Genomic DNA, 576,716 nt, shown 5'->3' on the forward strand with positions numbered 1-576,716 from the left:
TTGTGGCGATTATCTCCAGTGGCTTATGGTCTGACTGCACATTCACTGGCCTTCCATGGAACCTCTCTAGACCAAACATCACTGCCAGCAATTCTTTTTCTATTTGTGCATATCTGGTCTCTGCATCCGTCAGGGCCCTGCTGGCATAGGCAACTGGATGGCCCTCCTGCATCAGCGCCGCACCAAGTCCAGTTTCTGACGCGTCGGCCTGTACTGTCAGCTCCTTGGATGGATCATAGTATCTGAGTACTGGCTCGGCTGTTACTAGCTTCTTTATGTCCATCACCGCCCTGTCATGCACCTGTGCCCACCACCAAACTACATCCTGTAAGATTTGAGAAGTTTTCCCTCATTCTGCAAACAACCAAACCAAAGAGCTGCAGTTTGGACATTTTACGCGGGAGACTGGGGCTGATAGCGGAGAAAGGCTGCGGTCAGTTTAACAAGGGATGTCACAATCCGTGGGTCCTAAGATGGCCGCGGGACCTCGTGACCAGCCACAAAAGTAAAAACCCCACAGCCCAGTCTCTAGGTTTCTGCAAAGCCACGGCCAGGACAATAGATGGGTATTGGCCATGCAGAAACCTGCGAAACCAGGTTGAAGTCCAGACACTGGGGCGCTGACATCAGCATACTCACAATGCCCCAAGCCGACCTACACAGTTAATCCCGTTAAGGGGGCACAATAGCCCATAGAAAACTACCTGGCAGGAGATGGGAAACCAGTTAAACCCATCACCTCTCAAGATTCAAGATTCAAGATTCAAGATATCTTTATTTGTCATCCAAAAAACAAGTTTTTTGGACGAAATTTCGTCACCCACAGTCCAACAATAAGAGCAATAAAATAAGCAAATTACACAACCCCAACCAACACAAAACCCCCCAAAAAGAAACATCCATCACAGTGAGTCTCCTCCAGTCCCCTCCTCACTGTGATGGAAGGCCAGAATGTCTTTTTCTCTTCCCCTGCCGTCTTCTCCTGCGGTCAGGCTGTTGTCGTTGCCATGTTCCAGGCTGCGCCGGACGGTGAAATGTCCGCAACGGGCCGACCCAAGCCCCGCTGTAAGTCGGGGCGGTCGGGGCTCCCGACATTGAAGCCCCCGCCGAGCAGAGAAAATTCCGTGGCCTATTTCAGGCCGCGCCGGACGGTGAAATATCCGCGGCGGGCCGACCCAAGCCCCGCGATCCGGGGCGGGCGAACACGCTGCCGCTGCCGGAGCTCCCGATGTCGGCATCCACGCGGCCCGAGCCTCAACGAAATACCAATTAACATACCGTCTGGCCATCCCCGGTACCCCCGGACATAACGCAGGACAAAGGGAAAACTCAATACATATCTTTTAAACAAAGAGATCCCGAGATCTGGCGGGAGATAGGACGGGCCAGAATTAGTATAACTGGCCACGATTTTGTGGTTTTAAACTCAAGAAGAAAAGACAGGCAAGAAAGGCCATGCAAGACAGAAGGAGGCAACAATCTGGTCTGCTTGAGTTTTTCTGCACTATCAACGCTCCTGCATCTAAGTCCAGTGTCTAGAACCGTAGGGGGTGAGTGGGTCGAACCACTCACGGGGAACCAGTGTGCGCAGCCTGGTCAAGGGATCAGAGCAAGGCACGGGGACCTTAGGTCGGGCGAAAGCTCGGCGCAGAAAACCCCTTACAATCCTTCTGCGTCAGCTTGCGTAGCGGTTCACATAGACCGCTTAATCCAGGAAGGAATTTGCTCAAGTAGTTAACAAAGCCAATAAATCTCTGAACTCCTTGGACATCCTTTGGGTTAGGCATCTGTAGCACTGCTTCTACCTTCCCTGGATCTGGTTTCAGTCCTGCAGCAGAGACTCTATGTCCTATGAAAGTGACTTCCTTCACCTTCAGCTTTGCTTTCTCTATGTTCAGCTTCAGGTGACGGTCACGACATCTCTCCATCAGAGCTTTAACCTTCCTGTCATGGTCTCTTTCTGCTTCCTCTGCTATTTTTCCTTTCCCAAACATTAGGATGTCGTCAGCAACAGACCTCACTCCTTCCAGGCCCTCCAGCACTTGGTTCTGTCGTCGCTGGAACTCCTCAGGGGCGGTGGACAGACCAAACGGCATGCGTCTCCACCTATATCTACCATATGCTGTGTTAAATGTCGTAAGCTGAGAACTCTGATCATCCAGTTCCACATGCCAAAACCCATTCTTGGCATCAAACGTGCTAAAGACCTTGGCATCATTCAGGTCGGTGAGGACATCTTCGATCGTCGTCATTGGGTAATGACTTCTTTTAAGCCCCTTGTTCAGATCCCTCGGGTCTAAACACACTCTCAACTTCCCATTGGGCTTTTCTACACACACAAGGCTGGATACCCATGGTGTGTGGGTCTCTACTGGGGCAATTATTTCCGCTTCTGTCAGTCTGCCTAACTCCTCTTTCTCTCATGTTTGTATCCACAGTATTTGCACTCTATGGTTGGCTGGCATCGTTTCCCCTCATGTCTCACTGCACAGACATCTTGTCGCTGGTCCCCTACCAGGACATCAACTCCGGCCTTGGCCAGCACCGAAGCCTGGCATGCCTTCACACACTTTTCTAAGTCAAGTGAGGTTTCTCGGAGAAGTCTTTCCCGCAGCATGTCATCCCTTATGCCGCATATTATTCTATCACATATCAGTGAATCCTTCAACTCTCTGAAACCGCAATGAGCTGCCAAGAGCTTCAGTTCTATTAAAAACGAATCAAAAGTCTCCCCTCTCTCTTGGCTCCGCATAAAGAATCTATACCTGTCGACGGTCTCGTTCCTCACGGGTTGACAATGCTTTTCGAAAGCATCGAGTGCCTGCGCTAGCGTAACTTCTTGTACGTTGCCCTCCGGCGTCCGTGTCTCGAGCGTCTGGTAGAGCTCTCTCCCTTGCGGTCCAACTAGGTACATTAGCAGTTTCCTCATTGTCTTGTCCTCCTTCCCTTCCATGCTCAAATCAACATAGAGCTCAAACTCTTCCCTCCATTGTCTCCACTCCATTGGCAGGTCCCTTGCCTCAAAATTCGTTTGCCTAGGGGGCTTCAGCTGCTCACTTCTGACACCATGTTTTGTTATTGTGTTTCCTTTCTGTAACCTGCTACAGTACAGCTACACAACTAATTAACAGAGGCTTTACACTCGAGTCTTGGGTTCAGCCATTTTAATTCAGGATCACTCTGGCTACAGCCTCATGGGTAATATATCCCCGGTACTGCACCACTGGGTGCGCTATTCCCATAACACACTGAGTCGAGGGGCATACACATAGGTGCAGAATTAGGCCATTCAGCCCATGGAGTCTGCTTTGCCATTCGTTCATGGCTGATCTATTTTTCCCTCTTAAATCCATTCTCCTGCCTTCTCCCCGTAACATTTAGACACATTAACTAATCCAGAAACTATTAATCTCTGCTTTTAAAATACCTAAAGACAGCCACCACAGAGGTCTGTGGCAATGCATTCCACAAATTCACCACCCTATAAACTGAATACTCTAAGGAGATTGCATACCTCGCATATTCCTTCCATTACAAATTTCCTAGTGGCTAACTGCCCCAAGCCTTGGACTGTCGTGAAGCTGGAATAGCGAAGAGATTTTCCAGCATTGTTTGTGTGCTGGAAGTGTGAGAGTACTTTCCCCAACCATGCTCAGAATCCCTGCACACACTAAAGACCCAGACACATCACAACTACCACCAAACTCGATTACTAGCCCTCTTTCTGTGACATCTGGTCCCTCTTGATGTCATACCCTCTCTAATTAACCGACCATTTTAATTCACTGGAATCTAATAAAGCTTGATGGTCTAAAGAGCTTTTGTCCTGTGACCAGTGCATCAATTCCCTCTTGACTCACTCTTGCCTCACTTGTCCCTTTACTCCTATATATAAGCTTAAATGCTCCCACATGGAAAAGATTCAATATTGCATGTGAAGGAGTGAAACCAGATACTTCACCGAGGACAGCTGAGCTCAGGGAATGGGAAAGTGATTGAGAATGTGCCACCTTTGCAGTGAGGATTGAAGCAGAGGCTTCAGCATCACAGAAAGCAACAGTAGAAAGGATTTGAAATGTCACGCGGATGAGCAGGTTCTGAGGTCAGTCTCCGAGGACGTGTGAGAACAGTCAAGTGTGACTCCAGACTATAACCTACAAATGAGACAACGTCAGAATGCCTTTCTCTTTGTTAAAGGCACTGGAGCCTGCAGCAGAACCTGACGATCGGTATAAAAGAACGTTATCATTTACGTTTAAAGAATTAAAGCCTCATTACCAGAGTATAATAAAAGCTCTCGGTTTTATTATCACTCGCTGATTGCATACATCAAAATGCCTCACATTGGGGCTATGATGGAAAGGATAATAAACTAGATTTGCACCTGGAAGATTATGTATTCCGGTGGGAATATAGGTGTAAACCAATGAAAATATTATTAAATATGAGCCAATATACGACAGGTACTGAGTAAAGTATGTAGGTTAATTGGCTGGGTAAATGTAAAAATTGTCCCTAGTGGGTGTAGGATAGTGTTAATGTACGGGGATCGCTGGGCGGCACGGACTTGGAGGGCCGAAAAGGCCTGTTTCCGGCTGTATATATATGATATGATATCATAAAAGGAGGAAATATTGCTGATTTTTTCTGATGTGATTTGCATCTTTGTGCTTTAAGCTTAATATAGCTACAGTAGGTTCAATAATTAACTGTAATTATCACATGGGACCTATTAGTATCCATGATGCCAACCCTACTTTTTTGTGATCAGTTGCTACTCATATTACAGGTCATATTTTTTGCTGAGTATAAAATCTGTGGCCTTAATCATCTCTTTCGTGCTAAGCTATTTACTGCAATCGCTTTCTCTGATTCACTGCCACACAAAGTAATGAGACTAACCCCAGGATTCAGCTGAGTAGCCATGCCTCAAACAGATCTCTTGCTATTTTTATGCTTGAAATTAAGAAACATGCTGCACATTTCTCTTATACTGTAAAAACAATTTGGAATCAGACAGTGCAAGCTGCCAGCAAAGCTGAAGGATGAAATATAAATGCAGGACATGAGTTTAAATGGAGTCTCAGAAAACAGCACCAATTCCATCTTCAATGAACAATAGACAATGGACAATAAAAAATAGACAATAGGTGCAGGAGTAGGCCATTCAGCCCTTCGAGCCAGCACCGCCATTCAATGTGATCATGCATGATCATTCACAATCAGTACCCCGTTCCTGCCCTCTCCCCATACCCCTGACTCCGCTATCATTAAGAGCTCTATCTAACTCACTCTTGAAAGTATCCAGAGAATTGCCTTCTGAGGCAGAGAATTCCACAGATTTACAACTGTCTGAGTGAAAACATTTTTCCTCATCTCTGTTCTAAATGGCCTACCCCTTATTCTTAAACTGTGGCCCCTGGTTCTGGACTCCCCCAACATTGGGAACATGTTTCCTGCCTCTAGTGTGTCCAACCCCTTAATAATCTTATATGTTTCAATAAGAGCCCCTCTCATCCTTCTAAATTCCAGTGCATACAAGCCTAGTTGCTCCAGTCTTTCAACAGTCTTTCCGGGAATTAACCTAGTGAACCTACGCTGCACTACCTCAATAGCAAGAATGTCCTTCCTCGAATTTGGAGACCAAAACTGCACACAGTACTCCAGGTGCGGTCTCACTAGGGCCCTGTACAACTGCAAAAGGACCTCTTTGCTCCTATACTCAACTCCTCTTGTCATAAAGGCCAACATGCCATTAGCTTTCTTCACTGCCTGCTGTACCTGCATGCTTACTTTAAGTGACTGATGAACAAGGACGCTCAGATCTCTTTGTACATCCCCATTTCCTAACTTGACACCATTCAGATAATAATCTGCTTTCCTGTTCTTACCACCAAAGTGGATAACCTCATATTTATCCACATTAAACTGCATCTGACATGCATCTGCCCACTCACACAACCTGTCTAAGTCACCCTGCATCCCCATAGCAGCCTCCTCATAGTTCACACTGCCACCCAGATTTGTGTCATCAGCAAATTTGCTAATGTTACTTTTAATTCCTTCATCTAAGTCATTAATGTATATTGTAAATAGCTGCGGTCCCAGCACTGAGCCTTGCGCTAGTCACCGCCCGCCATTCTGAAAGGGACCCGTTAATCCCTACTCTTTATTTCCTGTCTGCCAACCAATTTTCTATCCATGTCAGTACTCTACCCCCAAAACCATGTGCTCTAATTTTGCCCACTAATCTCCTAGGATTAGGTCCCTCCTAGGATTAGGTCCCTCCTGGGACCTTATCAAAGGCTTTCTGAAAGTCCAGGTACACTACATCCACTGGCTCTCCCTTGTCCATTTTCCTAGTTACATCCTCAAAAAAATCCAGAAGATTAGTCAAGCATGATTTCCCCTTCGTAAATCCATGCTGACTCGGAACAATCCTGTTACTGCTATCCAAATGTTCTGCAATTTCTTCTTTTATAATTGACTCCAGCATCTTCCCCACCACTGATGTCAGTAACTGGTCTATAATTTCCTGTTTTCTCTCTCCCTCCTTTCTTAAAAAGTGGGATAACATTAGCTACCCTCCAATCCACAGGAACTGATCCAGAATCTATAGAACATTGGATTTTTTTTTACATTATTGAACATTGGAAAATGATCACCAATGCGTCCATGATTTCTAGAGCCACTTCCTCAAGTACCCTGGGATGCAGACCATCAGGCACTGGGAATTTATCAGCCTTCAGTCCCATCAGTCTACCCAACACCATTTCCTGCGTAATGTGAATTTCCTTCATTTCCTCCGTCACCCTAGGACCTCTGTCCACTGGTACATCTGGGAGATTGTTTATGTCTTCCTTAGTAAAAACAGATTCAAAGTACCTGTTCAACTCGTCTGCCATTTTCTTGTTCCCCATAATAAATTCACCTGCTTCTGTCTTCAAGGGTACTGCCAATAGAGCCAGAGTCAGCCTCACCCTACATGGAGATTCAAACGTTCAGCTATGGCGATGCACTGGCCATCAGCCATTAACCCGCCAAATATGGGATGTCAAGAGTCAAGTGTTATATTGTCATATGTCCCGAAACGGAACAATGAAATTTTTACTTGCCGCAGCACAACAGATACAACTCCAAAGACGTACAGATTTGTCTGTTAATTTGTTGTGGGAAAATGGTAAATTGTCCCTAATGCGTAGGATAGTGTTAAGGGCCTGTCCCACTTTAGGCGGTTTTAAGGCAACTGCCGGCGACTGTCAAAGTCGTAGCAGATCGCCGAAATTTTCTTTTACCCGATGACAATGACCACGACAATGCCGAGTCAGGTCGAGATTACACCGTCTTCGGAAACATCGCGAAAATTCCCACGCTGTCAATGCTTCTCCGGCGTCCTTATTTTCGCTGAAATCACTGGCAAATCGGTAAGTACTTGAAAGTTTTGAACTATAACAGCTTCTATGCGTTACTTAAAAATCAAGCTTCACTGTAACAAGGCATAAACTGGATTTACTTCCAGTTTACTAATAGATGTATTAAAAAAATTTTTTTTTAAAGTGGTTAAGTGGATTTTTGTGAAAAGTATGTGGGCATTCTTTGAAAATGTAAGGGAGATGCATATCTGGTTTCTGGGTTGCATATCTGGGTGTGGAGTCCACTTTAAATGTAATGGCTGATGGCCATAAACATCGCAAAAATTCCCACGCTTACCTACCGTCAAACTGTTGCCTCCAATCTACCTGTCAAATGTCCTGACGGTAAATAAATTGGTTAAACACAAGCATTTTATGGTATTTTGAAATTAATTTACTTATTTTAATATTATGTGCTTCTAAATGCATCTAAGAGAACCTAGCAAACCTGGGGACAGCAGGCGACAGCGCCCGCAATAAGCAACGATACCTGGCGACAAGCCAGCTGTCACCGAGAGATTTCAAACCAGATGATTTCTCAGCGACGCGCCGAGACCCACGACGATTTTTGGAAGACTCCTCACGATCATGCCCGTGACACCCGGCGAACTGTCGGCGACAGCCTAGTCACCGGCAGTTGCCTTAAAATCGCCTAAGTGGGACAGGCCCTTTAGCGTGCGGGAATCACTGGTCAGCATGAGCTCGGTCGCTCAAAGGCCTGTTTCCGTGCTGTATCTCTAAAGTAAAGTAAAAAATATGAGTTGCTCCAGCATTTCATGTCTATCTTCAGTATAAACCAGCATCTGCAGTTCCTTGAATTGAATTGAATCGAATTTATTTAATTATTTGTCATTCAAAACAAGTTTGAACGAAATTTAGTTACCATGCAGTCACAACATTAAAAAATGCAACAAAAACACACAACTATATAATTCAACACAAACATCCATCACGGTGACTCCCCTCCAGGCACCTCCACACTGTGATGGAAGGTAAAAAAGAAAGTCTTCTTGCTTCTTCACCCGTCGGGCAGTCAAAACTGCTGCGTCGAAGCGATCAAGGCTCCCTACTCTGATGCCCCCGGCGGGCGATGGAAGATCCCGCGGCCAATTTTAAGCCGCGCCAGACGACGAAAAGTCCTGAAAACAGTGTGTCGATGCGATCGAGGCTCCCGACCCTGAAGTCCCCGTCGGGCGATGGAAGATCCCGTGACCGATTCCAAGCCACGCCGGACGACGAAAAGTCCCGCGAATGGGCCGACCCAAGCCCCACGATTGTGGGCGGACGAAGATGCTGCTGCTGGAGCCCCCGAAACTCGGTCGCCAACTAGGGACCGCGAGCTCCCAACGCCACAGTCCACAGGGCCCGCGGCCGAAGCCTCCGAAGTCAGCCAGCTCCGCGATGACAAGTAAGTCTGGAGCCCACCAGCTCCCTGTTGCTAGGCCGCAGCACGGGCGGAGATGCGACCCGGAAAAAGGTTGCATGTCCGTTGAAGAAGGAAATTAAAAAAGTTTCCCCCAAACCCCTCCCCCCCCCCCCCCCCCCCCCCCCCCCGCCCCACATAATGCACAACTAAAAGTAAACCATAACATACATCTAACATTAAAAACAAGACAAGAAGGAAAAGACAAACGGACCGCAGGCGAGCTGCAGCTGCTGGGGCAGCACCACCACATCCAGGCTGTTCCTTCCTACACAATATGTAAGTTCCTTCATACCCAATATGTAAGTTCCTTCATACACAATATGTAAAATCCATAATAAAAAACAAAAAAAGTATATAAAAAAACAAGCAGACAAATAATGGACAATAGTAGTGCAAAGTCAAAAATAATGTCCTTAAGTCTATATGGTTAGGAGCCTATTTGGTGGTTGTAGAGTTTAATAGCGTAATGGTTGTAGGGAAGAAGCTACTCCCGAACCTGGACATTACAGTTTTCAGGCTTCTTTAGCTTTTTCCTGGCAAACTGGATGGGTGCACTAACCCATCCCACTCACCTCCATGTCTCCCCCAATTGCAAATGTTTGGCCAATGTGGTGAACCTGGAACTGCATGGAACTCTGGGGACAGAGTTGAGATTAGCCTCGATGAAGTCCTTCCTCATCCAGATTGTGGACACCACTGGCAATCAGCTTGATGTTGGAACTGCCTTTGGTGATCAGCACATAGCCAAAATGGAGGTGAGGAAGACTCTTACTGAGAGGTCCTTTCAACACATTCAATACCCCAGCATCACTGTGAGGTGTCCTCAGCGCTGCGGCAGAGAAGAGATGATCACCCACCTCCAAGTGAATGCCTCTTTGGGACAGTGTAGAAAGAAATGGATCCATAGATCATAACATCATGTGATAGGAGCAGAATTAGGCCATTTGGCACAACAAGTCTACTCTGCCATTCAATCATGGCTGATCTATCTCTCCCTCCTAACCCCATTCTCCTGCCTTCTCCCCATAACCTCTGACACCTGTACTAATCAAGAATCCATCTATCTCTGCTTTAAATATATCCACTGACTTGGCCTCCTCAGCCTTCACCGCCCTCTGACTAAAGAAATTCCTCCGCATCTTCCTAAAAGAACGTCCTTTAATTCTGAGCCTATGGTCTCTAGTCCCAGACTCTCCAACTAGTGGAAACATCCTCTCCACATCGATTCTATCCATGCCTTTCACCATTCTGCGCATTTCAATGAGGTCCCCCCTCATTCTTCTAAACTCCAGCGAGTACAGGCCCAGTGCCAATAAACGCTCATCATATGTTAATATGATCTCCTGGTTCATGCCTATCTGCTTGATTACATTGCCTGAGTGATGTTAATTTGTAACCACAAGGCACCTAACTAGTTCCACCATCACTGCCAGGGATTTTCAGTTATGCACACAGGAGTAGTAAGTAGACTGCAGAAGGTGGAAACCAAGTTCTCCCCCAGTGGACTGTACTTTTGCTGGAAGTAACAGGTTCGCAGGTTAGGCAAGACTGAGAAGCTGATGTCACAGTTAAATTGTCCATAGTGCTTTTAGAAGAGTAGAGCAGAATTGTGGGGCCGAGTATCCTCTGATTACTCCAATATCATATGTTTATAAGTACAATGCTCACGAGCGAAATCTGTAGATGAGCTACTATTTAATGCCATCATCATCAAAGCTCATTTACACAAGGGCCAGATCTCATTACCATGGAGAGTCATGTAGGAAGAAACTGCAGATGCTGTTTTATACTGAAGATTGACACAAAATGCTGGAGTAACTCAGCAGGTCAGCCAGCATCTCTGGAGAAAAATAATAGGTAATGTTTTGTGTCAGATTTGTTCTAGCATTTAGTATTTGTTTCTCGCCTCTAGTTTATTCACCCCCCACACATCTATACTTTTAGTCTGCAAAAGAGTTCCGACCCAAAATATAACCTGGGCAGTGTTCTTCAAATGGCCAATGATTGTGACGTCCAATTGTAATGAATGTAGCAATGCCAAATGTTGCCTTTTTTGTATGAACTGAGCTTGCACATATTTTTCTTTGCAAGATATTCTGTGTGAAATGAAGCATTTCTGCGAGAAGAAACATTAGCACAAACAACTAAGGTTACTTTTGGAAGCAATTGTTTTAAATGTAGACTTTTGACTTTTAGACTTTAGTGCCACACCGTGGAAACAGGGCCTTCGGCCCACTGAGTCCATGCCAACCAGTGAACACCCCATACACTAGCACTATCCTGCACACCAGGGACAATTTACAATTTAGCCAATTAACCAACAAACCTATACATCTTTGGAGAGTGGGAGGAAACCACAGCTTCCGGAAAAACCCACGCGGTCACCGGGAGAAGTTACAAACTCTGTACAGACAGCACCCGTAGTCAGGATTAAACCCGTAGTCAGGATTAAACCCGGATTGGATATTGTAGATGGGCTATTGCATGCTAGCCAATCGTAGTGCTTGTTAGTAGTAGTCCCGCCTAGTATGTGCTTTATAATATTAAGAACTCGCCTACGTCAGGCAGTAGATGTAGCAACTCGGAGCTGTAATGTACTGCAGGTCCTATGATGTAAGTGCTTCTATAAAATGATGCGTTGTATCTTAGCGTGGACTTAAGCGCTTTATTACATGGTGTCAGAGTCAACTCGGACCTACTCCTCTGCGTTTAACAGGTTTTATTTTCTTTATTTAGTTTGCTCCTGTTATCTCCATTATGGCTAATTCGTGTCGTCGCCCAGACCCTCTGATCTTTGATTTAGACATTGCTGAACGTTGGCGTCTTTTCGAGCGTGACTACACTCATTATGCTCGCATCGTTCATTGCAATGACCCTCTTGATGTGCGTGCATCTGTTTTGCTCAACCTTGCGGGACCCGAGGCTATGAATCGAGTTGACAACTTCGTTTTTGCTCCAGCTGTTTTGGGTGACAACGGCCAGGTCCTCGTTCCTGCCGAGACTATAGATGACCCTGCGGTTCTACTCAAGAAATTCAGAGAACTGTGTGATATGCCTTCCAACCATATAATTGAAAGAACAAAGTTCTATGCTCGTTTGCAGCAGGCTGATGAACCTATTGAACAATGTATTAGTGACCTCCGGCACATGGCTGCGCGCTGTCGATTTAGTGAGTTGCGGGACAAACTTGTTTGAGATAAGCTGGTAGGGGCCATGATTGATAGCAAACTGAGAGCTGAGCTGCTTCGCAACACTGAGTTGACCCTAGACCAGGCTATACACTCCTGCCGTATTTCATCGTGAAATCAAACTCGGAGACGTTGCTCGGTATCAACGCATGCCACGATCTAGGCCTGGTGTTTTTCGGACGGGCGGTCCACAAACTATGCCTCGCTGATGAGCCTACTCAACAACTACTTTCTCACTACAAAGACCTCTTTGATGATGAACTGGGCACGCTGCCTGCCAAATATCGCATCACTGTTGATCTTACCGTCACACCTGTGGTCCGAGCGCCACATCGGGTTCCACATGCCATGCGTGACAGAATACACAACGAACTCAAACGCATGGTCTCAATGGGTGTTATTGCCGAAGTAACTGACCCATCTGATTGGGTTTCCACCATGGTCGTCGCAACAAAGAACAACAAACAGGAGATCCGCATCTGCATCAATCCCAGAGATCTTAATACTGCTATCAAGCGCCCTCACTACCCTATGCGAACCACAGAAGATGTCGCTGCACAGATTGGTAACGCAGCAGTGTTTTTCGTCCTGGATGCCAAAAGCTCCTTTTGGCAGATTCCACGACCCGGACTCATCCAACCTCACTACTTTCGCCACACCTTTTGGCCGCTTCAAGTTTCTGAGGTTGCCCTTCGGCATCAACTCCGCCAGCGAAGTTTTCCAACGTACTATGGAACAGTTGTTTGCAGAGTACCCGTGCGCCATCATCGTTGATGATATTCTTGTCTACGGTCGCGACCTGGCTGAACACGATGCTAATCTGAAGAGAGTACTCGACCGCGCCAGGGACATTAATCTCAAACTGAATCCACTAAAGTGCAGGTTTCGCCTTCCTGAGGTCACTTACGTCGGACATGTTTTCACCATCAGCGGTCTCCGACCAGATCCACTGAAAACTGCAGCCATCAATGAACTGCCGGTTCCTACTGACGTTGTGAGTTTACAACGATTCCTCAGCATGGTTAACTACTTGGGGAAGTTTATCCCCAACCTTAGCGAATTATCATCCCCCTGCGCGAACTGACACACAAAGACACGGCGTGGTCCTGGTACCTGCAGCACCAAAGGGCTTTTGACACCCTCAAGCTACAGCAAGCTAGCGCACCAACACTTTCATATTTTGATCTGGAGCTACCGGTTACCATCACCTGCGATGCGTCCCAGTCTGGGCTAGGCGCAGCGTGCCTGCAGACCACGACTGATGGCGGCTTCAAGCCCGTCTCGTATGCATCCCGTACTCTGACTGACACCGAGCAGCGCTATGCACAGATCGAAAAGGAACTGCTCGCAGTGGTTTTCGCCTGCACCAAATTCAAGGACTTCATCTTTGGCAAGACCGTTACCATTGAGACTGACCACCAGCCGCTGGTCACTATTTTGAACAAGCCGATTCACGCTGCCCCAGCACGATTGCAATGGATGATAATGCAGCTGTAGCGTTTTGATTTCCAGATCGTATACAAGAAAGGTAAAGACATGCACATAGCAGACATGCTATCCAGAGCCCCGCGCAGAACCAATGAACAGCACCTCTCCGAACAGAACGAATTCTCAGTCATGAAGGTCTCGTTTGTGCCGACTGATCGTTTACGCGTCCTGCGACTCCGAGTCCTGACGCTCCGCATCTCGTGTTCACTCCCACAGTTGATTCACCACCAACCGTTGTTCCTGCCGCGCCCATGTCATCTCCCACTAGTCCTGTCAAGTCGCCTGTTGCGTCCCCACTCTCCTCCCCTTGTTCTCCCGCGAAAGGAGGTGAGGCGGTCTCTTATCGCACGAGGGCCGGACGGGTTTGTAGGCCACCCGTTAGATATGGTGATTTTGTGTAACTTTGCTAGTATATTCTTCACATTTTTGTTTTTCATTGCTTAAGCTACTGTTGTTTCTTTATTTCTACAAGAAGAGATGTGCTATTGCATGCTAGCCAATCGTAATACTTGTTAGTAGTAGTCCCGCCTAGTATGTGCTTTATAATATTAAGAACTCGCCTACGTCAGGCAGTAGATGTAGCAGCTCGGAGCTGTAATGTACTGCAGGTCCTATGATGTAAGTGCTTCAATAAAATGATGCGTTGTATCTTAGCGTGGACTTAAGCGCTTTATTACAGATATGTTAGGTATGTACATGTTTCCAATTATTGCTTTCCTCTCCAGACCCAAAATCCAGATCACAGTCCAATGAAGTAGGTTGAAATTCAGCAAGGATTTGCTGGATTGCTGAGTAATTCAATGGTTTCTTATTTATTATATAAAATATGTATATTTTGCTATGACTTTCCTAAGGAGTTAAACCATGTAGTAGGTAACATTTTAATAACCAGTAGGCAAAGCTCACACTATCCAATTTTACAGCTGATAAAAATATTAAACATCGCAAGTCCTCCACTTCACTTACATTTACCAACAGCCACATTCTTGATCAGACGTTTCAAAAAATTTCTAGGATTATTTAATAACTCTGGATAGTTTATCCCTTGAAAGTATCATACTAAATTTTATAGTAACCAAAGGCTTTGCTGCTGAATTCTCAATGTGACTGGAAGTACTGACCGACTAATTTGCTCAGTAATATATCCCTAGACTCATCGCCAGTGTTATCCTTTAACACCACACCTGTCAGAACGTATTAGTGCCCGAGACATCTATACACTAGATTCGCTTTTGTTCAAGAACTGACCTTTCTTTTAAGGCATCAATGTGAAATTTATTTCATGTTAACTCTACTGCGTTGATTTTCAATGCTGTGCCATTGTTTTTTCAACTCTTGTCATAAACCCAAGGACAAGTGTGAACGATACTTAATTCACAAAGTATCTCAAGTAGTTGGCAGTTTGAACAGTGGAGATTGAATAGATTAAATTAAAAACCAGTAAACAGCATGGAGTTAAAAGATTCATTATGCTGCTACCTGAAACAAATCAAAACACAAATGCAATTAACTCCCCTTCTTAAAACTGAAGCCTAAATTTACCCTTTAAAGCACAAAGGGGAATTAATTCCAGGACACTACTCCAATCAGGAAAAAAATGTGCTCTCTCTGGGAAGACGCTCTCAAGCCATTTACTCTCTGATGGCTCACTGAGCTGTTTGACCTTCATGTGGACAATGCTAGCTCAGATTTTATTCAACTATAGAGAGAAGCTTTTGTCCTGTTCTGTTACAAAATGTCCCTACCTTCGGTTGCCCTTTATCTTGAAAAGGCATCTTTACATTTTTATATAACACAGAAGGAGGCCATTTGGGCGCAAGAACCTATTGAGTTAATGCCCACTCTAAGAGCACTCCCACAAGGCCCATTCTCCCACTTACTTCCCTACAACCCATCTTCTCTCGCATGCCCATCAGCTTCTCTCTGATTGTCCTACCACACCACCTATACTTGAGACAATGTACAATAATGAATTAACCTACCAACATCATGTATTTGGAATGTAATTGGAGTGCGTTGCAAACACATATGAACATATTCCACTGGGTGGCGCCGTCAACGATGGCAGCCTCGCCAACGGTCTGTCTGTCTTTTCATCTTTTTTGTTATTTTTAGTGTGTTTTAAAAAGTATGTGTTAATGTTCTCTGGTTTGTTTAATGTGGGGGGTGGGGTGGGGGTCGGGTGAAACTTTTTTTTCAATCTCTTACCTTGCCGGAGATGCGATTGTTTTCCGGATCGTATCTCTGGTCGCTCTGCGGCCTAACATCATGGAGCTGGTGGCCTTGCTCGAGACTGACTTTGAGCCCCACCATGGGGCCGTGGACTTACCATCCCTTGCCAGGGATCGACGCTCCAACCACGGCCTGCAGATTTCACCGAGGAGCTCGCAGTCTCGGGTAGAGACCGATGTCGGGAAGCTGCAAAGTCACAAGAGGTTCGACTAGCCCCGACCTGGGGTCCGATCGCCTGGCGTGGGGGAGCTGAGATCCCCCTGATGCGGGAGCTTGATTGCCCTGAAGCGGAGGGCCCGACCACCGGCTACGGGAGCCAAGATTGTCCCGTCATCGGAAAGCTCGAGTCCCCCGACCACGGGAGGACAAAGAAGGGAAGAGATTGACCTTTTTTTTCGCCTTCCATCATAGTGAGGAATGCGGAGGAGTCACTGTGGTCGATATTTATGTTTAAATGTATTTTGTGTTTTGTTGCTTTTTATTATTATGACTGTATGGCAAATCAAATTCCTCATATTTTGCAAAACATACTTGGCTAATAAAGTATGATTATGATTATGATTATGAGGAAGAACATGCCAACTCCACACTGAAAGCACCAGAGATCAGATATGAGCTCTGATTGTTCGTGCTGTGAGGCAGCTGCACTACCTGTTGTGTCACTGGGTTACATCTTGCAGTGTTTGCATGAACACCATTTGAATCAATGATTCAAACCTAATTGGAATCAGCTGAGCAGTTGATCCTAAAGGATTAGCTCTCAAAAGACAAAATTACAGGAAGAAAATGTGTAGATAATGAGAAGATCAGAATGTACCATTTAGTACAAAGAGCTGTGAGGTACAACACCAGAAGAATACATCATTAATATTACTAACCTCATCTACTGTAAACCTTTATGTTCCATCATGGGCTGCCGTACATTAGCTAGACCAAGCATAGACTCGGCAACTGCTCCACTGAACACTTACCAGGGCCTACTGGATCTCCAGGTTGCTAACCAGTTTAACTCGCCTTCCTATTCTCATACCTTTCTGTCCTGGGCCTCCTCCATTGCTAGAGTGAAGCTACACAGAAAGTGGAGGAACAGCACCTCATATTTCGCTTGGGAGACTTAGAACCCCAGAATGAACAATAAATTCTACAATTTTAGGTAACTTCTACAAACACCTTCCCTCTCCCTTCTCTTTCTACCCCCACCTTGTCACCTCCGACCCCTTGAACATTGGCTAACCTTGCATCAACGTACCAGTTTCCTTCATCCTTTCCCCCCTCCTCCACTAAAAAATCATTAACCAGCTTCACAGTTCACAACTATGTGCCCTCTTGGGTTCACAACTGTCTCTATCCAACAATTTGCTTATCAGGGAACCTTTTCGCTTGAGGTCATCTGTTGCCGGCCCTGATCTGTCATGCTTTTTTTCGTTTCCAGTTTTCTTCCCCACTCTTCATACTATAATCAGTCAGAAGAAGGGTCCCGACCCAAAACATCACCTTCCATTTTCTCCAGAGATGCTGCCTGACCTGCTGAGTTAGTCCAGCATTTTGTGTCTATCTTTGGCATAAGTAATAAAAAGCAACTGCAGATGCTGGTTTATGCCAAAGATAGACACTCAGGAGATCAGGAAATATCCAGAGAGAAAAATCCTTTGGGTCAATTATCCCTTTTCAGAACTAATGCCCCTTAGCTATTTATCACCTTCAATAAAAAACAGATATCTGTTTTTTATTGAATGTGATAAATAGCTAAGGGGCATCAGTTCTGAAAAGGGGTAATTGACCCAAAGGATTTTTCTCTCTGGATATTTCCTGATCTCCTGTGTTTGCAACATTTTTTTACCTTCCCTAGAGCACGGTGCTTTTATGGCTGTGGAAAGCATTAGAATCTATCTCATAGACAGGGCAATCAAAGTATTCAGTTGATACAGAGCAGAAATCGTCAACACAATCAAACCAGCAGAGTTCAAGTCAGGGGTGGCCTCAGTCAAACTGAGCAGTGTTCTAGGGGAGTTCAAAAGCCAAGTTCAAGTGCAAGGTATAGCATCTGAAGTTCAGTCTTAAACTGGTTGAGAAAGAGAGCTTTGAAACTATGAAAATACATGCCATATTTTAAATGTCTGAACGTAACCATTTGGATGAGTCATGCTTTTGATCTTGAACTTATTTAATTATTCCATTACAGAGCAGTCCATTCACTCCATGAGACCCGTGCCAATACCCAGCATAAGTTCATAAGTTTTAAATACTAAATATTAATAATCCCAAAAGCTCTCCTTTCTGAAAAACAGCTTTTAAACAATGACCCTTTTATTTGAATTTATCACGGTAGGAACAGGAGGTAGTCTGAATCGATTTTCTTGACAATACAAATGTGTGCTAAATCATAGAGCCTTTTTAAAGAACTGTAAGTTGGATATGCATGTGCCATCTCCCACAGTTCTGCTTTTCCCCCACATTAGTCAAGTTCAACAATGCTTTTTGAGGATCTTGAAAGGTATCCAGTACTCATCAGAGCAGCACGTTTCATTCTTAATATTCTCGGAAATAATAGCAGGTTTTTGTTCTTTTAATAATCATGAAAAGATCTCACTTGCAGGCATAGTATGTGTAGAGCTGGCTGGCTAAGTGCCTTTGATCATGATGCAGTGCCGTATGGAGAATCTTTTATAAAATGTTAATTTGACTGGAGAGAGCTGAAAAGAACTCAGGTCTTGGGAAATTAATGAAAGAACATGAGTTGGCTAGATCCAACTAAATGTTCAGCAGCTCATTTAACAGGGTTATTTTGAGCTGCCTGGTAAAGTTCAATGGTCCAACGATTGCGTTAGAGCTTTTAGATTTTCCAAATTGATTTATTTATTGAGAAAATAGTGGGAGGGCAGCAATTTGAACATGGTCTTGATAAATTTCATAGATTGAGAAGTTGGCGAGGTGTATGGCAGCTATGAGTCAGAATTGCTGCGCAGGGGTTAATTATATATTGGAATGAAGGAAGTTGAACATTAAAGATTGTAGAATACCCAAGGCAGTAATCATAAATAATCTGTGTTTAAGGGTGGTTGTAGATCAGACAGGAGACATTGAACTGGCAGAATTGGAAATGGGAAATTGAATATAGCCAGTGAGGTTTTAAAGGTCAGGGAGAGTTTGAGAGGTAAGACATCAGAAATGAAAGAGGAATATTAGAAACTGGGTAATTGGGCAAGTTGGATATCAGAACTCAATATGAATTTACACCAGAGAGAACAGAGATTGATTGTTTAACTGGGAGTGAGTTGGATAACAGGGAACTGATCTTAATGGGTCACTTCCATAATGTTGATGCACAGCAGGAATAAGGTACAAGTCCGGGTGCTCCGGTTTTCTCCCACACTCCAAAGATGTACAGGTTTGAAGGTTAATCGGCTTTGGCAAAAAAAAAGTTAAATATCCCTAGTGTGTAGGATCATGCTAGTGTACGAGGTGATCGCTGGTCGGCGCATACTTGGTGGGTGCGGTATCTCTAAAGTCTGTATTCTCTGCACTACATCACCAAAGTCTAAAATCCGTCTGATGAACTGCTCATAACCCAGATAGTTTACAATCCAGCCACAAACCTAGTTCCCAGGTGGTAAAAGATGCCTGCAACCCTGCAGCAGTCAGCAAATCCATCCCATCAGTCTCTTAAATGCTTATTCATATGTACAAGCTGTAGATAAGTCGAGTGTTTGTCACCTCGGGAGGACCTGTAATTCGGTCATTTGTTCATGGCATTCATCATTCATGTCTGGCATGAACTGAACTGTGGAAATTTGTGTAGTTTTGTTTAGCTTAGTTTAGTTTAGTTTAGCTTAGTTTAGTTTAATTTAGTTTAATAGACAATAGACAATAGACAATAGGTGCAGGAGTAGGCCATTCAGCCCTTCGAGCCAGCACCGCCATTCAATGCGATCATGGCTGATCACTCTCAATCAGTACCCCGTTCCTGCCTTCTCCCCATACCCCCTCACTCCGCTATCCTTAAGAGCTCTATCCAGCTCTCTCTTGAAAGCATCCAACGAACTGGCCTCCACTGCCTTCTGAGGCAGAGAATTCCACACCTTCACCACCCTCTGACTGAAAAAGTTCTTCCTCATCTCCGTTCTAAATGGCCTACCCCTTATTCTTAAACTGTGGCCCCTTGTTCTGGACTCCCCCAACATTGGGAACATGTTATCTGCCTCTAATGTGTCCAATCCCCTAATTATCTTATATGTTTCAATAAGATCCCCCCTCATCCTTCTAAATTCCAGTGTATACAAGCCCAATCGCTCCAGCCTTTCAACATACGACAGTCCCGCCATTCCGGGAATTAACCTAGTGAACCTACGCTGCACGCCCTCCATAGCAAGAATATCCTTCCTCAAATTTGGAGACCAAAACTGCACACAGTACTCCAGGTGCGGTCTCACCAGGGCCCGGTACAACTGTAGAAGGACCTCTTTGCTCCTATACTCAACTCCTCTTGTTACGAAGGCCAACATTCCATTGGCTTTCTTCACTGCCTGCTGTACCTGCATGCTTCCTTTCATTGACTGATGCACTAGGACACCCAGATCTCGTTGAACTCCCCCTCCTCCTAACTTGACACCATTCAGATAATAATCTGCCTTTCTATTCTTACTTCCAAAGTGAATAACCTCACACTTATCTACATTAAACTGCATCTGCCATGTATCCGCCCACTCACACAACCTGTCCAAGTCACCCTGCAGCCTTATTGCATCTTCCTCACAATTCACACTACCCCCCAACTTAGTATCATCTGCAAATTTGCTAATGGTACTTTTAATCCCTTCGTCTAATGATAAAGCGTGGAAACAGGCCCTTCGGCCCACCAAGTCCACGCCGACCAGTGATCACTCATACACTAGATCTATCCTATATGCTAGGGACAATTTACAGAAGCCAATTAACTTACAAACCTACACCTCTTTGGAGTATGGGAGGAAACCAGAGCACCCAGAGAAAACCGATGCAGTCACTGGAAGAATGTACAAACTCTGCATGGACAGCTTACCCATTGTCAGGATTGAACCCGGGTGTCTGGCAATGTGAGGCAGCAACTCTGTGCCACTGTGCTGTGTGTCTCCCAATACTAGGTTGATAGACATTTTATCATGATCTTACTGATCTCCACTTCCATGGGTGGTGGGAGACAAGTGGTGTTGTTATGATGTCAAAGAAGAAATAGATCTGGGAACTCTAAAGAAAGTTCATCTATTTTTCACCTTTGTCTAGGACTGATTGAACAGAATAGAACAGAACACAAGGAAAAATGAGTGATTGCAATGGGGTCCGATGGCCAATCTAATACCACAATCTAGAAAAGCATTTATTGCAATGTAGTACAAGCTGAAAGAGCAATAGCTTGTCAGACTGACTGCAGCAGTTTGAAAAGATGACTCACCACCATCTTCTCAAAGGAAATTAGGGATCGGCAAAAAAATGTAGATGTCTTCAGCAACACCAACCTCCGATAAAATGAATTTTAAAATATGTGCAGCACCCCAAGCATGCTAAAATGGATACAAAAGTTATAAACTTGTACTCGGTTGAAAAATTGCCACCAAGCTTGCAGAACTTGCCAAACTAGACAAACCTGCATCATTTTTCTGAATGTTATTATGTTTAATTGATTTAGTCAATAACCTTAGAGCAAATCCATCTTTGAAATTAACTCACACGTTTATTACTTTAGTGTTCCATGTGCCACCACTTTTCCTTGAATACAGTTCAGGTACTCAGTAAAAAGTATTTCACTCTGCAATGCATACGTGACAATAAAGAATTATTGAACCATTGAACCGTTCAACCAGATGTATGATCAGTACAGGCCGACAGTTCTGGATAAAACCGATTCACAGTTCTTACCCTCTCTCTAAAACATGCGGATGGTTAATTTTTTGATTTAGCTCATATTTTTTGATTTAGCTCACATTTGGAGGCTAGTCAACATGTGGAGAATTTCAAAGATGTTATAAGTATCTTCCAAAAAGACCTTGAGTTAGATTTAGCTCTTAAGGCTAAAGGATTCAAGGGATATGGGGAAAAAGCAGGAACGGGGTACTGATTTTAGATAATCAGCCATGATCATATTGAATGGTCCAAGGCTGGCTCCAAGGCTGAATGGCCTACTCCTGCACCTATTTTTCTATGTTTCTATGTTTAGATTCACCAATATCAAGCAGACATTTGGCAGCATTCGCGTTCAGAATGAGCATTTTCATGAAGCTTTCTCTAAATTGCCCATTAATCGGCAGAAAGTAAACAAACATTATTACATTTTGACAAGCTCCAATAACAGCAGATGTGAGTTGGTTGTGTCCTTGCCTTCGGGATAGACAGTTAAAGTCCAAATTCTCACATCTTCATTTAAATGCACAATCTATCCTGCTACTGCAGCACGGCCCTGAGGCATTGTTGTGTGTCGTAGGTAATGAGAAGATAAACTAATACTGATTTTTCCTGTTCAGACTGATATTATCAGTAAAATACCAAAACTGGTTTTCATGCTCAAATAAATTAATATGAATCTGTATCCAAATCTATCTACAATATGTTGAATGCCTTGAATATAGTATAAGAAAATAACTGCAGATGCTGGTACAAATCGATTTATTCACAAAATGCTGGAGTAACTCAGCAGGTCAGGCGGCATCTAGGAGAGAGGGAATGGGTGATGTTTCGGGTTGAGACCCTTCTTCAGACTGATGTCAGGGGGGGGCGGGACAAAGAAAGGATATAGGTGGAGACAGGAAGACAGTGGGAGAACTGGGAAGGGGAGGGGGGGAAGAGAGGGACAGAGGAACTATCTAAAGTTGGAGAAGTCAATGTTCATACCGCTGGGCTGCAAGCTGCGCAAGCGAAACATGAGGTGCTGTTCCTCCAATTTCTGGTGGGCCTCACTATGGCACTGGAGGAGGCCCATGACAGAAAGGTCAAACTGGGAATGGGAGGGTGAGTTGAAGTGCTCAGCCACCGGGAGATCAGGTTGGTTAAGGCGGACTGAGCGAAGGTGTTGAGTGAAACGATCACTGAGCCTGCGTTTGGTCTCTCTGATGTAGAGAAGTTGACATCTAGAGCAGCGGATACAATAGATGAGGTTGGAGGAAGTGCAGGTGAACCTCTGTCTCACCTGGAAAGACTGTTTGGGTCCTTGGATGGAGTTGAGGGGGGAAGTAAAGGGACAGGTATTGCATCTCCTGCAGTTGCTGGGGAAAGTGCCCGGAGAGGGGGTGGTTTGGGTAGGAAGTGGACTAGGGAGTTACGGAGGGAACGGTCTCTGTGGAACGCAGAACGGGGAGGAGATGGGAAGATGTGGTGACATCTAGAGCAGCGGATACAATAGAAGACATTCAATAGAAGACTCCAGCATATTGTGATACCTTTGATTTGTACCAGCATCTGCAGTTATTTTCCTACACTGCAATAATTTAAAGTCATCTAGATTAGTAGCCTTGTAATGGCCTGGACGTGGCCAGAAATAGGCTGGATGCCAAGCAGGTTTTGAAAGTTCTTTAATGCAGGTTGTGAGCATCCACTCACAATGAGTTCCACCGAAGGGATGAACACTCCCCAAAAAGCCCTGGGTAGAAACCCCGTAGCTTGTGGGTAGTCCCTCGTCCCTGTCCGTCAAGTGCCGAGGGGACTGACCCTAGGAGTGGCCTAATATCCAGGGACCACCACAGCCTCATTGATATTCTACAGATACACAGCTGCTGGTGCCAATCAGCTTAAGATGTATTTCAAGCAAATTAAAATCAATGCAGACTATATTTTGTGTAATGCTTTTAAGAGAGAGAAGCTCAGAGTCATAACTGCGCTTTGCAATCACATTTTGCCAGTGGACGCCTACACTATAACTTAATCTGACAAAAAAAAGTTAAAGCGAACAAGGTGAAAACAAGTACAAAATGCACATTATTCTTAATGGCACCTTTACAATCTGAAATTCCATTAGTACTGTTATGATGTTCAAACTGGGATCCTTATCTGATTTGGGATCACGATACTTACCCTCTTTGAATGGACATCTGATTTAAACGCAGTAAGGTATGTCGGCTTAATGAATGCACACGGTAATGTTTAAGGGTGGGAATGTACAGCAGCAAAGGATAAAACCCAAGTTCTAAGTTGGCAATGGCTGGCTGACACTGGGAGTACAAGGCATATGAAGAGGGAAGGGAGCTAATAATTCTGCAGAGGATCCAGTATTAATGAGGGAAAAATCAGAAATCCATTTCAGCAGCTGGATATGAAAACCACTGCTGAATATAGGGTTGTGTACGATACGATACGATACAATAAAACTTTATTCATCCCTGAAGGGAAATTGGTCTGCCAACAATCACAACATACAAGGTACATGAAAAACTTATCTGTGATAAGATGTACTCACATTTGGACGAATATGAGCTATTTTCTGTTTATGAACTTATGAACTTGAGGAGGTGATTAAAGTGATTGATGAGGATCACTTTAGAGATATAGTGCAGAAACAGGCCTCTCGGCTCACCAAGTCCACGCCGACCAGTGAAGACCCCATAGACTAATATGCGTTGAAGGCAAGATTTTCTTCAGCATAGTGGCAAGGCAGCTGACCAACTTCCTCTCCAACAATTGCTACATCGACACCTCAGTGCAAAAGGGAGGCTTATCTGGAGTGCCGGGGTGTCTAGAGCACACGGGAGTGGTGACCCAACTCATCAGTGAAGCCAGGGAGAACAAGGGAGACCTGACAGCTCTGGCCAACGCCTATGGATCCATCCCACACAAGCTGATCCAGACAGTCATGGCCAAGCATCATGTACTAGGCCAAGTGGCAGATCTCATCCTGGACTATTACAAGCAGTTCAGCATGAGAGTCTCAGCAGGGTCAGTAACATCAGAGTGACACAGATTAGAGGTTGGAATCATCACAGGCTGTACCATCTCTGCGATCCTTTTAGCCTTGGTGATGAACATGATCGTCAAGTCCGCTGAACCAGAGTGCCGGGGCCATCAGACAAGTCAGGAATACGCCAACCACCAATCAGGGCCTTCATGGACGACCTGACTGTCACCACTGAGTCAGTGCCGGGAGGCAGGTGGATCCTGCAAGGGTTGGAGAAACTGATTAGATGGGCAAGGATGAGGTTTAAGCCAGAAAAATCAAGGTCACTGGTGGTGAAGAAGGGCAAATTCATGGACAGGTTCCACTTCAGCATCGAAGAGACACTAATCTCTGAAAGGCCAGTGAAGAATCTTGGCAAGGTGTTTAACAGCAGCCTGAAGGACACAGCATCAGTCCAGGCAACCTGTCAGGAGCTGGAGAGCTGGTTGAGACCGGTGGACCAGTCAGGCCTTCCCGGCAAGTTCAAGGTGTGGATATACCAGCATGGTATCCTGGCAAGGATACTCTGGCCACTGCTTGTCTACGAAGTCCCAATCTCCAGCATGGAGAGCTTGGAGAGGAAAGTCAGCAGCATTCTCAGGAGGTGGCTGGGATTGCCCAGGAGCCTTAGCAGCATCGCCCTTTGCGGTAATAACACCAAGCTCCAGCTGCCCCTGAAGTCTCTACAGGAGGAGTTCAAGGTGACTCGGGCCAGAGAGGTGATGCTGTATAGGGACTCCAGCGACCCCAAAGTGGCTCAGGCAGGGGTGGAGGTGAAACTTGGGAGGAAGTGGAGAGGCGGCAAAGCTGTGTTGCACGCGGAGTCTCGGATACACCACAGAGTCCTGGTGGGAGCAGTGACTCAGGGAAGAGCTGCTCTGGGAACCTTCCCAACTCCCCAGTTTGACAAGGCCAAGGGGAAGGAGAGGTGCAGGCTGGTCCAGGAGGAAGAGAGGGCAGCGGTGGAGGAGGAGAGGTCTAGCAGAGCAGTTGGCTTGAGGCAGCAGGGGGCCTGGACAAGGTGGGAGCAGGCCATGGAACGAACAGTTACATGGACTGAGCTCTGGCAGGCTGAACCACAGCGTATCAAGTTCCTAGTCCAGGCAGTGTACGATGTCCTGCCCAGCCCATCAAACCTCTTCATCTGGGGCAAAGCAGAATCTCCGGATTGTCCGCAATGCTCAGGCAAGGGGATGTTGGAACACATCCTGAGCTGCTGCCCAAAGGCTCTTGGGAGGGGCCGGTACACCTGGCGCCACGACCAGGTTCTGAAACCCATTGCAGAAGCCATCAGCATGGGAATCAGCAGTTGCAGATGAGCACGCCCCACCACCCAGATGATCACCTTCGTGAAGGCTGGAGTGCAGCTGCCAAGAACCACAGCAGCCAAGAATCCGTCGGGAATCCTGGGGACTGATCAGGACTGGCAGCTTTCTGTAGACCTGGTGAAACAGCTGAGGTCCCCATGGCACATCGCCACAACCACCCTGAGGCCGGACATCCTCCTAGTCTCCGAGGCGACCAAAAACATTGTCTTGTTGGAACTGACAGCACTTGTGGGAGGACCGTCTGGCGGCGGCCCACGAGAGGTAGTAGACCAAATATGAAGAGCTGGTCACAGATTGCCATAAGCGGGGCTGGAATGCCCATCAAAGTTGGCTGTAGAGGTTTTGCAGGGCAATCGCTCTACAAAGCCTTGAGTGGGCTGGGCATCATCGGAATAGAGAGGAGAAGAGTCATCAAGAGCACCACAGAGGCAGCGGAGAAAGCCTTGAGATGGCTCTGGATCAGGAGAGGAGGTCCATGGGGAGGAGCAAATGCCACCTGAACACAAGTCGTGGTTTGATCAACCACGGCTGGGTCGCCTGGGGGAGGGTGTCTGATGTTGAAAGACCAGAAACACCCAATGACCCCAGGTTACATCACTGATGAAGTGTTCAGGAGAATCAAGAGATGTATTTATCAATCCTACACACCAGGGACAATTTATAATTTTACCAAAGCCAATTAACCTACAAAACCTGTACATCTTTGGAGAGTGAGAGGAAACCGGAGCATCCAGAGAAAACCCACGTGGTCACAGGGAGAACGTACAAACTCCGTACAGACAGCACCCGTAGTCAGGATCGAACCTGGGTCTCTGGCACTGTGATGCAGAACTCCACCGCTGCATCGCCGTGCCGCCCCGATAGGATAAGGCAGTGGATGTATGTGTACATGAATTTTGGTAAGGGATTCGATAAAGTCCTTCATGGTAGACCGAACATAGAACACAGAACAGCATAGCAAGGAAACAGGTTCTTCGGCCCACATGTTTGTGTCGCACAAGATAGAAATATCAAAATCTAGAGGGCATAGCTTCATGCTGAGAGGAGCAAACCTCAAAGGACATGTACAGGCCAGGTTTTTTACAGAGAGAGTGGTGGGTACCTGGAATGCACTTTCAGGGATGGTGGTGGAGGCAGATACACCTGTGGCATTTAATAGGGTTTTAGATAGGCATATAAATATGCAGGGAATGGAGGGAAATAGCTTGTAAGGGGATTAGTTTTACTTGGCATCATGTTTGGCACAGAGATTGTTTGCCAAAGGGCCAACTCCTGTGCTGTACTATTCTCTGCTCTTTGCTAAAAGTGCTATTTTTTTTGTCTCAAGTTTAGGGAGTGTAGGCCCATTCTGCTCAATCTTTCTCTCCGTCCCAAACATATGAACCTTTGGTACATTCCTTCCTGTGTCAGGGTTACAATGAACATTGGCCAAGAAGGACAAAAGCATACTTTTTCCACGTTATGTATTTGAAGATCATGAGTCATTACCCTGGTAAGTAGGCTTGTGATTTTGTAGTCAAGAGTCGTGGGGGTTACACATTGTAAATAGCAGAATATGTCCTGACTCCAATGTTTTGAGTGTACTGTGAAACCTTCGCTAAGAACATTTATAACGTATATTTTACACATAAATATTTCAACAATGTATTTTTTAACATGTATCCACAGGGTTGGCTATTTAACACATCCACTGACAGCATTAATATCATGACCATGCTACTCCTGTAAGATAACCTGGCAAAATAGTGGTTTATTTTAATCATCCTATGTGAAAAGAGACCGAATTTTCAAACTGTGGTTTACAGAGGAATCAAGAATTATCAGCGTTCACAAATGATTTAATTCTAATGAGGTGTGGAAACTATCACACTGTAACTTTACATGACTTTGTTGTTTAGAAAGTGAAATGCGACAAGGGCACAATGATTGGTTTCCTCACACATCCCAAAGACGTGTGGGTTTGTAGGTTAATTGGCTTCTGTAAATTGCCCTTCATGTGTAGGGAATGGATGCGAAAGTGGAATAACATAGAACTAGGGTGAACTGATCAATGGTCAGTGTGGACCCGGTGGACAGGCTGAAAGACCTGTTTCCATGCTGTATCTTTAAATTAAACTAAACGACAAGTGAGCTAACTGCAGTAGTTTGTTAAGTGATCGGTGGATATGTTTACTTTTTTTCTCTGTCTATTTTGATGTACCCTGCCTATTGAAATCAGGGCACATTAGTGTAAGGTCTGTCGTCATGCGGCAAAACCTGATAAAATAATTCAACTAATAACTACAACTAATTAGTTGGAAGCGATGGCCAGGTAAATGATATGTTGTAGTTGCAATGGTGGACACCATTGTGGACGGTAGCCCCAGGTGGTGCTGTGGCAATTAAAGTCCCCAGCGTACATGCAGGGCGAACCAAAGGTGGGGATGGAGTCTTTGTGAAGCCGGGTAGAAGGTGGCTTGTATACATTGATGACAGTGACACCTTCGACTTGCGTTGCCACCCATTCCATGTCAGAGTCAGGAGGGGACGTTGCAATCGCTTTCCATTTTGCTGTGTTCCTTACAAAAGTGGCAATCCCATGGGTGTCGCTCTCAGTGTAGGCGGCCAGGGTATAACCAGGGATCTTCAGATGGGAGCTGTCACTTTTGTGAGTCTCTTGGAGCAGGATTGCAGTGACTTTGTGGGTCTGTAGCGTATGTTCAATGATGGTGGTCTTTGCCTTGGTGAGGCTTTCCACATTCAGCTGCAACAAGGTGATGCCATCCGGTTCGACATCCGTAGGTGCCCGCCCCAACCCATTTCCTACATACCTCGGGGTGAAACTAGATCGGCAGCTGACCTACAAGCAACACCTTGAAGTTCTCCGTGCTAAAGTCTCGGCACGGATCAACCTTCTGACTCTTGACTCTTGACTTTCTCTTCTCTTGTTTGTGGCTGCAGCGCTAGTGTGTTCATTGGTTGAAAATTTTTATAACTAACTAAACCTCGGAAGGGTACCTGAAGATTGAAAAACAGGCAATGTGAATCCCTTGTTTAAAAAATGAGAAAAGCATAAAGCAGACAACTACAAACCAGCTAGTTTAACAGATATTATTGGAAAGATACTGGAGTCAACAATCAGAAAGGAAATAGTTGAATCATTTAGGAAAGTTGAACACAGACTTTCCCCAATTTACATAATAGGTGACTTAGGTGAACTTACACTTACATAGACTATATTGTACTCAGTCCCGAGCACAATCAAGGTAGTTGGTAATTTCCACAACACCAGACGATCACTCAAGTTTACATTGAAATTCAAGCCGGCAATGACGACGGTGTTTACTCAGAAGGCTGGGCACCACAGTAAATGCCATGGACATATCCGGATGCCACTGTGACAGTTAATACTCTCAGTGAGTTATTTTGGGCAGGGGATGGGGACAGTGGTTCCGACTTGCGTAAAAGCTGACACATAAGGATTCACGGCGCATAACACTTATGTCAGGGATGTCCCTTATTCAGAGAGTGCATGTACAATTAAACCAAGTCAATGTTGTTTTATGAAAGGTATTTAATGTTTGACAAATTTGTGCAAATTCTCTGAAGCTGTAACAGAGAGAGAGAGAGAGTTGATGGTGGGGAACCTTTTGATGTACTGTATTTAGATTTCCTGAAGGAGACTGGGGCTTAAATTAAAACCCCTGGGTACTTGGAGAAAGTGTGTTAAAATGGATTGACAACTGGTTGTCTCATTAAAAAAAAGGGTTGGAATAAATGGGACCTTTCCAGTCTGGGAGGAGGTAATTAGTGGAGTACCACAGGGATGAGCTAGCTCATCCTCCACAATTGTTCACGATATACATTAATGACCTGGAAGCAGGGACAGCATGAAAGGTTTCCAAATTTGTTGATGATGCAAAAATAAGTGGAAGGGCATGTTGGGAGAAGGCTACTATGATTCTGCAATGGGATATAGATAGATTGAGCGAGTGAACGAGAGACCTAGATAGGGCTCTTAAAGATAGCGGAGTCAGGGGGTATGGGGAGAAGGCAGGAGCGGGGTACTGATTGTGAATGATCAGCCATGATCACATTGAATGGCGGTGCTGGCTCGAAGGGCCGAATGGCCTCCTCCTGCACCTATTGTCTATTGTCTATTGTCTATTGTCTATTGTCTATTGTCTATTGTCTATTGTCTATTGTCTATTGTCTATTGTCTATTGAGAAAGCAAAAGACTGGCAAATGGAAATGAGCGTGGAGAAATGTGAGGTCATGCAGTACAGTCAGAGGAATCAAGAGACAGATTATTATCTAAATGGACAGAGACTAAAAGTGTGTGAAATGCAGAGGGATGTAAGTGTTTTAGTACTTGAAACACAAATAGTTGGCAGCCAGCTAAGAAGGTAAAGAGCATTTTGGCCATTTGCAGCGGAGTTGGAGTTCAAAAAATAGGGCGTTCTTTTGCAAAGGTATTTTTGAGGCCTCGAAGGAATACAGCATAGGGAGTTCCACTTATCTAAAGGATTTATAATAACATTGGAGACAGGAGATTCACCAGGCTAAATCTTGGGATGAGTGGGTTGTTCCACCAAGAGAAGATTAGTCATTTGGACCTCCATTCCTTGGAATTGAGAAGAATGAGGGATGACCTTATAAGATCCTAAGGGAGCTTGACCGGGTAGATATTTGCATTTTTGCACCAGTGGGAAAGTCTCGAATAAGGGGGTTTAACTACAGGATATGGGGCCTGCCATTTAAAATTGAGCTGCTTACAGAGGATGGTGAGTCTTTGTAATTCTCTGCATGAGTGGGTGGTGGAAGTTGGATCATTATAATTATTTAAGTAGCGGTGAGTAAAAATGTGATGAATTAGTGAATAGAAACGTAAAGAGAATATAGCACACAAGAGAAGTTGGGGCCAGCATTGATCAGCCAAGATCATATTAAATGGCAAGGCAGGCTTGAAGGGTCTGATGGTCTTTGCCTGCTCCTATTTTATGGTGCTTTTCAGTAACACTTGCTTGGATTAGTCGGAATCCAGTTTTAAACTGACAGTACAATTGCTATACTACCAAGATTACGGCTTGGAGAGGAACAATTTTATGTTTGTGACAATATAGACATTGCTGTTGCTGTATGCTTGACTGCGATTAGAGTACATTATTTTTTTTAGGAATAGAAACTCTCATCCAGCTATTTTGTTCCAGTTTATTTATGCTTACAGCAACTTTCCGCCATGGAGTGTCAGCGCTCATTTAATCCTGTTGCTTCAGGCAAAGAAATTAATTCTGATTTTACAATATGCATCACTGTACAATTATAAATGGTTTTCTTTACCTCTCACAAAGTATACTGTTGATATACACATTGTGCTGCAAACACAAAAACTGAACTTAAATAGAGCAATTTAACTTAAATCTCCACTTGATAATGAAATTATGTAAGTACTACAATTAAAATGTGTTTTTATTTCTGCTTATAATGAGAGAAATCAAGTTAGAATAGTAATTGTCCAATTCTGATGATGAAACTCTTAAGCAGACAAATTTTCTTTCTTTATAATGCTGAAGTGTGGGCTATTCTTTGTTTTGTGACTGGCGAATGTAAGACCCAGCTTCTCAGACTGGATGTAGGGAGAATATTCCCCCAACTCAGGTGCATAGAACCAGGGTTGTCTCAGAATATGGCAGAGGCTGTTTAGTTTTGAGACGAGGAGAAATTTCATTCAGAGAATGTTTCAAGCTCTCTCCTCTGAATGGGTGTGGGGACTCTGTCACTGAGTTTATTCAAAACAGAGATGACAATAGACAATAGACAATAGACAATAGGTGCAGGAGTAGGCCATTCAGCCCTTCGAGCCAGCACCGCCATTCAATGCGATCATGGCAGATCACTCTCAATCAGTACCCCGTTCCTGCCTTCTCCCCATACCCCCTCACTCCGCTATCCTTAAGAGCTCTATCCAGCTCTCTCTTGAAAGCATCCAACGAACTGGCCTCCACTGTCTTCTGAGGCAGAGAATTCCACCCCTTCACCACTCTCTGACTGAAAAAGTTCTTCCTCATCTCCGTTCTAAATGGCCTACCCCTTATTCTTAAACTGTGGCCCCTTGTTCTGGACTCCCCCAACATTGGGAACATGTTTCCTGCCTCTAATGTGCCCAATCCCCTAATTATCTTATATGTTTCAATAAGATCCCCCCTCATCCATCTAAATTCCAGTGTATACAAGCCTAATTGCTCCAGCCTTTCAACATACGACAGTCCCGCCATTCCGGGAATTAACCTAGTGAACCTACGCTGCACGCCCTCAATAGCAAGAATATCCTTCCTCAAATTTGGAGACCAAAACTGCACACAGTACTCCAGGTGCGGTCTCACCAGGGCCCGGTACAACTGTAGAAGGACCTCTTTGCTCCTATACTCAACTCCTCTTGTTATGAAGGCCAACATTCCATTGGCTTTCTTCACTGCCTGCTGTACCTGCATGCTTCCTTTCAGTGACTGATGCACTAGGACACCCAGATCTCGTTGAACATCCCCTCTTCCTAACTTGACACCATTCAGATAATAATCTGCCTTTCTATTCTTACTTCCAAAGTGAATAACCTCACACTTATCTACATTAAACTGCATCTGCCATGTATCCGCCCACTCACACAACCTGTCCAAATCACCCTGCAGCCTTATTGCATCTTCCACACAATTCACTCTACCCCCCAGCTTAGTATCATCTGCAAATTTGCTAATGGTACTTTTAATCCCTTCATCTAAGTCATTAATGTATATCGTAAATAGCTGGGGTCCCAGCACCGAACCTTGCGGTACCCCACTGGTCACTGCCTGCTGTTCCGAAAGGGACCCATTTATCCCCACTCTTTGCTTTCTGTCTGTCAACCAATTTTCTATCCATGTCAGAACCCTAACCCCAATACCATGTGCTCTAATTTTGCCCACTAATCTCCTATGTGGGACCTTGTCGAAGGCTTTCTGAAAGTCGAGGTACACCACATCCACTGACTCTCCCCTGTCAATTTTCCTAGTTACATCCTCAAAAAATTCCATTAGATTTGTCAAGCATGATTTTCCCTTCGTAAATCCATGCTGACTCGGAATGATCCTGTCACTGCTATCCAAATGCTCAGCAATTTCGTCTTTTATAATTGACTCCAGCATCTTCCCCACCACTGATGTCAGACTAACTGGTCTATAATTACCCGTTTTCTCTCTCCCTCCTTTTTTAAAAGTGGGATAACATTTGCGATCCTCCAATCCACAGGAACTGATCCTGAATCTATAGAACATTGAAAAATGATCTCCAATGCTTCCACTATTTCTAGAGCCACCTCCTTAAGTACCCTGGGATGCAGACCATCAGGCCCTGGGGATTTATCAGCCTTCAGTCCCATCAGTCTACCCAAAACCATTTCCTGCCTAATGTGGATTTCCTTCAGTTCCTCCATCACCCTAGGTTCTCCGGCCCCTAGAACATTTGGGAGATTGTGTGTATCTTCCTCAGTAAAGACAGATCCAAAGTAACGGTTTAACTCGTCTGCCATTTCTTTGTTCCCCATAATAAATTCCCCTGCTTCTGTCTTCAAGGGACCCACATTTGCCTTGACTATTTTTTTCCTCTTCACGTACCTGGAAATTGTGAGATCAAGGGATATGGGAAGGTGCAGGAAAATACAGTAATGCGGAGCTGTGATCTTGATGATGGCAGAACAGGCTCAATGAGTCAGATGGCCAACTCCTGCTTCTATTTCTTACCTTTGCATGTTTGCTTCACTGAACATATTGACAATGACTTGGCCCTTGACCTCCAAATACGACCATATCTGAATTCTGTAGTTCAGCTCTTGAGGCTAAGTGACTCTGGCTCCAGAGATTGAACAACTTCCTTTGTTCTTTTCATATCCTTCATTCATTTGTACCTTTGTTCTTTGTACCTTTTCATATCACTGGTTTCCCTCTCCCTTGATTCTCAGTCTGATGAAGTATATTGACCCGAATCATCACCAATGTCTTTTCTCCAGAGATACTGTCTAACCCGCTGAATTACTCCAGCATTTTGTGTCTATCTTCAGTGTAAACCAATATCTGCAGTTCCTTCCAACACACCTTCCCAGTTGTCTTGCAACTTTGCTCCTGTCCAGTGAAAGGTTTGTTGCAGCATTAGTGGTGTGAAAGACTGAGAGAACTGTTGGGGCAGAGACCAGACTTGCTTGACACTGGTGTACACTGAAATTGGATCTATTGTGGACCACAATAGATTCCATGGATTCTAAATTGTCCAGGGCTGCTGTTGCTTGACCGGTGAGTTACACAAGCACATTGTGTCTCTTTTATATTATAAACCAGTGCCTGCAGTTCCTTATTTCTATCTATTGTGGACGTGTTGGTTATAATTATCTTTTGCATACCATCATGAAACAAGCATATGATGAAGAATTTATGCAGGCAATCAAATACAGGGGGAAATTAAGCTGATGGTTGGTGCTGAAAGCTTTAACACAAAACCCCACTCAATTTGCAGGATATAGTTCCTTGACTTCCATAACAACGCATAGCTTTTAGTCAAATCGTTTACTGCAATACCAGTTCAAATATAAACAAGATTAGCATACAATGCGTTGCAAGGGAAAAATGATAATGATGTATTTAATAATGAGAAAGCTATTGAATGAACACAACTGACCATGATTTGTTAGCAACCCTTTAAGTTCTTTGAAAATAAACTTGGAGGACCTGATTCCAACATTAAAAATTGCTTTTAATAATCACAATTTCATAAAATATTAAGTAATTATGACAATGCTTTTAATAGTTTTTTAAGTACAGTGGCATTTCTTTTCTACATAAAATAAGAGCTGGATAGAGCTCTTAAGGATAGCGGAGTGAGGGGGTATGGGGAGAAGGCAGGAACGGGGTACTGATTGAGAGTGATCAGCCATGATCGCATTGAATGGCGGTGCTGGCTCAAAGGGCTGAATGGTCTACTCCTGCACCTATTGTCTATTGTCTATTGTCTATAAAATACAATACATATGCAAGTGTTCCTCTCATGGCCACCCACCTTGCACTTTTAGAAAGTATGGTAACACAGTGGTTATTTTATTGGACCATCTGTCAGAGTTCTGGATTATTAGTCCAGAAACTTGAGTTCAATTCTCAAACAGAATGGCCGAACAAAACGAAAAGGCTGGCTTCATAATAGAACTGGGAAGCTAGCAGATTGTTATAATAATTCGGCTGTTTCACCAGTGAAGAAAATCTAGGTATGAAATCTGCAATCCTTACCTCGTATAGCTTTAGAGATACAGTCCGGAAACAGGCCCTTTGGCCCACTGAGTCCGCGCCAAACAGCAATCACTCCTTGCACTAACACCATCAATTTATAATTTTACCGAAGCCAATTAACCTACAAACCTGTATGTCTTTGGAGTGTAGGAGAAAACTGGAGCACCCGGAGAAAACCTACACGGTCACAGGGAGAACATACAAACTCCATACAGACAGCACCCATGGTCAGAATCGATCCTGGGTCTCTGGCACTGTAATGCAGCAACTCTGTGCCACTGGCCTAGATTGATTCTGATTCTGAATCTACCAATGTGGTTGATTCTAAACTGCTTTCAATACTTTGGGGTGATTAGAAATAGATAATAAATGGTGGCCTTCCCAATAAAGTCTAAGTCAGCCTATTCAAATCTCTGCCACCAGCATCCTAAATCGAACCACGTCTTTCTTATCTTCTACTTCTGGCTCACCTGTGTTAGCTCCCAGTTTATCAATACCTTAGTTTAAAAAGTCTTGCCTTTGCTTTTGAATCCTTCCATTGTCCAATTATATTACCCTGTAACCTCATCCAATCCTCAACCTTTGAGATCTCTGAGTCTTTTAGGCAGTCTTGTCCAAAACCCCTGTTGTGTACACTGCATCATGTAAACTCTGCATTCTGCTGCTTAGGTTATATGCTCAGGAGTTCTCTTCTCAGTGCTTCCCCCGCCCTTTCCTCTTTTACACCATTTCTTTGACTGACCTTTTGATCATCCGTCCACATATTGTATATTCCTCAATTGTCAAATATGGTGTGATAATTGTTTATGTGAATGTTTTGTTACATTTGCTAAATGAAAAGTATTTCCTGTTGAAGTAACCTTTCACCCCTCCCCTTGCATGTACTTGATTGTACGCAGCAAGTCAATATGCTTCCTGGCACTATGTAAAGTAAAAACTATTCTGAGCAAAAACAATTCTTTTAGCACTATGATGTACGGAATTTAAATCTGAGCTAAAGGAAAGAGGTAGTTTAGTTTAGTGATACCGCATAGATGCAAGGCCCTTAGGCCTTGTCAAGTCAACATCGATCATTGATCACTCATGCACACTAGTTCTATGTAAAAACACAAAACTGTGAGGAGAGGATCGACATTTCACTGGCCAATCTGGATCAAAGTGATAGCCGGAGGCCCTGCAGTGGTATCCTGGGGCATGACTGAATTGGGCACCGCTCCAGGAGACCGAGAGCATGGACCAGACACGGCCTGTAGAGGCCCAGAACGGTGGAGCAGCAGTGGACGATGCCTACAGCTTCGCTTGGCCGGGCCGACCCTGTGACCCATGACAACGAGCCTTTATGGCGAGCTGCACTTAAAGCAACTTGGACTTTGAAAATGGCGACAAAACCTGTTGACTTGTATATGGTGTCAGTGGGACATTTCTATACACTTTGTACTTGATCTGGGATTGTGTTTATGTATAGTAATAATTTACTGAACTGTATGCAAAAAAAAATGTCACTGTTCCTCGGTACATGTGATAATAAAGATCCATTGAACACTGTTGAATAACGTGAATTGTTAACTAATCCAACACACCTTTCTTACTTAGAATGTTCTTATGTGACCTTACGCATTCTTGTACTGTTGTGTGAAAAGGAAATTAGTGAATACTATTGTTCTAGCTCCACAGAAACTCAAACCCAAATTCATTGCTTGGGTCCAGATTAATATCAGAAAAGCATAGTTAGTGTAATTTTCTCAGAATATTAAATAAATGACTGAAGGCAGATACATGATACAGGGAAGTATCATTTAATGTTATTTCTCCTCAAAATTAGATTTTTAGTTTGAGTTTTGACTTCCCACCTTCAAGTAAAGTGGAACTGATGGCAAAGTATTCTCCCCTGAATCTATTTGTTTACACCATATAGACTGAGTCAAGTTAACTGATGACTGGATTCTGCAAGAATGAGACCCTCAAGAGGAAGCTGTGATTTTGCAGTTCCTGATTTATAATTATGATTCATGTTTCATGTACAGAACTGAAATGTAGCACCACGCAATTCAAATTGCAGGTAAGTATTTAGGAACTTCCTGAAATTGACAACACGGTGGATAGAGTAGTAAAGAAGGTGTATGGTAAGCTTGCTTTGATAGGTTGGGGTATTGAGTATAAGAGTCAAGAAGTTATTTTGCAGCTTTATAGGACTTCGGTAAATATTGGACTATTGCAAGTAGTTCTGGTCACCCCATTTTCAGAAGAATGTGGAGGCTTTGGAAAGGGTATAGATGAGGTTTACTGGAATGATGCCTGGGGGTATTAGCTACAGGGAGAAGTTTAGACAGAAACCTCTGGATGCTTTCTCTAGAACACTGGAGGATAGATGTATATAAAATGATGAGAGGCATAGGTAGGGAAAAGTCAGAATCTTTTATCCAGGATGGAAAAATCAAATACTAGAGGGCATAATTTTAGGGTGAAAGGGGCAAAATCGAAAGGTAATGCCCGGGGGACATTTTTTACACAGAGACTGAGTCAGTGCCTAGAATGCCCTGCCAGGGGTAGTGGTTGAGGCAGATCCAATGCTGGCATTTAAGAGACTTTTGGATAGGATATGGATAGGCAGGAATGGAGGGATATGGATTATATGCAGGATAAGAATTGGTCTTGGCTTCATGTTCAACACATACATTGTGGGCTGAAGGGCCTGTTATTCTGCTGTACTCTTCTATGATATTACCTGCTTCTATAGGTCCACAAAATATAAAATAAGTGAACATATTGTCATCTCTTTTTGGAGAGTTTTCCATAATTTATTTTTCAAACATGCTTTTACAACTAAAGTTTCCATTCCAGAAACCACGAAAACATCTGCACTGGCATGCATATTTCAGAACTTTCCTGTGTAACTAAAAGTCCTCTGTGAAAACTTGATGTCCAGAGTGCCTTTGGTATTGGTTCCTGCACCATATCACACATTAACTTCACAGAATGTAAAGCTCATTGAAAATTTAAAAATTATGGCCTGGTTCTAATTTCTCACCAGAGATCATAAGTTCCAGAGGTGGCAATCATTGCAGCATAAATGCAGGAGTTCCTCAGGGAACCATCCTCAGCCTAGTTATTTTCAACTATGTCATTACTGATGGACACAAAATGCTGGAGTAACTCAGTGGGGCAGAGTCTATGTCATTACTGATCTCCCATTTGCTAAGATGTCAAGACTGAGACTGCTGCCCATGTGTTGCAACTCCACTAACCATGAGTGTATGTAGTTCCATAGCAAGACATGGAAGTAGACCATGCTTGGAATGATGTGGCAGTTAATATATATATCATGTAAAAACCACAAGCAATCCACCGTCAACAATAGAAAACCCTGCCATTTCCTTCTGATTTTCAGTGGCATACAAATTGCTGAGTTTTTCAATTCTGGAATCTGATATTGGATTTATAACAACAAAGCTGAACACTATTAAATTGAAAAAAAGTAAATGGCTCAAAAACACAGTAAAATAAGAATGGAAAAATAATGGGTCTTAAAAGAAAAATATTTCTCAGCCCAGTTGGTTTCCACCTTACAAGATAGAAAGCAAAGGAGGACATTTCTGATCCGTTAGAATTTTCCAAACCTTTTAGATTTGGGAACTGTTCCTTTGGTTGGAAATCCATGAAAGAGAGAGGGCAGTAAACTGCAGGCTTGCCAATTTAACATTAGCGTTGGGATAAATGAAATAGATTTTCCTGGTCACGGTGACTGAGTATTTTAACCTTGTAAGCTGATCAAAGTAAGACAACATGAATTTGTAAAAGCAGGCCCTATTTGGTTAATATGCTGAAAATATTTGCAGGCACCAGGAGGGGAATTTTTTGTGGATTTCATCCGTAGATTTTTTTTGGGATTATTTCAGGATTCATGCAAGAGATTATAAACAGAAATAAACTGGAAATCGAACTTACAACCATCTTGCTAGTTGCTTGGTAAATAGAAAATACAAAATGGCAGCAAAAATAATTTTTCCATTGGCAGGTGTGTCCCAGACAGCATTGCACTGCCTATTTTTGGATGAAGGAATGAAGGTTATACATTTAGTTTGTCATCTGTGTGTGTGTGGAGAGAGTGAAATAGTGATTCAGCATATTAACAACTGAGTTTTATGGTGAGGAATGAAGAGTTTATGAGCAAGGTCAACAGTTGAGGAAATCAAAGAAAAACTGCAGATGCTGAAAATCTAAAATAAGAACAGAAAATGCTGGAAATACTCACAGCAGGTCAAGCCCCATCTGTGGGAAGAGAAATTGAGTTACCAGTTCAGGTCAATGAACAGTTTGGAGTTTGCAGATCTAAATGGGGGGGGGGGGGGGTCATTTTATATGTTCATAAGACACAGGAGCAGAATTCACCCCAACGAACCTACTCCACCATTCAATCATGGGTGATTTTTGTTTCCCTCCCTTCTCCATTCTCCTGCCTTTCCCCCCATGACCGTTGGCACCCTTACTAATCAAGTATCTGTCAATCTCCGCTTTAAAAATAATTAAAGACTTGGCCCCACAGCCGTCCGTAGCAATGAATTCCACAGACGGCACGGTAGCGCAGCGGTAGAGTTGCTGCTTTACAGCGAATGCAGCGCCTGAGACTCAGGTTCGATCCTGACTACGGGTGCTGCACTGTAAGGAGTTTGTACGTTCTCCCCGTGACCTGCGTGGGTTTTCTCCGAGATCTTCGGTTTCCTCCCACACTCCAAAGACGTACAGGTATGTAGGTTAATTGGCTGGGTTAATGTAAAAATTGTCCCTAGTGGGTGTAGGATAGTGTTAATGTACGGGGATCACTGGGCGGCACGGACATGGAGGGCCGAAAAGGCCTGTTTCCGGCTGTATATATATGATATGATATGATTATCCATACTCTGGCTAAAGAACTTCCTCGTCTGCTTTCTAAACATACATCCTTTCATTCTGAGGCTATGCCATCTGGCCCTAAAATCTCCCACTAGTGGAAACATCCTCTCCACATCCACTCAATCCAGGCCTTTCACTATTTGGTAAGTTTCAATGAGATCCTCCCTCATCTTTCTAAACTCCAGCAAGTACAGGCACAGAGCCATCAAATGCTCATCATACATTAACCCCAGGAATATTCTCATAAACCTCCTCTGGACCCTCTCCAACGCAAGCATATCCCTCCTCAGATATGGGGCCCAAAACTGCTCACAATACTCCAAATGTAATCTGACCAATGTCCCATAAAGCCCCAGCATTGCATTCCTACTTTTATATTCAAATCCTCTCAAAATGAATGCTTACATTACATTTGCCTTGCCTACTATTGATGCAACCTGCAAATTAACCTTTTTGGAATCCTGCAACAGCATTCCCAATTGCCTTTGCACCTCTGATTTCCGAATCCAATTTTTCTTATCAAAGATTCGTAGAGGACTATGTGCTTTGTGAAGAATGTATTGAAGGAGTTGGTCCTTTTCTTGATCAAGATCTATCGGCAAGGCTATATGATATTACAAAGTCAAGTGTTTGCTCTTAATACGGGGAGTATATATAAATATATATATGGTAGAGTTTCAGAGAGCAGAGATATGGAATACATTTATTGTTGTGGTCAGGAGGATATCATTTGCACACAATCTTTAAATTCAGACTAATCTATCTGCCACCATGCATCACTTCTAATAGTCAATGACATATTAATATTGTAGATGAATTAGCTGGACAGCAACAGATTACAAACAGCACATCAGTTTCAGCACTCAACACTTGGCACTCTGGTGATGGAAAACTATTCATGGTAACAGGTAATATCAAAAGGAAATAACAATACAGAAACCAAGCAGGCTTTCTGATAAATGGAAACAATTCAGGGTTCGATCCTAATTATACAGTAGGTGCCATCTGTGCAGAGTTTTTACGTTCCCCTGTGACTGTAGGGGTTTTCTCCATGATCTCTGGTTCCCTCCCACATTCCAAGGACATGTAGGTTTGCAGATTAATTGCCTTCTGTAAATTACCCCAAGTGTGTAGGCTGCGAAAAGTGGGATAACATGGATCTAGTGTATGAATGATCGATGGTCGGCCTGGACACAGTGGACCGAAGGGCCTGTTTCCACACTGTATTTCTAAACAACTAAATAATAGTATACTGATGAATCAATAGACAATAGACAATAGACAATAGGTGCAGGTGTAGGCCATTCGGCCCTTCGAGCCAGCACCGCCATTCGATGTGATCATGGCTGATCATTCTCAATCAGTACCCCGTTCCTGCTTTCTCCCCATACCCCCTGACTCCGCTATCCTTAAGAGCTCTATCTAGCTCTCTCTTAAATGTATTCAGAGAATTGGCCTCCACTGCCCTCTGAGGCAGAGAGAATTCCACAGATTCACAACTCTCTGACTAAAAACGTTTTTCCTCATCTCTGTTCTAAATGGCCTACCCCTTATTCTTAAACTGTGGCCCCTGGTTCTGGACTCCCCCAACATTGGGAACATGTTTCCTGCCTCTAACGTGTCCAACCCCTTAATAATCTTATACGTTTCGATAAGATAATCAACAGTACTGCATCTTTTTCAGGTATACACATGTTCAAAATGTAGCTTTTATTTTATTGGGTTATGTTCTTCTTCTTAGCAACACTTAGTTTGCGTGGAGCTTAAAGATTGAACTGAACTGAGCATTTGTTTGTGCAGGTTTACTATAAAACTCAAGGAATTGTCTGGGGATATACAGGTGACTCAAAAATCTTAACCTACGGTTGTATCCAGGAGCAGAAATAAAGCAAGGATCAAGTGTGATGTCTCAACTGGATAATGAGTAAGTGTTTATGATTGAAAACCAGTGGAGGGATTTTAATGGCAATAATGGCATTGTTCCATTTATGTATCCAGTTATTAATGACTCATCAGGAAAGAGCATCATATTTCAGATGTTCTACACTAACCGCAACAGCTGCCATTTCATATATCACCCATCCTCATATTGTACATTTTAAATGTTACTCCTAATGATTATATTTCTTTAGTCCCTGGCACTTTCTGTATCTGTAACGAAGCTGAATTTTAAAACAAATATCTTTTAATGAGCATGCAAATGGCATGCAAATAGCATAAATATGGAGTAAGAAGACATGGTACCAGGCTAAACCTGAAAAATTATAATAACGATAAATATAAAACATGACACCTTGAATGGCTGTCTAGAAACCAGAGCCAGAAATCTTTCCCTGCTTTGGAACAAGAAAGTGCAGGGAATACCTAGCATTAGATGCCATGTATTATTTTAACCCACATGATTGAGTGGAATGGGATCAATGGAATATAAACATTTAAAATTACTCAAATCCAACCCCAACTCACCCCCAGTTGGTCATTTCCCACTCCAATGGTGGCGGGACAAAGGATAAGACTAACATGCAACACAATTATCATAATACGGATGGGTGCTTTGTTTTTAACTTCCCTTCCAGTTTTAACACTGGTCATAATACAATCACAAATTGCTGAAATAAAAGGAGAAAATGCTATAATTTTTTAATGGATCAAGTAGCATCTGCACAATGAAAGATAATGTTAATGCTTTGGATCAATAATCTTTCATCAGCGCCGGGAAAAATTAAAGATGCGGAGAAACCATAGTCAGAGGCTTCCAACACCTTAAATACGGTGCTTATAAGGCAAAAGATATGGTGCTTACAAATATAAGGCAAGAACAGTGTGGGGGGGAAAACCTTGTGACCTTCGAGTATGGCTTGAAGGTCAAATGGAATGGGAGCAGGCTTACCTGTTCCTTGCAATCAGGCTTCATGCACATCTATCCCCCACCCCCCAACTCCATTCTAGTTCCCCACCCTCAGACTCCACCCAGTCAGACACTCCTTTACTTTCATGCTTCCACTAATAACTACAGGATCCATACATGGACTACGATCTTCTCCATCATCAAAAATGTGGCATTAATCCATAATGTAATGAGAGCAGGGAGGGTTTTGAAGGAACCCCACATCAGTACCGTCTCCAGCACTGTCCCATCTTGATCCAGTTTGTTGCCATTGTTCCGGCGGTATCCCAGCCTTCTTTGCTGCATCCTTTCATACAGAGGCCCAGGAGCGGTTGGAGGCGGTTGGAGCAGCGTCCGGGCGGTAGGTTTAAAAACCCAGCGCGGGGCTTGTTCACACAGAGGCCCAGGAGCGGTTGGAGGCGGTTGGAGCAGTGTCCGGGCGGTAGGTTTAAAAACCCAGCGCGGGGCTTGTTCACACAGAGGCCCAGGAGCGGTTGGAGGCGGTTGGAGCGGTGTAAAAACGTTCCCACGCACTTTAAAAGAAGTGGTCTGGAGGAAGCCGCTGATTGGTGGAAGCGGACTAGAGGAAGCAGCTGATTGGGCGTAACCCCGGGGTTGTATTTCTGCTTTTTGTTCGTACTTTTAGTTAAGGGTTCAGTGAGTTAAGGGGTCAGTGATTTAAAGGTTCAGTGATTTAAAGGTTCAGTGATTTAAGGGTTCAGTGAGTTAAGGGTTCAGTGAGTTAAGGGTTCAGTGAGTTAAGGATTCAGTGCTTTTTAGTAAAGGTACAGTTTAAAGGATTAAGAGGAATTTGATTTAATTTGGGGGTAAGACATGTCAGGTGAGATCGGCCCTGTGGAATGCTCATCCTGCAACATGTGGGAGATCAGGGATTTGGTTGGTGTCCCTGATGACTACGTGTGCAGGAAGTGTGTCCAGCTGCAGCTCCTCGCAAACCGCATTGAACGGTTGGAGCTGCGGTTGGACTCATTCTGGAGCATCCACGATGCTGAGAAGGTCATGGATAGCACGTATAGTGAGTTGGCCACACCACAGGTAAAAGATAAGCGGACAGAAAGGAAACGGGTGGCTACTAGCCAGCGTAGCAGTAGGCAGGTAGTGCAGGAGTCCCCTGCGGTCATCTCCCTCCTAAACAGATATGCCATTTTGGATACTGTTGGGGGAGATGGCTCATCAGGGGAAGGCAGCAGCAGCCAAGTTCATGGCACCGTGGGTGGCTCTGCGGCAAAAGAGGGGAGGAAAAAGAGTGGAAGGGTTATAGTGATAGGGGATTCAATTGTAAGGGGAATAGACAGGCGTTTCTGCGGCCGCAAACGAGACTCCAGGATGGTATGTTGCCTCCCTGGTGCAAAGGTCAGGGATATCTCTGAGCGGCTGCAGGACATTCTGAAGGGGAGGGTGAGCAGCCAGTTGTCGTGGTGCACATTGGCACCAACGATTTAGGTAAAAAACGGGATGAGGTCCTACAAGGTGAATTTAGAGAGCTAGGAGATAAACTTAAAAGTAGGACCTCAAAGGTAATAATCTCTGGATTACTACCAGTGCCACGTGCTAGTCAGAGTAGGAATAGGAGGATATTTCAGATGAATACGTGGCTTGCAAAATGGTGCAAGGGGGAGGGATTCAAATTTTTAGGACATTGGAACCAGTTCTGGGAGAGGTGGGGCCAGTACAAACAGAACGGTCTGCACCTGAGCTGGAATGGAACCAATGTCCTAGGGGGAGTGTTTGCTAGTGCTGTCGGGGAGGATTTAAACTAATGTGGCAGGGGGATGGGAGCAGGAGCAGAAAGACAGAGGGGTGTAAAATGAGGGTAGAAGCAACAGGTAGCAAGGTGAAAAGTAAAAGTGGCAGGCAGACAAATCCAGGGCAAAAATCAAAAAGGGCCACTTTTCAACATAATTGTATAAGGGGTAAGAGAGTTGTAAAAACAAGCCTGAAGGCTTTGTGTCTCAATGCAAGGAGTATATGTAATAAGGTGGATGAATTAAATGTGGAGATAGTTATTAATGATTATGATATAGTTGGGATTACGGAGACATGGCTCCAGGGTGACCAAGGCTGGGAGCTCAACATCCAGGGATATTCTATATTCAGGCGGGATAGACAGAAAGGAAAAGGAGGTGGGGTAGCATTACTGGTTAGAGATGAGATTAAAGCAGTGGAAAGGAAGGACATTAGCTTGGAGGAAGTGGATATGGGTAGAGCTACGAAACACTAAGGGGCAGAAAACGCTAGTGGGAGTTGTGTACAGGCCACCTAACAGCAGTAGTGAGGTTGGGGATGGCATCAAGCAGGAAATTAGAAATGCGTGCACTAAAGGTGTAGCAGTTATAATGGGTGACTTCAATCTACATATAGATTGGGTGAACCAAACTGGCAGGGGTGCTGAGGAAGAGGATTTCTTGGAATGTTTGAGAGATGGTTTTCTAAACCAACATGTCGAGGAACCAACGAGAGAACAGGCCATTCTAGACTGGGTATTGAGTAATGAGGAAGGGTTAGTTAGCAGTCTTGTTGTGCGAGGCCCCTTGTGCAAGAGTGATCATAATATGGTCTTCATTAGGATGGAGAGTGACAAAGTCAATACAGAAAGAAGTGTTCTGAACTTAAAGAAATGTAACTTTGAGGGTATGAGGCGTGAATTGTCCAAGATAGACTGGCGATTGATGCTGAAAGGGTTGACGGTGGACATGCAATGGAAGGCATTTAAAGGTCGCATGGATGAACTACAACAAGTGTTCATCCCAGTTTGGCAAAAGAACAAACCAGGAAAGGTAGTGCATCCGTGGCTAACAAGGGAAATCAAGGATAGTATTAAAACAAAAGATGAAGCATACAGATTAGCCAGAAAAAGTAGCATACCAGAGGACTGGGAGAAATTCAGAGTCCAGCAGAGGAGGACAAAGGGCTTAATTAGGAAAGGGAAAATAGATTATGAGAGAAAACTGGCAAGGAACATAAAAACTGACTGCAAAAGCTTTTATAGATATGTCAAGAGAAAAAGATTAGTTAAGACAAATGTAGGTCCCTTGCAGTCGGAAATAGGTGAATTGATCATAGGGAACAAGGAGATGGCAGACCAATTGAACAAATACTTTGGTTCTGTCTTCACTAAGGAAGACATAAACCGTCTGCCGGAAATAGCGGGGGACTGGGGGTCTAATGAGATGGAGGAACTGAGGGAAATCCAGGTTAGTCGGGAAGTGGTGTTAGGTAAATTAAATGGATTAAAGGCAGATAAATCCCCAGGGCCAGATAGGCTGCATCCCAGAGTGCTTAAGGAAGTAGCCTCAGAAATAGTGGATGCATTAGTGATAATTTTTCAAAACTCTTTAGATTCTGGAGTAGTTCCTGAGGACTGGAGGGTAGCTAATGTAACCCCACTTTTTAAAAAGGGAGGGAGAGAGAAAACAGGGAATTATAGACCAGTTAGCCTAACATCGGTAGTGGGGAAAATGCTAGAGTCAGTTATTAAAGATGTGATAGCATCACATTTGGAAAGTGGTGAAATCATCGGACAAAGTCAGCATGGATTTACCAAAGGAAATCATGTCTGACGAATCTTATAGAATTTTTCGAGGATGTAACTGGTAGAGTGGATAAGGGAGAACTAGTCGATGTGTTATATCTGGACTTTCAGAAGGCCTTCGACAAGGTCCCACGTAGGAGATTAGTGTACAAACTTAAAGCACACGGTATTGAGGGTTCAGTGTTGAGGTGGATAGAAAATTGGTTGGCGGACAGGAAGCAAAGAGTAGGAATAAACGGGTCCTTTTCGGAATGGCAGGCAGTGACTAGTGGGGTACCGCAAGGCTCAGTGCTGGGACCCCAGTTATTTACAGTGTATATTAATGATTTGGACGAGGGAATTGAATGCAACATCTCTAAGTTTGCGGATGACACGAAGCTGGGTGGCAGTGTTAGCTGCGAGGAGGATGCTAGGAGGCTGCAGAGTGACTTGGATAGATTAGGCGAGTGGGCAAATGCATGGCAGATGCAACATAATGTGGATAAATGTGAGGTTATCCACTCAGACTTAAGAACAGTTTTTACCCCAGGGCCATACGAGAACTGAACACTACCTTTGCACTAGGCAACACCGTTAAAAAATCTTGTACTTAATATAATTGTATTTAATTGTATTTATGTATTTATTTGTTTTTGCATTTATTGCATATATGTTTGTACACACCGTCAGGATTGGCTATTTTTTAATTTCGTTGTACTCGTTGCAATGACAATAAATGAATATTATTATTATATTATTATTATTATTAAGAACAGGAAAGCAGAGTATTACCTGAATGGTGACCGATTGGGAGAAGGGGAGATGCAACGTAACCTGGGTGTCATGGTGCACCAGTCATTGAAAGCAAGCATGCAGGTGCAGCAGGCAGTGAAGAAAGCGAATGGTATGTTGGCATTCATAGCAAGAGGATTTGAGTTTAGGAGCAGGGAGGTTCTGCTGCAGTTGTACAGGGCCTTGGTGAGACCGTACCTGGAGTATTGTGTGCAGTTTTGGTCTCCTAACCTGAGGAAAGACGTTCTTGCCTTAGAGGGAGTACAGAGAAGGTTCACCAGATTGATCCCTGGGATGGCGGGACTTTCATATGAGGAAAGACTAGATAGACTGGGCTTGTACTCGCTGGAATTTAGAAGACTGAGGGGGGATCTTATAGAAACATATAAAATTCTTAAGGGGTTGGAGAGGCTAGATGCGGGAAGATTGTTCCCGATGTTGGGGGAGACCAGAACCAGGGGTCACAGCTTAAGGATAAGGGGGAAGTCTTTTAGGACCGAGATGAGAAAACATTTCTTCACACAGAGAGTGGTGAGTCTGTGGAATTCTCTGCCACAGAAGGTAGTTGAGGCTAGTTCATTGGCTATATTTAAGAGGGAGTTAGATGTGGCCCTTTTTGCTAAAGGGATCAGGGGGTATGGAGAGAAGGCAGGTACAGGCTACTGAGCTGGATGATCAGCCATGATCATATTGAATGGCGGTGCAGGCTCGAAGGGCCGAATGGCCTACTCCTGCACCTATTTTCTATGTTTCTATGTTTCTATACTCCACATGAGTAAATGTCCGCAACTAGTGAAATAGTTTTCAAGGCATAAAAATATAGTATAGTGCCAGCAAATACCTGCTTAAAGTCAGAAATCAGTGGAATTTTCAGGTTATAATGAGAGATTTTATATTTTATTGAAACACCCTGTGGCCTCCCCCTCGGAATCTGCTGGTCACATGTTAGGTGCATAATTAAGAGTTTAATTACATGGCTAGGTTTCTGTTAAATGTTTTCTGCTGTTTTACTTAGACTGAATTGATGAGTACATTGATTAAATGAGAGACTTAATATATCTGATATGCCCAGAAAACCCAAGCCATGCATAAAATGAATTAGCAATTTTTCAGAACTCATTTGTATAATTAAAGACAATGATCAATGCCATTCACTTAACCAATTATATTTTGCTGTACGTTCCATATACTGTTCATTGGGGTTATTGGGGCCATTGTTCATGTGGATCCCTGTTGGACAGGCAGTGACTGGACATCTGCTCCACTCGCCCACTTGATAACAGCAGGATATCCAATCAGTATCTTGGCCAGGTTTCTCTCTTATGTAATAGGCGAGCTGCCAGAGCTATTGACAGTCCTGAGATGGAACAGCATCAGAGAGAGGTAAGGATCCAGCAAAACAGCCATCACTTAAAGGAAAAGTGCATTTCCAAAACTGATCAGTGCAGAACATTTTACAGAGACAGCATGAATCATTCCCAGTTATTGGACAAAGCCACAGGGATACTCATAGAGTATAAAAGGTACTCGAAAGAGAAACTTTTTTCTCTCTGATGAACTGCGTGTGCCACATTTCATACGCACATTACACATGCAGTGAAGAGAGTTAGACAGTGCCAACTGCATTGTTTCACGAATCAGGCAAAAGAGATGAAATTAATTTACCAAATTTGCCATGATTGGCGAGATATGTCTCCCCCTCACATCTTGCTCACCTGCTTCCCCCTTTCCCATAAGCTCTGCGTAGTCAGGTGTGCACTAGCAGTCCAGATGTAATGTAACACTTACGGGACCTTGTAGATTGTACAGTTGTAGATGTAGGCAGAGTAGTACAAGGGTGGCGCAGCGGTAGAGTTGCTGCCTTACAGCACCAGAGACCTGGGTTCAATCCTGGCTACAGGTGCCATCTATATGGAGTTTGTACATTCTCCCTGTGATCGCGTGGTAGAAACATAGAAACATAGAAAATAGGTGCAGGAGTAGGCCATTCGGCCCTTCGAGCCTGCACCGCCATTCAATATGATCATGGCTGATCATCCAGCTCAGTAACCTGTACCTGCCTTCTCTCCATACCCCCTGATCCCTTTAGCCACAAGGACCACATCTAGCTCCCTCTTAAATATAGCCAATGAACTGGCCTCAACTACCTTCTGTGGCAGAGAATTCCACAGACTCACCACTCTCTGTGTGAAGAAATGTTTTCTCATCTCGGTCCTAAAAGACTTCCCCCTTATCCTTAAGCTGTGACCCCTGGTTCTGGACTTCCCCAACATCGGGAACAATCTTCCCGCATCTAGCCTCTCCAACCCCTTAAGAATTTTATATGTTTCAATAAGATCCCCCCCCAGTCTTCTAAATTCCAGCGAGTACAAGCCTAGTCTATCCAGTCTTTCTTCATATGAAAGTCCTGCCATCCCAGGGATCAATCTGGTGAACCTTCTCTGTACTCCCTCTAAGGCTAGAATGTCTTTCCTCAGATTAGGAGACCAAAACTGTACACAATACTCCAGGTGCGGTCTCACCAAGGCCCTGTACAACTGTAGCAGAACCTCCCTGCTCCTATACTCAAATCCTCTTGCTATGAATGCCAACATACCATTCGCTTTCTTCACTGCCTGCTGCACCTGCACGCTTGCTTTCAATGACTGGTGCACCATGACACCCAGGTCACGTTGGTTTTCTCCGGATGCTCCGGTTACCTTCCACACTTCAAAGACGTATAGGTTTGTAGGTGAATTGGCTTTAGTAAAATTGGCCCTACTGTGCAGGATAATGTTAGTGCATGGGGATTGCTGATCAGCTTAGACTCGGTGGGCCAAAGGGCTGTATCTCTGAAGCCTCTAAAGTCTGAAGCCTCTAAAGTCTGAAACGTCTGAAGTCTCTAATATAGTCCAGACCAGTCTTCTCACCATTAACTTAATCTGCACTTCTCACTTCCTAGGAAAAGCAGCCAACATATTCAAGGACTTGTCCCACCACGGTCATTCATTTTTCTCGCTGATCCCAGCTGACAGAAGGTACAGAAGCATGAAAGTGGACACTACCAGACTCAGGAACAGCTTCTTCCCCTCTGTTATCAGGCTTTCGAATGGTCCTTCCAAAAACTGGGGTACTGTCCAATTAATCTCTATCCTATTCTGGACATTAGACTTTGCTTATGAAACTGGTGTGCTACAATACTGAGTACTATATTCTGCATTCTGTATCTGCCTCTGCTCCACCTATTGTACTTGAATCTGACTTGATTGGATTTATCTGATCTGATTTTATAGCATGCAAAATAAAGCTTTTTACTGTAGGTTGGTACACGTGACAAGACTCCTGTCTGAAAAGGCATATACAGCACTTAATATTGCCCTCAGAACTACTCTCTCTCCCTCTCACAAATCTTCAAAAACTTTCAAATAGACACACACTCACTCACCTCCACTCATCTTATAAGTGAAGCTGATGTACTAATAAAGGGAAAGCTGCTGACTAAAATTACTGCCAAAATGGAAGAAACTCCCATTAACGTCATTAGCAGGGAGAGGACACATACTATTGGAGATGGTGAGATTGGATTCCAAATCCAGCAGAGTATCTGGACATCTTCCAAACTTTGTCTTTTCCTACTTACTCTCTCATGCACACACTCAGCATGACAACCTGCTATTGCAAAATGCATTTACACCAGCTGGTATAAACATTGAGGTAGAAGGGCTTGCACAGTGTTACTCATCGACAGCGAACAGAAGAAAGGGCAGGTACAAGAGGTAAGTGCGAAAGGCACAACAGTTTTCTTCTTAGCTTGGAGAAACGGATCTAGATGCAGAACTGAGGAACTCAGCCTTGCATATTTGGAGAACAATGTGGCATCAGGAATATCATTTTTTCATGCTGGGAACATTGCAGGCATTGTGCACTTTGATTACATGGAAAATTAGCAATGGGAATGGATAGTGTTTCCTCTCTCAAGATGATGGCATGCCTCCATCTTTGCTCTCCCTCCAATCGATGATTACCCCTAGTGCTGGCAAGCCATTCGATGCAGAGTTTTTTGGCAGTTTATAAGATTTACCATGTTGCAGCCATACATTTTCAAGCTTTGTTTCAAGGACCCATAATGAGTCTTCTATTACTTAAATCACAATTACCGAGCTGAATTTAACCCTAGCATTTAGTAGCACCAGGCATGTCTGTTAATGCAAGTGGGAAGATTTGTTCAGATGGAGTGTTCCTCAGTTTTTGAAAAGTTCTGTCTAACACCAGCCTTTGGAGATCCTTATCGTGTTCCTTCAAGTCGTCATGATCTTACTGCAGTTCTTGCTATTTTGCAGCATGCAGAAAATCACCATCAAACAGGAAACTTGTTTATGGCTTTGATGCTGCAGGTGAGCAGATCCATCCTGGCAATGGAATTTCTTCTTGAAGACTTCTTTAGTCTTTGATGAGCACTTTACTTGAGCCAAGGATCATACCACAGGTTGGATGCCGGTCCTGGATGTCTTCATAGGAGCCATGAGGAAGTTTGTGGAGAATACTCATTTCGCAAAGGCAGACAGGATAGGTAATCTTGTTGCTTTATTTAAGAAGGGCAGCAGAGACAACCCAGGTAGCTTGCTGATGACGAGCCTTAAAACAGTGGTGGGGAAATTATTGTAGAAAATCCTAAGGGATAGGATTTATCTACGTTTAGAAAGCCAGGGGCTGATCAGGGGCATTCAAATGGCTTTGTGCAGGAGTAATCCTAGCTCACTAATTGTATTGAAGTTTCTTAGGAGATAGCTAAGAAGATTGATGAAGGCAGAGCAGCAGACATTGTCTATTTGGGGGTTTTGTAAAATAGTTATAAGGGTCATTTTGGTAGGCTTTCCTGAATATGAAGGCACATGAGATTCAAGGTGAGCTGGCCAATCTTATCTAAAATTGGATCCAAATTGCTTTGGCGATCAGAGACAGCGGGTAGTGGTGGAAGAATGCTCGTCAATTTGAAAATCAGTGATCTGTAGTGCACCACAGGGATCCGCACTGGCACCCTTGTGATATATATTAACAACATGGATGTGAATGCAGAAGAATGCAGAACTGGTAACTTTCCGGATGACAATAAAGTTGGTGATGTTGTGGACAGTCAGGAAAGTTGTCTGAAATGACAGCAGGATATGAATCAGATGGAAAGTTGAGTGCAGCACTGGCAGGTGGAATTAAACCCCAATTAAGTGTGAGGTGATGCATTTTGAGAAGTATGGGGTAGGATATACAGTAAATGGGAGTGCATTCAGGAATATTGATGAAAAGATGGACCTTGGATTTTTAATCCATTGTTTTCTGAAAGAGGCAACACAAAGAGATTGGCGAGCAAAGAAGGCATGCATGCCTTGATAGGTTAGGGCATTATGTTGCAACTTTACAAAATACTGGGTTAGCCCACATTGTGCATTTCTGGTCTCCACACTTTATGAATGATGTAATGGCACTGGAGGGAGTGCAGAGGAGATTCGCCGATATTGCCTGGACTGGAGAGTTTTAGTTGACGAGAGTGAGAATGATTAGGCTGATGTTGTTTTCCATGGAGTAAAGAGGCTGAGGGGTGACCTGATGGAAACATGTAACATTTTCAAAGACATAGATAATCAGAATCTTTTTTCCCCAGCGATATTAAAAATGAAAGGGTTCGGGTTTAAGGTAAGATGAATGAGTTTTAAAGGGGATTGGAGGGACAAGTATTTCATGTGGAGAGTGGTTGATATCCGAAATTTGCTGCCAGAGCAGTGGAATAAAATACAAGCACTATGTTTAAGATACATTTAGAAAGACATTCGATAGGCAACATATAGAAAATTACAGACCTCATGTGAGCAAGTGGGATTTAAGATGATGGGTAAAAAGGTCTTCAGAGCTTTTAGATAGAGCTCTTAAGGATAGCGGAGTCAGGGGGTATGGGGAGAAGGCAGGAACGGGGTACTGATTCAGAATGATCAGCCATGATCACATTGAATGGCGGTGCTGGCTCGAAGGGACGAATGGCCTACTCCTGCACCTATTGTCTATTGTCTATTGTCTATCATGGACATGGGGAGTCATTGGGCCTGTTCTGTGCTGCACAACATAGATTCTTTGACAATAAGAGTTATGTGAGAAAAGATTAGTTCAAGTTAAAAGCATAATAATAGCTGTTAGGCAAACAAATACATCTGGCCAAAGCATTGTTGAACAGTAAAGAAGTGGACGCCTCGGTAATATTTTGTGAACGAGTCTACCGAGTAACACAATATCTCAGGTGGAGGGTTGCAATGTGTACAAATCAATGACGCTGCTTGCGTTTGTGAATGGGGAAAACAAACTAACAACAGCCATTGGTAAATAGAAGCATGAGGCACAGACGGATATGATCTTTCTTCGGCAGACTCTCGTGGTCAAAAATAACTTGCTTCCACTCCAGTTCTGTGGGTTCTCAGGTCACTGTGAGGCTCATGCAGGAAGCACAGACTGCGATTAGTCAGGGGGGAGGACCAACATGGTAGGTGGGTTGCTTGGGAGCTTCTGCATTCTTTACGTTGTTTGTGGTTTGTTTGTGCACACTCCTGTTAAAAGACTTGCAGTGTTTAGTGTCTTCCCAGGTGCCTCTTCTCCATTTTCATTCGACATGGAGCAATGATACCTATGAGTCAATGAGAATGCTTATCTTTCAAGGAGGCTTTGAAAAAAACCTTGAAGTAATATGTCCAATATTCTGGAAACCTCTTGTGTTACAGAGCTGGGAATGGAAAGCCTGTTGCATGAGTCTGGCATCAGAAATGTGGGTAGTGTGCCTTGCCTATTGGAGTTGACAATAATTTAAACTGCATCAACATTGGTTCACTTAATCTGTCATAAGAGTTCAGAGATTTTGCAAATGTAATACCCGAGGCACTCCGGTGTTTTGAAGTGCCTGCTGTGGGTAGACCATGTCTACAAAGTATTTATGAGGGCTGGGATCAGTGTTTCCTTGCAGATTGGGATCCTAGGGATAGGTTTGAGGTCTTGATCTTTCAGCATTATTTTCCTCAGATGACTAAAGACTATGCTTGCACACTGGTTCTGGTAATGGTTTAGTTTAGTTTAGTTTATTGTTTCATGTACCAAGGAACAGTGAAAAGCTTTTGTTGCGTGCTAACCAGTCAGCAGAAAGACTATATATGATTACAATCGAGCCATTCACATGGTAAAGGGAACAATGTGAATAACATTTAGAGCAAAATAAAGTCCAGTAAAGTTCGATCAAAGGTAGGCTGAGCGTCTCCAATGAGGTAGATAGTACCTTAGGACCACTCTAGTTATTGGCAGGATGGTTCCATTGCCTGATAACAGCTGGGAAGAAACTGTCACTATCTGGTTAGCGTTTTCACACTTCTATACCTCATGCCTTATGTGAAAGGGAAGAAGAGGGAGTGGCCAGGGTGCGACTCGTCCTTGATTAAGCTGGTAGCTTTGCCGAGGCAGCGTGAGGTGTAAATGGAATCAATGGAAGGGAGGTTGGTTTGTGTGATGGTCTGGGCTGCATCCACAATTCTCTGCAATTTCTTGCGGCTTTCTGGATGGAGCTGTGCCCAAACCATGTTGTGATGCATCCCGATAAAATATATTGGTATGTTATTGTCATGTGTACCATTATGTCCTGATCCATTATACCCTATCTGAGTACAATAGGTAGTGCAAAAGCACAAATAGGTAGAGTGTAGAATACAGTATGATAGCTACAGAAAAAATAGAGATGAAAACAAAGCAGCAAGTGTTGCAAAGAGGTAGATTGGGAATACATCTTTAATATAAGAGAGGTCCGTTCAGCAGGGAAGCTTGAATTTGGTAGTATGTGCTTCCAAGTTTTTGTATCTTCTACTTGAAGAGGGAAGAAGAGAGCATGACCGGGATGTGAGTGGTCCTTAATAATGTTGGCTGATTTCCTGAAGCAGCAAGAAGTGTATATGGAGTCAATAGGGTGTTGGGGCAGTTGGTTTGCGTGATGGTCTAGACTATGTTCACAACTCTCTGCAGTTTATTATGCTCATGGGCGCAAGTGGTTAATTTCATCATTGATGACTGTCTTTACTCAGAGATAGATTCTGAAATGTGGAAGTGATCTAGGATAGACACAAAATGCTGGAGTAACTCAGCGGGTCAGGGAGTATCTCTGGAGAAAAGAAATAGGTGACGTTTCGGGTCGGAACCCTTCTTCAGACTGGTGATCTAAGATTTTGTCATGATTTTTTACTAGCGGTTTTCTTCAGTGGAGGCAGGTGGGTGGAAGACCCCTGACATGGATATTTATTGTAATTCCCATTTTCTCATACATTTTCATAAACAAACTGAGCTTGGCGTCTGAAGAAACATGTCCTCAAGCATTATTCGCATGCTGGAACTCAAGGACTGAAGCTGGAATAATAAGACTCCAGCTGTTTGGCTTTCAACTGCAATCCTACACCTCAATCATTAAGAATGACCCATAGTATAAGACGATATTAACATCAACAAATTCTGGCATTATATCCATGTTGACACATATGGCAGGCCATCCTTTTACATTCTAGGAATTGAGAATGAATAGTAATGACAAGACTCTTGAGAGGAGATGAACTGACAGAGTGCTTTCTTAAGTAAAATTGTCAGTAATAAAATTTTATCCTGGTAATGTGTCAATATTTAAATTGCTGGTAATTACCTACTGAGCACAGCATCTACATTTATCGGAAGAGTGACTGCTAATCACGATTAGCTACTTATAGTATCATTACCATTCTACAAAATAGCTTTTGAGTCCTCTGTCCATTTGTGTTCAAAGGCATGAATGGGTGCTTTGATACTGGGAAACTCATCCGTACCAGCATGTCCATGGATGGTAAGACCACTCAAACAGAATGTGAGGCCTACTTCAGTGACTGCTTCTCCGACTGCTTCATTAGTTCACCACCCTTTACATGAAGATAAGCCTCCTAATCTCAGTCCTAGTCTATTTCTTATTCTCAAGTTGTTTCTGGACACTTCTTGAGTCTACCCTGTCAAGCCCTTTAAGAATGTTGTAAGTTTTGATGACTGCTCAGCTCATTCTCCTAAACTCTGACTACAGTCCTGGTCCATTCATTCTTTCCTCCCACAGTAAACTAGAGAGTGGGCCTGATCAACCATCTACTCATTGAAGACCCTCGGGACTATCTTTAATCGGACTTTACTGGACTTTACCTCGCACTATATCCTATATCTGCACCCTGCACCTTGTGGACGGCTTGATTGTAATCATGTATAGTCTTTTCATTGAAGATAGACACAAAATGCTGGAGTAAATCAGCGGGATCGGCAGCATCTCTGGAGAGAAGAAACAGGTGATGTTTTGGGTCGAGACCCTTCATCAGACCCTTCTTCAGACCACAGGAATATGTCTTTTCACTGACTGTATAGCACGCAACAAAGACGTTTTTCACAGTACGTTGGTGCACTTGACAATAATAATAAACTAAATAAATAAACTAAATAAACTATTCTGAGTAGGCCAAAGACAAAGTATGTCACACTCAATTTGATGTGATCAAACCTTGTTAACCAACTTACTATGTGAGAGGGGATCTTATCTAAACGTATAAGATTATTAAGGGGTTGGACACGTTAGAGGCAGGAAACATGTTCCCAATGTTGGGGGAGTCCAGAACAAGGGGCCACAGTTTAAGAATAAGGGGTAGGCCATTTAGAACTGAGATGAGGAAAAACGTTTTCAGTCAGAGAGTTGTGAATCTGTGGAATTCTCTGCCTCAGAAGGCAGTGGAGGCCAATTCTCTAATACATTCAAGAGAGAGCTAGATAGAGCTCTTAAGGATAGGGGAGTCAGGGGGTATGGGGAGAAGGCAGGAACGGGGTACTGATTGAGAATGATCAGCCATGATCACATTGAATGGCGGTGCTGGCTCGAAGGGCCGAATGGCCTCCTCCTGCACCTATTGTATATTGTCTATTGTCTATCTTATCGAAAGCCTTCCAGAAATCCCAAATACAACATCCTCTGGTTCCCTCTCATTTCTACTTGTCAAATCTTCAAAAATCTCCAATAGTCAGTCAAACATGATTTTCCATTCATTATTCCATGCCAGCTTTGTTCAATCCTATTGTTTTCAAGGTGTTCTGTTACTACATAAGTATAAATTCTGATATTTTCCCTGCCACTTACATTAGTCGGATAAGAAAGTGGTTCCCTGAATTCTCGCTCCCTCCTTGTTTCCATTGTGGAGTCACACTTGTTCACCACAATCCACAGGAACAAGTTACAGAGACTTAGAAGGTGATAAACTGTGCTTCCATACAGCATCTCAAAAGCTGAGATGCTGTTCATCAGGACCTTTGGATTTGACATAGAACAGTACAGGACAAGAACAAGCCCTTCAGCCCACAATGTCTGTGCCATCATGAACCCAATTTAAATTGAACATCATCTTGCACATGGTCTATATTCCTCCATTCCCTGCTTGTTCATATATCTGCCTAAATGCTTCTTAAACATTGCTCCTATCCGCTTCCACCACCTCACCTGATAGGGCATTCAAACACCTACAACTCTGTGTGAAAAAACTTGCTTTGTAAATCTCCTGTAAACTTTCACCCTCTCGCATTCAAGCCACAACCTCTCATATTTAACATCTAAACTCGGGGAAAAAAAACTCTGACAATCTACCATATCAATACCTCTCACATTTTTATATACTTCTATCAGGGCAGCCCACAGCCTCCCCAATTCCAGACAAAACAATCTAAGTCTGTCCAATCGTTCCTTATAGATAATACTCTCTAATCTAGGCAACATTCTGATAAACTCCATCTGTGTCCTCTCCCAGTCTCCACATCCTTGTAATGATATAACTAGAATGCACACATTTGTGGCCTAATCAAATTTTTATAAAGCTGCAACATGACTTCCCAATGCCTATACTCAATGCCCCAATTGATGAAGGAAAGTATACCATATGCCTTCTTTACCACCTGATCTAACAGATTTATCAGCTTTCACATACACCGACTTCTCTAGTAGCATTTTTAACTTATATTTTGCTTTATTAGTTCCTCATTCGCATTGACCATTGATACTCCAGTGAAGCTTTAAGGTTATGCGTGTCTTTTTCTGTGAAGACAGATGCAAAGTAACTGCTTAGTTTCTCTCTCATTTCATTCTTCCCCATTTTATATGTTCCTCTCTGTTTTTTCAGGAACCTACATTTTCCCCTTGCTTGTCCTTTTATTTTTACATATCTTTAAGCTCTTACAGAATGTTTTTATACCTCATCAGCTGGACTCAATTACTATCTTGCCATGTCTTTGTCCTCTTCTGCTGAGTTCCAAAATGATCATCAGATCTATTGCTGCCTCAGGTAATTTAATAAGCCTCTTAATTTCATATTATCTTTCATTTCCCTGGTCAGTCACAGATAAATCACTTCACCTTTTGGATTTTTGTACCATGAATTAATTCTTGTTGCGACTTGCACATTATTTCTTTGAAAGCAGATGTTTGGCAGGCTAGTTATACCTTTCAATATATTCTCCCAGTCGACCACAGTCAACTCTCCTCTCATACTTCATGATTTCCTTTGTTTAGATTAAGACCCCAATTTCACATTGAATTACATCACTTTCAAATCAAAGCTAAAATAACGTGAAATTATGGCCATTTTCCCCACAAAGGACCCTCGACAACAAGATTATTAAGCAACTTTTTCTCATTGCACAAAATTAGATCCAAAAGCATTTTTTCCTCAGTTGGTTCCTCAACATATTAATCTGGAAATGCATCTCAAATACATTTAATGAATTTATCTTCTATGTTATTACAATAAATTTGATTTATCCAGTCAACATATAGGTCAAATTCTTTCATAATTACTCCTTTACTGCTGTTACGTTGATTTCTAATTTCCTGATTCATGCCACACCCGATATTACAAACACTATTTGGTGGCCTGTAAATAACTCCTAAAGATTTCTGCCCTTTGCCATTTATTAGCGCAATTCAAATAGATTTGCAATACTATGCTCTAGTTTAGTTTAGTTTAGAGATACAGTGTGAAAACAGGCCCTTCGGTTCACTGAGCCCAAACCAACCATCAAACGCCTGTACACTAGTTCGATGTCCTACACACTAAGGCCAATTAACCTACATACCTGCACGTTCTTGGAATGTGGGAGGAAACCAGAGCACTTGGAGAAAACCCACACAATCACAAGGAGAAAGTACAGATTTCGCACAGCCAGCACCTCTAGTCAGGATCGAACCCAGGTGTCTGGCACTGAGGCAACAGCTCTACCAGTGTGCCACCCCTCTGCCATGATCTGTCATGCAAAGATCATTGCAGTAATCTCCTTATTAACAAAATTATACCATCCCCTTTTTTTTGCCTGTCCTTCCTAAATGTTGAACACTTTGGAATATTTAGCCACATTTCCATATTGACAATGAGATCATACCTGTTTGCTTCTATTAGGCTGTTAATTCATTTATCTTGATGTGCAGTTATAGCACCTTTAATATTGTCCCTTTAATATGCATTAACCAGTTTGTTGCTTGACAGTGTTTGCTTTCTATTTATATCGCAAACCACTTTTCTACCTGCTTTATCTCTTTCTTTACGGAATTCCTTTGAGATTCTCTTTCTCGCCCATGCTGTCTTTTCCCTTCTATTTTCCCTTCTACTTAAATACAGACATAAAAAGAGATGGAAGTGAGGCAACTTCCCCAATTTGCACACCATCACCACTGTAATTTCCTTGTTTGATTTCTTTCCTGCTCACAGTTATTAAATGCTCTAAAGACTATTACTGTGCTGATTGAGTGCAGTGTCTTATTATTTGTTGTTTAGTTTAGTTTAGTTTTTGCTTATCACGTTTACACAAGTACAGTGAAACACTTTATCTGCCTGATACCCAGTCAAATCAAACTATACATGAGTCTTATAAATCCTTTTACTGCAATAGTAGGCAGAGAGTCATTATCTTGCAACCTCCAAGTCTCCAAAAGATTTTTGGATTTTGGTTTCAGGATGCAATGTTTTACATCCTGGTGGCACCAGACAGATGAAACGGGATGATAAGGTCCAGCAAGATGCTGTCGGCTGCTGTGTTCTGTACAGCTTCCGCATGCTGCGCTCCATCCGCTTGCTGCTGCCGCCTCCACCAACACCACGACCCCTGACTACCACAACCGTGTTACCCATCACCTCTGCCAGCTATCCTTCTGCTTCCGTGTGACAAAACCATCATGCCCACTTCTCGAGCTGATCATACGTTGCTTTCTAAGGGTAGAAGGTGAGTTAATGATCTGTTCACAGCTGCCATCTTTATTTTCCTATAACATCCTATGTTGTCAGTTCTGTGGGGCTGCTATTATATTATATAATAATAATAATAATGCATTACATTTATATAGCGCTTTTCAAACACTCAAAGACGCTTTACAGGGATTACTAGAACATAGAGAAGAAAATAAATAGATAAATAAGTAAACAAACAGAAAAAGGAGACAGAAGGTGAGGTGACGGTCAGTGGTTGAAGGCAATGCTGAACAGGTGAGACCTCAGTGTTGTTTTGAATGTGGTGAGTGAGGAGGAGTCTCTGACAGTTTGGGGTAGTGAGTTCCAGAGGGTGGGAGCAGCGATGGAGAAAGCCCTGTCCCCCCAGGATCTGAGTTTGGTCCGGATGGGGGGGGGGGGGGGGGGACAGGAGGTTGGCAGCAGCAGAGCGGAGGGTGCAGGTGGGAGTGTGTCTGTGGAGGAGGTCAGTCAGGTAGGATGGGGCCAGGTTATGGAGGGCTTTGTAGGTCATGAGGAGGATTTTGTACTGGATTCTCTGGGGGATGGGGAGCCAGTGGAGCTTGTAAAGGACAGGGGTGATATGGTCACGGATTGGGGAGTGGGTGAGTAGACGGGCAGCGGAGTTTTGAATGTATTGAAGTTTACTGATGATTTTTGAGGGTGAGCCATAGAGGAGGCTGTTGCAGTAGTCCAGACGGGAGGTGATGAAGGCATGGATGAGGGTTTCTGCAGCTGTGGAGGAGAGGGATGGACGGAGACAGGCGATGTTTTTGAGGTGGAAGAAGGCTGTCTTGGTGATGTGTTTGATGTGTTTGGCGAAGGAGAGGGTTTGATCAAAGATGATTCCAAGATTCCGGATGTGAGGGGAGGTGGATACTGGGAGACCATCAATATTGAGGATGAAGTTTTGGGTGGATTTGGTGAGCGTTTTTGGACCAATGATGATGATTTCGGATTTGTTGCAGTTGAGTTTGAGGAAATTTGATTGAAGCCAAGATTTTATTTCAGTGATGCAGTTTGTCAGTGTAGAGTGTGTGGTGGTGGAGATTGACTTGGTGGAGATGAGGAGCTGGATATCATCGGCGAAGCAGTGGAAGTTGAGACCATGACGGCGGATTAATTGACCAAGGGGGAACAGGTAGAGGATGAAGAGGAGGGGGCCAAGGACTGAGCCTTGGGGGACACCTTGGGGGAGGGGAGCGGTGGGGGATTTACATTTGTTAATGGAGATGAACTGGTGCCTGTCGGAGAGGTAAGATTTGATCCAGGATAGGGCTGTGCCGGTGATGTTAAAGGAGGTTTCAAGTCGGGTGAGGAGAATGGAGTGATTTATGGTGTCAAAGGCGGCGCTGAGGTCAAGTAGGATGAGGATGTTGAGGTTGCCAGCGTCAGAGGAGAGGAAAAGGTCGTTGGTGATTTTGAGGAGCGCAGTTTCAGTACTGTGGTTGGAGCGGAATTCGGATTGGAAAGTTTCATACAGGTTATTGGTAGAGAGGTGGTATTTGAGTTGAGAAGCTACAGCGTGTTCCAAAACTTTGGACAGAAAGGGTAGATTGGAGATTGGTCTGAAGTTGTTTGGGGTGTCAGGGTTGAGTCCAGGTTTTTTCGGAATGGGGGTGACAGCAGCGATTTTGAGGGATGGCGGGACGATGCCAGTGGACAGGGAGGAGTTTATTGTTGCAGTCATAAGTGGAGAGAGAGCAGGAAGGCAGGCCTTGACAAAGCTGGAGGGGATGGGGTCCAGAGAGCAGGTGGCAGTTTTTATTCCTGTGAAGAGGTCAGAGAGGTCGGTGGTGGAGACTGGGGAGAACTGAGGCAGGGGTTGACAGGATAAGGGGGAGCAGGTGGTTTGAGGGGGAACAGGTGCGTTGGTGGTTAAGGTGCTGTAGATGCTGTCTATTTTGCTTTGGAAGATTGTTTGGAAGATATGTTTTCCTTTATCTCCAGCAACCTACCTCATCCCCCTCCTACACCCACGACGCACTCTCCCCAATTGGGAATCTATCTTTGTTCTGGGATATATTGTAAAACTGTGTCCTCTGAATGGGAATTATTTTCCCTTTGGCGACAAGGTTGTATGTCTGGTAGTGCTGCTGCCTCACAGGATCAGAGACCTGGGTTCAATCCTCACTTTGTGTGCTGTCTGTGTAGAGTTTGCACATTCTCCCTGTGACCGCATTGGTTTCCTCCGGGTTGCCCAGATTCCTCCCACATCCCAAAGACTTGCATAGGTTGTAGGTTAATTTGCCTCTGTAAATTGCCCCCCATCTTGTAGAACTTTAATGTAACATCCCATATTCTATACTCAATCCCCTTACTGATGAAACCTGGCTTTCCAAAAGGCCTTCTACGCTACCCAAAGCCCTGCAGTTCACAGTGAAGGTTCTGTCCTCCAATCTCTGATGCACACCACTAGTCACAAGCTTTCAGTCCGTAAAACAACCTTTCACTACCACCCTATGCTTCCTGCCATGAAGCCTACTACCATCTTCCTGCTGCTACTATCCAGCTGGAAGCAAAGAATTCTTAAGCCCACACCATCAAGTTTAAGAACAGCTACTTCCTACAACCATTATTTTTGAACTAATGTGCACAACCAGGGTCTGGCCTACCACATACTCAAGGTCGGCTGCAGGATACACAAAGGTGGTTTGGTAAGGAGAGGGATATTGCATTCAAGAAAGGCGATGGCTGGAGGCTCTGCAACAGTCTGGGGCTTGCCTGGGTCGGACACCGCTCATGAGAACTAGACTGGGGATTGGACACATTAGAGGCAGGAAACATGTTCCCAATGTTGGGGGAGTCCAGAACAAGGGGCCACAGTTTAAGAATAAGGGGTAGGCCATTTAGAACGGAGATGTGGAAGAACTTTTTCAGTCAGAGAGTGGTGAAGGTGTGGAATTCTCTGCCTCAGAAGGCAGTGGAGGCCAGTTTGTTGGATGCTTTCAAGAGAGAGCTGGATAGAGCTCTTAAGGATAGCGGAGTGAGGGGGTATGGGGAGAAGGCAGGAACGGGGTACTGATTGAGAGTGATCAGCCATGATCGCATTGAATGGCGGTGCTGGCTCGAAGGGCTGAATGGCCTACTCCTGCACCTATTGTCTATTGTCTATTGGACTTTGAAAATGGCGCCAAAACATGGCACCTCTTGCATGCGGGCTCAGTGAACTATTTCATTGCACTTTGCTAATTGGAGATGTGCTTAGGTATGACAATACTTTACTGGACTAAGAAAATAATTTCACTGTACATTTGCACGTGACAAATAAAAGTACTGTTAAACCAAATAAAAGCACCATTGAACCTTATCCTATCCTCAATATAACTCTATGGTCTACCTCTTGCACTATCATGGGCTTGTTTTTTAATTGAGTTTTTGCACTAATGTCTTTGCACATACATCTTTGTCATGTTTGTCATGTATAATTTATGTTTTTTTTGTACTGTCTGTGATATTGCTGAAGGCAACATTTTCATTGTACCTGTACCTCATTGTACTTGTACACATGACAATAAACTTGGCTAAGACTAAGGAGGTACCGTATTTAGTACCTTAACAATGCATCAGTCTTACATTACCCTTTTATTATTTATATGCCCATACAACATTTTTGGATTCCCATTGAGAATATTTTCAGTGAACAACATTCCAGGTTCATGACTTGAGATGATAAATTAAGGGCATTATTTTCCAAATGAAAATGATTTAAGGCATGGTGAGGTAGATTTGCAAGTCCTTGTTGAAAAAGCAAACTCAATGCTAACATTTATTTCAAGAGGGCTTGTATACCAAAACAGGGATGTAATGCTGAGGCTCTATAATGCGCTGGGTAAAGCCATATTTGGAATATTGTGAACAATTTTGGGCACCATATCTGAGGAAGGATGTGCTGGCTCTGGAGAGGGTCTAGAGGAGGTTTACAAGAATGATCCAGGAATGAGTAGGTTAATGTCGGCACTGGGCCTGTACTCGCTGGAGTTTAGAAGAATGAGGGGGAACTCCTCATGTTTCAATGAGGAAACATACAGAGTAGTGAAAGTCTTGGATAGAGTGGATGTGGAGAGGATGTTTCCACTGGTGGAAGAGTCTAGGACTATAGGTCCTAGCCTCAGAATTAAATGACGTTCTTTTAGGAAGGAGATGAGGAGACATTTCTTTATAGACAATAGACAATAGACAATGGTGGTGAATCTGTGGAATTCTTTGCCACAGAAGGTTGTGGAGACAAGGCAGTGGACATTCTGAAGGCAGAGATATATAGATTCTTGATTAGTACAGGTGTCAGGGGGCGAAGACAGGAGTATAGGGTTCAGAGTTCAGCCATGATTGAATGGCGGAGTAGACGATGGGCCGAATGGCCTAATTCTACTCCTCTCACTTATGAGCGTATGACTAGTTTTTTCAGGGCATCTACAAGTATATACTGCAGCCATAATGATCCAAGTATGGAGAGAGTGAGTGTTCAAAGCAGGCTGTTTTGTTTTTGAGGTTACACAAATCCCTGAGTTTTGTTGGAATACATGGCAATTAACCGACAATTCAGGAGAGAAGGTAACCCTTAATTCCATTAAGTGTGGAAATCTTCTGGTCAGAGAATGCTACTCAATCGACCTGTTAAATATAAGAATACATTTTGCTAATCATGGTATATGGAATCAAGGCGGTGTGGGCTGCAACCCTGCTAATGTATGGGTGAGAAAGGCTTGTTACAAAATGGCTCGCTTCTATTCTTGTTTTCTATTTAGTCTCTCAAGGTTCAACATTATAATCTACAGGGTCTCATTAAAAGCTCCAGAGGGAATCTTTGTTTTCAGTAATTAAAAACCTCAGTGCAATTGTTGCAGTTCACATCAGGTGCATCTTTCATTGAAGCTGCTGTGTTTGAAATAGATCTTTGGTTTGAAATGCTAAATATAAATTCACGTGCTCCCCTCTTTCCTTTTATCGCAGGAGCAACATTTTTCCGACTGTGGCTTTGAAAAATGAAATCACCTACAAGTGTGGGCTTGCATCTAACCCCCCACGCAAGCCGTCTGGTTTGCTGAATACAGCGACAGACGCGGATGCGGGCAGCATTTGCAGGAGTTTCTCACGCCCGGGGCCAAGTGATGAACTGGAAACACCCGCGTCGAGTGGAACGTTCCGGGGCCACGCGCCGCGGTGGAACGATCCGGGGAGGTTCCAGCCGGCGCTGCAGCTGCGCGCGGAGGCTGTGCTCACTCACTCTCCCGCACACAGGGACTGGCTCAGTAACGGGTGGTGGTGCAGCTCGACCCAGCTTCGCCCGTCGCCCCCCGAGTTTGCATTCTGCCCTGCATTACATCGCATTGCCGTGCGATGTGGTGAGTGAGCGATTGCAGGTGCAGAGATGCCGCCGGTTCGGAAGACTGTGGCAGAACTCCGCTCTCGTGCGGAAGGTAAGAGAACTCGCGCAGACTGAAGGTTTTGCAAAAATAAACGAGAAATGGGGGGAACGCCGGGATTTAATTGCACCTGTTCGTGTGCAAGCACACTCCCCGGTGCCGTATCTTCGGCACCATTTCTGGAAATGAAACCAAAGAGGCATTTGGAGCAGCTTGTTTGATAACGCGGGGTGGCTAGCTTATTGTTGTTGTCGCCGCTTTCACCAATTCACAATGATAAATCAAACACCAGCCGAAAAAAATATGTTCGGGTTTTGCTGCACTGTCTTGATTTGCAGCCAAAGTCTTGTAGTTTACATTGATTCGCCACCACAATAAATTTGTTTTATGATTGTTGATTTTTAAAAAAATTGTTCATTTTACACTTCCAATATTACGAAAGCTAACCAGAGTTGTCAGAAATTAGTCATCGCTTTCCGGACCCGTTAAAGCACCCACTACAATCATTTTCTTTAGTGTAGTTTGTTCTTCCATTGGACTGCTGTTTACTGGAAATCAATCAGATGGAAGTTTTTCTTTTATGTTTCTGTTGATGGCTGTAATTAACCAGTTAAGTCCCATCAAAGAATATTCGGTAGAAAACAATGCATGGTCATTTATGATTACGTCGTGCTGAACGTTAGGAAAATTATTATCTTGATGGACTGGAAAGGCAATGCAGATCATTTGACTACTGGGATACTTTTCGAATATCTGTTTGAACCTTAACGTAAGACACTGTGGATGTGGAAAACAAAACAGACTCTTAAGAATTAGATGACTAATGAAGTTAGTGTTCGCAAGTCTGAATATTACAGGTGTTTTGACGAAAGAGTGCATGCCAACATTGTACAATGAAATAATTAGTAATTAAAATGCACTGATCTGAATTATTTTTAAAATTGCGCTGGCAAATGTAAGAAAGTAAAATCTACATGTCAAAATATGAGGCATTTGTGAAGCTAGAATAGACCTGCTTTCTAGATAAATTGTATGCAGGTTACTCATGGGAGAGAAGTGCGAACATGTCAGTGACTTGTTGCAAAACCTACAGCAGGGTGCATTATCCAATGTAAAGAAATGATTTAATGGTGTCAATTCTGCTGTGTCTGAAACAGAATCAGTTTTATAAAGTTAGATATAATTATTGTCGTCAATGATTTTTGTTCTGAAAATCTTGCCAATGCAGTGATTTTTGGCAATCTTTTTGGATATTGCAGCTCAAATGGATCCGTGGATTATTGATGATTTTACATGCTAGGAACGATCAGCTTCTGCAATTTGGGCTGATACCTGGTAACATGATTAGGATGATACCAAAAGAAATGTTTGAGCATGTCAGACATCATTGTTATATCAGGGATATGCCAGCAGCCATGTTTGTTCCTTGTTCTGCATCAATCCCAATTTTTTTTCGCAACCACTGCTTGGCAATGTTTTGCCTGTTTAGATCACAAATTAGGACTGTTTCACTTCTCCCTGTATTGAGCACAATTTGGTGAAATTACTCCGGTAGAAATCATCATCTGTTTGTGACAGCGAAACCCATACAAATGATGGGCAGCATTTGTGTCTGTGGCTTGGTTGCATGGAGCAAAAGTAGCTTCAGTTATACGATATCTGATACAGACCAGCTTTATGCTCTGGGTACCAACCATTGTCTTGTGATGTTCCCAGCTGCTCAGAACAAGAATACCAGCACCTTGATTCTAAAGTGTCCAGGCTTTGGCAGGAAAAAGTGTTCTCATTTTAGTACAATATTGGTTTATTAAATGTTATTCGGAAGATGACCAGTATGGTTCACCTTGCTGCTTTCACTGGGAGTCACTTTTTTTTAAAGTGCCCCATTTTCTTTTCAGGGAGTGCTACATTAGCAATCCAGTTCACTGAGAGTCACTTGCAGGGTAATCTCAAACTTTGAGTAGTCTTTTCAATTAATTATTTTGATTGAGGTGCAGTTTGGGGACCCTCGTAATACAGCAGTGGAACACCAACTTTCTTTGCTGGAAAATCTATTGAAATTACACCAGGTTAAACCAGAAGTAACTCAGCTGGTCAGGCAGCATCCCTGGAGAAATCTTTCTTCTCCAGAGATGCTGCCTGACCCGCTGAGTTACACCAGCATTTTGTGTCTATCTTTGGTGTAAACCAGCATATCTCCTGCACAGTTAAACCAGGTGCAGGTTTGGTGACTTTTTTTTTTACAATGGAAAGATTTAAGTTTCTATTTGTAATATTTTAATAGTTAAAAAAAATAAATCCATGTTTACAGCTGGGAATATTCAGTCTCCACATTTTAGATGGCCAGGAGGCCAGATGGTGAGGATTAACGATAGAAACAATCCTGGGAGTCATTGATGGCCTGCCCGTTAGAACTGGTGGTGCATTTAGGTGTGTAGATTATGTTTGTGACTGCACAGGTTTGGAGGCCAAACTCCAAGTGCTCATTGGGTGTTCACTGAAATTTGAGAGAGGCTGAAACTTGCGTTCAACATCTGCCAAACCGAGGTCGTCTGCCAACCTGTAGAATATCAACCTTCAAATACAAAGATCCACAATTAGACCCTGGAAAATGTGGACCCACCTCTCCTACCATTGGGAATGATCTGCCATCACTGATGAAATTCATCTTTGCCTTCAATGCACCAACAGAGCCTTTGCAGCCTGAGAAAAAAATGTTTGAAAATCGTACCTCGTGATTATTAGACAATGGTGATACTGCTTTCCGGCATGCTTTTGAGACTTACTGCAGCAGGCATTTCAAATACCTGACTACAGAATCCATTAACAAGACTTGTGAACCAAAGTTGGGATTCTCTTCAAGGCCAACCTCCTCAGCTTTTGAGGCTGTCATTGCATTGTCGGCTTGTTGGGCATGTCAAGTCATTCATGTATTCCAAAGGGCCTGCTGAAATAATCATTCTGTTCTGATCTCTGTCACAGAAAATATTACCAGGTGAATAATGAAAAAATCAAAGGCTGTTCCCAAAGGCTCTCTGAAACAATTTGACATCCCCACTGTTACCTGGAAGTCCCAGGCCCTTGACTTAAAATGGAGAAGGGCTGTTTGGGCTGACATCGGGGACCTTAATTTTGCTCTGGGAACACTCAGAATTGCTCCATAAGCAATAGAGCACATCACCTCAATGAGCATCTCCTGCACCAGCTCTATCAAAATCTGTTGGTTCAACATTTAGTCTCATCAGTCAACTAGAAGCCCACAAAAATGGAGTGAAACCATGTCATCTTCGCTCAGGGGAATGTCTAAAGAGGAGAATTAAGATCTAAACTCTGTGGATGTTGGTCTCCAAATGGATATTGATTGTTCACTTGCATTGCCAGTAGAGTTAAGACGATTTTCCTATAGGGACAATGGTGATTTATCGTGCTGAGGAGCATGCTGGAGATAATCTTTGAATTAGAAGTACAGGTGCTCCTCAACTTACGATGGGGTTATGTTCTGAGAAACCCATCGGAAACCGAAAATATCGTAAGTCGAAATGCATTGAATACACGTGATCACGTGGCCGGAAGCGAGCTGCGGCTCGCTACGGGTCGCTGCTGTTTGCACCATTGCAAAGTCGAAATATCGTAAGTTGAAGCATCATAATGCGAGGAGCATCTGTATACAAGATGTGTGGATCATGGTTGCCTACGGTCTTGATCTTCAAATACATGCTTCCTCAGATGGTCAAACCCTGTGGTTGTGCATTAAATGCAATCATAAATCTTATTGTTATCTGTTTTCTTTTGAGAAGTGAGTCCTGAGATGTGGGAAGCATTTCCCCCCGCACTTCCCTCAGTTGATGGGCAGTGTTGTAATTAGTGAGTTGAAAGCACAGGTTATTGAGGGCTCTTTCTTCAGTGGTAAGTGGTTCAGTGTGGAGTGCAAGGTCCATTATCTCGTGTTACAAAATCTTTCTGTCTCTCCGCTGGCTTGGCCACTCAAGTTGTAGTGAATTTGTACTCGAGTGGAGCTAATGGACGTTGAAGAGTTTCCCATATGTCCTGTGTGTAAGCTGCAGTCCTACAGGAAGCTTGTCCTACTGCAGTTGTACAGGGCCCTGGTGAGACCATACCTAGAGTATTGTGTGCAATTTTGGACTCCTAATTTGAGGTAGGACATTATTGCTGTTGAGGGAGTATGGCACAAGTTTACCAGGTTAATTCCTGGATGGCAGGACTGACATATGATGAACAAATTTGTCGACTGGGCTTGTATTCACTGGAATTTAGAAGGGTGAGAGGGGATCTTACAGAGACATATCAAATTCTTAAAGGAATAGACAGGCTAGATGCAGGAAAATGTTCCTTATGTTGGGAGAGTCCAGAACCAGGGGGCACAGTTTAAGAATAAGGGGTAGGCCATTTAGGACTGAGATGAGGAAAAATCTCTGCACCCAGAGAGTTATGAATCTGTGGAATTCTCTGCCACAGAAGGCAGTGGAGGCCAATCCACTGGATGTTTTCAAGAGTGAGTTAGATTTACCTCTTAGGCTAAAGGAATCAAAGGATATGGGGGAAAAAGCAGGAATGGGGTACTGATTTTAGATGATCAGCCATGATCGTATTGAATGGTGGTGCTGGCTCGAATGGCCTACTCTGCACCTATTTTTCTATGTCTCTATGTATCGTGAAAAGTCCCATGTGGAGAATCTTTTGAGGAGGAACGTAGTGTTTCAATTTGCAGTGAGGATTTGTAATTGAGTAATACACAATTAGCTTGTGAATGCCAACATATTGAGAAATGGAGTGAGTACTCGCTCACTTAACATGTTTAACATTTTTATCCAGGGCAAATAAGCAGTTCTGTGCTTTTCTACTTTGGTGTATTTGATAACATGATGGGTGTGTCAAAGCTGCAAAGCAAACTTGAAATTGGTCACAGTAATCTCCGCTATTGTTCCTCGGTCAACTTGATAAAAGGTAGGTGTAGGAAAATAACTGCAGATGCTAGTACAAATCGAAGGTATCACAAAATGCTGGAGTAACTCAGCAGGTCAGGCAGCATCTCAGGAGAGAAGGAATGGGTGACGTTTTGGGTCGAGACCCTTCTGCAGACTGATGTCAGGGGGCGGGACAAGGAAAGGATATAGGTGGCGACAGGAAGACTGAGGGAGAACTGGGAATGGGGAGGGGAAGAGAAGGACAGAGGAACTATCTAAATTTGGAGTAGATAGGAGGGCTGGAGAAATCACAGAGGGGGAGCAGCGAGAGAGTATGTTGCTAAACTTGTCGAAGAGAGGAGGAGAACGTCTTCAAAGTAGACATACCTTGAGGAGAAATCACAGTGGAGTGGCAAGTGGTGTAGGAAAATAACTGCGATGCTGGTACAAATCGAAGGTATCACAAAATGCTGGAGTAACTCAGCAGGTCAGGCAGCATCTCAGGAGAGAAGGCATGGGTGATGTTTCGGGTGGAGACCCTTCTTCAGACTGAATGCAGGACATTTAGGTGAGAGCTGTTGAAGAATGCTGGGCATTGGTGAATTAGATTGAGATAGCATCAATCTAAAAGGCTACAACTGAAAGCAAATGTAATAATTTAACATTAAAACAAAACAATCAAAATGATACACAAATATGGGTATCACAAGATGTATTATTTTGTAAAGTGCCCATTTTAAGCGTCATTGGCTTGCAGCATACCACATGCTCCTCAGCCCACTACGTCCATACTGAATATGAGTGTCCAACTATACTGACCACATCTTTCAGCTGTTGGCCTGTGGCCTTGAACCTTGGTAATTCATGTGCTTGTCTGGATGTGGAGAATCTCTGCCTCCATGCTTCCGCACCCAAGTCAGTGCATTTCACATTCCAGCCTCTGAGTTTGGAAGAAAATTCTTCCTTAAATATGCATGGAATGTCGGAATATGGATCACATGTAGCCAGAGGAAATTCACTTGGCATCATGTTTGGCCTAGATATTATGGGCCAAAAGGCCTGTTCCTGTGCTCTCTTGTTCTGTTGTTAAAGTAACATGAGAGAATGATGCAACAAGTACAACGGTTATGGGCAGATTAAGTGAAAGGGCAAGGAAAATGACAGATTATAAATGGGAAAATTATGATTGGCAGAATGGATTTTTCCCCAATGATAAACTATTAATGTACATAAATACAGTGTTTCAAGAAGCACCAAATCATCAAGCAGGTGCAGAAAGCAGTAGGAAGGTGTTTTTCAGTCTTTATTGCTAGTTGTTGGAATGCAAGGATAAGGAAGTCTTATTACATTGTCACAGAGCTTTGGTGAGACAATGCATGGACTACTATGTACATATTTCGCTACCTGATGAAACATACCTTTTTGGAGCCAATGTGGCACAGGGATACTAGATTGCTGCTTGAGTTAAGGAGCTCTCCTTTTGTAAAGAGGTTAATTTTGGCTTGTATGAATGTTTACAAGAATGGGAAATGCTCTTTTGAATTTTATATAATTCTGAGGAGATAAAGTGAGTGATGGTTGTTTCCTCACTCTTCTGAGATTGGGTCTAGAACAGTTAAGCAGCCATTTATGATTCTAAGTTTTGTACTAAATGGCTGTCAATTTTTGTGATGCTCTACTTCTGCAGGCTGCAGATTTCCAGTCATTGGGTATATTCAAGACTGATTGCTGATGGAATAAGGGGGCTGGGCTGGAAAATGAACAGTGTGGAATTGGCCATGTTTGTTTTGAATGGTGGGAAGAAAATTCATGAGGTAGCCTAGTTCTTGTCTTTCGGGAGTTGAATGATGGATACATTGACGATAGGTGCAGGAGTAGGCCTTTCAGCCCTTCGAGCCAGCACCGCCACTCATTGTGATCATGGCTGATCATTCACAATCAATACCCCGTTCCTGCCTTCTCCCCATACCCCTTGATTCCGCTAGCCCTAAGAGCTCTATCTAACTCTCTTTTGAATGCATCCAGTGAATCGGTCTCCACTGCCTTCTGAGGCAGAGAATTCCACAAATTCACAACTCTGTGTGAAACATTATTTCCTCATCTCAGTTCTAAATGGCCTACCCCTTATTCTTAAGCTGTGGCCCCTGGTTCTGGACTCCCCCAACATCAGGAACATGCCACTAGTGTGTCTAATCCCTTAATAATTTTATATGTTTCTATAAGATCTCCTCTCATCCTTCTAAATTTCGGTGAATACAAGCCCAGTCGTTTCATTCTTTCATCATATGTGAGTCCCGCCATTCCGGGAATTAACCTGGTGAATCTACGCTGCACTCCCTCAATAGCAATAATGTCCTTCCTCAAATTAGGAGACCAAAACTGCACACAATACTCTAGGTGTGGTCTCACCAGGGCCCTGTACAACTGCAGAAGGACCTCTTTGCTCCTATACTCAACTCCTCTTGTTATGAAGGCCAACATACCATTAGCTTTCTTCACTGCCTGCTGTACCTGCATGCTTACAAAATGAGAAAGTGATACTTCCGGTTGTAGAAAGCTTTGGTCGGATTGTATTTGGACTGTCTTGTTCGCTATTTGACAGTGATCCTCAGAAAAGGCAAATTTATCTTGAAACGGATGTTCATCCAGAATGTTATCAAAGCTTATAGAACTAAATGCTGAATGTACCTGATGACAGATTATAATGTCATGTGTCTTGAGTGCTGAATGTTGTGGGGGGAGAAAATTTGAATTGGGTGTAGTATACTCTACGCAGCCTGACACTCCTGGGAGGGGGGAGGAGAGGGGGGTTCAGTGCCCCAGTGGCATGAATATTCTGGTTGCATAAGAATTACTCAAATTGCTGTACATCACACATGAATATTCTAACATAAACCTGTAAACGCAGGTTTAAAGGAGATGTGCAGGGCAAGTGCCAGGAATGCGTTGCAGTCTGTGGTGGTGTGGGCTTTTAAGAGACTTTGGATAGGCACATGGACATGAAGGGATATGGATTGTGTGCAGGCATGTAAGAGTTGGTTTTGGCATCATATCTGGCATTGACAATGTGGGCCGGCCTGTTCCTGTGTTGTACTATTTTATGTTCTTTGCTTAAATAAGTTGATGAACTATCCCCTTGCCTTTTTAAATATCAATTTTATATTTTTACGGTTAAATAGTATTAATGTAAAATACAGAAAAAAATGAAATGAATGTTTCTACTTGCACAAAGTGCTAAATCTGCAGAGAATGTTGCATTTTATCAGCCTAAAAAGCTACTGACCTTGTCAATAAATTAATGTGTCTGTGCACTTATTTTACAGAACACATGAAATAAAATTTCTTTTTTTAAATGAAATTAAGCTCAATCTTTTATTCAATAAATTACTTAATTCTAAATGTCAAATGGACAGTGCAATTTATTTGCTGTGTTCTGGATACTCAGAAGGTCCAACAGAACTTTCTAGTGTCAAAGTTGAAGGCGGAGTAGATTTAGTCTGACTCACCTTCTTGAATTGATTCAGGTTTCCACTTGCTTGCATAATCCTTTTCCATTCTTTAACTGAAATAGAAAATGGAAGTCTAAGAAAAACATGATTCTGCTTGCCTTTGTCAAAAGTATTCTTATCCAATGTAGTGGATAAATGGAAGAAATACTGTAATGCATGAAGCACAACGAAAACCAGCTCCTACATGCAAATGTGCAAGAGATTGAGTAATAGGATGCTGCACGGTAGACTGAGTGAGCAGGAGAACAAAATGGCATCAAGAATGTGGCACAATTCAAATTTGGGTGTTTGAAAAAAAATTAGGAGATTGCTTAATATTCTGAGAAAGTTTTGCAGATTGCATGAGAATTCCAGATCCATGAACACTAGTCAAGTTTACTGAAGTTTTTGGCTTCCTTCTTGATGGTAGGAGCGAAAAAGGTTATGGTAGTTCCCATAACTGGTAGAAAACTTTCCCAATCTCGTTGTACCCCTGTACAATGACAATAAAGATATATTGCATTGTATATTGTATTGTATTGAAAAGAGAATGTGGCTAGTCTGATGTGGGACTTTGGCAGTGTAAATTTGAAATCAGAGCTGAACCACTTTAGAAATGATATTTTCTGTGGAAACAGTAAATTTCTACAACTACCATAATCTGCCACGTCTGTTATATAGTTTGTGAATGGAGAACTGGTAAAAACACAGGGGAATCCCTGATCTCATGGGCAATCGCACATACAGTGAATGCAGTGCTAGAAAACACGGGGGTGCCTCTGTTGTGCCTGGAAATATAGTTAACAGGGCAATCAGCAATCAAGACTGCCACAAGGGGGCTACGACCCAATGACCGCCCCCTTTTTTTAACCATACTGGCCGGCGCATAGTTCTTAGAAAATATAGTTGAGGACATAAGGGGAAGGGTGCTTTACCAAAGGGGGATGAAGGAATGCTGTGTGCTGTTTCACAGAGACATGGCTCACTGCCAGCTCGCCAGACTCTGCCCTCTAGCCCATAGGTTTCTCTATTCATTGCTTGGACTGAATGGAGTAATGGAGCAAAGGGAGATGCAGTGGCGTCTGCCTCATGGTGAACACTTGGTGATGTTCAGACATACTGATCCCATCCAACTCCTGCTCGCTGCACCTGGAACATCTGACAGTAAAGATGGCACAGTGGTGCAGCAGTAGAGTTGCTGCCTTGTAGCTCAACCGACCTGGGTTCGATCCTGACTATGGGTGCTGTTTGTATAGAGTTTGTACGTTCCTCTCGTGACCCGCGTGGGTTTTCTGCGGGAGTTCCAGTTTCCTCCCATGCTCCAAAACTGTATAGGTTTGTAGGCTAATTGGCTCGATCAAATTGTAAATTGTCCCATAGTGCTAGTGTGTGGGACAGTGGGATTGCTGGTTGATACTGACGCGGCAGGCCGAAGGGCCTGTTTCCGCACTATATCTAAACTAAACTAAACTATATTCATACCGATACCTATTGACAGTGATTGTGGCAAGGCTTGCATGCTATAACAGCCAACAAAGTGAAGTTTAGTGGTCTCACTGGCAACAATGCACCTCTCCCTAATGAGAATGCTTTCTTTGCCCTTTTGAACAGAAAGTTGGTGGGAAGATGTCACCTGTCCCGACAAAATCAAATCAAGAGTATTTAATTATATGCACAAGCAATGAAATTAGGTCATAAGTAATAGTAGAATTAGGCCATTTGGCCTATCAAGTCTACTCTTCCATTCAATCATGGCTGATCTATCTCTCCCTCCTAACCCCATTCTCCTGCCTTCTCCGCATAACCCCTGACAGACGAACTAATCAAAAATTCTTGCTTGCAGCAGCATAACAGGCTTGTAAGCACAACACAAATTAAAGAAATTTAATACCAGTGCAATTTTTAAAAAAAAACCAAATCCTTGGTGCAGCCAGAGTTTATAGTTGCGCCTGTGCCCGTAGTTGCAGGTGTCAGATTGCCTACCTGAGAGCAAACACGCAGAAAACAATTTGCTTGGATAGAGTCCCTGGCCAGTTCCTCAGGACATACGCGTACTAGTACTATAAGAAAATAACTGCAGATGCTGGTACAAATCGATTTATTCACAAAATGCTGGAGTAACTCAGCAGGTCAGGCAGCATTTCACAAAATGCTGGAGTAACTCAGCAGGTCAGGCAGCATTTCACAAAATGCTGGAGTAACTCAGCAGGTTCACAAAATGCTGGAGTAACTCAGCAGGTTCACAAAATGCTGGAGTAACTCAGCAGGTTCACAAAATGTGCTCGGGTGTATCCATTAACATGCTTGACCATTCTGAGGTTTCCACCTGCTTTAAGAAATTCACTTTTATCCTGGTGCCAAAAAACCAAGGTAGTGTCCTTAATGTCTGCCATTCAGTGGCTCTGACATCCACCATCATGAAGTGCTTCGTGGTGCACATTAACGTTAGCTTCCCAGACAGCCTTATCCACTACACTTCACTTTTCGTCATGACACGATGAGCATCAAAACAGTCTCCACGATAATTCTCTGTATTGGTGCCCTGCAAGGATATGTTTGCAGCCCCTTACTATACTCCCCATGCAATCATGATTATGCAGCCAAATTTTGCGCTCTTCATCTACAAGTTGGATGATGATTTAGAGTTAGATTTAGCTCTTGGGGCTAAAAGGATATGGGGAAAAAGCAGGAACGGGGTACTGATTTTGGATGATCACCCATGATCATATTGAATGGAATGGAGTATAGGAATGAGATGGCGAACTTGGCAACATAGTGTCAAGACGACAACCTCTCCCTCAATACCAGCGAGGCAAAGGAATTAGTTATTCACTGAAGCAAGGTGGAGTACATGCCCCGGTCAGCATCAGTGGTGTCGGGGCCCACTGAGTCCACACTGGCCATTGTTCACCAGTGATCAACACTCTGTTGTCGTTCTATGTTATTCCACTTTCTCATTTACTCCCTGTTGTGCAGAGACCAATTAACCTACAAACCCTGCATGTTTTTGGATGTGGATGGAAACTGGGTGCAGCCAGGGAAAATCCATGCAGTCACAAGGAGAATGTGTAAACTCCACACACAGCCCGTGAGGTCAGGATCAAACTCTTCTCTCTGGCACGGTGAAGCAGCAGCTCTACTGGCGGTGCCATAGTGCTGCCCCTCCTCCACCTTTGACTGCAGTGAATCTCGCCAACTTCCTATCGGGGATGCATCGCAGCTTGGCAACAGCTCTGCCCAACACAACAAGACATTTGCAGAAAATCGTGGATGTAGCCCTGTCCATTGCACTTACCAGATTCCCTCACCCCCATCCATCAACTCCATCTGCACATCATGCTGCCTCGTGAAAGCGTCAAGATAATCAAGGACCATTTGTACTCTTGTGTATCATATGATTTAACTGGATAGTACATAACATTTTTCCCCGTATATCAGTAATAAACCTATACCAACCATTCATTTTGCATAGGAAACTATCTAAACTGAAAATGAAACAAATACAAATAAAGATGTTTAATAGACCAAGTAATTACTCAGTCCATGAATAGTCTGGTTTACACATACAAATCATATATTTAACCGCAAGTCATGGTTCGGCATCTTCTGCTTTTTATAGGTGACTAGACCAAGTGGACCTGTTGGGCCCAAACCTCCCCTGCTCCCCCCTCCCCTGTAGTTCAGGAACAAACAAACAAACGAGAGTTTTAGTATATAGATATTTTTGTGTAATTGTGCTGAAGTTTGAATTCCTGTTTGAACGTGGAAATCCCAAACTTCCTGTCAGCTCTTGCTCTGCTTTTTATTATATTTTAAACTTAAATGTTTAAATGGGTTGGATGTTTGAAATTTTTAGATTTCCAACAATTGGAACGTTTCAATTTTTTACATTGGCCTTGTGCTGGAATTGCCAGCCTTGGTCACTACGTAACTGGCTTCAGCTGGATTAGATCACTCCAAAGACGTACGGGTATGTAGGTTAATTTGACTGGGTAAATGTAAAAAAAATTGTCCCTAGTGTGTGTGGGATGGTGTTGATGTGCGGGGATTGCTGGGCGGCGCGGACTTGGTGGGCCGAAAAGGCCTGTTTCCGCGCTGTGTATATATATGATATGATATTAGTTTAGTTTAGACATATAGCATGGTGACGGGCCCTTCAGGCCACGGAATCCTGGCCAACCATTAATCACCTGTTCACACTAGTTTTGTTATCCCCTCCACTCCCTTCCTCATCTACTCCCTACACATCAGGAGCAATTTACAGAGGCCAATTAACCTCCAACCCCATATGTCTTTGGGATATGGGAGGAAACCGGAGCAGCTAGTGCAAACTCCATATAGAGAGCCCCTGAGGTCTGGATTGTACCGGGGACTCTGGTGATGTGAGGCAGCACCACTATGTCGCTGGTAAAGCCCATCTTGTTGGCTCTCCATTTCCTGGAGTCTCAGAGCATTGTTTGGGTGGAGACTGGCCTGCAGGTAATTTGGTGTAGAGGCTCTGCTCCAGAACACTGGCAAAGTCCCCAATCTGGTAGAGCTGCGGGGGAGAATTTTGTCTGTTTCAAATGACTTTAAGTAAATGCTGTTTCTATTCAAAATGTTACGTTTAAAAATAAAACAATATGCAGACCTCCCAACCCTTCCGAATTTGGCGGAAAGTTTCCGCTTTCATATTTTATTGCCGCCATTCCGATTTCACCTCACATTTTTCCGCAAAACTCGTGCCTCGCCGCTGTAAAATTCTGAATTTTGGACATCAATTCTGAATTTGTAAAATCAAATGTTGGGAGGTCTGCAATATGATCATTAAAACAAGAAACAATTTGAAATAAAAGCAATCGCTTTTGCATAAAGAAGCACTTTACTTTCCAATCAATCTGAAATATAGTCTCAACCCAAAACTGGCTGTCCATTTTCCTCCACAGATGCTGTCTAACCCACTGAGTTCCTCCAGCACTTTGCAGATGTTGGAATCTTGAGCAAAACAGAATTTTACGTGTATTCATTTTGGCTTTTTCCTGCAAATCTCTGAAATTAATGATGTCTCAAATCTTGTGAGGAGTCACCCATGTGATTCATGCAGCAATTTCCCCACCATAATGGAAAGGTTACGTCAATTTGAACTGCGCTGAGCATGTGACATTTGCTAATATGCAAAATTTGAGGCTGACCACCAAGTCCTCATCAATTGGTTCACTGAATCATATGAATGGACCTTGTCCTTCCATAAATCAAAGGTGCTCCAGCAACCTTTCACCGCAGTACAATGTTGCTCTCTGACAATGAGGGAACACCTGAGATCCTGGAAAACATGATCAGGTTCCCATGTCGTGAGAGCCACCTCTCAGTGGAGTCTGACTGTCATATTGAAATTCATTATTGCCTACAGTTTGGCCTTCTGAGGAAAAGGGTATTTCCTCAAAATCAACACAAAGTTTGGAATACCAGGCAGCAATGACAATCTTGTATGAATCTGAATGTGTTGCTAGGTCCTGGAATTCTGCATTTCACAACATTGGGCAAAATTCATGCATGTTCTTGCTGTTCAGCAATGCTGATTACTGGCAGCCAGCATGATTCAGCCAATTAATACTGTAGACAATACTGCATTGAGAAGCTTTCAACGTCCTTGACTGGAACTTGTCTTATCCTGCTTTTTGTCATCTGGGATTTGATCTGGCCCACACTTTTGACAGCATTAAGGCACTACATCAAGCAAAGCTCTGGCACAGCATATAGCTGGCCATTTTAGATTTGGAAGGCTTAGGAGCCAAGTGGATGCCAGTGGATTCTGAAAACCTACATACACCATCAGCACTCTATGATGGCTTGCTACAGGTGGGGCAAGTTCACCTTGATCTGTATATTTTCAGAAAGCATTTCGGAACCAATAGTCGCATTCACATCTGTTTTTATAGTGGTTTAATATTAATCACCATGTAATGTTTCTAAGTCGTAGGAGCAGAATTAGGCCATTCAGCCCATCGAGTCTACTCCGCTCGTGAATCATGGCTGATCTATCATTCCCTCTCAACCCCATTCTCCTGTCTTCCCCCCATTACCTTTGACACCCTTACAAACCAGGAACCTATCAATCTCTGCTTAAAAAAAATACACAAAGTCGGCCTCCATAGCCATCTATGGCAATGCATTCCACAGATTTGCCACCCTCTGGCTAAAGAAATATCTCCATCTTCTTCTATGTCCTTTTTTCTGCGGTTGTGCTCTCTGGTCCTGGACTCTCCCACTAATGGAAACATCCTTCCCACATACACTCTATGCAAGCCTTTATTTGGTAAGTTTCAATAAGATTCCCCCCCCCCCCCCCCCTCATCCTTCTGAACTCCAGTGAGTACAGGCTCAGAGCTGTCAAATGCGCATCATATATTAATCCAGTCATCCCCAGGATCATTCTCATAAACCACTTCTGAGCTCTCCATCGCCAGCACATCACTCCTCACACATGGAGCCTAAAACTGCTCATATTACTCCAAATGCAGTCTGATCAGTGACCTATAAAGGTTCAGCATTCCATCCCTGATGTTATATTCTAGTCCTCTCAAAATGAATGCTAATGTTTCATTTGTTTTCCTTATTACTGATTCAACCTGCAAATTAACTCTTGGGAATCCTGCACCAGCACCCCCAAATCCTTTTGCACCTCCGATTGCGGAATCCCCTCCACATTTAGAATTAATCTAAACATTATTAATTTAATATTTTAGTACTTTAAATGAAAGAGATAAGATCTTCAAAATCCCAGAATATTTGTTATCAACCATATATAATCTTAGCTCAGGATGTTTATCTTTTAATATTGTTCTAATATGTTCTAGAATTTTACTTTTTTTGCTGAAAATAATAAAATGGAGGAAAACATTGTAAATCAGATCCATGTGGACACTGACAAAGAAAATCTAGCCTTGAATACCTTCTGCATCCCCAATTTGCAGTAATATTTCAGATCATTGAGCACAACGTACTGCATTGTTTCCATGGCAACTGTTTTCAAGGAAATGTAGTGGGAAACTTTGGGAAAGCAGTATAACATCTGATATTGATTGGTCTTGGTTGTGAACTCTAAAAAAATAATGTAACAATGATTCTCAAAAATTGTAGCATAAATTTTCAAAAGCTTTTGTGATTTTAATATTTCTCACATAAAAGATGTGTACTCTGGTTTTGTTAATTGTGGAAGGTTTCCCTCAAAGCCATTTATTGCCTTTTGTGTATGGGCCTTGAATGATAATGTTCTGACTAGCTTGTGCAAAGGAAGGTGACTTAACTTTAAATATGATTTTGTTTACTCTCACCTTGATGTAATTTGGTTGTTGCAGTGACAGTTCCAATCAAACTACTTTTGAATTTTATTCTAGACATATTAAATTCTGTACAACAAGTGTATTGCGTACTTTTTAAAATCCTTGCCAAACTGATTGTTGCAAGAGAGTCGAGCGATTTATTGTCACGGCCTGAAACGGAACAATGAAATTCCTACTTGCAGCAGCACAACAGATAGTACTTTGTAAACACGATAATAAACAACAAAGTTCAGTATAATAATGCACGCACACAGAAATAGTGCAAAAACAATGCAGTTTGCAGCTTATATGGAGGTTGTAGTGTTTAATAGCCTGCTGGTTGTAGGGAAGAAGCTGCTCCTGAACCTGGATGTTGCAGTTTTCAAGCTCTCATATCATCTTCCCGGTGGCAGGAGTGAAATGAGAACGTGGCCAGGATAGTGTGGGTCTTTGATGATAAGCATAATAAATGTTTAGGTTTATTATTGTCACACATACTAAAGAACAGTGAAAAGCTTTGTTTTGTATGCTGTCTAATCATATCAGGTAATGTATGCATCGACACAATTAAGCCCATCAAGTACAATATGTAGAGCAATGGGGAAGATGCTGAGTGCAGATTAGTGCATCGTAGTCCGCCAGTTCCAGATACAGGGTCCAATGTCTCAATGGAGTTGCGGAGAATCAGACAGCACCTTGGCTTATTCAGAACTTGGCCTGTTCAGAAGCTTGGTAACAAGGGAAGATCCTGTTCCTGAGTCTGACTGTATGCTCTTTCAAGCTTTTGTATCTTCTAATCAACAGGAGCAGGGAGAAGTAGGAATGACCGGGGTTGTAAAAATCTTTGATTATGTTGGCTACCTTTCTGACATAGCGTGAAGTAAAGTGAAATGTTCTATAGATGTGACCTTAACAGCCTGGCCTTATTCTCATTCTTTGCAGTGAAATGTGTTTTCCAATATAGAAAATAAACAGAAGTGACATAAATCTGTTAAAATAGGGAGGCGTTCTCAGGAAAATGTGATTTGACTTTATCTGCCCTTAATATCTAAGATCTATCAGAGTCCTTGTTATGACGGTCTTGAGCTGTCTTTTCAGCTGGCAACTGTTTGTCACACGTGATGGCAGGAAGATACAATGCCCTCCGTAATGTTTGGGACAAAGACCCATCATTTATTTATTTGCCTCTGTACTCCATAATTTGACATTTGTAATAGAAAAAATCACATGTGGTTAAAGTGGACATTGTCAGATTTTAATAAAGGCCATTTTTATACATTTTGGTTTCACCATGTAGAAAATACATGGTAGTCCCCCCCCCCCCCCCCCCAATTCAGGTCCTTTGCATGTTATGACTGCTTGAAGTCTGCTATTCATGGACATCACCAGTTGCTGGGTGTCTTCTCTGGTGATGCTCTGCCAGGCCTGCGCTGCAGCCTTCTTTAGCTTATGCTTGTTTTGGGGGCTAGTCTCCTTCAGTTTTCTCTTCAGCATATAAAAGGCATGCTCAATTGGGTTCAGATCGGGTGATTAACTTGGCCACTCAAGAATTGACCATTTTTTAGCTTTGAAAAACTCCTTTGTTGCTTTAGTAGTATGTTTGGGACCATTGCTTGCTGTAGAATGAACTGCCGGCCAATGAGTTTTGAGGCATTTGTTTGAATTTAAGCAGATGGGATGTGTCTATACACTTCAGAATTCATTATGCTACTACCATCAGCAGTGTATCATCAATGAAGATAAGTGAGCCAGTACCTTCAGCAGCCACACATGCCCAAGCCATAACACCCCCACCACTGTGTTTCACAGGTGAGGTGGTATGCTTTGGATCTTGGGTAGTTCCTTCTCTCTCCCATACTTTGCTCTTGCCATCACTCTGATATAAGTTCAGACCTCCGAACCCTTCTGAATTTGGCTGAAAGTTTCCGCTTTCTTATTTCATTTCCGCCATTCCGATTTCACCTCACATTTTTCCGCAAAACACATGCCTCGCCGCTTGCCCGGCACTGGCCCGGTCTCGCCGCTGGTCTCGCCTCGCCGCTGGCCCGGCCTCGCCGCTGTACTCGCCTCGCCTCACTGCTGGCCTCGCCGCTGGCCCGGCCTCGCCTCACCTCACCGCAGTACTCGCCTCGCCTGCCGCTGGTCTCGCCTCGCCGCTGTACTCACCTCGCCTCACCGATGGCCTCGCCGCTAGCCTGGCCTGGCCTCGCCACTGGCCCAGCCTCGCCTCACCTCGCCGCTGGTCTCGCCTCGCCGCTGGTCTCGCCTCGCCGCTGGCCCGGCCCCGCCGCTAGCCTCGCCTCACGTTGCCACTCGCCCGGCCTCACCTTGTCGCTGTCCCGGCCTCAACTCGCCTCTCGCCGCTGGCCTCGCCTCGCCGCTGGCCCAGCCTCGCCACTCGGTTCGCTGCGGAGCGTGAGGCCCGTTGATGTTAAGAGGGGATGGGAGGGGGTGGTTAGGGTGCGGAGCAGTGGAGTGGGAGGAGGGAGTGGGGATCCGGGGGGTGGGGGGGAGTAGGGGGAATGGGGAGAGGGGAGGGAGGTGGGGGGGAGTAGGGTTGGGGGTGACATGGACTGTTGTGATTTGCTGTTGAAGACCACTGGAACAAGTATGTCTTCAATTAAATTAGGAATGTGCAGTTTTTTAAATGAAACTCTTTCTTCATAACTTAGTCATACCTTTTATGGCCATTGTTCTTTTATTCAATACCAAGAGAATTGGGATGTGTACGGAAAAAGCAAAATAGAAAAAGCACAACAAAACAATTTTTTCTTTGTTGTAAAAAGTATTTCTGTTCAATAACTTTTCTATAATAGTAGAATATACTCATGATAGGTCTGACATTGTACATGTAGTCCAAGAACTACAGACTGTTGGAAATAATAGTCGTTTTTCACACGTGAATGTAGTGCAACGCGTGCGCATTTGGCGTGCATACTTCTTTTTGCTGAAAAGTTGCATTACACGCCATATTATGAATTTTGATGTAAAATTCTGAATTTTGGGCATCAAAATTCTGAATTTATAAAATCAAATGCTGGGAGGTTTGTAAGTTAATCTTCATCTCATCTGTCCACAAGACCTTTTTCCAGAACTGTGGCTGCTCTTTTAAGTACTTCTTGGCAAACTATAACCCAGCCAGCCTATTTTTGCGGCTAACCAGTGGTTTGCATCTTGCAGTGTAGCCTCTGTATTTCTGTTCATGAAGTCTTTTGCTGACAGTGCTCATTGACAAATCTAAACCTGACTCCTTGAGTGCTTCTGATCTGTCGGACAGGTGTTTAGGGGTTTTTCTTTATTATAGAGAAAATTCTTCTGTCATCAACTGTGGAGGTCTTCCTTGGTCTGCCAGTCCATTTACGATTAGTAAGCTCACCAGTGCTTTCTTCTTAATGATATTCCAAATTGGTAAGCCTAAGGTTTGGTTGATGTCTTTAACCATTTTATTCTTGTCTCTCAGTCTCATAATGGCTGCTATGACTTTCATTGACACAACTTTGGTCCTCATCTTGATAAACTGCAATAAAAGTTTCCAAAGGTGATGGAAAGACTGGAGGAAAGACTGGGTGCTGAGAGCTCTCGTATACCTGCATGGAGGAGACAATTAAACACACCTGAGCAATTACAAACGCCTGTGAAGCCATGTGTCCCAAACATTATGGTGCCCTGAAATGGGGGGACTATGTATAAACACAGCTGTAATTTCCACATGGTGAAACCAAAATGTATAAAAATGGCCTTTATAAAAACCTGACAATGTGCACTTTAACCACATGTGGGGTTTTTTTCTATTACAAATGTCAAATTGTGGAGTACAGAGGCAAATAAATAAATGATGTCCCAAACATTATGGAGGGTATTGTACATTGCTCATTTCCTCTGACCAAACTGATATTTCTGCTTTTTCAGTTCTGATTTTGGGGGGTTGGATTCCTGCTACTGATAGTCTTGCTGATTTAAACCAATGCACATTTTTTTTCCCCTACGTAAGTTAAAGGTCTTGAGAGTTCACAAGTATTTACAAGTCAATAAAAGTGCGGTGTTGTAGTCCAAGTTTTGCCGTTAGTGGTAAAACTATGGCATTCACTGCCAGCCTGAAGGAATGATTTAATGATCTCGGTACTCCCCCTTCTGACAACTTCCCTGTTGTGGGAACCATTATCAATTTCGTTAAGCAACCATTCACTTCCGAGCTTCTTCACACTAGAAAAGCATTCATGTTTAGCTAATTAAGCATTTTCTTTTGTAAAATAAATATTTGTAATGTTAATATGATTTAAAAATAGAAACAGCTTTTCCAACAATTTCTAAATCTTTGGAAAATGTTCTTGTAAACTCCTATGATAACCATATTCTGACTATTTGAAACAATTGGATAACAAGATTGCTTAATATGGCTCACAGAATGCTAATGTTCAGAATTTCATTGTAATCTCATTTAAAAGACACGATGTAGTAAGAATGTAACATAGATTTTTTGACTTTATTGTTTTAATGATGTAAGTTTAAAAAAGACAAATCTCCCATCTAGCACAAAAATATCTTGTGCATCGTTTTAGGAAAAAACCTGAGATGCAGCTGTATTCTGTATAATTTGTAAATTGACTATATTGGCTTAAAACATATTCCTCGCCTTAATAATCACGATGGCCTAACTGTACAAATCAGTTGCCTGGGAGGCATGCATATTTTCCTTTGAAAGGCTTCTCGGTTTGTGTTTGGCACTTTTGACAACTGCTATCACAAGTGTCCGTAGCATTTCAGAATTTTATTTAACAATATTAAGTGACATGCATAAGCAATACTTATGGCCAAAACTTGTTTCTTACTGAGGCTTCACTGCAACCTTCAGCTCTGTTTATCCTTGTAAGTATCTGAAAGTACAGGTAATAACAAGACAAAGTCAACAGGTCATCTGGAACAATGAGGCAATTTATCTCCTTGATAAGGATTTATGTACTGAGAAATAGAAGAAATACTGTGCTGGAGGAAAAATTTAATGTGAAAGCAATATCACACACTTCTTACCAAATTGGTGTCCAACCCAGGTGACTATTGCGTGCTAGCCACAGATGCAGATCTACAATCGCTCCACACTCTTAAATTTAATTTCCTTCAGTAACATTTTTAACTTTACTGCCGGCTTTTCCATGCACTAAACGTTATTCCCTTATCATGTATCTACACACTGTAAATCATGTTTTGTTTTTCTGCTGACTGATTAGTATACAACAAAAGCTTTTCATTGTGTCTTAGTTCACGGGACAGTAAACTAAACTAACGACTAACTATCCAGTGAGAAATACAATGGGGTAAACTTGGAAAGCAAAAGGATACAAATATTTTAAATGCTCTAAAGGAATAGAATTCCACATTTCAAATTGTTTAATTTCTGCAGCAACAAGGTTAATTGATGTCACCAACAATGAGCAGGATAATTACAGTTAGTACTTGGGATAATTGACGACATTTTAAGGTGTGTCTTTTGGGCAATTTATGTGTAAATGTAACAACCTGAGCAAGCACACTGGATGTTTGAGGATGGGACATCTGCTCCACAAAGTTAATTGTGTAGCAGTGTAAATCCATCCAGCAATTTATGATTCGTGTATTAAGCTAATAATGTGGCATGGAAGGGATATGGGAACACTAACATCTGTGTAAATAATTTGAAACATAGACCGTTTTCCTTGGGTTTATTTAAATTTTGAAGACCTAAATCTAGTCAGATATAAGTTTGGAACCTGCATTATTTTTTATTCCACAAGTAGGTGTGTTGTGATCCTAAAATATTTTGGGGTTATGGAGAAGAAAGAAAAGTGTATTATACGTTACCTTCTCAACAAGGTTTCATGTTAAATTCATGTTTTCTTTATCTCAACTGATTTTAAAGATTTGCAAGGCAATATGTACAAGGTGGAGTTGAAAGTGATTGTAGATGCAGGAATCTGGAGCAAAAAAAAGAGGACACTGAAAGAACTCAGTGGGTTAGTCAACATCTGGGTGAGTTGGCATTTAAAGTAGAGGACCTGCATCAGGACTAAGAGGAGACGAGGAAGATTGCCAGTATATAGCAATAAGCAGGTAGGATAGAAGCTGGTAAGTGATAGGTGGAACAATGTGAGGAGGGGATGGCAGGATGAGAAGTGAACAAAGGGAGAAGGAAATTATAGCAGAAAATGAACTACTGGGGGAACTTGGTAAGTCAGTCAGCATCTATGCAGAGAAATGGACAGAGACCATTTTGGGTTGAGACCCTTCCCTCCCCTTCCTGCTTTCCATAGGGGCAGCTCGGTGACTCCCTGGTCTGCCTATCCCTACACACCTACCCCTCATTGCCCCTGGCATTTTTCACTGCAGTAGTAGGCAGTGTAATAAATTGTCCTTTCACTTCTTCCATCACCACCACCTAAACAGCCCTTCCAGATGAGGCAGAGGTTCTCCTGCATCTCTTCCAACCCGGTCTACTGTATTTGGTGTTCATAATATAATCTCTTCTACATCAGTAAAATCAAGCATAGACTGGATGACACTTTTGCAGAGCACCTGCACTCTGATCACAACAGCCATTTCAATGCTCTGGTTAGACTGTGTTATCCCTCTTTGCCTCTCTTGAATTGCCTAAATGTCTTCAGCCTTCTCCACAGCTATGGAGAGCCAAAGAGAAATTGTACGAACATCTCATATTCCATTTGGGGAGCTTACAACCCAATGATGTGAAGATATATTAGGCCAAATGCTTGTTCCTGTGCTGATCCTTTCTGTTCTGTTCTAAGTTCCTATGTTCTATGAGCTTGAGAAATGCTGCACATTAGCAGATTGTGCTTTCCTTATCCATGAGCACATCAAGATCTGTTTTGTTGCAAGGAGGTGTCAATTTGCCAGCTCACCCACCACCCACTCTCGTATGAACCGAGTCCTGTCCAGATTGTGAAAGACTCAACTCTGAAGAAGAATGGAGACTACCGGGACCAAACATCTGCAATTGAGGGTCATCCAGCTCCAGATCTAGAAGTTGAAGCAACATCAGTGCAGTCTGACTGCCACCAAAGCATTGCACCACTGCAGTGCCCTGAAGGGGGAGGTTCAGGACTCTTCTGCCACAAGAGTGCATCAGTCTACCTCCTACAGCTATCACATGGCATGCATGCCCATTTCCAACGACCAACCATCCCAGACTGCTTCATTTGTCCTGGGCACCAATCTGAAGGTGACAGATCTGGAGCAAGAGCTTCTCCTGGGTTATCAAGGATATTTGTTCCAGCAACCAGTATACATATAACATATAACAACTACAGCATGGAAACAGGCCTGTCCGGCCCTACCAGTCCACGCCGACCATTCTCCCTGACCTAGTCTCATCTACCTGCACTCAGACCATAACCCTCCAATCCCCTCCTATCCATATACCTATCCAATTTACTCTTAAATAATAAAATCGAGCCAGCCTCCACCACTTCCACCGGAAGCCCATTCCATACAGCCACAACCCTCTGAGTAAAGAAGTTCCCCCTCATGTTACCCCTAAACCTTTGTCCCTCAATTCTGAAGCTATGTCCCCTTGTTGGAATCTTCCCCACTCTCAAAGGGAAAAGCCTACCCACGTCAACTCTGTCCGTCCCTCTCAAAATTTAAAAAACCTCTATCAAGTCCCCCCTCAACCTTCTACGCTCCAAAGAATAAAGACCCAACCTGTTCAACCTCTCTCTGTAGCCTAAGTGCTGAAACCCAGGCAACATTCTAGTAAATCTCCTCTACCCTCTCCATTTTGTCGACATCCTTCCTATAATTTGGCGACCAGAACTGCACACCATACTCCAGATTCGGCCTCACCAATGCCCTGTACAATTTCAACATTACATCCCAACTTCTATACTCGATGCTCTGATTTATAAAGGCAAGCATACCAAACGCCTTCTTCACCACCCTATCCACATGAGATTCCACCTTCAGGGAACAATGCACAGTTATTCCCAGTTATTCCCACTGCATTCCTCAATTCCCTACCATTTACCCTGTACGTCCTATTTTGATTTGTCCTACCAAAATGCAGCACCTCACACTTATCAGCATTAAACTCCATCTGCCATCTTTCAGCCCACCCTTCCAAAAGGCCCAAGTCTCTCTGTAGACTTTGAAAATCTACCTCACTATCAACTACTCCACCTATCTTAGTATCATCTGCATATTTACTAATCCAATTTGCCACACCATCATCCAGATCATTAATGTAAATGACAAACAACAGTGGACCCAACACAGATCCTTGGGGCACTCCACTAGACACTGGCCTCCAACCTGACATACAATTGTCAACCGTTACCCTCTGGTATCTCCCATTCAGCCATTGTTGAATCCATCTTGCAACCTCACTATTAATACCCAACGATTTAACCTTCTTAATCAACCTTCCATGTGGAACCTTGTCAAATGCCTTACTGAAGTCCATATAGACAACATCCACAGCCTTGCCCTTATCAATTTCCCTGGTAACCTCTTCAAAAAATTCAAGAAGATTAGTCAAACATGACCTTCCAGGCACAAATCCATGTTGACTGTTTCTAATCAGGCCTTGATTATCCAAATAATTATATATATTGTCCCTAAGTATCTTTTCCATTAATTTTCCCACCACAGACGTCAAACTAATAGGTCTCAATTAGATTTGACTCGGAAGTAATGCAAGGATGTTCAAGATTCTGAAGCAGAGAAGCAATTAGAATTTCTTTCCTGAAGGAAAGTATGATTTTCCATGATGGTATCCTTTGATTTGGCACTGTTGTGTTCTGAACACATCAGCAATATTGAAGTATAATTTAGTGTGACTGAAAGACTTAACTGTGAAGAGATAATTCACACTGGCGTAATATCTACCAATGTGGCTGTGCATCCCTGCTATGTCATGTCCAGAAAGGTTGCTGTTGACATGCTGCCAAGACAAGCATGCTCAAGCCAAGCCTTGATTGTGGTTAGATATTGAGTTCTGCCTTTCCACTAATTATACCCTCATTGCAGTAATCAACACTGTGAAATATTTGATGTAATACCATAGCTGCAATGTGTTCTAGCAATGATTGTCACTCTACAAAATGAAATTGCCTACCTTTTGATTCTTATCCCCCCCATCTGCTCCGTCAAAAACTGTCATGACCACGCGAGAGAAGTTTGCAGTTTATACATGGTCCTTTCTTTAGAAGATCCATGAGAATAGGGAATTGAAAGTGAAAGGCTTATGTAAGAAACATAAGAAATTGACTTGTGAAGAAAGCAGCATTCTTTGTTAGCGTCCAGTTGTTGCAAACTGATTCCATTGCCAATACTCATTTCCTATTATACCCCATTGTGTATCTTGAAATATTCAATTGACGCAGTGGCTTAAAGTGAAACAATTAATGTCTTGTGGGTGATTGCGCATTGCTGAGTAATTATGAACCTCATTGTCTGAAATGTTTCCCCTCTTTGCATTTCCCTGCCCATTGAACTTTAATTTGATCAATATTTTGTCTCAATCATTGGTCTCAATTGTGGTCTTTACAACATTGACAACCACCAACAGTGTTGACTGACATTAGAACTGGTTGTGTAGGAAAGAACTGCAGATGCTGGTTTAAATGAAAGGTAGACCAAATTGCTGGAGTAACTCATCGGGACAGGCAGCATCTCTGGAGAGAAGTAATGGGTGACTTTTTGGGTCGAGACCCTTCTTCAGACTAATGTCAAGAGTGGGCGGGACAGAGATAGAATGTAGTCGGAGACAGTGAGACTGGTGGGAGAACTGGGATGGGAAGGGGGAGGGGATGGAGAGAGAGGGAAAGCAAGGGCTATTTGAAGTCAGACAAGTCAATGTTCATACTGCTGGGGCTTAAGCTAACTAAGCGAAATATGAGGTGCTGTTTCTCCAATTTGCACTGGGCCTCACTCGCACATTGAGGAGGCCCAGGACAGAAAGGTCACATTGGGAATGGGATGGGGAGTTAAAGTGCTGACCAACCGGGAGATCAGGTAGGTTAAGGCGGACTGAGCGGAGGTGTTCAGCGAAACAATCGCCGAGCCTTCGCTTGGTCTCGCCGATGTGCAGGAGAATTTCACTGACCCTTAATTGGTACATGTGACAATAAACTGACCTTTGAACCCTCTGACAGCAGTAACTGTCTTCAATGGAGAGGTGGTGGAGCATTCAGGAAATGAAGTCACTATCCACTTGGCATGTACTGATCCATAAGGACCACAACAGAATAATGTCAAACATTACCAAGGTGCCAGAAAAGACTTGGTCCAAATTCGCATCAGGTGTGATTTTAAGTGAAATGATCTCTATTGTGAATTGCTGCAGTTATAATAAAATTATATTGCGGAGCATTTGTTTAGAAAGGTTTCTCAATTAAATTTCTAGGCTTTTGCTGCTCAATTCACTAACCTTGTTTCATGCTTATAAAATCTAATCATTTTACTTTCTGCAGTTGCATAGGCACATTAATAAAACAGCATTACGAATCTACAACTATCAATAAATTGTCAGTTATACCAGATAACCAGATCATAATAGTGCAAGTCGAAGTTTGTTGTGTAACCTATAGAAAGCCCATCGTAGTTTGTTGTTGAGGTCTGGTTTGGTTATTCAAGAGCCTAATAGTTGATGAGATGAAACTGTTCTTGAACCTGGAGGTAATGGTTTGCTGACTTCTGCACCATCTTTCCCATGTTAGCAGCAAGATGAGAGGGTGGAGTGGATCTTGGATATTAGCTGCCTTCTTGAGGCAGCACTTACTGTATATCCCCCTTCGATGAATATTATCTGTCCACTCCTGCACCACTGTTACAGAGTCTTGACTCCCACAAATTAATCAAGAGTGTTTAACTGCATTGGGACAGGGACCATGAAATTCTTGCTACAGCTTTACAAACACATTAAATGCAACAATGCAACAAATAAATATACAATAAATTATCAGTTATATCAGGTGAACCAGATCATAATTGTGCAAACCAAGTACGTAAGGCAAACTGAATACTACAAAGTCTACAGTAGTTTGCTGTTAAGATAGGATTGTGCAGGGTGGTTGAAGATCCTGATGGTTGGGGAGAAGCTATTCTTGAGACTAGAGTTAATGGTCCTTGGGATCCTGCACCATCTTCCCAATGGTAGCAGTGAGATGAGGGAGTGGCTCTTTGATATTTGATATTAACTGTGGATCTTTGATATTAACTGCCTTCTTGAAACTCTGCTTCCTGAAGATCCCTTTGCTGAGGAGGTCAATACCCACAAAGGACCAGGCGATATCCTCCATTTTCTGCAGCCTTTTTCTTTTGGGCATTGGAATTACCGAACCAGGCCATATTCCAAACAATCACTATGCTCTTCACCATATACTGTAGAATAAGATAAGAGTATTTGGTGGCATGCTGAATCTCCTGTACTCTCTGATGCAAACACAACGAAAGGTCACCAATGCCTCCACTTCCTCAATGTGGTGGAACCAGAACAAATTGTACACCCTGGAACTTGAAGATGTTGACTCTCTCCACTGATGAAGGCTTCTCTTCCTGAAGTTAACTAATAGTTCTATGACCTTGCTATTGTTGAGAGCAAATTTGTTATAATTACTCAATTTCATCTTGAAAATAACTACAATTCAAACACTAATAGTTGGCAAGCATTTTGCAACATGCTATTGTCAAGTTTGAAAACGCATACCTCCAGATTCAAGTACAGTTTCTTCCCAGCTTTATCAGGCAACTGAATGGTTCTCTCTTCAGCTTTAGTGCGGTCCTGACCTCTCATCTATCTCATAAAAGACTTCTGAACTATCTTTAATCGGACTTTCTCTTGCACTAAATGTTATACCCTTTATCCTTTTTCTTTGCGTTGCGGATGGCTTGATTGTAACCATGTACAGTCTTTGACTGGATTGGACGCAAGCTAAAGCATTTCACTGTACCTCGATACACATGATAATAAACTAAACTCGTGTAAGGTGCTATTTAAATTCCTTTTTCCTCATTATATCCGTATATCAATATATCCTTATTGACTTTTTTTTGTCTTTGTGTCCATATTTGTTTTTTTTGCTCCTAATCCCTTCCTACCTTGCCTGCTCTGTTTTTCTAGATTTTATTTTGTAACCTCGTTACTTAGCAGTTATTTAATATTCACAGTAGAATCTTGACTTTAAATTGGATGAAAGACACCTGGGCTCTTGGCAGCAAGTAATGGACATGTTCGATCAGGGGATTCACTAAGTCTTAATTGTCTTTCTCTTGTTTTCAGCTTGGTACTTTAGATTTTTAGATTTAGATTTAGAGATATAGCGCAGAAACAGGCCCTTCGGCCCACCGGGTCCGCGCCGCCCAGCGATCCCCGTACATTAACACTATCCTACACCCATTAGGGACAATTTTTACATTTGCCCAGCCAATTAACCTACAAACCTGTACGTCTTTGGAGTGTGGGAGGAAACCAAAGATCTTGGAGAAAACCCACTCAGGTCACGGGGAGAACGTACAAACTCCGTACAGTACAGCACCCGTAGTCAGGATCGAACCTGAGTCTCCGGCGCTGCATTCGCTGTAAGGCAGCAACTCTACCGCTGCGCCACCATGCCGCTGTGGAATGCACGTGGTCTTTAATACACAATACAAGATTTCTCCCCCAAGGCCTGTTCCTGTGCATACTGTTCCATGTTAAATGTGCATCTCTTAAGCACTTTCAAATCTATTATCACTAATGGAGAAATCGGGGAGACAGAAAGTAGGAAATTAAAGAGCAGTCAGCCTGCCATTGGGAAATTCTGGAATAACTCAGGAAGTAACTCACGTTTTGTGATTGCGGTCCAAATAAAAAGGAACAGAAAACAGCACTTTTGTGTCGTGGTTCACATTTAATGGCTTCTGCACCGTACTTGGTAGCATGATGTCAGTGCGGAGCGTTGAGTGTGTAACACTTTAAATGGCATGTCACAACAACATAGTTTCAAAATATGATAATATAACAGTAACAGCTGGATAATCAATAGAGTCAGTGTGGCTTATGAAAGGGAAATTTGTATTTGACACATTTGTGAGTGTTCTTTGTGAATGTAACCACCAGAATGGATAAAGGGGGAAATCATGGATCCAGTGTTTTTTGTTCGAGAAGCTAATATATTGGCAAGAAAGGGGGATGGTTAATTGGAAAATGGTGAGGATAAATGGTTGATTTACAGATTGACTGTCACTGGGCAGTGGGATGCCGCAAGATAAGTGCTGGGTCCTCTGCTATTTATCATCTGTATTAATGACCGGGAAGAAGGAACTGCATGGTGCTTGCTGCTGATTTGTAATTACACGGGTTAGCATGCTGTGAGTAAGGCACAGAGCTTTCAAGAAAATGGCATATGTCATGTATCATGAAAAATGAGAGGTTACTCCCTTTGGAAGGAAGAAGGAAAAGGCAAGTTATTTAAATGGAATAAAATGTCACTGTTGCAGTACAAAGGGCTCTGTAGGCCCTAGTACATGAAGTATAAAGTCAGCATAAGGGTACAGGAAGTAATTGGGAAGGATAACAGAATGTTTTTTTTTGTTGCAAGACATGAAGGAGTACTATAAAGTTTTATTACAACTTTTCAGGTGCCAGCATGATAGTTCCAAGAGTACTACATTAATTTTTAAGGAAAGATATATTAAGTTAGAGGCCATGCAGAGAACAATCATTCGGTTAATTTTCTGGGATGGTGAGTTGAGTGATCCAAAATTGTCAAGCACGAGTCTGAATTTGGAGGTGCAGATAGAGCAAGTCTTTTTCAATTGATAAGGAGAATTTTTGACAAGAGGATCTCTCCGTTTCTATAGTGCACTTTAAAAAAATATATAAACACAGATGAAAAAAAACAAAACATGAGGGTTAACAGATAATGAATGGTGTGACCATAATTTACTATTGCCAGTGAACATCTCTCTTACTCCATTAGCTCTCCATGCCGTATCAGCACCTTGCATGTGGGCGAGGAAAGGTCGTCGTTCCTTCAACCACACCTCCATACTTCCATGACTTATGCTTCCCGTCATACCTTTACCTTTGTCTTCCGGTTCTCAAAGTAATAAATCAATTCCCATTCTTCTGTCAAATATTGTGTAGCTGGCTGATCTAGCATGAACAGCCAGCACTGAATTTTTGAGACTCCTGTTTTTGGCTTACCAAAACACTCTATTGGGCATGTCTCCCAGCAGGTTTTTCCAAGTTTCATTCACAGAATACATTTAAAGCTGTAGCTTATACAGTGTTAGTTTATGTAACCAGAACTTGTACAATTAATTATTTCACTCGGAAATCATCCTACACAATCACGACAACGTAAATAAGAATATTACAGGCTAATGTGCTTATAAAATCTACTTGCCTACATCCAAGAATTATACCTGGCAGAAGTGATATTGCTCATTTCCACTCATCAAAATATAGGGAATAGAGAGGACGGATTGTAGGGAACTCTTTGACAGATTGAATCAACTGTGGCCCTTTGACCCCCTATGTCTATGCTGACTATGAAGCACCCATCTATATTAATCCCATTTACTTGAACTTGGACTGTTTCCATCTGTTTCTTGGTGATGCAAGTGCTCGTTAACATTTATCATGGTGAGACTACCTGCTTCACCACCTTCTCAGACCAGGCATTTCAGATCGCAACTGGCCTTTGAATGGAAAAACAAACTTCCTCCAAACTCCTCTAAACCCCTTGCCCTCTACTCTAAACTCAGACAGTAGTTCTGGATTTCCATCTCTGTGGAAATGTTTCCTACAATCAGCCCTATTTATGTCCCATGCAGTCTCTCCTTGTAACTGAAACATTCCATCCTAGCAGCATCAGGCCAATCTTCTGTGCATCCTCTCCAGTATAATCGCTTCCTATTGTGCAGTGATCAGAATTGCACAGAATATTCCAGCTGTGGCTTAACCAAAGTTTTATAAAGTTGTATTATGACCTTTGTGCTCTTGTATTTTCTGGTCTGGATGGCAGAATGTTCCTGTGTGCTGATCTCACCACCATTGTAAAATGTGCTGCTATCTTGAGGGATCTATGAACTAGTGCATCAAGGTCCTTTTTTTTTCCCTCTGTACTCTCTGGGGCCCTACTTTTCATGGTGTATGTCCCATCATTTATTAAATCTCTCAAAATGCATTACTTCAATACAATCATTTATTCAATTAAATTCCATCCAATTTTTGCTCTTGAGCAGTTTACCATTTGGAGACCAAGAAATTGTGGAGAATTATGGTCGCAGCTGAGGCTATCACGCAAACCAACCACCTTTTCATGGACTCCAACTACACCTCACGCTGCCTCGGAAGGCCACAAGCATAATCAAGGACGAGTCTCACCCTGGACACTCCCTCTTTCCCCCTCTCCCATCAGGCAAGAGCTACAGGCAAGAAGTGTGAAACCGCATACATTCAGATTCTGGGACAGTTTCTTCCCAGTTGTAATCAGGTAACAACTGTCCTACCACCAACTAGAGAGCGGTCCTGACCTATCCTCTACCTCATTGGAGACCCTCAGACTATCTTTAATCAGACTTTACTGGACTTTATCTTGCACTAAACGTTATTCCCTTTATCCTTTATCGGTACACTGTGGATGGCTTGATTATAATCATGTAGTGTCTTTCCGCTGACTGGATAGTACACAACAAAAAGCTTTTACCTGTACCTCTGCACACGTGGCAATAAATTAACTAAACTAACCTGAGACTATTCTAACTATCAACAGACACCAATTTTCATGTCATCTACAAACTCACTTATGATACCTCCTATATTCTTATGCAAATTATTAATGTATGTGACAAACAGCATGGGTCTTGGCATTGATCACCACTGGCCACAAGTTTCCAATCACAAAAGCAAGCAACCATCATCCTTGATCTCTCATTACCACGCCAAAGATCTAATTTTACAACCTGTCTTTGCTTCCTTTAGAGCAGCCATCCTCAAAGTCCTTAAGTTGATGTGGACAATGTCAATCGCACTGCCCTCATCAATATATGTACTATCTTTTCATTCAAATGAGTCAGACAGGATCTTCCACCAACAAAGCTATGCTGAGTCTTTGATCCACCTTTGCCTTGTTTAATTAATCCTGTAACTCAGAATTTTTCCATTAAATTCTCTACCACTGACAATAGACTTACTGAGCTATACTTATAGCTTATCCCTACTGCCCTTGAGTAAAGATACCCTATTTGCTGTCATCAATTTGCCACAATAATCTAGGACTTGTCCCACCCCACAATTTCTTCCTCCTCCCTTCTCCCTTCTGGCAGATGGTACGGAAGCTTGAACGTACCAGACTTGGGAAAAGCTTCTTTCCGTCTGTTAGCAGGCTTCTGAACAGTCCTTCCATAAGCTAGGGTACTGCCCAATTCATTTATTGACCCCATTGTGGACATTGGACTTTGTCTATGGATCTGATGCACTACATTTGCTGAAAACTATTCTGCACTCTATCTTCCCCTTTGCTCTACCCATTGTTCTTGACTTTGACGTGATTGTATTTGGGTATATGGTATTATCTGATTAGATCACATGCATAACAAAACTTTTCACTGTTCCATGGTACAAGTGACAAAAATAAACCTAAACCTCACCCGAGGCCAATATAGATTTTAAAATCTCTTGCCGGGGCTCCAGCAATTTTAATCTTTGGGGATTTATCAACTAACATGATGTCTAATAAATCTTCCTTTTTAATATTACATGCTCTAGAATATGTTCACCCTCCCTCCCTCATTGAAATCTGCAGCTGTCTTTCTTAATTGAATATATTTTGTCTGTATTCAATTGACCTCACACACACCCTCCTCACTCCATGCATAGATTGCCCCTTTGGTCCCTGCTTTTTCCTTGATAACCCATGAGCTCTTTTTGTACTTTTAAAAAGTCTTGGTGCGATTTTGCTTAATCTTGTCTGGCAGTGTTTTATGACCTCTTTGCTTTCTAATTTTGTTATGTAACCTCCCCACACTATACTACTGAAGGGCCTCGCCTATTTTCAGTGCCTGTAGGAAGCATTTGTTCACATTTATGCTGCTCCAGGTAACTTTTGAATCTTGTAGACTTTTACTGCCTCTTCCACTTTTCAAGTCAGTATTAATGCACTGAGAAGTAAATTGTGTTTAGTTCAGCTTAGTTTATTGTCATGTGTACCGCGCATTTTTGTTCCATGCTATCTAGTCAGCGGAAAGACTCTACATAATTAAAATCAGCTGTCCACAGTGTACAGATACAGGATAAAGGGAATACAATTTAGTGCAAGATAAAGTCCGATTAAAGATAGTCTGAGAGTCTCCAATGAGGTTGCTGGTAGGTAAGGACCGTTCTCTAGTTGTTGATAGGATGGTTCAGTTGCCTGATAACAGCTGGAAAGAAACAGTCACTGCATCTGGAGGTGCATCTATACCTCTTGCCAGAGGGGAGAAGAGGGGTATCCAGCTTGAAACCATCCTTGATTGTGCTGCTGGCCTTGCCGAGGCAACGTAGAGTGTAGATGGAGTGAATGGAAGGAAGGTTGGTTTGCATGATGGTCTGGACTGCAATTATTTGCAATTTCTTGTGGTCTTAGATAGAGCTGTTCACAAACCATGTTGTGATGCATCCCGATAAAATGCTTTCTAAGCGCATCTGAAAAAGTTGGAGAGAGTTGTTGGGGCCATGCTGAACTTCCTAAGGCTTCTTAGGAAGTAGAGGTGTTGGTGTGCTTTCTTGGCCATTGCTCCAATATGGGCATCCTGGACAAATTGCTGATGATATTTACTCCTAGGAACTTGAAGCTTTCAACCATCTCTACTCCAGCGCCACAATGTATGTGTACCCCTTTGCTTCCCGGAGTCGATCACAATCACTTTGTCTTGCCGACATTGAGGGAAAGGTTGTAGTTTTGGCACCGGGTTACAAGATTCTTAATGTCCGTCCTGTACTTTGTCATTATTTGATATCTATCCCACTACAGTGGTGTGGTTTGCGAATATATAAATTGAGTTGGATCTGTATTTGGCTGCACAGTCGTGGGTGTGGATGTATAAAGAGTAAAGAAGGCGGCTGAGAACGCACCCTTGCAGGGCCCCAGTGTTGATGATTATCATAGAGGGTGATTTGGCACAAATCCTCACTGATTATGGTCTGTTGGTCAGAATGTCGAGGATCCAGTTGCAGAGCTGAGAGCTGATTCGAAGTTCCACGAGTTTAGAGCCGAGCTTGGATGGGATAACAGTACTGAAAGTAGAACTGTAGTCTATGAATAGAAGTCTGAGGAAGGTCCCTCTCTTATCCAGGGATGAGCATAGGGCCAGGGAGATGGCATCAGCTGTGGACTTGTTGTGGTGGTTGCCAAACTGCAGTGGGTCAATGGTGCATAGTAGACTGGATTTAATGCATTCCATAACCAGCCTCTCAAAGCACTTCAGGATGATGGTAGTTGTTAAGGTGTGAGATCTTGCTTTTCTTCGGCACCAGGATGATAGTGGTCATCTTGAATCGGGTGGGTACCTCAGAACGGAACAGGGACAATTTGTGAACACTCCCACTAATTGGTCTGTGCATTTCCTCAGGATGTGGCTAGGGACTCATCTGGGCCAGTTGCTTTCTGTGGGTTCACCCTCAGGAAGACTGATCAAACTTCTGTAATAGTGACCCTGGGAAGAGGCAAACGTCTTGGTGGTGGATGACATTGCCCCATTGGCCTTTTTAAAGTGAGCATAAAATGCATTATGTTGTTATCACCAGCAATGTTGCCTGACTTCGCTTTGCAACCAGTTATAATATTCAGATCTTGCCAGTCTCCGGTGTCTGAATGATTATACTCTGACTCGAGTTGACCCGGTCATTTCTCTTGGCATTCTTGATGACTGCGAGCTTTACTGTACTGCTTGGTATTGTTTGACTTGTGTGCTGCGGACCTGGCCTTCATCTGGGAATGTACCTCATCCATGGTTTCTGGTTGGAGAACACTCGGATTGTCATCTTCGGCATGCACTCCTCCATGTACTTGCTGATGAAATCAGTCATGGCAGTGGCGTACTCATTCTGGTTGGCTGCAGAATATGGATCAGTCCACTGACTTAAAGCAGTCAAGTTGGATGTCATCTATGTTCTCTGAACAGCATTAAACAACTTTCTGTACTGGATCTTCCTGCTTCAGTTTTTGTTTGTAGGCAACAGCTGGTGATCAGATTTCCCGAAATGTGGGTGAGGAATGGAGTGGTGGGCATTTTGTATGGATATGCAGCAGTGGTTCAGGGTGTTCTGGGCCCTGATGGGATGAGACATACTAATAGTACTTTGGCAGTAAGCACTTGAGGTTGGCTTGATCGAAGTCCCCGGCTACAATGACCAAGTCTTCGGGGTGTTTTGGCTCGAGGCTGTTGATAGAGTAAAGCTCATTCGGAGCAAGCGTGATGTTCACCCGGGGGGGGGGGAGAATGTAGACTGTTGTCAGGTTAGCTGAGGTGAATTCTCTCGGCAGGTAGAAGGGAAGGCACTTCACAGTCAGATATTCCAGGCCCAGGGAGCATGAGCTCGCCAGGACTGCCACTTCTGAGCTCCACGAGATATTGATTAGAAAGCAGACCTCACCGCCTTGAACCTTGCCCGAAGGCACTTAACATCTGCAGCTGCACTTTTCCTTTTTTTAATTTAATTTTTTTATTTTTTTATTTTTATAATTCTATTTTTATTTTTATTTTCCAGTTCCATACATTCCGCAATGATACACATTCTCATTCACCTTAAACCCTCCTTAGTTAACAAATACTGCATATCCCAAAATAAATCATACCACAGGTATTGGAAGCACTACAAGGATGGGTAATGACTTACTGGACATTTGATCATATCCAAAACTTAACTACACACAAAAACAAAAACAAAAACAACTAAAACCAACATTTGGGGTATACCTCTATAATATTTCATCACTACTTCTGGAGCGGTATGAAATCAAGGAAAATGAGATAGGACACGGAAGTAGGATACAAAGATCCGCTTTAAACAAATGATGGCCGTACGGGCATGATGTACAACATCCATTTTTCCCACCTTTTCAAAAATATTCCCTGTTGCAATCTTAAAGCAAAAGTTATCCTTTCCATTATAAAAATATCATATACAATGTTAATCCAGTCATCCACATTAGGTTTTCCAGGTTTCAACCACTTCCTAGTAATAGCTTTCCTGCTGGCAGCACTTAAGATCTGGAAAAGATACTTATCTCTAATAGAAGCATTTTGTACTGGTAAAGCACCAAAATATAAAAACTCAAATTTAAATGGAATATCCATATAAAAAACTTTTTGTAAAACTTTATGAACCTCCTGCCAAAATGGGATCACTGATACACAAGACCAAAATATGTGAAAATGGTTTGCCTCAAGGCACCCACATTGTCGCCAGCATGAAGAAGAATTTGTGTAATGCCTTTTTTGAACTGGTGTAATAAAAAACCTAATAAGGGTTTTCCAGCAAAACACCCGCCAAACATTTGAACTTGAAGTTTTCCATTGTATCTCACATAAGCTCTCCCAGGTTTCTTCCTTTAGAACCAGATTACCTTCCCTTTCCCATTTCTGTTTTACATACAGTGAGTTGCCTTTTCTCTGCCGTAAACCCTTGTATAATTTTGAGATGGTTTTCTGTTTTGAGCCTCCATGGTAAGCATCAATAAATACATTTAACAAAATATTATCCCATTTTACTTCTGCACATTCCTTTTGTATTTGATCTATATAATGGCGAATTTGAAGGTATCTATAGAAATCATCATTATTCAAACCAAATTGCCTCTTCAGATTCTCAAAGCTGTTCATAGACCCCTTATGTAAAAATGTGCAATATGATGTCAAACCTTGAGAACTCCATCTTTTAAAACTAGTGTCCTGTCTTTTTGGTACAAAATCTGGATCAAACGTGCACCATCTCAAAACCTTCACAGCATCCCTCAGATGATTTTGGGTAACGACCTTATTCCATACCTTAAGTGATAATCGAATCCATGAGTTTCCCAAATTAATTAACTTATTTGTTAACTCCTTATCTCCGATTGCAGCCTGAATCGGAAATTCCTCTGTTATAGCAATCTCAATCTCCTTCCATCTAGCACAATAGTCGGGGTTGCACCAATAAATTAATGTTCTCAGCTGAGCAGCTGCATAATAGTCTTTCAAGCACGGGAGTGCAACCCCACCTTTATTTTTGGTCAGTTGTAACCCCTGGTATCTGATTCTTGGTCTTTGTCCCTGCCAAATATACCTCGAGATATGTTTATCCCATTCTTGAAATTGTTGGTCTGATATATCTAGTGGAAGTGATTGAAAGAGATACAACAGCCTCGGTAACATAACCATTTTGACCGATTCAATACGAGATCCAAAATTAAGATAAGGTATTAGGTCCCACCTCCTAATGTCTTCCCTGATCTTATTGTTCAATGGGAGGTAGTTAAGCAAGTGCAGTTTAGTCAGATCTATTGGAATGTTTATTCCCAGATGTCTCATGGATTCAGCATCCCACCTCAAGTTAAACTTTTCCCTTACTTTTACTGAGGGGCTATATTTGAAACTAAGAATTTGTGTTTTTATAACATTTAACTTATAGCCAGAGAAGGATCCATATTGTTCCAAAACATAAAATAACTGTAACAAAGATTGTTCAGGGTCTGACAAATACACCAATACGTCATCGGCAAATAAGGAAATATTTTGTTCCCCTCCTTTCATTACTATTCCTTTGATATTATTATTCTGGATAATCCACTGACTAAAAGGTTTGATAAAAACCGCAAATAAAAGGGGGCTGATTGGACATCCCTGTCTTGTTCCTCTTTCTAGCAAAAATGGTTTTGAAACTACTCCGTTAATTTTAATTCTTGCACTTGGGCTATCATAAAGAGCCTGTATTGTTTTAATAAAAGTATTGTGAAATCCAAATCTATCTAAAGCTCTAAGCAAAAAAGACCAATTTACACAATCAAAAGCTTTTTCAGCATCTAACCCCACTAGGACTGCTTCTAAGTTAAATTTTGTTATGTGGTCAATTATGTGCAATGTCCTTCTAATGTTGTCTTGGGTTTGTCTCCCTCGAACAAACCCTGTCTGATCCAGGCTAATAATTTGTGGTAGCAAACACTCTAATCGTTTGGCTAGTATGTGAGTAAAAATTTTGTAATCCTGGTTGAGTACGCTCACTGGCCTAAAATTACTGCATACAGATTTATCTTTTCCCTCTTTCGGAATCAATGAGATTACTGCCTCCTTCCAGGAGTGGGGTATTACGTTCTCTTTGAGAACCCAATTGAAAGTACGTTGTAACGTAGGGACCAATGAGTCCACCATTACCCGGTACCATTCTGAAGGGAACCCGTCTGGGCCCGGGGCCTTATTTGGTTTAAGATGTACTATAGCCGACCTAACTTCTTTCTCTGTTATTTCAGCTACAAGGGACTTACTCTGTTCACTGGTCAATTTTGGCAAATGAATCTCCTTAAAGAAATCCTCCATTTTCTCCCCACTGATTTGAGGTTGTAAATATAATCTTTTGAAATATATATCAAAACAATTTTGTATTTCCTTCAATTTATAGTGTGTAAAATTAGTTACAGGGTGTTTTATTTTATGAATTGTATTCTCTGCCTGTTGTTTTTTTAGTTTATAGGCTAATAATTTACTGGCTTTTCCTCCCCCATCATAATATTTCTGTTTTACAAAAATCAACTTTTTTTCTATATCTTTTGTATAAATATCATTTATTTCATTCTTCTTCTTCACAAGTAGTTCTCGGATTTTTTGATCATTTGTATACTTATGGTTTTGTTCCAGTTGTTTCAGTTCCACTTGCAGCCGATCTAACTTTTCATGTCTAGCTTTCTTTATGTGAGCACTGTATCCTATTATCTTGCCCCGAAGCACCGCTTTACATGCATCCCACAGTATCAGAGGTGAAACTTCGTCATTGTCATTTAGTTCCAGATACTCTGTAATATCGTTCTTAATCTGTTCTTTCATATGAGTCAGTACATATGTATTTAATCTCCATAAAGTGTCTCTTTGATACCGATCAAGAAATAGTTTTAAATACACAGGACTATGATCTGAAAGGTCCATGCTCCCCACCTCGCAGCTTACAACCCTATGAAGGTATTTTCCAAAGGTAAGAAAATAATCAATCCGAGAATATGCCAAATGTGGATTAGAAAAATATGTGTAATCTCGTTTTGACAAATTTAGTTCTCTCCATACATCAATTAATCCAATATCATTCATTGCCAAATTATTTTTTTTATTTATCAATTTCGGCTGAGCTATATGAACATTTTAAGAGTCCAGTTTAGGATTTAATCTAACATTAAGATCCCCCCCACAGATTAATACTCCCTGGGTTTCAGATATTATCAAATCAAACACTTGTTTGACCCCCAGGGGGGCTATGTGAGGATGCTGTTCATTGACTTTAGTTCAGCATTCAACACAATAGTCCCCAGCAGACAGGTTGACAAGCTGCTGGAACTGGGGCTTAGCACCCCTCTGTGTGCCTGGGTCCTGGACTTTCTCACTGCCAGGTCCCAAGTGGTCAGGATGGGGGAACACACATCTAGCTCCCTCACCCTGAACATAGGATCCCCCCAGGGCTGCGTCCTTAACCCCCTACTGTACTCCCTGTACACATATGACTGTGGGGCCAGGTTCAGCTCAAACTCCATCATCAAGTTTGCTGATGACACTGTGGTGGTGGGCCGGATCTCCAACAACGATGAGAAGGCCTACCGGGAGGAGTTGGCTGATCTGGCACTCTGGTGTCAGGACAAAAGCCTCCTCTTGAATGTCACTAAAACAAAGGAGCTGATTGTGGACTTCAGAAGGGCTAAACATCCAAGGACGTACACGCCACTGGAGATAAATGGGTCTATTGTGGATAGGGTGAGCAGTTTTAAATACTTGGGAGTCCGCATCGCAGAGGATCTGACGTGGGCAACGCACATTGCCGCACTGGTGGGTAAGGCTAAGCAGCGCCTTTACCACCTTAGACAACTGAGGAAATTCAGAGTGTCTCTGAGGATCCTTCATTGCGTCTACTCTGGGGCTGTAGAGAGCATCCTGTCCGGCAACATTACAGTCTGGTTTGGGAACAGCTCTGCCCAGGACAGGATGGCCCTGCAAGAGTAGTGCGTTCGGCAGAACGCACCATGGGAACTACACTCGTCCCCCTGCAGGACCTATACATCAGGAGGTGCAGATCCAGAGCAAGCAAGATCATGAGGGACCCCTGCCACCCCAGTAACGGACTGTTCCAGATGCTACGATCAGGCAAACGCCTCCGCTGTCACGCTGTGAAAACGGAGAGGATGAGACGGAGCTTCTTCCCACAGGCCATCAGGACTGTCAACTTTTATAACCCCAGAGACTAAATTTTTGTCGACACTAATAGTAACTTATTAACTTTATTTATATGCTGTAAATGTAATTCTTTTTGTGCACAACCCGCAGGCATTGCCACTTTCATTTCACTGCACATCGTGTATGTGTATGTGACAAATAAATTTGACTTGACTTGACTTGACTTGACTTGTTTAAAAAAAATTCCAATCCGAGTTGGGAGGAGCGTAAATATTTAACAGAGTAACCAATGAGCCGCCTAAATTACCTCTCATGAAGATATATCTCCCCTCTGGATCTCTCTTTTCAAAGGTGGGATCAAAACTTATATTGCTAGAGATTAATATTGCCACCCCCCTCCTATGACCAGCACTATATGATGAGGAGTACTGATGTTTAAAGCCCAGTCGTTTTAGTTTAGCATGCTCTGTTTCAGACAGGTGTGTTTCTTGTAGAAAGGCCACCTCGACTCTATCTCTCTTTATTTTGGTTAATATCTTGCTTCTCTTAATAGGATTGATAAGGCCATTCACATTATAAGTTACTATTTTAACTGCTTGCATTTAGTGTCCAATAAGTAGAAGAAATAAAAGTATATAAACCATACCAGCTCCAGTATCCATGCACGAAACAGCCCCCAAAAAACAACTACAGAACAAAAACACAATAATGACACTAAAGTAAATAAACGGACTTCCAACTGTGGGGTCCTGATTTTGACCTTATTAAAGCCCTGATGGTGAGAGGGCTTTGAGGTGTTGCCTCTCCCCCTGACAGGTGGGAGAGGGCCGTCTTCTAACGGTGGCTCTTCCGTTCCAAAGCTGTCCATCTATCCGGCTATCCGGTTAGAAGAGTCCACCCGACATATACGTAATATCCATGTTCATAGCCTATACCATGCTCGTTTAATGTAACGAGTAAAAACAAGGCCTTAAAGTCTGTCCTCCGATGGGAGACGGGTCCTGAAACTCCCTAACATCAAAACTCGACTCACCCGCTTCCTTTGGTCACCTCTGCCGTTCGAACCTTTCGGTTCAGTCATTATCCCAAGTCCTGGCGTCTAAAAGCCTGTAACTTTTCCTTGAAATCCACTTTCCTGACCGTTCTCTCCCGGTTCCCCGGTCTCCCGGCACTACGCCAAGTGAGATGCTGGATCCGCTCCAAAAGGGACTCTGGGTGTTTGATGACCGACACCGGGAGTCCCCTCTTCGCCATATCCTCCGTCGCCTCCTCCGCCGATCCATATACCACTGTTCCCTCCTGGTAGAAAACTCTTAACTTGGCCGGAAATGGAGTTTGAAATCTGATTTTCTTCCCCTTCAGGATTCTATTCGCTTCGGTGTATTCCCTCCGTTTTTTTAACACATCTGGCGCATAATCGTGATCCAGGTTAACTCTCTTCTCGAGGTATTGAAATCCTCTATTCTGCCAGGCCAGTCTAAACAGCTCCTCTTTCATCCTGTAACTTGACAACTTGGCCACCATGGACCTCGGTCAGGCATCCCCGGGCGGATTCGACATCAGAGCTCGGTGCGCTCTCTCTACCCGTAGTTTAAAGGCGGCCGGGAGCCCCAGTCCTTCCCGCAACAAACTTTCCACAAAATCTACCATTGACGGGGAGTTCTCCTCTGCTCCCTCTTTAACTCCATGAATTCGGATATTTTCACGTCTGGAGCGGCTATCTATATCCGTCAATTTGGCATCTAGGTATAATTGGAGTTGCAGCAGCTCCGTCACCACGTCCTCTGCCACCTGTAGCCTGTTTTCAGCCGCGTCAATCCTCTCTTCCGCCTCCCCGATTCTGGAGTTCGTCTTAGTAATTTCTTCCCGAATTCCGTTCAGCTGCTCACTATTGTCCTTTCTAAACTCTCTCAACTCTTTCAATATGAGGCTGAGGTCCGCTCTCTCTCGTTCCTTATCTGGGTGCATCATTGTTTATCATCGTCCTCCCTTGCACTGCTAGCTGAGGAGGCTCGGCTAGGCCCTTCTCCCTCACCATCGAAAAACTCCATCTGCGTCGACTTTTTACTCTTTCCTCTAGGCATAATCCTGACCCACAATATTTACTAAACTGCAACAAAAGTTTTGGAAATATTCGAGTTGTAGTGGGTAAATATTAACTCAAAATGTCGGGAGCTCTTACCCTAATCTGCCATCTCGTGGCTCGTTCAACCGGAAGTCTGCCGGCAGCTGCACTTTTCCATGTCATTTTGTCAAACCTACCTAGTCTATTTTTATATTTGGTTAATTAGACCATTCACTTTCTTCAACCTACAGAGTTAGTTCTTCGTCATTCTGGTTGATTTGTCTATGGTCAATTATTTATTCAACACTTCCCACACAAACGTCTTGGAATTGTTCTTCATATTTAGTGTTGATAGTCTTTTGGAGAAATGCAGGTTTTTAAGAATAGGTTTTTAAGCTAGGCTTTTAAAGAATTTTGATTACTTTAAAACTGGCTTTTAAAATTATTTCCCTGATCCTTAGTATTTCAGACTCTGATCATTTCTAATTTGATTATATAATTCTAGGAAGTACTTAAATAAATTAGAGGAGCAGAGGCCACAAAACACCAACAGTCGAGATGAAAGAAAATCCCAAGGCTGAAATATGTAGGACAGCCAAAATGTCCTCTTTCTTCAATAAACCTTATTTCCTCCTTCTGTTATCGATGGAGCCCTTAGTTCTGCTCTCACTACTCTCTGCCTCCCCCAAATGAAACATCTAAATTAGAGAGAAAAGCCTCTTTCTTCCCAACGTTTCAGTTGGGTTTGTGGAGAATGATGTATCCTTTAAATGCGAAACTCTAATCTATTGTGGGAAACATTACCGTTTTAAACTATTGGGGAATATCTGAAATCCAATTCTGAGATTGATGGTATCCAGAGACTATTTTGTATCTTTTGATAACATTTTTTGTATCAAGTCAAATGGGAATATCTCATTACTGATTACTCTGAGTTTCGCATGGACATGACATGACATCTCATTGCACCTGACAATGCACCTGACATACTGTCATATGGCAGTAAACTAAATAGATTTTTTTTTCTGATCAATAGATGAATATCAAAACACTTGACTCTGGTGAATACTTTGGAGAGTCATTAATGAAGCTTTAAAGATGAAAAAAGTCAAATTGGTCGATAAAATGTGATACTTGCATTTTAAAGAGAAAAGACTTTCTGACAAGAAATCTGTCGATAGCAAATCTTCCACACATAAATAGCTTATCATATCATATCATATCATATATATACAGCCGGAAACAGGCCTTTTCGGCCCTCCAAGTCCGTGCCGCCCAGCGATCCCCTTACATTAACACTATCCTACACCCACTAGGGACAATTTTTACATTTACCCAGCCAATAATCCAGACAATTTTTTTCTCCCAAAATAAAATGTACAAAGTCTACTGGAAGCAGGGATGGTTCACCATCGACTACTGCAAGGGGGTCAATTGCTTTGAGAGTTATCTATTGATCATGAAAGATTCAATTTAGTTTACTGTCATATACACCAGGGTGCAATGAAAAGTCATGTTCACATGAAGCTCACAGAGTAAACAGTAATGGGATATTCCCATTTGTTGCTCAGTTTGCTGAGCTCACCGCTGGTTGGCATAATTAGTGTGCCAGCATTAAATGAGAAAGCAAATGCATGTAAATAGATTGTTTGTCTATGTTTAACTTCATGTTTTCATTTATGAGCCTTTGTTTGTAATTCACTTAAAAAAAAATTAAGCTTACTTGAACTGGTTCTAAATGCCTCTGATACTCTCGTTGGTAAACAGCTACAATCAATGGACAAAATTGTTTACTGGCTGGATCTGTTTGTGTTGCTGGACTATTTTGTTGCTTGAATATATAGCGCTCTCATGCATTTAAGAAAACTGCATTAAAAATTATGTACATTACATATTCTCCATACATACAATATGTCAGTGGCTTATATTTTATGCAATGCTTAACTCTATAACTTTATTGTCAGATGTGTTGGAGTAGTTCAGTTGCCTTTGACATCAACAAGTTCTCAAAATGCCATTGGGTGCAGGCCCTTGGGATCTGCCACCAGAGACCCACTTACTGCTTGTGACCTGCTCCACTTTGCAGAATGATTTTCTAGTGTAAGGCACATCAAGATCAATTCTCTACATCTGGGTAGGGTGTGTATGGAGAGTCACGGGATCCATTCCCAACATCTTCACAGTTGCTGCTTATTGTAATGACAGTTGTGTGGTTCTGACTTCTAGAGTTCTACAATTTCAGTATCCTAATACTTGTTTTTTCAAAGATTTCTTGTACTGTGATTGTACTAAGATTGATTGTGGTCTCACCTAAATTTACCATTGTATAATGTTATCTGACATACAATTTACTAGCAATAATATCATTTCAAAGCATCGATTTGGATTTTTTTGTCAGTCGTGTACTGAGCTAACCTTTAAGTCAAAACAGTTCTCCATTTTCCTTTTCATAAGAATAGTTTGAATTCCCCAAATAGTTTTCTATACTGATTTGTATTGATCCAAAATAAAACTTGTTTTTCCATTTATATGGTATTTGCACGGTATTTTCTCCTTTCCTGACAGCTCCAACAAAAAATCCCAACAGAAATATTTCCTTCTCCACTTTTAGCATTTTAAAGGAATTGTTGCTCCTTGTACAACTCCCTGGTCCACTCCAACTTGCCACCCTCCTCTTACCATGTTGTGGAACTATCCGCAATCACAGTATTTACAGCATTTGTCCTTTCACATCTTGCCTTCCCACAGTCTTTTCAGCTGAAGTAACAGTTCACTTGCAGTCACAGCCACGCTGGAAAAGCTGAAGCCAGATTGGGTGATCACCTGGCAGAATGTCGGCATCCAGTATGCAGGAATGACCCTGAGCTTGGTTGCCCGCCTCTATAATTCTCCATCCCCCTCCAACTGGGACCTCTTTGTTTGTGTACTCCTGCTTTGTTAGAATGGAGTCCAATACAAACTTGAGGAACGGCACCTCATCTTCCATGTGAGCATTCCCAATTCCAATTCTCAGATGCAATATTGAATTCACCAACATTTTAGATAATTTTCTCATTCTTTGTCCGCATAAGAATTGGCTCTTTTTGCTTGTCAAACATCTGATATTTGCCTTACTTTTTCTCTCTCCTTTGGTATATCTTGGATTGCTGGGCATGTCCCACACCCACACTATTAAAACACATAATAGAGACGAAGTACAATATGTTTCTAACAGTGCAATTCACCATTTGTCGATCCACTGAGATTTTATTCATCATTCCCTCAGCATTGCTCCGGACAACAAATTTGATTTCACTCTGTCCATGATCTGATCAAGGGTCTTCGATATGGAATTTTAATTCATCGCAAAAAAGCATTTTATTGGGAAACAACACAGCATGGTTTGGGAACAGCTCCATCCAAGACTGCAAGAGATTGCAGAGAATTGTGGATGCAGTCCAGGCCATTACACAAATCAACCCTTTTCCATTGATGCCATCTTCACTTCATGCTGCCTCAGCAAGGCCGCATGCATAATCAAGGACGAGTCTTAGCCCGGTCACTTCCTCTTCTCCCCTCTCCCATCACACAATAGATAGAGAAGTGTGAAAATGCACACCTTCAGTTTCAGGGGCAGTTTCTTCCCAGCTGTTATCAAACAATTTAACCATCCTATCAACAAATAGAGAGTGGCCCTGAGCCTCAATATAACACTGAAGATCCTCAGACTATCTTTGATCAGATTTTACTGGACTTTATCTTGCACTAAACAATATTCTCTTTATCATGTATCTGTACACTGTGGATTGCTCGATTGTAATCATAAATAGTCTTTCCGCTGACTGATTAGCACGCTACAAAATCTTTTCACTGTACCTCGGTACCCACGACAATAAACTAAACTAAACAGATTATTTTTGTTGCTACCTGATCCGTGTGTTTTTTCCAGCATTTTCTGTTATTTCAGGGTTCATAAATAATAGGTGTGGAATCAGGCCATCTGTTCCATCAAGTCCAATCCGCCATTCAATCGTGGCTGATCTATCTCTCCCTCCTAACCCCATTCTCTTACCTTCTCCCCATAATCCCTCACATCTGTACCCGTAGACACGGATTTTAGGATCTGTAGTTTTTCTTTTGATTTTACTGACATTTTCACATTTAACAGGAGAGCAAACCTGGAGTTTGTGGAATAATAGTCCAATATGCATCCTAATGACTGGCTTATTTAGCTGTTGAACTGTATTTTAGGATGTTGCATGACATGCACGCTGTTATAAAATGCACATTGTTTCCTGACTTTCAGTTGGCATAATTTTAGCTTTCCTCATTAAACATCCTTGATCTGTTGGGCTTGACTTTTATCACCAATTCTTTGCATGTCCTGAGCACAACCAGCACTCTTGTGGGCACTGCTGTTAATTATCATGGAGGAGATTTGTCTCCTCCATTGGAGGTTTTTTAGAGAAATATACAGAGGAACATATACCAAGCGAATCATCATTATGGAAAAATTATGTTGACAGCAACTTCAACATTGTTGTGCAGAACATTAGAGATGAAGTTGCATGCAACAAAATATGGATCTCAATAGACGAGACAACCGACGCTGTGGGAAGATATGTTGCCAGTGTGGTCATCGGTACACTGGAGGCAGGTCAACCATCAAAGGAGTATTTGTTGACATCGGAAGTATTGGAGAAGTCAAACAGCTCAACTATTGCTCAGTTGTTTACATCTTCACTTGTACTTTGGCCAGAAGGTATAAAACACAAAAATGTTCATCTGTTTGTGACTGATGCAGCTCCGTACTTGAAAAAAGCTGCTCGTGCTCTTAAAGTTTTATTCCCCAAAATGTTGCATTTGACATGCTTAGCTCACGGACTCCATAGAATTGTAGCTTGTTTCCAAATGTCAATCGCCTAGTTTCCAATGTCAAGAAAATCTTCCTCAAAGCAGTGCAGTTGTTCAAGGAAATGGCACCCGAGATTCCGCTACCTCCTCAGTCCATTTTGACTACGTGGGGTACCTGGCTCTCTGCTGTACTCTACTATGCTGCAAATTTGGAAACGATAAAATAAGTCGTCAACTGTTTTGAAGAAGAATCTGCTGCAGTCAGGATCGTCAGTGAAATCATGCAGAAAAAGTCCCTCCACCGCAATCTTGTGTTTATTGCTTCCAATTTTGCAAACTTCCCACAAGCTATCACTTCCCTTGAGAAACGTGGTGAAACATTAGTGAATAACTTGCAGCTTTTCAACAAAGTAACTGACGATATTCGTAAAGTTCCTGACGATGTAGGTAAGGACATACAAGGAAAATGTGAGAGAGTGATTTTAGGTAACAAAGATCTTGAAGAAATACAAAACATAGCTAAAGTTCTCAAAGGTAGTTGTTATGCACAAGATATTGACATGAATATAGAGTCTGTAGCTTGTTTCGGGTATACACCAGTGACCTCAGCTGGGGTAAAAAGAGATTTTTTCCCAACTGAAGCATATTCTGTCTGACAGACGCCATAGTTTAACACCAGATAATTTGAAAAAAATGCTAGTAATTATGTGCAACCAGGCAACTTTGGTCATTTAATGTAGTATACCTTTATATTGTCATTTTAAACCATATTTTGGTGGTGGAAATGCATGCCTTTTTATGCCTTTTTTTGTCAATAAATGCCTTTTTCGTGCCTTTTTTGTAATTATGCCTATTTGCCTGCCTATTTCAGAGATTTTTAGCGCCTAAACATCCTGGCTCTAGTAATAAAGTATAGTCTCACCACTGACTGGATAGTACACACCAAAAAAAACTTTTTGCTGTACCTCAATACATGGGTGTCAGGGGTTTTGGGAAGAAGGCAGGAGAATGGGGCTAGGAGAGAGATAGATCAGCCATGATTGCATGGCGGAGCAGACTTGATGGGCTGAAAGGCCTAATTCTGCTCCTATCGCTTATGACCATATGACAATAGACAATATGACATATGACAATATGACAATATGACAATAAACAACTAATCTATACTTTCAATTTTATAAAATGTTTTTATGCTGAAATGGTTGCTTTTACTCTGAAATATATATGGTGTTTTGTACAGCTCATTTAATATCAGTAAGATGTTCCAAGTTTTTTTTGTTTTCTTTTTCAGATCAGGTCATTGCTGGCAAGGCCAACATTTATTACTTAATCATAAATGTCAAAGAAAGGTACAACATGGAAACATGCCCTTTGGCCCATTGAGTTTGGGGCCGATCAGCAATGACCCATTTTGCCTCATTGGTTTATTATAGCCCCGTATACCAAAATAGAGCAAAACATTTTTTTTCCCCCTGGATAGCACACAAAGCAAACATGAGTACATGAGGTAGGGCAAACGAGAAAAGATACAGAGTGCAGATATAGTATTAGAGCTGTAGTGAAAATGCAGAAGAGTGCAATGAGGTAGAGTGGAAGATTGGGTATTCATCCCAGCATGCGTGAAGTGTGTTTGAGAATCCAGCATTCATATCACTTTTGAAATGTCCCTGAATAGCTGTCATCTGATACTGCCCATCTTTCTGCTCTTGTCACATAGGTTTGGTATGGTAGATGAATCTAGAAGCAAGATGTAGACACAAGGAACTGCAGATGGTGATTTACATTTTTTTTAAAGCCACAATACTGGAGTAACTCGGCATGTCAGGCAGCATCTCGAGAGAACCTGGATGGTTCTCTTGCATTTTGTAAAAGGAAGGTACATTGAAAACGGTGGCAGGGATTGTATTTTCAGCACCATTGGTTAGTTCCTGCTGGGAAGGTATCAGTCCTCGTATGTATTCATGTTATTGCTGGTGATTGCAATAAAGAATATTGTCAGAGAGTTGACTTTTTTTTTACAAAGAATACATTTATTGACATTTTTAGGAATGTTAAGATAATTGAATCAAGATCATGCAGTCCTAGAGGCTACTCCATCCAGTGTTCATCTTGTCAACTTTGAAGTGTTTCTCTTGGTTTGGCTGCTAATCTGGAGAACTCTAAATGGTTTTTTTTACATTCTTCCCTTCATAGCCCTTTTTTTCATTTGGCCAAGCTCATTATAAAGCGTGCTGATTGACACTGGACTAGATGATTTTTGTTTGGCTGTCTGTTGTTCGAAGGGATGTACAGGCACCTGGCATTTTATGCGTGCTTAATTACTACCAAGTTTCATTTATGCGCTCCTATTTTCGGAATAATGCACTCAAATTTATGCCTGGCAACATATGGCAGCAGAGTCACGTGCGGTGCCTGGCATATGTTTGATTTACAAGCTTTTTGATTTGAGAGTTTTTTAATTTACACACTGCTTTTCAAGCACATAACGCCCATTTGCCTGTATTTGTTTATATTTTCCTTACGGATTCAATATTCATCTTCTGGTCCTGGGTTTGGTGTCATAGGTAATGGTTATTTGCAATCACGGTCTCCATAGTTCAGATGAAAATTAAGCCTTTTATCAGAATGCCAGAGAGTTGCACATAACATCTGGAAAAATGGATTTGTTGGGTGGAGCAGACAGGAGAAAGTTGTCATTATAGGTGCCAAGCGGCACTGAAGGGAGTCATTATGTGCTGAAGATGATGTGGGCATTACCCAATATATAGGTCTTTAAATTTAGAACATACTCTTTGTTCCTTTTTATATAGGTTACGAAAAAGCAGAGGATACCTCGGAGAAAACCTCATTGGCTGATCAAGAAGATATGAGGGTAATATTTATCAACCGACCTCAACTTGTAAAATTTTGTAATAACCATGTCAGGTATGAATAACTTCAATTTTTTTTGTTAAAAATCTAAATGTGTTCAGTTTGTTTGCCTTCAATACTTAATTTAAATATTGCTTTTGTATCTTATTGGAATATGACATTAAAAATCCACTGTTAACTGTCATTCAACACTATGCAATTGACCAACGTTGTAATATTTTTCACGAGGGAACATCCTACCTGTAAATGAACAAAGCATTGAATTGTAAATGATGCCTATTTTAACCAAAATTTCTCAAAGAGGGAACATTGTAGTGGTAAACCTTTGTTGCTAGAGCGAGCATTCTTCATCGCAGCTATTGAGTACATCCTGCTTTTGCTGGAATCTTTGCACATCCATCCAAACAAATCACAGTTTCACACCCTTTTTATCCACATTTTTTTGTGATTATTCCCCCCCCCCCCCCCAACCATCCCAGTGTTTATCCGGCAAACATGGCCATTGACTCATGGCCTCGCAATTGACCTACGATAGAAAAGTTATATTTAACCACATCTTTTGTCTTGTGGAACATGCAGCAATAAAGCCTTGTGCCTTTTGCATGCAAATCCCATTAGGGATGGGTACGCATGTTGAAAAATGTCATTGTTACAGCATCTAGTTCAGCTGCTGGACTTCCTTTGGCCAAGCATCGAATGATTGCATAGAACTCCCAAATGTGCTGACCTTTTGCAACGGAGTGAACATTGGTCATTTCCCACAATGACCTAGAGTGATACAGTGTGGAAACAGGCCCTTTGGCCCAACTTGCCCACACCGGCCATCATGTCCCAGCTACATTATCCACCACCTACCTGCCTGTGTTTGGCCCATATCCTTCCAAACCTGTTCTATCCATACCTGTCTAACTATTTCTTTAACGTTGGGATAGTCCCTGCCTTAACTACTTCCTCTGGCAGCTCGTTCCATATACCCACCACAAGTTGTGTGAAAAAGTTACCCCTCAGATTCCTATTAAATCTTTTCCCCTTCACCTTAGACCCATGTCCTCTGGTCCTCAATTTCCCCATCTCTGGGCGAGAGACTGTACAGCTTCCCTCTCAGGATTCTATACATCTCTATAAAATCATCCCTCATTTTCCTGCGAGTCCTTGCAGTTGAATTTGCATTCAGCACTCTTCAATGCAGTGCTTTGGAAGCCATTGAATCTGGCTTTTTAAATTATAGAAAACCCTTGTTACAACTGACCAATGTGTCTGTAATTGCCAATTGTCTGCTATAACCGAGTAAGGGATTATCCTAAATAATGGAAACAACCAACTGCAGTTGCTGGTAATACACGAAAGGACAGAAAGCACTGGAATAACTCAGCAGGTCAGGCAGCATCTCAGAAGAACATGGATAGGTGACATTTCGGGTCGAGTCCCTTCTTCAGACTCTCGGTCTGGAACTGGGCCTGGAATCCACATGAGTTGACGGCCCTGGCCTGCTGGAGGCCGCAGTAGAGGCGCGGATCGATGGAGATAATGGTCGCGGCCTGCAGAATCTAATATAGTTAATTGCTGTATTAGAGCCATTAATAATGCGAACACTTCCATCAAAATTTCTTTATTTTCTCTAAGGAGAACAACTCCAGTTTTATTTTCCATCTCTGATGCAAACCACCCATTTATCATCTCCCATGTACCATCCTTCACATTATTCCCAATATCAAGATGGGGGGCAAGGTGGCTCAGCGGAGAGTTATTGTCTTACAGCTCTAGAGACCCGGGTTCGATCCTGACTATGGGTGCTGTCTGTACAGAGTTTGTAAGCTCAACCCGTAACCTGCATGGGTTTTCTCCCACACTCCAAAGACGTATAGGTTTGTCGGTTAATTCACGATATAAATGTAAATTGTCCCTAGTGTGTGTCGGATAGTGTTAATAAGCGGGGATCGCTGGACGATGCGGTGTCTGTGGGCTGAAGGGCTGGTCTCCGCACTGTATCTCTCAACAGAGGTGACAACAATCCCACACTGTGTTATACCTGATGTCTTATTGTTTAATGAGCATACAGCAGTTGCTTTGTTTTATAATATTGTAGAAATCTCTATACTTTTAAAGCATTCCTGTTCTGCCATCTTTAGTGATTTGTGTGGGTACATCCCCAGGTGTCTTTGAAGTGGTTCAGGACCAGAATGCCAATTAGTTTATTAACAAAATACTGCAGATGAGGAAGAGTTTACGGGGTGTATCACACTGGATTTGGCCTGGGCCTTATAGCCACTCCACAACCCTCAGAGTTGCATGACTCCTAATGGTTCTCCTAGCTTTTTTTTGTAGCGAAATAGAGTGAACTTCAGCTGCTTAACTGTTTACAGATGTTGCTCTTCAGAAATATATGAAAACGGTTGGAGAAAAAAATAAATAAAATCAAATTGTTTGAAATATAGTCATTTGATAACTACAATAAAATGTTCAGTCGAATACAGAAAAAATAAACAAAAAACTTAACTGAACTTACTGTTAACTGAAATTGGCAACTTCTTTCAAATGAATGGGAATGCATCAGCCTTGAGTAATGTGGAGGCGAGCAGCCATATATGAAGTGCATGCAATCCTGTGGGTCAATGGGTTTCAGAGGGATCTTGGTCTTAATGGGATGGAGTGAGGCCAAAGCTCTCGCTTCTGACTTACTGTGGATTCCTGACTTTGACACACATGCATAGGCATGGAAACCTGGAACAAACCTGGTGCACTGGACTGCAGCTAGCTGATGGTTTTCCACAGAACCACTGGCTGTTGGCAAGTTTCAGCCCAAAGTTGTGAGTTTTTGTCAGAACTAGGGAAAGTTAGGGTAAAACTGAACCACCGAGGCTTCATATAACTTCAACATGACAAATTCCCAATTATTCTTATAGATTTACAGGTTTTTTCCATGAGCCTTTGAGTTTAGTATATTTCCATTGTGTTTTTCAATCTTTGATCCTGGACCCCACTCAAGACTTTTGGAATGCAACTAGTTTTTCGCAACTTTATTCCTCATAACTTTATCCCAGGGGCCACAGTTTAAGAATAAGGGGTAGGCCATTTGGAACGGAGATGAGGAAAAACTTTTTCACTCGGAGTTAAATCTGTGGAATTCTCTGCCTCAGAAGGCAGTGGAGGCCAATTCTCTGGATGCTTTCAAGAGAGAGTTAGATAGAGCTCTTAATGATAGCGGAGGCAGGGGGCATGGGGAGAGGGCGGGAACGGGGTACTGATTGTGGATGATCAGCCATGATTACATTGAATGGCAGTGCTGGCTCGAAGGGCAGGGCATTGGTGAGGCCGAATCTGGAGTATGGTGTGCAGTTCTGGTCGCCAAATTATAGGAAGGATGTCGACAAAATGGAGAGGGTACAGAGGAGATTTACTAGAATGTTGCCTGGGTTTCAGCACTTAGGCTACAGAGAGAGGTTGAACAGGTTGGGTCTTTATTCTTTGGAGCGTAGAAGGTTGAGGGGGGACTTGATAGAGGTTTTTAAAATTTTGAGAGGGACGGACAGAGTTGACGTGGGTAGGCTTTTCCCTTTGAGAGTGGGGAAGATTCCAACAAGGGGACATAGCTTCAGAATTGAGGGACAAAGGTTTAGGGGTAACATGAGGGGGAACTTCTTTACTCAGAGGGTTGTGGCTGTATGGAATGGGCTTCCGGTGGAAGTGGTGGAGGCTGGCTCGATTTTATTATTTAAGAGTAAATTGGATAGGTATATGGATAGGAGGGGATTGGAGGGTTATGGTCTGAGTGCAGGTAGATGAGACTAGGTCAGGGAGAATGGTCGGCGTGGACTGGTAGGGCCGGACAGGCCTGTTTCCATGCTGTAGTTGTTATATGGAATGGCCTACTCCTATTGTCTATTATCTATTATTATCTATTATAATTTATGGGTTCCAAATAGATGATTCACGCTTGAATTGGAATCTATTTGCTCATTCAATTCGCCTATTATGGTATTTATACTCTGTTCCAATCTCTATTCATTGTTGTGCTTGCTTTTGGGTCGGATAAGTGGATTCCATGTCATTGTCAAAGTCACTGTACAGGAATAGTGCAGAATCCAAAATATCTCCTTGAGCATCGCTTATCATTCTGCTGCTTTTAACACCTGACCGTTGTTCCTAGATTCATAGAGTCATAGCGTGATACAGTGTGGAAACAGGCCCAACTTTCCCACACCGGCCAACATGACCCAGCTACTCTAGTGGACAAAAAATGCTGGAGTAATTCAGCGGATCAGCGGATCTCGGGAGAGAGATGCTGCCTGATCCGCTGAGTTCCCCAACATATTTTGTCTACCTTCAATTTAAACCAGCATCTGCAGTTTTTCTCCTTCACATTTAACCAGCTACACTAGTCCCATCTGCCAGCATTTGGTCCATACCCCTCCAAACCTGTCCTATCCATGTACCTGTCCAACTGCTTCTTAATTGATAGTCCCTGCCTCAACTACCTCCTCTGCAGCTTTTTCCGATCATCACCACCCTTTGTGTGAAAAAGTTACCCCTCAGGTTCCTATTAAATGTTTTCCCCTTTACCTTAAACCAATGTCCTCTGGTCCTCGGCAAGAGACTCTGTGCACCTACCCGATCTATTCCTCTCATGATCTTATACACCTCTAAAAGATCACCCCTCATCCTCCTTTGCTCCAGGGAATAGAGTCTAAGCCTACTCAATCTCTGCCGATAGCTCAGACCCTCTAATCCTGGTAATATCCTCGTAAATCTACTCTGTACCCTTTCCAGCTTGGTCAAAAAGGCCCACCAAAATTTAATCATTACTCACTCCAACTTGCGCGAGATAACCACTTATGAGGTGTTTTCGCAGTAATCAACCATAACCAGAACCAGCTTGACAACATCTTTCCTATAACCCTATTTTTCCTCTTGTTGCTCAGCCCTTTTCCTAACCAGATTAATAATGATTTCTATTCCACTGAAGCTAATAGCGTCTCACCAATTGAGAGCCATAAAAAGCAAGTCTGTGGACAGATTTGGGTAAGTCAATTTCAGGTCGAAGCAGAAACAGGAGGTTTGAAGAGCAAATCCATTGATTGGTTTGGAGCATCCAAATTGGCTAAATAAGTAGCTTATAAAAAGAAGGCAAGGTGTAGCGGAACAGACAATTGGGAGCGGCCGTGTTGTGGGGAAGAGATGGTGTGAGTCTATGGCCCAAGGAGTCGGGGGTGGGGGGCAGGAGGTCTGTTTCTGTTGTGCTTTTTGTTTCTTGTTTCAGTGCGGTAGAGATGGCGGGCAGAATGAAGTGTAGTACGCAAAGGAGTGTTACGTCCGCCATTTTAGTAGGCAAAACCCGCTGTTCTCTATGCCTCTCGCAGTGTAATCAGTGTTTTGGGGGAATAGTATGTGTGATACCATTAAAATGCAGAATATCTATCAATTCACAGATTTATGTTATTTTTCTTTTAAATGTTTCTGCAAGTTTCTGCCTACTAAAATGGCACCATGACATACTACGGTTTTAGGGTTGAGTGGACTATCTTGCTCCTCTAGTATCTTTGGTCATGCTAATGTCCAGGAAGAGAGTCGGTGGGTGACCGCTAGGAAGAGTAGTAGAGTAGGCAGAGAGTGCACGTGACCCCTGTGTCCCCCCCCCCCCCTTCAAAACAGGTGTACAGTTTTGGATACTGTTGAGAGTTGATATCAGTATCAGTGGCACTGAGCCTGGCTCTAAGGCACAGCAGGGAAGGGTGGTATCAGGCAGAGCCATAGTAGTAGGTGTCCCTTTAGTTAGGGGGGCAGACAGGAGATTCTGTGCAGCCAATAGTGACTCCAGGGTGTTGTTGCCTCCCTGGTGCCAGGGTCCAGGATGTCTCAGAGTGGCTACATGACATTCTCAAGGGGGAGGGTGAGTAGCTGGAAGTCATTGTGCATCTTGCTTGTATTCACTGGAATTTAGAAGGATGAGAGGAGATTTTATCGAAACGTATAAGATTATTAAGGGGTTGGACACGTTAGAGGCAGGAAACATGTTCCCAATGTTGGGGGAGTCCAGAACAAGGGGCCACAGTTTAAGAATAAGGGGTAGGCCATTTAGAACTGAGATGAGGAAAAACTTTTTCAGTCAGAGAGTTGTGAATCTGTGGAGTTCTCTGCCTCAGAAGGCAGTGGAGGCCAATTCTCTGAATGCATTCAAGAGAGAGCTAGATAGAGCTCTTAAGGATAGCGGAGTCAGGGGGTATGGGGAGAAGGCAGGAACGGGATACTGATTGAGAATGATCAGCCATGATCACATTGAATGGCGGTGCTGGCTCGAAGGGCAGAATGGCCTCCTCCTGCACCTATTGTCTATTGCCACAAATGACATGGGCAGGAAAAGGATGTGGTCCCGCAAAATGATTATAGGAAGTTAGGCAAAAGGTTAAGAAGCAGGACCTCCACGTTAGGGTAGACACAAAATGCTGGAGCAAGTGTCTTCACTAGATTTCAGCAAAACAAAAAAACAATGCTGGAGGATCTCAGCGGGTCAGACAGCATCTAGGGAGGGAATGCCCACGCTTCATTTCCAGCTTTCTTTCCTCTACTCCAATCAGTCTGAAGCGATGGCACAGCTGCCTTACAGCACCAGCGACCTGGGTTTGATTCTGTCTATGGGTGCTGTCTGTATGGAGTTTGTACATTCTCCCCATGACCTGTGTGGGTTTTCCCTGGGTGCTCCGGTTTCCTGCCACACTCCAAAGACATACAGGTTTGTGGGCTAATTGGCTTGGTACATTATCCCCAGTGTGTATAGAACAGTGTTAGTGTTCAGGGATCGCTGGTCGGCGCGGACTCATGGGCCGATGAGCCTGTTTCCGTGCTGTATATCTAAATTAAACTGAAAAGAGTCCTGAGCAGAAATGTTGCCTAACCATTCCTTCCCCCAGATGCTGCCTGACCTGCTGGGTTCCATCAGCATCTTTTTGTTTTGCTCAAGATTCCAGCATCTGCAGTTATGTGTCTTCACTTGACTTCTCTTGTTCAATGAATGCTGCTTCAACTGCCCCCTGCTTTTTTTTGTAAATAATAATGATAATGTAGAGTAATGACCACAGTTGTTGCCTCAGACTTTGCATTTCTAATGTTTACAGCATTGGTTAGTAGTGAAGTCATTGCATAATCACACTGATAACGATCTCTGGAATGTAGTGTGCATGGGAAAATGTGGGCTCCAAAAGTTGCAGTATGGTCATGCTGCTAACAAACGATGTTTATGAGCGACCTCCTGCTCTGAGCAGTAGCTTATGATCTGTGGACAGTACAATTTGTTTGCAAAACTGATCACTGTTTACATTTGAACAGGTATTTTGAGACTGGTTCTTGTTTGTGTTAATGCCTTCTATCCACATAATCCCTGAGGCATCATGTCCTTTGTCTAACAATCCCTAACAGTCTAAAAAAGCTGATTTTATTTGTGTAAGTTGTCAGTCCCTCACAAATAATTCAAAGTTGCTTCTGTTTTTCCAACTGGTTGCTTGATATTCCAGCCAAATCCTTCATCTTCCAACTATTCTGCAAACTATTTAAAGTCAGTTTAAAAGTTATGCTTTGAAAATTATATTTTACATGCTGTTTGCTTAAAAAAAATAGCATTCACTAGATTCCAGCAAGCTCACTGAAATGATGGTCAAACTGAAATGATTAGTAGTAGTGTCATTGCATAATGTAACTGACAATCTCTGGAACATGGTTTGCTTGGATAAATGTGGGATCCAGAAGTTACTGCGAGGTCAGAAAAGTGAAAATCCATGTGATTTTTGTTGTTGTTTGGGGCAGCCTTTTGTTTCAGATTGGCAGTCGGCACAATTATCCGTCCAGCGACAAAAAATCAGTGTTATTATAATTTAAATCAAGAAAATGTGTGGGAAAGTGAATAAATGTTCCCGTTTGGTGTTGATGACACTGAGCTTTGCGCATCTGAAGAATTAATTATAAGAATTTCAATATCCTGACATTGTAGGTCAATTATATTTGGCTTAGTTTTAGCACAAACTTTCATTCTCAATGTATAATATCGTTGCACAAGGTCAGAAATGCTAATGGCAAAGATTTTTCTTATTAATATTGAAGGAGACTTCTTGTCAATTAAACTTTCCCTCCCCCAGATATGGCTGCTACGCTGTGAAATGAAGATGGCTAATTTATCTTGTAGTTTGGTTTTAATTGATATATTGCAGTCCTTGGCTTATTCCCATTGATCATCGGTTAGATTCATAGGTTTTGGTCTGCTTTGGTCATTTATTGTGAGGGTACATTATGGATTTGCCTTAGAAATGAGCTAAATTTTGCAAATCTTCGGGGCTTTAAACAGTGCGTGAGCAAAAAGATTGCTTTTCATTTTCCGAATGATGCCATTTTGTGCTTTAAAATTAGGAATGTTTACCTTACATTTTTGTTGTATAAATGATTCAGTTGCTTGAAGAATAAATCTTATAGTCCACCAAACTTTCACATTTGCCCTTGAATAATGTGATTAAGGGTGAAATGTGACATCATTCTAAATTAGAAACTGGATTATATCTCATTTTATGAAAGATTTGCATACAGAATTAGTAGTAGTTATGTTAGAATAATCAGCTTTTACAACTTTAAAGCAGCATCAATCTGTTAGAGCTGCAGGCTACCTGCTGTGTGATTTTGTGAACCACAGGTGACATCATGACGAATGAATTTAATTTGAGGTACATTTTGGATTTTAAAAAGTGCAGCAATATTTCAGAATCCAGGTGTGGTTAATAGATTATTATATTTCCTTGGATTACCATTGTACAGATGGCTGTGGAAGTCAATGGATATTTTTAGGGCAGAGATTGACAGATTCTTGATTAGTAAAGGTGTCAGGGGTTATGGGGAGAAGGCAGGAGAATGGGGTTGAGAGGAAAATAAAGATCAGCCATGATTGAATGGCAGAGTAGACTTGATGGGCCAAATGACCTAAGTCTGCTCCAAGAACTTATGAACTGTCGTTTGGGATTTTATCAATGTGATCAATGGCCGACTATTGTGGCCTGTTGCAGGAAGAGCTTAGTGGATCAGTTTAAAAATGGAGAATTGCGGTTTCTGCCCATTGCAGTTTAGCATTTACTCCTCCTCTGGTGCTTTCCATTTGGTGACCGCTCATATATCCATACTTGTTCAACTTCACAAATAATTCTGAAGCATATGTGCGTTCATTTGCATCTGTATACCTATTGAATTTGTTGTGATGGAAACAAATTCCATCACACATATTGTGACACATATTGCATTTCAGTTGATTCTAATTAATGCATATTGGTTTAATATCTGATTATCTGTTTTGTTTCTCTACAGCACTGCAAAATATAACCTGCTTACATTCCTGCCAAGGTTCCTATACTCACAGTTTAGACGAGCAGCCAACTCTTTTTTCCTGTTTATAGCCCTTCTCCAGGTAAGTTTGCTTGATTGCACAAGGTTGGTTTTAAAAATTTATAAATATATTCTCCACTTTTAGACATTTTTGAAAAGTAATTTTAGAGACACAAGGAATTGCAGATAAAATAAAACGGTTTACAAATAAAAATCAAATGGCTGGAGTAATTCAACGTGTCGGGCAGCAACTGTTGAAGACATGGACATATGATGTTTCAGATTGAGACCCTTCTTTAGACCGAAGTTGAGTTACTGAGTTACTCCAGCACTTGGTGTTTTTTATTTAAAATAATTTTAGTCCAGAATGAAGAACCATTCTTCTGACTTGCCATGTACCAGTCCATCGATCATTGATATATTTAAGAATATATTTTTTTGATTATTGTTTTGTGTACTGATTGGATTTCAACGTCTGTACTGTTAAAATATTTGTAAGGATTTGTTACTAGGTTGTGAGAGGCAAACTCCAGATCTATCCATGTACACATCTAGATCAAAAATGTGATAAAACAACAACACTCTAAAATTTAATTAATGGAAAATTTGTTAAATGTATTGAAAACCACTCTAACAGCAATGCAAAGGGTTAATACCGAATTCATGAAGTACATTCAGGTCACTGGTCTTGGTTTTCTGCCCGTCACACAGTTTGTAAATCACATTGAATGATTGCAGTCATAATGAAAAGTGCAAATGTAACATTTGTCTGAAGAAGGGTCTCGACCCGAAAAGTCACCCATTCCTTCTCTCCTGAGATGCTGCCTGACCTGCTGAGTTACTCCAGCATTTTGTGATACCTTCGATTTGTACCAGCATCTGCAGTTATTTTCCTACACTAACATTTAAGTGATGTGCATGTTAAATGAACAAGTGACGGGCAAACGGATTTCAATGAACATGTATTTAAGGAAATGTGAATAGGATGAGGAAATGTTTACACATCTAAATAATGCTGACAATTTTTTTTTTACCACCCTGAACAGAAATTAGCTGGGGTAGTAATGGTGACCTATTTTAGAGTGTGTGTTAAAGTCAAATATATATGGCAGTGTGTCCCGACATTTAATCTATAAACTAATCTGATTTTATGTTCCTTTAATATGGGATGCATTTTCACCCAGTGGTAGGCCCTGTTAAAGCCAAAAGGGTAAACGCTCCTAGAATGGTCCACTATGTTAGATTTTTACCACATGGGGAAATTGGCCACATTTTTTTCCAAAGCACTAAAACAAACCACGTCAACTGTTCATCACATTTGTGCTGTCCGTGTGGCGTTTGCCCTGTGACTGTGAGTTTCCTCCAAGTGCTCTTGTTTCTTCCCATATCCTGTGACTTGTGGTTTGATGAGTTATTTTGTTGTAGTTCGTGACCTATTAACAGAAAACAGTCAGACAACCGAGTTCGTTTAACCTCTTTATTGCACTCACCAAGGTGGGAGAGAGTCTAGTTGCAAAAACGTCCAGTGACGCTTGGGCAGGTAGTGCAGTCTCTCTCTCTGATCGTTTACATACACACACATTTATACCCTTAACAGTGCACCGGAGGCTTTCCGTTATGGCCTTGTATGGTAATTTTACAATGTCCAATGTGATTTTTCTATTCTCTGAAACTAAACCTCGTCATATCTCTGAAACAAAACTTAGTCACATAGGGCAGGAGGTTTTTCTTAACAGATCTGAACCTTGAGCGCTAGTTACTGATACCAGACAGATGCAGCCAGCCATGAATTGTGCTGCACATTAAAAAAAACACAAGAGGTCTTACAGATTACTCCTACAATAGTACTCGCATAGCTGCGTGCCTAAAGTTAACCCTTACATAGCTGCTTGCCTAATGTTAACCCTTACAATTTGGACACTGTAAATTGAACATAGTATGTAAGTGAAAGATAAAATATTGAGGGAATTGATAAAATGTGAGGATTGATGTAAAGTGGAGTGCTTGAGATTGGTGTGCACTCAGGCCAAAGGGCTCTGCTGTAAAACTCTGAATCTATTTGCTGCTATGGGCAGGCAGCATAGTGGCACAGCTGTAGTGTTGGTGCCTTACAGTGCCAGAGATCTGGGTTTGATCCTGACTACAGGTGCTGTTTATATGGAGTTTGGACATTCTCCCTGTGACTGCATGTGTTTTCTCTGGGTGCTCTGTTTTACCTCCCACACTCTAAAGACATGCAGGTTTGTAGGTTAATTGGCTGCTATAAATTGACCCGAGTGTGTAGGCTGGAACTAGTGTATGGGCGATCACTGGTTGGAGCAGACTCATTGGCCGAAGGGCATGTTACCATGCTGTATCTCTAAAATAAACTATTGGTACAGTGTTGCATATAAAATTGCTGTTCAGTTTGTAAATAGATTAACAACCAATTTGTTAAAAGTAATTCAGTAGATTGAAGTGCATGTGGCAACCTTGAGGTTGTGTTAGGGTGCTATGCCAATGGACCTGGTTTCCAATCTGTGAAAGGGAAGATTGATAAAGCTGTGCTCTCATTTTAAAAACAAAATAATCTTGGACAGGAACTGTTTTCCAAATATACAGGACAAGATGTTAGAAATCCAAAGTGCCAAATGTCAACTTGCTCCCGGTGGTGATGGGAGGCTTATGCACTCACCTATGCTCCTCCGATGTTGAGAAAGGCTAGGCAGACACGTCATTGGGATTATCAAGTGGGCACCTACTTTCATCGACGTTTCGCTGATTGGACCCACGACGTCTCCAGTAGGTTCAGCAGTGCATTCTGACATCCCAGAACCACCCCCCTCTGCATCTGCCTAGCCGGCATATTTGAGAGACCAGATGGGGTCTTTCCTCTTCAGCCAGAGCCACTGGCTACTCCGCTCTGCCACCCGTGATGTTTCTTTGGTAGCCTGGCGTAGGGCTTGTCCGCTGATCCCCAGGTCCTTCATCAGTCTTACGGTAGATGTTGCCACAAATCCTCGACATGCAACTTCTACCGGGCAGATCTTTGCTCTCCAGCCCCATTGTTCTGCCTCCGCTGCAAGCTCTGTGTAGTGCAGTTTCTTTCTTTCAAAGGCTTCCTGCACAGCATCCTCCCAAGGGACTGTGAGCTCCACAAAATGCACCATGTGCTGAGAGTTCGACCAGAGGACAAGATCAGGCCTCAAGTTGGTGATGGCCATCTCTGATGGAACTGTAAGCCGTTGGTCCACATCCACCAGCATCTGCCAGTCCCGGGCTGCCTCCAACTGTCCAAACCTTGTACTTGGTGGAATTTTCCGTTGCTTTTGTTCCCCCTCCCGAACAAAGGCAATTGGCATAACTGGGTTGGTTGTTCTGGGCGGCAGGGCATTGTTGGTTGTTCTCCTGCTTTCCAGAGTCGCTGCCAGGCATTTGAGCACTTGATTATGTCTCCAGGTGTACCGTCCCTGGGAGAGGCTTACTTTACACCCAGTGAGGATGTGCTTAAGCGTGGCTGGTGTTGAAGACAGGGGGCATGATGGATCTTCGCCCAGCCATTGGTTGAGATTTTGGGCTAGGAAGGACATCATAGGTTGCCCGAATGAGGAAACTTATCCTGCTCGCCTCCATCTCCCACATGTCCTTCCAGCTGATCTTCCGCTTTTCCACACTCTCCCATCTCATCCACTGGCCCTGTTTGGCTTGCGACACAGCCTTGGCACACCTACTCGACTCCTCGTGTCGGCGGACTTCGGCCGTGACCAACTTCCGGCGCTCCAGTGAGGATGCCTTGTTCTAGCAAGGTCGCTTTCCGCCAAGCCCCAAGCCACTTCTTCTGTGTTGGACTTGCCCAATCATGTCGCCTTGATGGAGAGCAGATTTTGCCTGCTGTGTCGCATTCTTAGCTGTCCACTTCTTTCCTGTTGCCAGGGTTGGGGCAGCAGCTTGGATGACAGTGTCCCTCGATTCTGCCAGGGTCATCTCTAGTCTGACTTTAGTGCACTTGAACTCCTCTGTGAGGCTAGAGAGAAGCAGCTGAAGTACCCCCTGACCGTACAGGTCTACGCTGCTCAGGCATCGAGGAACACCTAACCACTTTCTCACAAAAGAGCTGATTGTTCTTTTCCATCTTCTCGACTCTTGTGAGGGTGATGTCATACATTGTTAGTGGCCACATAAGGCGAGGTAGTAACCCAAACTGCAGGCACCAGATTTTCAGCTTTCCAGGCAATATGGATCGGTCGATGTTCGCCAGACCTTTGATGATTTCTTGCCTAAGCTCGTTTGCCTGATCAGTGTCCTTCAGTTTAGTCATATCATCTCCCCAGACTTTTAATTGGCTTCTCTGACACAGTTGGGATTGGTTCTTGATCAATGAAAAATCTTTGATCTGTCAGTTTGCCTTTGATTATAGAAATGCTTTTTGATTTGGATGGCTTAAATTTCATTCTAACCCCAGTGATGTTCTCTTGAAGCTTCCCTAAAAGGCGCCAGGTGCAAGGTGCTGTTGTTGTTATGATTGTCATGTTATCCATGTAGGCCCTGATGGGTGGTAGACGGACTCCAGACTTCAGCCGCTCGCCTCCCACCACCCACTTGGAGGCCCTTATGATGACTTCCATAGCCATTGTAAAAATCAATGGGGAGATGGAACACCCTGCCATTATGCCAATCTCCATGCAGTGCCATGTGGTGGTAAAGTCTGGCATGGTGAAACAGAGCTGCAGATCTTGAAAATAAGCCTTGACAAGGCTTGAGATGGTCTCTGGTATCCTGAAGAAGTCAAAGGATGCCCAGAGGAAACTGTGCAGGACAGTTCCGAACGCATTGGCAAGGTCAAGGAAAATGACATGCAGATCTCTTTTCTTGCAGTCTGGATTTGGTGCCAAATCATGCTGGTATTTTCGAGACATCCAGAGAACCCTGGGATGCCTGCTTTTTGGACTGTTGTATCCACAAGGTTGTTTCTCTCTAAATAGCTGGTCATCCTCTGAGCTATGATGCTGAAGAAGATTTTACCCTCTACATTGAGGAGACTGATAGGGCAGAATTTGCTGATATCTGTGGATTCCTTCTCTTTCGGAATCAGGACTCCACCTGCCCTGCGCCATGCTTTGGGTATAATTCTCTTCTCCCAAGCCACTCTCATTAGCCTCCACAGGAAGCGAAGAACATCAGGAGCACTCTTGTAGAGTCGATACGGAACCCCATTTGGCCCTGAAGATGCTCTTACCCGCTTTACTGTCTGTTCCATCTCCCTCCACTTTGGAGGATTAATGTCCATCTGGTGCTCTGGTTGTTCAATTGGTGGAATGTCCGATGGAATAGCTGTCTTCAGGTGTCTCTTGTCATCCGCATGTATTCTTTTCAGATGCTCCTGCCTTGATGTTTTCAGGTTTCCTTTTTCTTTGATGAAAAGTGATTTTACGAACTTATAGGGGTCGAAGAAGCGTGATCTCGTTCATTCTTTCTTTATTCGAGATTTCCGCAGGTATTCTGCTCGTCTCAGGGTTGCTAAACGGCTTTTGATGTTTCCCTGGAGAATGTTGATGCCCTCCTTCTCACTATCAGAAGCCTTCCTCCACTGCTTCTTGAGCTGCCTTCTCTCCCGGATTAGGCATTCCATCTCCTTTTGCCATCTGGACTTGCTTTCCAAAGCTGGTGCCCTTTCCTTTTCCTCCCTTACTCCATATCGTTCTGCTCCATAGCCATAAATTATGTCCTCCATCTTATCAAGCTTTCTTTCGACTGTACCCCGTACACCCTGTAGGATACTGGTCAGGTCTGCATTTATGGTCTCCCATTCTTCTCCAAGGTTCCAGGCCATTTCACGTGGGGTTTTCTTCCGCTGATCTTTTTCTCCATTGCTGGTTTTCTTGGCTGGATGGGCTCTGCCTGCATAACTGTGCTTGAGTTTCCTTCATCAGGGGGGCTGATGCCCTGCGAACTTTGGTGAGACTCCGGTCGCTGGACTTCATTCGACTGACTTGATTGACTTCTCAGGAAGTACTTATCAATGCGAGGTCCCTGTTTTCCCTCCCTCAAGCACCCTTTCTTTCCTTGATGTATTTTCAAGCCCTTTGAAGATGTTATTTTCTTCCAGCCGCAGGAGCCGACCTGAAACCTCTTCTCGGATGCTGATTGTGCACATGGTTCTTGTTGAGTGCGTGTATTGCTCATGGTCTTTTCCGTTCCTAGGTCTATGTCATTATCCGTCAATGAGGCTTCTTCCGCCCTCACTCTCGCAGACTCTAGGGGTATTCTTTCATTAATTCTGTTCGTAGCCATAAGTGGGTGAATCCAAAATACTGAATAGTATTGGATCCTGCTGACATGGGGATCTAGCCCATGCCTGCCCCAGGTGGGGTCTATTTCCTCCTCCACAGCTGTCAGCTGTGAATCATCAAATACGGAAATATGAAAACAATGGGATTTCCTCTTTTTTTCAAACTTACTTCCGAATTTTGAATTTAAAAAAAATTAACAACAGGAATACTCTATTGGGACACTAAATACCCAAACCAGTTTCGTAACTGAGAAATAAATTAAACAGAGTGTAACACAAAGATTTATGCAGAGAGGGGTTAGAAATTGGAAGGGGACAGCTGCAAGGAATGGTGCAGATGAATTCAAATATTTTTTGAAAGGGAATTGAACAATAAAGGTAAAAAGTGCAGGTGTCTGTTCAGTGTATGGGGTTCCAGCTGGGTTATTATTGTAGAGACTTGGTATGGACTCAGTGCTACATGACTACCTTATCTGCTGTTACTTCCATGATTCCAAAATGTATTTTCTTTTCTACAAATTAAATTCTTAGATTCCCCTTGTTGGCTGCATAGCTCTGGTATTAGTATTATGTAAAGGCGATCCCTGATGCTGCTCTGTGGTAGAAGTATGCCTGAAGGTGCCAGTTATGTGTTTTTTGCATGAATGTTGCACAAAAGCAGTTTCATTGTTCTGGAGGGGTTTTAAGCCCATTTCCTGCACAAGTTCTTCCTGCTTAAATTATTCTGAGTATTCGTATCATAATTTGTCGTAGTGCAGCTGCCAAAGCCCCATTTTTTTCTTGGCGTGTGATGATCCTACTAATATACACAATGGATAAGTAGTCTCTCAGAACATAGAACAGTACAGTCCAGGAACACGATGCCAAGACCAACTCTTATCATCCTGCACGAATTCATATCTGTCCATTCCATTCTTAATAGAACTTGAAACAATGTCTTAACTTGCATCTATTGTTATTATCTCTTCAATGGGAGGTACTTGACACTCATGGTGGAGAATTGTTCATGACTTGAGATGCCCCACAGATATAATTTTCGTACACAAAAATACTTTGCTGTAATTTTTTTGTTCTAAAAGATTGTTGCCTGAAGCCTGCAGTGAAAGATTGTGGCTTCTGTGAACGGAGAGCCCAAGGGGTGCTATCACTGCATTTCATCCTCTTGTTCTCTCCCAGAAGACCCATGCATCATTGAACTCTCTCCTCTGCACCCCCACCAAAAATCTTTCCGGCTGTCAATTTTAATGGTGTCAACTCATTTCCATATGAGTCTGCACAGAATTACCACCCAGATCCACAGTGCAATTTAAAGGCCAGGGAGTTCACCCCTGCCTCACAAGCAGTAATGATTTACAAAATGTGCAGATGGAGTTGTAATGCTGCTTGAAAGGAGTATATCACTATAGCAACTTCTTAGTTTTTATTTGGTGACCCCCCTTAATTTTGCAACAGCAACAAATGTAGCCCCCTGTGCAGCTCACCAGATTTTGGAAAAAGTAATTTCTAAGTAACAGTCTATTGGACTGACTGTCAATCACTGACTTCACCTTGTCACCCAAATCCACAGTGCAATTTAAAGGCTGGCCAGGGAAGGGAGTTCACCCACTGACTTTATTGTTGAAAGGCTTGGAGTTTAGAAATGCTCTTGTGTGAGGGAGGTTGAGTTTAGAAATGGCTGTGTTGCTACAATTGTACAGGTTGTTGGTAAGGCCACAGCTCTGGAGTACTGTGTACAATTTTGATTTCCTTATTTAACACTAGGAATTTACTAGCATTGATGGCAATCCAGAAAAGATTCACTCAGCTAATTCCTGGAAGACGGGAATGTCTTCGCATGAATAGCTAAAGATGTTGGATCGGTTTTATTTTGGAGTTTAGAAGAATGGGGGTGACCTTATTGAAACAAATGTTGAGAAATTCAAACAAAAGAGACACAAGTCGATGATAATCCATCTTGCATGGGAATTTCTTCTTGCAGGAGGTAGTGCTTCTTGCAGGAGATTGTGCAAGTTAGATCACTGGAGGTATTTAAGGATGAGGTGGGTACATTTTGGAAATATTGGGGAATTGAAAGCCACGTGGAACTAGCACAGTGAAGCAATTGAGGAATGGAGTACAGTAGATCAGCTTTGCTCATAGTAAATGGTAGAGCAGGTTTGAGGGGCCAGGACAGGAGAGTTCCCCTATTTCCATGTGCCTTGGGTATCAATTATCCCACAAACTAGATCATATTTTATTGTTGTGCTTATAAATCTTGTACATTTTAAAAGTGCTCATTTTCTGGACTGCTGGATAATATTGTTAGAGCCCTTATCACTTCTAAATTTCCAATCACTTTTCTTCATGGAAAGTGCATATTTGAACTTTGTCTTTGAAAGGTTCTGCCTCATCTCTGCACTTTCTGTCTCAAATCTGCTGAGATCCACAGGTCCATTAGCATCATTCATGGTAATTGATAATACCCACATGAGCATGACAGTGGTTCGATATCCCCCATCCTTGGTGATCTGTTTGGAAATTTTCTCATAGCTTGCCATACCATCCTCTTTCACTATCCCTATTCAATTGAGTTGGTGGGGGGAAATATTTAGTCTAATAGCCTTTTTTGGTTGTCCCCACATTACCTCCAAGTACCTTCAAAAATCAATTTTCTTATTTAAATACCATGTGAAGATTCAATAATACCATTTGAAAATGCGAACTCAAATTTTACTTCTACAATCACAGCATGTGACATAACACGTGAAGAATGGTCCTGACCCGAAGTGTCTGATCTACCCAGAAATTAGTGCCCTATTTATTTCAAACACCTCATATTTGTTCTCTTAGCCTTTCCACTGGATCTGCTGTTCATTTTCTGGAGTTAAGGTCTGAATGTAAATGAGGCTGAATTTCAATTATTCTGGCCTCTCTCCACTGGCTCCCAGTATGGTACAGAATCAACTTCAAGCTCCTCCTATTCACATACAAAGCCCTAAACGGGCTTGCCCCCCCCCCCCCCCCTTATCAAAAATCTTCTAACCCACCACTCTATCTCCAGGTCCCTCAGGTCGGCCGACTTGGGGCTACTGACTATCCCGTGGTCTAGGCTTAAGCTCAGGGGTGACCGCGCTTTTGCGGTTGCAGCTCCTAGACTGTGGAACAGCATCCCTCTCCCCATCAGAACTGCCCCCTCCATCGACTCCTTTAAGTCCAGGCTCAAAACCTATTTCTACTCCCTAGCGTTTGAGGCCCTCTGAGGGGGTGCTGTGAACAGTTTATGTATGTGCTGTTATGTTTGTGTGCCATTGTATGTTTGTTCTTAGTACCTGAACTGATGTACAGCACTTTGGTCAACATGGGTTGTTTTTAAATGTGCTATACAAATAAAATTGACTTGACTTGACTTAATCTCCAGTATGCTGTGATCTTTTGTGTCAGAATGAAAGGTAATTGGGATGTTCTGTAGAAAGGTAATCCATATATTTACGTCCTACGTTCTTCTTTTTATCCAGCAAATCCCTGATGTTTCCCCAACTGGTCGTTATACAACATTGGTCCCATTGTTGTTTATCCTTCTTGTGGCTGCAGTCAAAGAAATAATAGAAGATATTGTAAGTGATCACCCCTTTCAATGTTATAAAGATAACTGTTTTACTGTATGTTCAAGACCAAGATAATATTTGAAGGCAGTGGAATTTTTTAACATAAAAAAAACCAAGCAGTGTAGTTCTTGGTTATTGACTTGCAAAATGTTTAGTGCGCATAGCTGGAGATAAATTAAACCCTTTTCTATTTCTAAAAAAAAGGCCTATTTAATAAATTCAGTGACCTCCTCAACACTCTGCAGCACACATTACTGGAAATAGACCTGATGATTGCAATGTCGTCTATAGCATGAAAATAAAACTACTCACCACAGCATGCATCTTGGACATTTGTTTTGATATCTCCATCCATATATTAACAGGAGGTCTGCTTTACCTGCGGTAAGTTGGCAATGAGGTTTTCGATATCATAGATAATATTTAGTCAGAGCCACAGTGGCTTGTCCAGAACATCTTAAAAATGAAAAATATATGCTCTCAAACACCACTTGTGTTAAATTGAAAGTGAAACCATCTTGCTGCTCGTGGTGGGAAAATAATTAAATTAATTTCCTTATTTGCTCAACTTTGAAGTTGCAAAGACATGATAAAATAAACACAGCCACAAAAATTGAAACTGCTGGGGAAAACACTGGCTCAGATTTTCTGGTAGAAACAACTGCAAAATTATTTGCAGCCATTTTGCACGTAACACAAAATTTGTGCGGATTTCATTAAAGGAATCAAAGAAAATCGCTAGAACTGACATGAATTCTTCACAAATCAGTCCATGAAAGACGTTGAGAATTTTTTGCTTTGTTGCAGTATGCAATAATTAATTTGCCTGATACAGCTCCTGCAATAATTTTAAACCACCATTAATTTGGCCCTTACACAAGCTTCCTGCCGCCATTTTACGATCTTTATGCTTTAGAGATACAGCTTGGAAACAAGCCCTTTGGCCGATTACGTCCACGCTGACCAGCGATCACCCCTGTACACCAGCACTATCCCACACACTAGGGGGGCAATTTAAAGAAGCCAATTAACCTACATCTGTCTGTTATACATGGGTTTCATGTACAAACACCCAGGCTTCACTGCTCTGCTTCGAGGTTCACCATTCAAAAATGTGACCAAGTGTCAGACTTTTTAAAGTTGCTTTCCTATCAGGAAATAAAAATAAAAGCTGAAAGTTTGCTTTCGGGGATTAGAAGATACTATCCAAAACTTTTTTAATTGAGTCACTTTTAAGAGCAAAAATTTATAATTTTATTTTACCCCATTACAGTATTTTTGTTAGGTTTTTGGTCAGTTGTGCATTTTTCATGCAGAAGCGGAATCTGATGATTGAAACCCACAAGGCAAGTCACTAAAAACTAATATGTTGCAATTATTTTTTAAATAATTCAGCACCAGTGGTGAAGGAAACATTTGAACATTTTAGATTAGCTGCCTGACATTAGCAGTTAATGTGCATTTGGGTAAACAACTGGTAGACAGGAGTCCACTGCAGTTGATTACTTGATTGTCCATTTAGGAGAGAGAAAGAAAGAGAGAAGCAACTTCTTCAAGTCTAGTGAATTGTAGCTTCACAGTAGCTTCAAAGGAGCCTCATTTGCTGAGTATATTTAAAACTGAGGTTAATTTACTCAGTATTAAGTGCATCAAGAGATGTGTTCAATGCAAAGACGTGATGTTGAAGTAAAAGATCAATCGTGATCCTAATGAACGGCAGAGCAAGCCACAGCCTACATTTTATAACGGCAACAATCATCTACTCTGCATCATATTTGCACCATCATCTTGCTGTGAAATGCAGAAATGCCACATGGTATTGCTTTAATACACATTTCATAATGGAAAGCTTTCAATATTGCCATGGAGAAGCAGGAGCTTTGAAACAATGTTGTGAAATGAGTTTACCAGCTTATTGGATAACTATAAACTATTTAGCTTGCATTGCCTTTTCTTACCTTTCAGAGAATCACTCGCTTTTAATAGTGTAATGTTTTAATTGCAAAAGTGACAACAGCTGTTGTATCCTGAATGTAGCAGTTAGCACACATGCAGAGTGATTTCTACATGGCCTTCCATTCAGAATACATGATTATGGTGAAGCCAGTTTGCTCAGAAATCTAAAAGACTATTCTGCTGATCCTATTTTTTCCTTAAATAGTAGTGCATGCTTTGACTTCACTGCATGTTTCACAACTTCTCTTTGTTCCTATTTCCAAATACCAAGTCCTAAAAAGGATGAACTTTGCTAGAGTATTCTAAGTGAGATATTGAAAATGTAATTGATTATTAACATGCATACCGTAAGTGTGACCTCATCCAAATACTGCTTTGCAGTATTAATTGTAGTTAAGGATGTAGCATATAATTAATATTAACATGTGTAAATAGCCTGAACTCTCCACCTTATGTTTTTGTATATGTAAATACAATAAATCCCAGTCCCGTGATAAATCTGCCTTGAGAATTGGGAAGTATTTAATATGCAGGTCCAATGGGAAAATGTATTCCCACAAGGAAAGAGTTGGATGGCCAAACCTGAAGCCTGGATGCCTACATGTATAGAGGCTAGAACAAGACAGAAGAAAATAGCCTGTGAGTCCTTATTATATCAGAAAGCAGTATGGAAGTAAATTAGGGAGCCCAGAGATGAAATGGAAGAACATTATCATGTAAAATCCAGCATAATCCAAAGATGGAGGCACAAAAAGAATCAAACTACTGAAAGAACTCCTTGTTTCTACAAAGGAACTCGGTAGGTCAGGCGGCATTTGTAGAGCGATGTGGACAGGCAATGGTTCAGGTTGAGACCTTTCTTTAAGCCCAAATCCAAAGATGTATTATAAACAAATAAAAAGTGGATAACTAAGGAAAGAGGAGGCTTATTTGGGGTTTAAAAAAGGCAACTTGTGTATGGAGGATAAAGAGGATATGGGCAAGATCTTTGTTTTTCTTTCTGACAGTTTGTTCAAGAGATAATACTGTATATGCAATATATTTGATGGTGTAAACAAGAAAGGAAGTATTAACAATTTTAGTTTTTTTTAAATTGAATTAATTACCAGGTTCAGTTGAAATATATTTTCATTTATTAAGTTACTCATTAAGCAGGGCTAGGTCAGCATAAAGGTCAAATGTCTAATTACTGATTGAATTCTATGAGGAAATATAAGGATGATTAATGAAGATCATATGTTTGATGTAGAATTCTTGGATTTTAGATTTGATAGCTTATAACCATATAACCATATAACAACTACAGCACGGAAACAGGCCCGTTCGGCCCTACCAGTCCACGCCGACCACTCTCCCTGACCTAGTCTCATCTACCTGCACTCAGACCATAACCCTCTAATCCCCTCTTATCCATATACCTATCCAATTTACTCTTAAATAATAAAATCGAGCCTGCCTCCACCACTTCCACCGGAAGCCCATTCCATACAGCCACCACCCTCTGAGTAAAGAAGTTACCCCTCATGTTACCCCTAAACTTTTGTCCCTCAATTCTGAAGCTATGTCCCCTTGTTGGAATCTTCCCCACTCTCAAAGGGAAAAGCCTACCCACCCACGTCAACTCTGTCCGTCCCTCTCAAAATTTTTAAAACCTCTATCGTCCCCCCTCAACCTTCTACGCTCCAAAGAATAAAGACCCAACCTGTTCAACCTCTCTCTGTAGCTTAAGTGCTGAAACCCAGGCAACATTCTAGTAAATCTCCTCTGTACCCTCTCCATTTTGTCGACATCCTTCCTATAATTTGGCGACCAGAACTGCACACCATACTCCAGATTCGGCCTCACCAATGCCCTGTACAATTTTAACATTACATCCCAACTTCTATACTCGATGCTCTGATTTATAAAGGCAAGCATACCAAACGCCTTCTTCACCAACCCTATCCACATGAGATTCCACCTTCAGGGAACAATGCACAGTTATTCCCAGATCCCTCTGTTCCACTGCATTCCTCAATTCCCTACCATTTACCCTGTACGTCCTATTTTGATTTGTCCTACCAAACTGCAGCACCTCACACTTATCAGCATTAAACTCCATCTGCCATCTTTCAGCCCACCCTTCCAAAAGGCCCAAGTCTCTCTGTAGACTTTGAAACTCTACTTCATTATTAACTACACCACCTATCTTAGTATCATCTGCATATTTACTAATCCAATTTGCCACACCATCATCCAGATCATTAATGTAAATGACAAACAACAGTGGACAAGCTTGTATAAAAAAAAGTGAAAAGACCCATTTGATCCAATGGGGTGTGGCCAATTGATCTGAAATTATAGTAGGAGGCAAAGGTTGATGGTGGTTTTTGCGACCTGAAAGCTGGTATTAGTGGGTACTAGCATTCAGTCCAAAGGTTGAACAAGCCCACAATCTAATGGGTGAACATAATACTTAAGCGTAATTACTAAGGAGTTATTTATAATTTTCTTCTGTTTTGATTTATCATAGTTAAAGGAGTGGTGTATTTTAAGAACTTTGATTTGATTGTGCCTCTTGAGTGCACATTGTATGCCTTTACCATTCACCCAAAAATTGAAATTTTGAGTAAAACATTTCATGGTAAATGGTTCTCTAAACAGGGATTACTCCATCAGCAGATGTTGGCAGTGGAATTTCTAAGTCTTTTTATAAGTGAAGTGGATTTATGTTTTGGAAAATAAAATGAATATCTCACAGGGAAATAAATTTGTGAGAATAGTGTACTCATGACTTTCTGCCAGTTGCTGTAAATGACTGTCAAAAGTGTAGGCAAATGAGCAACTGAATTAGCAGGTAAACTTGTTTCACAGTTTGTGTTATCAGCAATATTCTGCACGAGCTGAAGTCTCACTAAAAGATGATTAGTTATGTTAGTATAATTTCTCAAAAGGTCGCTGCTTGCACTTCAAACTTGCTATTTTTGTTCTGTTCCAAATATTATTGCTTATGTAATATATTGTTGTATTAACATCATGTATTAAATTAAATGCCCTAAGAACATTTAGTTATCCAAGTATAAAAATGTAACCCATCTTTTACATTAAACAAAGGAAATTCCACAAAAATCACTTTCTTCGCCCCTTCCACTTGATGCTTGAATTATAATGTTGATGGAATCTACATTATGGCCCCATTTCATGTTGCTAGTAACTTGTACGTTCTCCCTGTGACCGTTTGGGTTTTCTCTGGGTGCTTTGGTGTCCTCCCACAGATTAATTGGCTTTGGTTAAAAAAATGTGTTAATTAATAATTATCCCGTGTGTGCAGGATAGTGTACAAGGGCCGTTGGGCCTGCTTTTCTTTTAAAAAAATCATTTGAAATTGCCTTTATAGCTTCTCGGACTGAACTGGATTTGAAACTGGTTGTAAAGTGAAAGGATATTGTTTAATTAAGTGCAGTATCATATCATATCATATCATATATATACAGCCGGAAACAGGCCTTTTCGGCCCTCCAAGTCCGTGCCGCCCAGTGATCCCCGCACATTAACACTATCCTACACCCACTAGGGACAATTTTTACATTTACCCAGCCAATTAACCTACATACCTGTACGTCTTTGGAGTGTGGGAGGAAACCGAAGATCTCGGAGAAAACCCACGCAGGTCACGGGGAGAACGTACAAACTCCTTACAGTGCAGCACCCGTAGTCAGGATCGAACCTGAGTCTCCGGCGCTGCATTCGCTGTAAAGCAGCAACTCTACCGCTGCGCTACCGTGCCGCCCAATACTGTCTATTGAATGTCAATAGCTTTGTAAGAATGTCCGAAATCCCAATGAATCATCTGCCAGGTTTTGGTTCGAAGTTTTCGCAATTTGTAAATGTTGACTTGTGCGAAAAATGGAGTAACTCTCCCGAGTTGAACAGTTATTAAATCGGATTTTTCGAAATGGACAGGAAAGGGACATAGTGGATTTTTATTTTCATCCATCAGTACTGATTGGTGTAATTGGAAATTTCCCTTTTGAACATAGTAATATTAAACTGGTACTGATTTTGGATAATCAGCCATGATCATATTGAATGGCGGTGCTGGCTCAAAGGGCCGAATGGCCTACTCCTGCACCTATTTTCTATGTTTCTATGTAAATTATGATACCGCATGAAATCTGGTCCTTTCAGCCTACCTTTTCAGGACAGGTTTGGTGGGATATAGCCAAACGCAGGCAGGTGGGACTAGTGTAGCTGGGACAAGTTGGCCGGTGTGGACAAGTTGGGCCAAAGGGCCTGTTTCCACACTGTATCACTATGACTCCACCATGTCCTAATTAGCTTAAAAATTACATTCTACCTTGACTATCAGCATGGGGTTAGTTTTTTTATAAATTGAAGAATGCAAAGTTGATGAATCATTGAAGCTTTGGATACTTGTACAAGATATTTGGGTTGGTTTCGGCTGATCTTGGTAGATGTATTTGGTGCGATGGCTTTAGGTGGCTTGCGTGAACTGCGTTGGTTAGAAAAGTGAAAGCATTGCAGCACGAAAATGTGCGGAATGCTGTGGGTAAAATATAGCCAAAATGTTGTGCAATATTGGTAGAAGTAGTTTGGTAGTAGACAAGTTGCAAATATTTGTATTCAAAGCTTCTGCCTGTGGTTTAGCACCTTTTTAATCCTGAAAGCCTTTTGTTGTGTGCAAGACAATGTTCTTTTTACCTATTTAAAAAGATGCAGCAACAGTGCTGGAAACATGCTTGTGTTACAAGAAATCTTGACCATTGATCCAGCCAGCTAAAATGTTGTCAGTGATATAGTTAGTAATTACTTAAGTGGAGGGATGCACTTCATTAAATATACTTAGCCAGTGCCCTGGGAAATAATGGCGGCATTTTTGGCAAGAAGAAAGGCCTGAGATTCCTTCATGTTCAATATTATTAAATACCCATTCGACTGATAGCATCGCAACTCCAATTTAAAATGCTCAGGCCACAATTCTTTTTCACCTTGAAATGTAAATCTTTGACAGCTTACATGGCATCACTGGCTATTTTTTATCAAAAATGGACCAAATAACAAACCGCTGCAGGAACACAGAAGAAACTGCAGATGGTGAAATCTTGAGCAAAATAACAGTGCTGGAAGAACTCAATTGGTCCGGCAGCATCTATGGAGGGATTGGACAGATGACGTTTTGGGTTGTGGCTCTTCTTCAGACTGATCGAGTAGGAGGGAGAAAGCTGAAAGAGAGGTGGGACTGGGGCAAAGCCTCGCAAGTGAAAGGTGGATACAGATGGGGGGGGGGGGGGGGGGGTGGAGGGTTGAGCCTTTAGTTTTTTTGCTGGAGCAACCCTTTTTTTAATCAAAAATATTTATTCAAATATTAAAATAATATATACAGTACAATAAAACCAAAGCAGAACCCACCACCATAATACAAGACAAACAATAAACTATTATACAACTATCTTACACTCCTTGTCAAGGATGCATTCAACCAGCGGGCCCGGGAATCCCCCAGGGGCAACTCAGCAGGTCAGGTAGCATCTTTTGGAAGCAGATGGGTAGTCGATGTTTCAAGATGAGTCGAGAAGGGAGAGAGCCAATATAAAGAAGTGAGGGGGGAGGGGGAGGGGGAGGGGGGGGATGTGGTTGTAAATAACTTAGGGCTCTGGGATTCTGTTGCATTGCAAAGAGAGGCCGCTGATCACCATTGGGCTATTGGCAGTTGTGTGAACATCACCATGCATGCACATTTATCTGCCTGACATTTCTCTCTATTCATTTAAAAAGTAGAGCTTTGGGCAAATCGCACTAGGAAAGCTAATCCAGCAGGACCAAGAACCAGCTGCTTCACAGTAGCCTCAAGCATCTTAAACATTCATAGGACCTGAGAGAATGAAATAAACAAAAACGCTTGCTTATAGCCCAGCAACTTTGCAGGCTCAGCAATGATCTAGTGAAAATTACGTGTGCAATGCTCAGCTTTTCTTAATAGATGGTTTACTGTGATAGGCAGTAAAACTTGTAACAATGTACTGATTTGTGTGCATGTGCTTATAAATTCCAGAACCACAGCAATGTTTCCCTTTGAATGGCAAAATAAAGATGTATCAAATATCTTTATTAGCATATCATCAAATGTTAGAAGTTCCCTGCCTGGCACCCAGTTTGTTCAGGGAACCCACTAGAAATGATGAACTGAAGCCAGCTGACTTGTGATGCGACTTTGTGAAACCTGAAACTATAAATCTGTGGTACAGCCAGCATCTCTGGAGAGAAGGAATGGGTGACGTTTCAGGTCTAGACCCTTCTTCACACTATTTTCAGTTCCTTCCTACACTATAAATCTATCTGTTCTCTAAAGCACAACATGCATAGTCTGCAGAATATGCACTGAGTAAGCTGCATTGATGGGACAAGGGCAACGATGTGGCGATGTGTGGTTTAAAAAAAAAAAATTTGGTCATCATGTGTGTGCAATATGCATATTCTATTGCAACACCAAGATGCAATCTGCGTCTTAGAATCATAGAGTCTTACAGTGTAAAAACAGGCCCTTCGGTCCAACTTGCCCACACCAGCCAACATGTTTGTTCATATCGCTCTAAACCTGTCCTATCCATGTAACTCTCTAAATGTTTCTCAAATGTTGCGATAGTACCAGCCTCAACTACCTCCTCTGTCAGCTCATTCCATACCCCTAACACCCTTTGTGTGAAAAAGTTACCCTTCAGATTCTTATTAAATCTTTCCCTCCTCACCTTAAACCTATGTTCTCTGGTTCTCATAGAAACATAGAAAATAGGTGCAGGAATACGACCCACTCTACATCAATGGGGTCTGTGTGGAAAGGGTACCTGCTTTCAGGTTTCTGGGTACGCACATCGCAGAGGATCTTACCTCGTCTACCAACACCATCACCACAGTGAAGAAGGCACAGCAGAGACTCCACTTCCTGAGGATCCTCAGGAAGACCAACCTGCAGGAGAAGCTCATGATGTCCTTCTATCGCTGCTCCATCGAGAGTGTGCTGGCATACTGTATAACCACATGGTATGCCAGCTGCTCAGAAAAGGACAGGAAGGCCCTTCAGAGGGTCATCACGACGGCCCAGAAGATCATCGGCTGCTCACTGCCCTCCCTGGAGCACCTGTTCAGCCTACGCTGCCTCAGTAGAGCAGGCAAAATAATAAAAGATCCATCCCACCCCGGCCACCGTCTGTTTGTTCATCTGCCCTCTGGTCGACGTTTCAGGTCGATCAAATCCCGAACAAACAGACTTAAGAACAGTTTTTACCCCAGGGCCATACGAGAACTGAACACTACCTTCTGCACTAGGCAACACTGTTAAAACTTTTGTACTTAATATAATTGTATTTATTTGTTTTTGCATTTATTGCATATATGTTTTTACGCACCGTCAGGATTGGCTATTTTTTAATTTCGTTGTACTCGTTGCAATGACAATAAATGAATATTATTATTATTATTATTATTATTAGGAGGAGGTCATTTGGCCCTTCGAGCCAGCACCGCCATTCATTGTGATCATGGCTGATCATCCACAATCAGTAACCTGTGCCTACCTTCTCCCCATATCCCTTGATTCCACTAGCCCTTGGAGCTCTATCTAACTCTCTTTTAAATTCATCCAGTGAATTGGCCTCTCGATTCCCCTACTCTCCACAAGAGACTCTATGCATCTACCCGATCTATTCCTCTCATGATTTTATACACCTCTGTAAGATCACTCCTCATCCTCCTGCGCTCCAGGGAATAGAGTCCCAGCTTGCTCAACCTCACCCCATAGCTCAGGCCCTCGAGGCCAGGTAACATCCTTGTAAATCCTCTCTGCACCCTTTACAGCTTGACAACATCTTTCCTATAACATGGTCTTGGTCAACCACAGCCACAGAAGCCGTCATCGGCTGAAGGAGTTTGAGCTGCAGGCTTTGGAACTTGAGAACAGTTGTCCTTCGACAAGGCTGCTTTATCTGTGGACAGAAGGACAGGATATTTGTGGAGGCAGTTACTTGGAAATTTGTGCCTACTGGACAGAGTGGACATCGCCATGGACATGTTCTCCAACCTGTACACATGATGGGGGAAGAGGCCTTCCCTGGGGAATGCTGCCAAAAACAAAGTTTTATGGGAGGCACAGCTGTATAGGATGGGGAGTGGTCAAGTGGGCAATCCTGTAGGGAACCCTACAGTGGCTCAAACTGATAGCTTTTCTGCAGTTGCGAATGATATTTCAAATGGATTTAAAAAGCAAGATGTCAAACACAGTAAACTCACCCATAGTGAGGATGGTTGCTCAATTAGATGGTTGGACACGGATCAGCTGGAAAGTTGGATGGAATCTAATCCAGACAAATGTGAGGTTATGCATGTTGGGTCATCTAATACTGGCAGGACATGTACAGTAAACGGGAACCTTAGGAACATTGATGTACAGAGGGATCTTGGGGTATAAGTATATTTTCCCTGGAAATGGTAGCACAGGTGGAAAGGATGGCTAAGAAGACATTTAGTTGTGTAGGAAGGAACTGCCGTTGCTAGTTTACACCGAAAGCAGACACAAAATGCTGGAGTAACTTGGCAGGACAGGCAGCATCTTTGGAGAGAAGGAATGGGTGACGTTTCGGGTCGAGACCCTTCTTTAGACTGATCAGTTTGCTGGTTGACAAGGAGGGTCGGGTCGAAGGGCCAGTTTCCACCTGACCTGATTGGTGCTGTATGACTCTGACTCTCTGAACCCTGGTGTTGTGTTCCAGTGAGTATAGAAATGGGATTGTGTGGCTGAATGTGTGATTGGAGAGGAGGGTGCTGGAGGGAGGAATTTAGATTGCTTGAACATTGGTACTTATTCTTGAGAAAATGGGACATGAACAGGCCAGCTGGGTTGCACCTCAGTAGGTGTGAAATCCCTGGTCTCTCAGGCAAGGCTTGTTAACATAGAACAGTACAGCACAGGCACATGCATTTCTGTCCACAATGTCTGTGCCAAACATGAAGCTTACTTATAAATCCTTTCTGTCTGCACATGTTTCTATCACACCATTCCCCTGCATATTCATGTGTCTATGTAAAAGCCTCTTAAATGTTGCTATCATGTCTGCCTCCACCACTACCCCTTGCTACACATTTCAGGGGTGGTGGTGGAAGCAGATGCGATAGCAGCGTTTGTAGATGGGGTGGATTTAAATTAGCTCGGTAGAAGTGGGGGAAATGTCAAAAGCTCAGCATGGATTCAGAAGAGAGAAGAAATTACAGTGAATTAATGGGTTTGAAAAGCAGAAGAAAATATAGAAAATAGTCAAAACTGTAGTCTGCATGATGCTGCCTACATTGATTTATTGAATAAGGCTGATTTGACAGCACTGAAAATATGATGGCTGTTACAGAAATGTGGCTCAGGGACAAAACTGGCACTTAATGTTTCTACTTAAGAGCTTTCAGACAAGATAATGAGGATTCATTTTCAAAAAGAGGGGTGATGACAATATTAGTTAAAGAAACAATCACATCACTGAGAAAGGATGATAGGATTTGAAGGATCCTTCATCATTTGTACTGAAGGAGCAATCAAAAGTCCATGCAGGAGAGATGTGCAAATTTGTAAGTACATTTATAATGAGTATCATTTATAGTGGAAGATTTCAATTCCTTCAATACTCACCAGGATATAGCCAGAGTAAAATGAATAAAGGGCATTGTTGGCGTTGCTACACGATGCCTCCTCGAGTCAGACAGCACAGAAGCAGGCCCTTCAGCCCAACTCCATGCTGAGCAAGATGCTCCAACTAAGCTAGTCCCATTTAGCCCATATCCCAATAACCCGATCCGATCCATGTATCTGTCCATGTTATTGTACCTGCTGCAAATACCTCTTCTGGCAGCTCATTTCATATACCCACCATCCTCTGAGTGAAAAAAGTTGCCCCTCGGGTTCCTATGAAATATTTCCCCTCTCATCTTATATCTATGACCTCTGGTATTTGATTCTCCTAACCTGGCAAAAGACTCTGTGCATTCACCCTATCAATTCCTCTCATGATTTTGTACATCCTATATCAACACTACCCTATCTACTTTTGATGCCACTTTCAGGGAAATATATGTATTCCTAGATCCCCTGCCCTACCATTTACGGTGAAGGTCCTGACCTGGTTTGATTTCCCAAAATGCAACACCTCACACTTATTTGTATTAAACTCCATTGGTCATCCCACACCCCACATGTCCAGCTAATCAAGATTCTGCTGTAAGGATGTTTGGGATGTTAAGCATTTTGTTTTTCGATGATCAAGAAGCTGGGCAAGTGCGATGGATACCAGCAGGAGGCGCCTTCTGTGGAAATGATTTGTAACTGGTTGTAGAAAAGGTCAATGATTAACTAGGAATAAAGATTCTAAATTAGGATAGGGCTAAACTGGCTTGACTGACCAGTAGAAGTCGACAAGTTAAAAGTAAATTGCATTTGGGGCTGGAGGCAATTTATGGAAAAGGTTTCAAAGGTTCAGGATAAGCCTGTCCCCATAAAGATAAAGGTAGGGGTGATACACTGAGATTAAATCTCTGGATGTATTCAAAAGAGGGAAGTATGTGTTGTGCATTAAGTGCTTAATACTACAGGAAGCATAAATAAGAATAGGATGCAAGACTAAAGGAAATTAAAAAAGGAAAGAGATTATGAAGAAATATTGGCAAGTAAGAACAAAAAAATTGAATATTAATAGAGAGCAGGAGGATAACTTAAAGAGGAAAGACTATTAGGAACCAGATAGGTAACCCATGTATGCAAATTTTGGACCAGCTTCACAGAAGCAGAGAAGGATCATAGTTAAGATGAGTGACTGAAATATAGGACAGGATAAACATTGTAAAAGCAGACACATTAGGAGTTTATCATCTGCTTTATTGTGTGCATTCTGTTATTGGAGAAACCAAAAAATGCAAGAAGGGGGGTTATTACCTTGTGCAAAGGAGTAAAACAAAACAGGAGGTGTAGATTTTAAATAATTGGGGGAAGGTTCAGAGTGGAATATGAGGAAAATTCTTGAGGATGAAGATTATCCAGAACTCACTGGCTAAAAAGGTGTAGAAGCAGAAATCCTCATCACCTTTAAACATGGGAGATATTTGCTGAATTGTATAATTGCCCCCCACGTCTAATGGAGGTGCTGCCTCCCAACACCTAGGCACATGGATTCAAATCAGACCTCCAGTGCAGCGTGTGGATTTGCACATTCTCTCTGAGAATGGGGTTTCTTCTGAGTGCTCCTATGTCCTCTGGCTTCAAAAAAGATGTAGATTGGTACATTAATTGGTTACTTTAAGTTGCCTCGAAGTATGTCAATGAAGACTCTTCAAAATATTTTTGAACAAAATTATTAAAATTTAAAACATTTGAGCAAAGAATCCATGAATTCAAAGGTTACCTTCGTCCTTCACCGCTGTTCTTGAATTGGAACCTGTGATTTTTTTTTCCTCTTCAAGCCAGTTCCCTTTCATAAATTGGTTGGCAATCTCCACAACTTTGCATTTCCTCACTGTATTCCATGAAGGATTCCATTTTCAGTATACTTGTAGCAAAATACTGCAGATCCCTAAGTTGCTGACAGTTACTTTGGGAAATGGCGACTGTGAATATCCAGGTTTTTGTTGACTATTTATAAAACATCTTGTCCTCAAGCTTAAACTAATTCTTTAAAAAAAAATTTTTTTTATAATTCTATTTTGATTTTGATTTTCCAGTTCCATACATTCCACAATGATACACATTCTCATTCACCTTAAACCCTCCGTAGTTAACAAATACTGCATATCCCAAAATAAATCATACCACAGGTATTGGAAGCACTACAAGGATGGGTAATGACTTACTGGACATTTGATCATATCCAAAACTTAACTACACACAAAAACAAAAACAAAAACAACTAAAACCAACATTTGGGGTATACCTCTATAATATTTCATCACTACTTCTGGAGCGGTATGAAATCAAGGAAAATGAGATAGGACACGGAAGTAGGATACAAAGATTCGCTTTAAACAAATGATGGCCGTATGGGCATAATGTACAACATCCATTTTTCCCACCTTTTCAAAAATATTCCCTGTTGCAATCTTAAAGCAAAAGTTATCCTTTCCATTATAAAAATATCATATACAATGTTAATCCAGTCATCCACATTAGGTTTTCCAGGTTTCAACCACTTCCTAGTAATAGCTTTCCTGCTGGCAGCACTTAAGATCTGGAAAAGATACTTATCTTTAATAGAAGCATTTTGTACTGGTAAAGCACCAAAATATAAAAACTCAAATTTAAATGGAATATCCATATAAAAAACTTTTTGTAAAACTTTATGAATCTCCTGCCAAAATGGGATCACTGATACACAAGACCAAAATATGTGAAAATGGTTTGCCTCAAGGCACCCACATTGTCGCCAGCATGAAGAAGAATTTGTGTAATGCCTTTTTTGAATTGGTGTAATAAAAAACCTAATAAGGGTTTTCCAGCAAAACACCCGCCAAACATTTGAACTTGAAGTTTTCCATTGTATCTCACATAAGCTCTCCCAGGTTTCTTCCTTTAGAACCAGATTACCTTCCCTTTCCCATTTCTGTTTTACATACAGTGAGTTGCCTTTTCTCTGCCGTAAACCCTTGTATAATTTTGAGATGGTTTTCTGTTTTGAGCCTCCATGGTAAGCATCAATAAATACATTTAACAAAATATTATCCCATTTTACTTCTGCACATTCCTTTTGTATTTGATCTATATAATGGCGAATTTGAAGGTATCTATAGAAATCATCATTATTCAAACCAAATTGCCTCTTCAGATTCTCAAAGCTGTTCATAGACCCCTTATGTAAAAATGTGCAATATGATGTCAAACCTTGAGAACTCCATCTTTTAAAACTAGTGTCCTGTCGTTTCCCAAATTAATTAACATTTGTTAACTCCTTATCTCCGATTGCAGCCTGAATCGGAAATTCCTCTGTTATAGCAATCTCAATCTCCTTCTATAGTCGGGGTTGCACCAATAAATTAATGTTCTCAGCTGAGCAGCTGCATAATAGTCTTTCAAGCACGGGAGTGCAACCCCACCTTTATTTTTGGTCCGTTGTAACCCCTGGTATCTGATTCTTGATCTTTGTCCCTGCCAAATATACCTCGAGATTTGTTTATCCCATTCTTGAAATTGTTGGTCTGATATATCTAGTGGAAGTGATTGAAAGAGATACAACAGTCTCGGTAACATAACCATTTTGACCGATTCAATACGAGATCCAAAATTAAGATAAGGTAATAGGTCCCACCTCCTAATGTCTTCCCTGATCTTATTGTTCAATGGGAGGTAGTTAAGCAAGTGCAGTTTAGTCAGATCTATTGGAATGTTTATTCCCAGATGTCTCATGGATTCAGCATCCCACCTCAAGTTAAACTTTTCCCTTACTTTTACTGAGGGGCTATATTTGAAACTAAGAATTTGTGTTTTTATAACATTTAACTTATAGCCAGAGAAGGATCCATATCGTTCCAAAACATAAAATAACTGTAACAAAGACTGTTCAGGGTCTGACAAATACACCAATACGTCATCGGCAAATAAAGAAATCTTTTGTTCCCCTCCTTTCATTACTATTCCTTTGATATTATTATTCTGGATAATCCACTGACTCAAAGGTTCGATACAAACCGCAAATAAAAGGGGGCTGATTGGACATCCCTGTCTTGTTCCTCTTTCTAGCAAAAATGGTTTTGAAACTGCTCCGTTAATTTTAATTCTTGCACTTGGGCTATCATAAAGAACCTGTATTGTTTTAATAAAAGTATTGTGAAATCCAAATCTATCTAAAGTTCTAAGCAAAAAAGACCAATTTACACAATCAAAAGCTTTTTCAGCATCTAACCCAGCTAGGACTGCTTCTAAGTTAAATTTTGTTATGTGGTCAATTATGTGCAATGTCCTTCTAATGTTGTCTTGGGTTTGTCTCCCTCGAACAAACCCTGCCTGATCCAGGCTAATAATTTGTGGTAGCAAACACTCTAATCGTTTGGCTAGTATGTGAGTAAAAATTTTGTAATCCTGGTTGAGTACGCTCACTGGCCTAAAATTACTGCATACAGATTTATCTTTTCCCTCTTTCGGAATCAATGAGATTACTGCCTCCTTCCAGGAGGGGGTATTACGTTCTCTTTGAGAACCCAATTGAAAGTGCGTTGTAACGTAGGGACCAATGAGTCCACCATTACCCGGTACCATTCTGAAGGGAACCCGTCTGGGCCCGGGGCCTTATTTGGTTTAAGATGTACTATAGCAGACCTAACTTCTTTCTCTGTTATTTCAGCTACAAGGGACTTACTCTGTTCACTGGTCAATTTTGGCAAATGAATCTCATTAAAGAAATCCTCCATTTTCTCCCCACTGATTTGAGGTTGTAAATATAATCTTTTGAAATATATACCAAAACAATTTTGTATTTCCTTCAATTTATAGTGTGTAAAATTAGTTACAGGGTGTTTTATTTTATGAATTGTATTCTCTGCCTGTTGTTTTTTTAGTTTATAAGCTAATAATTTACTGGCTTTTCCTCCCCATCATAATATTTCTGTTTTACAAAAATCAACTTTTTTTCTATATCTTTTGTATAAATATCATTTATTTCATTCTTCTTCTTCACAAGTAGTTCTCGGATTTTTTGATCATTTGTATCCTTATGGTTTTGTTCCAGTTGTTTCAGTTCCACTTGCAGCCGATCTAACTTTTCATGTCTAGCTTTCTTTATGTGAGCACTGTATCCTATTATCTTGCCCCGAAGCACCGCTTTACATGCATCCCATAGTATCAGAGGTGAAACTTCGTCATTGTCATTTAGTTCCAGATACTCTGTAATATCGTTCTTAATCTGTTCTTTCATATGAGTCAGTACATATGTATTTAATCTCCATAAAGTGTCTCTTTGATACCGATCAAGAAGTAGTTTTAAATACACAGGACTATGATCTGAAAGGTCCATGCTCCCCACCTCGCAGCTTACAACCCTATGAAGGTCTTTTCCAAAGGTAAGAAAATAATCAATCCGAGAATATGCCAAATGTGGATTAGAAAAATATGTGTAGTCTCGTTTTGACAAATTTAGTTCTCTCCATACATCAATTAATCCAATATCCTTCATTGCCAAATTAATTTTTTTATTGATCAATTTCGGCTGAGCTATATGAACATTTGAAGAGTCCAGTTTAGGATTTAATCGAACATTTAGATCCCCCCCACAGATTAATACTCCATGGGTTTCAGAAATTATCAAATCAAACACTTGTTTAAAAAATTTCCAATCCGAGTTGGGAGGAGCGTAAATATTAAACAGAGTAACCAATGAGCCGCCTAAATTACCTCTCATGAAGATATATCTCCCCTCTGGATCTCTCTTTTCAAAGGTGGGATCAAAACTTATATTGCTAGAAATTAATATTGCCACCCCCCTCCTATGACCAGCACTATATGATGAGGAGTACTGATGTTTAAAGCCCAGTCGTTTTAGTTTAGCATGCTCTGTTTCAGACAGGTGTGTTTCTTGTAGAAAGGCCACCTCGACTCTATCTCTCTTTATTTTGGTTAATATCTTGCTTCTCTTAATAGGATTGATAAGGCCATTCACATTATAAGTTACTATTTTAACTGCTTGCATTTAGTGTCCAATAAGTAGAAGAAATAAAAGTATATAAACCATACCAGCTCCAGTATCCATGCACGAAACAGCCCCCAAAAAACAACTACAAAATAAAAACACAATAATGACACTAAAGTAAATAAACGGACTTCCAACTGTGGGGTCCTGATTTTGACCTTATTAAAGCCCTGATGGTGAGAGGGCTTTGAGGTGTTGCCTCTCCCCCTGACAGGTGGGAGAGGGCCGTCTTCTAACGGTGGCTCTTCCGTTCCAAATCTGTCCATCTATCCGGCTACCCGGTTAGAAGAGTCCACCCGACATATACGTAATATCCATGTTCATAGCCTATACCATGCTCGTTTAATGTAACGAGTAAAAACAAGGCCTTAAAGTCTGTCCTCCGATGGGAGACGGGTCCTGAAACTCCCCAACATCAAAACTCGACTCACCCGCTTCCTTTGGTCACCTCTGCCGTTCGAACCTTTCGGTTCAGTCATTATCCCGAGTCCTGGTGTCTAAAAGCCTGTAACTTTTCCTTGAAATCCACTTTCCTGACCGTTCTCTCCCGGTTCCCCGGTCTCCCGGCACTACGCCACGTGAGATGCTGGATCCGCTCCAAAAGGGACTCCAGGTCTTTGATGACCGACACCGGGAGTCCCCTCTTCGCCATATCCTCCGTCGCCTCCTCCGCCGATCCATATACCACTGTTCCCTCCTGGCAGAAAACTCTTAACTTGGCTGGAAATGGAGTTTGAAATCTGATTTTCTTCTCCTTCAGGATTCTATTCGCTTCAGTGTATTCCCTCCGTTTTTTTAACACATCTGGCGCATAATCGTGATCCAGGTTAACTCTCTTCTCGAGTTTCATCCTGTAACTTGACAACTTGGCCACCATGGACCTCGGTCGGGCATCCCCGGGCGGCTTCGACATCAGAGCTCGGTGCGCTCTCTCTACCCGTAGTTTAAAGGCGGCCGGGAGCCCCAGTCCTTCCCGCAACAAACTTTCCACAAAATCCACCATTGACGGGGAGTTCTCCTCTGCTCCCTCTTTAACTCCATGAATTCGGATATTTTCACGTCTGGAGTGGCTCTCTATATCCGTCAATTTGGCATCTAGGTATATTTGGAGTTGCAGCAGCTCCGTCACCACGTCCTCTGCCACCTGTAGCCTGTTTTCAGCCGCGTCAATCCTCTCTTCCGCCTCCCCGATTCTGGTGTTCGTCTTAGTAATTTCTTCCCGAATTCCGTTCAGCTGCTCACTATTGTCCTTTCTAAACTCTCTCAACTCTTTCAATATGAGGCTGAGGTCCGCTCTCTCTCTCTCGTTCCTTATCTGGGTGCATTTGCTTATCATCGTCCTCCCTTGCACTGCTAGCTGAGGAGGCTCGGCTAGGCCCTTCCCCTTCACCATCGAAAAACTCCATCTGCGTCGACTTTTTACTCTTTCCTCTAGGCATAATCCTGACCCACAATATTTACGAAACTGCAACAAAAGTTTTGGAAATATTCGAGTTGTAGTGGGTAAATATTAACTCAAAATGTCGGGAGCTCTTACCCTAATCTGCCATCTCGTGGCTCGTTCAACCGGAAGTCGCTTAAACTAATTCTTAATGCTTGTAACCGCTTCTCTTTGAACCATGCTACTGTCATTAAAGTACTGGCATTCCGAGTACATCTTGTACACTTTAACGAGAGTGGCTGTAATTGTGGATGAAGCTTGACTGGGGAAGGACACACCCCATGAATACAAGGTCTTAATCCTTGATTTGCACAGCAGGAGATCAGTTTTATGTATTTATTGCTGGAAGAGTTAATAAATCTATGTTGGGGAAAATGAAGTAAGCTTTTGTGATCAATTCTCAAATACATCATTGTCAAGAGAATAGCATCTACTTTGAATGAAATTAATGATTCAATTTGGGTGTATTATTGGTACATTTTATAAAAACATCATTGAGTTGAATAATGTGCAACTTGCAATCTTATGGCTGTTGATTGCCATCCTATGGTCTGTAATTTTGCCAGTCATGAAACTTGTTTTACTTAATTTCATTTTTTTAATTGCTAGTTAAGGATAGTTTAAGACAGAGCAAAAAAGAAAGGTATGTAATAGTTCAACTTGCTGCCAGAAAGCAACAGAAACAGTGTTAGATTTTGCTTGCCATAAAATGTTTTTGCATCTCCCAGTTCTCTACCCATCTCCCCCTTCCCACTCCTAACATCCTGATGTGGAACTTACTTCATCCTCAAACTCAAATTTGACAGGATTTAAATCCAGTTTAATTGCTTTAACTTCCCACAACAGTTTGCTCTTTACTGGAGCTCAAATCAACACTAGACAACTAAATAAAAGGTTGCAAATGCTGACGTGGTTAAAGGCTTGAAATTAGTTGAAACTTAAATTTTGCTATTTTATGATAAGAATTTATGATAATCTGGGTGTTAATCTAAACATGAAAAATATTTATTCCTTACAGAAAAGACACAATGCAGACAGTGGCGTGAACAAGAAAAAGGCACAAGGTAGGAACCGTGGTTTTAAGTGTCTTAGATTACATGAAGAATCAGGAAAGTTAAATGTAGCCATCTTTTGCAACACAAAGGTTTTTGAAATCTAGCAATGGTCCTCGATAATCATCCCATAAATATTAACATAAAATGTGGATTGCAATCACTTAAAATGCATGGCAAAATATTGGTGACATAATGCTCTGCTAACCTCTTGATATAGTAGTTTTTCAAACCAAACCTTTTACTGCTGTGTTGAGTTGGTGGCTGAGTTTGTTGGGACTTTAGGAAGCATCTTTATTTAGCCTTAGTTGACTGGTAAGAACATCTTGCATTGAAATTTCTCCGGATTATACACCGATGAGCCAAAACATTATGACCACTGACAGGTGAAGTGAATAACATTGATTATCTTGGTACAATGGCACCTGTCAAGGGGTGGGATCTATTAGGCAGCAAGTGAACAGTCAGTTCTTGAAGTTGATGTGTTGGATGCAGGAGAAATGGGCTGTAGTAAAGACCAGAGCGACTTTGACAAGGGTCAAATTGTTATGGCCAGACGACTGGGTCAGAGCATCTCTGAAACGGCAAGGCTTGTGGGGTGCTCCTGGTCAGCAGTGGTGAGTACCTACCGACAGTGGACCGAGGAGGGACAAACCGGCGACAGGATGTTGGGCGCCCAAGGCTCATCGACGCACAAGGGCAACGAAGACTCTCCTGTCTGGTCCGAACCAACAGAAGGTCTACTGTGGCACAAGTCACAGAAAATTTTAATGGTGGTCACGGGAAGAATGTGTCACAATACACAGTGCATCGCACCCTGCTGCGTATGGGGCTGCACACGGAGGACCAACAGCATATTAGGCAGGTGGTCATAATGTTTTGGCTCATCAGGTCATAATTCTTTGGCTCGTTGGTGTATAATGCGTGCATTAGGTTCTGTTGGAACATTTCATATTTTGCCGTTTAATTACATTGATTCATACGTAATGCAACAGTTGATTTTTTCCCATAATCTGTAAATTGATTTATTTAATGATTCAGAATAAGCTAGAATGTTTTGTGTGGAATCACAAGACCGCACAGTTCCATATCAGAATTTGCCGAAAATGATTTTTCTCACTTGTGTGATTGGAATCTTTTGCTTACATGTAGCCTCTAAAAGTTCTGAATTTTGGATCGGCTGCAACATAGTGATTTAATTAAATGCAAAATTTTCAGCATTACATCAGGTAGGAGGAAGCTTTATATAGAACTCTGACCCAAGAAAAGGGGCCTGCAATTCGTAGAAGGTTTCAAACTAACTACTTTGGCCTAGGTTTGAACCCATAACACAGGTTAAGGGTTGTCAGTTTGACTTGGTTAACTACAATGTTTACTTCACACCTTAGCAATGTGTATAATTATACCTGGGCATCCTAATGCCAAGGCGATAACATCCAATAATACAGCTCAAACAGTAAACTTATCAAACTTATGAATTGGCATTTTATCCAACAATTCTCAAATGATTGTTATGCACCAACAGAATTCCTAAATGATTCATACATAAGAGCAAGCTTAAATTAAATTAAAATACATTTCATGTTCTGACAAAAAACTTTAACCTGGGACAGAAATAACAGTCAGACATGGTGATGGGAAGTGGTTAAATTGTCAACCAATAATTAAAAGGCCTGTGCTAACAAACCTGTCTTCAGATATCACTGCACCACTGTTTTTTTATTTTTAAGTCTGCAACACCCAGTCTTAATAATGATGATTTCAAGAAATAGCAGATTGCTCTGGAAAATCACCCTAAAGAGAGGGGGGGAAACAACTGTCCTCATCCTGTCTGGCCGACTCATGGCTATGGACCTGGGGGAGTCTTTACTAGCCTCTTAAAGACCCAGCAAGCCAATCATTTGTACCATCACCGCTGGGCAATCAATTAGGGATGGGCAATACATGCGGGGTTTAGTAACAATGTCAAGATCCTGAAAAATAAAGAAAATAGGATGTTCATAATGAGACGTATTCAGGAAAGGGGTATATTTTAGCATGCCTTCTATATTATTCCAAGAATATTTCATGCAAATAATATCCTGCATAATTCTGCCAAGGGTAAATATTTCTCAAACCATTATTGATCATTAATGAGAGCAGATGAAAGTGTTGAGTGGGTTTTGCTCTAGGAGCATTGATAATGGGAACAAGAAATATTTAGCATTCTAGAGAAGAGGTGCTTAAACTTTTTAATATTTAGTGTATCATTATTTTCTAATTAATTCTCATATTATTGTGGCATTTTTCCTTAAGTGTCCATGCTGCATATTTACTCCCTTTGTATAGAATCATTTATTTTTCTTCCACCCTCTGTCCATCGATTTTATTCCAGAAATTGAGTGATTGCCTTTTATTTAACTTGCCCCTTGCAATTTTGAATGTCGATTTTTAATTCTAAAATTTCATTTTATTCGAAGTGCTGAGAAATGGTGCTTGGGAAATTGTCCATTGGGAAAAGGTATGAAATATTGTTTTATTTTAATCAAATCAAGCAAAGCCATTTTAAGTTAACAGACATATTTATTACCATTGCAGAACGTGGGGGATTGTGCTGATCATTTGTCTCATTGCAGTGCATGCTCCATTCTGAACTGGTAAATAATGGTGTGAGTAATAAGGCTGGAGACTTGCCCAGGTGTCTGAGGAATAGTAATGTAGTGAGCTGTATCAAATTTGTATCCATTTTGTGCTCTCTAAAATCTTTGTTAGAATAGGGCAGAAAATAAATCTATTATTGGCCCTCCTCTAACTCGCCTAACTGGAACTCATGAAACCGAAATATAATGTGTGAGCGGTGTGGAGCAAAGAACATCTCTCATCTTGGTATTCACATGGAAGCCCTGCAAATCACAGTAATAGACATCTGTCACATTCTGTTTTGCGTTGGAGTTATTATTACATTAGCTTCATTCATTATGATAGTAGATGGAACTAACGCAGGGAGAGGGGTAATGACTAAAGCAGAAAAGAATGTTGATAATTGAATTGGATTGCAGAGTTCCAATGGTTTGATGTGTATCTATCTTGTGAGCAACAAATCGCCGTCTTCTTTCAGTTTTGCCAATGTGACTATAGATTTTCCCTTGTTCATAAAATATCAGTCATTGTTCATGTTCTTTACTAAATACAGATAACCGAATTATCCAAGGTAATTAGGAATCATCAGTATTGACTAAAATGTAGTGTCTTGCGAATTCACTTGCAGGGCATGCTAATAATTATATGGAAATACAAATCATATTTTGAGATTTTATTGAAAAGTACATTAGTACTTTGTGCTAAAAATGAAACCTTGCTGATTGCATCAAAACCACAGCTAGGGAATTCCCATCAACTTGGACTAAGACCTTGTCCATTTAAGGTAACAAGTAAACTTTGGGTTGTAAATATTTGGACTTCTCGATGCTGAAGTAAATATATTTCTCTAGTTGCCAAAGGTCAGCGATCAGAAAGGAAAGTAGAGTTGAGGCCAAAAGCAGATCAGCCATAATCTTATTGAATAATAAGCATTCAGTCTTCTAGTACTACTTCTTAAATGGGTAAAGAAGACTTGGTTACTGAGCCAAGAACTTCATGACACATTGTTCTTTCTGATTAGTAATTTATAAAGTATGCTACTCTGTTGGTGTACAGAACAGATAACATTGTTCGAAAGTTCCAAGTGAAAGATTTGGTCACATTTTCTGCTTTATTTATAAGAACTGGTTAGGTTCCCTATTTATCTTCAAACTGCTTTTCCTGTAATTTGGACAAATCCCTGGAAGAGCTATTAATACAATTAATTGCATTTAATGTTATCTGAAGTAATGGAAATTTTGCTTTTTTGAGGTAAAAAACCTTCATTAAATTCAAAAATACACTTAAGGATTTGTCATGCTTTCCACAAATGCTATGTATGTTTGAGCATGATGAGGATTTCCCACTTATTTATATTTGTTCAGCATATATCTTGAAAAAATATATCTATATTTTGCGCCGTTGTGCAAGACTCCAGCTTTATTGATATCTTTTTAGATCAGCCATGTGTCAAGTCTGTTCCAAGACAGCACATTTCAATATATCATGATTTAGATACAAATACGGTTGAACGATATGTTTATAGGGGATTTCTAAAATATTCCAATGATCTGCAGACTATCATTAAATTAAATGCTTTAGGTTCCAGATTTGTGTTTCTATATTGATAAATGTTGCTACTAAAGTTGCATTGCAGTACATGACTTTACAATTAAATTTTGATGTTCGTTCTACATATACAATGTTTTAGCAGTTTTTGACAGATGAGCTCTCACTGGGGTAATCATGGATAGAGGCCATTTGGATAATCAATCTTTGCTGGCTCAATGTAGGAGTAATCCAGCTAACCACATTTCCTCTTCCCATAACCTTGCAGTTCTGATTAAAAAACATTATTAACAGTTGCCCCCGCTAGTCACTGCCTGCCATTCTGAAAAGGACCCGTTAATTCCTACTCTTTGCTTCCTGTCTGCCAACCAGTTCTCTATCCATGTCAATATCCTACCCCCAATACCATGTGCTCTAATTTTACACACTAAACTCTTGTGTGGGACCTTGTCAAAGGTTTTTTGAAAGTCCAGATACACTATGCCCACTGTCTCTCCCTTATCCATTCTATTTGTTACATTCTCAAAAAATTCCAGCTGTCAAGTCAAGCTCAAAAAATTCCAGCTGATTAGTCATGGCGCAAGGGCAGAATTCCAGAGTACAAAACCGAACTGCACAACAATGATGGGTGGAATGAAGGGAACAATGGATATTTAATTTGCTCTGCTTCGTGTTTTTGGTAAAAAATATTGTGTCTCAAGTTTCCAGCAACTATTATATTAACGCCATTGGCCCGCTGAATCATTGCCTTTCTGGATGCAGATTAACTCCACCTTACATTCACCAGCTATTTGATTATTTATACATTTTAGAAACATAGAAATAGGTGCAGGTGTGGGCCATTTGACCCTTCGAGCCAGCACCGCCATTCAATATGATCATGGCTGATCATCCAAAATCAGTACCATGTTCCTGCTTTCTCCCCATTATTCCGTTAGCTCAAAGAGCTATATCTAACTCTCTCTTGAAAACATCCAGTGAATTGACCTCCACTGCCTTCTGTGGCAGAGAATTCCACAGATTCACAACTCTTTGAGGTAAAAAAGTTTTCCTCATCTCAGCCCTAAATGGCCTGCCCCTTATTCTTAAACTGTGACCCGTGGTTCTGGACTCCCCCAACATCGGGATCATTTTAGACGAATCTTTATCCCCTCTTTCCCCTACTCCCAATTCCTCAGTCTACGCCGCATCTACGCCCAGGATGAGGTTTTCCATACCAGGGCATCGGAGTTGTCCTCATTCTTTAGGAAACGGGGGTTCCCCTCTTCCATTACAGATGAGGCTCTCACTAGGGTCTCCTCGATATCCCGCAGCTCTGCTCTTGCTCCCCTTCCCCCCCATTCGTAAGAAGGACAGAGTCCCCTTATCCTCACCTTCCACCCCATCAGCCGTCGCATACAGCATATAATCCTCCAACATTTTCACCACCTCCAAAGGGATCCCACTACTGGCCACATCTTCCCATCTCCACCCCTATCTGCTTTCCTCAGAGGCCGTTCCCTCCGCAACTCCCTGGTCAACTCGTCCGTACCCACCCAAACCACCCCCTCCCCAGGTACTTTCCCCTGCAACCGCAGGAGATGCAACACCTGTCCCTTTACCTCCCCCCTCGACTCCATCCAAGGACCCCGACAGTCTTTTCAGGTGAGGTAGAGGTTCACTTGCACCTCCTCCAACCTCATCTACTGTATCTGCTGTTCCAGGTGTCAACTCCTGTACATCAGCGAGACCAAGCGCAAGCTCGGCGATCGTTTCGCTGAACACCACCGCTCAGTCCGCCTGGACCTACCTGATCTCCCGGTTGCTCAGCACTTTAACTCCCCCTTCCATTCCCAATCTGACCTTTCTGTCCTGGGCCTCCTGCATTGTCAGTGTGAGGCCCAGCGCAAATTGGAGGAACAGCACCTCATATTTCGCTTGGGGAGATTACACCCCAGCGGTATGATCAATGACTTCTCTAACTTCAAATAGTCCTTGCTTTCCCACTCTCTCCATCCCCTCCCCCTTCCCAGTTCTCCCACTCGTCTTACTGCCTCTGACTACATTCTATCTCTGTCCCGCCCATTCCCCTGACATCAGTCTGAGAAAGGGTCTTGACCCGAAACGTCACCCATTCCTCCTCTCCAGAGATGCTGCCTGTCCCGCTGAATTATTCCAGCATTTTGTGTCTCCCTTCGATTTAAACCAGCATCTGCAGTTCTTTCCTATACGTTTCTCTCTCCATGGCAATACCATACCCCCAATACCATGTGCTCTAATTTGCACACTAATCTCTTGTGTGGGACCTTGTCAAAGGCTTTTTGAAAGTCCAGATGCACCACATCCACTGGCTCTCCCTTATCCATTTTACTTGTTACATCCTCAAAAAATTCCAGATGAGTCTAGCATGATTTTGATAAGAAACCATCATAATCTATTATTTTGAAAAGGTCAACGAAGGCAAATGTACTTACAGACCTTGCCTTGGCAGTCTGCTACAGAAAGTGGCAATTGTGGAGGAAGTGTTTGGGTGGAGGTGGAGGTTTTGTGTGAAGAATGACAGTCTGTGGAGTTGGCAGAGGTTTTGTCAGGCAAATAATTTGGGGTAGGAGGGAAAAAGAAGAGCTGAGTACAGAGAAGATCAGAGGGATGACTGTGTGGGGGTTGGGGAGCTTGATGGTATATATGGAAAGCAAATTCCAGACATTGGGAAGGGATTGAAGAAGCGGTTCAGGGGTGGTGTCAGCGTAGTCAGGGATATAATGATCAATGAGGGTGAAAATTCCCAGCGGGATTCTACTGTTGAGGAGTTGGCTCTCCATCTGCATCCCAGGGGGAATGAACTCAGTCACAAATGACCAAACAGGACTCAAGCACTTACCAATATCTCCCTTGTCTGTTCAAGATGCATACCTTGTTGATTAAGTGACATTAAATGGGTAATACATGCAAACATTGCATGGGGCTGATGCCCTGTGCATACAATGTTTGCATGTATGCTCAGTTGATGTCACTTAATCAACATTTTACTGCATTTACAAGGCCTGCAAATGATACGCGCCATGAACAGATGAGCCCGGCAGCAGCCCCATGTACGCATGTTGAACCCTGAATTCCACTAATGACAAACAAAGTACGTGGTTGCACTGAATAACATCTGTTTTTTGGTAAAACAGGTTTGCTACCGAATGCCACTGCAATGCAGTGGAAGGCCCAGGCCACCAGATATTTATTAATGCCCAAATAAACAAACATTCTTTAAATTTACTCTTAATTTTCAACATTTTGTTGGCATAACTAGTTCAAAAATGTGGTCTGTGCGTCAGAATATTTCAGATCTCCTCTGTGAGCATATCCTAAATCTAGAATCTTGAGAATGGAGTCGAAGAGAAGCATTATGAATTAATGTACAACTTAACACCTTAATCACAGTTTGCAGCATTCAAAATGTATAAGTGTTAACCATTTCATAGTTTCTTTCTTGCAGGTACAGGTTGGCGATATAGTTAAAATAAATTGCACAGAATACATACCTGCTGATACTGTACTACTGTCATCAAGGTAGAGGTGCCTGCTGATGCTTGTGGGGAAGATGGCCCCTCTACCTCTTGCACTGTTCCAGTACTACTCCAAGAAAATGGATTTCTTGCAAAATAGAACTGGACTATGCATTTATCTTTATTGCTTCATGGGTGTCATAAACTGGGTTTGGCTAATTATGATGAAGGTCTAGATACCACACTTTCAGAAGGATGTCAAAATCTTGAATATGTAGGAAATGTTTACCATGTTACACAGGGTTGAGAGACTACAATAATGTTCAGAGATTTAAAAAAATACTGATTGTACCACATATAGACCACCTGGAAAAAGTGGAAAGATTTAACGTGTTCAGAATCATGAAGTGTTTTGGTTAAGAGAATTGTTTCTAATGGAGGGGGGTTTCAGCAGCCAGAGGGTATGGTTTTAAGATAATTTGAAAATAATATAGAGAAGAAATTGAGTTTTTTTAATATTGTGAGCTTTTACCAGCTGAAATTTACATCCAAAAGGAAATGGAAACAAAAGCAAAATAACTTGAGAATAGGGCAGCTGTAGCGGCCAGCTTTAGTCTTCCCTATAAAACCCCAAAGCTTACCGTTTGATGAAGGAATGGGAGCGGTGGTTCTTGACTCAAATAACAACAATAAAGAGATCTTCACGGCGTTGCAGTTAGTAGTTTATTGAAGCAAAATACAAAACAGATCTCCCGTCGTTAACTTGTTTGTTTGCAGTAAGAACAGTATCTCACCGACACTCCTTTGTATCCTGTTACTACTACGACCCTTTATCTCAGCAGTCTTCATTGTGATTCTTATGGCCACTAACATCTTATTATCTTAGCAGGCTCCTGTAGTTACTGTATGACTTGCTAACCTTATGTCAGCAGGTTCTTGACGTGTCACTGAAGCATTAAGTCAGTGCTGGGCAAGTTATACTCATGATCAGACTCCTCCCATGGTTCCTCCCAGTCCGTATACGTAAGCATAGTATTGGACACTCTTGGTGTCCAAAAATAATACAGCAGGACACAAAATAATATAATAATATACTAAAATACCTAATAAACGCAAAATGGCTCCTACAGCAACTATTAAAAGAAATCACGAAGAGTTTAAACTGATGGCACAGTAATGGAGCAGTTAGTGTAGCTGCCTTGCAGTTGCTGTGACCTGGGTTGGGTCCTGGTGTCCAGTGCTCCCTGCATGAAATTTGCACTTTCTCTCTGTGACTGCCTGGGATTTCACCCACTGCTCAATTTTTCACTTGCATCCCAAAGATATACAGGTAGGATGGTTAATTGGCTACTGTATTTACCACAAGCATAAGAGGGTGGTATGGGAATCAGGATGGAGTTGATGGACATGAGAGAGAATAGTCAACTGGGAAACAAGTGGAGCAATGGGATTACCTCTCGAAGCCGGTACAGATTCTGGGCCAAATTGCTGCATAATTTGTCGCAAGCGAAATAGCTCTTTCAAAGCACTAGCACAAAATTGAAAAGTTGGTGAGTGGTTCCATATCATAAAGTGGCTGGATTCCAGAGTCAATCATTTATTGTTGGGCCCTCTGCAGAATCCCAAGATCCCCTCTGCAGAATCTCTAAAGGGGACTGCCAAGGGCAGGGGAAAGGTTTCCAGCTTGCGCAGGTCAGTGCACACGTGAGATGCTCTGAGTACCATCAGGTCCATGTGAAGAAAATTGTTGGCTACATTGACTAGCATTCTCGTGATGGACTACTAGCAGTATTCCATAGTAAAATAAATCCTGCAAACCGAGTAATCTGCTGGCCATTTCAGCCCCATAGACAATGTTTCCAATCGATTCTTGCAGGCAAACATGACTCTACAAACACTGCTACCACAGTTATACCACCTCCAAACTGCCATCTGTCCTGCACCCAATAGATTCCTACCATGATACTCCCCGCAAATTTGTGTACTCTACAGTCATAGCTTCAGGCAGACATTTCAACCCAGCAGACTAATTTGCCTCTATTTGTTCTTACTATAGATTGGCTAAAAGTAAATTGATGCTTGGGCAGATTGCTACAGATTACAATTAGAGATCGACGTCCTTTTCATTTATTTAATAGACAGAATAGATTTTGGAAGTGTAGACAGTTTTTCAAATTTTGTTTACAATATGACCACAATTTTTATTTATTTTTTGTGTTGTGGACAATGTTTTAGATTTAAGACTTACCATTACCATGAAAGGAATTTTCTGGAAATGTAATTATATACAGTCAAAAATCCCTAAATTTTAATGGAAGCTGGGTTTCTGAATATTAAATTCAAAATACATTTAAGCACGAATTTTAAAAATTGATATTTCAAAGTGCAACTTGGACTTTTCTTTAGCAGAGCCATTTTCTTGGAGACAATTTATTTGAAACTTTTTTAAATGTTTTGTTTTACAAAATCCATTTTTTTGTTCAAGTCAAAATGCAAAGATGAAGTGAAATTTCTGATGTGCTGATTTTCATTCAATGTGTGTACATGGAAATTATTATGCATTTATTTTAGAGCACTTCGGTTCTATTACAATGTGCAAGTATGTTAACTGCTCTTAAATTATAGGCAAAAGAGTGGTTCTATTGTTACCTATAGCACAGTTTGAGTAAAAAAACTATAATTGCCTAGATGCAACTTGAGTGAGATAGTGTTGATTTTCTTTTAAACCATCTAAATTTTTTAATTTTTGTGGATCTTTGCTTACATTGAGTATTATTAATTTTAGTACTAGTTTATAAAGATTATTTTTTATTGATTATTGTTTGAAATTAAAGATATTTTGATCTTTAATTTGTTCTGACTGATCTTTAATTTGTTCTGGATTAATTTGTTCTGACTGGGCATTGGGCTTTACCAATCAAAACTAGATGGGAGACACATTCTTTTCTCTTCCATTTCAAAATAGTAGGAAAATATGTTCTCTATTTTAGTGTTCATGTTGTGGGCAAATACTTCTGCACACCACATTTTGTATAACCTAAGGGTTAAGACAAACAGACTTAAGAACAGTTTTTACCCCAGGGCCATACGAGAACTGAACACTACTGCACTAGGCAATACTGTTAAAAAATCTTTTGTACTTAATATAATTGTATTTATTTGTTTTTGCATTTATTGCATATATGTTTTTACGCACCGTCAGGATTGGCTATTTTTTAATTTCGTTGTACTCGTTGCAATGACAATAAATGAATATTATTATTATTATTATTATAATGTTTGAAGTCAAATAATTGCATCTGATGTGGTTAAAATGGATTTTGGAAAAATATATTGCAAAGAAATTTTAATTGTTTTTTAATTTTCTGCATAACCAATCAATTTGCTTTTTGCCTTTTTCTCCATGTTTTCCATTATTACCTTATCCCTCCACATTATTTGTGTGTATGCGTGCGTGTGTGTTTGTGTGTATGTGTGCGTGTGTACCCTAACCCTCTATCTGCTGGGATTAATATAGGTGGCAGTGGGGGAGATTGTGAAGGTGACCAATGGGGAGCATCTCCCAGCTGACCTCGTCATTCTGTCATCAAGGTCAGATTGAATTTGGGGAATGTAATACTGCAGCAGTGGGTCCTCAAAAGTAGCACACAAAAAGGCAAATTGTGGGTCTATAATGTGGCTTGATTCACATTCTGGATCAGATTTCTGAATTAAATTGAGACTGCTTAAGGTTTAACATTTATAGATGAAGCAGAACTATTTTTCAAATATGTATTTTTTAATTAACAATTGGGATGTGTAAAGTGCCCTTTTTATTTTTTTTTCTCTTGGTGGGTTTACAAGCTTACTGGAGGACTCACTGTGCTTTTCTGACTGTTATCTTTTGCATGTCCTTGAACTTATAACTACTCTGTATTTTATATAATGTGACAAACTGCATGTTGGTGTAGCAAATGTAATGCCAATATTGCAATTGCACTTCCAGTGTTCTCATGTAATCTGGGTGCTTGTTGTGGTGTCCATTTTTGTGGCGTATATGTCAACAAGTTTATCCTTGCTGCTATGTTCCTGAGGCTTTATGAAATGAATTTCTAATTCTTTTACCTCAATAATTTTGCCTCTGGATAATGCTTCCATTGCCCCACTCACTGCCTCTTGGTAAATCTTTTCTGGCACACTGTAACAAGCATGAGCTATATCCTTGTAGCAGAATGCTCAAGTTCCCAGAGCACATCTTTCTGAACAATCATGGAATTGATACCTTGATAGTAATTGGACTTTTATCAAATTAAGTAATTGCATTTTCCTTTCACTTTAAGTATCAGTGGGGTAAAACTGCAAGATGTGTTTTAAGGAATAGGTGCTAAATGTTTTGAAGTGTTTTGGCATCTGCAATGTATTTTTTTGTCATCTTTAGTATGTTCACCCAACCTTTTGTATAACCATTACTCATATTTTGCACAGACAATGCATAAAGTAGGGTATTTATCCAAAATTTAGACAATAGACAATAGGTGCAGGAGTAGGCCATTCGGCCCTTCAAGCAAGCACCACCATTCAATGTGATCATGGCTGATCAGTCTCAATCAGTACCCCCCCCCGTTCCTGCCTTCTCCCCATACCCCCTGACTCTATATTCTCATAAATTAGGTAGCGGTTAATTACTCAATTAAATACACCTCGTTCTGTAAACAAACATCTGATTTGCAGACAAGACGCGTTAAACAGTTGAATAATTTGTCTTCAAAATCCTTAAAGTCACAAAACTTAAATTTCTAACAGCAAAATACGATTAAATAAATGAATGAGAGTACCGTGAATACGCATTCAAAAGTTCAAAAATATTCAATTTTTCAAGTCACTACAACTTTAAATGAATCGGGATGCAGCAGTTTATAATGGTTAACCATGAGTTTGGTGAGAACTAAAGATGTATTTTTATTGAAAAATGCTTCAATGACTCTTGTAAATGCTGGAATTTTGTTATTGAAAGCATTTTGGGATTGCAATTTTTTAAGTTGCCATTTTAACTTTTTAAACTAAACTTCACTCTGTTTCATATCAGTGAACCACAGGCAATGTGTTACATTGAAACTTCTAATTTAGATGGAGAGACAAATCTGAAGATCCGACAGGTAGGATTCACATCCATATTGATTTAATGTATATATGTAATAAAAGTTTCAATTCACTCAATAGAATCTTAATATAGTTGTAAAATGGTCATGCTTTTCCATAGAGTTTGTTGTACTGTAAAATTCAAAAGAACTTGAATACAGCTTTGTGAATTTTGCTTGCATTTGTAATAAATGCATTAACCAATAGGATTTGTGCTCTGTTAAACTTAAAAATGATTTGTGTGCAGCTCCAATATTCTCTAGTGGATATTAACTTTCTTGACTATAAAATAATCAGAAATGCCTCATTACGTAATTAGTAGAAGCAAGATTAGACAATGAACAAGTCAATGTACGGGGCTGGGAGAATGGCTACTTCCACTTCTCATTAATCGCTTCCTTGTCTGAGACCAGCCACTGCATCAGAATGGATCATTAGAAAAGGGCAGCTCCATCTTCTGCTCTATGTGACATATTGCAGCCTGCTTAGGCCACATACTGCGCTTGTTTCTCACTTATCCCCGTCATGAATCCACCCAGGATGATGGATGTTTAATAGATGGCAGCAGTTTCAATAACTGCTCTTAAAACAGGACATTTTAACTAACTTGGCTATTACTAACTTGGCCAGTGATCTCTGACTGATCTTCTTATCGAGTCCACATCACAAGATTAGAAATTGTTCAGCCAGAGCATCTGCGGACAATGGCTTCTTGCGCTTCTTGTGCGTAGTGGTGGAAAGATTGGTGGAAACAGGGCCGTGACGTGAACGCTCTCTCCTTGTCCTCTGACTGATGGGACAGACAATCTAAAGAGCCATACAGCACAGAAGTGGGCCCTTTAGCCCTCCATGTCCATTCCAGCCATCGGGTTCCATATATGTTAACCCTATCAGACCTGCACTTGGTCTGCACGCTGATGTGCCTTGGCAATCCAAATACTTGTCTTGTTTCTAAATATATGTAAGGCTTTTGGTTGGTCTCGAGCTACTTTCCTAGGTGCAGTGTCATTTATTGTCACGTTTTAGAAGCATAGAAAAATAGGTGCAGGAGTAGGCCATTCGTCCCTTCAAGCCAGCTGATCATCTAAAATCAGTATCCCGTTCCTGTTTTTTCCCCATATCCCTTGATTCCTTTAGCCCTAAGAGCTACTAACTCCCTCTTGAAAACATCCAGTGAATTGGCCTCCACTGCCTTCTGTGACAGAGAATTCCACAGATTCACATCTCTCTGGGTGAAAAGGTGTTTCCTCATCTCAGTCCTAAATGGCCTACCCCTTATTCTTAAACTGTGACCTGTGGTTCTGGACTCCCCCAACATCGGGAACATTTTTCCTGCATCTAGTCTGTCCAATCCTTTAAGAATTTTGTATGTTTCTATAAGATCTCCTCTCATCCTTCTAAATTTCTGTGAATACAAGCCCAGTCGACCCATTCTTTCATCATATGTCAGTCCCGCCATCCTGGGAATTGATCTGGTGAAGCTATGCTGCACTCCCTCAATAGCAATAATGTCCTTCCTCAAATTGGGAGACCAAAATTACACACAATACTCCAAGTGCAGTCTCACCAGGGCCCTGTACAACTGCAGTCAGACCTCCTTGCTCCTAAACTCAAATCCTCTCGCAATGAAGGCCAATGCCATTAGCTTTCTTCACTGCCTGCTGTACCTGCATGCTTACTTTCAGTGACTGATGTACAAGTACACCCAGGTCTCGTTGCACCTCCCTGGTTTTTATCGTGATCCTTGAAACTGTGGTCTAAAAGAACAGGTTTTTATTTCTTAACTTCCTAAAGAATGTCGCTATCTTATGAGACAGACTCCCTAAGAACCAGCTATGCAGTAATTATGTTAAGGTTTGTTTTTAAATCCACAACCATGTGTAAATATTGCCTTCATTTTATTTTATTCTTAAATTGACTGAGGTTTGTGTCGTTCATTATTAGTCCTTACCATTAAGTCATGCACATGTGAATAAATCAACTGCCTCAAAGTAGTCAAACAGCTTGTCAAGCAAAGACTGTTGGGTCATGTTCAAATCTACTTAAATTGTTGAAGTAACAATTTGAACATGATGAGCCGCTGCTTTTAGCTGTCGCATCCAACCCTCCCCCCCCCCTGCCATTGGTGTCATCTATATACTAAAACTCTCGTTTGTTTGTTTATTTGTGATCGAACTACAACCGAAACGGTATACGATAGCATGACAATTTCAGGCCCACCTTACTCACCGTCATTGCTTTAATGGTAAAGCAAGTAGTTTTATTGAAATCGGTGTTATATTTTTTAAGTTATTCACATTTTAAAGTTTAAATCTATCTCCTAGGGAGGGGGGAGGGAGGTGGGGGGAAGGAGGTGGGGGGAGGGAGGTGGATGAGGGGGATGGAGAGGGGGAAGTTAGGGAGGGGAGGAGGGAGGGGGGTAGGAGAGGGTGCTGCACCAATGCAGGAGAGGTTTGGGTCCAACAGGTCCACTTGGTCTAGTTCCTCCTGAAAATGAAGCAGACTATTTGTGACTTTTGGAACTCGTACATGCTGTCACAATACCATCCATTTCCACTGACTTTTGGTCTGTCCCTACTCATCTATTATCAAACAATCTCTCATCAAACAATAGAATAACTGTCAAAGGTCTTCAAACAGTTATTAAATGGCTCTGATCAAAGTGTTTAAGAATAATTCGAATAATTTCATTCATACAACCATTTTAACATTAATAGGTATGTTAATAAGAATGTTCAAACACAAATCAAATAAAATAACCACCAGCATCACAGAAAAAGGTGGCCATTTGTTTACTGAGGCTGAGGGCCCGGCTGTACAGTGCACTTGCACTCACTGCTTCAATACTCGGGTGCTGAGCTCAATAGGGAGTCCTAGAGCTGAGAGGAAGATTGTCGGTGCCAGCATCTGATCTTCAGCTCGCTTCAGATTTCTGCAGTTGCCATAGTATGTATGGAAATCATAGACCTGCTGAGGCCCAAACACCTTGGCTTCTGTTACAACCACCTCTATTGCACATCAGCTTTATTCTACACTGAATTCTATCAACATTTTTAGCTGGCTAATTTCTAAAGGTGTGGAAGCTTTTGAGGCTGCAATTTTGTTTTGACAATGCCTAAATCAATGGGATGCATCTTTCTGAAAGTAACCCTCAAAAGTAAAAAAAAGATTAACAGTTAATCCATTACAAAATATCATGTGATTTTTCTCATTCTTCTCTCAAGGGTCTATCTCAGACAGCAGGCATAAAAGATATTGAAAGTTTAATGAATTTTTCGGGCAAACTGGAATGTGAGAGTCCCAATCGTCACCTCTATGATTTTGTTGGCAACATTCGATTTGATGGAAAAAGGTAAATGAGTGTGGAAGGTAAAACACAGTCAAAAACAGTGGCAGATTAATTCACCATACAAAAATTTGGGCAAATTTTCTTGAGATGATTGTTTTCAAATTTGGTCTATGTAGAAGGAATGGATAATTTCATTGAAGAGTGTTTTAATCTTGAAGTTTGTGTGGTCTCAATTTTAATTAACTTTGGCTCTGAATGCCTGAAGCATGGTTGGAATTCAGCATTAATTATTATCCCATCATCACCATTGTTCATAGCAGTGCTGCACTGTCTTCTTTGCCAATTGACCACTGAACCCATTTTATAGGCATGACCGTAGTATTAACCCAGGTAATAATTTCTCTTATTTGTGTTTAATGTCTTTTTCATGATGAATAAAATATTTCAAATAATATTTCACATCTTTATTCCCGTAAATTCATTGTTAAAGCTAGATGGATCTTTGCATATTTGTATGTATGCAACATGTCATTTCACAGATTCTCTATTCCGCTAGATTTTTTCAGTGCACTTAAGGAATCACTGCACAAGGTTCCAGTGTGAAGCCCTTCGTTGAGCAGTATTATTTACAGGTTCATGGCTGATTGAATAGAGTTACTCCATCCCCATTTGTAATTGTTGCTCATGGTTTGTCAGGACCCACGAGTCATTTCCAATGACATTGCAAAGAAACAGCCACCTATTAGCTAGGGAGACGAACCAAACATATGAAGTGAATTGGTTTCTGAGCATTTGCTAAGACATAAATTCACATCAATTTATTTCGGGTAGCTTTTTTCCGATGCATTTTTATAGAATTGTATACTGCAGGAGATCTTAGAATGAGCTATCCAATTAGTCTGAAGTAGGGTCTCGACCCGAAAAGTCGCCCATTCCTTCTCTCCTGAGATGCCGCTGACCTGCTGAGTTACTCCAGCATTTTGTGAATAAATACCTTCGATTTGTACCAGCATCTGCAGTTCCTTTCTTACTCCTATATTCACTATCCCAACCAATAAGGACAAGCATGCCAAATGCCTTCACCAGTCTTTCTACCTGTGTTACCACTTTCAGGGAACTGTACTTCCAAAGGTGTCTGTGTTATCCAACGCTCTCCAGGGTTCTACCATTTATTGTGCAAGTCCTGACCTGATTTCAACTACCAACATGCAACACCTCATTCTTAGCTAAGTTAAATTCATTCTGCCATGCCTTAGCCTACTTCCCCAGTTGGTCAATGTCCAGTTATAATCTTCGATAACCACCTGCACTGTCTGCCACACCAATTTTGGTGTAATCCACAAATGTATTAACCATGTTAACAACATTGTCAAGCAGATCATGTATACTCCATTTGAGTCTTTTGTTAAACAGTTATCAATGAAGACAGTTTTTCTTGCATTAAGATTGCTTTTGAAGCATAGCGTTTACTGTGGGTTACAAAATTATGCTCATTATTAATTTTGTTGAAATTTAATTTATACTATTAATATGCTACGCTCAAAGATCTGCCTAGGTTCTAGAGTAATTGATTAATTCAGCAGCATCTATCTTAAATTAGTAATTCTCTAATATTAGATTTAAAAACTAACTACAAGTGTTGTAATCCAAAAAGACTCATCACGATATTCACATTCATGCTGTGTGTTTACTTTTAATGTTGCTATAATTTTTTTTTTAAAGTCTATTTAATTTGAAATTATTCTATAAAATCTCCTAGAGATTTTTCACAACCTGCAGCAATTAAAAATATTTGGGCCAAATGTGTCCCTATAGGTTTCGACAGTACATGCATGTAGGTTAATAGCCTCACTTTTGTTTTATTATGGAGCATGCTGCTCAGCTGACATTTGCCATTTTGACTTGTCTCTTTAACAGCACATTCCCCTTGGGCCAAGATCAAATTCTTTTGCGGGGTGCTCAAATAAGAAACACCCAGTGGATTCACGGAGTTGTGGTTTATACAGGACATGACACAAAGCTCATGCAGGTATGTTTGTGCCATTAGTCGCTCAATTCTTATATTTGAGTGGCCAGGTCCATAAGTAGTCTAAACAGTACTCCAAATTAGGTCTCTGCAAGGACTTGCTTTCCTCCTTCATGATTTCTCAACATTTGTTCTCAATGCCCTTCCCTATGAAGAAAAGCATGCCAAAGATCTTCTTTACTTCACTATTCTCCTGACTCACCAATCTCAGGAAAACATGCACTGTACTAACAGATCTTGCTGAGCATTTGGATAGCAGTAACAGGATCATTCTGAGTCAGCATGGATTTACGAAGGGGAAATCATGCGTGACAAATCTACTGGAATTTTTTGAGGATGTAACTAGGAAAATTGACAGGGGAGAGTCGGTGGATGTGGTGTACCTCGACTTTCAGAAAGCCTTCGACAAGGTCCCACATAGGAGATTAGTGGGCAAAATTAGAGCACATGGTATTGGGGGTAGGGTACTGACATGGATAGAAAATTGGTTGACAGACAGAAAGCAAAGAGTGGGGATAAATGGGTCCCTTTCGGAATGGCAGGCAGTGACCAGTGGGGTACCGCAAGGTTCGGTGCTGGGACCCCAGCTATTTACGATATACATTAATGACTTAGATGAAGGGATTAAAAGTACCATTAGCAAATTTGCAGATGATACTAAGCTGGGGGGTAGTGTGAATTGTGAGGAAGATGCAATAAGGCTGCAGGGTGACTTGGACAGGTTGTGTGAGTGGGCGGATACATGGCAGATGCAGTTTAATGTAGATAAGTGTGAGGTTATTCACTGGAAGTAAGAATAGAAAGGCAGATTATTATCTGAATGGTGTCAAGTTAGGAAGAGGGGATGTTCAACGAGATCTGGGTGTCCTAGTGCATCAGTCACTGAAAGGAAGCATGCAGGTACAGCAGGCAGTGAAGAAAGCCAATGGAATGTTGGCCTTCGTAACAAGAGGAGTTGAGTATAGGAGCAAAGAGGTCCTTCTACAGTTGTACCGGGCCCTGGTGAGACCGCACCTGGAGTACTGTGTGCAGTTTTGGTCTCCAAATTTGAGGAAGGATATTCTTGCTATTGAGGGCGTGCAGCGTAGGTTCACTAGGTTAATTCCCGGAATGGCGGGACTGTCGTATGTTGAAAGGCTGGAGCAATTAGGCTTGTATACACTGGAATTTAGAAGGATGAGGGGGGATCTTATTGAAACATATAAGATAATTAGGGGATTGGGCACATTAGAGGCAGGAAACATGTTCCCAATGTTGGGGGAGTCCAGAACAAGGGGCCACAGTTTAAGAATAAGGGGTAGGCCATTTAGAACGGAGATGAGGAAGAACTTTTTCAGTCAGAGAGTGGTGAAGGTGTGGAATTCTCTGCCTCAGAAGGCAGTGGAGGCCAGTTCGTTGGATGCTTTCAAGAGAGAGCTGGATAGAGCTCTTAAGGATAGCGGAGTGAGGGGGTATGGGGAGAAGGCAGGAACGGGGTACTGATTGAGAGTGATCTGCCATGATCGCATTGAATGGCGGTGCTGGCTCGAAGGGCTGAATGGCCTACTCCTGCACCTATTGTCTATTGTCTATTGAATGTAATTTTTTTTGCAGAATACTACACGACCTCCACTGAAGTTGTCAAATGTGGAACACATCACAAATGTCCAAATCCTCTTCTTGTTTGGTATTCTTCTCTTCATATCTTTCGTATGTGCCATTGGTTCCACGGTTTGGAATAAAAAACATGGTAAAGGAGTCTGGTATCTTCACTTCAGTGGTAAGAATCTAAAGAAAAGTGCAAAATACTTGTTTATGTCCAATATGATCCATAATATACATGTTTATCTGCTGAAAATGGTACATTGTTACATGTAGCTACTTGTATATTGAGTCTATTGTGCATCGAAACCAAATGGGAGAGCTTTCAGCATTCTCGACCCCCCACCCCCCACATATAATTTTAATAGACAACTCTGTAAACCATGGTTTCAAACAGAGCTTTTAAGGTCAGTGCTCTACCTTCAGCTGGAAAAAAAGTATGTCTAGGTCCTATCTCACTTCCATTTGCTTTATAGACAATAGGTGCAGGAGGAGGCCATTCGGCCCTTCGAGCCAGCACCGCCATTGAATGTGATCATGGCTGATCATTCTCAATCAGTACCCCGTTCCTGCCTTCTCCCCATACCCCCTGACTCCGCTATCCTGAAGAGCTCTCTCTTGAATGCATTCAGAGAATGCATGTTTCCTGCCTCTAACGTGTTCAACCCCTTAATAATCCTATATGTTTCGATAAGATCTCCTCTCATGCTTCTAAATTCCAGTGTATACAAGCCTAGTCGCTCCAGTCTTTTAACATATGACAGTCCCGCCATTCCGGGAATTAACCTAGTAAACCTACGCTGCACGCCCTCAATAGCAAGAATATCCTTCCTCAAATTTGGAGACCAAAACTGCACACAGTACTCCAGGTGCGGTCTCACTAGGGCCCTGTACAACTGCAGAAGGACCTCTTTACTCCTATACTCAACTCCTCTTGTTATGAAGGCCAACATTCCATTGGCTTTCTTCACTGCCTGCTGTACCTGCATGCTTCCTTTCAGTGACTGATGCACTAGGACACCCAGATCTCATTGTACATCCCCTTTTCCTAACTTGACACCATTCAGATAATACTCTGCCTTCCTATTCTTACCACCAAAGTGGATAACCTCACACTTATCCACATTAAACTGCATCTGCCATGCATCCGCCCACTCACACAACCTGTCCAAGTCACCCTGCAACCTCATAGCATCTTCCTCACAGTTCACACTACCACCCAGCTTTGTATCATCTGCAAATTTGCTAATGGTACTTTTAATCCCTTCATCCAAGTCATTAATGTATATCCACTTACCTTCCTTCCGCCTGCCCCCCTGCATTCATCCGAACCCAACCCCCACACTTGCCAGGTGTTCACCATCCCCTCTGACCTCCCCCTTTCAGACACCGAACGGTCTGTCCTCAGCAGAGGCCTTACCTTTGTTCCCCTCCGCCCCCACATCAACGAGTTCCGGGTCCGCCACGATGTGGAGCTCTTCGTCCGTCGCCTTCGCCTCCGAGCCATTTTCCATGGGAAGGATTCCTCACCCCCCAGTGATGACCCCTTCTCCCGTCTCCAGTGGGCCCCCTCCTCTTGGAACCCCCCCCCCCCCCCCGTTAGCCAACTACCCTCACTAGAACTTTTCATCTCCAACTGCCGGTGGGACATTAACAGCCTCAAATTCTCCACTCCCCTGACTAACTCAAACCTCTCCTCTCCTAAACGTTCAGCCCTTCACTCACTCTACAACAACCCGGACTTAATCATCAAACCTGCTGACAAGGGAGGTGCTGTGGTAGTCTGGCGAGGCCAGGTGACAACTCTCGGATACCGCCTCCTACTTATCCTTGGTCCATGACCCCACCGACGAGCACCAGATCTTAATCATCAACACCATCACTGACCTCCCCAATTCCGGCGCTTTACCCTCTAATGCCTCCAACCTTATCGTTCCCCAGCCCCACACGGCCCGATTTTACATTCTACCTAAAATCCATAAATAGAACTGTCCCGGCAGACCCATTGTTTCTGCCTGTTCATGTCCCACCGAACTTATTTCCACCTACCTCAACTCCATTCTATCCCCCCTGGTCAAATCCCTCCCCACCTACGTCCAAGACACCTCACACGCTCTCCATCTCCTCGATAATTTCCGGTTCCCAGGCCCTCACTCCCTCATCTTTACCATGGATGTCCAGTCACTCGACACTTCCATCCCCCACAAGGATGGTCTCGAAGCCCTCCGTTTCTTCCTCGACCGTAGAACCAGCCAATCCCCATCTACTACCACTCTCCTCCGCCTAGCAGAGCTGGTTCTTACCCATAACAACTTCTTCTTTGACTCCTCCCACTTCCTCCAAACCAGAGGCGTAGCTATGGGCACTCGCATGGGCCCTAGCTACGCCTGCCTCTTTGTCGGGTACCTCGAACAATCCCTGTTCCAGACGTATACCGGCCCCATCCCCGAACTCTACCTCTGCTACATTGACGACTGCATTGGTGCTACCTCTTGTACCAATGCAGAACTCACTAACTTCATACATTTCACCACCAATTTCCATCCTGCGCTTAAATATACTTGGACTATCTCTGACATCTTCCTACCGTTTCTGGACCTCACCATCTCCATCTCAGGAGACAGACTAATGACTGACATCTACTACAAACCCACTGACTCCCACAGCTATCTGGACTACACTTCTTCCCACCCTGACTCCTGCAAAAAGTCTATCCCCTATTCCCATTCCTCCGTCTACGCCGCATCTGCGCCCGGGATGAGGTTCCACACTAGGGCATCAGAGATGTCCTCATTCTTTAGGAAACGGGGCTTCCCCTCTTCCATTATAGATGAGGCTCTCACTAGGGCATGCTCTGTATCCCGCAGCTCTGCTCCTGCTCCCCTTCCCCCCATTCGTAACAAGGACAGAATCCCCCCTGTCCTCACCTTCCACCCCATCAGCCAGCATATTCAACAAATCATCCTCCAACATTTCCGTCACCTCTTAACGGGACCCCACTACTGGCCACATCTTCCCATCTCCTTCCCTTTCTGCGTTCCGCAGAGACCGTTCCCTCCGTAACTCCCTGGTCCACTCGTACCTTCCTACCCAAACCACCCCTTCCCCGAGCACTTTCCTCTGCAACCGCAGGAGATACAACACCTGTCCCTTTACCTCCCCCCTCAACTCCATCCAAGGACCCAAACTGTCTTTCCAGGTGAGACAGAGGTTCACCTGCACCTCCTCCAACCTCATCTATTGTATCCGTTGCTCTAGATGTCAACTTCTCTACATCGGCGAGACCAAAGGCAGGCTCGGCGATCGTTTCGTTCAGTCCGCCTTAACCAACCTGATCTCCTGGTGGCAGAGCACTTCAACTCCCCCTCCCACTCGTAGTCTGACCTTTCTGTCATGGGCCTCCTCCAGTGCCATAGTGAGGCCCACCAGAATTTGGAGGAACAGCACCTCATATTTCGTTTGCAGCCCAATGGTATGAACATTGACTTCTCCAACTTTAGATAGTTCCTCTGTCTCTCTTTTTTCCCCCCTCCCCTCCCTCCCCCTCTCCCCCTCCCCCTTCCCAGTTCTCCCACTGTCTTCCTGTCTCCACCTATATCATTTCTTTGTCCCGCCCCCCTGACATCAGTCTGGAGAAGGGTCTCGACCCAAAACGTCACCCATTCCCTCTCTCCTAGATGCTGCCTGACCTGCTGAGTTTTACTCCAGCATTTTGTGATACCTTCGATTTGTACCAGCATCTGCAGTTATTTTCCTATACTTTCTTCTGTCTTTTATCGCTTCCTCTAACCCCTTCTGGCTGGGCTGGTTTCTCTCCATCCCTATTTCTTCCACAAAATGCTGCAATTATAGTATCAATGTAGACTCAATATTTGCAAAATAGAAAATTAATACTGATGATTTTCTCACATGGTTTAAGTTATTTTGATCTTAAGATCTGGGATTCTAATGAGACTGCATTCATTACCCATTTTACTTGACTAAACAAAATGGGAGCAGGACTTCACAGGATGTGATTTGCAAGCCCAAGGCTACTTAGGAGTGTACTAAGTCAACCTGAGAAAGTGGACGATTAGCTTCCATCTGGCAGGTTAATTTCTCGGATGTAATGAACCAGTAGAGATTTACATCATTCTGAGAGATTGTGTTGTTGTTTTTCTTGTGTTAGCACACAAATTAAGAAATTTACATCAGTAATGTACACCACAGTTCCTTTAGGTTGCAAACATATTTGTCCTATGTAATCTCAAAAATCTATGATGTTGCTCACTTCCTGAAACATTTTTTGAAAAAAATTCGAAGACCATCGATAAACCAAGCATCTGAACATCTTCCATGAAAACCAAAATGGCAATGTTTGGGGTTCTTTTCCCTGGGGTTCTTTTTAAACCTGAGTAAACTCCAGATATTTAGCCATCAATGATTCTTGGATCATTAAATGGCAATGTCTATAGTTAAGGGTATAAACATTTGTGATAATGGGTACGGACAGTAGCCTTGATAGTCAACCTGGAGACACCAGACTGATAAGTCTGAAGAAGGGTCCTGACTCGAAACTTCATCTGTCCATTTCCGTCCACTGATGCTGCCTGACCCACTGAGCTCCTCCAACACTTTACTTTTTTTATAGTGAATCTGTCCTTCAACCACTGCAGTCCTTGCAGTGATGATATTTCCACCTTGGATATGAGTGACAAATTGCACTGTTTGGGAAAAGTCTTGATATCTGCTGTTGTTTTGTTACCTCTTGATTAAAAATTTTCTAACCTACTTCTTGTTGGCTTCCACATTCTGTCTCATCTCCATAAAATTGGGGCTATCCAAAATTTTGCCTATGTCCCAACAGAACTAGGTCTGTAACATTTCATATCTGCACTTGCTAAGATGCATTGAGTCTATTAAGCAAAAAAATCAAATTTTTTACAATCACATTTTGACCTTACTATTACCTATCTTCGTGATCTTCTGCTGCCCATAACCCTTTGAGATGAGTGTTCATCTTGATCAGTTCTGATGTTAATCTTCCACCATTTTCAACGTGCCTTCAGCTGCCAAGGTCTTGTGCACCTCCAAGGCATTTACTAAACCACCTTTTTCACAAAGCTTTTATGCATCTGCCCTTTAGGAATGATTTATGGAGCTCTCATACTCACATGCAGCATCTACTGCTTTAACCAACTCAAAATTGAGTGGAAAATTCTCAACATTGTTTTTCCTTCCACTATTATTAAACATAATAAGCAAGAAAACTATTTTCCCACAAAAATAATCTGTTCCATCTTCAGACTTGAACCTGCATTTTCCATTACTGTCTCAATCAAGATTGAGCAGGATAGTGATAGAAAGTGTAGGAAAATTGGATGACAAGCCAACTTCTGTTCCTTCAGTTTGATTTTTTTTAAAAAATTATTTTGACTGCACCAGTTAGTAAGCTGACAAATGGCTCCATCCCAACCTTACACTGACAAGGCAGAAATCATCTTCCCTTCTACCTGCAATGGCTGTTGCTCCATGAACCACTCAGCGGGTCAGACAGCATCTCTGGAGAAAAGGAGTTGGTGACGTTTCGGATCTTCAGTCTGAGTCAGGGGAAAGGAAAACGAGAGATATAGACGGTGATATAGAAAGATTTCGAACAAATAAATGCAAAAAAGTAACAATGCGAAAGGAAACAGGCCCATTGTTAGCTGTGAGCTAGTTGAAAACGGGTTACAGACAATGAGACTCAACAAGACGACTGAAGCAAGTATGACGTGGGTGGGGTGGGATGGAGAGAGGGGGGGGGGGGTGGGATGCAAGGGTTACTTGAAATTAGAGAACTCAATATTCATACCACTGAGTTGTAAGCTGCCCAAGTGAAATATGAGGTGTTTTTCCTCCAATTTGCATTTGGTCTCACTCTGACAATGGAGGAGGCCCAGGATCAAAAGTTCAGTGTGGGAATATGAAGGGGAATTAAAGTGTTTGGCAGCCGGGATATCAGGTAGGTCCATGCAGACTGAGCGAAGGTGTTCAGTGAAACAACCACCCAGTCTACGTTTGGTCATGCCAATGTAGAAGAATCCACACCTTGAGCAAGCTTTTGTTCAGTCATTTTCAGTCGTTTAAAGTTGAGATCACTAGATTGTTGGATGGGGACAGGCCTGGTTTTGTTGAGTAGTGGAGCAGGCTCAGCCCATTCCTATACCTTTTTCTTATGTGCCTGCATCAATCTCAGCAGAAGTAGGCAAAACTGTTGTTTCGGCCTCATCGGGGTTACTTTTATCCCCTTCGAATCATAACTTCCTCTTGTGTCCCAGTGCCAATTCTGATGTTGTATTCCCACAGTTTGCTTTTTGGTAGTGACAGGTTTGTGTGGTGGAAGGGTGTTTGTTTTTCTTAGCCAAGGAAAAATGATTCAAGGAAATGAGTTTGGCTGGTGTTGGGCCAATGTCGGGGCTTGGAGGCTACCTACAATGTTGGCAGAGAAGTGCAACTCTAATTGAAGTAACTGGAGATGGCACTGTTGAAATAGCTAAAGTGGCTACTCCTGATGTCTAACCAGTCATACTGCAAGGGAATGGCCTAAGATTTCCTTGGAACTGATCACCATTTGTCTACCCATTTTTCCAAAAGAAAAGTATTCAGGGAAGTTTTATCCTCAGCAAGAACTTAAGGAAGCAGTTCCTGACAAACCGGATTAGGGCCTGTGCAGTAGAGACTTCTATTCCTTGATCACACAATACACTGATGGCTGTAGGAGTCATAGACCCAGCATCCATCAACTATTAGGGCTGCGGGAAGGAACAATGGACCCAGCATGGGGGGGGTCGCTGTGGGGGGGGGAGGGGGGGGGAGAGAACAAAGGGAGACCTGGCACAGATACGTTATAACTTTGTCAGCACCCTTTATGGGCGACTGCATGCATGCCTTGGGTTTGCAAGCAAAGAATTTCACTGTGACTTGTCACATGTGACAAAGTTCATTCAAGTAGCGAATGTTTCAAAAATATTTTAAAAAGAGCATTACTATTATTTTTTTTACACTTAGAAGTACAAAAATATTGAAAACAATAATACATTTAAATGAACTCATTTGATTCAACAATATGTGAATTGCTTAAAACGGGTCTCTGTGTCTCTTTTGATATAAACTGAGTGGCTAAACATTGGCCAAGTATAATCAGGGGCCGGTTCAAAGGGCTAGTGGCTCAGTTTTCCTGCTGGATAAATCACGGATCTTTGCATTCCACTGCTGACCTATCTCAAACCTGGAGTCGGAACGCAGTGCACTTCACAAAATCATTTGCTCTGCAGGTGTTTGAGACTTTTGCATTCACTCACACTTCCCCAAAAGTCCTGAACCTGCCCCTAGTTACAACAGTAAATGCCAACTCTTCTGTAGATATGTGATCCAATCTCTCTTCATTGGGCCAGTGCAATCTTTAAATTTTCTTGTAACTTAAGATTTTTTAATACCAAAAAAGGAAACATTCAATTGCATATATTTTATAGGCTGTTAACTCATTCATTCTGCCCCACATTGCCAGACACCGCTCAATCTTGACCTCGGATGCTGATTGTGTGGAGTTTGCATGTTTTCCCTGGGACCGTGTGGGTTTCCTCTGGGTAATTTGTGTTTCCTCCCACATCCCAAAGACATGGGTTAATTGGCATCTGTTTTTTTTAAAGTTCCTAATGTGTAGAGAGTGGATCAGGAAGTGGGATAATAGAGAATTAGTGTGAAGGCATGATCGATGGTCAGGGCGGACATGGGAGGCCAAAGGGCCTGTTTCCAAGCTGTATGTCTAAAGCTGCCATACTTTACTGTCCTGCAAATTCATTCCAAATCTTTCCTCTCAATAAAAAATTGACTTGTGCTTGAAATCATTGTTTTTGCAGACAGTGGAGCCGCTTACTTTGGATTGAACTTCTTAACTTTCATCATCCTCTTTAATAACCTAATTCCAATCAGCCTCTTAGTTACACTAGAAGTTGTAAAGTTCATCCAAGCATTTTTCATTAATTGGGTAAGTGTGAAATTTCAGTTTGCAGTAAAGTCTGATGCAGAGAAAAAAATGCATCTTTAACTTCTACAAATGTTCTGAATATTATACAGTTCGTTTATAACATCATACTTTTTACAACGTGTTGTACAGAGAGTTGGAAATTGTCCTTTCACTGTGCGTCTGATTAAGTCTCCAGCTGCATCTTTGAGACTTGTGGGCTGTTTCTTACAACATTGTTTTCTGTCTGAAATTAAACTGAATTTTGTTCTTTATTTAAAGGACTTGGGGTATTATATGATCAGGAGCTGTCTATTAGTGTGTAAATGAAAATTGTTTTGAAACCATTTGAGAAACTGAAAGCTTTTGTTGAATCTACCATTGAATGGTTTCTTTCTTTGGAGATCTTTGAATTTAATTTAAAATGTTTTCCAGAGAGAACCACATTTTTGTGGTAATATAATTAGATTTTCTATATTCATATTTTTAAGTGCATTTTTTATTCCCATTGATTTCATGAGAAGCTGAGTTGTGAGTGCCAATTAATAGTCATGAAGACACTACCGAATGTTGGAAACATGTAGAAACTGAGATTAAAATACCCAGAATGATTCCCAATTATGAGTAAAATAGAGAGAAAGGTGATGTCCATTCACCTTGACTTGTGAAGTTGACTTATTAGTTTCCGAAAAATTTGACGGGTTTTGTGTGTGTGTGTGTGTACGTATATATATTTTTTTAACTCTCCAACACCCATTTAGCCACAAGTGGTAATTAAAGTGTCTCATGCATCAGTATGATAAAAGAAGACAGCATGTTACACAAACTTCTGTACTTTCAGTACTGATGATATAATGTTTTAATTAGAAATTGTTAACAAGTTAAAATATTTCTCTTTGCTCCCTTTTTTGTCTTATTAGGATATTGATATGTTATATGAACCAACCAATACCCCTGCTATAGCCAGAACATCCAATTTAAACGAAGAACTAGGACAGGTAGTGCTTCTCAACTTAAAAAAAGCTATTTGTGTTCAATTGTGTTTAATCGTGTTGAGGAATTTCGGCATTATCTATTCCTGAGTCACCCTCTTCCCATAGTAACACATGCATGACCCCTCCAACCCCACTGTGTTGCCAGCCATCATTTCATGGATGAGATACGATTCCTTCCAATTAAATACTGAGAATATTAATTGTTTTAACCATGCCATACCCTTCCTCCTTTAGTTTAGTTTGGAGAGACAGTGCAGAAACAGGCCCTTCAGCCCACCGAGTGTGCACTGACCAGCGATTTCTGCACATTAACACTATCCTACACACACACACTAGGGAAAACTTACACCTACATCAAGCTAATTAACCTACAGACCTGTACATCTTTGGAGTGTGGGAGGAAACCAATGATCTCGGAGAAAACCCACGCAGGTCCTGGGGCGAACGTAGAAACTCTGTTCAGGTAGTAACCGTAGTTGGAATGGAACCTGGGTCTCTGGCGCTGGAAGGTAGCAACTCTACCGCTGCGCCGCCCTCCTCCAGGCACTAACCTCAAAACACACCACCACCAGACTTTCTTTGGTAGGCAATGTAACTACAAGCTACACTTCTGTCTCCAGAACATCCTTTGCCTTTTCCTCTGCCTCAATATAAATCCTTGCTTTTGTCAACTGCAAAATACAGCTGCACTGTGCTGACCTGGCCAACCTTCCATGGCTAAATTTCTTACTATAAATCCTGCTACCCATATTGTACACCAAATCAACACCCATTTCCCCCAATGCTCCCACCCCCCACCAACTCTTTGCCAACTGACTCTTTGTTCACAAATAGCTTACTTTTAAAATTTCCATCGCTAGGTTCAAATTCTCTTTTCTAAGTTTTAAACACCCAAGTCCTCTGCAAACCCGGTGTGTTCCACAGCCTCTCTCCCTTCACCAATAGTGCTGGAGTTCACACCATATCTGACAACTGCCATTAGTATCCTAATTCTTGTGCATTTGTGCTTAGTTATTTGAGAAATTGTGTTCATTACTGACTTAATTTTACCTCAAAGTAATAAAAGTTAAGCAACTTAATACCAGCACATTAAATATCAATTTGCATTTCAACAGGTGAAATATATATTCTCAGATAAGACTGGAACTTTAACCTGTAATGTTATGGAGTTTAAGAAATGTACAGTAGCAGGAATTGCTTACGGGTGAGTTTTTTTCTGATCATTTTCTGAGGAATTTACTGTTATAAAATTTAGATCAGTCTTTACCCGAGCACCAGTCTCTATAGTTGAAGGTCTGAAGAATAAAGACAAAAGACTTGCTAAAACAGAATCCTGTTGAAACATTTTTGTAAAATGTGTCAATTAATATTTATATTCTAACAAGCCTATAAAATTATATACTTCTCAATCACTCCTCCCCCATTCCCCCCCTCTCTCTCTCTCTCTCTCTCAGTATCACCTCCTGCCCTTCAGTGTATTTTACCCAATGGTGTATTTGCAAGTGCCATAGTTGGGGCAGGGACAGAATTCAAAAGCTGACACCAAACCTAAAGAATGCAAACATGTCTACCAGATTCTGCTCGTGGGTGTTGAAAGAAAAATTCAGCCATCATCACAAAACGTACCATTGCATTTTAAACATCTTGATCTTGGAGATTCCTCAAAGCATGTGCCACTTTTTAACATTACATACTCCCATTGTACAGCAACTAACCTTGGCATTTAAATCCAATACTAACAAATCCTGGTAGATCAGGCAATCATAATTATAATTTAGTAAGTTGTAAAATTCCATTGCCTGCACAGAAATAACATTTGGAATGCGTTCCTAGAATTTCTCACCAAACTAAACATTTTGTTGTCTCTGATGTAAACTAATCTGTATTTTGAATAGAAAAACATTCAACCACATACTAATCTTTCAATATTTTGAGTATAACCATTTTATGCATTGTGATAATTTTAACTATCCTTTTAAATTAATAATTAGAGTACATTTAAAAAACATGCTTGTGGCCTTCCTTGTTTTCTCTCCTTTTGTGCTTTGTTCCTTATTCCATTTACTTTCTCCATTTTCACTAGTCATTTTCCTGATCATGAGGATTTTAGATACTCTGAAGATTCTGGGTAAGACTAGTTAGTTTTCTTTGCATTCATTCAATTGTTAGGAATTTTTACTATCAGTACACAGTAATTCATCCGAAGCATGTGAAAATCCTTGATTACTTTCAAGTCTCTGACATAATCATGTCAGCATTTGTGATCCAACCTATCAAGTGGGTGAAACTGTACATGCTTTGTTTGTAGATTCTGATTTGAATAGATAAATGTGGTTCTGGAACTCCGCTCATGCAGTACTTAACACGAGTCACGCTGACACCCTTCCATGTTATTTGGTGATAAATCAATGTTGCTGATCACCTTAATGCTGTTTCTGGAAGTTGGATAAAAGTACACACTTCTTCCGTGAGGTTCACAGTTGTTAGGTTTTCCTGGGTAACAGAGTTGAAACTAAATCGCTCCCTATTGAGAGTTGGACGCAAGGTACTGCAGATGCTGGTTTACCACAAAAAAAGACACAAAGTGCTGGAGTAACTCAGCAGGCCAGGCAGCATTTCTGGAGAAGATGGACTCTGGACCCATCTTCAGTCTGAAGAAAGGTCTCGACCCAAAACGTCACCTATCCATGCTTTCCAGATGCTGCTTGACTCACTGATTACTGCAGCACTTTGTGTCCCTGTTTTTGCTCTCTATTGATATGTTCCAAAAACTTGCTGAAGTCAGCAAGCAGCCCAGCAGGTGTGGTACGTTTTGTTACCACTCAAAGGCACAAACAACAATGCAAGCAACTCTCTTCTAGCTACTGAGAAGAGTGTGGCCTCCTGAATGGATTGATACTGCGTGATGAAAGAGGTCCCATAGGGTTAGAGAGACCCGGCAGAGTGGTGAAGAACATTGCCTGCAGGAAGGCACCAATGGAGACGCTCCATGGCTACAGCTAAGCACTCCTGGCAGGAGGTTGTCAGGGAGGTCCCGAAGTACATGAGTGCTGTCTCTGAGTGGTGACATTGCTCATTACCACTCGGCCTTCAAAACACAGGAGCAGGAATGTTAAATGAAGTTTTCAATCCCTGAGCACACAGGTTGGGTGATACTAATACAGCAATGAGCAGAAATCTGTCGGGTGCAGCAGAGGCCTGCGGCAACAGCCAGGAACGAGTCTGAGTTTAGGAAACTGATAGTGACCTCAATCCTGACCTTCACTGGTAAAACAGTCTCTGAGGGGCAGACCCTGTATTTTTCATGTTAGTGCATTTACATAAATAACCCTGTTTCAGGAAAAGCTGGTTAGTGAAACCAGGTTGTTCTAAAAGTAGAGAGATGTCATTTTTTAAACCAATAAATTTGAAAACATTATACTGATGGATGCTGCAGTGCTATTAATGTTATACGGAGTTGTTGTATGCTGGGGAGAAATATGCTCAGGAGAATGACAAACCGGCTGACAAATGAAAAGGCTAATTTCCCAATGGGTGCTAAGATATGCAGAACCGCAAAAGAAAAGTTTTTTTTCCCTCGGGTTAACCGCAGTAACAACAGACTTTATGCTTTTTATACAGTTTTGACCCCCTCTCGGAGTTTGGGGTGAAAAATGGTCTTTAGACAGTTTATAGTTAATGGTTCATTATATAGTATTGATTTTTTTGGAAGTGAATTATTCTAGCCATTGGAAAAGTGATTTAGTCAGTGAAACCTTCTAGCAATTATATGCAGTGCTTCCTGGCTCAAGATTTCGTATGTATAACATTGCTTCCTGAGGACGCAATATTGCTATCTATATTGCTATTTGAAACACATTTACTGAACGTTAATATATTTTTTTAATGTCTAGGTGATGCAGATTGGATGCATATTGAATATTTCTTCCCATTTTCTTGTTCATTCAAGGCAAGATGATCCATTAAATGGGGAAAGTGCATTTGACGATCCTTCTTTGCTGGGAAATCTTCAGGGCAATCATGTAAGTAATGTGTTATTGTTTTTATAATTTGCTTTTTGGAGATGAACTCAGTTTGTTGTCATATAGTTTTAAATGAATTGTGAAGTACAATGTTGCCTGAATGTCCTTTTCCACATGAGTACATCACGTCCTGGTATTAAACTCTTGGTTATACGTGAGTACAAGACTAGCTTGGTAATTTAAGAAGATAACTGCAGATGCTGGTACAAATCGAAGGTATTTATTCACAAAATGCTGGAGTAACTCGGCAGGTCAGGCAGCATCTCGGGAGAGAAGGAATGGGTGATGTTTCGGGTCAAGACCCTTCTTGGTAATTTGCCCAGCCATTGGTAGCCTTCCTAATTGTTATCAGTTGCAAGTTGTCGGGTGAAGGAGCACTTGGTGTCCATCAGGCAGCGTTTTAAGGTACATACGTCATCTGTGCACAGAACTATTTTTAGCTGTAAGTGATTTCCATTTTCAGTAGAGAGTTGTAATGATTCACTAATCTAAGTAAAGGAATTTTGTTCTTGAAACATCATCTTCGCATCTTCCCTGCCACAGGAGATATTTCTCCTCTGTATTTACCGAGGAGAAAGACAGTAGGACGGAGGAAATTGAAGCAGTAACTGGAAGTGTCATGTGAGCAGTCAGAGTTACCGTTGAAGAAGTACTGAAGGTACTGTCGTGTTTGAAGGTAGACAAATCTCCAGGGCCTGATCAGATATATCCGAGGTCATTGCGGGAAACTAGAGAGGAAATTGCAGGAGCCCTGGTTGAAATTTACGTCCTTAAGTACAGGAGAGGTGCCGGAAGACTGGAGGGTGGGAAATGTTTGTTGTGCCTCTTTTCAAGAAGGGTTGCAGGGAAAATGCTGGGAACTGTAGGCCAGTGAGCTTAACATCTGTTGTTGGTAAGTTACTGGAGAGTATTCTGAGGGACAGGTTATATAGGGGTTTAGATGGGCAAGGGCTGTTCAGGGATAGTCAGCATGGTTTTGTACCTAACAAATTTGATTGATTTTTTTGAAGACGTGACCAAAAAGGTCAATGAGGGCAGAGCTGTAGATGTTGTGTACATGGATTTCAGTAAGGCATTTGACAAGGTTCCGCATGGGAAACTGCTCTGGAAGGTTAGATCACATGGGATTCAAGGAGAGAAAGCCAAATGGATAGCAAATTAGCTCCATGGAAGGAAGCAGAGGGTGATGGTGGAAGGTTGCTTCTCAGACTGGAGGCATGTGACTAGTGGTGTGCCTCAGGGTTCGGTGCTGGGCCCGTTACTATTTGTCATCTACATCAATGGTTTGGATGAGAACATGCAGGGCTTGATTAGCAAGTTTGCTGATGATACAAGTTAGTGGTTTTGCAGATAGTGAAGATGGTTGTGAACGATTGCAGCAGGATCTGAATCGATTGGCCAGTTGGGCTGAGGAATGGTTGATGGAATTTAATACAGAGAAGTGTGAGGTGTTGCATTTTAGGAAGTCGAACAAGGGCAGGACGTACACAGTAAATGGTGGGCCTCTGGGTAGCATTGTAGAGCAGAGGGATCGAGGAGTACAGGTGCATGGTTCCTTGAAAGTCAAGGTGCAGGTAGATAAGGTGGTCAAAAAGGCCTTTGGCATTTTGGCCTTCTTCAGTCAGAGTATTGAGTAGAGAAGTTGGTAGGTCACGTTGCAGTTCTTTTAGACGTTGGTGAGACCGCATTTTGAATATTGTGTTCAGTTCTGGGCACCGTGTTGTAGGAAAGATATTGTCAAGCTTGAAAGGTTTCAGAAAAGATTTACGAGGATGTTGCCAGGACTAGAAGGTGTGAGTTATAGGGAGAGGTTGAGTAGGTTGGGTTTCTATTCCATGGAGCGCAGGAGGATGAGGTGGTATCTTATAGAGATGTACAAAATCATAAGAGGAATAGATCGGGTAGGTTCACAGAGTCTTTTGCCCAGAGTAGGAGAATCGAGGACCAGAGGACTTAGGTTCAAGGTGAAGGGGAAAAGATTTAATAGGAATCCGAGGGGTAACTTTGTCACACAAAGGGTGGTGTATGTATGGAACAAGTTGCCAGAGGACGTAGTTGAGGCTGGGACTATCCCATCATTTAAGAAACAGTTAGACAGGTACATGGATAGGACAGGTTTGATATGGACTAAACGCAGGCAAGTAGGAATAGGGTAGGTGGGACTTTGTTGGCCGGTGTGAGTGAGTAGGAATGAAGGGCCTGTTTCCACACTGCATCACTCTATGACTCTAAGTGCTATTATAGTTTTTTCTGAGAGAACCTCTCATTCACCCGCCATCTCAGGACTCGGTCTGGTTTACCTCTGCTGTTCTTTTTATTTCAAGTGGATGGGGAGACAAGACCTATGTGTGATGTTCCAGATATGATCTCGCCCTGTCTTGTCCTAATAATTGGAGCAAGATGTCTCCACTCTGGTATTGAACTCCTCTTGCAATAAAGCCATGTGCTGCCCAAATTATCTATGCAGGTGGTGATGTGTAAGGCTATGGAAGCCCCTCTTAAAACCCAATATTTTTCATTCTTCCACCATTTAAAAAATCACTGCACTGTTCTATTTTTATTCTACATAACTGGGTGACCTCCCATTTTCCCACAGTATATTTAATCCCCCGTGCACGGCATCCAGTCATTTAAACTATCGATATTTCCCTAAAGACCCTCTGTATGCTCCTGTCAGTCTACAATGCTGCTTGGGTTTGTATATCATCAATAAACCTGGTTATAGTACACTTGATCCCCTCACTCAAATCATTGATATAGGTTGTGAACAGCCAGGATCCTACACCAATTCCTGAAATGTTGGCATGTTGGCCTTCATGACGAGAGGATTTGAGTATAGGAGCAGAGGTCGATCTGTAGTTGTATAGGGCCCTGGTGAGACCACACCTGGAGTATTGTGTGCAGTTTTTGTGAGGAAAGATTGGAAAGACTGGGCTTGTATTCATTGGAGTTTAGAAGGATGAGAGGAGATCTTATAGAGATGTGAGGGTCCCTGGTGGTGAGCCGCGTGGTGCGAACCCTCGGCTTGGGGGGTGGAGGGGTCACGGAACGGAATGGGGAGGAGTGGCAGTTGGTAGTGGACTTCCAGGAGGATTTGAACTGGTTGTGGGTTTGGGAAGCTGTTTGGTGCTTGAGGAATAAAGAAAACTTTGCTTGACACGTGTCCCGCTTCATCGGCTTTGCTTGACACTCGTGTCCCACTTCATTGGTGACCCCGAGGGTCTGAAATAGGATGTGGTGTACCTTGACTTTCAGAAAGCCTTTGACAAAGTTCCACATAGGAGATTAGTGGGCAAAATTAGTGCACATGGTATTAGAGGTAGGGTACTGACCTGGATAGAAAATTGGTTGACAGACAGAAAGCAAAGAGTGGGGATAAATGGGTCCCTTTCAGAATGGTAGGCAGTAAGGCTCGGTGCTGGGACCGTAGCTATTTACAATATACATTAATGACTTGGATGAAGGGATTAAAAGTACCATTAGAAAATTTGCAGATGATACAAAGCTGGGTGGTAGTGTGAACTGTGAGGAAGATGCTATGAGGTTGCAGGGTGACTTGGACAGGTTGTGTGAGTGGGCGGATGCATGGCAGATGCAGTTTAATGTGGATAAGTGTGAGGTTATCCACTTTGGTGGTAAGAATAGGAAGGCAGAGTATTATCTGAATGGTGTCAAGTTAGGAAAAGGGGATGTACAACGAGATCTTTGTGTCCTAGTGCATCAGTCACTGAAAGGAAGCATGCAGGTACAGCAGACAGTGAAGAAAACCAATGGAATGTTGGCCTTCATAACAAGAGGAGTTGAGTATAGGAGCAAAGAGGTCCTTCTACAGTTGTACCGGGCCCTGGTGAGACCGCACCTGGAGTACTGTGTGCAGTTTTGGTCTCCAAGTTTGAGGAAGGATATTCTTGCTATTGAGGGCGTGCAGCGTAGGTTTACTAGGTTAATTCCCGGAATGGCGGGACTGTCATATGTTGAAAGACTGGAGCGACTAGGCTTGTATACACTGGAATTTAGAAGGATGAAAGGAGATCTTATTGAAACGCATCAGATTATTAAGGGGTTGGACACGTTAGAGGCAGGAAACATGTTCCCAATGTTGGGGGAGTCCAGAACAAGGGGCCACAGTTTAAGAATAAGGGGTAGGCCATTTAGAACTGAGATGAGGAAAAACGTTGTCAGTCAGAGAATTGTAAATCTGTGTAATTCTCTGCCTCAGAGGGCAGTGGAGGCCAATTCTCTGAATGCATTCAAAAGAGATCTAGATAGAGGATAGCGGAGTCAGGGGGTATGGGGAGAAGGCAGGAACGGGGTACTGATTAAGAATGATCAGCCATGATCACATTGAATGGCGGTGCTGGCTCGAAGGGCCAAATGGCCTCCTCCTGCACCTATTGTCTATTGAATGGCAGCACCATACGAGCTTACAGCGTCCGCACCTTTCTGCTTATCTTTGGCTCTTGCCACTTCACCTGGCCTTTCACCGTTGCAGACGTGTCCCAGCCGTCGCTGGGTGCCGACTTCCTGCGGGCGCAATCACTTTTAGTTGACGTGAGGGGCAACGCCTCGGTCACGTTTCCACATTGGAAGTGATCTCCTTGCACCTTGCAGCGTCCGCCACGCCAATCCGCAACCCCGCAGTCTGCAGTGGACAATATTTACGCCCAAATTTAGGGGGACTTTCCTGAAATTTTGACTCCACTAATTCCACTTGGCCAGCCCGTAACATGGTGTGGTGCACCACATTCTTACTTCGGGACCACTACTACACGCCCGCGCCCGCAGTATGCCTCCCGACAAGCTCCAGATCACCAAAGCGAAGTTTCGCAACGTGGAGGCTATGGGAATTGTCCGGCGCTCAGATAGCGCATGGGCTTCCCCGCTGCACATGGTACCGAAGGTCTCCGGGGGCTGGAGGCCTTGTGGCGACTACCGCCGTTTGAACGACTCCACCATCGCGGATCGCTACCCCATTCCCCAATTCCAGGACTTCTCCGCAAATCTGGCTGGGGCTAAGTTCTTTTCGAAGGTCGACTTAGATTGACTTAGGTCGACTTAGATCGACTTAGGTTACCACCAGATTCCCATGTGGCTGGACGATGGCTATAATCACCCCCTTCGGGTTGCTTGAGTTCCTGCACATGCCCTTCAGCTTTAAGAACGCCGCGCAGGCCTTCCAGCGCCTGATGGACACTGTGGGTCAGGGACTCGATTTCCTTTTCATTTACATGTACGATATCCTCGTGGCTAGTCGCTCACGGCAAGAACAATGCACCCACCTCCGTTTGTTGTGCCAGCGCCTCAGCGAGCATGGTCTCGTCATCAACCCTGACAAATGCCAGTTAAGCCTATGTGCCATCGACTTTCTGGGCCACTGCGTGACGCAACACGGAGCTGTTCCACTCCCGGACAGGGTCGAGGCCATTCGTCAGTTTCCGCGGTCTTCCACAGTGCGGGACTATCAGGAGTTTGTAGGGATGGTCTCGTTTTATCACCGATTTGTGCCAACGGCGGCAAAGATAATGCGGCCACTCTTTAAGTTGCTAACTAGCAAGCAGCGGGACGTGCAGTGGAACGACGACGCGGTGGCTGTTTTTGACGTGGCAAAGGAAGCGTTGTCTCGGGCGACGATGCCGGTGCATCCGCGGGTCGATGTCCCTACAGCCCTAACGGTGGATGCCTCGGACTCCGCGGTCGGCGACGTGCTGGAGCAGTCGCTGTACGGTCACTGGCGGCCTCTCGCCTTTTTCAGTCGCCAGCTTAACCCGGCGAAACGGAAGTCCAGCGCGTTCGACCGGGAGCTCCTCGCCTTGCACTTGGCTATTTGCTGGAGGGCCACACAAACCATAAGCCCCTCACTGTTGCATTCGTTTAGGTTTCGGATCCCTGGTCCGCTCGGCAGCTGCGCCAGTTCACGGCAATCTCCGAATTCACGACTGACATCCGCCACATTGCAGGCAAATGTAACCTGGTTGCTGACGGCCTGTCCCGTCCAACTAATGAGGCCGTCCTCGACGTGGCCCCGGGCATAGATTATTCCAGGGCAGCCGACTGAACTGCGGTTTCTGGTTTGGTGCTGGACAACGTGCCGTTGGGTCCCTCCGGCGTTACTGTCCTGTGCAACGTTTCCCCGGGGCAGTAGGATTTGAACTGGTTGGGGGTTTGGGGAGGTGTATGGTGCTTGAGGAATAAAGCAAACTTCGCTTGACACGTGTCCCGCTTCATTGGCTTTGCTTGACACTCGTCTCCTGCTTCAATGTATAAAATTATAAAAGGACTGGACAAGCTAGATGCAGGAAAAATGTTCCCAATGTTGGGTGAGTCCAGAACCAGGGGCCACAGTCTAAGAATAAAGGAGGGGCCATTTAAAACTGAGGTGAGAAAAAACTTTTTCACCCAGAGAGTTGTGAATTTGTGGAATTCTCTGCCACAGAGGGCAGTGGAGGGCAATTCACTGGATGAATTTAAAAGAGAGTTAGATAGAGCTCTAGGGGCTAGTGGAATCAAGGGATATGGGGAGAAGGCAGGCACGGGTTACTGATAGTAGATGACCAGCCATGATCTCAATGAATGGCGGTGCTGGCTCGAAGGGCCAAATGGCCTCCTCCTGCACCTATTTTCTATGTTTTTCTGTCATGCCAAACTGATTACAGACACCAAAGCAAAGTAATTATGACGCATTTATTCATAGTTTTATGTCCATCAACTAATTCTCAAGTTGAGCAAGTATATTGCCACCAATACTATAATTTGTTTAATAATCTCATGTAGTACTGCTTCGAGGGTTCCCAAAGTGCAAATACACCACATGCATGTGCGTTAGGCTATTGTGTAGGGAAAAAAACTGTAGATGCTGGTTTAAATCGAATGTAGACACAAAATCCTGGAGTAACTCAGCGGGTCAGGCAGCATCTCTGGAGAGAAGAAATGGGTGATGTTTCGGGTCGAGACCATTCTTCAGACCCTGTCCGAAGAAGGGTCTCAACCCGAAATGTCACCCATTCCTTCTCTCCCGAGATGCTGCCTGACCCGCTGAATTACTCCAGCATTTTGTGTCTACATTGCATTAGGCTATTGTTCTTCAACTACAGCTTGGTGTTCAACACCATCATCCCCTCCAAATTTAACAAACTGAAAACTGGGTTTCTGCTCATCCTCCCCAATTGGATCCTTGGCATCCTCATCAGAGTGAATTGGCAACATTTCATGCTCAAACTATCCCAACCATGCTCTTGTTTTGCTACCACCGTCGGGAAGAAGTTAGAGGAACCTGAATGTTATGACCAGCAGATTCAAGAACACCACCTTCTCACCAACCATCAGACACTTAAACACTACACACTACGAATCTCAGCAACTATGATCTTGTGTATCTTTGGTTGCACTACTGATTTTGTTTTGTTACACTATTATGGTTACCTAATATTATGGTTATTAATTTATTACACTTTTGATTCATATTATCTGCATTATTGTGTTTACAGGCCTGTTAAGCTGTATTAAGGAAGAATTTAATTGTTCTGTCGTCAGTACATATGACAATTAAACACTCTTGACATGGTTTGATCAACATAATATAAAAATCTATTATTTTGAGATTGTATTAAAGAAATTTTAACCAGATATCCATCAATTTCCAAACAAAACTTGGTTCCCACCCAAAACATCATCTGTCTATTTTCCTTCACAGATCTTGCCTGCCCACCTGAGTTTCTCCAGCACTTTGCTTTTAGCTCAAGATTCAACCATCTGCAGTCTTGCATTTCTCCATTTTACTACTGCTCCACTGCAAAATCTCCTCAAATTATGGTCACTTTGAAAGAGTTATCCTTCTCTCCAGGAGTTCTGTGATATCCTCCCGTTTTCCTCCCCTTCTGTGATTCCTGGTGCTCTCCTTTTAGACCATTTTCTGAACCAGGCTCAACCATACCTATGTATCTTTCCTCACTTGCTTTTGCCACAAGAAGAGTCCCGACCCAAAACATTGTCTGTCCACTTCCCTCCACAGCCTGGCCTGCTGAGTTCCTCCAGTGCTTTTTTTTTGTTTCAGATTGCAACATCTGCAGTCTCCTGCATCTGAAATCTTGTCAGTAGTAACCACCATCTGTTTGCCATCTCTTAACATGGGTGGCACTTTTTGTACAAGAGTGTGTTACATAAGTAGTTTCCATAATGTGCATTAATATAGCTTGCTATGGAATATAGTTTAACATTTGTAGCAATTACAAAACTTGGATCTGTCCCTGTGTTCCAAATACCATACCTGATGTGATCCATTTAAAATGTGAAGTAACATTTGCTTTCTGCGTTTGAAGATGATGGCTTCAAAAATAAAAACAAAAAATTAACATGCGATCTAGTTCAATACATCAGTACTGCCACCAGGGGGCATCACTGAAGTGCTTTTTTTGGACAAAGCATTAAATCATTGCCAATTTATTGAATCCAATATTCGAGTTATATATTTTGTCAGGGCACTTCTATAAGTAAAATGTTTAACATACACTGTGTGTATTTAACTTTAACTTTTGGAAATGCTTTAACTTTTTGAAATGCTTTAACTTTTTAGAAATAATGATGAATCTTTTGTTGCCCACCTTTTGTGGGATTTTGTTCAGAACATTACTGTCATTCAGCCCTCTGCAAAGTTCAGTAGATTTTGCAGGGTATTTAGGACCAATCTAAATAGACCAAGTAAATGTGTATTTCCAACTGACAAACATAAACTTATTAAAGACCAGCACAGAGCCTGATCCAAAAGCTGTTCCTTAGAAAAGTGTATGCAATCTCATATTGGACATAGAAAGCAAAATTTATTTAGGGGCAGATAAAGACAAAATATATATTTTTAAATCTATCTTTTTTTTTTTCAAGATATGAAACTCCACACTTCTAGAAGTGAATTTTCAGTCCCCAGAAGTTGTTTAGCAATTATTGCAATTTAACAGGCTATGAAAAAGGTAAATACTGTGCAATGGGCCAGATCTAAAGCTATTTGGGCAGCCTGATGTTTGAATGATGAACTAGATGACGAGGCATTTTTGCACATCCTTCAGAAAAATAGTTTCTCTGGTAGCTGCTTCCAGAATTTTTGTATTCACCTTTTAACTCTGGTTACAGAAAGATGGGGTTTTGAGCCAGGAAATCCAAAAGAAAACAAAATTAAGAAGAAATGCTCAATTAGTTCATGGTGGCGCAGCAGTAGAGTTGCTGCCTTACAGTCAATGCAGCGCCAGAGACCCTGGATCGATCCCGACTGCAGGTGCTGTCTGTACGGAGTTTGTACGTTCTCCCCGTAACCTGGATTTTCTCTGAGATCTTCGGTTTCCTCCCACACTCCAAAGACGTACAGGTTAATTGGCGTGGTAAATGTAAAAATTGTCCCTAGTGGGTGTAGGATAGTATTGGTGTGCGGGGATCGCTGGTGGGCGCGTACCCGGTGGGCCAAAGAGCCTGTTTCAGCACTGTATCTCTAAACTAAACTAAACTAGTTTCAATCAGATTGTTTAATAGCTTTCTCAGTTAATACTCATTTTTTCCCAGCACTGGTGGATTTCTGGTCCCCTCACTTATTTTGATATTGATTTTTGATTTTGATGTTTTCTCCCACATATCGATATCTAGATACCTTTTATGATTTCATAATCATGCTTAAAATAATTAGTCACATAAGTTTTTAGCTGGATTGGAAGCTGTGTTAAATGTAATTTGACTGTCAATTCTCTAAGAAAAATATTGCATTTGGCTGGATGCCATTTGTGGTGAAGCTCAGGTTTTTCGTCATTTACCAGTCACACATCTGTTCAGTAACGGTCGAAAAAAATCACAGCTATAGTATCTGACATGTCACAGAATTTTAATTTCTCGATGAGAAATTAATTTTGCAATCAGTTAAATCTCAATTTCTCAATGAGCTAATTTCTTCATTAGAACTTGTACTACTTTGAAGATGTAAATTCATTTAATATTCCATGTTGCATGATCGATTAAAAAAAAAAAGATTATATGGGGCAGCACAGTGGCGGAGCAGCAGAGTTGCTACCTCACAGCACCAGAGACCCGGGTTCAATCCTGACCTCGGGTTGCTGTCTGTACACCGTTTGTACATTCTCCCTGTGACCGTGTTGATTTTATCTGCGTGTTGGTTTCCTCCCACATTCCAAAGACATGCAGGTTTGTAGGTTAATTGCCCCTAGTGTTAGGATCGCGAAAGTGTGATAACATAGAACGAGCGACGGTCTCGACCCGAAACGTCACCCATTCCTTCTCTCCTGAGATGCTGCCAGACCTGCCGAGCACTCCAGCATTTTGTGAATAAATACCTACGAGTGAATAGGTGATCGTTGGTTGGCAAGCACTTGGTGGGCTGAAGGGCCTATTTCCATGCTGTAACTCTAAACTAAACTAATTGCTCAGTAGTCGCAAAAATAATGTTACAGATTCATTGGTAAACTTTACAAAAGTTTAAGTGTTAAAACAGTAAAAACAATCTCACATCTTTCCATAGAGATATATATCCACATCAAAGCTCTTATTATCCCGAGGCATTCTTGATTTTTTTTTCTCTAGCCTGCAGTGGTGAGCAGAAATTTATGGTCACTTGCAATAAGTAAGCACATGGAGCCACCTCTCTGCCAGGTAGACTTCACGTTTATCACTTTCTGTTTATGCAGCTCCAAATCCCCCCAAAATGCCGCTGGGCACAGTAGAAAAATGAAAGATGATCCTCATGCATTCATACAAATTGGTTGAAAAGTTATTCCCAAGGTTTCCTTTAAGTTTCTCTACAAATGTGACATTTTGACAGAATGAGTTGCCTTTGAAATTTGCATGAGCATTAAAACTATCTGTTGCACTCTTCCCTTACAATCATTTTTTAAAATATTAAAATAGTTTTAACGACCAGCTGAAAATTGCAATTTTTTTAATCAGCAAAGTTCAATGAGGCATCAAAAGGGATCTTTGAGTACAGCTTCAGTCACTATTAAACGAACTACTCTCCCGGTTATCAAACAAAGTACATTCAGTTGCTGCCTTGAAGAGAAGACCTGACAAAGATTTTCACAGGAATGAAAAAATTGATAGGGTAAATAGGTTCCTGTCCTGTAACATTATAGGTTCCTGTGCAGTGGGGACAATAATAAACTGAGCACATAGCTTTGAGGGGCACCAGTGGTGAACGTCAAGATGGAGGAAATATTATGACCAATTCTAACTGACTGAGGTCTACTGGTCAAGAAGTCCAGAAGCCAGTTGCAGATGGAGATCTCCAGGCCAAGGTCCAGATGTTTAATAATACTTATATGGTATTATGGCGCTGAAGGCTGAGCTGTAGTCAATGAATGGCATCCTGCCATAGGTGTTGTTATTGTCAAGGTGATCCTGGGCTCAATGTAGTGCGAGCATGGTGGTATCCTCCAAATACCTCTTCACCGTGTATGCAAATCAACCACAGATATGATGATAACGGTTAATTTCCTCAGTAGGTAAATGGGACGGCATTTTATAAATGGGTATTCCAGATCAGAGGAGCAGAATTGAGCTAAGATCATCACGTTAGTGGAATATGCAATTAGAACCCAGTTTCTCTTGAGAAATATTAATGTCGCAGTAAATCTAGCTGACATTCTCTTTTCCTGAACGTTGTTCATCTTTTGTTAACATTTTAGCCCACAGCACCAGTGATCTGCGAGTTTTTAACAATGATGGCAATTTGCCATACAGCTGTGCCTGAGAGGGATGTTGACAGGATAATCTACCAAGCCTCATCCCCAGGTGAGAATTAATACCAAATGAGTCAAATTAATTATGTTGAATAGTTGTGCTATAATTAAAAGCCCGTGCATTTTTTAAATATGCTTTTTCTTTGCAGCTGGTTTGCCGCACTGTTGTATATGATTCAATGTGATTTATTTCCACACTGTTCCAATCACAAACTTGGGAACTTACTCAAAATCTTATGTTAGGATATTTAAACTAAATTTATGGTAGTGTTGCAATTTAAGCATCTAGTGCTGCCAAATTGCATTGCATTTTGAGTATTCTAATAGTTTATGGCATCACTCATCTAACTGATCCATTTGTCATTGATTTGAGTGGTATAATCAGCAAATTTAATGATCAAATTGGCACACTACATGGCCACACAGTTATGGATGTAGAGGGAGTAGAACGATGGACTGTACTCAATCCTGAGGGGCACCCGTGGTGACGGTCATGGGGAAGGAAATATCGTGACTTACTAACATACCGAGCGAGGCCAGTCAATCAAGAAGTTCAGAAGCGAGTTGCAGATGGACATCAAAGGCTGTTGTCAATGAATAGCATTTTGACAAAGGTGTTCTTATTTTCAAGTTGATCCAGAGCAGAATGTAATGAACAGGCAATGACATACCCTTTAGGCATATTTTTCCTGTATGCAAATTGCAAAGGTTCCAGATCGTCTGGGGACTGTTGCTAATGTGGGCTGTTAGCAGTCTTCGAGACCACTTCTTTATGTTCAATGTCAGAGCTGCTGGGCAGTGGGCATTGAGAAAGGTCGCTTCATTCTCCTTGAGGACTGGATGGAGGTTTCATCGCAGCAGATGGAGGGGACAGTGGATTGTTGAAGTGAGAGGTTGAAGATGTTGGCAAAGACCGTGGCCAGTTGATTGGCACAATGTGTCAGAATCTATCCAGGCCGGCCGCTGTCCAAGAATTTAGCCCCGTGAAAGCAGATCTGACATCTACTACTGAAATGTATGGGACAAAGCAAATGGGGAATAGGGGGGGGGGGGGTGCAGGGAAGAGGAGAAACACCTTGGTGCTGAAAACGGGTGTAAAATGCAGTGAGCTCATCTGGTAGACATGTGCTGTTGCCAGAGATCACCTCCAACTTCAGTTATGAAAATGTTCATGTGAATTAGAACACATTTTCATTCATTATTTATACCAACAAGTTAGTTCCATAAGGACTATTAAATGTAGATTATCATTTTTATGACTACTGAAGATGCTATGTTATTTGAGATCATTCCTATGTGTTATGGGTTTGTTCCAAGTCGCCAATATCCAGTGTATTGATGACAATATGAGGAAAATTCTAATGCGACAAATGCACTAGGCATTAGTGACTTGGAAAGTGTCCATTACTTGCAGAAGTAGGTAATCATCCAAAAAATGCAAGCCTACTTTCAACAGTAGTATTTTTTTCCATATGCAGTCCCCTTCATAATATTTGGGACAAAGACCCATCATTTATTTATTTGCCTCTACTCCACAATTTGAGATTTGTAATAGAAAAAAATCACATGTGGTTAAAGTGCACATTGTCAGATTTTAATAAAGGCCATTTTTATACATTTTGGTTTCACCATGTAGAAATTACAGCTGTGTTTATACATAGTCCCCCCATTTCAGGGCCCTGTACAACTGCAGAAGGACCTCTTTGCTCCTATACTCAACTCCTCTTGTTATGAAGGACAACATTCCATTAGCTTTCTTCACTGCCTGCTGTACCTGCATGCTTACTTTCAGTGACTGATGAACTAGGACACCCAGAACTGCAGATGCTTTACAAAAAGGACACAAAGTGCTGGAGTTACTCAGCTGGTCAGGCAGCATCTCTGGTGACTTTTTGGGTTGGGACCCTTCAGTCTAATTGTGGAGGAGGGAAAGGTGGGACAAGACAAAGTCTGGCAAGTGATTGGTGGATACAGGTGAAATGGGGGTTTTGATATCCATATTTCAGTTCTTCTAAGCAATGCACCTTTCGTCAATTATTTCTAATTCAAATAGGAGCTCCCTCTAGTCCAGCTCAAAATGTATTCACTAATCAAGCAGCACTGTGCTCTGGATTAGAAGTCTAATGGCCTTACAAAAAGTCCTGGAAATCTCTATAACAGAACTGTAGGAGTGGTTTCGCACAAATGACTGCAGCAGTTCAAGAAGACAGCTCACAATCACCACCTCAAAGTTAATTAGGAATGAGTAATACATGCTGGTCTTGATGGCAATTTCCTGATCTCAAAAATAAATCCAACCAAAAGAAATTGGGAAATAGGATGTACTTTCCTGCCTTCTTTATAAATTTTATTTAATCTGGATCTGTTTCTCAACGAGAACAGAAACTGTTTGACTCAGCAGATCAAGTAATGGAGAGTGGAACAGAATTTAAGTTTCAGGGCAATGATCTTTCCTCTGTTCCTCAGCAGTGAGTGGGCAGATGCATGGCAGATGCAGTTTAATGTGAATAAATGTGAGGTTATCCACTTTGGTGGCAAGAACAGGAGGCAGATTATTATTTGAATGGTGTCAAGTTAGGAAAAGGGGAAGTACAACGAGATCTGGGTGTCCTTGTACATCAGTCACTGAAAGGAAGCATGCAGGTACAGCAGGCAGTGAAGAAAGCTAATGGCATGTCGGCCTTCATAACAAGAGGAGTTAGTATAGGAGCAAAGAGGTTCTTCTGCAGTTGTACAGGGCCCTGGTGAGACCACACCTGGAGTATTGTGTGCTGTTTTGGTCTCCAAATTTGAGGAAGGACATTCTTGCTATTGAGGGAATGCAGCTTATTTTCACATGTTAATTCCCAGGATGGCTGGACTGTTATATGTTGAAAGACTGGAGCGACTAGGCTTGTATACACTGAAATTTAGAAGGATGAGAGGGGATCTTATTGAAACATATAAGATTATTAAGGGATTGGACACGCTAGAGGCAGGAAACATGTTCCCGATGTTGGGGGAGTCCAGAACCAGGGGCCACAGTTTAAGAATAAGGGGTAGGCCATTTAGAACAGAGATGAGGAAAAACTTTCACCCAGAGAGTTGTGAATCTGTGGAATTCTCTGCCTCAGAAGGCAGTGGAGGCCGATTCTCTGGATGCTTTCAAGAGAAAGTATATAGAGGTCTTAAAGATCGTGGAGTCAAATGATATGGGGAGAAGGCAGGAACGAGGTACTGTTTGTGGATCAGCCATGATCACAGTGAATGGCAGTGTTGGTTCGAAGGGCCGAATGGCCTACTCCTGCATCTATTGCCTATTGTCTATTGTATGAACAAAGATGCAATCATTTTATTTTGTAGATGAAGGAGCACTAGTAAGAGGAGCAAAACAATTGGGCTTTGTGTTCAGTGGACGAACTCCGAATAGTGTCATCATAGATGCTGTAAGTATATTATCACTTTATATGATCTTTGATTCAAAATTTTAAACTTGAAGATTACTTGGGGCAATCAACTCCCATCGCCATAGTTCAAAGTTATTTTGTTGATACTGATGCAGTCTTGTCATGAAAAATCTTTTCAGAAGTTTGCAAAACCTGTCGATATTTTAACCTTGCAAGGTTTAAGGGGCATTTTTCTCTGAATTGTAGAAAGTAAGCAAACTCTGTAGGTGCCAATCCATTTTGGAGATAACATTGAGATTTTATTTATAACTTGTGCCGGTGCCAGATCAACTGCCGACCATTGTCGGATTCATCAAAATGCATTCATCAAAATGATTGTCCATCTGTTCTGTGGATGATTAAATTTTCCTGATGCCATTATATGAAGATCTTTTTTTATTGAGCATTCATTTTTTTGAGGTCAGTGCAATGAGACAGTCTCATGCAATTTGTATTTTGGTTGATATAACACAATATATAAATGCTGCATTATTTAGGAAGCTGGGGAGTCGAACATTGCAATACCAGGGGCGGCACGGTAGCGCAGCGGTAGAGTTGTCTAGAGTTCGATCCTGACTACGGGTGCTGCACTGTAAGGAGTTTGTACGTTCTCCCCGTGACCTGCGTGGGTTTTCTCCGAGATCTTCGGTTTCCTCCCACACTCCAAAGACGTACAGGTATGTAGGTTAATTGGCTGGGTAAATGTAAAAATTGTCCCTAGTGGGTGTAGGATAGTGTTAATGTACGGGGATCGCTGGGCGGCACGGACTTGGAGGGCTATATATGATATGATATGATGATCGATTATGCTTCACAGATGTTGTACTCAAACTCTTACTTAATTGAATGAAGATTTCTGCTGGTATGTTTCCATCTCTGAACCTCACTTGGATGACAAGCGTGATACAGAAAATCTCTGATAATCCACTATCCAACTTTTCAGAAATCCCAATTGTTTAGCAGCTGGCTCACCTGGTGATATTTTCCACTCCCCCTTCACATTGAGCAGATTCGCAGAATAAAATCACAATACTGTATAATGTCTTTTACAAAATGAGTTAAGAATGTGTTGGGGTATTAACTAGAGTAACATGCAGTAGTCTAGAAATCTGGTAACCTGCGCTTGCTATTTATCAACATTTTACTGCCATGTAAAATGCACCCTTTTGGTGTACTTTATGATTGATGGCCTAAAACGCAAATATCCCTACATTTCAATATTTGCTGGAACAACAAATGGCAAGGCCCTGGGGAGTGTTGTAGAACAGAGGGATCTAAGAATGCAGGTACATTGTTCCCTGAAGGTGGGGTTACAAATAGATTGGGTGGTCAAGAAAGCTTTTGATACATTGGCCTTCATCAGTCAGGGTATTGAGGAAAGAAGTTGGGATAGAAACAAAATGGTGGAGTAACTCAGCAAGTGAGGTAGCATCTCTGGGGGGCAAAAAGGGTAGGTGACGTTTTGGCTGAAGAGTGATCAGCCATGATCATATTGAATGGCGGTTCAGGCTCGAAGGGCCGAATGGCCTACTCCTGCACCTATTTTCTATGTTTCTTGTAGAGATTTATATAATCATGAGGGGAATAGATATGATGAATGCTCAGTCTTTTACCCTTTTACCCTGAGAACAGAAATCAAGAAGCAGAGGACATGGATTGAAAATGTGAGGGGAAATATTTAATAGGAACCTGAGGGGCAACTTTTTTCTCCACAGAGGGGGGTAGGTACATGTAACGAGCTGCTAGAGGAGGTAGTTGAGGCAGGTACAATATCAATATTTAAAAGGCATTTGGACGGGTACATGAATAGGATAGGGTTAGAGGGATATAGGCTAAACATGGGCACATGCGACTAGCTTAGATGGGGCATCTTGGTCGGCATGGGCAAATTGGGTCGAAGGGCCTGTTTTCATGCTCAATGATGAATTTAAGAGAGAGTTAGATAGAGCTCTGGGGGCTAGTGGAATCAAGGGATATGGGGAGAAGTTGGGCACAGGTTACTGATTGTGGATGATCAGCCATGATCACAATGAATGGCGGTCAGTGCTGGCTCAACGAGCCGAATGGCCTCCTCCTGCACCTATTTTCTATGTTTCTATGACTCTGATACCATGAAGTAAAACCAATCAAAAACACTTGCCGTTCATTCTTTTTCATCAATGTCTGCTTCTGTCTATTAACCTTGTAACAGAGGTTCAGAGATATATAACTGAAAAGTGCAGATTAACTGGTTTAATTTTGATCTTTTCATCAGTCTTTTTTCTGTTACAGCTTGGACACGAAGAAAAATATGAACTGCTCAATGTGCTTGAGTTTACCAGGTAATGGTTCTACAAATTATGTTAAAGTTAAACAAATTGTTCTCCTATACCATTGCAGTGATCGCATTTGTACAATGACTTTTTATAATGGATTTCCACTTTAGGCAACTCATGGGATGATGGCATGCTGCAAAACCAGCATTTATTGCCCTTCCCTAATCGTTCGTAAGAAAATGGTGGGTGATTTAACTTCTCTGCCATCTTTCTTGTGAAAGCAAGATCTAGGCAGATCTAGGAGTGTGGTCCAGCAACAATGAGGGAATTACTATTTCCATGTAAGAGGTGTGTGCAAGTTGAAGGATAACTTCAACACCTTGGTGGTGACGTACATCTTTTGCCCTGGTTACTGGAGGTTTGAATTATGGAGAAGCTCTCAAGGCAATCTTAAGTTGGTGCAATTCGCCTTATAGGTGGCACACACTGCAGCTAGAATGCAAAGAAATGGAAGGGGGGGGGGGGGGGGTAATAGTTTAATATGCTGGATGGATAATCAATTGAACCATATGATTTTTGCCTTCAGTGGTGTTGAGCCCTGCTACAGTAATGAAGCTAAATGCACAGAAACACGAGAAAATATTCAATCACGTTGGATGTATGTCATGCAGATTATGGAAATACTTTGAGATATTGGGAGATGTATCCCATTTTACAGCGATCCTTTTATTTTAGAAATCTGGTTGGGCCAATTAAAGTTTCTGGTCAATGGTGTCCTTTCACTACAATGTTGATGGTGAGGGTTTCAGTAATTTTATAAAAGCAAAGAATGGCAGGGGAGGTGGGTAAACATGGAGATAAATTGTTGGAATCTCTTCTTTCCTCATTGTCTTCCCTTTTCGTAACCTCTTTTTGTTTGCTTATTTCTCTGTCATTCCACAAGTCCTTCATTTCATCAGTTATCTCTCTTGCATCTCTTGGGTATAATTAGAAACATTCTGGTGTACGTCTGTGATTCTCCTTGGGCCGTTCCATCAGCAATGGATAGCTAATTAATTGACAAAAATGCTCTTAACAATATGACAGGGACTTGATTTAATTTCAAGAAAAAATGGAAACTGGTGAATCGTTAAGAGTTAATTTTCTCTCGCACGATTATGTACTAGTAATTCTCACAATCTCCATTATAAGCTGATGTTTTGTTATACAAAATTTATTATAGTAAATCTTATAAAATTTATTTTCTGACTTATTTAATTTAAAGGTGAACACTACTGTGTGCATGTAGTCTCATAGGCTTCCATTATTTATGCAGCTGGTGGCCAAAATATTTTGAATTTTAAGATACCGATATAGCTGTGCAGTCCTCCCTTTAGTAAAGTATTCCATAATTCATTATGTAGCTTCCTTTACTGTCCAAACATAAAAGCAGATGCCCGACTGGTCATCCAAGGCACCTTCCACCATAGCAAGACTGGAACAGTTGATGAGTTGGGTGTTTCTCCAGTGAAGCAGGAGTTGCAGCTTCTGATTTCAATTTGTTATTGTGGGATAGGTACGAGGGGTATAACACTTTCTCCTTGGAAGGAAGGAGAGAAAATCTAAGGATGTCATTTCTGACCCTGTGATGTACCACCTGACAGTGTGTTTGGAGTGACATTGGGAGGCCCTTGAGAGGAGGGTGGGTCACATGGTGGAAAGGTGTGGTGTGTGTGTGGTAAAGGTACCATCACTTTGTTGATTGGGAAGGGTTGAGGGGGCAGGTGGCTAAGGATGGCAGGGTTGAGTAGGCATGAGCCAAGACCTTATCAAGAATCAACCCAAGAGATGTATAATCTGAAGTCATGCAAGTAGTTGCCCCATAATATTTAAATATATGTCTGCATTTTCCCCATCAAAAGTCAGCAAATTTATATTTCTGTGTGGATGCTAATACACAACGACCAAATGAAAGGAGAAAACGGGGCTGAAAATAACATGAAAGGAAGTGTATTATCCTCTGAGAATTCCTACCTTAAACACATCTTGGAATATTTTTAGACAGCAATTTTTGAACTTGACCACAAGTAAGAATCTAACATTAAATGGCATGGATAATTTATCAATCAAGTTCCACTCAAAATCTTTGGTTCTGTCAAAACTGACTATGAATATATAAAGAATATTGTCTTGTAATTGTGAAAGAAGGAAATTAATATTTTGTCGTTTGTTCAGGTTTACTGAACTTGAAATATTCCTCCTCTGCAAATATCGCTCCTCTGGAGCTAATTCTTTCAAGAAACCTTTTCTCCCTCTATCTAACTGATCAACATTTTGGTTCTACAAATGATGGAACTGAACACATTGGAGTTATAAAACTCTGTGTGCAGCCTTCACACATTGGTAACCTAATCTTTAAACTCTGACCATTGAAATTGGTCATATTTTTACCTCCACAAAAATTTAACACATTCACCCATTCCATCATTGAATCCATTAGTTCAATTATTTCCTCCAACATAATCTTCTCCTACCTTCATGGTAATTCCCTAATCTCCACCATCATATTTCACCAAGCCTTTCAGTTGACAGTGTACAGAATTTCTAGTGTTGCTATCTTCCATCAAACATTAAATTCAGAAATTGTGTCCTTCATGGCGTTTATTTTCCTCACTTAAACAGATCCACTTCAGAGACCCCTGATTATAACCTCCTGTCCAACTTTTGCAACTAGAAGCAAATCGTGAGGTGTATAAAATCATGAGAGGAATAGATCGGGTTGACACACAGAGTCTCTTGCCCAGAGTAGGGGAATCGAGAACCGGAGGACATAGGTTTAAGGTGAAGGGGGAAAGATTTAATTGGAATCTGAGGGGTAACCTTGTCACACAAAGGTTGGTGGGTGTATAGAACGAGCTGCTGGAGGAGGTAGTTGAGACAGGGACTATTGCAATGTGTAAGAAACAATTAGACAGGCACATGGATAGGACAGGGTTAGAGGGATATGGGCCAAATGCCGGCAGATGGGACTAGTGTAGACGGGACATGTGGTTCAGTGTGGGAAAGTTGGGCCGAAGGGCCTGTTTCCACGCTGTATGACTGACTCTATGATATATTTGTGCATGAATTAAGAGCCATCTTTTCACATTCGTCCAGCCTGATCAGCTGCTTTATAACCCTCCACCTGCTGTTGAAACATAGAAAACAGGTGCAGGAGGAGGCCATTCGGCCCTTCGAGCCTGCACCGCCATTCAATATGATCATGGCTGATCATCCAGCTCCGTAGCCTGTACCTGCCTTCTCTCCATACCCCCTGATCCCTTTAGCAAAAAGGGCCACATCTAACTCCCTCTTAAATATAGCCAATGAACTGGCCTCCATTATCTTCTGTGGCAGAGAATTCCACAGACTCGCCACTCTCTGTGTGAAGAAATGTTTTCTCATCTCGGTCCTAAAAGACTTCCCCCTTATCCTTAAGCTGTGACCCCTGGTTCTGGACTCCCCCAACATCGGGAACAATCTTCCCGCATCTAGCCTCTCCAACCCCTTAAGAATTTTATATGTTTCTATAAGATCCCCCCTCAGTCTTCTAAATTCCAGCGAGTACAAGCCCAGCATTCTATTGTTGTTGTGCTTGTTTCCTGCCTGCCACTTCTTGCCTTTGTGTATTGGTTGAGTGACTGATTTTATCTGGTGTTTAGATTTTTCATACTTGGTTCCATTTGACTCACACATTCAGAATAAAAGCTTAGAGAGTCTTGGGTATATTTTTCCAGCATTGTATAAAAATCATGTTTCCAGAATGGATCATAATTTTGACTATTTGGTATCTGAATTAATCCACAATGGAAATATGACCAGGTGCTTTCAGTCCTCATTGGTATGTAGCTGTGCATGGAATGGCACATTTTCCTATGCATTGGGTTGCATTGTTCTGATGCTGGACACTCAAAACAAGCATGTTTTAATTGACTGCTCCCTGACTAGATCTCAGCTCCTGGACTGGGGAAACACAAGGAAGTTTCAATATGCATCTTTTTCCCTTTGGTTTATGTTACTCTATCTTGACTCCAACCAAACCCATGTCCTTTCCCCCACACAGTTGCCTGGACACAGTCTTGAACATGCCTAATGATGTGTGTACTTTCCAATGATGCAGCAAGTGAAGTAAAGGCCATTCAGTAGTATCCTGTGAGGTGTTGATTATGCAAGGCAAACCCACTCAAGGTCTTTTTATACGTAAATTTGACAGCAGAAAGTAGACATTGGTAAACTAGTCCTCACAGCAGAGAACCAGAGAGCATAGGTTTGAGGTGAGGAGCAAGATGTCTAGAGAACCAGAGGACATAGGTTTAAGGTGAAGGGGAAAATAATTAATAGGAATCTGAGGGATAACATTTTCACACAAAGGGTGGTGGGTGTATGGAACAAGCTTCCAGAGGAGGTAGTTGAGGCAGGGACTATCACAACATCTAAGAAACAGTTAGACAGGTACATGGATATGGGCAGGTTTGGAGGGATATAGGCCAAACGCAGTTGGTGGGACTAGTGTAGTGGGCAAGTTAGGCCGAAGGGCCTGTTTCTAAGCTGTATCACTCTGACTCTATGATACAAGAATTTTTTTTTCACCCAGAGTGTGGTTGAAGTTTAGAACGCATTATCTGGAGAGAACAGTGTAGGCTGAGACTCTCATAACATTTAAATGGTATTGAGTTAAGCACTTGAATTACCGAGGTAGAGACAGTTGAGGACTACGTGGCTGGTAAATGGGATTAGTGCAAATGAATACCCGAAGGTCATCATGCACAGGATGGGCTAAAGGGGCTTGTATCTGTGCCTTATGACTCTAGTCTTCTGGTGTTTAAACATGTGCAATTCAACTTGGAAATCTTGCAATTGCTCTCCGATGTCCTGCACTGTTGCACTTCTCATCAATAGGCTCAGTCAGACTTCGTTCAGTGACATGATCTTTATTCTCTTGTGTAGGAAGGAACTACCAATGCTGGTTTAAACCGAAGGTAGGCACAAATAGCTGGAGTAACTCGGTAGGTCAGGCAGCATCCCTGGAGAAAAGGAATAGGGGTTAATTAAGAGAGGGAAAAAAGAGCATAAAGAAAGCTTGCGGGAAATATAAAAACTGACGTAAAAGTTTCTTTAAGTATGTAAAAAGGAAAAGATTAGTGAAGATAAATGTAGGTCCCTTACAATCAGAGACAGGTGAATTTATGTTGGGAAATAAGGAAATGGCAGAATGGTTAAACGAGTACTTTGGTTCTGTTTTCACTGAGGAAGACACAAACAATCTCCCGGAAATATAGAGGACCGAGGATCTAGTGGGAAGGAGGAACTGAAGGGAATCCACATTAGTCAGGAAATGGTGTTGGGTAAACTGTTGGGACTGAAGGCAGATAAATCCCCAGGGCCTGATGGTCTGCATCCCAGAGTACTCAAGGAGGTGGCCCTAGAAATTGTGGATGCATTAGTGATCATTTTTCAATGTTCTCTCGACTCTGGATCAGTTCATGTGGACTGGAGGGTAGCCACTGTAACCCCACTTTTTAAGAAAGGAGGGAGAGAGTAAACAGGGAATTATAGACCAGTTAGCCTTACATCAGTAGTGGGGAAGATGCTGGAGTTGTTTATGAAAGATGTTATAGCAGCGCATTTGGAAAGCAGTGACGGGATCAGTCAAAGTCAGCATGGATTTATCAAGGGGAAATCATGCTTGACTAATCTTTTGAGGATGTAACAAGTAGAATGGATAAGGGAGAGCCAGTGGATGTGGTGTATCTAGCCTTTGACAAGGTCCCACACAAGAGATTAGTGTGCAAAATTAAAGCACATGGTATTGGGGGTAGGGTATTGACATGGATAGAGAACTGTTTGGCAGACAGGAAACAAAGAGTAGGAATTAATGGGTCCTTTTCAGAATGGCAGGCAGTGACTAGTGGGGTGCCGCAAGGCTCGGTGCTGGGACCCCAGTTATTTACAATAAATATTAACGATTTAGACGAGGGAATTAAATGTGACATCTCCAAGTTTACGGATGACACAAACCTGGGTGGCAGCGTGAGCTGTGATGAGGATGCTCTGAGGCTGCAGGATGACTTGGATAGGTTGGGTAAGTGGGCAGATGCAGTATAATGTGGATAAATGTGAGGTTATCCACTTTGGTGGCAAACATAGAAACATAGAAAATAGGTGCAGGAGTAGGCCATTCGGCCCTTCGAGCATTCAATATGACCATGGCTGATCATCCAGCTCAGTAACCTGTACCTGCCATCTCTCCATACCCCCTGATCCCTTTAGCCACAAGGGCCACATCTAACTCCCTCTTAAATATAGCCAATGAACTGGCCTCAACTACCTTCTGTGGCAGAGAATTCCACAGACTCGCCACTCTCTGTGTGAAGAAATGTTTTCTCATCTAGGTCCTAAAAGACTTCCCCTTTATCCTTAAGCTGTGACCCCTGGTTCTGAACTCCCCCAACATCGGGAACAATCTTCCCGCATCTAGCCTCTCCAACCCCTTAAGAATTTTATATGTTTCTATAAGATCCCCCCTCAGTCTTCTAAATTCCAGCGAGTACAAGCCTAAGAACAGGAAGGCAGATTATTATCTGAATGGTGTCAGATTAGGAGAAGGGGAGGTGCAACAAGACCTGGGTGTGCTTGTAGATCACTCACTGAACGTGAGCATGCAGGTACAGCAGGCAGTGAAGAAAGCCAATTGCGAGAGGATTTGAGTTTTGGATCAAGGAGGTCCTACTGCAGTTGTACAGGGCCCTGGTGAGACTGCACCTGGAGTATTGTGTGCAATTTTGGTCTCCTAATTTGAGGAAGGACATTATTGCTATTGAGGGAGTGCAGTGTTGGTTCACCAGGTTAATTTCACGGGATGGCGGGACTGCCATATGATGAAAGAATGGGTCGACTGGGCTTGTATTCGCTGGAATTTAGAAGGATGAGAGGAGATCCTATAGAAACAAATAAAATTCTTAGAGGATTGGACAGGGCAGATGCAGGAAAATTGTTCCCGATGTTGGGGGAGTCCAGAACCAGGGATCGCAGTTTAAGAATAAGGGGTAGGCCATTTAGGACTGAGATGAGGAAAAACATTTTCACCCAGAAAGTTGTGAATCTGTGGAATTCTCTGCCACAGAAGGCAGTGGAGGCCAATTCACTGGATGTTTTCAAGAGAGAGTTAGACTTAGCTCTTAGGGGTACTGATTTTGGATGATCAGCCATGATCATATTGAATGTCAGTGCTGGCTCGAAAGGCCGAATGGCCTACTCCTGCACCTATTTTCTACGTTTCTACAACATGTTTTTATGTTTCTAGAATATTGGGAATTTAAGTATTTCCAACTTGCTTGAACAGTCATCTAATTACCACCTGATCTTATAGGCCAGGTGCATTAGATATGATGGTATGATTTAAAACTATTTAAATTGCTAACTGATCTTTTGCTTAATCCCTTCTCCGCTACAAGGATCACATTTCATGATTCAAACTGTGGATAAGATATTGCTCACTTCTTACATGCGTTGTGATTGTAACCATGACTTCCTTGTGTGCAAGTGTCAGTGGATCACATTCTCAGCTTCGGAGGGTTTAAGTTCCACTCATGTTTTTCTTACAGAAATCTCGGCCAACCTTCCCAGTGCAGTATTGGGAGCATTCTGCACTCGGAAATGCTTCTGGGAAGGCTGTTGTTCCGTATCCCCACCTACCTTCATTGTGTCTCTGAAAAACAGGGGGGTTATGCAAGGTCCACATAGACAGCATTCGGAAGTCAAGATTACTTATCTGGTCACACAAGAGACTGCAGATGCTGAGCACATCTTGAGCAAAAGATAAGCTGCTAAATGATTGCTTATCTGATTGGCACATTGCTGAGTGGAAATCATCTGTCATTCTTACAACAAGAGCTGCATTTTGTTATCAGTACAGTGCTTTGGAGGTCAATGTCAATGTATATGAATGCCCTTTCATCATGCTGACTTTCACCTGAACTCACTTTCTCTCGCCAAACCTTGCTTTGCTGACTGGAAAACAATGATTGCTCATTGGTAATTGGGAACGATGAAATCTGGCAGTACTCAGCAAGCAGGAAAGCATTTGTGCTAGATTTTGCAATGAGGCATAAGAAACTTGTTGCCATTATGTAAGTGTATTCTTGTTCAAAAGGTCTGATATAGCCTCCTTGTGTTAACTTGGTGAAGATTTGCCCCTGACATCCTGAGATACAGCAAAGTTTTGCATTTGTGAAGGAGCAGCAAGTTAAGCCTGAAGCAAGTGCTTAATATTTACAAGCATAACCACTCCTCCCCACCAATTCAATAACATTTCTGTTAATTACCGGCAAACAATTTTTTGTGGCATTAAAGATCAACTATTACAATCTTAAGGTTTTTAATAGATTTTGGAGATTTTAATTCTATCACTTCCTCTCTCTTAATCTGCCCATTGCATCACTCTATCTCACAACTTTATCTTTCCCCATGGTCCAGCCACTATTTGTCTTTGAGGAGGTGCCCAGTTTCCCATTGCTGTAGCATTAGCAGCTCCCACATTCAGCAACAAATGGTAGAAATTTTAGAGCTGATTGACAATTTTCATGTGATGTCTTGCTGCAGCAACATGAAGCGGAGACTTGACAATTTGGGCCAATTGTCATTAATCTAAACAGAGGACATTTAGGATTATTTTTTAGGTGATACGGTAGGGATGCATATGGGAGATCATGGACAGGGTTGAGGGAGGGCAGGAGAGACTTAAAGGGCGTGAGATAATGGGAAATGTAAAATGAGTTGACAAAGGGCAAATACAGAAATAAATTTTCAGAGGCAATGTAATTACTCACAAAATGCCTGATTGAAGTGCAAGTTCTAAAATTGTTAAGCAGGCTGTCAAGTGCCTTTATTAATTTGTTCTGGTAGCATTAGATGTGACTTTTTAACTCTGTTTAAGCTGTCTGGCACTATTACTTATGACAAGCTGATGGGCCGTTGTCCCATTTTTCTTCAAAAATTGAGTTATGAGATTGGTTTCGAATCCTGTTACAAAGGAATAATCTTGTTTGTGACCTGTTCTCCTTCAGCAACAGAAAGCGCATGTCTGTGATCGTCCGTACACCATCAGGAAAGTTGCGACTTTACTGTAAAGGAGCGGTGAGTCCTCACTAATCTTCACAAAGGTTTTGTGAACTTGGATTATTCTGAATTATTGTTGTTTGTGATTTCCTTACTCAGCTCTTAAGGATAAAAACCAGTCTGTTTTTCACTGCAAAACAAGCTGCACAATGTAAATGTATACCAATATACTTGTATTTAATCAATACAGTGTTATTGGCAAACTGTTCAAGCGTGTGAATAGAGTTATTAGTAGACATACCTAATTTTGTGATGGAACTCCAGTAGCTGAGTTTCACTTCTTGCACTGTTCTAGTAAGAAATAACTTTCAGTGTGCAAATCACTTTCAATTATGCCAGTTACCACTTCTGTTATATATCACTTTTACTTGAGGAAATAACTATTCGCTGTGAACTCTGTTCTAAAAGTTACCATTTATGGGTTTTATTACAATGTACTTTTTGAAGTGTTTTAAATCATTTTTATCTGTTTGATCATGTGAGTGAAATAAAGCAGCCCAACAGACTCTACATCCCTAGGTTCCACTCACCCTTGTAAAATATAGAAGTTGAGGGTCATGGCTGATTGATGTGCAAAGTATCAATGGGAATGTTTACAGAAGGCCAAAAGCTTCTCAGAATCAAAAAACTTCTGCGATTTTTTTTTTAAACTTCCAAATGGGAACATAGCTAAGAGAATCGCTGGACAGCCTCTTGAGGGGCAAACAATTTAAATGGTGGAGGACCTATTAATATTTCTGGCCAGCTTGACTTGGAAACTAATAAAAATGAGTAAAAATCAAGCAGTGCAGCAACCTGCATTGAGAGTATGACCTCTAGTAGACATGTAGCAAGGCACAAGGTAAGATACATGGAATTTAGTGAAGGACTGGGTGAAGTGAATGAAATTCTGCTCAGTGGAGGCCTAAGGCTTTCCGATGAGCCTTGAAACAATACTCCTGTTCCTGACCCACAAGAACAGGAACATGATGGATCAATTCTAATAGATAACTAGGCTCCAACGCTGGCATAACTGAGGAAACAGGAGGACATAGATCGGAGCTGAGTGGGCCATTTGGTTTCTGGGAGGCTCTGTTGGCAGCACAGATGCAGGCCCAGACCCTCCAGATGGCTGGTCCCTCTGGGATGCATTCAACCTTCACCACTCAGGTCCTTTGCTCTGATAACCTTTGCAGCAAGACATCATGTCTTGATAACAGGTGTTGCTGGAGGCGTGGATGTTTTGAGGAAAAATCTTCAATTGGAGGAGCTCAGCATTAATTTCCACACCCTTGATTGCAGCAGAAGCGCTGCAAGCCATCATGCTCTACATCTGTTCTTAGTTCCCACTGATCATTAGGTGCAGGCAGCAGCAACACCCTCATGTGCCTCGTATAATGAAGTGTGATCTGGAGTAGAGTAATATAAAAAATTAAGTGATGGATTGTATTTTGGAATATGTTTTGCAGGATACAGTTATCTATGAACGGTTGGCAGAGAGCTCACGATACAGGGACATCACTTTGAAACATTTAGAACAGTTTGCTACGGAAGGTTTGTATAAAGCAGTATGGATCAGTATTGTAATGAAAACCTACCATTTCTAAAAGATGGAGGAGACAAAGGACTGGAGATGCTGGAACCTTTAGCAAAGAGCTGGAATATATTGACAGGTCAGACAGCATCTATAGGGCTCCAAATCGAAACATCACCTATCCATTAATACCACAGATGCTGCCCGATCAGCTGAATTATTCCAGCAATTTGTGTATTTTTTAGATGAAGGCCTGGAGTTTCTGCTCTAGTGCTGGTGAAAACTGGGTAGATTTAATTGAACAATGCAAAAGATCATAACTTCAAATCTTGGAGTTATTCTGATAAAAAAATATATATTTACTTTCTCTAAAAAATTTTGTTACCTCTTAAAAACAATTACAACCAAAGCATTACCAATAAAAGATACAAAGTGCCAGAGGGATTCAGCAGATCAGGCAGCATCCCTCGAGAACAGGGATAGGTGATGTTTTGGGTGGAACTGAAGAAGGGCCCCGACTTGAAATGTCACCTGTCCGTGTTCTCCAGGGTTGTTACCTGACCCACTGAATTGCTCCAGCACTTTGTGTCTTTTTTGTTTGTAAACCAGCATCTCCAATTCCTTGTTTCTGCAAAGCATTTCCAATGTTCAGAACTGGCGAACCCACTAGATCCGCACAGTGTGCCCAATGCTCTTGGGATCTGCAGGGTGATGTTCACATTAAACCCAGTATTTGAGCATGTGGGAATCAATTGTCATGTTAGTCTATAACTTATTGCCAATCATTGTAATCTTTAATCCTCATACTAATGCTGCAATCCCTTTTGAATTTCATATAAAACTGAGTTCAAGTTCAGTCAGTTTGGCCTTAAAAACCTGTGGCAAATTGGAATTATTGATATGTCTCCCTTCAGCCGCAACGATTTGAAGACATGGATTTACCAATGGAATTTCCCTGAGATGAAAAAGAAAGTAGACAAACCTACTCAGTCATTTGTGCAGTCATTACACAAAAAGTGTCAGCAAAACACATGCAAAAAATGTTCATTCAGATTTCAAAGTTAAGGATTTGTGTAAACCAATCAGAAATTTTTGTACCATGGTCCTGTTTTGCAAATGTTCAAAAATAAATGCTAAGCAAAAAACAGTCAGTGTTGTCTGGCACTAAGGCTAGTTGTAGGTGCAAGAAAGTTGTGGTTGTATTGGCAGTTCCCAGGTGACTGTTCTTGTGACATTTACCATATGTAAACGTTCAGGAAGTCCTGTTGGGACTGCTGGTATTAATGCATCCTGTCACTGTTGCCTTCTGCTTTCAGCTGTGTGAACACGAGGAACAGCAGCACTGGTGCAGACTTTGTGGGGTGTAAAATAAAAAGCTTTAAGACTAGAAAGTGTAAGATTTCCTTGATCTTGCAGAACAATAAAAGATTAAGTACAAACACTCATCTGTAAAAATATGAAATGGCAGCTTCGGATATTCATGCTGTGGTCTTATCTTTCCACTTAATATTCTGCCAATTAGCAGGATTTACTGGCTGAGAACTCCAATGTTTCCTACATTTCCTTTTTATATACTTGGCAACTGTAAATATTCAATTTTACTGATAGCATTATCAGAAGTGATGTTTATCTGGTAAGACAAGCGACTTCCCAAGATGTGAATTTTCACAATAGAAATCTCTTGCATAAATGTAATGAATGAGTATTATCGAAACAGATGGACCTGCGTAGAGCTTGTTAACCATTAACATTTTTAGACAGTTTGAAGTGGGTGAGAAAGTCAAATACGCAAGGTGAGAGGGGGGAAAGTATGAAGGAGATACATAAAGCAAGTTTTATTTGCAGAGGGCTGAGGGTGCCTGCCAGTGAAAGTGGTGGAAGTAGATATGAAAGCAATGTTTAAGAAGCATTTAGACAGACTCATGAACAAGGAATGGAAGGATGTGGACCATGTGCAGGCAGGTGGACTAAAGGGCATGTTTTTGTGAGGTACTGTTCAATGTTTACTTAATAGATGTTGATGCTTTCAAAGCATTTTGAGGCAGACCTCGCTTAAATTAAGTGCTTGCAATTATTTGGTCCCTTACCTGAGAGTGTACCAAAGGAGATATCGTCTCCAAGATAAATACAATGCATAATAACAATGTTTTTAATTGTTTCAGGTTTAAGAACCTTGTGCTTCACGGTTGCTGACATTTCAGAGATGATGTACCAAGATTGGTTGGAGGTTTATCAGCGGGCTTCTACTGCATTGCAGAACAGGATACTGAAGCTGGAAGAGAGCTATGAACTGATTGAAAAAGTAAGCGCTTCAGGCAAAATTCAAAAGCTATGCATCATGAAGAGAATACTCTTTTTAGTGAGGATACCTTTAGTTGATGGGGTACCCATAAGCAATGAGTAATTATATCCAAGCGTTTCAGCTTTGTGTCACTATGGTTATTGGATAAAACATGTTCCAACTTCATCCATCACAACAAAGGTTCTGTTGTTGTTGGGGAACATAATATTGTAACTGATCAATAATTGACTTGTGCAACTAAGATTGGGCTTTGACCATATCGTACTGATGTTGGTCATTATATGAAAATGTCTTGAAAATCAGTTGACAAAGTCAGCTTTCTTTATTGATATTACCTGCCGCATCTGTACAGGATAATCTGTACAGCACATTTTTCAAAACTGCTATCAATATCAACTCTGGTCATGCCACAAAAAGGACTTTCCACCTGTCACTCTGCCTCCCGCTACAGATGATCAGATTGGGTTATTGATGGAAAAAAACTGATGCTTTTCAGGCTGTTGTTTGTGCTTGTATTTCAAGGATCCTAAAAAGTGAGAGAGAGCAGTATTAATCAGACTCTACCTATTCCTCAGAAGATCATTAGGAGGCATGGCTGCTCCTTGAAAATAACTTCTGGCTAATTAAAAGTGTGTTTGGTTCTCAACTTCCTTTTCCTTTGGACACTCCAAGAATCTGCCATTCACACTATCTTGTTCTTTCATTTACATGAACGTTGGCAAATAATTATACAGATTCTGCACTGATCTAATCTGACAGTTCTGTTTGCAAAAGCTAAAATTCATTTGCCATGCTGTTGCTCAAGCCCTATGTACAAAAATTAAATAGTGTGTCATTGTTGGAAGCAATGTCTCTTTCGATCCCCGTGCAAAATTCATTCTGATAACCCCATTACTTTGATCGGCATTAATGAGCTGGCTCTAATCACCAAAATACAACAAAACAAGTAATCGAAGCACAGGAAAAATAAAATATTTGATAAAATAATTATTTGCCTTTCCATTTGTTTGATGGTCAATGGGGATCTGACCTGGCGGTCCGGGTTGAGGTGTGAAGCACTGATCCCTGATCATGGATGCGATGGATCAAGTTCATGAACAGTGTGGAATGACTGAAAATTACAGGATTCAACATGTGAGAAGTGTTGCTTGCAAGAATAAAAAGAGCAGTTTTTTTAATAGTTCAGTCAGAAGAAATTGAGGAATAGTTTTGGTTTGTAGTTCTTTTGAAATATGAGTCCATGTAGCCTGCAACGAAAGCAATTTGAGATAGAGCTGGTTAAAAATTCAATTTTTAGTTCTGTAAGTAGCAAGTGTCACTGTGTTGTTTGTTGACAGAGGTAAATAATTTGAAAAAACATTTCAAAAATGCACATCAAGTTTGAAAGAAAATGTTCAATCTATATGTACTACATGGTTTAATATTTGGACTGATATTTATTAAATTGTTCTGTTTTCCAATTTACTCTGAACAAATTCATATTAAATTTGCACTGAAGTATGAAAAGTAAATAACTTTTTTAAATTTCTAATCAGAACAGGTTACAGACAGATAAAGAATGTAATAGTGACAATTTGGTAAATAATGAGCTTTGGGCAAAATATCTTCCTTTAAGTTGGTAATACTTCATGAAGGATTTAGCACTGTTTTAAGGCAATCTGTGCCCTGATTCAAGGTGGCAGTTTGAATACGTATTTAAATATTAGATGAAGAGATACATATGGCTCTTAGGCCTAATGGAATCAAGGGATATGGGGAAAAAGCAGGAACGGGGTACTGATTTTGGATGATCAGCCATGATCATATTGAATGGCCCACTCCGGCGCTTATTTTCTGTGTTTCTAAGGAGTTGGTGGAAAAAGGCAATAATTTTGGAAATCATAACCTAACCCAGTGCTTCTTAAAGGGTGAATGAAATTATTTTGGGGTGAATTAAACTAGAGGGGTGAATGACTTAATATATATAAAATTATAAACAAGGGAGAATAAGATGAAAATTACCAAAAAACATAAGAAAATTTAGTCGAGGGTGAATTAAATTTTGTGATAAAGACTCAAGAGTGAATGACACTGAAATAGTTTAAGAAGCACTGACCTAACCTAATAGGATTGTTATACATGTTGAGTATTTTCCCACTATTACTGTTTGTGCTAGAATAAATATGCATCCAGTGTTCCCAACCTTGTATTCATGGATATCCCAACCTGAACGATTACCGCCCGGTTGCCCTAACGCCGATAGTCATGAAGTGCTTTGAAAGGCTGGTCCTCTCACACATCAAATCCAGCATCCCTGACTCACTGGACCCACATCAATTTGCATACAGGGCAAATAGATCCACAGAGGACGCCATCTCTCTGGCTCTTCACACTGTCCTGACTCACCTGGAGAGACAGGGCACGTACGTGAGGATGCTATTCATTGACTATAACTCCGCCTTCAACACGGTCATCCCCACCAAGCTCATCACCAAACTCCACCAGCTAGGCCTCAGCTCATCATTATGCGACTGGATCCTGGACTTCCTGCTGGAGCGACCGCAGGCAGTGAGAATGGGCCCGCACCTGTCCTCCACTATCACCCTGAGTCCACAGGGCTGTGTTCTGAGCCCCATGCTCTACTCCCTCTTCACACACGACTGTGTTCCTGCATTCGACACCAACACCATTGTCAAGTTTGCAGACGACACAACGGTGATCGGGCTGATCACCAATGGTGATGAAACAAAATACAGAGCAGAGGTGCAGAACCTGGCGGACTGGTGCTCTGATAACAACCTGTCCCTAAATACCACCAAGACCAAGAAGCTGATCATCAACTTCCGTAGGTCACATAACGGGGAATACGCCCCGATCTTTATCAACGGGGACAGTGTGGAGAGAGTGTCTAGCTTCAAGTTTCTGGGCACTCACATTTCGGAGGACCTAACATGGTCCAATAACACTGCTGCGCTGGTCAAGAAGGCACAGCAACGACTGTTCTACCTAAGAACACTGAAAAAGTCTGGTCTACCCCAACAGCTGCTGATGACCTTCTACCGCTGCACCATAGAGAGCATCCTAAAGCATGGCATCCCTGTGTGGTACCTCAGCTGCACGGAGGTAGAAAGGAAAGCTCTTCAGCGGGTAGTCCATAGAGCTCAGAGGACCATCGGAACACAGCTACCAGACTTGGAGGGCATCTACAACACACGATGCCTCAGAAAAGCCACCAGCATCCACAAAGACTCTTCACACCCATGCAACAGTCTGTTCGAACTCCTTCCATCGGGCAGACGATACAAGGCCTTCTACGCCCGCACCTCCAGACTCAGGAACAGCTTCATCCCCAGGGCCATAGCTGCTATGAACCGGTCCTGCTGAGCCGGATGGTCACATCGCACAGTGATCCGGCACAGATCTACTTGCACTTTATTCTGTCTTAAAACTGTTACAATTTGTTTTGTTGGGTTGTTGTTTAAATTAATTAAATTATTGCATTGTATGGGAGGCGCATTCCCAATCTCGTTGTACCCCTGTACAATGACAATAAATATATATTGTATTGTATTGTATCAAAGGAGGATGTAGATGGAATAAAACTACACAGTGCTGTTAATCTGTTGTTAATCTGCCAGCAGGTGGCAGTATTGCATCATAAATGGTACAAATTTTCCTGTTCTAGGTGAAAAAACGATTTAAGTTTGAACTGAGTTGATCGAACACGAGTGAAAATAATCATTTCCACAGATGTTAAAACATCAACAGATGTTAGGTAGTTTGCACACATCTTCCATTAAATTTATCATTTTCACTTGGCATTGAGCAGCCTTCAACACATTCCTAAATTGGGATATTCATGCTTGCTTATGCATGTTTTTGCTTGGTCTTATTTCAGCTTTCAGAAGTTTTATTTGCTTTCAGTCTGCCTTTGACCTCATGGCTGTGAGTTGTGTTCGTGAACTGAGGTCATTACCATAAACAAATAACTGAAAACATTGGGTTTACAGCAGATAGGAGCAGTTCTTCAGCACCCAAGGCCAAAGACATGCCTCGTATTGTAAAATTAAATGATGTAAATTATAACTATAGTGCATTGATTTCAGTTTTATTGTGGTTTACAGAGTTGATTGTTCCAAAATTTAAGTCATTCAAAATATTTTTCAGAAAAGCTAACAATGTTCAATTAATTTAAACTAAATTTTGGCGCTCTGATCTATGATTTTTAATGCATGAAAAGTGAATTGTATATTAAATAGAACCATGTCATAGTTTTGTTAATGTAACCCAGTCAAATTCTTTGTGGTTATCATTTTTTGCAAATGTGGCATGAAAGGCATGATTGCTTCATTTCTGGTCATAAACAGTCTGAGAGAAACCTTTGGTCATCAACTCACTCCTGGACAGCAGCCGGTCTTGTGCTGTTTTGACCGCAGTCAGTCTTATGTAGTATGCATTCTTCTTATTTGAACAGATTACACAAACTTGAGAAGTCAATGGATATTTTTATGGCAGAGATAGATGGAGTCTAATTGGTATCAGGGGTTATGGGGAGAAGGCAGGAGAATGGGGTTAGGAGGGAGAGATAGATCAGCCATGATTGAATGGTGGGGTAGGCCTGATGGGCTGAATGGCCTAATTCTGTTCCTATCACCTATGACCTTATGAATTTAAAACCCATGTGACTGCCCCGTTGTTGTGGAAGTTCCAGGGTTGTATAGAACCAAGAACAGTACAACACAGTAAAAAGTCCTTCTTCCCATGATTTCTGTAATAGAGTAACCAGAAGGCCACAATACTCCAAATGTGGCCTAACCAAAGTCATAAAAGCTGCAAACACGACTCACGACATACTCACTGCCACTACTGATGAAGGCAGGCATACCATATGCCTCCTTTACCACTCCATCTACTTGCCTTACTATTTTCAGGGAGCTGTGGACTGGATTCCAAGATCCCTCTGTATATCAATGCTGTTAAGGCTCCTGCCATTAAATGATACTTTCCCCTTAAATTTGACCTCCAAAGCACAACATCTCACACTTGTCTGGATTAAACTTCAACTGCCGTTTCTCCGCCCATAGCTGTAATTGATCTATTTGCTGCTGTATACTTTGTCAGCCACCTTCACTGTCTGCAACTCCACCATTGATTGTGCCATCTGTTACTTACGAACCAACCATCTACATTTTCGTCTAAGACAACAAAGGTCCTAGCTGAACACCATTGGTCACAGACCTCCAGCCAGAATTACCCCCATCCATCACTGCCCTCTGTCATCTATGGATAAGCCAGTTCTGATTCCAAACTATCAAGTCACTGTGCATCTTAATCTACTGGATCAGCCTGAAATGAGGGACCTTGTCAAATGCCATGGAAAGTCCATGTAGACTACATCCATTGCCCTACCCACATTAATAACCTTCATCACGCCGCAAAGAAAATTTTGCAGACATGATAGAATAGATAACATAGAACGGTATTGCACAGGAACAGGCCCTTCAACCCACAATGTGTCAATGCTGAATCCTTATCAGCCTGCACATCATCTCTGTCCCTCCATTTCCTGCATATCCATGTGCCTATCTAAAAGTCTCTTAAATGCCACTGTCATATCTTCCTCCACCACCACATCCGGCAGCATGTTCCAGGCATTCGCTACCCTCTGTGTAAAAAAAAAAAAACCCCCAACGACCCACACATCTCCTCTAAACTTTACCTCTCTCATCTTAAAGCTACACTCTCCAGTATTTGATTTTTTCCATTCTGGGAAATAAGTTCTGACTCCCTGCCTTATTTATTTATGCCTCTCATAATTTTTTATACCTAAATCTGGTCTCCCTGCAACCTCTGGCATTCGAAGAGAAAGCAATCAAAGTCTGTCCAATCTCTCTCTCTGTAGCTAACTCCCCTAAGCCAGACATCATTCTGGTAAACATCCTCTGTACCCTTTCCATAACCTCCACATCCTTCTCGTGAAGGGGTGCCCAGAACTGTGCGCAATATTCCAAATCCAGCCTACCCGAAGTCTGATAAGGCTGCATCATGACTTCCTGACTCGTGTACACAAACCCCAACCAATGAAGGCAAGCACACCATATGCTACTTCTACCATCCTATCTACTTGCATTGCCACTCTCAGGAAGTTATGGCCTTGAAACTGAAGACTCCTCCGTCCATCTATGCTGTTAAGGGTCATGCCATTAATTGTATATTTTCCCCTTACATTCCACCTCCCAAAGTGCAACACCTCACACTTGCTTGGATTAAATACCTCCTGCCATTTCTTTGCCCACTTCTGCAGCTGTTCTATATTCAGCTGGATACTTTGACAGCCGCCTTCACAGTCCATAATCCCAGCAACCTTGGTATCATCTGCAAACTTGCCATCCAATTTGTCTACATTTGCGTCACAAACAACAGGTCCGAGCACAGATCCCTGCGGAATTTCACTAGTCACAGACCTCCAGCCTGAATATTGTCGTCCACCATGACCTTCTGTCTTCTATCAGTAAGACAGTTCTGAATTCATACGACCAAGTCACTGTTAATCCCCTGCACCTTAATATTCTGGATCAGCCTACTAGGAGGGATTTTATCAAATACCTTACTAAAATCCATGCAGACAACATCCACCTTCCTTCATCGATCACCTCAAAAAACTAGATCAATTTTGTGAGACACGACTTACAATGAACCTGACCCAAAACGTCACCCGTTCTTTCTCTCTGGAGATGCCGCCTATCCCGCCTAGTCACTCCAGCATTTTGTGTCTGTCTGCCATGTATGAAGCATTGCTGCCTGTCCCTAATTAATTCATTCTCTTCCAAATGTGAATAAACCCTATCTCAAAGAATCCTCTTCAACAGCTTCCCTACCACTGGCCTATAATTCTCGGGATTCTCCCTACTTCCCTTCTTAAACATAGAATCAACATTCCAGCTACTCTCCAGTCCCCCGGGAAGTCCTCTCTGTGGCTCTCAAAGACAAAAGGATCTTCCAGTCTCCTGTGATCACCTCTCTTGCTTCTTTCAATGACTGGAATAGATCTTATCAGGCCCTGAGGATTTAACCACCTTAATGCTCTTCAAGAACCCCAACACCACCTCCTTATTAATCTCAAACTGACCTTGCATATTAGTATTCTCCACACTGATCTCACTGTCCATATTCATTTCCTTGGTTAAACAAATGTGAATTATTATTTAGTACATCGCCTGCATCTGTGACTCCGACCACAAGTACTCTCCTTTACCCTTGTACAGTCTTACCATCTCCCTGGTTACCCTCTTGTTTTTAAACAAATTATTAGAAGCTTTAGGATTTTCTTTAATCTGACTTGACAAAATAATTTCATGGCCCTTTTAATCGCCCATTTGAGTTATTTCCTCCTTGCTGTATATTCCTTGAAGGCCCTACCTGATTTCATCCTCTCCCTTCCTACTTATGTCATTGGTACCAATATGGACAACAACCTCGCACTGCTTGCCCTCCCCTCTCAGATTGTCCTGTGCTCACCCAGAGACAACCTTGACCCTGGAACCAGGGAGGCAACACACCATCTGAAGGCTTGGTAATGGCCACAGACACTACTGCCCTTATCCATGACGACAGAGTCCTCTATCACTGATGCTTGCTTGGACTTAGCCCTACCCTGCTGTTGAACAGAGCCAGACATGGTACCACTACTCTGGCTGCTGCTGCTATTTACTCCTGAGGGACCCCCCCCCCCCCAACAGTATCCAAATAGAAAGATATTAAAATGGCAATTAAGGAAGTCATGGCTTCAAATAAGATACCATTGTGAATGGCGCAGTCAAGAGGACATTTGACTATGCAAATTCTTTAAAAGCACCCATCATTTAGTTCCATTCTCCCATTTCCATCTAAACTCAAATATTTTCCCCTCCAGTATTTATCTAGTGTCCTTTCCAAACTTATAATTGAATCTGCTTCCAACACCCTTTCAGGCAGATCATTCCAGATAATCATAACTCAATGTATGAATTTTTTGTCCACTCATGTGGCTTCTGATTTTTTTGCCAATTATCTTTGAATAATACTTCCATGGTGCTTTTAAGGTGAAGGAAAAAAATTACCTATTTGATGGAAATAACAAAATGCTTCTTCAGAGGTGTTGAAAGGAGGCAAAAAGAAAAGTACACCAGAGATTGGAACGTTGACAGCTGATGGCATACTGATCATTTTAATTAACCTTGAGGATAAGCAAAATGTACAAGGGTATAGATGTTAGAACTTTAGGATTGGAGAAAATTAGTGAGACCATGGGTGATTTGAAATGAAAGATGAAAATCTTAAAACTGAGAAGGAATGACTGTAAGGACCAAATGCATGGGAGCCATGGATGGAAAGGATTGGTGCGGCAGAGGTTTGTATGACTTCAAGTTTACGGACGGTAGAATGAAGACCAGCTCAGAGCACTCCAGTCTGGAGTGAAAAGAGATGGTTGAGAAATGAGCAGCAGATGGCTATCTTAAGGTGAAAGTGAGTCGTCTTAGTCACTATGTAGTGAAGATTATGAATACTCTGCTTCAAGTTTTGATGATGTTTAGTTATCTGAAAGGCAGTACGATAGCCACAAGTAATTGTTCATGGTAGATGAAGCATTTAAAAATGACAACTGACTAAAGACTGCTTCCTTCAAATTATTAAAGGCTTTTCCTCCAATCCAGGTTCTTGATATTGTAACTAATAAACTACCTCAGGCATGAAACTATTAGGTGGTAATATTAATCGTTATTACTTTTTTAGGATACTTTGACAGTCAACTGCTTTAAAATATGTACTTTGCATTAAGTAGAGCATTAGTCAACCGGTTATGAAATGTGTGGTAAAAACAAGTCAAGTTTGTTGATGTGAAATCCACGTCTGAAAATTATAAACCTTGATTTCATATGTTTGCACTTACTGCAGTAATTTCTGAGATAAATCATTTGACAAGCTTATCTTTTTGTTCTGCTGCTAATTACTTCTCGTCATTTTAATAGAACCTTCAATTGCTTGGAGCTACGGCGATTGAAGATAGACTACAAGACAACGTTCCTGAAACTATAGAAACATTATCCAAAGCAGACATCAAAATTTGGATTCTGACAGGAGACAAACAGGAAACCGCTGTTAATATAGGTAGAGTTACAACTAATGGTGTTCCACTGAACATTTTTAAATTGTGCATGCATGTCCTTATGCAAGACTGAACTGGATAAATGTGAAAACCAAAGTGCTATATTTTCATTTTAAGTCTCTGCATGCTTTAATTTAAAACGGGGGTGGAAAGCATCTGGCCAAAGACAAAACAAGCTAGATAAAGAGCTTGCTCCTTTTTGCAAGGGGAGAAAATAATCTGATTTTGAAAAGAAATCTTGGCAAGGCTGCAGAATGTGGTAAAGTAGCATCCTGTACAGTTTTGTTGGTTGTGGGAGGAGTGTCCGAGAGTGTCACAGATTCAGAAGTTCAGAAGAACAGTGTAGTTCTGATCCAAAGATAGACAGGAAGTGCTGGAGTAACTCAGCGGGTCAGGCAGCATCTCTGGAGAAAAAGGAAGGGTGATGCATTCACAAAATGCTGGAGTAACTCAGCAGGTCAGGCAGCATCTCGGGAGAGAAGGAATGGGTGACGTTTCGGGTCGAGACCCTTCTTCAGACGTGATGCTTTGGGTTTCAAAGGTCTTTTATTTGTCACATGTACCAATTAAGGTAAGGTGATATGCGAATTACCATACAGCCATATGAAAAGAAAGCAACAAGACACACAACTACATAAGTTAACATAAACATCAACCCCAGTAGATTCCCCACATTCCTCACTGTGATGGAAGGCAAAAAGTCCACTTCTTCTTTATTCTCCCGTGGTCGGGGCAGTAGTACCATCCGTCGGTATTCCATGCCTTGTTAGCAGGCAACATAAGCTTTTCACTGTGCACGAGACAATAAATTTAACTGATCTGTAATAACTTAACACTTCAGGTTCATGATTTTGCATTCAGTGGTACGAATGGTGGGTGCAGATGAAATTTGAACTGAGAAATGTAGTGTTTTACATTTTGTTAGGTATGATGAAAAGAGGCTGGGTTAACAAGAGGGCACAATTCTAAAGGGGGTGTAAAGAATTGGACCCAAGGAAGTAAATTCAAAGTTTATTAAAAGTAGCTTAACAGATTGAGAGTTGGATTTTCAAGGAAACATTTGATTGTTATAACAAGAGGCAGATGCAAGAGCAACAAGTAATGGTGCAACTGGAGTTGTGACCAATTCTGGTTGCCACACTTCGGGAAGATTACAAAGGCTTTGGAATGCCAACGTAATTCCAAGATGAGGGAATTTGGATGTGTGAAGCGACAGGAGAGGCAGGACTGGGGCTTCCAACAACATGGATCATTTGGCTTTCTCCCAGGGAAACAATCTAACACGTTCCCTTCTCCAGCAACTCTATCTCACTCATGCCCATCAACTTCCATTCAAATCTATATGCCCTTAAACCACAAGAAGGGCTAATTTGCAGTTGCCACCACTAGCATGATTTTAGCATGTTTTTAGCATGTAGGAGGAATCTGAAGCACCCAGAGGCAAGACTCCAGGTCAGGCTGAAATTTGGGTCCAGGGAAGTGGGAAGCAGCAGCAGTAACTGCTACACAACCATAACTGCCTCGGAACATGGCTTGCAAGCCTTACGATATGATATGATACAATAGAACTTTATTTATCCCAGGAGGAAAATTGATCAAAAACGGTACCAAAATCTTAGTTGGAATGATGTAAAGTCATAGGGGCTTCAGCAGAGAGAAATAGTTCCCCTTGGTACAAGAATAAAGATTGGGGGATGAGGGCAAAAGGGACATTGTGAAAAGTTGTTCACATTATGAGTTTAGGAGCAGGGAGGTTCTGCTGCAGTTGTACAGGGCCTTGGTGAGACCGCACCTGGAGTATTGTGTGCAGTTTTGGTCTCCTAACCTGAGGAAAGACGTTCTTGCCTTAGAGGGAGTACAGAGAAGGTTCACCAGATTGATCCCTGGGATGGCGGGACTTACATATGAGGAAAGACTGGATAGACTGGGCTTGTACTCGCTGGAATTTAGAAGACTGAGGGGGGATCTTATAGAAACATATAAAATTCTTAAGGGGTTGGAGAGGCTAGATGCGGGAAAATTGTTCCCGATGTTGGGGGAGTCCAGAACCAGGGGTCACAGCTTAAGAATAAGGGGGAAGTCTTTTAGGACCGAGATGAGAAAACATTTCTTCACACAGAGAGTGGTGAGTCTGTGGAATTCTCTGCCACAGAAGGTAGTTGAGGCCAGTTCATTGGCTATATTTAAGAGGGAGTTAGATGTGGCCCTTTTTGCTAAAGGGATCAGGGGGTATGGAGAGAAGGCAGGGACAGGCTACTGAGCTGAATGATCAGCCATGATCATATTGAATGGCGGTGCAGGCTCGAAGGGCCGAATGGCCTACTCCTGCACCTATTTTCTATGCTTCTATGTATTCAGTGTCTGAAATATATTACTGAGGTGGCAGTGGTGTCCGGTTCAAAAAGAAGCAAGGTAAATTATGGGAAGATGGACAAGCTGAATTGCTCTTGCATTGAGCCACTGTGAACAGTGGACAGAACAGCTAGAACCATTCAGTTATTCAGGTTTCTGTGACCTCGTAGCTCTTATCATACAGAAGTCAATAGGAGTCAATGGATAAACTTTCCACCAACTGGCCACACTTATCGCACAGGATTGCAGATTCAAGGGTTGTTGAAGTATCCTGAAAGATGCCAACAATATAGGAGAGACCAGGCTACCCATGGACATAACCTCAACTTAACCAAAGTAAATTATTAACTACTGTGTTCTATCTCAATAGACAATAGGTGCAGGAGTAGGCCATTCGGCCCTTTGAGCCAGCACCGCCATTCAATGTGATCATGGCTGATCATTCTCAATCAGTACCCCGTTCCTGCCTTCTCCCCATACCCCCTGACTCCGCTATCCTTAAGAGCTCTATCCAGCTCTCTCTTTGTCTCAAATTGCCTCAACTTCCAGATGAATTTGTTGAAGTTTATGTTCAAGAAGCAAATTCTAGTTTAGTTTATTATTGTCACTGAAAAGCTTTGTTCATCATGCTGTCCAATCAAATCAGATAATACTATACGATCAAGCCTTACCAAGTACAAGAGGTAGAGTGAAGGGAAAATGCAGAGTGCAGAATATAGTTGTCAGCATTTTAGTGCACCAGTTCCTTAGGTGAAGTCCAATATCTGCAATGGCATGGAGTGACTTGGACAGTACCCTAGCTTATGGATGAACCATTCAGAAGCCTGATAACAGATAAGCTGTTCCTTAGTCCGGTGTTGTGCACTTTCCAGCTCTTGTGCCTTTTGCCCGATAGGAGAAGGAGGAAACACCAGGGAGGGATATCTGATTATATTGGCTGTTTCTCTGAGAAAGCACAAAGTGTAGATGGAGTGAATAATAATCTAGTCTGCTCCCATTTATGTGAGAGCAGAGTAAATGATGGAACGATTTCTTGACTGAAAAAAAAGATGCTGCATTAACTTGTCAGAAACTAAAGCCTCCAAATGAAAATCAGGAATGTAATCAGAACTCTGCATAGCTTTATAATAACTTCCATCCTATGTATTCCAACCCATCAAGATAAAGCCCAAAAGTCAACTAGCCTATTTATCTTTTTCCCTCTACTGGTTTTAGTCATTTCTGTCCTTGCACCTAATTCTTTCTGCTTCTCCATGTCTCCCTTTTGGAAAATACTTTAAAGTATTACTTTCAAGTATAATTCTTGGGATAGATATTCTTAGTGCCATTACACATCCTTTTTTGTTAAAGGAATACAAAAACATTTAATTCGTTTTCAGCTATCTTTAATAGACTCCTTAAAGTAATCTGCTGGGTAATAAAAATACCTATCATATATTTTTGTTAAAAACATCTGCTGATTCTTGATGGTCAATCAGTTCAAATTTACTGGTCCAGTGAGTTTGGGCATCCCATTCAGCAGGCAAAGCTTGAACAAATCCACAAGTCTTGTCACTACTACGCTATTTCAAGTGTTGGCCAGCCTGTGTAAAGAAGTTTCCTGTTTGGAATGCTTAAGTTACTTTTCATACATTTTATAATATGGGCCATGTAGGAAGGAACTGCAGATGCTGGTTTAAACCGAAGATTGATACAAATTGCTGGAGTAACTCAGCAGGAAAGGCAGCATCTCTGGAGAGAAGGAATGGGTGACATTTCGGGTCGAGAAGAAGCGTCTGGACCTGAAACGTCACCCATTCCTTCTCTCCAGAGATGCTGCCTGTCCCGCTGAATTACTCCAGCATTTTGCGTTTACAATATAGGCCTTTGCTTTCAGTTCAATGTAAATTTCTTGGTTTACTTTATCCAAATTATCTAATATTTTGTGTACAATTAGATCATAAACATTCTGGAGTCACGTCCTTACAAACTGGAATGGCTCCAAATCCTCCAAGTAACTCACAACATTGACATGTGTCACCAGCCTGCTGCCTCTTCACTGAACCTTCAATGCTCAAGTATTTCCCCATTCAATTTGTAGCTTGCAACAGTGACAATAATGCCATCAAATTTATGATACTAGATTAGATCCACATGTCCTCTCTAAAAGTGAGATAATATTGAATTTGTTCCTGAGCAGCTTTCCCACATCCTTCCTCCCATGTCAGCATGCTTAATTTTTTAATATCCTGTTTTGTAAATTTACTTTGTGATTTTCAGATGTGAATTTGCAGATAATGCAGTATTTGGATATCTTTTTGTTGTGCATTACTCAAACATAGTTAATGAAAAAAAAAATCTAAAAGTACAGTAAAATCTATATTTTGTTGCATCAAGGTTTTTGTCTTTCCTTGAATCTTTCTGGACGTTTATTTAATTCTATCTCCCCAACTGCAGTTATCATTTTCATTCCTGCTAAAAGGTTGGGATGGCACATAAAAATAGTACTTACAAATGTTTCAGAGATTCTCTTTGAAACTGGCTCTTGTTAAATTTGGACTAAGCTAGTTTTTCCAGCATTGATCCTGTAAATTGGACTACAGGCAGTCGTCTGGTTAAGTAAGGTTTTGGTTCATGTGAATTGTCCATGAGCCCATTTCTCGGAGTCAGAAACATCTGGTTTCGTTAGTAACCCATATCGTGTTGCTCTACAGACACTTGTTATAACTCTTGTTTCATCGAATATTCACCCTAACACTGCCCATAATTAAACTAGTGCGATATTTACTGTATCTGTCATTAATGACTACCACAAAATATTATTATTATTACTGTCAAGAAAAATGTATTAAAAATGTAATGGAGAATATAGGTAAAGTCAGATTTCCCCAAGGTCATACACAACTTATAGGAGTACAGAAACCGGACATTCTTGAGTACTGAAGTCCTTATAAAATTTTCTACTTCAAATCTGCACATTTAAAATGGGTCTATTCATTGTATATCAGTAAATTATTTTATAATTCACTGTTATTTCCATCTGTTTTAATAATGCATAGCTGGAAAGAAATGCCTGAATTACAGATAGCGTCAACAATTGTACAACTGTACTCCAGTGAAAGCTTGTACAATAGATACGTTGATTTATTTTTAACAGATGCTAATAGCTGTTTTTTTTTTAAAAGGGTATGCATGTAAACTTCTGACGAAAAACATGGGTCTTATGGTTCTAAATGCGCACACTCTTGATGTAAGTATTTAATGTCTTTATTGTTTTGTGTCAGTGATTTAAAAATTAATTCTTGATTCAACTTTATTATGAAATCCCAAATCTTATTGAGTTATAAATACCCTTTGGCATTAGGTGATTTCCCAAATTAGCAGTTTTCTATTGGTTCTGCCTGTTGCCCACTGAAGTTACCACACAAGCCTGCAGATCAGTGGCACTGGAGCAGTTCTGTTTTTTATCATTTGAACTAAAGGAAAGACTGCAAAATATGGCACAACATTCGGCTTTAGTATCTAAAATCATCATTAACGCATTGAATGCCATCAGTGTAGCAGTGTGAAATTGATTGAGGTGGTTGACTGTTTTGAGTCAAATAAATGAGATGTTAATGGAGAAGGATTCTTTTATCAACACAACAGATGAATTAATTTTCGAGCACTTTTCTCCTCGACCCAAAGTCATCAACTCTGCTGCAATGCAGGAGCACGTCATTTACAATACCTAACGAATAGTCCATTCACAGTTAGCAACCAATTTGGTCACCGGGTGCATCACAGTTGAGTCAAATACTATACCTGTAAAAGGATCAATTCAAAGGTAGACACAAAAAGCTGGAGTAACTCAGCGGATCAGGCAGCATCTCTGGAGAGAAGGAATGAGTGACGTTTCGGGTCGAGACCCTTCTTTAGACTGAAAAGTAGATGCTGCCTGACCTGCTGAGTTACTCCAGCTTTTTGTGTCTACCTCCGATTTTAACCAGCATCTATAATTTTTTTCCGAAGGATCAATTCAATCAGAGTCACTGAATCACGCAAGAAAGCTGAATGAGTTTTGCTTCCGCCTTACTAAAGCCACTTGTGCAACCTTGGTGACATTTTTATTAGTGCTAATCTCTAACCTGCTGAAGGCTTTGATTAGTTTACTTTAGAGATACAGCATGGAACCAAGCCCTTAAGCCCACGGAATCCACGCTGATTATAGATCACCCACTCACACTATTTCTATGTTATCTCACTCCTTACAAATGAGGGGGCAATTTACAGAGGCCAATTAACCCATAAGGGTGCACAACTTTGGGATGTGGGAGGAAACCGGAGCACCTGGAGTAAACCCACGTGGTCACACACGTGCACCACTGTGCTATCCTAACTTTTTTCATTCAGTATTTCTTTGTAGAAGATGTTGAGTTGCATAGTAGTTTGATGAAATGGGTGGAAATAGATAAAATGAATCACATCAACTCTACACTCTGCTGGTTTACCAAAGTGCTGCCTGGATTAGAGAATATTATGTATAAGGCTAGGTTGGACAAACTTGGATTGTTTTCCCTGAAGTGTCAGAGATTGAGGGGAGACCTGATAGCATATAAAATTATAAGAGGCATAAGGTGGACAGTCGGAACCTTTTTCCCAGTGTGGAAATGTCAAAGATGCCGGGGGAACAGCTTTAAAGTCAGAGATGGAAAGTTTAAAGGAAATGTTCAGGGCAAGATTTTTACCCAGGGAGTTTCTGGTACATGCTGCCAGGGGTGGTGTTGAAAGCAGACGCGATAGTGGCATTTAAGAGGCTTTTTAAATGGGCACATGGATATGCATGGAGTAGAGGGATGCGGACAGAAGAGATTAGTTTACTTGACGTCATGTTCAACATAGACATTATGGGCCGTGCTGCACTGTTCTATGTTCTAAAGCTGTGGTTGTGAGCTGACTGGTGGATTATGATTATTTCATCCTGAGCTTCAGAGAAAGTGGCTATCGTGCTTCAGTCCAAGGCTGAATTGGTGCTTTTTGAATAAAGTAACAAATTACAATTAATGTTTTCCATATGAAAGTTCTTGAATATAACTTTTTGTTCACTTCAAATATTCAGCTGCAGTGTAGCTTTAGTTGCATATTGTAATACAATATTACAAGACCAGCAGTTGCAAGTAAACCCACAATCTTCCTTTTGAGCTCCCTCAGATTTCCCCCACTCCCACACTCTCACAAAGCCACTTATTAATTATGGCATGGAGTATTGTCAATTTAAACAGAACTGGGCAAATGTAGATAATTCCCTGTAGGACCCTGAGATTCTTCACCCCGCGTAGTACAACAACGGAACTAGTGATGTGTGACAAGCCCTGCGGGAGTTTTATATTACACCCAGTGCTTCTATTGTATTTCAGATCAACTTTGTCCGCCGAAGGGCAGTCTTTATCACACGAGCGTTTAGCTGAGGCACTGAATCTCGTATGAATTTATACTCTTATTCTGAAGTGATTAACATGCATTTCTCTAGTGTTGCATGTCCCAAGTAGAGTTTTCTTGTGGAGGGTGTTGAGATGCTTTGTTGTTGTCATTCCCATCCCTATGCGTGTCTCCACAGAGCACAAGTTTTCTGTGGCTGAAAGGGCTAGAAGACAAAATCTTTTCCTGACAGCACCCTGGGAACACATAAAGTACATTCCACACAGCTGTTCCCTGCCATCTTTTCATGGGTGACTAAGAACAAGGAATGGATGTTGGCTTTGCTAGACAACCTTTTATCCTGGGAATTTTTATTTTAGAAGCAGGAATGGAAAATCATGAAGATATCTTAAATACACAAATCAGCATACTAGATTGGACTTTAGGCCTTGATAACACATGCATCATGTTACAACTCCAGTCAAAGTGATACCTGAAAAGGAAAAAGAACAGGTTTCCTGGAAAGGGGTTAGTTAAGTGACAACTGGTAATTACTTAGATTGTTGGTAGTTTATTACTAAGAAAAATCTTTCAGTCGAGTACCACAGGAGTCTGAGCCTAGAACTCCAGTTGTTCACAACCTACATGAAAAGTTTGGCTGAGGTTCAGAGAGATAGAAACTGGGAGGACTTGATTCATATTGCTCCAATGAGTTTTGATGATTGACGCAAGTCAAGTCCTGGGTTGCTTTGACTTGCTAGCAAGCATAGATAAATTGTCAGAAGCCCCAAAAAATTGCACATGCTGAAACATTGAACAAAAAAGTGCTGGAAATAATTGGGTCAGGCACCTGAAGATAGCAGAGTGGCTGACATCATCCCACCGGCCATCTGTTCAAAACGAGCATAGACTGCATTGAGCTCATTGGGGAGAGATGGGTTGTTGCCAGTAGCTCTGCCTGACTTCATCTTGTTGCCTATTACAGCCCGCAAGCCTTGACTCAATCGCAATGGCTATTCTGTGACTCTAGTCTGATCTTGAACTTTCTTTTGGTGTCCTTGATGGGTTTGTGAAGGTCGTGTATAGATTTCTATTACATGTCAGGATCACTCAACGTGAACACCACAGACATGGACATGTGGGAGTCTAAGACTAGGGAGTGGGTCTGCCGGTTCATCCATTTCAGGTTGGGGACCACTCGGACTGTCCTCTTTGGTACCTATTCCGCTGCACATTTACTGAAGTGTGTGATGGCAGTGACATACTCTTTTAGGTTGACCACTAAGTGAATATGGACAGTCCACTGACTCAAAGAAGTAATGTAGGATCTCGTCTGTTACTTCAGACGAGCAATGTATGACTTTTTGTACTGAATCCTCCCGTTTCAGATTCTGCTTGTCAGCAGGGAGTAGAAGCACAGCCAAGTAGTCAGACCTTCAGACTTTAGAGATACAGGGCAGAAACAGGCCCTTCAGCTCACCCAGTCCATGCCGACCTGTGATCACCCCGTACATTAGCACTATCCTACACACTAGGGAAAATTTACAACTTTTACCAAAGCCAATGTTTACATCTTTGGAGTGTAGGAGGAAACTGGAGCACCCAGAGAAAACCCACACAGTCACAGGGATAATGAACAAACTCTGTACATATAGCACACCTAGTCATGATCAGGCACGGTAGCGCAGCGGTAGAGTTGCTGCTTTACAGCGAATGCAGCGCCGGAGACTCAGGTTCGATCCTGACTACGGGTGCTGCACTGTAAGGAGTTTGTACGTTCTCCCCGTGACCTGCGTGGGTTTTCTCCGAGATCTTCGGTTTCCTCCCACACTCCAAAGACGTACAGGTATGTAGGTTTATTCACAAAATGCTGGAGTAACTCAGCAGGTCAGGCAGCATCTCGGGAGAGAAGGAATGGGTGACGTTTCGGGTCGAGACCCTTCTTCAGACTGATGTCGGGGGTGGGACAAAGGAAGGATATAGGTGGAGACAGGAAGATAGAGGGAGATCTGGGAAGGAGGAGGGGAAGGGAGGGACAGAGGAGCTATCTGAAGTTGGAGAAGTCGACGTTCATACCACCGGGCCGCAAACTGCCCAGGCGAAATATGAGGTGCTGCTCCTCCAACTTCCGGCGGGCCTCCGGTATGTAGGTTAATTGGCTGGGTAAATGTAAAAATTGTCCCTAGTGGGTGTAGGATAGTGTTAATGTACGGGGATCGCTGGGCGGCACGGACTTGGTGGGCCGAAAAGGCCTGTTTCCGGCTGTATATATATGATATGATATGATATCAAACCTGGGCCCCTGACGCAGAAAGGCAGCAGTTCTACCGCTGTGCTGCCCATAAGATTTTCTGAAATGGGTGGGGAAAAAGCAGTCAGCATATTTGATGGTTGAGTAGCAATGATTAAGGGTATTTGTGCCTCTGGTGGGGCGGGAGACGTTTTGAGAGTATTTTGATAACATACTCTTGAGGTTGGTCTGGTGGAAGTTCCTGGTAATTTTTTTGCACAAGACCTCGGAGTATTTTATTTCAAGGGTCTTGGGGGAGGGAAACTACTCACTTTGTCATATACCTCGTTTTTTTTCTTAACCCGATAAAAGTCTGCATCAGATATGTGCATTGCATTTTTATTTTACTGATTATTATTGAATGTGCAATCATGCCTTCAGGCAGTGCATTCCCAACAACAGTGCCTCTTTGCTTTAAGGAGAATCCTAATATTGCCTTTGGTTCCTTTTGCCAATTATCATAAATCTTGTTCAGTGCGTACTGCCAGTGGAAGCAGTTTTTGCCTATTTAGTCAAACTCTTGTCAACGACTTTTTCAATACTCCCTTTAACCTCCCAAGCTACAAAGAGAACAGTCTCTCCCAGCAGGCATGATCGATGTTTTACGCACAAGTAATGTGAAGCTAGGTACTTTATTCCTGCGTTTACAATGCCAAGTATTCCTTAAGCTGGCTTTTAATTTGCATTTGGTTGGAGAAACTATCCCAACTTATTTTTTGACACTACAATGTTTTCCATTAGTTATTCCTATGCCTGCAGATTTACAATTTATTATAAAATTATTTCTCATTATTAATCAGCAGATCAGGCAGCATCCATGAAGAGAGAAGCAGCATTTCTGGTGAATGATCTTTGACCCTTTGACCATTCAAAGGTATGGACAAAGGTCTTCTCCCTGAAAAGTTAACTCTCTTTCTCCATCATTTTCTGTTTTAATTCAACTCCAGAAACGTCAGTTTTTGAGTTTGCCACATAGAATTTATTCACAAAATGCTGGAGTAACTCAGCAGGTCAGGCAGCATCTCGGGAGAGAAGGAATGGGTGACGTTTCGGGTCGAGACCCTTCTTCAGACTGATGTCAGGGGGGGCGGGACAAAGGAAGGATATAGGTGGAGACAGGAAGATAAAGGGAGATCTGGGAAGGAGGAGGGGAAGAGAGGGACAGAGGAACTACCTAAAGTTGGAGAAGTCGATGTTCATACCACTGGGCTGCAAGTTGCCCAGGCGAAATATGAGGTGCTGTTCCTCCAATTTCCGGTGGGCCTCACTATGGCACTGGAGGAGGCCCATGACAGAAAGGTCAGACCTTTCCCTCTCTGTCCCTCTCTTCCCCTCCTCCTTCCCAGATCTCCCTCTATCTTCCTGTCTCCACCTATATCCTTCCTTTGTCCCGCCCCCTGACATCAGTCTGAAGAAGGGTCTCGACCCGAAACGTCACCCATTCCTTCTCTCCCGAGATGCTGCCTCACCTGCTGAGTTACTCCAGCATTTTGTGAATAAATACCTTGGATTTGTACCAGCATCTGCAGTTATTTTCTTATACCACATAGAATTTACTGTTAAATTTGAGCAAATTCCAACCCCTGGGAGTGCAATGTTTAACTTGGAAGGAATGTATTCATATTTTTTGTTGAAATATAATTTATTCTTAAATGCTCTAAGTAGAAGATTTTGTGCCTCTGGTTCTTTTGCCAATTATCATAAATCGTGTCCTCTGTTGACTCAAGTAGAACTGGGAGAGCTCATGACGGCAGTGCAATTAAACAAATACTTTGATTCCTTCTTTGCAGAAGGGACATAAGTAATTCTCCAGAATCATGAGAGAGCCTAGAGTCCAATGAGGTTGAGCAAGTAAAGGACATTAGTATTAATATTAAAATGGCGATGAAGAAATTAATGGCAGCCAAAAAGCAATAAATCATCAGCCTGATATTTTGCAACCTTGAATACTAAGGGAGGTAGTTGTGGAAACGATAATCACATTATAATTTTCCGAAAGTGTAAGTGACAGAATAGTTCTTGCAGATTAGATTGTATCAAATGAAATCCAGTAATTTAAAAATGGAGTCTGAGAGGAAGAGAGAAAATCAGAGACACTGGTTAGCATAACATTTGCAATAGGGCTGGAAGATTTTCAATAACATCTCATACAGGAGGTTGGTTAACAAAGTAAGGCACATCATCCACTTGAATGGATGGAACATATGATGGGAAAGGGAAGTATTGGTTAAATAGTGAAATATTGAGAAAGATAGGGACTTGGTGTCCTTCTCCACAAGTCTGAAGGCCAGCATGCAGGTGCTCCAAATGATTTGGGTAAATGGTATGTTAGCCTTCATTACAGTAGTTTCCTTAGAAGTAAGGAAATCTTGTTTAAGTTGTATAGGGTCCTGGTGAGGCTGCAACTAGAGCATTGCATGCAGTTTTAGTGTTCTTACCAAAGAAATGATCAGTAGGAGCTCAACAGGTTTTCACTGGACTTGTTCCAGGGATGAAGAGTTTACCATATGAGGAACGGTTGGGTAAAGACTATGTTTATTCTCTAAAGTTTGGAAGGTAAGAGAAGAAATGTTATTGAAACTCACAAAATTCATTAGGTCTTTGCAAGGTTAGATGCAAGTGCTGGAGTAACACAGCGGGTCAGGCAACATCCCTGGAAAACATGGATAGGTGACGTTTCAGGTCAGGACCCTTCTGCTCGACCTAAGTGAGAAATCTTGGATTCGGGGCCATAGTTTGAGGATAAATGGTAAGCCGTTTAAGTCTGAGGTGAGGAAAAATTACTCAAGACGTCACCTATCCACCTTCTCCAGGAATGCTGACTGACCTGATGAGTTACTCCAGCACTTTGTCTTTTTTCTCCTATTTTGCTTTGGCTTTTTCCTGATTATGATACCTAGTCAAACAAAAGATTCTAGTAACTTGAGATCTAGTAACTTGAGATCTCATGGGGTCACAAGACAATGATAATAGTTTTTCTTGAGATAAAATGTACTGCTATACAGATGCACGGTGAAAAATCAGAGATTTGGTTTCAATTATATCAACTGTCAGGCTAATCAGGTTTTGTATCCATTACTGCTATCGCTATCACAGCAACAAGTTTAATGAGTGCAATTCACCTTTTTATGAAGTTAGTTCACCTCGACATTCAAAATCACTGAATTGGAATACTAATTCAAAAGCTGCCGTCATCAGGGAAAAATAGAATTAAAGTAACTGCATCCTTTATGCAGCATTTATTTCCAGTTTTTCATACGCCAGATATAATTTTGTCCCTCCTCTATCGGATGTTAAATTGCACATTTCGTTCAACTGTACCAAATTGTAAAATGCAGTCGGACAAATGTTACAGTCCTGTGGAAGACTGAGCACTATGTGTATATGTATGTATGTATGTATATATGTAGAAAATATATGTATATGCATATGTATGTGTGTGTATATATATACACATATTTTTATATATATATATATATATATATATATATACACATATATACACATATATACTCAGGAAAACTGGAAAATATTGATAATGAAATTAAAATTGCATTTTTTGTGCAAAAATATTGTTTGATTTCAACTACCTACTGACAGAAATGATTCTTGTATATATATGTGTGTGTGTGTATATATATATATATATATATATATATATATATGTGTGTGTGTGTGTGTATATATATATATGTATAAGTGTGTGTGTGTGTATATATATATATTGGAAAAGATTAAGATAAATAGAGTTTAGTCATGGAGTCAAGCAGTACGGAAGCAGTTCGGCATTCCGTGCTCCAAGTGTAGTTTCCTGACTTTGGTGTGAACAAGCTTGGACTGGGTGGCCATTCAACAGAACATTTGCGCTCTCTCCGCCAAGGCCTGCTGGTTCTTCAAAATTCTAACCATTTTAACTCTCCTTCCCATTCCCATAACAACCTTTCTGTCCTTGGCATCCAATGCCAGAGCGAGGCCACATGCAAACTGGAAGAACACCTCATATTCCACTTGGGTGGCTTACAATCCAATGGTGTGAATACTGAATTCTCCAATTTCAACTAATTATCCCCCCTTCTCTTTCTCTGCCCCAACCCCATGGGTGTGCACATGATAACACCAGGGATCAATGAAGTACTGTTAATGGTGTGTACACAAGGATCGAAAAATATGTTTGGAGTACCATGTTGCAGGCTTGCTGACGAAACCGAAACTCTTGGTGAATAGAATGGTTAGTAGCTGCAGGGGTGCTGTATTGAACAATGGCAAGAAAACGGCTATGATGAGAGGTTATTTTTCAGCTGGAGAGAGATCTGGTGTCTAGCTACTTTTCAACTTTGGAACAGAAAATAGGTACATAAATGTATGATTTAATAAATGAAATAGAACAATCTTAAGCAAATTCAGTTTTTGCACAATGAATGGGTAGGAGTGGGAAGGTGCTACCACAGTGTGATGGTTGTGGTGTTGATTGCCCTCAATAGCACATTGATAGAAAATATTGCATGGATACATGGTGAGGGCTGAAGGGGGATTGGGAAACTAAGGGGTGAAACAAATTGATTTGCTCTTCAAAAGATCCAGTGGAGAATTTGAGTTGTTAAACTTTCTGCATTCAATCTATGATTCTAACAGCATAGGGACAACGAATGAACTGTAAATTAGAATGGACGATTCAATAGATGAATTCATAACCAAATATTGTACATAGAGGTAGGGTGAGAATAACAATTATTTTCTTCATGGGTTTTGTTAACTTCCTGCAATTCAAAGTACTTTGTCAGTGAGATGCTGCTTCCATTGAAGGTAATGGCATAGCAGCGTATCTCAGACAATATTTTCTGCAAAGTTGCATTTGGCTCTATATCTACCCCTTAATCAAAGCTTACCATTGGTATTGGTAAGCACAATCTTCTCGCTGCTATTTTGAGCGACACATATGAGCCATAGTGTATTCTGCTCTTCAGTTGAGATTTGCAGTTATGTGAGGTTGGAAGTGTTTATGTAAAATGTAATAAGTATTTCCTTCTGAATTGAATTGAATACTTTATTGTCACATGTGACAAGTCACAGTGAAAATTTTTGTTGCATATCCAAGGTATGCAAATAGTCACCCATAAAGGGCGCTTACAAAGTTACAAATTCCCCCCTCAATGTCGCAGGAGCTGGACAGACTGCAAGCCCTTAATGAGTGTCTCAAATATTGCAACAGATTTTACTGTGACTATGTTTGTGACCTCTATGCTTGTGATAATCTTATTTGTGCTATACCTCTAAATTAAGCCACAAATATTATTGGAGCAGAATTATTTTGTTAATTGCATAAAATGCAATAGCTTTGAAACATTCCATATTGATCTTTCGTGATCAATAGAAAACAATAATGTTCTACCAGTGCTCAAGTTTGTGAAATGTGAATCATTTATATTTCAAATATTTTAGGTAAAATTTCAGCAGTCATTAAGGATTGCAGGTTGGTTATAACCTTCTCTTTACACAGGTCAGGCAGATTTTTTGTACTCCTGACAAGAGGATGGATTTGAAGAAGGTTGTTGGCCAAATTAATAAAAATTGGGAAAGGTTTTTAAAAAAGAATTCCACATTTTGTTTTTCCCTACTTGATGTGATTTTCAACAACAGCAGATTTCTATGTAGATAGAAAATAAATAGTTGGAGGCAGTTTTCATATTTTTTTTAAAAGGGAAGTAGGCTTTGGAATTGCCAATACTTTAAATGATACAGATTTCTTAAAAATTTCAATTATATTTAAATTCCCATAAATTTTTTCATCTGTTGTTGGATAAGATTGTGATGTAATATTCCAGTGCTTATTTAATGTTGTGATGTGAAAGACTTCAAAAGGGTCGAGAGAGACTCAAGAGAAATCTGCTGTTTTATTGTCAAATGTGCCAGATAGAACAATGACAATTTTACTTGCAGCATGTAAATATAATACACTGTAAATAATATAATAAATGTGAAAAAAAAGTTTAGTGTATGCATATACACACACACTAAAACAAGCACACAATAACATCACAATAATAACAATAATAGTCTATGTAGCTTCAGGTTGCATTGTCCAATTTGAACTCTGTTGATGCAAATTTGCACAAATTGCTCCTCACCACGAGTCGCACCAGATTATGTCTGACCAAACCACCTTAAATACTGTATTTGATATCTTAAAATGCTGTCAAATATTCTCTGTCCCTGAAACTGAGATGAAATCTAACCTTGCATCAGGGATCAAGCTTGTTTGTCCATCACAAAGTCACAGTGATCCTTGAAATGGTGATTAGGAACCAAAACTGGGGAGAGAGCCTCCATGAAGTACTTACCAAATCACCCCTAAACCCCATTACCCTTGTCATCATTTAATAATCCAGGCAATACTGCCTAGGCTTCAGATTGATGGGCCACTGCATTTACAGAGAAGCCAAATATAAGGAAGACTGAAATACCAGACTTTTTAGATTGGGTTGAATGCCAAATGATCTTGGATTTACCCACTTGTATAAATTAGATTTTTTCTATGTTGTATATTTTGTGTGGTTCCCTGGATGTACACTGTGGGTGAAACGAGGGATCAATCCTCTTTGTTTTTTTTCTGATTTACTTATCATTAGCTTGTGCTTTGCCATATTCTGACATGGGCCCTTATTATATGTAACTAAATATATAATAGCTTATTCCTGTAGGATGACATTTGCCAGTCGTGGGCCCTGTTGCCTAATCGATCAGATATGGATATTCATTACTTTATTTGTCAACTAAAAATTAATTCACTGTTCTGCCTTTGCCCTTCTCAAGGTCATCAATGAATAGAATTATGTCCTCACACTGAAGACCAATTCACAGTGGAAGATTCCCAGCTTCGTAATATACATTTCCTTTTTAATTATTTTTTTATGGCCATCTTTCATGACATAATATGGAAATCCAGTTGGCTAATGTTGACCTCTTTAATTTGTTTTGATCATCTCCAAAATATACAATAAATCCCCCAACCCGCTAATCAGAGGGTTGGTTGAATTTCCCCAATAAACCCTTCCTAACAGTGTAAAATGCTATATAATTGCTTATTTGCCGTATTTTTTGTCTTTACTGCTCACTTCTCTGTCAAAAGGAAGCTGCATCTATTCTGTAATCTGTTCCTCATTTTCTGAACCAGCTTAAGGGAACAAATTTAAGGTTTCATTTTCACAGATCCTTTGGTACTGCACTCACTGCAGACCTCACCAGATTATGGAAATTTTACAGCAGAGCAACGTATTGCTTTAATTAGAGCAAGGGAAACGCTTCAAGATAATGCGTGCATGATGTATCAGCTTTTTAGTATCCTAGCCTGTTGCTTTATAGTATATATTTAAAGGCTCCCGTTTTGATTAATAAGTATATTTTGTGTTTTGTTAAATCAGTTAATTTTAAAACAATCAATTTTGCAGACAACAAGGGAAACTCTGATCCACCATTGCAACACTCTGGGAGATGCACTGCGTAAGGACAACGACTTTGCATTGATTATTGATGGGAAAACCCTCAAATACGCCCTGACATTTGGAGTGCGACAATCGTTTTTGGATCTAGCATTGTCTTGCAAAGCTGTCATCTGCTGCCGGTAAGCTAGAATTTGAGCTTTTTTTGGATGCTATATTGATATCTATATAAAACTATATCTAAAACTCCTATCGTGTATATTTATTTATTTGTTCCCGAAATACAGCCAAAACGGTACACGATAGCGCAACAATTTTAGGCACACCTTGTTCACCTTTGGCCTGCGGTTCAAATGGTTGTTATATTTAAAAGTTATTCACTTTTTAAACTTTAATAAATCACGTTTTAAACTTTAATAAATCACTTGCCTTGCCCATCAGCCGCGCCTGCGCAGTAATTCCCCCGTGTTCGACGTCACAATGGGAACCCAACGGGTCCGTGCCTGCGCATTGGGGCCCGTTGATCTAATACTTACGTAAGATGGCCGCCAGATCAGCACGTGCGCATTTGGGGGAGAGTTGCCATTTTGAGATCGCTATTTTGAGATCGCCATTTGATTGGCTCTACTACCTCCCTCCCCCAAAGTTGGGTCTGGAGCATCCTGATTGGCTAACGGCGCTTCTCCCCCACTTGAGGTCAATTGATTGGCTCCGACCTCCCGCTCGACCGCCAATTGGTCGCTGTTCCGGGTCCCAAGGGGGGGGGGAGCGCCGCAGCCTCTCTGATTGATCACTGGCTAATCCCGCACAAAGCGCGCTGGTTGTCCCTCCGGGGCTTCTTCCCGCTCAAAGCAACGGCCGTCGCCGCTGCTGCTGCTGAATGAGGGGACAGTCGCTGTCGAGCCGCCGCCTCAAGGTGGTTGAGGGGAGATGGAGTGGGTGAGGGGAGGAGGGGGGATGGAGTTGGTGAGGGGGGAGATGGGGTTGAAGGAGGATGGAGTTGGTGAGGGGGGGAGGAGCGGCCAAGGGGGATGGAGTGGGTGAGTGGGGAGTGGGGGAAGGGGAAGGAGGTTATTGAGGGAGGGGAGGGTGCAAGACCACTGCAGGAGAGGTTTGGGCACAACGGGTCCACCCTTTTCTAGTTTGAATTAAAATTTAAACCCAATTCTTAATGGAAAAATGTTACAAATTTAATTTGTCAATTACAAGCCATTAGTGTTTTACTACAAATATATTGCATATCTTTTTTTTAAAGCTGAGTAAAAGAGGGATATGTCAACAAAATTCTGTCTCGTATTTCAACGTGATGGTTTTCATAGTAATTGAAAATAATTTCAAATAAGTAGAGGATATAATTAATGAAATACGATATTTTAATTGTACATATTGTGGTATGTTTACTGAGCCAGATGTGGATTTATAAGATCTATAAGGTCTGCTGAATGGTGGTAGAGGCCAGTGATTTTTGTTCTTTCTAGAATATAATTTGATTCCCAAGGGCAATTTCTTAATAACACATTCATGCAGAACTTTGTCAGATTTGGGCTGAAGTCACAAATGGAAATGTTACTACTTACTCCTGAACTTTTCTTCAGTGTCACCCTTGGATTTTCTTTCTTTCTGCAAACATTTACTGGGTGGATTTTTTGTGGCTCTTTCTTTAAGAAAAGATAAATGCTTTCCAATTTTATGGAATCAAGACTCCTCTTCAGTACAACATAATTCTGCCCACAAAGGTCCTAGCCTTCAGGATAGCTGTTGTTTTTATGCCAGATATATATTAAACAAAAGTACCAAATTGTGATATTTCTTCCAACCTTTTGTCCTCTATTACTTCCAGCAATAAATTAAGGAGTGGTATTATGTGTTTCACTTAAACAATCTCCAAACAATCAAACTTGTGCATGGATTCAGGATAAATCTTCCAATATGCTATAACACTCTTGATAGGTTTGCTGCTCTGTAAGCTTATTGTGTTTATTTACACTATCTGAGTCGGTCGTCGCCGTGACGGTAATATTCTCACCACCTGAATCCCTTTCTGACAGCAAAAGCTGAATCCACATCAAAAGTCGAGGTCGATGAGCCAAGGGTACTTGCATCTGGGATCTTCTCTTAATCTCATGAGGGACGCTTGGACCTCCCCTTGGACTTCCTCCCTTTTCCCCCATCATCACCTCCACCTTCTGCTTCATCATACATACTCCAGGGAGTGACAATTTGCTTTGTAACTCTTGATTATCCCAAATTTTATACAGCCAAAATGTAACACTTGGCACAACTGTTTGATAGATGTTGCCTTTTTTATCATCTGCCTGTGGTGTTCTGCATCTCTTGAGAAAATGGCAATAATAGCCAAAACTGTGGGGAGGAGGGAGAGATTGTTTAGGTGGTGGAAAACGTGTTTACTTGAAGCTGGCAAGTAAGGATGATGCTTTTATTATTTTTAAGTTACAGAAATGTATTTCTTATACATCTATCAGACTGCTGAGGTCTTGTTTCTCTCTGATTTTTTTTCTTCTTTTTAATGTTATTCAGAGTTTCACCTCTTCAGAAGTCAGAAATAGTTGAAATGGTGAAGAAACAGGTGAAAGTTATAACGCTAGCAATAGGTGATGGTGCAAATGATGTGGGAATGATCCAAACAGCACATGTCGGTGTTGGAATAAGTGGAAACGAAGGCCTGCAAGCAGCAAACTCTTCTGATTATTCTATTGCTCAGGTAACTCGATATGTCAGAATCATTTGACGTAATCTTCAATACGTAGATTCAATTTGACATGTATCATTATCATTGACATTGTAAATTGATGCTAATTTAAATCATTCAAGAGTTATTAAACCAATGGTCTCTTGCCTCATGCATATCAGTACAAACATTGTCAAGCAGATCATATTGTCAGTCATACAATGGATCATTACATATAGTGTTGACCTACTTTGAAATGGAGAGACCTGAATATGTGAGTAAAATTATTCACATCCCATAACAACAACTGGGAATTTAAATTCAACTAATTAATTAAATTAATCTGGAACAGAAGGCTGGTGTCACATTGGGTGACTGAGAAGCTTTTTGATTGTCTGCTTCACTCTTTCTTTGAGAAGGAAAGCTGCTGTACTTGATCTGGTCTGCACTGCACACAACTCCAGACCCACACCAATCTAACATCAGATGTAAATGAGCTGACTGAAATAAATGCTATGGTTAGATTTTTTTATACCAATTTGACAACCTTGCTGACAATATTAACAACAGTATTATTACCATCTTTTATTCCTAGATTTCTTCAAATACTCAAATTACTGTGATATTTGAATCTTTATTTTGTAATCCAGATACACACACACACTGTAAAATAATAGGACCACCTAGGTTTTGATTTTTGCTTTTGGAATTTTTGTATTGCCGCTTGGCATTTTGTACATTATGAGCCGTGGAAATGATAATTCAAGTCCAAAGCTTTAGATCATTTTGAAAAGGAATGTTAAAATATAATGTTTTGTTTAATGGACAGTCGTGACCCTTGTATTGTTTCTAGTTCAAGTATCTGAAGAACTTGCTGCTGGTTCACGGAGCCTGGAACTATAATCGCGTAGCCAAGTGTATTCTGTACTGTTTTTACAAGAATATAGTCCTGTACATTATTGAGGTAAGCTATGGGATTAAATGTTATCTTTGCCTTGTTGTCACCTTCCCCCATATTTTCCTTGAATCTTTGTCCCCTTGATCTCTCGTTTTCACACCTTATCCTTCCATATCTCTGTGTCTCCCTCTCCCCTGACTCTCAGTCTGAAGAAGGGTCTCGACCCGAAACATCACCCATTCCTTCTATCCAGAGATGCTGCCTGTCCCGTTGAGTTACTCCAGCATTTTGTGTCTATCTAAGCTATTGGATTGTTCAACCTGATGCCCCTTTTTTTAATTGCCAGTTGTTTCAATATCTTCCCCTGCTGTCAGAAACCCTAACCAAGAAAATTCCTTTATTATGCCAAGAACTCTTGCTCAGCCGTTCTCAGGCTTGGAAACATGTTGATCTTCCATATGAAACCAGTAAAAAATCATTGGATTCTATCAGATAACACTTGTCCGTACGATATTTAAAAATCTACCGTATAATAAAGGTTAATTAGTCATTGTAAATTGTTTCCCGTGTGAGTTAGTGATTGGACTAAGGGGGAATAGATGAGAAGGTGGGGGAATTTAAAAAATGGGATTAATGTAGGATCATTATAAAGGCATGGTTCATGGTCAGCAAGGATTTTATAGGTGGGGGATATTATCTCTCTACTAGACCAAGTGGACCCGTTGGGCCCAAAGCTCTCCTGCATTGGTGCATAACCCTCTCCCTCTCCCTCTCTCCCCCTCCCCCTCTCCCTCTCCCTCTCCCTCTCCCTCCCCGTCTCCCCCTCCCCCCCACTCCATCCCCCTCAATCTCCCTTATCCTCCCTCCACCCCCCTCCCTCCCTAGGAGATAGATTTAAACTTTAAAATGTGAATAACTAAAAATATAACACTGATTTCAATGAAACTTCCATTAGCATCAAAGGGATGACGGTGAGTAAGTTGGGCCTAAAATTGTCGAGCTATCATGTACCGTTTTGGCTGTAATTCAGGAACAAACAAACAAACGAGTTTTAGTATATAGATGGCTCTTATGTGCACCTTGCTCATCCTCAGAGTCACAAGCCAATTTTCAGTTATTATGGTATTATGGTGTGAAATTTGGTGGCATTCGCATCAGGTAGCATCTGTGGAGAGCAAATAGTAGCTTTTGGCTCAATGGCCATGCATCAGAAGTCTTATTCAGGGTATACAGAGAAGAGAATGCAGCACATTTGGACTGGAGTGAGCAGATTGTAAGAATAACGGATGGTTGATAATCTACTGACTTTGCCTTAAGGAGGACTGAAAATGGTAAGAAGCTTGAAGAAAATGTGAAGATGAGATTATGGGTCGCTGAAGTTGAGGGGTTGGCTATGAAGGTGGTTGAAGAGGAAACAAATGGGAGTAACATGGTGGTGAAGACAACAAAAGAGCTCAATCATGTTGCATTTGAAATTCAATGAGGTGAAAACAGAAAATTGTGATGGGAACACAAAAGCTTGAAACTGAGGACTGAGGGGTAGAAGTAGGAGAGAGAAAGTAAGAGATGATAAGAATGAGACCAGGTACGAGTGGTATTAGCACAAAGTGAAGAAGAACCATTAATATCCAAGTTGGTGTAGTTTGTGAGCCTTTAAAACCTTTCCTGTTAAAGAGCCAGACTGGGTAAATGATGAAATGGACTATTTTGATGATGTTGAATGCTAGCATTAGGCATGTATGTGTAGATGGGATGATTAATATTGAATATCTAGAAGATATATGGTTGAAGGTGGATCCAAAACACAGTGAAATGCTTTTTCAATACATACGAGGAAACAAGAGCTGCAGATGGCCACTGTGGAATGGTGTGGCTGTGAATGTTTGGTAAGGACTTGTTCAAAGATAAGGGAAATGGAAAACAATAAAGTTGAAATAGATAAGAGACAAATGAAAATTCTGTTGAAGAAGAGCTGAACATTCAAAGTGGATATATGAAAAGAAACAGCAGCGGATTAAACAATAATACTGCAAATGCTGGAATTTCACTATAAGAACATTGAATGCTGTGTGTGCTCACAGGATCAGGCAACATCTGTGGAGAGGGGAGCAGAATTAACACTGACATTTGGAGAATGGCTATTGAGGCATTGCAAGGAAAAGTGGAAGCCAGTATGCGGACAAAGTCCTTCAAATTGTATCAGAAAATCGGATTTTATTTTATTTTTAAGCTGTTTTGATTGAAATATAAAAAGTGACAGGGCAGTGCATTCAGAATGTTCTGGGACTTTCTCAAATTATTGCCTGTATGATCTTTAATGTCCACTTGAGAGGATAGACCTTGGTTTTACATTTCATTCAATAGTCAGAACCTCCAGCAGTGCAGCACTCCCTTAATAATACATTGAAGTACCAGCCCAGATTATGTCATTTCTCTGGAGTGGGACATGAAATCAGTACCTTCCGACTCAGACAGGAATGCGATCATTCAGCCAGAGTTGACACTTATTAGGTTATTAATAGTGTACTCTGCTTAGTAATTACGAAGAAATATTAGGTTAAAATTTGTGACAGTAAATTAAGCATAGGCAATAATAAAGTAGTTTTCTCTCAAGTGTTCTGGCAGGAAAATAATTCTTCACTCACTATTCTGTCTCAACTGGCTTTGTTCATCTATGATTACAATTTTAACTCCCTCAAGGCGGTCGGGCATCTGGTTTTGCAATCTGCAGGATTGTTGCCGCTCCTGTTGATTCTACAATGAATCTTTTACAAGATGTATCCATGGGTTTGCTCTCTGCAAAATTCACATCGTGCAATTAACAATTTAGAAGTGAACATCCCTGAGGATGAAAAATCTGCCCTTTTCTTATTTTAGTCTTTCATTTAATAGATGCTTAAAAATAAGTTTGCAAAAAGAAAAAAAAAGCAGGCTTGAATTTTAGTGGCATCTTCCCAATCACTAAACTTCTCATGGTGCCTTATTGTTAATCAGGAATTTTTGCAGTGTAGTTGGTTATCGCAATAAAATAGTAATTACAAAAAAATTAAAATAAAAATTAGCTTGTTCTTATAATGTATAGATATTACACAAGTTCTGAAAGCTGGTAAAGATCGTATTTTTTCATTTATCCTATTTTGAAGAAGTATACTTTGAATATTTACTATGTTAAATATGATTAGTGTTTTAGAAAAAAGTTCATTTTAATCTCTAATTCAGCTTTTTAAAAAATGCTTAAGAATGCCTAATTTAAGGACACCGTACATACTACATATGAGCGAGCTCCCGTAATAAATTCAAAAGTTAAATGTATGAACATACGTTTTGTTCCTGCAAGTAGCAGAACTAGTTTCCACTTTCTCTCTCAACAATTATTACTTGTTATTTCAACTCAATCTTGTGTGCTTCTGACACCATTCATTCCCAATACTGTGGACTTGTGGTTACCATATTGAATTATTTTTATGTATTTACCAACTTACGAACAAAATTGACGAATGGACGTCTGAAAAAAAAAAATGGAACCAGCTCATTACCTGGAGGCAGCCTGAATTTGGTTTCTTTTTTGTGTTTGGAAACTTTTAAAATTTGTATCTATTTTAAAGCTTCTTCGTCAGTTGCGCGTCAGTTTGTAGTGTTTAATGTTGTACATAAGAAATTTAATACTGAATTTGAATGTTTTTTAAAAATGCTTTCAAAGCATGAATCCATTTGACATGTTATTTTTAAAATTGGGATGTCAACGAATGTATCCTATTTCTTAAGCTATGTGGACTGCCATCTTGTCACAGAATGTAAAATGTATATTTTCACTGGATGATGATTGGTGGTTTTAAATTAAGACTGAAGGAAGTTGATTAGTGTACAGATTACAGGAGCTACGTGCTGAGGTGCTTCCTCCCCAGTATTCTGGTGCTGCTCAACGCCACTGTTCAAACCTGCTTGCCACCTGGTGGCAGGAAATGCCTTTCCTTCTGAAACACACAAAGAAGCTTTGAGAGCTGAACTATGGCACAGTCTTCAGTTCTGTTTGCCTACCGTTCCAACTCGGTGCTCACAGAAGTGAGATGGGTGGGTATGAAAGGGGGACGGATTAAAGAAAAATAATCCATGTGTTGATTTGATCCTGTGACATCACAGGCTGGCATCCATCCCTCTGATAGTCAAAATGCTGGACTAACTCAGCTGGACAGGCAGCATCTCTGGAGAGAAGGAATGGGCGACGTTTCAGGTCAAGAACCTTCTTGACGACATGGGTTTTAAAGGCCTAATTTTAACCCAGGGGTGCATTTGGAGAAGGAAATCGGAGAAAGCCATTTTAACTCCCAGCCCTCATTGTACGTATGGAATGACCTGACATAAATTCCCTAGGGAATCAAATAGCCTACTACCCTGTTGTGCACAATTTCAGCCACATGGTCGGTGTACCATTCTTCTCCCATGATGGCTCTTGGCTTTGATTAACCAATGTTTGAGGATATGATATATGGATAGAACAGGTTTAGAGGGATATGGACCAAACGCAGGCAGGTGTGACTAGTGTAAATGGGACATGTTGGTCGGTGTGGGAAAGTTGGCATTCCACATTAGTCAGAAAATGGTGTTAGGTTAACTGTTGGGACTGAAGGCAGATAAATCCCCAGGGCCTGATGGTCTTCATCCCAGAGTGCTCAAGGATGCATTGGTGATCATTTTTCAATGTTCTCTCGATTCTGGATCAGTTCATGTGGTCTGGAGGGTAGCCAATGTAACTCCACTTTTTAAGAAAGGAGGAAGAGAGAAAACTGGGAATTATAGACCAGTTAGCCTTCTATTGGTAGTGGGGAAGGTGCTTGAGTCAATTGTTAAAGATGTTATATCAGCGCATTTGGAAAGCAGTGACAGGATTGGTCAAAATCAGCATGGATTTATGAAAGGAAAATCATGCTTGACTAATCTTCTGTCATTTTTTGATGATGTAACGAGTAGAATGGATAAGGGAGAGCCAGTGGATGTGGTGTATTTGGACTTTCAAAAAGCCTTTGACAAGGTCCCACACTAGAGATTAGTGTGCAAAATTAGAGCACATCGTATTGGGGGTAGGGTATTGACTTGGATAGAGAACTGTTTGGTAGATAGGAAGCAAAGAGTAGGAATTAACAGGTCCTTTTCAGAATGGCAGGCAGTGACTAGTGGGGTGCCACAAGGCTCGGTGCTGGGACCCCAGTTATTTACAATAAATATTAACGATTTAGACGAGGGAATTAAATGTGACATCTCCAAGTTTGCGGATGACACAAACCTGGGTGGCAGCGTGAGCTGTGATGATGCTCTGAGGCTGCAGGATGACTTGGATAGGTTGGGTAAGTGGGCAGATGCAGTATAATGTGGATAAATGTGAGGTTATCCACTTTGGTGGCAAGAACAGGAAGGCGGATTATTATCTGAATGGTGTCAGATTGGGAAAAGGGGAGGTGCAACGAGACCTGGGTGTGCTGGTACATCAGTCACTGAAAGTAGGCATGCAGGTACAGCAGGCAGTGAAGAAAGCTAATGGCATGTTGGCCTTCATTGCGAAAGGATTTGAGTTTAGGAGCAAGGAGGTCCTACTGCAGTTGTACAGCGCCCTGGTGAGACCGCACCTGGAGTATTGTGTGCAAATTTGGTCTCCTGATTTGTGGAAGGACATTATTTCTATTGAGGGAGTGCAGCGTAGGTTAATTCTCGGGATGGCGGGACTGACATATGATGAAAGAATGGGTTGACTGGGCTTATATTCACTGGAATTTAGATGGATGAGAGGATCTTATCGAAAATATATAAAATTGTTAAAGGATTGGACAGGCTTGATGCAGGAAAAATGTTCCCTATGTTGGGTGGAGTCCAGAGCTATGGGGTCACAGTTTAAGAATAAGGAGTAGGCCATTTAGACTGAGATGAGGTAAAACTTCTTCACCCAGAGAGTTGTGAATCTGTGGAATTCTCTGCCACAGAAAGCAGTAGAGGCCAATTCACTGGATGTTTTCAAGAGAGAGTTAGATTTAGCTTTTAGAGCTAAAGGAATCAAGGGATATGGGGACAAAGCAGGAACTAGGTACTGATTTTAGATGATCATATGTGTGAAGACAAATGTAGCCATGATCATATTGAATGGCGGTGCTGACTTGAAGGGCCAAATGGCCTACTCCTGCACCTATTTTTTTATGTTTCTCCAAGGGATGTTGCCTGATCCATTAAGTTACTCCAGCACTTTGTGTCTTTCTGAAATAGCTGATTATTTGAACAAAGAATAAAAGGAAAGTTGTTGTTTTTACAGTGTAAATATATTATGATTTCCAAAAGCTGGCATGGTTCACTCTGGGGTTAAGGTGGGGGTCTATTGCTGCAAACTGTTCGTAATGCAAACAGTTTTCTGGTGAGAAATACAGTCGCAAACTGAGTTCCCACAGAGCCATAAGTGCCATCAGAGGTAGGTTGTTCCATTGCAATAATTAGGCCCAAGAAGCATTTTAAATCTAGTACTGCTATTCTTCACAATAAATCTGATATTAACAAATTGAACTAACACCTATCGTGGCTAATTATATTTTAAAATATTTTACTGCAGACAAGACTTTCAATGCTGATGACACTTTAAAAAGGTCACTGCTGCTGACCCAGTCCCCGGGTTTCTCGATAAGATTCGCAAAATGGACATCCACTGTTAACTTGAACGTTATTCTTCCTGGTTCAATGTGGCAAAATTCCAGCTCGTGTCAAGAAAGCCCCACAACACCTGACAAATCCATTCTGCCAATTCCCCCCAAAAGCTCGCTTGTATGGACTGGCTGTACATAAGTCGGGTGTTCATAAACTGGGCATCACCTATGCACAACTTTCTTTGGGTTTCTTTGGGTCTCAACAAAGTTGAGAACATTAGAATGAACATTTCCCCTCCCACCCGTGACCTAGCTGTCTCACTAGTCTGTTCATCTAAATTGGACTGCTTCCAACCCATCACTCTATCCTCCCTTGCAAAGCTTGTCTCCGCTATGAAACCTGCAACCTGCCCCCTTGATCCTGCCCCCACTGCCCTTCTGAAGGATGTCATTGCAATAGCCGGTCCCAGCATCCTCTCTATTATCAACAGTTCTCTGGCCACTGGCACTGTTCCAACCAGTTTCAAGCACGCGGTGGTCCAGCCCCTACTGAAAAAACCTAACCTAGACCCCACCTTGCCTAGCAACTACAGACCCATTTCCAAACTGCCATTCCTGTCAAAAGTCCTTGAAAAGGCAATTCTAAACCAATTAGTGCCCTACCTGCACCAATACACCATCCTGGAAAGTTTCCAGTCAGGTTTCAGAGCCCACCACAGCACAGAGTCTGCCTTGTTGAAGGTACACAACGACCTGCTTCTCGCCATCGACATCGGCGACTGTGCAATCCTGCTCCTTCTCGACCTCAGCGCAGCGTTCGATACAGTGGACCACACCATCCTTATTGACCGTCTCCGGTACGCGGTTGGCATTGATGGCACTGCCCTGAGCTGGTTCGCTTCGTACCTCAAAGATAGGAGTTTCGCCATCAACATAGGCAGTTATTCCTCTGCTCCAGCTAGCCTCTCCTGTGGAGTTCCACAAGGCTCCATCCTAGGCCCCATTCTCTTCTCTCTATACATGCTCCCCCTTGGCCAAATCATTCAAAGGCACGGCATTTCTTTCCACTGCTATGCCGATGACACTCAGCTTTACCTCCCCCTGAAACCCAACAACCAGTCAAATTTAAACAGCCTCTTACACTGCCTTGAGGACATAAAATGTTGGATGGCACAGAACTTCCTCCAATTAAATGAGAGCAAGTCTGAGGTCATCCTATTCGGCCCCCCCGACTCCATCAAATCGATAACAGGCAGTCTTGGAAGTCTATCCTGCCTAGTCAAACCGCATGTCAAAAACCAAAACCTCGGCATGATATTTGACTCTGCATTAAAATTTGATAAGCAAGTCAACGCTGTGGTAAAAGCCAGCTTCTTCCAACTTCGAACCATAGCTAAAATCAAACCTTTCCTCCAATTCGACGACACAGAAAAAATCATTCACGCTTTCATTTCCTCCCGCCTAGACTACTGCAACTCCCTATACACTGGGATCAGCCAATCTTCCCTGTCCCGCCTGCAACTGGTCCAAAACACCGCAGCGAGACTCCTGACGGGTACCCGTAAAAGGGACCACATCACCCCGATTCTGGCCTCTCTCCACTGGCTCCCTGTACGGTACAGAATCAACTTCAAGCTCCTCCTATTCACGTATAAAGCCCTAAATGGACATTCCCCCCCCTACATCAAAAATCTTCTAACCCCCCTCTCTAACTCCAGGTCCCTCAGGTCGGCCGACTTGGGGCTACTCACTATCCCGCGGTCTAGGCTTAAACTCAGGGGTGACCGCGCTTTTGCGGTTGCAGCTCCTAGACTGTGGAACAGCATCCCTCTCCCCATCAGAACTGCCCCCTCCATCGACTCCTTTAAGTCCAGGCTCAAAACCTATTTCTACTCCCTAGCGTTTGAGGCTCATTGAGGAGGCGCTGTGAACTGTTTGCGTGCTACTGTATGTTTCATTTTTTTCCTTAGTACCTAATCAGATGTACAGCACTTTGGTCAACGTGGGTTGTTTTTAAATGTGCTATACAAATAAAATTGACTTGACTTGACTTGACTTATTGAAGCTAGCTGTGCAAAATAAATGTTTGTGTTTTAAAACAAAATTGTTTTAAGAAAATTTAATCTCTTTACCTCAAAACAATTTTGTTTTAAAACACAAACATTTAGTTTGCACAGCTAGCTTCAATAAGGACAATTGAAACCCATAGAAAATTGTGCCTAGGTATAATCAGATATAATCTCTAGATTGAGTATATATTTTTAAAGAGAAATGTTTTATGATTACCTCAAGACAGTTATCAGGTGCACATCAATCTGTTAAAGATTTAATGTTGCACTTAGGAAGTTTAATGCTTGCAGTAAGTGGGAGTATATGAGGCTGCAATTTAGAGAAACATTTGGGTATATACAAAGGGCCTGATATTCCTGCTGGAATTTTCCTGGTTTCCTCCAATAGCTCCAGAGGTAGACTGTCGGAGTCCACAGGGAAATAGTTTGGATATTTTCAGCTTAGGTTTCCGTTGTTCTCCCACAACTTGTGGCATAAAAGCACAAGAGCCCCTCCCTAACAGTAGGAAAATGATTACTAATGCACGCCTTGTAGATTGATTTGAGCATGTATCCGGTTCACAACTGCACAAATATTATACCATGTAACACTCATTCCATTATTACAATAAGGAACAATGAAAAGGCAATAAAAAAGCTAAAATGCCACAGGAGGAGATTTATTTCCCCTTTTAACATTTTTTTTTGATGATTACAGTGGGACATACCTCCCAAGTTACAGTGAGACTAATGGCTTATGGTACCCAATATGCAAAGAGTGTGACTAAAAGGTGACATTCTGACAGGTTGCCTGCGCTGTTCCCCTACCCTTCCTACACCAGGAATCTTGTGCACAGTCACTTCATTCAAGCCCTGGCTGGATACTCGAAACAGTCATACCCAGTGACAGTGAGCCCCAGCTGCTGTCAGTCATTCTTTGTGGGACCTGAGGAGTGAGTACCGCCAAAATCATGCTGAACTCAGTCGTTATAGTCATCTGGACTCCGAGGCCAAAACTCCACTTGAGTGAGCCCAGCTACTGTTTGAACGGAGGTCCAGTCATTCGACAACCACAGCTGCTTCCCCGGAGGGAAGGGCAGAAAATTAATGGACTGTACCTTTTGGTAGTTGTTGGTTTTGGTTGACAGCCTAGCTGTTATGAGGCAACTGAACCATCCTATAACCAATTAGAGAATGGTCCTGAGCTACCATCTACCTCAATGGAGAGCCTCGGACTATCTTTAATGGGACTTTACTGGCATTTATCTAGCACAAAACGTTATTATCCTGTTGCTGTACACTGGACAGCTTGTTTGTAATCATGTATAGTTTATCAGTTGACTGTACAGCATGCAACAAAAAATCTTTTCACTGTGTACCTCGGTACATGTGGCAATAACAAAATTAAGTAGTTAAAGAAATTGATTTTGAGAATCATGTTAGAACTGAAGAGAAATGAAAAGGCTGCAGTAAAGGCTTTTGCAATCCCGCTCAAAAGCATTGATTTGAAATGGAGACCCTTAACATTTACTCACCCCCCCCCCCCCTAAAGACAGTAAACAAATTCCATCTGGCTCTGTCATTCACAACTTGCAAATCTCACCATAGTCACACATGTCCAGCAGATTGCCAGAAGGAATCTGTTGATAACCGCCTCCTGCGCCGTGGGTCAATAGCTTCACTTCATGATTCACTATTAAACCTATTTAAATAAAATGCAGTAATTGTTATACCAGTTTGTTTGCTTTTCTATCTTGAAATACAGGCATTTGGTTTTCAAATATGTTTGCACATTCTCTTGGACGATAAAATAAGGTTGATTTGTTAGCAGGAACTATTCATCTGGTGACCAGCTGGGCTGTAAATTGGTAAATGGGGAATTTGTAGCAATTCATGCTTCTGTAATCAGATTTAATGAACCGTGGGGTGTTACAGAGCTACCGTGACATGGTGGCACTTGGACAGATTTTGCATTCATTTGTGAAGCCTGTCAGATTTTTTCCAAGAATCTGCTTGGATGCCAACAGCAATTGTGTGAAGTCATATACTGTGTAGTCTACACACAAATAGCTAAATCCCAAGTATAAAATTAGTGTTGTTTAATGAGAGGTACAATCTTGTTAAATGTTGTTGACAATAATTTCACTGTATGATTAAAATACATTTCAAATTGTTCAGTAAAATCCTGAAAATGCACATGGCAAGAATATATTTGAAAAATCTGCTTTGTTTTTTGGTGTTCATTGTTTCAATGGTGATATAATTTAACCTGACTTTGACATCAAATACAACATTACAGTTTTTGTTTGGCTCCAATTTCTGGTCCCTTTAAAGCATTTAGCAAGGTTCCATATGGTAGGCTGCTCTGAAAGTTTAGATCATGGAGAGAGAGCTGACTGGATAGAAAATTGGGTTCATGGTAAGAAGATACGGTTTTAGTTTAGTTATTTGTGACGTGTACCGAGGTACAGTGAAAAGCTTTTGTTGCGTGCTAACCAGTCAGCAGAAAGACAATACTTGATTACAATCGATCCATTTACAGTTTATAGATAAAGTTGATGGTGAAAGGTTTTTTGGACTGGAGATCTGTGACTAGTGGTGTGCCTCAGGGTTCAGTGCTGGGCTCATTGCTGTTTGTCATCCATATCAATGATTTGGAAGGGAACGTACAAGGCATGACGAGCAAGTTTGCAAGTGACATTAAAGTGGATGGTATTGTAGATGGTGGTCTAAAATTGCAGCAGGATCTTGATCGGTTGGGCAGGTGAGCTGAGGAAAGGTTGATGGGATTTAGTATAGAGAAATGCAAGGTGTTGCATTTTGGGAAGTCTAACATGGGAAGAACCTACAGTGAATGCCAGGGTTCTGGGGAGTGTTGTAGAGCAAAGGGATCGAGGATTACACGTACATAGTTCCTTGAAAGTGGCATCACAGGTCGATAGGGTGGTCAAGAAGGCGTTCGGTACATTAGCTTTCATCAGTAAGAGTATTAAGTATGGAAATTGGGAGGTCTTGTTAAGGCCACAATAGGAGTACTGTTTTCAGTTTTGGTCATTATAGGAAATATGTTTTTAAGCTGGAAAGGGTGAAGAAAAGATTTAAGAGGATGATGCCAGGACATGAGGGCCTGATCTTTCTGGAGAGTTTCACCAGGCTAGAACCTTATTCCTGGGATCACAGGAGAATAAGTGGTGATCTTATAGATGCGTATAAAGCTCACGAGATTAATGGATTGAGTCTTTTTCCCAGAGTAAGGAAATCAAGAACCATAGGACATAGGTTTACGGTGAGGGGGGGGGGAATATTTAACAGGAACCTGAGGGGCAAAGGGTGGTAGGTATATGGAACGAGCTGCCAGATGAGGTGGTTCAGGCAGATACTATCTCAGCTTTTAAGAAACATATGGACAGGTACATGGATAGGATAGGTTTCGAGGGCTATGGACTAAATGCAGGTAGGTGGGACATATGTATGGGGGCATGTTGGATGGCATGGACAAATTTAGTCAAATGGCTTGTTTCCACACTCTATGACTCTAAAATGGATAGTAGGGATGCATGTGGATGGGCTGCAATAAATGCACCATGCATGGTTGCCATAAAACTGAGGGCCTCGGTAGGAAGTGTGTTGAACTGCTCTGCTTGGCAGTGTATGAGGCACCTATACACTCAGAGGTAGCCCAACTTGTTGTGATGGGTCATGACTTTAACTTGATGTTTACTTTACTTAAATACTAATGCAGAAGTTAGTTTAACATAAACTTTTGTCTTTATCCATCCAATTGGAAAGGCTGTTTTTTGTATAATTGGAATTTGCAGTGGCAAATCAGAAGCCACTCAGAGGAAATTATCATGACAAATATTGAATAATGATCTGCCATCTTAACATTTGTAATTAAAAGGAGGAAAAGCTGGTTATTTCTTCATTGAGAACCTCCTTTAAAGCATGTCACAAAATTCTTCTTGACCCGTATGGTGTTTTAACCAGTCAGTGTTGTCATGTCAGATTTGTGGACTTTCAGATGTATATTTTAATCTGCGCAAAATGTAAAACGTTCCTACAATATGAGAGTGTTGAGTTAGCCACAAAGGGAAGAATAAATTGAGTCTAAACAGGTGCTGAAATATGATATCGGGGAAATCATTACTACTACGCTTTCACAGTGAAACGACTTTTATGTCTGTTGAAAACAAAAACAGAACTGAAACTAAAAAGAAATTAAATGCTTCCATCCATCCATTGTGTTTTTAATGATTCGTTCTACCGATTGTATAATTAATTAAGATTTTGGGCCTTGACAGCTAAATAATTGGCAGTGTATGAGGATCACATATTTATTGTGTTGTCTATTCTATTTTTTACATCTTTACAAACATTTCTATTACAATGAGCAAAGCAATGGTTCAATCAGTTACTCGTACTGTGAACTGTTTGCAGTGTAGATTTCTCCGTGGCAGCATTTCAAGATTAATGAGAGAGACCAAAGCAAAAGGACAAATTACATTATGAACCCATGTGTAGTCAAATCAAATTGACAAGTCAACCAATTAAAACTGAGACTTGCCCCATAGAATATGTGCTGGATTTGTAGAAGTAAATAGTAGCTGAGGTATTTGGCCCCTCTCAATGATTTTGGTTGTAAAAGTTAAGGCTGTGGTAAACTTGATTTGCTATGCAATTCAGTTTGTTCTGGTTGCTGAGGATCCCTTGTAGGTCAAAATGCAGCTGTACAATGTGGTTATATTGTGGTGACCTGGACAATAAATCTTTGTATATTAGCAGCATTTGGATGAAGCATGGGTAACAATGTGTCAGAGTATAGGAGGGAGATTGATAATATGAATGGTGCCAGAACAACAATCTTGCTCTCAACATTAACAAGAACAAAGAGCTGATGGTTGACTTCAGGAAGGGAAGCAGAGGATCCATAAACCTGTCTTCATCGACGAGATGGAGAGAGTGAATAGCTTTAGGTTCCTGGGCGTGTATATCTCTGCAGATTTGTCCTAGGTCCAGCACATTGATGCAATCACAAAGATCATCAATGCCTCACTATTTCTTTAGAAGATTGAGGAGTTGGTGTGTCACCGAATACATTATCGAACTTCTACAGGTGTACTTTAGAAAGCACACTGTCTGGTTGCATCACGGCCAGGTTCAATAACTCAAATGCCCATCCACGAAGGAGGCTGCAGAAAGTGGTTGACGTTGCCCGCTCCGTCACTGGGGTAACCTCCCAACAATGAAGGGATCTATAGGAGGCAATGCCTCAAACAGAAGCTAATGTCAACAAAACCCCACACCACCTAGCCGCTCTCCCATCTCACTTCTACCACCGGGAAGATGGTACAGGAGCCTAAAAAACATGACCTCCAGGTTCAACAGCAGCTTTTTGACAGCAATCATCAGGCTCTTGAACTGTGCAACACTAACTACCTCAGCAAATATCATCTACTTTGGACTTTGTTTGGCTGCACGCTGTACTTTGTATTTACACTATCAAAGGCAGGAAAGCTGGTTACCAAATATTAATGTTTATTAATTTATTGCATTATTGATTATTGTATATTTATTTGAAAGACATTACTTTATTGGGCCTGCAAAGCTGATGTAAGTAAAAATGTAATTGTTCATTGCCAGTATGTATGGCAATTGAACATTCTTGAGACATTTGAAAACCATCAAATTCTTGCATTCACAAAATGCTGGAGTGACCTGCTGAGTTACTCCAGCATTTTGTGAATAAATACCTTCGATTTGTACCAGCATCTGCAGTTATTTTCTTATATTAAATTCTTGCAGATCTGATTCACACTAATAATTCACTGAAACACCAACTTTTCATAAACATGTTAAGCAGACAAAAAACCTTACCAATGTCCCTGTGTAGAATCAGAAACTAGGCAATGGCTAGGGAAATAAATACAGTAAGGAGCAACAAACAATCTGCTGGAGGAACTTGGCGAGTTCAGCAGAATCTCAGGGGGAGGGGTGGGGGAAGAATTGTTGATATTTTGGAGCGAGATCCAGCATAAGGACCAGTAATTAAGTATTGAGGCAAGGGTACATGGCCATCATAGCAAGTCTTAGGAAGAACATGGTCAAAGAGTAGGAGAGCAGTAAAACTCAAAGCATTTGTAGGAGTTGGTGGGGGCAGGAGTTAATGACTTTTCAGGTGCTGATGCTGAGTTTTGGTACGAAATGTCGGCAATTTCCCCCTCCACCCACTGAGCTCAACCCACTGAGTTTCTCCAGCAAGTTGTTTGTTGCTCCAGACTCCAGCATCTGCTGTTTTTTATGTCTCCATGTACAGTAAAGAGTTCTCAACAACAATGGAGAAACTAATGAAGATATAACGGGAGGTAATAACTGAATATGAACTGTTCAGGGTTGGCAACAATTTCTGATGGGTAAGCCACATCTGGTTAATTTTATCCACTAGCTCCTTGTATAGTGGATACATATTCTCTCAAGTTTGGAAGGTTGACATATAATAAGTTTATGTGATGCCAGTGTGATTTGTTGGGGGTGGAACAAAGAAACTTAAACCTCTGGCAAAATCCCAAGCAAAATAGTTGACTGCCAGTTATTGTCCATGCTTTATTGTCTTGAATAAATGGATAGTAATTTTAACACATTTGCAAATCCCTTATCCAACACATGGATATGAGTCATAGCGAAGAACCAGGAATAGACAACAGGTTTTCTTCTCTAAAGTGCACTGGTGAAATAGTTGGATTTAGCAACATTATGGTCACATCTGACTTGATATGTTTTTAACAAATTGGAATTCCCAAAATATCATGGCAGGTTTTAAACAACCAATTGTTAGTCTTAGTATTGTGATCATGTTATGGACAGACTTTGTTTCTTTCTGTTGGCTATTTTGCTTCTAATAGCCAGGTTATTGGCACATGCCTCTCCTGTGACATGGGCGTAGTGAGGAAGTGCTCGTGCATCAAACTGCCATTGACAGAAAGCCAGTTGTGAAAACCGGATTTTCATGAGCTATTATTTATCAGCCTACTAAATATAAGATCTGTTTGTAAAATCTTGTCTGTTTTACTTGGCACTACCACCCACACTGTGTAGATACTTGAAACAGTTGTAACTCCAAGCAGCTAGTGGCAAGATATTAAATCTTCATGACCTCTGTAAAACAAAAACATACTTTTGGGCTGTCTGGCAGTGTGAACTAACGAGGTTATGGTGCAGAGGATGGAGTTTCATCTGGTTTTACTGCCTATATTTCATTTTCAGTCGGCAATTATGTTCAAAAATCCATGGGGCAAAGTAAATGTTGTAATCCTTGTGAGCGTTCAGCAATAATTTGTAATATAGGGAGCAGTAAGTGATCAAAGTAAATATTCTCTGCTCTTTGGGAAGAATGAATGTTATCTTCGAAGTATAATTTCAGAGAATTGTTTTTGGTTATTTCAAACACAGTAGAAAAATCCCAACATATTTCCTCATAATTTATACACTTAAGGTAGTTATTTGAATTATTTACACTAGAGCATTGTAAGTCTGAATATAATAGCTCATAAAGAATTTACTGTACATTCCTTCATGGTCGACTACTTGAAGGAAGATGTCCTTCAGGTTTTCTGTTTTGCAACCAGCAGCAACTGCAACATATTTTCTCAGTATCCATGCTTCCGTGTGCAGTGAACATAGTCATGCAGAGTGGTGGTCCACTGTGAGCACAGTCGTCGTCCCCCCCCCCATCATCGACACCATCAACATGAAACGCCGCCTCAAGAAGGCAGTATCATCAAGTATCCCCACTGTCTGGGCCATGCCCTCCTCTTTCAGCTACTTTCCCAGTTAACTGTACCTGAACCCCTCTGTCAATGGATCATCAACTTCCACAGGAAAGCAGCATGTGAGGCTGGGAAAGCACATCTCGGACCCGCAGACCCTCAGCATAAGAGCACCGCAAGGCTGCGTACTCTCCCCTCTCCTTTACTCTCTCTACACCTCCAGACATCTCTGTCAAGCTTCTCAAGTTTGTGGATGACACAAGCCTGATTGGACTGATCCAGGATGGGGAGGAATCTGCCTACAGACAGGTAGTGACACAACTGGCGTCCTGGTGCCTTCGCAACAACCTGGCGCTCAATGCTTTTAAGACAGTGGAATTGATTGTAGATGTTAGGAGAGCTCCCCCTCCCCCCTCCTCATCATCAACAACACCACGGTTACATCTGTGGAGTCATTTAAGTTCCTTGCAACCATCATCTCCAGGGACCTTAAATGGGGGGCCACCACCATCAAAAAGGCCCATCAGAGGATGTACTTCCTGTGGCAACTGAGAAAACACAATCTGCTACAGGTAATGATGGTCCAGTTTTATACTGCTATCATATAGTCTGTCCTCACCTTCTCCATCATTGTCTGGTTTGGCTCAGCCACCAAGCATGACATCCGGAGGCTGCAGTGCATCATTCGATCAGCCAAGAAGGTTGTTGGCTGCAACCTTCCCCCTATCGACGAACTGTACACTGCAAGGGCCAGGAAGCGAGTGGGTAAGATCATCACTGGCCCCTCTCACCCTGGCCACAAACTCTTTGAAGCACTTCCTTCTGGAAGGCGACTCCGGACGGTCAAAGCCACCACAGCCAGACCTAAAAACAGCTTTTTTTCCACGAGCAGTAGCTCTACTCAACAGCCAAAAGTCTGTAGCCTCCTTTTGCTCTGGTATTTTATTTCATTCTTCACATGTTTAAATTATAATGGTTTATTTTTAATTGTCTACTGTATATCGTGTTGTTACTTGCAAGGAAAGCACCAAGGCAGATTCCTTGTATGCATACATATTTGGCTAAAAAAATGTATTCAGTTCAATTCAATTGAAGTCCCAAATCACCATGTTCAGGCTCAGCCACTTTCATAAAACTATCAAACTCTCGAACTGACTTGCATAACCCTAATCCTGCCTCCGCAAGGGAATAAAGCAGACAATAGTGCAAGCACTAATGTGTAGGCAGGAACTGCAGATGCTGGTTTATACTGAAGATAGACACAAAAAGCTGGAATAACTCAGCATGTTAGACAACATCTCTGGGAAAAGAAATAGGTGACTTTTCGGGTCGGAGCCGTCTGAAAAAGGGTTCCAACCCAAAACTTCACCTATTTCCTTTTGTTTAGAGATGTTGCCGGACCTGTTGAGTTACTCCAGTTTTTTGTCTCAACTTTTGAACCAGCTAGATTTGTTTCCTAATTGTGTATTAACACCGGTAAAGAAACAGCAATAGCAATTTTCAAGTCAGCATGATATGTAGCTTGGCGGGCAACTTCCAGGTGATAACAAACAATCTGATGGCGGAACTCTGGATCGAGCAGCATCTGTGGATGGAAAGGAATGAGAGAAGTTTCGGATCAAAACCCTGCATTAGGACTCTATTCTTATTAGGATTATTTTCCATCCCCAGATTCCGCTTGACACATTGACCTCTTCCGGCAGATTGATATTTCCAGATTCCAGCATTTGCAATCTTGTGTGTCTCCAACTTCCTAGTGGTGATGTCCCCATGCTTTTTCTGCCCTTGTCTTTCTAGCTGGTAGAGATTGTGGGTTTGGCAGATGTTTACACACACAAGCTCACAGAAGTTATAGGAGTAGAATTAGGCCATTCGGCCCATCGAGTCTACTCCGCCATTCAATCATGGCTGATCTCTGCCTCCTAATCCCATTTTCCTGCCTTCTCCCCATAACCATTGACACCCGTCCTAATCAAGAATTTGTCAATCTCGGCCTTAAATATATCCACTGACTTGGTCTCCACAGCCCTCTGTGGCAATGAGTTGTTACACAGATTAACTACCCTTTGACTAAAGAAGTTCCTTTTCGCCTCCTTTCTAAAAGAGTGCCCTTTCATTCTGAGGCTATGACCTCTGGTCCTAGACTCTCCCATCAGTGGAAACATCCTTTCCACATCCACTCTAAGCCTTTCATTATTCTGTGTTTCAATCAATCTCAACCTTCTAAACTCCAGCAAGTAGAGGCCCAGTGCTGTCAAGTACTCATCATATGCTAACCCACTTGTTCCTGGAATCATTCTTGTAAACCTCCTCTGGACCTTCTCCAGAGCCAGCACATCCTTCCTCGGATATGGGGCCCAAATTTGTTCACAGTACTCCAAATGTGGCCTGACCAGCGCTTTATAGAGCCTCAGCATTACATATCTGTTTTTGTGTGCCAGTCCTGTTGAATTTGCCTTCCTTACTACCAATTCAACTTGCAAATTAACATGTTGGGAGTCCTGCACCAGCACTCACAAGTCCCTTTGCACCTCCGATTTCTGGATTCACTTTAGAAAATAATCTACGCCTTTATTCTTCTAACCAAAATGCATGACTCTGCATTTTGCTACACTGAATTTCATCTGCCAGTTGTCTGCCTAACCTGTCCAAGTCCTTCTGCAGAGCCCTTGCTTCCTCTGCACTGCCTGCCCCTCCACCTATGTTGGCATCATCTGCAAACTTGGCCACAAAGCCTTCAATCCCTGAGGACTGACAGAATATATTGGAAGAAATTGTAAATTCTATCCCTCGTGTTTTTTTAAAGAGCTCTTGAATTAATTTTTGTTTTTCTTTACTTTCAACTTCAGATCTGGTTCGCTTTTGTGAATGGCTTCTCAGGACAGATACTTTTTGAAAGATGGTGCATTGGTCTCTACAATGTGGTACGTATGCATGCTATTCAGTTTAAGTTGTGATGTAATGTCAATGCCCTTCTTATGATAACCAGGAAATACAACTTCCAGCTTCCATCCGAAAATATAAAGTTAACATTTTATACAAGAATTTTGACAAATTCTGAAGTAGTCAGCATATTTATCTTGTTTATAAGTCATAGGAGCAGAATTCAGCCATTCGACCCATCAAGTGTAGTCCATTCAATCTTGGCTGATATATCTTTCCCTCCCAATCCCATTCTCCCGCATTTGCCCATAACCTTTGACATCATTACTATTCACAAAACTGTCAATCTCTGCTTTAACAATACCTAACAACTTCGCCTCCACAGCCGTCAGTGGCAATGAAATTTGACAGATTCACCACCCTCTGACAAACAATTCCTCCTCATCTCCTTTCTAAAGGTATGTCCTTTTATTCTGAGACTGCGCCCTCTGGTACGAGACTCCCCCGCTTGTGGACACATCCTCTCCACATCCTCTACCCAGGCCTTTCACTCTTTGGTAGGTTTCAATGAGATCCCCACCCCCCCCCCCCCCCCCCCTCATCCTTCTAAACTCCAGTGAGAACAGTCCCAGTGCCAATGAAAGCTTCATCATATGTTAACCAAATTATCCCCAGGATCATTCTCATAACCCTCCTCCAGACCCTCTCCAACGTCGCCACATCCTTCCTCAGATATGGGCCCCAAAACAGCTCTCAATACTCCAAATGTGGTATGGCCAATGCCTTACAAAGCCTGAGCATTAGATCCCTATTTTATCTTCTAGTCCTCTCAAAATAAATGCTAACATTCCATTTGCCTTCCTTATTGCAGATTCAAATTGCAAGTTAACCTTTTGAGAATCCTATGCCAGCCCTCCAAATCCGTTTGCACTGATTTCTGAATTCTCTCCTTATTTAGAAAATAGTAAATGCCTTTATTCCTACTACAAAGTGCATGACTTTGCAAGACTGTGCCATTTGCCACTTCTTTGCCCACTCTCCAAACCTGTGCAAGTGCTTCTGCAGAGTCCCTGCTTCCTCCACACTGGCTGGCCCTCCATCTATTTTCCTATCTTCTGCAAACTGGGCCACAAAGCTTTCATTTCCCTCATCCAAATTATTGATATACAACGTGAAGAGTCGCGGACCCAACACCGACCCCTACAGAACACCAGTAATCACCAGCAGCCAACCAGAGAAAGCCCACTTTATTCCCACCTTTTGCCTCCTGCCATTCAGCCAACCTCTCCATGTTAATATTTTCCTTCTAATACCATGGAATCACACAATGAGTTTTTTCAGATCAATACCACTATTGCCACATTTTGAATAAAATACTACCAATAATTATAAAAAATTGTTGATTAAGTAACATTACTGTGCGCATCACAAGTACAATGGGGATTTGATCATGAGTTGTAGGTTCAGTATTCCAAGTCTGTTCATGTCCACAAAGCAGCAGTCCCCAAAATTATTAGGTTAGTGGATAAAGGTTTGGTCTACTTAAGTTTTCAGTAAAGATTCACTTTCAAAACATTTTAATTATTTTATTCATTGTCAAGAAAACTTCTGCAATCATTTCAATTTATCATTTGATACAATTCACTATCAAATGATAAATGATATAAATTGTAGAGTTCATGCCCATCTAGATTGTGCAACAGGTCATTGACATTACTATTAAGCTACTAACATTAAAACTGGATAGCCATCTCCTGCCCAAATGTTATCGGCAAATATTCAGTGAATGTTATTGCAACTATATTTATATTTTGTGGTACATTTCTCGTGTCACTTGTGTAAAAGAAAATGTCTGTGTGTGTCAGATTTTCACAGCTTTGCCTCCCCTCACTTTGGGAATATTTGAGAGAAATTGTCGAAAGGAAAATATGTTGAAATATCCAGAGCTATACAAAACGTCACAGAATGCATTGAACTTCAATACAAAGGTAAATAATGTATTGCACGGAACTCCTGTGATCTATTGCTTTTACAAATTTGTTTCTTCCCAATTCATTTTTCACTATTTGATTTAAAGTGCCAATTTCATTCGACGAAAGATGGTGACTGAATGAAATAAAACTGAGTTGAATTTTGTATGTTAAAGTTGTGAAGTTGAGTTCAAGAGAAAGAGGCAATGGATAAGCCTAAACTTCAGTTTTGAAAAGACATGGTTTGGAAAATCAATGCCACAGGAATTGCTCAGGTGATCTAATAGCACATGATGATTGTGGCAGGTGTCCAATTTGTCATTGGGGCTCACTTGAATTCTAAGAAGGCAAATTGTCTGTTCTTCAGTTGGGCATTGCTGTGCAGCTCACTGTCAGAACCTGATGACTGCTAACTGGTCAACCTGACCCTGCAGGTAGGCACTAAGGTGGGAAAGACCAATAAGCAGCAGATATCATGGACCATGGGTGGCCTCCTTCACTTTAAAAGTCTGTTGTTTAAGACATGGCAAATCGATAAGGTTGAAGTAATCCCTTAATTCATTTAAGAATCTGCAAGAAATGAAATTGGATTTTGGAGATTTCATAGAACAAGTTAAACCCTTCAGTATTATGGTGCCAATCAAACTTAGTAATGTGGAAACCAAAGTGCTGTTGGAACTCAGTAGATCAGGCAGCATCTGTGGAGGTAGAGGTGAAAACCCTCATTAGGATTAATGCTTTGTAACTATGACACTAACTTCCAAGGGACTTGCTAAATTCTGCATTAATCTATTTGTTGCTTTTTATTTACCATCTGAGAATATCTAATGCCATTCACCAAAACAAATAGCAAATCTCCAACATGCAGAAATTTGAGACAATTTTATTATTTCCTCCTTCAAGCTGTTGTTTAGACCAGCAGTACAAGTAATCTTTTGATGTAGAAACATCACACATACAGTACAATGTACAGCATCATCATTAGTTTTTTCTGTACTTATCTGAATTATAATTGGAAGCAAGAGGCAATTTGCATTCAGATTTATTGTGTATTTATTTGTAATTCCGTTTTAGCCGGAGCTGCTTTGGCATTTTTATCAACATTTATTGAAAAGATATATTCAGAGCAAGCAAGTTTAAAAATGATCTGGAAATAACCACTGAATTTAAATTACATTTCCTAATGATAATTTGCTAGCATTATCGCTTGTGATTGTTTGTGGATCAACATTTTACTGACAATTAATATGGAATATATACAATTTGTTGTCAAAGTGGTAGGATTATTAACTTTAGAATATTACTAGACCAAGTCGACCCGTTGGGCCCAAACCTCTCCGGCATTGGTGCAGGTCCCTCTCCTCCCCCACTGCCCTCTCCCCTCCTCTCCCCTCCCCTCCCCTCCCCCCCTCCCCACTCTCCCCCTCCCCTCTCTCTCCTTCCTCCCTTCTCCACTCCCCCTCCCTCCCTCCCCTCTCCCTCCCTCCCCTCTCCCTCCCTCCCTCCCTCCCCTCTCCCTTCCCTCTTCCTCCCCCCTCTCTCCCCCTCCCCCCACCTTCCTCCCTCCCCTCCCCCTCCCTCCCTCCCCTCCCCCCTTCTCCTCCCCACTTCTCCCCTCCCCTTCTCCTCCCCCTCCCCTTCTCCCCTCCACCCTTCTCCTTCACCTCCCTCCCACCCCCTCTCTCCTTCTCTCCCCCCTCTCCCCCCTCCCTCCCTCTCTCCCCCTCCCCTTCCCCCCTCCTCTCCTCCCCCACTCCTTCCCCCTCAACCCCCTTATCCTCCCTCCCTCCCTAGGAGATAGATTTAAACTTTAAAATGTGAATAACTTAAAAAATATAACACTGATTTCAATGAAACCTCTTCCATTAACACCAAAGGGATGACGGTGAGTAAGGTGGGCCTAAAATTGTCGCGCTATCGTGTACTGTTGGCTGTAGTTCAGGAACAAACAAATAAACACGAGTTTTAGTTTGTAGATAAGATGAAGGAAAGTCTCTGAGAAAATTGATGGTCGATATTTATGCAGCGGAAAGGGTGGAGTTGTAGAAAGATGGGGAATGGGGTTATCGTGAAACCTGAGATGTCTGGAAATAGGAGATTTCTCGGGTATCAGGCAATTTGTTCCGCCCAAATCAGCAACAAAGCCTATTTAGAAATAAAATTGTCTCCAGTTTCTCATCTGGCAGCTAAGCTGTTGGGCAGGATGGTTCAATGAAACAGTGGAGAGAGAGGGGAGACTAGGGATGGGGTGAGTGAAGGAACAGTGAACAAATGACAATGTGTGGGTTGATAGGAGAGAGAGTGGAGGGAAGAGAGTGAGGAGATAAGGTACATGATCATGAGAAAAGAGGAGGCAAGTCAAATTGTGTTGATAAGAAAGACTGGTTCATGGGGGTAACGATCAGATGCTCATTATGGCTCGCATCCAGGCTCTTTTTATGATTCCTGGGCAATATAATCCTTCGGAGTTAAAAGTAAAATTCTAGTTACGATTGAGGCTGGCCTGCTCATTATCAATATTGGACCGACTCAGAAGATCAGATTAATTGCCAGCTCAGCACATCAATGTCACACCTAGAAATGGGTACATTTGCATTGGGTTTCTGATTATTACATTTTACCCCCTCTTCCTCTTGCTTCCCTCATACCAACACATGTCCTATAAGCACCTCTGAAAATCCAGGATTGCCTGGAAATCATCAGTGTGTTCACACAAAATTCACAGATTAAAAATAAATCTAATCACAACATGCTTGGCCATCTTACTTGAATGCCGGTGTTTCAAGAGGAAGATGATGGGGAAATAAGCTGTTTGTTCTTGCCTGCTGTTATAAATCTGTCCTCACTCTGTAGGTGGGAGTGGTTATTCCTGATTGAGACATTTACAGGCCTCGTGTATTTTCAATGTTGTGTGGAAATGGATTACTGACCCTTGTGGAGAGGTGGGTCAGAGGGCAATATGTACTGCTATTAAATTTGTAAGGGGTGGGATTGAACACCATTATTTATTACTATAGTGTTATGACAAATATTTGCATTTTATGAGATATTGTTTACAAAATTATTATAAATGTTTTTAAATGCTGGACTTGGGCTATTGTATTTGGATCAATTGGTATACTGCTTTGTAAATTAAATGTATAGATTCTTTTTATTGACTATTTTTCTCTGCCTTTAAATTCTGTTCACTATAGTATTTGCCAAGGAAATGATACAGTCAACAAAATTAACTATTTGTAAAATAGAATCCTGATAATTTTCTCAGTTAATTTTAATAAATATCACAAAGATTTCACATTGGTAACTTTATTGTGTTGTACAAGGAATTACATTATTAGAAACTATTTAGTTCTGAGCCACCATGGTGATGATGGTAAAATCTGTCAGATTGCTGTGCACCTTTTAAAATATTTAGATAGTTAATTCCTGATTAATACATTGCATCACAATATCTTGGCTGAAAGTGCTGATTTTTATTGGTTAAAATTTTTTTAGACCAGGTTTGCAATGGCCTTGCAGCATCCTTGCAAGTAAAATGTCTTTCTGGATTTTAAGAAACTGAACCGTTTAAAAAATTGATTGGCAAAACCATAACCTTATTCTACATTAACATTTACAAAACTCCACATTGTAAGTAAAGATATCTGTCCTGTTCTTCGCCATCCAGATCATTGATTCTAATTGAAGATTCCCTGGATTTAATCTCCCATTCTCACTAATCACTCCCAGCACTCATTATCTGGCTTTGTTCACTTGGCCGAATGTACATTGAATACTAGGGAATCTCCAATCAGTTCAGAAGTTATAGGAGCAGAATGAGGCTATTCGGCCCATCAAGTCTACTCTGCCATTCAATCATGGCTGGTCTATCTTTCCCTCTCAACCCCATTCTCCTGCCTTCTCCCCATAAGCCCTGACTCCCGTACTAATCAAGAATCTATCAATCTCCGCCTTAAAAATGTTAATTGGCTTGGCCTCCACAGCCGTCTGCTGCAATGAATCCCATTGATTCACCACCCTCTGACTAAAGAAGTTCCTCCTCAACTCCTTCCTAAAGGTACATCCTTTTATTCTGAGGCTATAGCCTCTGGTCCTATACTCTCCCATTAGTGGAAGCATCCTCTCCATATCATTCTATCCAGGTTGTCAGGAGATCATCTTTTCTGACTTGCCTTAAAACATCCATTGAAGTGGAAAAAAAGTCTGGTAAAATTTTGATTCACGACAAACCTCCAAGACAACCAGTCAATAATTGAATGGTATTAACACAGCAAAACATGCCACGACACTTCACAAGATCATTATCAGACTTAATTGACTATCATCAAAATCTGGGTTTTGGAGGTTGCCTTGCAATCAAAGAGCTTCCGACAAATTGTCTCCTTATTTACTTAGTAATTTCAAAGGGAATTGGTTTAGCATGGAAGCCTCAAATCCCAACAAACCATTCAGGAAGGTCATGAAAATATGACCAGGCTTCTCCAAGGTCAGAATCTGAACCTCAAAGATGGTGACAAAATAACTCGGTATCGTTACGAGGATGTGTAGTTTAACATAACAATCATTCTGTTGATTGCTTTTCTCATTTTGCCCTGAATTTTTTTGTGACTGTGATATGATGAACTAATCCACATAATTTATGCTTCAGAAATCTGTTTCAAAAGGAAAGTAGTTCCTATTTCCTCATTTTCCATCAAAAATATCTACTGCAATATAAAATGTTCAGTTCCCTATTTTAGTACTTCACATTTTTGTCAGTTTTAAATATTGACATGTTACAGTCAGGTATGTGAATTCTCCACGTTTTTAAAATCCATTTTCCGCGCTTTTTGAATGATTTCCGTATTTTTTACTTTGCCAAAATCACGTTTACCAATGGAGAAATCGGGTCGAAAAAAAAGAAGCAAATAGACATTGTAATGAACACTAGGGTTCCGCTAAAGGTCGCTAGGGGTTCCGCGAGAAATCCCCCGCGCCCTGGAGGTCTCCCTGAAAATGTGACACCTAGGCAGCCAATCTTGACCTCGTCGGGACTTCCACGGCTGATCGGTGGGTTGAATTTGCACCCTGCGGCCGGGGCTCTGGAACTCCAGCCCAGCTGGGGCCAGCACATCTATCCCCATAGCCGACTTGGCCGGTTGGATAAACCAACAAAGCTCTGGAACCAAGAGTGCCAGAAAATCAGTGGTGGAAAATATCGGTGGTGGTAATGAGTAAATATTAAATTTAAGCACAAGATTATATAACTAAATTAATTAAGACAGGGTTAAAATATAAAACATTGCAGAAAAGCCAATTACCACCTTTTTGGGCTGATTATCAATTAATGTGCGAATTTACTTCAAAATGTTATTAGTATACAGTATGGCGAGTCCGTAAACTTGTTGGTTGTAGAAGAAGTTTATTGCGGGAGCAATACTCGAATACAAAGGTTAAACAACAAGGTAAAGGACAACCATCAAAAACTTACTGTCTTCTGCGAAGACTTCTCCGAACTGAACATTTCGGGAGCCAAAAGCGCACATGACCACGCTGGCCAATCAGCGATGTCGCTCTCTGGACCAATCCCTTCGGTCGCGCTCACACGTGACCTTGCTGGCCAATCTGAGGGTTCGGCGACCCGGACCATTCTCTATGGTCGCTACATGACCCCCCCCCCAGAACCCGAGGTACGGAACCTAGCAGGGAGCCGGATTTCGCGACCATAACGAGTAAGGAGAGTGGCAGCCTGAACCACAGGAGCAGGGGATTCCGGACTTGGAGGAACTGCCGGAACGGGGGGTCCTGGACTGAGCGGAACTGACGGAGGCCGGCCTCTCCTAGGGGTTTGGCCGACCAGGACTGGTTGATCCGGATCCAAGTGTGCAGGTTTAAGCCGGGACACCGAGACGAGCTCACTCCTGCCGCACATGTCTAAGGTGAAGGTAGCCGTTCCCTTACGCAAAACCCGGAACGGCCCCTGATAGACCCTCTGCAATGGGGCACGATGGGAATCTTTTCGCAGAAACACAAACTCACAGTCCTTCAGGGAAGGCGGTTCATGTACCATGGGACACCCATGACGTGAAGTCGGAACTGGAGCCAGGGAACCCACCCGCGCCCGGAGAGATGCTAAGACTGATGGGACTGGAGGCAGCTGGTCTGAGGGGTCCGGAAACAAATCCCCGGGTACTCGAAGTGGCGAGCCATACACTAGCTCCGCGGACGACGCACCGAGATCTTGCTTAGGAGCAGTCCGGATGCCCAGAAGAACCCAGGGGAGTTGGTCTACCCAGTCCGGGCCTTCAAGCCTTGCACTGAGGGACGCCTTAAGTTGACGGTGGAACCTTTCTACAAGTCCATTTGCCTGGGGGTGGTATGCAGTAGTGGGTTGTAACTTGGAACCGTACAGTTCTGCGAGCGCGGCCCAGAGGGACGAAGTGAACTGCGGCCCCCTGTCAGTGGTAATAACTGCCGGGACCCCGAAACGTGCTACCCAATGGAGGGCCAAAGTCCTGGCACAAGAGGCTGCCGAGATACCAGACAATTGGAAAGCCTCTGGCCACCGGGTGAACCGATCCACCACCGTGAGGAGGTGGGTGTAGCCCCGGGAGGAAGGCAAAGGCCCGACTAAATCCACGTGGATGTGGAAAAAACGAACTGCTGGGACCTCGAACTCCTGTACGGGGGGCTGGACATGGCGCTGGACTTTAGCGGTCTGACAGGGAACGCAGGAACGCGCCCAACCCGCTACCTGTTTCCGTAGGCCATGCCAGACAAACCGAGCTGCTACTAAAGCAGAGGTGGAGCGGATGGACGGGTGCGCCAGCCCGTGAATGGCATCAAAAACCCGGCGCTGAAGGGAGGGCGGTACTACCGGCCTGGGACGGTGAAGGGAAACATCACACCAGACTTTTGTGCCTTCCGACCCGCAGGCTACCTGAGCCAACTTCAATCCCGAAGTGGCGGACTGGTATGCCGAGGCGGTATCCGCTAGAAGCTGTGCCTCCGCAAGCTCCTGGGGATCCACCTCGCAGTCCACCGCCGAAATAGGGGAAAAAGCAGGTCTAGACAGGGCGTCAGCAACGGCATTAAGCTTACCCGCGACATGACGGACATCGGGGGTAAATTCGGAGATAGCAGTCAGGTGCCGCTGCTGGCGGGCCGACCATGGGTCAGACAATTTGAAAAATGCAAATGTTAATGGTTTGTGGTCCGTAAAGGCCACAAATGGGCGGCCCTCAAGGAAATACCTGAAATGACGAACAGCTAAATAGAGGGCCAGAAGCTCTCGGTCAAATGCGCTATACTTCAGCTCAGCCGAATTTAGTTGCCGGCTGAAAAACGCCAAGGGCTGCCAACGGCCACCGACCTGCTGCTCCAAGACCCCACCCACCGCCACGTCAGAGGCGTCAACCGTCAGGGCAGTGGGGGCGGAGGGGCTCGGGTGGACCAACATGGTGGCGTCTGCCAAAGCTGCCTTAGCGGCTGTAAAAGCCGACTCTGCGGCCGGGGACCATATCAACTCTACCGGTTTTCCCGCAAGGCACTGGAAGAGCGGGCGCATAACCCACGCAGCTGCCGGAACGAACCTATGGTAGAAGTTAACCATACCTACGAACTCCTGCAGCCCTTTCACTGTGGTGGGCCTGGGAAAAGCCCGGATAGCCTCCACCTTCTCGGGCAAAGGGGTGGCGCCGGCAGGGGTGATTCTGTGCCCTAGAAAATCAAGAGAAGGGAGGCCGAATTGACACTTGGAGGGTTGGATAATGAGCCCGTGGTCTTGGAGCCACTGGAACACAGTCCGCAAGTGGACCTGGTGTTCCTGCACTGAGGGGCTGGCGACCAGGATGTCGTCTAAATAAATAAACAAAAAGGGTAAACCCCGACCCACATGGTCCATCAGTCGTTGGAAAGCCTGTGCCGCGTTCTTTAAACCGAAAGGCATACGCAACCATTCAAACAACCCGAACGGAGTAATCGTGGCAGTTTTCTGTATGTCCTCCGGCCGCACCGGAATCTGGTGGTATCCTCGCACCAAATCGATTTTGGAGAACACCACCGCTCCTACCAGCCCAGACGAAAAGTCCTGTAGGTGCGGTATGGGGTAGCGATCAGCCGTGGTGACAGCATTGAGACGCCGATAATCGCCACATGGTCTCCACCCCCCAGATGCCTTGGAGACCATATGCAACGGCGAGGCCCACGGGCTGTCGGACTGACGGACAATGCCCATTTCCTCCATCTTCCTAAATTCCGCCCGTGCCACCACCAGTTTGTCTGGCGGTAGTCTCCTGGCCCGAGCGAAAACGGGAGGGCCCTCGGTGCGGATGTGATGGACCACGCCGTGCTTGGCCGAAGGCGTGTCAAAACGTTGGATGAGCAGCTCTGGAAACTCCGCCAGGATCTCAGCATACGAGTCAGGGGCCGCGACGACGGCCTGGACAGTAGGGCTGGGCGGGGAGGCGATTGTCGGAGCGACGGGCTCCTCGCTGGCGGAGGGTCGGAGGTCGTTACCGCGGACATCAGGGACCAGTGAAAAAGCCCAGAGAAAATCTGCGCCTAGGATCGCTTGTCTGACGTCTGCTATGATGAATGGCCATTCGTACGTGCGGAGGCCTAACACAAGGGACATCTTCCGTATACCGAAAGTGCAAATGGGGCTTCCATTAACCGCGATGAGGGTGGGACCTGTCTTACCCGTTCTGGTTTCGAGGTCGGTCGGCGGCACTATACTGACGATGGCTCCCGTGTCCACCAAAAATTCTGTGTCCGTGAATCGATCGTGGACGTAGAGGCGTCGGTTCTGGCCAATCGCAACTGCCCCTATGTACGATCGGCCGAGGCATTTCCCGCGAAGGTACAAGGTGAGCGGCAGTTGCGGGATTCTCTACCCCATCGTAGGTGATAATAGCACCAGCCGCGCTTGTGCGGATCTTTTTGGCGGGCTTTCGGAGAACTGGCGGGAGACGCGGCGCCATCTTGATGTCGCTGTGGCGTGGTCACCGATGTCGAGACCTTGTTGATCGAAACGCCTGCCTTCGATTTAGCCGCTATGAGCGCGTCCGCTTCCTCTGCATATGCTTCGGGGTCCTTAAAAGAACAATCCGTGAGCAGCAGTCGGACATCCTCGGGAAGCTTCTCTCGGAATGCCTGTTCGAACATGAGGCAATCCGTATGCTCACCGGCTAGCATCATCATCTCGGCCATGAGAACGGACGGCCGTCGATCTCCGAGGTCCGGTAGATGCAGAAGTTTTTCAGCGCAATCATGCCTATTAAACCCGAAGGTTCGCAGTAACAATTTCTTCATTGCCTCGTACTTGCTTTCCGCAGGCGGATTAACGATGAACCGCATCACGCGTGTGGTCGTCTCCGGTGATAGAGCGCTGACGAGATAGTAATACTTTGTCGAGTCGGCCGATATGTTCTTTATATGGAATTGGGCTTCGGTGTGGACAAACCAAGATTGCGGTGAATGTGTCCAAAACAACGGAAGGTGAACGCTTACTGCGCTTAACTCCGGTGTGCCAGGCGCAGCATCCAACAACGAGGCGTCGTGTTCCTGCATAGTCGGTGATCGTCCAGATCACGTCGGGGTCACCAATATGGCGAGTCCGTAAACTTGTTGGTTGTAGAAGAAGTTTATTGCGGGAGCAATACTCGAATACAAAGGTTAAACAACAAGGTAAAGGACAACCATCAAAAACTTACTGTCTTCTGCGAAGACTTCTCCGAACTGAACATTTCGGGCGCCAAAAGCGCACATGACCACGCTGGCCAATCAGCGATGTCGCTCTGGACCAATCCCTTCGGTCGCGCTCACACGTGACCTTGCTGGCCAATCTGAGGGTTCGGCGACCCGGACCATTCTCTATGGTCGCTACAACAGTGACATTCACATTATTTTGTAATGTCCATTGTTACTTTGAAATGCACCAAAAGAGGCTTGAAACTGGTAATTTTGTGCTCTTTTCCTCTTTTACCTCACATGCCTGTACAGTACGCATGTTATTTGTGGAGTTTTTTACATTTGCATTTGTGATGGGGTATCAAAGACATAATGAACAGCATATCTTATGAACATTTCAGATGAACTCATTGCTACGTGTTGACATTAAATTCTGCAGCTTTCCTTATATTTTGGCAGAAATGATCTCAGCTCATTTGTGGTTGCTTTTATGATAGAACATTGAGTGCAGTGTTGCAGTGGTCAAGCAGAATCAATGGGAGCAAAAAAACTTTGATCATAATTTTTTAGCCCTTGAACAGGTGTTGCATGCTGTTTAATTGCAGAAATACCAATAGGCAAAACACACCCATGCAGACTGGCATTTACAGCAAATGTGAATGAACAAGTATAATATTTTGACGATATTCGTCTGATCGATACAAATGTAAATTATTAAACTTGGTACTACCAAACTTCCATTATTTTTAACCTTGGATTCTAACTGATCCAGTAAATGGTTTTCATCTGATAAGAATTTATCGTTTTCTGTTGAAGACCATTCACAGAATAATGTTTCACCAATCCAGACAGCTAGTGATTTGCAATTCGTATTAATCTACTGACTATTCAATCAATTCAAAAGTCCAGAGGCCCTTGCAAATCTGACTGACATCATGGTTTAACATCACTATAGGGTCTTGTGCTTTTTTAGTCCGTTTGGACTGATTGTGTCTGACAGTCTTTACCGTTCAGGTCAAAAGAAATGACTATTTTGCAGTGTTGCTTGTGGCTGGTTAAAAAAGCTGGGAAATGATGCAGAAAGCACCACATAGCAAAAGAAAAATAAGAACTTATTACTGCATTTGGAGGTGTAATTTTACAAAGGGTTTGAATTTGTATGAGCTACTTTTTGTTTCATCCGGTTTAATAGATGCCACAGTAATTGGTGTAGCTGTTTGTCACCAGTATCAGAAAAATAGTACTATTGCACTGATCTCTTTGTTAGGCAGTTCTTCAGGGCTGAGCATGATCTGCATCTATTGCTGCTCTGGGTTCTGAAGAGGCACATGTCGCGTGGAGTAGGTGTTATTTGTGCAGTTGAGAGCTCTTCTACTGTTTGCACTTGGCCTCCTAAGTCTTCAAGATGAGTGCTGCCTTGGATGTCCTTATTTACTCCGTTTTGAGCAGTCATGAGTGAGAGATATTCATGAGTCAATGAGAATATTGTATTTTTTAAGGAGACAAGAACATCCTTGAGTTATCGCTATCCGCCTCAAAATCACTCGTCCCAGTGGAGCTTGGAGTAAAATACTTGGCTCAGACGTCTGTGGTCAAGTGTGCAGACACCGTGGCCTGCCCGCTGGAGATAGTTGCAAAAGATCAAGGTCTCCACTAGGAATGTTAGCCTGGGAGAAAACTCTAACAATGATTGATATGACCTGCCAGCAATACCTCTTCAGTGCTTTACGCTGGTGCAGGTTGTCCATGTCTCTGAAGAATATAGGAGGGCAATGGACAATGAGCTTGGTGTTGAATTTGTGCTCTTGGACATAGCAACTTCTCAGCGGGCAGACTGGAGGGTGTTGTGAATTTCGCCATTGATGTACACCTTTGCTGAGATGTACCTCCCAAGATAGAAAATTATCAATTTTCTTACGTTTTCACACTAATAACTTTTTTTTAGAAGCAAGTTTTCTGGTGGACAAGGGTTACCAGTTGTGTAGGAACAGTTACCCCGACTTTCTTAAAGCTGCTAAATTTAAAGGCTTGAATGGGGAGTCAAAGTGCGTTCATTATCTTAAATGCATTACCTGAAATTAGAGAGTAACCCATCAATGCAAGTTGGGTTGGGCAGTGTGAAAACGTAAGAAAATTGCTAATTTTCTATCTTGGGAGCTACATCTCAGCAAAGGTGTACATCAATGGCGAAATTCACAACAACCTCCAGTCTGCCCGCTGAGAAGTTGCTATGTCCAAGAGCACAAATTCAACACCAAGCTCATTGTCCATTGCCCTCCTATATGCTTCAGAGACATGGACAACCTGCACCAGCGTAAAGCACTGAAGAGGGCTTCTGCCCAACTGCTTGAGGCGTAGTTGTTGCTGGTGGACCGTTCCACCTGGTGGAATGCCCACAGCAGCAAGTGTAGTGATGGAAATATGAGTAACATCATAGGAGTAGCACAGAGAGTGAGTGCAGGTGATTGGCCAAACTAAGCACATCCTTGACCAAGACCAAAAGGCCTCCACGTTCTGATCACTCCTAGATGCTCTTTCGTGGCCTGTGTGCAGTTTTCATTTCACTAGAACCTGGCGACACACATGTAAGCTGTGGATGGCAGTATGAAGGAAAGGGAGAAGATGTGGGTACGTGTCTAATTTTGAAATCGTTTTTCTTTCTTTTCGTACCTCCTTCCCCCTAAATCTTCAAATAGCCTAAATTGACACATCTTTCCCGTATTCTGAACTCTGTTGTGGCTTCATCCATTAAAAACATTGTAATGTTTTGCTATTTTTAAGAGCAAGTACTAATTTGTTCTGGTTGTTATTCAGTTAATTTCTACCAAAAACACAAAGTCTACCCTGACACGGACTTCTGCTCCTAAGTTGGAATTCATGCATCTGTCAAGAGGACTGTCAGCCAGCTGATAGTAAAAGTGCAGGGCCTGTGTAAACATTGAGTAAGATTTTTGCTGTTCACAGTGAAGCCCTTGAGGGATCAAAAACCTGTAGTTCTTATTCATTGTACTTCTCTCAAACTGTACTGCCTTTGTGCCATCAGTCAGTTAAATTGGATTACTGGTTTGGGGTGTTTAAAACATATTCAATTTTATATACAGGAGTATATGTTTATGTTTTTTAGCGTAGAGCCTAGGAGTCTGTTAGATGGTCAAGTGAGCAAAGTCATTATTTATTGAAAATAGAAACCTATAAAAAGATTAAATGTTAGCAGTCGAGCATTTAACTATAAAATACCTTGCTTCATATAATTTTCAATAAACCTTTCTTAGGTTCTTGTTTTTTTTCTTAAATTATGACACTGAATTTGTTGCCATGGGGTTGTGTGAGGTGAACAAATAGCAGTGTTGTGGATTACTGAGAAACTGAGGTCGAGTTTTAATTTTTGATCCGAAGGACACCCTCCCTTTATAGACGCTGCCCGAATGATGAAAATGTAAGTTGTTTTCATAATAGGCATGCCAAATCCTACGCCGGATTGTTCGATGCCGTTGCCCCTTACCGGATCAGTTGGTACAATCGGTAACCTTTTCCTCGACTTTGATTTTGTAACCCTTTACAGTAAAATGCATGGAAACACCCTTCATTAAAAAAATTAAATGTTCCCACTGATGGACCAATTGCAAAATTGGCCATGTTGTAAGTAACTCATGATGTCAATACTCAAGTCAAGTCAAGTCAATTTTATTTGTATAGCACATTTAAAAACAACCCACGTTGACTAAAGTGCTGTACATCAGTTCAGGTACTAAGAAACTAACATACAATGGCACACAAACATAACAGCACATACATAAACAGTTCACAGCACCCCCTCAGAGGGCCTCAAACACTAGGGAGTAGAAATAGATTTTGAGCCTGGACTTAAAGGAATCGATGGAGAGGGCAGTTCTGATGGGGAGAGGGATGCTTTTCTACAGTCTCGGAGCTGCAACCGCAAAAGCGCGGTCACCCCTGAGCTTAAGCCTAGACCGCGGGATAGTGAGTAGCCCCAAATCGGCCGACCTGAGGGACCTGGAGATAGAGTGGTGGGTTAGAAGATTTTTGATATAGGGGGGGCAAGCCCGTTTAATGTTTTGTATGTGAATAGGAGGAGCTTGAAGTTGATTCCGTACCGTACTGGGAGCCAGTGGAGAGAGGCCAGAATCGGGGTGATGTGGTCCCTTTTACGGGTACCCGTCAGGTGTCTCGCTGCGGCGTTTTGGACCAATTGCAGGCCGTACAGGGATGATTGGCTGATCCCAGTGTATAGGGATTGCAATAGTCTAGGCGGGAGGAAATGAATGCGTGAATGATTTTTTCAATGTCGTCAAATTGGAGGAATGGTTTGATTTTAGCTATGGTACGAAGCTGGAAGAAGCTGGCTTTTACCACAGTACTGCACATGTTGTTTAGTTTAGTGCTCCTGTGGCAAGCTGTATGCTGCTGATTTTAAAGTGCCACTTTAAAATATATCTAGAAAGTAATTGGCTTGATTCGGTTTGTTTCCTTTAATGTTATGCTCAATTTTCAAGGAATTTCTTTTTATACACTATTCTTTATATATTGATGGATTGCCTTGACTCACTTTACCCTTTGCTATTTTCAAGAGCTATGAGAAACAGCATATATTGGGTAATTAATATGCATTGATACATTGTTTGCAGTGACTTGCTGGAATGATTTGCCGCCTAGTATTTAAAATTTACATCCCGGGAATAAAGACCCTATCTATGCCTCTCATCGTTTTGTAAACATCTGTCAGCGCACACCTTAGCCTCCGACGCTCCAGAGAAATCATTCCAAGTTTGTCCAGTCTCTCCCTGCAGCTGAAACTCTAATCCAGGCAAGATCCTGGTGTGTAGGAAGGAACCGTAGATGCTGATTTAAATAGATAGACACAAAAAGCTGGAGTAACTTAGTGGGACAGACAGAATCTCTGGAGAGAAGGAATGGGTGATGTTTCGGGTCAAGACCCTGGTGAACCTCTTCTACACTCACCCCAATGCCTCCACATCCTTCCTGTAATGCTGTGACCGGAACTGTGTGCAATACTCTAAATATAGCCTTAGCAAAGTTTTATACAACTGCAGTGTGACTTCCTGACTTTTAAACTCAACGCTTTTGTGTGTGTGTTTAAAAAGGACATAGAAAATAGGTGCAGGAGTAGGCCATTTGCCCCTTCGAGCCAGCACCGCCATTCAATATGATCATGGCTGATCATCCAAAATCAATACCCTGTTGTTGCTTTTTCCCCATTTCCCTTGATTCCTTTAGCCCGAAGAGCTAAATCTAAATCTCTCTTGAAAACATCCAGTGAATTGGCCTCCACTGCCTTCTGTGGCAGAGAATTCCACAGATTCACAACTCTCTGAATGAAAATAAAAATTCTCATCTCAGTCCAAAATGGCCTACCCCTTATTCTTAAACTTTGACTCCTGGTTCTGGACTCAACCAACATCGGAAACATTTTTCCTGCATCTAACCTGTCCAATCCCTTAAGAATTTTATATGTTTCTATAAGATCCCCTCCCATCCTTCTAAATTCCAGTGAATACAGTGAACCCAGTCGATCCATTCTTTCATCATATGTCAGTCCCACCATTCCGTGAATTAACCTAGTGAACCTACGCTGTTCTCCCTCAATAGCAAGAATGTCCATCCTTAAATTAGGAGACCAAAACTGCACACAATACTCCAGGTGTGGTCTCGTCCTGTACAACATCAGTAGGATCTCCTTGCTCCCAAAGTCAAATCCTCTCACAATGAAGGCCAACATGCCATTACCGTTCTTCACTGCCTGTTGCACCTGCATGCTTACTTTTAGTGACTGATGTACAAGGCCACCCAGGTCTCGTTGCACCTCCCCTTTTCCCAATCTCCCTCCACCATTCAGATAATGTGTAGGAAAATAACTGCAAATGCTGGTACAAATCGAAGGTATCACAAAATGCTGGAGTTTAGTCTGAAGAAGGGTCTCGACCCGAAACGTCACCCATTCCTTCTCTCCTGGATGCTGCCTAACCTGCTGAGTTACTCCAGCATTTTGTGATACCACCGTTCAGATAATAATCTTCTTTCCTGTCCTTGCCACCAAAGTGGATAACATCACATTTATCCACATTATACTGCATCTGCCATGCATCTGCCCACTCACCCACCCTATCCAAGTCACTCAGCAGCCTTATAGCATCCTCCTCGCAGCTCACTCTGCCGCCCAGCTTTGTGTCATCCGCAAACTTGGAGATGTCACATTTAATTCCCTTGTCTAAATCATTAATATATATTGTAAATAACTGTGGTCCCAGCACCGAGCCTCGCGGCACTCCACTGGTCACTGCAGTACCTCTCACATCTGGTCCTCTCCCAAGTAAGAAGTACCAGAACTGATCCCTACAGAACACCACTGGTCACTAGCTTCCTGTCAGAATAACCCCCCCCTAAACTGCCAACATCGGTCTCCATGAAGAAGTTCATTTTGAATCCAATCTACCAAATCTCCATGGATCCTGTGTGCCTTGATTTTCTGGATCAGCCTACCATGGGGGACCTTGCTGATTTAATTTAATTAATTTAATGCATTAATTAAATACAGGTAGACAACACCCACTGCCTACCCTCATCAGTCATCTTTGTCACTGCCACAAAAGAAACTCAATCGTTTTTCAGCAATGACATCACCAGCATAAAACCATGCTGATAATCTCTAATAAATCCACACTGTTCCAGGTCTGGGTAAATCCTACCACTTAGAATCTTCCCCAATAATTTTCCTACTACAGATGTAAAGCTCACCAGCCTATTATTTCCTGATTTGTCCCCATTGCCTTTAAACAGAAGAACAACTTTGACTCTTCTTCAGTTCTCCAGGCCCTCCCTCACCCGTGGCTAAAGGGATACAAAAATCACTGTCAATGTCCCTGAAATCATCTCTCTTGCGTCTCTCGGAAACGGGATAGATCCCATCAGACTCTCGGACTTACACACCTTAATGTTCTTCTAAAGATACATCCGTGCTAGAATGTTAGGAGACCCTTCCCTGATCTCACTGTGGCCCAGCCCTTTTCTTTGGTGAGTTCCAAGAAAAAGTACTAATTTAATATATTGCCTACTTCCTCTGGCTCCAGGCACAAATTCACTCCTTTATCTCTGAGCCTTTCCCTAGTTGCCCTCTTGTTTTTCATGTGTGTATACGTTACCTTGGGATTCTCCTTAGTCCTACTTGCCAATGACATTTTGTGGCCCTTTTTGACCCTCCTATATTTGTGAGTTTCCTAATTCTGAGATTTTCCCTGCTTTCTTTTTATTCCTCAAAGGCCTTGTCTGATTTCAGCTTCCTCAACATTTAATATGCTCCCTTTTAACAAATTGACAACACCTCTCATCATTCAAGATTCCTGAACCTTGTCTTTCTTCCTTTTGCTCATGAATTCTGACCAGCTGGCCTTTTAAATGATTTCCACATGTCAAGTGTAGACTTGCAGCCACTCTCAATCTACTTCCTCCCCTCCCTCCCTCCCCCCCCCCCCCCCCCCCCCCAGCTCCTGCATAATACTTTTGTAAGTAGCCTTCCTCCCATCTTAGCACTTTCTCTCCCAAAGTCCAGACTTATCTTTATCCATAAATATCTGAAAAGTTACTGAGTTATGATCGGTCCACCCAAAATACTCTCCAATCTCCTGGCCAGGTGCATTTCTCAATACTAGGTCTAGTATGGATCCTTCTAGTTGGACTAATGTTTCAAGAAACCCTCCAGGATTCAACTAACATATTCTGCCCATCAAAGCACCTGGCACAAAGGAAGCCAGTCAATCATATATGTTGATTATTTTTAATATTGTCTTTTTACCTATTTTTAATATTGTCTTTTTACCTTACTAATGTCATTTTTTAATCTGATGTTTCCTTGGAATATTACTGCTGAGGTGACCCATTGTATTGTCAAATACATTTCATTGTACCGTTGACCCTGTGCCAACTTACATATGACAAATTTAAAAATAAAAAAATTAAAAATTATTATTTATTATTATTGGGAAAATTAAAGTCACCCACCACAACAACCATGTGGCATTAACATAATTCCACAATCTGCCTACAACTCTTCCTCTATTTATTGCTGGCAATTGGGAGACCCAATCATAGCGATTGGACCTCTCTTATTCCTGAACTCAAAGCTATTGCCTCATCGGAAAATACCTCCAGGATGTCCCCTCTCAGTGCAGCAGGCTTCTATTGTGTCAGAATGCCTCCTCCATGGACACAGTAAGCAAGTTTTGAATGCAGATTTACTTGAGTTTTTCAAATTCCATGTATTTCAGGCTAGTGCAGACAAATGATGTGCCACAGCAGCACATACATAAACACAGTGAACTTGTATGTTTGTGTTAAATTCTTGCGTACTTTTCAGTTTGGGGCAAAAGAAACCTGGATAACATTGCTGTATTTTTTTTACTAGTACAAGTACATTTAACTGTACTAAATCCTGAGATTAGTAGCTTATTCTAATTCAAGTGAAGGAGTGGAATTTGACATGCAAGATTTATGACCTGTTCCGAAAGACATCTCCTGGACACATCATGATGATCTTTTTATAGTTATTTAAATCTTGATCCTCATTAAGTATATTATTGGCTGGAATTTAAACGGGCAATCCAGTCTTTGAGGGAATTGTGCATTCTTCAAGCTGCAAGAATAAATCGTGAGCCTCATTTATCGAGGGGAGTGATCAAAGGATCCTGTGACATTAACCAAACAAAAACAGAGTTCTTTTGGTACCCGGGATAATCTTCCCATTTCAACCAATGCTGTTAAAAATTAGAGATGGGTGTTGACAACCCTGGCTCAGCCAGCATTTAAAATGCATCAACAACTAATCCTAGACGGTGAGCTGCTGCCTTGAATTGCTGTGGTTCTTTCGTTGAAAGTATCCCTAGAGTCAGGTAGAGGCTCCAGAGGTCTACCCAGTTACAGGGAAGAATGTTAATGGATTTGGAGGGGAACTTGCAGACAATAATCCCATGTTCCTGCAGCACTTTTTCTTCCCACATGGCTAATCTTGTGGGTTTGCAATGTGCTGTCAAAGAAAACTTATCAAGTTGCTACAGTACATTTTGGCAATCACAGATTATAGTGTGCCAGTGGTGGAGGGTGTGAATGTCAGTACAGGGTGCAAATCAAGCCTGCTGCTTTATCCTGGATGGAGTCGATCTCCGTCTGCTATTGGCACTGCTCCCATCCAAACAAATGGACAATTTGACAGCACATTACTGAAATGTGTGTGGTTGATGGTGGAACCTCTTTGGGGAGTAGCAGCACTTGTATGGGAAACCCAGTCTGTGGCTGATTTAGTTAAGTTTCTGGTTAATAGCAAAAACCCAGAATTTGAAATGGGTGATTTAGTGTTGTAGTGTTTTATTAGGCCCCCAGCTTTCATGCTGCACTTGGTTATCTTCAGGCATGATGTCAATACAATTATTCTTGTCTCTCTGGAATATTATTGTGGCCTAAGCTTTGTCCTTCAAGACCTATATAGATCAATCGGCAATGTGCAACTAACCTGCTTTCTCTTTTCTTACCATTGTATTTCCTCTATGAGGTGTTCAGCATGGAAGTTTACTAATTTATTAGCTACGTGAAGTAAATAGATTGTAATGAGCAATTAGGAAGTGCTGATTATTTGAGACAAAACGGGGTCCAGATTTAATGTTAGGATTTCCAAGACTCTTCCCTTCCAACTGTAAATTGCTTGGTTCTATCTTTGGAACCAGCTGTTTTGGTGGAAAGTCAAATTGCATCCTGGAATCTTAATGGAGTCCAGAGAATAAGCAAACGGGTATAATTCTATATGTGTGACTGTGAGCTGCTAGGTGACTAGTCTATGTGACAGCACTCCCAAATAATAATGCACTCCAGCAAGTGTGCCTGAGTACAACCCGAGTTTGTTTTCCAGATTGATGCCAAGGGACCTGTCAGGTTTTACTCCTTTTGCAATGTTATCATAGTTTGGCCCAGTGCTGTGTCAATGGATGGATCAACTACATTACTGGCGATCTGTTACCATTTACAGGCCAGGCCGAGTGTAGATTGGAAATTGTCTTCCTTTAGAAAATCAATTGAATGTGATCCTTTGAAAAAGTGGCTGAATGGAGGACCCCGTTGAGTGTAAATATTGGAAAGATGAGATCAAATGGGCTGAAAGGCTTGTTCATCTGCTAATATTTTCATAGGAACAATCAGGGTTACAAAAAAAATTCTGTTCATTCCATCAAAACTCAGACCTCTGTGCCTGACCCTTTTCCCCCTCTTGTGCCTGCAAGTCAAGTGGTTTCTACCTATTAGTGAGCTAAACATTTTCCCTTTACTTTTCATTTATATTTCTACCTTTCTTGGTATATTTGCCAGAGGATGTTGTTGAGGCAGATACAATAATAACATTTAAAATCCATTTGCACAGGTGCATGGATAGGAAAGGTGTAGAGGGATATGTGCCAAATGTGGACAAATGGGACTAGCTTAGATGGGTTATCTTGGTCAGCATGGACAATTCGGGCTGAAGGACCTAATTCTATGTGGTATTCTATGACTAATTGTAAGCATCACCGATTTGTTTTCAACCAATCTGGTTGAACCATGGTCACTTTATTGGTAATTCTTTTATATTGATTAATTTAATTAACTAATTTTAAATCCCCTCATTGCCATTGAAATATTTGGATCAGTAGTTCTGGTTGCTGGTTTGCTGGTCTAGTCATTCTGTTAGCATTCCTACATTAATTTATTTGCTGCTTAAAAGATCTTGCTGAGTCCACACCGTCCGTTCTCAGTGTATGAACTGTGACTGCACTTCAAAAGTAACCCATTGGCTCAAAAACACTTTGGGAGGTCCAAGAGTTGAAGGTGACAATGGAAGTAGAATCCTTTTGGTTTCTATTCACTGCAGAGAAGTTGAGTGATAAAGGTATTCAGATTTTATGATATTGTAATAGAGCAAATGCCAATGGAATTTTCCAAGTGGATATTTTTTAAAGAGGGAAAATAGTTACAATGCAAGTGTAATGAAAGTGTGGAGTTCTTTAAGAAGCTATATGCAAGTTTTGCTGAAAATGAATTGAAATTTTTCCTTGGAGTGATTAAAGGTATGGAGAAGGAGGCAGCATATTGACTGTCAAAAAGATTGGTCCTCTGGTCTTTTATAGGCTTAAATATTGAATAAGTTCTGCTCTGATCTGCACACTGACTTCAATAGTGCAGTGTGCATTAACATTCGGTGAGGTTTTTATTTAATCCAGTGTTGGACATTGTCAGACATATATCAGCGTTCATGAACAGGTCTTTAAGAATATTTATATTACTCTTTTTTAAAAAACGTTTCATGTTTTACTTACATGAAGAAATACACCATTCCCTATTTTTATTAAATGTTCTTTAGTTTTGTAGTATTTCCATTCTAAAGTTTTTTTCAGCAGGTCACGCAACATGTTTTGCTTTAAACACAATATGACAATTAACTTACTTATATATATTTCAAATTTGCTACACTTCAACTGGCAAAGCATCTGAAACGTACCTAAACTTGATGAGTCTACCATAGAGGCAACAGAATTGCAGTTAATGGATTTCCTACAATGCTTCATAAATCAATGAAATTCCGAGCCTTAAACACTTCAAGACCATGCATTAAGAATGTCTCGGGGCAGTATACAACTTGGAAGTTGGCAGAATAACTTGAGGGTACTAACCCAGCTGTTGATTTAATGATGAGTCGTGTTACGGAAGGTGGCTGATAGGAAGTCAGTCAAATTGAAAACATTTAACAGGGCAACAGGAAGGAGTGAATCAGGGAAGGAAGAAGAGTGTAAAGAAGAAGGTAATAATAAATAAATATTGTTAACAATTTTGAATTGTTATAACCATTCTTATCATATCATATCATATATCTACAGCCGGAAACAGGCCTTTTCGGCCCTCCAAGTCCGTGCCGCCCAGTGATCCCCGTACATTAACACTATCCTACACCCACTAGGGACAATTTTTACATTTACCCAGCCAATTAACCTACATACCTGTACGTCTTTGGAGTGTGGGAGGAAACCGAAGATCTCGGAGAAAACCCACGCAGGTCACGGGGAGAACGTACAAACTCCTTACAGTGCAGCACCCGTAGTCAGGATCGAACCTGTGTCTCCGGCGCTGCATTCGCTGTAAAGCAGCAACTCTACCGCTGCGCTACCGTGCCGCCCTTTACTTCATATATTTATTCTCTGCTCAATATTCCCTTCAACTCAGGAAATTATTACTTGAACAATTCCATAAGGCAGAGGTTACAGTAATTTGAAGTCAATAATTAAAAGCAACTCATTAATTTTTAATTCATTGTTGGGATATTTATGATATAGACAATCATGGCTATTGGGTCATCTTAGTCCAACTATATTTAAGTTGGAAATTAGTTCAGAAATCAGCTACATTATTATTTTGAATGTATTTTATTTTGGTCCAGAGTGGTCAAATTGTGTATTATTCAAGTGTTGAGTTTGTAATAAGATGGTGCTGATTTCAATAATGTTATTTATTAAATGGGATTATAATTTCTATCTTTGACTGATAACCTGCTGGCCTGGGATTTACTTAGCCGTGTCAGAAACAGAAAATATAGCAATCATATCAAAAGATGCTGCTGTGGGCAAAATGAACTGGATGGAAAAAAACGCCTAAGTACTTAAAAGATTAAAAGTGGTTGTCAGTAAAAACACCTCACAGTGGTGGTGGGACAAAAACACACTTAGTGAATTTGAAACTGCGATAAAGAGAAGGGTTAGAGTTCACAGTGCTGGTTTGTCGTAAATGGTTCTCATGGATTTTTCTTTTCCCATAGGTTTTCTGGGTTCATTGTTTGAATGGCCTGTTCCACTCGATTATTCTGTTTTGGTTCCCACTGCAAGCCCTCAAGCATGGTAAGCAGCACAGACAAACAGCAATCTTTAACTGGATATTTTCAGGTTACTTTATTTCTCTCTGCAGACGATCCTAGATTTGCTGCATCATCTTTTACTACTTGGCTATCAACTGCAATATTTCAGTCCGCTCAATCGTGATTTAAACTGTTTGTCCAGAGTCTAATGTTTGATCAGTATTGATTGGAACAGAAAAATTATAATAATTGCATAATAGTGAGACCATTAATGCAATGCCTTTTGAAATGCCCTTGGTGGAAAAACTATTTTGTATTGGTAAGAGGGAATTTTACTTTAAAATTTTTTTTTAAACGCAATCCATTTGTCAAACAGACAAATTAATCCAAAGTGAATTTCTATTCAGTGATGGCAGCTGCACTTTACCTCACAAGTGCAAGGAAAGTGAAGGGTTGGAATGTTCATCTTCAAGGTAGAGATTACGGGAAAGTTTCCAATCCACGGCACATAAATTAAAGTTTTTGCCGTGCTGGTGAATGTTATGCAAGCACCAGCGAACATGGCTTGAATTAGAAAATTGTGCAGCAAAAAATATGCAACCATCAATCACTCAGGATGATATCTGTAGTAATTAATTTATCCTTCCATGTACTGTAAAGGTGGTGTTAATAATCTGTAAATGTCAATGCCTTGAAGAAGTGTCCTGACCCAAAACATCATGCAATTACCTCCACATACCGCATGACCTGCTGAGTTCCTCCTGGCTATTTGTTTTTTGCTCAATATTCCAGCGTTTGCAATCTCTTGTGTCCCAGTGATTCATTTACTGCCCTTTCTAACTGATGCTCTCTCTTGGTTGTGTTTTTAATGACAGCTAGAATGTCCACTCATTTCACACAGGCAATTGCCTTTAACATGCACATTGGTGCCCAAGACACCTACAGGATCCCATTTGCAATTTTGAAGTGGTAAAGGGTGGAGCATAGTAATGCTGGCTACTTAATGCTGCTGTTAAGTAGTTCAATCAGCAATCATCCTGAAAAGCAGTTTTGAAACTATTTTCTTTTGTAACCTTGGCGTGCGGGCAATGGGTGCCCTGCTGACCCAGCTGTCTTCCTTCTAGACAGTGCTCACACCTGGCTTTTATTGACCAACAGTGCACAATAGGGAGTACAATAAAAACATTTAAAATACACTTGGACAGATACATGGATAGGAACGTTTAGAGGGATTTGGACCAAAAGCAGGCAAATGGGAGTAGCTTAGATGGGTAATTTCTGGCAGAAGATACAGAAGCCTGAAAGTGCACACCATCAGATTCAGAAAAATAAATATCACGAGCAATTTGTCCTGGACCAGCCACATTGAAGCAATGGCCAAGATAGCACACCATGCCTCTACTTCCTTAGAAGGCTTAGGAAGTTTGGCCTGTCCCCAACAACTGTGACTAACTTCTACAGATGTGCCATAGAAAGCATTTCATCAGGATGCATCACAGCACTGTTTGGGAACAGCTCCATCAAAGACCACAAGTAACTGCAGAGAATTGTGGATGCACCCCAGACCGTCACGCAAAACAACCTCCCTTCCTTTGAGTCCATCTATACTTCAAGCTGCCTCGGCAGGGACACCAGCATAATCAAGGACAAGTCCCATCCCAGACGCCCCCTCTTCTCCCCTCTCCCATCAGGCAAGAGTACAGAAGTTTGAAAATGCTTATCTCATGGAAACAGACTTTATGGTCCAACATACCCATGCCGACCAAAATGCCCCATCGACACTAGTCTCACCTGCCTGTGTTTGGCCCATATCCCTCTAAATCTATCCTATCCATGTACCTTCCCAAATGTTTTTCAAACGTGATAGTACCTGCCTCATCTATCTCCACTGGCAGCTCATTCCGTACACCTATCACCCTTTGTATTAAAAACAAGTTGCCCCTCAGGTTCCGATTAAATCTTCCCCCCCCCCCCCCCCCCCCCCCCCCTCACCTGAGATCTATGGTTCTTGATTCTGGATTCAGGAACAGTTCCCAGCTGTCATCCGGTAACTGAATTATCCTCTCACCAACTAGAGAGCAATCCTATCTTCCCATCTACCTCATTGGAGAACTTCAAACTGTCTTCAATTGGATTTTACTAGACCTTATCTTGCACTAAACATTATACCCTTTGTCCTGTATCTGTGCCCTGTGGATGGCTTGATTGGAATCATGGAGCCTTTTTGCTGACTGGATAGCACGCAAAAAAAGCTTTTCTCTGTACCTGTTTTCACATGTGACAATAATAAACTAAACTAAAAAGGACCAGCTTCCTCCTCTGTGTCATTAGGCTTCTGTGTAGACTTTCCATAAGCTAGCTAGCGTATCGTCTGATTCACCTCTACCCCATTGTGCACATTGAACTTCATCTCTGGGACTGATGTGCTGCAATGCTGAGAACTATATTCTGCACCCTGCAACTTCCCCTTTGCTCTATCTATTGTACTTGACTTTGACTTGAGTGTATTTATATGATATATGTGATCTGTTTGAATAGCATGCAAAACAAAGCTTTTCCCAGTACCTCAGTACACATGACAATCACAAACCTAAATCTAAACAATACATTTGTTCATATTGGTGGTGGTGGTGGGGGGGGGGGGGGGGCAGCAGAAAGAGAGGGGCAATAGGAGGTATTACTTGAAATTGGGGAAACCAATGTTCATCCTGTTGCATTTTAAGCTACCCAAGTGGAATATGTGTTTGTGTGTGGCCTCGCTCTGGCAATGGAGGCGAATAAGGACTCCATTCAAATGGGAAGCGGTGTTAAAATGGTTTGTAACCAGGTGCATCAGCAGACCACGTATTCGGCAAAAGGATTGCCTAGTCTATGCTTGGTCTCGCTGATGTAAAGGATGCCACATTGGGAGCACCAAATGCAGAGGATGAGGTTTGCAGATGTGCTCTGGAACCTTTGTCTCACCTGAGTGGAAGTAAAGAAGGTGGTGTAGAGACAGGTGTTTCATCTCCTGTGGTTGAAGAGGAAAATGGCTGGGGTTAGAGTTGGTTAGGTGGGAAAGGATGAGCAAACCAAGGAGTTACAGAGGGAATGGTTTCTAAGGAAAAGGGAAAGGGGTGGGGATGCGAAGATGTGACTGGTGGTACGATCACGTTGAAGGTGCGGAAATGTTGGAAAATGATGTGTTGGATGTGGAGGCTGTTGGAGTGAAAGTTGAGGACCAGATTAATCCTATTCCTTGTTCCGTGAGTGGGTGCGAGACCAGAACCATGAGACACAGGTGAGGGCTCCATTCACAACAACAGGGGGAGCCACATTTACTGAAGAAAGAGGACATCTCAGATGTCCCAGGGTGGAAAGCCTCATCTTGGGAGCAGATACGACAGAGATGGAGGAATTGAAAGTAAAGGATGCCATCCTTTCATGAGGCAGGGTGGGAGGAGTTGTAGTAAGGTAGCTGTTGAGTTTGTACTAAATGTCAGTCAATAGACTGTCCCCTAATCTTTGGTTTCTTTTTCCAATGGGAGCAAGCCATGAACCCTTGTGCGACCCCACTGGCTTCTCACTCTTGTCCATTTCATATTTTGGAATCAGTCTTGTTGTCATCAGCCTAAGAGCATGTTCAGTGGGGCATTTAGAGGAGAAAGGTGAGTGGGGGTATAAAACTCATTAATCATTCAGAGTAGGTTTCTGCAAAATAAAATCACCTTTTTCTTAGCCATTGAAATTGTTCAGGAAATCTTCACATGCCACACCAGACGTCACTCCAGTTTTCTGTAGTTGGTCTAAAATAGGCAATAGATTGATTGTTCCCATTTGGTGAAGTGTGTGCCCCTGGCGAGGTATAATATGGGCTAGTAGTTCCTGAAATTGGTCCTATAGTTTTGTGCACATAGCTGTAACCAAATCAATTCCTTTCTTGCCCATAAAGGTTTGGAGGCAAAGTTGACTGTGATTGGGGAAAAATGGTTCCTGGCAGTTTGTACTTAAGTAGATTTCATTTAACTACTTGAGTCTCCCTGACTGTAGGGTTGAGGTTGAGTTGGGGAGATGGGGTGCTGGCAAGCGCTCAATTTTGCAAGCAACCTTCTCTGTGTGCTGCTTATTTTGTGTCCTAATGTACAGTGGTGGCATGGGTTTTGTGTGATCGTGAAGTTGCCTGTCAAACTGCCCCACTCCTCCTCCCAAGGTAATGGGTCTTGAAAGGCTATTAACCATTTGGTTCATTGTTCTTTATCATTACTTTTTCGTCACAATGGAGTTGCCCTTCAAAGGCCATTAAGCATCAGCCCTTCAAACTCACCTATTCTCCATTTCAGTGACCAAACTGCTTTAAGTCATGCAGTTTCTGGCTATAAAATAAGCAAACTAGCAAAAGTAATTAAAATAGCTCTTTTTTATGCTAAAGTAAATTAAATGATTGTAGATATCTGAATTAGGTAACCCTTTCAAATTCCTCCTTTAAAAGAGAGGCAGTCATATCTATTTGATGGTTATCTAATATCGCTAAACTTCATCTGCAAGATAATATCACTGTCAATTACACAATGTCAGATAGAGGCAAACCAGGCAAGGGAAAATTCCTTTGGATTTTCGGGTCTTTGCCTGGTGTTGCCCATAAATTTGCAGATTTATTATATTCAAAATGGCTGTTAGTGTATCAATAATCAAATAAATACTGCAGTTTCTCAAAGTCTGAAATAAAACAAACCTTTAGAAACACAGCAGGTCAGACAGCATAGATGGAAAAAGAAGCAGAGCAAAAATTTCAGGTCTTTGACCTGCTGAGCATTTCCAGTAAATTTTGTTTTCGTTGGCTCTTTCTTATTAAGAGATTAATCAAATGTAAAGATAAAATGCCCATGAGTCATGCGCTCCAGCAATATTAAAACAGATAAAGTAGTTTAATGCTGCAGTTGAGTGCTAGGGTCACATTGCCCTGCCAGAGGTGCTCTTTCAGATGAGGTGTTAAACCAGAGTTCTGTTGGCCTTTCTCAAGGGGTTTGGATCTCATGGTGTTGTTCAAAGAAAACCAGGAACTTGGCCAGTCTGCTTAACTACCAAACAGACTGGCTGTTCATCTTCTTGCTGCATGAGAGATCTGGTTGTGTGCCTCCATCAAAGTAATTTTGTTTGATTATTTTATTCAAAGTTCCTTGAACTATGTCTCCAAGATTGCTAAAAGTGGATATGATTGAATATGTGAATACTCGCTGAGACTGCAACTTTCTCCACTATGATTCCGTACAGAATGATTTTTTTGTTGTTGCAAACTATGAAGCTTTTAAGTGATTAAATAGGGAATACGTGCAAGATAGAAAACCACTGAAGTACAGACAGTACTTTAATATTTGAATGCTCATATTCTGCTATCACCGCCACAACATCGTCCTGGGACATCTGCATATTGCTGATATGAAAGGGGCCGATATTACTCTAGTAATAATATAAACTCCACATGTATGGTATTCTTCCAATTCTGTACATTCTAGTTTCCCCTGTCATAACATTGATACTTCCAGCTATTTGTTGAGCCATTGCGAGGAGTTTATCACCATGCATCATTAAATGTGTTCTAAACATTTAGTACTAAGGTTTATTAACTTTAGCTGATGCTTTGGATATTTTATACGCCACATCCTCTGCAAACTTGGATAATCTTTTAGTGGTTCATATCAGAATACCAGCATCAAAACTTTGCTATTCCTGTAATCATAACTGTCTATGTGGAGTAGTTTCCATTGACAGCTACTCTTTAAAATATTTTTATATAACTAATTCATTATCCAGGGTCTAAGTTGCAACTTGCCTGCCATCCCTTGAGCTTTCACTTAAGTCAAAAGGGCCTTGATCAGATGTATTTTTTTAAGTTAAGATAAATAATACCAACCACATTAATGTCATGCATTTCATTTATTGCAGCATAAAACTCTCGGTTAATGTTTTTGACCTGGGTATACAGAAGCCTTTTCCTTAGAATTATTGTTCTTGTGCTCACAAAATGTTCTCAGCTTGTTGCTTATGGAATCTATTCACAATTTTTCTCCCTCAATAGATGTCAAGTCACCTGGCCTAAATTTTCCAAGATCATTCTTCTAATTTATTTTGAAAGTTAGGAAGGGCATTAGTTGTGTGCAGTGCATAAGATGTACCCCAGAGCACAGTGATGTTTCCAAAAAAAAAATCTGCTGCTATTATATCTTTATTACAATAATCCTGGAGGAACAGTTACTCAAAATAACCTTGTTCTTTTAAATATCAGCTCATACATTAACTTTGAAAAATCTACTGCTGCAATATGACTAGCAGATGTGGGATTATTTTCTTGGAGCTTTCAGCAACTAATAGTTTGAACTATTGAACTCATGTTAGTGTTTTTGCTTCCTGCAGACACTGTATTTGGAAATGGAAAGACGCCTGGCTGCCTGCTACTAGGAAATATGGTTTACACAGTAAGTCCATAAATACTCATCACCTAAAGACATTGTGATATCACTCACCAATTAATGTTGACATTTCTCCTCCTGAAGTTCAAAATGCTTTTTTCAATACGGCACAATACATGCACAAAATTAAGTATCAAAACAACATAACTGTCTGCTCCATGCTCTCCCTGGTGAAGCTCTCTTGAAGTGAAATCATTTTGGTTCTTGAAAAATATTATATGAGCTTTGCTGCTAATTTTTTTTTAAAACAGTAAATTCAAATCAGGTTGTCATACTGTCAGCTTACCTTTCTTTTGTTTACAATGATTCAGTAATTAGAAAGGGAAGTGCATTATATTTTGAGGCAGGCTGAAGATCATTCCACCCAACAAAGCTTGGTTCACTCTAGCTTCAGATTTTATTTTCAGCTCCTATTTGCCATGTCATTCTAAACTTGCCATATTATTCATATTTTTAGTAAATCAGTTCTTTAAGATTTTATCCTGGAGTAAATTCTTGTTGGCCTTGTCTTTTTAGCTCTAAACTTTGGCCTTGACAGAGATATTTTAAATTTCTATTAAAGTACATTATTTCTATCGTTCTGACCATTTTGCTTCCTTTAACATTTAAGTTTTTTTTCTGTCAGTTGTCTCATCGTTTCTTGCCACATTTTACCTCAAACATTTCCAAATATTTCAGAATATAATAGCTTACTATGAAATGTAACCACTGATGTTTACAATGTGGCTGTCATTTTTTTCAATACAGGATCCCACGCAATAAGATAAATATCAAATTCATTTACATTTTTCCAACACCTACAGTGCTTTATCCTTCAATTTTTTTAATTAAATGTAGCCACAACAAAACAAAAATCACCAAGTCCAATCAGACTAATGGGGAAAGCATTGCGTGGCCTGGAAGCCAGAATTTCCCAAACAGCATTTCCAGCGGCATGAATGATTGTAGAAAAATATCCTTTATTTTTAAGGGCCACAAAGTGTGTCATGGGGTAAATTTCCCTTCAACATGAATTTTCAATCAAGAGAGATTTGGCAGATTACCAAGAAAAACAAATGTAATGGTGTTAAAGGGATGCAAAGTATGTTAGCTAGCCATTGGAGGATTACAATCACTGAAACTTATAGCTCCTGCAAAATAAATGGTCCCTAGCTGATTAAATACTGCATTAATGAATTGAAAGGTATGCAGATATGGTCAGTATTATGCACATTAATACATGTTGGATAATCTATACGCTTTCAACTGTAATAATGTTCAAAAATACTTATTTATGTGAACAGCTCCTATATTTGTAATTGTTTATTTCTACATTTTGCATTCTTATCAATACCGAAACTGGAACTCAGATCAGTTGTGTGCTGTATGGCCATGATCCTAACCCCAAAAACTATTAGCACAAAATTTAACCAACATCAAACACTGGTTAAGTCACTAACGAGAAAGCCTGAAAGAACATACCATCCGAGAAAAGCATATTAACGTTACAGGAGAATGAGCAGCAAATTCAATCAACTGACACTGGAAGTGCAATCATGATCTTGGTGTTTATAAAACAAACAATAACGGATGCAATGAGTGGAGTAAAATGCATTCCATTGAGCGAACATTGAAACACCTTTAAAGAATCCTTGAACCTCCAGGGTGTCTTGAATTCCTGAATGGCATTTAATGGATTTCATTACAGAGAATATATGGGCATTCAGTTGCTGAACAATCATCTATGCTTCATGCCCTGAATGATATGTTTATCTATGAGGGAAGGGACCAAACCATTTCCATGAACGGAAAGTGTGTTAAAGATTAAAAGTTCTGTTCACATTGCTTGTCAAGCACATGAAATTTGTAAAAGGCTGGTATGATTTATTGTTCATGAGCTAGCCTAAGGATTGTATGAACCGAGATACCGGAATTGAACATTGATAGAGACTTCAATGCGGAGCAATGGCCATTGTGGTCTGTGCTGACTGTGACACTTATGTACCTTTGTTTGTGAGAACATGAGAATTAGAACCAGTGGCAGAACTTGTAGTTCCTGGTGCCTGCTTCACTTTACAAGATCTTTGCTTATCTTTTACCTCCATGCCATTCTTTGGGCACTAAACCTGTTTGTTTCCTCAATATCCAAAAACTTATAAATCTTTGTTTTGGATATACTTAACAACTGAGCTTCCATGGCCACCTTGGTTAGAGAATTCCAAAGATTAAGTACCCTCTGGAAAAACGACAATCTTATTTTAATCCTGATTCTTGAAATTGCAACTGCTGGTGCTGGTTCTGGCCATGCCAGCCAGAGGAAACATTGTTCCTCATCTACTTTGTCAACTCCCATAGAACTGTTGTATGTTTCTATGAGATCCCCACTCATTCTTTCGGGTCAATAGAGAAATTCAATCTGCTTAATCTTTTCTCATTGAACAAACCACCATCCTTTCCCCAATTCCAGGAGACTGCTTAATGAGCCTGTGCCCTTGAGTAGGGCAAAGAGATCTGTTCAGTGTTGGCATTGCATTCACACCAGGACTCCATGTAACTTCAATGAGACGTCTCCTCTTATACTCGAATCCTTTTACGATAAAGGACAACAAAGCATTTGTTTCTCTAATTGCTTGCTGTACTGCAAATTAACTTTTATTACGAGACTGAGAAGTATTGATGGTCAAAGGGACCAGATGTGCTTGGACACAAATTACTGAGAGCAAGTGCAACAGGCATTTAGGAAGGCAAATGGTATGTTGGACTTTGTTGCAACAGTATGAGTACAAGAGTAAAGTTGTCTCACTGCAATTACATAAGGCCTTGGTGAGACCACAATTGGAGTATTGTGCACACTTTTGGACTTCTTACTTAAAATGGTACAAAGTCACTCAACAGTTCCCCAGGGTCTGTCTTATTGGGTCGTTTTGAGTAGGTACATCCTCAATTTTCTCGTTCAGACAAATGATAATGACCTCAATTGAAACATATAAGATTCTAAACATAGCTCAATGGGGTGGATGCAGGGAGCTTGGCTGAGGGATTTACAACTAAGGGGTGATTTAAAAATATGGGTAGGATATTCAGTACTGAAATGAGGAGACATAGAAAATAGTACAGAAGTTGGCCATTCGGCCCTCCGAGCCAATATGATCATGATATTCAATATGATCATGGCTGATCATCCAAAATCAGTACCTTGTTCCTGCTTTTTCCCCATATCCCTTGATTCCCTTAGCCCTAAGAGCTAAATCTAACTCTCACTTGAAAACATCCAGTGAATTGACCTCCACTGCTTTCTGTGGCAGAGAATTCCACACTGTACAGTAGAAGAGTACTGTACTAAGTAGTATTCAGAGAATGGTGAGCCATCGCACTAGAGGACATAACTTTTATTGCTTAATTGAGATGTGGAATACAAGGAAGAAAACTCTTGATTTCGGTGGGGGAGTGTAGACAACTGCAGAATTTTAAAATGTTGAACTTTGAATGGAGAGAGCGCTAGAATAACATGGAACTAATTATCTAGGTAAAAGTGGGAAAAGATGCTAAAGTTTTGCTTTTATAATTCCACTACAAAAATCTTCCCAGGCACAGTAAAAAGCTTTGGTAATAATTGCATCTGCCTGCTGTCACCCAGCACCCTATTTTGATGCAGGATGGATGAGGGAAATGTAAATTTCGAGTTAAGAACCTCGCTTTAATGTTGCAAGGGAGAAATGTGCAGTGCAGTGTTCACAGTGCATCAAGTGCAGTGGCTGCCCACATAATTCAAATTTACTGATAGGTGACTATTCTCCTCAAAATTTGCCTGAATCTGCCACGACACACATGAGCTTAGTGTGAGGAAAGTCTAGCTTTGCCGTGCTGTGGTAAATATCATGTGATAATGCAAGTCCACCCATATTCTTCTATCACTGGACTTCAAAGGAAAAGTTGGAGATTCTCTTGGAGAAAAAATATATCCCTTTGTCAATAAGCAAGAAGATGTTTATAGAATTGTGAATGGAAGTTTTGGAAACAAATTCATTATTTTAACCAGTAGTTTCTATACCCTCGAACTATAATGACAATATGCCGAATGCAACGGTTAAGAAGTTATATTAATAGAGGTGGAACAGTTGAAACCTGAGGATGAAAGTTAAATACAATAACAAAATGTAGTTGTTCACAATAGACCTAAACAACAATTGAATACCTTGGCACAGTGACATCCTGGGAATCATGATGGGAAGATATTAATGAGAGGTCAGAAATTTGAGAGAAAACAAAGTGTTATCCTCCCAGCACCATAAAATGTCATCCCCCATCTCGGTATCTGTCTTGTACTTAGTCCAGTTTACCCCATAAAACAGCTAAAAGTTTTGAAGGATCTGCTAAAAGCACTGCCAAAAAATGAACAACAGGAGAAGTTGCTGAGGTCATTTACCGGCTGATGTAATGAGAATCCATCCCTCAAAGGTGAATGATGTTGGCTGTTGAGGGGGCTCTGTGCTCTAAGGTTACACAAAGTGCTGCCTGTTGGAATAGATTCAGTCAATTACGATTACTTCACAGATAAACATCTTAAAGCCAAATGCAGCCACAATTCCAGTGATGCGGAAACCACAGAGCAAAAAAAATCTGCAGACTGGGACAAAAGCCCACATGTCCCAATTAAACTCTGGGCTAAAACACAGTTAATCAAAATGCCAATAATGGACTTTATTTGAATGTAGTTCCATTATTGGCAGTTTATAATATAGTATAATCTTTATGTAAATGTATATGTTTATCAGGATTAAAGCTTGATTGGGTTTTTTTCAGAGCAGAGCTGATCTTTTTAAAGAAAAAACAAAGATTATTACACATAGCCACATTTGTAAACAAATCTCATAAGGCAGCTAGATTGAGTGCAGTAATTAATATTTCTAGTATAGTTCCCAGCCTCTCAATCAGATTTGCAGGATTTGATGTATTAGTTGAAAATTAATCTCTCCCTTGTGTTTCCTGCTACTGAATGCAAAAAAAGAACAACAGGGACACAGGTTGGAATTGAGTTGGCCCAACCTCAGGAGGAGAATTACTACTCTACATCTGGAAAGGAAATGTCAGCAGTATGCTCAGGAGATCTTAACCTATTGCATTCATTTCACTGCTGGATGACGTGTTTAGTTTTTAAAGGATTGTGCTTGTTTTAAATTTGAACATTTGTTTAAAATAAGTAAGTTCAGTTTTTGAATTTTATGTGAAAAGTACATGTAAAACCTGCAGGGGTCCTGTTAACCACCTTCCATAGCATCCATGGGAGACCACGTGGGTGGAGTTCAATCTGTCAAGAATCCTGGTATCACTGAGTATCTGATGTTTCTGCCATCCCTATTAGGAGCAAGCTGTTCCATCGCAAGAATGTCTGAGTTCTGGCTTCAGTGTCACATGCAAATCTGGATGCTGGGATGCCATGTGATGTTTAGGTACCATCCTCCAGATAAATTTGTCAAATGAAGCATGGCAATAAAAATACTGGAAATACAAAGCAATCCGATTGTATCTGCAGAAATTTAAACGTTAAATATTTTAGCATTGAGATTAGGCTCTATTGAGTGTCAGGGGAAGTATTGGACTTCCAAGATGAATATGGTGAAGCGTGAACCTTGGAAACCCTTTCCATCCTAAAAAGGATGTTTTTGGAGTTAGCAGCAGCACTTTCACCTGCTTGCCCATTGCAGATTAATTGCCCTCTTAAACTCTCACAATACAAAAATCTTCTGCTGGGCACTAATTCGTTAGATGGGTAATAAAATGTGTTGAGGATTGTCACTTCTAAGGTTTGCAGTTTTTTCATTCTCAAAAATTGCAAACTGAAGTGAGAAGATTTAGTGAGAGAATGGTATTTATGATGCAATATAATTTATTACTTTCTCTCCACAGTATGTGGTGATCACTGTTTGTTTAAAAGCTGGTTTGGAGACCTCATCTTGGACCACAGTAAGTAATAATTATCCATGACAGGATATGTAAAGTACTTGTCGCCTGCTTCTGAATCTATGTTGTTGCCTGCTTTGTCAGTGCTGGAGCATAATAATTTGACATATTAACTTGGCTGAGACCCAAGGACCCAAATCAAATTGATGCTGTTGGGTATCCAGAAACGTGATCTCCATTGATAGGAGTCAAAGCGTAGGTTCACTAGGTTGATTCCCTGCACCTATTGTCTATTGTCTATAAAGGAAGATGGATCTGTTTATTTGGCGCCAAAGGATGCCACTTCAAAACACTTGCAAACCAGTATCCCAAGTCCAACCATTTTCAGTTACTTCACTAATATTTTTCCTTCCACCATAACTTCAGAAGAGTGAATGTTTGCCGATGATTCCAAAGTGTTCAGTTCCAACCCAATTTCTCGGAGCGAAGCAGTCCAAATCTGCCTCCATGAAGACCTTGACAGCATTCAGGACTGGTCTAGTACATGGCAAATGACATGTTTATTTTCTGTGTCAAAGAGTCATACAGCATGGAAACAGGCCCTTCGGCCCAGCTTGCCCATGCCGACCAAGGTGCCGCATCTACACTGATCCCACCTGAACACGTTTGGCCCCATATTCCTCCAAACCTTTCCTATCGATGCATCTGTCCAAGTAACTAGTGCCAAACAATTCAAATGCCCAGCAATGTCTCCAGCAAGAGAGTCTAAGCAATTCCCCTTTAAATTCAACAGTATTGTTATTATGTAATCCTCATCATTAATAACATAAGAATCAACAATGATTCAAAAGTTAACTGGAACAGTCACATATACTGTGAGTACAAGATCAGGTTAAAAGCTAAGTGTCCTGCAACAAACAGCAGGAATATCATGCAACACTTGCCACATGTCTGGATGGGTGATGCTCCAACAACATCACTTCAAAGCATCTCCTTTGGCACCCATCCACCACAAATATTCCCCCTATTCCAGTGCTCTCTGGCTGCATTGGATACTGCCTACATGATGAGCAGCATCATCTATCTGCCTTCAAGGGCATCTCTCTAAAGCGCAACCTTGAACACCAAGAGAGACAAGGACAGCAGGTGCAGGGAGCATTGCCATTTTAAAATACCCAGCCAAGTTGCAGACAATCTTGGAAATATGCCATCCTTCCTTTATCATCTCTGGGTCAAGTTCATGACTCTTTCCTACCTAACGAGACATTCTCAATGGCAGTCTGAGTTGGGCATAAAACCTTAGTCTTGCCACCAGTATTAATGAATTGCTTATATATTTTTTTAAACATGATGCATTTCAATTATGAGAGTTTAATGGTACTTAAGTATAAATTTCTGTACCTTTTCACTCAGGAAATAACTTGCAGTGGTTAGGAATAATTTCAGTATGCTGTTTACTATCCAAACAAATACAAAAGACCCTAAGACAGGAGCAGAATTAGGCCATTCGGCCCATCGCGTCTGCCCCACCAATCGTTCATGGCTGATCTATTTTTCCCTCTCGACTCTATTCTTCTGCCTTCTCCCCATACACTTTGGTGCCCTTACTCATAGTAGCCCTTCGACTTTTTAGTCTTCTTTCCTTGTCTCATTTGGAATGTATTTGTTTTATTTCAAACACGCATTCACATTGTTTCTTCCCAGTACCAAAACATGAAACTCAGGAAACTGCAGAAGCTGGAAATCTGACATAAGAACAGAAAAGGCTGGAAAAGCAAATTGGGCAGCATCTGTGAAAAGAGACTGTGCTGTCAGCATTTTGGTCTGTGGCCTTTCAGCAGAAAGAGAAGAATACACATATTTAATGCACATAGAAAATAGGTGCAGGAGGCCATTCGGTCCTTCGAGCCAGCATCGCCATTCATTGTGATCAAGGCTGATCATCCACAATCAATAACCTGTGCCCAACATCTCCCCATATCCCTTGATTCCACTAGCCCCTAGAGCTCTATCTAACTCTCTCTTAAATTCATCCAGCGATTTGGCTTCCACTGCCCTCTGTGACAGAGAATTCCACAAATTCACAACTTTCTGGGTGAAAAAGTTCCTTCTCACCTCAGTTTTAAATGGCCTCCCCTTTATTCTAAGACTGTGGCCCCTGGTTCTGGACTCCCCCAACATTGGAAACATTTTTCCTGCATCTAGTGTGTCTAGTCCTTTTATAATTTTATATGTCTCTATAAGATCCCCTCTCATCCTTCTAAACTCCAGTGAATACAAGCCTAGTCTTTTCAATCTTTCCTTATATGACAGTCCCGCCATCCCAGGGATCAATCTCGTGAACCTATGCTGCACTGCCTCAATTACAAGGATGTCCTTCCTCAAATTAGGAGACCAAAACTGTACACAATACTCCAGATGTGGTCTTACCAGGGGCGTATACAACTGCAGAAGAACCTCTACTCCTATACTGAAATCTTCTTGTTATGAAGGCCAACATGCCATTTGTTTTCTTCACTGCCTGCTGTACCTGCACGCCAACTTTCAGTGACTGGTGTACAAGGACACCCAGGTCTCGCTGCACTTCCCCCTTACCTAACCTGACACCATTGAGATAATTATCTGCCTCCTTGTTTTTACCGCCAAAGTGGATAACCTCACATTTATCTACATTATACTGCATCTGCCATGCCTCTGCCCACTCACTCAATCTGTCCAGGTCACCCTGCAATCTCCTAACATCCTCTTCACAGTTCACACTGCTACCCAGCTTTGTGTCATCTGCAAACTTGCTAGTGTTACTTCTAATTCCTTCATCCAAATCATTAATATATATGGTAAAAAGTTGCGGCCCCAACACCAAGCCTTGCGGCACTCCACTCGCCACTGCCTGCCATTCTGAAAAGTACCCGTTTACTCCTTCTCTTTGCTTCCTGTCTGCCAACCAATTCTCTATCCATGTCTACACATGTAATGTAAAGTATGAGAAAGGATGAACTTCACCAGGATGAACCTTGAGAGATATAACTAAAACCTTTAAAACAAATGAAAGAATTGAAAGGATAGCAGGAACTAATAATTTCCTCAGCAAAGGATTTTTAAAAAAATTAAATTTGGACTAAACCAATCAAAATAAATCATAAAACCTCCCAAAATAAGTACCTGCACTTAAGAATCATTAATAAGGAAACAATTAACAGATTGAAAGAATACAGAATACAGAGCTTTATTTGTCATTCGGTACCAATGTACCGAACGAAATTACATAGCAGTCACACAAAAAAAAAAGAACACAAGACACATGACCCCAACACAAACGTGGGCGTGGGGAAGAGAGTGGAAGTTTTGTTGCCTCCATCACAGTGACTCCAAACACCCCTTCACTGTGATGGAGGCAACAAAACTTCCACTCTCTTCCCCACGCCCACGGACAGACAGCTCGTCCTCAACCGACCCGCACAGTCCCCGCAAAGGGATGGGAGTCCCCGCGGCCGAGCCGCACCGGGCGCTGAAACGTCCCGTGGCCGAGCCGGGCGATTGAAGGCCCCGCGGCCGAGCCGCACCGGGTGCTGAAACGTCCCGTGGCCGAGCCGGGCGATGGAAGGCCCCGCGGCCGTACCGTGCGCTGCTAAGTCCCGCGGCCGAGCCGCGTCGGGCGATGTTAGGTTCCCGCGGCCGAGCCGCGCCGGGCGATGTTAGGTCCCGCGGCCGAGCCGCACCAACGATGTAAAGTCCCAGCGATGTAAAGTCGCTGGAAAGGAAGCTTTCTTGAGATCTTTCAGTGAAATAAAGAAAATTTAGTTTCAAATCCTAACCTTAATTTTGGCGTTCAAAGAACCTATAGCTGTCATCTCTTGGATGGGAATAATTTATTTGTTCCAGCCCACATTAGATGGGTAGTTTCCATCTGGAGATGCAAGAAACTGCAGATGCTGGAATCTTGAACAAAACACAAATTGCTGGAGGAACTCAGCTGGTCAGGCAGCATCTGGGGAGAAAATGGGAAGGTGGCATTTTGGGTCAGAATCATTCTTCAGACTCTGAGTCAAAAACGGAAACGTCGCTTGTCCATTCCCTTCCCAGATGCCTGACCTGCTGCGTTCCACCAACACTTTGAGTTTACATTCGTTCTGTGTTGGACTGATTTCAGGATCTCAAGTGGAGAGACACGGTCTCAGGAATTGGGGATTTACGGCTACAATGTTGCAATTGTCACTCTAATCGTGACTTCAGGATTGTGGAATTAGCGTCCCTGTGGGCTTTTCCCATTTATGTTAATCTGCTGCCACAAAGAAAGCTTGATATACAAAAGCATAGGTTGTAATAATGCCTCATACTGGTCAAGACTACCACATTTATAAACATTTGGCAACTCCCCAGATAGAACAAAGTTGTTCCTAGAAATAGAAATTTGCCCAACCAAATCAAGGCGTTTCCCAGTGGAGCTTGAGGATAGTAGGCATTGTGCTTTTGGCATAGGTTAATTAATTTCTGCCTTTTTTTCTATTCGCATTCCCTCTAGGAAGTGCTCTACAGAAATAATTTGCAACAAGATTTAGGTTTATGGTGCTAAAAGCTGTTCTAAAAGCCCTTTGTGCATATTGCTGAAAGTCTTGAGTTCTGAAACCTTGCAGTATTCACATAGCCATCATTTCAATCGGCAATAAAGCTGTTCGGTCCCTTTAATTAAAGAGAATATAGTTTGTCGACCATTTTGAAAGCATAGATGCTTGCAGGCAATGTTTTTCTGAGTTGTGTCCTTATATTTTGCAGTATCATAGAACAAATGTACACATTTACAATAGCCTTCCAGCTGAGGTTCAAACATTTCCACTGCAAATTGAAAATGGAAAAACTAACAAATAATTAAAATCTTTTTACAAATATGACTATGTATTAGCTTTTAAAAAAATAACTAGTAAAACTTTAAATAGCTTAGCTTTTTCTGCATTTAAATCAGAAATGTTAAAGCACAAAGTACTGGGTCGGTGGACATTTGTGGAGAGAAAATAAACATAAATTGTGTAATCATAACAGTATTGTCTACAGTCTGGTCGCCCCTTACAGTTCAGGTTTTTATAATGTTCATTTTCATAATCACAAACTAAAAACCCACTAGGTTCCAGCATGATCAGTAGCATTACGTAAGAAACATAAGCAGGAATAAGCCCTTCCTTCATGCCTGCTCTGCCTCTGTAGCTGACCTTTAACATCAGCACAACTTCCTCCTACTAATTTCATATTCCTCAATTCCCTTAGTATCTAAAAATCTGTTGATCTCTGTTTTAGAAATGGTCAGCATCTGAGCCTCCACACCTCACTTGGGTGAAGACGTTATCTTTATTTCTGTGCTGATTTGTCAATCCTTTATTGTGACATTATGACCACTAGTTCCAGATATCTCAACCAGAGGAGACCTCTTCCCTTATATTTGATGAAGAAAGATTGCGCATCTACCCAATGAAGCCCTAGAGGAATTCTGTATCCATCTAAACTTCAGAGCATATTGTCCCCCTCTTGTGACATTTCTGCTAGGTGTTCCAGGAATTAGTCTTTATCGTCCACCTTTTATCTGAAGTATATTATTTTTTAAATGTGAAAGCTGGTCACAATATTCCACCGGAACATTGTACATAATTGTGGTAAGAACAAAATCGCTTCTAAACCTTTGGAAGGGGTTGGTAAGAAGGGGGCAGATGCATTAGATTCTGGGAAAGCATGAAGTTATGGACTTTGGTAAAAAGAATTGAAAAACAAAACAGCGGATGTGCAGAGAGATTTTGGTCTGCTAGCTCAAGATATCTAGAAAGTAAACAAAATTACATCGAATAATTGAGGTGGCAAATGTCATATTGGTCTTTATTGCAGGGTTGGAGTATAAAAGTAAAGAACCCTTGTTGCTGTCCAGGGCTTTTGTGAGATCACAGTGGGAGTATTATTTACAGATTTGGGGGGGGGTTTTAAGGAAAGGCTGAGAAATGACTTGATCAACCACTAGATTGATTCTTGAATCGAGGAATTGACCTGTGAGGAAAAATTGAGTGGCACTAATTTCTCACTGAATCTTGAAAGAGTGGGAGGTGATCACATTATTATATACAAGGTTCTAGGAGGGATTGACATGGTATGCATTAAATGGCTGTTTCCTCTACCTGGGTAACCTGGAGCTTTGGGGCAGGGCAAGGAGTCTGCCATTTAGGAATTAGGTAAAAATATATTTACCTGTGATTTGTAGATCTTTGGAATCCTCTGCTTCAGAGGGTTTTGGATATTAGGTTGAGTGGAATAGACTTTTGAACCTGTAAGAGATAAGGGAATCAGAGTTTGACGGAGTAGGCTTGACGCCCAGGATTTGGCATGATCTCATTAAATGTCAGGAAAGGCTTGAGGTTCCGTATGGCCTATATCTGATCCTATTTTTATTTTCTCAACCATCTTTACTGAATGCAAGATAATATACTGATATTTTTTAATTTTCTTTTCCCTTATCAGTTCAGTCATGTGGCCATCTGGGGCAGCATTGGAATGTGGGTGGTGTTTTTCGCAATCTACTCGTCACTCTGGCCAGCGATTCCATTGGCTCCTGACATATCTGGAGAGGTACTTACTTTAATACATAAGTAATGATGCTTTTTTTCCCCACCCAGTAGAATGGCATCCACATGCTCTGGCCATTGGCTTTATCTTATGTTACACTTGTCAGATTAGTGTTTAATTATCCACGTGTGAAAGGATCTTTCCCCTTATCTAATATGACAAAAATGGAAGTTGCATGAAAATTATGGTAATCCAATTACAAGTTGAGCTGAATAGTTGTGGGATTAACAGCGGTAATGGATACATGTTTTCAGTGGAAATTATGATTTTCTAAAAGCCTTTGAGGGTAAAGGTGCACTAATTTTGACAGTGCCAGAGTGTGTGGAATGTTTAGGTTAAATTATATGTAAGTTTGACCTGCAGTCTTGCATTAGAATTTTTCTAGAAGCTAGGAATTCTGAATTAACATCACAGTACACAAAATTTACACTTCATGCTTGCTGACCCCTAATCTTAAACCATTTATATTCTGAAAATCTTTGAAATGCAAGTTTCCCTAAAATTTGTTTAGTATCATGGGCATGAAACTGTTTGTTTGTACCAAATTATGTCTGTCCTTTGATCCCACCTGTTTTTGTCATATTTGGAAAGTGATCTTCGCAGCTCACAGATATCCAGTGAGTAACTATTAATATATGAGGTGGATCAAACTGGTTCATTGGTTCCTTATTCAGTGCAATTTTAGCTAATCTCAGCCAGTTGATGCTATTTGGTTTCATACACAAGCCGAGAAAGAAGTAGAAGTAATCAGTTAGTTTTCTGCTTCTGATTCCTGATCCATAACCTATGTTCTAAATCCATGTGCATACATCAAGATAATAACACATGGTCCGCTGATGGTCATTTTGTGTCTTGTCACAAAGTGATCATGTGATACAGATTGGAACAAAATCTAACAAAAGCAAAAGAGAAATACCACAACAGTCCAAGTACAAGTGAAATAAGTGTTATGAAAGTTGTGATGTTTAAATAAATTGGTATGCATGTTGGCTGTGAAATATTTAGTGGAGTCAGCATTCTGATTCTATTACTGGATTGCGACAGCTGCAAGCATTGTATTATCCTGAAATAACATACAGCAGGCTTACCCTTGTCTTTTTGGTCTTGTTTAATGAAGTGTTTGACTGTTTACGTACTGTTGCTTTCAGATGACTGCATAGTGGCTTGTTCTCATATTGTTGCACACAAGAGATAATATGTACTTTGGGAGGTAGTCGATTGGGAAGATTGATATCGAAACATTTGAACAGCTAGGTTACATCTAAAGTAAAACGAATTAGTATTTTCAGTAGAATATTGTCCAAGTAATGTTGGTGTTTGTTTGTGTTGGTGTTGGTGGTGTATCAATTTCAACTTAACACAATGAATGATGTTTCCAAACACAGTTATTTAAGATCTGTGATCATGAAAATTATGCTGTTTGAAAATGGGAGAATTATTTAGTATTACTATGCAGAGAAGTATAACATTAATTTAGTAGTAATTACCTTACAGTAATATATAATTATATATTCATTTAACCTATTTTGAATTGTGGTAGGTGGTACCTGATTAAGCACATCCCATGAATTAAGTTGATTTAATATGATATTATATTTTGTTCTGGCTACTCGTCTCTTGCATTTATCCAATAATTTTAGTAATTGAAAATCCGTTCAAAATGACCCCTGCAATTTATTTAAAACAGACCAATTTAACCAAATATTTATCAGAGTTCATTCTCTATTAACGAATTCTCAAGTTTAGCTGGCAAAATGGCTAAATTCCCGAGTTGAGTGAGATACGTGAAGATCTTTTTTAACTGATTTATTTTCAGCAGTGAATTAGAGTGCGGAGGTAAGTGTTTGAATAAAAAGAACATACAGATTCAGCCTAACTGTCCTCTTGCAAGTGTCTCTGATAGCTATTTATAAGGCAGCAGTATTATTAATAGTTAGGAGGAGAGTAATTCAGCTTTCCAAGGCTAAATTTAGAAGCAAATCCCTATGTGGTGGAAGGCAAAAGGATTAAAATCAAAATGAAGGACCAAGTTAACTTCACCTTCAAAACTTCTACAAAAATAAGTATATATGTTGAATCTTTTTTATTATGCACGGTGCACTAGTGGCTTCAGATGTTTTATCTGCTTTGTGTTATCTCAATTACTAAAGCAGTGCTTTCAAATGCAAAGATATAATCATTAATTTCCCAAATCCCAGTCTGGATGTGCACATGCCTTTTCACTATTTTACTGACCTTGGGGAACCCAGAAATCCGTCCAAGATTTAACAAGGTCATAAAGTGCTATCACTTCCAGAGAATTCAAATCTGGCAAAACCTTTAATCCATGTATAATATTTCTTTATGTTTAGAATGAGCTATGTACATTGATGAGCCAAAACATTATGACCACCTGCCTAAGATGCTGTTGGTCCTCCGTGTGCCGCCATAACAGCGCCGACCCGCCGAGGCATGGACTCTACAAGACCCATGAAGGTGTCCTGTGGTATCTGGCACCAAAACATTAGCGGCAGATCCTTCAAGTCCTGTAAGTTGCGAGGTGGAGCCGCCGTGGATCGGACTTGTCGATCCAGCACATTCCACAGGTTCAATCAGATTTGGAGGCCAGGGCAACACCGTGAACACATCATGTTCCTCAAACCATTCCCGAACAATGTGTGGCAGGGCGCATTATCCTGTAAAAAGAGGCCACTGCCATCAGGGAATACCATTGCCATGAAGGGGTATACCTGATCTGCAACGATGATTAGGTAGGTGACACGTGTCAAACTCACGTCCACATGAATGGCCGGACCCAGTGTTTCCCAGCAGAACATTGCCCAGAGCATCACACTCCCTCCACCGGCTTGTCGTTTTCCCAAAGTGCATCCTGGTGCCATCACTTCCCCAGGTAAACGGCGCACACGTACATGGCCATCCACGTGATCTAAAAGAAAATGGGACTCATCGGACCAGGCGATCTTCTTCCACTGCTCCAAGGTCCAGTTCCGACGCTCGATGTAGGCTTTTTCGAAGGTGGACAGGGGTCATCATGGGCAGCAGGGTGCGATGCACTGTGTATTGTGACACATTCCACCCGTGACCACCATTAAAATTTTCTGGGACTTGTGCCACAGTAGCCCTTCTGTCGGTTCGGACTAGACGGGATAGCCTTCGTTGCCCTCGCTCATCGATGAGCATTGGGCTCCCAATACCCTGTCGCCAGTTTGTGGTTTATCTCTTCTCAGACCACTGTTGGAAGGTACTTTACACTGCTGACCAGGAGCAACCCACAAGCCTTGCCGTTTTATAGATACTCTACCCAGTCGGCTGGCCATAACAATTTGGCCCTTGTCAAAGTCGCTCAGGTCTTTACGCCTGCCCATTTCTCTTGCATCTAACACATCAACTTCAAGAACTGACTGTTCACTTACTGCCTAATATATCCCACCGCTTGACAGGTGCCATTGTAACAAGATAATCAATGTTATTCACTTCACCTGTCAGTGGTCATAATGCTTTGGCTCATCGGTGTATGTACCGTTTCCAAATTCTAGATGATCATCCTCTCAGTAAAATTTCACTTTTTGTTGTAAGAGGTTTAATTCATTTTGATTTATTTTCCCAACGCGTGTATATTCCTCCTTAGACATTGAATACGTTGCCAGAATGTACAATGGGAAATAAAAGAAAAGGCTGCAATGCTGAAGTAAAAGCTGAATATGCTGGAAACATTTAAGGGGGTAGAGAGTATCGGTGGAAAGAGACAGTTAATACTTCATCAAACAAGAGGAGTTTTGTGTCCGTTTTTGTCCACATTCCACCTAACTTTTCAGAAAGCAGACTCATGAATGGGAATTTCACTGCCTTTGGTAGTAGCCTAGCTTTGAGATCAAAGAAGTATAAAAACTATCATTTAAATTAATAGGTTTTGGATCTTGGCTTTTCCTTTTCTGTATAAAGTAGAATTAAGGTTTTTTATGTCTAGATTTACAAAGGAATCCAGAATACCAATCTCAGTTTGTGTGCTCTGACCTTTGGCGTGGCCTTGGATTTTATATAATCAATATTCCATCTAATGTTTTCAAGTCATACTGATAAATCAAATGAGAATGTCTATTCTAAATTGCTTGGTCTCACCCATCACATAAAATGCTTGAAAATGTATAATAATGGAGTTTCATATGCATGACTAGAATGTTTATATCTAGGGTGGCAGACCAGCAAAATGCATGGTTTCTAAATGCAGATCCGTTTCTCCCCATCAAGTTGTTTTACCAGTCACAATAAAAACTAATAATGAGAGCAAAGGACCAATAAACTCCCACATTTCTACCAGAGTATTCACATTTATTTTCTTAACTTGAGGACCAGCTCAGCTAAATATCATCTTTCTAAATCGCATGTGTCGAAGGCAAATGAATTTTCATCAATAGTCTCACTACGAGGCTTAAAAAAGATGCTTATAAATGAGAAACCGATAAAGAATCCTTTGTATGTGCGTGTGGAAATAAAATAAAATTTACTTTGATTATTGTAGATGTTTTGAGGAAACTCCAACCAAAATAAAGCTAAATTCCTAATCTGAGCAGCTGTCATGTTGCAGAGACAACAGACTTGTTGTCTTCCCACTGGGGCCTGTTGGGTCTTCGAAACATCAAGCTTTGTGACTCTCTGATTTCTGATCCCTTTGAATCCCCCTGGGAGCTACTTTTGTGACAGGATCCATTTGAAGGGGCTAAGGCCTAGTGAAGAAACTTGGCATGGGCCGCAAATCTCACACATTAAGAACAATTTGTAAACTACGCACAGAGGCAGTCGGGACCCGTCCCTCGAACAGGCTGCTCCAGTTACCGGCATCATTTGAAAAGGATCGCTTTGCTGTTTCCCAGATGATTTGTCTGTGTGTGGAGAGATGTGAAAAGTTAGAAACAAAAATGGTTTCTACACAGTGTTTAGGGTTTGGGGGGAGGGGGGGGGGGTGGTGGGGTAGCTTTTGTACAGAAAGGAAGGAAATACCTCTGTGGGATTTTATTTTTCGTCGTACAAAACACAAAGAAGCTCTCTGTTTTCAATACGAATGTGGGCTTTAAATCTTTGAGCTTTGGATTACCTCTGCAGTACAAAATCTGACAGGCTTTCAAATATAAAAAAAAACTTTGCCTTTTTAATTCATTTTGATCATTTCTATGGACACTAAGATTTGAATAGCGGGTGCAATTGTCCCCTCTTCTCAATTGAAATTAGAATAGTTGCGATTAACACAACACAGACAGGTTCTGTGTTCTTCAACTTAATTCAAGAATTGAATCATCAGCTTGGTGTAGGCTTCATGAACATAAACATTTTGCATTATTGGTAAAATATTCAATCTATTTGCCCAAAACTGCAATACAATGGGTGGTTTGCATATTCTCTGCAAATCAATCTTTTTGACGGATATTGAAATGCTTATTTCAGATTTGTAAAATAACAAAGCTTTGAAAATATTGCAAGTGAATTGCACAGAATCAGTAAAGTTTTTTGTCATGCAGTCTCTCATAACTTGATCTTAAATCATTTTTCATTGGGAGAGCATAGGAGTGAAATAACTGTGTTTAGCTCTGAAAACCATTTTTTCTGCCCAAAAACATGTGTGTGTATATCCAAATTGTTACTTTGATAAAATATCTTATGACATTGCTTACCCATTGCAATTTGGATTTGGAAGATTTTCAATGGCATTTTTATAAATTTTGTCTGCATTAATTTGTGCATGTGTAACTGCATGTTTAGAATTAATTTAGTGGGTTTATTATCCAGTGTTGTCCATTAACAAATGTTGTATAAAGGGCAAATACACAACTACTGTTAAAGATGCAGAATAAAATTCTAGTACAAAAGTATGATCAAATATTTGATATCTCTCTTGAGTGTTCTAAATTTACCACCCAACATGTTTGTTTGAATAGAAATGTCTGAATGTGATGGGAGGATGTCGAGGTAGAATTGATGCTTGAAAATATAACTGACCATTTGGGTTTTCGTAATCATCTGGGTTTTTTTTGCTCTCCATAATTTCCTATTGTTTTATGTACGCTGGAATGGATGGGGAAACTATTTAGTCAGCAAATGATCTCTGAAAATTATTTTGAACAATGGTGTTGCTTTTTCTTAATTGATTAAGGAGTGTAATTTGTTTACAGGTTTAGTTTTTATATTAATAAAAAGACATCTAATTTGTGTCATAAGGACATGATAGTCAGAAACATGAAGTTTGTATTTATCTTATTTGACAGTGCATTGGAGAGTGAAAATGTGTAATGGTTCTCACATGTGTTCAAGGAAATCTCACAATGAAACAATATTTAATCTGTTTTTGTGGCAATGAATTGGCATCAGAAACTGATTAATTGTTTAGAGAAGCAAAAAAACAATTTTAAATTCAAAATCTGCACTAATCTGAAGTGATCTGATAAGATCATACAGCACAGAAATGAGTCATTTGGCCTACCATGTCCATGCCAACCATAGCACTGATCTTACTAATCCCCTTTCCCAGCCTACTCCGCTTTGACAATTCCATTACTTTTCTAAATCATGCCGAAATCTGGTGTGAGTACGTGCCTCCACCACCTCCTCAGGCAGAGCGCAACAGGTTTTGCTGAAATTTTAAGTATATTTTAATCAATGCAAATTAAGTTTTGTGGGAATAACCAGGAGAACTAGATGCCCACTTATGGTTCGCCGTCGGTGTCCTTTAAATGGATTTCTTAGCACTGGTGCCGAATTCACTGCCTCGCAACTGCTGGGGAAAAAATGTAGCAGCAGGCTTCTTGAGTAATCAATTAAATACAACAGGATAAAATAGCACTAACACAGCTTAATCCCCCAAACTGCTCTGATCAGAATGATTTTAAATAAGTGCTTAAAACTACAACTAGTTTCAGAAACTTTGAGATTTATGAGGAAGGGGAGTGAGAGGAAGGAAATCTAGTCAATCAGTGGCCCTTAAAGAGGTCTTTTAAAAACAAACATGTCACTCATCTGTAAGCTATAATGACTTAAATCATCCTGTCATGTCTTAAATGAGCGATGAAAGAAGCTGTTAAGTTGACTACGACAGTTCATGTACCTTAATAAAAGCAAATGCAAGTTCGTGAAAATGATTATAATACTGCCACTGCGGGTTTGTTCATTCAAATGTGAAGAAAATAAACAATTGGCATTTTCACAAGAAACTTTTCACCATGCTCAAACATAGCTAGACACATCTGTCAAATGATTTGGTACTTGTCTGGACCCAAGGTACACTTGGGTATCCCACACTGTTGAAATCTGAAAATTTATAGGCACTGTCAAGTTGAGCACCTCATGATTATCAGTTGGGAGCACCAGCTGTTTTAATGTTCGCAGTGGGATCTCGGGATTTTGAAAGAATATCTGTTGTAGATCTGTTCTGATCAGTCTTGAACTAAACGCGTCTAGATTGCACTGCTACTTTGTCATTTTAAATAAGCAGATAAATTACAAATACTCCATAGTTTTAGTTAGTGTTCAAGTTTATGTTTGAGACTAGGGCATTTCGTGCCATCGTCCATCACCCATCATTTGTGCTGCATCATTTCCAGCAGATAAACTTTGTTTTTTAACAGACTGCTGAAATAAATTATTCAGATGGGGGTCTTTTTTGTTGTATGGCAGTTACATTTATGCATATGGAACAGAAGACCTTTATTGCTTGAGAATAAAACACTTCTCCCATGGGAAACCTAATCTGAAATGGATATTTTATTTTAAAGAAACAAGGTTGGAAAACTAAGAACAAACATTAGAAATACAGCAGGTCCCTTGAAATCTACAAAGACAAAGATTTGTTAATGTGAAGTCCTTGCCACTTGGAAATGGAACTACACGTCACCTCAAACTTGAGGCACAACACAGCAGAGGGATGGTAACAACAGCTAAAAAATCAAGCATTAAGTACAATGTTACGACACAGACGAGCAGCTAATGGGTTAAATAAAAGAACAGGATTTTAGCATATTCTGACATTTAATTATCTTCCCAGCAAATATCAAGTAGTCTTGGTATTGAAGTCCACTCAGCCCAGCATTCGGAGAGAGTCAACATTTTCACTACATTTTTTACATTAACGCTTCCTGATTTCACATCTAATTGATACAAATAAGTTCAAGATTATGGCTTTAACTTTAGACTTTAGAGATACAGCGCAGAAACAGGCCTTTCGGCCCACGTAGTCCACACCGACCAGCTATCTCCATACACTAGCACTACCCTATTTATAATTTTACCGAAGCCAATTAAGTTACAAACCTGTACGTCTTTGGAGAGTGGAAGGAAACCGGAGCTCCTGGAGAAAACAGGGAGAAAGTACAAAATCCACACTGTCAGCACCTGCGGTCAGGATTGAACCCGGGTCTCTGACACTGTAAGCCAGCAACTCTACCGCTGCTCCACTGTGCCGCCAACATCAGAGAAAATATCCACACATCTAAATCTTTCATTATACGTTATCAAAAAATCAAAAATTTCACAGGTCCTGGACAACTACCCATAAAATTCAGATTTGTCTTGAATCTGAGCTCAATGGTCTTTCTGTCCCAACATTGGTTCATCTGCTCACTACAGTTACAGTTTAGTTTATTGCCACATGCAATACAGGTACAGTGAAAAGCTTTTGTGCATGCTATCCAGTCAGCAGAAAGACAATACATGATTACAATCGAGCCATTTACAGTGTATAGATACATGATAAGGGAATAACGTTTAGTGCAAGGTAAACCCAGCAAAGTCCGATCAAGAATAGTCCGTGGGTCACCAAAGGAATAGATATTAGTTCAGCACTGCTCTCTGGTTGTGGTGGTATGATTCAGTTACCTGATAGCAGCTGGGAAGAAATGGGTGAGGAAATTGAATGTGCCTTAGTTTTAATGTTACAGTCTTGAGCTTCAGCGAGTGTGCCTTTGCATTGTGAAACTGCAACAGTCATTTGATCATTTAAGGAGGTGGGAATGTCCCTGAATCTGGTGGTGTGCGTTTTCACACTTCTATACCTTTTGCCTGATGGGAGAAGGGAGAAGAGGGAGGGGCCAGGGTGTGACTCGTCCTTGATTATGCTGTTGGCCTTGCTGAGGCAGCGTGAGGTAAAAATGGAGTCAATAGAAGGGAGGTTGCTTTGTGTGATGGTCTGGGCCACGTCCGCAATCCGCTGCAATTTCTTGTGGTCTGGATTGGAGCTGTACCCGAACCATGCTGTGATGCATCCTGATAAAATGCTTTCTAAGGTGCATCTGTAGACGTTGGTGAGAGTTGTTGGGGACATGCCGAACGTCCTAAGCTGTCTAAGGAAGTAGAGGCGTTGGTGTGCTTTCATGGTCGCCTTCTTGGCTAGTCTAGTCCATGGCTTTTTACAGCTAATTCCTCTCAAATGTTTTAACTTTGCTGTGCCTCCTAATTTAATCTTGCACAAACCCAAATATTCAACTTTTTCCCCTTCATCCAAATTATTAATGAAGATTTACAATGAAGTGCAAAGCCCCAGTACTTCATTCAACTCTCATACCCTCAAACATTCGCACATTTCAAAGGATTATTTACACTTTCATCTCACCTTTTTGAAAATAAACTTACAAAATCCGATCAATTGCCTCCAGGCAATCCACGTTGGGAGCACCTGCACTCATGGACATTTCCCAATTTCCCTTGCTGGCAGCTACCCAAGTCAAAACTTGTCAGATATGACCCACCATTCATCTATCCCTGCTATTTGATCAGTGATACGTGTGGAATCACTCAGTGACTCTATCGTTAATAATAGAACCAGTGACCTCCCCGCTGTAAATATAGTATGACAGCTCTGTCATTTACTTGTAGTACCCTTCCCACCTCCTTAAATGATCAAATGACTGTTCCAGTTTCACAATACAAAGGTATACTCGCTGAAGTTAAAGACTGTAACATTAAAACTAAGGCACATTCAATTTCCTCACCCATTTGTTTAATACTCGGATGAATATCATCTGATCTACAGATTTCGTCTGTCATAATCCCATTTTTCTCCATGAATTTTATTTAATTTGATTTTAGAATCCTTTGGGAAAACTGATTTTGGCATTCGCTTCCATTTTAATCGCTAAATTTGATATGCCTGTAATTTCTTTATTTCTCCTTTTTTCAGCCACTTTCCACGATATTTAATGCCGTTCACACTACTTTACTACTCTTTCTCAAAGCATTTTAAAAGTTTGGATATATTCTGAGTATTTTGGGGGTTTTATTTTGCGAACACCACTAATTGGGCCAAATTGTGTTGGCCATGGCACGCACTTCCAAATGTGTTCGCCAGTGTTTAGCTGCTTGTATCCAATTAGATTTAAAATTACAACAAAATCTCTGTCTGGATTTCACCATGAAATCCCAATGGTGGAATCCAGCCTTGCATGGACTCTAGAAATTACTTTGCCAGGATTGCTCAATCTGATCCCATTTGCAGTACCTACTGGGGATAAAAACAGGTGTCCAGTTCCATAGATAGACGCCTATTTTGTAAATCACTTTGATGAATTTAGCACACAAAAATAATGTATTCATTTTAACAGAGATTATCGCTAATGAGGTACATTTGAGCGCAAAGGCAGCAATCGATTTGCTTGCGGCAAATAGCAGAAACCAAATAGCCTCTTGACACTTCCTGCCCAGATATGCCCGTGAAACATAGCTCCTCCAGACTAAAGTTCCCCAGAAATAATACCTTGATGTGAAAGACTTTTAATATTGAAGATATTTACTCAGATAGCTGCTTCATTGAGTAATTAAATCTGAGAAAATTAGTATTTAGGAGTAAATATGACACTGAATGTACGGCACAGAAATGGATTAGTTGGGCCAACACGGGTGCTGATGTTTATATTCCAAACTATTCACCTTCATTCCTTTTAATGAGTTACTAATTCTTATCTGGGTGAAGACTATTTTCTGAGTTCTCCATTTGATTTCTCGGTTTCTGCCTTTGGCTTTAGTTTGCTTTTCTACCAACATGGAAGAACATGGTCTCTGTCTATGCTATCAAAGATTGATTATTTTAAAGGTGTCTGTCAGGTAAGCTTGCAGCCTTTATATTTGGGAGAAAACATCTTCATTTTCTTCTAGATGTTGTCTTCAGTACTGGTGCCGTCATTGCAAATACTTCCACAATCTTTTCCACTGACTCTATATACTTTTAACAATATAAAGACTGGAACTGTGCTTCAGTAAATATGTTGCAATTAAATTTAAAATGTCCTGTGTACAACTTTGAAAATGACTTGTTTCAAATATATGTGTAATTGTGTTTTATTAACTTCCGCAGTCTGTAATGTTGTTCAGCTCCGGTGTTTTTTGGATGGGCCTGATCTTCATTCCAATTACTGCCCTTCTGTGTGATGTGGCTTACAAAGTGTACGTATGCAAAAATAAAAGTACAAATCCACGTAGAAGTTTCAATTATGAAAGATATCGATTTTAATTAATTTGATCCAAATGGAGCAATCATCTAACTTTTGCATTTACCATGTCCATTTGTTCAGGGTTAACGCTATGGCCATAGATACATTTTCAAGTGGTTTAGTTTAGAGATACAGCCCGGAAACAGGCCGTTCAGCCCACCGAATCCGCACCGACCATAGATCCCCGCACGTTGACACTACCCTACACACACGAGGGACAATTTAATACCAAGCCAACTAACCTACAAACCTGCAGCTCTTTGGAGTGTGGGAGGAAACTGAAGATCTCAGAGAAAGCCCACACAGGTCACGGGGAGAACGTACAAACTCTGTACAGACAGGCACCCATAGTCAGGATCGAATCCGGGACTCTGGCGCTATAAGGCAGTAGCTCTACCGTTACGCCACCGTGCCACAAGTATTTCAGCTGACATCCTCAGCAATGGTTCATTGGTGTCAGCCGAAACCCAGTATCTCTGCATGCAATTCCGAAAAGATTATCCTTCATAATGTAAAACAAGATCTCAGCTAGTAACATTTAATGCGGGTGCAAACTTTATTTTAAATTAAATGAGGCGACCAAGGGATTATTTGAAAATGCATTGTTATATTTCAGTAAATGGTGAACTTGATTTTGGGAAGAGTTGCAAGCCTTTTACAACAGAAAAATGTAATCTGGATTAAACATGGAAATGGATTTAACTAAAATCTGAAACTTTCAAGGAATATAACTTGCGCTGCCAAAAATAGAGTGGAAACTACATGTCAGGACCATAAACCAAGTATCCTCAGATGTTTATGGTATTTGAATCTGTTTGTCTGAGTTTTCTGCATTCGCCCCTATCCACTCAGCAGTCCCTTTTTGGTCATAGATTACCTGTTGTCAAACTTACCATCCAAATTTATCGTTGCAACCTTTCTCTAACTTTTATAGATTTATTGAAATAGTCATTTTTTTGTAAATCACCATTTTCTTTCAGTACCAGTTTTAATACAGTTTCTGTTTACAAAGGCTTTTTGACAAACCAATGATATGACCAAATACACAATTGAAAATGTTTTGGCATTAAACCAATGAGTACTATTAAGGAATAGCTTTATCCCAAGTGTGATTTATGTCCAAATGAAAACAATACATTTTTGAGGAATACACTGAATACATGATTCTGCACCCTAAAAAATCCATTTATTTTTTAGCATGAAGAGGACGTTTTGGAAAACAATGGTGGAAGAGGTGCAGGAGTTGGAAGCCCAATCTCAGGATCCAGGTGCAGCTGTTTATGGCAAAAGGTAACATAATGAATGATTCTTTACAAAGTTATTGTATACATTTTGGAAATTTCTTAAGTATGTACTATTATTTATTTTAGTAATCATAGGTACTTTATAATGTAGATTGAAAAGACCTCAGTCTCAATACAAAGAAATATCTTTAAAATGCTTTATTGAGCATTCTGTAAAGGAATCATAAAGTAGAGATACTAAAGGTTTCTGAAACCCTAGGCTCGCAAACCACCACAAACTATGAATTCAGGGAAGGGAAGAGAGAATTAGGTTAATGTTGGACAGGCAAGGATGCGCAAAGAAATTTGGAGGTGATGTAGAAAAACAAAACTATTAAGAATTTTGAATATGATACAGTAATCTATAAGCCAATTCCCCTTGGGTGTAGAATGATCCGTATCTGGAATGAGCTGTCAGAGGGAGCGAGAGATGCAGGCACAATTATGACTTTCAAAAGACATTTGGACAGATAAAGGAGAGGAAGGATTTATAGGCCTATGGGCCAAATGGAACTAATTCAGAATATAAACTTGGTTGGCATGGACGAGGTGGACCAAAGGGCTTGTTTTTGTGCTGTGTACCTCGATGACTATGCAGAAAACCATAAGTTTGTCTTGAGAATGCATGAGAATCAAACCTGTTTGAGTTGAAGTCTGCATCGGATATCATCAGATGCTTGAATGGATGGTTTAAGCTCATCCACTATGCAATACAGCAATGGTACGCGGAAACTCCAATGGATAACAACGTTGAGATTGTAAAGATTGACGTGATGACAAACCCACTGCATGTCACATGTGAAACAAAATCCACAACCAAAATATTTATTTTGTAAATAATGAAACTGATGATGAAACCATGAAGTACAGCAGTGATGGCATGCAGAATTGGGGGTGAGGAAGGTCGACTTTCATTGGGTTAGTTTAGTCTGCTGCTGGACAAGCCCCCACGCTCTATTTGGCAGCTCTCACTATCATGTGAAGCAACATCATGTGAAGCAACATCTTCCTTTTTGTTCTGGAATTCAGCAGGTCAGTAAGGAGTGTAGGCCCACCTTCCTGGCCCGACACACATCCCTACCCGCTATTTAGTTTAACGCCCTATCTACAGCCTGAATTATGCATTTTCCAGGAACCTGGACCCAGCAGGGTTCAAATGGAGTCCGTCCCATCGGAACAGCTCCCTACTTTCTCAATGCTGATGCCAAATGTCTCGTGAATTGAAACCCATTTCTCCCACACCAATCTTTGAGCCACACGTTCAACTCTTTAATCTTCTCAACGAGAGATTACCTTTTTGGTTCCACTTTTCAATTTAATCCCTAGCTGCTTAAATTCCCTCAGTAGAACCTCCTCCTTCATTCTACTGACGTGTTTGGTACCCAGATGGACCATGATAACTGAATTTTTCCCCTCCTACTCCAAATTTCTCTGCATAGCGGCACGGTGCGCAGCGGTAGAGTTGCTACCTTACAATGTTTGTAGTGCCGGAGACCCGGGTTCAATCCTGACTCTGGTTGCTGTGTGTACGGAGTTTGTACGTTCTCTCCGTAACAATGTGGGTTTTCTCCGAGATCTTCTGTTTCCTCCCACACACCAAAGACGTACAGGTTTGCAGGTGAATTGGCTTGGTATAAGTGTAAATTGTCCCTAGTATGTGTAGGATAGTGTTAATGTGCGGGGATCACTGGTCAGTGCGGACTCGGTGGGCCGAAGGGCCTGTTTCTGCATGGTATCTCTAAACTAAGGTCAGACGAGATGTCCCAAACTCGGGCACCATGCGGGCAACATAGCCTTTGGGACTCTCGATCCTCGTTACGGAGAATAGTGCCTATTCCCCTAACTATACTTTCCCCAATGACAACTACGTGTCGTTTCTTTCTCTCTCCGCTCTTGAATGGCTCCCTGATCCACGGTGCCATGGTCAGGTTGCTCATCCTTCCTGCAGCCCCCACACCTGTTGGGCAAGCTCGTGAGCTGAGACTCCTCTAACAACCCCCCCTCGCCCACCTCACCTGCAGTTTCATCCTCCTCCTGACCATGGACCAAATTGGAAGCAGTCTTTTTTTTTTTTAAGGCTTTACAAAAAATGTATTTTTTACTTTAAAACTCTAAATCCAGCAACTAGGCTAAAGTAATTAAAATGTTAAAGTTACACGGGAATAATGAGGAAAAGAGGGTGAATGCAGTTGAATAACAAGTCAGAAGAAGTAGGCTTAAGGGTCTAAATAACTTAGTCCAGCTGTAACAAAAACTCATCTAACCGGTTTCAATATCATTAATTTTGCAAAAGACGTCTCTTTAACGTGGAAAGATGTTTATGACATAGTTCAGAAACTGTATCTAATTCAAGTGTTGTAATCCCAAAAATAATTTGGTTCAAGTTCCTAAATTCTGAAGTAGTTCAGTAAAAATAGCATACAATTTTAGTGGCTCGCTGCACGTGGAGGCTGCTAATAAAGCCAACAGTAATTGTTCCTGTGGTAGCTGCAGTCCTTCTGGTCAAGGTGCCCCCAAACCTGTTGGTTAATAAGTTTTATGAGCTAGACGCAGCAATGTTGAAGGAACAGTAATATATATCCAATTAAGGATAGTGTGCAACTTGGAGGGGAACTTGCAGGTTGTGGCATTCCTATACATTCGATGTCGTTGCTCTTCTGGATACTAGAAATTGTGGTTTTGAACAGAATTATCAAAAGAGCCTTGGTAAGGATTGATTGATCAAATTGATTGAAAGATCGGAATGGCCCCTCGACCCACCGGGGTCCACGCCAACCATCGATCACCCCTTCACATTAATTTTCACAGCGGAAGGCGCCAGCAACTTGCCTGAAATTCAAGAGAGTCGGGATGGAAGTTTGTGGAGTGGCTTTTACTAGGGAGAAGGTGCTTGGGAAGCTGAAAGGGCTGAAGGTGAATCACCTGCACCAGTTGGACTGCACCCTAGGGTTCTGAAAGAGGTGGCTTTAGCGACTGTGGAGGCATCGATGATGATATTTCAAGAATCACTAGTCAGGAGTGGTTCCAGATGATTGGAAAATTGCCAATATAACCCCGCTGCACAAAAAGGGAGCAAGGCAGGTGGGAATATAATAGTGGCCAGTTAGTCTGACTTCAGTGGTTGGTAAGATTTTAGAGACGATTATCATAAAGGATGAGGTAATAGATTACTTAGTTCACAATACAATAGGCTGAAGTCAGCATGGCTTTTTGAAGGGGAGGTCTTGCTTGACAAATTTGCTGGAATTCTTTGAAGAAGTAAATAGCAGGACAGACAAAGGAACGTCAGTAGATGTTGTATACTTAGATTTTCAGAAAGCCTTTGATAAGGTGCCACACGCGAGGCTGCTAAGGAAGATGACAATAGACAATAGGTGCAGGAGGAGGCCATTTGGCCCTTCGAGCCAGCACCGCCATTCAATGTGATCATGGCTGATCATTCTCAATCAGTACCCCGTTCCTGCCTTCTCCCCATACCCCCTGACTCCGCTATCCTTAAGAGCTCTATCTAGCTCTCTCTTGAATGCATTCAGAGAATTGGCCTCCACTGCCTTCTGAGGCAGAGAATTCCACAGATTCACAACTCTCTGACTGAAAAAGTTTTTCCTCATCTCAGTTCTAAATGGCCTACCCCTTATTCTTAAAATGTGGCCCCTTGTTCTGGACTCCCCCAACATTGGGAACATGTTTCCTGCCTCAACATTGGGAACATGTGTCCAACCCCTTAATAATCTTATATGTTTCGATAAGATCCCCTCTCATCCTTCTAAATTCCAGTGAAAAACATGGAATTCATGTATAGTGAATGAGAATCCATGCAGATACCAACAGGTTGGTAGCAGGTTGGCTGGGTGGCAGAAGACAAAGAGTGGCAATAAAGGGGGCTTTTTCTGGTTGGCTGTGACTAGCAGAGTTCCGCAGGGGTCGTTGCTGGGGCCGCTATTCTTCACGTTGTATATTAATGATCTGGACCAGGGGATTGAAGGCTATGTGCAAAGTTTGCAGATGATACGAAAATAGGTGGAGGGGCAGGTAGTGTAGAGAAAGCAGGGACTCTGCAGAGGACATGAACAGGCTGGGAGAGAGGGCAGAAAATTGGCAGATGGAATATAGTGTAGCAAAGTGTGGAGTCATGCATTTTGGTAGTAGGAATAAAGGCATAGACTATTTTCTAAATGGGGTGAGAATCCAGAAATCGGAGGTACTAAGGGACTTGGGAGTGCTGGTGCAGGATTCCCAAAAAGTTAATCTGCAAGTCGAATCAGTAGTCAAGGAAGCAAACTCATGCTCGCGTTTATTTCAAGAGGGCTTGTATACACAAACAAGGATGTAATGTTGAGGCTCTATAAGGCACTGGTAAGGCCGTATTTGGAATATTGTGAGCAGTTTTGGGCACCATATCTGAGGAAGGATGTGCTGGCTCCTGAGAGGGTCCAGAGAAGGTTTACAAGAATGATCCCAGGTATGAGTAGGTATAACCTATGATGAGCATTTGTCGGAACTGGGCCTGTACTCGCTGAGGTTTAGAAGAATGAGGGGGGACCTCATTGAAACATACAGAATAGTGAAAGGCTTGGATAGAGTGGATGTGGAGAAGATGTTTCCACTAGTGGGAGAGTCTAGGTCATAACCTCAGCATTAAAGGACGTTCTTTTAGGAAGGAGATGAGGAGAAAGTTCTTTAGTCAGAGGGTGGTGAATCTGTGGAATTCTTTGCCCCAGAAGGCGGTGGAGTCCAAATCAGTGGATATTTTTAAGGCAGAGATAGACAGATTCTTGATTAGTATCACAGCAATACGTCAGAGCAAAAGAAAATGCAAAAGAGTAAATCATAATCGTAAAGAAAATTATATTCCATTCTATTTGTTATAATTTTATATAACTTATAAATGTAAATTCAGATACAACAATGAAATGACATTGTGCAATGCCTTTTAACTTTTAAAACCTAGGATCTAATTGAAATCGTAGGACTAGACTGAAGTAATCTCTCCCACTGATGGCTACAAAGCAACACTAACAAATGTTCTGGCAGATCAGCCTATCTGTAATTAAGTAACAGTCAGCAACACTTGCAAACTCTGACATTCTTGGTTCAAACGAACCTTTGAGAATTGGGAATAGCCTTTTTTGTTCATCCCACATGTTCAAAAAATGGACTAGTATTTTCAAACACACACATTGTGGCAGAAATTCCCACAGTTTTTTCAATGTTATCCGATGGCATTATCAATCCGTACTGTATTGTAGGTTTCACATTGTCTTTCTAACATGGTTTGATGTAGCCCTCGAGCATGAAATGTGCAAGAACGAAAACAAATATAAGTTTACACTTTATCCAAAAGCGAAGCATAACCTGAACATTAAAACTTTGAAATGTGAACTCGGCGTATTGAGTGTCAGCAGCCCAAGGATGGTGTAATGTATCTCACTACTTTACTTAAATGTACAAGTGATTTTCTATTTTTTTTAAATATATATACAGGTAACAATATACCTGTGAGGAATACTGAGTGAACAATGCCATTGTACAGTTTAATATAACAGTTTAGAATAACCATGGATCTTAAAGACATTTTATTTATACTGGCTAAATGCTGAAAGTTGACAAAAAAAATATGAATGTGTTATGTTGAGTGAAGATTTAGCCAATCAACATTTATAAATTTCAAAATATAAAATATTTTTCTCGGTCACATTGCAACCAACAAAATAAATTAGTACTTCAAATAATTTTGTTTCTTTTTTCTGAAAAGTTTAAGTGAACGCGCTCAACTCTTAAAGAATGTTTTTAAGAAGAACACTTTCAACTTGCACCGTTCTGAATCATTGCAGCAAAGCTCATTACGTGAGTATCTTTCTCATCAAGTGTAACTCCAACTTTGGGTTAGGAATTATACATAATCCTTATGCTTTGTTAACTGTAGCTTCTGTTTTTGCCTCTTTTCTCAGTCGCTATGGATGTTAGAAGTAGATATGCAGTATTACACAATCCTCTTTCATTTCTAACCTGAGGCTGATATGAGGGGGAGGAACAGAACAACATTTTGTTTTATGAATTTATATGTGGGTTTGTGAGAGAGCATAGTCTTACCGCATGGAAACAGACCCTTCAGCCCGTCCTTTTAAACCTTTCCTATCCATGTATCTGTCCAAATGTCTTTTAAATGTTGTTATTGTGGCAGCTCGTTACATATGCTTTTTCTGTGCAAAAATAATTGCCCCGCGGTTTCTTATTAAATCTTTCCGCTCTTACCTTAAACCTATGCCCTCTAGTTCTTGATTCCCATGCTCTGGGGAAAAGACGAAAGGGATCTGACCAAAAAGGGAAGATGTTGCATTCATTCTATTCCCCTTGTGATTTTACACACCTGTATAAGAATACCCTTCATTCCTGCACTCAAAGGAATAAAGCCCCAGCCTGCCCAACCCTTATTGTTGCTCAGGCCTTTGAGTCCTGGCAATATCCTCGTAAATTTTCTCTGCACTCTTTCCAGTTTAAAGGTAGCTTTCATGTAGCAGGGTGTCCACAAATGCACACAGTACTCCAAGTGCTGCCTCATTAAACTCAATTTGCCATTTCACTGCACACTTGCTCAGCTGATTAAGACCCCGCATTAATTCTTGATAACCACCTCCACTGTCTACAATACCACCTATTTCAGTGTCATCTACAAACGTACTGCTCATGCATTGTACATTCTCATCCAAATCATTAATATAGATGACAAACAACAATGGGCCCAGCACTGAATCTTGAGGCAAACGTCTAGTCAGATGCCTGCAGTCTAAAAAAAACCTTCCACCACCACCCTCTGCTTCCTACCATGAAGATAATTCTGTATCCAGTTAATTAGCAGAATCTCTGAACCGCCCACTCCCCTGACATCAGTCTGAAGAAGGGTCTCAACCAGAAACATTACGCATTCCTTCTCTCCGGAGATACTGCCTGTCCCACTGAGTTACTCCAGCTTTTTGTGTCTAGCTAGCAGAAAGTGTGTTTGTGAGCAAGTGGGAGAATGTTTCCACACACTCATTGTCTGCAGTTTAACTAATAAATTAAAAACCTAATGAATTTGATTATCAATATTGGTAAGTGAGGGAGATCATTCATCACCAAGAAGAAATGAATCTCTTCATACTAAGGTGGGAGTGCCTTGATTATTCCAGTTAAGAGTTCCCCTCGTTATACTCTCAGTACACTGCAATTTTCTATCTCACTTTATCTAATTGCATATTACCTTAAAACAAAATGTTGTGTCATGAATATGAAGATTAAAAAAAGCAGCTGTTCATAGTCAATTCCAGTTGCTATTTTCATGTTAACTAGATATTATTAAAATAAAAATCCTTTGTAAATTAAAACAATCTTTTAAATGAAATGATAGTTCATCCTGTGTTTGAATTTTCATGTCTTCTAACCTTCAGGAAAGAAAATAGAATTAACTACTCTGAACACTAATCTATCTTCTACGACTAAATGCCATCTGCTTCTGTATTGCCTGCTGAGAAAGGGATTTGTTAATTTTTGATAATACAGTGACAGTGCCCACAAGATGTATCATTAATCCATCCTTTCCCACTTTAATGAATTCTTATGCATGATGTGCCACTTTGTTTTCATAGATGGTTATGCCTTTTCCCAAGATGAGAATGGCATAGTCTCACAGTCTGAAGTAGTCAGGGCCTACGACACCACCAAACAACGACAGGATGACTGGTAAACACCTTGTACAGTAACGTGAATTCCAAACAAGTACTTTCAACTAAGAATGGGACTTCAAACTTTGAGATGTCCAACTTTGAAAAATCATGCTGTAAAGATCTTCCAAAAGCATGAAGAGGTTGGATTTTGCGTTTGATGAAGGAGAGACGTGCGAGTCAGTTTTGTAGTGTACGCGATAGACACGATCACTGTGCAAATTCACTTTAGTATAAACTCACTGTTATAGAGTGCCAACACAAGAAATTAACAACTAGATTGGCTGGACAAAATCGGTTACTTTACACATATAATGGGTTGTATTTTGACGTTATTTTAAAATAGTGAATATATATAAATTATTTCCTAATTTAAACTCTGTTATGAGCATTAGTTTAATGTCTTAATTACAATGGAGTATTAATCCCTAAATTTTCTTTTGTTTAAAATTTGAACATGCACTTTCTTGAACCTTTATATAAATATGCCACTTTTTTTCCCTCCACTTTTGGATATTTAACCTTTGTTGCCATTACACAAAGATATTTTGAAGCATTATTTTTATTACTGCCTTAAATAGAATGATTCTGTGGGGAAACACTGAAAAATCAATGACCCACTCATTGCCAAATACGTTCACAAACACAACCCAATGGTCAAGACACTGAATAAAATGCAGGATAAATGAGAAACTATTCAAATGCGAAAAACATAAGTTATTGAACTGCAGTGTTAAACACGGGACTGGTGCTACACCCCTTATTGCCATTATTTGCCAAAAGTAAAATTGAGCTTTGATCACCCATAATATAATCTCAACAACTAGTAGAATTTGCCATCAGCCCTATTCAGTGCACTGTCCTGGAAATGGAGCAAGTTTCAAGTCCCATTTGTACCTTACCTGACTCACTCCAAGGAGTGTAACTTACACATGCAATGACTCATTGAAAGATTTGACTAATGCCTTTTTGGCACTTGCTTATGAACTTGTCTATCTCAACTTATGGCCTTGGATATGCTTTTCTCTTTGCCTAATATTCAAATTAATTTTCAGAATGAAAAAGTGTTGTATATTCTGTGTCTGCTTGTGAATTTAGTGACTTTCTAACAAATTTAATATTCAACAAACATTTCCAATGGTTTCAATTTCCAAACAATAATCTTTGCATCCCAAACAAGGCAGAGTGCAGGGAAGAGTATTTCTGGTATGTAGTACTTTTACATAGCTGTTGTTTTAAAATAATTCTGACTGGCGAGAAAATTTCAAAAATTCACTATTTTATATCCATTGAAATGGAAGATACTATCTTGTTTTGGGTTTTTTTTGCTGTTTCCTTCCCGTGTCTTGCAGTTTGCCATGGGCATGTATGATCTTGTGACTAAAGACAAATGTTAAAATAAAATGCTGACATTATTTTGTTACTGAACACCTTCTCTAACAAGATCAACAAATTCAAGTCTGTGTTTACCTGGATAATGAATTCATAAATAGGCATGCCAATTTACAAGTTTTAATTTCGTTTCATTGAGATTCTACTTTATATCTAAAGCTGATTTTCCAGATTTTTTTTAGTTGGACTCATTTCAGCAATATTGCAGAATCATGAAAATCAATCTTGTATCACATTATTATTAAACAACTGTCATTTTTCCAGCCATTTGATTAATTTCCACTGCAAGTTGAACTAAGTTTACTTTACCTGTAATATATGTAATTATGTGGTTATCACACTTTATGTAAGCCTAATAACCCATGCAACCTGGATTTATATTTTGATCTCTTGGAGGAACATCTTATCAGGTTTATTTATGTGCATTAGTTGTTGCTTTCTTTGCATTTAACTGCATTAGCTGCAAAACACAACCTATATTTTAAAAGCTTTTGTCGACATTCTAATCAAAGCTCATCCTTCATAATTAAGTGGTTATTATTTAAACTACATGCACACACAATATGAAGGGCATTTTAGTATTTCCGTTTTATCATTGACTGTTCACCACAAAGCATCAAGATTTGACTCATAATATTGAATATGAAAATGGATTTTAACTAATAGTGAGATATAAAAGCAAAAACAATGAAAACTCATACATGAGAGCAACATTCTGCCTGATTTTTGCAATGTTCTAGCCTCTAAAAGTAGTGAATCAATGTTGAACTCAAAAATATAAATTTGTCAAAAATTATGATTGAGTAGTTACTGTTATCTCCATTTTCAGCTTAGTGTGACTGTATGTTCATTCTATGTGCCATGTGTTCCGTGTTTGTCACCAAAATCCTTTAATGTGAAAAAAAAAATGGGGGTTTCGAAGTATGTAATTGCTTTGTGGTGTTTTAGTCAATGATAGCTGTTGTCTTCCTCCTCGTTGAGTGTGCTGTGTATTCTGTACGGTTTTCCTGTCTGTATTGTTGTTCAACTGCATGAGGTTGAATATTACATGTATATTTTCAGTGCACGACAAATGTTTTGATCTTGCTACACTTATTACGCAAGATTAGAAACAAATGATGCAATTAATGAAAGGTTACACCATCCAGCAGTTTTTAGTTGGCAAAGTAATTGTGTGTTTCTAAGTCAATTATCGTATTATTCAGTTTTGGAATAAAACTGCTAAGTTATTTCATAAATATGGATTTTACATTGACTTTAAAATATCTGGTTTGTTCCATCAGAGGTTTGTGTCTAAGTAGATAGCGAAATGTGCATTTTGCTTTACTTGGCTTTAAAATCACACCGTAAAAACAGATGCAAAATATTTTGGTGCATTACAAAACTAATTGAGCATAACCACAAGTAATCGACTTCGAAATGGATATCAGATTTCAGATGTTGCCTTGACTAGTTTGTTCAATGTGACACGATAATTTTTTTAATGCACGATCATTAGTAATAAGTAATCAATTTGCTTTCCCTGTTACAAGTCTTGTTATTATTTAAAATACATTTAACATTGGAATCTGTCTTGAATGTTGCGTAAAGATGAAACATATTCTGAACATTGGGTTAAGATTTTTTGGCCAGACTTCCAGAATGATTTATTCTGTAGTTTGGTTTTGCACTGCATGAATGGTAATCTTCAAATTCAATGTTCACAGTATTCCTCAGGTTTGGTTTTAACTTACAGTAAGGACATGCACTGTGTTTTGTATTTTGTTCTAAATCTTGCAGTTTTTTTCTGTTACTTACCCTTGACTCTTGTGAATTGCATGATGGCAGTTGCATCTCTTAAATGTTCTGTCTTTTGATTGTCATATGGATCACATAATAAAACTAAATTTACAAATCTTGATCGTTCATGAGTTCATATTTTAGCACATGTTCTGCCACATTAGATTGATTGGTCGAGCAAGATTCACAAAAACATATTAAATGCCACAGTATAAACAGCTCCGTTGCAAAGAAGTACGGAGTAGTTAGTTCTGTTAACCCGTGTTTCCACAGTACAAATTGCTTATAATGTGAGTGGTAAATTAGGGACCACGCTTTGTATTAAGCAAGCTGAATTGTTATAATGCAAATTCGATTGGGGAACCTTTAAAAGTTACATTTAAAATTGACAAGCAAAAAATAAAGCTGTCATGGACAAAAAAATGGTGTTGGAAGAAAAATCTTTTTACATGTAACCTGCCCACAATAATCAGACACGATTGTCTTGCAACAAGTATCAATAGAAGCGATTGCTTGTCAATTTCAATAACTTCCCACCAGTGAAACTAGCAGTTGTTCCTGAGAGATTTTAGTACTTTAGGTTGCGGTAACAAACAATAAATTTAGTTAAACTTTTTTTTTAATCCTGCAGGAAAAAATAGCTTTGTTATAGCGAGCCTGAAACTCTAGCACCTTACCCCTTATCCCATTGACAATTGTTTTAATAATGCGTGGTTTCTTGGCAATGTAATAATCCCACTATAGCAAAGCTACCTGTGGAACATTTGGGAAGGATAGGCATCCTACATGGCAAAGATCACCAAGTTTAGCAGCAGATAGAACATAGGACAGTACAGCACAAAAAAGGCACTTCGGCTCACAATGTCAAGAAGGCAATGAAAAGTCAAACTGGATCCCTGAATCTTAATCATAAAAATGATGTTCTACAAATCTTTAGTCTGATTATCGCATGTAGTTCTGGGCATTGAAAGAGAGAATTTTGGGCCATATTGTGGTAGTGAGGAGAAGCTTGAACAGTTAATTTCCACTGGACAAATAAAACAGAATTTAACAGAGATTTTCAAAATACTCAAATTTTGAAAATGAGAAGTCATTTGCACTGGCTATCTCATTGAATGGAGAGTTGATCTAAGGATTCTTACAAGTAAAATTAGTAAGAATGTTTTTAAATCGAGGTTATTTAGAGCTTTATCATAAATCTCTAAGATTTAATTGGTTTTACAAAGAAAAGTATTAAAAGATGAAAGGTACCTGAATAACTCTGGTTGAAGAGCAGACAACAACAATGCAGATTACAGGGACTCCTAATGCAACTCAAATAATAATTCAATTCAATGATACTTTATTGTCACAAGTACCTAGGTACAGAGAAAAACTTTGTTTTGCATACAACTGGGTAAAATCATATCGCAGACCTCACCTAGGCACTACACAAGTGTCACCATGTTTCTGGCACTGACAATTGTTGAAAATTATTTGATGTCATTAATTTATATGCAATTAGATTATTTAAGAGACCAAGTGGGTAAAAAATATCTCCAAACACACGAGTGCAAATATACCCCTAATTAAATGGTTAGTGTCTCAATGATATACAGGATGAAGGTAACAGTCTTCACCAATGAAGTATGACATGGCACCCACTTTTACCACCAGGTGCCTGTAGGTGGCTTCGGACAGATGCCAGTCACAAAATGGTTGAAAATTCTTTGGCAACCAGTTTCACTGGCCATTAGAGTTGTCAAAATCAATTAATTTAATAATTTGATTAATATTTATCTTTAAAAAAAATCATTTTCCAAGAAGAAATTAACGAGAACCCTTTGCACCAGATTATTGAAGCAAATTCACCACAAGTTTGAAAATTCTGCATTTTGTACACATGCACAATTAACAAATAGAAAATGACAGTATTATCCTGAAAATGTGCCCCTCATTTTCTTGCCATCCTCACTTTATTCCATGTGCCTTGAAATGACGCAGCACTTGCTAAATATTAATCTTTAAGTCAAATGCAAGTTTATATTTAAAGAGGCTATGTTGTATTTGCTGCTTGTTGACCTGTAGCAATGTCTGTGAGGTTGAAATTGAACTTCAACTTAATTTTCAATGTTTAATATCATCTCAGGTTCTCAAATAGTGCTGGTATAGTTTCGCTCATTCCAGTTTTCATTCTGGGTGTAGTGGTTGTTACTGGACTAGTCATCAAATGGAACTATAAAAATAGACCAGAAAAACAGTATTGCCCCAGCTTGTCCCATGCAAATGCAATGCTGTATTCATAATACATATGTTATCTATGTACCTGGAGCCATGCAATCTCATGAGAAAAGTAAAAGAAATCACAACCCAAACCAAATCAAAAATAATTCCTCTCCAATCCCTTTAGATGATTGAGTCAAGTCCACATGATAACACTGCTACTATCTTTACTGATATTTATCTCTTAAATTAAGCAATCCAAGCGCTAACAAAAGAAACAGGTGAAAGAATAGAGAATTGGCAATCACCATAATTGTAAATAACTTTTTCCAGAGCTGCATAATTCCTTGGGCAAAGCACCATCTGACATTCAACCCTGTGAAATGATCAAAATTTGACATGATATTTTGTACAAGGTATTGTACAAGAGCATGGGTAGTATATCTGTGCTGTAGTTAATTGTTCTGTGAATATTACTCCCAAAACGTGCTTTATGGTTGATATATTAACCTTTAGCAATTGATGGACATTAACAACCCAGCTATCTTTCTCACCACTGGTTACAATCCTGTTCACCGTTATATGGCTAGTAATGTGTGGTGTTCCCTGGAAATCAGTCAGCGCATCTGATGAGTTCTCTGTAAAAATTGCGGTTTTTGCAGGCTCTCCTGTGGTTATGTATCAGTGCTGCTAATAAATTCTTGGAATCAGAAGGTATGTGAAGGAAGTAAAGTGGGAGTAGGGAAAGAAAGGAAAATGAAAATGGAGTGATCAACAAGGAAATTCTTCACAGCTCTGGTTTTAACCCTGTGAATGACTAGACTATCCCATCTTCAATTTCCCTATTTTTGACATCACTAACTTGTGACAATTGACTGACTTTGTATTGACAGTGGTAATGGTGATCTTGCTATGGTTCCTCCTAGCCACCAATAACACAATCACCAAATAAGGATAATCCCTTGATTTAGTCTTAACTAGTATTCCTATAAAGCAAAAGAGGATTTGGATATGCTGTACAAAGTTCATTGTCAGGTTATCTGTGAATCAGGAGCCTCAGTCAGAGCTATCTCAAATTGGGTTCACACAAATCTGAATGATGTAGAGCAACATGAATCAAACAGATCATTCAGTGGATAACTGGCTCCGTATTTGAGGAAATAGGGCATGATATTTCTAAGTTACATGTGATGTTGATCTCTACTGCATATGCAGCAGAAAATAGTTTCATCAAATTAACATGACATGCATGTACCAGAAGCATTACAGCAGAAGATTTCCAAATAAGCATGTTCCAATTTCTCTTCTAATGACCTTTGAACAATCTGTATAGTACAGTTCCTTAACGCCAGATAGTTCATAAATATTGCACTGGTTTGTAACGCCAAGCAGTTGATACTTGAAATTTAAAATAAAAAGAAAATTGTATTTACACTGAGCAGGCAACTATGGGAAGGAAGAACAGAGCATTTTGTCACAAATACTGTCTGACCTACTATGTATTTTCTCCAATTTTGTTTCCATTCCATAGCATTTCCAATTATAAGCTGGAGGCTGTTCTGACTCCACGCAATTGTAGTTTCAATTGCCTTTTAAAATAAAATGTGCTTTTCATACATACTCAGAATGATTTACTAAAGTTGTTTTGAATAGGTAGATTTGATCAAAGACTAACGTTTCTGACGTGTGTGTCTTTGACGAACCATTTTAAGGTGATGGGTTTCATGATGGTTTACGACTTTTTCTAAAAACAAAAACTGGTGTCCTGAAGGTTTAAAGATTGGGAAGATCAATCTCTGTGCCTGGAGTCATGCATGCCACAGGATAAGATTGTGACGCATTTGTTGTACATAATAAAATTGGACTTTTCATCCCCACTAGCATTGAAGACACAGTTGATTTCAAACAAGGTATTCCCCGAGCTGAGAAATATCAAACTTTCCTTGATAATCGTTTAGGTCGAATACTTGATGAATTAGTAATATATTACTGGGCACTGTTATTGAACTAGAGGTAGCTTAGAGCTGTGTGTTTCTCCCAGAAAATTCAGCAATATCTTCTAACCAATGTCAAACATAAAGTAAGTGATCAAAGAGCAGGCACCCGGTTGTACAATTATATTTTGCAGTGTTTTATTAAAACAATTTTAATTTCAGATCTTTAAGTTAACATGATTTTGGAATAGATATTTTATAAAATATTCCTATGCATTTTTCCACTATAACTTTAGTTTTGTATTTTAATTAAAATGGTACATTACTAAAATAATTTGTAATTTTGATGTCCTGTAAATATGTGGATGGGTCAGAATCGAGAATAATTAGCTGCACATACCTCTATAAATTAATATTTTAAAATTTCAATATTTAGATAAGCGATAAAAAGAGAAAAACTGTAAGTATATGGTCAAATTAAAATAAAGTAAATGACCCGCTTGAGTTGATATTATTTCCAAGTTCTGTGGGGTATTCCACGGAGAATTCCTGGAGGATTCTGGTATTACCTGGGATCGCAAATCTTCTGGTCACTTTATCAGGCGTGTCTGCAAGTTTGGTTTCAGCGGCAGGGATGAGATTCATAATTCTGATATTCGTTCATCACATGGGTGGTGTGTCCCGCGGTGTCCCGTCGTCAAGGTAGACACACTGCAGTGAAACGCGGTACCCCTCTACCCTGCCGCGCCTCCAGAGATGGGTTGCTGCTTCAACGATGATCTCAATGTCATTGTTAATGCCATTCGTTATTCTTGACGACTTTAATATAGTTTAGTTTTCTATTCAAAAAAAAATCATGGTGAAATGTGAGCACAAACATGATAAAAGGATCAATGTTAAAACGTTGAACCAATTGACCATCTTCAAGGCGCTTCTTGAACTAACTGGCCAATCAATATTGGTTATTCACCCCTTTGGCCGGAGCAGGAGTGGGTAAGGTTGGATAAACCATTCTGCTGGATGTCACCCTCCCGGTTGTCCAGCTGACTGGATGGAGACTGCATCCACCACAACTGCCAAACAGCTCTTTCCAAAGGGGAGAGGGCTTTGCTTCACGCCGCTGCCTTGGTACAAACACGATCCCTTTCCAAAGTGCCCTCTTATACACCCGCGTTGTATGTCACTTGTTCAGCGTTGTGCGAAGACGCGCTCTGCTGCGGCTTCAAGCGGCTCTGGGTGAAGTCGCTGAAACTTTTGCCCGTCGTGAACGTCTCTGGCTGCAGGGTGTAGGCGAAGTACTGCTGGGGAACCAGGAATCCCTGAGCCTGGTTGAGGTGCAAGCCCTGTGCGGTTTGCAGGCAGCCGGGGGAGCTGTAAGCCGGTGGGGGAGAAGGGACCAGGCAGCCGTGTCCCGGCTCCGACCTGTTGATGGAGAATCTGTGAATGGAGCCTCCGGTGGAGCTGGAGCTGGTCGCCGTGCTGGACTGGCGGGACGGGGTCCTCAGGGTTGTGAAAGTCGGGATCATGGGGATAGTCTCTGTCTGGCGATTCCGCATTGAGAATCGAATGGGCTGCGGATTCGGTTGTTTGGGTCTGAGGCATGTACAGCAGTAAACTGCCACCAGCGAGCCCAGGATGATGAAAGCAATGAATATGGAGCCTACAATGAGAAACGGCACATAGATGGGCTCTGCAGAGGAACAGAGAATAATATGGAATTAGTCATACGTTCGGGGATTGGGAAATGCAAGCAGTATATCCAAATCCCGGTAACATTTAGCGAGATTGAACAGTATCAACTTTAGGGATACCAGACACTGTAAATATGTCTGTTTAACTGGTTATCACCTCGCCCACAGCCAACAATGGAATGTTTCATTGATCATCGTTACTTTTTTTGCAATTCCTTCATTCATTTGTTCTATATCTCTATATCACCGTCAATATCTCATTTCCCTTTCCCCTGACTCTCAGTCTGAAGCATCTCCATAGATGCTGCCCGACCCGCTGAGTTACTCCAGCTTTTTTGTGACTAATCTTCGGTTTAAACTAGCATCTGCAGTTCATTCCTACATTGCAAATATTGTCCAATTATTCAATGATACTTTATTGTCACGTGTAGAGTGAAATGCTTTGTTTTGCATCTTACCCGGTAAAATCATGTAGCAGACCTCGCCTAGGCAGTACACAAGTGTCGCACGTTTTGACGCGGACAAAGTTACTTAGTCTGGAGCTAAGTACAATCCATTACAGAAAACGCGGGTTTGGTCTACATAAACACATATCTAATATCCTGAACCCAATCGGCGTGAACATCAGCTTATCAAATAAAACAGAATTTAGATTCCTTATTCTCTGATGAACGTAGATAATTTAATGTAGAATACGACTGGCCTTTTTTTTTTAATTGGAAAACGTTTTTGTTTTTTTAAACTCTTTTGCAGAAGTTACTAATAATATGTTCGTGACTTTCTCCCACTTCTGCAGCCTTAAAAGTGCAGAGTGCTCCCTGCCGCCTTGTTGAGTCGAGGGTCATTTTTCTGCTGTGAAACTGGGCGTCACGTGGTAAATGATAGCGAGAGCAGAAACCGATTAATCCCCAGTATTAATCAGGAAAGTGCCAGGTAACCAACCATTCGACAGAGTGACAGGCAGAACCTACCGCGGGCAACCGAGCAATAGGAGAAATCGAAACTGATCTATTATGTAGCCGTTTTCGTTCCCACACCAGCTGTCCAGCCCCGAGAGTGCGCGCTCTTCGCTTGCACACAAATGTTCACGTTGACACAAACGTGTAGACCGCTGAGCAGAACTGGGATCGCCGCACTCGAACCTTACTCTTAGATTGTAAACTGACATTTCCTGATGACATTTCCTGATGACATTTCCAGTGACAGAGCATAGAAAAGATTTGTCCCGCGAAATACTTCAAGCCACGACACGAGGGTCGTTTTTAGAAATTACTGTGATGTAAAGGAATTCAAAATAAATTCTGTACATTTGGCTCCCACACTAGAAATTGCATTGTATCGTCTGTTCCTTCAACAAATTGAGCAAAACCAAGAAAGATGCAATCTAATCCTTTCTATAAAATAAATTACATGAAATATCTGGGGTTTTTTTTGCTTATCTGCATTTTGTGTACGAAACTGTTAAAACGTATCGATTCAATTTTCTTTTAGAACATATTCATCATATTTAAATATAGTTCGCTTGAAAATGTCCTATCTTTTTAGAACTGTATCTATTTTACTGACACAATAAGACGAATGGATTACGAAATACTGAAAATGTAGAAGTTAAAAGTTACTTCTCCCAAAAATAAAGTTGGAATTTTGGGCAGAATTGTCACCATTAGGATGGAACACAATTTTTAAAAAGCGTAAATATTGGCAGCAGATTTGGCCGAAATGTTCTTAAAACAGTTACTGCGGACTTTATTTTATTTTCAAGGCACTAATAGTGCCCCGGATCCAATTTCGTGGGCACCTAAACAGTTTGAACCAAGTGGATTTAATCAGATGAAAATAATTTATACAAAGCTGTACGTTTCTTTTCTCACCAGCATACTTTTCAAAGTTTTTCACTGTGCCTCGGTACACGTGACAATAAACTAAACTCAACTGACTCCACAGATACATTTGAAAAATATATAACCAAGAAGCAAAACGAGAAAAAAAACCCCGCTGCAATTGCAATGTTAAGTGCGAGTGAGGCCTGGGATAAAATTTCGTTGAGAAACCCCAAATAACCCCCGGAGCAACTCCGCTAACAGTAACACTCTTGGATCAAAATCTCCATAATTAAATGGATGCATTTGAAATGTTGATGTTTTGAATTACATTATCCAATCTGTCAGTGTGCGATTTTCACATCTTTAGTTATCTTTTTCATCAATACGCACAATCTGCACTTTATTCGATTATCTGCTCGCAGCCCCGCCTCTCCCTGGGCGAGGGTAGAAATAATTACTTGGCAAGTTCGGACTGATAATTATAAAGTAATGACCAACAGGTTTGTTGAATTGGACTGTACAGTACTTCCCCACTCTGGCACCGCTTCCGCAGCTGAAGCGCTTGCACATGAACGGCGGGGTTAGATTGTAACTGCCTGCCTTGCAGTCTGTCCGCCGCGAGTTTTCCGCAGAGAATGTATTCTTCTGTGAATTCATTCTTCCATTCCTCCCTGACGGATATTAAATTTCGGCTGATAATCGTGTGCTGGGCGGAGAGGAACTCTGTGCATCTAATAGAAAGTTGAGAAAGTTTGAAACCATCCCGGAGATCCCAAGAGATTCATCAGTGTCACGTTCAGGGGATTGCGGTTGTATGTGATACCAGGCAGGAATGTAAAACGAGATTGGATCTCTGAGGTTATCAATACAGAAGCTGTCACAGACACTCGTTTACCCTGGCTTACCTTTCTCTCCCATTATACGTGAGGCTAATGCAATTTCATGCTCATCTGATTCACTGAAAATTCACATCTCAAGCATGCACACCACTTAAAGAGATACTATCTTTTTCCCATCTCCCGCTGTAATACAATCTAGCAGAAAGTAAATCTGTTTAAATTGACACCCCAAGGCTTGCACAAACCTTTTCAAAAGTCTGGCGTGGTTCGATTGAACTTGAATGCCAGCTTGAAAACGAATACTTTATTACCTCTCCTTAAGTTACAGACTGAAAATGAGGACCGGCGGCAGATGTTAAGGAACAAATCGAATAATATAAATAACTAAAGAGCAACATTTATTCCAAAGTCTTTGGGATTTTCAGAAAAAAATACTCCAAACAAGTCTTGCCTGCGGAAAGCTCTCTACTCCAGTCCCCCAAAGTCTAATTGGCAAATTGCTGGTTCTTGTGTAACCAGTTAGCGGCAAATATCGACTTTCCCCCGGTTTCTGTGGGAACGTCCAAGAGTGAATCTATCAGAAATGTTGTTTAAGAGATCCTACACAAACTTCCTCCACCAAAACTCACAGAGGTGTTTTCTGCAAGCCGTGAATACATTCATTTTGTATTTGCATTGATACAGGCGAGTGTCTGTTTAGGGCGAAGTTCCCGGGGATTTACAGAGCCGCAAACAACTATAAAGTTCACTAATAGCAACAGATTATAAATAACGCGCGGTTAAATATAAACTAATGGCAATTTTTGGGGAAAAAGGGCGAATTGCACGAACAAAAAAGTTAAAGTGTGAAAGTGTGGGAGGGGAAAAGAGAATTCGCTGTGCAAAATTATTGCAGTCCTTGTGCAATGAAATTGAGAGAGAACAGCCCGCGTACACGAGGTGAGTGAGCATCAACAAACTAGGCAATGCAAACGGGTTTGTATTTGGGAGGCAGTGGATGTGATATCTCTCTGCAACTGTGGAAAAGAACAGTGATAGAGTGAGGAAGAAAACCCCAGTGATCCACAGTGCAGGTTGGCTGCAGATATCCCGGAATAGGTGACACTAGTTACCTGGGTATGTTTATCACCCGAAGTGTCCGTAACTGATGTTGAATCTGAGTGTGTCAATATTGCAATGCACACTTGCAAGTTAATGAACAAGTGCAGCCGGGGCGGGAGGGAGGGGAGGGAGTGAAGTGCTCCGGGGTGCCACTTACGTGCGGCGGGGTTGGCTCCGTGTCCCTGTCCCTGTCCCTGTCCATGCCGCTCCCTGTCGTTGGTGCAGCGGCCCTGTGCCAGCCTGGCCGTCGTTGCAGCGCAGCAGTAGCGCAGGGAGCAAGAGCCGCAGCAGATGGCCGCGTCTGCACCGTCGTAGTCCTCCGGGCACTGGAAGCCGTCGTGCCACTTGCCGGCGCCATCAACCCAGCCGTGGCAGTACTCGCCCTGGCCGCCGCAGATGGCCACGCTGCAGGTGAGGAGGGCGAGCAGTAGGCAAGGCGCCACCCCCGTCACCATCCCGGGCTGCAGCCCCGGGCTCCGGCCCCGGGTCAGGGTCTCCCTCCCTCCCTCTCCCTCCGGCCACGCTGCAGCTTCACTCCGGTGCAACTCTTGCACTCGGCATTGCTGCGCGCACACTTTGTTTTCGGAAGTTCTCTCCCCCACGAGTGCAGACATTCATAATAAGTCCCCGGCGCTTATTTCTTCTTCAATCGGAAACCAACTGGAGCAAAATAAACCACCGCCAGGTTCGGCTTTCAGTTGGCAGAAGGGCTGTCGCTGTCCATGACTCCAGACACCACTGGACGGACGGCGGGGAAGTCTGTCTACCCCGTGCACACTCAGGTGGACGGGACGGGGCGGTGCGGGGCTGGCCTGATTGGCGTCAGGACGGTGCAATGCTCCAGCATCTAAAATAAGTCCCCAGTATTATTGCACCGTGCACGACATTGTTTGCGGATCTGATTTCTTCCAGCGCCTGCCTGTGCCTTTGACGCGTGGAATTGTCCTCTGCAGCCAGAGCGTTGCATTTAACCATTGACCGCCCGACAACTGGTTGCAAATGTTCCTCCCCTGGCTGCCCCCTGCCCAGAGGCAGAGCAAACCTCTGGCTACTTTGCGGATGCCGTGAGGAGGGGCGAGGCCGCGCCATGTCATGGCCTCTTGCTTTGCACCGAGCTGGGGGGTTGGGTGGGGGTGGGGGGGGTGGGGTATACGACCGTGCACCCGCCCAGCTTGAGGGCGCGCCGCCCCCTCCACCCACCCGCTGCGCGCTCCCGCTACAGAGCGAGGGGCGCGCGCGCGCGCTCACGGGCACGCGCGGCGCAAGGGCAACACCGGGGTGCCAAACCATTCGTAAATGTGGCAATCATTTTGCCCAAATGAGAAGGTTCAGTAATTACCAACTCCCACCAGATTTTGCTCTAGATTCCAGCATCTGGAGTCTTCTGCGTCTCCAAGTAATCTAACAGTCTCTCCAATTTCGAGTACAGGATGAAGATTAATTTCTTCCAATTAAAGTATTGCAAAAGATAGTCCTTACCTTTGTCCCACAACTTTTCTCCCTGTACCACTGACTGCATCCATCTGAAATTGAAAGAAACAATTAAAATATATGATCCTGCATTTGCATCTTTTATCCAAGACCATCCATTGCCAGCTCTTTGATAATGCCTAACTCTGGCCTTGTCTCAGCTCAACTTCTGAACCCCTCAAATTCCAATTAAACCCAAGGAAAAACCCTCTCTATTCCCCTCATGATTTTATACACCTCTATAAGATCACTCGGCCTCCTGTGTTCCAAAGTATAAAGTGCTAACCTGCCCAACCTCCAGCAAAAGGGACTCAGGTCCTGACACATCCTCGTAAATCTCTGCACTCTTTCTCACTTAATGCCATCGTTCCTTTAGCAGGATAACCAAAACTGAACACAATACTCAAGTGCGACCTTCCCAATGACTTGTATATAATGACTTGCATGGTGGCGCAGTGGTAGACTTGCTGTCTTACAGCTCCAGAGACCCGGGTTCGATCCTGACTATGGGTACTTGTCTGTTCAGAGTTTGTAACATAATGTCCCAAATGCTTTACTCAATTCCCTCACTGAGGAAGGCCAACATGCTAAAAGCCTTCCTCACTACCCTATGTACCTACAACACCACTTTGGTGCATGCTGGTGCGGTGGTAGAGTTGCTGCCTTACAGCGCCAGAGACCCGGGTTCGATCCTGGCGACAGGGTGCTTGTCTGTACAGAGTTTGTACGTCTCCCCGTGACCTCTGTGGGTTTTCCCCGGGATCTCCGGTTTCCTCCCACACTCCAAAGACGTACATGTTTGTAGGTTAATTGGCTAGGTAAAAATTGTAAATAATACCTAGTATGTGTAGGATAGTGTTAATGTGCGGGAATCACTGGTCGGCGCAGACTTGGTGGGCCAAAGGTCCTGTTTCCACGCTGTATCTCTAAACTAAACCACTTTCAAGAAACTATGTACTTGTACTCCTAGATCCCTCTGTGCTGTAACATTCCACATGGCCATACCATTCACTGAAGGTCTTGCACTGGTTTGACTTCCCAAAATGCAACACCTCACATTTATCTGAATTAAACTCACTAGCCATTCCTCGGCCCGCTGGTCCAGCTGACCAAGACCCCATTGTAACTTTTGACATTGCGTTATAATTCTTGTACTCAATTGGTCCATCATTGTTGCTCATAATTTCAACTGACACAGCTCTAAGATCTGGAATTCCCTTCTAAAACCTCCGTCTTGAACCAGAACCCCTTCTTCATCTTTGTCCCTTAAAAGCTACTGTAGGAGCCATTTTGCGTTTATTAGTTATTTTTGCATATTATTATTATTATTATTACTACCTTGTATCCTGCTGTAGTTTGGTCACTAAGGGGTTAATGCTATGCTTACGTATGGGCTGGACAGAGCTAAAGAGAACGGGCAGTTTGGATGTGTTCGCGAGTTGGAGCCAAGAATGTGCTGACAGAGGGTCAGCCAAAAGGATTCGGCAGCCAAGATTTTAATTGGTTGTAGATCTTACTGACAAGAAGATTAGTAAAGATCTCCGCCGCCGATAGATCTGGCAGTTCGTATTGATCGCATAGACCAAGGTAGGATATGGAATTTTACCAAGCGAATCAATAACAAGTCGATGACAAGAGAAATGCCAATATGTTATATTGCGACTTCAAATAAAGACGACTAACTAATTCAAACGTCGCGGAGGTCTCTGTTATTGTGATTGCTTGCGTCATTAGCTTATCGTTTCACTCGATCTGTGTGAGTGGCAGCTTGGGAGCTAATTTGATAGACGAGAAGCTGGCCGCTATAGCTACCACATAAAATCAAGTCTATCATTGTTTGCCCGGTATAGCTTATTTGTGCATCTTTTTTGGTTGATAATGCCTCTATGAAACATGATAGGACATATTTTGTTCTGTTAAAGACCCTATATGGGTCTTTGATTCTTTGGAAAATGTTCTTGAGCGGTGGTGCAGCGATAGAATTGCTGCCCAGGGACCCGGGTTTGATCCCTACTACTGGTGCTGCCTGTACGGTGTTTGTACGTTCTCCCCATGAGCTGCGTGGGTTTTCTTCGAGATCTTTGGTTTCGTCCCACCAAAGAAGTACAGGTTTGGAGGTTAATTGGCTTGGTATAAGTGTAAATTGTCCCTAGTGTGTGTAGGATAGTGTTAATGTGCAGGGATCGCTGGTCGGTATGGACTCGGTGGGTCAAAGAGCTTGTTTCCACGCTGTATCTCTAAAACTAAAAAACTAAAAATATTTGCTCATGAAATTGCATGGTATGGAGTTCTAGACTTACATTATGTCAGACCTCCCAAGCTTCAAACAGGAAATCGCAAGCACTTGATAGCCAGTTAGTACTGAGATTCATAGTCATACAGGAAAACCGGCCCTTCAGCCAAACATGTCCATGCTGACCAAGATGCCTCATTCAAGCTAGTTTCATTTGTGGGTCCTTTTCCTGTATCACTCTAAATCTTTTCTATCCCTCTAAATATTCCTATCCAACACTTTTTAAGTGCTTTTACTTGCTGGGGCAGGAGATGGGAGACCCTTGGCCAGAATTTGTTGTCTTTAGCTTTAACTCCAACAACCCCCTAAGTAACAATGAACAAGCATTATACTGTGAAGTATAATGCTTGTAAACTGTGAAGAGGATGTTAGGAGGTTGCAGGGTGACCTGGACAAGTTGAGTGAGTGGGCAGATGTGTGTCAGATGCAGTATAATATAGATAAATGTGAGGTTATCCACTTTGGTGGCAAAAACAATGAGGCAGATTATCATCTCAATGGTGTTAGGTTAGGTAAGGGGGAAGTGCAGCGAGACCTGGGTGTCCTTGTACACCAGTCACTGAAAGTTGGTGTGCAGGTACAGCAGGCAGTGAAGAAAGCTAATGGCATGTTGGCCTTCATAACGAGAGGATTTCAGTACAGGAGTAAAGAGATTCTTCTGCAGTTGTATAGGGCCCTGGTAAGACCACATCTGGAGTATTGTGTACAGTTTTGGTCTTCTAATATGAGGAAGGACATCCTTGTAATTGAGGCAGTGCAGCGTAGGTTCACGAGATTGATCCCTGGGATGGCGGGATTGTCATATGTGGAAAGATTGAAAAGACTAGGCTTGTATTCACTGGAGTTTAGAAGGATGAGAGGGGATCTTATAGAAACATATAAAATTATAAAAGGACTGGACAAGCTAGATGCAGGAAAAATGTTCCAAATGTTGAGCGAATCCAGAACCAGGGGCCACAGTCTTAGAATAAAGTGGAGGCCATTTAAAAATGAGGTAAGGAGGAACATTTTCACCCAGAGAGTTGTGAATTTATGGAATTCTCTGCCACAGAGAGCGGTGGAGGCCAAATCACTGGATGGATTTAAGAGAGAGTCAGATAGAGCTCTAGGGGCTAGTGGAATCAAGGGATATGGGGAGAAGGCAGGCACAGGTTATTGATTGTGGATGATCAGCCATGATCACAATGAACGGCGGTGCTGGCTCGAAGCGGCCGAATGGCCTCCTCCTGCACCTATTTTCTTTGTTTCTATGTTTCTATACCCGAATTTTGATACCTCAAGGGATTTCCAAAGTTATTGCCGGAACCCAACCTTCATCCTATATTATGATGAAATGCTTTTCCAATTGACTTTCTAAACATGGGAGCTTTAAAATGGTGTTAAAACTCAGGACAAGTATCACTGGATTTAAGGATGATGCCAAAGAAATTAAAGCAGATTATGAATAATAGCCCAAAATTAGGCAGAATTACTGAAAAACAAATGGAAAGATAGTGGTGCAGAAATTCGATTTTAGTGAATGCTTTTAATCATTCTGTGATTGACTTTGTGCATAAAACTGGTGGTAAGATACAACATAAACAAATATTGCTTAGAATACATGAAGGAATTTTTGTCCAGCAACTTCAATGTGTGTGATACTTCTGTGCAGCGAAAATATAAAACACACACGGGTATCAATATATTGGCAACACCCAATTTCTGACTCTCCCATGTCATAGAATCATAGTGCCCTGACACAGGCCCGTCGCCCATCTACACTAGTCCCATTTGTCTCATTTTGACTCATATCCCTCTCAACCTTTCCTATCCATGTACCCTGTCCAAAGGGATCTTTGGCCAACTTAGTACAGGCCATGACAGCAGTGCACCTCCCCTATCAAACGTGATATTGGGGAATCGATTGAGAGCTTACTTGGTTTCACAGTCCAGAAGACTGGAGAGGCAAGTCTTGCAGAAGTGGGATGAGTGCTGAGCCAAAGATTGCAGCTTTAATGCTTATTTTGGAACTTTTAGTAATGATTCCGCTGGGCCTAAAACTGGGAGAAGAAAGGAAAGAAAGTAGAGACAACTTAAAACCCAAGGAAGGAGAGAGAGAGAGAGAGAGAGAGAGAGAGAGAGAGAGAGAGAGAGAGAGAGAGAGAGAGAGAGAGAGAGAGAGAGAGAGAGAGAGAGAGAGAGAGAGAGAGAGAGAGAGAGAGAGAGAGAGAGAGAGAGAGAGAGAGAGAGAGAGAGAGAGAGAGAGAGAGAGAGAGAGAGAGAGAGAGAGAGAGAGAGAGAGAGAGAGAGAGAGAGAGAGAGAGAGAGAGAGAGAGAGAGAGAGAGAGGTGTTCTGGACAGTCATGCCTAGAGAGGTGTTCTGGACAGTCATGCCTTTCCTTTAAGAACCTTCTGGGAGCCAAGTTCTAACTCTGGTATGTGAGAAACTATGCACCTAGAGATCCTGATGTTTTAAGAGGTGAAACAAGGTTTCAGCTATGCGTCCTGATCAGCCTGTGGTCAGACTCACTTTCACACTGAACTTCTTAGTCTCCAGACTATTGATACTGGTGACATCTGATAATGTGGAATATTTCACATTCTCTTTATCCTTCTGCGTTTTTTATGCAAGGAAAGGAAAATTCACACCTCCCTTCAGTGCAGAGCAGCATGTATTACAGACATACATTTGCAGCTACATGTACTCAAAGGTGGTATACTATCAGAAAGTCTTTTCAGTCAACAGCACAAATCCAGGAAATCTGTATTGCACTTTTCCCTCAGACTGCTTACTATGACAGATAAATGTCTCGCGGGAGCAGGAGTTATCTCCTCTAAGTTCCACTCCAGTCTGAGGTCCTAGTAAGTGCTGAAATGTGAAATTACAAACTTTGGGTGGCAAGGTGGTGCAGCGGTAGAGTTGCTGCCTTACAGTACCAGAGACCTGAGTTCAATCCTGACTACAGGTGCTGACTGTACGGAGTTTTCCGAGATCTTCGGTTTCTTCCCACACTCCAAAGACATATGGGTTTGTAGGTTAATTGGCTTGGTATAAATATAAATTGTCCCTAGTGTATGTAGGATAGTGTTAATGTGCGGGGATCACTGGTTGGTGCGGACTCTAAGCTAAACTAAACCAGCCACAAATATCTTTGGAAAAACCCATGTTCCTCACAATGAATCACATAGGGACACATCGCAGAGGTGGTCCATTCAGCCCACCATGGCCATGCCAACCTTTTTCCCCATCTACACTAATCCCACTTGTCTGCATTAGGTCTATATCCTTCAAAGCCGTGCCAACTTAAGTACCTCGTGAATGTAATGATTCCACCTGAGTCCACACTTCCTCTGGCAGCAAGTTTTGGATATCAACCCTGCTCCCCACACTTCCATTTAAACCTCCTCCCTCACCCTCTTGTATTTGATACCCCAATGATTTGAAGCAGATTCTAACTAGCTGCCTTTTCTTTGCTGATTGTAATTTAATCCACCTCTAACAAATGCCTCCTCAGACTACTTTGCTCCAGGGTAAACAAGGATCTTCTTAATCTTCTTAATTACCTTTGCAAAAACTCAATTAAATGCATGTGTAGGAGCCATTTTGCAGTTATTAGTTATTTTTGTTTATTGATATCATGACCTTGTATTCTGCTGTAGTTTGGACAATATAGAGTTAATGCAATGCTAACATAAGGGCCGGGCGGAGCCAGAGTACGGGCAGTTGGGTACGTGCTGGCAGAGTGTGTGAGCTGGGAGATGCTGACAGAGAGGGTCAGCTAGAAGCTCCGCCAAAAGATTTATCAACCATGATGTAATCGCCTGTAAGTTTTATTAACAAGAAGATTATTACAAACTGTGTTGAAGTTATATCTGGCAATTCGTAACGATCGCATAGACTGTGGTAAGATATGGAATTTTACCTAGCAATTAATAACCAGTCGATGACAAGAGATATGCCAATATGTTTCTTCACCTTCAAATAAAGAAGACTAACTATTAAACGTCTAGGAGGATCTCTGTTATTATTGTTCGAGTTATTACGCTTACCGCTGACTCGGTCTATGCAAGTGGCAGCTTGGGAGCTAATTGAGATAGACGAGAAGCTGGCCGCTACAGCATGAGATAGAATTTCCCTAGCACGAGGTATACTGACATTCCTTGATCAGCCCTAGACTTTCCAAATGTACATACTGTATATATTCTGTCCCTTAGAAGCTTCTCCATTTGAGATATCACTGTAGTACATGCCCAAGAGACTTTCCCCATCTGCTGCACACTGCATAACCACCATTTGACATTAATAAGGCATTTGACAAGATCCCAGAAGGTTATGACACAAGCTTAGTTAGCAGAGAGCAGAAGGTAACGGTGGAAGGATGCTTTTCTGAATGGAAGTCTGTGAACAAGTGGAATACTAAAGATTAGTGCTGGGACTGTGTTATTTGATATATACTGTATATATATGAATGACTTGGATGTGAATGCAGGAGGTATGAATAGTAAGTTTGTGAATTATATCAAAGTTGGTAATGCTGTGGATAGTGAGGAAAGTTGTCCAATATTGGTCCAATGGTAATGTTGGGTGGAGCGTTGGCAGATAGAATTTAATCCCAACAAGTGCAAGGTTATGCATTTTGGGAAGTCAAATAGGGGTAAAACATACACAGTGAATAGTAGTTATCCTGTCTGCATAACTGCTCATGAGGAGGGCACAGGCCAGCAGTCAACAACAAATCAAAGTTCTAGACTGGCTGTCAGGGCACAGACGTCCACATGGCACTGGAATTACATCTCTGCCACTACTGTCCTCTCAATTATTTCCCTCACCTCCCTGGGCAAATTCCTTCTCTCCGTGCACCACCACAACACGCTAACTCATAGATGCTCAGAGATTCTCCCAGGCCATACCACACACTAGCAAAGATGCTCAGAGATTCTCCCAGGCCACACACCAGCAATGCCTTTCTTCTTGCTGGGCAAATTGGCAAAATAACAGGGATTGGATATGCACTGTGTTCAACAGAGATGATCATGAGGCTTATAAGCAGGAATATGTCAGGAGCATAAGTTGTAGGAACAGAATTAAGTCTTCGCCCATCGTCTCCTCTGCCATTTAATCATGGCTGATCTATCTTTCACTCTCAACCCCATCGTCTTCTCCCCATAACCCCTGACACCCATACTGATCAAGAATCTATCAAATCTCCACCTTCAAATGTGTCCATTAACTTGGCCTCCACAGCCTTCTGTGGTAATGAATTCCACATATTCAACACCCTCAAACTATAGAAATTCCTCCTCATCTCCTTTCTGAAGGTACATCCTGGTATTCTGAGGCTATAGCCTCTGGCCCTAGACTCTCCCACTAGTGGAAATATCCTCTCCACATTCACTCTATCCAGGCCTTTCACTATTCAGAATGTTTCGATGAGATCCCCCTCATCCTTCTAAACTCTACCAGCGGTCAACAGCTCATCGTGTTAACCCAATCATCCCTGGGATCATTCGTGTAAACCACCTCTAGACCCTCTCCAACGTGAACACATCCTTCCTCAGATATAGGGCCCAAACTGCTCATAATACTCCAAATGCAGTCCGACCAGTCCCTTATAAAGCCTCAGCATTACATCCCTGTTTTTGTCTTCTAGCCCTCTCAAAATTAATGCTAGCATTGCATTCACTTTCCTTACTACCGATTCGACGGGCAAATGATCTTTTTGGGAATCCTACGGCAGCACTCCCAAGTCCCTTCGCACATCCAATTTCTGAGCACATTAAACTCCAGAACCCTGGGCAATGATCATATAGGAATGGTGGTGCTGGCTCAAAGGGCCGAATGGCCTACTCCTGCACTTATTTTTCTATGTTCTATGTTTTTTTCTATGTTTTATAATTCACTTGCTTTTCTTCCAACTGTGTTTATTACATATATTGTTCACAATGTGGCCTTCTTTATGCTGGAGAAACCAAATGCACATGCAGTCTGAAGAAGGGTCTTGACCCGAAACACCCCCATTCCTTCTCTCCAGAGATGCTGCCTATCCCGCTGAGTTACTTCAGCTTTTTGTGTCTATCTGTAGATTGATTGATTGCTTTGCAGAGCATTTCTCTTCAGTTCACAGGGAAGTCTGATTTCACTCTGAGTTCAGTTCACCTGGAGCTTCCAATTTTCTCCCACTTTAACCTATCCGTGGCCTCTTGCACAGTTATAATGAGGTCCGACATAAGCTTAAGAGACAGCACTTTATCTTCTAACTGCGCCTGTTGTTGCTTTCAGGAATCAATATAAAATCCAACATTTCAAATAATCTGCTTTTTCTACATTTCTATAGAGTCCGAGAGGAATACAGCATGAAAACGTGCCCATCGGCCCAGCGTCCACACTGACACCAAACATCCATTTGTACACTAATCCTACCCTAACCCGATTAGTTTTCCCCACATTTCCAGCAATTCCACCACATCTACATACTACAGGCAATTTACAGTGACCAATTAATCTACCATACCACACAATTTAAAGATTAGGAGAAAATCGAAGCACCTCAAGGAAACTTAGGCTCACAGGGAGAATGTGCAAATCCTATACAGAGAGCACCAGAGGTCATCATCATACTCCGATCATTAGAGATCTGAGACCGCAGTTTTACCAGTTGCACCATTGTGACGTACAATAAGATTATCCATCTATAATATTGGCTCAGTTTTTCTCTCATCACAGACTCTACCTGATTTACTGGACATTTCCAACATTCTCATTTTGATTTCTGGTTCCAGTAACAACTCTGACTGGCATTTCACACCTTAACATATCGCCTTGTGTTCTCTCTTATCTTTTGATGTACTCTTATTAGAGTCATGGAGTCATTCGGAATGGGAAACAGGCCCTTCGGCCCAATTTGTCTGTGCCAACCAAGAGGGTGCTGACCTAGTGGGCAGCATGGTGGCGCTGCAATAGAGTTGCTGCATTACAGTGCCAGAGACCCGGGTTCGATCCTGACTACTGGTGCTGTCCCTACAGAGTTTGTATGTTCTCCCCGGGTGGTCCGGTTTCCTCCCATATTCCAAAGACATCGTAGGTTAGTTGACTTAGGTAAAATTGTCCCTATTGTGTGAAGGATGGTGTTAGTGTACAGGGATCACTGGTCAGTCCGGACGCAGTGGGCCGAAGGGAATGTTTCCGTGCTGAATCTCTAAACTAAACTAAATAAAACCCCCCATCTACACTAGTCCAACATGACTGCCAGCATTTGGCCCATATATCTCTAAACCTTTTCTATCCATGTACCAAGCACTCTTATTAATCTAGTAGGCTCTGTAAAAATCTGCATCACCTACCAACTCAAGCCTCTCCGATGAACGACATTCCAGTTTTCCTGTGTCCTATCCATCACTTCCATTCCCTCCCCACCACCTTCCTGCAAGACAAAATTAATTTGTGTTCAAACTTTTCCAGTAATAATGGAGAGTCTTTAATCTGAGGTTATCTCTGTTTCTCTCTGCACAGATGCTGCCTGTCCTGAAGATTTAACCTAGATTTCCACATTTAACTGAACATCCAAATTCCTAAAGTTGCTCTCAGTTTTGCGAGTGAAAGTAATGAGGTTTGGCAGCATCACAGTTTATAGAGTATCATATAAACAACCATCATGTACCTTATATGCAGCATGTACAGTTACATCTATATACTAAAACTCTCGTTTGTTATCTTGTTTGTGACTGAACTTCAGCCAAAACGGTACACGATAGCGCGACAATTTTAGGCCCATCTTACTCACCATTGCCACTTTAGTGATAATACAAGTAGTTTTATTGAAATCGGTGTTATATTTTTTGTTATTCACATTTTTAAGTTTAAAAGGAGGGGAGGGGGAGGGGAGGAGGGGGGAAGGGGGGAGTGGGGGAGAAGGGAGAGGGGAGGGGGGGTTGAGGAGAGAGGGGAGGGGGGAGGACAGGGTGCTGCACCAATGCAGGAGAGGTTTGGGCCCAACGGGTCCACTTGGTCTAGTATATTTATATAAAACAGTACTTGTATCTAACATTTACTTAGATACAGTTCTGATGTATATATATATATATATATATATATATATATATATATATATCTTCTTAGGCCCCCTCGGTCATGGCTGACCATGGGTGGTCGGATGTAAGCCTGAGCGATGTCATATGAAGGGCAGGCTCTTGCCCATGCAGCACGTCCCCCCTCTCCACATCACTGATCGATCCAAAGGAACAGCAGAGCCTTTACAGTTTGCCACCAGCACCGTCGCAGGAGCTGCCAGAATGAGGTTGCAGACAACGGAGAAATGCCTTCGGGACTCCGACTCCGGATTTTCTTGCGGTTTAATCCTGGAGCCTTTTCTGTGACTGGATATAGCCACAAGGCAGTGGAGGTTTTAGATCAGAGTTTTCCCTCCCCTAGATGGACTGCCTTCCCAGGCTGACGAGCCTCATCTGCCCGAGACACGTGGGGGCAGGAGCATCTACCTTCCCATGCAGGTCTATGAAACCTGCCCACTGCCTTATATAACCATCACACAGCTTATGTGCAGTTACTTGTAAGTCTACTTATATACAGCTAATATACAGTTGTATACTTATTTATAACTGTTATACACATATATGAAACATATCTACTTAAATACCATTTTCAGTGTATCATATAAAAAGCCAACATATAGCTTGTATGCAGTTGACTGCAGTAAAACTACTTAGATACAGCTTATTTTCAGTTATATACTTATTTATAATTGTTATATATTTATAGAAAACCTATCTAGTTAAATCTAGTTTTTAGTGTATCATATATTTAGCCATCATAGTTTATATGCAGTCTACTTGTAAGATCACACATTGTATCCACAAGTCACCATGGGGGACCACCAAGAGAGATCAGCTAAAATGATTTAAATGACTATATGTGTCGGGTAAGCAGAAAGTATCAACCATTTAATTGGAATTTTCAGATTTGTTAAAGCTAATTATTAAACAACTATTTTTTCAATTAAATTATTTGTTGTTGATATTACTGGAGGAAATCGAGTTATTGAGATTGCACTAAAATTGGACTGCAAATTGTTCACTTTTCCACTGAGAATAGATTTTCAGTTCTGCATTATTGAGTACTTTGTCCACAAGGTGATGCTGTGCTCCTTCAAATACATTCAGCTGCAGTCAACTGGATGAAATTGAATAATGATAAGGTCATACAGATTTAACAGAGGATATATTTATTTGAAAGTCTTTGAAAATTCAAAGCATTCTGCAATAAATTAAAATGCATCTTTCAATATTAACAGGAGTTTAAAAATTTGCTTTCTTCGTATTAATTGTATAGAAGCATCTTAAGAAACCATGAAAATTGCTTGGTTAAACAGATTTGCATTCATCAAATGAGGAAAATAATTGTGTGTGTGTGTGTGTGTGTGTGTGTGTGTGTGTGTGTGTGTGTGTGTGTGTGTGTGTGTGTGTGCGCGCGCGCGCGCGTGCGTGCGTGTGTGTTCTCCCTGTGATCTATATCCTGCCACATATGACAGGATATTTATAGCTATGTAGCAGGTAGATCAGCTACAGAATATGTAGCTGATCTATATCCTGCTATACAGCTATATATATATATATATAGCTATATAGCAGGATATATATATATATATATGTATATAAATCTATATATATACTAGACCAAGTGGGCCTGTTGGGCCCGTCCTCGTAGGGTTTCCATTGTAACCCGGGGAAATTGCTTTTTTCTTTAAAATAAATTGTCTGTTAAAAAAAAAAAAAAAAAAATCTCAGTGGGGAGGGAGGGGGAGGGGGGCGGAGAGTAGGGGGTGGTGGTGGAGAGGACGGGGGGGGGGGGTGGAGAGGGGTGGTGTCGGTGAGGAGGGGGGAATGAGGTGGGGGAGGGGAACGGGGAGAGGGAGCCACTGACACCATCCTTCCAGCGGCCATCTTCTTTCTCCTTCACTCCAAAATTCTTAAGGGTTTGGACAGGCTAGATGCAGGAAGATTGTTCCCGATGTTGGGGAAGTCCAGAACAAAGGGTCACAGTTTAAGGATAAGGGGAAAGTCTTTTAGGACCGAGATGAGAACGTTTTTTTTCACACAGAGTGGTGAATCTGTGGAATTCTCTGCCACAGAGGGTAGATGAGACCAGTTAATTGGCTATATTTAAGAGGGAGTTAGATGTGGCCCTTGTGGCTAAAGGGATCAGGGGGTATGGAGAGAAGGCAGGTACAGGATACTGAGTTGGATGATCAGCCATGATAATATTGAATGGCGGTGCAGGCTCGAAGGGCCGAATGGCCTACTCCTGCACCTATTTTCTATGTTTCACTGTGGTGTCGTGCTGCTCCAGGGGAGGGGGAGCGCAAATAAAGGCAGTACAGGGAAGGGGAGAGGGTGTGACCGAGGAGCCTTGGACCCAAAGCATCTCCTGTATTGGTGTAGCACCGTCAACCCCCTATTCAATCCCCCTTATCCCCCCCTACCTACCCCCCACTCTCCCATCTTCCCTGACCGCCACTCTCCCATCCCCCCACCACCACCCCCTCCTCCCCCTCACGCGTTTTTTCTTTAAAATAAATTGTTTGTTAAAAAAAAAAAAAAAAATCTCAATTGAGGGGGGGGGGGGGAAGAGGGGAGGGGTGGGTGAGGAGGGGGGAATGGGGTGGGGGGGGGGGAAGGGGAGAGGGAGCCACTGACACCGTCCTGACAGTGGCCATCTTCTTTCTCCTTCACTGTGGTACCGTGCTCCTCCAGGGGAGGGGGAGCGCAATTAAAGGCAGTACAGGGGAGAGGGTGTGACCGAGCCTTGGACCCAAAGCCTCTCCTGTATTGGTGTAGCACCCTCAACCCCCTACTCAAGCCCCCTTATCCCCCCCTCCCTACCCCCCACGCTCCCATCTTCCTTGATCCCCACTGTCCCCCCTCTCCCCCACCCCCACTCTCTCATCCCCCCACCACCACCCCCTCCTCCCCCCACCCCTGCTGTCCCCTCCCCATCCCTTCTTCCCTCCTCCCCACCCCACCCTGCCCTCCTCCCCAGTCCCACTCTCCCTCCCCACCCTCACTCTCCTCCACCCCCCTTTCCACCACTCTCTCCTCCCCATCCCCCATTCTCTCCTCCCCAGCCCCACTCTCACTATCCCCAGCCCCCCTTTTCCCCACTCTCGCCTCCCCCCCAACCCCACATTCTCTCCTCCCTCCCACTCCTACCCTCCACCCACTCTCCCCACCTGCATTCTCACTGACCCTCTCCCCCCCCACTCTCCCCGACCCCCTCTTCCCCACACCGACTCTCTCCTGACCCTCACAGTGACCCTTCCCCCCTACCCAGGGCCGTTTTTACAGCATTATGGGCCCCCGGGCAAAGCAGTGTACTGGGGCCCCTACCGTTACTCTCCCCCACCCCCCTTTCCCTACCAGCCCCCCCCCCCCTGTCGTGCCGGCGAAAAGGAACTTACCGAAAAGCACTTAGCGATGGACTTAGGGTGCTACATTGTTGCGAAAAGCACTTACAGATCGCTGTGAGAAGCACTTAGTGACTGAAAATGTTGCGAAAAAAGCACTATTGAACCTACATTTTTAAAGTAGTATTTATTTATTGCAAGTCACTTAACATACACAGATCAGCATGGGGCCCCTATGCTCGTGGGGCCCCGGGCAAGTGCCCATCAGGCCCATGCGTTAAGACGGCCCTGCCCCTACCCCCCACTCTCCCCCCCACCACCTGCCCCCTTCCCCACATACCCCCTCTATCCTCCCCCACCCTCCCCCTCCTTTCACCCTCACTGTCCCCTTCCCCACCACCCACCGTCCTCCCCTTTCCCTCCCTCCCTCCCACCCCCACTCTCTCTTCCCCTCACCACCATCTCCGCTTCCCCGCTGTCCCCTTCCCCAGTCCCACTCTCCCTTCCACCCCCACTCTCTGCTCCTCCCAACCTCCCCCCCCCCACTCTCCCCTCTTCCCTGAATCCCACTCTCCCCTCTTCCCTGAATCCCACTGTCCCCCTTCCCCCCCCACCACAACTCTCTCATCCCCCCACCACCACCACCCCTCCTCCCCTGCTGTCCCCTTCCCCCCACCCCTCCTCCTCCCCACCCGCACTCTGCCCTCCTCCCCAGTCCCACTCTCCCCCACCCCATTCCCCACCACCCCCCTTTCCTCACTCTCTCCTCCCCCACCCCCTCATTCTCTCCTCCCCCAACCCCACTCTCCCCCACCCCCCTTTCCCTTCCAGCCCCCTTTCCACCACTCTCTCCTCCCCAGCCCCACTCACTCTCCCCCACCCCCACTCCTCTCCTCCCCCCACCCTCCACTCGCCCCACCCCCATTCTCAATGTCCCCCTCCCCCGCACCCCCACTCTCCCCTCTTCCCAACCCCAACTGTCCCCCTTGCACCCCACCCCCACTCTCTTCCCCCCACCACCAACCCCTCCCCCCCCACTGTCCCCCTCCCCAGTCCCACTCTCCCTGCCACCCCCACTCTCTGCTCCTCCCACCCTCCCCCCACTCCCCTTCCCCGCCAATCTCTCCTCCCCTCCCGCCATTCTCTCCTCCCCCAGCCCCAATCTCACTCTCCCCCATCCCCCCTCTCTCCTCCACCCACCCCCCACCCACAGCAAGGTCTCTACTCCCCACCCCTCACCCACAGCAAGGTCTCTACTCCCCAACCCGCCATCAGTCAAGGAGGTCCGGTGGGGGGAAGGAAAGCAAGAGAGAGAGAGAGAGAGAGAGAAACGAAGGGGAGGAGGAAAAAGGCACCAGAGGCGTTACAAATGCGTGATGGAAACTTGGCTTTATTTTGTGTAGGAGGTTTCGGGGGGGGTTTGTTATTTTTAAAGATAATGCCGACCAGTTGCGCGGCCTATGGATGCACGGCCGTGTACAACAAGTACACCAGCTTCCACGGGGAGGGGAGGGAAATGGAGATGAGAGGAAAACTCCTCGGGTGAGTCAGTGTTAACCCGGAGCCTGCGGCCTACAGCGCCGTTGCCATGGGTGCCGGTGCGGCCTACAGCGCCGTTGCCATGGGTGCCGGTGCGGCCTACAGCGCCGTTGCCATGGGTGCCGGTGCGGCCTACAGCGCCGTTGCCATGGGTGCCGGTGCGGCCTACAGCGCCGTTGCCATGGGTGCCGGTGCGGCCTACAGCGCCGTTGCCATGGGTGCCGGTGCGGCCTACAGCGCCGTTGCCATGGGTGCCGGTGCGGCCTACAGCGCCGTTGCCATGGGTGCCGCCGCGGCCTACAGCGCCGTTGCCATGGGTGCCGCAGCTGCCGGCGGGTCCCTCCCCTCCCTGCGGTAATGAGCCCAAAAAAAGGGGGCGGTGTAAGAAAAGAAGGCGAGGAAGTGTGGGAGCGTAATTTTGTGGATTGAAGGGATCAGACTCCTCCCCTCGGGGTGGGCGCCCACCTGCGGGCGAGTAAAGTATGATGAGAAGAACACCTGTGTGAGGGCAGCGAGCATTTTCATTTGGGATTGCTGGAGCTGGAGCTGGAGCAGCAGCAGCAGCAGCAGAAGCAGCAGCAGCAGCAGCGCCGCCAGCCCCGCCGCTGCGCCATGACCGGTCACTACATCGTGCTGATAGAACAAAGGACTCCGGTAAGAGCAAGGGGGGTGGGCTCTGTATCTACATCAACAATGACCTGTGCACCAACCACTGTTCCCCAGACCTGGAGTACCTGCTGCTTAAATGCAGGCCGTTTTATCTGCCCCGGGAGTTTACGGTGGTCATCATCATGGCCGCATACATTCCCCCACAGGTTAATGCTAACCTAGCACTAGCACAGCTGCACTCGGACATCAGTAAGCAGCAGGATGCCCACCCCAACGGTGCCTTCATTGTTCCAGGGGACTTTAATCAGGTCGACCTACGAGCCGCGCTCCACAAATTCCATCAGCATGTGCAGTGCCCTACCAGGGGATCAAACACGCTGGATAAAGTGTACACCAACGTAAAGGACACCTACAGAGCTCTCCCCTGCCCATCCCTGGGACAATCCGATCACCTCTCACTGTTTCTACTGCCCGCATACAAACCCCTCATCCGCAAGACCAAACCTACAATTAAGACGGTCAAAATATGGCCCGAGGATGCCACCCTACAACTCCAGGACTGCTTTGATCGCACCGACTGGGACCTGTTTGCACAACAGGCGACCTGCGGTTCAGAGGTAGACTTGGAGGAGTACACATCCACTGTGCTCTCCTACATCAACTGCTGTGTGGAGAATGTCACAGTGGACAAGGAAACAAAGATGTTCCCAAACCGGAAACCATGGATGAACAAGGAGGTACAGAATCTGTTGAGGGCACGCAACAATGTCTTTAAATCTGGTGACACTTCAGCATACAGTGTTCATATATCATATATATACAGCCGGAAACAGGCCTTTTCGGACCTCCAAGTCCGTGCCGCCCAGCGATCCCCGCACATTAACACTATCCTACACCCACTAGGGACAATTTTTACATTTACCCAGCCAATTAACCTACCTACCTGTACGTCTTTGGAGTGTGGGAGGAAACTGAAGATCTCGGAGAAAACCCACGCAGGTCACGGGGAGAACGTACAAACTGCCAGGTCAAACCTGAACAAAGGTATAAAAAGAGCCAAAGACATCCACAGGCAACGGGCGGAAGACCACTTCAATACCACGGACACCAGGAGCATGTGGCAGGGTGTCAGGGACATCACTGACTATAAGAGCAGCCCTGCCTGCCCCCACACTGATGTCACACTAACCAACGAGCTTAAAACCTTCTTTGCCCGCTTCGAAACTCGCAACACCACCATGAGTGGAAGTACCCCAGCCAAGGCGGAGGGACAGGTCTTAACATTGAGCACACAGGAAGTACAGCCCGCTCTGCGAAGGGTCAACCCACGCAAGGCTGCAGGCCCGGATGGAGTTCAAGGAAGGGTACTGAAGGACTGTGCTGAACAGTTGGCTGAGGTATTCACCAGGATCTTTAACCTGTCGTTATCTCTGGCTACGGTCCCCAAGTGCCTGAAGTCGGCTACCATAGTGCCGGTGCCGAATAAAACACAAATCACCACCTGAACGACTACTGTCCGGTTGCCCTAACTCCTATAATCATGAAGTGCTTTGAAAGGCTGGTCCTCTCACACATCAAATCCAGCATCCCTGCCTCACTGGACTCGCATCAATTTGCATACAGGGCAAACAGATCCACAGAGGATGCCATCTCTCTGGCTCTTCACACTGTCCTGACTCACCTGGAGAGACAGGGCACGTTCCTGAGGATGCTATTCATAGACTATAGCTCCGCCTTCAACACGGTCATCCCCACCAAGCTCATCACCAAACTCCACCTGCTAGGCCTCAGCTCGTCGTTATGCGACTGGATCCTGGACTTCCTGCTGGAGCGACAGCAGGCAGTGAGAATGGGCCCGCACCTGTCCTCCACTATCACAGAGCTGTGTTTTGAGCCCCATGCTCTTCTCCCGATTCACACATGACTGTGTTCCTGCATTAGACACCAACACCATTGTCAAGTTTGCAGACGACACAACGGTGATCGGGCTGATCACCAACGGTGATGAAACACACTACAGAGCGGAGGTGCAGAACCTGGCGGACTGGTGCTCAGATAACAACCTGTTCCTAAACACCTCCAAGACCAAGGAGCTGATCATCAACTTCCGTAGGTCACATAATGGGGAATACGCTACGATCTATATCAACGGGGACAGTGTGGAGAGAGTGTCCAGCTTCAAGTTTCTGGGCACTCACATTTCGGAGGACCTAACATGGTCCAATAACACTGCTGCGCTGGTCAAGAAGGCACAGCAACGACTGTTCTACCTGAGAACACTGAAAAAGTCTGGTCTGCCCCAACAGCTGCTGACGACCTTCTACCGCTGCATCATAGAGAGCATCCTAACGCATGGCATCTCTGTGTGGTATCTCAGCTACACGGAGGTGGAGAGGAGAGCTCCAGTGAGTAATCTACAGAGCTCAGAAGATTATCGGAACACAGCTACCAACCTTGGAAGGCATCTACAATACACGATGCCTCAGGAAAGCCACCAGCAATCACAAAGATTCCTCACACCCTTGCAATAGTCTGTTCGAACTTCTACCATCTGGCAGATGCTACAAGGCCTTCTACGCCCACACCTCCAGACTCAGGAACAGCTTCATCCAGGTACATGGATAGGACAGGTTTGGAGGGATATGGACCAAATGTGGGCAGGTGGGACTAGTGTAACTGGGCAAGTTGGGCCGAAGGGCTTGTTTCCACACTGTATCATTCGATGACTATAATGGCCTTTCACAAGATCTTTCAGATCATCAACCTGAAACCTAGACCTGTTTCTCTTTCCAAAGATTCTACCTGACCCACTGAGTCTTCTGTAGGGTAAACATATTTAATGAAGCCATAGTCTTTCAGTTTCTGTATCAATCTGATGCAGCTTTCACATAAGGTAGAATAAAACCTTGCTTGAAGTCACTGATCTGAGAATCATTGAACAATTACAGCCCAGAAGAAGGCCACTGAACTAAGCTCCTACCTCAATTCACAAGCAATTTTCCAATAACTTTTTTCTCCTGAAGTTTCCATCCAATTTTATTTTGAAAGTGGCTGATACAACAGTGACATTTGAAAGAAGCTTTTGGATAGGCACATGGAATGGAATGGAAGGATATGGACATGGAGCACAAGCAGGCTGAGGAGATTAGTTTAACTTGGCATGTTCAGAATGGACACTATGGGCCGAAGGGCCTGTTCCTCTGCTGTACTGTTATATGTTCTATGAAAAGATTGAATCTGCTTCCTCTAGCTTTTCAGGCCAATGACAAAAAAAACATAATTCTTCATGCTGAAGTCTTTATTTATTTTTTGCCAATCACCATAAATTAAGGATCTCTCATTTTTCTGCGATTGGAAAACGTTTCTCCTATCAATATTTATGTAGCCTCCATGGACATTTTATGGTTTAAGTAGACAGTCAGAACCTTTTTCCCCAGAGTAAAAATGTCAAAGACTGAAGGGCATAGCTTTATGATAAGAAGGGCAAAGTTCAAAGGAGATGTGCAGAGCAAGTCTTTTTTACATAGAGAGTGGTAGGTGCCTGAAAAAGTGCTACCAGGGATAGTGGTGGAACAAATACAATAGTGGCATACAAGAAGCATTTATATATACACATGGATATGCAGGGAATGGAGGGGTGTGGACCCTATCCTAGGCTAAGGAGATTTGTTTACCTTGTTGCACATCATGTTCAGCACAGACTTTGTGGGCTGAAGGGCCTGTTCCTGTGTTGTATTTATCTATGTTCTATTTCCATTAAATCATTATTTAATTTCCCTCCTTATTTCTACTTTTCTCCGAGCCTTCTAAATTGGAGATGATTTACACTCATGCCATTAGTTTGCATTGGTCGGCTAATCCTTTTTTTTCATTTCAATTTTATTTTGCTTTCGAGCAGATTCTGGCCATGTTTGCTCAAACTTTTCTTCTGGTGGGAAGATACTCAGGCTTCAACAAATCATCCACCCAATTGGTCAATAATGGTTTTGCCTGGCTGTGTCCGAATCCATCGTTCCCCAGTTAGATCCGTTTTCTACAGGCTGAAATTGGATTACTCCTAATTAAATACTTTTTGCTCCATATTCCGTGTCTTTTTCTATTGTTAATCTAAATCCTATTGCACGACAATCACTGTTCACTGAACATCCTGACAGGAAGGTATCACAAAATGCTGGAGTAACTCAGCAGGTCAGGCAGCATCCACGAGAGAGGGAATGGGTGACGTTTTGGGTCGAGAATGAAGACTGCTTTTAATGATGGAACGTTTTTGGCTGGTTACCAAGAGGTTTTTGTACATACGTTAATGCAACCAAATAATTATGTGACCTTTTGTGTTTGAGTTTAATCAAACTGGACTGTAGTGGAAATAGCAGGAATATGGAGGATGACTCCTATCTCTGTCTCTCTCCCTGACCTGCAGTTCCCTTCCTTGTCCCAATCAGGATTATCACCGGACTTCTCTCACCCTTGGAGTGGTCCCAAGACTAACACCCTCCTAATTCTCATTTACCGTTTTGCCCACACCATTGCACTAGGATTGGTTGAACCATTTCAGCAATATGAAGCCTTGCCTTGATTCCAGCTGAAGTTTTGAGGCTTTTTCTTTCTTTGGAGCACTTCTACGTGGTTAAATTCCCGGTCATGTCTTCTGGCATTACAATGATGGTTACAGTTAAGATTTGACTCTCATGTTGTGATGTTGACATTGGTCGAATTTGCCTTTTTTTCTCTTTCAATTTTATTTTGCATTCCAGCAGATTCTGGCCATGTCTGCTCAAACTTTTCTTCTGGTGGGAAGATACCTACGTTGTGGCTATCTCTTATGGATAATCTCCCTTGGACAAGACCTCCTTCCCACACTCAGTGGGCCAAGGTATATAGGTGCCAAAGTAGGAGGGAAGTCCCATAATTTCCCTATTCTGCTCTCAACGAATGCAGCCCTTTGATCTTGGCCTCCATGACTGTTAAAGGTTTAACACCAGGACATGAATCAAATGCTTTTGCTTCAACTTTAATTTGTGGTAATTGGTTCATTTTACTCAAGGCTGCAAAGGAGGTTTAATGTTGGAAATGAAAATGTCAGGTAGCATGGGAAGCTCATTAGGGACTTTAAATGCCATAATTTGTTAATGCACTGTTACGCAACCTTATTATACTTGTCACTAGATGAAAATTGAAGCAATTTTCTTTCCTTGTCATTGCTAATTTTGAAGTACATAACTATGTTATGTTCTGATGTTATTATCAGAACCTGTGAAATAAATTAACAAACTAGTCCTGGTATGTCATAAAATAGTATCTTCACATTTAAAACCATTATGTCAGAGATAACCAAACTGGAAAGCAATGCTGAATATTCAAATTGAATGTGTTATTATTGTCATTTGGATCGTCAGATAATTAGAATATGAGATAATTAGAATATTATACTAAATTGTTTACTGAATGTTGATGTTATTCTTGTGCATGAAGCAAACTCTCAAGTTAAATTGACTTTTAAAAGTTGAAAGAGGTGAAAAGACAAAAAGTGTGAGATAAGGAGCTATGGATAAAAGAAGTGCAAATTGTGAAGCCAGAGGAAGGATTGTAGGTGGAAGAGGATGGGGGAAATAAGGGTGAATCCAGATGGGGCACAGGGAAGACAGGGGAGAAACAGGGAAAACAGGGTTTCAGTGCAGTATGTCCTCAAAACTAAATCATTTAGACCCTTTGAAGATAACTAGGGACTTGAATTTAAGTGAGGTTGATTCCTTCTAGAGCAGAGTTGGAGATAGTCTAGTTTTATTTGGAGATACAGCGTGAAAACAGACTCTTTGGCCCATCAAATCTGCGCTGACCAGCAATCACCCATACACTAGTTCTATCCTACTCACTAGGGACAATTTACAGAAGTCAATTAACCTCCAAATCTGCATATCTTTGGAATGTGGGAGGAAAATGGAGCATTGGGAGGAAACCCACGGAGTGACGGGGAGAACATACAAACTCCGTACTGATAGCACCAGTAGTCAAGATCATTGGTGCTGTAAGGCAGCAAAACTCTACCACTGTGTAATTGTGCCGCCCTACTTGCAATAACTCACAGTCTTTTGTCTACAGTTGTGTGAGAGAGATCACTGAGATGTTCTGTTCAAAGGAAGTCAGCACCACTTCATTTTCTTTGATCAGTGATCAGTAGGCAGAACGTGTGCGTGGCTCTACCTGGGAAATGCAGGATGCCATAGACAAAGCATATTGCTTTGTGGGTGTCACATGTCAATCTTCCTTATGTGGAACCAAAGTCAATTCCATTCCCTCAAAGCCGAGCTAATGTGTGATCCCAGGCAATGAACATCTGACTGAGCAACTCCACTTTGCTTTACCACCCGGCAAACCTTGTCAAAAATCTTGAATATTAATAAGGCCTCTGATGTTTATAAATATTCAAAACCTGTCATACATCTCGTATTAAAATATAAGAAATAGAAAATCTCGTTTGCAGATAAAAGATTTCTATCGATAGTTGAAGAAAATTTGCATACAATAACTTTTGTCAATCATTACACATAGATCAAACCACACTCGCACAGAGCGACTCAGTCATGCTTATCTAATGAGCTCAGTGAAATTCTGTTTACAGAGCCTGTTTACGATACGATACGATATGATAGAACTTTATTTATCCCAGGAGGGAAATTGATCTGCCAACAGTCATAAAACACAAAATACATGAAACATGAAATTAAAGTGAAGAGTGGAAAGGAATGGGGATGTGCAAAGATTGGGGAGGGGTGGGAGAGGGGAGTCGGTCTACCTGAAGGCACAAGGTGGAGGAGCTGTACAGATTGATAGCCACAGGGAAGAAGGATCTCCTGTGGCATTCTGTGCTGCATCTTAGTGGAACCAGTCTGTTGCTGAAGGTACTCCTCAGGTTGACCAGTGTGTCATGGAGGGTGTGAGCTGTACAGTCCAAGATGCTCCACAGTTTGAGGAGCATCCACCCCTCCAAGACCATCTTCCATGGATCCAACTCCGTCCCCAGGACGGCCAGCCTTCCTGATGAGTTTGTTAATCCTGTTGGCATGTGCGGCCTTCATCCTGCTGCCCCAGCACACGACAGCGAAGAAGATGGCACTGGCCACCACCGATTGGTAGAACATCTGCAACATCTTACTGCAGACATTGAAGGAACGGAGCCTTCTCAAAAAGTACAGCCGGCTCTGTTCCTTCTTGTACAGGCCCTCAGCGTTCCTGGACCAGTCCAGTTTATTGTCCAGGTAAATTCCAAGGTATTTGTACTCCTTGGAAAACTGCACAACCACACCATAGAAACATAGAAAATAGGTGCAGGAAGAGGCCATTTTGGCCCTTCGAGCCAGCACCGCCATTCATTGTGATCATGGATGATCATCCACAATTAGTAACCTGTGCCTGCCTTTTCCCCATATCCCTTGATTCCACTAGACCCTTGAGCTCTATCTAACTTTCTTTTACATTTATCCAGTGAATTGGCCTCCACTGCCTTCCGTGGCAGAGAATTCCACAAATTCACAACTCTCAGGGTGAAAAAGTTTCTTCTCACCTCAGTTTTAAATGGCCTCCCCTTTATTCTTAGTCTGTCCCCTGGTTCTGGACTCCCCCAACATTGGGAACATTTTTCCTGCATCCAGCTTGTCCAGTCCTTTTATAATTGTATACGTCTCTATAAGATCCCCTCTCATCCTTCTAAACTCCAGTGAATACAAGTCCAGTCTTTCCAATCTTTCCTCATGTGACAGTCTCTCCATCCCATGGATTAACCACGTGAACCTATGCTGCACAGCCTCAATAGGATGTTTTTCCTCAAATTAGGAGACCAAAACTGCACACAATACTCCAGATATGGTCTCACCAGGGCCCTATACAACTGCAGAAGGACCTCTTTGCTCCTCTACTCAAATCCTCTTGTTATGAAGGCCAACATGCCATTAGCTTTCTGCACTGCCTGCTGTACCTGCACACTTACTTTCAGTGAGGTCTCGTTGCACTTCCCCTTTACCAAATCTGACACCATTGAGATAAAATTTGGCTCCTTGTTTTTGCCACCAAAGTGGATAACCTCACATTTGTCTACATTATACTGCATCTGTCATGCCTCTGCCCATTCACTCAACCTGTCCAAGTCACCCTGCAGCCTCCTAACATCCTCTTTGCAGTTCATACTGCCACCCAGCTTTGTGTCATCTGCAAACTTGCTAGTGTTACTTCTAATTCCATCATCTAAATCATTAATATATATTGTAAATAGTTGCGGCCCCAGCACCAAGCCTTGCGGCACTCCACTCACCACTGCCTGCCATTCTGAAAAGGATCCGTTTATTCCTACTCTTTGCTTCCTGTCTGCCAACCAATTCTCTATCCATGTCAATACCCTACCCCCAATACCATGTGCTCTAATTTTGCTCACCAAAATATGGTGTGGGACCTTATCAAAAGCTTTCTGAAAGACTAGATACACTACATCCACTGGCTCTCCTTCATCCATTTTACTTGTCACACCCTCACATCCTTACTTGTCACATCCTCACCATTGATGGAGACAGGGGACAGGGGTGTTCCTCTCCTCCTAAAGTCCACCACTGACTACTTAGTCTTGTTTGTGTTGAGCTGCAGGTGATTCAGCCCACACCACTCAACAAAGTCGTTGACTACACCTCTGTATTCAGCTCCCCTCACTGATGCAGCCCACAATTACAGAGTCATCCGAAAACTTCTGCAGGTGGCAGGAGTCCGAGTTATATCTGAAGTCCGAGGAGTGGATGGTGAACAGAAAGTTGTTGCTCACTACCTCTGTGTTGCTCACTACCATGGGCATTTAAGGACAAATCCTTCTGACATTCTTATCCAGTGGAGAATGAGTCTTTGAAAAGGCGTATTATATTGCTGCAAGTAAATTCTACTTCCCATGGAAAGAGTGCACGAGGCCCTAGAGGTGGGAAGATAGGAGATCAAGGGCAGGTGATACATCTCTTCACAGGAAAATACCATGAGAAATTGAATTATTATTGAAGATGAAAGTGTAAACCAGAACATCCTGGAGGTATGGTCTTGTCAGAATACTGAATGGGGAAGAGAAGAAGTGTTTGGTGCTGGCTTCACATTGGGACAATCTGAACTGAAGTGGCAATCTGTTGAATGTGGAAGCTTGTGGGGTAGAAGGTGAACATTAGGGTTGGAGGAGAGAGGGTGGGAACAGAATTGCAAGAAATGGAGCAGGTGCACTTTGGAGTCCTGTCAATTATGGTGGAAGGGGAAAAGAAAGATTAATTAGAAACCCTGGTGGTGATGATAAGAATCAATTCAATGGTGATGGAGAAACTGGGAGAATGGAATGGAATCCTTACAGGAAGATGTGGGGTCGCTGTGTGAGGCAATGAGTTTATTTGTGATGGGTACTGTTTGTTAACGTGTCCTGAGATGGGGAAATCAAGTAATGGAAGGAGTCAGAGACAGACGATGTGAAAGTAACTGAGTGGAAATTGGCAGCCAAGATGATAACATTTTGAAGTTCTCTATACGAGCAGGAAGCAGCAATAATACAATCGTCAACATGGTGGTAAAAGTGATGAGGGAGGAGACCAGAATGAATGAATGAATGAATGAATGAATGAATGAATGAATGAATGAATGAATGAATGAATGAATGAATGAATGAATGAATGAATAAGTTTATTGGCCAAGTGAAGTTATTGGTCAATAACTTAAAGACAAAGGAAATAATAATAGACTTCAGAAAGAATAAAACGGACATGGTACCATTAACTATCAGAGGGGACTGTGTGGAGAGGGTGGCGGATTTCCGCTTCCTGGGAATCCATATTGAGGAGGACCTGACGTGGAGCGTGAACACCTCTGCGCTGCTGAAAAAAGGTCCAGCAGAGACTGCACTTCCTGAGGGTGCTCAGGAAGAATAACATCACTCAGAGACTGCTGTTGTCCTTTTATCGGTGCTACATTGAGAGCATCCTAACATACTGTGTATGCGTATGGTACACCAGCTGCACAGCGGCTCAGAGGAAAGCGCTCCAGAGGGCCATTGACAACGCCCAGAGGATTGTCGGCTGCCCTCTACTTACCTTGGAGGACTTACACAGTTCCCGCTGCATCAAAAAATCCCAGAGTATTATAAAGGACATTTCCCACCCCGGACACTCCCTGTTTGAACTGTTACCGTCAGGCAGACGGTACAGATCTACAAGGACAAGGACAAACAGACTTAAAAATAGTTTTTACCCCACTGCTATAAAGGCACTAAATGTAGCCGCCAAGGAACGCAGGGGCGATACATAATAAGAGACTGTGAAATCGACAGAAGGATGTAGGGTTGGGTGTTTATGCGTGCTATTTTCATGATATTTATTTTAGTTGTTTATCTTTTTTAAAATATTTTACCTTGTATGTATCGTTAGCTTTTAGAAATGTTTGAATGGTGCACTGACTGGCTGACATTTTACAATTTCGTTGTACATGGCTCATGTTACAATGACAATAAAGGAACTATTCTAACTATTCTATTCTAATATGTTTACAGGACCAAGTGAAAGTATGTTGGACATAGAACAGTATGGCGCACGAACAGGCATCGGTCCACAATGTCTGCCAAATAAGATGACAGGTTAAACTAATCTCAGATAGACACAAAATGCTGGAGTAACTCAAAGGGATAGCAGCATCTCTGGAATGGGTGATGTTTCGGTTCAAGACCCTGCTTTAGACTGAACTCTGATGAAGGGGCGGCACGGTAGCGCAGCGGTAGAGTTGCTGCTTTACAGCGAATGCAGCGCCGGAGACTCAGGTTCGATCCTGACTACGGGTGCTGCACTGTAAGGAGTTTGTACGTTCTCCCCGTGACCTGCGTGGGTTTTCTCCGAGATCTTCGGTTTCCTCCCACACTCCAAAGACGTACAGGTATGTAGGTTAATTGGCTGGGTAAATGTTAAAAAAAAATTGTCCCTAGTGGGTGTAGGATAGTGTTAATGTACGGGGATCACTGGGCGGCACGGACTTGGAGGGCCGAAAAGGCCTGTTTCCGGCTGTATATATATGATATGATATGATCTCGACCTGAAACGTCATCCATCCTTCTCTCCAAAGATGCTGCCTGTCCCGCTGAGTTACTCCAGCATTTTGTGTCTATCTTCGATTTAAACCAGGACCTGCTGAGAGCCCCCCATGATCTGTCTTTGCCCCCAGGGTCATCTGGCACAGCTGACCCTGCATAAACCTTTTTTGCACTTTACCTGTTTCCTTTTTCTTTCCCCCTCCCTTTGTTGTTTTTGTTTTTCGCCGTGATTTATTTATTGTATAGCATCGATATGGAAGTGGCATTCTTAATCTCGCTGTACTTGTACAATGACAATAAAGATATATTGTATTGTATTGTATATTGTATCCGCAGTTCTTTCCTACACATTTAAACTGTGGAGAGCTCCAACCGCGGGGCCTGTGGACTTTAACACCGTGAAGCCCATGGTCTCTGGTAAGAAGTGGCCGACTCGGAAGCTCCAATGCCGCTGAGAGAGTTTCAACCACCCCGATGCCGGAGTTTCGATCATCCCGACGTGAGGGCTTCGGACATCGGACCATCGGCAGCGGCGACTGCGGAGGGTTCAACAGACCCCACCACAGGAGAACAAAGAGGAAGATGATAAAACTTAATTACCTTCCATCACAGTGAGGAATGTGGAATCCGCTGTGGTGGATGTTTATGTTAAATTTTATTTGATGTGGCTGTGTGTCTTGTTGCTTTTTACTTAATATGGCTGTATGGTAACTCTAATTTCACTGTACTGTACCTTAATTGGTACATGTGGCAATTAAATTGAATCTTGAATCTTGAATCTAAACTAATCTCATCGGCTTTACAAGTGATTTACGTCCCTCTAATCCCTGAATATCCATGCGTCTATCTACAAGCTTCTAAAATGCCACTATCCTATTTGCCTCCTGCATCATCCCTTGCAGTATGTTCCAGGCAGCAAAGGATGTTCTGCGTATCCAACAAAGAGATGGTCTAGTTTGGAACAGTATGGGTTCCCCAGCTACACCTTACATTTGGAGAAGATGAGTGTAGTTAACAAAGATGTTGGTCAATGTGAGAATAATTCAGCCAAGCAAGTGGTGGTCATGGAGTCTGGTCTGGCCTAATAGAATTACATCGCTCGATACAACCTCTGCATAGATATTTTAATTGTTTAAAAAAATAGCAACAAATTGCCAAAATCATGAGATTGTGTATAAAATCACGAGGAATCGATTGGGTAGGTGCACAGAATCTCTTGCCCAGAGTAGGCGAATCGAGGACCATAGGACATAGGTTTAAGGTGATGGGGAAAAGATTTAATATGAATCTGAGGGGTAACTTTATCAGACAAAGGGTGGTGGGTGTATGGAACAAGCTGCCAAAGGAGATAGTTGAGGCAGGGACTATTCCAACATTTAAGGAACAGTTAGACAGGTACATGGATAGGACAAGTTTGGAGGGATATGGACCTGATGTAGCAGGGACATGTTGGCCGGTGTGGGTGAGTTGGGCCGAAGGGCCTGTTTCCACACTGTATCACTCTATGACTATGACAAAATAACAGTGAGCGTACATCCAAAATTGTGATCTATTCCAATGGTGTCCTGTCAGTTATTAAGCTTTTGCTAATTCAATCTTCAGTGATTGATCGGTAGGCCACTGGTAGGTATGTCATCGTTACCACACATGTTGACCTTGCAGGATATTCAGCTCCTGCTTGTTTTCGAGGGCCCTTAATCCTTTGTTTTGACAATGTTGTAACTTTCTCCTTCGTTTCTCAGTAAAGTAAGTTGGCAGTGGCTCATTTGGTGCCCCCCTCAGGTCTCCAAGCAACAGCTTCTATGGCACATTATTTATGTGTCTTTATCAGTACAGCACCTCTATCCCACCAATCTGTGGAATTAATTCTGCTTATCTCTTGTCACCCCGCTTCATTTCAACTCTATTTACAAATTTCATTTAATCTTTGGGTTATGTCAAGAGTCAAGAGTGTTTTATTGTCATGTGTCCCAGATAGAACAATGAAATTCATACTTGTTGCAGCACAACAGAATATGTAAACATAGTACACTGTAAACAATATGATAAATGAGAGAAAAAAAAGTTCAGTGTGTATATATACATATACTCACAAGTACGCACATAAAAATACATATATATATATAGGTATATCCACATACATATATATATATATATATACAGTATATAGATACACACATATGTGTGTGTGTATATATATATATATATATATATATATATATATATATATATATATATATATATATATATAAGAAAATAACTGCAGATGCTGGTACAAATCGATTTATTCACAAAATGCTGGAGTAACTCAGCAGGTCAGGCAGCATCTCGGGAGAGAAGGAATGGGTGACGTTTCGGGTCGAGACCCTTCTTCAGACTGATATATATATATACACATACACACACATACTCAAAAACAAACAATAATAGTGTAATAATAATAATAATAATAGTCTATTGTAGTTCAGAGGTTATTTGAGGTTGTAGTGTTTAATAGCCTGAAGGCTGTAGGGAAGAAACTGTCCCTGAACCTGGATGTTAGAGTTTTCAGGCTCTTGTACCTTCTTCCCAATGGCAGGGGTGAAATGAGTGTGTGGCCTGGATGGCGTGGGTCTCTGATGATGTTGGCAGCCTTTCTGCAGCGACTCTGATAAATCTTTGATTGGGGGGAGGTCAGAGCCAGTGATGGACTGGGCAGTGTTCACAACTTTTTGCAGTCTTTTCTGGTCCTGGGCGTTCAAGTTGCCGAACCAGGCCAAGATGTAACCAGTCAATGTGCTCCCTACTGTACACTTGTAGAAGCTCAAGATAATCCTCTCTGATATACCGAACCTCTGTAATCTTCTCAGGAAGTAGAGGCGTTGATGTGCATTATTTATAATTGCATCAGTCTACTGGGTCCAGAAAAGATCTTCGGAAATATGCACGCCCAGGAATTTGAAGTTTTTGACTCTCTCCACCATCGTCCTGTTGATATAAACAGGATTGTATGTCATGCATAGTTCATGTTTTATCTCATCATCAAAAGATACATTCAAGCATTGTGTAGCCATGAGCACTAATGCCAGCCAGCCTGTGTGTGCCAGTAAAACTTGGCCCAATCACCATTTACCATGTTCAGCCAAATGACAATTATATTAAATGGGATATATTTTCTATTTAGTGAAAATGTTGTTGCTTCTTATCCTTTTATGCCAATTGATTTTGCGTTTGAAGACCTTCAGTGGATTCTCACGGTTCTGATACCACTGAGGATGTGAGTAGAATGGACATGATTTTCTGATGCCAGCTCGGGGCATGGTTAGAACTTTAAAACCTTTCAATTTAGATGTATTGCAGCTGACAAATATATGTCTATTTTTATCATTTTAGGAAAGAATCTACCATAATTTCTAAAACACTGATATATGGGTGAGATTATGTGAATTGATAAGATTTTCTGTAATGTTGCAATTGGGAATTTGTGGTGTTTTAAAATACATCAACGGTATTGGGACAGTGCCTCAGATAATGGCTGGTATAATCATATTTTGGCAGTTAGCAACATAAAATGCCAGAAAAAAAGGCAGTGATAGTCTGAAATTGCTGTGACCAAGCAGAGGGGAAAAAAGAGTATTTGCTGTCAGTAAATTATGTTTTTGTGCAATATCAGAGTACACTATAATATAAACTTGCATTTGCACAAATATTGATCTCATTCTTCCATCGCTTGAACTAGGGCTTTGAATCTCTTAGAATGTCTCTTAGAATGTGTGAAATCCTTTATCGTGAGAAATAATTACCAGTCAGCTAGTGACTAATTTGCCAGAGTAGTAATTGCTTTCTAATCTGATAAGGTGGTTAAAACAAAATGATGATATTAAGAAAAGTCAAAGTAAGGACATTCAAGGTTTGGAGATGCAAGAAACTGCAGATGCTGTTATATTGAACAAAATACAAAGTGCTGGAGGAACTCAGCTGGTCATGCAGCATCTATGAAGAGAATGAACAGAAGACATCTATCCATTCCCTCCGCAGATGCCACCTGACCTGTTGAGTTCCTCTCGCACTTTGTTTTCCGGTCAATGTTTAAGCTTTTCATTAAGAAAATTGAGGAAAACGAGGAAGCTCTGGAATAGAATCTGGAATTTTTTGAGGATGTAACTAGGAAAATGGACAAGGGGGAGCCAGTAGATATAGTGTACCTGGACTTTCAGAAAGCCTTTGATAAGGTACCACATAGGAGATTAGTGGGCAAGATTAGAGCACATGGTATTGGGGGTAGGGTGCTGACATGGATAGAAAACTGGTTGACAGACAGGAAACAAAGAGTAGGGATTAACAGGTCCCTTTCAGAATGGCAGGCAGTGACTAGTGGGGTACCGCAAGGCTCGGTGCTGGGACTGCAGCTATTTACATAATACATTAATGACTTAGATGAAGGGATTAAAAGTAACATTAGCAAATTTGCCGATGACACAAAGCTGGGTGGTAGTGTGAACTGTGAGGAGGATGCTATGAGGATGCAGGGTGACTTGGACAGGTTGTGTGAGTGGGCAGATGCATGGCAGATGCAGTTTAATGTGGTTAAATGTGAGGTTATAGACTTTGGTGGTAAGAACAGGAAGGCAGATTATTATCTGAATGGTGTCAAGTTAAGAAATGGGGAAGTACAAAGAGATCTGGATGTCCTTGTTCATCAGTCACTTAAAGTTAGCATGCAGGTACAGCAGGCAGTGAAGAAAGCTAATGGCATGTTGGCCTTTTTGACAAGAGGAGTTGAGTATAGGAGCAAAGAGGTCCTTCTGCAGTTGTGCAGGGCCCTGGTGAGACCGCATCTGGAGTACTGTGTGCAGTTTTGGTCTCCAAATTTGAGGAAGGATATTCTTGCTATTGAGGGCATGCAGGGTAGGTTCACTAGGTTAATTCCCGGAATGGCGGGACTGTCGTATGTTGAAAGACTGGAGCGACTAGGCTTGTATACGCTGGAATTTAGAAGGTTGAGAGGGGATCTTATTGAAACATACAAGATTATTAAGGGATTTGACACGTTAGAGGCAGGAATCATGTTCCCAATGTTGGGGGAGTCCAGAACCAGGGGCCACAGTTTAAGAATAAGGGGTAGACCATTTAGAATGGAGATGAGGAAAAACCTTTTCAGTCAGAGAGTTGTAAATCTGAGGAATTCTCTGCCTCAGAAGGCAGTGGAGGCCAATTCTCTGGATGCTTTCAAGAGAGAGCTAGTTAGGGCTCTTAAAGATAGCGGAGTCAGGGGGTATGGGGAGAAGGCAGGAACGGGGTACTGATTGAGAATAATTAGCCATGATCACATTGAATGGCGGTGCTGGCTCGAAGGGCCGAATGGCCTCCTCCTGCACCTATTGTCTATTATCTATATTCTTGAGAGCGCTTCCTGTAGATCCCTTTGATGGTGGGAGGTCAATTCCTGTGATAGACCAGGCAATGTCCACCATTTTCTGCACCCACCTTTGTTCTTAGGCATTCAAGTTACTGAACCAGTCCATGATGCAACCAATCAATATTCTCTCTGCTGTACACTTGTAGAAGTTCAATAGATCATTTGTTGAAAATGCCGAATCTCCTCAAACCTCTGAAGAAGTAGAGGCATTGATGAGCTTTCTTTATGATTGCATCAAAGACAGATCTTCAGAGATGTGTATGCCCAAGAACCTGGATCTGTTGTCTCTCTCTCTCCACCTCTGCCCCGCTGTTGTAGATAGATTCACGGACCTTTGGTTTTCCCATCCTGAAATGAATAATCAGCTCTTTGGTCTTGCTAATGTTGAGAGCAAAATTGTTGTTCTGGCACCATTTAACCAGATTATCAATCTCCCTCCTGGACTCTTGATTCATTGTTGCTCTTATCTGGTCATTAATAGTAAATGGGTAGGAAAAAAAACTGCAGATGCTCAAATAAATCGAAAGTAGACACAAACTGCTAAATTAACTTAGCGGGTCAGGCAGCATCTCGAGAGAGAGAGAGAGAGAGAGAGAGAAGGAATGAGTAACATTTCGGGTCGAGACCCTTCTCCAAACTGAAGAAGAGTCTCGACCCGAAGGTTAATTGACTGGGTAAATGTTTTTTTTTTAAATTGTCCCTAGTGTGTGTAGGATAGTGTTAGTGTGCGGGGATCACTGGGCGGTGCGGACTTGGTGGGCCAAAAAGGCCTGTTTCCGCGCTGTATCTGAAATATGAAAAAAAAAAAAATGAAATGTCACCCATTCCTTCTCTCCCTAGATGCTGCCTGACCCGCTGAGTTACTCCAGCATTTTGTGTCTACCAACGGTAAATGGGTGATTGATGATCGATACAGACTTACTTGGTGGTCTCATTTTCCTGTTTCCATGCTGTGTGTGTCTATAACTTCATGTATCTATGACTTTTAATTTATCTTTAGAAATAAGTCTGCTCAAATAAAGCTTTCTTAGTTTTTTTTCTAAATAATAGAAGGCACCATCAATAAGAAAGAAGAGTAGGATAAAAGAACAGAATGAAGGACAACAAAAGACCATTACATTAATTTCACTCTGTTATTCAGTGCAGCCCATGTGACAGAAACAGCTTGCTTAGATAATGACAGTCATTTTAATATTTTTGGCAGAATTAATATGTCAGGTGCTTCAAGATCTTATATCTGCTATTTGTACAGGCTAGAGAAGCTACTAACAATGCAGGTTTGCTTTGAAAAGCTAGTATTGAGCATTTCATCTTTATCTGTGGCTTATAATTGATTGCAAAATTATGTTGCTTCCTTTCATTTAGATTACTAATCAAGGACTTCCGGTTGAACGAGCCACGAGATGGCAGATTAGGGTAAGAGCTCCCGACATTTTGAGTTAATATTTACCCACTACAACTCGAATATTTCCAAAACTTTTGTTGCAGTTTCGTAAATATTGTGGGTCAGGATTATGCCTAGAGGAAAGAGTAAAAAGTCGACGCAGATGGAGTTTTTCGATGGTGAGGGAGAAGGGGCTAGCCGAGCCTCCTCAGCTAGCAGTGCAAGGGAGAACGATGATAAGCAAATGCACCCAGATAAGGAACGAGAGAGAGCGGACCTCAGCCTCATATTGAAAGAGTTGAGAGAGTTTAGAAAGGACAATAGTGAGCAGCTGAACGGAATTCGGGAAGAAATTACTAAGACGAACACCAGAATCGGGGAGGCGGAAGAGAGGATTGACGCGGCTGAAAACAGGCTACAGGTGGAAGAGGACGTGGTGACGGAGCTGCTGCAACTCCAAATATACCTAGATGCCAAATTGACGGATATAGATAGCCGCTCCAGACGTGAAAATATCCGAATTCATGGAGTTAAAGAGGGAGCAGAGGAGAACTCCCCGTCAATGGTAGATTTTGTGGAAAGTTTGTTGCGGGAAGGACTGGGGCACCCGGCCGCCTTTAAACTACGGGTAGAGAGAGCGCACCGAGCTCTGATGTCGAAGCCGCCCGGGGATGCCCGACCGAGGTCCATGGTGGCCAAGTTGTCAAGTTACAGGATGAAAGACGAGCTGCTTAGACTGGCCTGGCAGAATAGAGGATTTCAATACCTCGAGAAGAGAGTTAACCTGGATCACGATTATGCGCCAGATGTGTTAAAAATACGGAGGGAATACACCGAAGCGAAAAGAATCCTGAAGGAGAAGAAAATCAGATTTCAAACTCCATTTCCGGCCAAGTTAAGAGTTTTCTACCAGGAGGGAACAGTGGTATATGGATCGGCGGAGGAGGCGACGGAGGATATGGCGAAGAGGGGACTCCCGGTGTCGGTCATCAAACACCCAGAGTCCCTTTTGGAGCGGATCCAGCATCTCACTTGGCGTAGTGCCGGGAGACCGGGGAACCGGGAGAGAACGGTCAGGAAAGTGGATTTCAAGGAAAAGTTACAGGCTTTTAGACGCCAGGACTTGGGATAATGACTGAACCGAAAGGTTCGAACGGCAGAGGTGACCAAAGGAAGCGGGTGAGTCGAGTTTTGATGTTGGGGAGTTTCAGGACCCGTCTCCCATCGGAGGACAGACTTTAAGGCCTTGTTTTTACTCGTTACATTAAACGAGCATGGTATAGGCTATGAACATGGATATTACGTATATGTCGGGTGGACTCTTCTAACATGATAGCCGGATAGATGGACAGCTTTGGAACGGAAGAGCCACCGTTAGAAGACGGCCCTCTCCCACCTGTCAGGGGGAGAGGCAACACCTCAAAGCCCTCTCACCATCAGGGCTTTAATAAGGTCAAAATCAGGACCCCACAGTTGGAAGTCCGTTTATTTACTTTAGTGTCATTATTGTGTTTTTGTTTTGTAGTTGTTTTTTGGGGGCTGTTTCGTGCATGGATACTGGAGCTGGTATGGTTTATATACTTTTATTTCTTCTACTTATTGGAAACTAAATGCAAGCAGTTAAAATAGTAACTTATAATGTGAATGGCCTTATCAATCCTATTAAGAGAAGCAAGATATTAACCAAAATAAAGAGAGATAGAGTCGAGGTGGCCTTTCTACAAGAAACACACCTGTCTGAAACAGAGCATGCTAAACTAAAACGACTGGGCTTTAAACATCAGTACTCCTCATCATATAGTGCTGGTCATAGGAGGGGGGTGGCAATATTAATCTCTACCAATATAAGTTTTGATCCCACCTTTGAAAAGAGAGATCCAGAGGGGAGATATATCTTCATGAGAGGTAATTTAGGCGGCTCATTGGTTACTCTGTTTAATATTTACGCTCCTCCCAACTCGGATTGGAAATTTTTTAAACAAGTGTTTGATTTGATAATATCTGAAACCCAGGGAGTATTAATCTGTGGGGGGGATCTTAATGTTAGATTAAATCCTAAACTGGACTCTTCAAATGTTGATATAGCTCAGCCGAAATTGATAAATAAAAAAATTAATTTGGCAATGAATGATATTGGATTAATTGATGTATGGAGAGAACTAAATTTGTCAAAACGAGACTACACATATTTTTCTAATCCACATTTGGCATATTCTCGGATTGATTATTTTCTTACCTTTGGAAAAGACCTTCATAGGGTTGTAAGCTGCGAGGTGGGGAGCATGGACCTTTCAGATCATAGTCCTGTGTATTTAAAACTACTTCTTGATCGGTATCAAAGAGACACTTTATGGAGATTAAATACATATGTACTGACTCATATGAAAGAACAGATTAAGAACGATATTACAGAGTATCTGGAACTAAATGACAATGACGAAGTTTCACCTCTGATACTGTGGGATGCATGTAAAGCGGTGCTTCGGGGCAAGATAATAGGATACAGTGCTCACATAAAGAAAGCTAGACATGAAAAGTTAGATCGGCTGCAAGTGGAACTGAAACAACTGGAACAAAACCATAAGGATACAAATGATCAAAAAATCCGAGAACTACTGGTGAAGAAGAAGAATGAAATAAATGATATTTATACAAAAGATATAGAAAAAAAGTTGATTTTTGTAAAACAGAAATATTATGATGGGGGAGGAAAAGCCAGTAAATTATTAGCCTATAAACTAAAAAAACAACAGGCAGAGAATACAATTCATAAAATAAAACACCCTGTAACTAATTTTACACACTATAAATTGAAGGAAATACAAAATTGTTTTGATATATATTTCAAAAGATTATATTTACAACCTCAAATCAGTGGGGAGAAAATGGAGGATTTCTTTAAGGAGATTCATTTGCCAAAATTGACCAGTGAACAGAGTAAGTCCCTTGTAGCTGAAATAACAGAGAAAGAAGTTAGGTCTGCTATAGTACATCTTAAACCAAATAAGGCCCCGGGCCCAGACGGGTTCCCTTCAGAATGGTACCGGGTAATGGTGGACTCATTGGTCCCTACGTTACAACGTACTTTCAATTGGGTTCTCAAAGAGAACGTAATACCCCCCTCCTAGAAGGAGGCAGTAATCTCATTGATTCCGAAAGAGGGAAAAGATAAATCTGTATGCAGTAATTTTAGGCCAGTGAGCGTACTCAACCAGGATTACAAAATCTTTACTCACATACTAGCCAAACGATTAGAGTGTTTGCTACCACAAATTATTAGCCTGGATCAGACAGGGTTTGTTCGAGGGAGACAAACCCAAGACAACATTAGAAGGACATTGCACATAATTGACCACATAGCAAAATTTAACTTAGAAGCAGTCCTAGTTGGGTTAGATGCTGAAAAAGCTTTTGATTGTGTAAATTGGTCTTTTTTGCTTAGAGCTTTAGATAGATTTGGATTTCACAATACTTTTATTAAAACAATACAGGCTCTTTATGATAGCCCAAGTGCAAGAATTAAAATTAACGGAGTAGTTTCAAAACCATTTTTGCTAGAATGAGGAACAAGACAGGGATGTCCAATCAGCCCCCTTTTATTTGCGGTTTTTATCGAACCTTTGAGTCAGTGGATTATCCAGAATAATAATATCAAAGGAATAGTAATGAAAGGAGGGGAACAAAATATTTCCTTATTTGCCGATGACGTATTGGTGTATTTGTCAGACCCTGAACAGTCTTTGTTACAGTTATTTTATGTTTTGGAACAATATGGATCCTTCTCTGGCTATAAGTTAAATGTTATAAAAACACAAATTCTTAGTTTCAAATATAGCCCCTCAGTAAAAGTAAGGGAAAAGTTTAACTTGAGGTGGGATGCTGAATCCATGAGATATCTGGGAATAAACATTCCAATAGATCTGACTAAACTGCACTTGCTTAACTACCTCCCATTGAACAATAAGATCAGGGAAGACATTAGGAGGTGGGACCTAATACCTTATCTTAATTTTGGATCTCGTATTGAATCGGTCAAAATGGTTATGTTACCGAGGCTGTTGTATCTCTTTCAATCACTTCCACTAGATATATCAGACCAACAATTTCAAGAATGGGATAAACATATCTCGAGGTATATTTGGCAGGGACAAAGACCAAGAATCAGATACCAGGGGTTACAACTGACTAAAAATAAAGGTGGGGTTGCACTCCCATGCTTGAAAGACTATTATGCAGCTGCTCAGCTGAGAACATTAATTTATTGGTGCAACCCCGACTATTGTGCTAGATGGAAGGAGATTGAGATTGCTATAGCAGAGGAATTTCCGATTCAGGCTGCAATCGGAGATAAGGAGTTAACAAATAAGTTAATTAATTTGGGAAACTCATGGATTCGATTATCACTTAAGGTATGGAATAAGGTCATTACCCAAAATCATCTGAGGGATGCTGTGAAGGTTTTGAGATGGTGCACGTTTGATCCAGATTTTGTACCAAAAAGACAGGACACTAGTTTTAAAAGATGGAGTTCTCAAGGTTTGACATCATATTGCACATTTTTACATAAGGGGTCTATGAACAGCTTTGAGAATCTGAAGAGGCAATTTGGTTTGAATAATGATGATTTCTATAGATACCTTCAAATTCGCCATTATATAGATCAAATACAAAAGGAATGTGCAGAAGTAAAATGGGATAATATTTTGTTAAATGTATTTATTGATGCTTACCATGGAGGCTCAAAACAGAAAACCATCTCAAAATTATACAAGGGTTTACGGCAGAGAAAAGGCAACTCACTGTATGTAAAACAGAAATGGGAAAGGGAATGTAATCTGGTTCTAAAGGAAGAAACCTGGGAGAGCTTATGTGAGATACAATGGAAAACTTCAAGTTCAAATGTTTGGCGGGTGTTTTGCTGGAAAACCCTTATTAGGTTTTTTATTACACCAGTTCAAAAAAGGCATTACAAAAATTCTTCTTCATGCTGGCGACAATGTGGGTGCCTTGAGGCAAACCATTTTCACATATTTTGCTCTTGTGTATCAATGATCCCATTTTGGCAGGAGATTCATAAAGTTTTACAAAAAGTTTTTTATATGGATATTCCATTTAAATTTGAGTTTTTATATTTTGGTGCTTTACCAGTACAAAATGCTTCTATTAAAGATAAGTATCTTTTCCAGATCTTAAGTGCTGCCAGCAGGAAAGCTATTACTAGGAAGTGGTTGAAACCTGGAAAACCTAATGTGGATGACTGGATTAACATTGTATATGATATTTTTATAATGGAAAGGATAACTTTTGCTTTAAGATTGCAACAGGGAATATTTTTGAAAAGGTGGGAAAAATGGATGTTGTACATCATGCCCATACGGCCATCATTTGTTTAAAGCGGATCTTTGTATCCTACTTCCGTGTCCTATCTCATTTTCCTTGATTTCATACCGCTCCAGAAGTAGTGATGAAATATTATAGAGGTATACCCCAAATGTTGGTTTTAGTTGTTTTTGTTTTTGTGTGTAGTTAAGCTTTGGATATGATCAAATATCCAGTAAGTCATTACCCATCCTTGTAGTGCTTCCAATACCTGTGGAATGCTTTATTTTGGGATATGCAATATTTGATAACTACGGGGGGTTTAAGGTGAATGAGAATGTGTATCATTGCGGAATGTATGGAACTGGAAAATCAAAATAAAAATAGAATGATAAAAAAAAAGATTACTAATCAAAAGAATAGATGCATGGATAATATAAGAGGCATGACTGAAATTCGTATGGTCATCTATTGAGAGCAGTTCATTGTGTTGGCTATGGGCCAGGTGTTACATCTGGGTTTGAAGGTCATGGGTACAAGTCCCATTCTAGAGAGTTCAGAATTCATATCTAGTACTCATATAGATAGTGAGCTAGAAATTGAAGCGCCTGCACTAACTCTTATACTGAAATAGCATTGTGAAGGGGACACGATAATATTGCCCAACATCATTGGTGCATGAATGTATGTCTTTCATTCGTAAATTATTTAGTCTTTTTCATTACCACACAATATACACAAAAATAAATCACGGGTACCATCATCTGTATCTCCTGGACTTTCAGGGAGTGATAGCCTTTGTTGGTCATGAAGACTTCCTAGTTCACGTGCGAAGCTGATAACAACACCAAACTTCAGATCATCATCCCAAAACCCCATGGGCCCCATTGTTTTGGCAAGTGTGCGATCCCTGCTCAAAGAGAAAGAAATTAATTCCTAGTTTTAATTCCTAGAGTTCCCAATTGTGGCAGTTCATGTAGTGTGGCATCACAGTGAGAAGAGACTACCTTTATTAATCTGAAGGATAAGCAGTTTTGGAGAGACAAAGAACCCTACCTCTACAGCCGAAAGGAGTCCAAATTTGGATGCATGCAAAATCTCTGCCCGTAGGATGTGAAAGATGTCTCTCGCAATTACCTTCGAAAATCTTCTCTACTGCATGCAGGTTATTCCTCCCTTGATCTGCAGTTTACTCTGAATATCAACAACTTACAATTATCTAGCTCATTTAGTTTATTTTAGTTTATTGATACAGCATGGAAACAGGCCCTTCGGCTCAACATCCACACTGACCACTGATATCCCATTCACATTGTACACTAAGCAACTTTATTTAATTCTATGAAGGTCCCAATACTACATGCATCATAGTTTCATACACATTGACCTTGGATTTATCTGAGGATCAGATGAGACTTAGTGTTCACTCTTACTCTAAATACAATGAGTCATGAATGTTCACTGATGCATTGACTGCCTTTTCAGTGGCGGGTCCAGGGCATAACAAGATATGTTAAAGAATGCTGTCTTAGTAAGGCACTGATTGCATATCAGACAGCTCCCTCCCCAAATCCTTATGTGCACAATAAAAGGACCCCACTTTAACCTCACTATTCCGTTTTCCAGGACATCATCTCACTTGTAATGTATTAATCACAATATTTAGCATGAGATAGGATTAATGACTCTCAATGTGATTCAGGACACATTCCCCAACGGGCGACCCTTGACTTAAAACAGCAGCTCACAACAATTACATTATCGAAGTTTAATGGGACCATAAGGGTAAAAGAGCAAAATGAATAAGGAGACAATGTATGCGACAACCAGAGAACAGGGCAAGAGTTGGTGGAATTGTCTTCGCTGATCAACTGGACTCTGACAACTTGCATTCATTTCTCAGACACATTTTATTTACTTGTACGCAAGGAGAGCAGCACAGTCCCAGTTAACTGGGATCAGAGGTCAGATGAGTCCAGTTGATCGGCGACGACAATTCCACCAACTCTTGCCCTGTTCTCTGCTCTAAAATTCTGCTCAGGAGTGTCAACTTTTATACAGACATTGACCAATTGAAATCTTGTGCACTCTCTAATTCCTTCTCAGCATACATACGATAAAAATCACCAATCACCAATACATTCTTAAAAGCACTAATGTCCAATAAAAACGACATGCTATTCAATCCCCTATTTGCATTTAATCTTAGTAAGATAACTCTCAATGACCTTATGCTGTGCAGTTCTAGCTAACTGCACGTCAAAGTATGACTCTCAAGAACCTTGTGCTGTAGGTTATAGCCTGCAACATGTCAAAGGATGTTGTTCAAGGACCTTGTGCTGCACAGCTGTAGCCAGCTGCCTGCTTTCTGAACCTTTGCCATACTGCAGCCTCCACAGAATGTTATACACAATGCCACTACCATGTTCCACAGATACTTCACTAGTCAATGGTGTAGATCTGGCAGGTAGGTTACACCCTTAAACTCAGCTGCAACAGGTTGTTTGAAATTTTGTCTGTGTATGTTTGCATGCCCTCTTATTTAACTCTTGCTGACAGGGCATTGTGTAGATTATTTTCAGGTTATTATAAACAGTCATGTTACACAGAGAGGAAGCTGCTGATATACACTGAAAGAGGAAGCTTTTCTGAAACTCCACAAAGACTCACACATGTACAACCTGCACCATGCCACCCCTACAGGAGTGTCTGGGACCTGGGTTCAATCTAGACCTTGGGTACTGTCTGTGTGTATTTAACATGTTCTGTAATTGGGTTCCTTTGGATGCTTTGGTTTCCTCCCACATCCCAAAGATGTGTGAATTGTGAAGGTGAATGGTACATTTTGGGGAGAGTTGATGCGAAGGTGGGAAGATTTTTTTAATGGGATGAATGTGAATGAGTGGCTAGTGGCACAAACTTGGTGGACAGAGGGCCTCTATTCTTTCTATTGATCTATTGATCTATCTCGCACTGATCTGATTGATCTATTTCTATTGATCTATCTCGCACATACAAACTAAGGGAAGCATGCAAATGCCAGGCATGTACCCGTAAACAGAAATACCAACATAGAGATGCATAAGTACATAGCTGGAGATATAAACGGAGGGACACACACACACAGATGCTCTGTGGGAGACATGTGCATACACACACTCACATGCAACACATGCACTCATGGGAAGATTGACACAGGCAAACACGGACACATATTGACACATATCACACAATGGGGATAACAGACAATTGCTGGGACAATGACATGGAGAAATACAGACATGCTAGAGAGTGGCAGATCCATGGTGAAACGCTGAGACACTTTCAGACATGTAGTGGGAAGCTAAGACACATGCTGGATAACTGGTGCACACAGGCACATAATGGGGCGCGGAGACCCACTCGTTGGAGACACACAAACAGACTGGGCCACCGACACATGCAGACTGAGACGCTGAAACTCTGAGACAGACACAGGGTGACAGGCGCCCAGGAGCTGTCAGACAGAAAGAGGGAGCAGAGAGACAGCGGCTCCAGCTGGGAGCAGAAGTCCCGCCCACGCCTGCCTGTCATTGGGTTGGTGCAGGGGCTGAGCGCCGCTCCGCCGGTGCATCTCCCGGCCATTGGTCAGCGGCGCTGCCACACACGGCCCTTGCTCGGTGCAAGCGTCCCCTCCCCTCCCCTCCCCTCCCCGCCCCAGCACCGGGACCGGGACCAGGACCAGGACCAGGCGGCTGCAATGGAGGAGGCGATGCATCAGGCGGACGACGACACACTGCGCACGGTCACCATCTCCAAAGTGTGCAAACAGCGCAACCCTTACAACGCGCCCAGACCCTTCCCCGGGAAGAAGGCGGTGATGGGCAGGAGGTACGAGAGACCCACCATGGTGGACATCCCGCAGCTGGCCGTCGGCGCGGCCCCTGCAGGAACAGCAGGAGGGGGAGCAGGAGGTCCCCAGCAGAGTCACCACCATCCGCCGGTTGCTATAAACACGGGGCAGCAGCCCCATCCCTACCACCACCAACACCAACAGCACCACCAACAGCAACACCACCACCAGCAGCAGCAGCAGCAGCAGCAGCAGCAGCAGCAACACCAACACCAACACCAACAGCAACACCACCAGCAGCAGCAACAGCAGCAGCATTGCCCCTCTTACCAGAGCGCGTCCAACGCCAGGCTGGTCCTGGGAGCAACATCCACCTATGCCTCGGCATCCCAGTCACACCTCGGAGCATCAGCCCCAGACCACCCTCCTCCCGTCAGGTACAACAACACATTCACATCCCCGCCGCCAGCGGAGAGCAACAGCATCAACCTGAGTGCAGGTACTGGTCCACCCTGCCCCTCTTATTATCCGCGTTGCATTTAACCCGCGCAGCTACAAAAAGTTTCTCGTTGCACACAGTTATATTTTTTTTGTGCTCGACAAGTTTTCCAAAGAGAACGGCTGAACTAACCAACAAGTTAGATTTTATTTTCCAAACCGGTATCCAGTTTTTGTTTTAGCAAACACCAAGTGAGTATCTATCTAGCTGCAGAAAGAAAGGTAGGATGTACCCTCAGTTGAACGTGTTCCACTGGGAAAGTATCAGGAACATTTTTAGCTGTTAGACTCAGTTTTGTTGTGAAGAGGCACAAAAGATCCACAGATTGAAGCTACAAGTTAGGTACATGAAATTAAAGAGTGAGGACATTGGAATATGAAACAAAACACTTGGCATCTCTTGAAAAGACCAGCATTTCATATGGTAACAATCAAAATGGCAGACTATGTATTTAGTTTAAATACTACACCATTAATAATCACTACTGCCATTACTGTTCTTGGCATTGATACTTTAATACAAATGATGACATCTGTACTTCATTATTTTTAATGTAGTACAAATTACAACATCTGTACTTTATATAGGGTGTGCACAGTAGCACAGCTGGTAGAGCCACTGCCTCACAGTGTCAGAGGCCTGGGTTTGATCCTGACCTTGGGTGCTGTCTATGTGGAGTTTGCATGTTCTTCCTGTGAACAACTAGTGTGTTCTGTTTCCACACTCGCACCCCAAAGATGTGTAACGTGTCAGGTTAACTGACTGCTGTAAATTGCCACTCTTGATTCAGTGAGGGGCAGAATCTGGGGGGAGTTGATAGGAAAGTGAAGAGAATAAAATTGGTAAGAAGAAACTGCAGATGCTTCGGAATAAAATTGGATTAGATCAGTGTAAATGGCGGTTGATGGCACAGGCTTGGTGGGCCGAAGGGCCTGTTTCTGTGCTGTATCTATATCAGCATCAAAGATGATTCAATAACAGCTAAGCATTATGGTCCAGTTAAAAGCAACTTGGCTTTTGAAATGTATACAACCAATTATCAAGTGTGGAATTTCCTTTTGTTTATTTCATTTGGTCCCTTCTGATTTTTATCTGAAAGGTTGCAAGAAAAAAGTAGATGAATATTTTGGGCTTTACCAATAATCTGAACAACTCGTAATTAGATTGGTGAGACCCCTTTTGAATGAACGACTAAGTAAGCGTAACAAGGGGAGGGAGCAGGATAACAATTTATTACTGAAAGTACTTTTGATTTTACTACTTCAACTTTGCCTGATACCGTCTGTTCCCACTTTGATAAATCTACTTGCACTTTTAACGTAATAAGTTTAACCTTCTTCTGCGATCCCTGGGATCAAGGATGACTTGCTTCCACTCTGGTTTTATGGGATCTGAAAAGACTGAAAAGGCCATATGGGAGCTGTGATTTCTTCCATAAATGGCGTAGGAGATACCTGATGGGGGCAGCCAGTCATCCTTGGCTTTTTGGGTACGGGAACAATAGTGGAGACTTTGAAGCAGGCAGGGACAGTGCAGGTTTGCAGGGACTGGTTGAAAATGTCTGTATAGATCGGTGCCAGTTGTTCGGCACAGAGCTTGAGGGTAGAGGGGGAAACATTGCCCGGTCCTGGAGATTTCTGTTTTTTCTGTCTCCTGAATAACTTCTCCACCTCCTCAATTGCTATTGTTAGTGATGGGGAGGTGGCCAGACTGATGTTGGGCAGCAAGGAGGGGGTGGGTAGTGGATGAGGGCCCAGTATTTACAGACTGGAGTCAGGCTGTAAGGAGGTGTGAAGTGGTGATTGGGGATGAGTGGGTGGGGGAGGGAGGGAGGGGGTACCGGAGTTGTTTCGGTCTATCGAACCTGCAGTTGAACTCGTTCAGGTCATTGGTCAGCTGACGATTGTCCAAGGAATGGGGGGGGGGGGGGGTTCCTCTTGTAGCTGGTGATTTCTTGCAAGCCCTTCCACACTGAAGAGTCATTAGCTGATAACTTGCTCCTCATCTTCGCAGAGTAAGTTTACTTGGCTCATCCCATTTGCTCGTGTTTGACTATATCCCTCTTGACCTTTCCTATCCATGTACCTCTCCAAATGTCTTTTAAATGTTGTTATTGTACCTGCCTTTATTACTTCCCCTGGCAGCTTGTTCCACATACCCACCACCCTCTGCATCGAAAGGTTGCCGCTCAGGTTTCTATTAAATCTTTCCCCTCTCAATTTAAATCTATGCCCTCTAGTTCTTGATTTCTCTGGGGGGAAAAAACTATCTGTTCACCCTATCTATTCTTTGTGCTTTGAGTAAGTATGAGCCAGAGATTGTGTAGGAAGGAACTGCAGATGCTGGTTTAAACTGAAGATAGACACAAAGTGCTTGAATAACTCAGCAGGCCAGGCAGCATCTGTGGGGAGAAGGAATGGGAATAGGGCCAGATTCCTGGGTCAATGGGGATATTGCATTTCTTCAAGAGCCTTTGAGCACATCCTTATTCTCTGTCTGCCGGGTTACCTCTTAGACAATAGACAATAGGTGCAGGAGGAGGCCATTCGGCCCTCCGAGCCAGCACCGCCATTCAATGTGATCATGGCTGATCATTCTCAGTCAGTACCCCGTTCCTGCCTTCTCCCCATACCCCCTGACTCCGCTATCCTTAAGAGCTCTATCCAGCTCTCTCTTGAATGCATTCAGAGAATTGGCCTCCACCGCCTTCTGAGGCAGAGAATTCCACATTCACAACTCTCTGACTGAAAAAGTTTTTCCTCATCTCAGTTCTAAATGGCCTACCCATTATTCTTAAACTGTGGCCCCTTGAAGGTGGCCCCTTGTTATGCTTCCCATAACAAAGTTTAGAATAGAATTTGTGCAAAAGCTATATCCAATCCAGTAGAGCTGACTGAATGTAATGAGGGCCCCTGAACTAGGATGCTGACGAGAGAGGCCACTGACATTCCAGTTCACTTACCCTTCCAGTGAATTTGCAGGACTTTGTAAAGGCACTGTCAATGGTATATTTCCAGTGGCCCATGTTGCTTGCTGTGGCAAGTCCAAGTCTCCAAGCACAGAAATTACTGTTGCCAGGCAGACTATAAGATTTGTACCAGTTCTGAGGTCCTGATCTTCAGTCTCCCTTTTCCTCATTTGACTAAGGGCTGTATTGATTCATTGAAGGCAATGGCGAATGTAATCTGTTGCGGTGGGAAGAGTCACTGGAGCCTGGAGCTGCAGATGTACCAACCAAGTCTTTATTTCGCATAAGCAATCACACACAAGAGACCCTGCTGTATGAATCTTAAACATATCAGAATATATCTTGTTTTTTTAAACTTTTCGGTACCAAGATAAGAACTGGTAATAAAGTTTTTTTTTAGAAACATAGAAAATAGGTGCTGGAGTAGGCCATTCAGCCCTTCGAGCTAGTACCGCCATTCAACATGATCATGGCTGATAACATGTAGGTTACCTCAATATGGTGTGTGGACAGATGGCTCTATAGAATTATACATTTACAATGGGAGCACACCTCAAGGAGCAAAACCAATTCTAAATATTCAAACATCTTTGTTGAGACAAGGTAGTTCAGATCGATATTCTAAAGGAAAACCAAGATTTTCAAAACATCCTGTTTTTCTTTTAATCAGGGTCTCTGGATATGCAAAGAGCCCTGTTAGAACAAAAATGATCGAGATCATGTTGGATGTGATAAGTGGCAACATTTCGAGTCTGGGAAAGTTATGCCACTACAATGCAAATTATCTTAGCTCAAGATGTCTGATGCCTGTTTCCAATGCCTAGAACTTCATCTATAGTTTTTCAGTATCCATGGATATCGCACCTCACTCTCGGTGTATTCATGGCCAGGGATTCAATTTCCTGTTATCTGTACATTTGGTAAATACACATAAAAAATGTTTTGTGTGTCGGAAAGAACTGCAGATGCTGGTTTAAATTGAAGATAGACACAAAATGCTGGAGTAACTCAGTGGGACAGGCAGCATCTCTGGAGAGAAGGAATGGGTGACGTTTCTTCAGACTGTCTGAAGAAGGGTCTTGACCCTGAAAAGTCACCCATTCCTTCTCTCCAGAGTTGCTGCCTGTCGCGCTGATGCTACTCCCAGCTTTTTGTGTCCATCTAAAAATGTTTCATGATCATGTTACATTTGTTTTGTCCCAATATTTAACAGGGTTTGAGAGCAAATATTGTCTTGTCAATTTTTAGTGTCCTCCAACAATTAATCTGCTCTCTTCACAGACAACAAATGTTTGTTTGCACACTTGTTCTTGGAATTTCAATTACTGCTTGTAAGTTAGTTCTGAAAGTAATGTAAAGGCTGGTTATTACTTGTATTCTTGAAATGAATGGTTAATATATTGCATACCCTTTGACTATGGCTTGCTGCTCTTTAAGCATATCAACACTATCTGCCTAAGGGGAAACTATACATTTCATGGCAAGACCCTAAATCTTAAGACCTGGTCCTGTGCTGTACTGTTCTATGGATTATGTTATCCCCTAAGATGTATTTCCCCAGTTTACTAATTTATACTAGCAGGATTGATATTGCCATGACACAACTTCTCTTTAAACATAAGATGGTTTGGTTTCTATTCTCCAATGTTGGCTGAAGGCTCATGATGTTTCTTCGATTCTAAGTTGTTTCAGTTTCTGGCCTCCACGGCTGGCTGAATTCAGAGCAAGAATAAACTCCAGATAACTCCAAACTATTCTTACATGGATTGCATCACACTTGGGATGGGGGGGGGGGATAATTTTACCATAACAAAGTGTTCTTTACAACAATATCTTAACAACGCACCGTGCTTATTGATGCATGCCCTTGTCAAATGACATGCTACAAAATACTCCAGCACTGATTTTCTGTCATCCCATTTTAATTTTACATTCACTATTTAGATGCTTGACAGGTCACCATTGTTTTCATCATGCATGTTTTTTTACTGCAAAGGACTGCAACAAGAAACTGCCACAAAACTGCCTATGATCCTGTGTTTTGAAGTTCTTCAAAAATACATGTTGGTTGTGGTCCCTTTGAGTCTTGCTGTTTGCAAGATGCCTTTCAAATTATTGAAGAATGAGAAAGAGAATTAAGATCCCTTCTCAATGGTGGGGTACATTCTGAGATGATCATGAAGTCTCTTTGTGAAGTAACTGCCTCCGTTGTCACCTTGGTTCAGCATTTCTCCCACCATTATTGCCAGTCACGGCAGCTGCCATAAATGAACTCCTGGATCAAGGGCTGATGCTTGTTTACCGCAATATCCTTCAACGTCTCCAGTGTTCAACGGTAGGACTCGCCACACAGACTTTACATGTTTTACTTCCACAATAGTTTTGAAGTTAGGAACACACTTGAGGTGGCTTCTCCAATTATAATTGGACATCAATAGCCACAGCATTAGGAGGCGGCACAGGGGCGCACTGGTAAAGTTGGTGCCATATAGTGCCAGAGACCCGGGTTCAATCCTGACTACAGGTGCTATCTGTACCTTCTCCCCATGACCGCTTGGGTTTTCCCCGGGTGCTCCGGTTTCCTCCCACACTCCAAAGACATACAGGTTTGTAGATTAATTTGGCTTCGGTAAAAATTGTAAATTGTCCCTAGTGCATAGGATAGTATTGGTGTAAGGGATGGTTGGTTGGTGCAGACTCAGTGGCCTAAAGGGCCTGTTTCCGCGTTGTATCTAAACTAAACTAAGCATACTCAGCAAGTGATCACTTTGATCATTCTCTGAAAGGAATGCTAGCGCATTTTTCAAACTATATTTCATGGCTTTACACTGAAACAGGCCACCGGGTGTGTAAAATCCAGGTACATCTATCTGTCGGCTAGTCAGTCAGTGTAACTTGACAATATTTTTTGAGTAAACTAATCCCAATACTAGAGGCAGAGTTCCACAAAAAACCCTTTGAATCATAGTGTGGACACAAATTTGTCTTAGTCACTGCATTAAATAGATATGAACAATATCAAATCTTTGAGAACCACCAGGTCTCTGTGCCCTTACAATAGAGGAAGGAACACCAACTTTCCTCACTTGGCTTTATTCTGCCGTTGTTTAATGTGAACTGAACTTCATCTCTGAACGTTGCTGTATGGCAGTCAGTAGAGGTTGTTTAACGGGCTTGACTATTCCTACTGCAATAACATGAATGGCCAAAGATCCAATTAATATCCAGGCATCCACATCCACAAAAAGCCCAACAACAAAGTTAATCAAATTTAGTCGTTCGTATTTGTTGAGCGTGCACGATTGAAGGTTGTGGTTTTTTAAACATCTGATATATACTATGTGCTTGTCAAATCCCACTACACCATTATGCAACCACAGCCAATATAAACAATCCTTTACTCCCCCCCTCACCTGTATCCACCCATCTCTTTCCAGGCTTTATCTTACCCCCTCCTCTCTTCCAGTTTTCTCTCCCGCCTACCACAATCAGACGAAAGAAGAGCCCTGACCCAAAGTCACCAATTTATGTCCTCATGAGATGCTGTCTAACCCACTGAGTTACTTGAGCACTTTGTATTTTCACCAAAATTCCAGCTCCTTCAGTTCCTTGCGTCTCCATGCGTTAATTCTGGCTTGAGTCTTCAAATGTCCAAATGATCAGTGATGGGAATCTCAGCAATAATGGGTAAATTCTCATTGCTGTAGGGTGAGCAAAAATTTGATGGATTGCAAGTCAGTTATCATCAGCTTCTGGGCCGATCTCCATTTCCTCATCAAAATTATATTGAAACCAATTAACCTACAATCATGTACGTCTTTGGTGTGTGGGAGGAAACCGAAGCACCCAGAAAACCTAAGCAGTCACGGGGAGAACGTACAAACTTTGTACAGACAGCACCCATAGTCACGATCGAACCCGGATCTCTGACGCTATAAGGCAGCAGCTCTACCGCTGCGCCACCATGCTGCACTGAAGTTCTTCTAAACAATTCACATGTTGGCCATGACACCCTTCACAGCAAAATTCCTGTAATTACCAAATTATAAATATTTTCTCTTTACATATGTTTAAACATTATTAATACATAGCAATAGATATTGTGGAAACCACATTGATGAAGGTAAAATCTTGTATGTTTGAATTCTGACGTTTTAATAAATCAGGTGTGTTATTATTAAACTATCAAAGCTTAAACCATAACCCAGATGAAATCCTACTTTAATACAATCACAATGTAAATATGACAACCAAACTGCATTAAAGGGTACTTCAGACAAGATTTCATAGACAAGTATACAACAGATGGTCTGCTTCAATGTCGTTCACAGTGCAAGTAAAGATAAGATAGGCTTCAATGACGATCAGGTAAAATAAGTCAAATAGTTATCAGTGTTCCATTTAGGCTCAGTCACTGAGTCCATTCACATAGAGATCAATACACTTTAGGACAATAGTGAATCAATGGAGATAAAGTAAATAAAATGTTGTTGACACATTAGATCAGCAGTCCATAAATTGGTCAAGGAAGTATGCCAGAGCAGGCCTGTGTAATGCCTGCTCCTACGTCTTACCTCAATCACTTTATGAGACAACAAGCCACAGGCGAAGTTTTGAAGTCCAACATATGGATTGTGAGAGGCTGCAACAAAAAGAACCATTGTCTCTTGTGTGCTTCTGAGGATAGGTTTTCCCTGCTAATTCATATTTCACCGGCTAGGCCAATACTATCATGACGGTGGCATCCCCATGAAAATAAGTTACATTTGTTTCCACCACCGCAACTAGTTGAAGGCACAGCACAAATAAAATCCAGACAATAATGATTGTGGCATGTGGAATTATTTGGGGAGCGAACATTACCTGCCCCACAACAATCCGTGCCTAAATGTTGTCTAGATCTTGTTGCTTTCAAACGTGGGCTCATTCATTTATTGCAGAGATGCCAGAGGATTCGAACATAGTGCAATTATCAGCAGCAAGGATTTCCACCTGCCCTCATGATGGAAGCATCATATATGATGATGCAGCTGAAGTAGACTGGCCCCTTACAGAGTTCATGCAGCAAGATGAACATACTTTTAAAATTACAATAATTTGTGCAGAGTATGACTCTACCTGGAGTAACTCAGCAGGTCAGGCAGCATATCTTGGCTCACCAAGTCCACGCCGACTATCAATCACCTGTTCACACTAGTTCGTGTTATCCCACTAGGGACAATTTATGAAGGCTAATTAACCTACAAACCCGCGCATCCTTGGGATATGCTGGGAAAAGAGATCTGCTGTGTCGGCAGCATTTTCTTGCTTTATCTCCATTTTCCTTGATTCACCGTTATCCTGAAATTTATTGATTTTGGTTTTGAATGAACTCAGTGACTGAACCTCCATAACCTCCCCTGGAACCAGTCTTGTCAATCATTGCTACACTCATGCTGTAGCGAGTGTTTCCTTTTTAAAGTAAGAAAATCAAAACATTATGTCACACTCCAAGGGCAAACTCCATGAGCAACTATATAATTTCATTAGGACAAGATTTTCCTCATATGCCTAAATCCTCGTAATAAAGCCACCATGTTATTTGCCTACTTATCTATTTGCGACACTTGCATGTTAGCTGTCAGCGACCTGTGTACAAGGACTCCTAGGTCCCTTTCAATATCAATGTTACCCAATATGTTACCAGCTAAAAAATATCCTGGTTTTCTGTTTTGTGCACCAATGAATGAATGAATGAATGAATATTTTATTGTCACATCTGACAAGTCACGGTGAAATTCTTCGCTTGCAAACCTAAGGTATGCAAAAGTTGCCAAATAAGGGTGCTGACAAAGTGTACAGAGTATCCGCGCAAGGTACCCCTTTGGTCTCCCTCTCCCACCCCATCCCCGGGCACTTTCCCCTGCAACCGCACGAGATGCAACACCTGTCCCTTTACCTCCCCCCTCAACTCAATCCAAGGACCCAAACAGTCTTTCCAGGTGAGACAGAGGTTCACCTGCACCTCCTCCAACCTCATCTATTGCATCCGCTGCTCCAGATGTCAACTTATTTACATCGGCGAAACCAAGCACAGGCTCGGCGATCGCTTCGCTCAATACCTGCGCTCGGTCCGCGTTGGATAAACTGGTCTCCCGGTGGCCGAGCACTTCAACTCCCCCTCCCATTCCCAGTCTGACCTTTCTGTCATGGGCCTTCTCCAGTGCCATAGTGAGGTCCACCGGAAATTGGAGGAACAGCACCTCATATTTCGCCTGGCAGCTTGCAGCCCAGTGGTATGAACATCGACTTCTCCCATTTTAGATAATTCCTCTGTCCCTCTCTTCCCCTCCCCTTCCCAGATCTCCTTCTATCTTCCTGTCTCCACCTATATCCTTCCTTTGTCCCGCCCCCCTGACATCAGTATGAAGAAGGGTCTCGACCCGAAACGTCACCCATTCCTTCTCTCCTGAGATGCTGCCTGACCTGCTGAGTTACTCCAGCATTTTGTGAATAAATACCTTCGATTTGTACCAGCATCTCCAGTTATTGTCTTATATTCTTTCTCTCTAGTACACTGTCCATTAACCAATTCTCAATCTTTGTCAGCATGTCCCAACCCCCACAGCACCAACTCCGTCACTCTTACCTTGTTGACTAATATTCTGTGTGGGCCTCCTGGAAATCAAAATTCAGCACATCAAATGTTTTCCCCTTGGGTAGTAATCACATCCACAAAGTACTCCAGTAGATTAGTCAAGTATAATTTTCCTTTTTATAGCTCCATGCTGACTCTACTTAATTATTTTATATTCTCAATGTGTTCCATTACTAACTCCTTCATTATCGATTCTAGAATTTTCCCTATTGTTGACTTTAGACGTGCAGGTCAGTTCTTTTATTTCCACCTCCTTTCTAGGGGCCACATTTGCTGCTCTTCAATCTTTAGAAACAATTCCAGAGATTATATTGAATTTTACATGTTGAAAACAGAGTGTTTGCTACTTCCACAATTACTTTCGCCAAAACTCTAGGATGTAGATCATCAGCTCCTTAGTCTTTGTCATATTTGAATCTTGTTAACTTATTTTTTAACTAATATTTATTTCCTTCAGTTTCTCATTCCAGCTCAACCTCGGGTTCTCTTGTATTCCCAACAGGGCTTTGGCTCCTCTATGAGGAGAGACATAAACTAATTACTTCATTCTTCTACAATTTCTTTAATACCCAATATAAATTCTGTTTCCGTCTGTAAGGGACCCACATTCTAGTCCATAGGTATATTTTAGAAATACATCTAGAAGCTCTTCCAGTTTGTCGTAATGTTTCTTGTCACTTTACTCTTATTCTATCTTCCTTTATCTTAATCAGTTTCTTGATCCTCCTAAAATTCTCTCAATCCTCAGACCTACTGCTATTTCTGGCCATTTTGTAAGGCTCTTTTATTCATTTCTCCTGGGCCACATTTCCTGTTCAGTTGTATGCCTTCAAGGTCATTAATTCTTGCAAGCACTGTTGGTAATGTAGTTCTTCATTTTGCTGATGATTTTCAGTAAATTGATTGGATACCATTAAACTGAATTAGAATTGCCCTATTTATTATGGGCAAGGCATCCCTCGGCAATTTTCCATATTTGTCAGGCATATGCCAGGATTATTAACTTTTTTTCCATTGTAATCATCATTCATCTTTTCCTGTATTCTCCCTTGCATTTTTCTTATTCCCTTTTTCAGTCAATCCTAACAGCAATATTCATAGAAACATAGAAACATAGAAAATAGGTGTAGGAGGAGGTCATTTGGCCCTTCGAGCCAGCACCGCCATTCATTGTGATCATGGCTGATCGTCCCCAATCAATAACCCGTGCCTGCCTTCTCCCCATATCCCTTGATTCCACTAGCCCCTAGAGCTCTATCTAACTCACTCTTAAATCCATCCAATGATTTGGCTTCCACTGCCCTCTGTGGCAGAGAATTTCACAAATTCACAACTCTCTGGGTGAAAAAGTTTTTTCTCACCTCAGTTTTAAATGGCCTCCCCTTTATTCTAAGACTGTGGCCCCTGGTTCTGGACACGCCCAACATTGGGAACATGTTTCCTGCATCTAGCTTGTCAATAGACAATAGAAAATAGGTGCATGAGTAGGCCATTCGGCCCTTCTAGCCAGCACCACCATTCAATGTGATCATGGCTGATCATTCTCAATCAGTACCTCGTTCCTGCCTTCTCCCCATATTCCCTGACTCCGCTATCCTTAAGAGCTCTATCTAGCTCTCTCTTGAATGCATTCAGAGTTTTGGCCTCCACTACCCTCTGAGGCAGAGAATTCCACAGATTTACAACTCTCTGACTGAAAATGTTTTTCCTCATCTCCATTCTAAATGGCCTACCCCGTATTCTTAAACTGTGGCCCCTGGCTCTGGACTCCCCCAACATTGGGAACATGTTTCCTGCCTCTAACGTGTCCAATCCCTTAATAATCTTATATGTTTCGATAAGATCCCCTCTCATCCTTCTAAATTCCAGTGTATACAAGCCTAGTCACTCCAGTCTTTCAACATATGACAGTCCCGCCATTCCGGGAATTAACCTAGTAAACCTACGCTGCACGCCCTCCATAGCAAGAACATCCTTCCTCAAATTTGGAGACCAAAACTGCACACTGTACTCCAGGTGCGGTCTCACTAGGGCCCTGTACAACTGCAGAAGGACCTCTGCTCCTACTCAACTCCTCTTGTTATGAAGGCCAACATTCCATTGGCTTTCTTCACTGCCTGCTGTACCTAGATGCTTCCTTTCAGTGACTGTTGCACTAGGCCACCCAGATCTCGTTGTACGTCCCCTTTTCCTAACTTGACACCATTCAGATAATAATCTGCCTTCCTATTCTTACCACCAAAGTGGATAACCTCACACTTATCCACATTAAACTGCATCTGCCATGCATCCGCCCACTCACACAACCTGTCCAAGTCACCCTGCAACCTCATAGCATCTTCCTCACAGTTCACACTACCACCCAGCTTTGTATCATCTGCAAATTTGCTAATGGTACTTTTAATCCCTTCATCCAAGTCATTAATGTATATTGTAAATAGCTGCGGTCCCAGCACCGAGCCTTGCGGTAGCCCACTAGTCACTGCCTGCCATTCTGAAAGAGACCCATTTATCCCCACTCTTTGCTTTCTGTCTGCCAACCAATTTTTTATCCATGTCAGTACCCTACCCTCAATACCATGTGCTCTAATTTTGCCCACTAATCTCCTATGTGGGACCTTCTCGAAGGCTTACTGAAAGTTGAGGTACACCACATCCACCGGCTCTCCCCTGTCAATTTTCCTCGTTACATCCTCAAAAAATTCCAGTCCTTTTATAATTTTATATGTTTCTATAAGATCCCCTCTCATCCTTCTAAACTCCAGTGAATACAAGCCTAGTCTTTTCAATCTTTCCTCATATATCAGTCCCACCATCCCAGGGATCAATCTCGTGAACCTACGCTGCACTGACTCAATTACAAGGATGTCCTTCCTCAAATTAGGAGACCAAAACTGTGCACAATACTCCAGATGTAGTCTCACCAGCGCCCTATACAACTGCAGAACCTCTTTACTCCTATACTGAAATCCTCTTGTTATGAAGGCCAACATTCCATTAGCTTTCTTCACTGCCTGCTGTACCTGCACACCAACTTTCAGTGACTGGTGTACAAGGATACCCAGGTCTCGCTGCACCTCCCCCTTACCTATCCTAACTCCATTGAGATAATTCATTTTATTTATACATTGGACAACATAAGAGGTCCCACCAAATGTCCCAAGGATGCACCATTAGAGATTTAGGAATAAGGTTAATGTATTCAACTTTAACCATTAAGTTAGATCAAGGCAGACTTGGTTCACCAATCCATCTATATATCTTTGATCAATATCCCTTGATATTCCTGCCTGGAAAAGTAAATTACTTGGTCTTAACATTTTCAGTTTTAACCTCTATTGTTTAGCTTAATTATTGTCACATGTACTGAGGAACAGTGCAAAACTTTGTGTTGCATGCTATCCAATCAGATCGGATAAAACTATACATAAATAGAATCAAGTCAAACTCAAGTACCATGGGTAAACCTAAGGGGAAGATACAAAGTGCAGAATATAGTTTTCATCATTGTAGTTCAACTGTTCCATATACAAAGTGCAATATCTGAAATGGGGTGGAGGTAAATTGGATAGTTCCCTAGGTTATGGAAGGACTGTTCAAAGGCTGATAACAGAGAGGAAAAGCTGTTAGTTATTCTGGTGGTGTGTGCTTCCAAACTTCTGTACCTTCTGCTCAATGGGAACAGGGCGAAGAAGAGGCGGCACAGGAGTGCAGCAGTAGAGTTGCTGCGTCACAGCGCCAAAGACCTGGGTTCGCTCCTGACTATGGGTGTAGTCTGTGCGGAGTTTTGTACGTTTTCCCTGTTACTCCATAGGTTTTCTCCAGGTGCTCTGATTTCCCCCCACATTCCAAAGACGTGGAGGTTTGTAAGGTAATTGGCTTCTGTAAATCGCCCCTCATGTGCGGGGGAATGTGGGATAACAGAACTAGTGTACGGGTGACTGATGGTTAGCGTGGACGCGGTCGGCCGAATGGCCTGTTTCCATGATGTATCTCTAAAATAATAATAATTTTTTTAAAAGTCTGGTCTGTGTGATGGACTGTGCTACATTAACAACTCTGCAATTTCTTGCAGTCTTGGGCAGAGCTGTTCCCAACTCAAGCTGCCATGCAACCTGAGGTATGCTTTCCTTGGTGCATCTGTAGAAGTTTGTATTAGAGACTTGCTGAATTTCCTCAGTCTTAACAGGAAGTAAAGGTGTTGGTGTGCCTTCTTGGCTGTCATGTCAATATGGTTGGTTCACAACAGATCATTGGTAATATTAGCGCCAAGGAACTTGGTTCTCAACCATTTCCACTTTAGTACCATTGATGCTGATTGGGGCATGTACACCACAATCGACCTCATAAGGTCGATTACTATCTCCATTATCTTCCTAACATTGAGGAAGAGGTTCTTGTCCTGATGCCATGTTGCTAGCCTCTCCATCTCTTTCCTGTATTCCTTCTAGTCATTGTTCGTGGTCAAGCCCAGCACAGTGGTGTCATCTGCAAACTTGCAGATGGCGTTAGAGCCGAATTTGTCCATACAGATGCGAGTACATAGGGGGTATAGTAGGGGACTGAGAACGCATCCTTGCAGAGCACAATGTGTAATTATGTTGGAGGAGGTGTTGTCATCTATCCTCGCTAATTGTGGTCCGGGGGTCAGTAAGTCGAGAATCCAATGGCAGAGGAGGCTGATGATTCCTAAGTCAAGAAATTTGGTGATGAATTTGAATGGAATTATGATGTCGAAGGCTATAGAGCCATAGTCAATAAATAATGGTCTAATATAGGCGTTGTCTAGGTGTTCCCGAGATGAGTTTACAGCCAGGCTATGGTCTGCTGTGGACCTGTTGCAATGTTAAGTATGTTGCGATGGCCTTTTTGAAGAGTAAACTTTATACTTGCATCTGCCTTTGTTTTCTAAATGACCTGGTCGTACAGATGAATTGCGGTACACATTCACATTCTATCACCCATTCCACTTTTTGTATTTATGCATTAGGGTTTGGTGATTCACTTGCTTGTAAAAATGAAGTGACCTGTGTCAATCACCACCACCACATTGACCATGATGAAGTACTTTGGAAAAATTGGTGATGGCTCATACGTGTGCCAGTGACGATCTGGACACATTGCAATTTGTATTCCGGAAAAATATGACTATGGAGCATGCCATGCACCTTGCTCTATTTTCAGCCTTGATTACCCTGACAATAAGAACACCTATGTCAGGATGTTATTCACTACAGCTCAGCCTTCCAACACCATAATAACTGAAAAAGGGTTCCCACCCAAAATGCCGCTTATCCATGTCTTCCAGAGATGCAGCCTGACCCGTTGAGTTACTCCAGCACTTGTGTTTTACTCAAGATTCCAGCATCTGCAGTTCTTCATGTCTCTATAATATGAACAAAGTTTATCCCTAAACTCCTGGACATTAGCCTTGGGGCCTCCATCTACAACTGGTTCTTGTCTTCCTGACTGGCATACCTCCGTTGGTTAGAGTCGATCCTAATATTTCCTCCACCCTGACCCTCAGGGTTGTGTGCTCAGTACCTTGCTCTCCCCCACTGTAGACCCATGACTGTGTGGAACACCAACTCCATCTTTACATTTGCTGATAATGCCACTGAGCCGAAGTAGGGAATTTATGCTTGGAGTCAGAGGATGTAGGTGAGATATTTATGAGTTTTATCACAAATTCTGCTTTCAAACCTTTTATTAAAAATTACATTCATGCCTGCATCATTATCTTCCAAACCAAGATTCAAGAGAGTCAAGGGTGTTTAATTGTCATATGTACCATCTGCGGAATAATGAAATGCTTACTTGCAGTAGCAAAACAGGCCTGTAAATACAATATTCATAGATAACATATAATAAACAAAAAGAAACAATAAATTAATAACCCAATGATAGTACCAAAATGCCTGAAGTTTTTTTGTGCAACCAAAGACAATCTAAAGTTTGTAGTTTAGTTAGTGTTTTGCAGTGTTCAAGAACCTGATGGTTGTTGGGCAGAAGCCATTCTTGAACCTGATGGTCATGGTTTTCAGACTCCTATTTCTCACATTCCTACACAAACATTTTTGTTCTCAGTCTCCTCTATTGTCAGAGTGAGGCTAAACGCAAGTTGGAGGAACAGCATCTCATATTTCGCTTGGGCAGCTTGCAGCCCAGTGGTATGAATAGTGATTTATCTAACTTCAGGTAGCCCCAGCATTTCCTCTCTCTCTATCCCTCCCCCACCCGTCACACTAGCTTCTCATTTTCACCCTACAAACGGCTTACAATGCCCTGTTTCCTTTATCATCGTTACGTTTTTGCATATCTTTCATTCATTATTTTTTATCTCGCCACATCATCGTCTATATCTCTCGTTTCCCTTATCCCTAACCAGTCTGAAGAAGGGTCTCGACCCAAAACGCCACCCATTCCTTCTCTCCAAAGATGCTGCCTGTCCCGCTGAGTTACTCCAGCTTTTTGTGTCTATCTTCAATGTTTTTAATTGGTTTGTTTACTGTGCAAGGTAAAGGTAGAGACTTTTGGACCTGGTGATACTCTTGTGAATCTGCAGATAAAGCCACAACATTAGCTAATTGTGAACTGTCTTCTGTTTCTGTCCCATTTTTAATGCTGGCAAGCAAGTAATGCAAAGTGACATTTAAACAAGTTGCAAAAGGTTGTAGGTCTAATATTATCTTATGATGGCATGGCAATTTTTATTAAGGTGTTATTTGCCTCATCTGTATGCGAAACCAGCCTCAGTCTGGGATCTTTTGTACCATATCTATTTCGGCTGATGAAAGATTGTCAAATGCCTGTGCATCATCTGATGCATATTTATGAATCATAACATAAATGACAACCAATCAGTACTGACTGTACTAAAGATTTCATGAATTATTACTGTGGCCAGAATACTTTGTGTTAAACTACAGTGGGCAATAAAATTTATCTTGTTCAAATCAAATAATATAGCCAATGAAAAAGAATAATCAACGACCCTTTTTTTTTTTAACATCTTTTTAATGAAAGATCTTGCATTTTTTTTTAATGTAGGGACAATGAAATTATTTTTTGTGGGTAGAATCTTACCAATAATGACATTTATTTGGGTATTTTCAATACATTTTAACATTGTGTATTTAAAAAAACCTGTATTATTTCAAAGACTTCTGAAAAATGAAATGCTGGAAGAATTCAATGGAGATAAAAGCATGGCTTCTGTTTTGGAGTGAAACCCTGCATCAGGACTGAGAGCGCAGAGAGAAGATAGCCACTTTAACAAGGGAGCGGGAGAGATGAGACAGGGACGGGCAGGTGATAGTTGGAGCGAGACGAAAGATGGGCAGATGAAACCAGGTTGTGGGGTGGGGAAGAGTGTTGAGACAGACTCTGGTACGTTATAGGTGGAAACATAAGGATTAAGAACAAGGTGGGGGAGGGGAAGGGAACCAAATAAGGGAGAGATAATGGGCATTTGAACCAGGAGGGGGAGGGCTGTGTGTTGAGCCCCATCCTTTACTCCCTCTACGCTCACGACTGCGCCCCCACCCATCCCACCAACACCATCATCAAGTTCGCGGATGACACGACTGTGGTTGGACTCATCTCAGGAGGAGATGAGACAGCCTATAGGGATGAAATCCAAAGGCTGGCAGCATGGTGTTCAGTGAACAATCTTGTCCCGAACTCCTCCAAAACAAAGGAACTTATAATTGACTTCAGGAAAACCAGTGTAGAATACGACCCACTCTACATCAATGGGGACTGTGTGGAAAGGGTACCCGCTTTCAGGTTCCTGGGTACGCACATCGCAGAGGATCTTACCTGGTCTACCAACACCATCACCACAGTAAAGAAGGCACAGCAGAGACTCCACTTCCTGAGGATCCTCAGGAAAACCAACCTGCAGGAGAAGCTCATGATGTCCTTCTATCGCTGCTCCATCGAGAGTGTGCTGGCATACTGTATAACCACATGGTATGCCAGCTGCTCAGAAAAGGACAGGAAGGCCCTTCAGAGGGTCATCACAACGGCCCAGAAGATCATCGACTGCTCACTGCCCTCCCTGGAGCACCTGTTCAGCCTACGCTGCCTCAGTAGAGCAGGCAAAATAATAAAAGATCCATCCCACCCCGGCCACCGTCTGTTCATCTGCCCTCTGGTCGACGTTTCAGGTCGATCAAATCCCGAACAAACAGATTTAAGAACAGTTTTTACCCCAGGGCCATACGAGAACTGAACACTACCTTCTGCACTAGGCAACACTGTTAAAAAATCTTTTGTACTTAATATAATTGTATTTATTTGTTTTTGCATTTATTGCATATATGTTTTTACGCACCGTCAGGATTGGCTATTTTTTAATTTCGTTGTACTCGTTGCAATGACAATAAATGAATATTATTATTATTATTATATAAAGGGGAACCAAGGGAGAGAAACCGTAGTCAGGTTGGTAGGCAATGGGCAGAAGGAACCTGTTGGAGAAGGAGATAGGAAAGGGGAAACATAGATAGCTGGATGGATAGATAGATAGGCAGAGCAAACCTAGTGGGGGAGGGTGATGTCCTGGTATGTGGAAGGATGACAAGAGTGACAAAAAGGAGAGAGAACCTGTCTGGACTGGTGAGAGCAGGAGAGGAACATAGGAGGAGTCAGTTATCTGTCTCCACCACAAACTCCACTTTCCCATCCGGCTCCATCTACCAATCATTCTCCGAACCCCCCCCCCCCAGGCCCAACCTATCACCAGCCTCTGTCCCACTCCTCTTTCTCACTTCGATGTTGTGGCTATCTGCCTTCTATATTTCAATCCTGATGCATGGTTTCAACCCAAAATGCAATTAGACCAGTGGAGTTCTTCCAGTAGTTTATTTTTTGCTCCAGAATACAGCGTCTACAATCTTGTGTGTCTTCAAAGAATACTGAAATTAAATCGTTTCCTAATAATAAGTCTGGTCACTGTTTTGAACCTTGCATATGGTGTTGTGAGGAAATCCATTTTAATTGATGGTGCTTGCATTACATAGCAGAAGGATTTTATTTTGGTCGGGTTTCTCATGAAACAGTTCCACGCTATTTAAGTTCAGTTCAATTTAGTTTATTGTCACATGTACAGTGAAAAGCTTTTTGTTGCGTGCTAACCAGTAAACAAAGACAATACATGATTACAATCGATCCATTTACAGTGTGTAGTTACATGATAACAGAATAACGTTTAGTGCAAGGTAAAGCCGGCAAAGTCCGATCAAGGATAGTCCGAGGGTCATCAAAGAGGTGGATAGTAGTTCAGCACTGCTCTCTGGTTGTGATAGGATGATTCAGTTGCCTGGTAACAGCTGGGAATCAGCTGTCCCTGGATCTAGTGGTATGCATTTTCACACTTCTATACTTTCTGCCTGATGGGAGAGGGGAGAAGAGGGAGGGGCCAGGGTGCGACTCGTCCTTGATTATGCTGGTGGCCTTGCCGAGGCAGCGTGAGGTATAAATGGAGTCAATAGAAAGGAGGTTGGTTTGTGTGATGGTCTGGGCTGCGTCCACAATTCAATGCAATTTTTGGGGGTCTTGGATGAAGCTGTTCCCAAACCAGGCTGTGATGCATCCCGATAAAATGCTTTCTCGGTTGCATCTTCATTATCCATCGGATCTGGTTCCATTTGCAATTGTATGAGTGGTATTATACTTTTGCAGTTATAACGATGTGTTTTTTTGCAATTGAATCACAATTAAATTACAGCCATGATTTAAAACTGTTAATCCTTCTCGAACCTTGATGTTGAACTGTCTAGACTGATGGAATAGAATTTCCTTCCCACCAGTTAAGAGTCCATAACAGTGAGCTTTGAAGTGCTCCTTTGGCTCAGTGGCTAACATTTATGCCTCTGAGTCATAAGTTATGGCTTCAAATCAGTTGCCAGAAATTATTGGCAGAAAGAGAGGATTGTATCCACAGAATGATTTCCATGCCCTTAAACCGATAGTAAGGTGCCTGAGACAATTATTTCATTTTTGAACAAATTATCTCATTAGGGAATTCAGTGTTTAGTTTGTAAGTACTGATGTCCCACACAGGAAATTTGTCAAATGACCAATTAGATTGTTGGTTATTGGTCAAATTTTAAATTTAAACATCTTGCGCTGTTTAATATAAACATACCTGAATTAGTTGTAGGAATCAGCTGGCCAGCCCCTTGACTCAGGCTGGTTTGATTGTAACCTCATATCTACATTCCTGCCCACAACCCTGCTTATCAAGAGCCTATCTCCCCATGTCTTAAAATATTCAGAGGCTATGTCCTTCGAGGAAGAGAATGCCAAAGAGAAATTGTCCTCTTATCTCTGCCTTGAATAGACAAGCTTTTTTTTTAACAATGATTGCCAGAGGAAAGATTTAATAGGAATCTGAGGGGTAACTTTTTAACACAAAGGGTTGTGGGTGTATGGAGCGAGATGCTGGAGGAGGTAGTGGAGGCAGGGACTATCGCAACGTTTAAGAAGCAATTAGGCAGGTACATGGACAGATTTAGGCAGGATATGGACCTGGTTTAGAGGAATATGGGCCAAACGCTGGCAAGTGGGACTAGTGCAGATGGGACACGTTGGTTGATGTGGGCAAGTTGGGCCGAAATGCCTGTTTCCACACTGTATGACTTTTAGATTGTGATTTGCCCACAAAAGAAAACATCTACTCCACGCCCATATTGTCAATCTCCCTTAGGATCTTCCACTGCATTGCAATGCAGCACATTAGTGTTGCATTTTTGCAAATGCTATCCTTCAAATGAAACATTTAACTAAGGCCCAATCTTCAAGTTCAGGTTTATATTAAATATTTCACAATCTTGATATTAATCCACCTATGACAGGCAGAAGCGTGATAGCAGAATAAAGATATAATTATGAGAAATATGTCACCATGATTCCCCACATGACCTTTGTCTCTTTTAATACAGGGTATACCAGGCATCTATGTGTCTTGCCTTGAGCTGTGAGACTGATTGAATGCAAGTCAAATGGGAGTGTGATTTATCTGCTATTTGCTGGGGTTGGGCAACCAATATAATACAATACAATACAATATATCTTTATTGTCATTGTACAAGGGTACAACGAGATTGGGAATGCGCCTCCCATACGATGTAATAAATTACTTAGCTAGTCAGTATTAATTTAAACAACCCAATGAAACAAATTAGAACAGTTTTAAAACAGAGTAAAGTGCAAGTAGATCTGTGCCGGTTCACTGTGCGATGTGACCATCCGGCTCAGCAGGACCGGTTCATAGCAGCTATGGCCCTGGGGATGAAGCTGTTCCTGAGTCTGGAGGTGCGGGCGTAGAAGGCCTTGTATCGTCTGCCCGATGGTCAGTCAGTGAAGGTGAGGTCGAAATGGAAGGCCCTTTAAAACACTCTTTATATCAATGGTGGAAAGGTTTTCACTCCAGCCCATCAAGAAAGCCTTCAATCTTTACTTTTTCCAGTTACCGAACTTCCCCCGTTCCAGTCAGCTCGTCCTCCCCTCTGCTGCCCTGGCCAAACATCCTTTCTCAATTGAATACTGTTCGCATTTAAAAAAAAATCCTGTCACATTAGGCCAAAAGCAAAGAAAATAATAATATTGAGGGATTGAATCAGTCCTGCGATTACAATAGTAAAAACAGTATTAAAAAAAAATCACAAATCTGTGTTAAAATAGAAAATATCTGTGTACATCGGGGCCTATACTGAACTTGTGATTGACAATGAACTGAAACCACTTGACTCTACATTGCAAACAGGAAATGATGACTTGACAAGACAAAGAAACAATGAAGTGGACTTGCCAAAGTACAGCCCTCTTGGAGCAGAAATAATGACTCTACTGAATAATAACTATAGCAGTTACTCCTGTTAGATTATTTGCGAAATGTACAATGACAAATTGGTTTATTTCCTCCTTTTGTGAGCTGAACGGTGACAGAAGTTTCAGTTCAACTGTACTTGTGAAATGTTACATGGGCAGTTTATGGTTCTTGTCAAGTAGGAGCAGTTATAAATGAGTTATGGGTGTGAGACATATTATGATTAAAGATCACAAAGTGTTAAGCTGTACTGTTTTCTCGTATATCAATTCCCCTATTGCATATCCCAGTCAATGTCCACCTCTGTATCACGTTTCCAGCATCTGCAGTTCTTTTTGTACTTTTAAAGGGCCAATTTTAAGCCAAATGTGGAGCTAAACATAAATTCTTCAAGGCGCTAGTCCTTGCTGTTAAGGGACTCGCTTATCTTCCAGATTTGAGCTCTTACACCCAAAATATTATTTAATCTTTTATCTTTACAGATACGTATTTCCAGCAATTCCTTTTAAAAATATATATATTTGTAAATCCACACTTAAGGGTGAAGTGCTGTAAATACTGATATAAGACAGGATTTCTGATGAAAGGTGATCAAGCTCAAATATGATTGTTCTTCTCCATGGATACTCCCTGACCTGTCCAGTATTTCTTGCCCTTTTCGCTTTTATTTCAGATACTTGCATCTGTAATATTTTTGAATACATATTATTAAAGAGAGATAATTCATCTCTTTTAGAAGAGTCTAATTCAATATGACTCCCTTAATCTGCAGTCACTATTTTCCAAATGCTCCTGCAACTTTAAGGTCAGTTACCAGTCCTGCCAAATATAACCCATTCCTATTTTAACCACACACTTTTATCCTACTAATATTCTACTTTAGTTAACATGGAATGAGGTGACAGGCGGCTGACTGCAAGGATCCCACCTGCTACAATCTGTGCAGTATCAGCCCAGCTCTACATGGGCTTGTGTCCAAGGCACTAAACTGCTGTTAACATGATATTTACACTAAACTGGTTACCTGCCGCAAGACCTGTGGACTTCCTGCTGACAGTTGGAGCGCATCCAACAGGAGTCAACAGGAGCTGGAGTCATTCCAGCAGGAGATGCTGCCAATCCAAGAGTAATTGGAGTCATTCCAGCTGGAACTGGAGCTGGAGCAACTCCAAAATGAGACGGAGTCCCACCCCAGCAGGAGTCGAATTTAAATCACAGAAGAAACCAAAGCTGTACCCAGGGAAGGAGTTGAGCCCGACACCTGACAGCAGCGGGTGCCAAACCGAGAGTGGCGATTAAACATATGAATGTGAGCATCTCTGGAGAACATGGATAGGTGATGTCTCGGGTCGGGACTGTTCTTCAGGCTGATTATGTGTGGGCGGAGTGGGGTGAGCTGAAAGAAAGGGAAGACAGGACAAATCCTGGCGAGTTCTAGGTAGATACAAATGAGGAGGGGTGGGGGGGTTGATAGGCAGGTAGGTTGGACAAAGGCCAGAAATGAAAAGATTTAAAAAATAATATAAGCATAGAAGAGGTGCGAATTGTGAATCCAGGTGGGGCACAAGGAAGAGAGGGGGAAACAAGGGGATGGAGGGATGTGAGGTTAGGTATCTAAAATTGGAGAATTCATTGTCCATACTGTTGGGCTGTAAGCTACTCAAGCAGAGTATGAGGTGCTGTTTTTCCAGTTTGGCCTCACTCGCAATGGAGGAGATCCGGGACAAAAAGGTCAGTATGGGAATGGAAAGAGGAGTTAAAATGGTTAACAGCCAGGAGATCCGACAGGCCTGGGCGGACCCGACACTAGTGTTTGGTGAAACGGTGAGATTACACCCTAACAGCATGAACATTGAATTCTCCAATTTTAAGTAACCAACCTTAAACCCCCCCCCCCCCCCCCATTTCTCCTCCCACCTCCTTTTCCTGGACGTGCACTATTTCTCCCCTCCAACTTATATTTCTTTTTCTGGCTTCACGGTTCGCACTTCTTCTATCCTTATCTCACACCTTTGTCTTTTCATCTCTGGTCTTTGTCCAACCAACTGCTTATAATCCCATGGCCGCCTCTCCCCCTTACATGTATCCACCTATCTTATTTTTCCCATTTTCCCGTTTTCAGCTCCATTGGCAATAAATTATTGGCTGAATTTTACCTCGGTAACATTTTCCTGCCCCACCCATATCTGTCTTGATTCTCTTTATGTACAAAAATCAATGTCTTGAATGTATGAGTCACATCCTCTCAAATCAAAACCAATCCTTTATTATGTAGGAAGTGCAGTACATTCTGGTCCTACTGATAGCGTTGTTATTTGTTCTAAATTAATTTGTTCAAAAAATGTAAATAAGCAACTTTGTATTAGATAGAGCGGCATATATAGGGGTACTTACTAATTGATGCAATCACAGTGCAGTAATCTGCCAAAATAATGTACCTACTGCATCATAGCAATGAGGATGGTGCTGTAAATTATGTATGCAATAGACTGATCCTAGTTATACCCTGTTATACCCTGTAGGATGAATCAATAATCAATCCTGATTAATGCAGTAGCTTCTCAGGCTTATGTTACAATTGTACAAGATGTTAGTGAGGCCACACTTGCAGTACTGTGTTCAGTTTTGATCACCCTGGTAGAGGAGGGATTTCATTAACCTAGACAGAGTGCAGTGAAGATTTAAAAGGATATTCCTAAGGAGCATTTGGGTAAGCTAGGACTATATTCCTTGAGGCACAGGAGGCTGAATGGTGATCTTGTAAAATCATGAGGTGAATAGATACTGTGAATGCAGAGTTTTTTTACGCAGGTCAAAAACCAGAAGACATAGGTTTATGGTGAGAGGGACAGGAATTAATGCAAATCTGAGGGGCATCCGTTTCACTCAGGTGGACATATGGAACGAGCTGCCAGAGGAGGTAGTTGAGGCAGATACTATAACAGCAAGTGTAAGACACTTAGACAGGTGCATGGGCCAAGCATGGGGAAGTGGGACTAGCTTAGATGGGGCATCTTGCTTGGCATGAATGAATTGGGCTGAAGAGCCTGTTTCCATGCTGTGTGACTCTATGAGAAGTTGCAACAAGGCTATGTAGTGTTTGTTCAATTGTAGTTAGTGGGAGGCCAGAATTTTCTTCCCAAATCATTTCATCCTGGATGGGAGGTTCAGTGCTGGGTTTCCTTTCAGTTGGGGTTTGGTATCAATGACCAAACCACTCCTCCAGACTTTACCATTTCACCGCCTGGAGCATTAAAAGCCACATTGAGACCATTGGGCATGTGGAGAAAATAGCAGGTTGGGGAGGCGATGTGGTGACTGATTGGGAGATTCTGTTCTTGCTAACTTTTTGAGCATGATGTGTTTTTCTGTTCCAACACAGAGAGCCGCTTAATACTTGATGCATTTGCACAGCAATGCAGTCGAGTCCTGACTCTCCTGAAAGACAATGGAAAACTTCTGGACACCAACCATCCTCAAGTCATTTCAAGTGTGAAAAGGGAGAGTGGATGCTACGAAGAGCACGCAGGACAGTGCCAGCTTGTCAGAAATGGCCCAGTGCAGCCACTGACAGGAGGCAACCCGGATATGGAACTGGAGTATGTGCAGAAGAAACATCAAACCTCAGCCTTGCTGCGTGTATTTACTGACTCCCTTCAGAGTTACCTCCTAGCCGGGGGCCGGCCTTCACAGAGTAACATGGAAGCAAGCGAGTGCAGTCACATGACAGAAATGGATCCACTTTCCACCTCTCCAACCCACACCCTGGGAGGGTGGACATCTCCCGCCACGTCCGAATCCCACGTTCATCCATCGTCGACATTTCCTGAGGAGGAGGAAGAGGATGGGTACTGTCAGAGATGCCAAGAGTTGGAACAAGATGTAGTTTTACTTCAACAAGAAAATGAGGAGCTGAGGAAAACCTTGGATAGCATTCCAGGTGTGTAAAGCCCTAGCTGGTCATTCTAATGCTGTGCTGTCATACCCACAGAGCAGATTGAATTGAATATAATTGAATTGAATACATTATATTAGCCAAGTATGTATACATACAAGGAATTTGCCTTGGTCAAATGGTATCACATTTACACCAAATATTTTACAGGCTGCCTGGAAGTTTTGGTACTGAGACAAATCTTAAATCTCAGATTTAACTCACGCAGCAATACTGTTGCAGCAATAGTTTTCTAGGACAGAAACACAAAGTACAAAACATGGTTAAATGACTGCAGTGTACCCAAGCAAATGTTTTATCTCTGGCGCACACAGTGACACTAATGTATTGACAAGATAAAATCAGGTTGACTTAATGTGATCTGGTTTCTCTTTGCCTTTGTTTAATTTAGAGATACAGTGTGGAAATAGGCCCACCAAATCTGTGCCGACCAGTGATCCCTGCATACTTACACTATCCTACACATGCTACGGACAATTTACAATTATACCAAGCCAATTAGCCTACAAACCTGTATGTCTTTGGATCCCGGAGAAAACCCACGCAGATCACGGGGAGAATGTACAGACAAGCACCCGGAGTCAGGATCGATCCCAGTTCTCTGGTGCTGTAAGGCAGCAACGCTACTGCTGCACCACCGTGCCGCCCTTCTCTCTGACTGTAGTGAATCTCTCGAGTTCTCTACTCCCAATGGTAGTGGAGGCCAGATCATTAAATATATTGGGAATCATATATTGTCACTATGTCACTTACTCCGCCCATCTGTCAATTAAATCTTCCTCACCTGTATCCACCCATCACTTGCTAGACTTTGTCCTGCCTCCTCCTCCTCTTTCCCAACTTTCTCCCCCCCCCCCCAATTACAACCAGTCTGAAGAAGGGTCCCGACCCGAAGCGTCGTCTATCCATTCTCTCCACAGATGTTGCCTGACCCACTGAGTTACTCCAGCACTTTGTGTTTTGAACGCTATTTGCTGATTGGATTCTGGTAAGTCCAGCCACAATATATTTCTTCTACCTCTGGTCTTGGTTCATTTATAAGATTGGCAAATGTATGTTGCAATGCTTGCACTTGCCACCATTCACAGTACAAGCCATATCATTCTACTTACTTCCAAGATTTTCATTCTGTTGGCATGAGCAGTTTTGATTGCACAGATGTTCCATGAGCAATAACTTCCGAATCTTCATCCAGGTTCCAGCTCCTTAGATGCAGTGGTGGGAGGTTATGTACAGAGATTTCCTTGCTGAGAGTTAAGTGTTTGTTGGAAGGAATGAGTGTGGCAATTCATATGTTAGCATCTTACAATTATTGTAAGTAGATAGTCCATAAAATAACCTTTTGATCTTATTTAGATTTTGCCTAGCTGAATGATGGACAGTCTTTCATTCAATTACTTTTTCCCATGAGCTGATAATTCAAAATGCTTTTCTCCCATGCAGTGCCCTGCCAGACCGTTCTTGATTATTACAAGACCGTCCTTCAGCAGCACAACCAACTTATTCAACCAGTCTCAGAGGAGCAGCCACCAGAGGTAAGTACTTCCCATGGAAAACCAAGTTCACAATGAATTCTTGTACTTTGGATTCATCTCATTTGAGTGCCAGTGACACCCAGAAATATTGCCACTGTTTCTCTCTCCACAGGTACTGACTGCAGTGAACCTCCACCATTATCTGCTTTGTTTCAGATTTACAGCAATTGCTGTTCATTCACGTTTAGTCTGACTCTTTTGACATTGATGCTCAATATTGAGATTGCGCGATTAGTCTTCCTCTTCTGTTTATCTTGATTTCTTTCCCCCTAAGCACTGGTTAACTCTCAGTCTGTTTTCAGTGACTTAGCAGAAAATACATCCAGGCTTTCTAAATGTGTTTGTAATTTAAATTATGGTTCATGATATCGTAATTCTTAGATATGACATCAATGACTAACAAGTGTGACATTTGACAGAAATGGTTTTTATCTATGAAGATATTAAGGCTAGACACGTGATTTTTATTTGGTTCAAAGCTGTGATCAAATTAATTTTATTTGTTCTGTGTTATAAAATGTAGCAACAAACACAAGTGATAGGTGTGAGAACTCTGAATGTCTGAGTCATCAGGTTAGGCATCAGTCATGTGGCCCTCCTCTGGACCTTATCCATAACTGCGTCACTTCCGACATGGTGGGGAACAGTACAGAACACAGTACTTTAGTCATGAACTGACCAGCAATCTGTGCAGAGTTAGAACACTATTCAGCGACTGCTCCTGAATGGTTCCATAGGAACAACTTTGCACTTCTGATCAACGCTATCCTTTTCTTCCTCCACTGACAATATAGATGATTCCTTGAACTAAGAGCAGTACAAAACTGATTTATTAACACATTACAACTTTACTGAACCTCAGTGTGTCTGCAATTCTAAGCTTAATAATTTCAATAATTTTGAAAGGATTTTGTTCCCTGGTGATACTAAGTAAACGAAAGAGGCAATTTGTAATGTAGTATTGAATTACACTTAACACAGTTGTTGTAAATTTGTGATTTCAAAAGTTTCTTACCTTCAATTTTCAGGGAAACAAGCAGTTGTTGACCAACTATCCCGTCTATATAACCAGTAAACAATGGGACGAGGCTGTCAATTCATCTAAAAAAGATGGCCGCCGACTACTGCGTTACCTCATTCGATTTGTGTTCACAACAGATGAACTGAAGTATTCATGTGGTCTGGGGAAAAGGAAACGATCTATGCCACTAGGAGAGCCAAGGCCTGAGCGACGACCTCTTGACCCAGTCAAAGTGACCTGCCTCCGAGGTACGCATTACAGTATCCATGTAATAGAATGGATGTAAACAAGAGACCACATGCGAAAAGCCTACAAAGAAATGTTGAACAGCAGAGTGTGGTGGACATGTATGATTTGTGCTTCATGCAATAGAATTGGCAGTGCACACATTGTGCACACAAAGGTCTCTCCTCTTCAGCCATAGTGTTGGAGAAAGTGAAGTAATTCAGATAGGTCACAGGATTTGCGGCAAGATTGGTTGTGGGGCCTGAGGTGGAGTGGGGCATCAAAGAAAAGTGACTGCATAGTATTTATTATAATATTTGCAATTGGTTTTAACTCCCACTGTACTCTGAGAGGTTTTCCCGTTTAATTTCATTTCACTCAGCTGTCCACTTTTACATTTTAAAAGATCCATAGAGCCTTCAAATTTTCAATAATATGAAGGTTGATAATGATATTTAATGTAGTTTTTTTTTCAGATCAGTCTAGACCAATACATTATAACTAGTTGAACAGTCTAAAACATAGCAAGAGGTGCAAAGAAGAACCTCTGAAGAGAATATGTAGGTTGATGTTTCTAGTTGGACCATTATTGTGAAGATGATGCAGCATTTGGGGTGAACTGAACCAATGAAAGAAGACTGGAGACCCGAGGACACATTACTACACACATAATGGAATTACTTGCAAAATCTGGTTTATATAAATTTCAAGCAAGGCTGTCAGATAGAATTTCTAACAATTAGCTCATTATAAGCCAATGATCCATGATTAGGTGCAGTGTAAAATTACTATTGATTCCTAGGCATTAAGATTTGTCTGCTAAAATGTAGTTAATATTGGATTCGGATTCAAAGTAAAATTCAAAGGGAAGGAGTGGGATTGATATGCATTTGATATGCACTATCAAGAAAAATTAATTTAATATTATTCTACTTGTGTTAAACACTGAAACTTAGTCATGCAGTCATAAAACATGAAAACAGGCCCTTCGGCCCAACTTGCCCATACCGATCAACATGCTCCATCTACATTACTCCCACCTGCCTGTGTTTGGCCCATATCCTTCTAAACCTATCCAAAGATTTTTTACTACCTTCCTTGGCAGCTCATTCCATTACACTGTCCTTTGTGTAAAAAAAAGGTTGCTGACTGGATAGAAATTACAGGCTAACATCTGTATGTGAGAACAGAATGGGCCAACAGAAGTCGTCTGTTGGCGAACTCTCCTTGGATCCCATGCGATCTAACGTTCAAGAGCAGGTTACCTTATCCAAAGTCTTGCTGAAATCCATATATTTCTACCCTCATCCTTTTTGGTTACATCTTCAAAAACTCTATCAAATTCGTGAGACACAATCTCCCACGTACAAAACCGGGCTACCAATAATCAGCCATTCTCTATATAAATGGATATATATCCTTTCCCTTAGAATACTCTCCAGTAACTCTAACCACGAATGTTAGATTCGCTGGCCTATAGTTCCATAGAAATTCACACACTAGTTGTTTCTCACAGGACATAACTATACTGGGCAGGTCCTGTTACTGACCGCTCACCCAGCCGGACGCTGGATCCCAGGACAGCTGGAGACGAATCACATGTGTTGAACTCGCCTTTGCCTGGTGGATGGCACACCTCTTGGCAAAACACAAGCATTGCTGACTCCAAAACCTGATACCTGACCCGAGTGATAAAGTGAAAGGCTTTAACCTTCAAAGGAAACCAGGAGAACTATTTAAGAACAAGCCATGGAATGTTGGGGTCGGGGATGTTTTTGTAATGTTGATTCAGCAATAATTACTGACTAGGATACCTCCTGGGTAGTTCTGCCGAGGGATAGTGCACACCCATGAGTGAGAACAGAATGGACCTTGCTATGATGACCTTTCCCTAAATACAACACTATCAGAGTGTCAGTCTATTCTTGCAGTCATGTTACTTTATGGTTCAGGTGTGGTGTATGAAGGAACTGCAGATGCAGGTTTATACCGAAGATAGACACAAAATACTGGAGTAACTCAGCGGGTCAGGCAGCATCCTGAGAAAAGGAATAGGTGATATTTTGGGACCGAACCCTTTTGAGTCTGAAGAAAGGTTCCAACCCAAAATGTCACCTTTTCCTTTTCTCAGGATGCTGCCTGACCCGCTGAGTTACTCCAGCATTTTGTGTCTATCGTATGTTTCACATAAATGTCTATCACTGCATGCTGAGCCATTAAACTTGGGAACTTTTATTTAGCAAACTGACTGATGGGAGTATCAGGTTTTTTTTCAAGTTCACCAAGTCTCTGCTGACTTCATGCTGAAGGCACCATATAAATCATTGGTGGTGTACTTTTCTCTGCAGTAGTTGTTTCAAATTATCTTAGTATATAGTATTTACTGCAAAACTGAAATTGCATGCTAAAATAAAATGAACCTTTAATATTCAGAGAGCATGATGTATTATCCTAGCGATGCTGACATTGATGATGAAATTCACCATTACATTTACTGCACAAGCACAGCATTTGTTCATCTGTGTTAGGGGTTAGGTCTTGAAGACTAACCAGAGCAGGCATCTTATGGCAATGTTTAAATGTCACTGATGTTGCCTCTGCTAAACTCTCCCAATTCACTGGAAGGATAAGTGAATCTACATCAATGTCCTCTTCCAGGCTAACATCTGTATGTGAGAACAGAATGGGCCAACAGAAGTCGTCTGTTGTCAGGCAGGTGAACAATGAGGTGTGTAACCTGGATTGAGGCACTAGTTATACACAGTTGGGCAAGTGGCATTGTTTACCTGCCTGACAACAGACTCTTGAAACAGACTCGCTCTCTCTTTTGAACACTGTCATAGAGCATAGAAACAGGTCCTTTGGCCCAACTCGTCCATGCCAACAAAGATGCCCATCTAAGGTATTCCCATTTGTCCGCATTTGGCCCATATCCCTCTAAACCTTTCCTATCCATGTACCAGTTCAAGTGACCTTTAAATATTGTCATTGTATCTGCATTAGCAACATCCCCTGGCAGCTCATTCCATATAACCATCATCATCTGCATAAAAATTTGCCCCTCGAGTTCCTATTAAATCTTTCCCCTCACCTTACACCTGTACCCTTTGATTTTTGATTCCCCTACCCTGGGTAAAAGACTGTGCATTCACCCTATTTATTCCCCTCATGATCTTATACACCTCTATGGGCGTTGCACTGAGGACATTGCTGAGTGCACAAAATCCCAGCATATTCGCAGAAGCATCATCTTGCACATTAACCACCCTGCCTGTCACTATAAACATCTGCCCCCCACCCACCCACCCATGTGTCTCCCATTAGCCTCATTACTTGCCTCAGAACTGTAGTGGAAGCAGTAAAATGTAGACACTATAAACTACAGCTGTTGGTTTACCAAAAAAATACATAGTGCTGGAGTAACATAGAATTCTCCAATTTTAGATTAAACAACCACAACCACACACCCCCCACTTATTCCCCTTTCCTCTGTGCCCACCTAAATTTGCATCCATTTCTCCCCTTCCCTTCCCCTTTCCTCTTCCACCTATAATTCCTTGTCTGGCTTCACATTCTACGCCACCTTTTATCTGACGCTTTTTGTCCTTTCATCTTTGGCCTTTGCCCAACCATCTGCCAATGAAAAGCCTCCCTAACCCCCCCCCCCCTCACCTGTATCCACCTATCACTAGCCAGGCTTTGTCCTGCCCCTCACCTCTCTTCTAGCTTTCTCCCCCCAATCACAGTCAGTCTGAAGAAGGGCCCCAATCTGAAATGCCACCAATCCATGTTCTCCAGAGATGCTATGTGACCTGCCTGTTGAGTTACCCCAGCACTTTGTGTCTATTTAAGAGTGGAAACAAGTTGCTCTAACACCAGTAAGCAGTAAAATCATACCCTCCCTTGAAATTCCAAAAGCAATCTTTGCCAGAACTCAGAGGCACATAACATGCTATTTTAATCTTCCCAGTAACCTCAATCTCCCAAACACCAGTCTGCACACTAAATCCACAGTCCACTGTTTTCCGGGCTTCATTTAAAATAAAATTGTCAAGACAGAGGAAAAGATGCAAGGATGTTCTCCAAACTTCCATGTCTCTTCCAAAACTTGTTCTGGTGAAGGCTGCATGTCCTGAAATGTTAATGCTGTTTCTTCTTCCACATATACTGCCTGACATGCTGAATGTTTTCAACACCTGTTGTTGTACAAGGTAAGGCTTTGTTGGCAGTGCCAGCTTTTATTCCCTCTCATTTAAAGACCCAGAGTTACATTCACGATACATGGTTCTTACTATCAAAAAGTTTGAGAATGTAAACCCTGCATATACAAAGTAGCAGCAATGTATTTCCAAGAAAGGAGGGTTAGTGCCACAGAGGGCAACCTGTAGCTGGTAGTGCTGTCATGTCCCTGTTGGAATATCAGGGTACTCAGTTTACAGTTGGGAATGACTGTTCTGAAGATCAATGTACAAAACCCATAAACCACAGGTCACCAATTCTTGACATTTGCACTAACTTGGAGAGCTGGCACGTTATTTTACTTTCTTCATTTGCTGTGTGTTATTTACAGAATTCATCCGGATGCATTGCACCTCCAACCCGGATTGGTGGATGCCATCAGAGGAACAAATCAACAAGGTCTTCAGTGATGCTGTTGGGCATGCTCGGCAGGGACGTGCGGTAGGAACTTTCCTGGGTAGTGCCGGTCCCTATTATGAAGGCTATGACCATCAGATGTCACAGGACGAAGTGTTCAACAAGGGATGCCACGAGGGGGCCGGAGACTGAACCCATACAGTTTAATGTAACTGCCTTGCTGGTGTAGAAAATGAATGTATATTGCTCCATGGTTGTATTGGTGTTGCACCAACTTGATATGATGCAAATCAATCTCAAATTAGAACATTTAATTAAAACAAGATTTCCTACAGAAGAAATACCAAAAGTGACCTCAGAGGTTAACCTGCTTTGACTGTGATTTATTTGGTAAATATCCATTGTCTTGAACATCCGAAGTGCAATCCCAGGCTTGGGACTGAGGAATGTTACTTACTCTGACTAAAAAAAAAATAGCATTCAACCCAAATAAGAATATAGCATCCAATCAAAATAAGACTTTAAAAATAGTTTGCTTTGTAGGTTTGTTTACAAGCTCTAAAATCTACACAAAATCAAAAATAACTCTGAAATAGATCAAAGCTATTCCTGGGCAACTATGTTTAGTTAACTTACGAATAGAAAAAGATTACCGTTAAAATCTGGCGCCTGACCCGTCTTGATTGTATTACTGGCAGTATCTCAGAATTTTGGAATTAGGCTTGTGGTCACAAACATCATAATAGTGTGGTGATATGGTTTACAATAATGTATAGGAATAGGAATACTTTTTTGTCACATGTGACTAGGCACAGTGCGATCCTTTACTTGCATACACAATGTATACAAATAGCGGCCACCTATGGAGCTGACAAAGTTACAAAGCACGCCGGCTCTCCCTTTTGTGTTCCCCCACGCCGGTCCCCATCGTCCATTGTTCCCCCCTCCCTCACGGCTGTCCCCCTACACCGGTTGTCCATTGTTCACCCACTTCATGGTGGTTCTCCACGCTCTCATCGACCCGAGAGGCATTGCCGCCGCCACTGCCTCCCCATTTCACGCCTCTGTGGTGCCGCCGTGGGCTCCGTCGGCTTCCACCCGCAAGGCCCTGACCTTGGCTTCTACGCGGCGATCCGGGAGGCATCAAGGCCGCAGTGCCTCGATAAAGACTTTCGGCCGCTTTCCCAGTCCACAGCCGTGGCCCGTCGGCTATAAAACTTTGCCCAGTCTACCATCCTGTAAATTCAATTCTCCCCCCTCCCTGATTCTCAGTCTGATGAAGGGTCTCGACCCGGCTATTTCTTTTCTCAAGAGATGCTGCCTGACTCGCTGAGTTACTCCAGCATTTTGTGTCTATCTTCGGTGCAAACCAGCATCTGCACTTCCTTCCTACACAAATTCAATTCATGCTTGAGTTTCAGTTACCTACTTTAAAATGTGGCATTTTGGAAATGTAGTATCATGGCCATGGGAATCATATAGAAATATAATGTAATATGTGCGGAATGACAAATGAAATTGAGGCAGGTAAGTAGCATTCCCTTCAGAAATGCATATCTGCCAATTATCTCAGACACTGGCTTTGGTTATATTGGACTTGTTTGAATACCTACTGTCCATGTGTACAAGTGCATTAACATTGAAAGTTGCAACATTTGTAATACTTGTATTAAAACTAATTTCATTAAGGAAATTAATTTTAAACAGTACATTTCTAATCAACTTTCAAATTGACTGTTATCGAGGCATTTGACCCCATTTCACGTTCATAGTCAGCTGACATGCTGATTATGATGACTGAATTATCCTGCTCATACTAATAAACGTTAATTGCTAACTGCTAAGGTTTTGCACATTTGAATAAAGCAGAAAACAATGAGAACCATGGAATGCATTATTCTGGCAGGAAACATTTGTCGTTTAAAATTAAAAGGAAACCTGATCAGATGTATCTGTATGGCATCCTGCATTAACAGTCAGAAGACTTCTATATTTTTATATTTTAAACACTGAGGTTTTGTTTACCTTCTTGATTTTCTAACATTATATTGTAATCCTGTAGGAAGGTTACAATTAAAAGGTTTTGGGGGGTGATAAATACATTAGTTTAGTTAAAGAGAGAGCAATTCTGAAGCTTTGTGTTAATGTTATATGGTGAAAATCAACAGAAAGATGGTGTCTGGTGATAATCTGAAAATATACTCAAAGTATAGTTGCTTCATTTGTACATTAGATTGAAAAGGTCATTTGTCTGATGCAATCATTCACCAGAACTGGTATCATATGGTTGGAGAAGCTTCTTTACATAACTGACCAAAACTTAGTAGATTGAAAACCTATTCTACCCTCTTAAGTGCTTTAATAATTTACTTAATAATAATGTAATATTTTGCAAAGTACTGGAAGGTGTAAACTTTCCAGGAGATTGTACGGTCATTTCAATTCCATTGTGAATGTCACACGATATTATGTTGCACTGTGAGATATCAGCAATGACTCAAATGGTAGCACTGCTGCCGTGAAAATGAAAGGTTGTAGTTTCTAATGTAACTTCAAGAACCTGAGTGTCAAAACCAAGTTGACACTTCATTGAAGCCACAATGGAGATCTGTAATGTCAGCATGCCACTTTTGAGATAAAACATTAATCTGAAGTCCTGTTTCCATTTGAGATGGATGTAAACCACCTCATGGAACTATTCAGATAAATGAGTGATAGTAAGTCTCAGCACCAAAGACCCATGTTCAACCCTGACATTAGGGGGCATGTGTGTGGAGTTTGCATATTCTCCCTGTGGTAATTTAATTGGCTACTGTAAATTGCCCTTCGTGTGTAGGTGAATTAGAATTGTGAGAATGTGGGAAGAATGAAAAATGGGATTAATATAGAGCCAGTGTAAGTGGGTGGTTGATGGTTGACATGGACGATGGGCCAAAGAGCCTGTTTTTGTGCTATGTATGTCTCTGTGACATGAGGATGTTCTTTCAGTGATCATCAATTTCCATTATTTAACCATCACTTCATTATCATTACCTTATTCCTTCTTGCGGGACCTTGTGTGCAAATTGACTATTGCATATCATAGAATTATAATGACAATGAGAGGCCATTGGGTCCATCATATCCATGCTAACACCCATGTTCTTTCCTTATAACTACATTCTGAAAATACAGTGAATTGGGACTTGCAGAGTGTGAAAGTTCAGAAATGCAAGTTTGCCTTTCCAACTGATGTGGATGATCTTTGGTCTGTGCAATAGTACTCATCACTACTGTGGCATCCATTCTTTAAGTTTAGCTATATTATTGTCACGTGTACCAAGGTAGGCAATGTTTTTTGCATGCAAAACAAAGCTTTTCACTGTACCTCTTGTACAGGTGACAATAATACATTTAAACCTTTACTTCTGAAAGCCACAATCAATTCCTTGCTCCTTTGTTTGATTTGGGGTTAATTAAGCAGAGACTGCTTTGGCCTGACTGTGTGCCGATCATGTGGATTGAATTGCTGTGAACTTCCAGCACTGTCCACTAAATTTAATAGAAACTTTGACCATACTGCAGGCTGCAGAACAATACAAGGCAGTTATAATACAAGATGAAGACTAGTCATAACTAGAAACTTAATTGTCACTACAATTGTAAAAAAAGTGCCCAGGAGCTGATTCATTTATGAGCCAATTTTTAGTTATTGACAATGAATGGACAATACAACACAGTCCTTTTAATGTTATTTTGTTACATTTTTCTTTCTCAAAAACATCACTGGCTTTCCCTTCTCTCTGTGCTGACATCAAGCTGCTCTTCCATGGTTGATTTTTGTAGACATGTGACAGGCATTTTTACTACAGCCTCACAGTTAGTTCCCATGTTTGCATTTTGTACTATGTTAGCATCACTCCTCCATAGCAGCATTCCTCTTGGAGAAAACCTAAAGAACATTGAGACATCTCACTGGGATTCCAACAGATGAATTGATTCAGCACTGACCAGTGATTAAATCCAGTACAGTACAAATTACTGTGCTTGGAAACATAGAATATATACACAATGTATGTTTCATTGGGGAAGGGAGAGCAAATCAGTCAGCAGAAGTATTGCACCCAAAGCTCACTGGCTCACGTGGGCTGAGTGGAGCTTACTGCTGGGTACATGGAATTGCAATTTTCTCAAAAAATGAAATGAAGACAACGTTATTTAAATTGTTCTTTTAAAATATGCTTTGACTTGAACATTTGCTTATATTAGTCTGCTCCTTGGCTCTGATTATTTCGTTGGTACCAATACCCAGGATACATTATGACAGAGAGTCCAGTTAGGTTTCAACAGACCATTGAATCTGATTTCTCATGTCATCATCAGAAAATATTGTACGATTATTAACCATTGGGAAGTCATGTTGCAGTTGTATAAGACGTTGGTGAGACTGCATCTAGAATATTGTGTTCAGTTCTGGGCACCATGTTACAGGATATTGTCAAGCTTGAAAGGGTTCAGAAAGGATTTGCGAGGATGTTGCCAGGACTAGAGGGTGTGAGCTAAAGGAAGAGGTTGAGTAGGCTGGGTCTCTATTCCTTGGAGCGCAGGAGGATGAGGGGTGATTTTATACAAATGTATAAAATCATGAGAGGAATAGATTGGGTAGATGCACAGACTCTCTTGCCTAGAGTAGGGGAATTGAGGACCTTATGACATAGGTTCAAAGTGAAGGGGAAAAGATTTAATAGGAATCCGAGGGCTAACTTTTTCACACAAAGGGTGGTAGGTGTATGGAACCTGCCAGAGGAGGTAGTTGAGGTTGGGACTATCCCATTGTTTAAGAAACAGTTAGACAGCTACATGGATCGGACAGGTTTGGAGGGATATGGACCAAGCGCAGGCAGGTGGGAGTGTAGCTGGGACATTGTTGGCCAGTATGGGCAAGTTGGACCAAAGGGCCTGTTTCCATACTGTATCACTCTATGACTAACCAAATATCACCCTTCCTGCCACAGCTGAGATGCATTTGATCTTCAACCTTTGGTTAACCAGGAATATCATCCATGGGATAATTTATAAGGTTGAGCACTTTTCCCTACGTTTTTGCATCATTATTGTGACTGGTCAGTGCAGTGAACAGTAAATGTAAAATCTTGTTAATTGTGAAGGATTAGTAATGTTAGCATTCCACAAGTGTACTTCTCTCTGTATTAATTAAACGTGCACTGATTTGAAACAGAGACTTTTTGTTACATGTTGACTATGTCTTTCTTTGGTAATGTGTGTAATCTCAGTGTAGCTTTTACGTCAATTGTTGAGACCAGCCACACTCAAATGTACACATGTATGTACATTACTGCTTTGTCGCTGATATCTGCATTACACTTGATGTTTTAGAATCTTCCAGTTTTGTGGTTGTCTTTTTTTTAAACTGAACAGCAGGGGAAATTGTACATTTGTGATTTTGTACGTAGCGATTTAATCAGTCGTCTGCACTTGGGCGACATCTGCCTTACTATCAACTAGCTTCAAAAGGCAATGAGAGTAATTTCATGATTGTTTTGTCAAATAAAGACCTTAAAAAAGTACAACTAATTTTCTCTTGTTTGGTATCATTCAAGTTAATTTTTTTTAAATTGAGTGAATTTGGTTGACCTTGTACAGGTCATCCAGGGAATGGGCAGTATGTTCATGTCATAGCAGAATTAGGCCATTCAGTCCATGAAGTCTACTCTGCCTTCAATCATGGTTGATCTCTATTTCCCTCTCAGCCCCATTTCCCACCTTCTCCCCATAATCCCCCAGACACCTATACTAATCAAAAACCTATCAATCTCCGCCTTAAAAATATCAATTGACATCCTCCACAGCCTTCCGTGGCAATAAATTCCACAGATTCACCAGAGGAAAGAAATTCCTTCTTTCCAAAGGTCTGTCCTTTTATTCTGAGGCTATGACCTCTGGTCCTAGACTCTCTCACTAGTGGAAACATTCTCACCACATCCACTCTATCCAGGCCTTTCACTATTCGTAAGGATTGCATCATGAGTATCAGTCTGTCTCTGCTGACAGAAAATAAAGTCAATCAGAATCATACACTTCAAATATAGCTGTGTTCTGTGCAACGACACAGCTTAGATCAATTTACTAAATCAGTTCAGTTTAGTTTAGTGTCACGTGTACCGAGCTAGCGAAAAGCTTTTGTTGCGTACTATCCAGTCAGTAGAAAGACAATACATAATTACAATCGAGCCATTTACAGTGTATAGATAGATATATGATCAGGGAATAATGTGCAAGGTAATGTCAGCAAAGCAATCAAGGATAGTCTGAGGGTCACCAAAGAGGTAGATAGTAGTTCAGCACTGCTTTCTGGTTGTGGTGGGATGATTCAGTTGCCTGATCAAAGTAAGGACAGATCTGAGAGGATCTTCTTAATCAGAGTGAAAGTAGGAAATGTTGCTGTAGGAATAGAGATTTAAGAGTGTGGAATGATTGTAATATGCAATTGTAGATCTGCTTCTGTGGCTAGCATGCAAATAGTTGCCTGGGTTGGGCACAGTTTTACATTGTACTTGAGATAAAGCCAACATGATAACAGCAGTATTTTTTAAATATCTGGTTATTTTGAAGGCATTAGTTTGGAACATGTAGTGAAAAGAACATTGGGTTCATCAGTGCTCATGCTCATTATGGAGTAACACTCATCACTATTTGTTTACCAAAAAGAACAAAAAAAAACTGCAGATGCTGGAAACATTTTGCAGATAAGGCAGCATCTGTGGAAGGAAATAGGGTTAACGTTTCAGGCCAATGCCCTTTCATCAGAACAATGGCACACGTGAATATCTTACCAGGAGAGGCTAGACACAAGGCCATGAATTTCATTTATCTACTCATTTGATATGCCAGAATACCAGGATTTGTTTATTTGGAGATTTGAACATTTAACAGAGTGGTGTAGCGTAATTACTGTCAATCACATTCACGATGTAGTTTCTACGGGTGATATCTAAATCCTTCAGAAATTAATTATTGCATGACAATTTTTCAAACAAAATTATTATCAATTTTTTCATCTCTTAATTCCATCTTCCCCATTTTATTTTTTTCTGAATTTTCACAGGTTATGATAACTTTGGTTTAGAGCCTGTCTACTTGCATGAGGCAAAGGTTTTGACCAACCGACGGATTGGGTGTAAAGACAATGTTTATTTTTCTGCTCATCAGCGCCAACCAGTAGAATTTGAGATACATGATGATCAACACAATTTGGTGCAGAAAAAACTTGTGTTTGGTGAGCATCTGGAAGCCTAATCAACAGCAGCATCATACATTAATTTCTGTCAGTAAAATCGACAGATTCAAATTTCTGCAGCAGTCCGCAACCATACAAACTTGGTTGATTTTTTTTGAGGAAGTGAAGAGGGCGAGTTGTAAAAGTAGACCAATGGATGATATTTATATGGACTGTGGTGACTAGAACAGGCTGCCAGAGGTGGTGTTGGAAGAGTATGGGGTTTGGGAAGCTTCTAGACGAGTACATGCATATGGAGGGAATGGTGGAATACAGGTAGGTTGAGCAATGAATTTAATATGGCATCATGTTTACCACAGACATTGTGAGCTAAAGGGTCTGTTCCTGGGGTGAAATGTTCTAAATAAGAATCTATCTCATAGCTTGGGATTGTAGTCTTGCAGCCCAGACATGACAGAAATGGCATCCCTTTCCTGAAGATCATCTTAGAAATAGTCATGTTGTTGACACGTTACCTGCCACCAACTCCTCAGATTTATCCAACAGGCTATGCTGCTAGTCTGCCACTATTTCCTATAAAGTGCATATCGTGTCCTTCAATGCTGATGTTATTATCATTCTTTGCATAAACAAAACAGTAGAGCATATGAACAGGCCCTGGATTTGACGTGTCGAACCAGGACTCCACTGATTTCATCAGATCTAGCCCGGTGCCCACTAGGTCATCATGCACTGAATCCCATTTCTAATTAACCAAAACTGATCTCTTTTAGACCATGAATCGATGTTCAAATCTTTTTTTCACCTTCTATTATTAACTATTATTCATTGGAATCTAATACAGAGAAGTGTGAGGTGTTGCATTATGGGATGTTTAACAAGGGCAGGACCTACACCGTGAATGGTAGACCCTTGGGTAGTGTTGTAGAGCAGAGGGATCTAGGCATACAATAGACAATAGGTGCAGGAGTAGACCATTCAGCCCTTCGAGCCAGCACCGCCATTCAATGCGATCATGGCTGATCACATACAGGTGCATGGTTCCTTGAAGGTCAAGGGCGGCATGGTAGCGCAGCGGTAGAGTTGCTGCTTTACAGCGAATGCAGCGCCGGAGACTCAGGTTCGATCCTGACTACGGGTGCTGCACTGTAAGGAGTTTGTACGTTCTCCCCATGATCTGCGTGGGTTTTCTCCGAGATCTTCGGTTTCCTCCCACACCAAAGACGTACAGGTATGTAGGTTAATTGGCTGGGTAAATGTAAAAATTGTCCCTAGTGGGTGTAGGATAGTGTTAATGTACGGGGATCACTGGGCGGCACGGACTTGAAGGGCCGAAAAGGCCTGTTTCCGGCTGTATATATATGATGTGATATGATGATAAGTCACAGGTAGATAAGGTGGTCAAAAAGGCTTTTGGCACTTTGGCCTTCATCAGTCAGACTATTGAGTATAGAAATTGGGAGGTCATGTTGCAGTTGTATAAGACGTTGATGAGATCGCATCTAGAATATTGTGTTAGTTCTGGGCACCATGTTGTAGGAAAGATATTGTCAAGCTTGAAAGGGTTCAGAAAAAAATTACGAGGATGTTGCCAGGACTAGAGAGTGTGAGCTATAGGGAGAGATTGAGTAGGGAGCACAGGATGATGAGGGAAGATCCTATAGAGGTGTACAAAACCATGAGAGGAATAGATCAGGTAGATGCACAGAGTCTCTTGCCCAGAGGTCGAGGTCCAGGCGACATAGGTTCAAGGTGAGGGGTAAAAGATTTAATAGGAATCTGAAGGGTAACTTTTTCCACACAAAGGGTGTTGGGCGTTTGGAACAAGCTGCCAGAGAAGATTGTTGAGGCTGGGACTATCTCATTGTTTAAGAAACTTAGACAGGTACATGGATAGACAGGTTTGGAGGGATATGAACAAAGCGCAGGCAAGTGGGACTAGTGTAGCTGATCATTATGCCCGGTGTGGGCAGGTTGGGCCAAAGGGTCTGTTTCCACACTCTATCACTCTATGACTCTAACTACCCTTTATTTTGTTAAAAATATTTTATATTGGTATCTTTAAAATTGGATGTGTATCCAATGGAAATGTATGTGGAAGTCTGAAATTACCTGCCCCTGTCAAAGCTCTATTCCTCTTACCAGCAACTGTCTTTAACTAAATCAGACTTTTCACAACCAAGTCTTTTTGTGACCAGGTTTCAGACCCTTAATATAGGGTGGGGGTCAGGTGCTGGAATTCTGCCATGTCATATGCCCTAATCCAGGATAACTGTGTTTCCAATTCTGGCCTCCTCTTAATATCATTTGCTTCATCACTCAGAGGAATGAGTTTAGATGCAAAGGATCTTAAGTGTTGTTAAGAATGCCTGGCACACTGGCCATTCCCTCTTCCACGGTCTTAGAAAAGATACATAAGCTTGAAACCCCAGATATCCAGATGTTAGAATAGTTTCTTCACCACTGGTATCAGAATCCTTTATCATTAAATTCTAGGGTGCAATAACATTCCTCATTTGTATGAAGCTCAAACAGTATGCAAAGCAATAATGATATCCTTTATCATTACTATGCATACTGATTATCAGCTTCATGCAAACAAGGAATTTCATTGCACATCCATAAATTAATCATCAAAAGTCTATGACTGTGTTTTTTGACATTTTGCTCTGAATGGCAGAGCAACTTACCTCAGCATGAGGCCAAGTGTGGAAAAATGTTGATTATTTTATTTGTTTATTAATGCACCAACGATGCATCTGGGGATGCCTGAAAGGCTGCTTAAAATGGAAAACTGCTTTACATTCAGCAATTAATTCATGGAACTAAACCTTGATTGACTCTCCTGAATGGAGACAAGAAACTGCAGATGATGGAATCTTGAGCAAAACACAAAATGCTAGAGGAACTCAGTCGGTCATACAGCATCTGTGGAAGGAATGGACAGGTCCAGTTTCAGGTCAAGACCCTTCTTCAAACTGAAACGTTATCTGTCCATTCTCTCCACAGATACAACCTGACCCACTGAATGCCTCCAGCATTTTGCATTTTAATACTGAATGAATGTTGCACTATTGAAAATGCCTGTTACAGATGAGACAATAAAAGAAGTCCGTCCAAGTGAGCAAAATGATCCCATGCCACTATTTTCAAGGGCACACGTTGGCCCTGGTATCCTCAACCAATACTTAATCAATTGTACTGTGAGAGGGAAAACAGCTTTTCTATCACAAGCCGTTGCTACAAATTATCATGCACAACTTTGTGACTGTATCACAGCAATGATTATACTTAGGAGAATTTTGTTAGTTCTAATGTGCATTAGGACAACTTGTGATCGTGAGAAGTGCTATATATATTCAAGGGTTTCTTTTCTCTATCAAGAGATGTTAAAATACTTTTGTCAATAGCAACATAATTAGTGGTGCAGGTCTCAGTGATCATCATACATTTTGTCACATATTCCCAACTTTACATGTTTATCGGAAATCTTTTTATTCTGATTGCTGTAATCCAGTTCCTCTTCCTTTGCATGATATTTATTTATATTTAGACCCATTTTACTGGTATTAATCTTTCCCACTTCAGTCCGTATTTTTGTTTCCGAATTCACCGGTATCAGAAAGCCAAAATAACATTTGTGTATTTGTTCTATTCTGATTACGGTAAAATGTTATCTCTAATCACAACCTGCACCAAAATTCAATCCAATTAAAATACTCCATTCTATATTATTGCTAGGTATGCATTCACATATTTGGCCCCAAATTTATCAGATAATAGAACATCAGAGGCAAATTCAGATTCAATGATAAGATCCAAAGAGCAGAATTTACACTTTCCAAAAACTCTATTAGATAAATGTCCTTGGTAAAAATGCACAATTTAAAAAACAAAAATTGGTCACACGTTCAAAGTTTTTAATAAGTTTAGGTTCTAAATACAATTAAATATAATGCTCTATTCTACAGTATTAACCCAGAAGAACATATTTCATAAATGATTAGTTCTTGAGAGATTAGTAAATAATACAAGAGTCAAGAAATGCCTGGAGCTGCACCTGCTCTGTCAGTACTTGAAATAATTGGCAGGTTTCCACCCAAATGTAACACCAGCAGAGCAGAAGCAACTCCAAGAAATTTCCCAGCTATTGACATTTCCAATATCTATCGAGTCATAACTTCATTTTCAATCTGGTCTAAATTTCATACTAAAAACAATTATTTTGCTTCTGTATTACATTATACTCAAACCCTCCTGCCATATCAAATAAAATTGATGCCTACTCTAACAAACGTGCCCAAAAACAAATATTAAAAATGCCTGTCAAACCTGCAAGTAACTGGAAATGAGGGAAACTGATTCTTAGTTCAAGTAATACGTATTCATGAATCTGGTACCTAATTAATAACAATTTATTATTTAAGTCATACTTTGAGTCGTACATTCCTGAACAACTTTGTTTTAAAACATCCTTTTTTGCCTGGGTAATTGTATGTGCAAACTGATCATTATTTGTCAAGGATTCTTATATTCAAAATTAAATACTGTGTGGCACTCCATTTATAAGGCAGCTTTAGCATCTGTTCCAGAAGGTTTGGGCTTTGCATTGATTGTAGACTTATAGATGATATTTGCATGGCTTTGAAGTGAATTGCAATAACATTCCTTACTCATGGAATCATTAACCATTTTGTTTCAGGATCAGCCGATTATAATTATAGTATATTGCAATAATAATTACATGCAGATCAACTTCAGAACAACCTTAACTCGTCTCAAAACTGGGACTATATGCACACCTTCCATCTTAAAGGCTGTGCAGGACATTCACAAAAATAACGTGACTCTCCAATATTTTCAGTTTCTTCAAAATAGGATTTCAAGGTCCTTTCATCTATTTATTACAACTTTTACTTAGCACCTTTGAATGCTAAATTAAAAGAAATAAATTTAGGAATGCACAATGAAACACACAATTTAGAAGCAAAGGACATGGAAATATATACTGTGCATATATTTACACACACACACACACACTAACAGAACAAGTATCCAACAAATAATTTGCTACTAATTTCCTTGAGACACTGAAACACAGGTGTACCAATAAAAATCCAACCTATCAATTACACCAATCCAGGTAGAAAGAGGCATTCAGCAGGTCAAGCAGTATTTGGAAGGGAATGGCCAGTAAACGTTTTGGGTCAAGACCCCTCCTCTCCCTCTACAGACACTGTCTGACTCACCGAGTTCCTCCAGCAGCTTGTTGTTTGCTCCAGATTACACCATCTGCAGTCCATTCTGTCAACTTTTAATTAAAATTCTCATTGCCTTAAAACAAACCAAATTTCATCAATAAATGAATACTTGAATTGCGTTGATTTAAGAAATTTTAAAAGTGGATGGCTCGCAGGTCTATTCAAGTGAATCTGTACTTTCTTTCTACCTTCGGAGGCTGTGGTGGCGCTGCGGGAGCGGCTGTTACTTGGGATTTTCTCTGCCCGGCAGGGGCTTCAATGTCGGGAGCCACGACCGCCCCGACGTGCAGCAGCAGCGTCTTCGCCCCCTCAGATCGTGGGGCTTGGGTCGGCCCGCTGAGGCCTTTCACCGTCCGGCGCGGCCTGGAACGTGGCAAGTTCAACAGCCTGACCGTGGGAGAAGACGGCAGGGGAAGAGAAAAGACATTCTGGCCTTCCATCACAGTGAGGAGGTGACTGGAGGAGACTCACTGTGATGGATGTTTCTTTTTTTTTGTTTTGTGTTGGTTGTGATTGTGTGTGAAATTGTTTATTTTTATTGCTCTATTGCTGGACTGTGGGTGACCTTTCATTTCACTGCACATCTTGTATGTGTGACAAATAAACTTGACTTGAATGAAACACCTATAACACACTCATCTTTGTCATCACTGATGCTGAATGCAAATTATTCTTTAACATTGTTTGATTGATGCTAAAAAAAGGGCATAATTAACATTGTTTTACCCTTAATACAAATAATAGCTTGTTTGTGAAGCCCATTAGTTCAAAATCAAATAATTGATAGCTCAAAACAGCTCATTAGGAGGTGCCAGACCTTTACAAAACAAAGTGTAAAGTTTAATTAATTGAACAAAGGAGGACTTCTGATAAAGCAACAGAATTGGTGCCATTGAAGCAACCTATTATTGAGATATTCCTTTTGTATTGAAAACTAAGTGCTGTAGTATCTCAGTGGGTCAGGCGGCAAATGTGGAGGCTCAAAACTTCAGTTACTGCAGTCTCATTCCTCAATTCCTTTTGTGTCATTCATTTCGATGTAGCTCCATAGGACTTTGGTTAGGCCACATTTGGAGTATTGCGTGCAAATCTGCTCAGGCCATTACAGGAAAGATGGAGGTTTTGGAGGGTGCAGAGGCGGTTTAGCAGAATGCTGCCTGGATTAGAGGGTTTCAGCTAAAAGGAGAGGATTCTCTGGAACATCAGAGGTTGAGAGAGACTATATATGCATATAAAATTACTGACAGGCATAGATTGGGTGTAATCAGAAACTTTTTCCAAGGGTGGAAATGTCCAACACTAGAGGGCACAGCTGCAAAGGTGAGGGGGGAAAGTTTAATGAAGATGCACGGGGCAAGTTTTCTTTTTACACACAGTGGTCGGGACCTGTAACGGGCTGTCGGTGGTATAAACAATAGTAGTGTTAAAGAGGCGTTTGGATAGGCACATGGAAGTTTAAGGAGTAGAGGAATGTGGATTACATACAGGCAGATGAAATCAGTTTAACTTGGCATAAACATTGTTCCTGTGCTGTACTATTCTATGTTTATTTCTACTCTGCAACTTAGAACTTTTCTTTCTTTAACAAAATCTTCCACCTGAAATTTTAATTATTTCTCCAGACAGAAAAGACTGAAGATGCTGAAAATTGGAACAAAAAAGGTCGAAGGGCCGAAGGGCCGAATGGCCTCCTCCTGCACCTATTGTCTGTTGCTGTTGTCTGATGTCTTGACACAAAATGTCAGCTGTCCATTTCCCCCCACAGATGCCTTACCTACAGAATTCCACTTGCAGTTTGTTTTTTTAACACTTTCTCTTTTGTACAAATGCTACCTGACCTGCTGAGTGTTTCGTGCATCTGTTTTTATTGCAGTATTAACAACAACAGGGGAAAAGTGTTGCTAAAAGCTTCCTGTTTTGCAAAAAGAGCAATTCACTGATGGTGCCTGGATACAAGAACATCAGGGATAGATACAAGAATAAGAAATTAATAACTAGTTAAGAACTGCATGGGATAGACTAGATAGAAGCCTTAATCCTAAAAAAGAGACAATATTGATTTTTAGTTCAGTGATCATCTATATGATTAGAATCAGAACTGGAATTCTGCACAGATAAGACCAAACGATTACAACGCCCGTCAATGTGTGATAGGAATTTTACAGCCACTCAACGTGGGAATGAACAAACCATTTTAGGATTACACGAGAAAATAAGTGCATTGGCTGTCGAGAAAGGAGTTAACAAACACATCTAAATGCAACTCACGACACCGAGAACCCATGTATTGTCTGCACTTGGATTAAAATTTGGGAAAGCATTTATCCAGCTTTAAACATTGAGATCTTTAGAAAGTAATGCATTTCCAATAAGACGAATGAGCAGAAAATTAGAAATATTGAGGTCGTTTACACTTGTAAACTGATGAAGGAAAAAAAAAATCAGCTTATTGTAACGTCTGTTATAATTGACAAAGATGATAAAAGATATTTTACTCCGAGCAAGGCATTGGCTGCTGTGTTGCATTCTTATCATGACTTTAAAAAAAAAGTTCAAACAAGACATGGATGCTTTTGCATTTAGCCATAACATTGTTGCTGTCTGTATTTTTATGTTAGTTTATTTACAACTTGAAGCAAATAAAGTGTGAAATATTATGTTGTGCATTATTAATGGGTTACAGTTAATTAAGGTTCCAAGTTATTCATTGATCATTTTTCAAAACTGACCCAACTTATTAGGGGGAAAAGCTAAATGTATTTTAATTTTGAAAATTGTTTTTGTGAAGGTGCATCAGGGGAGGTTGTGGGGGTTGAGAAAACAGAATCACTCACTGAGCAGTTTATGGTAATTAATAATCAAGGCAATCCATTGTGTCCAGAAATCCAGTCAGCATTTTCTACAACCAAATGTGGTTTATATACATATCGTGAAACAGTGCAAGATTAAATTATTTCTCTTAAATGATCTGTATAACGTGTCACAAAATAACTACCATTTGTCTCTAGAACAACAATTTTGGTGAGTTTAAACGCACAAATCATTAACAAATCCTCTTTTATATCATTCTAGCCTTTTCACTCAAGGCTGGCTTAATAGAAAACAAAAAACTGTAGAATATCTATGATTTTTTAAAAAATTGATTTCAAATATTTTGCACATGCAAAAATTGCCTATGCAATAGAAAATATTATTGAACACTCAATGCGTAATGCATTTTTGAAAAATTGAAGATTTTGGCATACCAATTAACTTCTGTTGCGATTACAGGGTAAATTTTCTCAATGCTGACCTTAATTCCAGTCTCAAAATATGACACCAAATTTCACGTATACATACCAAATATACTGAAATAGACAATAGACAATAGGTGCAGGAGTAGGCCATTTGGCCCTTCAAGCCGGCACCACCATTCAATGTGATCATGGCTGATCATTCTCAATCAGTACCCCGTTTCCTGCCTTCTCCCCATACCTCCTGACTCCGCTATCCTTAAGAGCTCTATCTAGCTCTCTCTTGAATGCATTCAGAGAATTGGCCTCCACTGCCTTCAGAGGCAGTGAATTCCACAGATTTACAACTCTCGGACTGAAAAAGATTTTCCTCATCTCCGTTCTAAATGGCCTACCCTTATTCTTAAACTGTGGCCCATGGTTCTGGAATACCCCAACATTGGGAACATGTTTCCTGCCTCTAACGTGTCCAACCCCTTAATAATCAGATGTTTCGATAAGATCCCCCCTCATCCTAAATTCCAGTGTATACAAGCCTAGCCGCTCCAGTCTTTCAACATATGACAGTCCCGCCATTCCGGGAATTAACCGAATAAACCAAAGCTGCACGCCCTCAATAGCAAGAATATCCTTCCTCAAATTTGGAGACCAAAACTGCACAGTATTCCAGGTGTGGTCTCACTAGGGCCCTATACAACTGCAGAACGACCTCTTTGCTCCTATACTCAACTCCTCTTGTTATGAAGGCCAACATTCCATTGGTTTTCTTCACTGCCTGCTGTACCTGCATGCTTCTTTCAGTGACTGATGCACTAAGACACCCTGATCTCGTTGTATGTCCCCTTTTCCTAACTTGACACCATTCAGATAATAATCTGCCTTCTTATTCTTACCACCAAAGTGGATAACCTCATACAGGAACATACAGGAGGAGCCAGCGCTGCCGTCGCAGCTGCGGCTTGCCTGCAGTCCGTCTGTCTTTTGTGTTTTTTGTTGTTTTTGTCTGAATTGTAGTTTTAATATGGTGTAGGGTTTGTATGTTATATTTGGGGGGGGGGGGGGGGGGGGGGGGTGGGAGGGAACGGGAACTGTAAAATTCTCTCTCCCGAACGGAGACGCGACCTTCGTTTCTGTGTCGTGTCTCCGTTCCCGTTGCGGCCTACCATCGGCCATGCACCTGGGACCACCTGGGGCTCTGGTTCGCAGAGTCCGCGGCCCAGACTCACCAACTGCGGCGCTGGCCGCCTTCAGATGCTGCGGGAGCGGCTGCGACTCGTCTCCGGAGGCTCCGGCGCGGGCCGCATAGACGTCGGAAGCCCGCAGGCCCCTGGGTGGGGGCCGACATCGGGACCTGCGGCAGAGGCAGCGTGTTCACCCGCCCCGAATCGCGGGGCTTGGGTCGGCCCGCCGCGGACCTTTCACCGTCCGGCGCGGCCTGGAATAAGCCGCGGGATTTTCACCGCCCAGCGGGGGCTTCAATGTCGGGAGCCCCGACCGTCCCGACGTGGCAACTCCAACAGCCTGACCGCGGGAGAAGACGGCAGGGGAAGAGAAAAGACATTCTGGCCTTCCATCACAGTGAGAAGGGACTGGAGGAGACTCACTGTGATGGATGTTTCTTTTTGTTTGGTGTTAGTTGTGATTGTATGTGTTATTGCATTTTTATTGATTAATCTTATTGGTCTTATTGTTCAACTGAGGGTAATGTTTCATTTCACTACACATTTATGTGTATGTGACAAATAAACGACTATTGATTATTGACTTATCCACATTAAACTGCATCTGCCATGCATTCGCCCACTCACACAACCTGTCCAAGTCACCCTGCAACCTCATAGCATCTTCCTCACAGCTCACACTACCACCCAGCTTTGTATCATCTGCAAATTTGCTAATGGTACTTTTAATCCCTTCATCCAAGTCATTAATGTATATTGTAAATAGCTGCGGTCACAGCATCGAGCCTTGCAGTACCCCACTAGTCACTGCCTGCCATTCTGAAAGGGACCCATTTATCCCCACTATTTGCTTTGTCTGTCAACCAATTTTCTATCAATGTCAGTACCCTACCCCCAATACCATGTGCTTTAATTTTGCCCACTAATCTCCTATGTGGGAGCTTGATAGAGCTCTTAAGGATAGCGGAGTCAGGGGGTATGGGGAGAAGGCAGGAACTGATTGAGAATGATCAGCCATGATCACATTGATCATTGGTGGTGGTGGCTCGAAGGGCCGAATGGCCTACTCCTGCACCTATTGTCTATTGTCTATGGCTTTCTGAAAGTCGAGGTACACCACATCCACCGGCTCTCCCCTGTCAATCTTCCTAGTGACATCCTCAAAAAATTCTAGAAGATTAGTCAAGCATGATTTCCCCTTCGTAAATCCATGCTGCCTCGGAACGATCCTGTTACTACTATCCAAATGCTCCGCAATTTCGTCTTTTATAATTGACTCCAGCATCTTCCCCCCCACTGATGTCAGACTAACTGGTCTATAATTTCCTGTTTTCTCTCTCCCTCCTTTTTAAAAAGTGGGATAACATTAGCTACCCTCCAATCCACAGGAACTGATCCTGAATCTATAGAACATTGGAAAATGATCACCAATGCGTCCACAATTTCTAGAGCCACCTCCTTAAGTACCCTGGGATGTAGACCATCAGGCCCTGGGGATTTATCAGCCTTCAGTCTATCTTATCAGTCTACGCAACACAATTTCCTGCCTAATGTGAATCTCCTTCAGTTCCTCCGTCACCCTAGGATCTCTGGCCACTAGAACATCTGGGAGATTGTTTGTATCTTCCTTAGTGAAGACAGATCCAAAGTACCGGTTCAACTCGTCTGCCATTTCCTTGTTTCCCATAATAAATTCCCCTGCTTCTGACTTCAAGGGACACACATTTGTCTTGACTATTTTTTTCCTCTTCACACACCTAAAAAAGCTTTTACTATCCTCCTTTATATTATTGGCTAGCTTACCCTCGTACCTCATCTTTTCTCCCCGTATGTTATGTGGGAGGGTTGTGTTCCTAGAATCTGGCCCGCATCGCGATTTTCCTTAACGCAAGGTTGCGTCATCTGCACATGCATCAAGAAACTCGAGTTGAAAAAAAAAATTATTCATTCCCTCCCACCCACTCTCACAAACATCTCAAATGCATTATCTCAATTTTTGGGATACTGATTCATGAATTCTGTAAGGGCGAATTTCTGTTACCCAAACTGCTGAACAGCTTGGGGGAGGTCACCTGTTTCGTCTCAGCAGTTTGTATTGAACTTACAGGCATTTAGAACTTGTTTAAAACTATTGATATTTTAATTGGTTCTCTTATCATTGGCAAAAAGAGATTACTCTTACTCTCACCAAGTCCCAGAAACAAGTGGATTTGGTAAACACCACATCATCTAGCACCCTTAAATGAGATCAACTTCAAGACTTTTATAGCAGCTTTAATTCCAACAGTTCTAATTCCCATGCTGTCAGAAAAAGATATACAGTTCTGGTGTATTCCACTAATTTTTCAATTTCATAAATATACATATATAGTTTAGATCACTAAGTTCAAATGATAATTTCAGATTTTGCATGTAACAGCAAACTTGTAATTTCTAAACTGAACACAGTTCTCTGGTTTGCACGCTCTGATTACCATTAATAAATAAGTATTTTCTTTGGTGGATGGATATGACACACAATGTATACAAGGGCAAATTCAGCTCTTCCTGTAAAGCAATTTGAGTAGCATTTGCTGAGTTTCTCAGATTACCACTACATCATGTATCCTTCGGTTTGTTCAATATTTCATAAAGTGAGAGTCAACTTCTGTTTTCTGATTTTAGTTTAAATAAGGGGATTCACTATTTGATAAATTCATACCAAAAATCGGAAAACACTCCCATTATGGTACGAGTACTAAACTTCAAAATTAAATGTTTGATAATTTTGTTTCTCACTGTTAAATATTCTTCAAGATTTGAAATGAAACTCAAAACTTTGCATGTAAGAGATGGAGATACTCATTTTATTTTCTTCCATATAATTTTGGTTTGAATTTACTTATTGTACTAGTAAACTCAATGGACCCAGAATTAAAAAAGATTTCATGTAAAGTTAGCCTTCATCTTTTCAGTTAGCAGTATGTCAAACCTGAACAAGATGAAACAGGGTAATTTTAGATCAGTAAAACAAGGAACCTGTTTCAATAGAAAGTTAGGTTTATCTATCACTCTTGAGAACAGGTGGGCAAAACTGCCTATTTCAATCTCATTCGTGCCCTAACCATGCCTGGCATCTGAACAAACAATCTGACTGCATTCTAATGAATAGCAGTCAGGAAGATATTCAAAATAGTTGGACTGCTAATAATCAATGTTTGAACCACTTCTTTAACCATGTTACAACACAATGGATCCCTCCTCCATACCACTGCAACCTTGTCAGCCAATCTTCCATAAATTGTATCATTAAATGTTTTAAATAACAGCATGTGATAATATTAGCTTACAATGAGTACAGTGGGCATTGGAGGGTTTTTTTTCCCTTGTATTTGTGATTTTCATTGGATATTCCTGGCATTTTCATAAGATCTCCAAATCCACATGACGTACATCTGGATACTTTTGCTGTAAAAATAAAAGATGTTTCAATTATATTTACTTTCTTTGAACAAAACATTTATAACGCAACTAGACCAAGTGGACCCATTGGGCCCAAACCTCTCCTGTATTGGTGCAGCACCCTGTCCTCCCCCCCTCCCCTCTCTCCTCAACCCTCCCCTCCCTTCTCCCTTACTCCCCCCTTCCTCCCTCCTCCCCTCCCCTCCTTTTAAACTTTAAAATGTGAATAACTTTACAAGAATTAAACCAACAGACACATGCATTCTAGTAAAAAGTTAAGAATCTGAATATTTGAGATATGATATTTCATGAATTTGTAGACAACACGTTATTTAAAAATAAGTGGACATGGATCTTAATTCTGGCAGGTCAGAATCTGCTACAGCTTTATTACTTCTTTAATCAAGTCAAGTTACAGAATCCCTGGTTCCAAATTTCCCTGGAAGCCATAGTGCTTATGCTCAAAAATCTTCATATGGGAGTCTGAAGGGTCTCGACCCAAAACATCATCTATTCCTTTTCTCCAGAGACGCTGTCTGACCCCCTGTTACTCCAGCTGTTTGTGTCGATCTTAGGTTAAAACCAGCATCTGCAGTTCCTTCCAACACATGGTTCTTAAATACACACAGCTCAAATACATAGTACAAGGATAAACGTGCATCTACCTTAAGTGCCTTTTCTAATCGGTCAACCTCTGCTCCCAATGTATCAATAATATTCTCTCCATGTTTCAGCATAAATGCTTCCAAGTCCTCAGGAGATTTTACCTGTTGAATTTCCTACAGAATTTTAAAAAAAGTAGAAGGGGTGTAAATTTCAATTTGAACTATCAAAGCAGTTTAAATGGTGCCAGATTATTCTGCCAAATATCTTCAGTGATGTAAATAACATACAGGCTGATATCAAGAGAAATAAGACAGTAAAAGTTGAAAGAAGGAACAATTAACAAATAATCAGGGATCATAGAACAGAACCATAGACAAGCAACTATAAAAGCAACTGAAAGCATCCCATACAGCAAAAAACAGAGCTGTGACATGAGCTGGAGGACAAAATATGCTCTTTAAATAGTCTCATCCCATTAATAATTATTTCACATGATGAATTACATTTCGTGCTGCAAAGGTGTTTAGGAACCAGAAGTCTAAAAGGCCTGTCCCAGTTACACGATTTTTTAGGCCACTGCCGGCGACTGTCAAAGTCGTAGCAGATTGCCGAAATTTTCTTTTACCCTACGACAATGACCACGACAATGCCGAGTCAGGTCGATGCAAGTTACTTTTTTTGTGAAACTGGCACCGTCTTCGGAAACATCGCGAAATTCCCACGCTTACCTGACCGTCAAACTGTCGCCTCCAATCTACCTGTCAAATGTCCTCATGGTAAATAAATTGGTTAAACAAAACTATCTTCTGGTAACTTCAAATGCCTTTTCTTAATTTAATATTATGTGCTTCTAAATGCATCTGTGACAACCTAGCAAACCTGGGGACAGCATGCGACAGCGCCCGCAATAAGCTACGATACCTGGCGACAAGTCAGCTGTCGCCGAGAAATTTCTATCTGGAAAATATTTCCGCGACGTGCCGAGATCCACTACGATTCATTGACGGCTCCTCACAATAGACAATAGGTGCAGGAGTAGGCCATTCGGCCCTTCGAGCCAGCATCGCCATTCAATGTGATCATGGCTGATCATTCTCAATCAGTACCCCGTTCCTGCCTTCTCCCCATACCCCCGATCCGCTATCCTTAAGAGCTCTATCTAGCTCTCTCTTGAATGCATTCAGAGAATTGGCCTCCACTGCCTTCTGAGGCAGAGAATTCCACAGATTCACAACTCTCTGACACAATCATTCCCGCGACACCCCAGCGAACGTTTAAGGGCCTGTCTCAGTTAGGAGATTTTAAGGCAAAAAAATTTACCTGCTCAAAAATTCTCGCTGACAGCTGGCTTGTCGCCAGGTATCGTAGCTTATTGCGGGCGCTGTCGCATGCTGTCCCCAGGTTTGCTAGGTTGTCGCAGATGCATTCAGAAACGCGTAATATTAAATTAAGAAAAGGCATTTGAAGATACCAGAAGATAGTTTTGTTTAACCAATTTATTTACCGTCAGGACATTTGACAGGTAGATTGGAGGCAACAGTTTGACGGTCAGCTAAGCGTGGGAATTTTGCGATGTTTCCGAAGATGGTGTAATCTCTTAGCCAGGTGCTAGTTTCACAAAGAAATGTAACTTGTATCGACCTGACTCGGCATTGTCGTGGTCATTGTCATAGGGTAAAAGAAAATTTCGGCGATCTGCTACGACTTTGACAGTCGCCGGCAGTGGCCTTAAAAATCGCGCAACTGGGACAGGCCCTTTAGAAGGCGGTTGGAAAGGTAGTAATTGTGTGGATTCAGGTTGCCTCTAAATAATCATGTGAATAAAGTACCTTTGTTGGCAGTTTAAATTATCAATCCTTTTCCGTACCTTTGAGAATAAGGGAGATACTGCAGCTTGGTATTTGAAGTGCCAGTCAAATAAATTATTAAATATAGACCCTATGCCCGAATCAGAATACCAAATGCCAGGCAGACGTTGAGATAACAACTCAACAAATGTCTGCGCTATGAGATTCAATTAAGAGAAGGCATGTGAGTGAGGTAAAAAAAAAGAGGAAAAGAGCTGAGCATTTGTGTGATGTGTACAACGGGGGTCTAAAAATCAGAATATTTTTGAAACTTTACACACAAAATTACCAGTTTCAAGCCTCTTTTAGTGCATTTCAAAGTAAAATCAGACATTACAAAATAATGTGAATATGTCACTGTACACTAATAACATTTAAGTAAATTTGCACATTAATTGATAATCATCCCCAAAAGGCAGCAATTGGCTTTTCTGCGGTGTTTTATATTTTAATCCTCTCTTAATTTAGTTATATAATCTTGCACTTAAATTTAATATTTACTCATAACCGTTCCACCACTGATTTTCTGGCACTCTTGGTTCCAGAGCTTTGCTGGTTTATCCAGCATGCAAAGGAAGTCGGCTGTGGGGATAGATTTGCTGGCTCCAGCTGGGCTGGAGTTCTAGAGTCCCAGCCGCAGGTTGCAAATTCAACCCACAGTTCGGCTGTGGAAGTCCCGATGAGGTCGAGATTGGCTGCCTTGCCCAGCCTAGGTGCCACATTTACGGGGAGTCTTCAGGGGCGCCGGGGGATTTCTCGCGGAACCCCTAGCGACCTCTAGTGCCCAAATTGACAAATTGGTCATGGAAGTCCCGATGAGGTCGAGATTGGCTGCCTTGCTCAGCCTAGGTGCCACATTTTCGGGGAGACTTCCAGGACGCAGGGGATTTCTCGCAAAACCCCTAGCGATGTCTAGCGGAACCCTAGTGTTTATTACAAGTCTATACATCTTTTTTTCCCCTTTTTTTTTCGATCCGATTTCTCCATTTACTTGGCAAAGTGAAAAACGCGGAAATCATGCAAAAAGCGCGGAAGATGGATTTAAAAAATGCGGAAATCCGCGGAAAATTCACATGCCTGTAAGAGAGTGCACAATAGAAAAAATAAAATCTGCCTCAACTGCTGGATTCCCAGACACGTAATTGTCTAAATTGGAAAGATTGGAAAGAATCATTTTCACAGTATATTGAGCTGGCTATGACAGATAAAACAGAGTAGATGCAGTATGTTATTATAGCACACTGGTCACATGGGGGGGATAATTGCACAATATCACACCCAACTCAAACGAGAACCCAGAGAATGATGTTTCACCAGCACCATGCAACTCATCTAGAAATGGCAGACACAGACCTTAACTGATTTTCTTTCCTGCAGCTAGAATTGTTCTCCAGTTGTTGCCTGACTCTGAGTTAATCCAGTATTTTGCGTCTATCTTGGTATAAGCCAGCATCAACAGTTCCTTGTTATTACATGGTAAGTATGCAAGATTGTTAACTCTAGGAACTTAAGTAGACATATGTAAAATTGTGGAGCTAGCCAAAGCCAGACAAGAAATGTTAGATAGCCAACAGAAGGAAGCACATGTGGCAAAATGCAAGGCAAATAGGCAGATTAAAGAAAGCACAATTGTGATTGCTGCCACTTGATAGAGTCATGGAAGCAACACGACGACAGAGGGAGAAACTGGCTTGCACCTGGGAAAGGGCGTGAAAAATGTGGATCAGAAAACTATTTCCACAAATAGTACAGGACAAAAAAAGTAGAAAATTCATGGAGTGGATGAGGTGCTTTGCAGATACAGGGTCAGATTCAAAGTGCCAGTCGAAATCAATGCCATAAGGCAGCACCGGTTGACAAAATGCTGGTGATAGGGCAATTCATTGATTCTGCCAGAACGTACTATCCTGCTCAAGCAAGTCATTAATGTATGTCATTAAGACAATCCAGTTCAAAATGCAGTACAAAAAGTAATAATTTACAAGCTTGCTTTTAGCACATTAAACTTCGTCCTTCTAAATTTTGCAGATGCTGGAACTGAACTGGATATTGCAATTTTAGAGTAGAATGGCTCCTCCACAGTGCCATTGTTTAAATTTTACATACATTTAAGATTGCGTCAATGTCTTGCTTCTCCAGATAAGATCTTGTCACTATCCTTCCATCAAAATCAACTTCTGCTTTAAAACGAACTGTATTCATACCCATGTCAGTGGCCTTTACATCGTGCACAGCCCTGATTTTTAAAAAAATCCAGTATTACTATTAAAAAATTATACAGAACAATGCAAATTTAGTAGGATGATTACAGCAAGCTCACCTGCAACCACTTCCTCAGTAACCAAGTAAAGGGGGGGGGGGGCTTTATAATACCCAATCTCTATATTTTTGCATCCCATAATTACATAATTTATCTCTGCTTCCCTTTAAATTTTAGCTGCATCCTCTTACTTGATAAAGGTATTCCCATGTCTTAAATGGCATTCTCAGAGTCCACTATGGCACTTACTGTTGTCTCCTAACGGGCAGAAACCTCAATTTTGCCATCTTACTTCAAACTGGCCCTCTTTATCCCATTAATCATCCCATCCAGTACACCAGATGCCGTGCAATATTGCCGATCTCATTTCCACCCAAGTTACCCCTCCCAACAGGTAGTGAAAGAATCAGCTATATCTAGGCATTAATTTCCTCTGAATTATCCATTCTCTTGTGAATGTGACCCATGCCATCAATGAGCTTACTGTGGAAGAATATATTTGTCGTGGTTTTGGTATGCAATTGAAATATATCTGAGAAAACATATAGTCTAAGAACAGCACGGCGTCATGGGAAGCTAGAAACACTAGAAAATAAATTGCAAGAAATATATGAATTATCATCGCCACACATGGGCGAGTTGCCAGAAGACTGGGGGATGGCTAATGTTGTGGCACATTTTAAGAAGCACTGCAAAGAAAAGCCTTGGAACTCATAGACAAGTAAACCTACCATCTGCGGTAGGAGTGTTATTGGAGAGAATTATGAAGGATAAGATGCCATGGACACTGGGAAAGACAGGGGTTAATTAAGGAAAGTCAGCATGGTTTCATGCATAGATCATGCCTCACAAATTGATTATTTGAAGATGTGACCAAGAAAGCTGATTAAGGAAGGCCATGGATATAGTCTACATGGACTTGAAAAAAGCCTTTGATAAAGGCTCTGCACAGTAGTCTGCTCTGGAAGGTTAGATCACATGAGATTCAGGGAGAGCAAGCTAAATTGATACAGAATTGGCTTAATTGTAGGAATCAAGGGCAGTGGTGGAAGGTTGTTTTATTGGTCTGGAGGTTTGTGCCTCGTGATGTGCCTCAGGGAAGGGCTGTTTTCCATGCTGTATGACTCTAAAAGGTCAAATTCTAATTTGTTCAAGAATTCATTATTTTCCCTCTTTACAATACAGTTTAAATTTCAAAGATATCAGACGTAAAATGGCACCAGATATCTGGCTTTGTGTTGGGTAATCAAGTGTGCATCACCATTCTGGTAATCCATGGTCTCCCATCAAGCAAGTTCCAATTAATTGTGCAAAGAATGAGGATCAAAAACTTTTATTATTTTTATTTGTGTTATTTCATTACAAAATATTAGTGGCTTACTAGTTAGTATGTTATCTAATTTGACTATTTCTGTAGTATATTTTCAAATAATTCCTCCGAACATGCACAAAACAAAACCTTGCTTTTGAAGCCCTTTTTTCCATTTCCCACTGAAATAGTTGACAATCAGAATTTTTCTGATTCCATAATTTTTTTTAAAAAGCAAAACCAATCATGCAAAACATAAATAGCACGTCATCCTCAAATTGCCCTTGTGTACCATGGATTCACTGGATGCAGCAAGTGGTCAAACAATGGGCAATAAAGGTCAATTGACTATGATGGAACTTTCCATTTTTCATGCCAATTATTTTAACTTTTAGAGATACTGCATGGAAACAGGCCCTTTGGCCCAATGAGTCCGCACCAACAATCGATCAACCGTACACTAATTCAATGTCGTACACATGAGGGACAATTTACAGAAGCCAATTAACCTACAGTTCTGCACGTCTTTGGAATGCGAGAGGAAACCTGAACACCTGGAGAATGTATAATCTCTGCACAGACAGCGCCTGTAGTCAGAATCGAACTCAGGTCTCTGGTGTTGTGAAGCAGTAGTTCTACCACCGTGCCACTGTACCGTCCTATTTTAAATAGATCGAAATAGTACAGACTCCAACAAATATCCAAGTAATCAATTCTTTGTACTAAATAAGAAAATGCTCTCAGACAGGTTATAATTTATTAGATCCTGGACTTGAAATATTCAGCAGCAATGAAAGCTTTCTTAGTGCTAATCATGATAGAACAATGAATAGTACAGCAGAGCAAATGGCTCTTCTATCCAATTACCTTACTGAAGGGTCATTCTCCAAAAGTTCGGTAAGCCTTTGTACATTTTCTGGCTGGATCGATCTCCCAATCAGCGCTTCAGTATTTGTATAGATCAAAAATGTTGAAATAGTGCCCAAGAGAGTTCCGATTCCAAGAGAGCCAATACTATCATAATATGGATTACCTAAATAAAAATAGATATACAACATTAATATCTGTTTCCATTATCCCATCATGTCAAATACCAAAACATTTCAACTAAAATTAGGAAAATTGCACCTAAATTTCAGGTATCTGCACAACATGAAAGTAGAAATCAAAAATATTCTGAATTTTCTGTGCACATTGGAATGGATTTTACTTCATAAAATGGATTTATGCCAGTGCTTCGTATAGGCACATCTGACAAATATACATTTGAATTACAAAACCAGAAATTCTAATGTGAAAGATACCAAAATAAAAGAAAAGACACAAGGTAATGGCGGAAAAGTTGGTGCAGTGTGTTTCCTGCAGGATGTGGGAAGACAGGGACGTCGCTGGAGCTTCTGGGAGCTACACCTGCAAGAACTGTGTCCAGGTGCAGCTCCTGAAGGGACGTGTGGTAGAGTTGGAGAGGCAGTTGGATGACCTCAGGGCCATCCGGGAATGCGAAAGTTTCCTTGACAGGACCTATTGTGAGGCTGTCACGCCAAGGGTCCAGGTCGAGCGAAGGTGGGAGACTGTTTCAGGGGGGAGTGGACGAGGACTACAGGAGACCCCAGTGGCTGTGCCTATTGCAAATAGGTATACCCTCTTGGGAACTGTCGGGGCAGAAGACGTTTCCAGTCCGAGTGGCGGACCTGTTGGCAAGGATACTCGACAGGGGAGACCGAAGTCAGGAAGAGCCGTAGTGGTCGGTGACTCCATCTTCCGAGGGACGGACAGAAGATTCTGTGGCAGCAGGAGGGACTTGAGGATGGTCTGTTGCCTCCCTGGTGCCAGGGTTCAACACATCACGGACCGGCTTCAGAAAATCCTAGTGAGGGAAGGCGATCAACCTGAAGTCGTTGTGCACGTGGGCACGAATGATGTCAGGCGGAAGAGGAAGGAGGTGCTACAGCGGGAGTTTAGAGAGTTGGGAAAAACACTGAGAAGTAGGACGTCGAAGGTGGTTATCTCTGGACTGCTACCGGTACCTCGTGCTGGTGAGGCCAGGAACAGAGAGATAGAGGGTATGAATTTATGGCTGAGGGGCTGGTGCAGAGAGCAGGGATTTAGATTTCTGGACCACTGGGATCTCTTCTGGGCTAGGGGTGACTTGTACAAAAGGGACGGGTTACATCTTAACAGCAGGGGGACAAACATTCTGGCAGGCAGGTTTGCTAGTGTGACACCTGTGGCTTTAAACTAAGTAGTGGGGGGGAGTGGTTAACAAATTGTGAATATGAAGATGAGGTAAAAGGGAATAAAGGAGATATTGCAAAAGACTCTCGGAAGAATGGGAACAGAAGTTCTAGAGGGGAAAAGAAATTAAGGGCAGGGCCAATTGTGACCGATGTGAGAGGGGAGGTAAATACAGAAGTTAAAGTGTTGTACTTAAATGCGCGTAGTATAAAAAATAAAGTGGATGAGCTTGAGGCTCAGTTAGTCATGGGCAAGTATGATGTTGTAGGGATCACTGAGACATGGCTACAAGAGGACCAGGGCTGGGAACTGAATATTCAGGGGTACACAACGTATAGAAAAGACAGACAGGTGGGCAGAGGGGGTGGGGTTGCTCTGATGGTAAGGAATGATAAGGGGTGACATAGAATCAGGAGATGTTGAATCAGTATGGATAGAAATGAGAAATTGTAAGGGTAAAAAGACCCTAATGGGAGTTATCTATAGGCCCCCAAACAGTAGCCTCGACATAGGGTGCAAGTTGAATCAGGAGATAAAATTGGCGTGTCAAAAATGTAATGCTACGGTGGTTATGGGAGATTTCAACATGCAGGTAGACTGGGAAAATCAGGTTGGAAATGGACCCCAGGAAAGAGAGTTTGTAGAGTGCCTTCGAGATGGATTCTTAGAACAGCTTGTACTGGAGCCTACCAGGGAGAAGGCAATTCTGGATTTAGTGTTGTGTAATGATCCTGATCTGATAAGGGGACTAGAGGTAAAAGAGCCATTAGGAGGCAGTGATCACAACATGATAAGTTTTACTCTGCAAATGGAAAGGCAGAAGGGAAAATCGGAAGTGTCAGTATTACAGTATAGCAAAGGGGATTACAGAGGCATGAGGCGGGAGCTGGCCAAAATTGACTGGAAGGAGGCCCTAGCAGGGAAGACGGTAGAACAGCAATGGCAGGTATTCCTGGGAATAATGCAGAGGTTGCAGGATCAATTTATTCCAAAGAGGCGGAAAGACTCTAAGGGGAGTAAGAGACACCTGTGGCTGACAAGGGAAGTCAGGGACAGCATAAAAATTAAGGAGAGGAAGTATAACATAGCAAAGAAGAGTGGGAAGACAGAGGATTGGGACTCTTTCAAAGAGCAACAAAAGTTAACTAAAAAGGCAATACGGGGAGAAAAGATGAGGTACGAGGGTAAACTAGCCAATAATATAAAGGAGGATAACAAAAGTTTTTTTAGGTATGTGAAGAGGAAAAAAATAGTCAAGGCAAATGTGGGTCCCTTGAAGACAGAAGCAGGGGAATTTATTATGGGGAACAAAGAAATGGCAGACGAGTTAAACCGTTACTTCGGATCTGTCTTCACTGAGGAAGATACACACAATCTCCCAAATGTTCTAGGGGCCGGAGAACCTAGGGTGATGGAGGAACTGAAGGAAATCCATATTAGGCAGGAAATGGTTTTGGGTAGACTGATGGGACTGAAGGCTGATAAATCCCCAGGGCCTGATGGTCTGCATCCCAGGGTACTTAAGGAGGTGGCTCTGGAAATAGTGGAAGCATTGGAGATCATTTTTCAATGTTCTATAGATTCAGGATCAGTTCCTGTGGATTGGAGGATAGCAAATGTTATCCCACTTTTTAAGAAAGGAGGGAGAGAGAAAACGGGTAATTATAGACCAGTTAGTCTGACATCAGTGGTGGGGAAGATGCTGGAGTCAATTATAAAAGACGAAATTGCTGAGCATTTGGATAGCAGTAACGGGATCATTCCGAGTCAGCATGGATTTACGAAGGGGAAATCATGCTTGACAAATCTACTGGAATTTTTTGAGGATGTAACTAGGAAAATTGACAGGGGAGAGTCAGTGGATGTGGTGTACCTCGACTTTCAGAAAGCCTTCGACAAGGTCCCACATAGGAGATTAGTGGGCAAAATTAGGGCACATGGTATTGGGGGTAGGGTACTGACATGGATAGAAAATTGGTTGACAGACAGAAAGCAAAGAGTGGGGATAAATGGGTCCCTTTCGGAATGGCAGGCAGTGACCAGTGGGGTACCGCAAGGTTCGGTGCTGGGACCCCAGCTATTTACGATATACATTAATGACTTAGACGAAGGGATTAAAAGTACCATTAGCAAATTTGCAGATGATACTAAGCTGGGGGGTAGTGTGAATTGTGAGGAAGATGCAATAAGGCTGCAGGGTGAATTGGACAGGTTGTGTGAGTGGGCAGATACATGGCAGATGCAGTTTAATGTACATAAGTGTGAGGTTATTCACTTTGGAAGTAAGAATAGAAAGGCAGATTATTATCTGAATGGTGTCAAGTTAGGAGGAGGGGGAGTTCAACGAGATCTGGGTGTCCTAGTGCATCAGTCAATGAAAGGAAGCATGCAGGTACAGCAGGCAGTGAAGAAAGCCAATGGAATGTTGGCCTTCGTAACAAGAGGAGTTGAGTATAGGAGCAAAGAGGTCCTTCTACAGTTGTACCGGGCCCTGGTGAGACCGCACCTGGAGTACTGTGTGCAGTTTTGGTCTCCAAATTTGAGGAAGGATATTCTTGCTATGGAGGGCGTGCAGCGTAGGTTCACTAGGTTAATTCCCGGAATTGGGGGACTGTCGTATGTTGAAAGGCTGGAGCGATTGGGCTTGTATACACTGGAATTTAGAAGGATGAGGGGGGATCTTATTGAAACGTATAAGATAATTAGGGGATTGGACACATTAGAGGCAGGAAACATGTTCCCAATGTTGGGGGAGTCCAGAACAAGGGGCCACAGTTTAAGAATAAGGGGTAGGCCATTTAGAACGGAGATGAGGAAGAACTTTTTCAGTCAGAGAGTGGTGAAGGTGTGGAATTCTCTGCCTCAGAAGGCAGTGGAGGCCAGTTCATTGGATGCTTTCAAGAGAGAGTTGGATAGAGCTCTTAAGGATAGCGGAGTGAGGGGGTATGGGGAGAAGGCAGGAACGGGGTACTGATTGAGAGTGATCAGCCATGATCGCATTGAATGGCGGTGCTGGCTCGAAGGGCTGAATGGCCTACTCCTGCACCTATTGTCTATTGTCTATTGGCTGGAAATAAACAGCAGACCACAAAGCAACTTTAATTGGAACTGGAAAGAAAGCTACTGACACCACAGGTTTTAAGCAAAGAGAGGGGCAAAAGGTAAGGTTGGGATAAGGGGAAGGAAATAAAATAAAGAAAAAAGTGTTCAAGCTAAAATAACTAAATGACAGAAGGGAATGACAGTGCCTCCTACTGATACAAGAAAACTTTTTATTAATGTCCATTCAGAGTAAAAAATAATGTTACTCTTTTTTTAAAACACAGTAACCCTTGTTATAACGGACCACAGGGGAGGGAATGGTGCCCGTTATTACCGATGGTCTGCTGTAACCGAGTAAGGGAATCGCTCCAACCACCTAGCAGTTATCGTGAAACGAGTTGTTTTCAAATGCAAAGTTCATTTTAACAGCTAAAAAATTATTTTTGTTACTGCACATGAAAAACACTCATTACATTGTTTAATAGAGTATCATTGCAAAAGTGTAGATCAAATCAATTGCTTCTCAATTGCAATGACCTCCCGCAGTTTAACTAGCAAATGTGTCCTTAAAGATACAGTGGTGTCTGATTATTGTGGGGATGCTCCATCCGTTAAAACCAAATTCATTATAAAGAGGTCCGTAATAATTACAGTAGACTATACCCTCCTTGATTTCTAACATAACAGGTTTTAATCATTCCACATTTGCAGCTTTACAATCGGTTGCTAAGGTCACAAATTCGAGAGGTTTGTCCCCAAACATCGCCGCCTCTTTTGCTCCACCTTTAAAAAGCTTCATATACCTGCCTCTCAGCAGGCTTATGGTCAGCTTCACTAACATCTCCTTGTGGAGGTGGATGAGAAATTTTCCATTTTATTGCACTTTGGGAAGTCTCCATCTTTAATACTAGCATAAAAGTTTTGTTTGTCTTTCTGTACAAAATCATGCAGCATTCTTGAGGGCTAAATGGATGGTGTAAGCTTAAGGTAAAGGGGGAATATATGGCACGTTTGATGAATGGGTCATTAAAATGATCAGAGTTCACTAGTTCTCAAAGATATTTGACATTAAATGTTGGCTCCGTTCTTCCCAGAGGCTGCTTGACCTGCTGAGTATTTCTGTTGCTTTCTGTTTTTATTAGTACAAATAAAATGTCCAATGTAGAAGTGGGGCATATTGATCAAAATGAAATACTTTTTGGTTAACTCTTGCTTGTAAAATAACTGAACCAAAATTGAAGGACTGTGTTCTGTTTGGATCTCATTAAAGTGAGAACATAGAACAGTACAACACAGGAACATGCCATTCAGCCCACAATGTTTGTGCCAAACATGATGCCACGTTAAACTGGTCTAATTTCCCTATACATGATCCTACACCCTCTATTCCCTGCATTTCCATTCGCCTACCAAAAGCTTCTTAAACGCTACCATCATATCTGCCTCCACCACCCCCGGTAGTGCGTTCCAGGCCCCGCCACTCTGCACAAAAACTTGCCCCGCATATCTCCATTGAACTTTCCCCATCTCACCTTATAGCTATACCCTCTATTAAACATAGAAAATAGGTGCAGGAGGAGGCCATTTGCCCTTCGAGCCAGCCCCACATTGTTGCTATTGTAACTTTTGTTAGACATTTCCACCCTGAGGGAAAAGGTTTGACTGTCTACCCTATCTATGCCTCATAATTTGATATATTTCTATCAAGTCTCTCCTCAACTTCTGACATTCCAGAGAAAACAATCAAGGTCTATCCAACCTCTCCTTGTAGCACCAAACCCTTTCATCCAGGCAGTATTCTGGTAAACCTCCACTGCACCCTCTCCAAAACCACCAGACCTTTCCTGGAATGGGGTGACCAGACATACCACCACATCAGTGCTGTTAAGGGTCTTTCCATTAACTTTGAGGTTGTTGATATTTTGGAGTGAGACAAGGCAACATGTTGACTGCCAATCTAGAAACCTGATTGGAATGCTCATGAGATAATTTTTAATTTTCAGGGAGTTGGAGGATTATATCAAATAATGTCCTCTGCTAGACAAACTATTCAAGGATTATTATTTAAAGTTCAATGAAAAAATTAAAAAACATTTAAAATTTCAAACCATTTAGCTAGATTAAATAGATTCTAAAAAAAGTTAATTAATAAGCAATTACTCTTTTCCCGCTACTATTGCAATGAATGAACTATTTTCTTTTGACAGGTTTAATCTGGCATGATTTTAATGGACAAATTCCTCAGCCTAATTGCGGGGTCACTGCAGCAAATTCACGCTTCTCGATTGTATTTTGTGAGGGGTCCAAGACAGAACACATTTGGCAAAACACCAGCAACAAAACCTACAAGCAAGTTCAATACCAAACTGCTGGCACATACCAGCAAATTCCAGCCAATTTAGTCATTGAAAATGTGATGATAAAAACCCAAAACATGGTTGGTTAAAACATAAATCAATACTGGTATCTCCAATAATTTCAAGGTCACTGAAAGTACCTACTGCACAACTTTGTCACATGCACACAAAATAAGCCATGTACATTCCTAATCATACAGAAAATTGAAGAAACTAACGATGAGTATTTTAACATATTTTTTACCTGTAAGGGACGTTAGCGCCATGCAGCTGGCCGCTATTAATACTCCTAGCACAGCAGCTGCATCTTCCAACAGAACAACATTGGTGGTCGGATCATGACTATGCACCACTAGGAAACAAGTAAGTTATATTTAAATAGAGGCACAATGAGCATGACATTAAAGAATGCATTAGTACATCGTGAATCTTCAGAATCCAATTAATACTTAGATTTTTTAAGTTTACGGATGAATATCTGAAGATACTAAAACTAATGCCATGCAGGTGTTGATTAACAGCTGCTTCATTTAAAAAAAATCACATAACGAAGTGGATTTAAGCATTGGGCATAATTTAATAAAATATTTGCACCTGTTTCCGAAACATGTGGAGTTCATTTGTACTCCATAGACTTTTGTTTGTAGGCTGACATTTCTGAACAGTACAGATATTCCTTAATTTATGAATAGGCTTTATGAATGGTCTATCCTTAATTTATGAATTTGAACATAAAATAGTTGATAACATTTTAATAACTTTGCAACAAAACAAATAAAAAGCACCATGGTACCTTTTCCCCCTGTACTCGTCTTTCCAGTTTGCTATAATAGTTGGAATATGGTAGAAAATCTGCACATATAATTATTTGAGCCAGATTTATGACAATAACCAGACCAGACACCACATAACATTTCTAGATATTTGGTGTCATATTTAAATGTTCACTTCTAAAGTGTAAAAACAAAATTCTCTCACATTAAGTATGGTATAATTAAGCAGATTGTGAAGAATAAATTATTTTTATTTATTGATTTATTTAGTTTATTTGTGCTTGTGCTTAAATTAGCCTGTGCTTGAGCAGAATATTTATAATTAATTGCAAGATATTTATACAACAATATTTCTCAGTCTGAAGAAGGGTCTCGACCCGAAACGTCACCCATTCCTTCTCTCCCGAGATGCTGCCTGACCTGCTGAGTTACTCCAGCATTTTGTGAATAAATACCTTCGATTTGTACCAGCATCTGCAGTTATTTTCTTATATTTCTCAAGTAACAAGTCAGTTAACGAGCAAAATGTTGAAAAGTTTATCAATGGTGTGTGAAATGTGTTAAATAATACAAATGAAAATGAAAAACAAACTTATTCAAGCAGCCCTTCATTTCTAGGCAATTATCTATCTTGTTATCGGAAGTGGCGGCAATTACTACACAGAATAAGTCCTTTGGCCTACTTTATCTGTACTGACCATGATGCCAATTTAAGCTCATTTCATCTATTTGCACATAATATATAGCCCTACATTCCCTGCCTGTTCAATGCTAGTCTCTTACCGATTACACAGACCTATCTAATCCTAACAGTATTTTCACATTTGTGTTAAAAAGGTTACAGATAAGGAATACCAGCCATTTTGGCTTAAGAAAGAACCTGACTTCTTATTTAGTCAGAGATTTCACGTTTAATAAATTCAGGGGTTTTAGACTCACTGCATTACACATAGGTCATTATATAAATTGATAACTAAAAAAAAGTACTATAGAACATTCAATCCCAACTACGAGTGCTGTCTTTAGGGAGTTTGTATGTTTTCCCAGTGGGTTTTCTCCAGGAAGGTCTTGGTTTGCTCCCACACTCCTAAGACATACAGGTTTATAAGCTAATTGGCTTGATATAAATGTAAATTGTCCCTAGTGTGTGTAGGATAGTGTTAGTGTGCGGGGATCAGTGGTCAGCGCGGACTCAGTGGGCTGTAGGGCCCATTTCCGTGCTGTATCTCTACACTAAACTAAACTATTAATTCAATTCATCCATCCTCATTAGCTAAGTAGTTGAAGGTGTGGTCAAAATGCTATCAAGCATGATTTGCTTCCCAGTAGCCTGATCAAAGATATATTTGAGCTATGTTGATCCAGGCTATGATATCGTTGGTGCAGAAATTTTCAATAGAGTTGAACTGCAGCAGCAAGGCAAGAATGATTGGCAGCTATTAGCCACTTAAGTTTTTAAACCTCCAAGTAAAAACAATGTTAATAGGAATCTTGGGGAATATTCAATACCAGGTGGAGTCAACTTCAGCACAAAAAAGGTTGTAATTTGAGGTCAATTATTTCAGCCTCAGGAAATTGATGCAGAAGACCTGTGCTGCAGTGTTTAATTCCAACTGCCATTCCTCATTCCTTGGAGCACATGTCATTTGCCTCTCACAAGTGCCATGCCATGACCATCAAATCTTGCAAAACCAACCATCACATTCTGGAATTTAACTAATAACCTGGACAGTCATGTAATTCCTCCAGCTACAAGTGCAAATCACACCTAGGAATTTCCCCCAAGAGTAACTCATCTCTTCAATTCACCAAAATCGTTTGATCACTTACATGGTACAAATCTTGATCTTGAACCAGTACATGCTACTTGGCAGGACAGATTCATTGTTCTGGCACAATCTGGTGAGCTCTGGCACCATCAGGAAAACACAAACCCATTGATCTAAAAATTAAATATTTGCTGCTTCAATCCCTAGTGCATGGTATTTGGGATGTGTGCACTGTACAAGATAGACTGCAGAAACTCAACTTAGGTTCCGACAGCACATAGCCTCAACACTCCTGCCTCAAAATATAAGGGCAACGTCTATATAAAACAACTTCACCTGCTTGATCTTTTCCGACTAACAGGCACTCCCGACTTAAATATTTTGAATTATTTTCATTGTTGCTGGGTCAAAATTCCATAATTCTTCAACCAAGAATACTGCGGATGCAAGAACTAGAAACGTGCAAGAAGCCTGCCACCATCTTATCAAGGGTAACTAGATATGAGAATAAATATCAACCAAATACAAATTTCAGCAATACTGAAAACTCATGAAAGAACATTTGGAATTTGTACTTTTAACTGAATTGTCTCAACACTGAATTGTGCACCAGGTTTTTCCTTTCATCCATAATTAATACATAGAGCTTTATGCAGTATTTGTCTACCTATGCATGCAGTTTTTGCTAGCAGTAAATTGCATTTAAATAATGTTGTATAGAGGATATATTATAAAACTGATATACCATATTGATAAAATGTTATTCCTTTAGCACGAGCACTCTTTCGGAGTTCATTTATTGCTACCAAAAGTGTTGCTGTAAAAGAAAACACAAACTCATTTGTCAGAACCACAAAAGAATTACCTTAGAATCTCACAAGTTAATGGCAACAGAACTGGCATCTAATGAGTATATTAAATGTTTAATCAAATATAAAGTTTCAAGGAAAAGACCAACCTGACATGGAATGTAATGTAAACTATAACTGGTTAAGAAGCAATTTATTGCGATTGTTAGTAAACAAATAAGAGTGAAAAAACTATAACTGACAGCATTTACAAAGTAGGAATTTAAATTAGATATAAGCCATAAAGCACAAGAGCAAAGTTTAAATTATGTTAAATGAGATCTAAACAGTATTTAAATGCTTAAATCCATTTACTCTAAAATAGCAATTTAAAACAACTTAATATTGTGATGTTTTAAGGTATCAAATCAAAGTAAAAGTTTCAGTATAGTTTTTATAGCATGTGAGAAACGAGTTGGTTTGAAGTCTCGACCCAAAACATCACCCATTCCTTCTATCCAGAGATGCTGCCTCTCCCTCCGAGTTACCCCAGCATTTTGTGTCCATCTTGATCACATTAATAGAGTACAACTAAATATGGATCATCCAGTAATAACAAAGTTAAACATCGGGAAATAAATTTAAACTTTAAAAAAACTGTGCATATGCATGCCAAATCAGGACAAGATCCAAGATGCCTGCTCCGCCATGCGGCTGCGGCTCGCCGGCAGTCTGTTTGTCTTTTTTCTTTATTTGTCTATGTGTTAGTGTTAGGTGTGTGTAGTAGTCCATTTTAGCTGTGTATATATGGGGGGGGGGTGGGTGGGGGAAACCTTTCTTTTAAAAATAAATCTCTTCCTCGAGGCGCGGATCGGCTGCGGGGCCTTCCATCGCCCGACACCGCTCGGCCGCGGGGCCTTCCATCGCCCGACGCCGCTCGGCCGCGGGGCCTACCAACACCCGGCGCGGCTCTGCCGCGGGGCCTTCCATTGCCCGGCGCGGCTTGGCCACGGGACCTTCCATTGCCCGGCACGGCCGCGGGACTTTACATCGCCCAGTACGGCTCGGCCGCGGGCCCTTCCAGCGCCCCGCGCGGCTCGGCCGCGGGCCCTTCCAGCGCCCCACGCGGCTCGGCCGGGGGACCTTCCAGCGCCCGGCGCGGCCGCGGGACTTTACATCGCCCGGTACGGCTCGGCCGCAGGACCTTCCATCTCCTTGCGGGGGCTGCGCGAGTCGGGAGCCTTGGTCGCCTCAGCAGAAGTCGAACTATCTGTCCGTGGGAGAAGCATGGGGGAAGAGAGAAGATTTTTTTTGCCTTCCATCACAGTGAAGGGGTGTCTGGAGGAGTCACTGTGATGGATGTTTGTGTTAAAATTGTGTGGCTTGTGTCTTTTACTCTACTGTTGTGGCTGCATGGCAAATGATTTTCGTTCAATTCATTTTGAATGACAATAAAGGTAATTCAGATTCAGATTCATTCAGATTCAGATCATTTTGAATGAAAAAGCTGAACAATAAAAATCAAGCAGAATTTATCATATTAACATCATAATGAAAATTAATAGGATGAAGAAAATAGGTTTTTAAATTGTATACTGTACCTCCTTCTGACACTAATGAACCAGCCAGAATAAAATAGGCCTGAAAAATACAAATGGAACATGAAAGAAATTCTTTAAAAATTTTATTGCATTTAAACATATTCAAATATTCCAAAATACCATTTTATTAATTAATGTTAGATACAAAAATCTCAGTTTAAAAAATCAGCAGCCAAAAAAATATGATTCAAATGTATAATACTTCAACTTGGTGAACATGTTTCATCAGGAATAGAATACATTAAGGGAAAGTTAAATTCTTTGTTTGAACTTGGGTTACATTGAAGATCCAATTAGCAAGAAAGTAGATTATTGTCAAGTAGTATTTACAAAGAGATCCAAGAGAGGTCACAAAATATCTTTGTTACCAATAATCTTAAAAATTGAAATGTCATAGATGGAATATGAATCAAGTTGCTGGAGGTATATTTACATAGTCTATCTAACTGCAGATTCTCCTTATCTGTTGTACAATAGTACACAAAAAAATTGAATTGATACAATAGAATTTGAAAAATCTTGATAATATGTATGATTGGTGGAAATAATCTCTTTCCTGCTGCATTATCAAAGATAAAGCTCCGACATGCCTATGTATTCTTTCTTATACCAAGGACAGAAAACTTGATGACAAATTGTTTTGAGCTGGTAATGATTCCTCCCAATCAAATTAAGTAGAATGGCACTTGGAAACTGAAGACATATAGAAGAGGCATAAAATAAGCGGAAAACTAAAATCATATGCCAACTGCCAGATGTGTGTTTGTTTTTAAACACCAAATTCAGAAAGTGATATACATGCACAATTATAAGAATAATATAACCTTGAAAAATCTCTCTCCAGCTGAGTGTAGCATTGCACAACCAGTCGTGTTTCGTTTAGTTTAGAGATACAGCACGGAAACAGGCCCTTCAGCCAACTGAGTCCGCACCGGCCAGCGATCCCCGCACATTAACACTATCCTACACACACTAGGGACAATTTACACATACACCAAGCCGATTTAATGGCTTTGGAGTGTGGAAGGAAACCGAAGATCTCAGAGAAACCCCACGTGGTCACAGGGAGAACGTACAAACTTTGTACAGACAGCACCCATAGTCGGAATTGAACCCGGATCTCTGGCGCTGCAAGCACTGTAAAGTAGCAACTCTATCGCTGCGCCCCTTGACAGTATCAAGATCAGTCCTCAACCATGAACAAAGCACACGCTCTGTTAGAGTCTTGCACTGGGAACATGAAATCATGTAACCTGTCACAGAAGTATAAAGTTACTCCAGCATTTTGTGAATAAATCGATTTGTACCAGCATCTGCAGTTATTTTCTTATACAGAAGTATAAAGTGTCAGCTTCCTTGAAGGTGCAAAGAAACTATATTTAGTGTAGTTATAATAGAAAATTAGATTATCCCCAAAATGAAAAGTAATGATTTTCTTCAACCTTTCTTCTCTTGGAAACAGTGTAGTGACTGGCATGTATGTTTGGAGTTTAGTTCAGATGAATAGGTCTTCATATCAACAATTTGATTCAGACTATTTTTTAACATTCCAAGCATGTAACAATGCAAGCAGCTTCCATGATCAAAAAGTTATTATAATAACCGATTACCTCTTTCAACATCATATTGGCAACACAGCAGGACAGTTTAAAATGAAATCTGTAAAGGTAGCAAATACCATTCTGAATGGGAAATCTTTAAAAGCAACATGATATGCCAGTTTCTTTACTCTGGCACAACTAAAATTCTTGTCAACTAAATGTGGCCAGGTTTAATCTCTATCACAGAAATAATGATAGAATTATGCAAAGTGAAGGGACTGGTGTACAACATGCTATGCTTGGATTGAGCACCTGCAATAGAAATAGCATTATAATTTTCTTGCAGAATCTATTCCACAGTTCATCTCTAAAAGCATTTGCTAATACAGAACTTACCCACATTAAGGAGTCTATATGATGGGGATGTAAAAGTCCACTAATTCCATGGTACCAGGATAGTCCTGCACCCATCATAAAAATTCCTACTCCACTGATGAGGGATGCAATGGAGCGCATATTTGTAAATCCATACCTTAAGTTAAACAACCAAATACGAAATGTAAAAGACTATTAACCAAACTGCAATTTAGTGGAAGGATTAATTATGCTTTACTTTGCATACAACATTAAACTTAATCCAATGATCATCATAAGCAATTTCAATTGCAGAAACAATAATATTATTAAACTTTGGAATCTACAATAAAATGTTCTGAAAATAGCTGTTAAAACTAGCTCTTTTCCCAATTTTTATCTCATTTACCAAAAAAAAGCTTGACACATGATAATTACACATTTCTGATTAAAAACAGTGAAAGACAACATTAAGTTTTCCTTACGGGTGGCCAGGATCTGCAGTCTTGGAAGACTGAATGACACCTACTGCTAGCAAAGCCTGTGGAAAATATATGTCAATTTTATTGAATTGAATAAATTGAATTTTATTAGCCAAGTATGTATACATACAAGGAATTTGCCTTGGTGCTTTACTCACAAGTAACAATACGATATACAGTAAATAATTAAGAATAAAATATTATAATTTAAACATGTGAATTAAATAAAATACCAGAGTAAAAGGAGGCTACAGACTTTTGGATGTTAAGGCTCTAAAGCTGTTTTTATGTCTGGCTGTGGCAGCTTTGACAGTCCGGTGTCGCCTCGCAGAGGGAAGTACTTCAAAAAGTTTATGGCCAAGGTAAGAGGGGTCAGAGATGATCTTACCCGCTCGCTTCCTGGCCCTTGCAGTGTGCAGTTCGTCGATGGGGGGAATGTTGCAGCCAACAACCTTCTCAGCTGATTGAACAATGTGCTTCAGCCTCCGGATGTTATGCTCGGTGGCTGAGCCAAACCAGATCATGATCGAGAAGGTGAGGACAGACTCTACGATGGTAGTATAAAACTGGACCATCATTACCTGTGGCAGATTGTGGTTTCTCAGCTGCTGCAGGACGTACATCCTCTGTTAGGCCTTTTTGACTGTGGAGTTGATGGTGGCCTCCCATTTAAGGTCCCTGGAGATGATGGTTCCAAGGAACTTAAATGATTCCACAGATGTGACAGTGGTGTTGGTGATGGTGAGTGGGGGGAGGGGAGGGGGAGCTCTCCTAAAGTCTACAATCAATTCAACTGTCTTCAGAGCTCCAGGTTGTTGCGATGGCACCAGGACGCCAGCTGTGTCACTTCCTGTCTGTAGACAGATTCCTTCCCATCCTGGATCAATCCAATCAGGTATGTGTTGTCTGCAAACTTGAGCAACTTGACAGAGGAGTTTGTGGAAGTTCAGTTGTTGGTGTAGTGAGAGTAAAGGAGAGGGGAGAGTACGCAGCCCTGCGGTGCTCCTATGCTGAGGGTCAGCGGGTTCGAGATGTGCTTTCCCAGCCTCACATGCGGCTTCCTGTCTGTCAGGAAGTTGGTGATCAACTGACAGAGGGGTTCAGGCACAGTTCATGACAGAATTGTTCAAAATAGTCAATAAAATAACATTGCAAATGAAAGGAAATTGGCTCCGCTTTAAAAATAACCAAATAACCCAGCTACCTTGAATCACAATTACCAATCGACGGTTTTAGTTTTCACATAATTGTACTGTTTACTGGCTCAATATTTCAGAAAATGGAACAAAACTCCTGCAAACTTTCCTGCATCCTTTAGCTCCAAAGGTTTTTGATCCATACCTCGATGGAAGTTGATAATGACAGTGCACAAACAGCAGGGCATTCAGGACCAATGTTCATCTTCTCAGCATTCTTTAATAAGTTTTATGAACTGAACAAAAAATGTCTGAGAAGTACACTGAATTGCACAGTCAAATTAGTCTCAAAAAGCGAAAGAAATAAGGGAGAGATTGGATTGTGGGGAAAGATGAGGCGAAGGATATGCAAGAATTTCTCTACATTGGAAAGACCAAACCTAGACCTAGCCACTGCTTTGTCGAGCACATGCTGTGGTCATCTGAATCTCCCAGTTGTCAGTAATTTTAATTCCTCCTTCCCATTCCCACATTGACCTGCCTGCCCTTGACCTCCTCCACTGCCAGGTCGAGGCCAAACACAAATTAGAGGAACAGTACCCAATATTCCATCTGGGATAACCCAACCGAATTCTCCAATTTCAATTGACCCGCCCTTCCTCAGTCCCTTTCTCTCTCCTTCGACCTATCCTGGCCCTGTCCCGCTGAGTTACTCCAGTTTTTGTGTCTATCTTCTTATATTTATCCTTCTTCCTCCAATCAACCTATTTCCCCTCCTCCCCCAATATTCCTCCTAGTGCCTCTCATTTCCACCCTCCAATCTGTTTTTTTTTCCCATCTGCTCCTATCTCCCACCGTTCAATTCCATTTTCCTGCAACTGTTGTTCTCCATTTATTAGCCTCTGTCACTATCTCCACCCTTCTCTCTCCCACCTGCCTGCTTTCTGCCAATCAATCCCTCATCACCTATATTCATCTATCGCTTGTTGGATGGTGCTGAAACTTCCACCTCCTTATACCAGCTACTTCCCCTTTATCCTTTTGGACTAAATGGTCCTAAATTTCAACCATCCTTTTGCAGATGATGCCTGACCTGCTGAGTTCCTCCAACAGCTCTCCTTTGTTGTTACAGATTCCAGCGTCAGCAGCCTCTTGTAACCTCTGCATGAATATTTTTTTGATTTCAAGCTTCCAACAACTTCTTGCAGGTATTAATTAGACTGAACTCAATAAATGCTTCCTTTGTGTGTTGATTGGTTGTCAGTAGGCAATTAATGTATACATTCAGTGATAAGTGAGGTTAAGAGGTAGAACAAGATGCCATTTAAAAATAAATATAAACAGCAAAGATTCACTATTTTCCAACTATTCTCTTAATTCCCTGAACATTCGAGGCAATTGAGCATTAACAATGGTCGGTGTCATTAACTTTCTGTATATTCTGGCCTATTAAAATCAACTGCAGCAATTATTAGAAAAGATTTTTCAATAAAAAGTGTTAATTTGTTTCTAATTTTTGATAAAAATGAACTCCTATAAATGACTGATGAATAGCTACAGGCAACAGTAATTTATATGAGAAAGGTTTAACATCCTTAGGCTTTGAATTTTTTCAATTTCATTTGACAACAACTGAACAAACACTTCCAATGGAAAATAGAAATCATATTTGCTTGTCAACACAAACAAAAGCATCCTTCAATGTGACTGGGTAACTTGGTGGAAGCAGTCCAGAATTCTAAATGGGTGGCAATCCAGAATGGGTGGCAATGAAGGATTTTGAATGATATTATTATTGACATACAATTGTAATTTCAGTCCATTACAAAAACTGTCAGTTGACACATTTGCTTGAATATTTTTTAATTGGTAATATTAAAAAAACTATTCAAACCCTAATTATTCTTGTAACAAATTCAATAACCAACATAAACGTATATAATTGATAACATCTTTACCTGGTTGCAAGTGTCAGCTAATGAATGTATAGCTTCTGAGAACATCGATGCAGACCCTGTATAAACCCAGGCAAGTAGTTTGAAGATAAAATTCAGTCCATTGCTAGAGGGAGTTAGCAAAAATGACATGTTGACAGATGGTAGTGATTTTTGGATTTAAGACTAACAATAAACTTTGTTTCAAATTCAGATTTTAAAAAAGTAATCAATTTTTATTATACAACATTCTTAAATAAAATACATAATTTATAACAATACGTTTATATGACATACGAGCAAAATTATGCCATTCGGCCCATCGAGTCAGTTCCGCGATTCGATCACGTCGAACCTATTTTCTCCTCTCAACCCCATTCTCTTGCATTCTCCCCATAACATGTACTCCACCGGCGTCTGTGGCAATTTGTGGTAATCTCCCAACCAGCTTAACCATAAACATGTGGCTAGATTGCAAAACTAGATGCGTTGCTATCCTTCAGAAGTCACCTCAAACAAATTGAATGGTGAATGAAATTTTGCACCACCAGTAAAAAAAATCTTTTAGACATTAACTTAGACATTGGGTGGCATTGCGGTAGAGTTGCTGCCTTACAGCGAATGCAACGTCGGAGACCCGAGTTTGATCCTGACTACGGGTGCTGTCTGTACGCAGTTTGTACGTTCTCCCCTTGACCTGCGTGGGTTGTCTCTGAGATCTTCGGTTTCCTCCAAAGTCGTACAGGTATGTAGGCTAATTGGCTTGGTAAATGTAAAAAATTGTCCTGAGTGGGTATAGGATAGTGTTAATGTGCGGGGATTACTGGGCGATGCGGACCCGGTTGGGCAAAAGGGCCTGTTTCAGCGCTGTATCTCTAAACTAAACAAAACTCATTCACTATGTCCTTGTCCTTCATATGGATTCTTATCTAATTTCATTAATGACTTAGACGAAGGGATTAAAAGTACCATTAGCAAATTTGCAGATGATACTAAGTTGGGGGGTAGTGTGAATTGTGAGGAAGATGCAATAAGGCTGCAGGGTGACCTGGACAGGTTGTGTGAGTGGGCGGATACATGGCAGATGCAGTTTAATGTAGATAAGTGTGAGGTTATTCACTTTGGAAGTAAGAATAGAAAGGCAGATTATTATCTGAATGGTGTCAAGTTAGGAGGAGGGGGAGTTCAACGAGATCTGGGTGTCCTAGTGCATCAGTCAATGAAAGGAAGCATGCAGGTTCAGCAGGCAGTGAAGAAAGCCAATGGAATGTTGGCCTTCGTAACAAGAGGAGTTGAGTATAGGAGCAAAGAGGTCCTTCTACAGTTGTACCGGGCCCTGGTGAGACCGCACCTGGAGTACTGTGTGCAGTTTTGGTCTCCAAATTTGAGGAAGGATATTCTTGCTATGGAGGGCGTGCAGCGTAGGTTCACTAGATTAATTCCCGGAATGGCGGGACTGTCGTATGTTGAAAGGCTGGAGCGATTGGGCTTGTATACACTGGAATTTAGAAGGATGAGGGGGGATCTTATTGAAACATATAAGATAATTATGGGATTGGACACATTAGAGGCAGATAACATGTTCCCAATGTTGGGGGAGTCCAGAACAAGGGGCCACAGTTTGAGAATAAGGGGTAGGCCATTTAGAACGGAGATGAGGAAGAACTTTTTCAGTCAGAGGGTGGTGAAGGTGTGGAATTCTCTGCCTCAGAAGGCAGTGGAGGCCAGTTTGTTGGATGCTTTCAAGAGAGAGCTGGATAGAGCTCTTAAGGATAGCGGAGTGAGGGGGTATGGGGAGAAGGCAGGAACGGGGTACTGATTGATGGTGATCAGCCATGATCGCATTGAATGGCGGTGCTGGCACGAAGGGCTGAATGGCCTACTCCTGCACCTATTGTCTATTGTCTATTGTCTATTAAAACAAAATAAAGGTATCAATACAAAAACAATAACTTACACACAAATAGCAACCATCACCACCTTTCCTGGCCCTTGTAAAAATGGCGTTGACTTAGTTGACCTAGGCTGAAGAGAAAATTTAAATCAAAACTTTTTTGATTTTGATCATCACCACTGAAGTCATGTTTTCATTATAATGGTTGCTCTGCAACTTGGGGTCCAGAACATGAAGTCGCACACTCAGAATAATGGATCAACAGCTTCACTTGAAAACGGAACTTGCAAATATGAATTCTCTACTTCAATGATCTGGGAGTGACTGAATATACTTAACTATTAAATAATGAGTACAGTAATCCCTCATTATAACAACCATTGGGGTGGGGTAGGGAAGTGGGGGGGGGGGAAATTGCGTCCGTTATTGCCGGCTGTCCGCTATAACAAAGTAAAGAAATATGATTGTACAGATGGTAGAGACAAAGAACTGCAGTTGCTGGTTAATACACAAAAGGATACAATGTGCTGGAGTAACTCAGCATGTCAGGCAGCAGCTCTGGAGAACATGGATACATGACATTTCGGGTCAAGATCCTTCTTCAGACACTCAGCCTGGAATCTAGGTGACTTGACGGCCCTGTCTTTCTGGCTGCCAAGGGAGAGGCAGATATTGGCGGAGTCATTGGTCACGGCCCACACACAACCAGAGTGCAGGTAAGGGTATGGCTGACTAGGCAAGGGCTGGATGTCAACACTGACAAAACAAATGAAGGATTCAGCAACAGGGAATGAGAAACATGGCTACAGGAATACGAATTTTGATTCCAGGAATGAGTGGGTTAGTATATGATGAGTGTTTGACACCATTGGGCCTCTACTCGCTGGAGTTTAGAAGGTTGAGGGGGGACCTCATTGAAACATAGAATAATGAAAGGCATTGATAGAGTGGATGTGGAAAGGATGTTTCCACTGGTGGGAGAGTCTAGGACCAGAAGTCATAGCCTCAGAAATAAAGGGTGCTCTTTTAAAAAGGAGATGAGAAGGAACTTCTTTAGTCAGAGGGTAGTTAATCTATGGAATTCATTGCCACAGAGGGCTGTGGAGGCCAGGTCAGTGGATATTTTTAAGGCAGAGATAGGCAAGTTCTTAATTAGAATGGATGTCAAGGGTTTTGGGGAGAAGGCAGGAAAATGGGATACGGTGGCAAAGATCAGCCATGATTGAATGGCGGAGTAGGCCTGATGGGCCAAATGGCTTAATGTAGAACTGTTGAAAGTAGGCAACGAAAGAGGTGACAGGGTGGTTGGATGATCAACCTTGGGTCAAATAGGATGCAGAGCTCATCAAATAATGGCCAGGGAGTGAAGTGAATCAGTTAATATAGAACAGGTTGGCAGTGTGACCCAGAAACAAAGCCTCTGGATTTCCCAATCTTTAATTAGAGGAACTTTCTGTCAATATTGGATGTCAGACAAACAGTGTGATAAATTGCAGAGTGCAAGAGTTGTAAAAGGTGGTAGTGAAGTACAGGTGCTCCTCAACTTATGATGGGGTTACGTTCCGAGAAACCCATCGGAAACCGAAAATATCGTAAGTTGAAATGCATTTAATACACCCAATCACGTGGCCGGAAGCGAGCTGCGGCTCACTACCGTTTACACCCTCGCAAAGTTGAAATATTGTAAGTCGAAGCATCGTAAGCCGGGGAGACCTTTCATTTCACTGCACAGCTTGTATGTGTATGTGACAAATAAACTTGACTTGACTAGTTATAAACATCCGTATGTGATCTAGCACGATGCGTTCAGATGTCAATGATTCAGTATGAAGATAAGAAAAAGAATGATAGAACTTGAGGCACTGTGCATGACTGGAACAAGATGCCATTACAAGAGATTTTCTTGGACAGATAAGAATAGAAATGGACATGGACATTTTCATTCAGACAATAGGAAGGAACTGGACAAAAATAATGTTATTAATCATGTCAAAGGCACAGACAGTTTGAGATCTGTACATCACAATCACATGAGATGTCATCTGCAATTTTAATATAGATAGCCACACAGTACGGAAACAGACCCTTTGGCCCAAGTCGACCAAGTTGCCTCATCTATGCTACCCACCTGCCAATGTTTGACCCATATCATTCTAATCATTTCCTAGCCACATACCCTTCCAACTGTCCTTTAAATGGTGTTATTGTACCTGCCTCAATTACATCCTGGCAACAAGATTCATATATCCACTATCATCCGTGTGTAATTAAAGTATCTATAATGATGTTGCATGCAAAGAAACCTAATTGAATAGGTTCAAATATTGAGAAATAGGAATAATGGGAATAGACAGGAGCAGTTATTGAAATGAGAGGAATGGAGAAGGGTGGTCATTTACAATGGTTAGGGATGAACCATGTGATAGCTTTGGTGAATTGATAGGGTAAAAAAAGAGACAAATGTATTTTTAACATTTCAGTATGATCCAAACTGTTATGGTGGGGTGACTGTAACCAGCAAAAAATGGCTGAACTATTCATCTGATATCATGTCTGCATCCCATGGAAATAGGGACAGGAAAAGGATCCCTTTCAGCTGTTATAACACGACAAGGAATGTCGTAAGGGAAAAAGGAAACAGAGGTGACAATCTTATTGAAAGGATTGCACAAGTATTATGTTCTCTAAAAAAATAAAACAAAATATATTTGTATTTGAAAGCGGCTTCGAAATTGCCAAGGAGAATTTTTTCAAGGGAAGCAGAATTGGAAATGGTATGCATTGAAAAGTAGGAGAACTATGAAGGAATGGCCTCATCTATGCGCAAGATAATGGGAATCAAGGCGGCGTCTGAAAAGCCATGGTGTAGGGGAAGGCTGCAAATACTGGTGCATTGAGGGAAATAAATTGAGGTCAGACTGCCAAAGTAAACTGAAAAGGTAATCAGAATTACCATAGATAGATACGAGGATACAGTACAAAAAATATTAGTATAGGATACGTAGCGTCCTTTTATAGAGAATAGAATTACATTCAGTGTAATGAACTATACAATATTATTAACTTTAGTTTTGCTTAAATATTTGTAAATACTGAATAAAAATTATAGATGGTACAAAAAATTAGCAAACTGCTCAAACTTCACTCTTATCTTGTCACTATATCTGCTTGCTCATACAAAATGAATTTCAGAGAGAGCATGCTTCCTTTTCCATATCTTTCCCATGAATTCATCTGCATAGGAAAACAACTCATAACTGAAAGCTAATTTACATAATCCATTACTTTTTTAGACACAAGTGAAAATACTTAAAATATTTATGTGCAACATCTGTTGTTATTTTAAATATAATCAATACTATTTTTAACATGCTTCTGTAAATTCTCACCACTTTGTATATCAATTTTGACTTGGACAGGGCAATAAACCTTAAACTGGCCAAAGGAATACCAAAAACAAGTGTAAATGTTTGTGTCCAAGTTGGGGTTTTTTTGTGAATGCCACTGTATCGGTGAGAAGCTAGCAGAAACTAAAAAGTGTGCTTAATCTGTACATTTGGCCTCACCATAGTCATACCCCAAAAATCGTTGTATTCCTTCATTAATTTCTGGTTTTTGAAAAGATCTACAAAAAAGTGAAAACATTTGTTAAAACAAATCCATTCTGCAATAGGAAATAAATTCAATTAAACTCAATTGGTCTCCTGTGAAACCGAACAGTATTTGTAATGCAGAGCCAGAGTGATTAGTGCTTAATACCAGTAGGGTTAATATTAGATCATAACACAAGAGCTAAAGTTGCGTGGGCATAAAATAATAATCAATTCGTATCTATGGGAACAGTTATACAACTAATAATATGCGGCACGGTAGCACAGCGGTAGAGTTGCTGCTTTACAGCGAATGCAGCGCCGGAGACTCAGGTTCGATCCTGACTACGGGTGCTGCACTGTAAGGAGTTTGTACGTTCTCCCTGTGACCTGCGTGGGTTTTCTCCGAGATCTTCGGTTTCCTCCCACACTCCAAAGACGTACAGGTATGTAGGTTAATTGACTGGGTAAATGTAAAAAATTGTCCCTAGTGGGTGTAGGATAGTGTTAATATGCGGGGATCGCTGGGCGGCGCCGACTTGGTGGGCCGAAAAGGCCTGTTTCCGCGCTGTATATATATATATATGATATGAATAAACGACTATATATTTACCCCCAAAGTATCAAACTTAATACTCCAGAAACATTTCACGCACACTTACTTTCCTTAAATGCAATTTCTTCCTCTTTGCGTCGCTTTTTTGCCCTTGCTAGAGCTTCTAAACTCCCATGCACCTCAAGAGCCCTTAAAAGAAATAGAGCAATTAACGTGCAATTACTGCCTCTGCTATGGTAGATTTCAAAACATTACTCATGAAGAAACACCAGTCATACATTTATTAATACACTTACATTTGCCAGTAGAATTATTTAAAAAGAACCAGTTCTATGAGAATTATTTTTTCCAGTTTGTGTTTAATGATTAGTCAATGTTGACATTTCTTTCCTTTGAACAACAATGTATTTTATGAAGGTTTGATAAACCTTTCTTCCATTCATATATGAATACTGAGAGTAGTCTCTAAAATAATTTGATGTACAAATACAGAAGTTGGCAAAAAATTAAGCGATGAATCATCAACTGATATAGTGTTATAGGGCTCTTGCACGGCCGGTGAGGTCACGACCCCTGACCCGTATTGTTGCCACGCAACGCCTTCTGGAGGACAAGCGGTGTACTGGAGGCAAGCACTTACTATGGCTGCCAGTACAGCGGGACCGTCTTTGGTCCGAGCAGCCGTTGATATGTCGCAGTTTTTGGCCAGACTCTGAAGCCTAAATCGCCAGTAAACTTGCAACACTTCAGTCCCAACCAAAAACCTTTGTGAATGGCACCACATATTTACAGTGCTTAATCACATCAGGCTGCTTAACGTAATTCCAATAAACTTAGTACAGCTGCAAACCTCATGCTACATACCACAGCATGCATACACTGCCTGTTGAACCATGTCAATCTCGCCACCCAGTATAATCCACAACATTTCCTCATTCTTGTAGAAGACATGTTTTTGCAATAAGAGGTAGCAAGAACTAATGAAAATGGGAAGAGACTTTCCTGCAGGGCCTGACCCCCATGGAGGATACAATGTTGGTCATTGTCAGAGACATTAGACAGGGCTGGATGAACATTTGAATTGCCAAGGCATAAAAGACTATAAATGAAGTATTGTAGACGAGATTAATATAGCTAGGTTGTTGATCGGCAGGACATGATGGGCCATAGGGTGCTATATTCTGCTATGATTCCACTTGACTGCTGAGTGTTCTCACTATTCTTTATTTGTTGTTTCAAATTCTGTTTTTCTTCTTTTTCCTTTTGGAAATAAAGGCCAAAACACCATTTGACATACAGCATTTTAATTTTCTATGTTTTATGCATCAGCACTCTCATAACTCTTTACAGTGATATTTAGCAGAATGTTAACATTTTTCTAATTAAATCTGTTTTTGTTTTAATTCTCCGTATCAAAGTAAATAATTCATCTCATGGCTGAAAATAGACAGGATATATTCCTCAATATCTCTCTCTTTGTGAAGCAGACCTATTTTTATTCCATTTCTTGTTTCCACCTTTCTGGAAATGACATGGAATATGGTTCTGTCTGCTCTGGTTCTGAGCTCTGGCTCTGAGCTCTGGTAATTTCTCCATAACCCCCAGCAACTTCTTTCCTACATTCTCCCTACCCTTATTCATTGATTGGGTGGACTAATTTGTCCTTGTGTTATTTTGTGCCATTTGTCGTCACGTTCTTTGGGACCTCTTTCTAAGGTGAATATGATATTTAAGTTTAAGATGCTCTTTTGATGACAGATGATAAGCCAGATACCAGCTGCAGAATTCACAAATCACTATTCCTTGGGGGCTTGTAATAACAAGGAACTGCAGATGCTGGTTTATACTAGAGAAAGACACGTATGCCAGAATAATTTCAGCAGGTCAGATAGCATCCCTGAAGAACGTGGATAGGCGACGTTTCGGGTTGGAACCGTTCTTCAGACTGATCTGAAGAAGGATCCCGGCTCAAAACATCACCTGCCCATGTTCTCCCGGGTTGCTGCTGACCTGCTGAGTTACTCCAGCACTTTGTGTCTTTCTTTCAGGCTTAATGAAAAAGAGCTTACTTATATTTGACAGTTCCTTTTTCTTGCTTTGGTACACAGGAGACCAATTGCAGTGGCTCTGGGTAGATTTCAAAAGATATTCCTGCAAAGCATTTAAGGTTATGGATACCTGTGGTGGAGGGATTTAAATCAGCTCACTTAAATGCTGGAATTGGAAGACGATGGAAACAGGGAGTGTAGCCAGGCTGGATAAGTTAAGGAGAAAACGATGGCCAAGGGTTTGCCCTGACAAAATAATACAGCGGAATCATAGAGGGAGAGCAGTGAGAGAGGATGTTGCTGAACTCTCATCAGAGAGAACTTCAAAGTAGACATACCTTGAAGAGATTTTACAGTGGAACGAACAAAATGCGTAGGAAACAAGTGCTAATGCTGGTTTAAATCAAAGGTAGACAAAATGCTGGAGTAAATCAGTACATGTTGTGTGTGACGAGTGTATACTGGAGGCTTTCTTGTTCTCCAGAACGCTTGAGCGACTCTGTGTGTCACACCCTTTGACCTACCGTGCAAGGGCCCTAAATGACAAAATACTGAGGACAATGGACATTTTTAAATTGGCAGGGTAGCTGTCTGCTCACAAGAACGGTATGGATCCATTTATTTTCAGTAATATAAACATTGTCAGATAGAAGAGAAGTAATATTTTTTGCCAACGCATATTTGCTTGATTACATTTTTGAAAAGAATGCAAAAGTTCAAAGAATTGGCACACTGCAGTTTATGTTAAAAAAAAAGATATGCTTTCACATGGTGCCTGTGATCAAAGTTCCCAATGTTTTACAGCCACCGTACCTAGGAAGCAAAATTCATTAGTACTATAAAGCATGTCAGTCAATTTGTAATTAAACAAACTCTTATAAATCATAAAAATTAAATAATTTGCGTAAGTGATGTTACTTCAGACATAAATATGTGTTTGAGTTTAGTTTATTGTCACATATACCAAGATACAATGACACTCACGGAATTACAGGCAGATAACAAAGGTGTACATTAGAGAAGCTAAGAATTTAAAGTTTTAAAACTTAGAATACTGGGCCAAGGGATATTGATTTATAATTTATCTCTGCCTCAGAAGGCAGTGGATGCCAGTTCTCTGAATGCATTCAAGAGAGCTAGATAGAGCTCTTAAGGATAGCGGAGTCAGGGGTATGGGGAGAAGGCAGGGACGGGGTACTGATTGAGAATTATCAGTCATGATCACACTGAATGGTGGTGCTGGCTCGAAGGGCCGAATGGCCTACTCCTGCACCTATTGTCTATTGTCTATTATTAAAAATATGAAACCACAAGTAGAAATGGTGAAATTCTGAGTTCCAAACACAAGGAAAATAATTTAAAGAATAGAAGATAATATTAACAACAGGAGTCAGTGTCCAGGACTGAGCTGGAAAGGCCAGGTTGTTCTGAGAGTATCCCCAATGTGAAGACAACATGGATCAACTAGTGGGGCACTGGGAGTGAACTCATTGGACGTTTTGAAACTTACAGAATAATGAAAGGCATAAAGTGGATGTGGAAAAGAAGTTTCCACTGGTGGGAGAGTCTGGGACAGGAGGTCATAGCCTCAGAATTCAAGGACACTCTTTTAGAAAGGTGAGGAGGAACTTCTTTAGTCAGAGGGTAGTTAATCTGTGGAACACATTGCCACAGAGGTCTGTGGAGGCCAAGTCAGTGGATATTTTTAAGGCAGAGATAGACAAGTTCTTAATTAGAATGGGTGTCAAGGGTTTTGGGGAGAAGGCAGGAAAATGGGATTAGGAGGCAGAGATCAGCCATGATTTAATGGCAGAGTAGACTCGATGGGCCAAATGGGCTAATTCTACTCTTATAACTTGTGAATTTGTGAAGAATAGCATGCTCAAGATATGCAGATCCATATTTTCCCCACTAACCCATTTGTCTAACACATAAGGCATTCTCAGAACTTCTTTTCCATAAGCATGAATGTCCCCCAAATTCCCTGCTCCTGGCCACAACAGACACTATACAAACTTACAGCTAGATGATCTCTCTTCCAAAGTCTTAGCCAATCTCTCCTGAAGAAGGGTCTCCATCCGAAACATCACTTATTCCTTTTCTCCAGAGATGCTGTCTGACACGCTGAGATACTCCAGCCTTTTGTCTCTCTTCCACATAAATGATATCCAATGCCCAATCTGTACGTTTCCCTCCTCTGCCCTTCCACCCACTCCAACCTCAATCTCAAAATAATCTCTCAACAGCAAAGGCCCAATTGTACCTCGTCACCAGAACCAACCTCGCGTGCTTGACTTTGAGACCAACCAGTAGGTGCATATTTTTATGACTTCAGTGACGATCAAGCCCACTCAGTTAATACACTCTTTTGGATGCAAGAGAATGTGTAAGCTTAGAAACCAAATCAAACAGTAAATAATTCTTCTTCTTTCTATAGTAAATAAAAATTCTAGAAAATATTTTTTAAAGTTTACAAGAAATCATTTCCTAGAAAGCTTTCTTCCAAAGGAAATGCCACTGCAGAAAACAAAAATTGCATTAAACTGGAAAGGTTACAAAGGGCATGAAGTATTGGTGTATTAATCGTTAGAACCATTGATCTGGAGGCCATATATTCATACATTATTCCACTCCCCTCCTAATCTCAGCTCTATTGTTCTTCACCTTTTCACCTTGCCAGAGATTATCAAAGTAAAAGTTGGATGTTTATTTTTGAATCCTCTACCATTAATGCAGGATTAAAATTGATCAATACCCACTTGGCTTCTATGTCAGATCTCAAATGTACAGTGAAAGCTTCTGTATCATCATGGGGACTTCGCCGTCTTATTTTTCTTAACTTCTCCAGCTCACTGCAGACAAAAGCCAAACAGAAAACGTCAGGTTATTATTGAAGAATTGCTATCAACAATTGCTATCAACATTGTACAATATGGTACAGCAAGAGTGTTGTCAGTCGTTAAAGTTTGAAAATACATTGAGTAGCAGAAAGTGGCCAAAGAAATTGTACAAGGTTGTGTTATGTATAAACGCAATACCAAAAACGAAATCCAAAGGTCAAAAAGAGGCCGAGATAGCTCTGGTAGATAGCATTAAGAACAATCCCAAGATATTTTATAAATACATAAGGGGGAAAAAGGGGAACTAGACAGAGAGTAGGACCCCTCAGGAATCAAAGCAGTCAGCTCTGTGTGGAGCCACAGGAGATGGGCAATGTCCTGAGTATTTCTCCTCTGTATTTACCGAGGAAAAAGACAAGAGGACGGAGGAACTTGGGGCATTCAATGGAAGTGTCTTGAGAGCAGCCAATGTTACTGTCGAAGAAGTGCTGAAGATACTATCGTATATGAAGGTAGACAAAGGTCAAGGGCCTGATCAAATATCCGAAGACATTATGGGAAACTAGAGAGAAAATTACAGGAGACCTGGTTGAAATTTACAAGTCGTCTTTAAATGCAGGAGAAGTGCAGGAAGACTGGAGGGTGGCAAACGTTGTGCCTTTATTCAAGGAGAGCTGCAGGGAAAATACTGGGAACTATGGGCCAGTGAGCTTAACATCTGTAGTTGGAAAGTTACTAGAGAGTATTCTGAGGGATAGGATATACAGGCATTTAGACAGACAAGAACCGATTAGGGATAGTCAGCATGATTTTGTACGTGATCGTGTCTCACATATCTGACTGAGTTTTTTGAAGAAGTGACCAAAAAGGTTGCAATTTCTTATTCTGATATCTCGGTTCACACAAGCTGGCTTGTTTTGTTTGTAACTATAGGTTCTTTTCTGCACGAAAGAGGATAATTATCTATGACAGTAATGTTTTATTTTCTATTCTAATAATCTGCATTAATTTTAAACCAATTTCTTACTAATACTAGCAAATACCTGGGTTTTAAACAGAATTCATTCATTGCTCGCATTGCTGTGATGAAATTATTTTGAGTGTATGTGGACCCATAATCACGTTTCTTCAGAACAGCTTTAACTGAAAAATATTGGGGGATAAGCAGTCAAACAATGATATGTCATTTACACAGTGATATAGAACGTCATATTATACTTTGCGCATTTTGCGTATAGTTATAGCTCAAATTTTCAAGAAATAAGATTTTATAATTAGGCAATCTATCACTCAAATCTGCAAGTATAAATCTGATATCCTTGTATTTCAACCTTGCTTTAATATATATATTTTTTAAATTGTAACCGTTGACACAAAAGGTCCAGTTTACGTGTGGATTTTGCACGATAGAATCAAATTTTGGGAAGTACCTTGTTTGTCTCATCTGTATCTGCAAAGTATTCACTTAGTAAGGCAGATTCCAGGGGTTAGCAATTACAGAGCATCAGCACGGTCATTCCAAAGTGACAAATAATCTAGTTACTGAAGCCCAAATTGCACATGGTTCCTGCCAATCAATGATCTCCACAACATATCTGAAACTCTGAATTTTCAGATTATTATTGTCACATGTACCAAGCTACAGTAAAAAAAATTGGTCTTGCATGGTATCGAAACAGCTTTCATAGATTCAAGCAGTTCAAACTAAACTACAATAAATAGAGCAATGGGGAATTAGAAAATACAAAAATAGGTTTAGATTTGGTTTGAAGTGCAAGAGTGCAAAGGAATGAAGTGGGATACAAATAATGGAAGAGGGCAGCTTTACAAAGAATTTACCAAGATGCAACTGTACTAAAGAATACCATGAAATTCAGCATTGAACAAAGAAGTGATTGTTACAAGGTCCAAAATGTATTCAGTGCTTTTCAGTCTAGAAAATAAAATTGCTTTGATGGTTTTTGACCCAAAACATGAATTATATTTCTTTTTCCACAGATGCATCCTGACCTGCTGAATATTTCTAGCACTTTTGCTTAAGGAAGGAGTTATCACTGGATCTAGTCCTGGATCCATAAGGCAACCATGATATCATTCGATTTAGTTTTGTTATGGAGTAGGGCAAGAGACCGACAACAGTAAAAATACATAGATGCTCAAATGATGATGTCACAAAATTAGAGATCTAAAAATTAGAGGTAGACTGGAATCAGAAATTGTCCATGAATAAAATCTGGAAATTATGGGCATACTCTATATGTTAGACAGCATCTGTAAAGAGAGAAAATGTAGCTAATGTTTCAGGTTTATTAACTTCTGTAAAAACAATACAAACTGCTACACGACAATTCACCATGATAGGTAGCAAGCTCGGTTTTGTAATTAACTTTGCTTACCTTTCACTTGGATTTGCTCCAATGTAGGTTGACTTGAAGAATTTGATCCTTGAGCAAGGAAGATAATTTTGCATGAACCAGAAATTGGAACGTTATTAAAATACAGAAAAGTATCAAACCTACAGGCAATAATTATCAATAGCATTTATGCATCAACTTTTTTAATATGAAAAAGCATGACATAGAGGAGTGTGATGAAATTTTACATTAGAAATGTTGCACAAGATGTTAAAGTTATATAATTAAAAGTGACTGAAACCTTCGTTGAAATCGGATACGAGAATGCTTTCAGGAGGACATACAATGCTTTAAAGAATGAGTGGTCAGAGCAGAAGTATTTAGAACTTCCATTTTGAAAGTTGATTGAAAGGAAAAAGATGCAGATATGGAAACTGATCTATGTTGCTAGAAACTCAATGTGAACATTTGTGATCGGTGGGCAGTTATACAGTAGTGAAGGTTGATAAAGGTGTTGAGGATGGCAAACATAAGGCTCTTTGTTTGTGAATCAGTCAATAACAACTTTGGGGGAAAAAAAGATAAAATGCAGTGGTGACTCAATGGTTCAGGCAGCAGCTCTGGAGAACATGGATAGGTGACTTTTCAGGTCGGGGCTTTTCTTGAGTTATTGGGGGGAAATGAGGAGACTGGAAGAGAAAACGGTCAGGACAAATAGGGACTTTGTCCTGCCACTCCTCTCTTCTTTTTTTTTTTTTTTTTTTTTTTTTGAAATCCACTCCTCTCTTCAAGCTAACTAATCCACCCCCTCTCCCCAAACACTAAGTAAACTGGAAGAGAGAAGGGACAGGCAGACCTCCCAACATTTGATTTTACAAATTCTGAATTTTGATGTCCAAAATTCAGACTTTTACATCAAAAATCATAATATGGCGCGCAATGCAACTTTTCAGCAAAATAAAAGTATGCACGCCAAATGCGCGCACGCGTTGCGCTATATTCACGTGTGAAAAACGACTATCATTTCTAACAGTCTGTAGTTCTTGGACTACATGTACAATGTCAGGCCTATCATGAGTATATTCTACTATAATAGAAAGGTTATTGAATAGAAATACTTTTTAAACAAAGAAAAAATTGTTTTGCTTTGTTTTTTCTATTTTGCTTTTTCCTTACACATTCCAATTCTCTTGTTATTGAATAAATTTAATTGAAGACATAATTGCTCCAGTGGTCTTCAACAGCAAATCACAACGATCCATGTCCCCCCCAAACCTACTCCCCCAAACCCCACCTACTCCCCCCCACCCCACCTACTCCCCCCACCCCTCCTCCCCTCCCCCCCAAATCCATTCACCCACCCCCCTCCCACCCTCCCCCTCCCCCTCCCACCCCCACTCTCCCCCTCCCACCCTCCCCCTCTCCCCCTCCCTTCCTCCAGCCCCCCGACCCCCACTCCAATGCTCCACTCCCTCGCACCCTAACTCCCCCAACCCCTCTCAACATCAACAGGCCTCACGCTCCGCAACGAGGCGAGGCGAGCGGCAAGGTGAGGCGAGGCTAGCGGCGAGGCCGGGCCAGCGGTGAGAGGAGAGGTGAGGCCGGGCCAGCAGTGGGAGGCAAGGGGAGTACAGCGGCGAGGCGAGGCGAGTACAGTGGCGGGGCGAGTACAGCGGCGAGGCGAGTACAGCGGTGGGGTGGGGCGAGGTCAGGACGAGCGGCGAGGCATGTGTTTTGCGGAAAAATTGGAGGCAAAATCGGAATGGCGGAAATGAAATAAGAAAGCGGAAACTTTCCGCCAAATTCGGACGGGTTGGGAGGTCTGGGCAGGACAGAGCTTATTTGTCTTGTGCCTCCTCTCTTCTGTAAGATTTGAGAAGTTTTCCCTCATTCTGCAATCAACACCAAACCAAAGAGCTGCAGTTTGAACATTTTATACGGGACTGGGGCTGATAGCGGAGAAAGGCTGCGGTCAGTTTTTTAACAAGGGATGTCACAATCAGTGGGTCCCAAGATGGCCGCGGGACCTCGTGACCAGCCACAAAAGCAAAAACCCCACAGCCCAGTCTCTAGGTTTCTGCAAAGCCACGGCCAGAACAATGGATGGATATTGGCCGTGGAGAAACCTGCGAAACCAGGTCGAAGTCCAGACACTGGGGCGCTGACATCAGCATACTCACAATGCCCCAAGCCGACCTACACAGTTAATCTCGTTAAGGGGGCACAATAGCCCATAGAAACCTACCTGGCAGGAGATGGGAAACCAGTTAAACCCATCACCTCTCAACGAGAAACAGATTAACAGACCGTCTAGCCATCACCGGTACCCCGGACATAACGCAGATCAAAGAGAAATCTCGAATACCCATCTTTGAAACAAAGAGATCCCGAGATCTGGCGGGAGATAGGACGGGTCAGGAATAGTATAACTGGCCACGATTATTGGGTTTTAAACTCACGCAAGTCAGAAGTCAAAACGCAAGAAGAAAAACTCATGCAAGACAGAAGTCAGAGAAGGCAACAAACGGCACGGAGAACGGAGACTCACCGAGAAGAACGGAAGGAAGAAACTCACGGAACAAGCACGACCCTCACGGAGAACAGCACGAACAGCCAGTAACCCCAGTAATAGCCCCATGGTGAGCATGTACCCCGATCCTGCACATCCTGGACATAGTTTAGTGTAGAGGGGAGGGTGGTTTAATTAACGTGGGTGTATAAGTAAATATGTGTTGGCCAATTTTGCGATGTGTCGTACGTTCCCCATCTTAGAGTCGTGTATATGTCTTGTAGAACTGTACGTTTTAGAATTCGGAGTCAAAAGTATTCATGTATATGTCTTGTAGAACTGTACGTTTTAGAATTCAGAGTCAAAAGTATTCATGTAATTCGGTATGTGTCTTATAGATATGTCGTATAGAACTGTGAAGAGCATTCATGTACAATAGTCCCAAGCGCTCAATAAAAGCCTTTTCCATTTAAACCCTGGTCTTCAAATCTGGTCTGGTTGAGTTTTTCTGCACTATCAACGCTCCTGCATCTAAGTCCAGTGTCTAGAACCGTAGGGGGTGAGTGGATCGAACCACTCACGGGGAACCAGTGTGCGCGGCCTGGTCAAGGGATCAGAGCAAGGCACGGGGACCTTAGGTCGGGCGAAAGCTCGGCGCAGAAAACCCCTTACAGATAATGGCGACCACGAAGGGACACTGGCAGCAGGATGATAGTGTGCCGGAAAAAGATTTGAAAACTAGGGACATAATGGACGAGCGCATTGCGGACAATGGATGTGTGTTTTATTAGAGGACAAGCGCCCACTGGATGCAGCGATCCGGTGGACGGCCAGCAAAGCCCACAAGAAATCTGTGGAAAAGGCAGACTGGCTGACCTGCTACAAAAAGCAGGTCCAGCTCTTGGACCGTGTGGTTGTGGCACAGGCAGCCCAGATTAGGGACCTTCTTGAGGAGGTAGAGGAGAAGGCTGCGGGTGGGCACCAATTGATTGAGGCTCTGGACTCTTTAAACAAGGAGCGCCGGGTCGTGACCAACCGCCACAAGGCCAGGGTAGAGCTGATGGAGTGCCAGATCACTGAGGCCATGCGCAGTAAGGGCAAGCTCAGGGAGCAGTGCGCTTCCCTGAGCCACCAGCTGGAGACCCAGGAAGAGAACCTCAAGGGGGTTAGGGCAGCCTACAAAATGGTTTTGGAGGACAGGTCGGAAGGGGCCGACCACGGGGCCTGCCTGCAGGAGATAGAAGGTCTGCGGAGTGCTTTAAATAAAGTAAAAGGGCTGGTCTATCTAATTAACCCCCCAGCGAGCCAGTCGCTGGCGGTTGCGAAGGTCCCGGTTTCGGTCCCCAGACTCACCGTGGTGGCTTCGGCCCCTAGACTCCGCGATCCCCCTAGCTACGAGGCATCCTGGGAAAGGGGTAGTGTAGGGGAAAGGGAGAGAGAGGAGCTCCCGGTCGAGGACTCGGCACCGGCGCCCATATGCCCGGTCCTGGAAACCAGACGGGGACCCACCGCGCTGAATGGGGACACCGGACCCATTCAGAGCCAGATCGTGGTGCCCCACAGCTCCCAGCAGTTAAGAGCTATGATCGGGCATGTAGCAAAATTGTCCGAATCAGGGGACCCTTCGCTGCATTTCAGAGAGATAGAACAAACCGCCGCAATCAACGATTGCGACGAGGGGGAACGGGCAAAATTGTTGCTGTCCTCCCTGGACAGCTCGATCCTCCAATGCGCCTCAGATGAGACTAAAAGAGGGACCAGGACCTACGATCTCCTACGGGACGAGGTCCTGGAAGTTTTGGGGATGGGCGATGAGGGTCCATTTGCCCGATTGGGGAAGACCCTCCAGATGGAGGGAGAACCACCAAAGGTTTTTGCGGCGCGACTGTGGTCAGTATACCAGAGCAGCTGCCCGCACGTCCCCGCGGGATGTCCTGGACGGGAATGGGAGAGCCCAGTGGCTCCGATGTTTGGTATCAAACAGCCTGGCGGCTGTCAGGGAGCAGGCGAAAGCCTGGTTTGATCCCACAAATAGTACAGAGGAGGCGGTTTTGGACCGTCTCACGGTAGGGTATAGGAACACCCAGAGCACGTCTACCCGACTCGTAAAAGGGAAGGTGCACGTAGCGGAGGCTACTGCACCGGCCCAAAAGGAATGGCGACAGGAGGGTAACCCTACCGCACAGTCCAAGTGTTTCAGGTGCGGTAAGGTGGGGCACTGGCGGAAGGATTGCAGGGCCCACACCAAGGAAGATAGGGTTGGCACCACCCTGCGCGCCGAGGTCCCAGTTAAGCCCGAAATTATTGAAACAATGATCGAGGTGATGCGGTCCCTCATGGCCGCACAGGGGAAGGTGGCAGTCGCTACCGGCTCCCCGGGTGCGGAGGGGGCACTGGACATTCCCCAATGACATCAGCCCGTGCAGCCCCCCTATCTGTGTCCTCTCCGCTACGATGCGTGGAAGAGGCCGCTTGTGGAGATGGTAGTGGAGAGGCAAAGGGGCAATTATCTGTTGGACACGAGGGCTTCATGCACCGTGGTCCACACAGAGGAACCCTTTGACTCTCCCCTGTCCACAGGGGTCCCTTTTGCACTGGCGGGGTTCACAGGGAAGGAACAGGCTGGCCCGCTGTCCATTCATTTGGGAGCACTCCGCACCACATGGGAGTGTATCCTGATGAAATGGACAGCAGGGGGTGGGAAGGGGATTAGGGGAAAAGAGGGGAAAGGGACTCTGTGCACCATGAAGCCGCCCGAGGGTTACGACCTTGAGCGCATGGTTGCGGAGGTCCCGGCCGAACTGCAAGAGTGTGTGGGGAACAACCTGAACGCGTTTGCGACCCACAAATACGATTGTGGTAGGGTAGGTAGTTATAAGCCTGGAGCACAGGGGTCAACCACAGGGGCCAGCCCTGTGAGTGGGGACTCACAGCCAAGGATGAGGCAGGTCACGCAGACAGGCAAGGTTGCCTGCGTGAGGGGGGAGGACATTCTCCAGGAATGGAGAGTCTCGCGTTTTGGGTGGGATTCAGACGAGGAAGGGCCTGATCAGCTCAACCAGGGGATGGATCCCATTACGGAGGAGGAGGAGTCGGAGGGGAACGACAGTAACGTTCTCGACTCAAGCACCAGGAAGGCGGGGGTAGCGGGCGGAGGCTCACCACCTGTAGGTACAGGCAGGGTGAGGCCGGATGCCGCGGGAATACCCAGCACCAAGGGGGCAGAGCTGGATGAGGAGGGGCCAGGGTCGGCAGCTGCGGGGGGTACCCGAGCTGCGACACGGCAGGAACCGGTCCTCAGCCAGGCTGTCCGGGGGCAGTGTCTAAGGTGACTCTCCGTAGTTCTAGTAGGGAACCCCAACCTAGAAAGTTTTGGCCAGAGGTCAATCACGCCCCGAGGTACGGGAGCCAAGTGAGGAGGAGGGAGCTTACGTTTCAGAGGAGGTTTAGCCCCCGACAGGCAGCGACAGGCTGCGGAGGATCAAAGGTGGGAGACAGCGTGGTGCAGCCGCAAGTGACGACCCGCTGCAGCCCTGACAGGGATTAGCTGAGCCGCCCTGGGAGGGCAGCGCTGTATTATATTTTAGATTAGATAAGGCTAAGGATAAAGTAAGATAGATAAGGATAAGTAATGTAGATAAGTTTGTGGGGATAGTTTTAGATAAAGTTGATGCATCCAGGATGCAGGTGTGGGGTGCAGGCTGGGGGTAAGAGACCCGCCCGCAGGGGCATTAACAAAGCCAAGTGCTCCCCAAGAGGCTGGCTATACCATATTTTTATCCGTTTTCTGGAGCGGAAGGAGGCACTCGTATGGTGGATCGTTGCCACGGCGATCGGATGTGGGTGGGCCTATCGGGGCCGCACCAAGGACATCATCGTTTATGGCTGCTCCGGGGACATGGCTCCCATCGCGACCGATGGGACTGGAAGGAGAGAAGCGGAGGAGACCGCAGTTCACTTTCATGAAGGCCGGTGGCCGGGGTGGCTGGGATCGAACTCTTCAGAATATTCCAGCGCCTCAGGCTTTGCTTATCGGGACACTTCGTTATTGTGCCCGAGAGTCAAGATCGTCGCCCAAAGAATAAGCGCCACCGTTGGCAAAAGGATCTGCCTGGTATGCACGGGGAAGGTCCCCGCGAACAGGCGGTGGTGGCTGAGGAAAACAAGCCGGACAATGGCCAACTCCACTGTTGAGTGGGAGAGACTTAACAACAACACTCACAGGACTATTTCTGGGACTAAAGAACAGTTGAGTGTGTGTTGGGACAAATGGTGGGAAACCGGATGAGGGGATCTATAGGTGTATGTGGGGTTCGAGGTATCGCTGCCCCACGGGCAACAGCATATTTTTCCACAGACAGTGGCAGGATGACGGTAAGGGGATGAGGTGGGATGTTAGCTCGCAGGCTTGTGGGGTCCCCTTTTCCCCGATCCCGGTAAACGCCACTGAACTCATCACACGACCACGCACAACACCTCCCACAGTTCCGCTGGCAGTAGCACAGGAGGGTGAGTGCCCAAAAACCACTAAGGGACCCGGGAATGGCCTGGTACTGATACCGACTGACCAGGTATTGTACCAGGGGGTGCACTACACGGTAGCCTCGGTGATCTTAAACCTCACCGAGGTGCGGTTGCCGGAGTGGTGCCCCAGGGAAACTGAAAGACTGTACCAGGTGCTACTGACTATATTTACTATGTGCAAAATGTAAAAGAGGGCAGCGCCTCAATAACCGGGTATATCAAGGAGAATGGAGAGACCGTTACATGCGGGTGGGCGGGCAGGACCCAGCCGCAAGCTGCTAGGAGGACGGGCCCCCTCCACACCGAGTGAACTGTGTTTTGCATTGTCCTTTTTCAAAATTGTATAAAGGGTGATTGTGTTGAAGGAATGTACAAAATGTATCGTTTTGCTGTTGTGTTGTTTTCATGTCCTACATTAAAGCTGACACCAGTAGGAGGATAGTGGAGGCATCGGCCTGGGACAAGGTGTGAGTGTATAGGTAGACATGAAATGTAAATATTTGTAATGTAGTTTTGCCCGGGACACGGACAGTATAGGTCAGCCTAAAAGATGGGGACTGTATGTTCACAATGGAGCACTAGTTAGTTAAAACCTCAGGGGTCTGGATGTGGAGAATCGGGAAAACATTGCTCAACCACATTATTTAATTGATTCGATAAGCTGGGGTTATGCAAATCAACAGGAGGGACTGTAAGATTTGAGAAGTTTTCCCTCATTCTGCAATCAACACCAAACCAAAGAGCTGCAGTTTGAACATTTTATACGGGACTGGGGCTGATAGCGGAGAAAGGCTGCGGTCAGTTTTTTAACAAGGGATGTCACAATCAGTGGGTCCCAAGATGGCCGCGGGACCTCGTGACCAGCCACAAAAGCAAAAACCCCACAGCCCAGTCTCTAGGTTTCTGCAAAGCCACGGCCAGAACAATGGATGGATATTGGCCGTGCAGAAACCTGCGAAACCAGGTCGAAGTCCAGACACTGGGGCGCTGACATCAGCATACTCACAATGCCCCAAGCCGACCTACACAGTTAATCTCGTTAAGGGGGCACAATAGCCCATAGAAACCTACCTGGCAGGAGATGGGAAACCAGTTAAACCCATCACCTCTCAACGAGAAACAGATTAACAGACCGTCTAGCCATCACCGGTACCCCCGGACATAACGCAGATCAAAGAGAAATCTCGAATACCCATCTTTGAAACAGAGATCCCGAGATCTGGCGGGAGATAGGACGGGTCAGGAATAGTATAACTGGCCACGATTATTGGGTTTTAAACTCACGCAAGTCAGAAGTCAAAACGCAAGAAGAAAAACTCATGCAAGACAGAAGTCAGAGGAGGCAACAAACGGCACGGAGAACGGAGACTCACCGAGAAGAACGGAAGGAAGAAACTCACGGACGGAACAAGCACGACCCTCACGGAGAACAGCGGAGAAGCAGCACGAACAGTCAGTAACCCCAGTAATAGCCCCATGGTGAGCATGTACCCCGATCTTACACATCCTGGACAGTTTAGTGTAGAGGGGAGGGCGGTTTAATTAACGTGGGTGTATAAGTAAATATGTGTTGGCCAATTTTGCGATGTGTCGTACGTTCCCCATCTTACAGTCGTGTATATGTCTTGTAGAACTGTACGTTTTAGAATTCGGAGTCAAAAGTATTCATGTATATGTCTTGTAGAACTGTACGTTTTAGAATTCAGAGTCAAAAGTATTCATGTAATTCGGTATGTGTCTTATAGATATGTCGTATAGAACTGTGAAGAGCATTCATGTACAATAGTCCCAAGCGCTCAATAAAAGCCTTTTCCATTTAAACCCTGGTCTTCAAATCTGGTCTGGTTGAGTTTTTCTGCACTATCAACGCTCCTGCATCTAAGTCCAGTGTCTAGAACCGTAGGGGGTGAGTGGGTCGAACCACTCACGGGGAACCAGTGTGCGCGGCCTGGTCAAGGGATCAGAGCAAGGCACGGGGACCTTAGGTCGGGCAAAAGCTCGGCACAGAAAACCCCTTACACTTCGAGCTTTCTCTCCCCCCCCCCCATGCACCGCTGACCACAATCAGTCCCACCCTATAACATCACCTATCCATATTCTCCAGAGCTGCTACCTGACCTGCTGAGTTACTCCAGCATGTTGCCCTGTTTGTCAACCAGCATTTTCTATTCTTTGTCTCTAACATTAACAACTTGGAGATTAGTTTCTGAATGTAGGAATACACAGTTATCTGTTATCTGTGTATTTCAGCTTGATGCTTGAGGTGGTGTGCAAGTCAACATAGGTTGAACAGCTTACTTTAGGTCCCGTAGATTAGGCCCATTCCAGTTGATGAAGAGGTGTAACAAACCCAAGATGGAGACTCAGGGCAGCCGAATTTGTGGCAGATCTTCACAATTCCTCAAGGGCTCCTCTAACTGTTCTCTATCTTAGTATACACTATCTCAGTAATGGCCATCTGAATAACCCGCAACAAAAAAAACTTCCCTTATTTGTTTATTTGGGTTGTAAGAAGTACAATTCTGCACAAATTACTCAAAATTCTGCAAAATAATTACTAACCATCTGCAAATGAGAATTATCCCAATTTCCCATCTTTATTTTCAAACCAAACTCACTTAACAAATGTCTTAGAATCAGACATTCTAATCAACATTACCAGTTTTTTAAGCTGTAGTTGCTCAAAAATCTACAATAAGTGGCTTACAAGATATATTATTACAAAGGGTATTAAAATGGGCCCGATTGTAGCATCACAGCACAGGGGTGATGTAGTGAATTTAAATAAAACAGGCTGTAAAGATTTAGCATGCTCGATGGTGTGATTTTCATCTACTCTAACATGACGTAGTGTAGAGAAAGGAGGGACTCTGCAGCAGGATAGGTTGGGAGAGTTGGATAGGTTGGGAGAGTGGGCAGAGAAATGGCAGATGGAATATAGTGTAGCAAAGTGCGGAGTCATGCATTTTGGTAGTAGGAATAAAAACATAGACTATTTTCTAAATGGGGAAAGAATCAAGAAATCGGAGTTCTTGGGAGTAAACGGAAAATCCAAGTAAAGGGACTTGGGAGTTCTGGTGCAGGATTCCCAAAACGTTAATCCGCTAGTCGAACCGGTAGTAAAGAAAGCAAACTCAATGCTAGCATTTATCACACGAGGACTTGTATACAAAAACAGGGATGTAATGCTGAGGCTCTATAAGTGCTGGTAAGGCCGCATTTGGAATATTGAGAGCAATTCTGGGCAACCTATCGGAGGAAGGATGTGCTGGCTCTGGAGAGGGTCCAGAGGAGGTTTACAAGAATGATCCCAGGAATGAGTAGGTTAACCTATGATGAGCATTTGTTGGCACTGGGCACTCGCTGGAGTTTAGAAGAATGAGGGGGGGACACTCATTGAAACATACAGAATAGTGAAAGGCTTGGATAGAGTGGATGTGGAGAAGATGTTTCCACGAGTGGGAGAGTCTAGGACTAGAGGTCATAGCCTCAGAATTAAAGGACGTTCTTTTAGGAAGAAGTTCAGGAGAAACTTCTTTAGTCAGAGGGTGGTGAATCTATGGAATTCTTTGCCACAGAAGGCTGTGGAGGCCATCAGTGGATATTTTTAAGGCAGAGATAGATTCTTGATTGGTCCAAGTGTCAGAGGTTATGGGGAGAAGGCAAGGGAATGGGGTTAGGAGAGAGAGATAGATCAGCCATGAATGGCAGAGTGGAGTTGATAGGCCGAACGGCCTAATTCTACTCCTATCACTTATGACCTTCAACATAGTTAAGGAAAGGTTTTGGGCCAACATCAGACTGCCACAAATTCACTGATGAGGCATAAAGGATTAAGCTTGCAAGATAACAGTGAACAAGGAAGTCACTTGTGAAGGTAGTGGTAAAAGTGTGAGATACTCTGATTTAGGAAAGAGTACAAATTAGGTTTGCCATTTCAAACATTTTCCAATATCATAAGCTATATTCAAAATTAGTCAGGAAATAGTATACACAAAAAATATTAATTACAAGTTGCTGAAAAATGATAATGGTCATTGGCAAGCTTGCTTTCTGGTTTGTGACAAAACTTGGAATATTGAATACATTAAGTGCAATATTACCAGCTTTTTTGGGTTCTTGGCGACCACTGGAATCTGTTGATTTACTGCCGGAACTATGCTCAGTAGTGCCATCCTTTTTGCCATTGGATGAACATAAACGCAGCTGGGCAACAGCACTGATAGGAAAATGTAATCCAGCATTATGCAACAGATTTTGATTGGCCACATTGTTCTTGTATACTGAAATCGAAAACATGGAAATAAAATCAATTTTCTGATGGTCGTAAAATACATTTTCAAAGATCACAGAGATGTCATTTAAAAAAAATTTAAACCAAGAATCTTTTACAAGAGATCAAGTTAATAACAGCTTTAGATCACAATCCATTACACAGGAACTGAAGTTGTATTTCACTTCCATGGTTTTTAAAATCAAATAGAATGACAAAAGTAAAAATAAGCAATGAAACATAGAAACATAGAAAATAAGTGCAGGAGGAGGCCATTTGGCCCTTTGAGCCAGCACCACCATTCATTGTGATCATGGCTGATCATCCACAATCAGCAACCCGTGCCTGCCTTCTCCCCATATCCCTTGATTCCACTTGCCACGAGAGCTCTATCTAACTCTTTTAAATTCATGCAGTGAATTGGCCTCTACTGCCTTCTGGCAGCAAATTCCACAAATTCACAACTCTCGGGTGCAAAAGTTTTTTCTCATCTCAGTTTCAAATGGCCTCCCCTTTATTCTAAGACTGTGGCCCCTGGTACTGGACTCCCCCAACATTGGGAACATTTTTCCTGCATCTAGGTTGTCCAGTCCTTTTATAATTTTATACAATTCTGTAAGATCCCCTCTCATCCTTCTAAATTCCAGTGAATACAAGCCCAGTCTTTCCAATCTTTCCTCATATGACAGTCCCGCCATCCCGGGAACCTACGCTGCACCGCCTCAATCGCAAGGATGTCCTTCCTCAAATTAGGAAGAGGAATTATCTTGATTTTTGTGTATGAACCTTGATTGTGAGACAAATTACTAGTGCAATCAGCTTCCTCAGCACTCCGATTCAACCTCTCTTTCATTCTATTCCACGTCTAAACCACCTTCACCCCAGGTACCTACCCCTGCAACCACAGAAGATGCAACACCTGTCCCTCGATTCTGTCCAGTTCTTTCAGGTTAGGCAGAGATTCACTTGCACCTACTCCAATCTCATCTACTGTATCTGTTGTTCAAAATGTGGACTCTTATACATCTGCAGAATGGGCGATCGTTTCGCAGAACACCTTCGCTCAGCCCGTCTGAACCAACCTGATCTCCCGGTTGCTGGACACATTAATTCACCTTCCCATTCCTGCACAGACCTTATTCACAAAATGCTGGAGTAACTCAGCAGGTCAGGCAGCATCTCGGGAGAGAAGGAATGGGTGACGTTTCGGGTCGAGACCCTTCTTCAGACTGATCAGTCTGAAGAAGGGTCTCGACCCGAAACGTCACCCATTCCTTCTCTCCCGAGATGCTGCCTGACCTGCTGAGTTACTCCAGCATTTTGTGAATACCTTCGATTTGTACCAGCATCTGCAGTTATTTTCTTATATTATCCTGCACGGACCTTTCTGTCCTCGGTCTCCTCCATTGTCAGAATGAGGCTAAACGCAAATTGGAGGAACAGCACCTCATATTTCACTTGGGCAGCTTGCAGCCTAGTGGTATGAATATTGATTTCTCTCTTTCCCCCACCCATGTCGCACTAGCTTCTAATTGTCACCCTACAAACAGCTTACAATAATGGCCTGTTTTCCTTTATCACCGTTACTTTTTTGCATATCTTTCATTCATCTATGTACAATACAATACAATATATCTTTATTGTCATTGTACAGGGGTACAACGAGATTGGGAATGCGCCTTCCATACGATGCAATAAATTAATTAGCTAATCAGTATAAATTTAGACAACCCAGTGATACAAAATTAGAAACAGTTTTAAAACAGAATAAAGTTCAAGTAGGTCTGTGCCGGTTCACTGTGCGATGTGACTAAAACTCTTGTTTGTTTGTTCCTAAACTACAGCCAAAACGGTACACGATAGCGCGACAATTTTAGGCCCACCTTACTCACTGTCGTCTGTTTGGTGCTAATGGAAGAAGTTTAATTGAAAGCAGTTATATTTTTTAAGTTATTCACATTTTAAAGTTTAAATCTATCTCTTAGGGAGGGAGGGAGGGGGAGGAGGGTAAGGGAGGGTTGAGGGATGGAGTGGGAGAGGAGGGGAAGGGGAGAGGAGGGGAAGGGGAGAGGAGGGGAAGGGGAGAGGAGGGGAAGGGGAGAGGAGGGGAAGGGGAGAGGAGGGGAAGGGGAGAGGAGGGGAAGGGGAGAGGAGGGGAAGGGGAGAGGAGGGGAAGGGGAGAGGAGGGGAAGGGGAGAGGAGGGGGAGGAGAGAGGAGGGGGAGGAGAGAGGAGGGGGAGGGGAGAGGAGGGGGAAGGGAGAGGAGGGGGAGGGGAGAGGAGGGGGAGGGGAGAGGAGGGGGAGGGGAGAGGAGAGAGGAGGGGGAGGGGAGAGGAGGGGTTGAGGGGGATGGAGTGGGGGAGGGGAAGTGGGAGGGAGGGCAGGGGAGGGGGAGGGGCAGGGGGAGAGGAGAGGGTGCTGCACCAATGCAGGAGGCTTGGGCCCAACGGGTCCACTTGGTCTAGTTGTTCTTTATCTCTCCACATCACCATCTATATCTCTTATCCCTTTTCCTTTATCCCTATGCAGTCTGAAGAAGGGTCTTGACCCGAAACTTCACCATTCTTCTTACACATGTAGCTTGTTGATTCAATTTCTCTCAATTGTTGCCTCCAATTTCTCCATATGGTTCCAACAAATTTTAACTCAAGCTCCAGAAATATTACCTTAAATTTCTCCTGTCCATTCCAGTTTTTCTGGTCTGAAGGCTAATATTAGACCTCAACTAGTCTTCATCTTCATGGATGCAGGATTCAGTATAGAACCATTAGCATCTGGAAGGAGGGAAGGCATGTTGATATTTCAACCATAGATCTTTGTCAGAATGGTGCTGCTCGACTGCTCAACACTTTCTCACATTTCAATAACAAACCTTCAGTACTTCCTGAACTAAATTCCTCTGTAAAATTATGAAATAACTAGGCAAAGGAAATCAATTTATTGTTGCAATCATTTCGTCAATATGATGGTTTTGTGCATCGTCCACCAGTTAGCTCCTTCAAACCTTTGCTTTTTATCCTATCCCATAAATTAATGTGATTGCAATAGGCATTCAACATTTCTTTGACAGTTATTTTTCTTTCAAAATATTTTATTTGTTCAATTGTGTATCAAGTCGTCTGTCCATTCCCCCCACGGATGCTGCCTGACCCACTGTGTTTTTCCAGCAGTTTGGTTTGTTCACTTCCGAAATGTCCTCCATGTACCCAAAATGCTCATTCACTTAAAGACGTCACCTGGCCAAGCTAGTTTCCCAGTACAAGGTCTAATATGGTCCCTACTCGAGTTGGACGACCCACAAACTCTTTTAAAACATTCTCTTGGATGCACCTAATAAATTCTGCCCTGCCTCTGCCTTTTACACTGTAAATCCCAGTGAATATAGAGGGAAATTAAAGTCACCCACTATGACAACCCCATCTTTCTGTAACGTGCTTGCATGTCTATTCATCTATCTCCTGCTGGTTATTGGGAGTTTTATAGTATAATCCCATCAGAGTGAGTGCACCTTCCCTATTTTTGAACTCATCTTGCATTAGTGGATGAACTTCCAGTATGTCCACTCCGAGTGGCACAGTGACATTCCCCCTGTTTGGCAAAACAACTCCATCTCTTTTACCTCCCTATCACATCATCAAAACTCTATAACATTGAGCCGACAGTCCTCATGCAACCAAGTCTTTGTAATGATCACAACATCATAGTTCCAAACACTGACAATAGACAATAGGTGCAGGAGGAGGCCATTCGGCCCTTCGCGCCAGCACCGCCATTCAATGTGATCATGGCTGATCACAGAATGTGTCTTTTTTTCCCATTCACGCATTTATACAAATACTAGTACAGGTCAGTGGTTCTGCCTAACACTCAATTACATGGCTTTTCAATCTTGATCCTAAAACTGTTAATCCAAGTCAGTAACATTGACAAAGTTTGCATTTCAATGAATTAATGATTTTACCCCTCACCTCTCGTAAAGGTAGTTATCTATATTTCACAGAAAATCATTTCAGTGTATGCACCTAATGAGCACAACTTTATCCAATTTTAAATGGGTATAAATAATGGATTTTGGAAAGAAAATAGAATAAACTAGACCAAGTGGACCCATTGGGCCCACAACTCATTCGGTTGCCATTGTAATGTGGGGGGGAAAAAAACCCCCAAAAAACCCACACTTTTTTCTTTAAAATAAATGGATTAAAAAAAAAATAATAATAAAAAGCTCATTGAAAATCGCAATTTTTCTTTGAAATTGTGTTTTTTCTGCATTGGTCTGGCACCCTCCCCTCCCCTACTCCATCCCCTCAACTCCTCTTCTTCCCCACCCACTCCCCCCCTTCCCCTCCCACCCCCCAGTCACCCACTCCTTCCCCCCTCCATTCTTAGGGGCTCTCCGGTGGCGCCGCCATTCCCGCCCGTCAGGTTTCCATTGTGACGTCAAACATGGAGGTATTACTGCGCATGGGCGGCTGACGGGCACAGCAAGTGGAAAAGGGATTTATTAAAGTTGAAAATGTGAATAACAAAATATAACAATTGGAACATTAATAGGATTTCTTGATGCAGGAATTTTCAACATCAGCATCGTTTCCCCTTTTCACAACAGGAAGGAGTTGTCGAAAATCGCCACAACAAAAGGTAAGAATGCCGCCAAAAGGCTCATCGTTCTTTTTGCATTGATCTCGAAAAGTTCTGTCAACTGCTTCAAAGCTCTCCCTCCTAATCATTGGGCACTCATCCCAAACAATGAGTCTCACACTCCTGATCAAATGAACCATGTTGGAGTTGTTCTCAATGTTACACATTGTATTATCGGTCACTTTGATGGGTTTCTTGAATCGAGAATGTGCAGTTCTTCCACCAGGCATCAATGTAGCTGCTATACCAGAGGATGCTACAGCAAAAGCAACATCAACCTGACCTCGAACTTTGGAGAGGATCAAATTGGTGAGAATTGTTTTGCCCATTCCTGCTGGTGTATCAATGAAAAACATTGAAGGAACATTCCTTTCCAAGCAGCTGCACACATGGTCATACACTGCTCTTTGCTCAGCATTCAGCAGAGACTCCTTCTCTTCAACAAATCACTGTTATTCAGGTCTATTGTACTGCAGTTCACTCAGCAATTCTGGATTGTCACCATCAAGGTTCATCCTTCCATGTCTTGGTAGTGGCACATGAAAGTATCCCAGTGTCTTGTTGTAATTCACAAGCTTGTCTTGAATATACAACAGAGCCTGATCATGATGCCTCTCATCTATCATGATATTTGGATCATCGATTGTTCTCCGTTCTCTTTGGTAATCTTCGGACATTGAATTCTTGAAGCGATCCCATATTTGTCGAGAAGAGTTGATCTCAGCAATCGTCAGCCATACAAACAAATATCTCATTGCTTCGGGGAGTCTTGTCCGCTCAGCATCTTCCATCGTCTGTTGCCAATAGTCGTCAGTTTGCAACAAACCTCTTTCTAGGCAGACGTCTTTGAAGGAAGGAAGAATATGTTCATCATGCGTCCTTGATGAATCGAAGGATACTGGCCCTTTTACGTGATGTAGAAGCAGTCTCAAGTAGTAGAGGTCACATCTTGGAGAAATGTATACACTCGTCCCAGAACGTTGGCTTCAAAAATACCTGGAAGATCTTCCACTATCTTCCCAAACTTCCTTCTTTGCCATTTCTTATTGTTCCATGTGTAAAATCGGGGTACATCAGCGTTCTTGCAAATTGACCTCGAGAACACAATTCCATGAATTTAGTTAAAGTTGTTCTCGTGATATCCTCATTTCTCACCAGCCGACCAGCATCAACTCTGATGACGACTTGTTGTTCTTGTGGTAGATGCGCCTGGAGTCGAATGACAGCGGGGCATCTCTCATGAGTTGGAAATCCAAGAATTTTAATCCCACTGCTTTCGACAGACCAGTGTATCTGCCAGTAAAGTACTGTGCAATCTTGTCATCCCTGTTATATAAAAATATAACACCAATTTCAATAAAACTACCATTTTTACCATTAATGTGACGACGGTGAATAAGGTGGGCCTAAAAATGTTGCGCCATCTTGTAGTTTTGGCTGAAGTTCAGTCACAAACAAACAAACAAGAGTTTTAGTATATAGATTATTCCAACTGACATATATTTGTCACAATTTATACTCGTAATTATATCCTCCAATCTGACACACCAGAATGTAGACTGAAATTTCAGAGATATAGGTTTTAATAATGGCTTTGCTCGCTCTCATGGGTGATGGTCTGTTTGGACACAAACTAATGTAAATTACCATTAATCCATAAACCAATAAAAAAGGTAACAAAATGATCAGAACATCAGGAAACAAAGCAACACCATCCTAAGGACTTTAGAAAAAAATAACCAATGATACAAATATTGCTGATACAATCTAGTAAATAAAAATCTGATGCGGTTAAAAAGAAACGGGAAGTTACATATATATTATAGAAGTACACTCTACTCACCACAATGGGCCAGACCAGCTCTGATAGCATATTGTCGGAGGTAAATGTTGCACACTGTGAGCCATGGTTTTTGAACTAAGCCAAGAAACATATTCATATATTTCTTCAGGCCACAAATTCTGTTGAGAAATTAACTTCAGGTTAATAATAATGTCCCCAATAGGTTATATACAATAAATCAATCTGTGTAATATCCTGGAGATCCTTATAAATACTTATTTTTCCCTAATATTGAAAATAGACAGATCAGAACTCACTATAAATTGTCCAATAATACACAAGGAAGCAGGTGGCATAGTACCCGAGGCCCTGAAATCAGCATTAACTGGAACATGCATAGTACTGAATAACAACACAAAAGTGTTTTAAGAATTGCTTCAAATTAAGTTACGATCTACAAACAAAAAGTGGATGGTAGTTTTCTTCTCCCAAAGAACCTCACAGGGCATGTTTTTATAACAATCCAATAAATCTATTATCATAAAAAAATATTTATATTCCCGATTTATTTAATTGAATTTAAAATTACTATCTGCCTTAAGGAGATTTGAAGTTGTTTTCAGAATAGTTTAAATCACTGTATCTCAGTCCAGTAATTTAACCACTGTGCTATTCTGCACATATTCTCTTCGATCCCAATGTTGTTAATCTTTAATAGCTGACTAAACCTCTGGAATCCAAATGTTTTCTTTCTAATTTCATTGGCTGCATCAGAATGTTCCTCTTCATCTCCCATCCACAGGTTGCGGGTTTCTTCCTCACAATTCAGCTTTACTCTGTATTGTTTCATCCCAAAGTAGACTCAAGTCGTGTTTATTGCCATATCTTGCTTTTCTTTGGCACCAAGATGATAGTGGTCTTCTTGAAGCAGGTGGGTACCTCAGAACGGAGAAGGGAGAGATTAAAGATGTCCGTGAATACTCCTGCTAGTTGGTCCCTGCAGTTCCTAAGGACTCGACCAGGTACTTCGTCCGGGCCAGTTGTATTGCATAGATTCACCTTCAGGAAGGCCGATCTGACATCTAACAGTGACCCTGGGAAAAAGTACATTCAAATCTGACAGGACAGATGTTATCACCCTGTTGGGCTTCTATTCAAAGCGAGAAGACAATGCATTCATGATTTTAATAGTTTCTCACAGTACTTTTTATTTTCATTGATCTTTCCGTTCACAACTCCAGATAGGGTCACTTCTGTTAACAAATCTTCACCATTCTCTTAACTGGCACCAACAAACCCGGTCTCTCATGGTCACCACCTCATTACAGGCATTCATTCACCTCTCCCCAATCCTCCCCCTTTCTCTGCAACTTAGACATGCTCAATTTTTAATTTCTCTGGATTCTGAAGAAAGTTCACAGTCCTGAAACCTTAACTCATTGCCTGTACAGCCAATGAATTTCCATAATTTTTCTCTTTTTAAAGTACCATTAATATGCCCAGTTCTAATAAGTAGTAACAACTAGCACAAATCCAACATACATAAAAAATGCATTCCGTAATACTGACATTATACTTTTGCTAAATATACACAGGTTTAATATCAAGACCAGCAATAAGTATTATAGTGTAATCCAATACTTTAGACTTTGCAGAAACAGTGTGGAAATAGGCCCTTCAGCCCATGTCCGCACAGCCCAGCAATCACCTCGTACACTGGCACTACCCTACACACGAGGAACAATTTACAATGTACAGAAGCCAATTTACCTACAAACTGGGAGTGTGTGAGAAAGCCGAAGCACCCAGAGAAAACCCATGTGGTCACAAGGAGAACGTACAAACTCCACACAGACAACACCCGTAATCAGGTTCGAACCCGGGTCTCTGGCGCTCTAAGGCAGCAACTCTACCACTGCACCACTGTGCCGCCCCTAATACTATTAAATGTTGAGCTGAATCTGACAACTTTATCGAAACCCCAAAAATTTGAAGAAAAGTTCAACTTAGTCCAATCCATGTGGGTATAAAACATTTTAGTCATATTTTTTCTACACCATGGATTGGACTGAGGATCAAGAAAAGCTGTAAATGTTGTACATCTTTAGGATTATTTTTGCAAATAATAAAATAACTTATTTTGAAAGAGAAGTTTATAAGGTTTGAGAAGACAACTAATTAAATTACGAATTTATTTAATAGAAATCATGAGGAAGAAGTTCAATGGTTTATTAGTAGCAATCCCGCAAGATTCAATTAAACCATTTGGTCATTCACAAATTATTTTGTTAAATCACATGATATCAAATCTATGAAACTGCTTACATGGTTTACAATAAGAGACCAAAATACTATGAGGAAGAAAGCATTTAGAACTGACATTCCGATGCCAATTTGTATTTAAAATAAACTAGATCCGTTGGGCCCATTCCTCGTACGGTTTCCATTGTGACTTGAGAGAATCGTGTTTTTTTCTTTAAAATAAATTGCTTTAACAAAAAAATCTCAATGAAAATCGTGATTTTTCTTTAAAATGGCACTTTTTTTTCTGCATTGGTCTAGCACCCTCCCGGAACTCCATCCCCCTTCCTCCCCTACCCACTCCCCCCCTTACCCCGCCACACTCACCCATTCAATCCCCTCCTCCTCCCCATACTCATCCACTCCATCCCCCTACCCCATCCCCGCTCCCCCCTCCCCTCAACTCCCCCCTCCTCCCCCACCCACACTCCCCCTCCTTCCCCAAACCCCACTTCTCCCCTCACCCCAACCCTCCCCGACTCCACCCACCCCAACTCAACTCCCCCCACCAATCACCCATCCCATCCCCCACCCACTCCCCCCTCCCCTCCCCCCCACCCCAAACCCAACACCCCCCCCACTCACCCACCCCATCTGAACATAAACCGGGCCAACCGATCCATGAAACCGTTGGCGGCGAAAGCCACTACATGTGCCCTGTGCATGCAGTGCTGATCGGCAACGATGGCCATCTTGTTAGACACTCTGCCGCCGCACTACACCACGTGAGGAAGGCCAGGCACGAGGCATATCGGGACGGGCAGCAGTTCTCCCGCTGGTCCTGACTTTTGTTAAAGTCAGTCACACCTCTCCCCGCCCCCCCCCGTTGGCCGCCACTCCCGCGGATGCCATTGTGATGTCAACACTGAACATGGGCAAGGTAAGTGGAAAGGTGAATTTTAAAACTTTTTTTTCCTTTCTTTTTTTTTCTATTTCATTCTATCGTTTTATTTCGTACATGTTAAAAAACATCAATTAAAAAACAAAATAAACAAAAAAACAGAAGAAATACAAAGAATTTCATCCATTACTTAACGTCTTTACATGTGCGAAAACCTTAAAATGTCAATAATTTCAAAATGTAAGACCAATTTGAATGAAACATTGGTTATACACACCCCAGGACAATGGTGAGTAAGGTGAGGCTAAAATTGTTGCGCTATCGTGTACTGTTTTGGCTGTGTTCAGCCGCAAATGTCCGTCTGGACAAATCTTTTGTTTGTTTGTTTGTTTTTATGTCTTGTTGCTCTGTAAAGCGTCTTTGAGTTTCCTGAAAAGCGCTATATAAATTAAATGTATTATTATTATTAAATATATTAATATACACACAGAGTTTTAGCAACATATTGTGGCGGTCCCTGGATATTAGGCCACTCCTAGGGTCAGTCCCCTCGGCACTTGACGGATAGGGACGAGGGACTACCCACAGGCTATGGGGTTTCTACCCAGGGCTTTTTGGGGAGTGTTCGAACCTTCAGTGGAACTCGTTGTGAGTGGATGCTCACAACCAGCATTAAAGAACTTTCAAAATCTGCCTGGCGTCCAGCCTATTTCTGGCCATGTCCAAGCCACTACATTGGTGACCCCGACGTTCATCACGCGTCGTGATAGACCAGAACAATGCACAACCTGGTCCCGCCGACCTCAAAGCCGTCGCGCTAAAGCTCACAACATTGTGGACAGAAGAGCCTGATGTCTGGTTCCAGCATGCAGAGGCACAGTTTGCTGTGCGGGGCGTGACAGTGGATGAAACCAAATATTTCTACGTCGTCGGCGTTCTGGACCAGGCGACTGCGAGGCGCGTTAAACCTTACCTCCGCGCATCCCGGCAGCTAACAAATATGTGGGCCTCAAGGCCCTACTCATCAGGAGGTTTGGCCTTAGCGACTCCGAGCAGGCAACTCAGATTCTGCGTATGGAGGGCCTCGGTGACCGCCGGCCATTGGCCCCCCCTGGAGGACATGCTCACCCTTATGGGCGACCATGAGCCCTGTTTCTTGTTCAAACATGCTTACCTTCGGCAGCTCCCAGCCGACATTCGCCTGCAGCTCGCCAGCGATCCCTTCACCAACACGGAGGCGCTGGGCGAGCGTGCTGACTAGCTGTGGATGGCCCGTCAGGAAGAAATAGAAGCGCTGGCTGTTGTCTCAGCAGCATCTGGAAGCGCACAGCAGGTCGGGGCCTCCGTCGACCGCGTCTCAGGGCGACCTCCGCAGCGAAAACCGGCCGCCATCGGGCACCCCGGCACAGGCACGTCGTCCCCGCACGCCCGCCAGCAGTTCCTTCCGACGCCAGCAGGGGTCGCTGGTGGTCGGCCTAGTCAGCACCACCTCCTATATCGCTGGAGGCCACCAGAGGTGGCTGGTGGTCGGCCCAGTCAGCACCATCGCCTATACCACTGGACACCAGCAGAGGGGGCTGGTGCTATTATCACCGCCGCAGGGAACCAGCAGCCAAGCAATGCCGCCCGCCTTGTGCCTTCCCGGGAAACGATGGGGCCGGCCGTCAGTGATTCCTTCAGCGGCCGACCAGATTCATCGCGTGTTCACTCGTGATCGCTGCACCAGGGGTCGGTTCCTCGTGGACACCGGAGCGGAAGGTGAGCGTCCTGCCTCCTTCCATCGCCGACATCCGTGCGGGCAAATGCGGCCCCCTCCTCACTGCGGCGAACAGGACCCCAGTCAGTACTTACGGGGTAGGCACGGTTGCTCTCAACTTCGGCCATAGCTAGTTTTCGTGGGGGTTTGTCATCGCAAACGTTTCCCAGCCGCTGCTGGGCGCCGACTTCCTGCGAGCACATTCAATGCTCGTGGATGTCAGGCGGCAGCGCCTGGTGCACTCCAGCACGATGGAGCCGGCCTCCCTCCACGTAGGACCCCTGTCGTCCGTGGATGCAACTTACGCGCGCATCCTGGCGGATTTCCCGGACATCATCGAACCCCACTTCCGCTCCTTCGCCCCCAAGCATGGGGTGGAGCACCATATCCCTACAACCGGCAGCCCGAGCATGACCGTGCGCGGCGTCTTGCACCGGACAAGCTCCGACTAGCGCGGGAGGAGTTCCGCCGGATGGAGTCGATGGGCATTGTGCGCCCCTCCGATAGCCCATGGGCGTCACCGTTCCACATGGTCCCCAAGGCGGACGGGGGCTGGCTGAATGATGCGACCGTCGCCGACAGGTACCCAGTCCCGCACATCCAGGACTTCAATGCCCACCTTGTGCGTGGGTACAATCAAATTCCGGTCCACCCCGACGACATCCCCAAGACAGCCATCATTACACCGTTCGGGCCGTTTGAATTCCGTTGAAGAACGCCGCACAGGCCTTCCAACAGCTTATGGACTGTGCGTGCCGTGGCCTGGACTTTGTATTCGTGTATTTGGATGACGTACTCGTGGCCAGCCATTCGCGGCAGGAGCACCGCACCCACCTCCGCCAACTGTGTCAGCGCCTCAGCGCGTACGGGTTGGCTGTTAACATGTCCGAGTGCAGTTTCAGGGTGACGGCCATCGACTTCCTCGGCCACCGCCTGACCCCACAAGGGGTGGTACCTCTGCCGGCCAGGGTGGATGCTGTCCGCCAGTTCCCCCCGTCCGACCACCGTTAAGAGCCTCCAAGAATTCGTGGGGATGGTCTCTTTTTATCACCGCTTCTTGCCGGCGATAGCAGGAAACATGCGCCCATTTTTCCACCTCATGACCGGTCATCGCAAGGAGGACGAGTGGTCCAACGAAGCAGTAGCGGCGTTCGAGCATGCCAAGGAGGCCCTGGCCAGGGCCACGATGCTCGTCCATCTCAGGGAGAATGCACCAACCACCCTGACCATGGACGCTTCTGAGGTGGCGGTCGGAGCGGTGCTGGAGCAGCTCATTGACGGGTGCTGGTGGCCGCTCGCCTTTTTCAGCAGGCACCTCAGCGGTGCTCAACGACGTTACAGCACTTTTGATCGTGAGCTCCTCGCCCTGTACCTCGCCGTACGCCACTTTCGGTACTTCCTGGAAGGGAGGCCCTTCAATGCCTTTACGGATCACAAGTCGCCCATTGTCCCCTGGCGGCGCAGTGTTCGAGGTGCTCCATGGGCTTGCCCATCCCTCCATTCGGACGACGACAGCCCTCGTAGCCTCCCGCTTCATGTGGCACGGGCTGTGCAAGCAGGTTGCACATTGGGGACGCACCTGCATCCCGTGCCAGACCTCCAAGGTCCAGCGACACGTGCGTGCGCTGTTGCAGGTGTTCGGCGTCCTTCGGCAGCAGTTCGACCACATTCACGTGGACATCGTGGGGCCGCAGCCGCCATCCTGGGGCATGGCCCACCTCTTCACTGTTGTCGACCGCTTCATGTGGTGGCCTGAGGCTATTCCGCTGGCGGACACCTCGACAGCTACCTGCGCTCGGGCCTTGGCAGCGCACTGGATCGCCCAGTTCGGGGTGCCGCTGGACATAACGTCCGACCGGGGGCCTCAGTTTAAGTCGGAACTGTGGTCGGCCATGGCATGCCTCCTGGGAGTTCGCCTACACCACACCACGGCGCATCATCCAAAGGCGAATGGCCTGGTGGAACGGTTTCGCCGCCAGCTGAAGGCAGCCCTGAAGCCACGGCTCACGGACCCAGACTGGGTGACGCCCTGCCGTGGGTTTTGCTTGGGATCCGCACCGCACCCAAAGAAGACTTGGCATCCTCCTACGCCGAGTTGGTGTATGGGGCCCCGTTGATGTTTCCCGGGGAGTTCATCCCACCGGCACAGGGTCAAGTGGAGCAGCCTTCGAACGCCCTGCAACATCTTCGGCAGACGGTGGGTAGGCTGGCGCTGGTGCCCACGTCTCGTCATGGGTCCTTCCGTCCGCACGTTCCTCCTGCTCTGGAGGACTGCCAGTTCGTTTTCCTGCACAGGGACACTCATCGGACACCTCTCCAGCGGCCGTTTGAGGGCCCCTTCCGGGTCCTGCAACATGGTTCGTCCACATTCGTCCTGGACATGGGGGTTCGGAGTGAGACCGTTTCAGTTGCGCGGCTGAAGCCGGCGCATGTTGACATTGATCAGCGCGCGGCCCTGCCTGCGAGGTCGCCCTCCATCTAGGTTACCTACTTCAGTGTCTGCTCCGTCCCCTCCACCTGTCGGCCGGCCGCCGGTTCCTGCGCCGGGCGTGCTGCGCACCCGGGCTGGTCGCCTTGTGCGCCTTCCTTTCTTGCCTCCGGTTCTTGGGGGGGGGTCCTGTGGCGGTCCCTGGATATTAGGCCACTCCTAGGGTCAGTCCCCTCGGCACTTGACGGACAGGGACGAGGGACTACCCACAGGCTACGGGGTTTCTACCCAGGGCTTTTTGGGGAGTGTTCATCCCTTCGGTGGAACTCATTGTGAGTGGATGCTCACAACCTGCATTAAAGAATTTTCAAAACCTGCCTGGCGTCCAGCCTATTTCTGGCCACGTCCAGGCCACTACAATATAGATATTAAATATTAGTTCTTTCATTTTATACAAAGATACAGGCTATGAAATTGCAAATGTACTTCTGGTGATGTTCAGCAACTCTCAAGAAATTTTAAATTGCAACCAGAGGTTTTTCAGCTATGAAAACTAATTTTATTCAAACTCACTATTTTAAACCTAAAAGGGCAAAATATATATTTCTTGAGAAAAATACTAAATCATCCCAGAGTAATCATCTGCAAGCAGCAGACATCCTGTCAGAATTAATTTAGATAACTTATAACCAGATCAGGAGACATTAATTGAACAGAGAGAGAGTCATGGTTATACAGCACGGAAACAGGCACTTTGGCTAAATTTATCAATGGCGACTGAGATGCCTATCTAAGCTAATTCCATATAGAGTAAAACAAGCATCTCCTTTTAAATGGAAGGCATCAAGAATCATTTAGGCTCAACTGGAAAAAGATCCAAGTTTTTAAATATTCAAATCCTGATGTGCCCAATTGAAATCATTATTTCAAATCAGTATGGGATGGAGCAGTAAAGGACAGAGTATATATGATTCATCTGTTAGTATATTTATATTTCAGGTAATTAATGGGATTGTAATATTATGGAAAGTCATGTTAGGATAAAATGGATAAAGAGAGTGTGACAAAAATAAGGGGCCAAAATAAGCTACTGAATGTATTCCTATCATATACACCACCAGATCTATCACCTTTGCTCCACATTAAGGGACTCAAAAATTGGGTAATGCAGATTTTTTCAATTCTGACTCTAACATTAGCAGTAAAATAATAAATAATTTCAACTTCTCTCATTTTATATAGTAAATATTCAAAAGGAGTGAAAGTGAAAAACATATTTGCAACAGAGGTTTGCAGTTATGACAAACTTTCAGAGAAGATGGGATTGATTTTAATTCATTTGGAAGAGACATTAATAGTGATTCGAAAGCAACATTATAAATAGCTTTATGGAGAGATGATGAATTATTTGGATCATTCAACTAAATTTAGGGTATTTATTCACAAAATGCTGGAGTAACTCAGCAGGTCAGGCAGCATCTCAGGAGAGAAGGAATGGGTTTTCAAACTAAATTTAGGGTATCATTAAAGGGGCAAGTTAAAAAATATTAAAAAGAACGCCTTTGAAGAATGAAGCAGTGGGAAATAGAGGATTGCGAATTTCAACAAATTTTGAAAAGATAAAAGGAACAAACAAACAAAAGGGTTTGAGATTAGGGAGAAGACGACAAATGTGTCAGTGTTCTAGCTCGGGATTGCCAGATATTTAACATAAATATGTTGGGGGACAACAAGATTGCAAGTATGATGCTGCTTAAAAGAGCACATTACAGGAGTCAATAAATTTAATAGGAAAAATCTCAAAGGAAAAAATACTGTTCATCTAAAAGTAAGATCTCCAATGGAAGATGGCCAAGACATTGCAAATTATGACAATGTTAGGATGATAGATGAAATTGGCTATAATAAAAGTGAACATGAGATCATAACTTTAACTTAAAAGGAGGTAGCAAACAGGTTGTGTCCAGAGTGTGCGGAGGAATTAATTTAACACCACAAAAGAATTATAAGAACAGGGAGCTACTCAGCCCACCTGTGCAGACCACTGAAAACACCTTTAAAACCACACCCACCTTCATACTTTTTTGTGATTAAAGTGATTTTTCACAATCACTTTAAGCACAAATTTTAAAAGCTACTCATAGTCAGAGTGTGGATACAGGCCCTTTGGCCCAACTTGCCCACACTGACCAACATGCCCCATCTGTACCAGTTGCATCTGCCTGAGTTTGGCCCATTTTGCTCTAAACCATGTAACTTAAGAAATGGTTCTTAAAAGTTGCAATACTACCTCTGCATTAACTACCTCCTCTGGCAGCTCGTTCCATTCACCCACCATCCTATATGTGAAAAAGTTACCCCTCAGGCTCCTGTTAAATCTTTCCCCCCTCTCCTTAAACATATGTCGCCTGGTTCTCGATTCCCCAACCCTGGGCAAGAGTGCATCTACCCGATCTATTCCTCTCATGATATTATAGACTTCTATAAGATCACCCCTCATCCTCCTCTGCTCCAAGGCATAGAGTCCTAACCTGCTCAACTTCTCCCTGTAGCTCAGGTCCTTGAGTCCTGGCAACATCCACCAACATCTGATATAACTGCAACATGACCTCCCAACTTCTATACTCAATACTATGACTGATGAAGGACAATGTGCCAAAAGTATTTTTGTGCACCCTATCTACTTGTGGTGCCACTTTCAATGAACTATTTATCTGCATTCATGGATCCCCCTACTCTACAACACTCCCCCAAGCCCTATCATTAAGTCCTGCCCTTGGTAGTCTTCCCAAAATGCAACACCTCCGTTTTTTCTGCGTTGAATTCCATAAACCATTCCTCAGCCCAACTGCCCAACCGATCAATATCCTGTTGCATTTTTGACAACCACCTTCACCATCTGCAATACCACCCATTTTAATGTCTAGTTACTTTTGAATCTGACATTGCTCTTTCGAGTAGTGGATTCCCAATTGTACAAAATGCAAAGCCATTTACATCCTATTTTTCATAACATGGAGGTAATATGAGGGCCAGCAATAGATCTTTATGGTAATTTATTAGATAACATTGCAGAGAAGCAATTAGAGATATGCCAGCCACAACTAAAGACACAGGACTCGAACAAACCTTTTTTAAGTTTGCGGGTCAAAGAGTCATGTTCTATGTACAAGACCGTGGGATATTTTATATGGAGAGAAATACTGTATTCCAATTTATTCGTTTTGAGGGGATTTAAGTGCTCTAGATGTTCCTATTGGTAAAGTTTTACAGTTAATTAGATCTGCACCTTGTTCGTCCCTGATCCCGATGACTTATTTCTCCCAACCTCTTGCACAACTACTGCTGGCGTAAAAGGATACACACAATCTATTGTACACAAACAGGACATTCGGTCAAGCGGATGTAATGTCAGGTTGTTTCCCAATGGCGATTCCCTGCTCGGGTTTGTGCTCAGAAACATTAACCGAGGCCTCACATGATCCCCTCTCATGCCACAGAATGTTCTCTCGGCCGGGGGCCGTGGCGGGGATGGGAAGAGGCCAAGCGGACACCGGCGGCCAACGAGAGATCCACGGCTGAGTGAGAGGCAGGCAGACAGGCAGCGAGGCCAGGGGCCGCCGAGACCGGCCAGCGGCGACAGGTTGACTGACCATCGCTCCCCGGTGTCGACATCTGCATCGCGTCTCACGGCTGCTCTCGCTCTCACCTGTCCGCATGTGTGTTCTCCTGCGGCTCCGACGTCCCTCTTTCATGGCGCACAGCCGCCGCTCATTCTTCTTCATTCATCGCCGCCGCACACAAACAGCTCCCTCACGACAGATCCCTCTCGCATCGCGAGATCACGGCCTCCGCGAGAAGTGGGCGGGGCACGACTTGCGTCACAGGGGCGGGGGGAGAGGCGAAGGGGGGAGCGGGCGTTGTGGGGTACTCGCGTCACAGCGGAGGGGGGGCGGGCGTTACGGGTTACTCGCGTCACAGCGGGGGGGGGGGGGGGGCGCGCGCGTTACGGTACTCGCGTCACAGCGGCCGTTGTGGTAGCGACGTATCCCTGGCAACGGGAAACGTTGCGAAGGTCGGGTCTTGGAGAGAAGGAATGGGTGACGTTTTGGTTCCAGATCCTTCTTTTGCTCTCGACCAGTAACGTCACCCATTCCTTCTCTCCACAGATGCTGCCCGTCCCGCGGAGTTACTCCAGCATTTCGGTATAAACCAGCATCTGCAGTTAGTTCCTACACAAAGGTCGGAATGATCAGCTGGCCTTCGATGTTGCTCGACGCCTGAAGAGTGTGCGCGGTGTTTAGTTTTGTATATTTAAAAAAATTAGGAATAACTTTTTTTTAATGACCCATTTCATTTAATGTCGAACAGGTGAATTGTCACGTCAGCCAAGCCCGGTTACCACCGATGTGACCAGAGTGAATTTTAATAGAAAAATATTAATAGACAATAGGTGCAGGAGGAGGCCATTCGGCCCTTCGAGCCAGCACCGCCATTCAATGTGATCATGGCTGATCATTCTCAATCAGTACCCCGTTCCTGCCTTCTCCCTATACCCCCTGACTCCGCTATCCTTAAGAGCTCTATCTAACTCTCTCTTGAATGCATTCAAAGAATTGTCCTCCACTGCCTTCTGAGGCAGAGAATTCCACAGATTCACAACTCTGACTGAAAAAGGTTTTCCTCATCTCAGTTCTAAATACAGAGAATATACAGAGAATATACAGAGCCTTTATTTGTCATTCGGTACCGAGGTACCGAACAAAATTACGTTACCAGCAGTCACACAAAAAAAAGAAACACAAGACACATAACCCCAACACAAACATCCATCACAGTGACTCCAAACACCCCCTCACTGTGATGGAGGCAACAAAACTTCCGCTCTCTTCCCCACGCCCAAGTCCCCGCGGCCTAGCCGCACCGGGCGCTGAAACATCCCGCGGACGAGCCGGGCGATGGAAGGCCCCGCGGCCGTACCGTGCGCAGCTAAGTCCTACGCCCGAGCCGTGCCGGGCGATGGAAGGCCCCGCGGCCGAGCCGCACCAGCGATGTAAAGTCCCGCGGTCGAGCCGCACCAGCGATGTAAAGTCCCGCGGCCGAGCCGCACCAGTGATGTAAAGTCCCGCGGCCGAGCCGCGCCGGGCGATGGAAGGCCCCGCGGCCGAGCCGCACCTGGTGCTGAACCGTCCCACGGCCGTACCGGGCGATGGAAGGCCCCGCGGCCGAGCCGCACCGGGCACTGTTAAGTCCAGCGGCCGAGCCACACCGGGCGATGGAAGGCCACTTGGGCGATGGAAGGCTCCGCGTTTTAAATTTTTTTTTTAAGCGCAAACGGAGATACGACTCGGAAAGTGTCGCATCTCCGTTGAGGAAGAGATTTTTTAAAAGGTTTCCCCCACCACCCCCCACCCCCCACATATACACAGCTAAAGATAGGCTATTTCATACATCTAACACTAACAAATAGACAAAGAAAGAAGAAAGACAAACAGACTGCCGGCGAGCCGCAGCTGCAGGGCAGCGCCGCCACTTCCGGACAAATGGCCTACCCCTTATTCTTAAAATGTGGCCCCTTGTTCTGGACTCCCCCAACATTGGGAACATGTTTCCTGCCTCTAACGTGTCCAACCCCTTAATAATCTTATATGTTTCGATAAGATCCCCTCTCATCCTTCCAAATTCCAGTGTATACAAGCCTAGTCGAGGAATATCCTTCCTCAAACTTGGAGACCGCACCTGGAGTACTGTGTGCAGTTTTGGTCTCCAAATTTGAGGAAGGATATTCTTCCTATTGAGGCATGCAGCGTAGGTTTACTAGGTTAATTCCCGGAATGGCGGGACTGTCATATGTTGAAAGACTGGAGCGACTAGGCTTGTATACACTGGAATTTAGAAGGATGAGAGGAGATCTTATCGAAACGTATAAGATTATTAAGGGGTTGGACACGTTAGAGGTAGGAAACATGTTCCCAGTGTTGGGGGAGTCCAGAACAAGGGGCCACAGTTTAAGAATCAGGGGTAGGCCATTTAGAACTGAGATGAGGAAAACCTTTTTCAGTCAGAGAGTTGTGAATCTGTGGAATTCTCTGCCTCAGAAGGCAGTGGAGGCCAATTCTCTGAATGCATTCAAGAGGCAGCTGGATAGAGCTCTTAAGGATAGCGGAGTCAGGGAGTATGGGGAGAAGGCAGGAACGGGGTACCGATTGAGAATGATCAGCCATGATCACATTGAATGGGGGTGCTGGCTCGAAGGGCCGAATGCCCTCCTGCACCTATTGTCTATTGTCTATAAGGCATCAGAGATGTCCTCATTCTTCAGGAAACGGGGCTTTCCCTCTTCCATTATAGATGAGGCTCTCACTAGGGCCTCCTCTATATCCCAAAGCTCCGCTCTTGCCCCGTCTCCCCCCATTCGTAACAAGGACAGAATCCCCCTCGTTCTCACCTTCCACCCCATCAGCCAGCGTATCCAACAAATCTTCCTCCAACATTTCCGTCAGCTCCAACGGGACCCCACTACTGGCCACATCTTCCCATCTCCTCCCCTTTCTGCGTTCCGCAGAGACCGTTCCCTCCGTAACTCCCTGGTCCATTCGACCCTACCCAAACCACCCCCTCCCAGGGCACTTTCCCCTGCAACCGCAGGAGATGCAACACCTGTCCCTTTACCTCCCCCCTCAACTCCATCCAAGGACCCAAGCAGTCTTTCCAGGTGAGACAGAGGTTCACCTGCACCTCCTCCAACTTCATCTATTGTATCCGCTGCTCTAGATGTCAACTTCTCCACATCGGCGAGTCCAAACGCAGGCTCGGCGATCGTTTCGCTCAACACCTTCGCTCAGTCCGCCTTAACCAACCTGATCTCCCGGTGGCTGAGCATTTCAACTCCCCCTCTCACTCCCAGTCTGACCTTTCTGTCATGGGCCTCCTCCAGTGCCATAGTGAGGCCCACCGGAAATTGGAGGAACAGCACCTCATATTTCGCTTGGGCAGCTTGCAGCCCAGCGGTATGAACATTGACTTCTCCAACTTTAGATAGTTCCTCTGTCCCTCTCTTCCCATCCCCCTTCCCAGTTCTCCCTCTATCTTCCTGTCTCCACCTATATCCTTCCTTTGTCCCGCCCCCCTGACATCAGTCTGAAGAAAGGTCTCGACCCAAAACGTCACCCATTCCTTCTCTCCTGAGATGCTGCCTGACTTGCTGAGTGGACGCATTGGTGATCATTTTCCAATGTTCTATAGATTCAGGATCAGTTCCTGCGGATTGGAGGGTAGCTAATGTTATCCCACTTTTTAAGAAAGAAGGGAGAGAGAAAACAGGGAATTATAGACCAGTTAGCCTGACATCGGTGGTGGGGAAGCTGCTGGAGTAAATTATAAAAGATGAAATAGCGGCACATATTGATAGCAGTTACAGGATCGGTCCAGGTCAGCATGGATTTACGAAAGGGAAATCATGCTTGACTAATCTTCTGGATTTTTTTGAGGATGTAACTAGGAAAATGAACAAGGGAAAGCCAGTAGATGTAGAGCACCTGAACTTTCAGAAGGCCTTTGATAAGGTCCCACATAGGAGATTAATGGGCAAAATTAGAGCACATGGAATTGCAGATAGGGTACTGACATGGATAGAAAATTGGTTGGCAGACAGGAAACAAAGAATAGGGATTAACGGGTCCCTTTCAGAATGGTAGGCAGTGACTAGTGGGATACCGCAAGGCTCGGTGCTGGGACCACAGCTATTTACAATATACATTCATGATTTAGATGAAGGGATCAAAAGTAACATTAGCAAATTTGCAGATGACACAAAAGCTGGGTGGCAGTGTGAACTGTGAGGATGCAGGGTGACTTGGACAGGTTGTGTGAGTGGGCAGATGCATGGCAGATGCAGTTTAATGTGGATAAATGTGAGGTTATCCACTTTGGTGGCAAGAACAGGAAGGCAGATTATTATCTGAATGGTGTCAAGTTAGGAATAGGTAGTACAACTTCCTTTGGGTGTCCTTGTACATCAGTCACTGAAAGTAAGCATGCAGGTACAGCAGGCACTGCAGAAAGCTAATGGCATGTTGGCCTTCATAACAAGAGGAGTTGAGTATAGGAGCAAAGAGGTCCTTCTGCAGTTGTACAGGGCCCTGGTGAGACCACACCTGTATTGTGTGCAGTTTTGGTCTCCAAATTTGAGGATGGACATTTTTGCTATTGAGGGAGTGCGCTGTAGGTTCACAAGGTTAATTCCCGGAATGGCGGGACTGTCATATCCTTATCCTTTTACCTACAGTTAAACATCTTTTAAAAATTGCACAGCCAAGCGTATGTTGTTATTTTAAATATATAGATCCAAGTTTTCACTATGTTCTATGTACAGAATTGTTTCCTAACTTTACACCTGAAAGTCCTGGCTCTAATTTTATCAAATTCCCCCAGCAGTCCTGCCACCAGACATAGAGGTCAGTCGATAGTCTATCTCCAGGTTGTTAGTTACTCCAACCAACAGTAGTGTCCCTTGACTTACCTATCAGTTCTCTTCATTACGTTGCAAATATCCATAAGGGACACATTTCTGAGATTTTGTTTCTCTTTCTTAATTAAATCCCTGATCTCCAGATGTCACTCCAGCAAAACTGTGCCGCAATCTATCCAAGACCAATAATCCTTTCTCGGTTTTCCAGACATTTTCAGAGTGCTCCAGTGCATATTTATCCAGCACTATGTAAAACATGGCATTACTTCTACCCTTCATCACTCCAATCATCTGGTTAAAAAGGTCCATGTTCCATTAGCCCTGGTTGTTTTGTGTCTCCTTGCTTGACATTTATTTATGTGCATGGGCTGCAAGATTTTAAATTCTTATTGCTTTCGGCTTTTAATATTCTGTTCTATTCTTGAGTGAAAAGTGGATGGAATTACAATTTCCTCCACTGAAGTGTACCTGTTACAGTTCTTAATTTGTTCATATCTTTTTGCTTAATGTTTAATGTTTAGGTTTATGTTTATTATTGTCAAATCTACTGAGGTACAGTGAAAAGTTTTATTTTGCATGCTATCCAATCAGATCAGATAAAACTATACATAAATAAAATTGTCAATCTCAGGTGCATTAGGTAGAACAGAGGGAAAGATACAGAGTGCAGAATATACTGTATTTCTCAGCATTACAGCCCACCACTTCCAGAGACAAAGTTCAACATCCATAATGGGATAGAGGGGAGTAGGACAGTACCGTGGCTCATGGAAGGTTCAGAAGGCTGATCATGGTTCAATAGTTCAATGATTCTTTATCATCACATGTACAAACGAACAATGAAATTATTTTTTTGCCAACAATAAAGTCATGGCTCTTTATTATCACATCTACAGATGTACAGTGATATTGTTTTTTGCACACAGGTCAGTAAAGTATTGTCATACCTAAGCACAATCCCCAATTAGAACAAAGTGCATAGAAATAGTCCACTAAGTTCGCTTAGTGGCCAGATTTTGGCGCCATTTTCAAAGTCCAGTCCACATTCTGGAGCTGTGCCCAATCCAAGCAAACTTGGGCTGTTGCAGTTGCCTCCGTCTGGATTGACCAGCAAATCATCGTCCCTATCCTTGCCCAGCCATCTTTTGCCCTTGTGTTGCGGGGATGCCTCCTGCTGCTGGCCTTGAGGGTAAGCCTCTACTTATGCACCCTGTCAAGATCGCTCGGGATATTATGTTTCAATTAAGTCACCTCTAATTCTTGCAAATTCCAGCAGATAGAGGTCTGGGCTGTCCAACCCTATTATATAAAACAATCCATCCATTCCAGGTATTAGCCTAGCAAGCTCTCTCTGGACTGTTTCCGATACATCCAATAAGGAAACCATAACCATGCACAGTAGTCCAAATGAGGTCTGATTAATACCTTATATAACAGAAGCATGATCCCCTTACTTCTGTTTTCAATCACTCACTTACCAGACCCTACTATTGCATTCGCCGGCTCCCACCATTCACCTCTCTAGTTCTCCAGTCCTCGGGGGATCAGCAGGGGCCAGCCCGGCAGCTTCCCTCTGCAAGCCCAGGGGCCCACTGCTCCTGCCTTCTGTCCGAGTATATATTTACACTATTTACAATGCATGATTTAACAAGCTGAAAAGCCATTTCTGGCCAGGATCTCAATAATCAAGAGCTGCTTTCCAGGGCCAAGATTCCATCGCAGGGAAGGTGAATGGAAAAATGCAGGTTGAAGTAAACTCAATGGTTTATTGAGGCAAAGAGCACCAAACAATCCTGCAGGCTGAATGTGGCTTCTGCAAGCTGTAAGTCGTGCATGGTGGCTACAAGACATTTTTGATAATGTGTTAGTATATTGAACGTTTAGTGCCTTGAATTCACTGCTAACCATTAAATCCAGACCAAGCAAGGTAGAGCATTTGGTCTGAAGAAGGGTCTCGACCCGAAACATCACCTTTTCATTTTCTCCAGAGATGCTGTCTGTCCCGCTGAGTTACTCCAACTTTTTTGTGTCTATCTTCAGTTTAAACCAGCATATGCAGTTCCTTCCTATACATTTGTTGTTTTGTCATGCAGCTTTGTGGTTGAATGCATGAAGTTTATTGCACTCTCTGGAGGTTATACCATTCACCACACCTAATAACACAGAGATTATTGGGGAAGCAAAAACTAGAGATGTAGGAGATAATGTATTGGAGTGAATGGGAGACTGGCTGGCTAATGGGGAACACGGAGTAGGAATAAATGTGTCTTTCTCCAGTTGTAAGATGTAATGAGTAATGTGCCATGGGTATTGGTGCTGGAGCCTTAGTGAAGGGTGAGGGCACTGGTTTCTAAATTTGCTTATGAGACAAAGTTGGATAGAAATGTATGAAAATCAAGAAATTGCAGATGCTGGAAATATGAAACATTAACTGAAATTGCTACAAACTCTTAACCGGCTAGGCAGCACCTCTGGATGGATAAACACCAAATGTTGCTTTGTCAGAACTGCTAATTCTGATGAATAATCCCAGGCCCAAACTGTTTATCGTTCCACTGATACCATCAGCATTTTTAGTTAAGTCGGAAAATATTTTCTCCAGAGGGATTGTGGATAGGTTTAAGTGAGTAAGCAATGATCTGCCAAATAGAGTAGAATATGGGAAAAATTAGGAATTGCGTCTTTTGACAAGAACACTAAAAAAATTATGTAACAGATGAGAGTTTGTAGACCCATGTGATCAAGAGAGGTCTGGTTCTCCTAGTATTATCCTAGTGCAAGATTGGCAGAAGGCCAGTGTACAGGTACAGCAAGTAATTATAAAAACCAGTCGAACATTATCATTTATTGCATAGGCAACTGAAAACAAGTTAGCAGATTATGCTTCAATTATATAGGGTATTAATCAGATCTCATCTGGACTACTGTGTACGGTTATCGTTTCCTTACTTAAGGAAGGATGTGGATATAATGGAAACAGTCCAGATAGAGTTTGCTAGGCTCATACCTGGAATGGGTAGATAGTTTATACAATAGGGTAGGGCAGCCCAGACCTGTATCTGCTGGAATTTGGAAGAATGAGCGGTGACTCAATTGAAAATTAAAATCACGAGCGATCTTGACAGGGTGGATAAGGAGAGGCTTTCTCCTCTTGATGGAGAATCTGGAAAAGGGGTCACTGTTTCAAAATAGGGGGTTACCTTTTGTGATGGAGATGAAGTGAAAGTATTTCTCAGAGTGTCATGTCTTGTAACTCTCTTTCTCAAAGGGCGGTGGAATTGATGTTTTGATATACAGTGCATTCAGAATGTATCCAGACCCATTCACTTTTTCCACATTTTGTTATGTTACAGCCTTATTTTAAAATGGATTAACTTCATTTTTTTAATCATCGATCTACACACAATATCCCATAATATAGAAACATAGAAACATAGAAAATAGGTGTAGGAGGAGGCCATTCGGCCCTTCGAGCCAGCACCGCCATTCATTGTGATCATCTACAATCAATAACCCATGCCTCCCTTTTCCCCATATCCCTTGACTCCATTGGCCCCTAGAGCTCTATCTAACTCTCTCTTAAATCCATCCAGTGATTTGGCTTCCACTGCCCTCTATGGCAGAAAATTCCACAAATTCACAACTCTCTGGGTTAAAAAGTTTCCTCTCACCTCAGTTTTAAATGGCCTCCCCTTTATTCTAAGACTGTGGCCCCTGGTTCTGGACTCGCCCAACATTGGGAACATTTTTCCTGCATCTAGCTTGTCCAGTCCTTTTATAATTTTATATGTTTCTCTAATATCCCCTCTCATCCTTCTAAACTCCAGTGAATACAAGCCTAGTCTTTTCAATCTTTCCTCATATGACGGTCCCACCATCCCAGGGATCAATCTCGTGAAAAATATCTTGAATAAAAAAGCGAAAACAGGTGTTTCGAAATTTTAGCAAAGTAAATCAAAAGAAATAACTGAAATATCACATATACATAAGTATTCAGACCCTTTACTCAGTACTTTGTTGAGGCACCTTTGGCAGCGATTACAGCCTCAAGTCTTCTTGGGTAAGACACCACAAGTTTGGCACACCTGTATTTGGGTAATTTCTCCCATTCTTCTCTGCAGATCCTCTCAAGCTCTGTCAGATTGGATGGGGAGCGTCGATGCACTGCTATTTTCAGGTTCCTCCAAAGATGTTCGATCGGGTTCAAGTCCAGGCACTGGCTGGGCAACACAAGGACATTCACAGACCTGTCACCACGAAGCCACTCCTGCGTTGCCTTGGCTGTGTGCTTAGGTTCGTTGTCCTGTTGGAAGGTGAACCTCCGCCCTAGTCTGAGGTCCAGAACGCTCTGGAGCAGGTTTTCAACAAAGATCTCTCTGTACTTTGCTCCGTTCATCTTTCCCTCGATCCTGACTAATCCCCCAGTTCCTGCCACTGAAAAACATCCCCACAGCATGATGCTGCCACCACCATGCTTTAGAGTTTGAGGCCCTCTGAGAGGGCACTGTGAACTGTTTATGTATGTGCTGTTATGTTTGTGTGCCATTGCATGTTCGTTTCTTAATACCTGAACTGATGTACAGCACTTTGGTCAACGTGGGTTGTTTTTAAATGTGCTATACAAATAAAATTGACTTAATTTGACTTGACTTACTGTACGTATGGTATTGGCCAGGTGATGAGCGGTGCCTGGTTCCTCCAGACATGATGCTTGGCATTCAGGCCAAAGGGTTCCATCTTGGTTTAATCAGACCAGAAAATCCTGTTTATCATGGTCTGAGAGTCCTTTAGGTGCCTTTTGGCAAACTCCAAGTGGGCTATCATGCGCCTTTTACTGAGGAGTGGCTTCCGTCTGGCACCTCTACCATAAAGGCCTGATTGGTGCAGTGCTGCAGATATAGTTGTCCTTTTGGAAGATTCTCCCATCTACACAGAGGAACTCTGGAGCTCTGTCAAAGTGCCCATTGGGTTCTTGGTCACCTCCCTGACCAAGGTCCTTCTCCCCTGATTGCTCAGTTTGGCCGGGCGGCCAGCCCTATGAAGAGTCCTGGTGGTTCCAAAGTTCTTCCATTTAAGAATGACAGAGGCCACTGTGCTCTTCGGGACCTGCAATGCTGCAGAAATTGTTTTATACCCTTCCCCAGATCTGCGTCTTGACACAATCCTGTCTCGGAGGTCCACAGCCAATTCCTAGATCTTCATGGCTTGGTTTTTGCTCTGACATACACTGTCAATAGACAATAGACAATAGGTGCAGGAGTAGGCCATTCGGCCCTTCAAGCCAGCACCGCCATTCAATGTGATCATGGCTGATCATTCTCAATCAGTACCCCGTTCCTGCCTTCTCCCCATACCCCCTGACTCCGCTATCCTTAAGAGCACTATCTAGCTCTCTCTTGAATGCATTCAGAGAATTGGCCTCCACTGCCTTCTGAGGCAGAGAATTCCACAGATTCACAACTCTCTGACTGAATTTTTTTTTCCTCATCTCCGTTCTAAATGGCCTACCCCATATTCTTAAACTGTGGCCCCTGGTTCTGGACTCCCCCAACATTGGGAACATGTTTCCTGCCTCTAACGTAATCTTATATATTTCGATATATAAAATGGTGTAGGGTTTGTATGTTATGTGTGTGGGGGGGGGGGGGGGGGTGGGGGGGAACGGGAACTGTAAAATTCTCTCTCCCGAACGGAGACGCGACGTTTGTTTCTGTGTCGTGTCCCCGTTCCCGTTGCGGCCTACCATCGGCCATGCACCTGGGACCACCTGGGGCTCTGGTTCGCAGAGCCCGCGGCCCGGACTCATCACCTGCGGCGCTGGCTGCCTGCGGATGCTGCGGGAGCGACTGCGACTCGTCTCCGGAGGCTCCGGCGCGGGCCGCGTGGACGTCGGAAGCCCGCAGGCCCCTGGATGGGGGCCGACATCGGGAGCACCGGCAGCGGCAGAGGCAGCGTGTTTGCCCGCCCCGAATCGTGGGGCTTGGGTCGGCCCGCCGCGGATCTTTCACCGTCCGGCGCGGCCTGGAATAGGCCGCGGGATTTTTCACCGCCCAGCGGGGGTTTCAATGTCGGGAGCCCCGACCGCCCCGACGTGGCAACGACAACAGCCTGACCGCAGGAGAAGACGGCAGGGGAAGAGAAAAGACATTGTGGCCTTCCATCACAGTGGGACTGGAGGAGACTCACTGTGATGGATGTTTCTTTTTGTTTGGTGTTAGTTTGTGATTGTATGTGTTATTGCATTTTTATTGATTATTCTTATTGGTCTTATTGTTCAACTGCGGGTAATGTTTCATTTCACTACACATTTATGTGTAGGTGACAAATAAACGACTATTGACTATTGACTAAGATCCCCTCTCATCCTTCTAAATTCCAGTGTATACAAGCCTAGTCGCTTCAGTCTTTCAACATATGACAGTCCCGCCATTCCGGGAATTAACCTAGTAAACCTACGCTGCACGCCCTCAATAGCAAGAATATCCTTCCTCAAATTTGGAGACCAAAACTGCACACAGTACTCCAGGTGCGGTCTCACTAGGGCCCTGTACAACTGCAGAAGGACCTCTTTGCTCCTATACTCAACTCCTCTTGTTATGAAGGCCAACATTCCATTGGCTTTCTTCACTGCCTGCTGTACCTGCATGCTTCCTTTCAGTGACTGATGCACTAGGACACCCAGATCTCATTGTACGTCCCCTTTTCCTAACTTGACACCATTCAGATAATAATCTGCCTTCCTATTCTTACCACCAAAGTGGGGAACTGAGATTGGAGGCACTGGGGGGTAGATCGTCGGAGATGATGAGGTCCGTGATGGTCATCACGGACCTCATCATCTCCGACCCATCACGGACCTCATCATCTCCGACCCATCACGGACCTCATCATCTCCGACCCATCACGGACCTCATCATCTCCGACCCATCACGGACCTCATCATCTCCGACCCATCACGGACCTCATCATCTCCGACCCATCACGGGCCTCATCATCTCCGACCCATCACGGACCTCATCATCTCCGAACCATCACGGACCTCATCATCTCCGACCCATCACGGACCTCATCATCTCCGACCCATCACGGGCCTCATCATCTCCGACCCATCACGGACTTCATCATCTCCAATCCCATCACGGATCTCATCATCTCCGACGATCTACCCCCCAGTGCCTCCAATCTCATAGTTCCCCAGCCCCGCACAGCCCGATTCTACCTCCTACCCAAAATCCACAAACAGAACTGTCCCGGCAGACCCATTGTCTCTGCCTGCTCATGCCCCACCAAACTTATCTCTACCTACCTCGACTCCATCCTATCCCCCCTGGTTAAATCCCTCCCCACCTATGACCAAGACCTCAAACGCTCTCCATCTCTTCGATAACTTCCGGTTCCCAGGCCCCCACTCCCTCATCTTCACCATGGATGTCCAGTCACTCTACACTTCCATCCCCCACAAGGATGGTCTCGAAGCCCTCCGTTTCTTCCTCGACCGTAGAACCAGCCAATCCCCATCGACCAACACTCTCCTCCGCCTAGCAGAGCTGGTTCTTACCCTCAACAACTTCTCCTTTGACTCCTCCCACTTCCTCCAAACCAGAGGCGTGGCTATGGGCACTCGCATGGGCCCTAGCTACGCCTGCCTCTTTGTCGGGTACGTCGAACAATCCCTGTTCCAGACGTACACTGGCCCCATCCCCGAACTCTACCTCCGCTACATCGATGATTGCATTGGTGCTACCTCTTGCACCCATGCAGAACTCACTGACTTCATACACTTCACCTCCAATTTCCATCCTGCCCTTAAATATACCTGGACTATCTCCGACATCTCCCTCCCGTTTCTGGACCTCACCATCTCCATTACAGGAGACAGACTAGTGACGGACATTTACTATAAACCCACTGACTCGCACAGCTATCTGGACTACACTTCTTCCCACCCGGTCCCCTGCAAAAAGTCTATCCCCTACTCCCAATTCCTCCGTCTACGCCGCATCTGCGCCCGGGATGAGGTGTTTCACACTAGGGCTTCCGAGATGTCCTCGTTCTTCAGGGAACGTGGCTTCCCCACCTCCATTATAGATGAGGCTCTCACTAGGGTCTCTTCTACATCCCGCAGCTCCGCTCTTGCTCCCCCTCCCCCCACTCGCAACCAGGACAGAATCCCCCTCGTTCTCACCTTCCACCCCACCAGCCAGCGGATCCAACATATCATCCACCAACATTTCCGTCACCCACAACGGGACCCCACCACTGGCCATATCTTCCCATCCCCTCCCCTCTCTGTGTTCCACAAAGACCGTTCCCTCCGTAACTCCCTGGTCCACTCGACCCTTCCTACCCAAACCACCCCAACCCCGGGCACTTTCCCCTGCAACCGCACGAGATGCAACACCTGTCCCTTTACCTCCCCCCTCAACTCCATCCAAGGACCCAAACAGTCTTTCCAGGTGAGACAAAGGTTCACCTGCACCTCCTCCAACCTTATCTATTGCATCCGCTGCTTTAGATGTCAACTTATTTACATCGGCGAAACCAAGCGCAGGCTCGGCGATCGCTTTGCTGAACACCTGCGCTCGGTCCGCATTAACAAAACTGATCTCCCGGTGGCCGAGCACTTCAACTCCCCCTCCCATTCCCAGTCTGACCTTTCTGTCATGGGCCTCCTCCAGTGCCATAGTGAGGCCCACCGGAAATTGGAGGAACAGCACCTCATATTTCGCCTGGGCAGTTTGCAGCCCAGTGGTATGAACGTCGACTTCTCCAACTTTAGATAGTCCCTCTGTCCCTCCCTTCCCCTCCCCCTTCCCAGATCTCCCTCTATCTTCCTGTCTCCACCTATATCCTTCCTTTGTCCCGCCCCCCTGACATCAGTCTGAAGAAGGGTCTCGACCCGAAACGTCACCCATTCCTTCTCTCCCGAGATGCTGCCTGACCTGCTGAGTTACTCCAGCATTTTGTGAATAAATAAAAACAAAGTTAATTCAAAATGGCTTAAGATGAACTGATTGGGACAAAGCTTCCAAGGGAAAAGATGCCAAACTTCAACTGTACTTTGTGATGACTGTGGACTTTATTTTTGTCAAATTTTCATTCCAGCCACAGCTATTTTCCTCTATATGGAGGAATATAAACATTTTCTGAAATATTTGAACACTGCAAGGATAATTTTGTATTGTAAAAATAAGATTACAAAACATAAACCTGAGCAAAATAGTCTGAATTATGCATTAATTCAAGTCGGTTTTAAGTGTGCAAAATAAAGTTGTTATTTGCTTCCATTTGAGAAGAGCATTCACTATCTTTTAGATGGCTTAATGAAAATTGTGCTTTTGGTCAGATATCAAGCTATATGCATTTATGTATAGGAACCTCTGGGATATATAATGCATTGTGCGGAACAAATAGACAGATAGATTTCTGGGCTAATGGGATAATTTGAATAATAACTGAAATGGATAAGAAAATGGATCTTGTATAGGTCCCTCAGGACATCATGCCAATGTCTGGCATATGTGAAAAAGCAAATGAGATGTTTGTTGCATTAAAAATGGAAAGTAATGTCAATCAAGGAAGCAAATCAAGAAAACATAATTTGTTAGTCCCTGTCTGGAGAAATGAGCATATAGAAAGATGCATCTGAGTTGGAGAAAGCTCAAAAAAGAACAATTAAGGAATCAGAAAATAAAATATTAGGTTCTGCTGGTGATTTCACTCTTGCCTTCTCAGAAGAACAGTTTAAGAACTATTTTAAGCCAGTGAGATCACTGACATTGTTTCTGTAGCCATTTTATCTGCAGATTCTGCAAGTCAGGTAAATTAAAATTGCCCTTGATATATATCAAAAATGACTGCTGAATGGGAAAGCAGACTACCTGGCATCTTTTGGCTATCAGTGGCACAGTGGTAGAGTTGCAGCCTTACAGCACTTGCAGCACCTAAGACGCAGGTTCGAACCCGACTATGGGTGCTGTCTGTACGGAGTTTGTACATTCTCCTCGTGACTGCGTGGGGTTTTTCCGAGATCTTCAATTTCTTGCCACACTCCAAAGACATACAGGGTTTGTTTTCTTGGTTTCAGTATAAATTGTCCTTAGTGTGTGTAGGATAGTGTTAATGTGCGGGGATCGCTGGTCGGTGCGGACAGTGGGCCAAAGGGCCTATTTCCACTCTGCATCTCCAAACTAAACAAAAATCAGTTTTCTATGTTGTGAGATGTTTATAGTTTTTGAAATAGCTTGCCCTAATGGAACATAGAACAGTGTAGTACAGGAACGGGCCCTTCGACCCATAATGATTATGATGAACATGGTGTCAAGTTAAACTGATCTCATCTGCCTGTACATGATCCATATCTCTCTATTCCCTGCACTTCCAAGTACCTGCATATATTTCATTACAACCTTACGGCTATATTCTGTGGTGTTGGACATTTCCGCCCTGGAAAATAGTTCTGACTGTCTACCCTATCTATAACTCTCATGATTTTATATACTCTACCAAGTCTCCTCTCAACCTCCAATGTTCCAGAGAAAACAATCCAAGTCTATCTAACCTCTCACTGAAACTAAAACTCTCTAATCCATGCAGTATTCTGGTAAATCTCCTCTGCACTCTCTCTTAAGCCTCCACATCTTTCCTGTAATGGGGCCACCAGAACTACATGTAAAACTTCAAATGTGGCATAACTAAAGTCCTATGGAGCTGCATCATGATTTATTGACTTTTATATTCAATGCCCCTAGCAGCAAAGGCAAGCATACCATATGCCTTCTTCACCACCCTATCCATTTCTGTAAATTATTCATTAAAAATAGCAAACAGAAATCATCCTAATTCATTAACCAAACTGATCTCCCGGTGGCCGAGCACTTCAACTCCCTCTCTCATTCCCAGTCTGACCTTTCTGTCATGGGCCTCCCCCAGTGCCATAGTGAGGCCCACCGGAAATTGGAGGAACAGCACCTCATATTTCGCCTGGGCAGTTTGCAGCCCAGTGGTATGAACATCGACTTCTCCAACTTTAGATAGTTCCTCTGTCCCTCCCTTCCCCTCCTCCTTCCCATATCTCCCTCTATCTTCCTGTCTCCACCTATATCCTTCCTTTGTCCCGCCCCCCTGACATCAGTCTGAAGAAGGGTCTCGACCCGAAACGTCACCCATTCCTTCTCTCCCGAGATGCTGCCTGACCTGCTGAGTTACTCCAGCATTTTGTGAATAAATCGATTTGTACCAGCATCTGCAGTTATTTTCTCATATCATCCTAATACTATTTTCTATCACCTACCAATCCTTTCTAATTTGCTTGTTCAAATATATACAGTATATATATATGTATTATAATAATATATTCCTTTATTTGTCCCACACCAGGGAAATGTGCAATTTCACACATATCACACATCTGTGCTGTGTAATCAATATCTGTTAAGAGACATGATTCTCAGGATTCAGTTAACTTCATATACTCAAGGCATCAATATTATTATTGTGTAGGAAGGAACTGCAGATGCTGGTTCACACTGAAGATAGACATAAAAAGCTGGAGTAACTCAGAGGGTCAGGCAGCATCTCTGGAGAAAAGGAATAGGTGACATTTCGGGTTGAGACCCTTCTTCAGACTCAAGAGACTTCTTCAGAGAAAGGGAAATGAGAGATATAAAAAAAAATGAATGAAAGACATGTAAAAGAACAAATGAAAACCAGCAACAATGATCAAGGAAAGGGGGAGCCCACAATCGTCCATTGTTAGCTGTGGGGAAGATGATAATGTGTGATACACACTAGTACGATAACTAGGGTGGGAGAGGGACAAAGAGAGAGGGGATGCAAGGGTTACTTGAAGTTAGAGAAATCAACATTTATACCAATGGGTTGTAAGCTGATCAAGCAAAATATGAGGTGCTATTCCTCCAATTTGTGTTTGGCCTCACTCTGACAGTGGAGGAGGCTCTAGACAGAAAAGTCATTATGGGACTGGGAAGGGAAGTTAAAGTGTTTGGCAACCAGCGTTCATAGGTGTGAGCAAAAATGTTCAGCTAAACAATCGCTGAGTCTGTGCTTGGTCGTGCCGATATATAGGAATCCACACCTGGTACAGCGGATACGGTAGATTATTGTTCAGCTAATCCCAATAAAACCAATACCAAGCACTATGGCTAAGTTAAAGAATACCGCATATCTTCACCAAATCAGTGCTGTTATGGAAGTGCCCCTACTGCAGATGATATTTTTGACATGACTTGTCTATTGATCCAGGTCTTGGACATCTGATTTCAGTTATAATCTCAGTTTTATTTTCAAGGTTGTTGCCAGGTTTACGAGGATGTTGCTAGGACTCGAGGGCCTGAGATTACAGAGAGGTTGAGCAGGCTAGGACTTTATTCCTTGAAGTGCAGGAGGATGATCTTACAGAGGTGTACAAAATCATGAGGAATAGATCGGGTAAATGCACAAAGTCCTTTACCCAAAATAGAGGAATCAAAAACCAGAGGACATAGGTCTAAGGTGAGGAGGGAAATGATTTAGTAGGAACCTAAGGGGTAATTTTTTTACATAAAGGATGGTGGGTTTATGGAACAACCTCAAGGTAGTTGAGGCAAATACTATCGCAACTTTTAAGAACCATTTAGACAGGTATGTGAATGGGATAGGTTTAGAGGGATATGGGCCAAATACAGGCAGGTGGGACTAGTGTAGATGGGGCATGTAGGTCGATGTGGGCAAATTGGACCGAAGAGCCTCTTTCCACACTGTGTGACTCTATAACTTTATCTATTCAAGTAAGCTTTTCTGGAGTCTGCAGAAAGAGCCTGAGGAAAGAATGTCATTTCTTATCAGACGTAGCACAACTAGCTATGTTTTAGTTGCTTCTGGACAACATTCCATAAGATCGGCTGATCAGTTCTTTGCTTCTAATTATGGCGTCACTGATTTAAATCTGACAGTATGTGTATGGTAAAAGGAGTTTTCACCAACACAACTTCTGCAGAAAATAAAAGATATAGTCAACATATCAAACAGCATGTTTGGATGAGAAACAGAGTGAATGTTTCAGGTCAATTATACAATCCATTTTAGTTTGTTCCTAAGTGTGTCAGTGCATGGCGGGACAGTACACTTCCAACAGGAGTGTATGAGCTTCTCGCAACAACAGGAAATAGAGAGAAGTACTTTTTTACGTTAGGAAAAATGACAAATTGTGTTTCTCTGGCTCTTAATGAGCTGTTATATCATCATGTCAGCAATTGTAGCTGATACACAATCCACACAGCCATCCTTCATTAGCTACTGGTATCTTATGATGTGGTCAAGATGCTCTCAGTGCATGAGGGGCAGTAAGTTACTTGTCAACGGTAACTTAACCAGTGGGTGCAGTCCATTTTTGTATCGGCATTGCATAGCTTTCCCAGCTTCATTGTTGCCATTAGGCCAGCTGATCATCACAGCTTCATAGAATGTTTTATTAAAGATATGTCATTCATCCCATTGAGCCTGTATTAACTTTTTTTTTCAAAATTTACACTTGTCAGCATCGCAGAAAATCCACATCACACCTTTCCATTTTTATTTATAGTTTTAGACAATAGACAATAGACAATATGTGCAGGAGTAAGCCATTCGGCCCTTCGAGCCAGCACCGCCATTCAATGTGATCATGGCTGATCTTTCTCAATCAGTACCCCGTTCCTGCCTTCTCCCCTTACCCCCTGACTCCGCTATTCTTAAGAGCTCTATCTAGCTCTCCCTTGAATGCATTCAGAGAATTGGCCTCCACTGCCTTCTGAGGCAGAGAATTCCACAGATTCACAACTCTCTGACTGAAAAAGGTTTTTCCTCATCTCCGTTTTTAATGGCCTACCCCTTATTCTTAAACTGTGGCCCCTTGCTCTGGACTCCCCCAGCATTGGGAACATGTTTCCTGCCTCTAACGTGTCCAACCCCTTAATAATCTTATACGTTTCAATAAGATCCCCTCTCATCCTTCTAAATTCCAGTGTATACAAGCCTAGTCGCTCCAGTCTTTCAACATATGACATATGACATATGACATTCCAAACATGTTCTTCATGGCAAACAACATCACGGAGACCAGTGGTGAAGGAGAGGTAGTGGCTGCGACAAATAAGGCCGTTCGTGAACGCATGAAAGCGATTCTGCTCACGGTGATCGGACCTGAAGTGTACGGCACACTCGTGAATATCCTTGCGCCCATAAAGGCAAAAGATGTGCTTTTCAGTGACATTATAAAGAAGTTGGAGGAGCACTTCAACCCAAAGCCTCTGGAAATTGCAGAAAGCTACAAATTCGGCACGAGAAACCAGAAGCAAAACGAGACAATCAGTGAGTACATTGTTGCCTTGAAAAACTTAACGTTGCACTGTAACTTTGGAACCTTTCTTGAACGCGCACTACGCGACAGATTTGTTTGTGGTCTAGTGGACGAACGAATTCAGTCCAGACTCATGAGCACTCCTGATCTTACGTTTGAGATGGCATGCAAGATTGCTACTACAATGGAGATGGCATCAAAGAATGCTCGCGAGTTTCGTTCACCACATACTGCAGTGGCCGTGTACACACACAAAGCAGCGCCTATGGCCAATCCAAAAGGGGCAAAACTGAAACCTAAGTATGGTGGGGAGCCGAGTGTAGCCAGTTGTTATCGTTGCAACGGTAATCACCCATCCCAATCCTGTCAGTTCAAAACAGCTAAGTGCTATAACTGCCAGAAGAAAGGCCATATCGCCTCAGCATGTCGGGCCAAGCTTACAGTGGGAAACACACGACAACACCAGAAAAGAGTTCACAACTTAGAGATGAACCCGGATGATAATGAACTTGGGTTGTACATCATTCATGCAACTGATGTCAATAAGCCTACAACCAGCCAAGACAAGGACTTTCGAATTAAACTATTGGTTAATGAACAGTTAATTGATATGTGCATTGACACGGCAGCAGACTGTTCGGTCATGAGCAAAGACCTGTATGAAACAAAGTTCTCACAGACACCATTGTCCGAGAGTAAGGTCAAGCTGAGAACCTACTCGGGTGAAGCCTTGGAGACGTGCGGACAAATGAATTGTAAAGTTCAGTGTAATGGACAGTCAGTAACACTGCCCATCATAGTGGCCAGCTACAGAAATAAACCAACCCTCCTTGGAAAGGATTGGCTGAGTAAAATAAAATTAGACTGGAAGAACATTTTCAGCATCGATGCGTCCAGATCACGTCTTGAAAACGTCATAAGCAAACATGCTGAAATATTTGCTGATAGTTACACGGGAATAACAGGGTACTCTGCACACATTCGACTGAAGCAAGATGTGAGACCTGTGTATTGTCGACCAAGACCAGTACCATATGCGCTAAAGCAACAAGTGGAGGAAGAACTCAACAGGTTGGAGCGGAATGGAGTACTCGTGAAGACAGACCAGAGCAACTGGGCAACGCCAATTGTGGCCGTGCTCAAGGCTGACAAAACTGTTCGACTATGCGGTGACTACAAAGTCACAATCAACCAAGCTGTTGACGATGAACAGTATCCTTTGCCAACCTCGCAGGATCTGTATGCAGAACTTAGCGGAGCAAGAGTCTTCACTAAGCTGGATTTGTCTCACGCTTATGCCCAACTCAATGTTGACAAAGAAAGTCAGCAGTGCCTGACCGTCAACACACATAAGGGCTTGTATTCATACACAAAGCTGCCCTATGGTGTGAAATCTTCCCCGAAAATCTTTCAGTCCGTCATGGACAAAATGTTGCAAGGCATTCCACACTGTGTTTGCAACCAGGATGATCTACTGATATTCACAGTGGGCATGGAAGAACATCTGGAGATACTCGAGCAAGTTCTCACACGATTGAACTGCCACAACGTCAAACTGCGAAAGAGCAAATGTGCATTTACACAATCAGAGGTGATCTACCTTGGACTCAAAGTAGATTCCAACGGACTGCGCCCTGTGAAGGCGAAAGTTGAAGCAATTGCGAATGCCCCAAAGCCCAACAATGTGTGAGAGCTACGATCATTCCTTGGGATGGTGCAGTTCTATGCACGATTCCTTCCAGATTTAGCAACCGTGCTAAAGCCACTACATCATCTGTTACAAAAGGATGAGAATTGGATGTGGGGAAAGGAACAACAACATGCATACGACATCTGCAAGAAAAACCTGACAAGTGACAAACTCCTTGTTCACTACGACACGACGCGCGAGATGAAACTTGCTTGTGATGCTTCAAGTTATGGTGTAGGTGCAGTGATTTGCCACGTAATGGATGACGGACAGGAAAAGCCTATTGCTTTTGCCTCCCACACCCTATCACCAAGTGAGCGCAACTATGCACAGATAGAAAAGGAAGCACTCAGCATTGTGTTCGGAATCAAGAAATTCCACCAGTTTCTTCTTGGTAGACCATTCACCCTTGTGACTGATCACAAACCACTACTCACGATACTGGGTCCCAAGTCAGCTATACCTTCCATGGGGGCATCAAGGATGCAGCGCTGGGCAATTCTGTTGTCCCAGTATGACTACAAGGTGGAGTACAGAAGCTCCAAATGCAACGCAGTCGCAGATGCGTTGTCCCGATTGCCCCATGAGAACTCTGATGTGGGAAGAGAGAACTCAATCTACACACTGCAAGTCGTAGATGAAGACTTTCCAGTGACTGCAACAGAAATTGCAGCTGAAACAGAGAAGGACACTGTGCTGAAGAATGTTTATGAACAGACATTGAATGGTTGGACTGAAATCGAGAGTGGATCAAACTCGGAACTGAAGCCTTTCTATAATCGACGACATGAATTATCATGTGAGCAGGGATGCATAAAGTGGGGTTACAGAGTGGTTGTACCAGAGTCTTTAAGAAACAAGATTATGTACGAACTTCATGCCGAACATCCTGGCATAGTTAGCATGAAGTCAATTGCTAGAAGTTTTGTATATTGGCCTGGTATAGACAGTGACATTGAGTCACTGGTGAGCAAATGTAGCGTGTGTCAAAATTGCCGCAGTAAACCACCAAAAACACCACTGCGACCCTTGTCATGGCCAAGTAGACCGTTTCAGAGAGTTCATGTAGACTTTTGTGAAAAGGGTAATGATAATTTTCTGGTACTAGTAGATAGTCATTCCAAATGGATTGAGGCTAAGCATATGGGGTCAAGCACTACTGCTGAGCGTACCATAGACGAGTTGAGATTGGGTTTTGCATGTCATGGTTTACCAGAAGAACTTGTTTCTGATAACGGACCTCAGTTTCGTTCAGAACAGTTCAAAGAGTTCATGCAGCGTAACGGGGTAAAACACACACTTGTTCCTTCAAACCATCCAGCCTCCAATGGGGCGGCGGAAAGGTCTGTTAGAGTAGTCAAAGAGGCTCTCAAGAAACAGGTTTTGCAGGGTAGTTCAAAGCTCAGCATGAAACATCGTTTGGCTAGTTTCTTGCTGAAGTACAGAACCACACCACACACAACTAAGGGTTATTCACCTGCAGAACTGTTGATGAAGAGAAGGCTAAGAATACGCCTAAGTCTAGTTCAACCCAATTTGGCCTCGAGAGTTGAGCAAAAACAGTTAAGTCAAAAACACCACTTTGACTTCCACAAAAAGGAGAGGAACTTCAAGCCAGATGAGCAAGTTCGTGTGCTCAGTCCTCCCAACAAGTCCAGTCGAGACAAATGGGATGTTGGGAAAATAGTGGAAGTGTGTGGGACAAAAAGATACTTAGTGGATGTTGGCGACAAGATCAAAAGTGTTCATGTGGATCAAATGATTCCAGCCAAAGATGAACCAAAAACTGAGCATGAATTCCTAATCCCTGAGTATTCATCTGAAAGTAAGTTAGAAAAGACTATTGTGGTTGATACACAAAATTCAGTGAGCACAGTTAAAGAAACAGACTTGTCTAGTCAAGGTCAGTGTACTAACATAGAGCCAAACAAGCTAACAGTTGAGTCTATACGTACATCTGTTACGCCTGTTGCACCTGTTACTGTTAGACGATCAGGCAGAAACCGCAAACCAGTAATTAGGTTAAATTTGTAAGTTAGACAACTCACTCTACAACTAAAATGAAAATGTGTGAATATGTAAAATAAATGTATTATGTTTAGCATTTGAAATTTTGTGAATATGGTTAAAGGTATTAGCTATGTTTTAGTTGCTTCTGGACAACATTCCATAAGATCGGCTGATCAGTTCTTTGCTTCTAATTATGGCGTCACTGATTTAAATCTGACAGTATGTGTATGGTAAAAGGAGTTTTCACCAACACAACTTCTGCAGAAAATAAAAGATATAGTCAACATATCAAACAGCATGTTTGGATGAGAAACAGAGTGAATGTTTCAGGTCAATTATACAATCCATTTTAGTTTGTTCCTAAGTGTGTCAGTGCATGGCGGGACAGTACACTTCCAACAGGAGTGTACGAGCTTCTTGCAACAACAGGAAATAGAGAGAAGTACTTTTTTACGTTAGGAAAAATGACAAATTGTGTTTCCCTGGCACTTAATGAGCTGTTATATCATCATGTCAGCAATTGTAGCTGATACACAATGCACACAGCCAGCCTTCATTAGCTGCTGGTATCTTATGATGTGGTCAAGATGCTCTCAGTGCATGAGGGGCAGTAAGTTACTTGTCAACGGTAACTTAACCAGTGGGTGCAGTCCATTTTTGTATCGGCATTGCATAGCTTTCCCAGCTTCATTGTTGCCATTAGGCCAGCTGATCATCACAGCTTCATAGAATGTTTTATTAAAGATATGTCATTCATCCCATTGAGCCTGTATTAACTTTTTTTTTCAAAATTTACACTTGTCAGCATCGCAGAAAATCCACATCACACCTTTCCATTTTTATTTATAGTTTTAGACAATAGACAATAGACAATATGTGCAGGAATAAGCCATTCGGCCCTTCGAGCCAGCACCGCCATTCAATGTGATTATGGCTGATCATTCTCAATCAGTACCCCGTTCCTGCCTTCTCCCCTTACCCCCTGACTCCGCTATCCTTAAGAGCTCTATCTAGCTCTCCCTTGAATGCATTCAGAGAATTGGCCTCCACTGCCTTCTGAGGCAGAGAATTCCACAGATTCACAACTCTCTGACTGAAAAAGGTTTTTCCTCATCTCCGTTTTAAATGGCCTACCCCTTATTCTTAAATGACATTAATGACTTAGACAAAGGGATTAAAAGTACCATTAGCAAATTTGCAGATGATACTAAGCTGGGGGGTAGTGTGAATTGTGAGGAAGATGCAATAAGGCTGCAGGGTGACTTGGACAGGTTGTGTGAGTGGGCGGATACATGGCAGATGCAGTTTAATGTACATAAGTGTGAGGTTATTCACTTTGGAAGTAAGAATAGAAAGGCAGATTATTATCTGAATGGTGTCAAGTTAGGAGGAGGGGGAGTTCAACGAGATCTGGGTGTCCTAGTGCATCAGTCAATGAAAGGAAGCATGCAGGTACAGCAGGCAGTGAAGAAAGCCAATGGAATGTTGGCCTTCATAACAAGAGGAGTTGAGTATAGGAGCAAAGAGGTCCTTCTACAGTTGTACCGGGCCCTGGTGAGACCGCACCTGGAGTACTGTGTGCAGTTTTGGTCTCCAAATTTGAGGAAGGATATTCTTGCTATGGAGGGCGTGCAGCGTAGGTTCACTAGGTTAATTCCCGGAATGGCGGGACTGTCGTATGTTGAAAGGCTGGAGCGATTGGGCTTGTATACACTGGAATTTAGAAGGGTGAGGGGGGATCTTATTGAAACATATAAGATAATTAGGGGATTGGACACATTAGAGGCAGGAAACATGTTCCCAATGTTGGGGGAGTCCAGAACAAGGGGCCACAGTTTAAGAATAAGGGGTAGGCCATTTAGAACAGAGATGAGGAGGAACTTTTTCAGTCAGAGAGTGGTGAAGGTGTGGAATTCTCTGCCTCAGAAGGCAGTGGAGGCCAGTTCGTTGGATGCTTTCAAGAGAGAGTTGGATAGAGCTCTTAAGGATAGCGGAGTGAGGGGGTATGGGGAGAAGGCAGGAACGGGGTACTGATTGAGAGTGATCAGCCATGATCGCATTGAATGGCGGTGCTGGCTCGAAGGGCTGAATGGCCTACTCCTGCACCTATTGTCTATTGTCTATTGTCTATTGCCCCTTGTTCTGGACTCCCCCAGCATTGGGAACATGTTTCCTGCCTCTAACGTGTCCAACCCCTTAATAATCTTATACGTTTCAATAAGATCCCCTCTCATCCTTCTAAATTCCAGTGTATACAAGCCTAGTCGCTCCATTCTTTCAACATATGACATATGACATATGACACTCCGGGAATTAACCTAGTAAAACTACGCTGCACCCTCTCAATAGCAAGAGTGTCCTCAAAATGTATTGGAGGCGTGTGCACATTGTAAATATGTTAGATATCACAAAATGCTGGAGTAACTCAGCAGGTCAGGCAGCATCTCAGGAGAGAAGGAATGGGTGATGTTTCGGGTCAAGACCCTTCTGGTAAATATGTTGGCATTTCATGGCAATTGAGAGATTAGTGACACTCACTGAAAGACATAAACTATATTGCGCATGGGTTCACCAAACATCTTCCCTTCCATTGTATGTATTGACATGTGCGTATGACAATAAACTTGATTTATTTTTTCATCATTGATCTCCATCGATTTTGTTTGACCAGCAGAGGGCAGTGTTTTGTATCGTGCAGTTATTTACCAGAAAATAATATGAAGTGCCTTTATTTAACACTGCCACAAGATGGCATCAGCAGACACAGTAGGCCCAGCTGTTTTATTTGTTTTAGATCTGCAGATAGGAACTATTGTAAAGGATGCTAGAGTCAGAGTCATCTGGAGATGCAGTTAGTTTGAAATGAACGAGTTACTGCTGTTCCACATTCTGACTTCATCTCTGATATTTTTCCAATAAATTTACATCTTTAATATATTCCATTAGCTTGCATACAGTGCTTTGAATTGGTCTTTGAAAGGGAAGCAACAACATTTCACTTAAGAGTTGTCATACCTTTAATTTGGTATCCAGTGTCTCCTAATATAAATTACAAATCTAATTTATCTATTCATTTTTAAGCTATCTCGCAGACAATGAAATTATTTCTTGCACACATAGAAAACATCCACATGAGGCACTGGCTCAAGATGGCGGCATCTGTCATCAAGAATCCCACCATCCTGGCCATGCCCTCTTCTCACTGCTACAATAGGGCAGGGTACAGAAGTCTGATGTCCGACACCACCAGTTTCAGGAACAGCTACTTTCCTACAACTATCAGGTTCTTGAATCAATATACACAACCCAATTCGACCTTGGCAACTGAACACCACAGACCATGTCTTGCACTGCCATGGACTTGTTTTTCAATTGCATATTTTTGCATATATTTCTTGGGTTTATTTGCAGTGTTTCTTTGCACTGTCTTATAAATTTGCTCATAATTTATATATAATTTATCTTTTTGTGTGTCTAGGATCCTGAGATGTTGCTGCAAGCAAGATTTTTTTGCACTTTAATCTCACCATACTTGCACATATGACAATAAACTTGGCTTGACATGACTGGATTCCTTTTTTAATAATCTGTATTGAGAAATATATAGCAACTTGTATTTACATAGTATGTTTAACATGGTAAAAATATTTTCAAGAGGATTACAGGTGCATAACCAAACAAAAGTTGATGTGAGATATTAAACTGACCATCAAAAGCTTGACCAGAAGTCTTTTTTTTTAAAAAAGCTTAAAGGCAGAAAGACAGTTTGAGTGACTCCGGAATCTTGAGTCTTGGCAACTGAAGGCATGGGAATCATCTGGAGAAGTTAAGGAGTGACCAAGTGGTCCGAATTGGAGGAATGCAGATAGCTTGCAGTGTAGTAAGCTGTACATGACCAGAGAACTGGTGAATGGTGTGGTTAGGGAGGGATTAGAAGTGAAAATAAATTTAAGATCAATATGTTATTATAGTCATATAGCACGGAAAAAGGCCCTTCAGACCAACTTGTCCATGTGGACCAGATGCCCATTCTAAGCTGGTCCCAATTACCTGTGCTGGTCCATATCCCCATAAACCTCTTTTATCCCTGTGCCTGTCCAAATGTTATTATTGCACCTGCCACAACTACCTCCTATGGCAGCTCGTTCCATATACCCACCACCCTTTGTGTGAAAAAAATTACCCCTCAAGTTACTTTTAAATATTTCCCCTCTTTCCATAAATCTATGCCCTCTAGTTCTTGATTTCACTATTCGGGGAAAAAAAAAAATCTGTGCTTTCACCCTATCGAATTCCTTCATGATTTTACACACCTTTATAAGATCACTCCTTGGCCACCTGAACTCCAAGGAATAAAGCCCTAGCCTGCCCAACCTCTTCCTATAGCTGAGGGCCATGGGTCCTGGCAACGTCCTCATAAATGTTCTCCTCACTACTTCCAGTTTAATGGCGTCTTTCCTGTAGCAAGGTGATCAAAACTGAACATTACACTCCAAGTGCGATCTCACCAACTTCTTGTACAACTGTGACATAGTCTTTCCAACTTCTATACAGTTCCTTAACTGATGAAGGCCAATGTGCCAAAAACCTTCTTCACCACCAAATCTACTTGACACAACTTTCAAGAAACCATGTACTTGTAATCCTCAATCCTTCTGCTCTACACGGGCTTGCCACCCCCATATCAAAAATCTTCTAACCCACCACTCTATCTCCAGGTCCCTCAGGTCAGCGGATTTGGGGCTACTCACTATCCCGCGGTCTTGGCTTAAGCTCAGGGGTGACCGCGCTTTTGCGGTTGCAACTCCTAGACTGTGGAACAGCATCCCTCTCCCCAACAGAACTGCCCCCTCCATCGACTCCTTTAAGTCCAGGCTCAAAACCTATTTCTACTCCCTAGCGTTTGAGGCCCTCTGAGGGGGCGCTGTGAGCTGTTTATGTATGTGCTGTTATGTTTGTGTGCCATTGTATGTTCGTTTCTTAGTACCTGAACTGATGTGCAGCACTTTGGTCAACGTGGGTTGTTTTTAAATGTGCTATACATTGACTTGAAATTGACTTGACTTGACTTGACAATGCTCTCCAAGCTCCTCCTGTTCACTGTGAAGGTCCTGTCCTGGTTTGAAATGCCAAAATGCAACACTTCATACTTATATGAATTCCTCAGCCCACTTGCCCAACTGATCAAAATACACCTGTAATTCTTGATAACCATCTTCAATGTCTATGATGCCATCTATTTTACCGTCATTTGCAAATTCACTAATGTCGTCTTGTTCATTCTCATCTCAGTTGTTGATACAGATGACGAAAAGCAATGGACACAGCACCATTCCCTGAGGCACACCATTCATCACATGCCTTTAGTCTAAAAAGCAACCTTCCACCACCACTCTCTACTTCCTACCTTGAAGCCAATTCCAGCTTCCCATGGTGTCCTTGGAAATATCTGATTCAGCCCAGGAGATTTATCTACCTTTAAACTTTTTGGGACATCCAGCACCTCCTTGACTGAAATTCACAATGTCCTCAGGCATCTCCATTAACTGTTCCAAGTTCAGTTCAGTTCAGTTGAGTTTATTGTTACGTGTACCGAGGTACAGTGAAAAGCTTTTGTTGCGTGCTAACCAGTCAGCAGAAAGACAATACATGATTACAATCGATCCATTTAGAGTGTATAAATACATGATAAGGGAATAATGTTTAGTGCAAGGTAAAGCCAGCAAAGCCAAATCAAGGATAGTCCGAGGGTCATGAAAGACTTGGCTAGTAGTTCAGCCCAGTTCACTAGTCTTCGTGTCCTTCTTTGCAATAAAAACAGAGAAATGTCAGTGGAAAACTATACATGATTACAATCGAGCCATCCACAGTGTACAGAGAACACGATGAAGGGAATAACATTTAGTGCAAGATAAAGTCCAGTAAAGTCTGATTAAAGATAGTTCAAGGGTCTTCAATAAAGCCAATAGTAGCTCAGGACTGCTTTTTAGTTGTTGGAAAGATGGTTCAGCTACCTGATAAAAGCTGGGAAGAAACAGTCTGTGAATCTGGGGTTTGCACATTTCTGTACCTCTTACCTGATGGGAGCGGGGAGAAGAGGTATTTAACAGGTAGCCAACATGTTTAGCGAATACAAAGGTAATGGGTGAAATGTTTCAGCTTTTTCACTGATTTATGTCCAAAGACCATCTCAGGCTGAAAGAGGCCAAAAATCCTGAACAGTCAGGTTGATTTTCAAGCAGATGCAAGGGTAAGGGTGGACTTACTGACCTAGGAATTACATTTTTGAGGATCAAAATCAATGGCTTCTCTATCTTCCTGATATTTTGACAAAATCATCTTTCCATCCTCATTCCACAAATATATAATCTCACATTGAGCCATATTAACATGCACTAAATATCTAACTGCCCATTTGCAACCCTTTCGCCTCTCCATCTCCCTCCGTGGAGGCAGATGACATAGCAGAGAAACTAAACTGGGGTTCTTTCATCTGTTCAATAAAAAGGAAGACACCATTAATGCTACAATAAAGGAGAAGGTAGCATTAATGGTGTTGTTTTTGTGCAATTGTGGGGATTGACGATGACTTTTGTCAATTCCCATGGGTTCTGAGGTGACTCCTGACGCCATCTTAGGATCACAGGCTCTTCTGCCGGTGGGCCAAGAGGTGCTTCCTGGGTACAGTGGGTTGTTAATTAGTGAGATGACAAACTCGTTGTACCATTTAAAATTGGGCTTCGATGTGCTCTCAATTAAAGGTCGCATCTCCGTTGAGGAGGAGATTAGATAAAAAGGTTTCCCCCACCCCACCCAGGGCGTGGCTGTGCCCTGCAGCTGCGGCTCACCGGCAGTCTCTCTGTCTTTTTTTGTCTTTGTTATCGTTTAAATGTATGTTTTGATTTATTTTTAGCTCTGTATATGTGGGGGGTGGTGGGGGGTGGTGGGGGGGGGGGGGGGGGGGTGGGGGGGGGGGGGGGGTGGGGGAAACCTTTTTATCTAATCTCCTCCTCAACGGAGATGCGACCTTTATCGCGTCGTATCTCCGTTCGTCCTACGGCCTAACACTGTGGAGTCGGCGGCCTCCAGCTGGGATCGACCTTGAAGACTCCGGTCGCAGGGCCTGGATTTACCATCTCGGAGGCTTCGGCCGTGGGCCCTGCAGACCGCAACATCGGGAGCTCGCAGGTCCCTGGCCGGCGACCGGCTTTCGGGAGTTCCAGCCGTAGCAGCTTCGACCGCCCCGAAGCGCGAGGTTTGATCGACCCGCTCGCAGGACCTTCATCGGCCTGCTCGGCTCGGCCTGGGACTTTCCATCGCCCGGCGGGGGCTTCAAAAGTCGGGAGCCTCGATCGCCTCGAGGCAGCAGTTTGACTGCCTGTCCACGGGAGAAGAATGAGGAGGAGATAAGACTTTTCTTTGCCTTCCATCACAGAGGGTGTGCCTGGAGCAATCACTGTGATGGTTGTTTGTGTTAAATTGTAATTGTGTTGTCTTGTGTTCTTTATTGTTTACTGCCGGACCCTGACGTGAGAGGACGCTGGCGCTATTTGTTCGCTGCTCCTCCGTCAGGACAAATCTTTTGTTTGTTTGTTTGTTTTTATGTCTTGTTTGCTTTGTAAAGCGTCTTTGAGTATCTTGAAAAGCGCTATATAAAATAAATGTATTATTATTATTATTATTAATACATGGACAAAGTTCTCGACCAAATGTTGCTTCTCGATTTTGAGTGTTCAGTCTGGGGATTTCCAGAAGTCACTGGGGATTTAACATATTTTTAAAGGATGCTTTGAGAACATCCTTAAATCTTATCTTCTGTGAACTGGTAATCAAGCGTCCATTTTGGGATATCTTTGCTTCCAAAAACATCCTCATCCTCAATATGTAGCTCTAACTCTTATGAACTTTTCTATGCATTTCTGGTCAAATCTATTTTACACATTTTTCTCCTAACCCTTCCTCATCTGCACACCTTATCTTATCTGGTCACTTTTAATTCACTCAACAGGTCTTTGTCTCTTCTGATGAGGTCACTTTCTGTCCCTCATAAATTTCCAATCCTCTCCACAGTTCCCCTACAACCAACTCAGCTGTCGATATTGAGGAAATCTATGGATCAGGCAGCATCTTTGGAGGAAATTGACAGACCACGTTTCGGATAGGGACCAACCCGAAATGTTGTCTGTCCATTCCTTCCACAGATGGTGCCCAACTTGCTGATTACCTCCAGCACTTTTCCCATCTCCCTCTTTAATATCATATTAGCCTTTACTCCTGAAGTAGCCTTGAGTGTTAAAACTCATTTTCAGCTTCTTTAATCCCCTTTATTTGTCAAATCATCCTCATTTTGTTCTGATACATTCATATTGACGCAACAGCCAAGATAGCATACCAATGTCTCTATTTCTTCAGAAGGCAAAGGAAACTCAACATGTCTCCAATGACTCTTACCAATTTCAACAAATGCACCTTAGTAAGCATCCAGTTCAGATGTATGGCAGCTTGGTATGGCAACTCCTCCGCCCAAGACTGCAAGGAATTGCAAAGAAATGTGAAACTAGCCCAGTCAATAGACAATAGACAATAGACAATAGATAATAGACAATAGGTGCAGGAGTAGGCCATTCGGTCCTTCGAGCCAGCACCGCCATTCACCATGATCAAGGTTGATTATGCACAATCAAAACCCCGTTCCTGCCTTCTCCCCATATCCCTTGACTCCGCTATCATTAAGAGCTCTATCTAATTCTCTCTTGAAAGCATCCAGGGAATTGGCATCCACTGCCTTCTGAGGCAGAGAGTTCCACAGCTTCACAACTCTCTGACTGAAAAAGTTTTTCCTCATCTCCATTCTAAATAGCCTACCCCAATTCTTAAACTGTGACTCCTGGTTCAGGACTCCTCCAACACCGGGAACATGTTTCCTGCCTCTAGCGTGTCCAATCCCTTAATAATCTTATATGTTTCAGTAAGATCCCCTCTCATCCTTCTAAATTCCAGAGTATACAAGCCCAGTTGCTCCAGTCTTTCAACACACGACAGTCCCGCCATTCCGGGAATTAACCTAGTGAACCTACACTGCACTCCCTCAATAGTAAGAATGTCCTTCCTCAAATTTGGAGACCAAAACTGCCACAGTACTCCAGGTGTGGTCTCACTAGGGCCCTGTACAACTGCAGAAGGACCTCTTTGCTCCTATACACAATTTCTCTTGTTATGAAGGCCAACATTCCATAAGCTTTCTTCACTGCCTGCTGTACCTGCATGCTTACTTTCAATGACTGATGAACTAGGACACCCAGATCTCATTCTACTTTCCCTTTTCCTAACTTGACACCATTCAGATAATAATCTGCCTTCCTGTTCCTACCACCAAAGTGGATAACCTCACATTTATCCACATTAAACTGCATCTGCCATGCATCTGCCCACTCACACAACCTGTCCAAGTCCTGCATCCTCATAGCATCTTCCGCACAGTTCACACTGCCACCCAGCTTTGTGTCATCTGCAAATTTGCTAATGTTACTTTTAATCCCTTCATCTAAGTCATTAATGTATATTGTAAATAGCTGTGGTCCCAGCACCGAGCCTCCACTGGTCACTCACTGCCATTTTAAAAGGGCCCATTTATCCCCACTCTTTGTTTCCTGTCTGCCAACCAATTTTCTATCCATGTCAGTACACTACCCCCAATACCATGTGCTCTAATTTTGCCCACTAATTTCCTATGTGGGACCTTATCGGAGGCTTTCTGAAAGTCCAGGTACACTACATCCACTGGCTCTCCCTTGTCCATTTACATCCTTAAAAAATTCCAGAAGATTAGTCAAGCATGATTTCCCCTTCATAAATCTGTGCTGACTCGGAACGATTCTGTTACTGCTATCCAAATGTTCCGCAATTTCTTCTTTTATAATTGACTCCAGCATCTTCCCCACCACCGATGTCAGACTAACTGGTCTATAATTTCCTGTTTTCTTTCTTCCTCCTTTCTTAAAAAGTGGGATAACATTAACTACCCTCCAATCCACAGGAACTGATCCTGAATCTATAGAACATTGGAAAATGATCACCAATGTATCCACGATTTCTCGAGCCACCTCCTGGGACGCAAACCATCAGGCCCCGGGGATTTATCAACCTTCAGTTCCATCAGTCTACCCAACACCATTTCCTGCCTAATGTGAATTTCCTTCAGTTCCTCCATCAGCCTAGGAAATCTGGCCACTAGAACATCTGGGAGATTGGATCTGTCTTCACTAAGGAAGACACAAACAAAGTACCTGTTCAACTCGTCTGCCATTTCTTTGTTCCCCATAATAAATTCACCTGCTTCTGTCTTCAAGGGACCCACATTTGTCTTAACTTTTTTTCCTCTTCACATACCTGAAGAAGCTTTTACTATCCTCCTTTATATTCTTGGCTAGCTTACCTTCGTACCTCATCACCCAAACCAGCCTCCCGCCCCAATATCGACTCCATTTGTATTTCACGTTGCCTTGGGAAGGCAGATAAACATAATTACACCCCAGTCATTCTCTCTTTTCCCCTCTCCGGTTGGGCAAAAGATGTAAGAACAGCTTCTTTCCTGCTGAAATCAGACTCTCGAGCAGACCTCTCATATACCAAGGATGAATTTCTGAACTTCCAATCTGCCTCATTGTGGCCCTTGCACATTTTAAAATCTGTATGTTTCTGCAGCTGTAACACTATATTCAGCACTCCCATTTCTCTTTCTCCTTCGCACTACCTTGATATAATTATCTTTCGTATGATTTGTCCTGCAAAAATAAAATGTCCCACTGTATCTCAGTGCACATGACTGTATTAAACCAATACCAATACCCGTGCACAATTTATTCATTTAAACCATCCTATCATATTCTGTACATATTGAAAAACATTTGATCTGTCAGTGAATGCTATCCTACACATTGTTTGGCTACATTTCAATAATTTTTTTGTGATATCATACAGAGGCAATGAATCATATCCACATCTTTCCTGTGATTTCTGCTTTAATTGCCCATTAATTCCCTTGATCCTATGGCCACCTTTTATTTGTAAAATGGCTGTTGAGACTGATTTATGGTAGCATCAAAATTCCATCCAGTTAAACATGGGAGGACTGAAACTACATGCCAGGAAATCTGCTGCCATACTAATAATAGGAGCAAGGCAGCAGATAGAAGTCTCTTGTACATATTAGCCATAGTCTTGCACATATGATAAATAAAGCCACACACCACGGAATAGGGACAGGCCATTGAGGGTCCTTTCTTACCAAGAATCGTAGAACCGTACAACGTGGATACAGGCCCTTCGGTCAACCTGCCCACACTGACCAACATGTCCCATCTACATTAGTCCTACCTGCCTGCATTTGGTCCGTATCCTTCTAAACCTATCCTATCAATGTACCTGTCTATAAATGTTTCTTAAACATTGCGATATTACATGCCTCAACTACTTCCTCCTGCAGCCCGTTCCACACACTCACCACCCTTTGTGTGGGTCATTCTAGTAATTCCTGTCGTTCTAGTGTCATGTGTACAGTAGAGGTACAGACAATGGCCCACCTGCTGACTTGCGGCAGAGAGGCATGCACTGCGGACGATCTCCGCAGAGGCACAGATGTGGCACTGGCTGTGGCAAAGCGATGGCAGAACGTTGTCTGATACACGAGCGAGCGAGTAAAGAAACAGCCCCTTCGGCCTAATTTGTCCGTGTCAATCAAGTTGTCTACCTGAGCTAGTCCCATTTGCCTGAGTTTGGCCCATATCCCTCCAAACAATGTATCTATCCAAATATCTTTAAAACATTGTCATTGTACCTACATTACCACCTACTCCGGCAGCTCGATCCACATACCCACCATCCTCTGTGTGACAAGGTTGCTCTTCAGGTCCCCTTCAAATGTTTAATTTCTCACCTGAAATCTATGCCCTCTAGTTTTAGATTTCTCTACCCTGGGAAAAAGACTGTGACCATTGTCACTATCCATGCTCTTCGTGTAAACCAGTATAAAGTCACCCATCAGACTCTGAAACTCCAGGGAAATAAATCTCCAGGCTATCCAGCCTCCCCTAATAACTCAATTCTCCAGTTCTGGCGATATTCTTAGGAATCTTTTCTTCACCCTTTCCAGCTTAACAACATGCTTCCTCTCATTAGGCAACAATATCTGCATTGTCATTTTGCGTTCAATTAAAATGAACCACTTTAATTGAACAGCATAAACTGCTGGAAATAAGAAAACTCCAGAAAATGCTGAAATGCTCAGCAGGTCAGGCAGCATCAATGATCTAAACAGTCATCAATGTGAAAGGTTAACAGTTTTTCTCTCTTCAGGTGCTGCCTGACCTTCTAAATATTTCTAACATTTTTTAAATTTCAAATTCTTCAATATATGTTATGACAAAATAAAATTCCTAATATCTAAACAAATTATGCAGTCTTAAAGAACTAGTAAAAGCAACTGCTAATTGATCCCAATCTTCACCCCAATCGTCCAAACTAAATTCAGCAAATTTTCAGTTTATTGTTGGAGGTAACCTAATGTTTGTCAGTTGAATGCAGACAGGTGTCAGCCACCAAATGCAAATCTCTATCAGGACATGTCATCTTTACTAAAGCTTTCCATTTTTAAATTAAAACATGCTGGAAAACACTGTCCATTAGTGAACCTTATGATTAACACTCCCTCTGGTGCACTCTGTCTTTCCTAAGTAGCACCATCATTGTTCCTATTCTGGCTTTCACTTACTATATAGTCCCTCTGGACACTCAGCAGCACTCTTAAGTGTTTGGCGTAGACACTGTTCCTCAATTACCATATGTCTGCTGATATGCAACAATTCCACTCTTTTAGTAATGGAAATGAAGAAAATCCATACATAAAATCAATGTTTCGAAATCACCCTGCAGGATTAATGCGTGGGAGGTTTAACACTTTCAGCCAGACTTCCTCTACACTTTTAATGGAAACATTAACCAACGTGTCCCGGGCTGTTAAAGTATCTGCTCAAACAGCAGAGGAAGGAATTTCAGATAAACATACCAATAATTTTTCATTCAGCAAAATTAATGAAACCATATACCTAACCCATTCTTGGCTCTTCAAAGTAATTGACCCTAATGTTAATTGCATATTTTGATTTCTTTATGATCCCCTGCATATGTGCCATTGAGTTGCAGATGTAATCATTTAATTGATGAATCTACAATATATGGATTTTATTAAAATGTATTTATTACTGCTTGTTTATCCTAGATTGACAGCAATAAGTTATCTTAAATTGGGTATATAACCCATAAGATGAATGCAGCATTCTACTTGTCACAGTTGTTTTATAGTGATTAATCTGCCCTCAGGAAAATGTTTAATAAATTTTAAGAATTAATGTTTATTGATGTGGCTCAGCTTATACCACCATGATTTTGATGACAAAGGTTTAGCAATATTTGTGGGCTGTGCCAGAATATCTCTTTAAAGAGACATGAAAGTGTTTAATGAGAGAATTCAAGTAAATATAAAGGAAAAAGCTGCAAAGCCGGCGGTGCTGGCTCGAAGGGCCGAATGGCCTACTCCTGCACCTATTGTCTATTGTCTATTGTCTATAAAAATGAATTTTGCTGTCCTTTGTAAATCAGGGTCATAAATTGCACATCAGATGGTTAAAATTTTATTTTTAATCATTTCACAAAGCTTTTAATCTTGTTTTCCGTGCAAATGATTGATTCTAGTCATGGAAAAGTAACTAGCAAAATTTCTGAATAGAAATAATAACTGGAATTTGGACCCCAAATTTACAAAAGATGCTTTACAATTCATTCAGAGATCTTTGCAACATTGACTTTGAAACATTGGGGTCCGAATTTCAGTTATTATCTCTATCCAGAAATTTATAGCTCTGCTTTGATTACCATTATACCATCCAAGCTTATCACCAAACTCGCAGGATTTGGCATCAGCACTCATTTCTAAAACTGGATCCTCAACTTCCTGACAAACAGACAATCAGTGAGGATAGGGGACAAATCATCCTCCACAACAATCCTCAATATTGGGGCTCCGCAATGATGCGTTCTCTGCCCCCTTCTTTACTCCTTGTACACCCATGACTATGTAGCCATGCCTGTGCAGCCATGTACAAATCTAATACAATTTACAAATGTGCAGACACACCACCAATGTGGGCTGAATATCAAATAATGATGAGACGAAGGAGATTGAGAACCTCATGTTCTGGTGTCGAGACAACAAACTTTCTCTCAATGTCAGCAAGACAAAGGATATCAGTGCACAAAATTAGAGCACATGGTATTGGAGGTAGGGTATTGACATGGATAGAGAACCGGTTGCCAGACAGGAAGCAAAGAGTTGGAATTAACGCGTCCTTTTCAGAATGGCAGGCAGTGACTAGTGGGACCGTAGTTATTTCAAATATATATTAATGATGTAGATGAGAGAATTAAATGTGACATCTCCAAGTTTGCGGATGACACAAAGCTCGGGGGCAGTGTGAGCTGCAAGGAGGTTGCTATGAGGCTGCAGTGTGACTTGGATAGGTTGAGTGAGTGGGCAGATGCAGTATAATGTGGGTAAATGTGAGGTTATCCACTTTGGTGGCAAGAACAGGAAGGCAGATTATTATCTGAATGGTGTCAGATTAGGAAAAGGGGAGGTGCAACAAGACCTGGGTGTCCTTGTACATCAGTCATAGAAAGTAAGCATGCAGGTACAGCAGGCAGTGAAGAAAGCTAATGGCATGTTGGCCTTCATTGAGAGAGGATTTGAGTTTAGGAGCGAGGAGATCCTACTGCAGTTGTACAGGTCCCTGGTGAGACCACACCTGGAGTATTGTGTGCAATTTTGGTCTCCTCATTTGAAGAAGGACATTATTGCTATTGAGGAAGTGCAGCATAGGTTCACCAGGTTAATTCCCAGGATGACGGGACTGACATATGATGAAAGAATGGGTTGACTGGGCTTGTATTCACTGGAATTTAGGATGAGAGGAGATCTTATAGAATGATATAAAATTCTTAAAGAATTGGACACGCTAGATGCAGGAAAAATGTTCCCAGTGTTGGGTGAGTGCAGAACCAGGGGTCACAGTTTAAGTATCAGGGGTAGGCCATTTAGGACTGAGATGAGGAAAAACTTTTTCACGCAGAGAGTTGTAAATCTATGGAATTCACTGCCACAGAAGACAGTGGAGGCCAATTCACTGGATGTTTTCAAGAGAAAGTAAGATTTAGCTCTTAGGGCTAAAGGAATCAAGGGATATGCGGAAAAAGAAGGAACGGGGTACTGATTTTGGATGATCAGCAAAATTGGCTCGAAGGGCCAAATGACCTACTCCTGCACCTATTTTTCTATGTTTCTATGTTTCTATAATGATCGACTTCAGGAAGTGAAGTGGTACACATACCCCAGTTTGCATTGATGGTGCCGAAGTAGAGATGGTTGAAAATTGTAAGCTGGATGAGGGAAAGGGCAGGACAAAGCCTGGAAGTGGGGGGGGGGGGGGAGGTGGGGGGGGGGGGGGGTTAATAGACAGATGTATGAACAAAGGCCAGAGATGAAAAGAGAGAAAGTGTGAGACGAAAAGATTGAAGAGTTGTGATTTGTGAAGCTGGAGGAAGGAATGTAGGTGGAAAAGGAGGGAGAAGGAAGACAATGGTGCAAGTCCAGGTGATTGGACACATAGGAGAATGTTATGTACCTACAAACCCACAATTCTCACAAACTCAGAAATTGCAACCAATCTTCAATCCTTTTGTCTCATACCATCTTTCTTGTTATCGCTGGTCTTTATCCAACCATCTGCCTATCAAAAATATGGTTGGGTTGTTTACAATCTAACAGTATAAATATTGAATTCTCCAATTTTAGGTATCTTCTACAAACACCTTCCCTTTCCCTTCCCACTTCTCCCTCCCTTCCCCCACAAAAAGCCTGTTAACCAGTTCAGCAGTTCGCAACAATGTCTCCCTTTTGGGCTCACACCATCTCTAGCCAACAATTGGCCTACCAGGGAACCATCTTGCCTGAGGTATCACAAAATGCTGGAGTAACTCAGCAGGTCAGGCAGCATCTCTGGAGAGAAGGAATGGGTGATGTTTCGGGTCGAGACCCTTCTTCAGACACATCTTGCCTGAGGTCATCTGTTGCCGGTCCTGGTTTGTCCTATTATTTTTCTTGCTTTCAGTTCCCCCCCCCCCCCCCCCCCCCCACCTGCACTACAATCAGTCTGAAGAAGGGTCTCGGCCTGTAATGTCACCTATCCATTTTCTCCAGAGATGCTACCTGACTCGTTGAGTTATTCCAACATTTTGTGTCTATCCTTGGTGCAAACCAGCATCTGCAATTCCTTTTCATTACCTACCAGACTTTGCCCTGCCCCTCCTCATTTCCATCTTTCTTCCCCCACCCCCGTTAATCAATCTGAGGAAGAGTCCCAACCCGAAACTTTACCTATCTATGTTCTCCAGAGATACTGCCTGACCTGCTGAGTTACTCCAGCATGTTATGCCTTTATTTGAAAACCAACATCACTGGTAGATCGTTCCACATATCCAATCCCCTAGCTATGAAAAACTTGTTTCTCAAGTTCCTAAAAGATCTTTCCCCTCATACCTTAAATTTATGTCCCCAGTTCTTGATTCCCCTACCCTTGGTAAGACTATGTGCATTCACCTTACCTATTCATCTCATGATTTTATACTCCTCTATAAGATTACAGTGATTAGCTGCACTTCTTGATTAGTACAGGTGTCAGAGGTTATGGGGGGAAGGCAGAAGAATGGAGTTAGGAGGGAGAGATAGATCAGCCATGATTGAATGGTGGAGTAGATTTGATGGGCTGAATGGCCTAATTCTACTCCGATCACTTATGACTACGCAACCTCCGTTAGGCGAACACACTCGGCCCCGCTCCCGGGACACACTCCGTTAGCCTACACCAGGGGTGGGTAATCTTTTTGTTACTGCGGGCCGCATCATGAATTAATGAACAAGCAGTGGGCCAGTTAGTTTACATAAAAAAGAAAAAAATACTTATTTTATTAAAACACAACTTATTATATTTTGCATTAAAAAATTAAAGGCTAAAACTTATAAAACAATTTGTCCTTAACCAAGGTTCACCATTTGTTATTAAAAACATATTTAATTCATAATTTATTTCTATTAAAAATCTTTTTAATTTGTAAAAATACAAGGAAACTTTACAATGTAATTTTTTTTTAAACATTCATAATTGAAAAGTGGAAAGTCCACATAAAAAGGGAGTAGTTTGTTTCAATTTAAATATTTAATAAATCATTGAGAAACCTAATTTTTTTGCTGTTTAAAAGTTATCAATATTGGGGGTTCACATTTATTGATGCCAAAAGCAATACACTATTTAAATGAGCATTAGTTAATCTGGTTCTAAAAATAGTCTGGTAATGTCGACATATATCGTATTCTTTTAGCACAGCTATATTGTCACTGCAAATGTGTTGTTCCTGACCCAAAACGTCACCTATTCATGTTCTCCACAGATGCTGCCTGACCCGCTGAGTTTCTGCAGCGCTTTGTGTCTTTTTTTTGGAAACCAGCATTGGTAGTCCCTCGTTTCAATATTCTGTGTTGTGCAAAATGATATTGAACAGCTAGACAAGTGAAGGCACAGCTCTGATCTGGTGAAAGTAAAATTAAAAACGAGGGCACATTTTATTCCTTGCTATTGTGAGCTGTCAACATCGTTTCCTCCCAACTCTGAGGCTGAGTGATCAGAGGCAATGCCCATCCCGTCCGCATTTGCCAGGACTCTGGTCCAAGTGTTGGAGGCGGCCGGGGGTGGGAGGCTTACAGTGAATGTCGGTGGTGTATCGCAGCCCAGTGGGCGACGGCTTCCTCCGTGAGTGGCCGGATCGCTGGCAGCTCACCCCCACCTCACGCATAGCTGTGTTCCAATAATATTTTTCTTTTGATTTTTTTTTGCAACGTTTTAAAACAGCAAAAATCATTATTAACTCACGGGCCGTACAAAAACAGGGGGCAGGCCAGATTAGGCGCATAGGTTGCCATCCCCTGTTGCCAACCGTAGGTTGCCGACCCCTGGCCAACAGCGTCAGGGCCTAATACGGGACAAGGGCGGTCCCGTACGGGACAAACAAATTTAGTTGGCAACCCTACTTATGACCTTATGGCAGTCTCCTGCACTCCAAGGAATAAAGTCCTAGCCTGCCCAAGATCTTCCTATTTCTCGGGTCCTGGCAACATCCTTGTGAATCTCTGCACTCTTTCAAGCTTAATGGAATCTTTCCTCTAGCAGGATGACCAAAACTGAACGCAATACTCCAAGTGTGATGTCATCACGGCGGCGCGATGGAGCAGCTTACAGCACCAGAGACCCGGGTTTGATTCCGACTATGGGTGCTTTCTGTACAGAGTTTGTACGTTCTCCCCGTGACCGCGTGGGTTTTCTCTGAGATTTTTGGTTTCCTCCCACACTCCAAAGATGTACAGGTTTGTGGGATAATTGGCTTGATATAATTATAAATTGTCCCTAATATGTGTAGAATAGTGTTAATGAGTGGGGATCGCTGGTCGTTGTGGACTTGGTGGGCTGAAGGGCCTGTTTCCGCGCTGTCTCTCTAAACTAAACTAAACTAAACAACATCTTATACAACTATAACACAATGTCCCAAGCCTTTCTGTCAGCATATGTAAACCTAGAGTCCAGTCTAATTTTTGCAGCAAATTCTGGTCTCTGGATTGGGACACAGAACTCCAGTTCACAGAGGTTAAAATAAAAAGTGCTGTAAGAATGCTGTAATAAACTGTGGATAGGGAAACCGAATTATTATTCCACATTTAAAATCCTTCAAATGGCATATCTCTGACCTGAAACAATAACTCCTGATCTGCTGAGTGTTTCCAGTCTTTTCGGTTTTTATTTCAGATTTCCAACATTGTTGTGATTTCCAACATTATTTTGATTTCCAGTTCACTGAAGAATTGATATAAAAATACTCAAGTTACTAAAGTAAAATATTCCACTGAAATTAAATCACCATAATAGAATAGATAATAAAGTGCTTGTGAGGAATATCTGAGATAAGTGATAGGTTTTCACAAATTCGAGGAGCGCGAGGTTCAAGCGATACTCATTTATGTTGATCTTGTTAGTAGTATAACCAAAATGTTTTACAGAGGTATCCACATATCCCTCATAAGTATGGAATTGTGTTTAAAAGTTGGGATATTGTGCAAGATGTTGATGAGGTTACACAGAGTATTGTGTTCAGTTTTAGTCACCCTGCTAGAGGAAAGATGGCCAACACAGAGACCTTAGGGTGCAAAAAGTAGCCAAGATACTAGTAAGAAAATTGGTTGGGCAGAGGTCTGAAACTGGTGCAGCAGTGAAAGGGAGCCTTGAGAGTACATAATGTGGTCTATTGTAGCAAAGGTCTGATAGATAATCTACAGTTTGCACAAAGTCACAATTTAGACAGAGCCTTAATGAGTCATAGAAAAAGTAATAAGTTCATAAGTCCGTAAGTTATAGGAGCAGAATTAGGCAATTCGGCCCATCAAGTCTACTCTGGCATTCAATCATGGCTAATCTATCTTGCACCCTCAATCCCATTCTCCTGCCTTCTTCCCATAACCTCTGACACCCTTACTAATCAAGAATCTGTCATTCCGCACCTTACAAAATACCCAATGACTTGGCCTCCACAGCCGTCTGTGGCAATGAATTCCGTAAATCCTTTAAAATGTACTTTGGCCCCAACCCTTTCTACAATATTTAAGATTTGTGCACTTAAGGTATAAGGTCAGTGGACTTCAAGTGATTTTCACTTGTTAATTTGCTCTAGATACTCCTTCCTCATCATATAAATATTCCAAAATCCTTCTCCGTCCTAATGAATAAAATCTTTATTATTTTCTTAAGCAGTTTATAGAACATGACTATTTACCACATGTTCCATGCTAAAATAGGCAAATGTCAAATAAATGTAGTTTTTTAAATTTCTTCAAATGTCCATTGCAGTGTTTGTTGGACTTGACAAAGCAGAGCACTAATTTCATTTTACCAGTTGTGGGTTAATAGAGTCACATACATCATACAGCACGGAAACAGGCCCTTAGAACCAACTCATCCATGTCGACCGAGATGCTATCTAAACTAGTCTATTTACTTGTGTTTGACCTATATCCCTCTAAATCTTTCCTATCCATGCAACTGTCCAAGTGTCTTTTAAATGTCGTAATTGTACCCACCTCTAATGACTTTTAATGTACACTGTCCATATTGGGTTCCGCCTTGCATTCCATACTGAGGTGTTCATCATTGAACAATGCAAAGAATTATGCACCTGTGTGCATTCCACAGAATGTTTTGAGAGGGTTTTTCAGGTATGGAGTTGAAAATGTATTGTCAACTTTGAAACTTGAAAATTCTTTAATTTACACATTTGAGATTTGGTGTTTTATTTATTAATACATTCTTATGTTCATTTAATTATCTGAGCAGATATTTTCAAAATTATCCAAGATTAAATCTAATTCTTGCTCAGTAATTACCTCAAATAATGCTGAAAGATTGTATGAACCTTGCTCAGTTGAGAAATAAACTGTTAAATAATAAATATATTTTTGAACAAGAATATAAACAATGAACAAATCACGAATTCTGAAATAAAAATTATATAAAAATCTGACAGTGGTGACAGCAACAGGGACAAAATAATGAAAAGGATAATTTAATTTAAATTGAAACAAACATTGTCTCATATTTTGCAATAAAATGCATGTACAAAGATGGGTCACAATAAATTACAGCTGCCATTGCAGAATGCCCTTGACATTTCCAATTTTACACCATCAGATTTATCATTCTTGCTGATTTAAGCAGAACCTAAAACAAATATGGATCCAAAGGCTCACATTCACAGGTAATGGCAAGTCTAATTCACTGTGCTGATCCGATTTGGAAATCTATAGGGACCTGTAATTGCTGCATAAAAGAAACAGCAAATAAAGTCCTTTTTCTTTAGTGTCAGCAGACTGTGATTATTGCATTTATTGGATTTTACTGAATGGGTTTCACATTTTGTCAAATGAGCAAGGGAAATATACCTGCCCTCTAAGGCCTGCATTAGCATTTCTGCGCCATAACAGTAGATAAACCAAAGTAATTTTTCAATTCCAGGTTGAATGTAATGGGATATTTGAAATCCCAAGCCATAGTTATTTTATGAAGTCTGACTTCTTTGATTTAGAAGAGCAGTGTTCTATTTTCTGAATCCGCTTCTGAGTTTTTTTCCATTGGCGGTACAGGGACTATTTATTTACACGTTCTCATCGTCAGATGGACACAAACCGTATGTCCCATTCACACACAGACTGGGACAATTTTCCATGTAAAGTGACATCAGATACAGTTCATCAATTGTGGAATTTTAGACTAATTACTGCAATGTGCTGCCATGGGTAATGTTTCAAAAGAGAGAGGTAATGTGCATTTTGGATAGAAATATATAGAATATATAGACACTGGCTCTTGAACACACTTCAGACTCCATTCATGTTTTAAATAAAACTGTGTTATAAGAATAAAACATTTAACTTAAATAGCGGACTAATTTTTAGAGGGTTTCTTGTGTTGGGACAAATTGTAAATTTCCTTTTGGGTATTTATCAGTGCCCAGTCATTTCTGGATACCAGGATCTTTAATGCATTAAATGTTTCAGCATTTATAAGGACATGAAAATAAAACCCCTCATAATGTTAAATTAGAAAGCTGCTGGTTCCATTGAAGTCAAGTACTTATTGTCAAATTCAAAAGTATGCCGAGGCACAGGTAAAAGGAAAATCTTGCTTGCAGCAGCATTGCATGTACATAGACTCAGACAATTGATAAAAGTGTAAATTATACATAAATTATCCAAAACAGCACAAAGAAAAATACTGTGCAAAAAGCAAATCATTAGTGCAAAAACACAATTAGAAAAACAAGTCCATTGTAGTGCAAGAGATAGTCCATAATGTTCAGTTGCTGAGGTAAGATTAGGGCTGTGCAAGTTAGTGGAAGAACCCGATGGCTGTGGGGAATTAGCTGTTCCTGAACCTGGTGACGCTCAGCAGTTAGAGTGGTGGGGTTCAATGATAATAGTTGCAAACTTAAAGCACACGGTATTGTGGGTTCAGTATTGATGTGGATAGAGAACTGGCTGGCAGACAGGAAGCAAAGAGTAGGACTAAACGGGTCCTTTTCAGAATGGCAGGCAGTGACTAGTGGGGTACCGCAAGGCTCAGTGCTGGAACCCCAGCTATTTACAATATATAATAATGATTTGGACGAGGGAATTGAATGCAACATCTCCAAGTTTGCGGATGACACGAAGCTGGGGGGCATTGTTAGCTGTGAGGAGGATGCTAGGAGGCTGCAACATGACTTGGATAGGTTAGGTGAGTGGGCAAATGCATGGCAGATGCAGTATAATGTGGATAAATGTTAGGTTATCCACCTTGGTGGCAAGAACAGGAAAGCAGACTATTACCTGAATGGTGGCCGATTAGGAGCAGGGGAGATGCAACGAGACTTGGGTGTCGTGGTACACCAGTCATTGAAAGTAGGCATGCAGGTGCAGCAGGCAGTGAAGAAAGCGAATGGTATGTTGGCATTCATAGCGAGGGGATTTGAGTATAGGAGCAGGGAGGTTCTGCTGCAGTTGTACAGGGCATTGGTGAGACCACACCTAGAGTATTGTGTACAGTTTTGGTCTCCTAATCTGAGGAAAGACATTCTAGCCATAGAGGGAGTACAGAGAAGGTTCACCAGATTGATTCCTGGGATGGCAGGACTTTCATATGAAGAAAGACTGGATAGACTCGGCTTGTACTCGCTGGAATTTAGAAGATTGAGGGGGGATCTTATAGAAACTTACAAAATTCTTAAGGGGTTGGACAGGCTAGATGCAGGAAGATTGTTCCCGATGTTGGGGAAGTCCAGAACAAGGGGTCACAGTTTATGGATAAGGGGGAAGTCTTTTAGGATCGAGATGAGAACGTTTTTTTTCACACAGAGTGGTGAATCTGTGGAATTCTCTGCCACAGAAGGTAGTTGAGGCCAGTTCATTGGCTATATTTAAGAGGGAGTTAGATGTGGCCCTTGTGGCTAAAGGGATCAGGGGGTATGGAGAGAAGGCAGGTACAGGATACTGAGTTGGATGATCAGCCATGATCATATTGAATGGCGGTGCAGGCTCGAAGGGCCGAATGGCCTACTCCTGCACCTATTTTCTATGTTTCTATGTCACCTTCTTAATACACATAGAAACATAGGTGCAGGGGTAGGTCATTCGGCCCTTCGACACAACACTGCCATTCAATATGATCATGGCTGATCATCTAAAATCAGTACCCCGTTCCTGCTTTTTCCCCATATCCCTTGATTCCTTTAGCTTTAACAGCTAAATCTAATTCTCTCTTGAAAACATCCAGTGAATTGGCCTCCACTGCCTTCTGTGGCAGACCATTCCACAAATTCACAACTCTTTGCGTGAATGTTTTTTTCCTCATCTCAGTCCTAAATGGCCTACCCCTTATTCGTCAATTGTGACCTCGGGTTCTGGACTCCCCCAACATCAGGAGCATTTTTCCTGCATTTAGCCTGTCCAATCCCTTAAGAATTTTATATGTTTCTATAAGATCCCCTCTCATCCTTCTAAATTACAATGAATACAAACCCAGTCGACCCATTCTTTCATCATATGTAAGTCCCTCCATCCCGGGAATTAACCTGGTGAACCTACTACACTGTACTCTCTCAATAGCAATAATGACCTTCCTCAAATTAGGAGACCAAAATTGCATACAATACTCCAAGTGTGGTCTCACCAGAGCCCTGTGCAACTGCAGTAGGATCTCCTTGCTCCTAAACTCAAATCCTCTCGCAATGAAGGCCAACATGCTCTTAGCTTTCTTCACTGCCTGCTGTACCTGCATGCTTACTTTCAGTGACTGATGTACAAGCACACCCAGGTCTCATTGCACCGACCCTTTTCCAAATCTGACATCATTCAGATAATAATCTGCCGTCCTATTTTTGCCACCAAAGTGGATACCTCACATTTATCCACATTATATTGCGCCTACCATGCATCTGCCTACTCACCCAACCTATCCAAGTCACCCTGCAGCCTCATAGCATCATCATCACAGCTCACACTGCCACCCAGCTTTGTGTCAACTGCAATCCTGCAGATGTCACATTTAATTCCCTCGTCTAAATCGTTAATATATATTGTAAACAATTGGGGTCCCAGCACCGAGCTTTGCGGCACCCCACTAGTCACTGCCTGTCATTCTGAAAGAGTTAATCCCTACTCTTTGCTTCCAGCCAACCAGTTCTCTATCCATGTCAATACCCTACCCCCAATACCATGTGCTCTAATTTTGCACACTAATCTCTTGTGGGACACCTTGTCAATGTCCAGATACACCACATCCACTGGCTCTCCCTTATCCATTCTACTTGTTATATCCTCAAAAAATTCCAGAAGATTAGTCAAGCATGATTTCCCCTTCATAAATTCATGCTGACTTGAACCAACCCTGTCACTGCTTTCCACATGCGCTGCTATAACATCTTTAATAATCAACTCCAGCATCTTCCCCACTACCGATATAAGGCTAACTGGTCTCTTTTTTGCCTGTTTTCCCTTTCCCTCCTTTCTTAAAAAGTGGAGTTACATTGACTACCCTCCAGTCCACAGGCATTGATCCAGAGTCGAGAGAACATTGGAAAATGATCACCATCCACGATTGCTAGGGCCACCTCCTTGAGTACTCTGGGATGCAGACCATCAGGCCCTGGGGATTTATCTGCCTTCAGTTCCAACAGTTTACCGAACACCATTTCCTGACTAATGTGGATGCAGCACCATATCTAGATAGTCTCGATGGTGGGAAGGTCTATGCCATGATGGACCAGGCTGGGTGTCTTCCTTCCACACATCAAGTAGAGTCTATTTTACTTTGAGCTGCTCCACTTGCCATTATTTAATGGTAAGTTCTACTAAATGCCTTATATTTCCCAAAGTATGTCTAGTGAAATTCCAGAAAACTACTCAGTATTTTACCCTGTATTATTCACCTTTAATCATAAACAATTGTTGTTCATGCTTGTCCTTGTTTGACACCATTTGTGACCATACATCAGCAGACAGACTATTGGTGCTGGATTCTGAAAAAAAAATGCCAGAATTGTTAAATTAAAGTTCAGTCTACCTTTAGTCTTCATAAGTATTAAAGGAAGCAAAGTTTTGCTCTTTAACCTCCTTTAGCAAAATGCTGTTTTTAATCTCGTTACTGGTTTTAGGACATAATCAATGCAAAATGTTTACACTGTTTGTCTACACAACAACAGGCACTGATCTCCAAAGTAAGCAAATGTGAAACCATTTGAGATGTTCTGACCTGGTGAGGTGTTCTGTAAATGTGTGAAATGTTTTTTATTTCCACAGTCCCAGCAACCCAGGATTCATTCAAGCTTCGTGTAAAAATCTGTACATAATCTTACAATACTTGGTCCTACACTTTATAAAGTTTATTTAGAAACTATCGAAAGATAGCTTAATATAACTGCACAACTTTGTACAAAAATAAAATCCTAATTTCAAAACGTGCTCTTTCCTTTTAATTTTATATGTGTATCCCTATGTTCTGCACTAACAGTATGTGATGTTATTTTATTTACTTTTTAAAAATTGCATCTTAATCTGTGACTTCCTCTGCAGAAGCCAGGCCTGAAGTTCATTACCCATCCCTGTATCCTTTCTCTGAGCCTTTTTTCAACCACACATCAGTGGACACAGGGATTTACAGATTAGCAGAAAATGCTGAAATAACTAACATATGTGAACAATCATGTGGATCGAAAGAAAATGTAAGGGAACAAAAGCATAAAGTGCTGGAAACTCTCAGGAAATCAGACAGCATCTGTGGGGATTTTTTTTTTGACATCTTAGCTTGAAGACCCTCATATATTTGTTTGAGGTTTCCAGCATCTGTAGCTTTTCGATTTTCCTTTAAAGCTGTAAGAGAATGTGGCTCAAATGATAGATCAGCTAAGAAAGTCACATATAAACATGGAGTTTATGGAGTTTAATAAACAGTGTGGCTGGGCCATATAGTTTATTTATACTTTGGATTCCAATGTAATTTTATGTAATGTGCCACCCCCAAAATGGACTAAAGCTAAAGATAATCAATCTGTAGACACATTACACATGTTATTCACCCTTTCAACCTGTGATCCAAAGAATCTAAAGATTGTCAGCACAAATTGTACTACTTATGTAGAAAGAAATTATCATCTCAAACCTTATTTAAATGCAGTTGGATAATTTGATATGTATGTGCCGCACGATAATCTTTTCAGTTTGAAACATAAACATAAATTCTGATGAATGTTATATCAAGTGCATCATTTCTTTCTCGTTTTTGAATTCATCCTGCTTAATTTGTGTTTCCAACATTTTCCATTTGTGATTCAGCTGTTATTTTAAACATTTATTTCTAGATTATGGCGCCTCCTTGTAAACTGAAGTTTTGCATTTTATCACTGAAACCTCGCAACCTGCTGTTTACATATTCAAAGATTATACCAAGAGAAATATGGAGGTCTGTCAGGTACTGCAGATCCAGAAGGTAGAATCTGCCAGTTCCCTTCCACACTGGACTCACTTGGAACCCAAGGATGGAATGTGGTCTAGTTGGGAATACCCTGCATTACGGAGGTAAGGCAGCACTTGGATTACCTGTCAGACCAGACCTGACAAGCTCTGAGATCCCATTGATTTCAATGGGAATTTTAGATCAAAGGGGAAACTAAGTTAATTTTACACAATATTTTTGCTATAATTAATGTCTTAATCATACGTACGGTTTGAATTTTTCAGTTTTAATTTTTTTAGTTTAGTTTAGTTCAGAGTTACAGCACGGAAACAGGCGCTTTGGCCCACCCAGTCCGCACCGACCAGAGATCCACGCACATTAAACACTATCCTACACGCACTAGACAAAATTTACAATTATATCAAGCCAATCAACCTACAAACCTGTATGTTTTTGGAGTGTGGGAGGAAACCAAATATCTCGGAGAAAACCCACGCAGGTCATGAGGAGAATGTACAAACTCCGTACAGACAGCACCAATTGTCAAGATCAAACCCGGGTCTCCGGCGCTGCAAGCACTGTAAGGCAGCAGCTCTACCACTGCGCCACCATGCTGCCCACGTTGTTTACTTAGAGTTTCTCCGTTTTATTAACGTTCGGCAAAATTGGGTATTTTTAGTTATCATAAAATACCAATTGACACATAAAGTGCTGGAGGAACCCAAATAAAGCAACATTTGTAGAGACACAAATGTCATCTGCCCTCCACTGATGCTGTCTGACTCATTGAGTTACTCCAGCACTTTTTGTTTTGCTCAAGATTCCAGCATCTGCAGCACCTTGTGTCACCATTTGATATATGTTAACATTAGGTTTGACGAAAATCATAATTGGTAATACTGTAAGCCAAATACCTTTAGATTTTTGCCCCATGTCCATCCATGCTTTTCTGCTCTTCCAACTCTTTTCACCACTCTCTTGTCATTGACCAGTACATCCCACAAACAAATGGAATTGGTCAGTCATCTGTCTGAGCTTGTGACAGAGGTTGTGGGGAGAAGGCGGGTGAATGGGGTTAGGAGGGATAGATCAGCCAATATTGAATGGCGGAGTAGACATGAAGGGCCGAATGGCCTAATTCTACACCTATCACTTATGACCTTAACACTTCGAGATCTGCATTCTGCAAACCAAATTGTGAATTCTACACATTGATATTTATTGTCAGCAATTTTATCAATACAATGCAAAAAAGTCTTTGAGGTGGTTTGATGCCTTATATATGCATTTGTTTAACATTTTAATTTTTTTCTTTAGAGTTGCAAAATTCTGAAATAGGCCATTTGGCCCAACTTATCAATGCTGACCATCAAGTACCCATTGATACCAATCCCACTTCCCAGAGCTCGGTCTGTAACCTTCTATGCCCCATTCCATTTCATGATGTAGAATCATGAATTCTACATGAATCAAGTGCTTGCCTGGATACTAGATTTTGTTCAATGTTCTTTTTTGTTGGCTGCTTTCCTGAGGAGTGTGAAGTGTAGATGGAGTCGATATGCGGAGGCTAGTTTGTGCGAAGGACTGGGCTACAAGGACCAGATTACCCCAAGGTATGATCATTCCATTTTGTGATAAAATTCCTGGAACTGGTAATTTTTAAATACATTTGAGACATTTTCACCTGACATAACTTTGAGGGTATGAGGCGTGAATTGTCCAAGATAGACTGGCGATTGATGCTGAAAGGGTTGACGGTGGACATGCAATGGAAGGCATTTAAAGGTCGCATGGATGAACTACAACAAGTATTCATCCCAGTTTGGCAAAAGAACAAACCAGGAAAGGTAGTGCATCCGTGGCTAACAAGGGAAATCAAGGATAGTATTAAAACAAAAGATGAAGCATACAGATTAGCCAGAAAAAGTAGCATACCAGAAGACTGGGAGAAATTCAGAGTCCAGCAGAGGAGGACAAAGGGCTTAATTAGGAAAGGGAAAATAGATTATGAGGGAAAACTGGCAAGGAACATAAAAACAGACTGCAAAAGCTTTTATAGATATGTCAAGAGAAAAAGATTAGTTAAGGCAAATGTAGGTCCCTTGCAGTCGGAAACAGGTGAATTGATCATAGGGAACAAGGAGATGGCAGACCAATTGAACAAATACTTTGGTTCTGTCTTCACTAAGGAAGACATAAACCGTCTGCCGGAAATAGCGGGGGACCGGGGGTCTAAAGAGATGGAGGAACTGAGGGAAATCCAGGTTAGTCGGGAAGTGGTGTTAGGTAAATTAAATGGATTAAAGGCAGATAAATCCCCAGGGCCAGATAGTCCGCATCCCAGAGTGCTTAAGGAAGTAGCCTCAGAAATAGTGGATGCATTAGTGATAATTTTTCAAAACTCTTTAGATTCTGGAGTAGTTCCTGAGGACTGGAGGGTAGCTAATGTAACCCCACTTTTTAAAAAGGGAGGGAGAGAGAAAACGGGGAATTATAGACCAGTTAGCCTAACATCGGTAGTGGGGAAAATGCTAGAGTCAGTTATTAAAGATGTGATAGCATTACATTTGGAAAGTGGTGAAATCATCGGACAAAGTCAGCATGGATTTACCAAAGGCAAATCATGTCTGACGAATCTTATAGAATTTTTCGAGGATGTAACTAGTAGAGTGGATAAGGGAGAACCAGTCGATGTATTATATCTGAACTTTCAGAAGGCCTTCGACAAGGTCCCACATAGGAGATTGGTGTACAAACTTAAAGCACACGGTATTGAGGGTTCAGTGTTGAGGTGGATAGAAAATTGGTTGGCGGACAGGAAGCAAAGAGTAGGAATAAACGGGTCCTTTTCGGAATGGCAGGCAGTGACTAGTGGGGTACCGCAAGGCTCAGTGCTGGGACCCCAGTTATTTACAGTGTATATTAATGATTTGGACGAGGGAATTGAATGCAACATCTCTAAGTTTGCGGATGACACGAAGCTGGGTGGCAGTGTTAGCTGCGAGGAGGATGCTAGGAGGCTGCAGAGTGACTTGGATAGATTAGGCGAGTGGGCAAATGCATGGCATATGCAATATAATGTGGATAAATGTGAGGTTATCCACTTTGGCGGTAAGAACAGGAAAGCAGAGTATTACCTGAATGGTGACCGATTGGGAGAAGGGGAGATGCAACGTGACCTGGGTGTCATGGTGCACCAGTCATTGAAAGCAAGCATGCAGGTGCAGCAGGCAGTGAAGAAAGCGAATGGTATGTTGGCATTCATAGCAAGAGGATTTGAGTTTAGGAGCAGGGAGGTTCTGCTGCAGTTGTACAGGGCCTTGGTGAGACCGCACCTGGAGTATTGTGTGCAGTTTTGGTCTCCCAACCTGAGGAAAGACGTTCTTGCCTTAGAGGGAGTACAGAGAAGGTTCACCAGATTGATCCCTGGGATGGCGGGACTTACATATGAGGAAAGACTAGATAGACTGGGCTTGTACTCGCTGGAATTTAGAAGACTGAGGGGGGATCTTATAGAAACATATAAAATTCTTAAGGGGTTGGAGAGGCTAGATGCGGGAAGATTGTTGCCGATGTTGGGGGAGTCCAGAACCAGGGGTCACAGCTTAAGGATAAGGGGGAAGTCTTTTAGGACCGAGATGAGAAAACATTTCTTCACACAGAGAGTGGTGAGTCTGTGGAATTCTCTGCCACAGAAGGTAGTTGAGGCCAGTTCATTGGCTATATTTAAGAGGGAGTTAGATATGGCCCTTTTTGCTAAAGGGATCAGGGGGTATGGAGAGAAGGCAGGTACAGGCTACTGAGCTGAATGAACAGCCATGATCATATTGAATGGCGGTGCAGGCTCAAAGGGCCGAATGGCCTACTCCTGCACCTATTTTCTATGTTTCTATGTTTCTAAAAAGCAACAGATTTAGCAAAGCCATTCTGTTGTGCTAACAATTTGGGTGGTTTTACTTTTTCAGTGAAAGAAGCTACTTTACGCCATATTTTTTTAGTTCAAAGCAACTTCTCGAGCCACTGATTATTCCTGCTTTTAAATAAAACTTTGATTTATTTCTCTTATGTTCCTAAAAACACAAAAATGCATTTTCAAATCCCTAGGGTCCAGCAGTAGCATTAAATCTCCATCCTTTTTTGATCTGTTTCACTGTTAAGTCTATTGATAAAATAGCAATATGATGCCATTGTGCGTGAGTTATAAGAGAACTGTGCCAGAGGCTAGCTCTCCTCACCATTGTGCTGATCTTTTATCAGTGTCAGAGATGCCATTTGAGATGTTACCGTGACATTGTTCATGTCATGTACATTTATCATGACATCATCAATATTCCAAACTGGCCCATATTGAAGATTCACAAAATAAAATAAACATATATAAAATCATATTTCTATATCTATCCTAAAATGAATGTTTAATGGGTACATATATGCCAATTTCCGTGAATGTGGCATCTTGTACAATGTCTCAAAGCATTTTGTGCAATGATTTATCTGTGAAGAGCAGTGATGATTTTTATGCCAGCAACAGAGGACCGATAGCGAGGGAACAGAGTGAAGTCAATTTCCCTCTCACAATCACCCCAGCTGTAGAAAAAAGGTAACAATGCAACACCAGGTGAACCTGCCACTTCAAGGAAATCAGTTACTGTGCAAGATGGTCAGGTGGGGACAATACCAACAGCTTGCTGATCTTGTTAAAGTCAGCAACTGCAGGAGAGAAATCTTCCATTGCATTTTCGAGGGACTGCATTTAAAATATACTTCACTGGCAATGATGCTTTAAAACATCTTTAAGTTGCAAAATGTCTAATACAAATCCAAGAATTTCACAGCTGTAAATGCAGTGACAACATAGGGACCTGCAATTTTTAAACTCATTTATACTGTATGTTCTGCAAAATTTAATAAGTTTCTTTCTGCCTGTGCGTTCCACTTTGCCTTTACCTTTGTGTACTTCCAAGCAATTATTTTACTTAAACAGGACAAGCCCCTGGCAACTCATTACTGATGCCGCAACTGAAAGCTGATGCTTTTGTCCCTTAATAACATCTATAGACAGTATGCCGAGTTATGGTGTTGGATGCCACCAACACAAAGATCTTCAACTGATCAAGCTACACACCCTTTGGCAGTGATGACAGGTTTGAGAAGCAGTCTGGTCAAGCTGAACACTTTATGATACTCCACATCCAGGGCTGGGCTGAGGAGGTTAGAAGGACTCCACAATGGTGTCTTTATAACTCTTGTTCACTTTCAGTCATCCAATTGAAAGTACAAATCTGTAATTTGTAAATGCCTCCAAATTGTAGAGGTGCAGTTAACACATCAGAAGACTGCCAAAGATTACACGACAAAATTAATAAACTTGCAGAATGGGGATGAAATTGCCAAATCTCCTTCAATATAGATGTGACGTGATATATTTTGTTTGGAGGATCAGGCAACCCTGTTGAAAATTAATATCCACATGAGATGGAGAAACAAAAGAATCTGAAATACTGATAACATCCCAAAGCAGCAGGTAATGAAATGTAAAGGGCAACAAAAGAACATGGTTATTTCTGGGGGAACTGTAAAGTCTAAACTTGTATGGAAGCTTGATTAGACCCCATATTACACACTGTGAATCTACTATTATAAAGCAGATAATACTCCATTCTCTAATGAGTAGCAAAAGAATGGAACTAATGACTGGCTGCAAAGTATCCTGCCCACAAAGATAAAGTGATCTTTGTGGCACAGACTTCCACAATTCAAGTAAGCTGTGCAGTCAACCAGATTCTGGAATTCTCAGAGTAATTCCATTTAACCTTTCAAACTCTGTACAGATGCACATATTGGCACAAAGGGGGCTAAAAACTGAAATAACAGATTTAAAAAATCTGTGAATATTTTGTTACAGAATTCAGGAACTACCCTTCATGTGGAAAATTACATTTGCAGGTTGGATTTTTTTTTCCCCTAGAATTAATCCATGTAAATAATGCTGATAAATGTTAGTTTGTGTTGGTTCATTATGCACATCTTATTTACCTTAACACAGAGTGGGTAAGGCACTGGTTAGCCCAATTTCAAATATAGTCCGATATTAGGCCAAACGTTTGATAGCTTTTCATCTTCAATGGTACTTTATTTTTGCATGCACATAGGTACAGTGAAATTATTTTTTTTGCATACAGTTCAGTAAAAATATTACTATAGATATGTATAATTGTTATCAAGTACAAGAGTGCAATAGTAGATTACACTGAGGCAGTCGCCACATTTCCGGTGATATCTTGTACCCTTCAAATTCAGTCATAACTTGGCCATAAAGGCCCATTTTCCTAGAGGCCTCACTGGGTTGGAGTTGCAGGGGTCGGCCTGCCCTAGCGATGATGTCGACGTCTTCTACTGCTGCTCTGCGTTGTTGCAGGCCATATCTGATCCATGTTCAGCCACTTGGAGTAGCACCCAATCTACTTGAGACCCAGGCGGAGGCAAGGCCTCCAGGACCCACTCCACCATCATCTCAACCCCAACCCATTGACCCGTGTACATGCCATGCCTCGCCTCACACAGCCTTCCCGCAGCTGATATTGGAGCACCCAGAGCATCTCGGGGAGGGGGAGGGGGGGGGGGGGGAGCATGGGAGGCAAAGACTGCCCTGCAGCTGCAAGGCCCAATTGAGACCTCAGAAGTAGCATAGCCCAGCTGGCCACCTTGCTGGCCACCTTACAGCTCACTCCTGCACAAATCCAACCCAGTGAATGAAATGCTCGGCCTTTCACTTTTGAAACCTTTTGCACTTTATGACTAAACATAAACATGTTCCTGACACAATAAGCCTGATAAATGGTGTACACAATTTGTCAATTTGCAAATTACATTGCTGAACTTCTAATAGTTTTGACAACTTCTACCAGCAAATCAAGACTATGTGTACAGTCCACGATTGAGAATGTCAGGAGTTATGCAGGCACAATGGTTTTTCGAGTACGTTTTAAAATCAGACAACATACTCTTGTCTATCCAGCATCCATGGGGAATGGAGTGTGCTTGTTAGTCATAATCATGCCTACCAAGATGCTCCATCTAAGCTACCCCAATTTACCCAAAGCTCTCAAAACCATGTGCCGACTACTGCCCTCTAGCAGCTCATTCTAAATACCACCACCGGAGTGAAAAATGCCCTTCAGATTCTTATTAATATTTTCCCCTCTCACTTTAAACCCATTCTCTCTAGTTTTTGATTCTCCTACACTAGACTGCATTCACCCTTTGTGTTCCTCTCATGATTTTATATACCTAGGAATAAAAGGCCCTTGGCTATCCAACCTCTCCTTATGGCTCAGGCCATCAAGTGTTGGCAATGCCCTCATAAATCTTCTTTGCATTCTTTTCAACTTAACAGCATCCCTTCTATGTACTCCACTACATTCATCCCTGGAACACTAGGATAAGGTCACCTACATCAAACCCATTCATAGAATATAGCTCTGCTTTCAGTACCATTATCCCAACTAAGCTCATCTCCAAAATCGTGGAATTAGGAGACAGCACTCCCCTCTGCAACTGGATCCTAGACTTCCTGACCAACCGACCACAATCAGTGAGAATAGGTATATTCTTATACATGATCTTCAATGATGGTGCCCCACAAGGGTGCCTACTATACACTTGTGACTGTGCAGCTAAATATCAATCCAACTCAATCTACAAGTTCGATGACAACACAACTGTAGTGTGCTGGCTACCAAATAATGATGAGACCGAGTACAGAAGACATTGAGAACCTTGTAATTTGGTGCCAAGACAACAATCTCTCCCTCAATGCCAGCAAGGCAAAGGTGATTATGGTTGACTTCAGGAAGCAAGAGTACACACACCATGGTATACATTGATGGCAACAAAGTAGAGATGGTCGAAAGTTCCCAAGAATAAATATCACTCCAGTTTTTCCTGGACCAGCCACATCGAAGCCTCAGGTGGCTTAGAAAGTTCGGCATGTCTTGAACAACCCTCACCAACTTACATGGATGGACCACATAAAGCATTTCAAACAGATGCATCGCAGCATGGTTTGGGAATAGATCATTGAAGACAAGAAATTGTAGGGTTGTGGACATAGCCCACACAACACAAATCAACCTCCCTTCCATTGCTCCATCTGCACTTCACTTTCTCGGCCAGGCTACCAGCACAATCAAGGACCAGTCTTCCTCTTCTCTCCTCTCCCATCAAGCAAAAGGTACAGAAGTTTGAAAGCACATACCTCTAGATACGGGAAACCTTCTGCCCAGCTGTTATCAGGAAATTGAACCATCCTCTCATTGCTAAAGTGCGGTCCTGACCTCCGAGCTACCTCATTGGAGACTTTTTGAACTTTCTTTAATCAGACTTCAACTTGCAGTTAGTTATACCCTTTATCCTGTATCTGTGCCCTGTGGTTGGCTTGATTGTAATCATGCATAGTCTCCACTGACTGGATAGCATGCAACAAACAGCTTTCCACTGTACCTTGGTACATGTGACAATAATAAACTAAACTAAACCAAAACAGTAGATGCAAAAACATCTGCAACAAAAACATGCAGTCTTTTCTTTGACTGGTTAGCACACAACTTTTCACTGTACATCAGTACACGGGACAATAAACTACACTAAAGTGCGGCCTCACCATCATTTTGTACAACTACAACATAGCGTCCCAATTTCTACTCAATTTCCTGATAGGCCAGCCTATCAAAAGCCTTCTTCAGCACCCTATCTACTTGCAATGCCACTTTCAATACAATACAATATATCTTTATTGTCATTGTACCCAGGGGTACAATGAGATTGGGAATGCGCCTCCCATACGATGCAATAATTTAAGTAATTTAGACAGCAGCAACCCAACGAAACGAAACAGTTGTAACAGTTTTGGACAGGGTAAAGTGCAAGTTGATCTATGCGTTGTGGCCATCCGGCTCAGCAGGACCGGTTCATAGCAGCTATGGCCCTGGGGATGAAGCTGTTCCTGAGTCTGGAGGTGCGGGCATAGAAGGCCTTGTATCGTCTGCCCGATGGAAGGAGTTCGAACAGACTGTTGCAGGGGTGTGAAGGGTCTTTGTGGATGCTGGTGGCTTTTCTGAGGCATCGTGTGTTGTAGATGCCCTCTAAGTCTGGTAGCTGTGTTCCGATGGCCCTCTGAGCTCTATGGACTACCCGCTGTAGAGCTTTCCTTTCTGCCTCCGTGCAGCTGAGGTACCACATAGGGATGCCATGCGTTAGGATGCTCTCTATGGTGCAGCGGTAGAAGGTCGTCAGCAGCTGTTGGGGTAGACCAGACTTTTTCAGTGTTCTTAAGTAGAACAGTCTTTGTTGTGCCTTCTTGACCAGCGCAGCAGTGTTATTGGACCATGTTAGGTCCTCCGAAATGTGAGTGCCCAGAAACTTGAAGCTGGACACTCTCTCCACACTGTCCCCGTTGATAGAGATCGGGGCATATTCCCCGTTATGTGACCTACGGAAGTTGATGATCAGCTCCTTGGTCTTGGTGGTATTTAGGGACAGGTTGTTATCCGAGCACCAGTCCGCCAGGTTCTGCACCTCCGCTCTATAGTTTGTTTCATCCCCGTTGGTGATCAGCCCGATCACCGTTGTGTCATCTGCAAACTTGACAATGGTGTTGGTGTCGAATGCAGGAACACAGTCGTGTGTGAAGAGGGAGTAGAGCATGGGGCTCAGAACACAGCCCTGTGGTGTGCCGGTACTCAGGGTGATAGTGGAGGACAGGTGCGGGCCCATTCTCACTGCCTGCGGTCGTTCCAGCAGGAAGTCCAGGATCCAGTCACATAATGACGAGCTGAGGCCTAGCTGGTGGAGTTTGGTGATGAGCTTGGTGGGGATGACCGTGTTGAAGGCGGAGCTATAGTCTATGAATAGCATCCTCACGTACGTGCCCTGTCTCTCTAGGTGAGTCAGGACAGTGTGAAGACCCAGAGAGATGGCGTCCTCTGTGGATCTATTTGCCCTGTATGCAAATTGATGTGGGTCCAGTGAGTCATGGATGCTGGATTTGATGTGTGAGAGGACCAGCCTCTCAAAGCACTTCATGACTATCGGCGTTAGGGCAACCGGGCGGTAGTCGTTCAGGTTGGAGATCTTTGCTTTTTTCGGCACCGGAACTATGATAGCCGACTTCAGGCACTTGGGGACCGTAGCCAGAGATAATGACAGGTTAAAGATCCTGGTGAATACCTCAGCCAGCTGTTCAGCACAGTCCTTCAGTACCCTTCCTTGAACTCCATCCGGTCCTGCAGCCTTGCGTGGGTTGACCCTTTGCAGAGCGCGTTGTACCTCCTGTGTGCTCAGTTGCAAGACCTGTCCCACCGCCTCGGCTGGGGTTCTTTCACTCAAGGTGGTTTTGCCAGTTTCAAAGCGGGCAAAGGTGTTAAGCTCGTTGGTCAGTGCCATATCGCTGTGGGGGCAGGCAGGGCTGCTCTTGTAGCCAGTGATGTCCTTGCCACCCTGCCACATGCTTCTGGTGTCCGTGGTGTTGAAGTGGTCTTCCACCCGTTGCCTATGGGTGTCTTTGGCCCTTTTAATACCTTTGTTCAGGTGTAATCTGGCAACACTGTATGCTGAAGTGTCACCAGATTTAAAGGCATTGTTGCGTGCCCTCAGCAGGTTCTGTACCTCCTTGTTCATCCAGGGTTTCCGGTTTGGGAACATCCTTATCTCCTTGTCCTCCGTGACATTCTCCACACAGCAGTTGATGTAGGAGAGCACAGTGGATGCGTATTCCTCCAAGTCTACCTCTGAACCGTAGGTGGCCTGTTGTGCAAACAGGTCCCAGTCGGTGCGATCAAAGCTGTCCTGGAGTTGTAGGGTGGCATCCTCGGGCCATATTTTGACCGTCTTTATTGTGGGTTTGGTCTTGCGGATGAGGGGTTTGTATGCGGGCAGTAGAAACAGTGAGAGGTGATCGGATTGTCCCAAGGGTGGGCAGGGGAGAGCTCTGTAGGCGTCCTTTACATTGGTGTACACCTTATCCAGTGTGTTTGAGCCCCTGGTAGGGCACTGCACATGCTGATGGAATTTGTGGAGCGAGGCTCGTAGGTCGACCTGATTGAAGTCCCCTGCAACAATGAAGGCACCGTGGTGGGCATCCTGCTGCTTACTGATGGCCGAGTGCAGCTGTGCTAGTGCTAGGTTAGCATTAGCCTGTGGGGGAATGTATACGGCCATGATGATGACCACCGTAAACTCCCGCGGCAGATAGAATGGCCTACATTTGAGCAGTTAATACTCCAGGTCTGGGAGCAGTAGCTCTCTATTGCGGAGTGGTTGGTGCACCAGTCATTGTTGATGTAGATGCAGAGCCCACCGCCCTTGCTCTTACCAGATTCCTTTGTTCTATCAGCACGATGTAGTGAGCGGTTTGTTAGCTCCACAGCCCCGTCGGGGACCAGCGCGTTGAGCCACGTCTCCGTGAAGATCAGCGCGCAGCAGTCTTTCAGGGATCGCTGGGTGTTGATCCACAGCCTTACCTCATCCAGCTGGTTGGAGTGACCGGACATTGGCGAGAAAGATGCTTGGTAAGGATGGTCTTTGTGGGGCCCTCCTTAGCCTGGCCTGCACCCCCGCTCTCCGACCACGTTTTTGCTTCCTCTCCCTGCGCTGGCTCCGTCTCCAACCCCCCGGTGTGGTGGTCCAGGGCCCTGTTCTACCGAGCTCCGTCGGGACTTTGGTGAGGGTTTTGTGGTACTCACCAGCCAGTCTCTCGCAGCCGTGTCCGATGTTGAGCAGCTCCATGCGGCTCCATGTGCGATCCGCCTTCCGGGAGCTGCGGTGCCTTGGGGGACACGCTGCTGCTGCCGTTGGACCTGGACCTATGTACTTTTTACACCTCAAAGCTGTCTTTCTACAATTCCCCAGGGCCCTATCATTGACTGTGAAGGTCCTGCCCTGGTTTGACTTCCCAAAATGCCACACCTCATTCTTATCTGAATTAAACCATGCATAATTCCTCAGCCCACTTACCCAGCTGATTAAGATCCCACTGTAGCTCTTAATAACTATCTTTACTGTCTAACATACCACTTATTTCAGTGTTATCTGCAAACTTATTAATCATGCCTTGTATATTCTCATCCAAATCGTTGATTGATGAGAGCAATGGCCAAGCCCATTGTACCACACCATCATCAACTACAATGGAATGCATATTCCCACACCCATGCCTTTCTTCCCTCCCCGAAACAAATTGGAAACTAGTTTAATAAATGGGTTGACGTGAACTTCATGTTGGAGAATAATCTTACTTCAACATACCAGGCCTGAATGCCAACAAGGGCACTTTTAAATGAGTTACTGTCTTTTAGAAATTCACGTGAGAAAAATGGGGAAATGGCAGTAACGCTCAATATTACGTTAGTGATTCCAGAAGAAAAAACTCAGGAGGGTTCAACTGGATCACAAATTCTTGGGGAACATTTCCAGCATTTATCATTTATTTTAATTATCTTACAGCTGTGTTTTTGTCCTGGTTTATATATAATAGCAATAAAGGTGCAAGTATTGTCTTACACTCAAAATCTACTTGGTAGAGATCATTGCAAAATATCCATGAATTGAAGATCATTTTAATCTGCAATAAGGTATTAGGTAAGAAATAGCAATATTTCAAAAGATTTAGTTTGGCTGGGCAGAAAAACCTGAAGTCTGACTGAAATATGGCAGGAAAATTAAAGTGTAATAATGACAAATATGGCAACCAAACTGCAAAGTAAACTTGAACACAGCAAATAATACAGCCATTTCAATGTTATGCTTTATTAGGTACAGGAACTTCAGTCAATAAAATTCCCTACAATACATACCACAGCTTGGTTGACAGAACAGAAACCAAAAAAAACACCAACACTACCTAACAGCATCAGTCTTGCATTGGTTGGAATGGGAAATTGGTTGCATAAATATTTGGTTTGCTATGTATGAAACTTTAAACACATCTTAAAAAACCTTATTTTTAAATTTTCTAGCTAATTTAGCTTGTATTTCATTATTGTGAACATTCTGTACCAATACAGGTTCTTGTAGAAAGGATTAAATTTTGACAACTAGAATGCAATTATTTCAGTGCAAATTGCTGGTAAAAGTTACATGCCTTAAATATACATCATTCAATATCGAAAACCTATTATAAAATCCACATTAGATCCTTTTTATGCAGTGTGAAACACATTTAAGTAATGCTCAAATCCCAGTGAGCATTAAATATATTTTCTCCACTTTGAGGTTTATGCTTATTGGAGGTAATATTTACCTCCATTTAAATGCAGTCTGATTAATTTGAGCCACCCCAACATTTTTCTAATAAACCACCTATTCATTGGGTATTCTGATTGAATGGGAAAGAGACATTTTACAGTGCAAACAGACAAACAATGCCATTTGTGTTTGATTTCACATAACACTTCAGGATGCAGTGTCTGACGTGTAAATCTATCGATTTAATGAATTGGATACCCTATATATTTATCAAGATATAAAGTCTTGGGTACAGACAACAAAACCTAAGATCGTGAACATCCAAACAGGTGCACACCAAGACCAATTACCTTAGGTGCCATTTTTCATTTTCCCTCTGCTAACTAAAAGTAAACATTTATTTCACCATCATTAATTAAATCAGTTAAAAATTAAAACCCATATGAACATCCTAGTTTTTCAACACCTTAGCCAACCATTTCAATTAGGTAATTTAACCAAAAGTTGAAATTGAGTTTAACAAATTTTGTTCAAAGATAAAATCTCATATGAATGGGATTCTAAAAAAATACAAGCGTTTGGAATATATCTAGGCTGACAGCCTTTAACATTAATCAGTCGCTCAGTATGTTTATTTATCTTTCACAGTGGATGCATTGTTTCCACTTCAATTTGTGGTGGGGGCCAATCGACTTACAAAGGAAATGCATTTAAGACACATATTTCGCAAAAATCCAGGGCAGACAGGTTTCATGATTAAATGTTCCAACAGCAATTTCAGTTCTGAAAAGAGAGTTCTGAAACACAAAAAAGGGGTGTTAACATCTTGGTATGGCTCAGATTATTCTTATTCAACAATTAGCAACAAGAGATGATTGCAAGAACCTGAAAGATGTCAGATAATGACCCTTCTCGTTTTTCTTATGAGAATATTTCATGAGCAAAATGGGAATGACAAGGTGAACATCATATGATGTACAAGTACATTTCATTCATAACTTTATTCATTCACAGATAATGAGCACAACTTCAAGGTCAGAATGTACTACGACCTTTTCAAAGGCATTCAAGGTGGAAAATGGGATACCACTGTAAAACACTGCAGGCAGTGGTGTTGTGGAGAATTTCATGATTTAGGCCCAACAAAGAAGAAAGATCAGTAGTATTTCTAAATCCGAATAGCTTGCGATTTGGAAGAAAACGTGTGGGTGATGACATTGTCATGCATCAGTTACCCTTGCCCTTCTAGGTTGTGGGCACTGTGACAGGAGGAGTGCAGGAGATTTAAAAAGCACCCTTTAAGGCAAGATCTTGTTGGTTTTATAAGAGGCTGTGGAGCTGGAGAGGAGTGCAGGAGATTTAAAAAGCAACCATTAAGGCATCGCTCGTAGAAATAATAGAAAAGAGACAGACAAGCAGAGCATCCATTTTGACAAAAAAGGACAAAATAGGACAAAATGTTGGGAGTAACTTAGTGGGTCGGGCAGTATCTCTGGAGAACATGGATAGATGAAGTTTTGGGCCAGAACCCTTCTTCAGAATGAAACCTCACCTATCCAACCGGAAAAGTTAATTATCCATGTTTTCTAGAGATGCTACCTGACATGCTAAGTTACTTCAGAACTTTGAGTCTTTTAAAAAATATATAAACCAGCATCTGCATTTCCTTTTATCTACATCCACTTTGAACTGGTCATTTGAGTGCCAAGCACTGTATTTGAGTGGTAAGTACTCAGACTTTGTATCAAGAGGCTTCAGCAAGAGGCCTGAGCAGTGGAAAGGTAAGATAAGCTCAGGTTGTTCATATTTTCCTCCTCAGCCTCATTGCAGTTAGGGCAGTTATATGCTCCTCCTGCAGGATGTGGGAGATCAGTGTCCCCTGGTGACTACACCGGTGGGAAGTGTCCAGTTGCAGTTTGACCGACTGCATCAAGCAAGTGGAGTTGAACTCACGCTGGAGCAACCGTGATGCTGAGAGCATTATAGGTAGGCGTTTCCGTGAGATAGCCACACCTGAGGTTCAGGCAGCAGGTAGATGGACGACCACCAGAAAAGGCAGAGGAGATAGCAGAGACTGCAAGATTCCTTTGTGGCAATTCAGTGAAGAGCAGCAGCCGCCAAGTCTGTGGCATGATGACCGACCGGCACAGATGCACAGCAGGGAATGGTGGAGACAGGGAGAGCTAGGTGGAGGATGAGCAGCCAGAGGTTGTTGTATACAACTATATATTAAAACTCTCGTTTGGTTGTTTGTTTGTTTCTGAACTACAGCCAAAGCGGCACACAATAGCGCAACAATTTTAGGCCCATCTTACTCATTGTCGTCCCTTTGGTGCTAATGGAAGAAGTTCCATTAAAATCGGTGTTATATTTTTAAAGTTATTCACATTTTAAAGTTTAAATCTATCTCCTAGGGAGGGAGGGGGGAGATGGGCAGGGGTGGGGAGAAGGGGGAGGTGTGGGGAGAGGGCGGAGGGGAGGGTGGGGAGGGGGTGGAGAGGGTGCTGCACCAATGCAGGAGGGGTTTGGGACCAACGGGTCCACTTGGTCTCGTTGGTACTAACGATAAAGCTAAGAGAAGTGATGTCCTGCAGACTGAATACAGAGAATTAGGCAGGAGAGTACAAAGTAAGAACTCAACGGTAATAATCTTGAAATACTAGTGAGAACTGGAATACAAGGATAAGGCTGAGTGAGGTCTTGGTGCAAGGTGCAAAGGCTCTGGTATTTGAACTATTGTGACAGGGACAGAGTTGATCCCTACAAGAGGGATAGGCTATACCCAAACTGGAGGCGACCACTATCCTGGCAGGGAGATTTGCTAGAGCTGCTTGGGAGGGTTTAAATCAGCCTGTCAGTAGGGTGGGAATCGAAGCAGCAGTGAGGCAGATGAGAAAATTGAGACAAATGCAAAATTAAAGAGAATAAGTAGACAAGACAAGCAAGATGGAGTGAAAGATGTCTGATGGTTTAAACTGGATTTATTTCAATGCAGGAGGCCTGACAGGTAGGGAAGATGAACCCAGGGCATTCAATACAAAACAACAGAACTTTATTTATCCCAGGAGGGAAATTTGTGTGCCAATAGTCATAAAACACAAGATACATGAAAGATGAAATTAAAATGACGAGTGGAAAGTCCAGGATTGAGGATGTGCAAAGATTGGGGCGAAGGGGGAAGGGGAGTCAGTCTACCCCACGACAGAAAGGGGAGGAGTTGTAGTTTGATTGCCACAGAGAAAAAGGATCTCCTGTGGCGTTCTGTCGATTCAAACATGGGAAAGGGATATCTGGATCCAGAGCAGAATAACTAAATCTGAACACAGTACTCCAAATGCGGCCTCACCAACACCAACATCTTGTACAACTGTAACAGTACTGGGGAATTCAGTGTTGTCTTCAGAAATGTAAAAAAATCAGCTCAAGGATAACAACTTTTTTTCAACCACATAATAAACTAAACAAAATTGTCTTCTTAAAAGCAACAGTTACTTAGAGTTCAGTGCCAGTTCGGGCCAAACTCTCCTCTTACATTCAATGAAACTTGGATTATCAATGAATCAGTTGTAATAGTAAGCAATTTCATGGACAAGTCTTTGACCAATAATTATTACTCCTGACAACTCATACTCCATTTCTAAAAATAAAATTTGCAACAGCATTCCACACGACACTGGCTTCACTTCAAGTTAGATTAAGATGTTTAACCAATGCACCAAAATACATACCGGCAATAGGGGTTTCTGTGAGAGGAATATCGCAGTGCAAGAAATCTGTAGTAAATGAAAGGCTGTAACAAACTTCCGTGGCCACTATAAAAGTGTAAAAATGGAAAATGATTGCAATGCATCCACGTTGCTAGTTTCATGTATACAAATAACTATATTGCTTAAATGAAATTTAATAGCAGATTAAGTTATGACAAAAATATCCCCATTAAGTCATATTACCTTAAGAGCATGAAGATTGTGGCTGGCATCAGAAAAATTTCATTGCAAGCAATAAACTTCAAAATATTCTGCTGATTGGCTGAAATTTTATCCAAGATGGTCCTCAAAAAAGCCAAACTGCCTGAACCCAGGATCTAAAAAGAACAGGAGCAGTTGTTAGTTGCTATAGCCCTCCCTTTAACCTTCTCTGTTCTTGGAAACCCGAAGAATTCCCTGCAATCAATCCTGATGCGGAAGTATTTTCAATAGTCATTTTTAAACATATTTTCCTAAACCTAGATAAAAATCTGTCTTCTAATTTGGTACCTTTTTGTGGCATACATTTTTGTGAGAGTTCTTCTGCCAGAATGATAAATTAGCAATAAATAAATCCACCTCCCACAGGGCAATGTACTTTACAAATTTGATTCTGAATCTTTTGCCAGGTGATACAGGGTCAGAAGAGAATGGTCCCATTTTCCTGTGAATCTTTTCCCCGGGATATTTAGAATACATAATTAGTCCTCTATTAAAGCCTCACTCGAGTCCTGAGAATGATTAGTGATCAGCGGGCTATACCTGATAGACTTGATAGGCCGAATATATAATGATGGGCTGAGTATGCATGATGGGCCGAATGGCCTAATTCTGTACATAATCACTTATGAACCTATAAGGGGAACCCTGCTTCAGATTAGACTTTGTCCTTGCTACATGCCATTTTACATTGGCCCAGATCCCTCTCAATCTTTCTTTTCCATGTACCTGTCCAACTTTCTTTTAAATACTGTTAAAGTACCTGCCTCAATCCCCCAGTAGCTTATTCCATAAACTCACCACCCTCTGAGTGAAAAGGTTTTCCCTCAGGTTCATTTGAAATCTTTCCCCTCTCACCTCAATCCAATACCGTCTATTTCTCCTTCCCCTATTCTGGGTAAACAAAAGTCTGAGCATTCACCATATCTATTCCCCTCACGATTTTATACACCTTTACAAGTTCACCATCCACCCTCTTACGGTCTTACGAATAAAGATCTAGCCTGCCAAACCTCTCCCTATAGCTTAGGCCATCAAGTCCTGGCAACATGCTCGGAAATCTTCTGTGCACAACTTCCAGCTTAATGACTTCCTTCTTATAGCAGAATGATCAAAACTGAACACAATACTCCAAATGCAGCCTCAGCAACATCTTGTACTACTGTAACACTACACCCCAACTATACTCAATACCCTGATTGATATATCAAAGACCTTCTTTACCACCCCATCTACCTGTGATACCACAGAGGGTGATCCCTCTGCTCTACAACACTCCCAGGGCCCTGTCATTCATTGTGAAGGTCCCACTCTGGATTGACTTGTCAAAATACAACACCACACACTTAGCTGCAGTAAACTCCATTAGCCATTCCTCAGCCCAATTGCACAGCCGATCATGATCCTTCTAGAATTTCTGATAACCATCTTCACTGTCTACAATACCCGTGGGAAGGAGCCCCTCTGTGACCAAGCACGTTCTGTTGGTGACAGCAACCTGATGAAATTGCTGTTGGCCAGGGGCTATAACGTGAGAAAGGACAAGCAGGTGGGCAGAGGCGGTAGGGTAGCTCTGCTGGTGAGGGATGAAATTCAGACTGGGAACTGAATATTCAGGGTTATACATCCTATAGAAAGGGCAGGCA

At 42.2% G+C, this 576,716-nt stretch overlaps 5 protein-coding genes and 1 pseudogene across 10 annotated transcripts in view; 3 read left to right on the forward strand and 3 right to left on the reverse strand.

Annotated features, from left to right (window-relative positions):
* Positions 1-24,155: 24,155 nt before the first annotated feature.
* Positions 24,156-26,467, forward strand: LOC144607324 (uncharacterized; annotated as a pseudogene).
* Positions 26,468-65,868: 39,401 nt separating this feature from the next.
* Positions 65,869-335,086, forward strand: atp8a1 (ATPase phospholipid transporting 8A1). 2 transcript variants are annotated; one of them, XM_078399200.1, is made up of 37 exons: positions 65,869-66,068; positions 115,797-115,911; positions 125,188-125,287; positions 134,968-135,066; positions 155,168-155,213; positions 157,661-157,701; positions 166,362-166,435; positions 167,910-167,979; positions 171,187-171,314; positions 173,169-173,280; positions 174,871-175,036; positions 182,739-182,866; positions 183,763-183,840; positions 184,953-185,041; positions 185,921-185,965; positions 187,787-187,859; positions 199,529-199,634; positions 202,925-203,007; positions 205,279-205,328; positions 214,346-214,415; positions 215,846-215,930; positions 218,073-218,212; positions 227,200-227,338; positions 232,853-232,917; positions 244,800-244,972; positions 247,329-247,512; positions 248,333-248,443; positions 267,655-267,729; positions 269,554-269,676; positions 292,184-292,262; positions 298,610-298,671; positions 304,552-304,608; positions 311,038-311,145; positions 322,472-322,560; positions 323,805-323,897; positions 329,646-329,737; positions 331,516-335,085. In XM_078399200.1, the coding sequence occupies exons 1-37, from the start codon at positions 66,020-66,022 to the stop codon at positions 331,611-331,613; spliced, it is 3,495 nt and encodes a 1,164-aa protein (XP_078255326.1). In that variant the 5' UTR covers positions 65,869-66,019; the 3' UTR covers positions 331,614-335,085. The 2 variants fall into 2 exon arrangements, with proteins under 2 accessions (XP_078255326.1, XP_078255336.1); XM_078399210.1 differs by lacking the exon at positions 185,921-185,965 and having other exon boundaries at positions 331,516-335,086.
* Positions 335,087-339,250: 4,164 nt separating this feature from the next.
* shisa3 (shisa family member 3) lies at positions 339,251-344,810 on the reverse strand. Its single transcript, XM_078399266.1, has 2 exons — positions 344,509-344,810; positions 339,251-340,587 (listed from the first exon to the last, which is right to left on the reverse strand). Exons 1-2 carry the CDS (start codon positions 344,804-344,806, stop codon positions 340,058-340,060), a joined length of 828 nt encoding a protein of 275 aa, XP_078255392.1. The 5' UTR covers positions 344,807-344,810; the 3' UTR covers positions 339,251-340,057.
* Positions 344,811-388,555: 43,745 nt separating this feature from the next.
* bend4 (BEN domain containing 4) lies at positions 388,556-427,510 on the forward strand. Its single transcript, XM_078399224.1, has 5 exons — positions 388,556-389,167; positions 413,991-414,548; positions 416,007-416,098; positions 417,127-417,367; positions 421,915-427,510. Exons 1-5 carry the CDS (start codon positions 388,576-388,578, stop codon positions 422,130-422,132), a joined length of 1,701 nt encoding a protein of 566 aa, XP_078255350.1. The 5' UTR covers positions 388,556-388,575; the 3' UTR covers positions 422,133-427,510.
* On the reverse strand, positions 425,671-508,526 carry slc30a9 (solute carrier family 30 member 9). Of its 2 annotated transcripts, XR_013547264.1 has the most exons (20): positions 508,375-508,526; positions 497,400-497,518; positions 490,746-490,925; positions 479,652-479,699; positions 478,299-478,398; positions 477,175-477,267; positions 472,474-472,556; positions 471,788-471,846; positions 468,285-468,352; positions 466,352-466,454; positions 463,261-463,316; positions 462,818-462,953; positions 460,881-460,920; positions 459,237-459,308; positions 456,194-456,301; positions 449,183-449,348; positions 446,853-446,982; positions 442,959-443,072; positions 442,182-442,299; positions 425,671-425,871 (listed from the first exon to the last, which is right to left on the reverse strand). XR_013547264.1 is itself a non-coding variant. In XM_078399237.1 (19 exons), the coding sequence occupies exons 2-19, from the start codon at positions 497,494-497,496 to the stop codon at positions 442,255-442,257; spliced, it is 1,698 nt and encodes a 565-aa protein (XP_078255363.1). In that variant the 5' UTR covers positions 497,497-497,518; positions 508,375-508,526; the 3' UTR covers positions 441,111-442,254. The 2 variants fall into 2 exon arrangements, 1 of the variants encoding a protein (XP_078255363.1); XM_078399237.1 differs by lacking the exon at positions 425,671-425,871 and having other exon boundaries at positions 441,111-442,299.
* A 62,125-nt stretch (positions 508,527-570,651) lies between these two features.
* tmem33 (transmembrane protein 33) overlaps positions 570,652-576,716 on the reverse strand; it is a 24,608-nt gene continuing 18,543 nt past the window's right edge. For all 4 annotated transcript variants that reach the window (XM_078399286.1, XM_078399279.1, XM_078399296.1 and 1 more), the window contains exons 6-8: positions 575,056-575,189; positions 574,834-574,917; positions 570,652-571,902 (exon numbers count right to left, since the gene is read on the reverse strand). In XM_078399286.1, the coding sequence (XP_078255412.1) occupies positions 571,773-571,902; positions 574,834-574,917; positions 575,056-575,189 (348 nt within the window). In that variant the 3' untranslated portion in view covers positions 570,652-571,772. The remainder of the gene's footprint in view (positions 571,903-574,833; positions 574,918-575,055; positions 575,190-576,716) is intronic.

Source organism: Rhinoraja longicauda, chromosome 1 (assembly GCF_053455715.1).
Source record: "Rhinoraja longicauda isolate Sanriku21f chromosome 1, sRhiLon1.1, whole genome shotgun sequence".
Taxonomy (NCBI): Eukaryota; Metazoa; Chordata; class Chondrichthyes; order Rajiformes; family Arhynchobatidae; genus Rhinoraja; species Rhinoraja longicauda.

What these genes read in the sequence shown, in the direction of transcription:
- atp8a1 (XM_078399200.1), top strand. Translation starts at nt 66,020, where the DNA reads ATGCCGCCGGTTCGGAAGACTGTGGCAGAACTCCGCTCTCGTGCGGAA. An exon ending in AGATACTCTGAAGATTCTGG is followed by an intron (nt 185,966 to 187,786) that starts GTAAGACTAGTT and finishes TGTTCATTCAAG; the next exon opens with GCAAGATGATCCATTAAATG. An exon ending in ACTGCAAGCCCTCAAGCATG is followed by an intron (nt 292,263 to 298,609) that starts GTAAGCAGCACA and finishes TGCTTCCTGCAG; the next exon opens with ACACTGTATTTGGAAATGGA.
- shisa3 (XM_078399266.1), bottom strand. Translation starts at nt 344,806, where the DNA reads ATGGTGACGGGGGTGGCGCCTTGCCTACTGCTCGCCCTCCTCACCTGC. An exon ending in CGGAGCCAACCCCGCCGCAC is followed by an intron (nt 340,588 to 344,508) that starts GTAAGTGGCACC and finishes GTTCCTCTGCAG; the next exon opens with AGCCCATCTATGTGCCGTTT.
- bend4 (XM_078399224.1), top strand. Translation starts at nt 388,576, where the DNA reads ATGGAGGAGGCGATGCATCAGGCGGACGACGACACACTGCGCACGGTC. An exon ending in CAGCATCAACCTGAGTGCAG is followed by an intron (nt 389,168 to 413,990) that starts GTACTGGTCCAC and finishes GTTCCAACACAG; the next exon opens with AGAGCCGCTTAATACTTGAT. An exon ending in CAGAGGAGCAGCCACCAGAG is followed by an intron (nt 416,099 to 417,126) that starts GTAAGTACTTCC and finishes TTCAATTTTCAG; the next exon opens with GGAAACAAGCAGTTGTTGAC.
- slc30a9 (XM_078399237.1), bottom strand. Translation starts at nt 497,496, where the DNA reads ATGAATATGTTTCTTGGCTTAGTTCAAAAACCATGGCTCACAGTGTGC. An exon ending in GAATTCTGTTTAAAACCCAG is followed by an intron (nt 477,268 to 478,298) that starts GTATTTGCTAGT and finishes TTTTGTCTGCAG; the next exon opens with TGAGCTGGAGAAGTTAAGAA. An exon ending in GATTAGAAAAGGCACTTAAG is followed by an intron (nt 442,300 to 442,958) that starts GTAGATGCACGT and finishes TTATTTTTACAG; the next exon opens with CAAAAGTATCCAGATGTACG.